Source organism: Colletotrichum aenigma (genome assembly GCF_013390185.1).
Source record: "Colletotrichum aenigma strain Cg56 chromosome Unknown KSG_Cg56_contig07, whole genome shotgun sequence".
Lineage (NCBI taxonomy): Eukaryota > Fungi > Ascomycota > Sordariomycetes > Glomerellales > Glomerellaceae > Colletotrichum > Colletotrichum aenigma.
This window is the reverse complement of record NW_023500913.1, coordinates 1,467,221-1,978,856: the sequence shown is the minus strand read 5'-3', so window position 1 is coordinate 1,978,856 and position 511,636 is coordinate 1,467,221. Positions and strand designations below refer to the sequence as shown.

General features: G+C 54.6%; 118 protein-coding genes across 118 annotated transcripts; 58 read left to right on the top strand and 60 right to left on the bottom strand.

Annotated features, from left to right (window-relative positions):
- Nucleotides 1–544: 544 nt before the first annotated feature.
- Nucleotides 545–3,377, top strand: CGCA056_v010785 (Uncharacterized protein; the record flags this gene model as incomplete). The annotated part of the gene is made up of 9 exons (XM_037326032.1): nucleotides 545–1,413; nucleotides 1,466–1,627; nucleotides 1,678–1,747; nucleotides 1,796–1,931; nucleotides 1,985–2,094; nucleotides 2,145–2,228; nucleotides 2,283–2,423; nucleotides 2,480–2,558; nucleotides 2,608–3,377. The coding sequence occupies 9 exons, from the start codon at nucleotides 545–547 to the stop codon at nucleotides 3,375–3,377; spliced, it is 2,421 nt and encodes an 806-aa protein (XP_037174858.1).
- Nucleotides 3,378–4,305: 928 nt separating this feature from the next.
- On the top strand, nucleotides 4,306–6,238 carry CGCA056_v010784 (Delta-1-pyrroline-5-carboxylate dehydrogenase; the record flags this gene model as incomplete). Its single annotated transcript, XM_037326031.1, has 3 exons — nucleotides 4,306–4,503; nucleotides 4,578–4,685; nucleotides 4,742–6,238. The coding sequence occupies 3 exons, from the start codon at nucleotides 4,306–4,308 to the stop codon at nucleotides 6,236–6,238; spliced, it is 1,803 nt and encodes a 600-aa protein (XP_037174859.1).
- Nucleotides 6,239–8,572: 2,334 nt separating this feature from the next.
- TRY6 (Transcriptional regulator of form adherence 6) lies at nucleotides 8,573–9,819 on the top strand (the record flags this gene model as incomplete). Its single annotated transcript, XM_037326030.1, has 2 exons — nucleotides 8,573–9,166; nucleotides 9,229–9,819. The coding sequence occupies 2 exons, from the start codon at nucleotides 8,573–8,575 to the stop codon at nucleotides 9,817–9,819; spliced, it is 1,185 nt and encodes a 394-aa protein (XP_037175066.1).
- A 1,357-nt stretch (nucleotides 9,820–11,176) lies between these two features.
- On the top strand, nucleotides 11,177–11,915 carry CGCA056_v010782 (uncharacterized protein; the record flags this gene model as incomplete). The annotated part of the gene is made up of 3 exons (XM_037326029.1): nucleotides 11,177–11,221; nucleotides 11,291–11,544; nucleotides 11,654–11,915. 3 exons carry the CDS (start codon nucleotides 11,177–11,179, stop codon nucleotides 11,913–11,915), a joined length of 561 nt encoding a protein of 186 aa, XP_037175067.1.
- Nucleotides 11,916–13,417: 1,502 nt separating this feature from the next.
- Nucleotides 13,418–14,215, top strand: CGCA056_v010781 (uncharacterized protein; the record flags this gene model as incomplete). The annotated part of the gene is made up of 2 exons (XM_037326028.1): nucleotides 13,418–13,530; nucleotides 13,582–14,215. The coding sequence occupies 2 exons, from the start codon at nucleotides 13,418–13,420 to the stop codon at nucleotides 14,213–14,215; spliced, it is 747 nt and encodes a 248-aa protein (XP_037174862.1).
- Nucleotides 14,216–15,374: 1,159 nt separating this feature from the next.
- CGCA056_v010780 (Protein PER1-like protein) lies at nucleotides 15,375–16,605 on the top strand (the record flags this gene model as incomplete). Its single annotated transcript, XM_037326027.1, has 4 exons — nucleotides 15,375–15,509; nucleotides 15,606–15,654; nucleotides 15,735–16,494; nucleotides 16,548–16,605. 4 exons carry the CDS (start codon nucleotides 15,375–15,377, stop codon nucleotides 16,603–16,605), a joined length of 1,002 nt encoding a protein of 333 aa, XP_037174969.1.
- A 411-nt stretch (nucleotides 16,606–17,016) lies between these two features.
- On the bottom strand, nucleotides 17,017–17,924 carry ATG33 (Autophagy-related protein 33; the record flags this gene model as incomplete). The annotated part of the gene is made up of 3 exons (XM_037326026.1): nucleotides 17,017–17,380; nucleotides 17,434–17,639; nucleotides 17,862–17,924. The coding sequence occupies 3 exons, from the start codon at nucleotides 17,922–17,924 to the stop codon at nucleotides 17,017–17,019; spliced, it is 633 nt and encodes a 210-aa protein (XP_037175200.1).
- A 696-nt stretch (nucleotides 17,925–18,620) lies between these two features.
- tdiE-1 (putative methyltransferase tdiE) lies at nucleotides 18,621–19,719 on the bottom strand (the record flags this gene model as incomplete). The annotated part of the gene is made up of 6 exons (XM_037326025.1): nucleotides 18,621–18,675; nucleotides 18,728–19,147; nucleotides 19,199–19,336; nucleotides 19,395–19,432; nucleotides 19,484–19,638; nucleotides 19,692–19,719. The coding sequence occupies 6 exons, from the start codon at nucleotides 19,717–19,719 to the stop codon at nucleotides 18,621–18,623; spliced, it is 834 nt and encodes a 277-aa protein (XP_037175199.1).
- Nucleotides 19,720–21,392: 1,673 nt separating this feature from the next.
- SPS19 (Peroxisomal 2,4-dienoyl-CoA reductase SPS19) lies at nucleotides 21,393–22,526 on the top strand (the record flags this gene model as incomplete). The annotated part of the gene is made up of 4 exons (XM_037326024.1): nucleotides 21,393–21,447; nucleotides 21,511–21,704; nucleotides 21,767–21,831; nucleotides 21,887–22,526. The coding sequence occupies 4 exons, from the start codon at nucleotides 21,393–21,395 to the stop codon at nucleotides 22,524–22,526; spliced, it is 954 nt and encodes a 317-aa protein (XP_037175204.1).
- A 1,113-nt stretch (nucleotides 22,527–23,639) lies between these two features.
- CGCA056_v010776 (uncharacterized protein) lies at nucleotides 23,640–25,132 on the top strand (the record flags this gene model as incomplete). The annotated part of the gene is made up of 2 exons (XM_037326023.1): nucleotides 23,640–23,642; nucleotides 23,690–25,132. 2 exons carry the CDS (start codon nucleotides 23,640–23,642, stop codon nucleotides 25,130–25,132), a joined length of 1,446 nt encoding a protein of 481 aa, XP_037175203.1.
- A 376-nt stretch (nucleotides 25,133–25,508) lies between these two features.
- On the bottom strand, nucleotides 25,509–26,921 carry GCR1-0 (G-protein coupled receptor 1; the record flags this gene model as incomplete). The annotated part of the gene is made up of 5 exons (XM_037326022.1): nucleotides 25,509–25,940; nucleotides 25,996–26,198; nucleotides 26,248–26,301; nucleotides 26,357–26,720; nucleotides 26,769–26,921. 5 exons carry the CDS (start codon nucleotides 26,919–26,921, stop codon nucleotides 25,509–25,511), a joined length of 1,206 nt encoding a protein of 401 aa, XP_037175202.1.
- Nucleotides 26,922–43,513: 16,592 nt separating this feature from the next.
- On the bottom strand, nucleotides 43,514–44,083 carry CGCA056_v010774 (GPI-anchored CFEM domain protein; the record flags this gene model as incomplete). The annotated part of the gene is made up of 2 exons (XM_037326021.1): nucleotides 43,514–43,882; nucleotides 44,009–44,083. The coding sequence occupies 2 exons, from the start codon at nucleotides 44,081–44,083 to the stop codon at nucleotides 43,514–43,516; spliced, it is 444 nt and encodes a 147-aa protein (XP_037175201.1).
- Nucleotides 44,084–49,122: 5,039 nt separating this feature from the next.
- Nucleotides 49,123–49,830, bottom strand: CGCA056_v010773 (uncharacterized protein; the record flags this gene model as incomplete). The annotated part of the gene is made up of 1 exon (XM_037326020.1): nucleotides 49,123–49,830. One exon carries the CDS (start codon nucleotides 49,828–49,830, stop codon nucleotides 49,123–49,125), a length of 708 nt encoding a protein of 235 aa, XP_037175208.1.
- Nucleotides 49,831–50,087: 257 nt separating this feature from the next.
- Nucleotides 50,088–51,866, bottom strand: CGCA056_v010772 (uncharacterized protein; the record flags this gene model as incomplete). The annotated part of the gene is made up of 2 exons (XM_037326019.1): nucleotides 50,088–50,361; nucleotides 51,175–51,866. 2 exons carry the CDS (start codon nucleotides 51,864–51,866, stop codon nucleotides 50,088–50,090), a joined length of 966 nt encoding a protein of 321 aa, XP_037175207.1.
- A 10,865-nt stretch (nucleotides 51,867–62,731) lies between these two features.
- hxnY-0 (2-oxoglutarate-Fe(II) type oxidoreductase hxnY) lies at nucleotides 62,732–64,191 on the bottom strand (the record flags this gene model as incomplete). The annotated part of the gene is made up of 3 exons (XM_037326018.1): nucleotides 62,732–62,829; nucleotides 63,144–63,832; nucleotides 63,911–64,191. The coding sequence occupies 3 exons, from the start codon at nucleotides 64,189–64,191 to the stop codon at nucleotides 62,732–62,734; spliced, it is 1,068 nt and encodes a 355-aa protein (XP_037175206.1).
- Nucleotides 64,192–66,052: 1,861 nt separating this feature from the next.
- On the top strand, nucleotides 66,053–67,538 carry prtT-0 (Transcriptional activator of proteases prtT; the record flags this gene model as incomplete). Its single annotated transcript, XM_037326017.1, has 4 exons — nucleotides 66,053–66,079; nucleotides 66,142–66,308; nucleotides 66,364–66,590; nucleotides 66,697–67,538. The coding sequence occupies 4 exons, from the start codon at nucleotides 66,053–66,055 to the stop codon at nucleotides 67,536–67,538; spliced, it is 1,263 nt and encodes a 420-aa protein (XP_037175205.1).
- A 3,231-nt stretch (nucleotides 67,539–70,769) lies between these two features.
- Nucleotides 70,770–72,645, top strand: HOL1 (the record flags this gene model as incomplete). Its single annotated transcript, XM_037326016.1, has 4 exons — nucleotides 70,770–70,815; nucleotides 70,901–71,001; nucleotides 71,067–72,522; nucleotides 72,575–72,645. The coding sequence occupies 4 exons, from the start codon at nucleotides 70,770–70,772 to the stop codon at nucleotides 72,643–72,645; spliced, it is 1,674 nt and encodes a 557-aa protein (XP_037175805.1).
- A 14,099-nt stretch (nucleotides 72,646–86,744) lies between these two features.
- CGCA056_v010768 (uncharacterized protein) lies at nucleotides 86,745–87,305 on the top strand (the record flags this gene model as incomplete). Its single annotated transcript, XM_037326015.1, has 1 exon — nucleotides 86,745–87,305. The coding sequence occupies one exon, from the start codon at nucleotides 86,745–86,747 to the stop codon at nucleotides 87,303–87,305; it is 561 nt and encodes a 186-aa protein (XP_037175710.1).
- A 247-nt stretch (nucleotides 87,306–87,552) lies between these two features.
- TOXD-0 (Protein TOXD) lies at nucleotides 87,553–88,745 on the bottom strand (the record flags this gene model as incomplete). The annotated part of the gene is made up of 3 exons (XM_037326014.1): nucleotides 87,553–88,209; nucleotides 88,277–88,406; nucleotides 88,468–88,745. The coding sequence occupies 3 exons, from the start codon at nucleotides 88,743–88,745 to the stop codon at nucleotides 87,553–87,555; spliced, it is 1,065 nt and encodes a 354-aa protein (XP_037175807.1).
- Nucleotides 88,746–89,860: 1,115 nt separating this feature from the next.
- crzA (C2H2 finger domain transcription factor crzA) lies at nucleotides 89,861–91,964 on the bottom strand (the record flags this gene model as incomplete). The annotated part of the gene is made up of 2 exons (XM_037326013.1): nucleotides 89,861–90,813; nucleotides 90,869–91,964. The coding sequence occupies 2 exons, from the start codon at nucleotides 91,962–91,964 to the stop codon at nucleotides 89,861–89,863; spliced, it is 2,049 nt and encodes a 682-aa protein (XP_037175808.1).
- Nucleotides 91,965–97,462: 5,498 nt separating this feature from the next.
- Nucleotides 97,463–98,735, bottom strand: CGCA056_v010765 (Alternative oxidase; the record flags this gene model as incomplete). Its single annotated transcript, XM_037326012.1, has 4 exons — nucleotides 97,463–97,608; nucleotides 97,667–97,998; nucleotides 98,067–98,160; nucleotides 98,234–98,735. 4 exons carry the CDS (start codon nucleotides 98,733–98,735, stop codon nucleotides 97,463–97,465), a joined length of 1,074 nt encoding a protein of 357 aa, XP_037175809.1.
- Nucleotides 98,736–101,849: 3,114 nt separating this feature from the next.
- HCR1 (Eukaryotic translation initiation factor 3 subunit J) lies at nucleotides 101,850–102,945 on the top strand (the record flags this gene model as incomplete). Its single annotated transcript, XM_037326011.1, has 4 exons — nucleotides 101,850–101,868; nucleotides 102,027–102,124; nucleotides 102,184–102,872; nucleotides 102,930–102,945. The coding sequence occupies 4 exons, from the start codon at nucleotides 101,850–101,852 to the stop codon at nucleotides 102,943–102,945; spliced, it is 822 nt and encodes a 273-aa protein (XP_037175810.1).
- A 1,692-nt stretch (nucleotides 102,946–104,637) lies between these two features.
- On the bottom strand, nucleotides 104,638–106,964 carry MDM31 (Mitochondrial distribution and morphology protein 31; the record flags this gene model as incomplete). The annotated part of the gene is made up of 2 exons (XM_037326010.1): nucleotides 104,638–106,076; nucleotides 106,130–106,964. The coding sequence occupies 2 exons, from the start codon at nucleotides 106,962–106,964 to the stop codon at nucleotides 104,638–104,640; spliced, it is 2,274 nt and encodes a 757-aa protein (XP_037175811.1).
- A 1,035-nt stretch (nucleotides 106,965–107,999) lies between these two features.
- Nucleotides 108,000–109,019, top strand: PNO1 (Pre-rRNA-processing protein PNO1; the record flags this gene model as incomplete). Its single annotated transcript, XM_037326009.1, has 5 exons — nucleotides 108,000–108,218; nucleotides 108,280–108,361; nucleotides 108,422–108,616; nucleotides 108,675–108,773; nucleotides 108,835–109,019. The coding sequence occupies 5 exons, from the start codon at nucleotides 108,000–108,002 to the stop codon at nucleotides 109,017–109,019; spliced, it is 780 nt and encodes a 259-aa protein (XP_037175812.1).
- A 696-nt stretch (nucleotides 109,020–109,715) lies between these two features.
- Nucleotides 109,716–111,591, bottom strand: CGCA056_v010761 (Eukaryotic translation initiation factor 3 subunit D; the record flags this gene model as incomplete). Its single annotated transcript, XM_037326008.1, has 3 exons — nucleotides 109,716–110,010; nucleotides 110,074–111,319; nucleotides 111,378–111,591. 3 exons carry the CDS (start codon nucleotides 111,589–111,591, stop codon nucleotides 109,716–109,718), a joined length of 1,755 nt encoding a protein of 584 aa, XP_037175813.1.
- Nucleotides 111,592–112,239: 648 nt separating this feature from the next.
- Nucleotides 112,240–112,673, bottom strand: CGCA056_v010760 (uncharacterized protein; the record flags this gene model as incomplete). Its single annotated transcript, XM_037326007.1, has 2 exons — nucleotides 112,240–112,324; nucleotides 112,390–112,673. 2 exons carry the CDS (start codon nucleotides 112,671–112,673, stop codon nucleotides 112,240–112,242), a joined length of 369 nt encoding a protein of 122 aa, XP_037175814.1.
- Nucleotides 112,674–112,895: 222 nt separating this feature from the next.
- Nucleotides 112,896–113,870, bottom strand: pap1 (AP-1-like transcription factor; the record flags this gene model as incomplete). The annotated part of the gene is made up of 3 exons (XM_037326006.1): nucleotides 112,896–113,388; nucleotides 113,457–113,544; nucleotides 113,603–113,870. The coding sequence occupies 3 exons, from the start codon at nucleotides 113,868–113,870 to the stop codon at nucleotides 112,896–112,898; spliced, it is 849 nt and encodes a 282-aa protein (XP_037175260.1).
- Nucleotides 113,871–118,435: 4,565 nt separating this feature from the next.
- Nucleotides 118,436–119,409, top strand: LPAT5 (putative 1-acyl-sn-glycerol-3-phosphate acyltransferase 5; the record flags this gene model as incomplete). Its single annotated transcript, XM_037326005.1, has 2 exons — nucleotides 118,436–118,928; nucleotides 118,991–119,409. 2 exons carry the CDS (start codon nucleotides 118,436–118,438, stop codon nucleotides 119,407–119,409), a joined length of 912 nt encoding a protein of 303 aa, XP_037175259.1.
- A 1,500-nt stretch (nucleotides 119,410–120,909) lies between these two features.
- On the bottom strand, nucleotides 120,910–122,097 carry CGCA056_v010757 (uncharacterized protein; the record flags this gene model as incomplete). Its single annotated transcript, XM_037326004.1, has 1 exon — nucleotides 120,910–122,097. The coding sequence occupies one exon, from the start codon at nucleotides 122,095–122,097 to the stop codon at nucleotides 120,910–120,912; it is 1,188 nt and encodes a 395-aa protein (XP_037174863.1).
- A 7,192-nt stretch (nucleotides 122,098–129,289) lies between these two features.
- cek1 (Serine/threonine-protein kinase cek1) lies at nucleotides 129,290–135,002 on the top strand (the record flags this gene model as incomplete). Its single annotated transcript, XM_037326003.1, has 2 exons — nucleotides 129,290–129,778; nucleotides 129,837–135,002. The coding sequence occupies 2 exons, from the start codon at nucleotides 129,290–129,292 to the stop codon at nucleotides 135,000–135,002; spliced, it is 5,655 nt and encodes a 1,884-aa protein (XP_037175252.1).
- Nucleotides 135,003–140,073: 5,071 nt separating this feature from the next.
- PHT1-6 (putative inorganic phosphate transporter 1-6) lies at nucleotides 140,074–142,186 on the top strand (the record flags this gene model as incomplete). The annotated part of the gene is made up of 2 exons (XM_037326002.1): nucleotides 140,074–140,580; nucleotides 140,633–142,186. 2 exons carry the CDS (start codon nucleotides 140,074–140,076, stop codon nucleotides 142,184–142,186), a joined length of 2,061 nt encoding a protein of 686 aa, XP_037175254.1.
- Nucleotides 142,187–143,008: 822 nt separating this feature from the next.
- Nucleotides 143,009–144,661, bottom strand: CGCA056_v010754 (uncharacterized protein; the record flags this gene model as incomplete). The annotated part of the gene is made up of 2 exons (XM_037326001.1): nucleotides 143,009–143,399; nucleotides 143,457–144,661. The coding sequence occupies 2 exons, from the start codon at nucleotides 144,659–144,661 to the stop codon at nucleotides 143,009–143,011; spliced, it is 1,596 nt and encodes a 531-aa protein (XP_037175253.1).
- A 1,481-nt stretch (nucleotides 144,662–146,142) lies between these two features.
- CGCA056_v010753 (uncharacterized protein) lies at nucleotides 146,143–147,420 on the bottom strand (the record flags this gene model as incomplete). The annotated part of the gene is made up of 5 exons (XM_037326000.1): nucleotides 146,143–146,415; nucleotides 146,472–146,635; nucleotides 146,701–147,121; nucleotides 147,183–147,222; nucleotides 147,275–147,420. The coding sequence occupies 5 exons, from the start codon at nucleotides 147,418–147,420 to the stop codon at nucleotides 146,143–146,145; spliced, it is 1,044 nt and encodes a 347-aa protein (XP_037175256.1).
- Nucleotides 147,421–147,481: 61 nt separating this feature from the next.
- CGCA056_v010752 (uncharacterized protein) lies at nucleotides 147,482–148,009 on the bottom strand (the record flags this gene model as incomplete). The annotated part of the gene is made up of 1 exon (XM_037325999.1): nucleotides 147,482–148,009. One exon carries the CDS (start codon nucleotides 148,007–148,009, stop codon nucleotides 147,482–147,484), a length of 528 nt encoding a protein of 175 aa, XP_037175255.1.
- Nucleotides 148,010–151,074: 3,065 nt separating this feature from the next.
- rib5 (Riboflavin synthase) lies at nucleotides 151,075–151,847 on the top strand (the record flags this gene model as incomplete). Its single annotated transcript, XM_037325998.1, has 2 exons — nucleotides 151,075–151,105; nucleotides 151,183–151,847. The coding sequence occupies 2 exons, from the start codon at nucleotides 151,075–151,077 to the stop codon at nucleotides 151,845–151,847; spliced, it is 696 nt and encodes a 231-aa protein (XP_037175258.1).
- Nucleotides 151,848–151,988: 141 nt separating this feature from the next.
- MUS81 (Crossover junction endonuclease MUS81) lies at nucleotides 151,989–153,752 on the bottom strand (the record flags this gene model as incomplete). The annotated part of the gene is made up of 1 exon (XM_037325997.1): nucleotides 151,989–153,752. One exon carries the CDS (start codon nucleotides 153,750–153,752, stop codon nucleotides 151,989–151,991), a length of 1,764 nt encoding a protein of 587 aa, XP_037175257.1.
- An 865-nt stretch (nucleotides 153,753–154,617) lies between these two features.
- On the top strand, nucleotides 154,618–156,289 carry AGM1 (Phosphoacetylglucosamine mutase; the record flags this gene model as incomplete). The annotated part of the gene is made up of 2 exons (XM_037325996.1): nucleotides 154,618–155,376; nucleotides 155,429–156,289. 2 exons carry the CDS (start codon nucleotides 154,618–154,620, stop codon nucleotides 156,287–156,289), a joined length of 1,620 nt encoding a protein of 539 aa, XP_037175865.1.
- Nucleotides 156,290–157,852: 1,563 nt separating this feature from the next.
- CGCA056_v010748 (uncharacterized protein) lies at nucleotides 157,853–161,303 on the bottom strand (the record flags this gene model as incomplete). Its single annotated transcript, XM_037325995.1, has 2 exons — nucleotides 157,853–160,688; nucleotides 160,822–161,303. The coding sequence occupies 2 exons, from the start codon at nucleotides 161,301–161,303 to the stop codon at nucleotides 157,853–157,855; spliced, it is 3,318 nt and encodes a 1,105-aa protein (XP_037175866.1).
- Nucleotides 161,304–165,798: 4,495 nt separating this feature from the next.
- On the bottom strand, nucleotides 165,799–168,307 carry CGCA056_v010747 (Aconitate hydratase; the record flags this gene model as incomplete). The annotated part of the gene is made up of 3 exons (XM_037325994.1): nucleotides 165,799–167,417; nucleotides 167,482–168,124; nucleotides 168,194–168,307. The coding sequence occupies 3 exons, from the start codon at nucleotides 168,305–168,307 to the stop codon at nucleotides 165,799–165,801; spliced, it is 2,376 nt and encodes a 791-aa protein (XP_037175873.1).
- Nucleotides 168,308–174,246: 5,939 nt separating this feature from the next.
- gsfR2-0 (Transcription factor gsfR2) lies at nucleotides 174,247–175,617 on the top strand (the record flags this gene model as incomplete). The annotated part of the gene is made up of 1 exon (XM_037325993.1): nucleotides 174,247–175,617. One exon carries the CDS (start codon nucleotides 174,247–174,249, stop codon nucleotides 175,615–175,617), a length of 1,371 nt encoding a protein of 456 aa, XP_037175874.1.
- A 1,159-nt stretch (nucleotides 175,618–176,776) lies between these two features.
- Nucleotides 176,777–178,213, bottom strand: rmt1 (Protein arginine N-methyltransferase 1; the record flags this gene model as incomplete). The annotated part of the gene is made up of 6 exons (XM_037325992.1): nucleotides 176,777–177,255; nucleotides 177,335–177,666; nucleotides 177,747–177,856; nucleotides 177,949–177,968; nucleotides 178,039–178,052; nucleotides 178,131–178,213. 6 exons carry the CDS (start codon nucleotides 178,211–178,213, stop codon nucleotides 176,777–176,779), a joined length of 1,038 nt encoding a protein of 345 aa, XP_037175871.1.
- A 693-nt stretch (nucleotides 178,214–178,906) lies between these two features.
- Poll (DNA polymerase lambda) lies at nucleotides 178,907–181,336 on the bottom strand (the record flags this gene model as incomplete). Its single annotated transcript, XM_037325991.1, has 1 exon — nucleotides 178,907–181,336. The coding sequence occupies one exon, from the start codon at nucleotides 181,334–181,336 to the stop codon at nucleotides 178,907–178,909; it is 2,430 nt and encodes an 809-aa protein (XP_037175872.1).
- A 1,113-nt stretch (nucleotides 181,337–182,449) lies between these two features.
- On the bottom strand, nucleotides 182,450–184,173 carry amt1-0 (Ammonium transporter 1; the record flags this gene model as incomplete). The annotated part of the gene is made up of 4 exons (XM_037325990.1): nucleotides 182,450–183,033; nucleotides 183,090–183,850; nucleotides 183,916–183,980; nucleotides 184,042–184,173. The coding sequence occupies 4 exons, from the start codon at nucleotides 184,171–184,173 to the stop codon at nucleotides 182,450–182,452; spliced, it is 1,542 nt and encodes a 513-aa protein (XP_037175869.1).
- Nucleotides 184,174–186,780: 2,607 nt separating this feature from the next.
- On the top strand, nucleotides 186,781–187,028 carry CGCA056_v010742 (uncharacterized protein; the record flags this gene model as incomplete). The annotated part of the gene is made up of 2 exons (XM_037325989.1): nucleotides 186,781–186,794; nucleotides 186,872–187,028. 2 exons carry the CDS (start codon nucleotides 186,781–186,783, stop codon nucleotides 187,026–187,028), a joined length of 171 nt encoding a protein of 56 aa, XP_037175870.1.
- A 1,994-nt stretch (nucleotides 187,029–189,022) lies between these two features.
- Nucleotides 189,023–192,361, bottom strand: sin4 (Mediator of RNA polymerase II transcription subunit 16; the record flags this gene model as incomplete). The annotated part of the gene is made up of 8 exons (XM_037325988.1): nucleotides 189,023–190,269; nucleotides 190,320–190,433; nucleotides 190,489–190,608; nucleotides 190,662–190,887; nucleotides 190,939–191,378; nucleotides 191,428–191,677; nucleotides 191,732–192,086; nucleotides 192,150–192,361. The coding sequence occupies 8 exons, from the start codon at nucleotides 192,359–192,361 to the stop codon at nucleotides 189,023–189,025; spliced, it is 2,964 nt and encodes a 987-aa protein (XP_037175867.1).
- A 2,623-nt stretch (nucleotides 192,362–194,984) lies between these two features.
- CGCA056_v010740 (NAD-dependent protein deacetylase hst4) lies at nucleotides 194,985–197,039 on the top strand (the record flags this gene model as incomplete). Its single annotated transcript, XM_037325987.1, has 1 exon — nucleotides 194,985–197,039. The coding sequence occupies one exon, from the start codon at nucleotides 194,985–194,987 to the stop codon at nucleotides 197,037–197,039; it is 2,055 nt and encodes a 684-aa protein (XP_037175868.1).
- Nucleotides 197,040–198,503: 1,464 nt separating this feature from the next.
- On the bottom strand, nucleotides 198,504–203,549 carry hrp3 (Chromodomain helicase hrp3; the record flags this gene model as incomplete). The annotated part of the gene is made up of 5 exons (XM_037325986.1): nucleotides 198,504–198,666; nucleotides 198,722–202,841; nucleotides 202,904–202,997; nucleotides 203,056–203,082; nucleotides 203,136–203,549. 5 exons carry the CDS (start codon nucleotides 203,547–203,549, stop codon nucleotides 198,504–198,506), a joined length of 4,818 nt encoding a protein of 1,605 aa, XP_037175118.1.
- A 2,382-nt stretch (nucleotides 203,550–205,931) lies between these two features.
- RLI1 (Translation initiation factor RLI1) lies at nucleotides 205,932–207,867 on the top strand (the record flags this gene model as incomplete). Its single annotated transcript, XM_037325985.1, has 3 exons — nucleotides 205,932–206,391; nucleotides 206,448–207,778; nucleotides 207,835–207,867. 3 exons carry the CDS (start codon nucleotides 205,932–205,934, stop codon nucleotides 207,865–207,867), a joined length of 1,824 nt encoding a protein of 607 aa, XP_037175772.1.
- Nucleotides 207,868–208,646: 779 nt separating this feature from the next.
- Nucleotides 208,647–211,345, bottom strand: prp40 (Pre-mRNA-processing protein prp40; the record flags this gene model as incomplete). The annotated part of the gene is made up of 6 exons (XM_037325984.1): nucleotides 208,647–208,832; nucleotides 208,891–209,658; nucleotides 209,710–209,826; nucleotides 209,880–210,954; nucleotides 211,003–211,151; nucleotides 211,202–211,345. The coding sequence occupies 6 exons, from the start codon at nucleotides 211,343–211,345 to the stop codon at nucleotides 208,647–208,649; spliced, it is 2,439 nt and encodes an 812-aa protein (XP_037175683.1).
- Nucleotides 211,346–211,958: 613 nt separating this feature from the next.
- On the top strand, nucleotides 211,959–213,914 carry CGCA056_v010736 (uncharacterized protein; the record flags this gene model as incomplete). Its single annotated transcript, XM_037325983.1, has 2 exons — nucleotides 211,959–212,136; nucleotides 212,191–213,914. The coding sequence occupies 2 exons, from the start codon at nucleotides 211,959–211,961 to the stop codon at nucleotides 213,912–213,914; spliced, it is 1,902 nt and encodes a 633-aa protein (XP_037175293.1).
- Nucleotides 213,915–214,213: 299 nt separating this feature from the next.
- Nucleotides 214,214–216,904, bottom strand: CGCA056_v010735 (uncharacterized protein; the record flags this gene model as incomplete). The annotated part of the gene is made up of 4 exons (XM_037325982.1): nucleotides 214,214–214,794; nucleotides 214,846–215,354; nucleotides 215,404–216,122; nucleotides 216,176–216,904. 4 exons carry the CDS (start codon nucleotides 216,902–216,904, stop codon nucleotides 214,214–214,216), a joined length of 2,538 nt encoding a protein of 845 aa, XP_037175292.1.
- Nucleotides 216,905–230,238: 13,334 nt separating this feature from the next.
- On the top strand, nucleotides 230,239–231,351 carry CGCA056_v010734 (uncharacterized protein; the record flags this gene model as incomplete). Its single annotated transcript, XM_037325981.1, has 3 exons — nucleotides 230,239–230,575; nucleotides 230,832–231,040; nucleotides 231,145–231,351. The coding sequence occupies 3 exons, from the start codon at nucleotides 230,239–230,241 to the stop codon at nucleotides 231,349–231,351; spliced, it is 753 nt and encodes a 250-aa protein (XP_037175291.1).
- Nucleotides 231,352–231,427: 76 nt separating this feature from the next.
- Nucleotides 231,428–232,261, top strand: CGCA056_v010733 (uncharacterized protein; the record flags this gene model as incomplete). Its single annotated transcript, XM_037325980.1, has 1 exon — nucleotides 231,428–232,261. One exon carries the CDS (start codon nucleotides 231,428–231,430, stop codon nucleotides 232,259–232,261), a length of 834 nt encoding a protein of 277 aa, XP_037175290.1.
- Nucleotides 232,262–235,261: 3,000 nt separating this feature from the next.
- On the top strand, nucleotides 235,262–236,747 carry dpb4 (DNA polymerase epsilon subunit D; the record flags this gene model as incomplete). The annotated part of the gene is made up of 5 exons (XM_037325979.1): nucleotides 235,262–235,585; nucleotides 235,683–235,816; nucleotides 235,943–236,061; nucleotides 236,199–236,619; nucleotides 236,675–236,747. The coding sequence occupies 5 exons, from the start codon at nucleotides 235,262–235,264 to the stop codon at nucleotides 236,745–236,747; spliced, it is 1,071 nt and encodes a 356-aa protein (XP_037175289.1).
- Nucleotides 236,748–240,723: 3,976 nt separating this feature from the next.
- CGCA056_v010731 (Chromatin structure-remodeling complex subunit rsc7) lies at nucleotides 240,724–242,388 on the bottom strand (the record flags this gene model as incomplete). The annotated part of the gene is made up of 1 exon (XM_037325978.1): nucleotides 240,724–242,388. One exon carries the CDS (start codon nucleotides 242,386–242,388, stop codon nucleotides 240,724–240,726), a length of 1,665 nt encoding a protein of 554 aa, XP_037175115.1.
- Nucleotides 242,389–256,945: 14,557 nt separating this feature from the next.
- Nucleotides 256,946–259,951, top strand: dis3 (Exosome complex exonuclease dis3; the record flags this gene model as incomplete). Its single annotated transcript, XM_037325977.1, has 2 exons — nucleotides 256,946–257,141; nucleotides 257,196–259,951. The coding sequence occupies 2 exons, from the start codon at nucleotides 256,946–256,948 to the stop codon at nucleotides 259,949–259,951; spliced, it is 2,952 nt and encodes a 983-aa protein (XP_037175114.1).
- A 1,096-nt stretch (nucleotides 259,952–261,047) lies between these two features.
- NUG1 (Nuclear GTP-binding protein NUG1) lies at nucleotides 261,048–262,744 on the bottom strand (the record flags this gene model as incomplete). Its single annotated transcript, XM_037325976.1, has 2 exons — nucleotides 261,048–262,666; nucleotides 262,717–262,744. The coding sequence occupies 2 exons, from the start codon at nucleotides 262,742–262,744 to the stop codon at nucleotides 261,048–261,050; spliced, it is 1,647 nt and encodes a 548-aa protein (XP_037175934.1).
- Nucleotides 262,745–263,430: 686 nt separating this feature from the next.
- On the top strand, nucleotides 263,431–264,435 carry GPP2-0 (Glycerol-1-phosphate phosphohydrolase 2; the record flags this gene model as incomplete). The annotated part of the gene is made up of 3 exons (XM_037325975.1): nucleotides 263,431–263,537; nucleotides 263,656–263,765; nucleotides 263,933–264,435. 3 exons carry the CDS (start codon nucleotides 263,431–263,433, stop codon nucleotides 264,433–264,435), a joined length of 720 nt encoding a protein of 239 aa, XP_037175935.1.
- A 12,839-nt stretch (nucleotides 264,436–277,274) lies between these two features.
- Nucleotides 277,275–279,129, top strand: ceh-14 (Homeobox protein ceh-14; the record flags this gene model as incomplete). Its single annotated transcript, XM_037325974.1, has 2 exons — nucleotides 277,275–277,577; nucleotides 277,630–279,129. 2 exons carry the CDS (start codon nucleotides 277,275–277,277, stop codon nucleotides 279,127–279,129), a joined length of 1,803 nt encoding a protein of 600 aa, XP_037175930.1.
- Nucleotides 279,130–280,152: 1,023 nt separating this feature from the next.
- On the top strand, nucleotides 280,153–280,880 carry CGCA056_v010726 (uncharacterized protein; the record flags this gene model as incomplete). The annotated part of the gene is made up of 2 exons (XM_037325973.1): nucleotides 280,153–280,211; nucleotides 280,280–280,880. 2 exons carry the CDS (start codon nucleotides 280,153–280,155, stop codon nucleotides 280,878–280,880), a joined length of 660 nt encoding a protein of 219 aa, XP_037175931.1.
- Nucleotides 280,881–281,041: 161 nt separating this feature from the next.
- Nucleotides 281,042–283,321, top strand: LIP1-2 (Lipase 1; the record flags this gene model as incomplete). The annotated part of the gene is made up of 7 exons (XM_037325972.1): nucleotides 281,042–281,362; nucleotides 281,420–281,635; nucleotides 281,697–281,863; nucleotides 281,916–282,049; nucleotides 282,104–282,725; nucleotides 282,780–282,909; nucleotides 283,010–283,321. 7 exons carry the CDS (start codon nucleotides 281,042–281,044, stop codon nucleotides 283,319–283,321), a joined length of 1,902 nt encoding a protein of 633 aa, XP_037175932.1.
- Nucleotides 283,322–284,455: 1,134 nt separating this feature from the next.
- On the top strand, nucleotides 284,456–285,658 carry CGCA056_v010724 (putative carboxypeptidase; the record flags this gene model as incomplete). The annotated part of the gene is made up of 1 exon (XM_037325971.1): nucleotides 284,456–285,658. One exon carries the CDS (start codon nucleotides 284,456–284,458, stop codon nucleotides 285,656–285,658), a length of 1,203 nt encoding a protein of 400 aa, XP_037175933.1.
- Nucleotides 285,659–286,245: 587 nt separating this feature from the next.
- wis4 (MAP kinase kinase kinase wis4) lies at nucleotides 286,246–290,362 on the bottom strand (the record flags this gene model as incomplete). Its single annotated transcript, XM_037325970.1, has 2 exons — nucleotides 286,246–286,775; nucleotides 286,822–290,362. 2 exons carry the CDS (start codon nucleotides 290,360–290,362, stop codon nucleotides 286,246–286,248), a joined length of 4,071 nt encoding a protein of 1,356 aa, XP_037175927.1.
- Nucleotides 290,363–292,933: 2,571 nt separating this feature from the next.
- On the top strand, nucleotides 292,934–294,355 carry CGCA056_v010722 (putative aminomethyltransferase; the record flags this gene model as incomplete). The annotated part of the gene is made up of 1 exon (XM_037325969.1): nucleotides 292,934–294,355. The coding sequence occupies one exon, from the start codon at nucleotides 292,934–292,936 to the stop codon at nucleotides 294,353–294,355; it is 1,422 nt and encodes a 473-aa protein (XP_037175928.1).
- Nucleotides 294,356–297,360: 3,005 nt separating this feature from the next.
- Nucleotides 297,361–299,547, top strand: epp-1 (Endopolyphosphatase; the record flags this gene model as incomplete). The annotated part of the gene is made up of 2 exons (XM_037325968.1): nucleotides 297,361–297,550; nucleotides 297,635–299,547. The coding sequence occupies 2 exons, from the start codon at nucleotides 297,361–297,363 to the stop codon at nucleotides 299,545–299,547; spliced, it is 2,103 nt and encodes a 700-aa protein (XP_037174996.1).
- Nucleotides 299,548–299,965: 418 nt separating this feature from the next.
- Nucleotides 299,966–301,993, bottom strand: ofd1 (Prolyl 3,4-dihydroxylase ofd1; the record flags this gene model as incomplete). Its single annotated transcript, XM_037325967.1, has 2 exons — nucleotides 299,966–301,866; nucleotides 301,930–301,993. 2 exons carry the CDS (start codon nucleotides 301,991–301,993, stop codon nucleotides 299,966–299,968), a joined length of 1,965 nt encoding a protein of 654 aa, XP_037175929.1.
- Nucleotides 301,994–303,082: 1,089 nt separating this feature from the next.
- On the top strand, nucleotides 303,083–304,451 carry ustD (Cysteine desulfurase-like protein ustD; the record flags this gene model as incomplete). The annotated part of the gene is made up of 4 exons (XM_037325966.1): nucleotides 303,083–303,198; nucleotides 303,253–303,386; nucleotides 303,433–304,338; nucleotides 304,393–304,451. 4 exons carry the CDS (start codon nucleotides 303,083–303,085, stop codon nucleotides 304,449–304,451), a joined length of 1,215 nt encoding a protein of 404 aa, XP_037175344.1.
- A 216-nt stretch (nucleotides 304,452–304,667) lies between these two features.
- Nucleotides 304,668–305,722, bottom strand: RPE1 (Ribulose-phosphate 3-epimerase; the record flags this gene model as incomplete). The annotated part of the gene is made up of 4 exons (XM_037325965.1): nucleotides 304,668–304,934; nucleotides 305,019–305,264; nucleotides 305,356–305,482; nucleotides 305,607–305,722. 4 exons carry the CDS (start codon nucleotides 305,720–305,722, stop codon nucleotides 304,668–304,670), a joined length of 756 nt encoding a protein of 251 aa, XP_037175343.1.
- A 1,029-nt stretch (nucleotides 305,723–306,751) lies between these two features.
- On the bottom strand, nucleotides 306,752–308,398 carry vma13 (V-type proton ATPase subunit H; the record flags this gene model as incomplete). The annotated part of the gene is made up of 3 exons (XM_037325964.1): nucleotides 306,752–307,364; nucleotides 307,414–307,942; nucleotides 308,101–308,398. The coding sequence occupies 3 exons, from the start codon at nucleotides 308,396–308,398 to the stop codon at nucleotides 306,752–306,754; spliced, it is 1,440 nt and encodes a 479-aa protein (XP_037175415.1).
- A 2,207-nt stretch (nucleotides 308,399–310,605) lies between these two features.
- Nucleotides 310,606–311,801, top strand: CGCA056_v010716 (uncharacterized protein; the record flags this gene model as incomplete). The annotated part of the gene is made up of 2 exons (XM_037325963.1): nucleotides 310,606–311,662; nucleotides 311,794–311,801. 2 exons carry the CDS (start codon nucleotides 310,606–310,608, stop codon nucleotides 311,799–311,801), a joined length of 1,065 nt encoding a protein of 354 aa, XP_037175414.1.
- A 1,120-nt stretch (nucleotides 311,802–312,921) lies between these two features.
- RPL9B (60S ribosomal protein L9-B) lies at nucleotides 312,922–314,110 on the bottom strand (the record flags this gene model as incomplete). The annotated part of the gene is made up of 5 exons (XM_037325962.1): nucleotides 312,922–312,975; nucleotides 313,033–313,210; nucleotides 313,265–313,520; nucleotides 313,657–313,704; nucleotides 314,065–314,110. 5 exons carry the CDS (start codon nucleotides 314,108–314,110, stop codon nucleotides 312,922–312,924), a joined length of 582 nt encoding a protein of 193 aa, XP_037175789.1.
- A 628-nt stretch (nucleotides 314,111–314,738) lies between these two features.
- Nucleotides 314,739–315,889, top strand: vps26 (Vacuolar protein sorting-associated protein 26; the record flags this gene model as incomplete). The annotated part of the gene is made up of 4 exons (XM_037325961.1): nucleotides 314,739–314,955; nucleotides 315,033–315,505; nucleotides 315,559–315,700; nucleotides 315,756–315,889. 4 exons carry the CDS (start codon nucleotides 314,739–314,741, stop codon nucleotides 315,887–315,889), a joined length of 966 nt encoding a protein of 321 aa, XP_037175989.1.
- Nucleotides 315,890–316,163: 274 nt separating this feature from the next.
- Nucleotides 316,164–319,806, bottom strand: NUP120 (Nucleoporin NUP120; the record flags this gene model as incomplete). Its single annotated transcript, XM_037325960.1, has 3 exons — nucleotides 316,164–316,999; nucleotides 317,051–319,105; nucleotides 319,158–319,806. 3 exons carry the CDS (start codon nucleotides 319,804–319,806, stop codon nucleotides 316,164–316,166), a joined length of 3,540 nt encoding a protein of 1,179 aa, XP_037176072.1.
- A 583-nt stretch (nucleotides 319,807–320,389) lies between these two features.
- On the bottom strand, nucleotides 320,390–321,551 carry rhp51 (DNA repair protein rhp51; the record flags this gene model as incomplete). Its single annotated transcript, XM_037325959.1, has 3 exons — nucleotides 320,390–321,201; nucleotides 321,255–321,402; nucleotides 321,459–321,551. The coding sequence occupies 3 exons, from the start codon at nucleotides 321,549–321,551 to the stop codon at nucleotides 320,390–320,392; spliced, it is 1,053 nt and encodes a 350-aa protein (XP_037175412.1).
- A 668-nt stretch (nucleotides 321,552–322,219) lies between these two features.
- Nucleotides 322,220–322,897, bottom strand: hsp30 (30 kDa heat shock protein; the record flags this gene model as incomplete). The annotated part of the gene is made up of 1 exon (XM_037325958.1): nucleotides 322,220–322,897. The coding sequence occupies one exon, from the start codon at nucleotides 322,895–322,897 to the stop codon at nucleotides 322,220–322,222; it is 678 nt and encodes a 225-aa protein (XP_037175982.1).
- Nucleotides 322,898–324,963: 2,066 nt separating this feature from the next.
- Nucleotides 324,964–326,951, bottom strand: CGCA056_v010710 (Zinc finger CCCH domain-containing protein 45; the record flags this gene model as incomplete). The annotated part of the gene is made up of 4 exons (XM_037325957.1): nucleotides 324,964–325,572; nucleotides 325,626–326,140; nucleotides 326,198–326,257; nucleotides 326,312–326,951. 4 exons carry the CDS (start codon nucleotides 326,949–326,951, stop codon nucleotides 324,964–324,966), a joined length of 1,824 nt encoding a protein of 607 aa, XP_037175976.1.
- A 7,358-nt stretch (nucleotides 326,952–334,309) lies between these two features.
- On the top strand, nucleotides 334,310–334,755 carry CGCA056_v010709 (uncharacterized protein; the record flags this gene model as incomplete). The annotated part of the gene is made up of 3 exons (XM_037325956.1): nucleotides 334,310–334,343; nucleotides 334,394–334,469; nucleotides 334,596–334,755. 3 exons carry the CDS (start codon nucleotides 334,310–334,312, stop codon nucleotides 334,753–334,755), a joined length of 270 nt encoding a protein of 89 aa, XP_037175962.1.
- Nucleotides 334,756–336,282: 1,527 nt separating this feature from the next.
- Nucleotides 336,283–337,156, bottom strand: PRE7 (Proteasome subunit beta type-6; the record flags this gene model as incomplete). The annotated part of the gene is made up of 2 exons (XM_037325955.1): nucleotides 336,283–336,970; nucleotides 337,050–337,156. 2 exons carry the CDS (start codon nucleotides 337,154–337,156, stop codon nucleotides 336,283–336,285), a joined length of 795 nt encoding a protein of 264 aa, XP_037175963.1.
- Nucleotides 337,157–337,742: 586 nt separating this feature from the next.
- STT4 (Phosphatidylinositol 4-kinase STT4) lies at nucleotides 337,743–343,810 on the top strand (the record flags this gene model as incomplete). Its single annotated transcript, XM_037325954.1, has 6 exons — nucleotides 337,743–337,925; nucleotides 337,997–341,307; nucleotides 341,356–341,974; nucleotides 342,021–342,227; nucleotides 342,278–342,565; nucleotides 342,617–343,810. 6 exons carry the CDS (start codon nucleotides 337,743–337,745, stop codon nucleotides 343,808–343,810), a joined length of 5,802 nt encoding a protein of 1,933 aa, XP_037175296.1.
- Nucleotides 343,811–344,565: 755 nt separating this feature from the next.
- MTP7-0 (Metal tolerance protein 7) lies at nucleotides 344,566–347,030 on the bottom strand (the record flags this gene model as incomplete). The annotated part of the gene is made up of 6 exons (XM_037325953.1): nucleotides 344,566–344,810; nucleotides 345,078–345,283; nucleotides 345,384–345,482; nucleotides 345,560–345,673; nucleotides 345,778–346,428; nucleotides 346,609–347,030. The coding sequence occupies 6 exons, from the start codon at nucleotides 347,028–347,030 to the stop codon at nucleotides 344,566–344,568; spliced, it is 1,737 nt and encodes a 578-aa protein (XP_037175297.1).
- A 2,790-nt stretch (nucleotides 347,031–349,820) lies between these two features.
- Nucleotides 349,821–350,870, bottom strand: ade5 (Phosphoribosylglycinamide formyltransferase; the record flags this gene model as incomplete). Its single annotated transcript, XM_037325952.1, has 7 exons — nucleotides 349,821–349,911; nucleotides 349,968–350,066; nucleotides 350,124–350,186; nucleotides 350,243–350,264; nucleotides 350,343–350,357; nucleotides 350,410–350,471; nucleotides 350,533–350,870. The coding sequence occupies 7 exons, from the start codon at nucleotides 350,868–350,870 to the stop codon at nucleotides 349,821–349,823; spliced, it is 690 nt and encodes a 229-aa protein (XP_037175294.1).
- Nucleotides 350,871–357,669: 6,799 nt separating this feature from the next.
- CGCA056_v010704 (uncharacterized protein) lies at nucleotides 357,670–360,885 on the top strand (the record flags this gene model as incomplete). Its single annotated transcript, XM_037325951.1, has 2 exons — nucleotides 357,670–357,932; nucleotides 358,269–360,885. The coding sequence occupies 2 exons, from the start codon at nucleotides 357,670–357,672 to the stop codon at nucleotides 360,883–360,885; spliced, it is 2,880 nt and encodes a 959-aa protein (XP_037175295.1).
- A 612-nt stretch (nucleotides 360,886–361,497) lies between these two features.
- Nucleotides 361,498–362,229, bottom strand: CGCA056_v010703 (6,7-dimethyl-8-ribityllumazine synthase; the record flags this gene model as incomplete). The annotated part of the gene is made up of 2 exons (XM_037325950.1): nucleotides 361,498–361,891; nucleotides 362,024–362,229. The coding sequence occupies 2 exons, from the start codon at nucleotides 362,227–362,229 to the stop codon at nucleotides 361,498–361,500; spliced, it is 600 nt and encodes a 199-aa protein (XP_037175300.1).
- An 869-nt stretch (nucleotides 362,230–363,098) lies between these two features.
- CGCA056_v010702 (PMS1 protein-like protein 1) lies at nucleotides 363,099–363,791 on the top strand (the record flags this gene model as incomplete). Its single annotated transcript, XM_037325949.1, has 1 exon — nucleotides 363,099–363,791. One exon carries the CDS (start codon nucleotides 363,099–363,101, stop codon nucleotides 363,789–363,791), a length of 693 nt encoding a protein of 230 aa, XP_037175301.1.
- A 7,138-nt stretch (nucleotides 363,792–370,929) lies between these two features.
- CGCA056_v010701 (uncharacterized protein) lies at nucleotides 370,930–374,457 on the top strand (the record flags this gene model as incomplete). Its single annotated transcript, XM_037325948.1, has 2 exons — nucleotides 370,930–371,450; nucleotides 371,502–374,457. The coding sequence occupies 2 exons, from the start codon at nucleotides 370,930–370,932 to the stop codon at nucleotides 374,455–374,457; spliced, it is 3,477 nt and encodes a 1,158-aa protein (XP_037175411.1).
- Nucleotides 374,458–375,145: 688 nt separating this feature from the next.
- Nucleotides 375,146–376,270, top strand: CGCA056_v010700 (putative assembly chaperone of rpl4; the record flags this gene model as incomplete). The annotated part of the gene is made up of 1 exon (XM_037325947.1): nucleotides 375,146–376,270. The coding sequence occupies one exon, from the start codon at nucleotides 375,146–375,148 to the stop codon at nucleotides 376,268–376,270; it is 1,125 nt and encodes a 374-aa protein (XP_037175299.1).
- Nucleotides 376,271–376,538: 268 nt separating this feature from the next.
- On the bottom strand, nucleotides 376,539–377,283 carry CGCA056_v010699 (RWD domain-containing protein; the record flags this gene model as incomplete). The annotated part of the gene is made up of 2 exons (XM_037325946.1): nucleotides 376,539–377,152; nucleotides 377,217–377,283. 2 exons carry the CDS (start codon nucleotides 377,281–377,283, stop codon nucleotides 376,539–376,541), a joined length of 681 nt encoding a protein of 226 aa, XP_037175393.1.
- A 351-nt stretch (nucleotides 377,284–377,634) lies between these two features.
- Nucleotides 377,635–379,790, top strand: CGCA056_v010698 (Pumilio-like proteiny domain family member 6; the record flags this gene model as incomplete). The annotated part of the gene is made up of 2 exons (XM_037325945.1): nucleotides 377,635–377,905; nucleotides 377,965–379,790. 2 exons carry the CDS (start codon nucleotides 377,635–377,637, stop codon nucleotides 379,788–379,790), a joined length of 2,097 nt encoding a protein of 698 aa, XP_037175846.1.
- A 3,091-nt stretch (nucleotides 379,791–382,881) lies between these two features.
- Nucleotides 382,882–383,471, bottom strand: rpb4 (DNA-directed RNA polymerase II subunit rpb4; the record flags this gene model as incomplete). The annotated part of the gene is made up of 3 exons (XM_037325944.1): nucleotides 382,882–383,003; nucleotides 383,065–383,192; nucleotides 383,287–383,471. 3 exons carry the CDS (start codon nucleotides 383,469–383,471, stop codon nucleotides 382,882–382,884), a joined length of 435 nt encoding a protein of 144 aa, XP_037175394.1.
- A 198-nt stretch (nucleotides 383,472–383,669) lies between these two features.
- trs23 (Transport protein particle subunit trs23) lies at nucleotides 383,670–384,570 on the top strand (the record flags this gene model as incomplete). Its single annotated transcript, XM_037325943.1, has 4 exons — nucleotides 383,670–383,698; nucleotides 383,948–383,986; nucleotides 384,039–384,164; nucleotides 384,219–384,570. The coding sequence occupies 4 exons, from the start codon at nucleotides 383,670–383,672 to the stop codon at nucleotides 384,568–384,570; spliced, it is 546 nt and encodes a 181-aa protein (XP_037175829.1).
- A 190-nt stretch (nucleotides 384,571–384,760) lies between these two features.
- CGCA056_v010695 (26S proteasome non-ATPase regulatory subunit 4-like protein) lies at nucleotides 384,761–385,718 on the bottom strand (the record flags this gene model as incomplete). Its single annotated transcript, XM_037325942.1, has 2 exons — nucleotides 384,761–385,351; nucleotides 385,428–385,718. The coding sequence occupies 2 exons, from the start codon at nucleotides 385,716–385,718 to the stop codon at nucleotides 384,761–384,763; spliced, it is 882 nt and encodes a 293-aa protein (XP_037175395.1).
- Nucleotides 385,719–386,530: 812 nt separating this feature from the next.
- Nucleotides 386,531–387,710, top strand: CGCA056_v010694 (uncharacterized protein; the record flags this gene model as incomplete). The annotated part of the gene is made up of 3 exons (XM_037325941.1): nucleotides 386,531–386,717; nucleotides 386,774–387,032; nucleotides 387,089–387,710. 3 exons carry the CDS (start codon nucleotides 386,531–386,533, stop codon nucleotides 387,708–387,710), a joined length of 1,068 nt encoding a protein of 355 aa, XP_037175830.1.
- Nucleotides 387,711–387,902: 192 nt separating this feature from the next.
- On the bottom strand, nucleotides 387,903–388,680 carry TMA22 (Translation machinery-associated protein 22; the record flags this gene model as incomplete). Its single annotated transcript, XM_037325940.1, has 4 exons — nucleotides 387,903–388,312; nucleotides 388,374–388,461; nucleotides 388,527–388,546; nucleotides 388,614–388,680. The coding sequence occupies 4 exons, from the start codon at nucleotides 388,678–388,680 to the stop codon at nucleotides 387,903–387,905; spliced, it is 585 nt and encodes a 194-aa protein (XP_037175397.1).
- Nucleotides 388,681–390,420: 1,740 nt separating this feature from the next.
- CGCA056_v010692 (uncharacterized protein) lies at nucleotides 390,421–393,123 on the top strand (the record flags this gene model as incomplete). Its single annotated transcript, XM_037325939.1, has 1 exon — nucleotides 390,421–393,123. The coding sequence occupies one exon, from the start codon at nucleotides 390,421–390,423 to the stop codon at nucleotides 393,121–393,123; it is 2,703 nt and encodes a 900-aa protein (XP_037175831.1).
- Nucleotides 393,124–393,707: 584 nt separating this feature from the next.
- ACE2-0 (Metallothionein expression activator) lies at nucleotides 393,708–397,390 on the bottom strand (the record flags this gene model as incomplete). Its single annotated transcript, XM_037325938.1, has 5 exons — nucleotides 393,708–396,103; nucleotides 396,154–396,277; nucleotides 396,332–396,972; nucleotides 397,038–397,133; nucleotides 397,198–397,390. 5 exons carry the CDS (start codon nucleotides 397,388–397,390, stop codon nucleotides 393,708–393,710), a joined length of 3,450 nt encoding a protein of 1,149 aa, XP_037175398.1.
- Nucleotides 397,391–404,637: 7,247 nt separating this feature from the next.
- On the bottom strand, nucleotides 404,638–405,966 carry etnk (putative ethanolamine kinase; the record flags this gene model as incomplete). The annotated part of the gene is made up of 2 exons (XM_037325937.1): nucleotides 404,638–405,159; nucleotides 405,223–405,966. The coding sequence occupies 2 exons, from the start codon at nucleotides 405,964–405,966 to the stop codon at nucleotides 404,638–404,640; spliced, it is 1,266 nt and encodes a 421-aa protein (XP_037175832.1).
- Nucleotides 405,967–408,457: 2,491 nt separating this feature from the next.
- NPR3 (Nitrogen permease regulator 3) lies at nucleotides 408,458–410,721 on the top strand (the record flags this gene model as incomplete). Its single annotated transcript, XM_037325936.1, has 3 exons — nucleotides 408,458–409,277; nucleotides 409,331–409,727; nucleotides 409,791–410,721. 3 exons carry the CDS (start codon nucleotides 408,458–408,460, stop codon nucleotides 410,719–410,721), a joined length of 2,148 nt encoding a protein of 715 aa, XP_037176054.1.
- Nucleotides 410,722–418,526: 7,805 nt separating this feature from the next.
- On the top strand, nucleotides 418,527–419,790 carry SFT2 (Protein transport protein SFT2; the record flags this gene model as incomplete). Its single annotated transcript, XM_037325935.1, has 5 exons — nucleotides 418,527–418,749; nucleotides 418,941–419,061; nucleotides 419,384–419,534; nucleotides 419,590–419,638; nucleotides 419,783–419,790. The coding sequence occupies 5 exons, from the start codon at nucleotides 418,527–418,529 to the stop codon at nucleotides 419,788–419,790; spliced, it is 552 nt and encodes a 183-aa protein (XP_037176053.1).
- A 5,279-nt stretch (nucleotides 419,791–425,069) lies between these two features.
- Nucleotides 425,070–427,436, top strand: CGCA056_v010687 (putative HTH La-type RNA-binding protein; the record flags this gene model as incomplete). The annotated part of the gene is made up of 2 exons (XM_037325934.1): nucleotides 425,070–426,344; nucleotides 426,408–427,436. The coding sequence occupies 2 exons, from the start codon at nucleotides 425,070–425,072 to the stop codon at nucleotides 427,434–427,436; spliced, it is 2,304 nt and encodes a 767-aa protein (XP_037176058.1).
- A 1,816-nt stretch (nucleotides 427,437–429,252) lies between these two features.
- CGCA056_v010686 (uncharacterized protein) lies at nucleotides 429,253–430,295 on the bottom strand (the record flags this gene model as incomplete). The annotated part of the gene is made up of 4 exons (XM_037325933.1): nucleotides 429,253–429,469; nucleotides 429,531–429,799; nucleotides 429,884–430,103; nucleotides 430,219–430,295. 4 exons carry the CDS (start codon nucleotides 430,293–430,295, stop codon nucleotides 429,253–429,255), a joined length of 783 nt encoding a protein of 260 aa, XP_037176057.1.
- A 3,153-nt stretch (nucleotides 430,296–433,448) lies between these two features.
- CGCA056_v010685 (uncharacterized protein) lies at nucleotides 433,449–435,566 on the top strand (the record flags this gene model as incomplete). Its single annotated transcript, XM_037325932.1, has 1 exon — nucleotides 433,449–435,566. One exon carries the CDS (start codon nucleotides 433,449–433,451, stop codon nucleotides 435,564–435,566), a length of 2,118 nt encoding a protein of 705 aa, XP_037176056.1.
- Nucleotides 435,567–437,628: 2,062 nt separating this feature from the next.
- clf1 (Pre-mRNA-splicing factor clf1) lies at nucleotides 437,629–439,706 on the bottom strand (the record flags this gene model as incomplete). Its single annotated transcript, XM_037325931.1, has 2 exons — nucleotides 437,629–439,298; nucleotides 439,358–439,706. 2 exons carry the CDS (start codon nucleotides 439,704–439,706, stop codon nucleotides 437,629–437,631), a joined length of 2,019 nt encoding a protein of 672 aa, XP_037176055.1.
- A 737-nt stretch (nucleotides 439,707–440,443) lies between these two features.
- On the top strand, nucleotides 440,444–442,369 carry prp31 (Pre-mRNA-processing factor 31; the record flags this gene model as incomplete). Its single annotated transcript, XM_037325930.1, has 1 exon — nucleotides 440,444–442,369. One exon carries the CDS (start codon nucleotides 440,444–440,446, stop codon nucleotides 442,367–442,369), a length of 1,926 nt encoding a protein of 641 aa, XP_037176062.1.
- Nucleotides 442,370–444,677: 2,308 nt separating this feature from the next.
- On the bottom strand, nucleotides 444,678–444,968 carry CGCA056_v010682 (uncharacterized protein; the record flags this gene model as incomplete). Its single annotated transcript, XM_037325929.1, has 2 exons — nucleotides 444,678–444,849; nucleotides 444,904–444,968. 2 exons carry the CDS (start codon nucleotides 444,966–444,968, stop codon nucleotides 444,678–444,680), a joined length of 237 nt encoding a protein of 78 aa, XP_037176061.1.
- Nucleotides 444,969–453,939: 8,971 nt separating this feature from the next.
- NRG1 (Transcriptional regulator NRG1) lies at nucleotides 453,940–454,818 on the top strand (the record flags this gene model as incomplete). Its single annotated transcript, XM_037325928.1, has 1 exon — nucleotides 453,940–454,818. The coding sequence occupies one exon, from the start codon at nucleotides 453,940–453,942 to the stop codon at nucleotides 454,816–454,818; it is 879 nt and encodes a 292-aa protein (XP_037176060.1).
- A 1,775-nt stretch (nucleotides 454,819–456,593) lies between these two features.
- Nucleotides 456,594–457,905, bottom strand: CGCA056_v010680 (putative acetate kinase; the record flags this gene model as incomplete). Its single annotated transcript, XM_037325927.1, has 2 exons — nucleotides 456,594–457,077; nucleotides 457,142–457,905. The coding sequence occupies 2 exons, from the start codon at nucleotides 457,903–457,905 to the stop codon at nucleotides 456,594–456,596; spliced, it is 1,248 nt and encodes a 415-aa protein (XP_037176059.1).
- Nucleotides 457,906–458,777: 872 nt separating this feature from the next.
- Nucleotides 458,778–460,246, bottom strand: CGCA056_v010679 (uncharacterized protein; the record flags this gene model as incomplete). Its single annotated transcript, XM_037325926.1, has 4 exons — nucleotides 458,778–458,986; nucleotides 459,082–459,747; nucleotides 459,809–459,933; nucleotides 460,038–460,246. 4 exons carry the CDS (start codon nucleotides 460,244–460,246, stop codon nucleotides 458,778–458,780), a joined length of 1,209 nt encoding a protein of 402 aa, XP_037175612.1.
- A 1,758-nt stretch (nucleotides 460,247–462,004) lies between these two features.
- On the top strand, nucleotides 462,005–464,445 carry pho-5-0 (Repressible high-affinity phosphate permease; the record flags this gene model as incomplete). Its single annotated transcript, XM_037325925.1, has 9 exons — nucleotides 462,005–462,091; nucleotides 462,167–462,255; nucleotides 462,324–462,594; nucleotides 462,663–462,684; nucleotides 462,747–462,829; nucleotides 462,886–463,330; nucleotides 463,409–463,435; nucleotides 463,728–463,958; nucleotides 464,030–464,445. 9 exons carry the CDS (start codon nucleotides 462,005–462,007, stop codon nucleotides 464,443–464,445), a joined length of 1,671 nt encoding a protein of 556 aa, XP_037175172.1.
- Nucleotides 464,446–467,488: 3,043 nt separating this feature from the next.
- On the bottom strand, nucleotides 467,489–470,551 carry ctnR-0 (Citrinin biosynthesis transcriptional activator ctnR; the record flags this gene model as incomplete). The annotated part of the gene is made up of 7 exons (XM_037325924.1): nucleotides 467,489–468,256; nucleotides 468,316–468,558; nucleotides 468,612–469,275; nucleotides 469,325–469,594; nucleotides 469,649–469,726; nucleotides 469,791–470,148; nucleotides 470,254–470,551. The coding sequence occupies 7 exons, from the start codon at nucleotides 470,549–470,551 to the stop codon at nucleotides 467,489–467,491; spliced, it is 2,679 nt and encodes an 892-aa protein (XP_037175693.1).
- Nucleotides 470,552–472,088: 1,537 nt separating this feature from the next.
- THO3 (THO complex subunit 3) lies at nucleotides 472,089–473,354 on the bottom strand (the record flags this gene model as incomplete). The annotated part of the gene is made up of 6 exons (XM_037325923.1): nucleotides 472,089–472,252; nucleotides 472,312–472,356; nucleotides 472,413–472,779; nucleotides 472,844–473,082; nucleotides 473,141–473,214; nucleotides 473,284–473,354. The coding sequence occupies 6 exons, from the start codon at nucleotides 473,352–473,354 to the stop codon at nucleotides 472,089–472,091; spliced, it is 960 nt and encodes a 319-aa protein (XP_037175694.1).
- A 798-nt stretch (nucleotides 473,355–474,152) lies between these two features.
- Nucleotides 474,153–479,111, top strand: ckb-2 (Casein kinase II subunit beta-2; the record flags this gene model as incomplete). Its single annotated transcript, XM_037325922.1, has 6 exons — nucleotides 474,153–474,533; nucleotides 474,610–476,790; nucleotides 476,857–477,525; nucleotides 477,819–478,082; nucleotides 478,307–478,552; nucleotides 478,641–479,111. The coding sequence occupies 6 exons, from the start codon at nucleotides 474,153–474,155 to the stop codon at nucleotides 479,109–479,111; spliced, it is 4,212 nt and encodes a 1,403-aa protein (XP_037175691.1).
- A 675-nt stretch (nucleotides 479,112–479,786) lies between these two features.
- CGCA056_v010674 (putative lipid phosphate phosphatase 3) lies at nucleotides 479,787–481,183 on the bottom strand (the record flags this gene model as incomplete). The annotated part of the gene is made up of 2 exons (XM_037325921.1): nucleotides 479,787–480,879; nucleotides 480,936–481,183. 2 exons carry the CDS (start codon nucleotides 481,181–481,183, stop codon nucleotides 479,787–479,789), a joined length of 1,341 nt encoding a protein of 446 aa, XP_037175692.1.
- A 3,730-nt stretch (nucleotides 481,184–484,913) lies between these two features.
- CGCA056_v010673 (Chitin deacetylase) lies at nucleotides 484,914–486,459 on the top strand (the record flags this gene model as incomplete). Its single annotated transcript, XM_037325920.1, has 7 exons — nucleotides 484,914–485,284; nucleotides 485,336–485,355; nucleotides 485,413–485,728; nucleotides 485,788–485,845; nucleotides 485,908–485,958; nucleotides 486,013–486,053; nucleotides 486,111–486,459. 7 exons carry the CDS (start codon nucleotides 484,914–484,916, stop codon nucleotides 486,457–486,459), a joined length of 1,206 nt encoding a protein of 401 aa, XP_037175170.1.
- Nucleotides 486,460–487,644: 1,185 nt separating this feature from the next.
- Nucleotides 487,645–489,381, bottom strand: nimE (G2/mitotic-specific cyclin-B; the record flags this gene model as incomplete). Its single annotated transcript, XM_037325919.1, has 4 exons — nucleotides 487,645–487,772; nucleotides 487,823–487,961; nucleotides 488,027–489,265; nucleotides 489,370–489,381. 4 exons carry the CDS (start codon nucleotides 489,379–489,381, stop codon nucleotides 487,645–487,647), a joined length of 1,518 nt encoding a protein of 505 aa, XP_037175171.1.
- A 2,082-nt stretch (nucleotides 489,382–491,463) lies between these two features.
- CGCA056_v010671 (54S ribosomal protein RML2) lies at nucleotides 491,464–492,755 on the top strand (the record flags this gene model as incomplete). Its single annotated transcript, XM_037325918.1, has 3 exons — nucleotides 491,464–492,448; nucleotides 492,515–492,588; nucleotides 492,651–492,755. 3 exons carry the CDS (start codon nucleotides 491,464–491,466, stop codon nucleotides 492,753–492,755), a joined length of 1,164 nt encoding a protein of 387 aa, XP_037175695.1.
- Nucleotides 492,756–493,002: 247 nt separating this feature from the next.
- On the bottom strand, nucleotides 493,003–493,377 carry CGCA056_v010670 (uncharacterized protein; the record flags this gene model as incomplete). Its single annotated transcript, XM_037325917.1, has 1 exon — nucleotides 493,003–493,377. The coding sequence occupies one exon, from the start codon at nucleotides 493,375–493,377 to the stop codon at nucleotides 493,003–493,005; it is 375 nt and encodes a 124-aa protein (XP_037175168.1).
- A 4,777-nt stretch (nucleotides 493,378–498,154) lies between these two features.
- cch1 (Calcium-channel protein cch1) lies at nucleotides 498,155–504,674 on the bottom strand (the record flags this gene model as incomplete). The annotated part of the gene is made up of 5 exons (XM_037325916.1): nucleotides 498,155–498,656; nucleotides 498,722–498,811; nucleotides 498,863–500,634; nucleotides 500,696–503,083; nucleotides 503,133–504,674. The coding sequence occupies 5 exons, from the start codon at nucleotides 504,672–504,674 to the stop codon at nucleotides 498,155–498,157; spliced, it is 6,294 nt and encodes a 2,097-aa protein (XP_037175331.1).
- A 2,178-nt stretch (nucleotides 504,675–506,852) lies between these two features.
- Nucleotides 506,853–508,466, top strand: CGCA056_v010668 (uncharacterized protein; the record flags this gene model as incomplete). The annotated part of the gene is made up of 6 exons (XM_037325915.1): nucleotides 506,853–507,017; nucleotides 507,083–507,177; nucleotides 507,229–507,334; nucleotides 507,400–507,498; nucleotides 507,554–508,393; nucleotides 508,461–508,466. 6 exons carry the CDS (start codon nucleotides 506,853–506,855, stop codon nucleotides 508,464–508,466), a joined length of 1,311 nt encoding a protein of 436 aa, XP_037175330.1.
- Nucleotides 508,467–511,636: the final 3,170 nt, after the last annotated feature.

Here is a 511,636-nt window from a genome sequence, read left to right as displayed (position 1 = left end):
TTCTTCCCTAGAAAGCCCCTGGTCCACCGTGCAGCTCGACAGGCAGCTTCTAGCGGCGTTGCTCGCAGTGGTTGCGTAGCGGAGGTGCCCACTGACGCCAATCCCTGCCACTTCATTCCTAGCCCGCGTCACTTTGCACTACCCGGCCAAACAAGCATCCAATCCAACACAACACACTTTTCTCGTGCGATTTATGGTGTGGGATTTGGCAACACCCTCTCGTCGCCAGCTGTTTTTCTTTTCCCTCTGTTCCCGTTTTTTCTCCCCCTTCCTCGCTTTGCCTCAGTCCCTCACGTAGTACCAGATACCCGACTGTTGATATCCTCGTTGCCGCGCAATCGCAAACAACAAACCCCTGCTGACCAGCTCTCGAGAGCTCACAGGCGCGCAAACAGACCCTGGCAGGCTAATTTGCGCCGAGACATTGTAAGGAGCCACAGTTGCTCAGAGCTGTTCTCATGGGCTTCGCATATTCTTACAGCTGGTTACTCAGAATCGAAGCCGAAATCTACAAAATCCGGCCTGAAAATAGCAAATCGCCATCATGTCGTCTCACCACTCCCAAGGGGAGGCCCTCGATGATGTTGGCCACAACCCTCACGCGTCCGCCAACAGATGGCGCCACCAAGAGAGCTCTGCTTTTGCGCGCCATGCCGCCCAGGCCCACGCAGTGCCCCGCGACCCTCAGGACCGCGGAACCACAAACGATCTTGCCAGCTTCCTGAACCGCGACCGCGTCGAGCCCGAGAACCCCAACGCCGCACCAAACTTCAAGCCCATCATGATCGCTGCCGGCGAGGCCACCGGCGACGAGCAGCCTCGCGCGACCACCGCCCACTCCTATGAGCAGCCAGACGCTCCCGATGGCAAAGAGATCACTTGTGGTCCCCTGCTCAACTACCGCAGGATGGACGCGGATCGCTGGTATGGAAGCGTCTTGATCGTCGCTAAGGGCGGAGGAAAGACGCAGAGCTTCGCGCCGCACCTCATTCTGCGTCCCGCGGGCTCTGCCGACACTCAGCATGCTATTCCTGAGGCGAATGGCGTTAACGGAACGAATGGAACCGTCAATGGTGAAGGCTCCAACGGCGCAAACGGCGCAGGCGCGAACAGCACAGAAATTCAGGGCCAATGCCTCTACTCAGACCCGCGCAACACCTTCTGGGCGTTTGACTTGTCGCTTCCTCTTTCCCAGGCCGAGGCCAAGTGGGAGTACCTGATACCCGACATGCGCTTCTCCAGTATCCGCCCAGACCGCTACCATTTCTTTGTCCCCGCCGTCAACGAGTCGATGCGCATCATGTTCCACTCTTGCAACGGCTTCAGTGTTGGCACCGACGAGGATGCTTGGAGCGGTCCCGCCCTGTGGAACGATGTCAACAGACATCACAAGGAACGCCCGTTCCATGTCATGTGCGTCCAGTGTTTCGGATCACTTCCCTCTGTGTTGCTGACTTGTGTCTAGGCTTGGGGGTGGCGATCAGATCTACAATGACGGAATTCGAGTCGACGGTCCTTTGCACGAGTGGACCAATATCTCGAACCCCAAGAAGCGCAGGCATTTTCCCTTCCCGGAGAAGCTCCGCCAAGCTTGCGATGACTACTACTTGAAGAACTACATTCGATGGTGAGTGTGAGGCAGCTTCTGAACGCAGGTGCAGTTCTAACTGAGTCCAGGTACTCTACTGAGCCCTTCGCCACGGCCAACGGCCAGATTCCCCAGGTCAATATCTGGGACGACCACGACGTACGTTGAAATCCGCATGTAAGGAGAAGCTCTGCTGATCGGCAACAGATTATCGACGGATTCGGTTCCTATGTCGACGATTTCATGCGATGCGACGTCTTCAGGGGCATTGGCGGAACTGCTCACAAGTACTATATGCTATTCCAGCACCATTTGCCTCCCCCGGTATCGACTTATACATCAGGTGAGTAGCCATTGCATGAGAGAAACGTGACCGTTGGACTTACAGGAGCACAGATCGCACGACTACCACCGAAGGGCAGGGACTCGACCCCAACCAACTCATGGACACCTATGTGGCACCCGCAAAGTCTGACCCGAGCTACATTGTTGGAACACAGCCTGGCGTAAGCAATCTTGAGTTGATGTCGTTCTCTCAAGTACTGACGTGTTGCAGCCGTACGTGGCGGAGCATTCGCACAACATGTTTGCCCGACTGGGAGCGCGTATCGCCTTCCTGGGCATTGACGCTCGAACTGAGGTAAGGGCTGTCTAAGACACCGACAAGGAGGTTGTTTTGGCTGACCGATTGTAGCGTACGAGACATCAAATCAACTACCCCGAGACATATGACTTGATCTTCAGCCGCCTCAGACATGAGTTGAGGACTGCGGCTGAATCAGGACGCCCTTTGAAGCATTTGATATTGTTGTTGGGAATCCCGATTGCGTACCCGGTAGGAAACTGGCTTGACTTCTTTAGCGTGTAGGTGAACGAGCTGACCGGTGCTAGCGCCTCACGTGGCTGGAGAACGTCTTCAGAAGCCCTATCATGGGCCCAGTCAAGTTCTTGAACCGAAGATTCGGTTTGGGTATGTGCAATCAGAACTTCTGGCCGCTTTTCTTTGCTAACCAAGATAGCTGGCGGTGTTTTCAACCATTTCGATGGCAGCGTCGACTTGCTTGATGATCTCGATGACCACTACACGGCCAGAACGCACAAGAAGGAGCGTGGAGCTTTGGTCGAAAGACTGCAGGCTATTGCATCGGAATTCTCGGTTCGCATCACCATTCTCGGCGGCGACGTGCATCTCGCTGCACTTGGCCGCTTCTACTCCCACCCCCGTCTGAACATTGCCACCGAGAATGACCACCGATACATGGCCAACGTGGTATCATCTGCCATCACCAACAAGCCACCGCCAGCTGCGATCGCCAATCTGCTGGCCAGACGAAACAAGATTCACCACTTGAACCACGACACAGACGAGACGCTTCTCAAGTTCTTCGATAAGGACCCGGGCGACTCGAGCAAGACGTCAAGCTCCAACCATGTGACCATGCCCAGCCGTAACTTTGCCATTTTGACGGAGAACTCGCCCAACCGCGGGCTCGCAGCACCGTCGATCAATGGAGATGCAAGGTCGACGATCTCGGGCAAGGGCGGGCACGATTACCTGCATCTCGGTGAGATCGAGTCTGGCTCCAAGCACAAGGCGGCTACGGCGCAACATGGTACTGGCAACGACGGTAGTCTGGATATCTGCATCCGGGTCGAGGTCAACCAGCACGATCCCGAAGGCATTACGGAAGGCTACGGCCTGACTGTGCCCTTGCTCAAGTACAACTCCAAGCCGGAGCCTGTGATGCCATTCCCTGAACAAGAGCGACCAAACGGTGACGGGGAATAAGCACGCTGGGCGTGGTCGCTAGCATGATCGGACGCTCTATCCGAAGATGGATGGTCACATAATGATATACCCTTGAAGAGGAGCAGGCCAAGCTCGCAACGGCGGCAGACGGCCGAAAGATAAGAGATGCGGGTGCATCTTCACAGCCCAGACTTGGTCGGGCTTCGCTTCATTTGTGCATTTTCTTGTTTGGATTTTTCTGTTGCGCCAAAAATTAATATAATGTAAGGACTGAAAATAAGATACCTACTGAGGTTTTTTTTTTTTTTTCTAACAATCATATCATCCCTTGAACCTAATTTCTCGAAAACCCAGGCCTGTCCCGACGTCGGGTCGGAGGGTTGTTCCGACTTTTACAGTGTCGGGATCGGAAGCTCCCCAAAAGACCTTCCCTTATCGCCTAGTCAACCTCTTATCTTGGCCGGAGCTTCAGATTGCAGCACAATTGGAGTATCTGATTGGCGGGCAACTACCCCGCAAACCGTGATAAGCATCTAAACCCACTGTCATCGGCAGGGGATCGCAGCAAGACCCCACGTCATTGCATTCGGGATGACATTCCAGGTCCCTCTGAACTGAGCCAAGCCCCGCAGCCCCTCATGAGCTTTCTCGTTGCCCGCGCATTCTTAACCCGCATCAACCCGTGTGTTGCGCCCTGATGGTTGCCGGCATCTAGGAACGACGGTGCATGTCTCACGACTCACGACTTTTCATTACGTTGCGCCTCCGACGTGCCGAAGCTTAATAACCAACTGGTTTCCGCTTTCCCTCACCTCCAAGCTACCTCCCCCTCCTCCTTCCTGCTCTCTCCAAATCGCCGACAGACGGTCTTTGCCAGACTTATCAATTGATTTGTGCGCGTCCGAAGAGGCCCAGCTCTTGGCCACTTGATCTTTTTAGACGGCGTTATTTTGCATAGCTGTCCACCATGTCTTCCACCCGAGCTTCTGGGCTGTTGAACTCCCAGCTGCGGAGTGCTTCACGCATTGCATCTATTGGACGGAGAGCTTCCGCTGCATCCCTTATTGGACAGTCAACGCGCCTGGCCATCTCTGCGACGAGAACGACCACTAGAGCGGCGACGTTCGCTGCCTTCAAAGTTCCCAAAGTGAACAACGAGCCAAACGTGGGTTGCAGCTCCCAATAAAGAAGCTTAGAAGAAGCTGGGTAGTGAGGGGTAGTTGACTGACAATCACACAGCACCACTATGCCAAGGGCTCAGCTGAACGCGCAGGCTTGACTGCTGCCATTGATCAACTGAACACAAAATTGCCGTTGGAGGTTCCCGTTGTCGTCGCAGGAAAAGAGGTCGGTCTTGATTGCCCGTTTACGAATGAGTGACGATGTGCTGACTAGCCCCCAAGATCAAGACAGGCATTGTCGGAGAACAGTTCAACCCCGCCGACCACGCTACTACCGTCGCAAAGTATCATCAGGCAACACCGGAACATGTTTCCCAAGCCATCGCGTCTGCCCTCAACGCCAAGCCGGCGTGGGAATCCCTGCCGTTCGCCGACCGAGCTGCCATCTTTCTCAAGGCCGCCGACCTGATCTCGGGCAAATACCGCTACGATATCATGGCTACAACAATGGTGGGCCAAGGCAAGAACGCGTGGCAGGCCGAGATTGACGCTGCTGCAGAGCTGGCAGACTTCTTGCGCTTCAACGTCCAGTATGCCGAGGAGCTGTACGCTCAGCAGCCCTCACACAACTCTCCTGGTGTTTGGAACAGGGTTGAGTACAGGGCTCTTGAGGGCTTCGTGTACGCTGTGAGCCCATTCAACTTCACTGCAATTGCTGGTAACCTGCCTGGAGCCCCAGCTCTGCTCGGCAACGTCGTTGTCTGGAAGCCCAGCGACTCGGCTATTCTCTCAAATTGGCTGGTCTATAACATCTTGTTGGAGGCTGGCTTGCCGCGCGACGTCATTCAATTCGTGCCTGGTAATCCTGAGGAGGTCACTAAGGTCGCGCTGAAGCACAAGAAGTTCGCTGCTCTTCACTACACTGGTAGCACTGCCGTCTTCCGCAAGCTGTACGGTGAAATCGGGTCTGGTGTGGCTGAAGGCCGCTACCAATCTTACCCAAGAATCGTCGGCGAGACGGGCGGCAAAAACTTCCACCTTATCCACGCATCCGCCGATATCGACAACGCTGTTAAGCAGACGGTCCGTGGTGCTTTCGAGTTCCAGGGTCAGAAGTGCAGTGCGACGTCGCGGGCTTACGTACCCGAGTCGGCTTGGCCCAAGTTCAAGGAGGGTCTCGTGAACGAGGTCAACAAAATTACCATTGGCAACCCCGCTGAACACGGAAACTTCATGGGACCTGTCATCCACGAGGCGTCGTTCAACAAGCTGTCTGGCGTGATTGACGAAGCCAAGAACGACAAGGAGCTAACCCTTGTAGCGGGAGGCAAGTATGATAAGTCGAAGGGCTTCTTCATCCATCCCACCATTTACGAGACAACCAACAAGAACCACAAGCTTTTGAGCACGGAGCTCTTCGGCCCTGTACTCACAGTGCACGTGTATGACGACGTCACAAACAAGAATGCCTTTTCGGAGGCCTGCGATCTCGTTGACTCAACTGGGGAGTACGGCTTGACAGGATCCATCTTTGCCTCGGACCGATCGGTCATCAGGTTTGCCGAGGACAAGTTGCGCAACTCTGCGGGTAACTTCTACATCAACTGCAAGAGCACCGGCGCGGTCGTTGGTCAGCAGCCGTTCGGCGGTGGCAGAGCCAGTGGCACCAACGACAAGGCGGGCAGCTCGAACCTGCTCAGCCGTTTCGTCAGCTTGAGGAGTATTAAGGAGGAGTTTGCGGCGACGACGAAGGTCACTTACCCCAGCAACGAGGTGTAAGGGGGCTGGACGACGACGCTGTGGAATGCTGTAACTTGTATCGGTTTTGTTTGGCGACATGGGATTTTTTGGAAAACCCTCATCACCAAGGTGTGAGGGACTGAGGGACATTGCTACGATGTTAATGAGACACATTTTTGTTTGGGTCTAGTTAGGAATATGGATCTCTTTGGATGCATGGACGAGTTTGGTGTCCGGGCCGTTGAGACAACTCGCGAAGCGGCCATACCTGAGTGATTTTCTGCCAAGACTTGGCGATTCTCATAACCAAGTCGGTAACAGTGAACAGCGAAACGTCACGTGCGCCTGTTGGAGGTGGCGGCCGAGTGAGTGGAGGAGAATCGGCATCGACAAGCTTCGTGCCGTGCGTGAGCCACCACGGCACCCGCGAACCGGCCCCCTGCAAAGGCCCCGCCCATGGCTGCCCCCATTTCCAGGGTTCGGGCGCTAGGCTAAATCGGGAACAGACAGGTTGCCCACGTTCTGGCTTGGGAGGAGGCACGGGGAGGCACGCCGCAACAGAGCTTCGACTTGGGAGAGAAAATCGGGACTAAACTCTATTTTTGAGGAGACAGAGAGAGGAGACGCGCGCTGCTGCTGCACGGGAACTCAGAAAGAGGAAATCCGATCATGACAGCTCAGCTAGCCCGTTTCCATATGCCTCTGCGAAGTCACCGCGATCAATTCGCTCATAATCGATGCTTGCCAGGCGGCCTCTTGAGTACAAGCTCAACCGACCTCAAGTCCAAGCATCTGAGACGAACAACATCAACAGCCTCCTCGAGTCCACAGATCCAGCTGGGCCAGAAAAGAAATGCGTCGCACGCACGAGATAACGATACGTTGGGGAGATTTACAGCAGCAAACCGCCCACGTGCTCACTTTGCAAGCGGGCCCTGAGCTCGCAAAGGGAGGGGGTTCGTCATCCATGGCCATCTGCATGCGATTCAGCTCAATCGCCATCAAGGGTTAGAAACCACTCGTGTCCTGTCGCTCTGTCACCACACACGACCGGAAAAGAAGGCACGCAGATGCGCACACGACTGTTACCAGCCACAGATGGAACACGGTTCAGCAAGCAACGGTCGTCGACGATCGAAGCCGTCGTCCAACCGCATCTCGAGCACATGTCTCGTGCCTTTGGCTCTGGACCCCAGGTCGCTGCATCAGACTAGAGAGGCCAGCCCCGGACTGGGACCTTGAAAAGCCCACCCAACGAAGGCGTGCGCGCGGGCAAGGGGTCTGCCAATGATCCATGTGGCCTGTGTGGCCGTGTTGATTGACGTTTCTCTTGAGTAGGAAGCAAACCGTCTGCGGGCGCCCAGATACCATTCAGGAACCCCATGTGCTCGATTCCGACGCTCTGATTGGTCAATCTCCTCGACTCTCGAAGATGCCTCTCCTGCCCTTTTCTTCGCCCAGGAGCCTGCGTCCGAACCTCTGATTGGACTGTTTTATGTTGCCCGTCATCTTTGCGGTTCTCCAGGGCTGCTACCAGCCAGGCTGTGCTTGTGTTCCTCACTTTCTTTTCGTCCATTGTTTATGGGTTCCTTTCTCTGCACTTCTGGCTCGGAGTCGCGTGCCCTCTCTCCTTCTTCCTAGTTCGTTGCCCCCAAAACCACCAACCACTGCCGTCCTATCCCTATCCCCATCCCCATGGACCTTCATCAGGGTATCGTCCAGAAACATGGACCACCCCCCTCCCCATGTAAGAGATGGGGGGCGTGGCCTGCTACGCGCCTGCTAAGAGGTTGGCCGCTATCTGAGGCAAGCGTCTTAACAGATTTAGCCACAGTCCGGGGTTGTAGATAGAGCAGAAAGAGGTGAGGAACGACGTGCCAAGGATAGTGAGAATGAGAGTCAGTTACTTGCTAATGTGCGTGTGTGCGCAACTCGTGCTCAATCCCATCTCCCGTGCCGTATCTTTAACCATCCTCCCCCCCGCCTCTGCTACTTTCCTTCCACAAACCCTTCAACTATGCCCTCAACTCCTCATCGTCGCGTGCCTCTCTTTCCCCTTTACAATCACGGCCCCGTACTGTGACCGTACACAACGAATCGGACTTTGACTCTTGCTTGGCCAGAAACCCCGACGGGCGCTTCTCATCAACGCCAAGCCTCGCCAGCCGACAGCGACCTGAGTCCCTCACCATCCGGCATCGATTTCCGCGGGCACAGCCTCACAACCGACGTCAACCGATTTGTCGTCCAGCCTGGGCATCAAGTTTCCTCACTCGGCTCGCCGTACTCTACTAATACCTTTCGGGGAGTCTGGTCTATCTCTCAAGGCCGCTCGCGCCCCGTTCCCCCGTCGTCACATTCCACCATCTCACAATGCCACGTCCCACGCTGCCGCCCACGCCGGCATCCTCAACAGACATAAAGGGCCAAGATGGCTCCAAGGACCTGGCCTCGCTACAGCTGGCTTTCGAATTGCCCCCGGCAGCCTTGACGCAAGACGCCTCGAGAGTCTCGCCTACCGACACGAGGACATCCCCCCACTCCGGCTTCCAACCCATCTCTCCCTCCAAGGTCACTCCGTACCCCGTACAGCCCGCTGAAGCAGTCAAGTCCCGGCGGAGGTCTTCGGCCGCCCAGAAGGTTGCGAACGAGAACTTTGCCCTTCCCCCTCCGCCCACGAGGTCCCGCAAGATTATTCAGATGAAGCCCCGGCCGCAGGAGGAGCCGGAGGAGGCTCCCGCCAGCACCAAGTCATCAGGCCCGGCGAAAGCCGCTGCGTCCACGAAGGAGCAGTCTAAGAAGAAGCAGCCGTCGGCGACGAGCGCGGCAGGGCGGAAGATTGCGAGGAAGACGGCGCACAGCTTGATTGAACGTCGCCGCCGGTCTAAAATGAACGAGGAGTTTGCTGTGCTGAAGGGTATGATCCCGGCATGCACCGGAGAGATGCACAAGCTGGCTATTCTGCAAGTGAGTGCAGTCAACTCGACATAACATGGCAACAACATGATGCTGACCCAGGCTTAACACAGGCCTCTATCGAATACGTCAGATACCTCGAAGACTGCGTCGCCAAGCTAAAGGCCCAGCGGGACGTGTCCGAGGGGGTCTCCCCCACCGAGTCCGGCCTGCAGACCCCGTCGGGCCGCGATCCGTGGGGCTCCCTACCGCAGTTCGTCCCGAAGTACCAACAGGAACCCGACGACGTCGAAATGACCGGTTCCGAGGCCCCGTCACCCACCTTCCCCGCCCAGCACTCCCGGTCCCAGCAGCCGTCGGTATCGCCGTCCCCCGCGCTGCTCGCACAGGACCCGAGGCACCGTCACGATTCGTACTCGTCTGCGTCGACGGACCAACGCCACTACAGCTACAGCGCATCGTCGGCGACGACGTCACCGGCCTTTGGTCCACAGCAGTATCCCTACCCCCACGGCATCGCCTCGGGCTCGCTCTCGACGCTTACCAGCCCTGCGCTCGCGCCGCAGCGGGATCTCGACCAGGAGGCGACGGCCGCCCTGTTGATGCTGAACAACGACAGGAGAGGTACCGTGAGCGGTGACGGCACCAATAATTCACGCGGCGCTGGGCGTGGCATGTCAGTGAGGGACCTGTTGAGCACTTGAGAGAGTAAACGGGTCAAGAGGAATAAAACAATCATCGACACAAAAGTCTTTACGTTTTGGGTCATTGTGGGTGTCTCCGAGTCTGCGGACTAGGACATCCGTCGCCCCATTTCCCCAGGCCTTAGGACTGAATCTGAAGCGTTGCATGAGCTGGTGGAGGTTTGGATGGTGCCGGGTTTGGCATCGGTAGAAAAGCCGGGGCAAGTCTAGGCCTTTCGGAAGGACGGAAAGGTTCACCCTGCTCGTCAAAGCACGGCGGCAAGGCTCTCAGTGGGTTACGATATGGCTGCCTCCATCGAGACACACACCTCGTGGGTTCTCGTACTACATGATTAAATTTCCCAATAAGATACCTTGGCGGCAGGGGTGTTCGTTTGGGTTGGGTTGGGATGGGACGAAAGGTGGCGGTTCAGCATGCGAGGCGCATACATGTGGAGTTTTGGTGTGTTTTTCATCGTCGCGTGGAAAAGCTCGAGGCGAAAATCAAGAGAATTCGATAATATGAATGGTCAATCGATAACCCGTGTCCAGATATGCCTGTCTCTTGTGAGCCCAGCGGGATCTTCCCGCTAGACGCGTGCTCGACAAGTTAAACATACGAGGGGCCGTCGACGATTGTTTGACCCTCTTTACTTGGACGACGACGACGTTCGGTAACGAGGACCCTGATCTTCCACTGCCGGGGTGTTCTGAGAGGCTCTTTTGAAGGATGGCGAAATCCCCGGTCAAAAGCCTTGCACCCGGCGGCAGGAACCTGCATTGGCAAAGACGGGCCGTGGGAGGCCAGAACATTGTAGTCTGGCCCACCCTTGTTTGACACGCTGGGTGACGAGCGACGTCGAGGTTGCATTACCGTTTCAGCGTTGAACGGCATCGTACGAGGTTTCCATCCGTTTTACTCCACCATCGACCCATCACGTGACGCTGCAACGAAGGGGCTTCCAAGGGGTCCGTGTAAGTGGGATGAGTCTGGGAAACTTTTTGGGATGATTTGGATAGGTGCGCATTTCACGGAGTGCTGGAATTCGGAAACAGATTTCAGAAGTTGCCAGGGTGGTGGTGGTTGGCGGTTTTTGCGGGTGCGGCGAGTCGGGGGATCTGGGGAGGGTATATAGGAGAGTTGTCATCCCAACCCCTGGGAAGATGCCCTTGTTGTTCGAAAATTGCTTGCTCTTCAACTCTGTCCTGAAATTATATCCGAAAAAGACTTGCAGCATCAGAGTCCCTCTAGACATATAATCGAAACCAAAGGCAAGACCGCCAACAAGTCTTGCAACCCAATTCTGTCTTCAGACGATCGATGATTCCATACTATATCCCCTCCCACGCCCAGAAGAAGGACTCCGAAGAAGAAGAAATGGCTCCCTGCAACATCTCAATAGACACAAAGACGAGCACAAAGGTAGCAACGTCACCGAGAGGGTAGAACCCATCAACTCAAGAGAAAACCTTCCAACTAAACTTTCCTCAGGCCCATAATGTAGTAGACGACTCTGCGTCCAGCATCGGCGGCGCTTCAAGCGTCTCCTCGGATGGCAGCACGCGCCGTCGCCGCCGCCGCAACCGCAACAAGCAAGTTGCCCAGCCAAAGGGAACCCTCCCTGCTCCCACCGTAATTCCGCGCCTCTCCGAGTCCAAGCCCGCACGGCTACAAATCGGCCTAAACCTCGACGCCGAGCTCGAGCTGAAGGCGAGGTTGCAAGGTGACATTTGCCTCACGTTGCTGTAAGTTTTCTTTTTTGCCTTTCCCCTGTTTCTCCAAAACCCCCAGTGCTGAAGAAACTGACCAGACGGGGCTAAAAGCGAGGGCTGATCCTTTGACACGACGATGAAGGGTGCAGAGAAAACACTTTACGGAGCGCGACTCGACCGAGCTGAAGCCGAACTACCGCGGGATCGTCGACGTGGAGGAGATGTTCCACATAAGGGTGGGCAAGCTGAGGTTCAGGAAGACGTGGTTGGATCACGACGTCAGCCCGAGCTTGACGGCTGCCGTCATGTTTTCGATTGCGATGGGAGGGTTCATTGCGGGATTCGCGGCGTCGAGGTGGCTTGACACTTGGATGCTGGCGATACCGCCGCCGTATTTCTGGTAAGGCTTGGGGTGATGACGAAAAAGGTTCTTTGTGTATACTACGGGTTTTTGGGGTACATTTGGGGCATATATGATGTGACTGAGGGCATGGCGTTGGGAGGAATTGGGGTTTTCTTAGCCTAGTAACAAACCCGACTTTTCAGCTTTCAAGTTGACTGAGAAATTAACATTACGGTTGCTTTAATGCGCTGCGTTGGCGATGCTGATGGCTGAAGTCCTTGAGAGCAGTGGAGATCTGTAGGCCGTTCTCGATGCCAGTCTGCCTTTCGACTCAGCCGCTGCAGAAGAAGACTCGATGCCGGAGAGAATTTTCCAGGGCCTCCAAGGATGAGTGGGTCCTGGAGACTTGATGGATGCATGAGCAAGCTATGTTTCTTACGTTTCTTCTTGGGTAGATGTCGATAGCAACCTTGTAGTCGTTTTTGTTCTAGAAACCCTCCAGAATGCTATCATGATACATTTACTGGATGAATATACTTGAATTTACATCTACGTCGTATCAGAGGTGGCTGTATTTGCTATGTACTCAATAGCTGGCGCCCAGACGTCTTGCCTCAGGTGCCGGAGTGAACTGACCAGAGAGAGAGTTTCTTCTCTACCGAGTTAGCAGGACCCTACATGCATGACCAAAAACACTTTTGGTCGGTCCGTGGCAAACCACCGATCTGATATCTCCTACTTGGACCTCGTGCCAGCCTCCGACGAGCGGGATAGTTGGGACGGGTCTCATCTGGAAGCTCTCCGAGTCTGTGAGCTTCTTCTTTTTGTAGCAGAGTTGAACATCCGTCTAGCAGAAGTTGCGAATTCGCACCCCTCGGAAGAATTTCCGTCTCGCGTGATGAAACCTTAAGCGGAAGGGATGGCGTGCTTTGCCGGGTATCTGTGCGGCTGGGTTGAGTCGGGCTAGAGATTGAAAAAACACTGAATCAGTACCTAGAATCGAAATCGAAACTTATTTCCATCCGTTTATCTAGCCAGAAATTTGGTTTATTGGAAGCATATCAACCTTTATCGAGGGTGTGAATGCTTCCCACAGCTGTGCAACTGAGACGCACTCTCGCTACCTTCAAGGGTTGTGTAAGTGAAAGTGACAAGAAAGGTCGACCATTACTAGAACGCCCCCTCATTCCTGCCATCTTTCAACTCGTTTCCTCGAATGTAGCAGCCTTGCATTCACCGAAGCCACTCACAGCAGTACTCGCCGAGACGACCAGTTGGAAGGAGTCAGTACATGGTTGTTGCTAGCGCCACAGGTTCTTGTAGGCAGGTATCCACTGGAGCTTTAGCTGATTGCCAAATCGGGTAGGCTCAACATGCGGGGCCCACTTTGAAGGTACATCCACGCTTCCGGGCAACGATCTTTTTTCCATCCCACTTCATCAACTACGCTACCTTCTTGTGCATCGATTCGCCATCAGCAGTGCTTCAAACCCCAGAACATAAACTTTCGTATAAACATCAACAAATTACAATTGGAGTTCTTATTTCGGGCCCAAGATCGCCATGTCTCTTCGCTCTGGAATCGAACACGTCCTAGGAGCCATTCAGCGCATACTTCATAGACTTAGATGTGCCTTCGACAGTGTCGTGGACTGGATCCGGATAGCATACTCCCAGTAAGCAACAAGAAAAATCTACAACCAACCGCACCCGGCTGACATTCAGAGTTCTCCTTACTATCGCGGCAACATCATCTATGTCCACAGGCTCGAGAAAGACGGCCGTCAAGTCCCACGGGCAATGACGTTGATCGTCCAGCGAGTCTTCCAATCGCACACTTGGAACGTCATGGAAGTCTACATTTCCAATGGACCCCCGGACATCCCCAAAAGGGCTGTTCTGAAGATGTTTGATCGACGTTTCTCCACGAGGGATGGCCGCCATGCATTCATAGGCGAGGGCAAATGGTCGCCTGAGTTCGAACAGGAGTTCATCAGCTATATCCGAAGGCGTAAGGCTGATGAATTCGCTAAAGAATGGGTTTCGGGAGATTCCTACATGGACACGAAACCGAACAAACTTGAACTGGAAGTTATACGCCACCTGGAGCATGTGAGGGCTTTCCAAATCCAGGAGATGTGCCACCGCAACCCGCCATTCCTGGACTACGCTACTTTTCCTGAGCTCTTCGCGCCGGTGATCATCAATTTTGATGCTTACAAGCATCCATTTCGCCGAGCTTACGGTGTTCTAATGCGCTACCAAGAGGATTTCAGCGCCCAAACCACCAGCCCCCTGGATCGAGAGTATTATGAACAAATGGCAACAGTCAAGTCCCTGTTAGAATCCGAAGTGGAATAGAGACGGGGGCATAGACGAACAGTTGTTTGGGACATAACGGAAAGAAAATCTTCGTTGACTGCAAGCAGTGCTCCGGTCATTATTGTTTGCTTGATGCTGCGCTTGCCTCGGCGACGGCCATGAATGAGCCAACGCATTAGAGCTGTCCATAGGAATTAATAGTTATGATACCCGAGAGGACTTTTCAACCTCTCCATACCGACGATATACTAGTTTCGCTTTGCCATTGTGAAGACAAATTTGCCATCGTGTGTTTTTCTTTTCGGCCCACTGCCCTTCCTGTCCCACCCGCAAGCCATGACGTTCTATTGTACAGCTTCACGGGATTATTACAAGGGGCATGACGTTGGGAAAAGATCTCTCTCAGAATGTCTCAGACAGGAGATTCAAAAGAGAAGATTTGCGGATTTTTTGACTAAGACGACACTCCTCGTCTAAATCTTGGGTACACAGATCTGAGCATGTCGAACCAGCCCGTCTGCGAACCTTGACATTCTGCGGTTTGTGCAGTCCAACTGTGTCTCCCTCATGAAGCACGCTTCTGCTTGGATTATCGAGTTGTTGCTCGCCCTCATCGACATTAGTTGGGCCCAAAGGCGGTGGGGGGGTTCGACGATATTAGACTGCATTCCAAGCATCATGGCAGGGACTTCACAACGACCAGAGCTTTCTGGCCCAAGCCCAGCTGGGACGGTGAAGTGGCAGATGGGTTGACCTCTACATCCATCCGCAGAAAAAGGACCTATTCAGGAATCAAAAAGCGGTGCGATCTATCAGCTGCAGTCACCCAATCCCCGATGCATCGCCAGACGTAAAAAAAAAAAAAAAACAAATGATGAAAAGGTACGTCTGGGAGCCCCCGGAAAAGAGATCGGATAATTAAGCTGAACCCCACGTCTTGGAATGCCCCAGAAAACCAAGCCAATCACACATGCAAATTCCCCGCCAGCAAATGACCGGTCCTCCATACGAGCAGTGACAAGCAAGGCAGCAAGCGCCCGAGACCTCCGAACCCTTGTGTCCCGTAGCAATCCAAGAAACCCGTACCACCTCAGCAGTCTCTGACTTTAACCCTCCCGCACCCGCCTCACGCGACACTGACTGCGAGGGACGACAACAACACCAGCAACGAGACGACGAATCGATAAATGCCCGCGCCATGAAGTTCCCACGAGCGGGGAGACGATCACGGTCTCCTCTGTTCATAGCCGTCTTCGCCGCCCTCCTGGTCTTCGCGACAACCGTCGAGGCCTCATACGGCGACCGCATGCCAGAGTTCCGCGAATGCGTCCAAGTTGGTGCCACCACACCCGCGCGCGAGATGACCCCCAAAGCATGGTCTACGACTTCCATAGGCTGACACTCTCTTCCTCGTTTCCCCGCGATCCAGGTCTGCCACGATGAGAACTGCGCTCCAGGCAAAGATGCTACCCCGATCCGTACGTCGCCTACGTCCCCCTTTGCTGACCCCCTTGGAACACCAAACGCATGAAGCTAACCAACCTTTCCCGTCTTGCAGCCCTCCACCGTCGTCTCCTCCTCTGGACATGCTCCTCCGAATGCGACTACACCTGCCAGCACATCATAACCAAGAAGCGCGCTGCCGCCGGCGAGCGCGTCGTCCAGTTCCACGGAAAGTGGCCCTTCCACCGCTTCCTCGGATGCCAGGAGCCTTTCAGCACGATATTTAGCTTGGGAAACCTCTGGGCTCACTATGACGGCCTGCGCAAGTTCCGCGCTGCCGTCCCGGCCTCGTACCCGCTGATGCCCTGGTACACCTGGCTCGCGGCCGTCGGAGTGGCTTCGTGGACCTTCAGCGCCATTTTCCACACGCGCGACTTTGCCGCGACGGAGCAGCTTGACTATTTTGCCGCGGGCGCCAACGTGCTCTATGGGTTGTACTACACCGTGGTGCGCGTCATGCGTCTAGACCGGCCGACGCCGCGGAGACGGTCCGTTCTGAGGGCGTGGACTCTGCTGTGCGTCTTGCTGTATGCGGGGCACGTTGCGTACCTGAAGGGTGTGCGCTGGGATTATACCTACAACATGGCGGCAAACGTTGTCGTCGGAGTGATCCAGAACCTGATGTGGCTGTGGTTCAGTTACAACAAGTACAGGCAAACGCGCAGGGTGTGGGCTATCTGGCCGAGTATCGTCGTCGCCATTATCGTCACTGTCATGAGTCTCGAGTTGTTCGACTTTCCGCCTTTACTTGGCGCTCTTGACGCGCATAGTCTTTGGCATCTGGGCACCATCCCGCCAACGATACTGATGTATAGGTAAGTTTGGCCTCATCGACCTGATCCAGGGCACTGTGTTAACGACCTTGCAGGTTCTTGATTAAGGATGCGCAGGATGACATGGCCGGAAGCGAGAGACTCAAGTCTTAGGAAGTCATCAGGCTTGAAAGTCTCGACACCTTTGGACAGTGAATGCATCGCAAACTCTGGCCTAGCGTAGTAGGATTAGTATCACATGCCTAGCCACGGTTTACTTATCCCAATACAGCGTAATGAATGAATCAATCATGCCGTGCATCAGCATCGACATCGACTTGTCATGTGACCTAGGTGAGCATTGTAAAGGCGAGTTTAAACTCGGTTTAGCTTCGGTGGTCTATTTTTGCCAGTTATCCGACTCTGATTAGTCGGGGTAAGTAAGGAAGAATATATAACGAGTTCGACAGTGCCTCGTAGACAGTGGTAGTGATGTAGCATCGTGTTCCCAGCCCCCCTCAATATCATGACTCCTATACGCAAACAATCTTGCAATAATCATATCTCTTAGGCCATCAACGCCTCTTATACACCGACAATAACGGTCTCGGTCTGGAAGACCTGAATGGCGCCGTCGCCCCAGATGCCGATGACGGACATCAGGAAACCGACCGAGGCGATGGCTGTCTGCACAATCTGGGTCTTCCTGAAGCCATCAACCACGACGCGGATCTCCTCGCCGTTGAAGTTCTCCTCCTCCTCGGCAAAAGCGGCAGCGGCGGCAGCTTCGCCGTCGCTCGCGGCGTCGCTGTGGGTGTCGCCAAGGACCTCGTAGCTAGCCTCCATACGGGCCTCCTGGCGCGCGATGCGAGCGGCCTTGCGGGCGTCCTCACGCTCACGGCGGGCCTGGCGACGAGCGGCGATGGCCTCCGAGGAGGACTCGGGAGAGCTCAGGACATAGGGTGTGATTTGCTCGGCGGCACCGGAGGCGAGGCAGAGGACGGAAGCGTAGACGAGGTAGGGGTGACGGAAGGCGCGCGGGAGAGGAAGAAGGCGAAGAGAAACGAGGCGGTGGACACTCCGGTGAGAATGCGCAAACGGGTGTTCGCGCTGGGGTAGAGGTTCTGGAAGGCTCGGAGGGCGTCGGATGCGGAGGGGAGGGAGAGGATCGAGGGGACGGTCACAGTCGAGAGGGAGTAGGAGAGGCCCTGTTGAATAAAAAAGTCAGCTTTTCGATGCGATGCGATGTTTGGGTCGTAAATGGAAGACTATGAGCAAGGGCATGCATTGTCAAATTGTGCCGGGGTTCAGGATGCGAGTGCGGGGAGGTGGAGGGGATGGGAATAGTGGCGTCACTGGTGATCCGACGACAGGCCGGGTCGGTGCGTTCGAGCGGGGGAGAGAGAGAGAGAGCAGGGGCAGCGACGTACAGTCAGAAGACCGAGGGAAACAGTTCCCACGAACTTCAGGAGCGAGACTCCTTTAGAAGTCATGGTGGCGGGGGGTGAAGGCTCGGGGAAGAATAAGGGGAGGTTGGAGACAAGTGCGATGATGATGAGGATGCAAGAGTCGAAGTGTCGCCGCAGAAATCGAAATCTGACGGTTGCTGGATGGTAGTCGTCGGTTGGTCGCTGATGGAGGGGGTTCTGGTGCGACCCTTTGTTGAACCTGATCTGACCTTGGCTTGGGACCTGACCACTTGGGTGTCGAGGGGAAGCAAGGCACGGCACGAGTGAAAGGTCTCGGTTTGGGGATGGGGTTGGGTCGGAATGATTGATTGACTGACGCTCTCTGACGACGTTCCCGCCTTGCCGCTTGCCGCTTGCGCGGGAATAGGTACAGAAGAGAGGGGCTGTTTTGGTTGTTTTGCTTCGATTTGGTTGGCTGCTTTGGGTGGGTACCTTATGTGGGTCTGTCATATGGGGTAAGCTGAGCTTAAAATTATCCGTGCTTTCTGCTCGCACTTCAACTTGCACCGAGGTTGCGAATCGTGCACAAGTTGCGCTGCATAACATACATAAATTGTGTTATCAATCACCGGAATCCCGACTCATCGCCGAGGAAATGATCTCCAGGACTTGTTAGATGGAGAACAAAAATAGTCTATCTAAGAACATGCGATTGAGTCCTTTCTGGCTATCGTTCTCATGTTGAACCTCACAATTTGTCTTCCTCCGTGCCTCTCTTCGTCACTGCTCCCCTTCGTCGCCTGCCTGGAGAGGCTTTCTTCCATGAATCACGAAACTGGCACTGTCAGTTTTGCTGTCAAACATGAAGACGGAAGGTTCCAACTCACATGGGGAGGTATGCATGTATGCTTCTGTCCCTCAGTTCTTTCCGCACCTGTGTCAGGAAGACCAAGACTTCCTCTCTCGTCCATTCCAGAGCCCTGGTCAATGGAGCAAGGGTCCAAGCCTCGATACCCTCCATGAAGTTCTCCTCAGTCCATTCGCCGAGGAGCTTGTAATGATTGTCTTTAGCCCATGGATTAAGAGGCCATTTGAATTTCGTTAACTTTACGTCAACGAAGCCTGCTTCTTCAACGACTTTCACCAGACTAGGGCAGTCTACGAAAGGGCGGTTGAATTTGGCGCTTGCTTGCTCCAAGTAATCTACCCACTTTGAAATAGCATGCTCACGTGTGAGAGTTCCATCGTCGCACTCAGGTCGCATGTGACCTTCTTGAAGCTCAAGATACTCACCGGGCTCGAGGTTCCTGGTCTCTCTGTTTAGCCAAATCGACGCTACCTGGAGGTGGGACGCTTACGCAAAACATTGACCAAAAAACTTCTTCCAGTCCGAAATGCTCGATGTCATCCCGCGGACATGGATATAATCGAAAGGTTGACTGTACGTCCAGGGTTCTTCCACGTCGTCAATCTCGAATTTGACGTTGGGCGGAACACTTTCAAACGTAAGCTACAGCAGCGGCAGCAGCTGAATTCCTAATATGTTGTACTCACTGTGTTGTCTGAACTGGAGAGAGATCTGTCCCGAGAACCTGTGGCACGTGTGAGCGTTCGAGTATTTATGGCTTGCAGGATTCACCTACTTCTGCGTCGGGGTGCTCGTCAGCGAAGTCGATCGCCCAGAGTCCGGTGCCAGTTCCAACATCGAGCACACGCTTGACCCTGAAATCCTGGTCGTTAGGCGTGGCGAGGCCCAACTTCTCGTGCAAGGTGAGAAGCATCAGGTTGTGTTGCAGATCTAGAGAAGCTGTGAGACAAGCTCGGTTTTTGAACAGCAGGATTAGAGCATACCGAGCCTTTCGTTCTCTTTTTTCGTCATTGGGATAGCTGCATCCTACGCACGTAAGCCCACGTTTATGTCATACATCTAGCCTCACTTACTGCCCTCCCTGTATGAGTGATGGGTTCTCCCATTCTCGATGCGAAACCTGAGTACCGAACTAGCAATACTAGTGGTTGACGACGCAACACTCTGAGATGATATTTAGCAGCTTATTTGTATGTTTGAGCGAGACAAAGTAGACCTACGACAGCGAGGTCTGATGTGGTGTTATCCGTGTCCTATAATGCCTATGAGATGAATCTTGAAAGGTCCTGTTCGATGTGGTCCTACATTCTCGCCAGGGGTAATAACTGAACCGTTGTTGACCAGAGGATTTTGCCACATCATGGGCGTTTGGGTATCATGGAGTTCCTTGAGAAATGATGAATCTTGCCTGAGGTTTGATGGGCGTGGTACCATTTATCTGTCCAAGAGCTATGGGTGTTACCTCTCTCCTCGCCCAGAAGAAAATATGCACGTTGGTAGCATTGGCATAATGCGCTCTTGGGTTCTATTTACTCCTTTGGAAAATATCTATATCAGTTAAGGGTCTGGAAAGCTTTGATTTGATAGATTTAATAATGAGGTGGGTATTGTTGTTGGCGCATCTGGGCTGCCCAGCTAAGGCTTTATCCTGACTTAGGGGTTGGGATGTTGATTGTGATCAAAGTCCCTGCTTATTCTTCTAGGTGGTGTATTATTGTTCTATAGAGATGGACTACATCCTGTATTAATGTGGTTCTGTGTGTGCGTGAGGGGTTTGGAAACATGCGTCGTTTAACGCTGATAATAAGTTGAGTTGCTGGACGATGGTAGTGGAAGTACGGTCCAAACCTCACGGGAAAAGGATGTGTTCCAGCATAGGGAACTTTGGCGAATTCGAGGCAAGCGGAAGCTGTTTATACTAAAGCGAGTGATCCAGCAGAGTTTTTTTTTTAGGGTGCTGCTCACATAGGCCCTCAGTTCCTTTTGAAGGAGTGTGAGGCACTCTATTTCTTCGATTCGATGTTCGTTAGGGGATAAGGAGATAGCTCCGGGGATGATGGGCGCTAAATTAGCGTCCGTATGGGGTACCTAGGAGGGGGTACCTAGGTAAGGTGACCTAGGTAAGAAGTTGTGGTACGTTCCGGAGCTCAGCGATGAGCCTAGGCAAGCTCACCCAGCGCTGTTCCGCGCTGTATTGCATGCCCGCCAATCAGCCGTGGCACGCGGGCTGAGTGAGGTGCAGTTCCGCTATTTCGACCTGGGTTCCTTGGCCCGTCGGTTGGCAGAAAGCTGACATAAGCACACCCGTCGACTAATCACTATTGCTCTCACCGTGCGGCAGGCTCCGTTCGCCGACCTTACCGAGGTTCGTCGCGTCACTACCGTCCGCGATCTGAGCTGCACTCTGCCTGCCGTCCGACACCCAAAAGCAACCGCTGCTCCTGCCGGACCTTTTTTTTCGTTTCTTTTTTCTTGTGCCACATAGATCGGCATACCATCCGGTATTTGTGCAGCCATCGGATCCACAGAGGCCTGTAGTCGGAATCGTCGTCGTCGTATTCTCACGCTTATTCCGCCTTACCTCACCAATCCCGTGGGAAGCAGATCCACCGCGCCGTGTTTGTCTGGGAATAGACCGCATCGTCACCCTCACACGTTGTTCTCCACAAACACACTCTGCCATCATGCCTATTCCCGAGTCCGAGTACCTGAGTCCGGTATGGAAGGACGGAATATTCAGTACGTTTACCCGTGGTACCGTTGTTGCTCAAGAACACCGGTGAGACTCACGTGTGTCTCCAGATGACAGAGTTGCCTTTGTCACCGGCGGTGCTGGAACCATTTGCAGCGCCCAAACCCGCGCTCTTGTCCGCCTCGGAGCGAATGCGTGTATCATTGGCAGAAATGTCGAAAAGACAGAGTCCATGGCCAAGGATCTGGCCACTGCGAGACCAGGCGCCAAGGTCATCGGCATCGGTGGATGCGACGTCCGGAATGTATGCAACGCTGCACCAGCCGCCCCCGTAGAGACATCGGAAACTGACATATCGCCGTTCAGCCCCAGAACCTGCAGGACGCGGCCGACAGATGTGCCAAGGAGCTCGGCAGCATCGACTTTGTCATGTAAGTGCCGCTTTTCAATGGGCCCAATCCGGCTCCGAGACTGACGGCCCGGTAGTGCAGGCGCTGCCGGCAACTTCATTGCGCCCTTGTCCACCATGAGCCCCAACGCCTTCAAGGCTGTCATGGACATTGACGTGCTGGGAACTTTCAACACCCTCAAAGCCACTCTTCCGTACCTGGTTGAGTCGGCCAAGAGAAACCCCACGCCTAGCAAGGACGGCCTGACCGGTGGCCGCATCATCTTCGTCTCGGCGACTTTTCACTACACCGGCATGCCACTGCAAGCACACGTCTCGGCCGCCAAGGCTGCCGTTGATGCCCTCATGGGTTCCGTGTGTTTGGAGTACGGCCCGTATGGTGTCACGAGCAATGTCATCGCACCGGGCCCGATCAAGGACACGGAGGGCATGGAACGTCTCTCCAGCGCCAAGGCCGACCAATCGAGGGCCGATGCCGTCGTTCCCCAGGGCCGGTGGGGCTACATCCGCGATATCGCCGACTCCACCGTCTACCTGTTCAGTGATGCCGGCAGCTTCGTCAACGGCCAGGCGATTCCCGTTGACGGTGGGGCGTGGAGGCGGCAGAGTGCGCTGGGAGTCGGAACCGATGAAGACATGAAGTACCCGGAATTCCTGCTCAAGGGCGAGATCTCGAAGCACGTGAAGAGCGGGCGCAAGCCGACTTCCAAATTGTGAAATGGACGGTGGCTTGAGAGGCAGGGGGGGTTTCTGGTTGTGGGGTCTGCAAAACACTGCTCCAACAACTCCGCGGAATTGGACAGAGAGACTGGGGTTCGCAGATTGTAAGTTGATGTCGCGTGGGCGGTTGCTGATGCGCCCTACATGTTAGATATTGCGAATTATGGAAAATCAAACAGATTGAATGTTCCAGCCACGCTGTTTCAATCCGATAATGAAATCTTATCAATCTCCGGCTGTCGGCACGAGGCACTCCCGCCTTGCATTGTCTTAACCGCCCGACAGCCCAAAGCCGCGGAGCGGAGATGCAGCGGCGGCGCCCTCGTTTTGCATGCCTAGGGGAACTTTTCGTTTTGTCACCTCGTCAACTAAGGTAATTGATTAGCGGCTCTTGAATAGGCCGGCTGCGTGCGGCGCAACTCAAGCTTTGAGCCAAGCCGGCATCCACATCCCTCGACCTGCAGGCGATAGGTTGCAGATGGTGTGGGGACACTCTTCGCCATTTGACTAATTGGACGCACGAGTTGCCTGCTTCAGGCCCATCCCGACGTTCATCCCGACCCCGAACGCAGATTCCTCCCGCGGTTGTTTGGCTGCAATTGATAGGGCGCGGCCGGTGATAAGTTGCAATTACTACGAAAGTACTCACCGTGGCTGGTGCTTTTCTCTTACCCCTCCTTTATCGCGAACCATCGACTGGTCCGGAGCTAGGAAGCGGGTCAAGCCTTGGTGGAGAGACACACGCTGCTGCAGCAATGGAGATGGTATTCGGGAAGAAGAGGTGTGTGGTGGGCTGAGGGGTCCCTGAGGGATTCGCCGTCTCTCTTTTCCTGCATTCCGCCAGTCATGAGGTGCGGAAGCCGACGGTCGGCGATGGTTAAAGAGTCGGCGATGCCCGGCTCTGGCAGCTGGAGGGCGCTTTCCTGGACGTGCCAGGCTTTCTCTCCATCTCCAAGGTCGCTTGCTCACCTTGAGAATTCTTCGTCTTCCTCTCCTAGACGGGAATAACGAACCGGCTGGGACCGTGTTGTACTATTGTGTCGACCGCAAGTCTTTAGATTCCTAAACCTAATCAACTTCACAACGTAAGCCAGACATTCCTGATTCTCAATGGTAATGCGACAACGGACAGCGCATGGTTTACTGACACCAAAACACAGACACCCGAGATGGAACTCAAGCTCCTGTTGGCCCTTGGCCTGCCCATTGTCCCGGCCGCCGCCGAGACGGTCCTCGGAATCTACATCTTCCACCGTCACGGCGACCGCACCGCCAAAAAGTGGCCCCCGGTCCGCTTCACTGACCTCGGCGCCGACGAGGTCTACAGCTCCGGCCTCTACTATCGCTCCCGCTACGTCAGCTCCAACGCCTCACAGCAGATTCGCTCCCTGAGCACCGACGAGGTCCGCCCCGAGCAGCTCGCCGTCACCTCCCCCACCGACGTCGTCCTCCAGTCCTCCGCCTACGCCTGGCTGCAGGGCTTCTACCCTCCCGCCGGCACGGCCAACACCCTCGCCAACGGCACCAGCGTCGAGGCGCCCCTAGGCGGCTACCAGTACGTCCCCGTCAACGCCGTCAGCAACGCCGCCACCTCCCAGGATGCCGAGAACAGCGAGTGGCTCCAGGGCGGCAGTGGCTGCGGCAACGCCGTCGTCAGCTCCAACAACTACTTCTCCTCCCCCGAGTACAAGAACTACAGCGACGCCTCCGCCGACTTCTACCAGGGCCTGCTGCCCGTCATCAACGGCACCTTCTCCTCCAAGACGGCCACCTTCGAGAACGCCTACACCATCTTCGACCTCGTCAACGTCGCCACCATCCACAACGACACCATCTCCTCCGAGAGCCTGCTGACGAACAGCACCCTCGCCCAGCTCAAGACCTACGCCGACGTCCACGAGTGGAACCTGGCCTACAACGAGAGCGACCCCATCCGCGCCATCGCCGGCAAGGTCCTGGCCGGCCAGATCCTCGTCGCCCTCAACTCGACCCTCGCCAACGCCGCCAAGGCCTCTTCCACAAAGGCCAACATCCAGTTCGGCGCCTACGCCACCTTCTCCTCCTTCTTCGGCCTTGCGCAGCTGCAGAAGGCGTCCTCCAGCTTCACCGAGGTCGTCGACTACGCCTCCTCCATGGTCTTCGAGCTCGTCACCAACGCCTCCGCCTCCGCCCCGGCCGCCGACGACGTCTCGGTGCGCTTCCGCTTCGCCAACGGCCCCGCCGGCCAGAACAACCTGACCGCGTACCCCCTCTTCGGACAGTCCGAGACGCTCCTCCCCTGGAACACCTTCGTCACCGAGATGCAGAAGTTCGCCGTCAAGGACACCAAGGCCTGGTGCACCGCCTGCGGCAACTCCACGGGCACCTGCGCCTCTGCGCTTGGTCTGGACGGCGGCGCAAACTCCACCGGCTCCGGCTCCTCCAACAAGGACGCCAACCGCATCTCTACCCCCGTTGCCGGTGTCATCGGCGCTCTCGTCACCCTTGTCGTCGTGCTCGGCATCGAGGCCCTGGTTATGGCCATTGGCGGTTTGCGCTTGGCCAAGAAGTCCAAGGCCAACCCTGCAACCTCTGCCGCCGAGACCTCAGGAACCAAGGCTTAAAGAAGTCATTTGTGTGTGATGTATCAAGAAGAAGGGGGAAGTTCAATGATTCATGAAGACCATGTCTTGTAGTAAGGATGGAAGCTTGCTTTCGAGCCACATGACGTAGTAATTTAACGTTGATATCACGTCTAGATCAAGGACGAATTCACGAGTATCTCTGTGTTTGCTCTCCAGCTTATGGCAGTCGAATAGTATATCAATGGGCCGAATAGTTCAATTACGTCTAACAAAGTGCAGCAACAACACCTACTGAACTGAAATTGGGTCTGGGCCTTCCAAGAACAAACCGGCCAGGCTTGGTTGTGGCCCATGTATGGGCCATGATAAAAGTGTCACCCTTCTCTCCGAGGCCCCAATAAATTTCAACCCTGACTTATTCTCTGATACCTTTTCGATGCGGCTCGGTCGTAAAATCTCTTAGTTCAATCGCATCTTGTGGCTCGACGAGGGTTGAAGGCCCTGAACCCGTCGATTCTGTAATCTCTCTTCCTCTCCCGCATGCCGGTCGACAAGATCTCTGTTCACGTTCTCTCGCTCGTGGTTCGTTTGCATCGTCTGCATTCATCGTCGCCAGAGTGGGGTACCCATGACGTGACAAGCGGGCACGCCAACTCGACCACGAAGTCTCATTCAGGCCGTAGATAACCGCGTCGACCAAGCCTTGAACCACGATGCTTGCTTTATCGATAGTCTGCAGAGCGAATGGTGCTGCAGCTTCCGTTGTTGAGTTGTATATTCTAATCGCCGTTGGAAGTGACCAGATGACGGCGTATGCGAGAGGGTACAACAGCATCAAGCGGGCAATCTGTGCAGAGTTAGTCAGTCAGTCTTTGGCGTCTACGCAACCTTTGACCTCAAACCTTTCTCAGTCTTCGCAACGTGGCTGATGAACGGGCCTGACGCTCGCCACCAAAGCTGTCGTCTTGAAAGCTGGTATCAACGCTTCTGACAGGGGTCGTATGCCCGGACACCTCGTCCACCACCGAGCTCAGTTCATTATGTGCTCTGTAAAGAACGACGTAGAGATAGGCATATAGGACAAACATAGTGGCTATGATGACCCCTGTATGTGTTTCAGCTGAAGCCCATGTGAACAACCAACGGGCGCTTACATCGTGGGACGAAGTTGACCAGTAGACGAGTCCGATCGGATTCGAACCAGCACCCTAAAGGTGGATTAGAGTCTGCAAACTAGCCACACTTCGCAGGGGTGTGACTTACAAGCGCCTATGTCGCGGTATGCGTCTTTGACGAGGCCGATGAGCGCCCAAATAGTTGAGAAAAGCCAGGGGAGTGACCAGATAAGATATTCATGGTTTTGAATCCACGTCGATTGTCTCTTGTGGCCAGCAAGGATGAAATATGTGCAAACGGCAATAGTGAGAACCCAATAGTCGGTTTGTATAACGAAGAACTGCGTCATGAAGCCGTTGTAGCTACAGAAGGTGGCATTCTCGGGTGCACCGATAAGTCGACCGGATATATTCATCGCAGTGGAGCAGAGGAAGTTGACGGCCATGATGAGGTCGCTCATGGCGAGGCCAAGAATAAGACGGTGGCGGAATGAGCGCAGATTTGGAAATAGCTTCGCAGCTTGTCAGCTGAAGAGACTTAATTTCAGTTTGTAACTTACCCAGAAACTGAGCATGATCCATCCTGCGCCAAGAATCGACACAATTGAAACGACGAGAATGACGATGCTCTGTAGTCGGACTTCGTCCTGGGAAGGGGGTGCTGATAAGGCCCCATCCCACTCGTTCCTGGGAAGGACGATAGTTGCACGCATGGCAAGCGATGTGTGCCGAAATGTCCACTTCGCGTATCGTGTAGTACGATAGGTCTGTCTGGACACTTGGCTGGGGTCAGAGGAGATGGGAGAAGACGCGGTGCAGGCTATTGATCATCCAAGCCTAAGCATAGCACGGCGCAGTGACGATGGCATTGGGGTCGATTGCTGGAGAACGTCATGTCGCGTGATTGCCATCATTCGCAGCACGAAAACTTGAAACCAGAGGAAGCCATCAATATCAGGTACTTTGCGAGATAAGAAGTTCAGGGGATTCGGGATGTAGTCAGCAGCCGCAATGCATCAGTATCAGCGAAAGGAAACAACCAAAACCACGGCGGAAGGTGCTGCCGCAGCAGCAATCCTCACCATAGCAGGTGAGACTGGACTACATTGAACCGCAGACGATTCTGTTAGTTGCCGCATAGGGGCTAAATTACGCCTCGAGGGCTCTCGTAGTACGGACTACAATTGCAGTCAAGGGCTCTCAGACGCAGGGACGGGTTCCAAGGAGCATCTGGGGAAAGAGTGAAAGCTCAACTGGAGACCTTGGAGTCCTCAAAGTTGCTGGCTACCTATTCTGTGCGTACCTGTTCAATGTACCTTGTGTATGTGTACAAGGTACTCCATAGCTGTGTACCTGGGCAGATGTACTTGAGCGCTACATGCGAATGGTCTCAGACTGGCCCTTCCTCTCCATTGGGTACCGTCTCATGGAGTAATCTAGATAAGATCATTGGACAAACAGCGAGGAAAGAGAGAAGGAGTGGGGGATGCCGCATCCGGAAAGACACTGGAATAAGGAAAGAAGGCCCTGCTGGCCCCTCGATGCCATTCTCACTTTCCGCAAGAGGTGGTCATCACATCCGTGCTCTGTGCTTTGACATTGACACATGACTGCCGCTCCCATCGATCTGTATTTTCCAATCCTTCAAAAGGGCACCTTCCACCAAGTCAACATCACCGCAAGAGTTTTCATCCATCCCCACGAGCAAATAACTGCGTTGGCGGTCGAGCCTCTTCCGACTTTGACTCCGTATCCGCTGGCGAGGCTAAACCACGACCAGTACACCAATTCGCAGCTAATCGTACCCTGGACTCCCACCGGGTATCGTAACCGGCCAAAATACTTCGTCCTCGTCTTCATTTGTCGGCCTTGGCCGACTCGTCGAACCCCACTGGCCAAACCGTGACGACCAGAAGAATCTCCATCGACCTGAACTTTGATCTTGGGGAAGCCAAGTTGGGCTAGTATCCTGTCATTTCTCCATCGTGGGATGGATCTCGGGAAAACCCCGGCCGAGGGTCCAAGCGATCGCAATGTCTCGCCGCTCTCGATCGGCAGTTGACCTTGAGAGCCGACGTGTCGGGCAGTTGGGGCGGTGAGGTGCTTGGTTCCTCATTATGACAGCTATTCTGGGTCGGACAATGGCACGGTCACCCAACGCCCTGGTTCCTGGTAGTCCAATGGTTTGTCCAAGATGCAACCTCCCGTTCAACGTACCTTCGTCTCGTCTAATTAAGGTATCGAACGAGCGGACCCAGACTGGGGCAACGGTTCTTTGGCTGGGTGTTCATGGCAGGAGAGAACTGCTGGCGGCCGCTCCCTGCACTTCCAGGGGCCGGCTTGGGCCAGAACCGTCTTCGGGAGTGCGAAGACGTCGGTTACTCGGATCTCCCGAGCCGGGGAACGGAACGACACGTGGAGTTGGCACCGGCACGGTTCCATCCAGCTTCATCAAGATGCAGCATGCGAATTGCGTGCTGCAACCAGGAATCTCATCCTACACAACAACATAGGACTGGACGTGATCCGACTGACTCGAAATCATCGTACGACGGACGCCAGGTCCTCTTCCTCCACTTTGCCGTTTTGACGGCTGCGGAGCGTTGGATTCGGCGCCGCCAGGACGGGGGGATGACGAGGCGGCGGAGACGGCCCAGGACCAGGTCGGCAACGCACCCCAGTTTTGAGCCTCTAGAGGAAACTGACAGGAAATGGAGAAGAAAAGTGTCACTATCAAAGGGGAAGCTGGTCGTCCCCGCCAGGAGGGCCTTAGCGTCAAGGATCAGGGTTGTTGGACGGCAGAGCGGCAAAATAGACACGGACAACGAACGAACCATATTACATCGATATATTCCAGGTCCGAACACCCCAGCCGGGGTCGAAAAAACAAAATACGATGACAAGGACGGGGCACGAGGACCTTTTGAAGTCGACAAGCGCTCGCTTGACTCGGTGGGTGCGGTCGAAACATACGATAATCCTCAAGAATCGGACGGCAAACTGGGAAGCCCGTCTTGGAGTCGGGAGTCGGGATGGGGAACCCGCCGTCGGCTACATTTTGGCCGGAGGTGACGGAAAGGCTAAGTTGAGGTCTCCGGCGGTGGTGACGGGTCTGGAGCACCGGGACGATCAAATGCAGGCCTAGGGACGCCCTTGGAAGAGGTGCATAGGGCAGTCTATGTCAGGCCACAGTACCCGGAATACTGTTTCGGCGATGCAACGCTGAAATGGTGGCTGACCCCCGGAGACGGCGCCGTTTTGGACGCTGGCCCCATACCGAACGCAGGTGAGGAGGTTGGCGGCGGCCGATGCGCACTTTCGGCACCGAAGTCACGGACCGGAGCAGGACACAGGACACAGGACACCTCACATCACACACGTACGGCGTCTGAGGACCTTATTCAGGCCTACCTCCAACTTGCTTGCGGGTCAAGACTCTCAGGCCGGCATCGGTTGACTTTGACGAAACAGACAAAACCTGTTTCCAACTCAGGAGGAAAGGTGCTGGACAGGGTGGGAGCTTGGATCAGCCTACGCTCCCGTCTTGCGTCTTTCGGAGCACACTTCCTGGTCTTTTTCCCATTTTCCCACCTGCTGTTGCTCGAGCCGGGCCCCATTCCCCCACTTATTGTCAAAGTCAATTCGACCCGCTCCGCCATGACCGCTTTGGTACGAATTCGAGTCCCACGTTGGAGAGGCATGCTCCAGGTGGTGTCCCCCATCACTTTGCTCCACGGCTCCATCGCAGCATCGCCTCATTTTTTTTTATTTTTTATTTTCTCTTTCACTCTCATTGCTTCCTCGGCGGATACTGGCCACTCGCAAACCTTCGAAACACACGTCACTGAGTCGAGACCATAGCTGACAGCAGGGGGCTGTGTGCTTCTGCCCAACTCAATGCACTTCGGGGCAACCCCGACGCCGCAAGCTTCACTAGACGGCGCTGATCAACACTTATTTGCTACCATGGTGCGTGCCATGCTGTGGGTTTGCTGAAAGCGTCTCCATCTGTCAAGCTGTCAAACTCCCCAGCTGGACCATCGGCACACTCCTGAAGCTGGGATTGAGCATAGCGGCCCACGATCTACCACCGGCGTTGAGTGATGAACGTCGTCGACCCATCGCCAATGGTCATGCTCACATTGAGTTCCACCATCCACTGCTCCGTCTGGCGGCCGTATCCTCAGGGAACGAGAAACGCAAACTCAACAGACCTCGCCGCGCGCGTCGCACATGGCCTCTGTCTTCCATGACCCTGCGAAGGTGACATCGCGAAGCCTGTCCTCCCACATGTTGCAAACGTGGTCGACTCACATCCCTTCACAACCAGCACTCAGGTCCTGCTGTCACGTTTGACAAGAAGGATTAAGGTTGCCCGAGGCCAAGCAGAGCTTCAAATCCGACGACCACGAAGGCACCTGGGCGGGCAACTTAGTCAGTGCTGCAGTATTTGCGACCAACGACACAATCTCATCACAACCTGTTTTGAGACTCGTGCATGCAGATGACCAGATAGCAAAGGCCAGCGGTGCTGCACTCAGCTGTCATTAGTGTCGCATGTTGCGTCGATCAGGCCATAAGCGAGGCCCCAGTCAGACCCATCCAAATACCCTTATGCGCGATATGATGGCAAGGCTTGGAAATATCGCGAGAAACCTCCGGAATCACGCAGCAGGCGATTCAAGGGGCAAGCTGTACGACGTGAGCAAGTCTCAACCCCGGCGTCCTGGTCTTTCGAGTATCAAAGGATCCGGCTGCATGCAGCCAGGCTGGCTGATGGTATGGCTGGCTGCGGCGGAACCATCAAATAGCAACCTGTTCGATGTCTGTCGACACCTCTCCGTCCCATAGTAAGCTTCACAGGAGCGACGGGCGTTTTCATCGCGATGCGGTGGTTAGCTCTTCGAATCACAGCTCGCAGACTAAGAGAAGATCCCGATGCCAGGGTCAGGGACGGCTCATAGCTCCCGACTCAACCGCCAATGATTTGGGCGGCTTCCAAGCCTCTTGCCGCCGGCTGGCAGGCTCGGGGGCAATAGAACGGATGAGGGGTTGAGCGAGTCCAGGGCCGTAGGCGGGAAGCGAGAGGGGTTGAGGCGGCGCAGAAACATGGGGAGGGAGGTGAGCATCAGGAAAGGGCTCGCATGAAAGACAAAACAAAACCGCAGGCCATGTAAGGAGGGTATATGGCGGCCCTGTTATATACCCATGAGGCGGGTCTTGTGGTTGCCTGCGCTGCTGCCGAGTGATGAGCCCGCCGTAGCCGTAGCCGTAGCCGTAGCCGTAGCCGGTCCCGTTCTCGGTCGGTCCATGGGAGGAGCAAGCCAGCTGTATGTCTCGATATGGCGTCGGGTGGTACAGCCATTGGCATCATCCTGTGGCTCTGGCCGTGGTTACGCAACGGACGGCGCGGAGGCGGTTCATTGTCGTGGGGTTTTGGAGGTTGCAGGCTCGCGTCGGGTCACACAGGCCCGCCGTCCAGATGAGGAAGATTTCGGTATACTAGCCCTGCTGTTAACAATGATGACTCTGCCGAACTACATATTCGGAAACACTTGAGGACAGGACGGCGTCTTGGCACGAGGATGGTGGAGAAGCGACGTTGAAAACTTGCAATCAGAGTGCCCGTGGGCACACACTCTCTCTCTTTGTCTTGTGTGTCTTGCCAAAAGTGACGAAATGGTGTGTGGTACATGCCTGCAAAGTAACCTGAATATGATGACAAAATATAATAACAACTTGTTGTTTCCTATGGTTGTCCCCCATAGGCAACGACACCCAGTCCCGAAAAACGCCGTAATGCCCGCTTTGCCAGCCCATCCAAAGTGAGCAGTAACAGAATTTGCTTTGCTATGCCGGTGATGAACAGAAAAAAGAAAGAAGAGCAAATCTCAAACCAAACATCAGCGTATGAAGAACGAGTCAAGAGCTTTTGACCGAGGAGGCATCCAAAAAAGAAAAGAAAAAACAGAAAAGCCAACAAATGCTATGCCAATCGACGGATGCAGTTCAGTGCTCGCTTGCTGTGCTTTTCTTCTTCGCTGTCCCATCTCCCTTCTCCTTGTTGGTCAAGAACCCAATTTGAGGGGAGCCCCTCCCAGGCTGGCTGCTTCGCCCCTAACAGTTGACGACAGGGGAAAGTTTCCTCTCCTGCCGCGCCAGGTTGCCGCGCCGGATGTCCACGTTCTCTCGGTCTTGGGTCTGCAGCCGTACCTGTTCCCCATCGGCTGACATCCCGGATCCGCAGTTTGTCGAACACCCCGTGGTCGGCTGTGTCTCGCTTTCCGGACGTATATGTATGATTACTGATCCCAAAAACGCCTGGCCATACCGCCGAATAAATGAAATTGCCCGCGTCGAGACCTTTGAGCGGCGGGCTGCCGGAGCTGCAGCTCCATCCAAGGCTTGGCCGTACCAAAGGGAAAGGTCGCATTGCTGATGACGCCCGGATACGCAACAGTCGATGGTCGAGGCGTGAGAACGGTAAGTGAGAATTAAAAGTCCTCCCTGTGGCTTCATGACTAGCCACCGCAGAGCGGGCAGTGGCCGGGGACGACAATGTAACGCTCATGGGGCCCCTTGCCACATGTCCGATTCCGATTGCCGTCCACTGAGGTTCTGAAGAAGTGGGCGCCAGGGTCGATGCATGACGTGTAAATGTAGTAGTTCTTGGTGAAGTCACACATGTTGGGCGACAGTGAGGTCAGACGCTGAATGGTGAGGTCAGTCTCGGACCTGTCTCCGCCGCAGGTGAGAGGCTTACATGAAAAAGGTCTGGTGTGAAGAAGAAGTGCCGGCTAGGGCGGGCTGAGTATCCAAGTGGTTGCGGTTCAGGCGGTTCTTGTTGGAAGAGGTGATGGCATGCCTGGGTTTATATCGTTGTATGGCGTGGATAGAGAAGGCCTTTGGCTCTAGGACAAGTCGGACATGAGGTCCGAAGTTGAACGGACGGGCGAGCGAGCAAGAAGAGATGACAGGCGTAATGTGAGGCGTAGGTGATAAGCCCGCTTGCTGGTGTATCTGAGGCCTGGGAGGGTTTTGTATTTAGGCACACGAGAATCTGGTTCTCGAAAACTCACGGTAGATCAGTCGAGGCCGGATGGGATATATATGAGTGAGACGAGGAGAGGGAGAGAGCGCAGGGCCAGGGCGTGCGGTAGGGTAAGTACCTTGAGGGAAAAGGAGAGCGAGCGCAACAATTGGTTTTGATCAGAATGTGAATGGATTTGAGCTACCCTGTCCATGTCTGAGAGCCATGACGGAAGCGCTTGCATCGAAAAAACAAAAAAACGGTCGTTAGGACGGACGGACGGCGAGGTCCAGGGTTGAGGTCTCTCCGCTTCGCAAGGTCCAGGTCTGTGACAGTGGATATGGGTAGGAAATTCCCCCATCAGGCGATGGAGGGCTTTGACAGTGGACGGGGGCATGGGGACGAAAGAGAATACATGGTCGGGAGGTATCAGGACCCCTGGTCTTAAGTGCACGCCTCGTGGCAGCTGCAAGGTAAATCCGCTATCACCACACCCCTTGCCGACGCGTGGAGTGTGTGTTCCTGCGGAGAGACCTGTGTGTACAACGGATAATGGTGGTGTGGTGTGTGGCTCAGGGCCATCCCGTAAAGAGCTGGAAACCGAGCGAGCTTTTCGGTGCCGATGGAAAGATTTGTACTTTCTGATTGATTGATTCGGACTGGAAGCCAGGGATTGATTGTAGCTGTCCTTGATGGGCGTATGTTTTGAGTGCCAGGGGAACAAGTTCAGCAAAGGGTCTGGAGGAAAGACGGAGTCTGGCAAATGGCGACCTCCGTGTTTGTCACTTCTTTTGGAAATTTGCCCTGGCTCGCCGAGGGGTAAACAGAGACTCATCGGAAACCACGATGTCTTTCTCGGGAGCATGTTGAGCAGATGGAGAGCAAGTTTCGAGAGTCCAAGGAAGCCTTTGCTGGCGACGGCCGCCCGCGGGCCGCCTCTGGGTTCAACCTCGCTTGCTGGTTAAGGGCAGAAATGCTTCGAGAAAACGTACAGCTGCCGCTTCTCTCCCGACAAGGTCAGGTCGGGCATTTGCGAGAGGAGACGTCAGACGCCGTCGAGTGACCCTTGCTCGAGACAGATTTCTTATTTTTCTCCTTTCCTTTTCTGTGTAGCGTGCGCTGATTACCTGGGAAAGATAGGGCCGTCTCAGTGTCTTGCGAGAGGATGCTAGACCAGACGCTCCATCGAGTTGTGACGGACACCAAATTTGGACCCAAGAGACAGAGAGCTGTCGCTGGAGGTGCAGGACATATCCCAGGTGGGACCCCTGTCAACACACCTACATGACCAAGCTACGTCTCTCTTCGCGGCGAAATGTCAGGGCGGGAGGTCTTTGTTCAGGCGTCAAGACTCAGGTGCCAGGTGCTGCTAGGCGCCTTGCTAGGCGACAAGCTCCCGATGGACAAGTATCCCTTCCGGTCGGAGCATGTATTCCTCAAGCTCTGACTTGCCTTGTGTGCCGTGCTAGGTTGAGTTGCTTGCCTTGGTGTCGGTTGCTTTTTGCTAACAAGACCAAAGCTGTCCGACGCAACTTTGGCTGACGACATGCAATATCGGGAGTTCCGAATGGGTGATCCAAGCGAAGCTGACCCTGTTGTGTTGTTGTTAATGATGCTGTTGCTGCTGCTCTTGTTGTGTCATGTCGTCTTGTGCATTGCTCGACAGCCATGAAGCCATGAAGGACAAACTGGCCATCAATCATAGCAAACGATGCGCATAAGTGTTGTGCTGAGAGAAACGAACGGAACAGGCAGCTCGGTGGTTGGTGCATGGCGTTGCTTCGACTGTGTGCGCTTAAGCGTTGAATGCAGCGCGTGTCGAGGCGAGCCGAGTTGATGCAGCATCACACCTAGCACCTAGCACCTAGCACCTACCTAGGCCTAGGTAGGTAGGCAGTGTGCTGTATGCGCTGTATGTGCTGTGCTGTGCCGTGCTGTGCTGTGCTGTACAAGCAGTCCAGTGTGGAGGGGCTGGAGGGCTGCCCAGCTCAACGCACCGCACCGCACCGCACCGCACCGCACCGCACCGTAACCAGCCTCAGCTCACCTCCTCTCCCCTCATCCCCATCCCACTCACCTGTCCTCACCTCATCTCCGGGGTAAGGTGAGCCCGGTGTGAAGTTGAGGTAAGGTAGGGGTAGCTATGGTTCCATCAGTTGGCGAGCTGGGGAAAGGCTTCCAAGAGCGAATAGACAGTATAAAGCCACACCGCTCGGCGCCGGCGGCATCCCGTCGCCAGTAGGTGACAGCGTAGGGTATCAGTCGGCTTGCGTTGTCTGGAGGCCGGGTCTAACACCAGCAGATGGAGGTCAACAATGAAAAGGGAGTGTCTTTGCGGCACTCTTCCAGCAGGGTTCGGAAGACAGGATCGAGGTGAGACGAGGCGAGAAGACAAGCAGAAGGAAAAAACGACGGATGTTGTCTCTACCCTTGTGGGCTTTGGTCCCAAGGCGAAGGGGAGAGGCCTGGTGAGGTTGGACGAGGCGAGACGAGATGAGGCGATGCTATGACGGTGGCGGCGAGAGAAGAGAGACACGATATCCGCAAGGTAGAGAGAGACAGCTACCTACCCGGTAGGAGGGGGGGGGGGGGGGGGGGGGGGGGGGGGTATACGACAGAGGGCTAAGGTTATGCCTTTAAAGGTTCTTATACTAAAATTAGGGTAATCTAGCTTAAGTTAATTAAAGTATAATAAATAACTTATTTTTTCGCTCGATTTCCCTAATTTTTCGATTATTTTTTATAATTCTGAACTATGTAATCGTTTATATACTATTTTCTCTATTAGAAGTAAATTACTCTATTTATAGTATAAAAATAACGATAGAGAGAAAGAACGGATTAAAGAAAATGTTAGTATTAAGAGCTAAAAATAGCCTATAGTAGGCCCTGTTCGCTAGTTACTTATAGCCCCTAGAGGCATAGAGGTACCAGAATGAACAACCTCTGTCCTACAGGGGGTGTCCCCCCCATAGGTAGCTCTAGATGGAAGGATGCCGGCACCCCACTTAAGGTAGGTATGTAGCGGGCGAGCAGGCGCATTGCAGCAGGGCAGGGCAGGGCAGGGCCCGACGTGGGCGGGTGTTGGCGTGAGCGTGGGCGTGGACGTGGGTTGGGAAGCATGCACGTCCATGGGCAGGGCATGGCATGGCATGGCATGGCATCGCCTCTCTCCTCCTCCTCTCATTCAGGAGCCATGGCAGCAGGCAAGGTACCTGCGACTGCTCTGTATGGAAGGTACAGAGTATCCATCCGTACGAATAAGGCCAGGTGCCTGCAATCCAGCAAGTTGGGAGGCGGCCGAACCCCTGGCTTGTCCTTTTCTGTCCCGGCCTGTAGGCGAGGTCTGTAGCTGCTGCATCTAAGGTAGGTACATTACGACGCTGAAAGGGGATTCATTCCATGTCTTCATCTTTAGCACAGGTGGGGGTGCCTGCTGCCCAGCTGGAAGTGTTGTGGCTGCGAGCTGCGGGCTGACAGAAGAACAATTGAAGAGGCAAAAGAAAGGAAAGGGAAACACAGCCTGACCTTGGGCTCTGCCACTTTGCAACTGCCGACAGGACACTCTCACAATACCTACGAGTCGGGCATTGTTTGCTCTTCAGTCTGCAGCGAGAAAAGGAATGGAACTCTCAACCCCCGACTCGCATTCCATTTCCAAGAGCCTGGGCCAACATCCATCTCGAGCCACCGCAGCAGGGCTTTGTTTTCTTTTCAACCTCACCCTCCCATCCCAGACTCAGCCTCACCATTCGCAACAACGACAACCACCATCTGCAACAACAACATTGCTCGCTGGCCACGAACCCGACATGGTCGTTTCGAGGTCAAAGCACAACCAACAAGCCCTCTCTATCTCTCTACTTCCCTCTCCACTCACACACACTTCCAAGTTTCAACCCCAACGTATCATTCATCTTTCTAAGCAGTCGGTAACATGCCTCGACTCAATTCACCTCCCCTCCCTCCAAATTACCATCATATTTTCCCATCCATCCCTGTTGATAGCTCGGGCAAGCCCAGACCTTTACGCGCCCAAAGCCATCCGAGCACGTCCACTGCATCTGCGTCGGCTCTTTCGCCTTGACCGACTGACCTCAAAAACAGAGTACAGCAAACCCCCGCAGAAAGCCCTCGCTATCGGGACAGCCACGCTGTTAGTCCACCGACGCTGGCATCCTTCGCCGTCATTAGTCTTCTTGCTGGCGCTCAACTCGCTAGCTCGCGAGACCACCACGCCGTAATTCTTGACATTTGTTCTCTCTAGAGCATCAGCGCCGGAGCCAGATCCGCATCACACGTGGATACCTGCATATGTACTATTACAGCACCTCCCGCATTTTGTTGGTCCGCCTGCCCTGGTCGTGGTGTGCAGCGCATATCAAACGCGGAAAACAGGAATGGGATCAGACACGGTCGAAAACAGCACCGTGACGCCAGCATCTGCTCACCGGGAGATCCCAAAAGGGCATGTCAAGCTTACCATCATGGCAACCAAGGTCTGGCGACAGTGGTCATTATCACCTTGCCGCTACACTATTCGTACATAGTACTCTCCAATGTCACCCCCCGCAAGGACCGTCCGTCTGCGACAGACATCGCTGGAAAGCCCGTTCGTCGACTCCAACTCAACAACAATGCTTCGCTGCTTTGCTCGGCCGGCCACAAGACCCCCATCTCAACCGTAATAGCATGGCCGCTTAACGGACCGTGCAATCCAGCCCAATCGACAGCGATCGTCCTCTGTGACTATATTCTGGAGAGGGGTTTACAATGAATCGACACTTCATTGGGCCGACTGCCAGCTGAGGGTGTATGCCCTTGTCAATATCAAACTTCCACTAAGACATCCGTCTCGACTTTCGCGTTGCCGCTGGCTATTTTCAGCACTTTGTGCCCGTCTTCGTTATATGGCGGGACTCGGAAGCCATGTCCGGCCAGCCTACTGTCCACTGAGATCCACCTGATCGTTATGATGTGTATGGTACAGAGTACAAATTGCGGCTCACGACGATTCACGACGATTCCAACAAGGAGTCGAGCTGGGCTCCCTGACAATCATCCTGCCTTGTCGGCCGACTTACATCCAAGTACATATCTGTACACTACGTATGGATGGACGGTCGGTCAGAATGCACATTGCAGGCCTCGTGGTGAGTGGAGTGTGCTGTCTCTGCGGATGCCGGAGCATGGAGCCGCGGCAAACATTTAGTGCACTGTGTCAGACTGCTTTGACGACATGACAAGGCGTCAAATGTGCCGGCCAGGGCATTTGACACTATTGAGCCACTCAGGGCGACCTCGCTTGGCGACTGGTCAGACTGAGGCGCTTCCAATGTTCAGGACCCCAGGCTTGTGCTCACAGATGATCAGATCAGTGGCTTGCAGAGGCGTATTCCACAAACCCCCCACGATGGCTTGCTCGGGACTCTTGCGAAACGTCACCCAGCCTGCCGCTTAGAGCTGTGCTCTGTACATCTGAACCAGCGGGATCATGCCCCCGAAGCCAGGCTCTTTGCGGGAAGCACCGCGGGCGCGACAGGACGGCATTCCTTCTGGCTCCCCGACTTGAGATGGCACCGCAGTTTAAAGACGGACCTCGTGTGCTTCATAGTGAACAGACATCAGGCCTTTTGATGACTTGCTGACTTGGGTACAAGGGCATCGTGCGAACACAGCATCTCGCCAGAGTTATTTCCGCTGTTGTCCGGCTCGGGAGAGCCTCCACGAACCGATGCTGGTCCTCGGGTCACGCAAATAGCCGGGTTACATCCCATACGGGGGGCCGGCGACCTTTTCACTCTGGCCGTTTGTGATATGACAGGAAAACTGGTCTGCTAGGGTGCGCCGCCTGTCATGAAAGCAGATCTCATCTAGCAAGATCGGAGATGGGGTGGAAAAGAAAGCAGCAGAAATCACTTGAAGGAGCGGCCGCAGTGTCTCAGAAACGGAGGGATGCACTTTGCACACGCACACAGACACACCGCCTACGCATACTCTGTGTCTGTACGGCTGGTCTCCTTGCAAAGTCGAACGAACTTTCTCGTCTACTGCATCCAATGGTGCAAAGGTGCGCGCGTCTGAGCGCACAAGAGCACACCAACTTGATGCGATGGTTTCTGGCTTGCGTGGGGACAGTCGCATCAGGTCGCGTCGTGCCAGAGCAATGGCAGCATCCGTAGCAGGATTGCCGAGCTTCTGGCTGGCCATCAAATCTTAATCATCTGGCTCCAGATCCAGACATGCAGTACCATCGCAAGTGTCTGTACCGTACTCCCACACGGGGAGGGTCCGGAGGGGTGTCATGCATTTGACAGGTCGACGACCCTGCAGCTGGTCACCTCCACCACCCCCTCGTCTCTGCAACCAGGCTTTGCAGACGGGGCAGCTCCGCAAGATCTCCGGCCATCGTGACCCTGAACCAGAGAGACAGGACAGTTGGTTTTCCCAATTCGTTGTTTTACTCGGGAATTCGGGCTTTCTCTCACGATGCGTCGTTTTTCGGGTCGAAGAAGCAGTCGTGGCCACGGAGCGAGATGAAAGGGCTCGCCTGCCAGGGCGTTGCCAGGTTCAAGTTTGACAAGCAAGGGCTCTAAAACAACAAACGAAATACTGTTGCTGGAGTGGAAGCTGAAAAGTTCCGAGCCGCCGGTTTGGCGGGCTTCAGGCACATGTGAGCATTCGATGACCTATTTGATCCCAGAAGGACCAGGTTCTTCTTCACGGAGACACACCTGGTAATTACGCTTGACTTGACGGCATGACGGCGCAACATCGGAAACGTCATCCCACCAGTCCTGTGAAGGCACCGCAGAGTCAAACACGGCGATGCCGACAGCAGCAGCATCAGTGACCAAGCTCCTCGGAAGACACCTGTGAGGACTAGCGGAAACAGCTCTCATCTGGGAAGCAAGCTTGCCCCAAAGGACTGGCAAAAAGCTTCAACCAAGCCTGGCATGGCCCACATGGCCTCGGCCTTTGTAGGTTCTATCAGGAAAATGGCTATCCAGCTGCTCCTCATCCCCTAGGACGAGAGCAAAAGCATCGGATCTCCAGCTCCTGAGTCGGCCTGGATAGCAGACAGACTACTTCTGAGCAGCAGAGATCAAAGATTACATAACGACAGACTGACGAAGACGAATGCTGACCAAAGGGGCGTCATCACCCCATTTCCAATAACCCAGGTCGCGTCGCTCGCGTCGCCGAGCGGCGAGGTGTTACCTCGTTCCTCTTGCAGAAGTAGAAGCAGAAGCAGATGCAGAAGCAGATGCAGAAGCAGATGCAGAAGCAGATGCAGAAGCAGATGCAGAGCTAGCAGGAGTTTGCAATGTCAAAGCGTTCGCAGACAAACCCACCGTCAAGTTTCACACCAGACTTCAAAATGGTCAAAGCACCGTGCAGCTCTGCGGCGTCTCTGCAGCCAAACCACCAAAGCCGCCCTCGCAAACCCCAAGTTCCTCATCTGATCTCCCTGGCCCTGGCCCTGGTCCTGGTCTGTTTCTCTCTCTCTCTCTCTCTCTCTCTCTCTCTCTCTCTCTCTCTCTCTCTCTCTCTGTCCCTGGGCGGCGGCTGAGAGCTGGATGATCGCATCAATCGGATTTGGAGCGTATCACGGCAATTCCAAGCCCATCCTGACAGGTACCCGATGTGAGAGTCCCCTTGGCTACCCTGTTCGCAACTAGCGTCTGGAAGGGGTATCGTCAAGCACGCGCGCTACGAATACCTCCCACGGCGGTACCCAGCGATGTACATGCCTCGCACCACACCACACCACACCACGGATAGACCCAGCAAACTCTGACAGGTGGTGGAGAGGCCTGCAGGAACGGCTAGGCGTTGAAGTCTTGTCTGCCTTATGGAGAACTCGAGCGAGAGAGAAGGGGAACTGGCCCCATCCCGCTGAAGCCTCGGCGAGAGCCCTGGATGTCCGGAATACGAAACCCTTGCTGCGATATCACGGCACTGCACTGCACTGCACTGCGCGATGGACGGCGGCGGCGAGAGTGGGCAGTCGGCGCACTGGCGTTGAATTGACGTGCCACAGGAAGAGATTAACTCAGTTCAAGACGACCGAGTAGCATCATCTTCAACTTGGGAGCCATGCTACGGATACATGGCCGCACGTACTTTGCCTTTCACACACGCCCCCTCCCCTACCTCGCCGTCAACTTTCCCCCCAATAACATGTCACCCCGCCCACACCAGGCTAGCGACTTTGACGTTTTCACGCGCATCTCCCAATACGTCTTGCGCTCCAGCCCATCGGCCGGCCTGAATGTACCTACCCCTCCGAGTGCACACGGCAGACGTTGCGTGGCGGCGCGGCTCTTGCAATCTGTCTGCGTCTGCATGGGTAGACTGTCGGACGGCGTCTCTGTCCCTGTGGGGGGCCAGCCTCTAATGCTCTCAGGTCTGTGGTTCAAGCCGAAAACGGCCAACGAGAAGAGGACGGCCAGGACAACGACACCGGCAAGACGCCGAATAATCCAGAAAGAATGCTACGGGCACGCAGCAGATTCTCACCATCGCCCGCTTGTCTGCCGTTGCCAAGACCTCGCGCCGTGACAATATCTTTAGGTGGGGGATATACGAAAAGATTGTGGCAGTGACGGCTAGTCTCATCCACCCTGGGCCGGCGTTGAGGTGACGAAGACCACTTCTGGCCAGATGGTTCCGGCTCATCTCTGTATATTGCGGCAACCATGAAGCTGTACGCTCGTTGTCACATACCTTATTGGGCCTCTTCCCAAGCAACTTGAGGGTTCCTGCATGTACTAGGCAGTACATATGGCGTACATGGATGTCGGTTGCGTCGGCTGCGTCGGCTATACTAGACGGGATCAACACCGCAAAAGAGTCCTTACTGCGTAAACTCGAGCATTGCATCACCGCCTCGGCCGTCGGACTGGCAGCTCAGCCCCTGCTGCGTTGGACAATCGAGACCGGAATTTCCAATCGGCCGTCGTTGGAAATGTAGCATTTGGACTACACCGCTCCCGATCCACAGATGCCGATATCGAAACGGTTGCTACCGTTCCATCCCAGCGTTTGCGCTGCATCTCATCTCATGAACGACGGAGACAACATCCAAGGCAACATTTGCTCCCACAGACGGGGTCTCCCGGTCTGGCCGGGAGCCTCATGGCAAATGACGCGGCTATCACCTCCGTTCCGTCCTCTTTTGCCGCGACCTCGGTGGCATTGTCAGTGTGCGGAGACCACCTCGAAATGGGACAGCATCCGCTCACCTGCGACGTCCATCGAAGCTTACCACGTGCCATCGTCGGCAGTCATTTAACCTACATGCGTGCTACCAAGGTGTGCCAAGATTGTGCCGTACTTGGTAGTCGTCTTCATCGTCAACACACACCCAGCCTGTTAAGTGCCATCTCAGCAAACATGTACCTCGGCGTACACTGCCTTCCCTGCAGTGCCTGCGTTGTGTGTGGTCGCAACGAGGCTTTGGAAGCGTAGCAAGCTTCTGGCACCTCGGATTTGACAGCGGGAAGAGGAAGATTTCCCTCCAACTCCAGGCGGGCGGTAGGGTCAGACAGACTTTTGTCAATCTCGCCGTTTGTTGATCCCCCTCCCGCACCTCCTACAGCTTCCGCCTGCAGGAGGCCCGACGGCGTTTGGGGGAAGTCCAGGATCCCTAGGCCGATGCAGAAGAAGGTTCGTCGAAAAACTCCAAATATCCTCACCAGCACCAGCACCAAGGCCGGGCCTCACATACATGAACTGGCGGTCTGCTACCCCCGGACACACACAAATGCTACCCGCGTGCTGACCTCGTCGTCGGCAGATGGATGATGTAAGGTCAGGGTCCAAGGAGAAGGGGTCCCGCCGATGTTTCGACGCTGCTTTTCCGCTGTTCTGCCGACATATCCACAGACAAGACGGCGTGTTATCAACGTGGCTTCGCTTTCGTATCGTCCGTTGCCGACCGCTTTGACCAAGACATTGCTCTCATTGTCCAGCACCGTCGTTGCGTTTGTTTGCAGGTGAAGAAGAACCCTTGTGCTGCCGCATTGAAATCACCAACCAATTGCATGGCATCAACATTTCCTGTCACTGACGAAAATAACGACACATTGATGGTAACCACATATTGATTTTGGCTGGTTCTTGTCTCCAAATCACAATCAGCATCACCGCGAACGCAAAATATAGCCATTAAAACCATGATAAGTAAGTCCACATACAGGCTAGGTGAGCCTTTAAAAAGACGACGATTGCCGGTCGTCGTCGCGAACATCGAAAACACTCCCAGGTCATTTACAGAGCAAAAAGCGCGGCGAAGAGACCACCAAGCAGCGCTCCAGGTCCCATGATGGGCGCCGCGTTGGCCGTGCCCGTGGCAGAGGGACTCGACGCGGTTTGGCTCGCACCGGTGGCCGCCGCGCTACCAGACGCGGTGGCATTGGCGCTCTTGCACACCACTTGATCGGGGACAGTGACGCCGGCACCGGTGCAAATGTCCTTTGCGTACTTGACGGCAGTGTCCTGGTCAGCCTTGGGACAGGCGTCAGCGAGACAGCAGGCGATGCCGTCGAGGAAGCCCGAGTTGGAGCAGATGCACTTGATGTCGAGGTTGCTGCAGCCGGCAATGGCAGTGCCTGACGTGTACTTGTTCACACATGTTTGCTGTAACCAAGGTCAGCCCACGAAGACGCCAACTGCTTCCTCCCGCCGACGCCAGATGCGACGTCAGGGGCAGGGGGGTTGAGAGCGAGAGCAAGAGGGGTACGGAAGAACAGGATGCGAACGTACTGCGCAGGTAGGAAGCTGCTGGACTTGGGCGCCGGCAAGCCCGGCAAGCGCGTATGCGACAATGGCGAACTTCATGTTTGGCAGGTTGCGGTATGCGGTATGTGGTGCGAGGCGCTCGGTTGTGTGTTTGTCTCTCACTCTGATGTCCACTCTGAGGTGTTGACAAAGCCGCGTGAAGATACGTCTGAGCGTGAGAAATGCAGCCGACAGAAGAGAATTGCGACCTTGAGGGGCAGATGGAAAAAGGGGAAAAGCGACACAGCTGCACAAAGGACGAGAAGAGAGGGGAGATCGAGGCACCTGATGGTTTGCTAAACTCGTGGTGCTTACCCCGATTCAGTCATGACTTACTTCAACCGCGCGCCACCAATCCTTATTTTTCCCTTCACCTTTCCATCCGCCTACTCAATATCGACAGGGCCCCTAGGCAATGGTACACTCTTTTTTTCTCATGATGAAATCACACCAATTACAAGGTCGTATTGCCGGCATCATAGGCGCGCATGATTGGTCGGCGGGCTGCCCCTTTCGGCTCAATAGGCTTTTAGACTTTTTGACTCTGGAGCTTGTTGGGGAACTCATTTGGGGTAGGGGAAATGATTAGCATGCTTGCTAACGGCCGGCTGGCAGGGTCGCCCAGGTCCCCCGGGGAACGTTCCCAGCCCACGGAAGACCCGGAGCTCGCTGTGCGGTGCGGTGCGGTGCGGTGCGGCGCCCTCGCGTTCCTCGACGACGTCGTGTTCAGTAGAGTGGGGAGGGGGAACAGACTGGAGGAGGAGATGGTGGAGGATGATGATGAGGAGGAGGAGGAGGAGCAGGCACTGGGACGACACGGTCCCGGGGAATGTTCCATCTTTCCAGTTCAAAGGCAGGCCGCCCGGGGGCCCGGGCAAGCCGGAACCTCCGTGTTTACTTTTGCTCTGTTTCTTCCTCCCGCCCCATCCCCTCCGACATTCCTTGCCCTTCCGTGTCGTTGTTTGGGTTACCGCCGAGTCTGATCGCGAGAAGGCACTGAAACGTCGTCCAAATTTCTCACAGGCCACGGCCGCGTGGCGCTCGCTTGTCTGGATTATTGGTCCGGATGGCCAGGTCACGTCCTGTCCGGATGATTCAAAGAAGGGGGGAAACTCTTCTTTTCCTTTTCCTCTTCTTCTCCTTGCGTCCACTCCGGATGATGTTCAGCGGATTTTCTGCTCCGTCCAAGTAGATGAGGCGGAATAAGGCTGGGATCAAGGCTGATGGAGCCCAGATGAAATCATTCAATCCCATCACCCAAGACGGGACGTATGTACGTACAAACGACATCGTCATGGCGCGGGGGCCTCGCTCAGCCCTCCCACCCTTTTCTTTTTCTTCTCTCCCTCCCCCAGTTCCAGGGATTTGGGATCGCAGGAGAGACACAGACATAGAGAGAGGAGGAGGAGGAGAGAGACATGGGCGGGCACCATCGATCACGTCCATTGGGCACCAAGACACACACTCACACACTTCACACACCCATATGCATCGAAGACGCAGCAGCTCGTGCGTCCGCTTCACTTTGATTTGCTCAGGGAGGCTTGGACTTTACCCATCACTAGACCGCCTGCAGACTACGGGCCTGTCGCTCGTTGCTCGGGCCGCTTCCCCCTCCTTCATGCTTTGGGGGCCAACCACAAAGCACACGTCGAGACATTGGGAAGCTAGGGAAGGGACGGCCGCGGTCCCCGTCAGAGACATACCTAGCGCACATGCAGGCATATCGTCTGATCTCACCCCTTACCCACATCATCGCTCCGTTTCCCTGCAGGCAGGTTGCTCGCGTAACACAAGACAGAATTATTGACGCTGCGGCTGACATCTTCTTGTCTTCTCGCATGATGTTCATGTTCTGCAGCCTCACGTCGTGCTACCCGAGGCTTTTTTGTTTTGGTTTTGGATGTACGATCCATCCCTTTACACAGAGAGACTGACGCACGACATGATTCTCTCCGATCCCGTGTTCACGTTGCGCAGCAGAAAGTTCCCGATCCGCCCAGCGGGTCTCTACACACGCCGAGCCGGGCCAAGAGCCGACCGAGAAAGCTTGATAGGCGGCGGGGACGGCCGCAAGAGAAACGGAACAAGGACGGGGAAGTGCCTTGTTTCCCCCAGCTATAGAATTGAGTGGGATGGCGAAGATGCTCCTCATCCCCCCTTGAAGACGGGAAGCTTCCTTTCTCTGTTTTGTCTCAGGATCCGCCAGTCTTGAACGGAAGATCTGAATTGAAGATGACAATCACCGTCACATCTGGGTTACTGATCGATTACTACCCACATTTGACTTACATCGGTCACACAGGAATCGATAGAAGTGTCGGCATGCCTGCTCCTTCAGGGATAGATGCAAGGCCCTGCATGCTTCTCTGGAATCTCCGCAAGCAACTATGGATCGGCTATCGAACCCGACGCAGGCCTCAGGAGGTTGCAGATGGGGGGGCCGGGCAAGCCACATGACAGGCCGGGACGGTGCGGCGTCCGTCCCTTGGGCACGCAGGACGCAGCCGCATGAAGGCTCAGTCCGGGGCTGGTCGAGTTGACGCCCCTCCCCTCCCCGCCGGGCAGTCGTTCTCGGCTCCTCGGCGAAGAGTTGCTTGGCCTTGGTCCGTCGTCTCCTTTGGGCCGGCCAAGACAATCATCCGTGTCACGTTTGACAGATGCGGACTCATGTCTCTCTCTGCCTTCTTCGTGTTCCCTCTCTCCACCTTTTACGGGAGAGGAGAGCACACACAGCAAAACACACACGTAAGGAGAGAGGTATGTGCGGACCTAAGCGCCGGACCGCCGCCCGTCCTGTTGCCGCGCATATACTTTCAGTAGTGGCGCCCGGCTCTCCTCCGCCTTGTGCATATTCCTCGCACCGGCAGACCTAGCGCTAATTGCGCCTGCGTTGTTGGAACCGCGTTCGTCCCCGTTCTCGACCTCGTGTATTATGGCATTAGAGGTGCACCGCCGGAACAAGAGCCGTTGGGGCCGATTGTTGCCGACGACAAGAAGCATCTACTAACTGCCCGTTGAGTCAAGCGTCGAGTTATTAGTTGGCATGTTTGGCATATGCCAGCTGAATACAGATACAGAAACTGGCTTACACTCACCCACCCCTCGAGCTCTCTCCCCTACGTCCACATCAAAGCCACAAACGCCAGCCACAGCGCGTAGCTTCATGTCTTGAACGTGACGACCAAAGACGGCGTGGGCAAGCGGCAAGGACCCTGGAAAACGTCGTGGTTCGCCATTGGCGCAAGCCTCAAGAACAACGAAGCCACACGTCACAGGAGTGAAAGAGGGAAAAAAGGAAATGCACGGCCTCGTCCATTGACGTCTTGTCTTTGACGTGGAAGGAATGTGTCGCGGTCGTTGGAGGGGGCGAGCGGGGCGGGAAAAGAAGAGGCTGAATCCGAGCGACCACGACGACAGGTTTGTGCTGCAAGCCCAACACCGCTTTGGCATGTTCCTTTTCTTTACATCCATCCCCCTTGGGCCCCAACCCGACTTCCCACACGCCCCCCTTTTCCTTTCCCCTTTCCCCTTTTGAGAGAGAGGGGTCTGATCTGTCTGACCTGCCTGTCTGCCTGTCTGCCTACCCGGCCGAGAGGCCAAGATACACGCCTTCGAGGTACACACCAAGCCAGGCCAAGCCGAGCTAAGCAGCCGCACCCCACGGCCTGGGCACAGGCGACACTGCATCTGCAATTTTGCAGTCATCTCGATGTGTTGGGTTCGGTAGTTCCTTCCTTCTGTCGCTGTCCCACTCCACTAGTTCCCTTGTCCACCACCTAGTTGGTTCATTGTGCTGTTTCTCGAGTCTATGTGGAAGGCTGGTAAATGTGGCTTGCGCTTGATTCCTTCTGACGTTGGTTCTCTCGGCTTTTTATTTTTTCCAACTGGTGCGAGGGCGGTTACGGGAGTATCTGTTGGTAGAGGTGGCGTTTAGGTGGCGTTCGAGGGAGGCATTCGGTGTGTGTAGTAGCACGCGGAATGACCGAGGAACAGTTCGGCCCGTGGCATTGGCAGATTCAACGCGGAAACCGAAGCCGACGCGGGTGCATACCCGGTGTCGGCGGTCCAGGTATGTAAGTACACCGGGGTTTGGTGAGGTTTGACGGAGCACGCCGCGATGCATGAGCAATCCTAGCGATGGATATAATCTGGCATCTTATTATACAAGAAAACTTGTGGAGGTACGTTACACACTCGCAAACTCGCGTCAACTCTTCGCATATCATGTCAAGTCTCGGAGCCCCCAGTTTGGTACGATCAATCGGCCTCCATGGGCCTCTGAACAATCAAGAAAGCCTCGTCTAAACTCGGAATTTGATATCCACAAGCATGAGGATGACCAGGTCAGATGGGTGTTGGTGATTCACCCTCACGTTATTATGCCTGTGGCGTGAGGGGAGTCTTTGATGATAATCCAACTCTGTGTAATATGCGTTTCCCATTAAACTGCCGATAGGATGTCTCCTGTTGATTCTTGTGGAAGGCAGACCGTATCCCAGAGGTACGGGGGGGATACGGGAGGTTGTGGCTTTCCTCGTGCTGGAATAGAACGGTGCGGCATTATTAGGCAATTGGCAAGATTCAGACTTGGAGATGTCCAGCTGAGGGACACCCCCTTCCGGTCCCAGGCCGGCTAAGCATCACCGGGGGCGTCTGAAAGACCATGATTGAACGGCTTGTGTGTGTCTGTCGCGCTCTCTGCGGTTTTCATATTGAGATAGCCGCTCTCTAGACGGAGCCAACCATTGGTAGACAAGAAGGAGAAGAAGAAAACGAAATAAAAAAGGAGGGAGCGCGGAGCATCTCATGCAAGGGTATCTCTCCAGTCTAAGCCCCCATCGCAATCCAGGTGTTCTGTTCGTGAGTGCCACTTCTCTTCTCTTCTTTTCCCTCTTATCTTTGTTTTGTTGTCTGTTCAGCCGAATCAACCATATCTGCGAGCCGCTCGCAGCCGTAGACCCGTCGTTCTAACCTGATCGGTTCCTTCAACCTCTGCTGTAGATTGTAGAGTCATCTGCTCCTCTTCAACATCCACCTCATCTTCCTCATAAGCGCACAGCCGCAAGTTGACAGCCAAACTGGTTACAGTAGGGTCATCAGCCCTCTTGAGATGGCATCGCCGTCGGGTAAAACTCTGGCAGGAACCGGGTGTTTGTCGGGCTGAGGACCAGCTCTGGGTATATGCCCTGGATGATGGACCAACACCACCTAGCATCGGCATCGATATCCACGAGACTCTTGAACCATTCAACACACAGAAATATGGTCTGCCTCGCCTGCGCGTTCCACGCGCCGGGTCTCTTGAACTCCTCCTTGTCCTTCTTACCAATACTGAGACACACCGCCTGCAGCCTCGGGTGCGTGATGGCGAGGCGTAGGATGATGAGAATCCCCATCAGGTTGTGCGACCAGAAGTAAAGACCATGGATCAGGCGCTTGCTGTGGCACATCGGCGGTATGATGATGGGCCAACAAACACACTGCCGGAGGTATTCCTCGGCCCCGACGAGGTCTTGAGAAGACAGCTTGTCAGAATGCACGACCCGGTAGATATAAGGACGGTACAGCAGACACCGCAAGTAACTGAGACGAGTGCGCAGCAAAGCTTGGAGTATGGCCTCGGGCGACGCTGGCTGTGTCGGAAGAACTCCCGTCGCGATCTGCTGCTGTGCCATAAACTGGTTGCTGGGAAAATACACGGAACCGATTGAAGACATGACCCCTTCCATGCGTTCTTCCCCAGGGGTAGGGCACGGCGCTGGGTATGGCGTGGGATACTGCCCTGGGAACGGTGTAGGGGTCATGCTTTGGTTAGTATTCCACTGAAGTCCTTCCATCAACTGCGATTGCCATTCGTTGAGACTACTTTGCATCTGGTCAACTGCAACGTGTAGCTCATGGGAAGCCTTTTCCTTGGCCGTCTGCGTGAATAGCCCCGGACTGGAGGCCGGCCTCGTCGAAGCTGGGTGAAGCGAGGTCGTTAGTGGGGTACATCCCAAACGGATCATCGTATGATGGGTGGCATGGGGAAGGCTTCCTGCTGCACTTGCGATGGTGCAACTCAGAACTGGCATATGACGACAAAGTCATCGCTGAGCGCCAGCGAGAGGAGAGTGGTCAGAGTCAGAGGCGCTGCTGAGAAGTACTCACCCGTTAACAATGTGCGATGTATGTCGAGCGCGAGCTTCCGCATGCTGATTTGCGAGTAAAAATGCTCCTCGTAAACGCCGTAACCTGCATCTGGGACCAGACTGTCTGAGAACATGTCTGGCCACATTTCGCATTCTGTCGTATTGAGCGATGTCACAGGCAACTCGAGCTCCAGGTTGAGTCCCCTGTTCAGTAATCATTCGTCAGACAACTCAGACAGACGTGGAGGGATAGACACAGGGGATGACAGGACAGGCGTTGATAATCCAGCCAAACACCACGAGGGGGTGCGAGGGGGGTGCGATTAAAGCAGACGATGCGGACGCGCATCGTCATCAGGCTGCGGGAATGCGCCGTGAAATGGAAGATGGGGTTGGCGATGACGATGGGGATTAGGGGTCCAGTTTGGGGCGTTGGGTTGGGGGTCCAACTTTTTTTTTTTTTTTTTTTGGATCGTTGAATTGAAGATGAAGGGAAAAGGGCGATGGCACATACGTTTCTGTGATGGAGCAATGCCAAAAAAGCCGCCGCATCAGATCTGCCTGCGTCTGAGATCGGTCCTGGCCAGAGCTGCTGCAGGCTCTCATCAGCACATTGGCCAGTAAAAACAGCGCACCGGATGACCCGCGGCAATAATGGGGGTAAATAAATCTCACCCGGCAATCATCCTGTGGCAAGCCAAGGACGCGTGAACGGACATAGCCCGGAATTCCTGCCTCCATCTTAGCCAAATACCCACGGCAACCCCTCCTCTCGCCGACTCTTACCATGTGTCGAGAACAGCATTCATAGTACAATCTGGTCGTGGAAACCACCAAGCTCGAGTCAGCCAAAAAATTTCTTTTTCCAACACTCACACCCAAAAAGCGCGGGTGCGGCTCCCGATGCGGGCACATATGGGACGGGCCCCCGGTTCCGGTCCCGGTCCCGGATCCGGAGCCCGCCCGGAGCCCGGCGCCACGCCCGGCGCATCCCACCCTCCGATTACGAGAACTCACCCTGCTAACACGAAGACCTGTACGGCTTCGATGGTGGATTCTTCCATGAAGAATCCCATGCGGCGTCTCGCCTCGTTGAAATAGTGCAGGCCCGGCGGTTGGTTGTCCATTTCCAAACTGGCACCCCCAGTTGAAGCCATGTGAGCAAGAGCAATCGTCAGAAACACCAGGGCGCATTCTGCGCTTTCTTGCGGAACTTTACCGCTGACTGCAGATGACAGTGTTCTCTTCATGAAGTACTCCTGGTCTAAAACAGGGTGCATCAGGTGGAAAGTACTGAAGTATATCGTCGATCCTTGCTCCAGCCATTCTTTGTCGGCATAACTCAGGGTCGCACCGCCCGCAACATTCGGTCTGAGAACATCATGCGAAAGTTTCCCATCGCGTCCTTGGCTTTCCATTAGGATCGACGTAAAGTTTGGTTCCAGGAGGGTCTCAAGTCCCTCTATCTTGGGCTCAGCAGCTCGAAGCATCTCCCACACTGCACCCCACCGCATCATTCGATGAACGGCGGACACGTACTGCAGCTGCGTCTGTAGGGGCACGGGCATCTGCAAACTCGCCGTCGCGGTTTGCGACTGGTAGCCGAAAGGGTCGAAAATCTGGTAAAGTCTAGAAATGTCTCCGCTGTTCTCATAAATGTGGTGGATTTTGGGTTCGATACGAGCTAGATAATCTCGAATTTCTTCCATAGTTCTGTCTTTCCTGTCGCACATCATCTAGTTAACAAAGGCTGACAAGCATCCCTCCAGACGACCCCCAGCGAGGCAGTCCGCAGGGATTAAGAGAGGAATGCTGGGAACAGACATGCAGTCGTTGATGCTATCGGACAGAAGAGGGTTAGGCGGGAAAGGAACTCACTTCGTCACGGGCGGCGCCGCATAGTCACACTGGAACCCTCGCTGTTTGCAGAAGCTGCACTTGGGTTTCTCCGCGTCGCATGCCTGCTTTCTTCTACGGCAGGTACCGCATGCCTGTTATCATGTCAGGTTTCTTCTGGTTGACAAGAAAAGGCCAAACAGTTACTGGTCGGCAAGGGAACAGCTGTCAGACGGCGACAGATCGAGATTGCCAAACTCAACGACCATCGGCAGTCAAAATTACGAGCAAAGCCACGTCGTCAACATAGCCGCAAAACTTTGTGCTGTTGAAGTCGACGCAACGCTAAACCTGCAGCAAAAATAGCGAAAGGGTCTGTTGGACTTACCACCTTCATGACGGAGTTTCGGTCCCTTCTCAACTCGGCCGCGGCAGAGCTTCCTCGCGACATCTCGCTAGAAGGCCCTGCTGCTGCTTCGTCGTCCATGGTAGACCTAATAGTGACGGGATCGGAGGGGGTTTGATTCGGTTTGGGTGTTGGAGATTCATGAAGAACCTAGGACAGGTTGAGTCGAGGAGATGGCATGCCAAAAAGAACAACGCCAGGCAGTGCGAGGGTCGAAGGGGGCCAGATTCAGGCAAGCCGTCGAGGTGCTTGCGAAGGAGTGATTAACCCCAGGGGCGACGAGATCGGGTCTGAGAGGGCGAGTGATGGCGAGGGTGGCACTCGGCGGGCCACTGTCGCGGTCGCACAGAGGAGGACACGGGTGGCAGGTTGAAGCTGTGTCGTGAATGGCTCGAAAAGGTGGCGGATGTGGTCTAATTGAGTCTTGGGGTTGTCAAGTGGCAAGCCGTAGCAGGCACGTTGGGCAACATGGGGACGTGGAAGTGGAGGAGCAGGATGAAGAGGGCAGGGAGAGGGAGGGAAGGCGGAAGCGGAAGCGTCCTTCAACAGACGGAGTAGGCACGGCCAGAGACGGAGTTGAAGGGTCTCTGTTGCCCGGAGTGCATTCCGTGCGTGCTTATGATATTCTTTTTTTGTCCTTAGTCCCGTATCTCTCTCTCTCTCTCTCTCTCTCTCTCTCTCTCTCTCTTTCTCTCTTCCTATTTTCGGGGGGCGAGGGTGAGGCGTATGATAGTAGGGCGCTGCGGGGTGGCCTGGCGAGCGCACCGGAGGCGGAGGTGGCTGCAGGCAATTGATGTTGCTGTTTGGCCACTACTGGATATCGCCGGTAGAAGCCAGGCGGAGTATGAGTTTTTTTTTTTTTTTTTTTTTTTTTCCGACTGGAAAAAAGATTGGAAGGCTGGCAGCGACAATGCGGAACAAATTGGTTTCTGACTGATGGACTGGGGGTCCCGTTCTGGCCGGGGCACAAGGCCGTCTCCGATGGTCCGCGGTGCCGGTGGAAGCAAGTCTTGTTTCTCAAGCAACGCTAGGATGGCGAAGAGAAGAGCTCGAGAGTAAAAAAGACTGCAACCCGAGAGGAGACGAAATCGGCAGAGGCAACGACGACGATGGCGACGAGGATGGCGCCGGAGCAAGTGGCACACACACACACACACACACCTCACGCGCCGAGAGATAGTTCCGGAGCGAGACCCAGGAGAGGCGGCGGGAGGGTGGAATGACCCATTGAAGGCTCAACACAGGCAGGGCAGGATAATCGAGTGGGCGCACACAACTCCCATTGACCGAGCGATATGAATGGAAACAAGAGGACAAAGCAAGCCTATGAGACGTATCCAATAACGGTGGGCGGAATGATACTTTTTTACCCTCAACAGCAAAGTCCAAAACTCACAACCGGCAACTAGTGACTGTGACAGGGAATAGGCGGGATGAGTGGACGCCGGGTGGTATTTACCGCTCAACATTGGGTTGTCCGCAGCCATCAGGTCTGGTCTTTTTTTTTTTTTTTTTTTTTTTTTGTCCCTCCCCCTTTCCCCCCCTTGGTTCAACGGGGGCATCTGACCGTACACGACACGACTGGAGTTGATTGTACATGCTCGAAACATGCAGTTCCTACCTTACCTTCGGTACATCATGCTTGCGGAGTCTTGACTTATACCAAATTGAGAAAATAAAACGGACTCGTAGGCCACCGTCACAACAGCCTACCTGGCTGAGGTGGATGGTGCAGGAAATACGTGGCGCACCAAGCGGTGGGATGCGATGCGATGCGATGCGATGCGACGACGAGTATCGCCGAGGTTGGAAAGGGGGGAAGGGGAGAAAAAAAAAAAATCGAGTCCAAGACCATGTCAAGCAGCCACAAAAGACTTACCTAGATTTGGACTCGCAACGACTTGACGCTGCCAATGGCTGACATGGGGCTCTCCCGACAAAGCGATGAGTAGCGGCGTCGGGAAGGGCAACAAGTATGGATACATGTGAGTTCAATGTTGCCGGGCTGAAGCCACTCCACGCCTCGTTTGTCTCTCACCCCCCTCCTGTTTAGCTCCCGCTTCTACTCCTCCTCGTCCTTTGCAGCAGTAGGTACGGATACGCCAGCGTTGGTGCGTGGAAGCCTGCCTACCTGCCTGCGTTGGTTGATAATACCCTAGCCCGGGATGATGCGAGGGAATGAGTAGTGAGTGAACCAGATTGGAAGAAGTGAGGGCCCGAGGCGATCCAGTCCTTTGGCTTGTTCGCCTGTAAGGTCGGTCGGTCGGTGTTGTGTTCATGACGCAGGCCCGGTCGTCGGTCGCTAGTACAAAAGGACTTGGCCGGGAGTTTGCTTAATAACGAAAGAAAGTGGTGGTGCAACATCTCATCGACTTGTTTGGCAGAGCCCTGTATGAAAGACAGGATGACCCCTCCACAAGGAATGAGTCCCCTACGCGGGTCGATCTGCTGGAGGTCCTCGGTTATCTTCCTTCTTGGGGGTGATGTGCAGTCCAAGAGAACCGAGACAGCCTGCGATTCATTTCGAAGGGGATGTCTTGAGGACGCCGAGCCCTTCGTACGTTAAAACTTCACTCGGGCATGCTGACCCCTCCGGCCCCGAACGAGATAGAGAGATACAACGTATCTACAGCAAAATCATCCATATGTGTGTATCCCTTGCGCTATAGGCCAGCGATACCTATGACACAGACTTCAGTAAGTGAAATGAATCTGGGGGCGAGCAGATTGGGGGGGAAACCCTCATAGGTACCGTTAGATGGATGAGCGACGCGGAGCAAAAGCTCGGCCAGTGACATTGCCATGCGAGTGCCGGTGTCAGCTTAGATCCATAGGCAGGTAACATATGTAGGGTAAGGTAGGTTAGGTAGGCAGGTAGGGAAAGCTCGAGAGCGAGAGAGAGGTGCATGGCGGGCCGGGAGACCCCCTAATCTTTTTTTTTTTTTTCTCCTCCCGCACAAGCACCGACCTAGCCAGCACTCGTGGAAGCCATTACTTGAGTCGACGGGGCGAATTGGATGAGTTGTGTGCCGGGTTTGCTGTTCTTTTTTTATGCGCGGCTTATGCTTGGGTCGGTCGGGGTTCGAGGACGGGGGAGATTTGCCGATGATCGTTGGTCGTCGGACGAGCCGGGCAGTGTGACCAGCTAAGCCAGCAAATCTTGAAAATCGCCTCTGGGATCTGTTCTGATATATAAAAGTGAAGAGGGGAAAAGAGCACGCTACACCAAATTGTTCTTTCCAGAGGCCGCTCGTCCGCCCCCAGGACATATTAATCTTGATCGTGAGAGAGCTGAATGCCTTCGAATTGGCACGAGGTCTGCTAGAAAACTTCTGTCCATACGTCACCGGCCAGGGTCTTGCAGACAGACTTGCAGGGCTACGTCACACTGCTTGACCTTTTGCGGCAGGGAATGACGGATGGCTGATGATGGCCTGAGGTTTTCTGGGACAGTGTTGATGCGTGAAGCGCTGAGGTTCCACGACCTGGACCCTCGACCCAGCTGTCCAGCTGCCCAGCTGCCGCCCGCCCCCAAAGTCCCAAGGAGCGTGGGAGCATACTGCGTACTGCGTACCGGTCGGTATTCATCGTGGCCCCAGAGTCTGGGCTTCCCCTACTTAGAGTACACAGCACCTACCTAACCTTGACCTGGTCTCTTGCCTCGGACGCGTGGGCAGATGAAGTTGAACATACGAATACCCGCCAGGCCGTCACGCCCCCAAACTTTAGTCTTCATGTTTCGCCGTGTGCAAACCCTTTTTGGAAGGGAAGCTAGGATGTCGAAACCCCCCGTCCTCTTTGAGCGAAGGCCACGGCTGAAGCTGCCTTTCCAGACAAAAGCCAACCTACATAGTACAAGTAACCTACCAGCCTACGTACAGGCATTGACTACACTGTGCCACCTGACTTGCTTAAGTAACGATTGTCAACTTGAGGAGAAGGTGAGTTTCAAGCGCCACGACCACTTTGATTTTGTCTCAATACCTGCCTGCCCCCCATCTCTGCTGCGCTGCAACATCCATGATGGGTTTCTCAGGTGCGAAGGCGTGCCATCACGAGGGCATCTTAAGCAAGGGCCAGTATCCGCACTGCGTAGGGCCAAGGCAAGGCCTGTCACAACTTACAACTCATGGCTCGTCACAGAGTGCCGAAGCCTGAAGGCATTCCAACATACAAGCACCATCCTCGTACCTGGTGCGGAGAGATGGCTTCTGTACTACGCCGCAGGTCGTTCGCCGTTGGGGAACCGGCTAAAGAAACTTCCATCGGACAGATGTGGCACGGGCAAGGGGGCCATCTCATCTGAAATGCTAGACCCGATCTAAGATTCGACCTGGCTCAACTTGGCTGGGTAGGGCTGGTCACTGCGGGCGAGCTAAAAGTTCACAGCCCTGACAGAGCCCGGGAGGGGAGGAGAATGCGCACACCACCTACTTGGATGAAAATGAGCAACGGCCAGCATAAGCACGACATTCGTCTGCCACTTACTTGGCACACTTACTTGGAGGACAGTGTCGCGAACCCGCACCTGTCTGATAAGAAGAGCGTGGCCTGGCCTGGCCTGACCTGGCCAGTGGAAGCGCACGGTGTGTCGTCTCCCAACTGCACTATGCACCGTCTGGGAAGACCTTGAGAGATTACTCATCGGAGTGTCCACTCCTGCTCATAGTGTGCTTGCAATTAGAGGCCATTCGCGTGCCTACCGATAGAGCAATGGGCTCGTGCAGCAGTGCTGTGCAGATCCAGGCGGGACCACGACTCACGAGACCGACCCTGGAACAGTGGGCGCCAACCGGCACCCGCCATTCTTGTCTTGCTCGGGTCGAATCGTCCTGAGTTTAAGGGTCCTGTTAGGTAAAACTTTAAGATGTGCGTATCCGGGATGCCTGCGCTTCTCCAGCCATATCATTAATCACTCACGCGGACGACGGAAGCAAAGATTGCGCTGCACACTTCGCAGTAGGCAGAGTGATTTTCGGCCAGAATCGCACCATCAAATCGTGCCAATTCCGCCCCTCGTTGATGTGAGGGGATCTCCGTTGAGTCGGTTGAGAAGCATCAAGTGAAGCCGCTCATACCTGCCAGCTTTGGCCAGTGTGTCTTTCCTCGTCTTGTTTCCTCCTTACATTCCTGCCATTTTGCCTGCTAGCCCGTCCCTCACATAAAAGTCTACTTATTCAGGTGCTGATAGTGCGGAAGATGCGTACCTTGACACCGGCCAAGCTTCCAAGTTTCTATCTATTTCTCTGTCTCACTCCATCCCTCCCTGACACCATGCTGGTGTGACAGCTCGAACTCCAAAACCCCTGTCCCGCCTTGCTCGGGTCCGATCTTGGCTGCCTGGCATTGGCGTGGGCACTGGGTGGTACATACTGCGTAGTAATGGGTGCTGCGTAGCATCTGGCATGGTGGCCCGGTGGTACGAGGTAAACGAGCAGTTGCACTCGAAAGCGGCAGACAGATGAGATTGCACTCCCACGGCGAGGAAGCACCGATGCTTGTCTCAGCCCCCATATCCCCGCGAGCCCCGAACGTCCACCCGATCTTGACCGTGAGCGAACACCAACATGCATTTGGCACGATGAGGAATCAAATAGGCCGTTTACGATCAGCACAGACATGCCGGCAGACGTAGTTTCTAGATTGATTCCAACTCCCGTGCTCAAGCGAGATGTGTCGTCAACGTCGACGAACGCTAGTCCTCGGTGAGTGTGTCAGAGTTGAATACGTCCACCGCGACAAAAGTGCCTCGTCTAAGCTGTCTGTCAGCAGTAAGTAAGGTAGCGATCCGCAGGAGGAGGTGGGTGCTACCGTATGCTGGACCCAACCTTGAAGCCATGGGTTGCTGCAGGAGGTACCGAAACAAGCCGGGGGGTCAATCCGACAGCCTGCTTGCTGCCTGGGACTTGGGCCCGCTCCGTCGCGGTTCAGTTCAGCAACAGTTGCCGAGTAATGATGGCTTGGTTTCGCTTTCCAGCTGACTTGATGTTGAAGCATTGGACTTTGAATATCATTGCAACATGAGCTAACTGTTAGACGTCTCACCTCGTTCCCTACCTTACTGTTGTAGCAGGCACTACAGCGAAAGGCATTTTCCTAAAGCGGATAGCGGCGCCCGACGTGGCCTAGCAGCCCTTGGGCCCAACGTCTAGGTAGGTAGCTTAGCGTGGACCCTCTCCGGGGAGCGAGCGTTCGTCCCGTGCCAAAGGGCATTCATCCCTCGGACTAAGGTACCTCACGGATACACTGGCACACTTGCCAACCAACAACACTGACTGATGTCGCTTCTTTGAAGGGTGCACGGCACGGAGCGGGACCGGTTTGTCGCGGAGACAACACCGGATTCCGTATCTTCCGCGGATGTACGGCTAGATGGCCTTCTTCCGCAAAACATGCTGCAAATTACGGCAGGCGCCTTCAGGCTCCGTAGGAATGCACCTCGAGGTACCTTACCTTACCTTACTTGACCTTAGCCGTCAGCATCAGCACCACTTTCCTCAGCCTACCTAACCTCGACCAAGGCATGGCATTGCGGTATGACACTAATAGGTGTCAACATCGAAGCCCGAGTACCTACCTCTGAGTGAGGTAGGTGTGGAAAGGCGGTCCAGGTCCAGTGTGGACCCACCATCCCGTCTTACCTAATCTTCAAGAGAGCACCGGTACACGGACTGTGTAAGGTAAGAGCATGCGGGGAGGGGCTGAACCATCTTACGCGCCACAGGGCGGCACCAGCGGCTGCCCCTTGGCAAACTTCAGATCTAGGTCGATCCAAATCAGATCCGAGCTTTACCATTCGCCTTCTACCGCCACCATGAGAGAAGGAATTAACAGACAAAGAAACGAACATGCACCCTCGAACCCGACGAGATGGTTTGGCTCGCGCCTAGCAGCGACGCGGGCTTGTCTGCCCCCCAGCCATCCGGCATCCGACACCTGCCGATGGCGTGTCGCTTTCCAACCCCCAAACAATCATAAGCATCACCTGCAACGCTCGCCCAAAATTCGACAACCTCGTCTTCGGTAGCTACTTGCGCCGCAGAAGCTGATGACTGTCTGGAGATACAAATGCCGACGACGGTGGTCAAGGTCCATGGTTACGCAACCCTCGGGACGGAGGTTTTTCAGCCCTACCCACACACAGGAAATCCCGTCTCTTTTTTTTCCCCCTTCCTTTCGGTTTTGTGAGAAACTACCCGGGTACTTGAGCCGTTTCGCGGCATCTCGGACCTGATCTTCCGCCTAGGTTGCCTATCGTCTGGTCCACATCCCGAACTGCCCCGACCGCAAAAAACGGTGGCTAGGCATTGGGGTAGTCTGGGTCTTTGGTCTAATTACCCTCTTGGTGCGCCTCCGCCGCCCCTGGCATCTACCGCGAAGAATTCCAGCCACCGTCGAGTTGCGAATCACTAATCACTTGGCAAACAGGCTACAGACAGTGGACAGGCGATTTGAGGGACCTGGTCAAGGTCCTATCCAGCTACGGATACCCGTATATCCGTACGGAATGGACGATATGCTCGATGCATTTTCCTATTTTCAGCCGCACTTCGGGCCTTCTCTCGTCTCTAATTGTTCGGGCACGCCAAAACAAACGGCTAGGGACCCAGTATGCATTCCCACTGCGATTCGGCTGCCGTTAGCCTCCTTTCGCTCTTGATGGACATAAGCCCTTCGACGCCACGCCCGATTGCGAGGCCCAGAGACTGAAGAGAAGCCCAAGACCCTTGAACCGCTCAGCCACCCCCAGGACTTCATCGTCATCTACACCGACGGCCGTGGCATTAATAAGGCTACGTCTTTCGATGTATCTATACACGCGCCGAAACCTTGCATGAGTTGCAGTCACCCCAGCTGCTCGGCCTTCGCCACCATTCTGCTTTGCCTTCTACGTCTCAGCTGCAGGAGCTAGCTTGCAGCTGCGCCAGTCTGGGGTTCCGCTTCTGGAGTGTCGGGCCCTCATTGGTGACAGGCCCGGCGCAAGTTCCAGGGGCATTGTGTGGTTTCTTCAGTTCTGTCTGTACGCAGTAGTTCTCTGCGGCGGGCCATGCTCGACTATCGTCTTGAACATCGGACTTTACCGACGTCTACGTGCGGCCAGACCTGACCAAGCATACAGACGTCCGAACTGCCGACCTTTTTTTCACACGGCGGAATTTTTTCGGTTCGGAAGCGAGAGAGAATTCGCTGAGCTGCCTGCCAAGGTGTCAAGGCTGGTTGTACACCGGCACTGGTCATATTGCGGGAACAGCAGGCAGCGGATATTCTATCTGCACGGCACGATGGACTAACACTACACCTGACACAATGAGACCCTGTACTGAGTGCAGTACTGCGGTGCGCGAAACGATAGACAGACAGTGCTAACGGCATGCGGACTGGTCGCTGGGGAGGGCGCTTGTCATCAAGATCCCAGATCAATTGTCCGATCCTTACTGTCTCTTCTGATTACACATCGCACAGAAATTTCCAGCGATCGCAGAACCGCAGCCAAATCGATTCACGGCTACGTACCGTCTGGGCAGGCACTATTTCAACCTCGCGGCTGCGAATTTGACAACCCGGGTCAACCTTCATCGACGAATCGCATCTCGACAACCTTCTTGCAAGGCTCCCAGTCCTATTTGCTTATGATGCTCGTACGATCCAAGGACCAACCGCAGCTTGTTCGCGCCCATCCGGTCCATCCGCAGAGCGGCTTCTTCATTCCGTATCAAGCAACCTTTTCCTTCCAAGGAATGAATAAATCGCCAGCTGTACACATCAAAATTTCATGGGAGTCTCATGCAGCACCCCGGGAGATGGCTTCAGTGCCAAGCCATGTCGGCAGCCGCAACCAGGCGTGATGTGTTGCCGGATCACGATCTATCTTATGTTCGCCATGCGTGACGCTTTTGAGGTATCTCTCGAGATTGAGTCTCCAAGTCTTAAGTCTCCAACGCTTGCTTGGCATTCGCCAATAAATCGTTCGACGTGGAATCAAGACCGCTCCAGAGGGCCGCTCGTACAGCAAGTTTCGCTGGGATTTCCATTTTCAGACACGCAGGTAGTAAGGAATTACCAGCATCAACGGCGCTTCCAGTGAGCGGGCAGGACCCTCTCTCTTTTTTTGTGTTACTGGCGGGCAAAATGTCATGAAAACACTATTCGATTTTTGACAAGAACGAAGAGACGAAGCCCAGTCTAGACCGTACAGACTTTCCCCCCCCCCCCTCCCCTCAAGCCTGCGGGGTTGTCGCGGGGAGTGATTTGCTAATCTACCCGAAAGAACAGACGATGGTTCGAGGCATCACCGCGCAAGCACCACCCCCGCCACAGATTTTATTTCTTGTCGTCGTCTCCTTGGTGATCGCTTCTGCTGCGTCTTGAAGGCTCGCAAGGCTCGCTCACTTCCCTGCAGGTCCCAGCTGCCGGACGCTCTCGCACGCCTCTAGGGCGAGGTACCTCGGAAATTCACAGTGCTACAGCGATCCGATCCGCTCCACTGCGTTGCGTTGGAGAGAGTCATACTCGAGGTGACCCCGTTTGTCTTGTTGCTTGTCACTTGTCAGATTGGCGCTCACTAGAACCTTGCAACGCTTCCCTGCCCCTGGACGAACTCCGACCCCCTGGCGGTGCACGTGCAAGTGACATGCCGCGAATCACCGGTCAGCAAGCGGTGAGGAAATTGGACTTCTCGAGTGGGCTTGTAACCCTTTTTTTTTTTTTGTTCCGAATCGCACGATATGGACCACCGTTTGGGGAAGCGATCAGTCGACCCCATAACCAGGCAAAGAATCGAGATCAAGAAAAAAACCCGCTTTCAACGATTAGGATGCCCATTCGCTGGATACTCGCAGGCCCATGCAAGCGTACTCGCAACAAGGACTACGGCTGTACAGATTCGAATTTCTCGTTGATGCGTGTGGGGGGTGGGAAAGAGCATCACACAGGTCCCCTCTCGTCCATATGGAGTATCCCGTCGCGCGCGTAAGCACAAAGAGCAGGGGCACGGAAAAGAAGGGGTCAATGATATCAACTGGAAATCGGAGCCGGGTGCTTGAGGTCGATCTCTTGGTAGTTTGGGGAAGCCTGACACATCCTTTGCTCTCGGAGGTGTCTTGACGACAACACATCATCAAGCACGCAACACCAATCCCGCCGCATCATGTGCGTACGTGCGTGACATTCCGTCCCAAGAGACCTACCGCTGCAGGAAACGCCACATGAAACCCTGCAACTGCCTGTCCGTTTCCATACAACACTTGGGGCGGCAGGCAAGGTGTTGTTGAAAAGTTCCCGATCAAACGATCTCGCGCTCCACCATTCGGCGGGCTACGTCCAGTCCATGCATTACAACCTCAAGGGAGGGGCCATCGACGTCTCGATATCTTCGTTCACACGCTCTGCCGGGAGGTTATCTCCGTCCGAGCTAAGCGCCTTGCGATGAGCTGTTCGTCTCATGTCAACACACACGTACGCTCTCGCTGATTATCTCCGGGTTCAGGTAGGTGGGTGGATGTTCGGATAGACTCACCTCGCCGCACGTCACAGGTTCATACTTGGCGGGATGCGCCTCATCGACACAAGTGGGCAACACGCCGAGTTTTTGATCGAAATTGAAACCTTCACACGTCATTGTTCAGTTGAAAACAGGTTTTTGGGATTAAGAAGACGCAGTCGAAGGAAGGGATCACTGGATCAGCCCCATCATTTGCGGGATCAATGACCTTACATCCCGCGAGGCTGCAGGAGACAGACTTACCGAAAAAGAGAGGCATCGAGATCCTGTCCTCCCGGCCGTGCTGCAAGACCCGATGTACCGTCGACTTGAGGCGGTCATTTGTCAGCCGCATGAGAAAGTCGCCAATGTTCACGACGAAGGTGCCCGGTAGCGGCGGCGCCCACATCCACTCCCCGGAGCTGTTGAGCACCTGAAGCCCCTTGTGCTCGTCTTGCCACAGCAGGGTCATGATCTGGAGGTCCGTGTGGGCCCCGACGCCGACCTCGTCCGGATCCTCAACCGGGTCGTCGCCGTGGCCCGGGTAGAAGTTCACGGCGAAGTCGCCGCCCGGATACGTTGTTGCGCCGTCAAAGTGGTCCTCGGGCAGATCCAGCGCAAGTGCAATGGTGCGGATCAGACGACGGGACAGATCCAGACAAGCACGCCAGTGTGACAGCAAGGCAGACTTGAAGCCCGGCAGGACCGCGCCGTCCCCGGAGTCGGTCCAGGTGAAGTCTTCTTTTGGTAAGTGCTCCCGGACGTGGTCCGGAACCTGGTCCAAGCGGTTCTCGTACAACGGGTCAAACTCTGGCTCGTAATGAAACATGAAGGCTTCCTTCCTGTCTTTGGACTCCGTGACGTTCGCTTGTATCTCTCGAAACCCACAGTACCCGTATGCAGACGTGTTCGAAGTCAATTTGCGCTTCTCCTCCTCTGGGAGCTTGAAGAACCTGTCATTGTGTAAGTCGTTCGTCTCAAGTTGACGCCACTGTCGTCGTCGCCGCGTCTTTTTGATGGCCGGAACCTACTCGAGCCCCTTTTTGTGAGCGGCACGCGTCACATCCTCTGGCACCCCATGATTCTCAATATAGAAGAACCCACTCGTCTTCGCAGCGTGCAAGATTTCACGGGCAACCGCCTTGCGCGCGTTGGGGTCGCCGTATATACCACTCAGGTCAATCATGGGAATCTCATCCGGGGTGCAGTCTCGCGGCGGGTTCGTCGACACAAGTCGATATGTCTGGCCCTCATAGCTGCCCAGGTAGATCTTCTTCATCCCAGCGGGTATCGTTTCCGTGGTGGTGGCCATAATGTGTGCGTGCGTAGAGACTAAGGCCGCAGATGTAGAAAATTGGCGCAGATGACGATGTGCTGTGCGGCGATTGCAGTCTTCGTGTTCAAACCACGTATGTTTGGAACCGTTCTTATTTTAGACTTTATATCAAAGGCAGACTTACACAGCAGTTACACAACCCACGTTTTTTCGCCACTGGTGTCCCCCGGAGTCCCTACGCACCGCAGATCGAGGTTCCATGCTCGACCAACCCCGGTCCGTCCATATCCGGTTATCTCCACTCCACCTGCAACCCCTTGCTCCGGCGCTGAACGGTTTCCATTGGACGATAAAGTCAGCGAGGACGAGATAACGACATCCCGACTCCGGCTAATTCCGTTTTTGTCCGGCGCGTCCGACGACGTGCCTTTCTGCCATCGTCAATACCGCGGCGACTACGCGATATCCGCATACCCCATCTCCGCAATAGTCGGCTTCGGATTGTCTTGTAATGTCTGGAAGCGAGGAAAACACGATGCAGAACGAGGCAGACGCGCCCAACGTCCGCCGCCGCCGGCTCAGCGATGAGAGCCGTCAGGACGGCGCGGCAGGCGGCAGAGACGAGTCAAATCGGAAAAGAAGGCGGCGAATTCTTTCTTGCGATACTTGCCGTCGGCAAAAGTGTCGATGTGAGCTGGACGAGGAGTCGGAGCAGTGCTCACGGTGTCGTTCGCTAAGGTAAGAAGGCGCACTGTCTTGGTTGGTTATGCGGTCTTGAGGTTAGGGCACAATCAAGGATTGTGATACCCCAAAGCGAGATATCCTTCAGAAATTAGCTCGAAATGGCAGGGCGATATCAGATGGGTTGACTGACAGGGTATAGGATTACCTGCACGTGGAACGACAGCGGTGACACGCATTCCGTCTCTTCAAGAGAAGCACCGACGAGTAAGCTAGACGCGGACGCAAGGTAAGTTCTCCGCCCCCATGCCTGTTTCTTGCGGGGAGAAAAAATGTCTCTTAACTCTTTTAAAGTGCTAAAAAGACGCAACTCGACAGAATTAAAAGTCTGGAGGCCTCAATAGCTGATCTGAAGGCCACTGTGCAAATGTTGGCGCCTAGCATCAGGCCAGACCTAAAGAGGACTTTGGCTGTGGGCCGTCAGGAAAGACTTATTGCTATTGATAAAAATGTTACTAGCAACAGCGTCATTGATGATAACGACGGGACTGGAAGTGTTGTTAGCGGTGGTACTGGTGGTACCGTTGGTAGGTCGTCTGCAAACGAGGATGTTGAGCCGGCGGATCGACATGTCTACTCCTCTCCCGCCGAGGTAGTTCGAAAAGTCGGAAGCCAGCTAAGCGGAGGGTTCCGTCGAACATTTGATGTCCAGGCTGACCTCGTTTCTCTGGGAATACTGAGCGAGAAGACGGCTCGCGACTTAGTCTTGGAGTAAGTGTTTTCCCCTATACAAAAGTCGTATAAGTACCAGGGTCCGAGAAAAAGAATTGTGGGGGGCCAAGAAGAAAGGAAGAGCGGCGGCTTTGTTCTTGAACAATGCCTAGGTGTGACGGGAAGGCTTTAACGAGTTGGCCTCATGGTTTTTTTTTTCTCTTTTTTTTCTTTTTTGGGTTTCTCTAACGCAGCAAACAGATTTGTCCGTCGAAGAAAAAACACCTTGCTGCTAAATAGCGAGATCGACCTGGCCCCGAGGAATAGGGATCTCAGACATGCGTCGCCATTTTTGCATGACGCATGTTGCCTGCATGCAATGAGATTCTCCGAGCACAGCTCTTCAGTTTTGCATCGACGCGTATTCGAACATGTGCGGTTGCAACTTGGCCAGCTCATGATTGCGAGCCCGTTGCCGCTGGAGGAGTTGATGGGTATTCTCATCATGAGTCTGTGGGCATGTTCGCCATCAGTACGTGATTAAACAAAGCCAACTCTACGCTCCAGCAATATGAGGCTGACACAATGCTACAGAGCCCCGAGTATGTCGACAGTTGGCTGTTGAGTGGGCATTGCGCTCAGCAGGCGATGCTGAGCATCAACTTCTCAGAAATTCTGATGAGAACAAAGGCGAGGACGTCGACAGAGGATGACCAGAGAGTCGTACGACTTTGGGCCAATACATGCCTAGTTAACCTTCAGTCAGTTTGTTCTACAGCATCAAGTCTCGACAGACTACTGACTTGCATTCTTTAGTTGGGCGGCTACTACAGGTAGGCCAGCGACCGTGCCTTCTGCGTACTTGGCACAATGCAAGCTCCTCCTCAACTTTGAAGAGGTGACCATGCGCGACGCCATGATGTATGCGGAGATCACATTGTACCTTATCCTGCAGGACAAATTTTCGCAGCGCTCGTACCTCGGTGCCGACGGGGAATGTGAAGAACTTGCGGCGTGGAAATTGAGGTGGAACTATTTGTTTGGTGAGTATTCAAGTCGACGATGTCAATAGCCGGCTTTCACTTTGGGCTATGAACATAATTAGGAAGACAATTGTCAATGTCGATCACTAATATTGTGATATCCCAGAACTACCCGCGGCCTCGACATTGAGGATAAGCCATTCCATCGCGTGGCTAATTCTCGCCCGACGCTCACTTGAGCACGACCAGGCCTCCTCGGACGACGACTCCCTGTCAAGCTCGCCAAGATTACAGTCAGCTGATGCCGTGCGTCAGGAGCCGCCTGCTCACCAGAACCCAGAGCTCCACGACTTGGCGCATGCTCGGGTATGCGGCTTCGCGACAGAGGTGGTGAGGGCGTTCGTGGAGATGCCATCCACTCGGGCAGAGGAGCTGCCTGAGTTTCATCGGCTCTGTGTCGCGTACGCCATGCTGATTATCTCCAAGTATGAGCAAAAGCCGCCTTATGGCGGCGTAGACAGTGGCAATAACGGCGGCAGCCATGAAGTGCTGCAATTGCTGAAGGCGGCGCAGAAGCAGAATTCAGTGTGGTCGGCCAGCTCGCCGTCTGCGATTCAATTCGGGTTGGAGAGAGCTTTGAAGAAGGTCACCGCGCGGGTCGAGGGGACGGGCGGTCCGAATGTAGCAAGCGTGGCGGCGGCGGCGGCTACGCCCACAACAGCCATCGTCACGGACAACCGCGCGCCGCACAGGATCGCCATGGCGTCGCCGAGCAGCCTTAGGGAGCAACAGGTAGCTGCTGGTGGTACGCCGGCGGCTTGGGGACAGCATCATCAAGACGCAAGAGGACAGCAGCAACAGCCACCGCCGCACCCACAACAGGATCATGCATCCTCGTTCAGTGGCACGACAATGGTGCCGGAATTTGATGGGTCATTCTCTTTGGAGATGATTGATAACTTCTTCAACGGGGGACATCTCAGTCTCGGAGACCCCTCACTCTTCTAGATATGTTTCAAAAATGAGAACGTGCTCCAACCGTAGTGCACTGTCTTGCTGTATAGCTCCGTAACATTGAGAAATTCGCACGAAAGAATCGTGAGTCTGCGTACCTGTTTCGGTACAAAGCAGCTTCTGCATTCCCCCTTCCGTTGTCAAGAAACACTTCCCTCGTCAAACGAAAGCCAGATCTTTGCACTCCGCATTGATTGTTTCTGTGCCATTTTTTGTCTCGTTGCTGTTCCTCCACGCATCATCGGTAATCGGACTGCTGGGGTTCTCGATGGGGGCGCTTTGAGCTTGTCGTAAGCGTCGCTCGTGGCGGGTTTATAGTATCCCGTCGGTCGCCGTTGCCAATCTGCTCTTGTCGGCCCGTTTATTTTTTCGCGGTCATGACCCTCGAGTCATCTTCGTGCCCGCTCGGATTTTGCGTTTGGACCGGTGCTTCGGTATTGCCATTAATTTGTCAAACGTCGTCTGAGGGGAAAGAAAGCGTTAGCAAAGTTGCGTCACCCGCGAGCTTCCTGCATGATTCGCCACTGAAATCACCCTATCCTAGCTGCGCTTGCCAACCAACTGGCAAAACTAGTCTGTAAAGACTTGTCCAGCCAATCGAAGGCCAGACTACAGCTCGCAGCGTCCTATAATCGACCGTATAGATTCTGGCAAAAGGGCTGAACTCTGTCTCGGATGTGGATGTTAAGCTTCCCTCAGGGTGCCTCCGACCCGGCAAATGTGGTCTGTAGTCGTACGTCAAACCGAAAGTCAGTGAGAGAAAACGGATACCATTTGCCTTTTTTTCTGATTGTCCTCGACGACGAGCGAGAGCCTACTCTCTGCCGTGAAGTGACAGACGAGCAAAAAGAATGGATTGTTCGAGAGGTGTGCATTGACAAAACTATTGGACACTACGAAAGCACAGAAAGGGCTGGGAGAATGATTCGTATTAATCGACGGAGAGCCGGGAGGTCGCAAAAAAAGAATTGATGCGCGGCACCGGGTTCGAACCAGTGTTGTTTGGGTTAGCGAAGTTCCCACAATCGAGAAGATATCAACCTACTTTCTGCCTGTCAACGGAAGTGGGAGGGCAACGAGTTAACCACTACTCCAACCACGCCTCGAGTTCATTGTTTGTTTGCTGGTGAGATTCTGCGAGTGAACGCTGCCTTACGAAGGACGCGGGATGCCCATGTCGGCCAGAAGCAGGGGTTTTCGTGACGGGACGTAAGGCGTCGTTCTTTCCATTTTCGCTCCGTTTGCAAGCTGGCTTTTGCCCGAGTAGGCAAGGACCTATGCAGTCTCCCCAGAAAGAGCCATCGCCGCCACCAATTGCCATCCTTGTTGCCTCGAATTGTTTGCTTAATCTCCCACCTCTTTTCCACCAGAATATGAGTAACGATCCATGCCTATCCGCTGGCCGTAATAGCGGTCTACGCCAAAGCTGAACCGACGGCTGTAAAGATTACAGCAGACAAATGGCGAAGCCTGCATGCAGTGTGTGAGGCGAATGTAACAGGATGCATAGCGCCCTCGTATTACAAGCGTCGCCGTGCCAGCACATTGGGCTCCTTGGACCTCGAAACAGCTTCTCGAAGATACCTGGGAGGAATCACAGTGTTCTGATATCGATTCGGAGGTTCGGGTTTGAATTCGTACGGTCGGATTGGCATACAAGAAATATTATGAAAGACGATCCTCGCGTTTCACGAGAAATATTAATTGAAGACGAAGATGGATTATGCTCAGATGGCCAGCTTTCGGGTTTGCCAACTTCAAATGACGTTTTGAATGGGGACACTGCGCCTGCTGATTTGTGCAGGTCATCATCGTCGGGTACGTTGACTGTCAAAAAACGACGAACCGAACAAAGCATCAACAATAAAGGCCGCAGGTCTGGTTTGTGCAAGCTGGCGAGTTTTGCATCAACAGTTGCTTCTTTTTGAACGAAACACGCGGTGAAACAGATGGACAGCGGGCCGACGGGTTGATGTAGTTGACAAAAGGGGAAAGACGCGCAATTCGGAATTGGGCGCCGTTATGACCGGTTTTTTCGTCGGAGGCGGGCAGCTCCTCCGACGTGAAGTTGAAGAATCGCGATACCGATGAGGCTTAGACGACCCATTTCAAGCCTAAGGACACAACGAATCGGCCAATTACCTCTTTCGGAAGCGGCATCCTTGCACATCAGAAGCCTATCTGCATGTCGTGGGACCCTACTTGGACACTTTACCGTGCTAGCGGCGCTCGTGCCTGCTGCCAGGAACTCCAACGGCGAGGTTCGTTGGGAGAAGGGGAGATGCTGGTCAGCAGAGGGGATTGTGCTCATGTGCACGTCGAACAAGCTCAAGGAGGTGTGCCACACAGATCATGATAGAAATGACGACAGTCGACGATTAGTAACAATTGCGGCTAGAGTTCACTGCTTCGTGTAAGATGATAATGGTGGGACGCATGTTTTGGGAATGTGCACGGGAAGTTTGCATTGACTCCATCTCCGGAACTCTGATGCTTGGACTTAGGAGCGGAATTAACGTGGAGGATGGGGGAGTTGTTAAGGTTGATTCTAACAACAGAAGGATGGGATGGGATGGGATGGATCAGCTGCTTGAGACGGCAATAACATCTCCAACAGGTAAGTTTAGCCGTTTTTCAAGTTCTTATTTCCTTGGTGGTAGACACCACCATTGTTCGCTGTGGAACCTACAACGAGCTTAGTCACCCAATCAACCAAGCTGGCTTCCCTGTCACAGACAACCCAAAGGTTTGCTGAATAAGGTTTGATGAGCCACAAGATTTTGCGGGCCCTGCGGAGAATCCCAGCACTTCCAAGCCGCAGGTGCCGAGCAAACAGTGGAACACCCGCTGAATGCCGTCCGTCCAGGCCCTGCAGGACGGCGGCGACAGCACCGTGAGGTGAACCTCGAGGCCCACTTTCGTCGTCCCAGGGTCGCACCACACACTGAACAAGGTCCCGAGTAAGGTGTCGGAATGGCTCCTAACCTTTTTGGTGTTGAGAATAGCCTTTTTGCGTCGCCCGCTCGTCTTACCTTGGGACGCAGCACGGGAGGTGCCTTCGACGGCAAGCGCTGTCCATCAACGTCCCGTCTCCCGACCCATCCTAAGAACTACATCTTTCGGCCGCCTCGTGCTCCGACCTGCACCTTTGACCCGAACATGTCGTGAGCCCGCGACTCCTTTACTCAGCTGCACAACGCGCTTTGAAGAACAACTTATGCGACCATGGGTCTCGGCGTTTTAGAATCAAAGTCCTTGGACCATGTTCCAGGTGAGTCCAAGTCCAAATTTGTGCTTCAACCACCCGCTCTGTCCACCTGTCATCCCAAAACTGACGCTGTCAATCCGCTCAAAAGGCACGACGCGCTACTTCGACGACCCCGACCGCCCACAGGCTGCGACCAACGCTCATCACGGATTGAAGGTCGATAACAGCGGAGATGTTCCCATTATTTTGGTGAGCTACTACTTAAGGGACCACATCGCGACCCGCCACCCCCCGCTGACAGCCCTCCCCTCCAGATTCCCCAGCCCTCCGACGACCCGAACGACCCCCTCAATTGGCCACTCTGGAAGCGTGACCTCATCACCTTTGTTCTGTCCATAACCGCCATCTTTGCCACGGCTCTGGGTCCTATTCTCGCTGCAAACACCGTTACCATCGCGCTCCTCTTCCGCAAGAGCTTCACGTCCATCGCGCTATTGACGGGCTACTTCCTCCTTGGAGTAGGCGCCGCTGCTATCTTCTTCGTGCCCTCAGGACGTGTATGGGGGAAGCGCCATCTTTTCATCCTGGGAATATGCATCCTCATCGGGTCGTCCGCCTGGGCCGGCGCCGTCGGCACCAACTACAACTCTCTCCTTGGCGCCCGTGTCGTCCAGGGCATCGGCTGTGCTCCGTTCGAGACCCTTGTCAACGCTGCTGTCGGCGATTTGTACTTCGTACATCAGCGTGGCTCGCGCATGGCCTTCACCAACTTGGCCGTTTTCGGCGGTGCCTTCTTCACACCCATCGTCGTTGGGAAAATTACCCACAGCATCGGCTGGTGGTGGACCTTCTACCTGGAAGCCATCTTCTGCGCCATCATGCTGCCTGCCGTCTTCTTCCTGTGCCCCGAGACGGCCTATCGTCGCGACGCTGCTCTCAACACCGACATGGCAGCCAACACCAGTGACCACGAGATGAAGAATCTGGATATGAACCACGGTCATGGCAAGAATTCTGCCGATACGACGACGCTTGTGCCTGGCATGGCCTCCAACTATGGCGCAGACATTCCCGAGAAGACGTTTATGCAATCGCTCAGTCTCTTTGATGGCCGCAAAACTGATGAAAGCTACTGGAAATTGCTTTTGCGCCCGTTTCCACTGTTCGCTCAGCCAGCCTTCCTCTGGGGCTGCCTCGTTCAGGGAACCATGATCGGTTGGACGGTCTTCATCGGAGTCATCGTTGCCGCCATTTTCCTCGGACCCCCTTACTACTGGAATGAGGTGTACGCCGGTTACGCCTACGTGGGTGCTTTCGTCGGAGCTCTCGTGGGATTCATTATTGCAGGTGTCTTCTCCGACTGGAGCGCCAAGTTCATGACTCGGCGCAACAATGGCATCTACGAGCCGGAGTTTCGCATCGTCATGGTGCTCCCAATGTTCATCATTGGGGGCATCGGCCTGTACGGCTTCGGTATCACCTCTGCAGGACTTATCAGCAAGGAATTCCACTACAGCATACCTCTTGTCTTCTTCGGTTTTGAGGTCGCTGGCATGGTAATTGGCGCTGTGGCCAGCTCCCTCTACATTGTTGACGCCTACCGTGATCTCGCCATCGAAGGCTTCACTTGCATGATCATCTTCAAGAACATTTTCAGCTTTGGACTGACATACAGCGCCTACGACTGGATCATTGCCGGTGGCACCAAGCGCACGATGATCGCTATTGCCAGCGTGCAGGTTGTCGTCTGCGCAACGAGCATTCCAATGTGTAAGTGCCATCTTAGCCCAACCTTTTAAATCATGAACTGACGAGGATGCAGATATTTATGGAAAGCGTGTTCGTGCCTACTTCCACCAACACGACCTGCTCAAGTTGACTGGCCTTCGCTGAAAAGCCGGGCAATTTCCTGAGATTGATCTACTTTTACATATTTGTTTACAAATGGGGCACTCTCTGCCCAAGACAGGGCGTCGTTTAGTTAGTGCTTTGGCACACGCATCTACCCCGTCACCTAAGATAGCTTCACGCCTTCGCGCGTTGACCAGTGACCGTATATTAGTACCATATTAATGCTAGTTTCTCTAATTTACTTCAATATGCTATAGCTAGGCCTGTTTTGTGTGAGCAAGAGTATGGAATCACCAAGAGCCAGCCACCAACAGGTCCGTCCCGGGCAGAACCATCACGGAGGGTCTCCCTCAAGGACGGCCGGTCGGTTGGTCTCTTCGTGCATGTATTGCAGTAGCAAGCGGGAGTGGATCTGATTTGGAGCTTCGAGAGCTATTCGTACCCGACCAAGCCCATCCCCATCCTGGCCCCTCCATCCAGAAACAAGGTCCGCTCCGTGCCGCAGAGGCTGACCATCCGCGACGCCACACTGGATGTTTCCTCAACCCCTCACAAAACACAGAGCATCAATCAGATTCCGCAGTGGCATGTCTTGCTCGGCCTACGAATCCCCTCTCTTCTCCCCTCTCCACCAGCGCGGGCCAGCGCCCCTCCAATCCACATACCCATCTCTGCACAGTCCCCAATTCCGTCCAGTCACACAAATCCACGACATACAACGAAGGCAGCTAATCACATGTGATGACGGAGCTCGCGCCTTGCCCTCGGGCAATGGACAACAGCAGCAGATCCGCTGAAAAGGAAAAAAAAAATAGTATTTCTCACTCGTTTCCCCGGGTATAACTATGCTACGCTATGTTGGGTGTGTGCGCACGCGCTGTGTGTGTAGTGTTGACAGAGAGAGTGTATGTGTATCTGCAAATTCCCTACTCCTTTGGCCTCCTCCAAGGTCCGTATGCTAGTAATCCTGAGCCTCCGCAAGCAATGCACCGAACTTCCGATCCCAAGGAGATGATACAATCAGACAGTATATGTTTCATGTTTTTTTGTTCTTTCTCACACGCTTAGAAAAAGGCGTCGCAACAACAATTTGGCCGTTTCTTGGTAAGATGGATTGGGGGTATATGTCGGAGATGTCGTGGGAAGAAATATACTGAAGATAAATAACAGAAAAAATCAAGAGAAGAGTCAAAATCAAAATCAGAATAAAACACATCGCACGCTTTCGTCACTCGGTAACATCCATTCATACAGACATGTCGTATCATCCAGTCCACTTCCGCCACCAACTGCTGCGGGGCGTGGCATCGGAGAACATGGCCTGCCGACGGCGCTCATCACTACCTTCCGAGCCGCCCCCGGCACCGCCGCTGCCGCCGCCGCCAGCATACCGCCGCTCACGCTCTTCACGACGGGCTTTGCGGCGGCGATCGTCAGCCTCGTCGGCGGTACCTTCTTCGTACCGGGCCCGACGACGGCGTTCTCGTCGCTCGCGGCGCATCTCGTCCTCTGTCATCGGGACGGCCTCCGCCTGACCACCGTCTTCCGGGGGAGGGCCTGCATCGGTATGCTCCTTGACCCACGATGAGGTACCGGAATGAGGCCAGGCGGGCTTCATTTCCTCGTCACGCCTGTATCTATGGCGGGACGAGGCGAGGCCTTCGTCACCGGATTCTCGGGTGGACCGCCTGCGACTACCGCGATGGCGGACTTCTTCGCCATCCGTCTCCGCGGCGGCGCGAGCAGCACGTCGTTCTTCCCGCCTGATTCTTCGGGCCTCGTCTTCGTCGATCGCTGCCGCGTCGCGCTCCTCGCGGGCACGGCGGCGTTCTTCTCGGGCCGCTCTCCTGGCCTCCGCGTCTGCCTCTGCAGCGGCGGCAGCCTCACGTTCTTTGCGACGACGTCGTCGCTCAGCTCGCTCAGCCTCGCGGTCATCCGCAGCTCTGCGCTCTTCCTCTTCGCGCTGGCGTGCTGCGCGGCGCTCTGCGCGTCTGGCTTCCTTTTCATCGCGGCGGCGAGCTTCCGCGTCATCTTCTTCTCGCCGACGACGACGCTCACGTCTTGCCTCGTCTTTGGCACGTCGAGCCTCATCCTCATCTTGCTCGACAATACCAGCAGCCTCGGCTTCCCGTGCGGCACGGCGGGCGCGACGAGCAGCGCGACGCGCCTCCTGGTCCATGTCCGTCATTGCTACGGCTTCCGCCTCTTCAGCGTCAGCAGCGGAGCCCTTGCGGCGGTGCTGCCGTCTGGTGTCATCGTCGGTTGCATATGTATGTCGCCTGCGCGGTGGTTCTGGGCGGTCCGGCTTGGGTGTTCTTAGGCCGAACAGGCCACCAAGACCCTTCTTGGCACTTGAGCTGGATCGCTTCATGGGTGGCGGCTCAGGAACATCGGGCGTCGTGAACTCATCAGGATATCTTTGACGTCGACGGGAGGACTTTGGGGGGCTGATGTCTTCCCCATCCCCATTTGCTCCCATCATGACAACGTCTTCGTCGCGCCTGCGACGCCGACTGCTGGATTTATCGACGCCGAGCACTTTGGCCGCCTTGGAGGACATCGGGGGCGCTTCCTCTGGAGGCGGGGACATCAAGCCACTGGCATCAACCGAGTGTCGACGCGACGGATGTCCGGACCCAAGCCGCCGGTCCCGAGTGGAGGTTGAGCGAGAAATGGGTGGCGTGCTAAACATGGACGTCAGCTTCGGCCGTGCTGGCGCCGGCGCTTCGACGGAACGGTCGGCCTTATCGGAGCTCGAGCCCTTGGAAGAGCTCTTGGTCCCCTGTTTTTCCGCAGAAGCGTGTTTTCTCTCCCGCCTCTCGGACTTGGACTTCCTTTCCCTATCGCGATCACGGTCACGGTCACGGTCACGATCACGATCTCGGTCCCGATCTCGGTCCTTGTCACGAGAGTTGGAAGCCGCCCACGTGCCCCACGAACCGGAACCATCGCGGCTAATCTTGGTTCGGTCTTTCCTGGAAGATTTGGGCTCAGGAGGAGAAACAACCTCGATCTCCTCGGCAGGAGGCTGTTCTTCAGGCTCTTCCACTTCGGGGTCTTCAACCACTTCAGGATCTTGAGGCTCTTCCGGCTCGTCGACAGGAGGCGCTTCGGGCACTGCAGGAGGAGGTGGCGGCGCCGGAGGCGGTGGTATATCCTCGGCGAGAAGGTACTTGTCCTTGTTCTTCTTCTTCTTCTTTTTCTTCTCCACAGGCGGCGCCTCAATCACCTCAATGATTTCGTTCTCGTCCTCTTCGGCAGGAAACGCGCCAGGAGGTTCTGAGGACTTGTTCTCGTCAGCGTCAGCGTCAACTACGGCCGGATCCTCAGCTTCAGGATCTGGTTCAGGTTCAGGCGGCGGCGGCGGCGGAGGTGGTGGTGCGGCTGCTGCTTCAGCTTCGAGGCGCTTCTTCTCCTTCCTCAATCGCTTTCTTTCCTCCTTCGTCAGCGGAGGCGGAGGGACTGGCTCCGGTTCTGGTTCGGGTTCCGGCTCAGGTTCCGGCTCCGGCTCCGGCTCCGGCTCAGGCTCTTCTTCGACAATTGGTTCCGGCTCGTCCTCTGGTTCTTCTGGCGGCGGCGATGGCGGTTTGGCTTCGAATGCTTTCAATCTGTCAGCGATCTTGCTTCCCTTAGCCTTACGAGCCGTAGACGGTTGCATCCAGGTCGAGGCGTCGTTGCTTATGGCGGAAGACGTGTTGTTGTCATTCCAATCGTTGCTCGCACCTTCTAAACAAAGATGAGTCAGCACTGTAACACGGTGGGATGCATCTCATTTCAATAGTCTCGATGAGGCTTGGTGGTGTGCTGGAGTGGTGCGAAGGGGAAATTGGGGGTTGCCTGAGGCCACTTACCATTTTTGGACGCTTTCTTGCCACCAAGTCCCCAGAAACTGAAGGCATCGAAGGCAGCCTTGGGTTGCAGAATTGGCGGTGATACCGGAGGCGGAGGTGGTGAAGCGGGTTCGGCATCGGCCAGAAGCTCCTCCACTTGCTCCTCGGTGAGTTCAATGTCGCCAAGCTCGTCGTCCTTGTCGATGTCGTCGATGACATCTTCAGGCTCCTCCTCCTGCTCAACTTCCTCCTCTTCTACCTTTGCCTTTTCCTTGTCCTTGTCCTTCTTGTCTTTCTTATCCTTCTTTTTGTCCTTCTTATCCTTCTTTTCCCTCTCTTTCTCTTTCTCCCTTTCCCTCTCCCTCTCCCTCTCTTTCTCCTTCTCCTTTTCCTTAGACTTGGACTTGGACTTGGACTCCTTCTCCGACTTGGAACTCTTCTTGGACTTCTTGGCCGCTTCCTCGGCCTCCTCTCGCTCTCGGGCTGCCTCTTCCTCGGCCTCCTTAGCCGCGGCTTCCTCGGCCTCCCTGGCCGCTTGCTCTTCAGCCTCTTGAGCTAGGCGCTCTTCCTCCTCGATGCGGGCAGCCTCTTCAGCTTCTGCGGCAGCTGCAGCTTCCGCTTCCGCGGCCGCTTGATCCGCATTCCGTTGGTCGATGGCCTCCTTCAACCGATCGTAGGCTGCTTGATCTTTTTTCGTCAATTTGCCCTTTTTGAGCTTCTTAGCCTCCAGAGCCGCAAAAAGGTCTTCTTCTTCGGCGATCCTTGCCGCCTCCGCCGCAGCTTTCTCGGCTTCCTCCTCCTCAATGCGAGCTTTCTCGGCAGCTTCTTCTTCCTCAATCCGGGCTTTCTCGGCAGCTTCGGCAGCGGCGGCCTCTTCCGCTTCTTGAGCAAGGCGCTCCTCCTCTTCCCTGGCGGCTTGCTCGGCGGCTTCTTCCTCTTCTCTCGCCTTCCGCGCGGCCTCCTCCTTCTCGGCCTTCTTCTTCTCCTTTTCAAGCTTCTTCAGCTCCTTCTCGCTCAGCTTGGGCTCTTTCTTGGACTTCTCCTTGTCCTTGTCCTTTTCTTTGTCCTTAGACTTGGACTTGGACGAAGTCAAGTCACCCCAGAAGCTGGATTTTTCTGGTTCTGGTTCTGCTTCAGGCTCAGTCAGGTCCATTGTGGGAGGGGTAGGAGCTGGCGGTGGAGGGTCGGCAAGTCTGTCCTTACGGTTCTTGTTCTTCTTCTTCGAGGAACCCCAGGCGGCCCAGTCATCGTCGTCGCCTTTATCCTTGGTTTCCTCGACGGAATCTGGCTGCATAAAGTCCAGGCTTGGCTCTTCGTCCATGACTTCCACGGGCTCGTTGTTAGACTTGTCCTTCTTCTTCTTCTTCTTGGACGACGTGCCCCAGATATCGTCCACCGGCTCCTCAATAGCGTCCGGTTTCATGGAGGCCTCGATTTCAGCGTCACCCTTCTTCTTCTTGTCTTTCTTACCACCAGTCATCCAAGAGCTGAAGAAGCCGTCGCCACCAGTGTCTTCGAGCGGATCAGAAACATCGGGAACAGCAGGAGGTGCCTCTTCTGCGGGGGTTGGCTCGTCTTCCTCAAGTTGAACCAGGGCCATGGCATCGTCCTTCTTCTTCTTTTTGTCCTTCTTCTGGCCCCAATCGGCCCAGTCATCCTCGGCCGGAGGCTCTTCTGCGGGTGCAACTTCTTTGCTCTTCTTCTTCTTCTCTTTATCCTTCTCTTTCTCTCTATCCTTCTCCTTTTCCTTTTCCTTATCTTTCTTAGAAGAGCCCCAGATGCCCCAGGAGTCTGACGCTTTTTCCTCGGCCTCTTTCTTCTTCTTCTTGTCCTTCTTAGAGTCAAGACCGGTGAAGAAATCGTCATCGTCCTTCTTCTCGCTCTTGGCTGACTCGGGCTCTGCCTCAGATTCTGCAGCTTTCTTCTTTTTCTTGTCCTTCTTAGAAAGGCCAAAGCCCCAGTCGTCCTCAACAGCGGGCTCTGGCTCCGGCTCCGGCTCTGCCTCTGGTTCAGGAGTCGGTGGGTCAGGAGCTGGCTCGGGAACAGGTTCCGGTTCAGGTTCCGCAAGCTTGCCCTTCTTCTTCTTCTTGTCTTTCTTGGTGGTTATGCTAGCCCAGAAGTCGTCTTCTGCTGGTTTTTCGGGTTCGGGCTCCGGTTCAGGCTCGGGTTCTGGCTCAGGTTCCGGTTCCTTTGGCGGCTCTGGATCGGCAAGAAGTCCCTTTTTCTTCTTCTTCTTATCAGTCTTAGATAACCCAGCGAAGCTCCAAGGGTCGTCCTTCTTCTCCGGCTCTGGTTCAGGCTCAGGCTCAGGTTCCGGTTCAGGCTCCGGTTCAGGCTCTGGAGGGGGTTCCGGCTCGGCAAGAAGGCCCTTCTTCTTCTTCTTTTTGTCGGTCTTTGACAAGCTCGCGAAACTCCAGGGATCGTCTTTCTTCTCCGGTTCTGGCTCGGGCTCAGAAGCTGGAGGTGGTGGTGGAGGCAAGGGTTCGGGTTCGGGCTCAGGTTCACTCTTCCCTTTCTTCTTTTTCTTGCTCTTTGTGGTGATGCCCCATCCGAAATCATCAACTGGGTCGGGTTCCGGCGCTGGCTCCGGCTCCGGTTCCGGAATTGGATCTGGTTCTTTCGCAGCCTCGGCCTCGGCGGCGTCAGCAGCGGCTTGTTCCGCGGCCAGTGCTGCTGCCGCCATCTCGGCCTTCTTCTTCTTCTTCTGCGTTTTTGATAAGCCAGCAAATGGGTCTTCTTCCACCTTTGGAGGTTCTGGCTCGGGCTCCGGTACTGGTTCTGGCTCTGGCTCTGGTTCGGGCTCTGGTTCGGGCTCTGGCTCAGCAAGCAGACCTTTCTTCTTCTTCTTTTTGTCCGTCTTGCTTGCTGGCGTCCCCCAGCTCCATGGGTCAGCTGCCGCCGCTGGAGGAGGATCTGGGGCAGGTTCAGGGATGAACTGTGGTGGTTCAGGCTCCTCCTTTGCCTTTTTATTATTCATGCCCCAGGAGTCCCATATGTCATCTTGCTTGGGAGGATCCGGAACCGGTTCCGGTCCTGGGTCAAGAAGTAGGCCTTTCTTCTTCTTCTTCTTTTCCGTCTTGGAAAGAGGAGTTGAAAGTGCCCAAGGGTCGTCCTTCTTCTCTGGCTCGGGTTCTGGTTCCGGTTCCTTTGGTGGCTCCGGGTCGGCCTTGCCCTTCTTCTTACCTGTAGTGCCCCATCCCCATGGATCGTCGGCTGGTGGTTCTTCCTTCTTTTCTTCTGGTAAAGGATCCCAGATATTGGTCTTCTTCTTCGTCTTCTTATCCTTCTTAGAAGTCGCAAAAGAGCCCCATGGGTCCTCCTCCTCCTTCCTCTCAGGTTCGGGGGCAGGCGGGGGAGGTGTTGGCTCGGGCTCGGCCTTCTCGTCGCCGAAACTGAATCCCAGACTATTCAGCTTCTTCTTTGGTTTTGCAGTGCTGAGGCCCCAAGGGTTTGCGTCTTCCTTTTCAGTAGAGACCGCTGAAACCGGGCTTTTACTCCCCCAATTCAGACCCCAAGAGCTGGCAAGTCCGGCGCCCCACGTACCCAGTCCTCCACCAACACCTAAGCCGCCAAGACCTCCTGGTTTGTTGCCGTTGCCGTTGCTATTGCTGTTGCTGTTGGTGTTACTGTTCGTTGTACCAAAATTTAGATCAAGTCCGCCGCCGTTGCCGCCACCTCCGTGATCGTCTAGTTTGATGTCTTGGAAGGAGTCCATGGGAATCGACGGGGCATCATCGGCAATGCCCTTCTTGGTTTTCTTCTTGGTCTTGGTGGCCGCAAAACCCCAACCGTCGTCTTCTGGGGGCGGTTCTTCGGCAGGCGGTATTGGCTTGTCCTTGTCCTTGTCGCCGCCGTCGCCATCACCAGCCGCACCACCATCGTCCTTGGGCGCTTCGCCTCCCTGGTCACCTCCGTCTCCGGCGCCTTCATCGTCCTTCTTAGCGTCGTCATCATTACTATTGTTCGTCGGAGCCTTGGCAGGGGCCTTCTTTTTCTTCTTTGCCGCCTGCATGAAACCTTCCTCCGAACCAAAGTCGATGAGGAAATCGTGCGTCGGATCTCGAAAGATGGAATCCTTGCCGCGCCGCTCCCGTGTGTCTGTGCTCGAGGCTTGAGGTCGGACGAAGAATGAGAAGTCTGAGGGTTGTCGGTTTGCGAATCCGCCAGAGCCCGTCGGGTCCATGACTTGTTCTGATGATTCAGATGCTTCAGATGGTGGGTTTACATGTCGTGACCATCGCGGACCGCAATCTGGTACTTTCAGCGGGCTCGAGTTGCTGGTGATGATTCTGATGGTTCGGCGATAGGATGAGGTCTAGGAATGTCAGCGGATCAGCTTAGTCTACATGTTCATCTGATGACTGAGGCGTGTTAGTGGAATGCGGGAAGGGGGGGTAAGGCGGCATGCGCTGAGCAGCCCCCCCTCTCCGATTCCCCCGTTGGACTCGTAAGTTTCTCCTAACGGCTACGGCGCTGGTAGCCGTTGGGTTTAAACCGAACTTTGGAGGCGTCGGCGCTGGAACGACGCCGTCGCCCACAAATTTGGAGCAAAAACAATGACGAAGGACGAAAATGATTCGGGTCATACCTGTGGTTTTTGCCAGGCGGTTTCCCATGCGCAGGCGATGATGCGCAAGCGAACGCGTACATCTTCTTCATCCCAACTAGTCCTCGAGTGCTGTGTTGTTCTCCAACAATGGGCGTCGTTTGCCCAGTTTCCTGGAAAGGACGCCGAAACCGTGGCCGCAGCCATGTTGGGAATTGTTGCTCGTGGTGCAGCTTCCTATGCGAAAAATCATGGAAGCTGCGCCGGCTTTTGGGGGAATCGATGAAGATGGGCACGTGGGAAGGTGGTCGCTGTCGTCGTTTCGTTTTCGTTGGAGGGGTATCGGTGAGGGGCAGCGGTTTGCGCACACGGAAGTATGAGGCAGGCAGTCGCAGCGATGAAACGGAAGACGGGTTGGTTGTGCGAGGGGAGAGTCTGCAGATGTGCGGTCTCAGGGATTCGTATGACCGGAGCGAAGTGAGACTGGAACAGAGGTTGCGCAAGTTAGTAAAGTTGTTTGCGATTGTGACTGAGGTGGTGGAAGTATCCGTAAATGCGCGGGCTGGGGGGAGATCGGCTCGGCTGGCAGAAAAAGGGACGGGGGCCGCTACGCGCAGCGCAGCATGGCGCCAGGGTCCTGGGAGGGAGGTGAGGGACGGGAATGGAATGGAAGAATGACGGAGGAGAGGTGCCACAGGACGAAATAGTAATACCTCAGAAGTCCAGGTCGCCGGCCGCTTCACTTGTCCCTACCTAGGTACCTAATAAATAAGTAGTTGGTTAATTACCTACCTTATGCTACCAAGCGGCCCAGGCTAAAGATAGGTAGGCTGGAGAATGCCTTCTGTGGTCGATAACGAGCCAGTTGTGAGCGATAGCAGGGATGGAGCTTTTGGTGTTACACCTCAAAAGACGGCCGTCGCCACTGTTTCGCTCGCCAAAAAAGTGCCAGTCTGACCGCGCTGAAAGAAGTCAATTCGTCGTTCAAGTCTCGTTTTTTTTCTTTTTTCTTGCTCTCGTCTAACACTCTCAGTGGCTCCCCTATCTTCTTCCTCGTGAGCCTCTCTGACTGACTGAGGGAGGTGAGGTCGAGTCATATAGGAGAAGAAACGGAGCAATAGGAAGGCTGGAGACGGTCCGGAAAGAATATTCTTACAAGCCACTTGCTGCACAGGGAGCCAATGGCCCGTCGCGTCGTTGCTGGATCGTCGCGGCGAGGCGAATTGGAGGATGACAATGTTGCAGACCGCCAGTATCTTGCAGCACCATGCACGCAGGCAACACACCCGCTGGTGCTGGGAGGAGGCTTTTGTCTGGCTCGGTGCCGGATATCGTAGGCCTGCACGTCGAGTTGAACGGATGACTTCGTCGTTGGTCGGGGTTGAAACGATGCAATGCGTAGGATTCGGGGTCGTATCGCATGCGCCGCCGGCGTTGGTTGATGATGGGACTGCGCTGTCTTTCCTTCCCCTCCTGCTCTGCGCGTCTTGTTGTTCTGTCCAGGAGCCTCGTCGTGCCATGCAACAGAGCCAGAAAGGGGCACCGTTAAAGCAGGGGTGGATCGAATGAATGCTGGTGGTGCCGTCCAGTCGTCGTGAAGATCAAGAAGGCTTGTTGATGTACGAGAGGAGGAGGAAACTCCCTTGATCAGCAGGAGCCATACATAGCATGAAGCAAGTTAAGGTAAGGTAAGGTATGTCGGAGTAATAATTATGGATATGGATGCTGGATGTACGTCGTTGCGATCCATCTGCCCAGCCATCCATCCTATCACGTCCAATCCGAATCATCAATGAGTGAGTCTCCTCTGCTGTCTCCCGGCTGTTGCTCCTCAGCGTCGTCCCGCTCCCCTCGCATGGCCCATCATCCATGATACCAAGCACTGCATACAGTAGATGCGAGGAGGGAGGTGCCACAGTCGGCAAGAGCGCAACGAGCGACTCGTCCGCCAGAGGGTGTTCATCCCTGGCATCTGGACGGGTGGAAGGGCGGGCCCGGCGATTCATTGGCTGCACAAGTGTGATGCAGTCCCTGCAAGTCCCGTCTTTTGACTCGATTCACACCACTTCGGGAGGCCCCCCTCCCCTCCCATCCAGCCTGCCGCCCAGGTGATGCTTCTTCTCCAGGATCCCATCTGCTTCAAGTGGGCGGCCATTCGGGCGGGCAGCACACACCACACCACACACACGCACCACTAATACACTGCGGGAGTGGAACACAAAACCAAGGTCAGGAGGTTATTATCGATGCCTCTCTCAAGTTCCTATAATGACAGACAGTAGGGTACCTTACCTTTACTTAGACAAGCAGACGGGTTGTGACGATGGCCCACGAGCTAGTTCGCGAAAAAAGCTGAGGGGACGATGGCCAGAGGGGACGACACAACGACCAACGCCCTTGCCGCGCCCTCGACTGCCTGCCACTTCACTTTCTTTCCTACCTTACCCAGACAGGGTACCCCAATGCCACCTGCTCTTGGACCGGTATCCGCACCTTAATTGCTTCTGACTGTCGTCTCTGGACTTCGGTTCCTAGACTAAGCAACAAGCTGGACCCTACCCAATGCACGCAACGGCTGGTTATTCCATCCTTCTTCCCTGTGACGGGCAGTGAGCTGTCAGCACCGTCTCTTGGGTTGTCGCTGCAACACTCGTTTGTTGCCCTCCTCAGCACTGCGATGTTCCATGTTGCTCATCATGACGCCTCACGTTACACTCTCATCAACCCCTCCAAAAGGAGCCTGCTAGCCCAAGAGAAAAAGCCGCACACACAGAAAGCAATTGTGTATCACGGCCCCCACCAGTCGATAGTCAACGGTCACTTCCCTTCTAGCTGACTGGAAATCCGTTTCACTCGCCGACAGCGCTCAATTGGCGGAAATACATGCCTCTCCAGCCACCTCGCCGCGCTCCCCCATGTACCTACACGCCCACATCCACCCGCCAAGCATGCGCACCATGGAGAAGTGAGATGCCTCACAGACTCCATACGCGCAGAGCTCGTCGTAGTCGGATACCTACGGGCCCATCACTGCCATGTTGATGACAAGCAGCTTCTGCCATGCAGGCGAGTCTTCTCACACACCTATGTATGGTAAACGAACCAACGCTATTGCCATTGTCTCTGGGCCGTGGCGGCGGAAGCGGGACGAGGCTTGCAAGGGCAAGGAAACTGAGGGAGATGCCGTCGCTCATGGAGACGTTGCCATGCGGACGACGGCTCGGCCAGCATGCTAGCTAGCGTCGACGTTGATGCACCAAGTCGCACACGATGAGGTATCGATACATGGACAACTGGGCAGCCATGCACCTGCGACCGTGGGATAACATCCGCTGGGGGTTATATTCGTACCTGTTCGCACGGCGACATCCTGTCGGGGCTCCTGGCCAGTCTTCCCACGCCGCCGGAGCCCCATCTGGCATCTGTACGATGGGCGAATGTCCTCTCGAGCCAGCGCCAGACCTGCGTCTGGATGGGTGTACTTGCAGCGCCGCTGGCTGCGCATCGGGAACTAACAGGGCCTTCATGCACACCCAAGTCTGGGCCTGTCTTGCGATGCAGGCGACACTCCTGTACTGGATCGTCTTGTCTGGTTGTCCCACCTCCAGCATTTTCTGGGCGCATCAGTCATCCACTCATCCCACGATAATCGCCCAAAGAGGCATGGCGTGTCCTTCACCGCTTCAACATCTCAAACCACGCTGGCCGAATTCGCACCAACCAGCCACGCCGAATCGCCAAGTCTACACTTTGGACGCGACGGTGGAGAAGAAATTTCAATTTCCTCCCCCTTCTCGCCGTCAATGGACACAATGAGTGCGGATATGAAAGTCATTGTCCTCACATGAGACATGTCATTTTGAGCGCAAGATATGTGGTAACCCGCTCCGTGCAGCCGAGTTGGCGACGTCCTTGTGTATAGGAGACAACCCTCTCACAGTGGTTTCCACAGCTTCAGCAACAGCCTGGTAGCTTGACTGCAGGCAGCTCAACCGGTCATTGCCACACAGACATGAGCCCATGGATGCTCCTCGGATGAACTTTGAGTGTGATGTTGCGGCTCTTTCTGGCGGTCAGACCTGAGCCGAGAATAGGGCGAAGGCAACTTACTGCTTCGTACCTAACCTCTGTTCAGGTTGAAACTATGGGTCGATGGGGAAGACAACTCAGCAAGTGCAGCATCACCGACTTAGCTAGCTGCAGACTGCAATTGACCTCCACAAGAATCATGTCGACAACTTTTCGAATGGAGCCCGGAGTTTAATGACTCCAGCTGCAAGAAAGCTCTCCATTCCATGACGAGCATCAAGTCATCGATCCCCCAGATTACTTGGCTGTTTACCTAGCGGTCTCGTGGAAAGGGCATGTAAATCATGTTCGCGTTTAGGGATCAGAGGGTCCGCCGTGACCACAGTCCATGGCGCCCCGTTATTGAGATGCCTAACGCGGCCTCGTCCCATGCGCGTCCATGTCTCAAGTCGTTGGTTTAGACGGTGACAAAGAGCACCGGTGGCTTGGAAGAAAGAAGTCTTGGACGAGACAAATCTGGGGTTGGAACTCGGGACGAGCCCGACGGCCCTTGCTTGTGACCGTGACCTTGACCGTAACCGTACCCGTTCGAAGGGGTCGTGAAGAAGAAGGATTGTTCCGCTTCCGCCGCCGGCCGGAACACGACCTACGGATACCAAGCCGCAAGAGCAACGACCCTGCATCCCCGAGTGAAAGTCAGATGCAGTGACGGCGGATAAGAGATAGCTACCCGCGGAGCCGAGGTGAGGATGAGGTCCGGTTCGGTCAGCCTCAGCAAGCGCAGCCACAGCCACCGCCATCTCACGCCCCCCCGGAGCTCCCGCCACGGGCGCAGTCACCAACTGCGGTCCCCCAGTGGAATCGCCGACTCAGGGTCCAAGATCGGCCTGTCGTTTATCCCAGCTTGCGCCTCCCCCAAACATGGACGTTACCATAGGGCTCATTCCGAGGCACTGGCTCCTCCTCCAGGGGTTAAAATTAGTATCACAGGCTGTTTCAGCGTCTCTTCTCAGTCAACGTCGAGTATCAAGCTTGCTGCGAAATGTCATCCATTCGCCCTCAATGTCACTGAGGAGAATCGCTTCAAAATCTCACCCGATGCGCCGCGAGCCAATGCCTTCCTTCCCTTCCTTGGTGGGTGTAAGTCAGCCAGGCACAAACTGCAATTGAGTGCAACCGACTGCTAGCATCGGCAGAGCTGCCATCCGTGTTTGCGTCGGTTTGCTTATGCTTGTCGACTTGCACGCGCCGCCTCCATCCTTCGGGTGACGTCGATGGTTTAGTGCCGCAGCAGGGCAAGGTCCATGCGACACTATCTCGGCATCAGGTGCACCCTTTCCTCTGCTCTTTGTTTTGGTGTTGACAACCCCTCCCCCCTCCCAAGGAGGACGTGCCATCAGACGAAACAAAAGATGCTGGCCCCCTTCGCTCATACCGTTCCTGCCTGCTGGAAAGGCAATTCAACCGTCAGTCAGGACAAGGTTCTTTCCCGGCCGCTTACACTCTGTTGGAGACAAACCACGCGGGAACCCCGCTGATCCTCGGACTACAGGGAAGGAAGCTGACTTGATCTCGACTTCACCTCGCCCTTCAGCTCGATAGTCTGTTGCCATCAGACGTTGTTCTTCTCTATCTCTATCCAACTCTCGCTTTCGAGCCCGAGTACACTTGGGGCCATCGGTTCAACACCCCCAGCAGCTCCTCCGAGATCACCACCGGGAAACCCATCCGCCACCATGCCCGCTCACCACAACCTCACAATACGCATTCCGCTCCCCAGCATGCTACCGGCGGAGGCCGTCATCGAGACTCTCCAATCGCAGTCTCCAGCCCTCCGCCACCAGCCGCTGATAACCCGCTTCGAAAAGGTACCCGTCAGCCTCGACAGCATCGTCGACGACGACTTCTTCCTCGACACGGGCCTCAAGATCTCATCCTATGTGGTCTACGAAAAGGTCACCGTCGTGCCGGGCATCAAGAAGGAAATCTCCTTCCCGGCCGTCCTCCAGAACATCCCCAATGGTCTCCGCGCCCGCGCCTCGGCCCCGGGCGGCGTCATCGTTCGGAGCGAGTGGCTCGTCGTGCCCCGTCCCGAGGAGCGCTGGCCGGGCGAGCACAGCTCCGGCAAGCTCGGGGGCTATGTCGACGGCGACTACGAGCTCGTGGAGAACGTCAGGGTCGAGACGAGCCGGATGCTGATGCCCCTCGTCAAGGGGCAGATGGAGGGCGCCCATCGGGAATTGTTGCGGAAGATGCTCGACGAGGTGGCGCAAAAAGTCGGCCGGTCCAAGATGTGATACGACGCAAACGGTGGGAAAAGGACATGATTTGGAAGTAGTACGATTTATGGGTCGGCGTTGGTTGGCGAGTTCTTCTCTGTTTGTCTAGATACCACGGTCATTCATCATTCAGCGTTTTCTGTCGTCTTTGGAAAAACAAAATGAAGTACAGATCCCTTCAACATTAATCCCCGTTACCTCACAACACACACCCTCCCCTCGTCGTTCCTCGTGTGCTCATTCACAGCCTCCCTTTCTGTAATTGTCAAATGGTATAAACAAGCTTGCCCGCGCTGACCTTGCCCTCCTTCAACTCCTTCAGCCCGACAATGACGCCGTCGAGTCCACTGCCGCCGCGGTTCTTGATGACGCGGATGGGCTTCAGCTTGCCCTCGGCGAGCAGCTCCCTGCTCAGCTCCCAGAAGCGCTTGCCAAACTCGTAGTTCTCCGGGACGGCGTCCCTCTTTCCGAAGTAGCCAAACTCCTCGCCGAAGACGGTGTAGTACAGGCTCATCTGCACGTCGGCGTTGGGGTTGACCTCCTGCACCTTTTTCTTGTCGACAGGCAGCAGCGTGCCGACGATGGACGGCTTCGAGGACGACAGGGCCCTGGCAACGATCGCCGCGGACTCGTCGGTGGACTGGCAGTCCCAGGCCAGCGTGAGCGCGTCGCCGGTGTGCTTGCGGATGTCCTCGGACACGGTGGGCGACTTGTAGTCGAAGACGGCGGAGGCGCCGAGCTCCTTGAGGTAGTCGAAGTTGTGCGGGGAGGCGGTGGTGATGACGTTGTAGCCCGACAGCTTGGCGTACTGGATGCCGGAGATGCCCATGGCCGTGCTGCCGCCGTAGATGAGGATGGTCTTGGGCTCCTTTGCGGGGGAGCTGGGCAGCGGGAGCTTGAGGGTCTGGTAGAGACCTTGGCCCTGGTTTTGCGTGTGTAAGTAGATGATAAATCACGGGGGAGGGGTGATAGTGAAGGGAGAGACATACGACAGTGGTGACGGCAATACCGAGGGTGGCAGCCTCCTCGTCGGTAATGTTGTCGGGAGTCTTGATCTGGAGGTCGCCCTTGACGGCAATGTACTTGGCGAAAGCGCCGTCAATCTCCCGCAGAGCATTGCTATATGTCGTCGTAAGCCACACAAATGGCCTCTTGTCTTATCGACCAAGAGGAAACTCACGATCCGTTGACGGGTCCGCAGATACGGTCGCCCTTCTTGAAATCCTTGGTCACTCCGGATCCGACCTCCTCCACGATACCGGCGTAGTCGCAGCCGACCCAGATGCCGACGCAGCCCGCCTTGTCCGCGAGGTCGACATGCTTCCAGTCGGTGGGGTTGATGGCCACCGCGGTCGTCTTGACCAGGATGTAATCGTCGGCGGGGAGCTTGGGGACAGGTGCGTCGACAACCTTGGCCACGCCGGCCTCGATCGTCTTGACAGCTTGGTTCTGAGCCATTGTGAAGTCTGTGTGAGTGTGAGTGAGTCGAAAGGTGGTGATGTCAGTTCACTTCCCAATTGGGTCGATATGCCGAGAGCGAAGGGTGTCTTATATAGAAAGAGCTATGCCAACCACATAAACAAAGCATAAGAGCGTTCCTGCCCCCTCCGTCGTCAGAGCTTACAAATGCTAGTTCCGCGTCCAGCCAAGCCCAGAGCGCGGGTCCTTGAGTCTCCAGCATCTGCGGCTCGGCACATTGATGGCGGGGCGCGTTCAACCTCACACAAAACCACATCATAGACGGCCCCGCACCCAGAGGACGGAACGTGGCTGTCGCGCGGATCTAACACCGTTCTTGGAGTATTCCCGGTGGTCAAGCTCTACCTTCTGCTTCCCCTCCTAAAGAGCTCCCAAAAAAGCCCTTGCTAGGATAGATGCCGAGGGAGTTCACCTTGTTGGCACTAAAGCTTGCAGGGCAGGGCAGAGAGAGCTCCTCTGGCCCGGGGCCCTGCTCAACCGAAGGTCCCGTCTCGGCGCCGGCCATCTGCTTACGGCAACAGCCCATGCTGACCCTCCGTGGGGTGCTGCTGCCCAGCCCGGCGCCGGATGCATTTGTCAGATCAGAGCTTGGCCGGCTGCAAATCGAATCGCTGCCGGACGTTGCTTGAATACGTTGTCACTACGTAGATGGCCTTATCCGCACTGAACGATGAGCGAAAAGCCCCGCTACGACGACGATTTGGCCCCGCGGGCCCCCTCGCTGGTGATGCAACCATATCGTTATCGCCGACGGAAACCCCTCCGAGGGGCAATGCTTTGCCAAGTACATCTCACGTACAACGGAGGCCATGGTAATTTTTACTCAAGTGGAGGAGTACAGGTGAACCTAGAATTTCATCATAATGGTATCTATAGCAACGCGTTCTAAACCCTGTAACCAGACCATCCGCTCAATGCCATCCACATCAGCGGCAATATTTGCAGTGTCCCCTTACAACAGTCGCTTGTTCATGAAGCGGTATAACACCAGGAATAAAAAAGATAAAAGACGTGTATCATAGACGATCCGTCGCACGTAGAAATCAAGCAACAAAGCATATAGAAAAAAGACAGCAACCAGCCGTGTTCGAACACTACCGACCGCCGTAGTCGCTGGCGTAACCAACTTCGCCGAACCCTTGGCTCATGCCACCCTCGCCAAACCCTGTGCCGGGTCCGCTGACATAACCGCCATCGTCACCTTCGTAGTCGCTAGCTTCGAACGATGAACGGCCTGAAATGTCGTCTTCCAGGCCGCTGCTTGCGTCCGGCGCAGACCAGTTCATTTGCGCGAGTGCTGGGTACTGTGCGAGCAGAGCGGCAGGCAGCATGTACTGGCCGCTGGTATCCATAGGGTAGCCCGGCTCCATCATGGCACCTTGGGCGGCCATATTTTGCATGTTTTGCTGTTGCATCCGCTGTTCTTGCCAAGCACGTTGTCTGTCAAGCATTTCTTCGTCCAGCAACGGTTTGATGCAGATCCGACCTGCTTCAGAACGGAAATGTCTGCCAAGCGCATCCGCACGCGCAAATCTACGACCGCAGCCCCACTGGCCACCAGCCTTCAGATCGCCCTTGCAGACAAACTTCTTTTCTCCCGAGTGCAGCCCCTCGTGTCTCTTTCTGTCGTGCTGCCGAGCAAACGCCTTGCCGCAAACTGTACATACGAATGGACGTTCGTCTGTGTGTGTGCGCAAATGGGATCGCAAGTTGTAAGCTCTCGTGAATCGTTTCGGGCACAGCGTGCACTGGAAGGTGGCAGGATGCTTCTGCACACGTTTCGCGTTGCCGTTATCCTGGGAGTTTTGGTATTCGGGGTCTGCCAGTCTCAACGCAATGACGTTATTGGGCACCGCCGATGTCGACTGTCTTCTGCGATTGGGACTCGTGGCCTGTCGGTCGAGCGGTGAGAGTGATCGCGAGGAGTCCCTCGACAGATCGACACCCAGGTGAGGGGACAAGCTGCCTGAAGGAGCTTGGCGAACCATGCCGGGACCGCCGCTGTTAAAAGGGTCCGTGACCGCACGTGGACGGGATCGGGGACGGCCTGTTGCTTGTGTTAGTCACGAACGAACAGGAGGTTAGAGTTGCAAGTTTCATACCTCGGTCAGGAGGAGTCAAGGAATCTTGATCCATGGGAGGCTTGGGGGTCTCGAAGTTGTTCGATCTTGAAGTAGGCGCAAACTCGATGTTGATAGCTGGCGCAACCTGGGGCATCTCATGTTGCTGCAGTGTCGGAAAAGCCTCCTGGCCCGCGTAGCCGGCAGCATATCCGGCATGTTGGGCCGCGAGGCCAAAGTTGGTCGGTTGGTTGAGCTCGGGCATCGTCTGGGGGAGGATGCGCGGGGAGATGGCCGGACTGTGGGAGGGGCTCCGGCCGTGCAGGTTGGGGCTGCTAAGCGCCGGGTCCGAAATTGTGAAGCTGTCGAAGCCCTGAATCTGCTGGTAAAGGCCAGAGTCTTGCGGGCGCTGCATGGGCGAATGGCGCTGGTCGACCGCCTCGAAGCTGTCGGCGCTCACGAGGTTAGGCGACGGGGCGGCGGAAGAGACGTCCGAGTACTCGGACGGAGACCTCCGGTGGCCCTGAAACTGGGGTTGACTCCATTCGCTCAGCTGGTTCGGCAGCAGGGCGGCCTCGGGGCCGAGTGAGGCGTTTCTCGAGTGACCGGAAGGGGGCGACGAGAATTGGTGTTGGTTGAAGGCCGGAGACTGGTGCGCGGAGGGTGTCTGGTGGGGGTCGGGGTTGAGCAGGTGGGGAGGGGTCGGCGAGTGGTGGCTCTGAGGCATGGCCATGTTCATGTCGCCTGGGTTGAGGCTGCTCTGGTCGAAGACTCCGGTGTTATACTGCTGCTCGCCCTGAGTAGTGTTGGAGGGGAAGAGAGGAAAGTCGCCGGAGGCGAAGTTGGGGTCGAGGAAGCCGGCCGAGCTCTGGTTCGCGAAGGCGGCGGACTGGTTGAATGACTGGCCGTTCTGCTGGCCGTTCAGGAAGTTGTTATTGTTGTTGAAGGTGTTGAAGTCGGCGGAGGCGGGTCCGGAGAAGGCTTGTGTAGCTGATTGATCCAAGCCGAGGCCGAGTCCAATGTTTCCTGCGTCGGTGGGCTGAAACGGATTCGGCGATGGGGAATGCGAGGGTTGTCTTATATGAGGCTGTTGATGCCCCGCAGACGGTGAGCGACCGCGTTGGGCCTGTTGATCCATGATGTAAATGGATGCCGGGAGTCGGTAGTCGGAAGGATGGGATGCGTGTGTTGCGTGTGTGTGTGAGAGTGTTTGTTGCCGTCTTTAGAACTGGGCGAGGCAGTTCACAAGTCAGCCTTTCAGGCACCGCACTGCCCTGGGGCTGTGCTGACGCGCGAGAGCTGACAGACCGCACCCAACTGGCGACGGCGGGGGAGAAGCGTATGCGACGGACTGCGATTCGCTGTCGCAAAGACTTTATGCGGGAACGGTAGACGTAGGCGCTTCTGGCGGATGTAACTGAACAATGCGATGGAGAGCGATGCCGAAGAGAGGACGAAAGTCGAGGGGTTTGTTTGCGGGTTTTGGAGGGGGCGTTGGAGAGAATGCGTGTCGCAGTAAGGTAGCAAGAAGAAGCGTCGGGGAGTGTGTGTGCGGTAAGCGGTGGTAATGAGGTAAGTAAGGCAAGTACGCAGTAGGTAGGTAGGTAGGTAGATAGGTACCAGTGTGCCAAGGGGAGTTGAGATGGGGAAGCGAGGGACTTGGATTCCTGTCCTGTTCTGTGGTCGGGCCAGAGACCGCGGGACCGGACTGGACAGCTGGAGGACTCAGACTCAGACTCTCAGGATCAGACTCAGGACTGGCGGGACCGACTAAGAGAGACAGAGGGACAGAGAACCTCGCAGTCACTTCTAGCGGTAATTTGGGGTCTGAGGTGTGTCGGTCGGGTCCCAGTTTGCAGCGGGCAGCTGGGGTGAGGGACTTGGTTGGGAGGGGAGGAGAGGAGAGGAGAGGGGTGAGGGAGGAGGACAGTGGAGGGGTGCGACCAGGGTCTGGGAGACAGAGACGCGAGTAGAGAGGCAGGTGCTATGCGCGGTAAGGTAAGGTACCTACCTCACAGTGCTGGGGACTGACAGGCGACGTGGTTGGCTAGAGGGGATCCACCTGGGCGGCCCAATCTGGGTGGTGCCCACAAGGCTGTGCACGTTTGAGGATGGATCTGTCGACCGGCGCCTTTGGGAAGTCACTCAGTACCTGGCAGATGCAGTACCTGACAGTTGTGCCTGACTTTGGCACCTCGATTGGGTACCTTTTTTTGTGCGTCCAGTTCCCAGCTGCAGTGAGTATCGTACCTTCGGCGGCAGGTACCTGGCGTTGGGGTTGGGGGCGGCCCAGTTGTGCGTGCTTGCTTGTCTGTTCACGTAGCACCGCTCTCTGCCCTGCTCTCTGCAACGGCGCGCTCCGACTGCCCGTTCTACTGACTGGAATGCGCCGGGCTGCTTTTGCTTTGCTTTGCTGTGCTGTTGCTTTGGCTGCAGCTCTGCGTCTCGGCTTCTGATCTTTAGCTGCTACGGCCGCTTTGCTTCTGGTATTCGATTGGTTGTCGTCCTTGGTGTTGAAAGAGGAGCTGTACCGGCCGCGTGTCTGTCTGCGTGGAGCGGCGAGCGAAGCGAGCGAGAAGCGATGCTATGCTGCAAGCCTAGAACCGTAAATCCAAAAATATCCTTTTCTTGTTCTTTCGGGGCCGGCAGGGATCAGGACGCGACAGCTAGGCGAATTGTCGTCGAAGCTATCGTAGCTCTCTCTGCTGTTGCTTTGCACTGCTCTCAATTGTGGGCGTGCGTTGCGTGCGTTTGCTTGCCACCTTGGCCCCGACGTCCTGCTGTCGGATGACGATGCTGCTGCTGCTGGTTGTTTGTGTCCGGTTGGTCAACCTTCTGGTAGCGCTCGTTATGGCTGCGAAGAGAACAAACGGTTTGATGATGATGAAATGTCCACGACGGGGGTGATGCCAATCGGTGGGATTCGCGAAAAGTAGATGGCGTTTCTGTGCTGATATTCGTGGGAGCACGGGACGGAGGGCGCCAGCAGCCATGCAGCCGTGGCGGCCGATTGAACGACACTTCACTTTGGACTGGGGTGTCCGTGGGAAGCAGATACACCCTGGAGCAAGCTTGTGACTCGCGACGGCGCGGTATTCAGCTGTGCCGGTCGGCGGCGGCGTCGGAGGTCGGGGGTCGGGGGGGGGGGGGGTTAGGTGAGCTTGCTGCTGCTTGACCTAGGTACCTAGGCAGGTAGCTTGGTGATTTGGTGGTCGGCGTCGCGGGCATGTGGGCTAATAAACACACTTCCACTTCACAATTTCTTAATTACACACTGGCTCCCTGGCGCATGATATCTCGCCCTTCTTTCAGTTTAGACCATGGGAAACGGGCGGGAAACAGTCCGGTGCAAGAGGGGCAAAATAGGGGTCCTGTTTCGAACATGAACATATTCAAGATAATGCCATCACTTCCAAGGTGTGGCCGGGTCACACCAGGGTGTGGTGTTGGTACCGAGCACGGGACAGGAGGCGGATCATTGCTTCCTGTCCTCACGAGAACGGACATCCCGTCCGTAGGTACAGTAGAATTGTGCGGCTTATTGGCCGTAGGTAGTAGGTAGTGTAGACTCGGTGATCCAAGCGTCGATCCGCATCCTTATTCGTACAAACCCATCCATTTCATTACTGTTATGTCATGCCTGTACGCTGAGTATATGCGAATATACGACCTAGGTCTATTCCTGTACAGCTTATACAGCTCACCTTGCTGACCTTAACCCAGGTAAGGCGCGCTGCTATGTAGGTCCCAGAGTGTCCAGATTGGATCATTTCCATATTAGGTACTCTTCTGACAGTTCATATTGCTGTCTATCCCAGACCGTGGTAGTCTCCCCATCAGCCGGCCTCTGGCTGGTGGTCCGTTCCACGACCAATGGAATCTCGACTTGCTGGTCCTACGAGTGAGTGTGTTTCTGCTTGGGCAGGCATGTACCTATGTCTGGAGATCTGTTTGGTGAGTACCTAATAACCTACTGTGTAAGATGAGGAGGCATGGTTGGTTGGTGTCCGCAAGTGCTCTGTAGGTGCCTGGCCAAGCCAGGGGAAGGTTTCTGGCAATGGCACGAATACCTAGCAACTTGTAACTGAAAGTGTTAGGTTAGGCGTTTTTTTGCTTCTCCAAGTCTGCCTTGAGGTGGGTTCGTGTTTCCCCCGTCCGTGTCCACCGCCCAGCCAGCGCGCGCTGACTGCTTGACCAGACCCGATAATTTGAAATTACGCTGTTCCTCGCTTGGTCTTGGCATCTGGTTTCCCACCACCTTCCTTCACAGTTCCGCAGAGCATACGCCGTCGGCACCGTGACCCCATCCATCCATTCCCATTCCCATTCCCATTCCCCTTCCACCACCCTCTCACCGATCCATGGCTTTCGCATTTGCCCTGCATTTTCCCATCCTTCCCACCCTCCCCTGCGCCCAGTATTGACTTCCGGCGCTGTTCACTGTCCAGTCTTGATCTCTTGGCCCGGTCCGTCATCATTCCGTGCGCGCCGCAACACCGCCATAATTCCAACCACCTGTCATCGGTCTGTCAGTGTCACAGGCCGTCGCCCCGTCTAGACCTTGACGCCCGTAGGTATTGACAGGCCTGGTTCATCCACTTTCCACCTCCAGTACCCAGTTGATTAGACGACCTGACACAGACGAAAGAGCCCACTTGAAGCTGTGATTCGCGTCAGCATGAGATGAGAGTGGACAGCCAAACGACTGGTCTCATCAAAAACATGACACCACTAACAACCGTTGGCTGTCCGAAAGTCTCGGGTTTCTCTGCTTAGAATAAGCACCGAATTAACGGTGACGAGAGAGGGCCACCAAATGTGGTTTGCTCATGGGGCGTCGGACTCTCGAAATGGTAGTCTACGCGCGTAGCTCGGCTTCGGTGACGTCTGTCCAATCAGCCCTGCTTCATCCATCTTATCGTTTGACAGCCGCTGCAAATCGCCGGCACTGTCGCCTCACTAGGCTGAGCCGCCGGTTTACCATCGACAGGCACAAGTCTCACCTTCCCGCGTCCAAGTGCATACATAGCATTGAGGCGAACATCAGATTCAACATGAACCTCACCCCTCAAATCTACATCAGCGTCACATCTCACCCAGCTTGTTCGGATGCGATCGCCCACCTGAATCACCCGCTATCCCTCCATTGCTGGCAACATTTCGCGGCCCAGGATTTCCAATGACATTTCTCGAAGGACACCAAATGAGGCGCAATTCGTTTCGAAACAGGGCCCCCCCTCTTTGCCAGAATCACGACAACGGCCACCAGCAGCCCTGGAATCGACGTTGTCGTTCGCCCATGATTCTCAACCCCTGAGTGTCTCGCCCAACATCTCCCACGGCATACGCCAGACTGCTCATGCTGCTCGACACCTGCATCCCAGCCAGCCAATTGCAAAGCTGTTGCAGCTGTTGCAGCTGTTGCAGATGTAGCGCTGCAGGACGCGGAATAGCGTCTGACACAGCCACCCAAGCTTCGTGGCCCCCGATATCAGACCTGCCCCGAAATGACATCAAGCATCTGCCATCGAAAAATCCACAACGCGGCAGGAAGAAGCTTATTCGAGAAAAGGTACGAGGGACGTTTCAGGACAACCGACGTCTGTGAACTGCCTTCCTCCGCGGGCTTCTAGATTCTCCACATCGGCGAGAGGTCGGGTTCCATCCCATGCCGGGGCGGGTCTCGAGCCATCTCCCCCGCCTGCTCAAACTCCATTTTTAGAAAACATTCGGGGATACGAACCGGACCGCACGCCTGGGAATGGCATGTGGTTCAAAGACGTCAAGTCAAGCTAGGAAAGGCGACGATGACGACGACGACGTGTCTTTCCGGCCATCTCGGCGCAGCAGCATTGGCACTTGCTTTTACTTTTGCCCACGTGTGGATGGCGTCTCTTGGATTCCATACTTTTCAGTTCATCAGACCGCTCCGAGCGAGACTTTAGGCAGCCATAATCTGCAATAGCGCTGGGTTTGGTTCTTCGTCTGATTACATCTCGTTCATCCAAAGATGAGGCGGCTTCGTCCACAGGGATCGTGCCCTTGGGTGGCTGTGCTCGTCGATCATTCTGGAGAAGAGCTGAAATCCCCCACGAACACCGAAACATTCGTCGCCAGAATCGTCACACCGACTGATGGCATGCAGCGGCAGGCGCCCGGCACTTTCGCCTTATCTCGATGTAGTTCCCTTCTCGTCTCTCCCTCGCACAGTGCCTTAGTCTGTACCACAGCAGTGTCCCACGATCTGCCAGGAGATGGATACACCGGATATCTCGATTCGACCGCCCATGTTGGGTCCACTCTGACGGCAAGAAGCTGACTGGATCTCGCTCAGTTGTCCCCCCAGTTGCGTAGGTCAAAGTCCAGCAAAGGAACCAGTTTCGGAGTGTTGAAGAAAATGGCATTCCACCAAGTCCAAAGACCGATGTCTTGCTCCCAATATTGTACAATGAGGGGGGACTGCCCTGTCTCCCAATAACGCCGTTGCGCCGGACAACCCCTCTTCTTCTAATGGTATCATCGGTCTTGTCGTCTATAATTCGCAAATCCCAAAAATACAGAAATGTCTGGTCTCTATCCCAGATCTACACTTGCCAGACAAAGGAAAGGTGTTTTTGCTGTACAGTCAGTACATCCTCAGATGACCTCTTCCCGCTCGAAACCCTGAGCCTTCAACGCGGCGTTGGGCTTCTCGCCGTCCTTGTATTCGCTGACGAAGGGGTTCGGGTCCTCCTTCTGGTTGAGGTTACTCAGAGTATGGTTAACGCCACGATGGACAGCCTCTGCGGTTGATATCAGTAAATGCTTTCTCCTCTTGAACTTGTACTTGATGACACATACCATCAGCTCTGATGTACATGATCAGATCCTTCATCGTCCTGTGCCCCTCTGGAATCTTCCAGTACTGTACCGCAATGTCGGGGATCTCGAACTTGGGGTCGGACCACTTGGGCAGAAGGCCCTGGTCGATTTCGTGGATACACCTGGTGTACGTGTGGACGGCCTCCTCCTCGAGATACCCGACGAAACGATGGGTGATCTTGGGCGAGACCAGGTACGACAGGAACATGCCGTTGAAGAAGACACCCTGGGCGCCGAGGATCATGGTCTTCATGAACCAGCCCGGCTCTGACATCTTCATAAAGGTCAAGAGATGCATGCGCTCGTTGAAGCTAAGCCGAAACGATGTTAGTATATCTGACTGCACCGAGAGAGCATCGTTCGAGCCGCGTCTACATACCTCTCTTCCAGTAGCGTTTCGATCCAGCCATTGTCGCGCTTCATGCGCCGCAGGCTACCAAGATGACGAAGCATGCCGGCGACCATGCCCGGGACTTGAGTAACGTGTTAGTGACCTCTTCCTGCTAACATGCAAAGAGCAAGGGTGGAACTATTTTGAAGGCTTACCTCCGGCAATGCTCTCGAGGAAGATGAACCGCACCAGCCATTGGGCCTCAGTGAGCGGTTTGTCGGCAGTCAACGCCGTGGTCGGGTTCTTCTTATCGACCTGCTGGTCCGCGCCCAGGCCCGTGGCTCTGTCCATGCACCACCTCGCCAGACGGACAAACTTCCACGCGGCCCAGTCGCCGACGGTGCGCGGGACGCGGTGATCCGGCACGATGTCCCGCATCTGTTGCTCCGTGTACCCCGGGTGCTGCCATGCCGGCGCAGTCGTGCGGATGTGCTCCGTCTCCTTGGCGGGGAAGAAGTCCCGGAGCTGGGCGGCGGGCGTCGTCGAGAAGTTGCTGTGCTGCTGCTGCTGCTGCTGCTGGATTCGAAGGCTTGCTGGGTAGTAAAGGGTGTGCGAGGAGGAGGTGCCGATTTTGTATGTGGTTGCTGCTGCCCGGACGAGCTGGGCTGCGCCGGTTCTAGGCGCGCAAAGTTTGGTTGATGCTCTTGATGAAAGCATGGGTAATGATATTGTAGATGATGGTTGACTTGGAGTCGTATGAGTCTTCAGGTATTGTTGTGATGTTGTATTGACGATGCTGTGAGTACATGGGAAGAGTGCCTGAGGAGGCTCACGGCCTCTGACTCTTATATATCACATCTTCATGGCAAGTCGGCGGCGGCAGCGGTGGTAGGGGTTTCGGCTGTAAGACCCATGGGATGGATACACAAACACAATGCGCAAGGAAGACAACGGTAACGGGGGCGGATTACTCAAGCCTACGAATACAGACCGGGTCAAAGACGAGGAAGAATTCTACTGTTTGCAATGCCTCAGGTCGCAGGCGTGCCCGTGACACCGGCCGGAGCTGTCCCCCGTGTCAAAGCTGAGGCTAAGTCGCCGAGAGTACGCCGGCTAGATTAGCGTCGATGCCTTGTTGCGTCCAGCTTACATTACCAGCGCTGTGGTTGACCAGGTTGACGGTTGTGACGTCTCCGACATCCGATCATTCGGGTGGGCAATACTGGTTTTGGTAGGTGGGGGGCACGGGGGGCCAGCAGGCAAAGCCCGCTGGCGGGGATCAGCTGGACGGCGTCTGTCGGGAGCTCTCGGGATGGGACGCTGGGGACGCTGAGAACGATGGCTGAGCACTCCGCTCCTTTTTCGTCGGGCTGTGATTGGATGGATTCCGCCGCAGTCGCCAGAATGCACTCACGGATACGGACGTTTTCTCAGCGACAATTGTTTCCGCACGGAGGTAAAGGCATGCATTTGATGCCGCTGCTGGCGTTGGAGAGCCACCTGCATTATCTATCCCCAAGAATAGAGTTGAGCCGGTAATATAGGGCGCGTCCCGATGGTAAGGCGTTCACTTGGCAAACAAGTTGATGTTATGGGGTTTGCCCTTGAGATCATTGAGTGGGCTCGCTGTGGTAATCGCCGACCTCTCCGTGTGTTGCCGTAGCTTTGATGATGTCAAACATCAACAAAATTCCCTCTGCGAAGCTGGTGCTGTTTGAGTCATGAAATCGAGAAAAATTCTTTTCCTTTTACGGGGAGGTGCAGATGTGAACGGCGATGTTTACCGCGAATCCCCACTGAGCTTGTTTACGAATTTCAAATCCCGACTCGTTGATGGAGAAAAGGCTCCAGAGCGGGACACCCGTCCGCCGCCGTCTTCTCCGCCGCCGCCCCGGAGGATCGAGGCCGGCCATGTGACCGTTCTAGAAATGGCATCTTTCAAGGCCAAATTCGAGATGACAGGCTGGGAACAGGATCTGGAGGGGCATGGGGAAAGGCAATTGGAGCACGAAACTACCTCAGATAGGGGGCTCTCTTGGTGAACCCCGATTATCCTGTTGCCCAACGCCCTACGGGCCGCGGAGACACGGACGAGAAAACGTTTTGCTAGTCACGTTGGCAAATTTGAGGCTGTTTTGGGCAGGACCATTTAGGAGGGATCGGGAGAAGGCGGCTGCGGCTCTGATCGCCTCAGGCCCGTTCGTCATGCGAATGGATGGCCGTGATCCATCGGTGCCTCAGCTGCCAGGCCACGACATGGTCGTGGTTCAGGTGCTGGGTTGAGTATCTGTGTCAGATATTAGAGATTTCGAGTCACATTTCACCGGGGCTGCCTTCTTTGCGAATATTTATCACCAAGTCGTCTGGCCGCCCACCCGCAGCCTGACCGCAGCTTATCCTATCCAAGTGTTGAGTTTGCGGAAATGCTAATGCGAATTATCCTGCTCTACAGCCTCTTGGATCGTGCTCATGAGAAAATTGACAAGCAAACGTCGGTGTTCACGGGACAATCCGATTGGAGAGCCTCTTGACATCATCATCAGGTCTACCTTCTTCACCACGGTCCACCAGGGACCGCAAGCAATGAAAGCAAAAGAAATCCTTCTCAGGAAGCTTTGGGTGTTCAAAAATTCCCTAGTCAGCCTAGGCCGACTAGGAGTGGTCATAGTTATAGTTTTCAACTAGCAAAAACACGATCTCGGACGAATCCTCACTGATACGCGTAAAGCCCTTGCACTCGGATGAAGAAGAAAGGAAGAAAAACGAGCAAGACCCGCGGCACGAGCTGGGGTTTATATGTGTTTTCCATGGTGGGTCACGGATCAGTAAAAGGTACGTACCGGAAGCTCTCCAGGTGAATTTTTTCAACAGGCAACAGGCGCGGGGTCATTTGCTGGGTGAGTCACTGCGCGCGCAAACACCAACAAGGTGCCTGAGACGGAAGGAAGACTGAGGTTTTCCAGCAGCAAAGTACTCTGCCTGGAGCGACAAGAGGCAAGGGCCACTTGAGGCCAATGAGGCCAAACTCGGTGAGGCATGACGCCCGTCATCAAGCTACCTTGCTACTTGCCTTACCTAAGGTATGCAGCCCACGGCCCGAATCTAGGGATGGCGGGGTAGAACATCCCACCTTCGCCTTTCGGCCGCGACTGGCTTACACTGTCTCTACCATGAGTTGTGCAAAGTATTCCATGATGAAATTGCCGACGACGTCTTGATTCTTATCTTTATCAGTCAGTCAGTCCATGGCTTGACGAGAGATGCCATGGTGATTTTACGAACGCAAAGCATCCTTCAGCGCCTCCGTCGTAAGGTACCCTTGTGATCGTGAAGGTCTCCGTTCTATGGCTTCCTATTCTGTGCAGCCTCGGTTTTACTGAGCATACCTTCGCAACCCAAACGGGTTATTCCCTTTCACAATGACTGTAAGCGCATCTTCTTCAGATGACGGGAGAGCAAGCGCAGTAAGGGTGCCATTTCCGTGCATCACAGACGCTGCCTGTGGAAGTCAATCAGGGTGACCTCAATACTGCAGACTTCGTCGGGTCTCCAGCGAGTTCCCCCGCTAGGTGCTGCCCGCTGCTGCGTTCGGCCGGGCTGGGCTTTCCCTTCCTCGGGCGCCCTTCACTGCTTTCCTGCCCAACCACGGACCCCCTCCTGTCCACAATTTGTATCTCCGAAAACCAAACTTCAGGCTTGATGGGATTTTTTCCTCTTCGACCAACATCTCTGTTAATCGCCCGCTTCTCTAAGCTCTGCTTCCGTCGCCCATTTTCGACTTTCGACTTTTGATTTCTTGCCCCGCGCCTAGCACATATACCATCTGACATCATGCCTCCTAAGAAGTGGGGTGAGTAGCTACATGTCCCGCACACGCACACAAATTATCCTCAGAGGCAAAATGTCACGATGATCTGGCTGGACCGGTTCTCGCGCCCATGATCGTCAACCCCACTTCAGCATCATGTCCTCATCTTCTTGAGCTATGCTGACTGGGTTTAACCGTAGACGAGGAAGAGAGCGGCGAGGAGAGCTCCAGCTCCAACTCTGCCCCCGTTGCCGCCCTCCGCCGTACAAAGTTCGATGACGAAGAAGACGAGGACGATGTACGTTCGCCCACCGACCCGCAACGTCGCTGCGCGCACACACTGACGCTTTCTTGCAGGTCCTTGACTCCTGGGATGCCGCCGAAGACTCCGAGGTCGAGCGCGAGAAGGCCAAGAAAGCCGAGGAGGCCAAGGCCAAGGCTGCCGAAGAGGCCAAGAAGAACAAGAAGTCCAAGACCCAGCGCATCGCTGAGCTCAAGGAGGAGCGCGCTCGCCGCGCCGAGGAAGACGAGTCCGGAGAGGAGGAGACCGAGGCCGAGCGTCGCGAGCGTCTCCGCCGTACTGAGAAGGAGTCCGACATGAAGCACGCCGAGGACCTTTTCGGTGATATCGGAGTTCCCGCCGGCCGCAAGGCCACTCTCGCCGGCACCGCCGTCCAGGTCGACCCCAACGATCCCAGCAAGACGGCCAACATCGCCCAGATGCCTCTGTTCAACCCCCAAACCAAGACCCAGTTCGAGCACCTCCGCACCACGCTGACGCCCATCCTCGCCAACAACGCCAGGAAGGCTCACTACGGTCTCTTCATGCAGGAGTTCACCAAGGGCTTGGCCAAGGAACTCCCTAGTGAGCAGATCAAGAAGATCGCCTCTGCTCTCACTGCCCTCAGCAACGAGAAGATGAAGGAGGAGAAGGCCGCTGCCGGTGGCAACAAGAAGAGCAAGGCTGCCAAGACCAAGGTTTCCGCTGTCGTTAGCCGTGCCAGTGCTGCTGACACCGAGACCTACGAGGACGATGCCTTCGGAGAGTAAGTTGCACTCTTGAGATGCTGTCAACATGCCCCGAATGCTAACCCTTTCTCCAGTGACGACTTCATGTGAAGCAGCAGGCAGGGTTGCATCATTCCCCCATACCCAGCGTCCGGCCCCTTGCAGTCCTGCGAGCCCGCTACGTGTCGTACAATTCGGCGCGTCTGCGTGCCGAGATTGGCGGCGGCGGCGGCGGCTTGATTTTACGCGATCATGTCCACACGGCACAACCTGTCGCGTCATTCGCACGTGGGAGCAAGGACCCTTGAGGGATCGCAACCGTTTGGGGCCGCTGGAGATTGGGCCAAAACAGAAAAGATGACGATGTTGGTTGGCGGAGTAGTGAAAAATGGCGTCAATTTTGGCGGACGCTGAATAGATCATGGATGGTGTGCTTCGCACTCCATTCCGTTAGGGTCAGCATGCTACACTGCGTTTCTCGCATGATATCAGGAGCACGACGATTCGTGATCGATGGATAATGGGACTTGGTAGATCAAAAAAAATATGATAGATCCGATTCATCAAAGATTCATTTACAAGACTACCTGCACAGCCCGACACATTCCGCATAGATTGGAAGCGAAGTCCTAAGTGTATGGCATCCAGTGCTTGCTAAGAGAAGCGGCTTGAACTTCGAATTCGGTGCAAGTAACCCCTAGTAAAGGGATTAACTCATGAGTTCTGAACATGCTCAAACAAGTAAAGATCTCGCAATCCATCTTTTCGGTGATTGCACGAGCAACGACTGCAGCCAGCAGGAGAGAGACTCCCTGTGATTCTGAGAGCAGCATTGCCATGAGATACTTGATCAAATGGAAACATATTCCGTCAGATTCCTGCGCAGTATGGCCAGCGGATACATAGCTAGCTAGCATGTAGATAGAGCCAGGCATAGAACAGGTGCCTCTCCATCCGCCTACTTGAGCTACACCAGTCTCGACCATTTTCTAGGCGAAGGAGGCTTTGGGCCTAATATCACTTGACGGGTGGTTTGTCTTCTCCACCCCGGGCATGCTTCCTCAGCTCGAAGCGTGTTAAATGTTTAATGCCTCGTTCGCTGTGTTTTCCAAGCATCCAGCGATACGCCTTCTTCTCTAATACATGTCAAATGGCTATCAAAACAGAGGCAGAGAGAGAGAGAGACAGACAACTTGAATCGTCGTGATAGGTGCATGCAGTTTCTCGGTGAGCCCCGGAAGACCATGCTTTGGTATCCTTGGATGGGGGTCGAGACACCACCCTGGGCTTCAATATCGCGCGTTATGCATAAAGTAGGTGGTCAAGGGTGTCGCGCGGAGGATGGAGAGATGTTTAGAAGCACGAGCATGGTTCGGATCCCGGTTTGACGACGTGGGCGTCATGCGCGAGACCTTCAACACAAATGCGACATGCGCAGTGTTGATGTGAGTCACAGCCGAAGCGGAAAAGGCAAGCCAGTAGGTGCGAAGTTGCAAGCACATACGAGTCAAGAGTTGGAAATAGGGGTATCAATTATTTTGTCGTTACCTCTCCCCCTACCAAATGTGTATCCCATGTATCGTACGGAACGCCTCGCCGCCCAGAAAGCAAAATGAAGGAGTGAAGGGGGGGGGGGGTTGAGAGCCGACCCTTTCTGCTCCGAAAACATGCTCAGCCGTTATATATACACATTTCCGTCTATGCAAAATGAACGCCCTTCTTTTTTCTTTTTAAATCATGAGGCTCGTTACCACAGCCGTGCCCGCCCCAACAGGAGCAAAAGTTGATGAGAGGAGAGGTGGACTAGATGACGTTACCGGCCATGCCCATGAAGAGGGCATGAACAGCAAGACTCAACGTCCAGAAGCCAACCTTCTTGAGTCGGCGTACGCGGCTTTGCTGATTTTCGACATCGCGGGCAAAGGCCTCGTACGTCTCGGCTGACATATCATCCATCAGACCGCAGTCGAAGATGGTCCAGCTGCCGTCGAAGTCACTAGCGCGTTTGACTATGCGGCAAGTGATGGGGATGTATGTCTTTTTGGCGTTGATGTAGGCCACAATGGGGCGAACAAGCGCCTGGTTGATGTATGAGATGTCCTTCGTGAAAAGGGGCACGGCGGCCTTGACATCGTTCATGTGGATGCGAAGATCCATGATCAGATACCGCCTATCCCCGTCCGTTTGCTCGGGCTCCTCGTCATCGTGTGACTCGGGAGATTCCGGAGTGCTGTACCCGACAACCTCTGGTGCAGCCTGAGAAAGATGACCCGATGTTGGGGTTGGGCCCAAAAGCGCGGCGGCGTCGATAAGAAGGTCCTTTTGAAGGAGGCGCATGCGGTTCGAGATGACCACATCCTCGAGTTGGTCGTAAAAGTCTGACATAACCTTGGTAATGCTATCGTCCAGGTCGGCAGGGAACATGACATCCGCTACAATGTCAACATTTCCCTCATAAATCCAGCCGAAAGGACCTTCAACGCCTCGGTTGAGGTGGTCAATCTTGAGGCCGTCGATGCGAAGGCGGCTAAACTTCTTCCATGCCGACGGCTCGCCAACATCGTTAGCAGCGTCTCCGTTCTCGCCAGCCACGGTGCCATGAACCTGACGAGGGTGAATGGTGAACAGAGAGCCATCAAACGACCCAGACATGTGTGTTGCTGAGAGGAAGTCGTAGAATAACCACTGTTTCCGGAGCTGTGGTAGCTCGCAGGAGAAGATGCTGACCGAGAATGGCCGGAAGCCGTTGGGCTGGTGAACCGTTACGAGAAGATCCTCGAGTTTGAAGGAATCGATCTCAAAGTCGCCAGGCTCGTGGGTGTGACGGTACGAAAGAGGATCGACAACCTCATCCGACCACACAACTGAGGTGCGGTCCACTACGCCTCGGACTCCCTTGACCTCGACGTCTTTCAGGAAACCCTTTCCGTTCCACCATTTCAGGAACGACAGGGTGACGTTCACGGTAGCAATAGTGACATCGTACTGCGTGTAGTTGCCGTCGTCCTCTTCCAACACTCTAACATCATTCTCGTCGTGCTTTTCGGCGGCTGCCACAGCCGCGGCATTCTTCGAGGAACCCTTGCTAACTGAGGATGTGACCTGTCCGGGCCGTCGTGATACGAAAACGTTTCTAAAGGTGATGACGCCGTCTCCCCACTTGGGGACGATGGCCGACTCGAAGACCACCGTGACGCCAGCAGACTCGGTCAGAGAATCACCGACCCATTTCGCGAGAGTTTCTAGGACAGAGCATCAGTGACTGGGGTGCCTAGAAGCAGTGCAGTGAACGTACCCTGTGCAAAAACCGTGTTGATACTGAAGATGATGAGGGAGAAGAAGGTCGTGGTACCGACGAGAATCCAGACAAGGTGACCGAACAGGAACCACGATACGAAAGCACCCCATTCATCAATATTCCACGGCCTCATACTTCTAATGCCCGCCCACTTGAAGCGCACCTTCATGCGACCCAAGAAGCCATTGGCAGCGGCGAGAAGCTCTTCCCGAGTGGGCCGGTGCGGCATCTTCGGTATGTGCAAATATTTCGACATGGTGGAGGCAATCGACTCCGCGTCGTGGTCTGATGTGTCGGCCTTGTCCTGATCTGTAACCTTAGCATTTTGCTGCTTCGGCTGGGCCGCCGTGCCCTTTTCCTCGGGCTTCCCGCTTTCGGAGCTGTGATGCCTCCTCTCATTCGGTGCTGCGCTCCTGGAGTCGTTGTGTATGCCTCGTCGCCATGCTAGTCGGCCCAGCTGGTAGAGCTTCGACTTGCTCGTCAGCCCCGCACTCGCAGACTCGGCAGCAGCGGCGGCGCAAGTAACTACAGCAGCCTGCGAGGGCGAAACGTTGGTGGTGAAGCCGACCAACAGCAGTCCGCTCCCAGTGTAGCTTCGTTGCGCATTGTAGACGTTCGGTCGTGGAAACGAGTGTCGCCCAGAGTGGATGGTTCTTCGGAAAGATGCCGCCTTATAAGTCGGATCGGCAGCCGGCTGAGTAGCCCTGAAGCAGCCGTTCCTTGTTGCAGCAGTTAAGATAGTCGTCCCTTGCAGACCCAGAGTCTGCGACGCCGATGCGCTGGCACAGGACCAGAAGCGACGCCCAAGAAGAGTCGTCGCAGTGTTAGACATGTCTCCAGCTCATCCTGTCTCTTGGTTGAACAGAGAGACAGCAGATGAGGAAGAAGAGCCGGTCGATTATCTACCTCGAAGGGTATGTGCGGGGGGTAAGGGGCGGCTTGCAACAATCGGATTGTAAACAAGATGCAAGAGAGAGAGAGAGAGAGGCACGGCAAATGTTAGTACATTTCATGCGCTCATGCAGACGTGACTGAGATGTAAACCTGCGCCAGGGAAGGCGCCTGTGAAAAGTCATCCATGACGCGCTACCACAGCTTTCGCTCGCTGAACCCAGCTGGACCCATTCCAAAGATACCTGACGTATGGGGGGGCGTCACCTCACACCAGCACCCCTCCTGCTGCTGCTGGAGGCTGGAGCCAGGGCAAAGAGAAAAATTTAGTCAAAAAGGCAGCATGGTCTGTGCTTCCGTAACCTGGGCCCCCTGCTTCCACTCATGTAAGCAATGGTTAGGTAGAGTGCATGGTGAGGCTTGTGTGGCTGTTCTTTCTAAACCCTCAACGTTATTCCTTGAAGCCCCGAAGCCTGTTAAGAACTCTTCTGTAGGTAGTCCGAAATACTCTAGCCAGCCTCTCTCAATTAACGTGCGCTGTGACTCAGGAGAGCAGGATGGATATTGCTGCAAAAAGATGCCATGCTGAGCAAGGATGGTGGTGACACACAGTTCACTGAGGTACGGATACCGGTCTCCACTCTGCTCTGGTCCCCTCTTTCGTTTCTCAAGTCCGTGCCTTGACCCCCTCACCCAAGAGCCTCTGTCTCTGCTTATCCGCTTATCGATAAGAAAAAACACAAAAATTTGGCACTGCAGTTTAATCGAATCGGTCTACAATTGATACCCGCCGCTTTTTTTCTTCACAATCGCCTGCCCCCGCCGCCGCCGCCAGACCGACTCGCCCCGACACACAAACCGGAGTCCCTGACCGAAAAAAACGATACCCATTTTCGAGTCCTTGTGAATTTCCAGCGATCGATCCCAAGACCTGAGGAATCTTCGACCACCAACTTCCCCTTCCGAACCGCCCATCATGCCCGCTCCTACCGCCAAACAGGTGGAAATCGCCGCCCCGCCGCCCGAGGCTGCTTTCCAGGAGGAGCAGCAGGACGAGGAGCTTCTGCTCGATGCGCCGACTGCGCTGCCCGAAGACCTGGATGCGATCATGCCCAGCGTGCCCCAGAACGGAGAGGAGAGCGAGATGGTCGTCGACGAGGAGAACCGCCCGCGCTTTGCGCCCGCTAGAGACATTGTGCGCCTACCCACATACTCGTAGAAGACTTGTTGATATCAGGGACTAAACGTTGCTCCAGGACCCCGTCACCAGAATAGAGACCCGTAAGGTCCCGGTGCCTCCTCACCGCTTCACCCCCCTCAAGTCCGCCTGGCCCAAGAGTACGTTTTTCGCACAATGTCTTTGAGGATCACCTTTGTCTGACGAGTGCGCGCCCACAGTCTACCCCCCTCTCGTCGAGCACCTCAAGCTTCAGGTCCGCATGAACCCGCGGAGGAAACAGGTCGAGCTCCGCACATCCAAGCACTCCACCGAGGACGGCGCCCTGCAGAAGGGCGAGGACTTTGTCAAGGCCTTTACCCTGGGCTTCGACGTTGATGATGCTATTGCGCTGTTGCGTCTGGACGATCTTTACAGTAAGCAATACTCTTGCGGAAAGGAGACAATGTAGAACAGTTGCTGACAATACTGTAGTCGAGACTTTCGAGATCCGAGATGTCAAGCAGGTCATGGGCAACGAGGCGCAGGGCCGTGCCATCGGTCGCATAGCAGGCAAGGACGGCAAGACGAAGTGTATGTCGCTATCATATCGCAAACCCGTCCTCCAAGAAATTATCACTAACAGCAGACGCAGTCGCCATCGAGAACGCCAGCAAGACCCGTATCGTCCTGGCCGACAGCAAGATCCACATCCTCGGCGCCTACAAGAACATCCACATGGCCCGTGAGTCCATCGTGAGCTTGATTCTCGGAAAGCCTCCTTCCAAGGTCTACGGCAACCTGAGAACAGTCGCCGCGCGCATGAAGGAGAGATTTTAAGAGAGGGAATACCAGCAAACAAAAAAGCTGGAATTGGACAAAAGAAAAGTGAAGGAAAAGTTTTAAAAGGACAATCTTGGGTGGTTTAATGATGGCATGAAACGACATCCTGTCATGGACTCCGGCGTTGTGGGCATTTTAGAGATTCCAAATCATTACATGGGCAGGGGGAAAATATGATGAAGCATTTGAACCAACATTGTCATGCTACGGGTGAAATCTCATGGATAATGACCGACACGAAATCAACTGAAAAGCGTGAGTTATTTCACTCAATGGTCCTCATGACGTCGACTTACATTCCAAAGAAGTCTGGTACACATACTAGGTTTCTCTGGCACCGACATTACCAGAGGCTACAAAGTTCACCAAAAGTCCATTTCTGATTGCGGAACGAACCATGTCCATAATGCGTTACTCCATAGACGTCTATACGTGCCTACCCGCCGAAAAGACCTTTTTACATAATGGCCGCTCACCCGGCGGCCAACCTGCAAGCCAAGCCCTTTATCCAGGCGATTCGTCTCGATCAGGGGGATTAAAAAAACGTTTCCCCTTCCCAGGTCACTCTTACTGACTGCCTCAACGTTGTCTTCTCCCGTTTCACAACCGCCATTTCGTTAGGTTAGATGGGAGCATTCAGATTCCCGTAGCTCGCACACACTCTCGTAATTTTGTGTATTCTGTTTGACAGATTTACTCGTCGTCACCCTCGCCCTCCTCCTGAGGGGCCTCCTCCTGCTCGTCGTCCTCGTCGAGGCTGCCGGCGGGCACCTCGTACAGACGAAGGATGGACTTGTTGGGGTCCTTGACGAGCACGTACTTACCGTCCTGCTCGCGCTTAAGACACATGTCGGCAATGGTGCGGACAATACCCCAACCGTTGGAGAGAGACAGGTTCATCTGGTTGGCGAAGTCGCGGGGCTTCCAGCCGACGACGCCGAGGATGACATGCTTGTCGTTGGACTTGGGGTTGGCGCGAGACACGAAACTTTGGTGTTGTTAGTTTTACATCTTCGACAAAAGGGGGCAAATCGGTAATGAAAAGACATACCCAAGCTTCATGACATCGGCACGGGCAAGGATGGACTGGACAGTCCACCTGGCGAGCTTGCAGGAGTTGTTCTTCATCTCAGTCGCCACGACGGCACCACGCTGGCTGACAAGCTTGGTCCTCCAGTCAAGAGCACCACCGCTGCCCTGAGCCTTGCTGTCGAACTCGTTGAGCGCGTGCAGGGTGACGAGCTGGTCGTCGCCGCTGATGGCGTTCTTCTGAACGGCGTCGACCTCAGTGCGGACGACAAGGTAGACGTTCTCCTCCTCGTCGTTAGTGGACAGGTCGAACTTGCGGTACTTGTAGGCCTTGCTGGCGGGGGGGTCGGTGTCCTCGGAAGAGTTGTAGAAGGGGTTGGCGTGGGGGAACTGCAGCTTCTGCGTCTCGTTCTCGATGACAACCTGGTTGGCGAAGTTGTGGTTGATGTAGGTAGCCTCCTCGGCCAGGGCGCCGGGCTGGTTGAGGGCATCCTTGCTGCCGTCGGCGGCATCAAGAGGAGCGTCGGCGGCGTTCTCGTTGACGGTAACCATGTCGAGAGCGGCGTTGTCGCGCTTGTCAATGAAGACCTTGTTGCCCTGGACGGAGATGACGATGTCCCAGGGGTAGACGGAGCGGGGAGAGCACATGAGCATGGACAGAATGCTGTCGGTAGCGAAGATGGTGGCCTCGCCCTTGTCGGCAAGGTCCTGGATCACAGGATCGGAAGAAGTGGTAACGTTGTAAGCGGCACGGTCAATAGCGTTGAGCCTGCGCTCAGTGCCCTTAACAGGGGGCTTGTCGTAGGAGCGGTCGTAACCGTAGACGAAGCCGTAGGCGTCGATCTCCTCGCCCTCGTCGGCATCCAGGTTGAGCTTGGCGAGACGGTTGAAGTCGATCTCCTCCAGCAGCTTCCAGTCGGCCTTGATGTTGATACTGGCGTCACGGTTGCGGGCAGGCTTGTCGTAGTCCTTCCAGCCGAAACGGCGACCGCGCTGGCCACCGCCGGATCTGCCGCCACGGTCGAAGCCGCCGCCGCCGTAGCCCTGACGACCGCCCTGCTGGGTGCGGTTGATGGCCTGGCGGCCACCACGGGTGGTGGTGGCAGCTCCTCCGCGCTGACCACGGCCGCCGCGGGTGAAGACGGCGCCGCGGCCGTATCTTGTCTTGGTGCTGTCGCGGGTGTTGCTGACAACGGAGAATGTGGACTCGTCCTCGGCGGGAGGGGCGTTGAAGGAGATGGCGTGGCCAGCACCGTAGACTTGCTGGTCTGCAGGTGAATGTTAGCGACGATATTTTTGACATTCGTTCTCGGAGAGTGCACCTACCACGGTAGTTACGGTTGTACTGCTGTCTTCCTCCACGGCCATCTCTGTCCTTGCCCTCGGAGGTCCAGTCGGCCATGCGACCGAGCTTGTCGCCCTTGGAGAAGGGCGCATAGGGGACGCCATTCAGAGTGGTGTCGCTGGTGACTGGCGGGCCCCAACCGTCGCCGGCCGGGCAAGTCTCGACGAGCTTGACCCAGTCGATTTCCTGAGCCATGATGAAGAACGTGTGTGTGAGTGCGTCCTGGGATGGGCTGCACAAGCGTTCGGGGGGAGTCGGTATTGAAGGGCGCTGTTGCGGGTGGCAGCGGCGGGCAGCGATTCGGCTCTGGAGAGGGAAAAGTCGTTCAAGGGTTTGGGCTGTGCCGTGTGCGCCTCCTCTCGCCGTCGATTTTCGACGTTCGGTTTTTGGTGGGGTGAACTTTGTGGGGCAGAGCGGGCAAAATTTCGTGCACTGCACTGCACTGCGCTTCCGACACCTGGCGGCCACTGGCACCCACTCGTTTCCACGCGACGCGGGGCCACTACATACCACCTGAGCGGTCTGCCACCTCCGTGTGTCCACGGTCTGCGGGCAGGGAATAAATAAGTCGATGCCTGCGTAGTGATCTTTCCCAGTAGGTGTTCAGTCACAAAGAAACGATCTCTGGATCCTCGAGCACTACGTGATTTGAATTTTCTATTTTCTTTACCCTCATTACCGATTCATGGTATCAATAGTGTTGTTCCCAGAATACGCTCGTGTTTCCCGCTTGAGCATCTCATCAAATAAGTAGTACAGGCTGGGATTATCTAAATCCCTTATATACATCACACCCTCGCATGGCCAGCATAGGCACAGCTCAAATGTCTTGATAATGAGATCTTAGTAGACCATCATTTCAGGTCGGGAGCAGAAGACGTTCTCCAGGGCATCCCTGACCTCGAACTCCTCCATCACGGCGCCGAAGCTTTGCAGAGGTTAGTAACATGCTCACATGCAAGAAGAACGAGAGATATCGGGACCAGCACATACCCGTAGCATCGGACCTTGTCCTTGAGCTCGTCAGTGAGCTTGTTGAAGTCCTCGGCGCGGAGCTCATGGCACCTGGGGTGGCCGAGAACCATACCCCAGGCCATGACGGGCGTGACCTCTCCATCGAGGTTGAGCTTCTTGCTAAGGTCCAACAAGGCTGAAAGACTGCCCTTGCTCACTTCCCACGTTCTCTGCTGAGAATCCAAGTCCCCGTTGACGTTACTGTATCCAAACGGGATGTCGGGTGTCAGTTCGGGAAAAGGCGCCGGGGGGCACGAGGCCATGAGTGCGTGGCCGCAGGGTTCGCCGCCCATCTCGCTTGATCTCTCTAGTAGCCAGGGCATGTGATTCATGCAGGGTTTCTCGAGACTGTACATACCCTCGATAAAATCGCACTCGTTAGCAAGCCCTTCCGTAACTGTGTTTTTTTGTCTTCGATAATCATCGCTCACACCACGCGACTCCCGGCGGTGACCAGAATTGGTGGCATGAACAACGGCTTCTTTTTACTGCGGGGGAGGTGATAGGTATGCCTTCGAGGGGTGGTGGTTATCGTACGTTAAGACGAAGTCAATGCCCGCTTGCTCAAAGTCCACATTTCTGCCAGAATTCTGCTCCTGCATGGTTTGCAGCTGCTGACCGCCCATCATCTGAGGAAGGGGAGGGGGCGGACCGTGGGAGTGGGAGTGAGACGGACCGTGAGACGAGGGCGACACCGATGGCGCTGTCGTGGATGTCATCGGCGGCGTGTACGCGTTTTGGCCGTAGCTGTGGCCAGACACACTGGCGCTGGACGTGTACCCTGCGCTGGGGTTGCTAATCATGTCGTCGCCGTAGTGCGAGAGAGGGATGCCGTTTTGGGCCAGGATTTGCTTTAGTTGTCTGTTCTCCTCGGCCACTTTGTCCTTGTCTTGCGAAATATTGCTGAAGATCTCTTTTAGTCTCAGCACTTCGTCTTCCAGAGCCTTGATATAGAGCTCTTTTCTCTCACGATGCGTGCTGTCATCGCACTGTCAGTAACTGATGCGGTCCCGTGATGATTGCTTATCGAGGCAATCGTAGCTTACCGTTGCGCTTGGCGGTTCAGTTCTTGTCTCCTGGTCAGAGCCGGCTTGCTATCGGGCTTCGGCCCTCTCCTCTTGGGCGGATTGCCATCTACAAGGCCCGATTGTTAGATTCTGGACCGCTGGCACCTGATCTTGAGGTATCCTACCACGTGTCGTCCTCTTTTCCGTCAAGGATTTGAGAAAACCGAGGTTCAAAGAGCTCAGGGGCCCCTTCTCCTGATCGGAACCACCACCACCGTTACCGGAGCCACCGCTGTACGGCAGTTGTTGCGGCGCCTTCCCGTACTGGTCAGGCGACAAGGAGGAAGCCATCGCTGCCCTCTCGTATAGCGAGCCAGACGACTGCTTGCGTGCTGGAGACGACGAAGGGTTCGGCGGGGAGCGATAAGCAGCTATGTTGCCCAAGTCAGTCATTTTGTCGTTCAAGAAGCGTCGCCGTCAAGCGACCACGTTTAAGAAGAACAGCTGCGACTCATGTCGTCATGAGGGTGTCTTGCGCGGTACTAGGCCCGATTTTATGGCGGGAGTGGGCTCTTTTTCAAATAGGTGCGCCCGGCTCGAGGCGCAGCTCGCAGTGATGACAGAAAAGGAACCGGATGGATGGACTGAAGGGCTTACCTTGGAAGATTGGATGCGCGGCGGACAGACTCCCGATTCGTCTGGCAATGCGTGGCTGTTGGACGACGGCGACTGCGAGCCGTCACAGCAAGGGGGAGATGTGTAATGGGAGAGGATTGAGCCGTCCAGATTCAGAGGCCTGTATCATGCGCTCGCTGTTTGCCGGACCGCGATTATGGTTATTTGGAAAGAAATTGTTCCCGCACTTGAAACCCAATTCTGGCGTCCGAGCTGTCTGAGGATACAATGCGGCGCGGTGAGGGGGATGAGCAGGGCGTGGGCAGGCTAAGAGTCGGGGTCATGTAGGGAAGACTGGTGCGCCCTGTTTTAGATTTGTTTGACACACTCCAGACGAAGACGATGTCGTGCGTCTTGATCTAGGTCTGGGGATGGTTGCAGCGAAGCTCCCCTTTTTTTGAGCTGCCCGCCTAATGATGGACTTTTTCGGTTGGGGAAGAGGGGTTGGAGGAATGGCGGAGAGAGAGAGAGAGTGTGTGTGTGTGTGAGATGGGTGTGTCGTGGGAGTAGGTAGATAGGGAAAGCTGAGGCGATGAAGACGAGGTAGAGAACGGATGACGGCGGAAGCGGAGCAGCAGCCAGAGACAGAGGGAGACCCGACAGCAAACCGAAGAGACGGGGGCGAGATAACCCTTTTTCGCTTCTGAGCTTTTGCTGTGGCCGTGTGGTGGTTTTCAGGTGCAGGTGCAGGTGCGTAAGGCAAGGTGTGCGTGGTGGCTAATGCTGTCGCGAATCGAGATGACGAGAACAGGCGCTACCGCCGCTCTTCTAAGACAAATATGGCGGAAGCGGAGAGCAGCAGCGGGAGGGTGGGCGAACAGGATGACAGACAGCCAGCCCGGCAGTCGAGTCGAGTCGAGTCGAGTCGAGTCGGGTATGGACGATAAGAAGCCGCAAAAGGACGGGCAGCGGGCAGGCAGTTGGAAAGAAACGCGGGGTTTCAGCAGCAGCTGGAGCAGAAGCAGAGGCAGAAGCAGGCCGCCGTTCGGATCAAGTTGAATCCAGTCCGCTAGGAGGAGGCGAGGAATGCGAACTACGAAAGGGTGGCTTTGATCGATTTCCGTATGCGACTCGTTGAAATTCGATCAAGGAGCGGATTCCGCCTGTCCCTTCGGTAGGCTGGGCCAAGGTACTGGCTGGAAACAGAACTGATCAGAGCAGAGCAGAGCAGAGCAGAGCAGAGCAGAGCAGAGCAGAGGTTGATTTGTTAGTCGGTCGTCTTCCTTGCTGCTGGTCTGGCCTGGCTGCGGTGACAAGGGCTCCCAGGTCGTTGCTTTTTCGGGATCATCGGCGTTCCCACGCAGCAACCACGCAATGCAACGAAGCGCAAATCTGCGCGATGTACCGTACCCTACCCAGGGTTTGGTTTGTAGATGTAGATGTAGACAGACGTACGTAGCTGAGAGAGATAGATATGTCGGGGCGGAGCGGCGGCAAGCCTAAGGTATCGATCTGGCCACCGGGTAAAGCGTAGGGCTACTGAGATGGTCTGTAACTCCCGTGGCCCTTTGAGTCGACAGAGGCACGAAGAAGACGCCAGAGTGATTTGTATTTATGTCTGGCGCCGGTACTGGGCTCTGCTTGGCTCTCTGCTAGGCTATGGTGGCGGCGGGGTTCGCTCGAAAGGCGCAGGCCGTGGATGAGGCGTTGGTCTCGACCCTGACTTGGACTCCAACTGCTGCGTCCGCCCAGCGGTCAACTCAGGGCCAGGTGCGGTGTATCCGTACCGGTCCACCACGTTCAGCATGCAGGCCCGAATGGGATGGTAGGTGAGTGAGAGCAGAGAGCAGAGAGGGAGAGGAAATTTATTGTGTTGGTCAGAAAAGGCGGTAAAAAGCCGCAGCGGGAATTCTTGCTCTATTATTTAGAGAGCTCATCTACAGCTACCTCAGGTACCTTACCTTACTTTGTGAGGAGGGAGTCAAGAGGGGAGGGGGGTATGGGAATGTATTCGTAATGCAGTACCTAGAGTAGGGAGCAGCTGCAGCATCGAGCTTGAATCCGCATGAGATTCGGACAAAGTCAAAAAAGTCTCAAGATTTCCGAGCTTCCTTTCCATGTCTAGGTATCCAAGGTGCCTTAGTAGAGGGGGAGGCCCGATCGAAGCAGACATCTCAACTACGATACTTTATCGAATCGCGGCCAGGAGAAGAAGAAGAAGCTTGACTAGCAGCAACATGAAGCTACCTACCTAGGTAGCTTCTGCCCTTTGACAAAACGCGCGCCGGGCCAGCTTCCATTTAGTTCAGGCGGGGCGAGCAATGGAGGGGTTCCCATTCGCAGGTACAGGCACAGGGTGAGGTCGGGTCAGGGCAGGGCACTGAAGTAGGTAGGTGCCTTATTCCGTACCTACCTAGGTGTGCTGCGTGTGTCCGTCCATAGGTACGCGGGAAGCATCCTGGATTCGATCCTGGTGGCCGCTCTGTTTCTTCGGGAGCAGCGGCTGGTCCCCACAAGCCTTTCAAAGGGCTTCCATACCTACCTTACCTTAGTACGGAGCACCTACTTAGGGTGACTTGCTTGACTCAGGGTGGTCGCCCACAGCTCCGGACCCTGCAGAGCTGTTGGAAACAACGCAACGCCCGCTGCCAGGAAACAGCAAACACCCGACCGTCTCGTCGCGTCGGGGTGAGCTCCGAGGTTGTCGGCTCTGTTCAGGTCAGGTCAGGTCGAGGTCGACTCGAGAAGGCCAGCCAGGCAGGTCAAGACATAGGTCTGCCTAGGTAAGATGGCCACGACAGCCCTGAGACTCGGTGATGCCTTGGGACCAATATCCAACGCCTTCATACGCCCGTAACAAGAACCCCATGACTGGCTCAACCTCTCAAATCACCTCCCCAACAGCATGAGATCCCGGCAGCCTGCGACGGCCTGCTTGACGAGCTGAATCCCAGCCCAATCTTGCCTGCGGCCATGCGCGTAGTCGAGAGAGAGAGAGAGAGAGCCAAGATCAGAGACCCGACCGACGCGGGTATACGAATCTCGAAATCTCGCAGGAATATCTCTTAAGCGACCACCAGAACCCGGGCCACGGCATGCCATACCCCATGCAGCATCAGCACGTACCTATGTACGGATACCTTGCCCAAGTTCCTTCCGCAGTATTCGTACGGATATTAAGCCTCGGTACGGCTCAAGTGACCATGGCCAAAACCCAATGGCTGCTGCATCAACATCGGACGAGCTTGAGAAAAGCCAAGAGTCCCTTATCTCAACCTCCTACTTCAATAATGCGAACTCGGCCGACTTCCTGGGTGTTGCTATTTTGACATTTCTGCCGCCAACTCTTTTGACACATGAGCACCAGTCCGTGTGTCGCTGTCCTGTCATTGTCAAGTCCATGTCGGCACACGTCGTGCATCTGTCGGATCACGGTCCGCTGGCACTTTGACGTCTCACCCCTGGCTTCTGGCTGGACTGCATCTTCCAATTTCCATACCAGGCACGAATGCTCGACTCGGCCCATGTGATCAGCAAGCACTCCGCGGGATGGAAACCCCTGGTTCCACAATTGGGGGATTCTGGAGGGGCCACTGATCCTCGTCGCCATTATTAAGAAACAAAGTTCAACGTGCCGTTCATCGGCTCCAAAGACGGACGACGGTTCTCTCGCCCAAAAAGTCTATGCCGTCATACCGTATCCCACTTGGGAATCCCGGCGGGACCGGCGATTCTGCTAGTCGAGAACGAGCCATTGCGGTATTATGTTTCCTTTTCCCCCGAGTCTTCTGTGCATCTCCCAGTCGCAATCAGTCTTTCGAATGGAATATCCTCAGCCCATGATCGCCTAGAACGAGAGCTTAAAAGATTCCTTGTCGATCAAAGCAGACAGGGAATACGGCGGTAGCTTGTGCTTGCCTCAACGACCGAGCGACGGGAGAGGCGCGCACATCTCTGAGACGAGTTGAACCCCGGATCACACTCACTACCCACTGCCCTAAGCTTGTTCCAAAACGCCCTCTCCAAGAACTGGCGCGGAAAGTCACGCGCACGCGGCTCCCTTTCGAAACATTCCCATCCCAGGGCGAGGTACCCCTGGGGGGGAAAGGCCAGTGGGTAGGTAGATCACTCAGCCGCGCTTCGAACCGTCGTCTCTTTTGCTCCCGCTACTGTCCGTCGCATAGTACGACCAGGACATAGTCAACAACTTTATTGCTTACTTTTTTTTTTTTTGGCGGAGACTTTTACTGCCCAAAAGTTGCGACTTGCGAACAGATATTCAGAGTTGAAGGTACCAGAACGTGCCCCTACCGTAGCGAATTGGATTGTTTCGCTTCGCTTTCGCTGTCGCTTTCGACTTGAGCCTTGACGACGGGTTGGTTATCCACACGTCTGTCATCGTCATGGCCGGCAACGGTAATATGATCACTCACTTCCGGGGAGCCGCAATCTTGGCGCCGTGGGTGCTCTGGCTGCTGCTGGCCGACACCGCCATTTCCCTCCAGCTGCCGTTTAAATGGTTCTTTCCAGACTTCGTCTACAACTCGTCTTCGAGGATCGCCGAGACCGTGTGGTACTGGATCCAGATCATTTTTGAGCGTTTCAACGGCGCAAACATCACCTTCTCCGGTGATGCTATTCCACGCGGAGAGTCGGCCGTCGTGGTCGCCAACCACGTCGGATGGGCAGACTTTTACATGATCCAGGCCTTGGCCATCAAGGCCGGGATGCTCGGTCGGTGTCGCTACTTTGCCAAGATTCAGTTGCGGATCGTCCCGTTCCTGGGCTGGGGGTTGTGGGCGATGGGCATGCCCATGGTGAGCCGCAACTGGGCCAAGGACAGGCATGAACTTGATAGAGCCTTCTCGGGCATCGTTAATAGGCAGTGGCCGACTTGTGAGTAGCTGCTGGCGAGGGCCCATCCCGAGACTGTGAAGATGGCAATTGACCTAGTGCAGGGCTCATCAGCTTCAGCGAGGCCACCCGCTTCACAAAGAAGAAGTACGAGCAGTCAATCGTCTGGTGCAAGGAGTCGGGGCGTCCGCAGCCGATGCATCTCCTCTACCCAAGAACCAAAGGCTTCATCACCACCGTGCAGCATCTCAGAAAGGCCTCTCATGTCAAGGCAGTGTACGATATCACAATTGCGTACCAGAGGGGAGGCGAGTTTCACGCTGCACCGACTATGTGGGACACCTTGAGCGTCCCCGGACTCAGCTCGAGGCTTGGATACAAATTTCACGTTCATGTGCGAAGGTTTCCGCTTGAGACTCTGCCGACAGATGATGAGAAACTGGCCAAGTGGCTTGAGAATGTTTGGGTTGAAAAGGGGGAGTGGCTGGACGTGAAGAAGGCTGAGTGGGCGTCTACGGCATGAGGCTATCTGAAGAAGCCACGCGTAGTTAACTCTTCGCTGCCCATGCCCAACTCTTTGGGCGATGAGCGCACCGCAATGCGGCAGTATCAAGTCTGTCGAGATCATAATGAGTCAGTCGGTCGATTACGAGAGGTTCTTACCCCAGACGACCACCTAATAAAATGAGATCTATTCCCAAAATCAAGGCCAGCTGGGCGATGAAACCGAAACCGCACATGTGCATGTTTGGCACGTAGTCGACATACGGGAGCTTTCAGCCAACAAAGCAATGCTTGCCAGTCCCCAGACTTTTCAGTCACTGTGATCTATTGACACCTTGGCGCCACATAGAAGACGGACGCGAGCCCAACCCGCAGGCGCCCAATGCCATGATGTCGCCCAAGTGATTTGCCAATGTATTAGGCACAGCGGCATTGATGGACCAGATGTCTTGCAGGATAGCCCAACCGTTGGAGAGCATCAAGTCACACCAGTGAACGGGGGCGGCCAAACGGAAGAGTCCCCGTGTCTCACAGTGAGCTACGTCCAACAAGGCGATCGCCAATAAACGTCAGACTGAGGTGATGATGGCGGTTTGATGACAATTATCTCGTCATCCGCCGTGAAGAGACCGGGAGCACCTAACTGGGCTAAATAAGGCGGAATGCTATCAAACTGTACCCTCTACCGGCGACTTCTATCGATAACGGCATGAGGAAAAGTGGTTGTGACAGGCGTCTGAACGGCAACTTCTGCCGGAGCCACAACTGTAAGGGGTGCCTCAAAATGACGGCGTAGTCTTACTGAATCAGTTTGTTCTCGTAGTACCACAGAGAAAGGAGTTGGGGGCAGGCGCTCGACATGAGGCGTTGGGATAACTGTCTTCCGATGCTGTATCGCGGCAGGTCCAGCAAGTACGCATAATTACGGGAACAAAGCCGTACATCCCGTCATGTATAGTAGTGTATGTGATTACTTATGTCAATTGCAACTAATAGAACCATCCGCTAAGTTCGAGTGCCAGGGCTTTGCTCCCGAGTCCGAATTCGCGGCCCGTTTATGCGTCGTTGGCGGACGTGATTCACAGGCTACCTGTATTTTGAACTTTGGCTTCTTCGTCTACTCGCAGCTGGACTATTCTGCGTCGTGTTCGGCGTGTAGTACTACTTCCTCTGTAAACACTTGATCTGCACACATTGTGAAATAATAAACGAAAGGCCCAAGTAGAAGTTACTGACTGGATACCTTCACATTCATCGAATATCACACGCAAGTTTGGCATGTACATCACAGGGAGAGATATTTCGATAAAACTTCCGTGGCTTTGAATCTTGGGAGAGCCTCGAGCCCATCCGGTTTTTGTGTTGTATTATGTATTAGAATATTGCTTCTGATTTCCGATTTCTTCCTGGTAATCACTTTTCCCCCTCCGACAGTTAACTCCATGCTTCCTAACCAGCCAGTAAACGTTCAACTGCGAGCCAAACGACTCTCCTTTTCAGCCTCTTGGCTTAAATGCCTTCAAGCAGCTGGTGTACTACCCGCAGAAGCAGCCATAGCCTCTCTCGCCGGTATGTTGAGTTGTTCTCTTTCCTCTGTGGTCTCTCTGATGGCTGCAGGCGTTGCTGTCGTAGAAGACGGCACGGAGGCGTCTGTGGTAGGGGTTGGCGTTCTTGTTACCGCCGAGATGTTTCCAGTCCCCGGAGGTGCTGGTAGAAGCACACGGGGCGCGGGAGATTGAGAAGCCGGCAGCAGCATTCGCGGAGCGGGAGGTTGGGAAGCTGGCAGCAGTACACGAGGAGCCGGTGATTGGGAGACTGGTGGCGGCGCACGCGGAGCGGGAGACCGAGAAACCGGCAGCACAGCGCGCGGAGCTGGAGAGACGGGTGGTAAACCCTGAGAAAACGTTGCGGCTGCAACGCTCCACGCGCTTGCCCGTGAACTCATCTCGCCGACCTCGGGTTGCGGTAGACCCTGAATCTGCATCCGCACATCCTCCGACGCCCTCTGCCAGGCTCCCTCATACCCGGGGATCACCTCCGGCAAGGCCTCCGTCGGCCAGCCAATCGCACTCAACTGCTCCCTCCGCTCCTCCGCCTCCTTCCGCCTCCTCTCTTCCTCCTCGGCCATCCGTCTCTTCTCGGCCTTGGTCAACTTCTTCGGCGCGTTCCCGAGGATCTTCTGCCGCCGCTTCCACCAGCTGTGGACGGTCCGCTCGGGGACCTTGAACCAGTCGGACGTCTCCTTCAGGGTCGGCCACCGGTACCCGGGCTCCTCGGGTGGCTGCTGGTCCTCGCGGCCGCCGTTCCAGCCCTTGCGCGCGCGTATGTCGTTCTCATCCGTCACGCGGATCTTGTGGTTCTGCAGGAACATGACGACCTCCCTGCGCTTCTGGTCCGTGTACGACCTCTCCATGCACTTCAGCGGCCCGCGGGCCTGATAGCGCGCGCGCTCCTCTATGGGTTTGGGCGGTGGGCCGGGGCGTTTGTAAGGGGTGCCGTCTGCTTTGTACTTGGCGCCGGCGATGCGCCCCGTCCTTTTGCGCTCCGCGAAGACCACCGTCACGCCGGACGGAACGGCTCGGACGGAGGCCGGCGACTGCGGCTGCGACTGTGACGGCGATGCCGGGCTGCCGCCGGCCCCTCCGTCCTCGGCGGCAGCGGCAGCGGCAGCTCCGGCGATTGGCGTTTCGGCCGTTGTCGATGACATGGATGACGGCTCGCGGCGAGCGACTCAGAGCGTTGGAAACAAAGCGTCTGCGAATCTTGGGGTATTGTTTTTGTCTTTCCTCCCGAGACGCGTCTTTTGGCTTAGGTAACGGTGCAAAAGCAGCAGTATTTGTCCGTGCTCCATGCGAATTTTTGGACTTGGTAGAGTGTTGTGAACTGATGCCCCACCACACAACCGTCCCATCTCTGCCTGCTTACAACTTGCAGTTCTTGTGTCGGTCTGTCTCGTCGCCATAGTTGTTGAACAATTCCGACCTGGAATGGTGGCTCATGACGCTCGCGTTTTTGTAACTTGTTGTCTTTGGTTCCTCCTTCTCGCGACACGCATTGCAGAAACAGACAAGTCCACACGTTGCAAACTGGGGCCGGGGGGCTGGAATGGGAAGTTCGCGACACAAGAGTCGCAGTGAGCCACTCGGTTTCGGTCCACCAAAACATGGCCATTCAACAACAACCTTACCCCTCAATTCCAGCGCGAAGTTCTACGTTGGACCACGGAGAAACCGGCGTCACATGGCTTATCTGAGCTCTGATTGGACTCAACGCCCAAAGGGGCGCCAACGAAGTGATTTTCCACGTCGAACATGAACGTTGCGAGACTTGCAGCGTGTCTCAGAGGTAAAACGACACAACTTCCTCGCGTGGTTCGCAGAGGGCTGTGGCTAGAAGAGGCAGCCCTTCGTCTGAGACGTCGGTCCCGACTTCAGACCGGCGGCTAGTGACAAACAGCGCCGTCAGTCGAGGCACACCCTATCCGGACTCCCCCAGATATTGATAGGGCAATGGCACGCTGCCCCTGGCCTTGTGACGAAGGGCACAAAACTTAACAATATACTCTGCTTCAGTTCTGCATCGCCGACGATGTTAATGCAGGCCATTTCTCTGCCGACGCCAGCATCTTATCAGACTGACTGTAGGCATGGAGGCTTAGATGAATTTGCGCCAGGTCAAGTTGCGAGTAGCATACAAGTTGAAGGGATCGTCCCGTGGCTTATTGCCATGCCAAGATAGCCATCCTGACTTCGAATGGTACTCTAACCTTGGAGAGTGCACTAATCACGGCTACAAACTCAATTGCCGTAGCCAGAACTGAGTGATGGGAGTCGGACCCCGCAGGTCACTTGCTTATGTCTGCACCAGTTGGATGGCCTCTCTAAACCACGGCAGCTGTCGATCACCTGGCTCACCGCAACTGCAAATCGAGAACGCGGGGAGAGCTGCTAGACTAACATGAAGATCGCAACGAAGTGGAACCAAGACATCTGGGTCTAGTTCAGTTCTAGTTGAGAATACCGTCTGAATGGCGTCTTCAATGCCAGACAACATGGGCATCCAAGGATAGAGGAGGACCTTGGAAAGAGCCTTGAGAGCAGGGTCCTGCAAACAAAAATGTCCAGTTGACTCGGCGATCCGTGGCCACGGCACGACCTTGAACTTACCCGAGCCCGGATTGAGGCACAGGGTTAGAAGCCAAGGATGGCTCTGGGGCAGAGAAGATTTCCCAACCACCAGCACGATGCCTGTCCGTAGGCAGACATGCAGCAAAGACATGCAGTAACATGAGTCGTTAAGGTTGTCTGGGGTTGCCGCAAAGAGGCGGCTAAATTCCAGACAGAATCTTTCAGAGTCTGAGCTCCTGGCATGTTTGAGATGACAGGCGTGGGAAGTCTCGATGTGTGAGAGACAGAGACTGAGAGTGCCGCCGCCGGCCCACTTCCGAGCATTTGATGGGGAGCTGTGACCCGAGACCCGGCCGTGGCTTTTTGGGAAGGAAGAAAGACAGCCACTTTGTGCTTGGGACGAACAGTTTACACCAGGCGTCGATCTTGAGCAGGAATGTAGTCGATCATGCATGGGACCTAACCTCGATCAGTCATCAATGCAATCTGTGCGGTTGGCAACACAAGGGACGACTGAGAAGATCGGTGGCCTAGAGAGATGGCGGCTCCATTGGCTAGCCCGAATGTTTCGCGAGGCGCAGGCCCGCGGGGCGTGAGTAACACGTTCATGGTGCCTTGTGTGCCGTGGCAGCGTGGATGAAAGATCATTTCGAAGGACGGATCTCGATTCGGCGCCGTTTACCCCAGCCCGTGGATGAGGTAGACTAACCTTTCAAAGGCAGGCTCCTGGTTCAATGACAAGGGGGCTTTCGGAAAAGCCAGCGATCTGGGAGAGTAGGGTATCATGGCAGGGATACTCGAGATGAAGATGATGGAAAGTCTGGAAGAAGGTGATGGACGCCGGGAGCACGGCAGGTGGGCGACGGTGACATTAGCGAGTGGGAGGAGGCCGAAGGGTAAATAGTGAGACAAGGTACAGGACGGGAGATGAAAAGAGATCAAGCAGGGCGATTTTTTTTATTTTTTTTTTTTATTTTTTTTTTTTTTTGGGGGGGGGGGGGGGGGGGGAGAAGGTGGTTCAATGTCCACACTGCCCACTCCACCCTGCGGCCGATTGGGTAAAGATGCTAGGGATGACGGGATTGGCAAGCATCATGCGGGCAGAACGCTTGGCGCGGGCGTTTTGGAGATTTCGGGGTTGAGCCTGCCCAGCCTGCTTCATCGATAGCACTTTTCCCAGTTCGAACCCGGTGGACGACGTCGGCGGGAGGTGGATGTGAGAAGAGACGGAGGCGGAGGCGGTGGATGTGCACGCCGGATGGACGTCGTCGTGAGATGGTGGTGCCAAAATCTGGCGTGCTCTGCCGTTGGACGCGACTGAACGTGGCCAAAAATGGAACAGTTGAGACCGTCCTCGACACTTACCAACTCCCTTGTCTGGTTTCCATCCCCATTTGTGTCAATTTGATAAGTATTTTGTGGTCTAGCTTCCGCAGTGGCAGACGGAGCACACTCGCCTTTCGTATCGCCGCTGTCCTCGGTCTCCAGACCTCCCGCTTACTCGTTCCACGACACCCCAGACGCTGGGGAATAAGGTACTCGCAGACGGCTGGCTACGTTTCCTCTTTCTTTTCCTAGACTTCTTTGCGGCACTTGGGACGACTGTGCACATCCATCTGACCAAGCTGATGACGCTGTTTGGATGTGTGTGTGTGTGTGTGTGTGTGTGTGTAAGAAAGAGATGACACACCTCTCAACTCACCTCCGAGTCTTGTGCGTGTACCGGTGAGCATATACAGGACTGAGATGCAGATGCAGACCGGGGCACGTTACATAACAGGTGCCGCGAAAGGGTTGCTGAACTGCTGTTGCTGTGCCAGGTCTTGTTCTTGGATGCCATCCGCATCAAAACTCGCGGCCACAATTCTCTGTCTAGGCGAACATTGATCAGACAGACGGCTTGGAAGGTGTTGGCAAACACGGCGGCCACGGGCGATACAATGAATCCTACCAAGCACCCTAGTAAGCTGTCGCCTGTGATAGTAGGCGGTCGTCAATCGATTGCGGCTATGCAAACCCATTTGACGTATGTTGCACCTCGAGACAGAGGGAAATTGCGGCAATGACATGCGCGTCCTTGAACGTTTCCAATGTTTCCGAGCAGCGAGAGGCTAGCAGAAACGGTTGCACTTGTTGATCCATGATTACCCAGTAAGTGTGAGGCGGTATTCATGTCTACATAGTAGATCTGCTGGAGCGTTAAAACTGCCGGCACCGAACTCCATCCGTCCCGGGCAGAGTCAGCTAGGAGGCGCGTCCAATCTTTTTGGCACTCGCCTTCTACCTGAGACACCCCGGACTAGGGACGCTCGATGTAGATCAACGCAATCCCAAGGGGTCAAATGCCAGTCGTTTGCATTCTCGAAGGGACCCATCCCAGAATGGACCATCGACGATCTTTGTGGCCTTCACCCTCCGATTCGCAGCCCCAGAAGCATGAGAGCGGTGACATGTTGGTTGCCGGCAGCGGTGCCCCAACGGCTCGACTGCTCAGCGCGGAGGGAAAAACAAAAGGATATCGAGGTCGGCGGGGTCAAACACGACAGGCACAGGTGCCGGAGTGCCGCGAATGCAACGGTGAACAGTCAGTAGCACGTACGAAGACGCTGCTCTGCGGGACGATAGGATAAAAGCAAAGCCACAGAAACGTCGTGATGGTGTGAGCAACAAGCAGCGTGCCCAAGTTGCAGGAGAGCGGCTTGGGATGGGGAGACCAGGTGATGGTGTCTTACCACTATGGCATGGGCTGGCGCGGGAAGCCCCAGTGACAGTACCACCTCTAGCTCCTAGCACGCATCTTAGTGCTTGGGGCCGACGTGCGGTGCATCATCATGCCAGGGTATTGGTCCCTGTTGCGAGTACGTAACGCTTGATTGTCCGGTTTGCAGGTATTCGTACTGTGGACAGTGATGCGTGTGCTGAGAACCCGACCTGGCCGTCTGTATCCGCATCGGCTTCGGCGTCGGTGGGCCGGAGGGGAGGGGAGCGGCGGTGGGCTGAACTGAAATGCACGAGACCGAAGATGGGATAGGCGAGTTTGTGGGATGGCATTTGGACCCCTGGAGCGGAAGGGCCAGCATTCATGAAGACGATACTCGTGCGTGCGGGCAGGCCTGTATCTAAGACGCAAACTAACCAAGCCAGCCCGCAGCCCGAGCCCAGGGAGACAGACGGGAGCAAACTTTCCCATGTGGCCATTCCGGTGCCAAACTTCGGGCTGTCGTTTCTGTTCTCTCTCCCTTGGGTCTGGAAACACGTTCCGGACAATCTTCTATCTTCATATCTGCGTCAGAAGCCAAAGTCAAAATAGACAATGTTCAAAAGAGCCTTTCCCTTGATGGTCCGGTAGGGTAATTACATACGACGCAGGGGAGCTCGTACAAGGGGACGAGATAAGAAAGGAAGGCCCCGAAGAGAACAAAACAACGTAGACGAGTAAAGGCATGTGCTGAAGAAGGGGCTTATTTGTACATAGGTAGCAAGGCTTCTGTTTTGCACAGCATCATCAGAGTGCTCCAAAGGAAACGGGATGAGAGACACGAGGCGCAAGGTATGGCAGGTGGAAGAGGAGAGGAGAAGGGTCCAATGCGTTGAAGCATGTCGGATTGCTTGCATGACCGTTGCGACGGTGATTTTCGTCCTGTGCTTCTTACTTTCTTTTTTCTCAAGCTGCCCATCCATCCGTCCGTCCGTCCGTCCCTATACCTTTTTCTGCCTTCCACCGTCGGCAGGCCCCAGCTGCTATCACTCTGCCTCCTGCCTGACGACCAACTTAAGGTGCGATGGAAGTACATGTCGGGTTGTATTGATCCATGCGTTGGTTTGTAAGCGGCATCCATGGATAGAGCAGAGGACAGGAGAGGTGAGGAGAGAGGAGAGGGGTAGGGGGAGGAAACATGTGTACACAGGCAAGCAGATAGACTGATGGATCGGCCTCAGAGGAGAGACATAGCGAGAGGAGGAAAGGTGAACGATGATAAGACTCTAGAAAGCATGTCGGTGGGTTCAAGTTACACTTGCGCTGAGGTGTCCATACTGTGGAAGTTGTTGATTTGTTTCCAGCGGATGGACGAGAGAAAACCTCCGAGTGGTCCATCAGCGCGGCCCCTCGCGGCGGCGCCCCCGCCAGCACCAGCCAGCACCAGCCCAGCTCAGCCCAGTCCTTTCCGCTCCGTCCAATGTGTGAGGCGTGCCCTGGTGCGTGAGGTACCCAGGTGAGGTGCTGCTTCCAACAGTTCAGGAGGGCCGGGCTGGTGCCAGCTGCACCGCGCTCTTGCTGTGCAGATGCTGGCAACTCAGGTGAGATGCCCGGTGGAAGGTGAGGTGGATAGCGAGGTGGATGGCGGGCGGGACGGGGGACGGGGAAGGAGCGAGCCCCTTCCCCCTGCTGCCTCGAACCTTCCCACCCACGACGACCTCGATTCTTTACCTGGCACTGGCACTGGCACTGGCACTACCTAGGTTGTATCGTCCTTTGGTGGTTTGCTCCCACCCAAAAAGTCACACACCCGACTCCCCGACTCCCTCGCTCGTGTTTTAGCGAGTCCGCTAGCTGGAAAGAGGCCTAGACTGCTTTGGGTAGAGGTACGTGGTGTCGCATACAAACATGGCGCCTGTTGCATGTATCGCTACTGGGTCTGTCCCAGAAGATCCCGGCTCCATTGGTCAGACCGAGCCCCTTCCCCGCTTAATCCGACCATCCACGGCCTGACAACTTCCACAGGCAAGAGGCCAGCCAGAGGTGCGGCAGGTGTGGTGCCTGCTTTGGAGTGAGGTGGTAGGCAAGGTACCTACTACAGGCTGCCCGTAAGGTGCCGTCGGCCGCGACGCGACGGGACCACTGCCAACTGAGCTGCTCTCTGCTTTCTGCTGGGCCGGGGCTCGGCTTGGACTGGGCTGTTGCCGACGTTGACCTTAGGCAGGAGGTGCTAAGGCAAGGCAAGACAAGACAAGAGGAGCGAGCAGGGTAGGCAATGAGTGTGACTGTCAACCATCATCACAAAGGGCCACCCTGCGGCGTGAACTTTGGCGTGTGCTCTTCTCTTGACTTTTTTTTTCTCCTTCTGCCCTCATGTTTTTTTTTGTTTGGCGACGACGACAACGACACACAAGGCCCAGTATTCCGTACGGCCAACGGCACTGCGCTGCGAGCTCTGTCCCTTAGGACAAGTCAACTGCGATTCTCGCTCCCCCCATCGCCTCCGCTTCTCCATCGTCAGTCACGTCGAGTCGACCAACTTCTTTCCTGCCCTGACCCCCTTCCGGCACGAAACGTTGAAGGAGTAGTCAGCTAGCCGCCAACACCTCCGGCCCTGCGCTGCATCACCATACGACGTCTTGACGTCGAGCGTTCCTTTTCCGATTTCCGAATTTCATCTTGGCTTTCGATTGTCCAACGAACGCTCGCTGCTTGGTGGTGCCGCCGACTACCTTCGTCCACCGCCACCCACCCCCGACTGAACCTCGCAACTCCTGGGTCAGCGCATCGCCAAATACTGGAGCTTTCTCTCGCTTCCCGCGCACCGAGACTGCCCGCTTCGATTCTCGTCATGTCTTGTGGTCTGGCTTGTCTGTAGCCTTGGCCCCTTGCCGGACGACCTGGCTTATTTGGTGTCGCCGAGTTGATCCAATTCTCGACCACGCCGCAGCCTCCATCTTCTTTCGCCCACATTTCGCAACAACACCCTTTCAGACAGTACTCGCTCGCCGAGACGATTCTAATCGGCCAATGGTATCGACACAATCGGGGATTCTGCCCACCCACTTCCAATCATGGACCCTCAACCCACCATGCTGGCACCCCCGGCCGTGACCAATCTCCGGTCACAAGCCGGCGCCATGGAACGCACCCTTAGCGAAGACATTCGAGAAGAACGAGAAGAACTACGTGAAGCTGCCGAGCAGACTTTGAACGTTATTGTCGACCTCAACCTCGACGGTACAATCCGATGGGTTAGCCCGTCATGGACCGATGTTATCGGCACCCAACCCGAGTCGGTCAACGGATCCGCCATGGCCGATCTGATCGTGAGCGACAACAAGACTGTCTTCGCTGATACTGTCGAGTCTATGAAGAAGGATGATTCGCGGAGTCAGCGAGTGCGCTTCGCCGTTGCCATGGGCCCGCTGTCCAAGCTGCTTCCGCTGGAAGACATCCCAGAACTGGAAACTGACGATGCTGAAGAGTGCGCGCCTGCTACGATTGACCTGGAAGCACAGGGGATAATGGTCTACGACGGAGTGTCGGGAGGAGAGAGCCACGTAAGTACACTCTGCTGACAGCTTGAGCTTCTGTCCTGCTGACGACTTCGCGTCCCAGACGATGTGGATGATCCGGCCGTACATTGCGCCCCGAGAAATCAAGATCGACCTGCCCGCCGTCATCGTGGACTCGCTTGGCTCTGGTGCCGAGGTCCTTGCTAGCTACTTGACGCAGCTGGCAGAGTCCGGGGTTGACGATCCCGAGAATCATCCACCACCGCTGCCCGTCCTTTGTCGTATCTGCGAGCGCCAGATCTCGCCATGGTGGTTCGAGAAGCACACTGACCTTTGTTTGCAAGAGCATCGGGCAGAGATGGATGTACAGATGGCTCAAGACAGCTTGACCGATCACCGACATTCGATCGTCAAAGTCCTCGACGCTCTCGAGGCTAGAAAGAGCCGGTCCCTGACGGGAGATCAGTTGACACTCCCCGCAGCAGAGTACAAGGGCATGCTCATTGGCCCTCCCCCGTCGGCATCGTCATCCCCTGGAAGCTCAGTGTCTCAGTCGAGGGAAAGGTCTGGTGGTTTTGGTCACTCCCGAGCTCGATCTTTTGCCATCAGACGCCCCCAAGCAAGAATTGTGGAATTGTTGCTCGATCTTTGCGATACGGCCATTGAAATCAGCACTCCCGCAGTCAAGGAGGCCTCGTCTCAGAACCCTGGCGAGATTAGGACACAATCACCACAGTCCGAGTCTCGAATTTCCCAGGTCATGCAATGGCAATCACCCAGTACAAACACGTTGGAGCAGGAGCATGGCCTTGCACTTCTGTGCGCTGACACCGAGAAGGCTGCCAAAACCAAAGTCGAAGCCGTGTTCCGACATCGCAAGATCATCGAATACGCCGAGCGCATCAGAATTGAATTCGCTGTCATCGTCCAAGACTGTATTGATGAGGCCATGCGCAAAGCTGCAAGGATTGCCGCTGGGCGCCTTAGCGACTCGACTGAGGACGAAGAGGAGGAGGAGGGAATTAATCCTGCCCAGGATGAACTATTTTTCCAAGGATCATTCGAAAACTCCTCTCTTGCTGCCGCCTTGCAGAATGTCAGTGTAACCGACAGTCTCGAGAGACCGCGGCCGACTTCCTTCGTGGAATCCACCCGTTCGAGCAGCCCTAGGGAGTGCCCGACGCCGCGATCCAACCTAGGAGGCATCAACCCCGCTGTGCCTGCCCGTGAGTCGAGGCGGGAATCCTTGCTGTTCGAGAGCGACAATGGGGACAGTGATGGAAGCATCAGATCTTCATCGGTGGCCTCAAGACAGCCGCCTCGGACCGACTCGCCGATTTCCGAATTTGGAGACCTTCGTCGCGCTGCCAGCGCTCGACAGCATCATCGCCGGAGTATCATCTTACCTGGAACATCGTCACCTCGACGACAAGAATCGCCTTCACGCAACAACCAGCCGTCGTCTCCTCTCAGGATCATGAAGCCGAGAAACTTCCCCTTCCCACAGGATGGTATCACCTCTCCTGAAGCTTCTCCGCTGTTGCCAACTAGCGAGTTCAGCTCCCCTGCTCACCTGCCAATCAACCATCACCGCAGGCAGTCGTCAGCCGCCATGTCCGAATTTGTGATGAGAGGGCCTCCGTCCCCAAGAATGACAGCCCATCAGCCTCCGCCACAGGCACGGCCTGCACCCCCTTCAATCAAGGATTTCGAGATCATCAAGCCGATCAGCAAAGGTGCCTTTGGCAGTGTTTACTTGTCCAAGAAGAAATCGACCGGCGAGTACTTCGCCATCAAAGTTTTGAAGAAAGCAGACATGGTCGCGAAAAACCAAGTTGGAAATGTGAAGGCTGAGCGCGCCATCATGATGTGGCAGGGGCAAAGCGAATTCGTTGCCAAACTGTACTGGACATTCTCGAGCAAGGACTATCTGTATCTTGTGATGGAGTACCTCAACGGTGGTGATTGTGCATCCCTGATCAAGGTCCTCGGAGGTCTGCCAGAAGATTGGGTTAAAAAGTACTTGGGCGAGGTCGTTCTTGGCGTGGAACATCTACACAGCCGAGGCATCATTCATCGCGACCTGAAGCCCGACAACCTCCTTATCGACCAGAAAGGTCACTTGAAGCTGACTGATTTCGGACTGTCTCGCATGGGTCTTGTTGGCCGACAGAAGCGTGCTCTTGACAGCCAAAACGGAGATCCCACGCCTGACTTGCTCAAACAGGGGCCTTTCGCTCGCTCGGCATCTTTGGCATCATCACGATCTACTTCGCTGGACCTCCACGGCCACGCTCATTCCCCGAGCATGACCCCGCAGATGACACCCGACACCGGATCCAGCACTGGGCAGCCTTCATACTTTGCTCTAGGTGGCTCAGAGGCCCGTCGTGTCTCCAGCCACCGTAGCGACAGCGGTGGCAGTGAGACCCTAACCCGCATGCTCAACAACTTTTCTTTGAACGAGCAGGATCCGAACTCGCAAGCTTCCCACCCGCAGCCGGCCCACGACGAGGGCAATGATGGCACTGGACATCCATCTCCTGACCCGCCCCAGCTCCATCACGCTAGCACACAGTCCAGCGTTGACTTTCTGGGCAAGAGCACTCCTCCGCAGTCCTCAATGATGCCTCCCCCGATGGCCCTCTTCGACCCGGAAGACACCAATCGTCGCTTCGTCGGCACACCCGACTACCTTGCGCCCGAGACCATCAAGGGCGAGAAACAAGACGAAACCAGCGATTGGTGGTCTGTCGGTTGCATCATGTTCGAGTTCCTCTACGGATATCCTCCTTTCCATGCCGATGAAGCCGAGCAAGTTTTTGAAAACATCTTGGCTCGGAGGATTCAATGGCCGGATGAGAATGAGTGCGAGCCTATTTCCGAGGAGGCCAAGGACCTCATCAACAAGCTGTTGTGCATGGAACCGCAGTCACGGCTGGGCGCTAACCGGGAGGATAAGTTCCCGTCGGGTGGCGATGAAATCCGAGCCCACTCCTGGTTTGACGGCATCAATTGGGAAACTCTCCTCCAAGACGAGGCTCAATTTGTGCCTCAGCTTGAGCACCCCGAAGACACCGAATACTTTGATGCTCGCGGAGCCGTCCTGCAATCCTTCGCTGAAGAGATGGAGGACCAGATGTCGCCCCCTGTTTCGAGCACGGCTTCGGACTATCCCGACCGACCTCACGATGCCCTGTCCCGCGTCCGGTCCCAAGTCAATTCCATCAAGCGCAACCTTATGCCGCTCCACATCCCTCCCCACGTCCGAGACTTGAAGAGTAGACGGCTTAGCGAGCCTGTCGTTGCCGATGATTTCGGCAGTTTCACCTTCAAGAATCTTCCGGTGCTTGAAAAAGCCAACAAAGATGTCATCCAGAAGCTTCGCGCGGAGGCACTGGCATCTCAGAGCAAGCCGACCGTCATCAGCCCCGGCGGTAGCGTCACATCGCCCGGTCCGGTCCTCGAGGGTAGCCCTGTTCTTGCGAACCCGGTCCAAAGAACAATCTCGAATGCAAAGAACCGGCCTCAATCACCTTCTGGACTGAGCCACGCCGCCTCCTCTCCAAGCAGGGCCTCTCAGCCGTCCTCGCCGCTTCTGGTGTCTTTTGTGGCTGGCCAAGGAAGCGAGGGTAGACGTAAGGCATCTAGCAACTCGTCAAACCTTTCGCAACAGTCAACCGCTCCGCATCAGCCGGCCTCCCTTGACATACCACGGGTTCCGCCAAGCTTGCAGAAGGCGGCTACGAGTGCGGCCGCGTCTCCAGTGAAGGGCCGGGGCGCTGCACCGCCGCCGCCCCTCGCCCTTTCGCCGCAGAAGATGGTCTCGACGCCTCGACAGGCTTCAAGCAGTCGATCAAGGTCATTGACGGTTGGATCACAATCCAATGAAGGCAGTCCAATCACGTCAGAAGTATTGGCGCATCACCGCAATCGTCGCAGCCAAGTATTCGACATGTCTCCATCCTCATCGGACAACGAGGGCGACAAACACAACGCCCTTCTCCGCGTGCAACGTCGCCGTCAAAGCTCCCGACGTCTCTCTCAGATTGCGTTCGATGGAGGACCAATGTTCCGGCCCTTGGACGTCTTGATTTGTGAAGATCACCCCGTCTCTCGCATGGTCATGGAAAAGCTTCTGGAGAAATTACGCTGCCGGACCATTTCTGTGGCGAACGGTTCTGAGGCCGTGAGATACGCCATGAGCGAAATCAAGTTTGACATCATCTTTCTGGAGTACAGGTTGCCTCAGATCAACGGTGCGGATGTGGCTCGTATGATTCGGGAGACTAAAAACACCAATTCTCACACGCCCATCGTTGCCATCACAGCATACCTCAAGGAACTTCAAGCTCCTCACTACTTCGACTCTTTGATTGAGAAGCCTATCTCGAGCTCTAAGCTGACGGAAGTTCTTAAGAATCTTTGCCAGTGGAAGCCAGAATCACCTGGGATGAACTATTCCATGTCTTTGTCTCTTCCTCATCCGATCCCATCCGGCCTGCGACAAACAAGCTCGCGAACTGACGATAGCCCAACTTCAAGCTCCTCGATGTTCGCAGGCCGTCCCGGCAGCAGCGTAATAACGTCTAGCCGCGAAGACTCCATCAGTTCTAGCCTGTTTGGGGACTCTGAGTCGGTATCTACGGATGATGTGCCTGTAGTTGTCAGCAGGAAGGCAACTGGAGACTGGGAGGAAGGCGGGCTGGGCATTAGAGAGGATGAGATGACGCAACTGAGCAACTCTCCAAAGTCTTTGCCGCATCTCGTGACGCAACAGTCTGCGCCAGGTCAGCTGGAAAACACCCGAATGGCGATACCTCCGCATTCTGTTGAGAAGCTGAAGGCCAGAAAGGAGCACATGGAGAAGAGACACGCAGAGGGCACCGACTCGGCCGATGACGAGGACGAGGAGCTTGGTCTGGGTCGCGAAAAACACTTTCGAGGAAAGCCGCTGCTACCTAGCTCCAAGCTGGGTATCGAGATGATGCGGGCCGACAGCCACGACAGCGTTACGATTGGCTCTGAAAGCACACCCGAGCCAATCACCCAGGTCGTGACACCCTCGAAAGAAGTGGACATGCCTTCCTTCGAAGCTTTACAAGACAACGCTACCCGCACGCCACCTGACAGTGGAGTTAGCTCCGAGGACAAGACCCTGGTGCCCGACGTCGACGAGACACCTAGGCCGACAAACCGAGAGGACGTAGCGGACGAGGAGCCCACACCTCGACCCTTGGATAGGGCCGGGTTGTTGGGTACCAAGTGAAGAAGGCAACCGCTGGAGAAGGTCGCTCACATTTATACACTGTTGAAGCTCCAAGACAAACGGGCAACGCAGTAACCAACAAATTCGAAACATTTTTTTTCTTCCCCTTTTCATTTTCCTCAATCGTTTTCCGACAGCGAGGCGTTACGTGGGGACAACAGCGACACGCAGACTGCATCTTTTCCTTGAGTTGAAACTGGTCGGGATGGCTTTGGCGTTCATCGGTTTTAATGGGGAGGCAATTCTCAAGTCCTCGGAGAAGAAGGGACCGAGAAGGAGGAATCAAACGACGGTGGAGGGGTTTCCTTTTTCTTTTTTCTTTTTTTGGTATTACCGTTTGCAATGCAGCACGTATGTGAGGAAGTTGCATTGCCTCGCAGGCCTACCGTCATTGGTCTGCACAGATATTCTTTGGCGAACACTACGCACCACCACCACTCTGGACTGTTTTCTCATTTTCCTTTTTTATATTCGTTCTGTGTCTATACAATCTAGGCTTTCTCCTATCAACTGCATCGGTTTACGAAATGGTCTGGGCGGGAGGGGATTTCCAGGCGGCACTGCCAAGTTGCGTTCCGTGACGATGGACGCTCGACCAGGCTCTGAACGGAATGACGGCTCGGCTCCAAAGTATTTCAATTTGACGCCAATGTGCCAAAGAGAGGAGAAGGCTTCTTCGCTTACCCGTTTCATTTTTCTTTTCGCCTGTCTTCCGTTTGGGTCACTGTTCTTGGTCGGTTCGGCCATAAAAGTAGGGGGAGTCAAGGCTGAATCAAAACAAAAGCCCTCTCAAAAAAGAAGACTGAATACAGATATTATCAGACTGCATGCACTTTGTTTTTGCGCTCCGTGGAGTGAGTATACTCTATATCACTGGCCGATAGAGGCTCTGTTTTGCGACCGGTGACTTCTAGGTAAGGAGTAGCAGACGTACGATATTGGTGACGAAACGCAGTCTTGGCATTTCTCCTAGGTCAAGTCTCCGAGCACTGTGAGAAGTAGACTAGCAGCTCTACCACAACGATGACGGCAATTATGATTGAACGGGTGGCTGAGCGTGTCACGGATGACACTCAGACGTTTGCCATTGAGGGTTGGATACGGACAAGGTTGGGAAGACCTTGGAGTTGAATGTCTTGGCGATGAGGTGAAGAAGCAGCAGCGTGGCCAGAGGGGGAGGAATTGCTTAGCCCCCCCCCCCCCCCCCCCCCCCAACGATTCAAGATACGTATGATCCCAAGGCTGTACCGCAGTACGTTTAGCCGTCCGAAGTAAAACAGAGTTGGCTGCGCGCAAAGAGGCACACAGCACGGACGAGTGTGGTCCGGTCCGTCTCCTCCGCTTCGGCGTGCGCCAGCGCCTCGGCGGGAAGGGTGAGTGAGGGGACAGGATACGGATACTGGTGGTAACCATGCTCTCTTCCGAGTTTCAGCTGTCTGTATTCGGATGGTTCACAGAGCTTCTTGTTGATCTGGGCAAGAGAAGGACGCAGCAAAGAGGACAGTTCCATTTCTCGAGGAGGACAGTCTTGGAAAGAAAGAGGGAGAGGAGTCAGATATCACAAATACTCACAAAAGCTTTAGCGGAATGCGGCCGGCACCACCCTCGTGACATGTCTGGACGACTAAGACCAACGACCCGGGTTGAAGGTGCAATTGGGAGGAGGGCGGTTAAGGTGTTCGGGCCAGAGGGATGTCGACTCATTGGGTAGGAGGAGGGGGAGCAGGAAGGGCAGGCTGCACGACAACACAACAGACGAGACGAGGGGTGTGGCGGCGACACGCAGAGGGCAGAATGCAGCGGCCAAAATAGAAGCCTATACAGATGCAGTTTGCGGAGAGCAAGGAGGGAGGCGGGGACTGAGTTGTATGATGCTGCTGCTGCTGCTGGCGGCCCTCTATTCACAATGGTAGTGGTGTTGAGGGTTTGTAAAGTTCGGTTCATGCAGCCATCGGTTCAGGAGTGACTTTCATCCCATAAGCAGCAGCACTTGGTCTGTGTTTTCTACAGCGCATGTCTACCTCATGTGCCTTACTAAGTACGTATACCGACCGAGTTAATTTTTTTTTTTTTTTTTTTTTTTAAGAATTGTTTATTTTGCTGCTCTGCGTGTTTTGAGCTCAAGTCATTTCAGAGTTGCTGGCAGTGAGTGAGGCTCTCGTTTATTGTTATTGCATGGCACACAGAGAACAATAGCCAGCAGAGGACGTCCGTTTTTCGGTCCATCGGTCGGTCGGTTATTCGTACAGGCGGCAATGGGCATGCGTTCAAAAAAGCTTTGCCAATGTGCGTGGCTTGGGAAAATCAGTCAGGCTTGGCAGCTTGGCGGGCGAAATGAGGAAAAGGAGCACGCGAGCAGTTGCTGGCAGCGGTTAGCAGCAGAAATCGCAACTCTTGGCGATGGGCTTGGTATGCGGAACGGCCATGGGTTACGTCGGATTTTTCCCTCACGGTGCAGGAATTCCCGTACGATGGCGGCGCGAGTTTCTGCGACGAGGAAAATTGATGCAACACGGGCTCAGTGGTCGATGGGCCATGCCGGAAGTGCGGGTTTGCTGGGAGTCAATAGATCTGGCACGTTTTTGTTTTACGGAATGTGATTGGCTGATCTGCGACAGCTCTGTTTCGTTGTCCCGTTCGGTGGTTCGGCGGCTTTTGGCTGAGATCAGTGATGAGGACGTAATTCCTTTAAGCTCGCCCTGGCGAGTGAGGGGCGCGGCACGGTGGCAGCAAGGTGGATCTTTGCGCAGCTACGGATACCTAGGTGAGCTAGTGTAGGGGTGGGTAGTAGCGGGGCCATGTCTGCATTTTTCTATGGGGAAGAGAATGCACTTGGAGGTGAAGAACGACGGCCGGAGGCGACGAGGCGACGAGGCGACGGGCTGATTGGTTCGATGGCCGGAGCTGGCATTTTTTTTTTTCTTCTCTTCCTTCTCTGTGCGTCGCGTGCAGGGCGACTTTTCTGGGGTGGGAAGGGAAAGAGGGAGGAGGAGGAGGAGGAGGAGGAGGAGGGGGCAAAGCGGCCAGACCCATTGGAAAGCCAATGCCAATGCGAATACCAATGTCAATGCCAGTGGCACTGGACTGGACTCGCTCGGCTGGGCTTGTTTGGCGAGCTACCATTGCTGCAGGACACCTTTGTTTTTGGATGTTCTGCTGCAAGGCGGTCTCTATCTGCAGCCGCAATTGGCGGGGCGAGCCAGGAGGACAGTTCCGACGAGCACCGTGTCAACCTGTCGACCTGTCGACCTCGGCCGGCGGAGAGAGCGACGTGGATGGGATTCCATTGTTTGTGAGAGATTGGAGATGGGAAGAGGCCTTATAGCATCTGGGGTGGCCTGGGCATATTCTGGGAGGTTTCTAAGAAGGAGGAGTGTTGACGGGGACTGCCTTGCCTTGTTGGTTGCTTGGTTGCTTGGTTGCTTGGTTGCTGGCGAGGTGAAGTGAGCTTCGGTCTAGGAAATGGCAATCGATGTCATTGCGGTTACTAAGGCGGGTGAGAGATGCAGGTTGCCTCATACTTTGCTTCTATTGCTTACAGACCGTCAATGCTGTGCCTGAACTGGTATCTGTACATCGACACCTACCTGCCTAAGGTTGATGTGGCCTGTCGTTCCTGCCCGTGCAAGTGCAAGTCAAAAGTCAAGTCAGGTCAAGTCAAGCAAGGCCAACCAGGTGACGTAAAGCTAGTGCCCCCCGCCGTTTTCGGGTTAACCGCAGCTAGTCCCTGTATCTTTTTTTAATCCTTTTTTTTTTTTGTTTTTTTTTTCTTCCCCATCTTCCCCTTCTCTGCATCTATGATTTTTTCTGTAGCCGTCAAAGCATAACATCGGCCGCAGCGAGAGTGCCGATGGGGTCGGTCCGTCTATAGTGTCAGTCGACGGTCCATGGAGGGCGCGCCGAGTCAACCTTTGGAGCTATGGCGTTCACTGGCTGCCGGGCGCCATCAACGGTGTCGTGTCGCCTCCTACCTCATCCGGTCCAGCTGCCCTGGATTGGATCTCTTCTAGTCCACTTGATCACACTACCATGTGGAGTCGCGCGTCCGACGTGAGTCCATCCGCGAAGCCAAGCCAAGCATGCACCAAGACAAAACCAAAGGGTCCCTTCGTGATCCTCGTTACCTCTTGCCCTTTTGCCATTGAGTGCCATCCCATGCCATGTCATGGATCCCGGCCCAACCCCCAGTGGAGTGTAAGTGGGCGGAGTGCCACACCCTCCTCATTCTCACTCTTCCGCCGCTCATCCACATCCACATGGACCGCCATCGCTCCAATGTCCCCCGTCCATTCGGGTGGGATTTTCTGGTCTCTGTCCAGCCCAAAGCCTTAACACACATCTCACTTACTGTTATCGCCTGTATCTCTCGGAAATCACCTTGCTTTTGTCAATCTCTGACGACTAGCCGCCTGACTCCTCGGTCACCCAACCTGGTAATAGATTCGACACTGCGAGTCGGCCGAGTCTCCAGAGCTCCAACACCAGACATCCAGAACAGGGGACCAGTCGGCACATCACAGAACCGTTGGCCCGCTGTCTGCCAAGCACGGGATCCAATTCTCAACGCACACTGGCTAGAGCCGGCGTTCGCCAGTTTCCACCAGGCCAAGACCATATTGCTGGACTCGTGAGGCGAGACAAGAGACATGCCCATCTGAAGACACACACACACACACACACACACACACACAGAACCCACCCCCATCCCGGGATCTACTTTGCTTATATCTGCTCCCGTCCCTCTTGGCCCCCCTCGACCGCGTCTCTCTTTTCCTCCTCTCGCCGTGGCCAACTACCTCCTCTCCTCCTCCCACCACCTTCCTGTCGAGCCTGCTTCCTTTAGCAAAGCAAGGAAGCATTGACCAGTGAACCTTGTTGTCGAGGTTCCATCCCATCGTCTCAAGGTTTTGCTTTTGTCTCCCCGCAACTCCCGGCAACACATCTATCTGCATACCTATATCCTACCGCCCGCCCTGTCCGCGAGACATCAGCGCGCCGTCGTTGTCGAAGCCACCCGGGTCGTCTTCAGTCAATTCTCTCCTACGACCCAAGGTAGCGACCGTCTTTCACAATGACGACCCATCACCAACGCCACTCCGCTCCTATCGGCGTCATTCCCGTGCCCCACGGCCCCGAGACGGGCCAGGAGCATGAGGATTACCCCCGGGAGCACACCACCGAGTACGAGCGCCAGATCTTCGGCCACGTTACGCGCCCTGACGATTCATACACTCCCGAGGGCACCTACTGGGCCGACCTGCCCTTCTGGCAGCGTGTCGGCTTCGTCAGCAAGGTCGACCGCGATGAGGCCGCCAAGGAGCTTAAGGCCACCGGCGAGATGATGAAGAAGGATCCTCTTTCGCCTCTTGGCTGGTATTTCCGCAATGCTGTTCTCCCCGGTGCCGGTCTCGGTCTCGAGGGTTACGTCCTGTTCTCAATTGGTAACCTGGAGCCTCTTTTCGCTGCCGCCTGGCCTGAATGCTGGGGCAAGTCGCATTCCGCCTGCAGTCAAAATTGGGTCGCCTCTGTCACTTACCTCGAGATTGTTGGAATCATGATTGGCCAGGCCGCCGTCGGTGTAAGTAATTTGTGCTCTTCCTGCACACAGACAAAGTCTAACAACACATCAGGTCATCGGAGACTGGATTGGCCGCCGTTGGGGTCTTATTCAGGACGCCGCCATCATGTTCGTCGGTCTGCTGCTTTTGACTGGAAGCTGGGCTAGCTCTCTCCAGGGCTGGGTCATCTTCTACGCCTGGTCCCTCTTTTTCTACGGTTTCGGTGTTGGCGGCGAATACCCCATCACCGCCACCTCCTCCATGGAGAACTCAGTTACCGCCGGCCGCCTTTCTACTCGCGAGGATCGTCTTCACCGTGGCCGCAAGGTCACCATGGCTTTCCTGATGCAGGGCTGGGGACAGTTTGTTAACCAGGTTGTCCTTATCGTTTTGCTCGTTATCTTCAACCGCGGTTACGGCGATGGTCCCTACTCGCAGACTGCCGCTCAGTACACTTTCCGCCTGTCCTTCGCCTTCCCCGCCATTGGCACTCTCTGGCTTGTCTACTACAGAATCTGGAAGATGCCTCGTGCGAATCAACAGCTCGCACTTGCCAAGAAGAAGCAGGGCGTTACTGGCTACGACATCAACGCCCTCAAGTACTGTTTCCGTCACTTCGGTGGCCGTCTGCTCGCCACCGCCGGTACTTGGTTCTGCAACGATGTGTTCTTCTACGGCAACAAGCTCTTCCAGAGCCAGTTTATCTCTGTCATCTCCAGCAACCCCGATTCCCTATTGACCAAGTGGACTTGGAGCTTGATCAACGTTGTCGTCTCCCTCGCCGGATACTACCTCGCCTCTCTTTTCATCGACAACAAGCTTTACGGTCGCAAGATGATGCAACAAGTTGGCTTCCTGATGTGCTTCGTCATGTTCGTCATCCCTGCCTTCAAATACGAGTACTACACCAGCCCCGCCGGCATCAAGGCCTTCCAGGCCATGTACTTCATCAGCTCGTTCTTCAACCAGTTCGGCCCCAACTCCGTCACCTTCCTGGTGGCTGGTGAGGTGTTCCCCACCCCCATCCGTGCCAGTGCTCACGGTTTCTCCGCCTGTATCGGAAAGGCCGGCGCCCTCCTCGCCTCCGTTCTGTACAACTACATTGATACTCAGACCAAGTTCTACGTCGTTCCCTGGTTCGGTCTGGCCGGTATGCTTCTCACCTGGCTCTTCCTTCCCGACACCACTGGCCTCGATCTCAAGGAGCAGGAGCGCCGTTGGACCTACATCCGCAGCGGCAGGGAGTCTGAGTACCACGGCGTTGCCGTCCACCCCGAGCATCTCAGTCTGTGGGAGCGCATTCGCGGTGTTGGCAAGTACTACGACGCTGAGAAGGACCACAAGGCTCAGATCGAGGATATGCGCAAGGAGTGGGAGGACAGACAGGCGGAGCAAGGCGAGAAGGAGCCTGAGGTCTGGGAGGACCACGACCTGTTCTCCGAAGAGATTCACGGATACTTCAAGGGCCAGCACAAGGGCAAGGAATCCACTGGAGGCATCATGGCCAACGACGTCGAGGCCTCAGAATCATCGTCCGCGAGAGAAAAGGAGACCGGTGATGAGATCCAGTCAACCCCGACTGTGGAAGAGACGCGCGATTCACACCTGAACGAGAAGCAAGGTTAATGGGAAGAAGGAGCAGTGCATAATTAGGAGTATAAAAATGGGCTTGGAGTTTATAGGCGGCTTCTTGGCATCAAAATGGGTTTTGGGTAGATGCATAACATACCTAGCATGGCGTATAAGACGCCTGAATATCTATGACTTATTATGATCACACAAACAATTGCTCCCCTCAGACCTTGGTTTGCTGAATGCCGTGAGAATCCCAGTGGCACCGGCACAACGAAAAATACCGCGGGATTTTCTCACCCTTCACGTTCCCAGACTACATGGACGACTTGACACCAGTACACCATCACATACGACCATACCCACTGGAGAACTCGGGATCCCGTCCGCTCTCCCATAGATAAGCCAGTGAGGGCTGGAGTAGTAGTCAGGTCGGTGACGACTGGCGAATGCCCGGTGTTGTATGTTTTTTGATAATATCAGCTTTTTCGCGGTCGTGGTTGAAGCTTGGCGGGCGACGATGTCAACGTTGGAGTTCATGCAATGTAGCCTTACCAAATGGGGTAGCTAAGCTTTTAGTCTAGCGGTGGATTGATTGTACTATTTTCAGGGAAAGTGTATGTTGTTTAACGTCTGTGGTGCCTATTGAGTTCAGGAAGCTAGAGTCCATCTATTCTACAAGTAAGCAATACAATTAAGAGACGAAATAGCATTTGCCTACCTAAGTAAGTAAATTGAACTAGGATGAGGAGATTTTATGTTCCTCACGATACAGTGATTGTCTTGTCCTATTATCGTAGTTGCGAGAGATACTGATGTGATACCCTGAGCATATTGACATGTTCGTTACTTTTAAGAAGACAGTAGCAAATTTGCTCACGGACGAAACAAGCTATCTTCAGTCTTTTTTCTCGGGACTTTGTTCTTTCTCCTCCGCCGTTGCGCGGAGAGAAACGACATTCGCTCTCTCCAGCCGTTCACACTGTGATCGCCACGACCTGGCACCCAGGGGTCTTTCTGGTCCACTGTGGTCACCCAGCTAAGCTTTTGCTCCTGCGCTGCCATGTAGCTGGTTGCGTGTCGTTCCGTCGACTTGAATGTACGGGAAACCCATGCTCTGACTAGATCCCACTTGTAGCCGTACATGAACGCCAGCCCTATGACCCCAAATGTGACAGGCAGGGCCGTGGACCAGAAGATCCTTTGGTCATACTTCGTGTCCCTGACATCGGTCGTGTTCATGCCGAAGAAGCTTGTCACGAACGACCTGGAGGGCATAGTCAGCTTCTAGGGTTACAGGTTGAAAGACACATGCATGGCTTACAATGGCAGGAAGAACAACGTCACGATGGTGAAAACCCGAATCGCCCTCCCGTGACCCTCGTCAAGTATCTCGATCCTCTGCTTCGTATCGTCCCTCAGGGCCCGGGTTCTCTTTCGCAGGATCCAGAGGGCTCTTTCGCGCTCAGCTAGCCGCCTTTGCTGCCTTTGGACACTTTTGCTCTCGAGTCTGAACATTGACTTTCTCTCTTGGTAATAAAACCAATCGGTGGTCGGGCATTTGAAAGTCAGAGGGGAGAAGAGCTTCTGATGGGCCCTCCAGAGCTCTTGCTGCGAATCAACCACCATCTGAAGAGCTTCCAGCTCCTCCTCGAGGGCGTGGATCTGCACGAATGCATTTCTCTTGGGTCTTCTGTTGGTTTCGAACCGAAGTCTGGCCGCGCGGTTCCTGTAATGGTTGATGAGGTCGAATCGCTTGTCGGTCCCACGGATAAGCATGTTGTTCTGCAGGTTGCTGATCAGCGACATCGCGAGGAATTCAGGCCCAATGGGTGCTATGACGATTCTCTCCACGTCGCGCTTGCTGGTGCCTAACAACATGATGTCCTCTTTGGCGCGGTTTAGAAGACCCCGGGCCTGTTCCGAGATAGCGTCGCCGGTTCTCCTGAGTTGATCCAAACGTCGTTGGGCATGTCGGCCGTATGTTGGGTCGGACTTGAGGGCGAATCTGTTCAGCCAGGACAACTCTTTGGACTTCAGCACAAATAGGCTGACGATGCGTTCAAAGGCCTCGACCAGGCTGCTGGGGAGATGGGGTCTGTTGCCGTTTTGATTGAGCAGGTCGTCCGAGCCAGCCACGCTCGTGACCATCTTGTGCAGTTCCTCTGCCCTTTCGACCAAGTCCTGCATGTCGGATAGAAAGACCAGACTGCTTGCAAACGCTGAGCTCCTGAGCCCCGTAATGCTCGGGCGGTCGTTGGTATCGAGGACTATTTGGTAGATCCGGACGAAACAAGGGTCGTCGAAAGGCCTGCCTTGTTTGGCTCGTTGGGGGCATGCGCTGTTGGCATGGTGTTCGTGCCAGTGGTCGAGGGCGTCTTCTGGTGACTGGTACCCTTTTTCATTGTCGCATTGCTGGCATCGAGAAGGTGCCGTCGCGTCTTTCTCGTAGGATGAGTCCTCGAGCGGGACAGGGGCAGAGCTCGGTTTCAACACAAACCAAGGCTGGTCTTCTTGTTCATAGGACATATCAATCGCCCAACGGAGCCCCTATGTAACGTTAGTAAAGAAATTGATGTGTGAAAGAGTGCGTCTTGCCCTCAAGATCGAGTCGACCGAGCCCCAGAAGCGTCTATACAACGGATGTGAAACGATTCCTCCATCGTGAGGCAGGAATGCGGACAGTATATTTCGAGAGACGCGGATTAGTTCTGAAAGATTATAATCGTTGATTTCTAGGCTCCGTTTTCTGGTCCGCAAAGGGTCTCCATGGAGGCGAAAGCTATCGGTTGACACCTCAGATTGTGGCTGGCCGGAGCTGCTGCCGTCGTCAAGTGACGCCGACTTCGAATGTCCAAGACCATTGAGGCTCTCTCTTTTCGAAGAATCATGCCGTAGAATGCTGTCGAATCGCTCCATGACCTCGATCTCGCTGCACTGGAATGACGCCTTATACCACTTCCCAAACTTGTCCCTCTCAAGGGAAATGTTCAGATTGTCTAGCAACTGCGAGAGTGTTTTCTCAATCTCCGATCGGGATCTCTTGTCGTCGCTCCACGTCAATTTCCAAGCGAAGGACGGAACGAAGCCCACCTCGGCAAAGTCCAGGGGCGGCAGCCGTGTAAAAGATTGATCGGCCGAGTATGTGCCGCCAACGGATCCTGTTCTGGGTTTTTTTCCAGATTGCGCGTAGTTTGAGCTTGTTTCGAAAGATTTGCGTCGGTCATACCAACTAGAACAGTATTCTGGATCTAGAGGAGAACCCCGGGCGTACCTGAAGGATGAGCCCCGGGACGAGTTTCGCTGTCGTCCGCGCCGTCGTCCATTAATGTAAGGGTGCGTTGCTGGATATGATGCTTCGGTTCCAAACGACATGGACCGGGTCATTCTTCGAAATGGCATCGTAAACCTAGTCTCCTCCACGTAGTTGGAGACCATATCTTCCCGCTGAGAAACGGAGCTTCTCCTCTTCGTGCCAGGCGATCAGTCAGCGACTTTGTCAAAACTTCGCTGCCTCAGACAGTTCCAACTTACCGTTTCGTGTTGCTGAAAATCGACATCCACTTGCTTGTCAAGTCTAAAGAGTTCAGGCACTTCAGCATCTCCAGCATTTTCCCGAAACCCGGGGGTGCTGGCTTGTCAAGTCTAAAGAGTTCAGGCACTTCAGCATCTCCAGCATTTTCCCGAAACCCGGGGGTGCTGGCTTGTCTGGTGCCGGTGCTAAGTTCTGAAAATGACATCGTCAGGTAAATTGTATCATCAAGCGACGAATCTTCGTCGCCCAAGTGAGATTCAAAGAACAATGTGTCGTAGTCGTCGTCGTCGTTGTGGTGGTTGTGTTTGTCAGTTTCGGTACTGCCACCTGAAAGGCTCGGCGACTCGGCACGATACCTACGCATCCCGGGATGCAAAACCATTGCCATGTTCAAGTCAGATCCTCTGGGTTCTGAGTGAAAGGAGCTGTCCAAGTTTCATCAATTTTGAGATTTCGAAACCATATCAAAGTGGCCTCACCTCCGGCGCGAGTATCTGCCAAGACTACTCCGGCTGCTTGTGGCGAGAAGCTTCGCCGACAGAGCGTGATACTCTTCAGTTGGTGAGCCCTTTTCCGTGTTTCTCTCTCGCAGGCCAAACACATAGTCTTCGATGATACCCTCGGAAAGCAAGTTGAGCCACATATCTGTGGTAACCCAAAGACCAAATTCGTCGACTAGTACATAGGCCGTCACATTCGATCGCTTTTGGCCCTTAGAAGCCAGTGCCACGGCATGTTTCATAAAATCCTGGGACAATCAGCAACACCACCAAGACGGGAATGATGAGGCAACCTGCGACTAACCACGTACTTCCAGCTTGGAGTTATGACCACGTGGTAACGGCACATATCTTTCTCATCGATGAGCCTGATTGTGAATGTTCTTTCTGATGAGAATGTCGTATCAATTGAAATAAGATTTTGCTGCATTTCTGACGAGGCCAATCCAGAGTAAGTGATGATCAAGTCTGAAAGATTGAAGAGTGGTTAGGAGAATTCGTGGACTGTCTTCGACCAGCGGGTGGTGTCATACCAGAACCCAGCACTAAAGTCCAAACCTGCGACGCTTGTACCGACAAAGACTTGGATCCGCCCACGTCGACATTTTGGGCACCTTCGCTGGTGTCATGTGTTGTCTCATCGTCATAACCATATAGCACTTCACGGAGGGTTCTCTTGTAGTGATTCCCTCGCTGCTTTCTGCCAGCAGGTTTGTCCTCCAGGATAAGGTACTGTGTTGAGATGAAGGTGACGGGCTCAGTATCGGACATGTCCTCGTCTGGATATCTCCCGAGACTGCTGTTGAATCTACCGATGTATTGAATCATTGAGCCAGACTCAATGTAAGTCCCCGACTCAGAAGGTCTTTCGCATCTCGCCATGACTTCTTTGAGGACTGTCAGTGCAACCAATCTCAGGGATGGCATCAAGAACGGACAATCTGTTACTAGCGTCTGTCTTTGTTAGTCAGAGTTCATGGTAGCCTTGGCCGTCAGAGTGATTGATCATGGATACCTCCAAAGTTGCAATATTCAACGATTGGGCCTGGACGTGACTAACGGTTGTCAGCTTCGAGGCCATTTCCGTAGACATAGTCTAGTACTCACAGCCATCTCATGCGAATCAGAGGCGGGTCACCCATTCCATACCCGTCATCTCTCGGACAGACAAGTGTCACCCTTTGATTTCCAGAGCTATCCATGTAGAACTCTGCAGCATGCGCTGCATATAGTTGCGTGACCGCACCACTCATAATGAGATCTGACCTCTCCAGCTTCCAAGCCGCCAGTCTCCCAGAGGTGGGATCTGCGGCATTATCCGTAAAGTACTTGCTTGGTATTGTCCAGTGGAAGGATTCCAGAGTGAACTACTGGGCCGTCGATGTTGTCTAGCTCGTCTCCTTCTAAGACTGATTCCAAATCATCGTCGTGTTCTTCCTCGTTGCCGGAGTGGGCTGGTGACTCTGCGATCGGAGCGTCCACATTGATCCAATCGAAGCCTCGACTCTTACTTTGATGTTTTGGTTTCCACGCATCACCATATTCCGAAGTTCCTTGGCCAGAGTTTCGGATGCTCTCACTTAATCTGAGAAGGCCATCGATGAGATTTGGTCCTAGTGCTAACTGCACAATGATTGTGTCGCCATCTTCGGCAAAAGGATAGCCGAGCTCGAGGAGCGCGCGCTTTGAAACGATCCTAGCAGGAATCCGGGTCGTGCCTTTTTCAGGTCGGGAGCCCCGGTGGAAAGAGCTCACACTGGGCGTAGGCGAAGAGGATCGTGAGTCTGGCCAATCTTCGAACCCATCCTCTTCGAAGCGGATCTGCTTTGGCTTCGATGTCATGGTAGTCTGTGACCTCGAGGGCCAACTAAGAGCAATTGTGCTGAGATGCAATTTGAAGGGCTTTCAGAACATTGGTGGTCATATCCCTCGGCTCAATTGAGAGATTTTATCACAGATCGATTGGCGGTAATCCGTCATCTCTTCCGAGCCTTGTGCTTACATGTCTGTCATTCGGAGCTAAACCTAGCTGGAGGTCAGCCCTACAAGGGTTCGGTGCATCACGACGCAGCTTACGCTGCATACATGTAGCCCCAAGTCTAATGGACTCGGCTCAAGCCGATTAGAACATACGAAGAACCAGGAATACCTCGATTGTATCTGCATAAATGCCTCTGATTTCTGAGGTGGAAACCTGGCTGGACACAATCTATGAGATTATCATCATCCTCCAGATGCATTTAACCGGTAGCTTTACAATGCGAGACGACTCATATGGTCTACTCCAAGAAAGTAAAGCGGTGCTCAGAGAGTACGCGTCTTCTTTGTGTGAGTTTCATTTTTTTAACAACGCTTAAAACTGACCAAATAAACAGGGACAATTGCGGTAATCTGCGCTTGTCAAGCTGTGATTTATCAAGTCCCACGGTTAAGCCGGGCGAGCAACAAACGTTGTCAAAATCGCACCGCCTTCCAGGCTCTCAATTTAAAGGTCTGTTAGACAGGATTTGAAACGAGAACCATCATGGATTTGCGGCCTTCACATATAGATTCTGCCTGAGAATTTAGCCGACCTCAAATTCGGCTTTTCCGACTTTCCGGCAAACGCCAAACCTCCAAAAGCACGTTCTTTGAGTCCCTCCGAGGATTCTGGTCTCCGTTGAACATCAAGACGTCAAGCTGCTTCAGTTTGCCATGTTTCCACGCCGTATTGGGAAGGGGCCGAGTGGTCTCTCTTCTAGAGCAACTTCCTTCCCAACGCACGACTTCTTTAGGGGGATCACGAATAGCACGTCTCGCACTTAGACCCAAGCCATTGAGGACTTGGCCATCCGCGAAAGCGATTTGAACGCGCCAGGTCTGCCCAGAGGAGCCCCGTGTTCTACCTTCCACGGTCTTCATGCTGGCTGATTACAATGACTTCCCCGAAGAAGATGGGCTTCACTGGGATTTGGCGAGGCAGAAACAGTTTGGCTGGCTCGAGATCCAAGGTTCCACGTCTTGTCGAGTTACACATACTTTACAGATTTCTAATGCTGTGTTATAGAGATCGCAATTTCGTCGCTCTGAAAGCATTCCCAAAAGTTTGGCCTTCAGAGCCGACGATCTACCGTTATAAGCAGATAGCGCCCCTCATTGCCAAAGCTGACCATCCTAGGGGGACAGAGGATAAGGGGAATACTAGATAGCTTCACCGTTAGGGGAAAACGACTTTATTGTTATTTCTCCAGTGCAGATGTCATTTGGCGACCTTCTGCTTCTGAAGTTGATAGCATCTAGGCGCGGGTTCGACGAAGACTTCGTTAAAGCAGCGACAAGAGAGCTTCTTTTGGCCGTAGACTTTCTACACACTGAAGTTGACATCATACACACCCGTGGGTTGCTGTCTGAGTCTTTAGAAGGGATTCCACGCTAATAACCTCAGAAATTCATGCAACCAACTTATTCCTTGGAGCAGACGAACGCAGTAGAAACTTCCTCGAAGAGCTCGAAGAGCTCGCAGAGGCGGAGTTCGCCCATCCAAGTTCACGAAGAATCGTTACTCCTGAACATACTGTCTACGCCTCAACGATCATGGATCCAAGGGAGGGACCGCTGTTACTTTCAAGCTTCAGCCTCGCAAGATGTGAAGGCAGAAAGCTGGGGACTATGAGATGCTCGAAATCTGCAGCCCGGAGGTCTTGTTGCGCACCGAATGGAGCTTCATCTGACGTCTACAGGCATGGAAGCCTTTTTAGCATTGGCAATTTGTTCACACCGCAGTACTGGCATGATTTGGGCTCTGATGCTACGCATCTAGCTCAGCTGATTGCCGCCCAATTCCAGATCAAACGTCGGAAAGCCTTATGGGACAGGCTTTACAGGACAGTTCCGGTTTCTTGAAGTTTCTACGAAGAACTCTTACGTGGGTCCCGGAAGAGAGGGCCCCTGAGAGAGATCTTCTTGGAGACCCTTGGCTGCAAGGAGCATGTTCCCTGGCGTAGAGCTGCCAGACTCGAACGCATAAAAGAGCAGAGAGAGAGAAGAACTTATACACTCCTATCAACTGATAGTTTATTAATTTCCCGCTAAATTGTTGTCCGTTCTCAAGGGAGGAAATAAACAACAGCTTGAAGAAAATAACTTCAGCTTATGGCTGGTATTTTGCAAACCCTTGATCGAAACTCGAATTTAGTGACTGAGCCATATCTAGCAGGTAACTAACCAGATACCCTTCTCATCAGATTCTGATATGACGGAGCCACGGTCGGTTCACCCATACACGAATGAAACTTGCCCGGATACGACCGCTGCATAAGCTCACGTCACGGTGCTTATCGCCCGGGGCCCCTCGGGCATCATAACGCACCTACTTCAGAAACACCTCAATACATCAGCTGCACTATCCAACGACAGAGTCGGTTGCATGTGTGATGATATCCCCATACTGCCGAAGCCGCGCGGGTAGATGCGCGGAAAAAAAACCACGAGACCCGAGCGCTGGCACCTGGGTTTGAGGAAGCTTAGTAATTCACATCAAGCCACCTAGAACGCCTGAGAAACCGAGAGACTTGGAGCAATGAGGCTGTTACTGAAGCCACATGTAGCGTCGATCTGAGGCGAGTCAACTACTGACCTGAATCGCCTTTCAATCAATCGAACGAAGAGTAACTGGCAAGAAACACACAGGCTTACCCGGGTTGTTGAGTGGTGACGGCTCTACACTGTAGGCGATGCCCCCGTTGCAGAAAGTGGGGTGTTTTTGGAGGGGTACCTAAGACTGCACCGGAAGCTCCGTAGAGCTTCCGAAGCTTCACTCAACACCTCATCTAACAAACAATCTGCTTGGTAATACAGAACACATCCCATCGACGCGCTTGATTCAAGTAGACATACCTAACACAATTGCAGCGCAAAATAGATTCATTATGTTCACGGGCATTGTCGAAGAGATCGGAGGTCTGAATCCATCCCCTCACTTGTTGACTCACATATTCTCATCCCTCGACTCCCTCAGTCAACTAACACGCACCCAGTCGTCTCCGAGCTGAACCCGAACGATGAGACGGGCGGCACCTCTCTCAAAATCTCCCTACCGGAGACCTCCAATCTCCTCGCAGACTGCAACCTCGGCGACTCCATCGCCATCAATGGCGTCTGCCTGACGGTGACTCAGTTCGAGACCTCTCCGCCCTACTTCAAGGTCGGCGTCGCCCCCGAGACACTCCGCATCACCAACCTGGGTTCTCTGGCGCAGGACTCGCGCGTCAACCTCGAGCGAGCCGTCCGCGCCGACACCCGCATGGGCGGCCACTTCGTCCAGGGACACGTCGACACCACTGCCACCATCCTGGCCGTCACGCCGGACGGTAACGCCTTGACTTTCCGCTTTGGACCACGTGATGCGGCTGTTTTGCGCTACATTGTCTACAAGGGCTATGTTGCGCTTGACGGCACCAGCTTGACAGTTACCAAGGTGAACGACGAGGAGGGTTGGTGGGAGGTTATGCTCATTAGCTACACCCAGGAGAAGGTTGTCGTCGCTGGCAAGAAGCCAGGCGACACAGTCAACGTCGAGGTCGACATGATGGCCAAGTACGCCGAGAAGAGCTTGGCGGGCTTCCTGAGCGGATCCGGAGGTGTCCCCCTCGAAAAGATGGTGGAACGTATCGTCGCTGCGGGACTGGGTGGAAAGTCTTGAGCGCTGATGTTTTGGTTCAGAAATACGTCTTGCTTCTATTTTCTTGCTTCTGAGAGCTAGCCATACAGTAGCCATGACCCAACATGCTTGATTTGTACAATGCTTGCGCAGTAAACTCCATCTAGTACTTCTTGAATGGCTTCACGCATCGCCCCAAACTTCTGCGAGTCGTTGGCTGACGGCTTTGGGTATTTTCTTCCGACCCACGAGGTTAGGCAGTCCACTTATGACCATTTCCCGCTTTCTCTTGGTCCCCTGCTCGCCCGAGCCACACTCTTCAAACGCCTTTATCAAATCATGAGGTGTCTTCCACCTCTTCTGAATCTCTAGTGCCTTCTCCCCTGTAATGCCCCTTGTCGTCATGAGCATCTTAAGATATATGTCTCGTAATGTCATCATGTCGGACTTTGACGCGAGAGATGCGAATGCCGGGTACGTGATGTAGTAACCGGCCGATGGTTCTTTCTCACGAAGGTGCTGGAGCAGCGGTAGGTAGTTCTGCGCGGTCAAGACCGTGGTGGGGATCACCAACAGGGGCTTTCGCTCATACATCTTCTTGAGCATGAATGTCATCCGCGTCAGATAGCGGATGGTGTCGTCCATCTTCTGTGTTTTCTTAAGAAAGTAGCCATTAACCACCTGGGTCGACGCTATTGAGGACTGAATCATCTCCTCGACCTTTTGAAAGTAACTAGAATCCATGGAAATCTCTTCGATGATGTAGATGACGTTTTTGACGCCGGACTTTCGCAAGCGAAATTTCTGTTCGTGGAAACGGCCGTCTTTGACGCTGCCGACCAAGTCGTCGAGCCGCTTGCGCTCAACAATCCAATCAAGGACAACTTCGTCTCCTTCTGCGCCATGGCGGGACAGGGCAGCCGGATCGTGACATTTTGCAATCCACTGGGCATCGCCAATTTCCAAAGCCCGCACCAGAGGTTTGACGCCCTTCTTGGATAATTCTTCTTGCATATAGTCGCGGTCCTTCAGTGCTCGGACTTCGCGATTGTCCAGTGCTAAGTGAACTGTAAACGAGCCTGGGAGCAACCGGATTGGGGTGAATTTGGGCAGTGACGCATTGTCTGCAACGCCTGGGCCATTCGAAACGACCCCTTCATATTGTGATGAAGGCTTAGGCTGCTCAATCGGTTCAACAGAGGCAGAAGCCTCTCTCCCAATCTGGTTGAACACCGGATCCGGCCTGAAGGATTCCGTGCGGGTGCTTGGTCCAGCATCGATGTCATCTGCTTGCTCGCCCTCTGTTGTTTTCTTAATCCGCTTGGCAACATCCCAGCCATCGTCTGTAAGGGAGTAGCGTCTCTGCGGGCGGCCTTTTTCGCACACCAGGTCCTTGTCAATCAATGTCTTCATCGAGTTCCAGGCCGTGTAGAACTTGGTAGGATCACTCGGCGCGGTAAATGACGAATCGCAGTTTTCTTGGGCAAGTTCAATCAACTTCGTCTTGGTCATGCCGAGGGAGGCATCTTCGTCCAGGGTAGCGAGGGCCAGGATGAGAGCGTAGGGGCCTGAACGATATGTTGGGACGTATGGTTTGGCCTTACGTGCCTTCTTTGGTGGAGGAGCGGGCTCATCTTCTTCAGCGGCAGCGCCAAGAGATGCGCGGTCTTCCTTAGATAACCGAGGATTCTTGGGCATGGGTAGGCCGTTGGCTTCGCAGTGCTCCTTCAATTTGTCCGTAAGGCGAGACGACAGCTTGTCCCCAAAGCCTTTGAGCTGGACCAGCTGGCGTGGATGCTTGAAAGTGATGGGACATGCCTTCAACGACTCGTAGGCATTCCTATAGGTTGTGACGCTCTTCATGCCTCGCTCTCTGGCGGTATCCAGCCACTCCTTGACCCAGTCAAGGAGCAGGGGGTTCGCATATTGCTCATGTTCGCCAGCCATGATGCTGACGTGATGGAGGAGTGCTGAGTCGTTCCAAACGGGCCATCACCAAGGGCTGAGTGTCATCTGCAGCGTTGCCTGCATCATCTCTCGGTGTGAGAAATGAGAGAGTTTGTCCGGATTCAAACAAGGCCGGGAAGGAGAAGATGCAAAGGAAAAGGGCCAAAGCCAGAAGGAAGTGCCGTGACGCGTTGACGCGAAGACTTGTTCGGGGCTGATTATTTGCGTTCACGAAGACACGTGACTCGTGTTAAATCTCTGCACGGACTGCCGGCTGATCTGAGTCCTTAGAAGGAGGGGCTTCCAGAGGAGGGGCTCTCAGGTCTGACAACCCCACTCCTTCCATTGTGGCACTGTGGTTGCGGTGTGTTGTGGTTGGTACTGGTGCCGCATCCATCTGGCTTGCATGATTCCAGGTTGATTGCATCAGGGCGGGCAGGCAGTGTCAGCTGGCTGGCGATGCCTGCCTACCTACCCACCTACCTTACCTGAGGTACCTAGGTAATGGCGGGGAGCTTTGTTGAAGCCACCCACTGTTGAGGTGAGGTGAGGAAGCGTGGGGAGAAGGGGGGCGTGGAGTGGCAGCCCAGGTGCAGCCCAGGTCTCAAGAAGAGAAAACACTGGAATGGCAGCCTCCACGTCACTAGCAACCCGTCACCGTCGCTGCTATTGTCGTCGTCGTCGTCGTCGTCGTCGTAGTCCTTGATCGTCGCCCTCTTCCCCCACTGTTTTCCGTCAACGTCTCTGGTGTACTCCTCCCCTGCCTTAATTCACTCTTTACGTCCCCAATCGCTCCTCCGCTGTCACGTCGCCGTCGCCGTCGTCAATCGTCACTTCTCAACAATCACCACCACCACCACTCGCCATGGATGAGAAGATTATTGCCGCTTCGCAGAAGCACCCCATCGTCCCAAACCATACCTTCAAGTATGGCACTGCGGGGTTCCGGATGAAGGCCGATCTTTTGGATGGAGTCACCTTCCGCGTCGGCCTGCTCTCCGGCCTCCGCAGTCGCAAGCTTAACGGTCAGACCATTGGTGTCATGATTACGGCCAGCCACAACCCTGCCGCCGACAATGGTGTCAAAATTGTTGACCCTATGGGTGATATGCTTGAGCAGGAGTGGGAGTCGTATGCTACCAAGCTTGTAAACAGCTCCTCTGACCAGGAGCTTGTCGAGAACTACAAAGCCCTGGCTTCCCAGCTGCGCATCGACCTCTCTTCTCCCGCCCGCGTTGTCTATGGTCGAGACACCCGCCCCTCGGGCCACAAGCTCGTCGCTGCCCTTGCCGACTCTTTCGAGGCCACCAACACCGAATACACCGACTACAAGATCCTCACCACTCCCCAGCTCCACTACCTCACCCGCTGCGTCAACACCGAGGGCACTCCTCAGTCCTACGGCGAGGTCAGCGAGCTTGGCTACTACAAGAAGTTTGCCGATGCTTTCGTCAAGGCCTTGAAGGGCCGCAAGGTTGACGGCCAGCTGACGGTTGACTGCTCCAACGGCGTCGGTGGTCCCAAGCTGGTCGAGTTCCTCAAGCACGTTCCCACGGATGTCACTGGTTTTGACGTCAAGGTCGTCAACGATGACGTCCTCCGTCCTGAGGTTCTCAACCTCGACGTAAGTCCATGTACACCCAAATCATCACAACGGCATAGACTGACAGTTCTAGTGCGGAGCAGACTTTGTCAAGACCAAGCAACGCGCACCCGCTTCTCCCAAGCCCGTCCCGGGTGCTCGCTACTGCTCCTTCGATGGCGATGCCGACCGCCTGATCTACTACTACACCGACCCCGATACCGGTTTCTTCATGCTGGACGGCGACCGTATTTCGACTCTGGCTGCTTCTTTCATCGGCGATCTCGTCCGATCTGCTGGTCTGGAAAATGACCTTCGTATCGGTGTTGTTCAGACGGCCTATGCAAACGGTGCTAGCACCAACTACATTGAGAAGCATCTCGGATTGCCCGTCGTGTGCACACCTACCGGCGTCAAGCACTTGCACCACGCTGCTCTCAAGTTCGATATTGGCCCTTATTTCGAGGCCAACGGCCACGGCACTGTGCTGTTTAGCCAGGATGCCATGCGGGCTTTCCGTGAGACTAAGCCTCAGTCTCCTGCTCAGAAGGACGCTCTCGACACTCTTGCCGCTGTTGGCGATCTCATCAACCAAACCGTGGGCGATGCGCTCTCTGACATGTTGATGGTCGAGGTGATCCTTGCCCATAAGGGCTGGACTCTCAAGGACTGGGCCTCCACCTACTCGGATCTCCCCAACCGCCTCGTTCGCGTCGAGGTTGCCAACAAGGACGCCTTCCAGACGACCGACGCTGAGCGCCGCCTCAGCCATCCCGCAGGTGCCCAGGACGAGATCGATCAGTGTGTCAGAAAGTACACCAGCGCTCGTTCTTTTGCTCGTGCCAGTGGTACAGAGAACGCTTGCCGCGTGTACGCAGAGGCGGCCACTCGATCCGAGGCTGACGAACTTGCCAACAAGGTCGCGGGTATTGTGAAGCAGTACGGTGGCTTGTAGGCAGGGTATCCCAAACTGCTGAACGATAAACGACGACATACCAGTTATAGCGATGAATAAGATGACAAATGGATTTCTTCCAAGATGGGAAAAAGTTGGCGTGGTTTATTTGGACGTTAGAATCGTCAGGGCTAAATAAAACAAAGAGTACGAAATTCATGCGAGATTTTCCTGGGTGACTCCCCTGGCGGCTTTGCAAACATCGGCGTCCTAGTCCCCGTCGTCGTCGCCATCGCTGTTGTCTCTGGTGATGTTATCCGTCGTCCCTCGTTGTCGTCCCTCGTTGTCGTCCCTCGTTGTCGTCGCCTCTAGCCCTTGTTGACGTCCCTAATATTGTCGCTGTGCCTATCATTCGACCTTATTCTTTGCATTTCTTGCCGTCCAGACTCTCTCCTCCATGATGCTCGAGCTGCTGCAATGAACGTGACATCCCTCGACAGTCGGTTGAAAGCGTGATCTGCAGTCGTGTTGGGGACTCCCCTGTCGCTCACATCGTTCCAAGCCGGGTCTGACAAGAGCTTCTCTGCGGCCCGTCCGAAAGAAGAGTGTGGGTGGTTTGTGGGTGGGTGTGGGTGGGTGTGTTTCCGACCCCTGAATCAGATCAGGTCGATCTCGGAGCTGAGGACGACCATGTCCAACTTTGGTAGGGCTTCCAGAAGCTCTCTAGCATTCGTCTCTTCTCCTTTCCCCGCAACAATGGGCTAACACACGCGCTGCAATTTCAGTTCACGGATTTGAACGAATCTTCTCATGCAAAGCGGGCATTGAGAGTTCAAAACTTAGCATGTAGGCAAGGTGGTATTGGCGGCGTGGTTCAAGTCGTCAATTCTTCTGTATCATACAGGTCCTCTCTGCTCACCAACTCTTCTTGACGCTTGTCCCTCGTCCATCTCTTCCCCTACCCGTCCTTCTCTTGAATACATGCCCCTCAATGAATACATGCCCCTCGATACTTTTTGCGCTTTATACAATCTTACCCACGGAAGCAAGCCAGGAGCCCATACAGAGGCCGGACTGCCAAATAGCCAACAGGGAAGAAACAAAAACTAGATGATACATTACGCAAACACTTTGGTGCTTGTCCGCCCAGTAAATATATGAGGTATAAAGAATCTGCAGTCTGGCAGATGGGTTAAAAAAGAAATCATGTACTGTAGTTGTTCGGCCGTCAAGGGTAGGTGGTGGTCGAGGAACAGGGAAGAACTAGTTGTTGGCTCACCAGTTCGCTGTGTCGCCCCTTCCCGGAGATGGATGATGTTCTCATGTGCAGAGACATAAATCCAAGTATTAAAAAATGAATCGCATGCGCCCTTCGCTTTCCCAATGCATGGTTTGCTGGCTTTAATAGACCGGCGCCGCCACCAATGCGGTGGTCTGTACTTCAAAAAATGACAATTGTATGTGCTGACTGTTGGCGAAGGCGTCCGTAGTTGAGGGGCTGACCTGGCCCAGGTGCTCAGTCTGAAACGGGGCGCGCCGCATGCTGGTGACGGGTATACGAGGCTGTGTTATGCCGTGGCACAAACCCCTATTCGAGCAGGCGAACTCCGTCGTTTAAAGTGTTCAAGCGTTGCCGCTGAGAGACTTGAAGCGATCTTCGAAAGACTTCAGTTTCTCCTTCTCCAATTCTTGCTGGATGCGTCTGGTCTCGCGCCTCGCGGCCTCACGCTCTTCTTGTAAGGTCAGTACCTCGATTTGCGCCGTACTCATCCGGGCTATGACGTCCTGCATCTCAGAATCGGCATTCGTCAACGCCGTCTCCAGCTCCACAACCTTGACGCGCAGCCTTTCAATCTGGGTCTCGTCTTCGACGGATTGCTTAGGCATGGAGCGTGGCGACCGGGGGAAGAGAGGGGAGGGCAGAGGGCTGAAGCCGGACTTGCGAGAAGTTCGTAGGCCGTTGCCGGCAGGCGAAGGGCTCATACGACGAAGCTGAGCGTTTTGCGCATCCTTCAACTCTCTGAGCTGTTCCTCGTGTCGAGTGACACGTTCTTCGGACGCAGTCTGAGCAGCTTGCAGTTGCTCTTCAAGGTTCTTGAGGCGGCTTTGGAGGCGTGTGATGCGGTCTGCGTTAGCCTTGCGGTCCGCATCTCCACGAGCCACTGCCTCTGCCAGACGCTGGCGGAGCTCTGAGTTCAGAGACAATTGCTTCTGGACTTGGGTAGCGAGCTCCTCTACCCGTTGAGCGGAGACGCGAAGCTCATCCGCAAGTGCGCGCTCGCTGTCGAGATGGGCCACTTCGCTGCTGGCGAGGCTTTCCAATTGATCCTTGTATGCGGAAGCTTCATCCTTTGCAGCATCGCGGTCGAAAACTGCCGAAGAAAGGGACTGCTCAAGCCTCTGAATGGCGAGCTGAGTCGACTCGTCTTGACTGATTAAGGGGCCGTTGGCTTCAAGTTCCCTGATCTTGTCGAGGGACTCTCTGTACGCAAGCTGTAGGTCTTTGAAGGCTGCCTCAAGCGAATCTGACGTAACAGGCGCAGAAAGGGCCGAGTGGTCGACGCTGGACCGAGCCATTGAAGGCGGGATGAGAATGTCCTTCTCCTTGAGCAAGCCACGCAGCACAGCAACTTCCTCTTCGGCGCGATCGAGATCCATCTTAAGGCCGGCCAGTCCCTTCTCGACTTGCCACTTTTGCTCGGCCGCTTCCTCAGCGCGCCGGCGCAACACGTTAACCTCTACGCGGAGATTGGAGATGTCCTTCTCGAAGCCCGCCTTTCGCGGCGAGGTGGACATGAGACGATCGCGCTCGACCTCCAGTGTCTTGATCTTTTTCTCGTTCTCTCGGTTCTGGAACTCTTGTCTCTCGAGCAAGCTCTTCAAGGCGTTGTGGAGAGCGTCCCTCTGGGCCTCTACGTCTTTTAGACGCTCAGACAGCTGCTCACGGGACTCGGTGACTCCAGACTTAACAGTATTCGACCGGGTCAGACCCTTGGGGGCCTTTTGGAGCGTGAAGGGGGATGCTGCTGTGACGGAACTCGACCTGGACAGTCGAGGGGCAGAGCGAATGGTGGAACTCCTAGACCGTGTCTCTTCCTGGGCTGGCTGGCCGGTGGCCTTCAGTGTCTTGTTTTCTTGCTTCAGAGCTTCCAACTCCTGCTGCATCTTCGACGATTCGTAAGTCAAGTTGGCGTACTCGGACGCCTCTGCCTCGAGGCCTTCCAGCTGGGCCTTTAATTGTGGCACGATCTCGTCTCGGAGGTTGTCGCGCTCGTTGGTGGCACTTTGGAGCTCAACTTTGAGCACAGAGAGCAGGTCTTCAAAGTTAGACTTTACCTGAACCTCTTCGCCTAGTCGGCGTCGTAGATCCTCGCAAGTATTCTCCAACTCCTTGAGGCGGTTGTTGGTATCCTCGCTATTTATTTGAGCAACGTCGACCTGAGCTGCTTTTTCCGCAAGCTCCTTAATTTGCTGATCAAGTTCGTTCCTGCGTGTGCGTTCCTCCTGCAACTTGTTGGTCAACTCCAAGCGCATAGACGCCTTTTCTTGTTCCGCGCGTCTCTGGACCTTTTCAATCTCCTCCTTGTTTTGGTCAAATTCACTAAACTTGGCGGAGCTGTAACCTGAGTCGGAAAAGTAGTCACTGGTTCGCTTGCCGGGAGCTTGAGGATTGTTGATCTCGGATTGCAGTCGGTCAACCAAATCTTCGAGATCCATCTCGCGCCGGATGGACGAGGCCAGCTCGGCGCTGATGGCCTTCAGCTCGTCCTCCATCTCTTCGATTTGAATCGATGGTGCTAGGGAGGAATAAGGTGGTGTTTGCAAGTGTGATTCGCAATAGCCCAGGGCGTTTGTGGGTGTAGCATTCCTCTTTGAGGGTTCTGGCAGAAGTGAGGGCACTCCGGTTGTGAGAGGAGTGTCATCTGTCAGAGTGGCACGTCGTGGTGATGCGAAGGGTGATGAAAGAGACGAGAACTCGGTTGTCGACGGCGACGGCGATCCTCCCCAACCAAAGAAGTTGGCAAGCTTGGAGGAGCCGGGTGACTTAGGCAACGGCTTGTTGATCGATGGTGTCGGAGTCGCTGAGGTTGATGGAGTTATAGACAGAGGCGCGTCGAGCACTGTTGTGACTGTCTGTGATGAATCTTGTCGATTCAGCGAAAGATTCAGATGAGGAGGGGTAGGTTTGGTAGCGGGTAAGGACATGATAGAGTTCTCATTAGTGTTGTGACTGTAAGTTGACTCGGAATCTTCGTCCGTGTCCTCCTCCTCTTCGATGATCGGGTGAGGTATCGCTTTCGGCAACCTCGGGGAGAAGGTTGGGGTGACGTCGGCGGTCAGGTAGGCAGCTTCTGACAGGCCGTCTGAAGGTTTTGTTTGAGGAGCTGCAAGGTTGGTGCTTGGGTTGTTTCGCGAGGCAAAGTGAGCCGCGTCGTCTGAGATGTCGGCAGGTGGGGGACTGTTTGCGGAAAGACAGTATCTGGTTAGCCAGAGCTGAGGGAGGTTGTCTTCAGGCAGGCAATGACCCGGCAATGACAGAGCGATGTTGGACGAAAGGTCGGCAAAGAGAAGAAGAGGCAGGAAAGACTCACGGCTTGTCAAGCTTCTGATGAGCGGCGGGAGGCGCAAACAGAGGTCGTACGTCCTCTGAGGGATACTCGTACAGAGTAGGGCTGTCGACGGAATAAGACCGCGAGAAACGTGTCTCGGGCATGGGCAAGTCACCGGGTGACAGGATAGCTGGGCTACTGGAACCGGAGCCGTAGCTGGCAGCTATCTGGGAGGCGGTAGAAGAAAGAGGCTTGCGCTTGAAGGCCTTGGCGGTATTGAAGGTGGGCGTTATGACAGCGACGGGAAGGGTCTGCGATCTGGTGCGGCCGGGTGAGGGCGAAGGGGAGGTTGCAGCGTGGTGGGAATCGCGGTAGGGTGGTCGGCCCCGTGGTACATCAGATGAAGCGTTGAGAGTATCAGAATTGGAAGGGAGTCCCACGGCAAGGTTTTGGCGTTCGAGTGAAAGGTCGAGACGGGCGGGACGGGGATGGGGATCGCGTTGAGCCATGGCTTTGGTCGACATCTGGGCGGATGTGGCTTTCTCTATGAATGGTTGTTATCTCGCAGGGAGAAGGAGAGAGATTGGAACCATGGGCTGAACCTGAACCTGAACCAGAGCCGACGAGAGATGATCATGTCCAAGTCCACGCTCCATTGGAAAAGGACGGCACAATAAGAGGAAATGGGACTTGTATTGGGGGGCAATTGAGAGGCAGAGGATCAAAGAGGGCATAGGGTGGGATTGGAAACGGCGACTGGTCGAAAAGGGGCCATGTTCGCGCGCAAGGACCCTTGGAGATGGAGGAGTGGAGAGGTCGTCGTAGCGCCCAGGTGCCCCTCGCCCTCCACTACCCACCCACGGTGCCGCCCCCCGGTGCCTAGGTGGCTCTTTTTTGGCGCCATTTCCCGTTTTGGCGCTTTGGTGTGGGTGTCCCAGCAATTGGATGGAACGGTGCCTGGAACCACTTCCTGACTGCTGCGTCCATGACCATAATCCATATTTGTACCTACGGCGTGCGCGGTACCGTAGCAATGGGCGATGCGCCTGTATTCGTACACAGGCTGCACGCAGGTGCGTTTTTGTGCGAGTACCTGACATCCATGATACGACGGATGCCGGGGCCGAAACAGCTCGGAGGTGTGATTTGTCGCCAATGTCGATTGATGAGAGGGTGATCTGAGAGCATCTGTAGGAGGAATTAAGGAAAAGACCCGGCGGGAGGGAGCCGCCGGATAGCAGCCGACGGAAAGAATGCTACTGGATGTGCAAAGGCATTGTCAATGTCAACAACGAACGGATGTGTTCTCCATGGTTTGCAGCAGAGAACTCTTTTTTCCTCCCGTCCCCAAGGCCCAGCCAGAGACATGGCCTGGCCGCCATCCAAACGAGATGGAAGACGGGAGCTTGGTGCAGCAAGGAGCCCGGCGGTACCTTGCAGAGGGCTTGCTACCTTAGGCTCCCTGCTGGCGGTAGGGGTGAGACAACCGTTTTTCGACGAATTCGAGCTGGTGCAATTTTAGCGTGTGGGGCTGCCCCCATCCAATCAGCCGACGACCTTACTATTACTTAGTACCTTAGGACTTCCACTTCCACCTTCCATCTCTGTTCACCTCAGGCTTCACCAGGAACTGTGAAGGTTCGCCCACCATGCATTATCCCGTCTGCAGTCCAGAGCGCGCGCCTCCATGTCGCCCTGCCGTGTTTCCCGCCAGTTCCTTAGCTCCTGCTGATAGATAGCCTCTTGCTTTGCTTTGCATTGCCGCCGTCTGTCCAACTTTGATTTGGTCTCCTCACCCTCCCTCAGGCACAGATGACACCTGCGAGGTCCGTCCCTGCCTGACCTCCATGTGCCCGTCGACAACCTCACGGCAGCAACCTCGGAATACCTCAGCTTCCCTACCTATACCATTGGAGCTTCCATGCATCTATCGTACCTGCATTCTACGGCGTCTACCGTCCAGTCTCCCAGAAGTCGTGGCTTTCATTCTGCAGGCATGCATGCATGCATGACTTTGGTCTCTGACCAAGATATGATGAAGCCATCTCACCAACGTTATGCTTCCGTCTCTGCTGATGGCTTCATGCTCCACCACTGCTGACCACCACGACCGACGCCCGGCTCTGGGGAAAGCTGTCATTTGCCAGAAGCCACATGCCATCCCGCCGCCGTGTCCGTCTTTTCTTTCGTCGACTCGTCTCGCGTTTCGTTCCGTGACCCGACACAGAGACAAGAAAGCCAAAATAGCGACTACGATATTGTCCAGGAAACTTAGCCTTTCCCACCTAAAACACCGGCAGCCAGCCCGAACTCGTTGCCACCTCACCTCGCCGAAGCCGCACCGAACAAACAAAAAACTATCTTAGTTGGCCTTGGCTTTTTTTCTGCCAATGTTTCGTGCGTGTCGTCGAAACATTGACACCATCAGACGCCATGACAGCTGCAAGCCTCCTTGTTTCCGCCTCATCAACTCTCTCTCTCTCTCTCTCTACAACCCACGCAGCCGCGGCCTCACGCGGTAGTTCCCTACCTCGAAGGTTCAATCCCTTCCTGGCATTCCCTGTAAACTCCACCACCAACAGGGAACACACAACGACAACATCATGCTACCCACCAATTTCATGCCCAGTCGTCTGGGCATCGAATTCTGCTCCCCATCAAAAGCCAACGTCGGCAACCCCTTGCGTGAACTCCATTTCAGCTCAGCTCAACTCAACCGAACCCAGCGACTAGCTCTCGGTTCTCGATGCACAGACGCCGATTCCGATTCGGTCGAACGCATACCATACAACACTCACTGTGCTACGAAGTTTGCTTTTCCGAACACTGATAGAATTTGTCTCCAGACTCTGGCCAAACAGTCACGTTGCAACGTCAACGCATACGTTGCCCAAAGGGCTTTAAAAAACCCAAGCCTCTCTCATGAGCATGCCCAATATGGAATACGGGCCTCAGCTCCAACATCACATAGCGTTCAAACATTTTGCCGAAACCAACCTTCTGGGCGAGACGCCTGCGCCCGCGACTGACTGAGCAGCCGCTCGACTGTTGACAGTCACGCAGCACTCTTCGCCGATCTCCCTCCAGCCAGGCGACTAAAGTTGTTTCCATTGTTTAGCGTCGACGGCAAAAGCAATGGAACTCTGAGCCTGGTGCCAAAATGAACGACAATTGGCTGGCCTATCGACCCCAAGATCTCGTGAATTCCACTCGATCATCCCCCACAGTCTGTGGATGCATCGTGAATTCGTGATTGGACTTTGCACCGATGCGCTCCCCTGAAGCGGCTGTGCTCGCAATCTCTTCATTGGCCCTCGGTCAGGAACAATCACGTCCAAAAGTAGAATAGCGTCAGGGACAGACACCCTGATATGTGCCCACCCCTGACCGGAGCAATGTCGACTCGTGCGCATCGGAAGATCACTTGCTCTTTGGATCAACCGGGGGCGCATCATAATTGCTGGTGCGTCTGGGCCAGACGCAGACCCAATCGTTACCGATGTTCCCATCAATTGCGGCGGCAATGTTGTGCAAGTGATCATTTTGAAAAGGAAAAGCCTACGGAGCCGACGTCACTCAACACTCGAGAACTAATAATATTCTCCGTCCGTGAACGAACCGCTTAAGCCTGTCATGCGTGCGGTGCCAGACGACAAAACATCCGAAAGGAACGCGTATTCGTAGTCGGCAGTAAGGCGGCTGCATCTCAGTTGGGTGATGCTACATACGATGCAGACAATGTGCATCTGGTTCCAATTCGGACGGTCTTGCTTTGAACAGCAAGGGATTGTAATTACCATCTCCGCGATGGGTGGACATTAGGCAAGAACGGCTGCTTTTGGTTGAGGATCAGCGGACATCTTCATCCGGGGTGGCTACTGGCAGGCAATGATCAGCGAGGCGATGCTAAATCCCTGCTCTTGTCATCTGGCGTGGCTTTGGCGGGGTGGTTATTCAGCGCCGCAATTTCATCTCCCACAATGTCGGTCGATGAATGACCTCCGCAAATGAACACTGGCTCCTATCATGCTAGCGATTATTTTGGGACGCCACTCTGCCTTCTAGGCGCCCGTGTCATTTAACCCTATGTTGTACGTATGTACCACGAACAAACTGCGGGCAGACGGCACTCCGCAGCAACCCGAGCGGCTCATCGGGAATTGATGGGTTCCAGACACAAATCCGTCAATGTTCCGCTTTCATGCGGCGGCTCCCACCCGTATTCGGCTGTCCGAAGCCATCGCACCCGGTCCATATTTTCCACTACCCTCTCCCCGGGCCCCTTTCCGGCGCGTGACACCGGACGTGGCGCCGCTACCGCCGGCGCCGACAAATTGTGGGGCCTTTTCTACTTTCGGCTCTCCTCGTGCGTTTTCTCAAGGTTTTTTTTTTTTTTTCCCAACAATCGTGACCACAACTCTCCCAGCGCGTCTCGTCGAGCGCAAGAAATGCCATGCAGATGAACTTGTGTCAAGCATCCCACAGCAGCTTCTTTCCTCATGCGGGGCTTATGATGTGACACTCTAATCCATCATCCGTTGCCCACCGCCGTTAGTGTATCTAGGTGAGCTACATCGAGTATGATAAATCGTCTTGGCTAAAGGAACCCCTCTTGACTCGAGAGTCTTCTAGGAAGAGCTTTCTTGCAGCGCCTCCGCTGGGATGACGCACCGCCGCGTTTCACTCGCCGGCTGTGGAAGTAATACTTTTGCTCACCGGGGGAGCTGGGGTGGTAAATGCGATGTCCCTTCTAACAAATATACTTCCAAGACTTCACAGTTACTACGGACTCAATTTCTGGTTTGAACAGTTTGAAATTTGTACAGACTAAGAAATCATTGGCCTACATAAAAAATAAACAAGTCCCCGAGGTATGATTGCCCAACCATAAAACAAAAGGGCGTAACGCGGCCATTGACTTTAGTTATACCGACCGACACCCCATAGCATGCAAAATAAGTACGCCTACACCACCCAATTCACATAACTACCCATTCATTGCACCTTCATACTGCCCCTTTATGACCTGGCAGCGGCAGCGGCCTTGGCCATGGTGTTCAGAGCGGAACCGTTCTTGAACCACTCAATCTGGGGGGCGTTGAAGGTGTGGGAGAGCTTGATCTCAAAGTCGGCGCTGCCGTCGGCAGGGTGGACGACCATGGTCAGAGGCTTGCCAACCTCGAGCTCGGTGGCAAGGATGTCGACCTTGTCCTCGGGCTTGATCTTGTCGTAGTCGGCAGGGTCGGAGAAGGTGAGAGGAAGCATGCCCTGCTTCTTCAGGTTGGTCTCGTGGATACGAGCGAAGGAACGGGTGATGATGGCAAGACCACCCAGGTGACGGGGCTCAAGAGCGGCGTGCTCACGGGAAGAACCCTCGCCGTAGTTCCAGTCACCAATGACAACCCACTTGATGCCCTTGGCCTTGTAGTCACGGGCGACAGCGGGAACAGCGTCCCACTCGCCAGTGGTGTAGTTGTGGACCTTGTTGGCCTCACCGTTAGCCTCGTTGATGGCACCGATGAGCATGTTGTTGGAGATGTTGTCCAAGTGGCCACGGTACTTCAACCAGGGACCGGCCATGGAAATGTGGTCAGTGGTGGTCTTTCCCTTGGCCTTGATCAGGATAGGGATGTTCTTGACGTCCTTACCATCCCAAGCGTTGAAGGGAGACAGAACCTGAAGACGGTCGGAAGAGGGAGAAACCTGGACATTGACGGTGCTGCGGTCGGCGGGAGGGGCCTGGTAGGTGTTCTGGCCGGGGTCGTAGCCGTGGACGGGGAGACCATCGCCAGAGGGAGGCTTGAGCATGAACTCGTTGCCGTCCTTGTCCTTGAGCTTGTCGGTAAGGGGGTTGAAGTGGAGGCTGCCGGCGACGGTCATGGCAACGACCAAGTCGGGGGAGGTGACGAAGGAGTGGGTGGCGGGGTTACCGTCGTTGCGGCCGGTGAAGTTACGGTTGTACGAGGAGATGATGGAGTTGGGGGTGCCCTTCTTGACGTCCTGACGATCCCACTGACCAATGCAGGGGCCGCAGGCGTTGGCGAGGACAATACCGCCGTACTCCTCGAAGGTCTGGAGCTGACCATCGCGGGCGATGGTAGCACGAATCTGCTCGGAACCGGGGGTAATGGTGAAGATGGCCTTGGACTTGATGCCGTGGTCGAGAGCGTCACGGGCAATAGAGGCGGCGCGGGACATGTCCTCGTAGGAGGAGTTGGTGCAAGAACCAATCAGACCGACCTTGAGCTCCTCAGGCCAGTTGTTGGCCTTGACAGCCTCGGAGAACTTGGAGATGGGAGTGGCCAGATCGGGGGTGAAGGGACCGTTGATGTGGGGCTCGAGCTCGGACAGGTTGATCTCGATGAGCTGGTCGTACTCGGCACCCTCATCCTCGCGGAGGTCCTTGGCGTAGACGCGGGCGAAGTCACCGATATCCTTGCGCTTGGTGGCGGCGAGGTAGTCGTACATGCGGTCGTTGAAGGGGAACAGGGAGGTAGTGGCACCAATCTCGGCACCCATGTTGCAGATGGTACCCATACCGGTGGCAGAGATCTGGTCAACACCAGGGCCGTGGTACTCGACAATAGCACCGGTTCCACCCTTGACGGTCAGGATACCAGCGACCTTGAGGATGATGTCTGGAGGTTGTCAGTATGCGAGACACGGAACTGGGCGTATAGATTCTTCATGCGAGCAACTTACCCTTAGGAGTAGTCCAGCCAGACATCTCACCAGTGAGCTTGACACCAATAACCTTGGGGGCCTTCAGCTCCCAGGGCAGGTTGGCCATAACATCGACGGCATCGGCACCACCGACACCGATGGCGCACATGCCGAGACCACCAGCATTGGGGGTGTGGGAGTCGGTTCCGATCAGCAGACCACCGGGGAAAGCGTAGTTCTCGAGGACGATCTGGTGGATGATACCAGAGCCGGGCTTCCAGAAACCGATGTTGTACTTGGCGCAAGCAGAGGACAGGAAGTCGTAGACCTCCTTGTTGATACCGACAGCACGGGCAAGATCCTTCTCGCCACCGACCTGAGCCTCGATCAAGTGATCACAGTGGACAGTGGTGGGGTTAGCGACGGAAGGCATGCCAGCAGACATGAACTGAAGAATAGCCATCTGGGCAGTGGCATCCTGGCAAGCAACGCGGTCGGGGCGAAGCTTCAGGTATGAGACACCACGCTCGATTTCCTGCTCGGCGGGCTTGTCAAGATGGGAGTAAAGAATCTTCTCGGCGTAGGTGAGGGGCTTGTTGAGACGCTTGCGCACAATGGCAAGGTTCTCAGACATCTTCTTGTAGTTGATGAAATTGCTCTCCTCGTGAATGTTTTGCCTGACCTGTGTTTCCGGCGAGTCAGCCACTGCTTCTTCCGTGGCTGATCAGTCAAATGATGGTTCTCAGCTTACCTTGCGGTCGAGGGGAGAGTCAGAGACGGTAGCCATACGGCGCAGTCCCAGACTGGCACTGGCAGCCGTGCGGCTCCGGGCAACAGAGCCCAGGAGCTGTCTTGAGGCCAACATGGCTGAAATCGATGCAGCGAGAAGCTGTCACTGTTCAATTGTGATGGAGTGGAGAGTGTTGGAGCGGTGGTACAGCTCTAACGGGTATCTCAGTGCCCTGGCCTTTGGGAAGGGGGACTTTGTTTTGGAGGAGGGGGAGGATGGGAGGGGAGGATGAAGAAAGAAAAAGAATATTAAGAGGAGGAAAATTAGAATGTGGAGAGGTTTTCCGGCGAAGATGGGAAGTAGTAGAAGAAGGTTCCCCTCGGCACCGGCTGGGGGTGGCAGTAAAAGGCTCGTCCACCCTTTCTTTGCTTTGCGAAAAGGTGCGAGTGAGTGTGCCATGGTCTTTCCGCCCTCACTCCGGCGTGTGAGACGCTCCTCCGCTCTCCCACGGTGCGTGCTCGGCACAAATTGGGCTGGCAATGGGTGGTTGCCGCGCTCCTGTGTGGACTGTGGAGAGGAGCAGGGTCGGCCAGGTGGGCTTGCTCGGCTATGACGAAGGCGACAGCGGCCCAGCGGACCAATCACACGAATTGGATTATTTTCACTCAGCAGCAAAAAGCTGTCGCGACTGGAAAGTGGGGCTTCTGTAGAACCTGCCTGAGTTTGCCTGCACCACGACGGCGACGCCTGTGGCCGGGTGTGGGGACCTGCCTACCTTCAATGGAACACTGGACCACGACCGCAGCTGCTGCTTCCATGGGGCTGGAGGTACTTTGCCGTCACACGATGCACCGTACCGGCCATGTACCTATTGTTTTTGTCTCCTTTGCTCCCCATCACTGCAACTGCAGTCTGCATTCGATTGCGGGTTGCTGCGTAATTTTTTGCTCCCCTCTGGCTTTTTCTTTACCCATCGCCATTATCCCACTTGCCCGCCAGCCCGTCGTCCCGCATTCTCGTACACAATCTATCTCCATCTATTACCTACGATATGGAGAAAGCTTGCAAGGAGGTGAGGGACCGGAGGGTTGCCGTCGAGCGAGATACGGATTCTCATGTCCTTGTTTCCGTCCAGGTCGAGACTCAAGCCCGCCGGTTTCTCCGTACCCCCAAGAGCAACCTCACCACAACTCGCAACTCGAGTCTGGGTTGTGCCGCGGTGGCGGCTGGCTTGGTATCTGGTTTCGACAAAGGAAGAATCAGATAATTGCCTAGTGTACAAATATGCACATGGCAGGTTGGCTGCTGCGGTACAGGTATTGCAGCGTGCCCTCCCACATTTTGCCAAACGTGTTCAGCGAATAATGCGGCAGCCAATAGAAAGATGATGGGAACCGAAAGTCACTGATGGACGTGCCCAGGACACTTTCCTGCCCTGGATGCCGTCATCGTCGTCTACCGCTCGTTGCGGTGCCTACACCATACCTTGGTCTGACTGGAATGAAGTCGAACCTACGCGCATTGCATCCTGCCTCGTTGCTAGCGGTATGCAAAACTCAATTGACACTCTGGCATATTTGACAGCACCTGCCTGCGCATCCGACCGCCCGGCCGATGGCCGACCTTAATGAACACGGTCGATCACAAAGAAAAGAGAACAGACTGGACTCTCCGTGGGCCCCGCCCGGAAACGAGACTAACCCCCATGAAGGAGGGGCACTCCCCTCCAACCTGTGTTGCTGCTGATGCTGATGCTGATGCTGCACCGGGCTGGCTACGACTCCATCATGTGAAGACGTGTGTACCTGGGACTCAGGGCCATGCAAGTACTGCATGGTACCTCTGGCGTAGCATCTTGTGCGCGCTATCAAGTACCCGACGACGCCGACCACCGCCCTCTGCTCCGGCGTTTTCTTACTGCGACAGGGGGCATGGCGACGCGGACAAGTGCATCCCCACACGTCGCCGGACGGAATCGCGACGAAGCAGTGTCGAGTTCGGGCAGCTGTAACTCAATGCACAGAAGCACACGGAACGGCACCGACGACGGCTTCGAGAAGACCAACTCCAGGAGTGTTCCAGTCGCAAGAGCCGCGTCTGAGACTTTTCGAATGCGGCCTCTGCAGCAGGCGGCAGAGTCATGTCGCCGAAGCTGTGGTCGCAGTAGGGCATCTGCAGCAGGGCAATCGAGAATGGGTACTTTATCCAATGTACATTAAGCTCCCGTCCAGCCGGCTCGGTTCCTGTGGGTGCCCGCAGCAAGATGAGCAAAAGATACATACCTGATTGCTGCCGTTTGCTCCTCTCTTACTAAGTCTCCTTAGTAAGTAAGGCTCTTCGTCCACACGGCAGCCACACACTAAAGGCACCTGGAAAGAGGACACTCACCTACCTCGACCCGAGGGCGCGAACCAAGTCTGTATCAAAGACCTCGTGATGCCGTCTCCAGACTTCAGGCACTACATCGCCTACCTCGTCGAGGAATTGGAAAGTCCCGCAATAGGCGAAAAAATGATTTGCTGGTGTCTCGGGCATCGAGGAGGTCGAGGCATGCGGTTCCTGCTGTTAGTGTACCGCCATCGGCTCCGCCGCCGGAAACAGGTCGAGGGCTCGGTGCGGTGCCTGTGTCCTGCACTAACGTGGGCTACCTGACCCTGCTTCCGTGGTTCGCGCCCAATCACCAGGGGCAATTACAATATCAGCCAATTTTCTTTGGTCTGGAGACCTCGATTATTATTATTTTCCCCTCGCACGCCTGCAAGTCCGGGGCGGGGGGAGGGGGTGCCAGGTGCTCCTCCTGGAGACGAGCCTCGTCTCTGCGGGACCTTGGACCCCTGTCGCATCGTGCTTCCGTCGGTGGCAGTGTGGATGATGAAGACCCTCGGGAGGCTTCGGTCGCAAGCTTTATATCTCGTAGTTCCGGATCTGCCCTCGGGCGGAAGGAGGAGTTATGATAGGAGATAGTCTCGCCTCGCCCGAGGCAACGTCCGAGCTTGTCGCTTATCATCGCCACGACGCCGATTGGCTGCGCAGTTCCTTCTGCGAACCGGTCTCAACCAACTCACTCTCACTGGGACTTTTGTTATGTAACACTCCCTTCCCAGGAATCTGATGGTGATGATGCTGGTTGCTTCCCCACATTGGAAGATCATGGTGCATAACAGTTAACATCACCATGACTGCTTCAGCAAGTGCTGCGGCAAAAGAGATGCCCACCTCTTTGAGCTCCAAGATGCATATCCACGGAAATCTTGCAGAGTGATATTTGGCCTCGCTTTCTGACCTAGTAGTCTTGGAGACCAGATTCAGCATGAGTAGATTCACTACCCAAGGCATCGTCAAATCCGCCAATGGACGAGTCGTTCACTGAGCAAGGCTTCTGCGATCCTCTGCTCCTGGAAAGCTCATTGGGGCAGTCATTCATCAGCGCATCTGACTTGCAACCATCGGAACGTGCAAGTTTGTGTTCTTCTCACCTCTGGCCAGACCGGGTCATTCTTGGTTGTCTGATGCCACGCGGCTAACCATCGAATACCGCACGAGACAGTAGGAAGCGCAAGCTATCATCAATCATCTGAGTTTGCGTTCACGAAACAAAATTCTGATCACAGTCGCTAATCATGGTCCGACAGGTGTGGCACGCCAAAGGCAGTCTTCCAAGTTGGCGAATTCAATCGCGTCCACTTCAATCACCATCAGCGCTTGTCTTTTTTTCTTTTTCTCTTTCTCACTCTGTCCCTCAATCACTTTTGAACCAGCGACAGAGTGATTAAATAGGTACGATGCGGAGCTTGTAGAAAGCTATGGGAAAGGTCCACCTTTCAAGCGCCGTTCTATCTCTAAACGTAGAACCGCTGCCGCAACTCAGGGTACTGGATTCAATGGCTCTTACCAAAGTGTGCAGGCGATGATATGATCGTGAGCGTACGCTCCTTGAGTGCTGAGTGGCCTCCGATCCGCAGTGGCACGATTGACGGTGCTATTTTTATCAACCTTGCGCTCGGAATGGTCCATTTGATCTCTGCCGGCCTCCCGTGTGCGGCCGGCACGTTTATGGCGGTTGAGATGATATCGCATGACTGGCGGCGCCTCGGTCGATTATTGCCATAGGAGCACAAGGTGCTTCTGCTCTGCTTCTGAACAGCTTGAGCAGCTTTCCTGGTTTTTCTCCTTGTTGCCTACAGCCGTTGATGGGGTTTAGAGGGCCCTTTGGTGGTCTAAAATAGGAATACGAGGTTCGCAGCGCGCGTAGTGGGAGACCCCGGGCGACGGTGGCTGGTAGCCGCAGACGCGACTCGTCGGGCTGGAATAGCTTCAACCCACGTCACAATTTCCCGTGTCGGCGGGCGATATGCTGCGATTCGGGCTTGGCCACTGCTGTCGGCGTTGATAGCGCCGTGTCCTTCACCGACAACTCGGATCTGCACATCGGGGCTGGCTGCAAACAGGGAAAACGAGGTCAAGCAATGGAGGGATTAACCAACGGGGTTGTCTCATACGCACCGGAAGATCGCAGCGGACCTTAGGACCGACCTGACTCTCACAACACCTGAGCATCAAGCGACAAGCTATGCGGGACTCACGACAATGCGCGGGAGTTGTAGAGAAGACAGCAAGGCAGGCGGCTGTCAGAAATGCGCGTGAGAGGTTCTCGGCAATGTGCGCGCTTCGTAAGGCTGAGTTGAGTCGGCGGAACGTACATGACAGTTCTGGGTTGCTTACAAAATGCCTGGGCAAGAATAGCAGGGCGATTACCTATGTGACGCAATGGGTCATATGGGGAATGCCGGGGTGAGAAAAGAAGCATCCCAGACCTCGTGTCTGCAGACGGGGGTTGGGTGTGCGGTCTACCCTCTCGTTCGCCCACTTGTGCGTACCAGCGGCATGGGAACGCTGCATTGGTGCTGGCGTCGGAGGAAAGCAACCAGCGGTGGTTGTAGTGTGTCCCTTTGGAGACAATGCATATGCAGATGAGCCAACACTTCTCGGCGAGGCGAAAGGAAGAAAAGGAAAAGAAGAACGTTGTTGGCGTCGAGTTCAGTTGCTCTCGTGTGAAGCTGTCAGCCACAGACAGGGCTCTGGTTTGTTGCCTGTTTTGGAACACAGTGTCTCTCACGGCCCAGAGCACTGACTTTTGTCTGTCTTGTTTGGTCTAGTCATATCGTAAATAACCATGCCGTTGACAGGACGGGACAGGAAGGACAGGATAGGAAGGACAGGAACGCCGAGATCTAGATGCCGGCCACAACGACGGGAAACGATGCACCATAACTCAAATTCAGCTGCATGACCCATCGGGCAAGATCTCGCCTTCCCTGCCTCCCAGTTCCAGACGTAGCCTAACTGACACACCACCCCGAAGGACACCCCATCCTGGGGTGGGAACCGGGTCGAACATCAGGGCAACAGTTTTTCGCACCGCGCATCTGTTCCTCGTCGGTACCGCGCGCTTCATTGTCGCCTTGTTCCGTTTGCTTCTTCTTTTCCTCTCCTTCTCTTGTCTCTTCCAAGCCGCAACGAAGGTCCTTACTTCCACGTCAATCCCTTCCTTACACACGCTTACTCACGAGCGACGTTCGATGACCTGACCGGAACAGCCATGCTCCCGATGTTGGCGTTCTGAAAAGACGCTTACTCCGTCCGGGCTACCATCATCTTCTTCTCGGTTCATCAAACGTCTTCTTGTGTGGCTCGTGTGAGCGTGCGAGCTCGTGAGGAAGAGCAGCCCACGCGGACCGCAACTCACACCCAAACCCCATCCCACCTCCATATAAGGAGGACCGCCACCGACGGCGGGCTTGATTCTGCCCCTCCTCGGACTTCCTCACCATGTCCATCAAGCATTGCGGAGCACCGCCTGAGCCGAACAGACAAGAGAAAACCCGGGGGTATCATCAAAGTTCAGTCCTGCTAAGAGGGAAGAAACATCAACAACGCGGAAGCCCGTCGGCCGTTGCGGAGTTCCACCCACGCCAAAAGCGGAGAGCCGCAACCGCAACCGCTCCGGACCGGCGACGACCACCCACCCCGTCTCTACGGCACCAGAGCTGCCGCACCCTCCGTCACTTGACACCATGTCAGGCCCCTCAAGCTCCTCGTCTCCTCTAATATCAACCAGACGCCGTGCCTGCACGGCATGCCAGCAAGCCAAGCGTCGTTGCGACCAGCGGCTGCCACGATGTGGCCGGTGCACTCAAAAGGGGTTCGAGGACTGCAACTATCCGTCCCTTGAGGCCGCTGTCGCCGCAGCAGACTTCAACTTCTTCACCGATGTTCTCAGCGGCTCCGCGGCAACGCCGGACTCTCTGCATAACATCATGCCGGTACCAGTCGTGCCTGACACCGAGAACTCGTGGTCAATGTTCTACAACGACAATAACAACACGGCCGCGGGTCCGACGCCATCACCATCGCTGCTACCGCCGCCGAGCAGTGAATTCGTCTCCCGAGACACCGTGACGTACTGCAGCGAGCAGTTCAGGAACTACCCACGGCGCTGGGTCAGCCAGAATGGCGTAGCCCCCTTTATACATCCGGCTCTCTACCTCCCTACGACGAACGGCGCCGACGGACTGCCGCCAGTTCTGCAAGACTGTTTCTGCGCATGCGCAGCATACTCAGCCAAGAACGACGAAAACGCCGCCCTCGTGCTCGGCGTCATCGAAGCCAAGGCGACCTCCCTCCTTTACGTCCCAGAGCAGGCGACATGGACTCTGCCACAACAGGTCGCGGCGCTACAGGCTCTCGTCATGTATCAGATCATGCGCTGGTTCGATGGCGATATCCGTCAGCGCGTGCTGGCGGACTCTGTGGAGCCTGTCCTCGCAACGTGGACGTCTGCACTGCAGTCACGCGTTGGCGCGGGGGTGTTTTCGACGGAGGAAGCAATACCCTCCGTCGTCCTCCCGGAGTCGCACATTCCGCCCCCACAGCAGTCTTCATCGTCCTCCTCAACGTATCCACATGAAGGCCTCTCGCCAGGCAACTCTCGCTCCAACACGCCCGGCAGACTTGCCAAAGAGGAACTGAAGGCCGTCTGGCGCCGCTGGTTGATGGCGGAGACGATCCGCCGCGTGCTCGTCATGGCACACCTCGTCCGCGCGGTATACGCGACGGCTAAACAAGGAGGGGGCTACGGGAAGCCCCGGGGCGGCGGTGGCGGCGGCGGCGGGCATCACCGGGCTGGGGCTCACCATCAAATCCTGAGCCTCTCGGACATGAGCTTCACGGCCCAGGCGAGGTTATGGGCAGCAACGACAGCAGAGCGGTGGAATAGATCGCGTGAAGGCGATACCCCTTGGTGGGTTGGCGGGATGGACTTTTCCGGTCTCCTGGCGCTCGCAGACCCAAGAGATGTGGATGAATTTACGGTTCTGCTCGCCGTTGTGTTTCATGATAAAGATACCATCGAGGACTGGATGAATCATGGCCCTAATAGCATGTGATGAGTATGGTTTCTCGTATGGAAACGAAGACTTTTAGAAGTAGAAAACGAGAAGAAAAGGGAGGGGGGAATTTTTGTTTTTCCTCGTTAGTTTCTTTTCGTTTTGAGAGAATTGCGTCAGCCAGACCGGCGTTTCGGCGGGCATGGTCTCGTTTCGTGCATCATCAGCGTTGTCATCAGGCATTTTCTTTTTTCCCCTATTGGTCTGTAGATAGTTGCGGATCTCTTACGGGTTTTTCTTCACGCCTTTCGCAAACGTTTTTTCAATAGAAGAAAAGGGGATGGTTTAGAGGGACTTGATATCCAGAGGGCTCGAGTGCATAGCATGGCGGATGAGTGCGATGACAGCAGTATTACGGCCGAAAAGCTTCAGATAGATGAATTAGTACAGACATGTTAGAATAGCACAGGGCATTTTGTGACGCAATGTTGTTGTATTGTACATAAACAAGCATTGTAATATACTTGAAGCTTGTTGGGGCTATGTTACTTGCGGGTTTTACCTTGACGAGACGCGAGCATCAAAACACCAACCGCAAGACCATCGCCGCCTAGCGTCCTCTTGTCTTGTGCGTTTTGGAAAGATAGCTACACACCGGCAGAAGAAGCTGCGGGGTTGATATTACCGGGCCGCTGTCAATGATCGGAACTCCGTGAAATTTGGTTGAAGTGTAGATGCGAAGGGACTCAATGTAGAGAGAGTTTAGCGGAGGTTGATGTTTGGTTCATTAGTCGTAATCTATTCCTCGAGGTGGAACATTGTAAATGCCATGGTCTCTATGTAATGATTTCCTCCCATTCACGCTCACCCGTCGGCGGCGGTATCTCCCTTCTCATTAGAACCAAATCAGGCACACAAAAGGGCATCCTTAGGAACGAAGGCCGCGCCATGCCTCCTCGCCGGCGCAGGTTACGCAGCCAGGCTGGATCATCTCCCTTCTGTTTTTTTATTTGTTTCAGGCGCAAAGAATGCAGGCTTGTCGCTTTCCATTGTCTGGAGAGCAGAGGCCGGGTTGATCTATATGCCCACTACAGTTCGTAGAGGACTGGCTCAGCACTCGAATGCTCTTACTGCGACGAAACTCTGCGATCCCGGGTATCGTCTTCCCCAGAAGACAAACTGCCCGAGACGAGCGGATGCGGGGCCGTGACGATGGCACTTAGCACATCTTGTATTCGGCATAGCCCTCAGCGGCACGGGTGGGGTCCTCAGTCGGGAACTTGTAGGCGATCTTGATGTCTAGGTCGCGGCGGTTCTTCTCATTGGGCTTGACCTCGAGGCTGGCCTCAACCTCCTCGCCGGCAGACATGGTAAGAACGTCCTTCAGATAGAAGACAGTCTGCTTCCAGTGGGTGTACTTCGTATGCGGACCAGTGGAGAAGCGGATTGGCTTGTGGGCGGCGCTGAAATCAATGTCAAACCAGGCGACGAGGGCGTGGATGAAGTCGTCGCGGCGGGCAGACAGCTTGAAGTTGGTGGCGAAGGCCAGGTCGGCAACCTGGCACTTGTACAGGTCCAGGGTGAGAACGGCGGCGGGGTCCGTGACCACGGCCTTCATGTCGACGGTGTCGACGAGCGGCTCGGCGAGAGCAGTGGCCTTGAGCGGCGTATAGTCAAAGCCGTACACGTTGTCCCAGACTGGAGGTTGCGGTTAGCGGCTGACATATGGCTGAATGGCAACTATGTTTGCCTGCCAAGAGTCGTGGTCGAGACTTACATCCAATCTTCTCATCCTTGTAGTCGCCATCCTCGATACCAGCAACAAAGATGGTCGCCTTGTCGGGGAAGATGAGACCGCCAGGGTTGAGATACCTGTCACGGGCATAGAGGACAGTGTCCAGCATGGACTCGTAGAGCAAGAAGTAGCCCATCCACTCAGAGATGATGATGTCAACCTTGGGGAAGGGGAGCTCGACCTCCTCCATCTTGCCCTGGATCAAGGTGATCTTGTCGGACATGCCGTTAACCTTGACGATCTCGCGGGCCTTGAAAATGATGGTGGACATGTCGACACCAATAACGTGCTTGGCACCGGCCTTAACGGCGAACCTGCGCGAAGGGAAAACCTGTAAGTCTGGGGGCTCGTTGGGAGGACAAAACTGCGCGGAACAGTCTCGGAACAGGCGTACATGGACAGAATGGCAGTGCCGCAACCGACATCGAGGACAACCTTGTCCTTGAACAGATGCTTGTTCTGGACAATGGCGTTCATGTAGGAGCGTGTGCGGACCTCATCTTTCTGCAGGGGAGACAGGGTTAGCGAGTGGTTCATCACAGATGCCAGCCTTGTAGGGGCAGCTAGCTGTGCGACGTATTTGGCGGGCTGCATACCAACATCTCCTCGTGGATGCCTGTTCCGCATTCCTTCTCGTTAGACAATTTTTTCCCCTTATCGATCGCACATCGCAAGAAGAGGCTTACCGTGGTGGTCGTAGCTGCACAACGTCTGTTAGCAACAGTGTCCTTGCTCTGGAGAAAAAAGCCTCCAATCACCTGGGGAGAAAACAACGTACCTCTTGAAGTAATGCTGCTCAGAGTGCGCCATGGCCTTGAGCTTCGCCTCGGCGGCGTCGACCTCCATGTGGTCGCCAGACATGGTGAATACTCGGCTGGGTTTCGGGAGGGGTAGAGGTGAACAAGAGGCAGCTGCAACTTTTTACTGCGACAACTTGGAAAGTGGAAGCGGATGTGCCTGGTGGTCCTCGAGATGAAGGAGGAAATTTCAGGAGGAAAGGAAACACGGACAAGCGCGCGGTGAAGGAGGAAGGGTCGGCTGGCGGGGCTGGGCCTGAACGGAGACCTTCTACACGATCGGGCAGAATGGACTGGACTGGATGGGACTGGACCTCTGAGATGCAGAGACTGCAACGACTGGAGGGGAAGAAAAAAAAAATTAAAGCTGATTGCGCCGCTCATGCCTGTCACCGCCTGCACCCTGCATCGGCCAGTCCCCACTTCTCATTTTTGGCCACACTGCGCGGTCCTCCCAGCTGGCAGACCCTTACTGTCGGCCCGTTCCATGCCACTTAACCACCGCTGTGAGCGAGACCTTTTCCATGGATGATAAAAGTTCCCCATGTCCGTTTGTCGTTGAGGGGCATCTCTTGTCTGGTTCCTCACCAGCGAACATCAAGTCATTAGGCCGCGAACATGTAAATGAACTTGAAGTCTCCTGAATTAGGGATCATGGGGTACACAGAATAGCGGAATAGTCCAACAATTGCCATCCAACGCCACACTATGCGATGCGACTCGGAGACCACGACTCGCGGGGGGAAAGCTCCAAGACCTAGCACCACCTCTCATGCGGCTCTCTCCACTTAACTCCCAAGATCTCAAAGATCTTTCTCTCATCCTGGCCCTCAACCAATTCGCCCTCGGTCATTTTGACCCGACCAGGGCCCCTCATCACATCCTTGTATAAACCTCTCTGGTTTAACCGCATCCCCTTATTGAATGCCAGTAGCCGGATGCTCCTGTTGAAAATGTCGTTGCCAGTAAAGTATATCAACGCCGCCCCTAACTCCGTTTCAGGAACAAGGAGGAAATCAACACGCCTCCATATTTTGCGGTAGTCTTTCTCGTTGAAGCCGTTGATTTTCGGCAAGACACAGCAACCGTGCCACTTGCTACCGTCTCCATCGTCTCGTGAGCTCGCTAACCTGGCGACGAGAAATCTCTGCGACTCCAGTACACGGACTAGTTCGTTCAGGAACGAGACGAGGTCGGATGTTGACTTGGTGCCCTTTTTTGTGATCAAAAAGTCGACATCTCCACTATTGTCTGCTCCCCTGCGATAGCTGCCACCGATGATGATTTGCACCGCCGGGTCCAACTTTGCTGCCTCCGACCTCACAACAGCTCCGAGAAGCTTGACCTCAGAACGTGGAATGCGAGTGTTTAGATCATCGTAGTGGTCGATGCCAACGTATTGGTTTGCGGTCAGCTTGGCCTTTTGCTTCAAGTCCCCGAGCGTTCTGAAGCCTTGAGAGATCCAGTGGCTAGCTTGGACGCTGCCCACTCCGTATATCTTGAGGAACGTCTGCAGAATCTCATCCATAGGCTCACTTTCGGCATGCTCCAAGCGCTGGAGCCTATTAGTCGTGACGATCTCCTCGATCTTGTCCGCGAGTCTCTGGCCAACGCCGGGCAACCTGATTGCTTCTTCGGCCGTGGAAACTTTATTGGGCTGTCGTTTGAGTTGTGTGATGGCCTTTCGATATGCGATTGGGCGCCATGTATCATTTGTCCGTGTATAGTAGTCGCACATCTGTTGCAAGACCTCGATGGTGCGATTGTTCGGATTGGTCTTGTCGCCTCCTTTCGTCCCTCCCTTATAGCAGGCAAATTTATCTTCCCAGGTCAAGTCTTTCCTGCTGCTGGACTTCGTGACAGACTGCTTCTTTCTCTGGCGCTCATCCTCAGAGCATTCACATTCGGATTCTGGCTCGACTGGGTCCGAACTTGGCAGATCGTCTTCGTCACGTTCCAATGGCAGGTCCCTATATCTCTGCAATTGGGAAATGACTCCCTCGAGTTCGTCTCCGGATGCCAAAGCTGTACCTCCTCCTGCTGGACTAGAGGAATGGTCACCAGACCCATCGAAAACCTGGTTAGACAAGGTTTGTCCGGCTTCTGAATGTTGGACCGGTGTGATATCTCTCAGGACGGGAGGCGAATCTGGCGCTGGCTGTTGCTCACTTCTTCTGCCTGAAGAATCCTGACTTCGTGAAGGTGTCGAAGGGGGCGGTGCGTAGTCCCATTTGTCAGGCTTGGGTTGGCGCTTCTTGAGCGGTCGGTCCTGTAGGGGCAGCACTGGAAGTTGAGGTTGCTGATGTTCAACTGCCAAACTCGATGAGTGTTCCGGACATCCAGACACTTGGTATTGTTTCTGACCAGCGTTTAGCAATGTCTTGAACCGAACACAATCGAGCGGGTATTCTTCGGTGACGACAGTATATGCAGGTGAAGCATTTGTAGAGGAAAGGATTTTCTCAATGTTCTTCCACTCCAGCTTCTTGTCTACAATGACGTGGGTCGCGTCCTCCAAATTCCTCACCCAAGTGGCGCCGTACTCCTGTGATTTCCTGATACGAATCTTCCTGGCAGGTGCGATGTCGTCGTTGGGGATGAAGTAGAGGCGCATTCCGCGCAAGACCTGTTGCACCTCGGGCACAAGCTTGAGACTCGGCTCCCTCTTTCTCTTTTTCATGGCCATCATGGACGGCGAGTTGTCCGCCACGTGAGCAAGCAAATGCCGCTTTGCTGGGAGCGGCGTCGCGGCAATTCTTGTGAGAGTGGGTAGGGGCTGGAGGGGCTGCCTGGATGAAGAGTCCGGAATCGGAGTGTCCTCAACAAAACTGGTGTCTGCGGCTGGAGGCGCACCTCGATCTTTCCTTCCCGGGCCCTTGATCTCGGCGAGAGGAGTGCGTTCGATGACGTCCTTCCGCCTAAGCTCCACGAAGGGCGTCGCGGTCGATGTCGGAGCTGAAGTCGTCCCTGTTAGAGTTGGGTGAGAAGGAGGAGCGATGACAACTGGTGATGTTTCTTGCAACGGTTGACGAGGTTGCGCCGCGGCTTGGAAGGCCTTTAATTGTCGTCTGTGCTGTTCCTCGGCTTCCTCAAAGTCGTCATCATCATCATCTGCCAAGTAACCGATGGCGTCCAGATGATGAAAAAAGCGAGCTTTGTCTCTCAATGGGGTGTCTGTGTTTGTCATGGTGCGTCGACGATGTCCAAGAGGTTCGCGATAGCCCTGCTGTTGAACGCTGCTGAGCCACCGTCATGTCGAGGTTGGTTTGCTGCCTGGGCTTGATGGATGGATGGATGGATGGACTGAGCAAAGTTCGAGGTGGGCGAAGGCGACACCAAGGCAAGGCAGCTTACCTGTTTGGGTGAGGTGTCAATTGAAGGGATGGATGGATGGATGGATATCTTTGTTATGGCCCATAAGGTACACACCTAGGTAAGTGCGATTGGAACTGAATATGGGTGGCCCAAAGGGGTGCTGCACCGTGGAGAACAGCGCCGCATTAGTGTTGTGGCCGCTGCAAGTCATCCAATTAAGCCATGCCTCAGCACTGACAGCTCCCCCACCGGTAAGGTATGAAGCACCCGTGGACCCAATAGGCTCTTTCCGAGCGGATTGGCTCCAGCCTGCATCAGATCGACTAGATGTGCATCGACACGGAATTCTTCAAGGCAAGATACGTGCATGGGTCTCGGACTCAGCATACCTACCTCAGAGACATGGGATCTAGCAGGCTAATCCATCGGCATCCTGCCTCTGCCTCGCCGGCCCCGACTTTACAAACATTCATGCAGCACAGCACAGTGTGTTCGACCAGCGCAACCCGCACCTCTTTCGCCTATTAGGTCTGCCAATCATCGCACTGGTGGTGAGACATTGAATTCCGTTTACTCGAACAAAGAATCTTATTTTGGTCTATTTGCCAAAAAGAACCAGCCCACAAGTCGTCGCCGGCTTGTCCTGCTCTGAGTGTATAAATTACAACAAGTACAGCGGTCAGCGAAGGACCGTCTCATCCTCCGCTTCCCATGGTATCACCGTAGTCCAAAACTTCCAAGTGTATGTACAAAATATCGCTCATTTCCATCATAGTTTAACTCCTGGTAGTTGGTAAGCCCCACCTAGTAAAGATCCGGCTGTAGGCTTGAAGGTGACTGTGGTATTGGATCCTGGTTGGGCCGGCAGCTTTGCCGTGCTGTGGTAGGTTTGGTTGTTCCATCGAAATCTCCTTCCAGGATCCTTCAACTTTTATTCTTTCTTTTCTTGTTTGAATCGGCGCTGCGTCATAATCATGTATGGGGTTCACTGGGCGTGGCCAAATTGTGGAGGGAAGTGTGATGATCCTGCGAAGTTGCGAGCATCCATCAACGGAATGCTATTGTTCTTCTCCATCGGTTGGAAGGAAGCCATGTCGTTGGAGTAACGGCTGGCGGCCTCGTTGTCCATGTCATTCAGAACCTCCCTGGTAAGCTCAACATAGTCGTATGCAAACTCGCCGATCTCGGCGTCGTCGATACCTAGAATCTCGGCCTCCTCCGTGGCGCGAAGACGAAGGCCAGGGATCATGTTCATGATGAAAAGTATGATGCAAGTGCCAACGAAAGAATAGGCACCGCCAGTGAAGGAGTCAGCGAGTTGGTATCCAAGCTGAATCCAGTTGTGGTTGATCCAGCCGCCGTCGATGGTGGAAACACCGTCCAGGTGCGCAATGTAGTTAGCGGCGAAGAAGGCCGTACAGACGTTGCCGACCAGACCGCCAATGCCATGGACGGCGAAAATATCGAGGGCATCGTCAATCCTCAGAATGAACTTCAGCTTGGTGGCGTAGTTGGCAAAGGCAGCTCCAAGGACGCCGAACGGAACGGCAGCCCACACTGGGACGTATCCTGGACTAAGTCAGTAAAGTGTGGTTCGTTGCAGGTACGCGCTGCGCATCACGTACCAGAACCAGGAGTAATGGAGACCAGGCCAGCAACGACACCAGAGCAGAATCCGACCGTGGACCACTTGCGCTCCAGCCTGTAGTCCAGTACACACCAAGTGATGCCTCCGACGCAAGCTGCGAGATTCGTTACGACAGCAGCAAGGACAGCGCGCAAGTTTGCCGATAGCGCCGATCCAGCGTTGAAACCAAACCAACCAACCCACAGAAAGACGGTGCCAATAACAATGTGAGTGACATTGTGGGGTCGGTAGTTGAGCTCGTGGGTGCCGTGACCGCGGCGCTTGCCCAACATCATGGAGTAGGCCAGAGCGGCTGTGCCAGACGCGATGTGCACGGGTGTTCCTCCGGCAAAGTCGAGACCACCCATCTTGTTAGACCAGCCACTAGGGTTCCACGTCCAGCAGGCGATAGGATCGTAGATAACCGTCGCCCAGATAAACATGAAGATGACGCACGGGAGCATGCGTCCACGCTCGGCAACGGCTCCGGTCGCAAGAGCAACCGTGATGCACGAGAACATTCCCTGGTAAACGGCGAAGAGGAGATCGGGAAGGCGGTCGGAGCCTACGGAAGGTCGGGCGAGAACGTTCCTGAAGCCAAAGTTGGCCAGGTCGCCAATAAAGGCGCCTGCTGTGTGCGAAAAGGTGAGAGAATAACCCCAGAAGAACCATTGGAAGCTGGTGACGGCCGTGGCCATGACGGAGAGCCAGATGAGAGACAGAGCCGACTTTCTTCGGGCCAATCCAGAGTAGAAGAAACTGAACGAGGTGATGTTAATCGCTGCACTGGTTGGTGACTGTCGTTCGGGAGTGATTGAGCTTACCCAACTCCGGGGATCATGAGCAGCACGAGAGCTGTCGCAGTGATCATCCATGCGATATCACCAGTCTTGAAGTCCCCTCATTAGCGGTCCGTCACGTGGGCCTCACAAACGTTGGCCGCAACTTACCTCGTACCAAATGTTGAGATCCTCTGTGAGAGAGTCTCCTCCCGTAGGGCCGGAGCCGTTGTATGGCACCAGGTGCACGTAGTCGAGGTCGTTGAGGTCGACCTGGTCGACCAAGTCTCCGAGGGACGCCATTGTTCTAGGTCGTTCGGTAACGCTCAGAGCCGATTCGGGAAATCGTATGTACTGGGACCGCGGAGACAGTCGGTTACAGACCAGACCACACGGCCAGACGGAAAAATCGACAAAGTGCTGAATCGAGAGGCCTTGTCGACAGGCTCTAAATGAGCGAAGGCTCGGATGAGAGCGCTGTATACCGTCGCGGGGTTTGCAGAAGAGACAGCAATGGGTCAGGCAGCATGACGAAGCGGAACCGAATTCATGTGGATGTGGGAGGCGCGAAGCTTATGAATGTGGATGTCGGGCGTTCAACACGCAGAGTTGCGTTGCGGGCGGCGGAATGAGTAGCCCTGAGAGTGGCGGGCAAGCTAGCGGGACGGACGGTACTTTGAAGTTCGCAGGCCTCGCCCGACGACTCCAGAGGCAGCAAAGACACCGACCGGCGGATCAGAGAGCGAGAGAGAGTCGCAGCATTACTGGGCTGTCCCACGGAGGACGCCTGGGAACTGCCTGGGCCGTTCAGGGCCAAGGCTTGCCGGACTAGGGACTAGGGTGTGGCCAAAGTTTTCTTTCGAGGAGGTTACGGGTGTGGGAGGTCGTCTCTCACACTCTCACACTCTCACTCACTCACCCACCCACACTCTCCCACCTTCATCTTTCATACTCACCAATGCAGGCCTTGCAGGGTTTCCAGCAGGGTTCCATTTCCAGCAGGGCCAATCGGCAGGGGGGAGGCACGGGGGCGGAGGCTTATCGATTGCGACGTGCCTATCCGTAGATCTACTCTAGTGCCTCTGCCGTCAGGGGTTTGGAAGGGGGATTGGATGAGTGGTCCAGGGGACAGACGAAGATGCGATACATACCTAGCCGACGGCTTTTAACCTGCTACAGTATGTGAGGTCTGCCAACACAGCGATGCAGTCGGAGGGAAAAGCAACCTCAGACGACTACCTACGAAAGAAGAAGAAGACGGGTCGCCGTGTTTGGTTAGTGCGTATCTCGTCCAAGACTCCAGACCGAGACTAATCTTGCTGACTTGATCCAACCTGGCATCAGACGGCCTTGTTGGACGACGGCATGCAGAGCTCTTGAGAACAATTTCCATCAGCCCAAGGCCTTCCTTCGTTCGAATGCAGGTCACAATGGATAAAAAGTGCATGTACTTTGTTAATTTGACCACGCCTCCTCCCTGCTGTATTACAAGGGTCCGGATTCCCATTGACTGGCAGAGAATCAATGGGGAAGCACCCGCTGCTGTTATCAAAAGCAAGGGTTCCGGGTGTATAGCGCGGCATAGATAACGGTCAGAGAAGCTACCTACAGCCGATGCCTCATATTCTCAGCTGTCGATTTGTACGTGCCGTTTCTCCTGTTCTCCGAGTAGCCGACACGCCATGTGTATGATGTGGTTATTGCAGTCCCGAATAAAGACGACAATGGCCAGAACATCTCCTTAGTCCCTACGGGCGCAGAGTAGGACAGATCCGGGGAGGCACAGCGACATCTCCTAGAACCCTGAGACGACGCACCAGCGGGCGAAGCGCTGTTTGCAGCCGGATGGACTTCCTTGCCAAGAACACTGCGAGGGCACCGTTTCGCTCGTCTAGCCATGGCGGCAACTGTGAGGAGCGCGACGGCGTCGGCACGAGAGACAGACACATTTCGGGTAGGGCTTCGGTTCGGGATGGGTATTCCCTATTCAGGGACAGACGGAGACGAAAAACAGGCTTTAGGAGATGCATGGAAAGTGAACCGTGTTGTGTATGACCATGTTTCTTGAGACGAAATACGGAAAAGTCGGCCGTCGTCTGGTGTCTGCCTGAAACGGGCGGAATTTGAGCAATCTCATCACTGTCATGATTCGCCCAGTGTCTGAGTCCTTCATCATCTCCGTTCATCTCGTCCGCCTGCCGTATTCGACATGGCACTGAGCAGAGCAGACCAAAGCAGAGAATCAGAAGAGCAGTATCCATAACCACCCCAGCTCTTAGCTTTGCAGCTTCCCATCTGGACATGGAGCCCATAACGCCGGTTTGGGGAAGTGGACAAGGATGACAGGGCAACCTTCCCGCCGCTACCAACCTGATGGGAGACCGAAGGCAGCCTACGACAAAAGAAGGCAGGGGCACCGGCCGAAGTGCCCGAGTAACTGCACTTTGTCATGATAAGCCATCCGCGGCTGATTGGACGATACCGCTCCGGTGAGAACGCGGCAGGTGCCCCGGTGCGTGCCAGTGGGGGCCGGCCAGCTTCCAGTGGCATTCACCTTCGAACCTTCTTTGCTTTTCCTGGACCCCTGCCCATCCACGTCCCATCCATGCAGTGTACCGCGTACTCCGCCCCTGCTTTCAACATCACTTCCTCCAGTGTCTTTCTCCTCCTCCTCCTTCTGCTACGCTGCTGCGAGTCACAATGTCCGTCAGTCTGTCTCTCCTACCTACCCAATCAAGGCGCGCAGGACTTGACTTTAACAGCGCGCTTTCTCGCCGTTGAACCGCGCACGAGACAGACCTCATGCCGTGTGACAACCAAAAGCACATTCTCTCGGCATCAACCGACTTTTCCACGCGGATTAGTCTCCGTACATAAACCAGCCCGCCGGCCAGCGTCTCAATCTCTCTGATGCTACGCCAGAGGTAGGTTTGCTTGAAACAGAAATGCTCCGGCGCCAGCAGCGCCCTGTGTTGATTATCCATCTCACCGAAATCACCAGTGCTTCATCTCGGCCTGCAGGGATATCAACCCGCCCTACCACCTGTCCCACACGGACTCAAGGACCGCCGGCTGCACCAAGCCTCCCGGACTTTTGTCCTGCTCTCCTCCTACTGGCATCAGTGCTGGCCACTCTTTTTCCAGAACAGGCATCTTGAGTGGTTCCTCGTCCTCGTTGTCGTAGGCGCCTGTTGACCCAGCCAACTAGCGTCGCGCTGTGCCTGGCATACGATATGTACTACGTATGGGGGCCGTGGATAGCGCAATATTGGCTACTACTCTTCGCAAGTGCTGCCACAGTCAGCTCGGAGGCCGTGCGCATGTTGGGCTTGACCATCCCCCACGGCCAACTTTGATCTGCCACTGCAGAAGGTTTGATAGAAGACTGGCGTGAGCCATCACTAACATCTGTCGGCAGGGGAGATCGAACGGCCCCCTTGTCAGATCATGGAATTTCTCACACTTTCTCGTCATACAGTCATCTCCAAGGGTGTTTATCTCCCCAGAGTTAAGGGGGCCGAATCCTACCTCCAGGAACCATCTCCGAGCCTGCCGTCACGTCATTCCACCGCGGCCTATGATCCGCGCCAGGAAATGCTCGCGACTCCGCCTTGCCAGGTGCTTGGCCATATCAACACCCCTCTGCTTCCACGCGAGCCAGCCCTTAACCATCTCGTCAGCTACGATATAAGTTACGGGGACACACGAAGTGTATGCGTGTCTGGTCGTCGACGACTGTCCCTCATAAACTGGTTGTAATCTGAAGATGGTTTTACTGAGAGAAGCGCTAGATGGCCGCATCTACAAGCACCAAAATTTGAGAATTCCTGAAGATACGCCAAATAACCAGCCACTTCTCGAGATGGCATTACTATTATCGGTTTACATGCAGCTCGTCACTGCCACCGTTGTGCGGGTACGGCCAGAACGTTAGATTGGGACACGAGAGCCACAAAGTCTTGAATACTTCCTCAAACAGAAGGCGGGTAGACCCCAGTCATGCCGCCCCTGAATCTCAGAGCAAGTCTTGGAAATGGTTGGAAATGGTTGGAAATGGGTAAACCTCCATCATCGACAGCAGTGTTGGATCTGGGCTTCGGCAGCTACCTTGCCTGCTCGATGAGCCGCTGCTGAACGGCACCTCGGTGTCGGCTAGGCCCGATGGAGTCTTGCAGACTTCCATCAGTCTGGCCCTTGCAGCTAGCTCGAACGCGCGCGTTGTTTACCCCCAGCAAATGCTTCGCAGGCAGTGTCGAATCTAGCCTTGTCCCGCCGACGAAGCTTGGTGGCCAACCTCGGACGGCGAGCGTGTTATCTCGGTGCTTACGATACTACTAACAAGGGGTTCTGTTGAAACGTTCTCGTCCATGTCGCCTGCATCAACCGCATTTCACGCGGAAGCGCGGGAGAAAGCCGCGTAATTGATACAGGTGAGAGCTAGCAGGATTTCGTAGACGATAGAACATTCCGGCCCTGAATCTAAGCTTCTTCTCTACTCTGTACTGTGGTTTGTGACATGGTTCATTTTATCCCTTTATGGCTACCCGTTTGCCAAAAGTATGACTGGCGAGTAACGAAGTCAAGTTGCAGCTACGCAAGCATTAATCGAGCTGAGCCATAATGCCAGAAGATATGTATCATTCTCTCCACCAACTGTACCATATCAGTTTGGGTAGGAGACCCTTACCTTCTCCTACATATTTGTGCACATGTATTGGGGCGCATTGGAGAAAACCCCACCATTGCGGAAGGGTGAAGCGTCCGGCTTGAAATAATGGGTTATACATTCTGTTGCTCAACTCCATCTCTAACGAGGCTAGCAAAAGTTGCTGATCATCGCGATGTCAGTTTTGCGCGGTGATGTTCGCATTATTTGCCCGTGGTCGGCTGTGTTCAGCATTGACAAGCGGTCCTCTGGCGCAGTGTCTTCCGTAGGCAGATGGAACGATGTATGACGGTCATGACGAAAATCACCTCTCGTGAGCCCGACAAGTAAAGAATCTATCTAGTACATTGAGTAAACCTAGGCTACCCCTCGCTGACTGTATTATCTCTTAGACACTCCGGCTCCCAATGACTGCAATCAGACACCTGCCGACAGAGAGCCTGCCAAACAGGCAGAACCAACCGCATTGACAACCCTTCCTCCAACTTAGCTAATCAAAGCCCCTCGCGGGAGCAATGCCCAGTGTCCACCACAAGAGCACTTCCGCTGCTGCGCCAGGACGAACGTGAAGCCGGGTCTCGAGCCAGAGGCATCTTCCATAATAGCAGCGCACCGTACACAACGCCTCCACTGCGGCGTCTTCGCCTCCTCGAGCTCCTTGGCGCCTCTGACCGGCGGATCGACCAGCTCGACGCGCTTGAACGCGTCGATGTACTGGCCCCGCGCCCTCCTGGCTGACAAAGAGCGGCGGTCGTCGTCAATCTCGAGGAGGTCAAAGTCTGCAAAGAAGAGCTTGGACGGGTCGGTCTGTGCGCGGTAGTTCTTGAGGTCTGTGTTGAAAAACTTGAGAAGGACTTGGAGGAACGATGGGGGTGGAGAGGAGGCTAGAAGCATGTTGAGCTCGCAGTGGAACTGGGCGCCCTTGATCTGTTGCTCGATGGCTTTTGGGTTCCCCTGAGCGCCGGCGGGGTTCTTGTTCGCTAATGCCGCGAGAGACGTCTGATAGGCCGAGCGGATATCGTTATTGAGCACGGTGAGGAGGCGGTCGAACTCTTGTACTTTTATGAGGCTACTTGATGTAACGCGCTGCATCTTTTGGTATGCCTTGTAAAGGACCGTGTGGAGGTTCTTGGATGTCGCGGCGTTGGGGTCGTTGGCGTTTGAAATCGCAGCTCGACGCTCGTAGAACTCGATGGCTCTGTTGGAGAGGATCTCGAGGTGAAGTATGCGGCGGCAAACGGCAGAGAGGAAGCCACGGGTAGAAGAGCAGAGGAGGAGATGGAGCGAAACGTCAGAGCGGGACTGTAGGTAGGCGCTCATCTCTGAGAATCGCTGCGGGGTGAGGAGAGCGAGGAACTGCGGATCGTCCAGAAGGGCGAAAAGAGAATCAGTGAGCCACGAGAGCAGGTCGAGAGACCACTTCGCGCATCCCGAGAGGGCATCAACGACTTCGTGCTCGTCCAAGGGGCTAAGCTTCTCGCGGATGTTGACCGGTGTGTTACTGGCGATTGTGATGAGGATGACGACATTGCGCGCATTGAGAGCTAGCATCGCAAATTTGCTGCCAAAGGAGCGTGGCTGGAACATTCCCTTGTATCCCAAGTGATTGAGAATACTCAGACACATTTGAAGTGAGCTGTTCCGGACGAGACTATCGTGATGGGTGTCTTCAGAGTAATCCACGGGAATCTTGAGCATGCGAACAATCTCGTTCATCCAGTCGAAGGTGAAGCCTGTCCAAGTCAGATGGCTCAGCAGGAGAAAGGAGAAAAAGCCCACGCACGCTTCTTGTCTGCATATGGTCTTGCAACGGCTAGGATATCGTCGTAGTTGATACTGTTGAAAGTCGCTGTTGACGCAGCTACTGTCAGGCCCGCCAGCACTGCGGAGTATTGGGCTGTCATACATCAGTCAGCGCTACAATGACAATATCAATGGCTAGATATCATTACCCTCTTGGTTGGAGTTTCCGATATCCCCCAATGGATAGTGCAATCTTGTCCATTTCACTTTCCCGTCGTCCTGTATCTTGACCAGGGAACAGTTGGTTGGGGACAGGGCTGCTTGTAGACCTGTAGGGTTGTGTAAGCCGAGGTTGCAAATAGGAAACAGATTCTGGGCTCACAAGGGGAATCATCCTGAAAAGTGAAGCCGACTTGGTTGAGAGACATGATGCGCTCCAGGTTCATTTCGTTGTAGATTTCCTGTAATGTGAAGCGGTCGCGGTACTCCACAGAGCCGTCACTAAACGCCAGACAGACGACTCTGCCGTATTGTAGACTATGGACACCGATGATTGCTTTGTTAATTACCACGGGGTCGTATTTCTTGAGGCGAGATGTGGGCTTGGGCTGTGCCAGGATTTAGCATTAGTCACTTTTCGTGTATGGCTCTATGCTTACTGTGGGCGCTGAGCCCGTGCTATTTCTCCGGTTTCCCAGCTGCTCAAAGGCAGGATGCAGACTTTGGGGTTGGTCGTTGATGACCTCCCATTTGTCAATGATGCTCTGTGTTTCTTGGTACGGGGTATTCGGGGTTGGCAGGTAAGTGCGGACAGCGAGGATGACAAGAGGAGCCCATCCCTGGCCAGTCAAATCCATAGTCGATGGCAAGATCTCCAGGTGTGTTAACTGTGTCATGGCGGAGTCAATCGGCGACGTACTTGATCCGCCAGGCAACCAGCTGGAGATGGCGACGTGCTTTTCTTGCATTGTCGGGTTCAGCGGCTGGCTCCCTGGGGGTGGCTTGTTGTCTGATTGTGACTGCGGTAGACCCCAGTGTATGCCCACCCTCACAACTTTCAGTTGCTTGGATGCAGTAGCCAGAACCACCCACAATGAGCCTGCATAAAACGTTAACGACTGCGGTGGTTATGATGCCGAGTTACTCACTCTTGTCGCTGTGAAGGGCGGCATGTGTGATCAAGTCGTCAGATGAGTTGATGCTCTCGAGCTCCAAGGTTGTCTCTTCAATCTTGTTGTTGTTCTGGGCCCAGAACATCTTCAAATTACCGTTTGCTGTGACGCACAGCAAAGCACTCTTTGACTGATTGGGGTGCCAAGGGCCATACGCATGGACGAAAGAGCTCTCGTATCGATACTGATTTCCATCCTTGACGGCTGGTCCATGACACACGTAGTACTGAGCATGAGCAGGACGTTAGCGGGGGAAAAGATGATGCTTCGAACTACTAACCTGCTTGCTTTGAGGGGCCAAGGCAAGCCAGTAACAACCAACGACAGCGTGAAGGTCGTCGCATGGCTCGTGGTCCCATTTCCGAGTGGCAAAGGGTCGGTTTAGGTTGATGGAGTAGGTCAGTATTGAAACCCGCCCTGTTGCGTCGATGACAGCCAGCTCGGGGCTCGCGGTCGACGCCCAAGCAAGATGAACAATAGGGCTCGATGGATTCGTGCTGACGAGTTCAACCTTTGTAGGCTCGCTGAGGCCCCATTCGCCATTGTCGGGGTGAGAACGCAGAAACCTGGTTTCCAGCGACCTGCCATCTGGAGAGATGGAGGCGATGGCGCCAGATCTCGACCAGGCTACTCCCCTAGTATTTCAGTAAGTACAAGGCTCAAAGTTGTTACGAAAGTGTGTATAAGAGGGTGCTCACTGGCAACAGCCACGAGTTCGCAGTTCATCTATCCTCTGGCGCAGCTGCTTGGAGGGGGGGCGGGCGGTTTGGAGAGACAGGCCAACGCCAACGCCAACTCCCACGCCGACGCCGACGCCGACGCCGACCCCGTCACCGAACAGGTCATCGACGTCGAGCTGATCAACTTGCATGGGACCACCGTTCATGGCATTGTCCAGCATAAGAGGCATCTTTGCTTCAGTCATGAGGGCCTTTGGTCCCAATATTGACGTTTACGAATGTTTGTGCGTATCCAATCCAAAAAGCCAACGTCGTCAACCACTAAGATTCGTCTCAGTAAGGCTGTAGGGTTGGTTGAGTTCAGGGCGACGACTTTACAAGCCGGCTGGAGGTCATCTTCCGGAGCAGTTGAGTGATAGGAAGTTTACCCTACCAGTTGGACTGGAACCGAAAATGCTGCCCGGAAAGTATGGACAGGCCTGCTGGATGTCGTCGTTTTGTGAGGTGGCTTCGAATTGGATGGGTAAGGTAGGTTGGCACGTTGGTAGGTCGAGTCGACAATCAGTGATTTGTTGGAACCAATGGGCGTAACGATTCACATGAACACACGCTGGACCCTCTACAGTGCAGAGGACCTTGGCTGCTGGGTGGAAGGTACGCCAGCGGATCCTTACCTCAGCCTCAAATTCTCAGGATGGTAGAGTGGAGACGCGTCTTGCTTCCCACGGGATTGAAAGCTTACCTCAGCCAGCCACATGTCTGGTTGAGCAACATAGGTGCCAGCCACAGCGAGGCTGAAGTCTACTTTCTAAGGTAAGATTTGAGGTGCGGTGCGCCCTGAGTGATGTGCATTGCGGCAGTCCACACAATCTCAACGCCGTGGGGAAACAGCGACCCGTGACGTCCGTCCGATGATCCTTGCAGGAAAGGGCCGGGCCCCCAATCGATTGTGACAGGGAAGGGCAGACGGACAGACGTGGACACGGGGGCGAGCAATGTTTCCGAGCAACGGGCGTCCACTCTCAGTTCCCTCCAGGCTCCGGTTCGCCTGCCTTGTGGCCCTGTGGGCTGCGGTAAAGTACCTACTTAGACACTAAAAGGTACCTACGAATACCACCGCAGTCTGAACCGGTACCTCACAATGTGTTGTCGCTTTTCCTGGCGCCCGCGACTCGGCCGCGTTTCAGCCGACCATGGCCGCCGCTTGATGACTGTTGAAGGACGAGAGTGCTCTGTGCATGGCACCGTCATATCTTACCTAGGGCCATCAAGAGACATGGAAAGAGTCTTCATACCATGCACTCAATAGACTGAAGCATGTTGGCAAATCTCATCTTCAGCCCATGAGCGGATGACGTAGTGTTGGCCAACTATGTTCTGCGCGACTCTGCACGCGAGCATTGTTTGCCCTGGCATTTGCGCCCAATTGATGGAGTTGCAAAATTGAGAGATCACGTCCGCGCATATAGCCACCTTTCACACATACGGAGGCTGAAAGGGACTTGTTAGACCTGGGCTGTTGTGCACTGGAATAGCCAGCTGCATCTCACCGCTGGATCGACAGGCCACTTGTGGCGGCCCCATACATGGCTGGTTGAGAGAGAAGATGTAGGAGAACGGTCGAGTGCGGGATCGAGTCATTTTCGACCAGCAGCTAGAAATACCCAAGCAGCGGGGTTGCTCGTCAGCAGCCGGATGTCGCATGATTCCCAATGAACAAAACGAAGTAAGCGTAGGTATAGCAGTTGAGGGAAGAGGAGAACGGCTCAATAACAAGAGGGGAAGGGCGGTTGGGAGTTAGCACAGGCGATGTATCTCTTCTGCAGATTGACGCAGAACGGCACCACGAACCAACGACCGGAAAGTGGAGTCGCTGTTAGATCTTTTTTCCTCAGTGTTTTTTTCCTTTTCTTCCCACCTCCAACATCAGAGGCGAGAACCAATGGGAAACTAAGCGACACTCTCGCTGGAGGCCGGAACCAAAACAAGAGGCACCTAGCTAACGTGCCGCAGACTGTAGTGGGAGCGTGCGCGAACAAGAAGAAGCGTGGCACCGAACCCAGCCAGAATCGCCAACGCGCACTAGCCACCGGACGGGTACTCTTGCCCGCCCGCATCCCCATCTGCTACGGCGCCGTCGCCGGCTCTTGTTCCTCGTTCCTCGTTCCTCTCGACTTTTGCTTTTCCCTTTGCCTTTCTGATTGCTTGTGTGATCTGAATCTGACAGTCGTTCTGATGGTCGGGCTCGACCCTCCAACACCCCCCTTTTCCTCCACACTCTGCCTCACCGTCACTGCCCTCACCTCTGCTCTGCCCTGTCTGTCTCTCTTTCTCCCTCTTTCCGGCTCTTCCTAGCTTAGATACTGGCCGGCCACCTTACTCAGTACCCATCGCACCCAACAAGCTTGTTGTTATTGACGGCACCTCGCTGCGCTGCTTGCCTTACTCTATCTGCCCTGCCCAAGGTTCCAAGTCATCAGCCGCTCTCATTCCCGCCGCCGCTGCCCAGGTCCCAAAGGCCCCTTCCCTCCTCCCCCCTCCACCCCCCCCTTCTCCCTCCGTGCCCCATCCATGTACGTCTGCGTACAGGTTGTACGGACAGGTACTTGTTAAGGTACCCTCGCCCGGATCCTCTCTCCACACCTTGTCTTTCTTCAACGACACTTCTCATCTCCCGTGGACAGCGAAAACCCTTTCAACCCTACCTTGGAGAAAGGACTATTCAACCAGCATACACCTTTACAATCGCCATGGTATAGAACATTCTTGCTCATGACTTTCTTTGCTTTTATCAACCGTCTTCTCTCCTCCAACCCCTTGTCTCCGGCCACCGATACCGACACCGACACCGAAATGGACGCACCTTCCTCCCCTTCAAATATGGGTGTCGACGCGCATCAAAACACCTCATCTCCCTCCGACTCGCCCCTTTCATCGCCCCTGTCGCTTCTCTCAAAGTCGCCCTCAATACCGTCATCCCCTGAAGCCGATCTCGACGCGTCAAAACGTTACCCTTCCCCGACCTCCTCCATGCCTTCGGGTGCTCAGTCACCAGTCAAGCTAGAGACCGCCGATGAATCCGTCCCTGCCATCAAGCTCGATGACCCTGCCGACTCCATTAAAGTGAACTCGAGCGACGCCAACGAAGGCCAGCCTCCACGAAAGCGTCGCAAGATCACACCTCCCAAAGAGCGCACTACCGAGCATCTTGACTTAGAGAGCTGCAGCGAGAATGACGAGAAATTGGCCCGCCTGGTCTCCGCCTTGAAGAAGAGGAAGAAGATTGTCGTCATCGCCGGTGCTGGAATTTCCGTGTCCGCAGGCATCCCCGATTTCCGGTCCAAGAAGGGTCTTTTCGCAACTTTGCCCAACGATCACAAAATGAAGGGGTCCGGCAAGCATCTTTTCGACGCGTCTGTCTACAAACACGACTCCTCCACCGAAAAGTTCCACAAGATGATTTGCGATCTGTCCAACATGGTCAAGGCCGCCGAGCCGACGCCCTTTCATCACCTACTAGCCTCACTTGCCCACGAAAAGCGATTATTACGACTCTACAGCCAGAATGTCGACTGCATCGATACCAGCATGGAGCCTTTGAAGACGGCTGTTCCTCTCAACACGAAGGGACCCTGGCCAACGACCATTCAACTGCACGGCAGCGTTGAACATATGGTATGCTCCAAATGCGCCGACATCAAGCCTTTGAAAACAGAGCTTTTCGTGGGTCACGAGGCTCCACTATGCGAGGAGTGTGTTATGATTGACACACTCCGAACTCAGTATGAGCAGAGGAGGAGCCACGGCATCGGTCGCTTGCGACCCAGAATGGTACTCTATAACGAGTTTAATCCTGATGAAGAGGCCATTGGAAAGGTTTCCAGCGTCGACCTGAAGTCGCGTCCAGATGCCGTGGTTGTTGTCGGCACTAGCCTGAAAATCCCTGGCGTCAGACGACTCGTCAAGGAGCTGTGTCAGGTGACCCGCAGCCGCAGGGATGGGTTTACCGCATGGATCAACACCGACTCGGAACCTCAACACAACGATTTCAAGGACTGCTGGGACCTGGTTGTCCGAGGAAAGTGCGACGATGTCGCTCATTGGGTCAGCTTGCCACGGTTCGATGAGCCTCAGAGCGGGGATAGCCCTTATCTTAGTGAGGAGGATGAGCAGCAACGTCGGGCTAGGCTTTTGAGAGACAACTTGCTGGTAACTCTCCCCGGGTCGCCCACCAAATCCGACTCTGGATCTGCAACCGAAAACAAGAAGCGCAAGCTTGTTGACCCCATCCAGAGTATTCCTACTCCAACAGCCAGTCCTAGAATCAAGGCAGCCGAGACTGGGAAGAAAGGACCCAAGTCAAAACAGAGCAAGCTCTCGTTCGGTGGCCATCAAGTCGCATCAGACACCGATGTGTCAGCCAAGACGGTCAAGAAGACAATGGTCAAAAAACCTCGCAAATCCAACGGCAAGAAATCTAACGAGCCGCCCAAGAATGCGCTCAGCCAGACCTTCAAGACTCAGAAGAATCGCGAACTTGCCGATATGCCTCAAGAGACACTCGCCGGCAAACTGGACAATCAGCATTACAAATTTGCAGAGGACAAGCTTGCTTCTCTGCTGCCACCTCTGCGACCCGAAGCCCAGAAGCCGGCCAAGAACATTTACTACCCTCAAAAGCCAGCAGCGGAATCTGCTCACGATGACAAGACACCGTCATCAAAGTCATTTGAGAACATCACACGGCCCGCCTTGACAGAGCGTCCGAAGTCATCGCCTGCCACCAGCAGCACGCTGGAAGGTATGCAGAGCGACATGCGGCCGGCAACCCCCATGCATGAGCGACGTAAATCCGAGACCATTTCGCCTCAGTCTATTCCTAGGGGGATGGAGCAGCTGATGGACTGAATACGAAAACAACGCCCACCTTATAGGTGCAGCCAACATTGATATTTGTTTACATTTTATGCATAGAGGACGGATTCGTCATGCTGGTACCGAAGCGTTCGGGCCACAACCAACGATCATTGGGATGCTGTTATTTTAATGAGAGGAGTTGGCCTGGATCATTATTACGCCGTTTTCTAACTATGTACATAACGTCGACTCCTTGTACAAAGGCGCTCCTGCAGTTGAGGTACGAGTCATTATGATCTGGGTAGGACAGGCGGAGGCTTTCTCAGGCGGAGGCTTTCTCAGGCGGGCTCTCATAACCCTACCGACGTACAAAGAGGCGCAGAGAGCATGGACCAAAATAACGGAATAGAAGGCGTTGTGTCTCCGGCTGCGAGGCAATATCGTTAATATATCACTTGATATGCACCTGGTCTTTGGGCGCTTTTCCGAATTAATTCATATGCAGTCTGGTTTTGTTGGGTTTCCAATGCTCACACAGCACGGAGATGATGTTACTGCCCAGCAACAAGGGCTCTTCGTTGTCGAAGATGGCCGGAGCGTGCGGTACGCTACATATGCCAACAGGTCTTTCTTTGCGCGTTCTGCGGATGTCGGCCTCAGGTGGTCCCTGACAACATCAGCGACTCTCCCAATTGCGTTGTTCTTCCGTTCCTTCATCCGACGACAGACGAACATGGCCATTTTCTCACGTTCACATTCGCAATGCAGATTCAACGAGAAGTATTAAATAGATTTGTAAGGCGGAGTATTCCGCCATCTCTTCGTGGGGGCTCTGCGCGATCGCGGGGCGTCTTTTCCACCGCCAACCCCGTCGTAGGGGTCCGCGCACACCCCATCTTGTTCACGAATCAGGGCTCTTCTGGCCGTCAAGATACCTAAACACATGCAGGTCCCTTATTTTGTGCTCTCTGACTCCCCTCGCTGCTCGTAAATACTCTAATAATGAGGACATATGCTCTTTCCATGGGCTCGACAGGTCCAGCGTGACTCACGGCGAGTTCCGCTCTGGGCCCAACCGACAAGAAGCCGAGCCATGTGGGCACGCGAGTCCACGTCCAGTCGAACACGGCTGACAAGGCTGCTCACCGAGCAGAGACAAGGCCAACGTCATGTGACCGCGACCTCGACGCCTCTGATGCTTCTTCCGCGAATCAACGTTGTCACCTGGTCCACACGGTAGATGTGCCTTTCTCTCGTCTGCCCCCTGTGAGACCAAAGAGCAGGAGAAAAGACACGATGCTTTCGCAAAACTCCAAAACGGGTCGTCCTGTACCATGCAAGTCCGGGTATGTTGTAGTTTATCATTCCCTCGCCTCGACAAAGATGCCTTCCTCCCTAAGTACCGAAACGCCGGGCCAATGCTGAAATAAACACGAATCATGACTTGATCGAAACTCTGCAGAAGGAAAATGCCATCCGCTTTTCTGTGTTGTTTTATCATGCGAGATCTTGCACCTAGGAGGCGGCAGCCGTGCCATTCGCCGCCACGGCAACTGGCTTGTCTCCGTTTTGCTTCTTCGCTTCTCTGTCCCGCAGGACTCTATACATGGCGCTCAGTCGGTCGCCTGTCACCTCATTGCTAGTGCTGTCGACAGGCCAAAGATTCGCCAAGAATTCCCTATGATTCTGTTAGTATGTAGTGACTTAAAAAGCATCGTGTCGATGTCTCATACCAGAAGCGGTTCTTCAGCGAGTCATCGCGTTCCTTGACGAATTCGCGATCCAAAAAATTGCCAATTACAATCAACTCTTCGCCGAAAATCTTGGCCCGCTCCTTGCTAGACTTGACTCTTTCCTTTGTCGTACACAGGATAGCCTCAAAGTTTGCTCGAACTGGCTTAAGCAGATACCATAGCATGGCATCTGCATCCGTCTCCCGCTCCTCCTTGTTGTCTCCCATCCTGCGCAGCTGGTCCAACCGACGCAGGGCCTGGTTACGGCGATCGCTGTCGGGCTGATTAGTTCTTGGGGTGTTGCTCGAACGGCGGCGGTCATCGCCATGCCGGTTGTCGTCAGGTCGGCGAATCTTTTGGCTGCGTTCACCGTCATCACGGTGTCTGCGCTGATCAGCCCTCGGAGATTGTTGCTCATCGCCATTATTCTTAGTACGGCGAGTCTCGTCCATTCTCCGATGCTTGGGAATGCGGCCTTCGTCATGCCCGGAGTGCTTCCGCTTTGAATCAGGTCGCGGCGTTCCTCGCTCTTCGGCATTGCTGCGGCTGCGGTGGTGCTCGCCGTGGCTGCGTTCTCGATCCCTGTAAGAGCTGCTCTTCTTTAAAGCCGGTGGTGCAGGGGACGCGGCGGCGCTACCCACGTCACTGCGACGGTGCCCGTTTGTCAATCGCTTGTTATTGCGATGGTGATTTTCGACAGTTCGGTGGGCCAGTGGGTCTGTAGAGTGCTTGGCCTGGAGCACAGAGAGCAGGTACTCCGAACGGCGCACCAGATGAACAGCACCAGGGGAGCTGACGCCCTTGTCGGAGGCCTTGTTCCGCTCTTCCTTCTTCTCAATACGGTGTTCTTCGAGGAAGAACTTGTCCCCCATGTCCAGCTGAGGGTCGTCTCGGATCTGCGTCCACGCGCCAAAACCATACCGGTCAATGCCAACAAGCAGCATGCCATCCTCTCGTGCGCCCCACTCGCAAGTGTAATGGGCAGCCTTAGTCGCGTCGGCGAGGCGGAAAGTCTTGAAGTCATCATTCTTCTGCAAGATTTGACGAAGAAGACGAAGTTGCTGCGGCCGCTCTATTGCGGTTTCGGCGTTCATCTTGCGAACTTCGCCGAAGTCCACCAAAACTGCCTTTTTGTCCTTCTTGGTCAGGGACTTCCCGAGCTTCCTTTCGTCATCCATTAGGCGTGCGCTGTTCTCGTCGAGTGCGTCGCCACATCTCTTGGTGAAGTCATCCAGGATGGATTTGAGGAAGTCGCGGTCACGTCCTCCAAGTCTTGCTTCTTGAATGATCTCATCGCCGCGGTCTTCCATTGAGCCGTACCGAAAGAAGGCCTTGAGAAGATTGCGGGTTTCCTTTTCATTGAGTGGCCGCTTCGGGTCTGACAGTAAAGCACGTTGCTCTTCGGCCTCCTGCCGTTGTTGTTCTTCTCTCTGGCGCTTCTTTGCGAGGCGGTCCGACCGGTCCGTCTCGCCTCCATGCCGGTTTTTGATCGTAGCCCTCCGTGGTGCACTCTCAGCAGCGACCTTTGCGAGATACTCCTCATTCTTCCGATGGTCCTCCTCAGCTTTGATGACGGCAAGTTCTTCTGCAGGAATAATCTGGTCCCAGTCCAGTGTGAGATCGTCCACCTTTACGTCAGTGTACTGCATGAAATTGTCCCAGTCGATGCCACCGCTGCTCAGGTTCATCTTGTCGTCAACCTTGGTCTTAGTGACTTCAGCGTTCTCCAAGATGGAGTCAATGTCCAGCTGTTCAAGTCGTTCCTGGTTTCCGGTCTGCTCGAACATCTTCTGAGAGCGCATCTTGAGGATCCATTGAATATCTTCCGCAGAATTGGGGCCGTCGACCCTAATGCCTTTCTTGTTCATCTCGTCGCGGAAAGCTTTTCCATCATCGGTGACGCCAGCCTGAATAGTGAGATATTCAAGAAGTAGCTTGTTGCGGGCTCGCTCAAGGACTTCTTCCTCGACAGTTTCTTTTGACACAAGGCGGTAGATGCTAACTGGTTTCTTTTGGCCAATTCGGTGAGCACGGCCCATCGCTTGCAGATCAGCTTGCGGGTTCCAGTCAGAGTCGAAGATGACGACGGTGTCTGCGGTCATCAGGTTGATACCGAGACCACCAGCTCTGGTAGATAAGAGGAAGCAGAAATCCTCGCTGTCCTCGGCGTTGAAGTGATTGATCGCCAGGCGCCTGGGCCCTGCGGCAATGGTTCCATCAAGACGCTGAAACTTATACCCTCTCAAGACCATGTAGTCGCTCAGGATATCCAGCATTTTAACCATCTGACTGAAGATCAGGACTCGGTGGCCGTCCTTCCTGAGCTTCGTCAACAGCTGGTCGAGAAGCATCATCTTTCCACTGCTGGCAATCAAACCCTTGATCTGGTCTTCACGACGGGTACTGCCGGCCAGCACTCTGTCTTCGGCACCGGCAAACATGTACGGATGGTTGCTGACTTTTTTCAACTCCATCATGATATTCAATAACGAGTTCTTCTGGCCGGTCGCGTCGGAGAGAGCAGCATAGTTTCTGGTCAAGATGTTTTTGTAGTACTCCAGCTGGACATCGGAAAGCTCAACGCGAATAATCTTTTCAGTCTTCGGCGGCAAGTCTGATTCGACAGTCTCTTTGGTACGGCGGAGGATGTAAGGAGCGATGGATTTATGCAAATCTTGCAGCTTCTCCTGTGCGTCATTTCCTGCCAAGCTCTCGAGCTCCTCGTCAATGATGACTTTGCCAGGGTTCAAGAAGTCCATGAGTGCCGAAAGTTCAGCCAGATTGTTTTGAATGGGTGTGCCGGTGATCAAGATTTTGCAAGGAATTCCGAAGCTCACAAGTCTTTGATACAACTGCGATTCCTTGTTCTTCAGACGGTGAGCTTCATCGACGAGGAGGGCCTGCCATTTGATTGTTGAGAGAAATTGCCAGTCTTGGAGAATCATCTCGTAGGAGGTAATCAGAGCGTTGAACTTGGGCTTTTTAGGGTTGCCGTTGACGATGAGTTCGTTTTCACGAATGGTATTGCGAGCAGTCTCGTTTCCGAGATACACGACATAGTTCATGTCTGGAGACCAATTGTCGAAGGTATCTCCCCATGCTGGAATGACACTGAGGGGAGCAACAATCAGGAAGGGGCCCTCTTGCTCCCGTTCATTGCGGAGCCAGCTGAGGAAAGAGACACTTTGAACGGTCTTTCCAAGACCCATTTCATCGGCGAGGATGACGTTGTTGGCGCGGGTCCAGTTGAGGCAGAGGAAATTCAAGCCCCTCAGTTGAAAAGAGCGCAGCTCGCCGCCTTTGATGTAATCAGGCTGCGCTTCCAGCTTCGTCATTCTTGTTCGCGTATCCGGATTCGACTCTTTCCGGTCCGATACCCATGAGCGCGAGGATCGGTCCAGATACTGGTCGATCTTGTCTTGGAACTCTGCGTTGATAGCAGATGCGGCTTCCCACGTACACTCGTCGTAGTAGCAACCCTTCCACTTGACGAGATATTCGTCGCCGTCATCGCCGTCTCGCACTGCGACAACTCTGTCTACTTTGGTAAAATCCTCCAACGCCTCTTCTTTTCGCTCGCGCTCCAAGAAGAATTGTTCCTTATTTTCGGGTGCGATGTCATCACCGAATCGGATGTAAAGTTCGTGTTCTACGACGGCTCTGTAGTAGTTTTCGATCCTGCGGTAGCCTCGCAGACCGCGGAGTGTGTCTGTGGTCTCCCAAGTGTCGTGCATATGCGATTTCCCTTGCCACTTAATGTAGTATTCGAAGTCGTCTTTGCCGGAACTCCATGAGAGGTCGAGGTCGTCTTTGAGCTTGTGCTTCAGGACCTTGTCGATGTAGGGAGAATCGTCAACGACGTCTGCAGCATAGTAATTGGGTGTGAGCTCGGACGCGTCTTCATCCTCATCGTCAACGTCGCTCTCTTCGTATGCTCCTTGCTGCACCTGGGCGGCCCGCCTACTGGACCAACGCTTCTCAGCGAAGACCACGTTTGGCTGGGCTTCTCGCTGGCGCCGTGCCTTCTTTTGCAGGCTTTTTGCGCGTGCACCACCGTAGTTATCAGAATCGGAATCGGAGTCGACGGACGGCTGTCGCGCGGGAGTACCTCTTTTCGAAGCTGTAATGCGGAAGTCAGTCTAATGGTGCGGAAGGCATCGATGAGGAGGAGGGGCGTTTTACATTGTCTTGAGGTTTCTACACGTCTTCTCTTGATAGTCCTTCGGTTAGTAGGAACGACGTCGGAATCATCATCAGAGTCGTCGGAAGAATCGACCTAAAATGGCGAAATCGTCAGGAACAGCCATCGAGGCGGGGGAGATTGAGGCACTCACCATCTTGCGCTGCTGTGTTGGGCGAGACTGGAGCAGTGGTTAGTGGAGAGACTCGTCTCATGGATCGCGAATCAACGTACGCTTCTTCTCAAGCCATACAGCTCTGGATTTGCTTTGATGTATTCGTCTTCTCTTGCGGCGACCTTGCGCTTTGACGGACGTTGAGAGTCGTTGGAGCTTGAATGAGCATCGCCAGCTCCGTCACTCTGGACAATGGATGCCGCGTCATCATCCATGTCAAAGTCTGCGTCATCAGAAGCATTATTATCATCACCAGAGCTGTCGCTCTCGGCGAAGTCGGGTGCTCCGTTGATGTATCCGGTCGAGTCGTTGGGATCCGGCGACGGCGACGATGAAACAGGTACTGCGGCATTATCGTGCACATCAGAGAGGTCACTATCGCTCTGGTGACCACGGGCGACTATTGGAGAGGGAGAACCGCCCTGCGGCGACCGGAACCCGTTTGTGGGACCGGGTTCGAGGGGGCTAGACATGACGATGGTCTAAGTCGAGGCTGCCTGCTATAGACGGAACGGCATTAGCCATGTGCCATAACGGTGAGAGGCATGGGTGCAGAAATAGCATAATGAGCCAGCTCTGGCGACAGGATATGTCATCATAGAACGGGGGAAAGCGCAATATTGATGGAGGAGGCACCCTCGTCGCATCGCAAAGACGCGATCGATGGAGACGAGGCTGAAAGTTGTTGGCGGTGCCATTGTGCCCATCAGACGTAATAGATGCGCCGTGGCATGACTCCAGGGCATCAGAATCGTTTATGGGCGCCATCTTCATCAACCAAAACGATTCCATTGGCCACTAAGGTCATGGCCGATATGGATATCAAGATGCGAGCGCGCCAGCTCGAGGCTGAGATGATGGTTCGCGACGGGGATTTGGGCCGGCCGTTGCAAGGCCAGTATGGTGGGTGAAGAGGCAACTTACAAGTCATTAACATGTGGCCCCCAGGCAGCAAGTACCATTGATCTGTATCAGATGAGGTATTGAAGAAGGATATGGACAAGTGACGTTGCGTGGGTTGTCCAAAGCCTGGCGAGTGAAGGGTGGTGGTGGATGGAAAATGTACTGGTGGAGAGGCAGGAAAGAATTGAGGTGGATGCACGGGTGAGGTACAGGTGGTTGTAGCGCTAGCCGCACTGAATCACCCCCGAGAAAAGTGTCGCACGTAGTGGCCTCAGGCATCCGCTGGGGAGCCTTCAGCGAGCGGGCGACCTAGCCGGAGGGCAAGACCGGCAGTACGTACCTCGTTGCTATCGATAAGGTAAGCGTAGTCCGACTCTCGCCGGTGAATGAGCGAATGAGCGAATGAGCGACAGGGGTGGGAGGATGGGGGCCACGACCTCCAGCCTCAGCATCTGGACTTCCATCAGCTCCATCCCAGGCCCGTCAACCGCAACCACAGGCGAGCGGGCATAGTTCACCGAGACTCGGAACCCCGCTAGCGCCGCGATTTCACCGCTCCCGTCTCGTTTCCCCACTCTCAACATCGCAACTCCGTTACTGCCGATCTGATAAACATATGAGAGGCGGGATCGGACAACATAAAGGATCGGCTAGCTATCAGATTTACTTGCCGAGAGTAGAACAGACGTACTGACTCTAGTCTACGCTGTGACTCGATCGGTTGATGCCCACTGGATACCGATTTTCGAGCCTTCGCCCAAGATCAAATCCTAATGTCAGAAAGGTTTTTAGTACCTAGGCAGACAGTCGTAGAATCTGTCCTAGTATGCCGATAGTTAAGCTAAAGCAAAGTTTCAACTGGAAGGCTTGGTTAAGTTCTGAACAGGAATTAGTGTTTCGATGTGTCCAGAATCTGGAAAACGAAGAAGCGAAGACTGCGCATTGATCATACGACTTTCTCTTTCGCGTTTGTCTTTCTCTTTCTGACGGGCCACTCCTTTCTTTCTGCATGTGTTGGTTGTGTTCTACGGAATTCTTGCTAAGCAAACGACAACCGCCCTAGGAGACTGGAATGCAATGGCGGGCGTCTGCGCAGTCATCTTGGACAACCTAGTCGCTATGCCCTCGCTTGGCCAGGGGTTGGTGGACAGCTTCCAGATGGAGCAACGGAGGCTTCAGAAAGCACGTCTTCCGGCAGAAGCTCCAGACTCCAGAGACTCGAGGCAATCGAGTGGATACGTTCTCCATGGTTCGATCGAACACGCACAGTTGGAGAGTGCATACATAAGGTATTCTGGCAGGTATTAGTTGGCATATAGGTAAACAAGCGGTCAACGGTCTTTCGGACGAGTGCGAGTGCATAGGCACATTCCAAACAAGATTGGTGGATGGCACTTGCAGTGGTTGCTGAGCGCACTCTAGGCCGGGCGTTTGGCCTCACCCAGCACAGTGATGTCAGGTGTTCCCAAAGTAGCGCAAGGTACTGTTTCTCGCAATTTGGGTGTCCGATTACTTGGACAGGACCCAAGAACCCTCACTGGCGGGGTAGTGTGGCAGGTAGGGTATCGAAAAGTGCCCCGCCAAAAATTGGGCGATTCACACCAGTGACGGCGCACACAAATTGGATGACCGACTGCTTTTCGCTGCCGCAACCGTGTTTTTGTCTCCGACACTTTGCAACAACACCAAAAATTCTCTTCTTCCGTCATCTCCAGAAGGCCAGGTCGCGACGCCTCGACAATCCTCGCCGCTTTGCCCGGTCCTGCAAATTTAATCTCGTCTCCTCCCAACTCGACCGACCGAACTCTCTCGCATTGCCTCGCTGCGCTACGCTCCCGCCCTCCCCTCCTCTTTTTTTTTATTTTTATTTCCTTCGCGCGCAGAAAAAAAAACTGCCCCACCAACCCTCCCATCGTTAACCCCGCCTCGACCAGTCGGGCACCATCATCACCATGTCGGACAAGCTCACCCGTGTCGCTATCGTCAACAGCGATAAGTGCAAGCCCAAGAAGTGTCGCCAGGAGTGCAAAAAGTCCTGCCCTGTCGTTCGCTCCGGCAAGCTCTGCATCGAAGTCAGCCCCGAATCCCGCATCGCCTTCCTGTCCGAGTCGCTATGCATCGGTTGTGGCATTTGCCCCAAGAAGTGCCCCTTCGGCGCCATCACCATCATCAACCTGCCCACGAACCTCGAGACCCAGGTCACCCACCGTTATTCCGCCAACAGCTTCAAGCTTCATCGTCTGCCCATGCCCCGACCAGGAAATGTGCTGGGTCTCGTCGGTACCAACGGTATTGGAAAGAGTACCGCTCTGAAGATTCTCTCCGGCAAACTTAAGCCCAACTTGGGTCGCTACGATAACCCTCCTGACTGGGAAGATGTCATCAAGTACTTCCGTGGTTCTGAGCTCCAGAGTGCGTGAACCGAGCTCCAGAAACTTGGCCTATCACATGCTGACCCCTTTTTACAGACTACTTCACCAAGCTCTTGGAGGATGACCTCAAGGCTGTCGTCAAGCCGCAATACGTCGACCAGATTCCCCGTGCCGTCAAGGGCCCCCAGAAATCCGTCAAGGCTTTGATCGACGCCCAGAGCTCCCTCGACAACAAGAAGGAGGTTTGCGACGTTCTTGAGCTCAACCATATTATGGACCGTGAGATCAACCTCCTGTCTGGTGGAGAACTGCAGCGTTTTGCCATCGGAACCGTCTGTGTTCGCAAGGCCGACGTTTACATGTTCGACGAGCCGTCTTCCTACCTCGATGTCAAGCAGAGATTGGCCGCCGCCCGTATCATCCGCTCTCTCCTCCGTGACGACGACTACGTCATCGTCGTCGAGCACGATTTGTCTGTCCTGGACTACCTCTCCGACTTCATCTGCGTTCTGTACGGTCGTCCTGCTGTTTACGGTGTCGTCACCCTTCCTCAGTCCGTGCGTGAAGGTATCAACATCTTCCTCGACGGCCACATCCCCACCGAGAACCTGCGTTTCCGCGACGAATCCTTGACCTTCAAGATGGCCGAGGCTGCCGATGAGTTCGCTGCTGAGAAGTCCCGTGCCTTTAAGTATCCCAAGATGGAGAAGACATTGGGCAACTTCAAGCTGAAAATCGACTCTGGCGACTTCACTGACTCTGAGATCATTGTCATGATGGGAGAGAACGGAACCGGAAAGACCACCTTCTGCCGCATGCTTGCGGGCGCACTCAAGCCCGATAACAAGGCCTCAGTCCCTGAGATGAAGATCTCCATGAAGCCCCAGACCATCACTCCCAAATTCGAGGGCACTGTTCGTCAACTCTTCTTCAAGAAGATCAGGGCCGCTTTCCTGTCCCCTCAGTTCCAGACCGATGTCGTCAAGCCCCTGAAGCTGGATGACTTCATTGACCAGGAAGTCAAGAACTTGTCCGGTGGTGAATTGCAGCGTGTCGCCATCGTTCTGTCTCTGGGTATGCCTGCCGACATCTACCTCATCGACGAGCCTTCTGCCTACCTCGATTCCGAGCAGCGTATCATTGCTTCTCGTGTCATCAAGCGTTTCATCATGCACGCCAAGAAGACCGCCTTCATCGTCGAGCACGATTTCATCATGGCCACTTATCTCGCCGACCGAGTCATTGTCTTCGACGGCAAGCCCGGTATCGATGCGCATGCGAACAAGCCCCAGTCTTTGCTGACCGGCTGCAACACTTTCCTCAAGAACCTTGATGTCACCTTCCGTCGCGATCCCACCAACTACCGTCCCCGTATCAACAAGCTGAACTCTCAGCTCGACCAGGAGCAGAAGCTGGGTGGCAACTACGTAAGTTTTATCGTAAAAGAGCGTGGCTCGAACACATTTACTAACTGCGCATGTAGTTCTTCCTGGACGACGGAGACAAGACGAGTTGAAGAGGGCATCCACAAGGATGTTTTTTTCCCTCTGCGTCACAATGCATTCTTTGACACAGGCGTTAAGGGCGTTCAAAAAGGGCATAAGCGGCAGCTGGGGAGGCGCGCTTCCGGCGGTCAGAATCACGGTTTGGGTTTAGAGGAGGCCGGCGCGTCCGAGGACGATGACGCCGAAGGCTAACAACGGCGACGGCAGTCTATCCCCTGTTGTCTGGTCCTACGGAGAATGACGTGGGTTGATCCCGCTGCGTAGGGAAATCCCTCATTCGGGTCCGAGCCACTTCTTCCTCGGCCGGCACATTCATTTGGGACACCCAGACTCTGTAGATTGAGGGACAATGGATCAAGCAGGATGACTGCCGTCAATCTTGTCATCAGCAATGTGCTGTGGCAAGACTCGTGCATATTTAGAACACATATATCACGTAGCAAAATAAGAGGGAACAAAAGACCGTTGTTAAAAAAGCTAAGTACGTTTTTTATACTACCCGAGAAGTGCGCACCTGCAGTTAGGTCAAACAAGAGATATACATACAGACTAAACAAATGCCGGGAATGCCCACTCCTGATGGTGGTAACGGATGAAACACGCGAAGGGCGTACGGCAGAAGAGAAATGCCACCCGACGAACAGCGCGCCGGGAAATGCAGGGAAGAACAGGTGTGTCTGTAGGCGCAGCAGTCATCACGCTCTCACTGACGGCTGGTGATTTCCGATACGTACTCGAAAGTCACTTCTCACGCTGGTTAATTCCTCCTCCGACCCTCGTCGTGACTGGCTCAATCTTCCTCGATTTCGCCTTCCTCGGAGCCAGAGTGGACCCCAGCGTCGTCCTTGTTATTCTTGCCCTTGTCTTCGTTGCTGCTCGCAGCAGCGGGAGCTGCGGCCGGGGGCGGAGTCCTGTTTTTGGTGCGTGTATCACGTTGGGGGGTGCGCTCACGGGGTGTTCTTTCTCTCCTCACTCTCTGAACCAAGGTTAGCGAGTCGTTCCAAGAACATGCTTGCCCAACACAGGCGACGTACCTTTGAATCTCTGGAATCGCGACGGTCATCCTCATCTTCCTCGCGGCGACGCCGAGATCCAGATGGGCGCTCGTCCCCATAAGGGAGCTCATCGTACGATCCCATTCGTCGTCGGTAAAGTCTCTCGCGCTCCTCTTCCCTGTCCCTCCTTTCGCGGTCGTAGTGGCCATCATCATCGCGGCGGGAACGATGACGATCATAGTCACGGTCTCGGTCGCGCTCGCGATCTCTGTCCCGCTCACGCTCACGCTCCCTCTCGCGGCGGGGAGGTGGCGATAAGCGGCGGTCGCGATCCGAAAGAAGGCTCTCGGCCATGGTCGACTTGCGGTGGTTGCGCTCGCGCTCTGCAATGGCTTTACGCCTATCCGCCTCGTACGCGTCTGGCTCTGGGCTACGACTTCGCCTAGTAGCACGGCCACTGCTACGATGAGATCGCTCACCTCTAGATCGGGGTCTCTCACGGTACAGATCGCGTTCGCTAGAGTCGCGGCCACGGCGCCGGCGGCGGTCGCGATCAGCCTCTTCCTCCTTCTCACGGAGTCGTTTCATGTGCCTGTCAAAGGCTGCGATGCGCGCCTCTTCCGAGGTGACTGCCAGGAAGGCAGGGATATCCGCAAGGCGAGATTTGACCTTCTCGTACGTGTCATCCAATGTGATGGGGGGATCCATACGTTTAAAGTATGCCCGGAGATCATCGGCCGCTCTCCGCTGTTGTCGCTCGGACTGGCGCTCCTCCTCGGACCGCTTGGAGGACCGTCTCTCCTTGATCTGCACAAACATCAGCTGCGGCGATAAACGATTGGGTTGAGACAGCCTTACCCGTTCGAAAATAACCATAAGCGTTTCACGATCAATGTTAGCAGTTCGTCGATTCTTCTTGATAACGGCGTGGAACTCCTCAAAAGTAGTCTTGGGGGTGACATCAAACTGCTCATCCTATGAAAGGGTTAGTGGGCCGCACACAAAAACGGAAGACACGGGCAACGTACTTCAAGGACATCCCCCACGTCATTCTTGGCACCGCGGATGGCTTTTTCCTCCTCTTCAACGAGGTCCCAAAATAGTTCCTGGGGTGTAGAGCCGCCCTGGCCGGCTATGTTCTTGTAGCGATCGTCGTTCTCAATGAGGGGGTGAATCAGGCGCCACTTTGTGCCGGCATTGATCTTGCCGTCTCTCCTGAGCTCATTAAGGAGCGAAAGGAAGGCGTCACGAGCCTTGCGCTCTTTACGGAACTTCTTGTTCTTCTGCTCCTGCTTAGAGTCGTTGAAAGCACGTTCCAAAGCCTTCATGTGGTTTTGGAATGCAATCAGGATGTCAAACTTGCTCAGGGTCATGTACTTCTCATCATTTTGGAAAGGTGCCGTGGATGAAATAAGGCCTTGGGCGTCCGACCAGCGTGTGTAAGGCTCCAGGTTGAGCTTTGGCAGCAAATCAATCAAGCCGTCCATAGCGGTCTTGCGCATGGCGGCCTGGTTCTCCGTGTGCGCCTTCTTGAGTTCGATGATGTACTCCTCGAAGAGCTGACGGCGCTCGGATTCGCTATTGGTAGACCGGAAAATGGTCTCGCCTTCGATCATGGGTCGTGCCGTCTTCCACCGGGTGTAGTGCTTGATCTCGGGATGACGCTTAAGCATGGTCTCGAAGTCAGTACGAAGCTTCGTCAGTCTCTCCTTTGCGCGCTCCTTGTCTTGGACGATCATGTCATCGCAGTACTTCTCGAACGCTGCCTTGCGATCCTTCGGATCCTTGATCGCCCGATACTGAGGGTCCTTCGCAATGGCTCGCAGCGTCTGCTCCCATGTCCAGTCGGTTTGTACACCACTACGCTTCAGCAGCTTAGTGAAAGCAGCTTCGGCTTCCTCCTGCGTAGCAAATTCGGGCTCATTGCTGGCGGGAACGAACGCCTTTGCGTTTGTGTCGTTTCCATACGTCAACTGGCGCGATTCGGGGAATGTTTCACGATCACGGTCACGATCGCGATGGTCGCCACGGTAAGAGTCATATCCGGAGTTGGAGTACCCACCAGAAGGTCCTCCTCGGTCGTAACCTCGATCATTCGTGGGCCTGCGCTTGTTAGCTAGCGACGTGCATGGGGGTGGTTGGTTTGCGTACGCAGATATGGCCGGACCATTGGTAGCTCCCAAAGCGGCCTTATACGCCTCGGGCATCTCCCATGAGCTCGTCTTCGTCTCGGTGTTGTACCAGTACTTGCGACCGCCTTCAGCAGTATACTCCTTCCACGGCTGATTGGCAAGCGCTCTCTGTAGATCAATTAGCGATAGTCACACGTGTCGCAGGTCAATTCTAATACCTCAGCAGGCGTCATCATGTCCTCGGGTTTGGTCCATTGCGTGACCTTCGTCGCGGGGTTGTAATAGTAGGCTCTGCCGTCAGGCGTGCGATGCTCCTGCCACGCCGCGGGCGGCTGGCCGTACGGGCTACCGGAGCCGTTCATGGCGAAATTATCGTCCGTGGCTGATCCGTACAAGATCGGTGCGAAGCTCGACAGTTTCTTGTGTCGATTTTGATGAAGGAATGGGTTTGGAGATGATCTGGCTAGCGTCTCGAGGAGAAGATCAAGTAGGTCGTCACGCGGCAGGTACGCGAGAAAAGGCTGCGAACAATTTGCGAATGCACGGAATGCGCAATTTGGTTCGGGGCACGGACTGGGGTAGCTTGGAGGGTGAGGGATCCACTGCCCGCCAGCATGCTCCGTGTCCCCGCTGAGGTAAGCCAAACAGGGGACCTCCAATCCCATTCAGAGCCAATCAACGCTCTCAATGAGACCGGCTGCCAACACCTCACCTCGATACATCGGAGCTTTCACCGAGACCCTTTACCGCACTGCAACGATACTTGCGAGGCAACACCTCAACCGACTGTCTCTCTTCTAATCGTAAGAAGTAAATCGTGAAGCTACTGCCGTTCAACACCTGAGCTTGACTAAGCAGCCTGTCCGGGCGTCTCCTATACCTCTTTATGCGGACACAGTTGTGAAACTGACCCTCACCAACATTCCACGATTGAGCATGAGAAGCTACGTCTCACAGCACACAAGGTAGCCCGGCATGGCTACGAATGAACACAGGCGAGAGCCTCCCGAGGTGGAAGAATTCATCGAAAACGCCTTTCTCACATACATCATTCCTAAGGCAACCAATTTGAATCTGGAGGAAGCTTTCAAGGACGTTGACGACACCCAAGCTCTATTTGACTCCATTGAGCGAAGGGAAAATCTCTTTTTCGGTGTGTTTCTCTTTTTACAGACTTCAAAGGACTTGGAATAATAACTTGTTCAAGACGAAACGGTCGATGTGCTTCTCGTGCTTAGGGCACCTCTTGTCGACGAAAAGACATTGCGATCTCACTTCAATCGGCTAGCCATCTCACTCGAAACCCAAATCGTCAACAGTCACGCCGCAGATCGGGACCACCCGTCGACAGACATCATTTTCCAAGGCACAATCGAGGACACTTCGGATCCGTTCATCGTCGTTGATGAACCTGACGAGGGAAGCGAGAACAGTAGCAAGGACGAGACCGAGACCGATAACAAAGCAGAGGCCAGAAACAGGCCATTGCATATCTACGCCGTCTGGAAGCTCCCTGTCTTCCTATCTCGCCCTCGTATCCGCCTCCAGGGCCCCTTTGCGGTGTTCAGCGCCTCCGCCGGCCTCAAGCCCGCCTCGACAGCCGCGCCGGGGACCTCCACGCCGGAACGCACAGCAGGCCGCAAGAATGGCGGTGCGTATCTTCAGTCCGGAGTACCTTCGGGTCTCAATCTCCTGGAACCATTCAGCAGTGATCCGGGCTTGGGCGGCGTCGTTCCACGACTTTCAGCCCTGCGCGTCTCCCGAGTTGCCCCAGTCACTCAGCCCAAGGACCAGACGCAACCCCTTCGCGCCCTCAACAGCGTTCGTGTGCGCATCTTCCCGGCAGTTCATACTCGCGTGCGATTCTCCCGTCCAAACACAATGCCCACTTCTCCAGCACTCATCGCCCTCCTCGAAGTTGACTTCACATCTTACTTCGACTGCCCCGTCGAGCTGACAAGCATTCGCCTCTCGGTCGCAGATGGCGGCATGGTCGAGGACCTCAATGCTTCAGACACCTCTGGTCTTTCTCTTCCCATGTCTTGCGTGCCACACGACCACGTAACCTTCCTCTACCGCCTCTCGCCACCACAGCAGCTCGATCTTCCGTCATCCAAGAACCCAAGCCGCGATCTCGACATTCACATCGAGGCCATCGTCCAGAGACAACCTGGCCTCTGTACTCCCCGCCTAACCATGAAGTGGTCCACAACCCTCGATTTCACCCTCCCCGTTAACCCAGGCTTCAACGCGGCAATGCAACCGATGCAGCCCATCCAGCGTTCACACCGGCCTTCCCAGCTCTCCATCAACGGAATAGAGGCGGCGCAGTCCCTGGTCGCACCGGCAGTTAGCAGACCCGACTCCCTCCCGTCTCTCGAAGCAGCGACACGCTCAATCGAAGCACCTCTGCCGGAGCTGGGCATCACCATGACCTTTTGCGGTCCTGAAGGTCCCATTTACACTGGCGAGGTCTTCTCATGGACGGTCTTCGTTGTAAACCGTAGCGCAGAGAAGGCCAACGTCCCGGCGGCCCCTCCACGAAAGCTGGCGCTCGTCGCGATCCCGAAGCGCAGACGCAACGAGGTACGACTCATGCGCCCGCCCTCAACCAGCGGTCGGGGCAAGACGGCATCCGATGCCAAGGAGCTCGCCGACGCGGTGCTTGACGAGAACGTACTTCACGCGATGCAGCGGAACTCCGTCGTCGAATCGACAGAGGTTGTTTGCCTGACCGCCGACTCTCGTGTTGGCCCTCTCGCTCCTGGCGCATGCCACGTCGTGGAGATCAAGTTCTTACCCCTGAAGGAGGGCATCGTGGGCATTGAAGCCGTCAGGGTCATTGACCTTGGGTCTCAAGAGCACGTAGACGTGAGAGATCTGCCCATCATGTTCGTAGAGAAGCGACCGGAGGAACAAAAGACGGTATAACCAGACGAGGAACGGGCATTTTCGATTGAGAGCAGCGAATCCGTTTTCCTTTTAACCCTAATCTAACCCCGATGATTGCTACGTGCCATCCTCTCGGGGGAAATGCAATGCAATGCTACCCGAATGCAAAATCCTTGGCTCCAAGTGATGCTATGGTATGTCATGTTTGTTCGTCAAGCTGATCCGATCCATCTTTCTTTCCCATTCCATCCACGACCTGGCAAAAAGTTTCAAACCCACTTGGTATCTGTTTGCCTGATAATTTCATACACGCCTAAGAATGCAAATGCAAATGCAAATCATAACAAGTCGTCAAAGTCATCATCCCATCCTAGTCTTTCGTATATCGACTTCGGCTTCTCTTGCGGCGGCGGCGATGGTGGCGGGATAGTCGTCGCTGCATTGGCCATTGGAGTCGCCGCCACCTCATCGCCTATTACATCTCTGGTTCTTTGTTTGCATGGCGTCGCCGGCAGGCCAACGTCCGGCGACTGCGATCGTACTGGATCAGGCCGCTCACGAATCACACTGGCGGGCACGCTCAAATGTTGAGACCTCGCAGGCTTCCTCATCATCAGCGGCGATGAGGGCGGAATGGCGTACTCATCATCACGCGAAGGTCCTGCAAATATGCCACCACGCTTGACTGGTGTGGCCTGAATGGCCGAAGACGGTGTGCTGCCCAAAACATTGATATGACCTCTTCGCGGCCCAGTCGAGGGAATTCTCGACGCGCTAGAGGGGGGAATGCTCGACATCGGTATCGACATATTACTAGCATTTTTCGATTCCGCCAAGGCATCTCGGAAGCGGTGATTCGCTGGTGTAACCTTAACCTGAACTGTATCAAATAGAGGATGTCTTGTCGGTTTCTTGGACTCTGGGAAGAGTCAGCAGTGTAGAGAATCAGCTAGCAGAGGACAGAGCGTACTCTTAATCGAAGACAAACCACCCGAGGTTCGTTTCTCTGCGTCCTCCACTATGGCCTTGCCCGCTAGCTCACGGTTGGGCTTTCTGAGAGCTGTGATGGCATCCTTGAGCTCGGCCTCCACCATAGCCTTCTTTTGTGCCTTGGCATCATCCAAGGCGGTCAAGCTGTTACTCCTAGAAAGTAGGCCAATCCTTTCGACTGAGGGCCGTCGATCAATGTCGCTATTCTCGCGCTTGAGTCCCGGGAGATTGGCTGCGGTTGCGGATCTCAACAACGCAATCGCATTGCTAGGGCCCCTGGAAACGCTACGACGAGACTGTTCTTTGAACAAGGCCTTCTCGATATTCTTCGACGCAGCCTTCAGAGTTGGCCGCTTCGCAGCTGCACCAGGCTTCGCATCCGACTTGCTGGATGAGGGCTTTGTCTTGGGTTTTGGTGGAGCTATAATGATGGGGCCACCAAGCTTGCGATTGATCGAGTCACAAATACCAGGCAGTCGGGCCGCGAAGCTACGGGCGTTAGCATAGCAATCGGTGATGCTGTTCCACGAGTACTTACAAGGGCATAATGATATCGGTACAGAAGTCCTTTAACGGATCAGCGGACGCCTTCTGAGCCGGTGCGCCGTCAGCAGCCACAGACACCTGAGAATCCTCAAGAAGTCTCGTGTCATCAGAGGCTGTCGACTGCCAGATGCACAAGCGGTCGGCGTGAACATCGGCCAGCACGAGGAAGTTATGCTTGCTGCGCTTCTTGGGCTGCGCCTCAGGAGCGTTCTCGGCCTCCTCCATCGGCAAGCCTGGTAACTGACTCTCTCCCTCTCCGTCAGCTGCTCGCAGCGGTTCCAAGGCAAGGATCTCAAGAATAAGGATCATTTGCAGCTGCGTCTCACGGGTCCTGAGAAGGGAAACATGAGACTTGATCTGAGCCGGAGTAATGGTTGCATCGTCGTTTTGAAGCTCCGGTTTGCTCGAGTCCCACCACTTGCGGACGTGGTCATCCTCGCCAGGGTACATGCCGTCTTTGCCCAGTTTCATCTTTTTGGTTCTTCTTTTCTTGGACTTGCCTCCTTCATCAGAGCTGTCGACGTGGGTCTTCATCTTGGAAATTATTTCAGGTACTGTCTCACGGTACTTCTTGTCAATTTGAACCGTAGTCATGACCAGACTCTTGAGAAAGTCTATGAGGTCGTTCATATTCATGGTACCGTCGCAGTCGAGATGGAATGCGGCACGCGCTCGAGATAACGGCCCCTTTGCAAAATACGCCAGAGATCCCTGTGGCAGGTCAGCAATGTATCCGTCGAGTGGCGTCCAAGGACTTCGCCTACCATCGACTTGTAAAGTGCTTCCATGTATTGCGTCCTGACGTTCTCCATGATCTCGCCGGCCGTCTGCGTGGCGTTGAGCTCCCTAACCGGCTGCGGGATCGCTTCGACAGCGTCCAGGTGTGTCCCAATCCACTCGGCAGGCTCCGGCTTCGTCTCCACCATCTGGACTGGAATCATGCTTGGGTTCAGAACGCTGGGCGTCTGCGGCCGCGAGGCATTGTCGTCATCGGACCTGGTCCTCTTCTCCGCCCTCGTAGCTTCGTCAAAGGTCGACACGGACTGCGAGCGGCCTCTCTTGCGCACAATTGACTGCAGCGCCTCGATCGCCATCCTCTTCTCTTTATGCCCTTTGTGTATCCCGGGAGTCGTAGTCGGCAGCTCATGTTGTGCCTGGAGCAACTGGGTCTGCCGCGCCTCCTCTGCCTGCCGCATGTGCGCGATGTGTTTTCCTGTTACAGTTGCGTTCTCGGCCAGCGCCAATAGGTCCGCCCGTGAACTGAGCTTGAAAATCGCGTACAACGCATTTCCAGCAGTGGCAGCGCGTTCAATCGCGTAGAGGGCTTTGGATGCATCGTTTCGTGCAATCAGTAGGCTCGGTCTGTCGGCGACTCGGTCTTCGAGGTCAAGGATCTTGATATGTGACTCGTAAAATTGGCTGGGAGGCAATTCGCCATGGGGTGCGCTAAAGTTGAGGCATGATAGAGGGAGATATTCGCGAGGAAGCAGCATAAGCGGTTGCAAGGTACATGGCTTCGACGTCATGCTCGACGGGTGCGCCTACACGCGACAGTCAGCCATTTACACGACGCGACGATACGCAACCCACGCAGACTGCAACTTGCCTTTATAGCAATGGTGGCCTTGAGCAAGTCGCCCATTGCATGAGAGGCACTACGCTTCCTCTGCACACTTGGCTTGGGCTGCGGCGTGGTTCCATGCTTGGAGTTCAAAGAGCCATCGGAACTGGGTGTGAGGATTCCCGATCTTTGACGCGACGCGGCTGAGGGCGGGAACAGCTTGGAGGAAGACATGAATTCATGGAAGGGGTATTGAGATAATAAACTTTTGAAAAAGTGCTCTTTAAAAAGACATTGAACTTAAGCAGAGTTCTGTACGCCTGACGGATCGTGGAGTAAGTGAATTTGCAGCGCGAGCAGATTAATTGTGTACCTTACGAGAATGACATGGGGCGGACGGACAAGCACAGAGAAAATGATTGCGCCAGCCCCGGGCGGGAATGTGTGTGTGGCGTCACGCGTCGCAAAGGTATTAATTACAGTGCATCTCCAGCGCGTTTGTGGCCCGTGTGGAGCGCGGGAAGCGGCCGGGGCTAAAATGGAGGGGCACGAAGAACCCCACCTCGTCATCAACACTAACAACAGCGACGACCACTTCACGATGTGCCTGTATTCCACATACAGCAATGGCAAAGGCCAGTTCTTAATGCCGGACGGTCGTAGGTTCTAGACCTTGAACACCTCTTGAATGATTTACTTTTCATATAGCGACATCTTTTCAAGTCACGCATTGGCCCATTCTCAGTTTACAGAGAATCCCAAACACACTTGGGCATCTCTGGAGCCGCAATTGCCTTGATACCTTGATCGCATAAGTCGCAGCTACTTTCAATCTTTATAATCTGAATTATGCGCTCTCAATGCCTCTTGTTCGGGTTTGCCTTCGATTTGGCCTCAGTACTTGGCTGCATAAGAGATTGGCCTCAAGAATGCTCATGATAAGGCCTCAACTGTCCCTGTCCCAAATATATATAAGTCTGTGACTTATCCCTCTCATCTTCCGAAACTCTTCTTTTCTTCTTCACCAGCTTCTTTAGCCTCAGGCTAAGATCAAGTGTAGTATCTGTTCTTTTCAGTTTAGCCGCTGATACGTCTCTAAGGGGGACATCTTGCCAACCGGTTAACCAATATTTCTCTTCCAGAGCAGATGGGTCTCTGTACTTGTGCAGGACAGTCTGTTCATTGTGTTCCCGGTATTACACTGCATCCGGGCGACGCGAATTACTTCCTCATCCTCTGCTTCCTCATCGCGCCTTCTCTAGCTCCGTCTAGGGACGTGAAGAGGGGCTCGCCGCATGAATCGCTCATTCGGCACACCTCCGTCGGTTCCAGCAGCCGAACACTCCTTGTTTACACGGCCTTCTTGGACGACTTGGCGCGATATCCATAAGTCTGTGGCGGTTGAGCCCGTCGAAAGATTCCTACTTGATGCTCATCAGCCTTAGCCGGCCTGGCGTTGAAGGATGCCAGCAGAGCTAGTTGTCGAACTTCACATGGCCTTGGCTGAGTGACACCTGTCGCGCTTGCCAGACTCGCAATGATCCATGACCAAAACTCAACCGGCTTCCGACGTGTCAATGATTCATTCTATCCCACGGCTCGGGGCCGATAGAGCCGACGCATCGCCGGACCTGTGACACGACATCCGTAACCATCTTCTGACTAACACAGCCCACGCATCTCAGACAGCTGAATCAGAACCCATGGGCGGGGGCAAAGCTTTAGGTCGGTAAACCAATCATCCCGAGAAACACATCCCGTTTAACAGCCTAGGCAATTGACTTGGATAGTCGTGTATGTGCCTCTCTCTGTCCACATTCGCCTGCATCCCAGCCCGCACAGCCATCACGACGCCCCCGGTCCAGCCCTAAAACACTCTGCTCGGGATGAGTTGCCCGCCCGAGGTTTCCCATCAACCCGTCAATCTATTTTTCTCGGCGTTTGGAGCTTTGTATCTGTCAAACCGGAATCCACATCTTGGACCTTCCTCATCTCATGGACAGGTGAAACGACCAAGACCCATACCGAGGGTTGAACAAACACGGTGTTTTCCCCCCTCATACCTGTCTCGAGGGCAAAACATCTTCGCAAAAAAGAGAACTGGATCGTGCAGAAATGTAAAGCTCGAGCCCCTTCCTATTCTCACATGGTCTGTTCTTCCCCAACCTCTGCCGCCCACACATGAAGCATATGCATGCAGAAGGACAGGAATAGACTCTCGCAGCCACTATGACACGATGATTTGACGACGGGTACTTTCAATCGCAAGGGGCAGAGTGTCCCACTCTCGGCCGGGTCATCTGGGCCTTGGACTCGGAGCCGGTGACTCCCCCCCCCCCCCCCCCCCCCCCCCCGCTGATGGCGAGCTGGTGGTGCCCTCGATAGTTTGAAGATTTACTGCTCCCTAGGGCATACTGTAGTATAATGGCGACATGATAGTTCCAAGATTGTTGTCTTTTCATCACATCTTACGAAGAGAAGTGGGAAGGTTTCATACGCCTTTTTCCCATGCTTCGTCGTCGGCATCCCCAGAGCTCGCCACCGTTTACGAATCACCTCATCATTCACCTCTCCAGGTTTGACTGTTCGAGAACACGCCTTGTTGTGTCTCAAATCTCGGGCTTCTTCAAGGTTTTCGCAGACGTGTTGTGATCTTAGATTCGCGGGCTCTGACGCCTCTACGAGACAGGCATGTATATACGTTGCCAAGAAACGCATGCCTGATAGAACAGGTCAGCTTGGTTCTGCCTTGAGATTTAATAAAGTTCCTTCTATTATAGTCATGTCTCTGAACTTGTCTACACGTTCCCGTTCTTTCCCCTCCTCAGATGGGCGGGGATGCCCTTTGTCTCTTTTTCGCCCGAGCCATTCCACCATGGCTCCCGTCCGCGACGGCCTCCTCTTTGCATAAATCACAGTAATCATGAGTGGCGGGGTGTTCCTTACACATGTTCCTGAGATTATCCATCATAACCCGTTCAGTTGCCGTAGAGCAATATGTGCACAATCTTATCGTTCATGACAAGAATATCACAGGCATTGTCACTGCTCAACAGGTCAATTTGAGCTGGACTGATGGATGCTATTGGAATAGCCATGTGATCAGAAACGCAACCTAAACCCTGGAAATGTCGGCAGTCGATAGCAGACAAGCCGAGGCGGTGACATTTAGACGCCCATGAGACGTCATATGTCGGCCCCGGATCTTCAGCCGTTGACTAGCCGATCCTCTGTGGGCGCAGCCATCACCGCATCGTCAGCTGTGCAAGGTCTTTTTGTACTCCCAGATCGAGGAAAATCTTGAGACGACAGGACGACACGCCTAAGCAGACCACCACAGTGAGGAGCTGCGCCGCTGGATATGAAACGCCAAAGAAGGATGGCACGGCGAGACCAGTGTTTCGAACTGTCAAGTTGAACCAGACGTCGTCTTTACTTTGCGGAGCCAAAAAAAAAAGCAAGCGGCTTTGGCTGAAGTTCACAAAGCATTGATTTCACGTTTGGGCGGTGGCCCAGGCGCAAAAGAGTCAGCGAGGGATCATTTTGTGGACGGTTCCGTAGCAGGGATTTTCTCGGACGGACGACGTAGCTGGGTGCTAAGTTGGGGAGGAACAAAAACAAAAGTCAACAGCAGCATGGAGGCGGGATCTTTGGCTTCCGTCAATAAACTTAACGAAAACGAGAAGGTGGATTGGAAGCTTAGCCATCTGGTTTCGTCCACCAAAACGACATATGGACGAACTCGACGATTTGTTTGCTCGGAATTATCTTGGGCGCAACCAGGGATCGAGCAAGCCTGGGAGCAGGAAAGCCGCGGGGCCGACCCGCCGGCAACACTCCCCTTTACCGTTCGCTCAAGCTGCCGTCGAGAATGTTACTGACATCTTGATTCATAACGGGCGTCCGCGAGACCTCGCCATTGGCCACACCTCGGACACTTGCATCCCGGGCAAGTTGGGTCTGTAGGGTATTTGTGTTTTTCCTTCTTCGTACATCGAAACATTACCAGGCGCGATCATCACAGTATCGAGTCATTTCTTTTTTTTTTTCCCCCCCGACATCGAAGACACTTTTCTCATCTTCGGGAATCAACGGCGAGCTCCGCGATACCTCAATATATAGTCATACTGATGACAAGCTTCCGAAGCACCTATTGCGGAGCGTGGTTTCCGCAACCGTGACTCTGGCATTTGATACGAGGAAAGCGGATTTCTTCCATGAGCTCGTTGTGCTTGGGAGGGTGAAAGAGTTGACGTCAGATTCCTCTAGTGATTTTCCGCCCCCAGCCCGGCGGGAAACGTGACATATGAGTATCACTGCGTTAATCTACATTCAAACATGGACAGTTTGGCTTGAGATCATCAACCTTCAACTACCGTGCGCTCTGCGGATTGACTGAAGTCGGGACAAAAGTCCACGATGCCTCCAAGAGCCGGTGATCGGCTTGGACTACACCCGAGATCTGGATAGAAGGAGGGTGAACTCTCAGACGTAGGTGCCGCCGGTTCGGTAGCTTTGTCTGTTGCGATGGCAAATATCAAACATTAAAACGCCGTATTAAGTGTGCAGCCAAATGTTAGATTCCATTATAGGTGTCATCGCCTCTTGACAATGTGACATCCGGAAAAAATTGGTTTGGATACCGCGGAGGTTTGGTCAAGCCAGCCACTTACTTGCCAGAAACACGGAAAGGCTAGTCCAGATGACATCTTTTCAGCCCGCGTTTTGAATTCCACTCTACCATCTGCAAGCATCTGATGTTCCCCACATCACAACCTTGTTCCTGGCTTTGCGAAAGAAAAAGAAAAAAAGACAAAGAGCCAGGAGTATCCCGTCCTACTTGGCGATCCGAGTCATATGCAGGAACAACACATCATTTCTAAATCCAGGGCAGTTCGAGTCATGATGCCCTCACTTTGTCGCTCGTCGTTGCGCACATAAGTCGCACTGAGACAACGCATCTCATGGGACCCATCTGCGTTAGATCGCCTGCCCTTCGCAAGCGCCCGCGCCTTAGCCTGCCCGGGATGTTGGTTGAAAGTCGGAGAGACACGTGGAGAGCTTCCGTACCGAGACAAAGACTTCTCACCGGCGGTAAGGGCACCTCCCCGGCGAATCAACGGGTCGCATTGGCCGTTCCGTTCGATCGCGGAGTGCACGGTCGAGGTCGAGCCTTTTGTGGTTCACAGCAGACGGTGAGCACGGAAGAGAGCGACAGATCTGGCTATGGAATTTTGTGTGGTGAGAACGATTAAATCAACACGGGTGCACGAGCGAAGTTTTGATCAAAAATAGCAGGCAGTGTGATGTGCGCTGTCAGAGCAAGCCACTGCGTGAGTACGACCGGCCGGAAGCTAGAAGCAAGCAATGTTCGAGTTCCAGCCGGTGGCCAGATTAGAAACACCGGTCTCGCTACCATCCCGGCGGTAGCTGGCGGTAGCCCGTAGTTTGGTTCGACGCGATTGAAAGTGCGCCTGCCTGTCCGTGGGCCACGCCGTTGTCGTTGCTGGCGTCAGTTCTGTCGACGGGTGGCGGTCATTGTCGTAGAAAGCGCCATGAGCACAGATGATGAGGCGGTGAAGGGCACTGTTGAACTAACAGCATCCACGTTTGTGATACAAGGCGGCGAAGTAAGGAAGAAGATACCTCATCTATTAGAATTCAAACAACCGGTATATGTGTTGGTTCAAGAGCACGAGGTATATGTCGATCTGTAAGGAGTATTGATGCAAAGCATAATGGACGCCGCTGGGGGAGCGGACGCCGTTCGCCATGCACTCTACCCCTGCGCGTCTGCATGTGCTGCAAGTCATTGCGTTGCGTGCGCATGGAGAGGGTTGGAGGGGTGACTCCAGGCCTCACAATTGTCACGAAATAGTCTTGCTGGCGCTGTCGTCAGCAGGGGGAAAAAAAAAAAAATGGTGACTGCTCGGTGCCTTGCAGTAACTTGCAGTGCGCATCCTCTTTGCCGGGCTGGACCATGGATGATCATGATGGCCGAACGAGGGGAACCTAATGCAGGGAGCGAGGAAGCCAGACGGAGCCTGTGACGATGACAGCGAATCGATTCCCGGTGAAAGAGCGGTGAATTGGAGTTACTGCACACCATGAGTCTGACCCTCCACTTGCCCAAGCCGCAAAATGGTCAGCAGATTGCTTCAGAAAAGCCGCTAGAAGAGGCAGCAAGCAACGGGGCCGTTCCCAGTACTTGACAGCCCGAGAGCGATTCTTTCACGGCGTGTCTGTGGATCGGGGAACACGAAGTCGGCACGGGGTCCACAGGGCAGAGAACAGAACAATCAATCAAGCGAGGAGCGTCGATCCGAGCATGGGTGAGCCATGATGTGACGACAGCGACGGACCAGGTATTGGGGGCTATTTACGATGGGACTGACAACGGGATCTCCGCACTCTGCCGCAACACAACAAATTTGCAAGTGCCTCGAATACTCACTCGCTCGGCTGGAGGTGGACACCGGTTTCAACGTAGGGTCCCCATGGTAATTAGGTATTTGGAGTGTGCCTGACGGCGCGGGCGGACATCTGACATATGCACAAGTCCACTGCGTATGAAGAGCTCAGGAGTGGATTTGGCTGCCATGGCCGGGTAGCATTCGTTTGCTCGGGTGGTGGTGATCCGATGCGCCGCTATCGTTACAGCGCACAGAAGGATTTGTACTGGTCCCAGGCAGGAAGGCCCAGCATGGAGCTCGCCGCGCGCGCGGGAGGGGCAGTGAGGCACATGTTGATGGATGTGAGGTCCTCTGGATGAAACTTGACGGCCAGAGGGGGTCGCCAGGAATGAGGGGAGGGGCAGGGCACTTGCTATCGATGGCGTGTTTGGTTTATCGATAATTTTCCAGGGCTGATTGAGGCAAGGAGGTTATCCGTGAACGGCCTTGTCGCGGGAGGAGGGGAAAATCCCTTGGCTAGCGTGGGCGAGGTGACACCAGGCGCCAAATCGACCAGTCGTGATGGTGGATTGTCATGTACTCGAAACCCTCCTGTTGGCCGGTGTCTGGTCTGCTGTGAGGCAACTCAGCAAGGCTCTGAAGGACCAGACTAAACCGGGAGGCAAGTACGAAGACCGGCTTCGGTCTGACCAGACTTGAGCTGAAGGGAGGACGGCCCGTAGGCTCTCATGATATCTCATGGAACCTCGACTGAGAGTGAATCCATCGACGAGGTTTCGGCCGAACAACCTAGGTGACAGAAGTTGTCTTCCAACGGTGACCTTGAGCGGACGCATCAGTGCGCACGCACCCGCCTAGGTACCTAGGGAGCCATGTCTTTAACGCTCACCGTTCACCGTACCCAAGGCTTTCGTGGTGAGGGGCTCCTACCGCTTCTAGTGTCGTGTAGCGCACCGGTTACCGCTGGCCGGCTCCAATTGTGGCTTGGTCCATCTCTCCGATGTGCTCGGTGGCGTCTTCCTTCGACGTTGAATCGTTTTAACGAACTGATCACCTGTCCCTTCTCCCCCATCTTCAGCAGCGTATGTGTGTGCTAGTGTGCGATAGTTTCAGCAGACTTGTTCCTCCCAGCTCGACAAGTCCATGGCATTCGTCTTCTCGTGAGCGCAGATCGAAAAGCAGGTACTGGTGAGACCTTTTGCAAAAGAAAATTCGCTGCAAGCCAGCTTCAACGGCACAAAACCAGCCAATCCACTTGTTTGATCTCGGTGCGGGAGACGAGCCCAGTGGGGGAGGGTATCATGGATAGACCCTCGACTTAAGCGTCAGTCAGTGCGCGATGCATGTGGTATGCAAGGTACCAGGGGTAAAGAAGGCATGAGATGAGAGGACTGCCCGGGGATTCAGAGCTAAGACAATAGGCCTCGACGTAACGAACGAGAACTGACGACGGGGCGGCGAAAAAAGAAACCACCTTGGAGACAAGTCTGAGAAAGGAGCATCTGACCGCTGCTGCCGCTGCCATCAGCTGGTTATTCCTTGATTGTGATGAGCCTTCAGAACCACACAAAGGCAGACGGCCATCGAACCGTTCCGTTTGTACCCGTGGGCAGCTCGAACTGAACCGAAACAGAACAGACAAACGAGATGGTCCTCGCTTTCCTTGGTCGCTTGCCAGAGTGCAAAGATGGACCGGCCCTGGGTCGCGCAACAAGTCGCTTAGCTCAGTTCGGGATCGATCTTCATAATTCTCCTCGAGGATAATACTCCGAGACTCAGCGGGAAGCTTCCGATCCTTGTGCTTCGGGCTGATACGCACTGTACGTGTGCCGGAGACTTTACCAGCACGGTCACAGTGCCGCATGTCGCGCACACTATCAACCGCCAGCGCCCAGGTATCGACAGTGGTCATGGTCGCATCTTCCCGGCTTTGCCATCGCCAGCTTCAGCCCAGATTGGCAACTCGGTGGTCTGCAGTGCAAGACCAGAGAAAGCAAGTGACAGATTAGCTAGCGGTCATCATCTCCATCTTCATTCGTTAGTCCATCTACCGACCCGACTTCTGGCTTGCCCTGGTACGCCACGCCGGGCTTGCTTGCGAACTATCAAGTTCAAGACGATCCATGGTGGAGGAAGTGTGCGCGTCGTGGGACCGGACTATTGCTCGATTGAGATGTTGTCCGGTTCTGGCCGGGATTCGCAACTCGTGAGGACTCCAAGTCGGGGCCCGACTGTGAACTCCCCAGGCCAGACTCAGTTTGGTAGTCCAGTGTCGTGGTTGATAGATGGCCCATCTGCCATGCCCCTTGCATGAGACCCGATGAGAGACCTGATAGCGTTGAAGCGCGGCCAATCAGTTACCACCACGCCGAGGAGCGGAGAGTTGTTTCAGCGCAGCTCCTTGGGGCGAGGACGGCATGTCTAATTGGACTGCATACATGCTGCGTTGCGCCTCTCAGAGTGGCGCCGTGCAGCGATGTGCTGATTTCCCCGCGATGCGTTGTTTTTTGCTTTTTCTTTGCCCGTCGTCTCTCTGTCCCCCTCGCCTAACAGTGAGGTCGTGCCGGTGCTGGCGCTGGTGGTGACGGAGGGAAACCGAACGGTTATCGAGGCTTGCTGACAGGATCAAGCATACTGATGCTAAAAACGAGTCGGAAATCCATCGAGCCGGCGCAGCGAAACGGTCGCAAGCTACACACACACGCACACACACACAATCAACGTCCACACCACGACGCTTGTAGACATGGCTGCTAGGCCATGCCATCCCATCCCGTTCCAGGGCAGCTCCCGAGCCCAGACCCAGCCCTCGGGCGGGTTCGTGTGTGGTGTGTATGGCTGGCGTCTATTCGTAGTGTCGTCTGGTGTGTGCCAGCCCTTCCTTGACTCGCTCACCGCTTCGGGAACAAGACGTGGGGGACCCAGGCTACTTGAGTTAGGCGCCCCAAGTCGAGTAGCGACCGGCGCGATAGTTGACCGTTCACAAGTCTAGGTACTGCACAGCTTCGCAATTGAGTTCCTGAAGCGATCGCGACGTCCAGTTCGCCATAGCCTGGGTGTAAAGAAAGCATCGAGGGAAATTCAGTGGTTGGTCTCTAGCTTTGGTGTCATTGTTCTCGGGTTTTGCAACACCGGAATTGGCAATGGGCGGGCGTAGTAGACAGCCCAATGCATGCCGCTTCACTGCATTGCAGGACAAGCGCGGTACAGCCTCTGATGTGTGTATCCGGACAGACTCTGCAGGACAGACAGCACGAGCTGTCATGATGTCGTGTCTCGTCAGATGGCTGCGATGTGCCTGATGGGTTGTGTGGTGGTTGTGCGTGCGTTGCGGCAGACAGGACAGCAGGCAAGGAAACGTGCTGCGGGGAACCAGACAAGGGCCCTGGCGACAGACAAATTGCTTGCATGGAAGCGAGGGGCCGAGGAAGGGATTCGCGCAAAACGAGAGGTTCATGTTGCTTTGCGTTGTCCTGCAGGCGGAGAGCGTTGGTTCCAGTGAGGGGCGAGGTCAAGGCGAGGGGTTGCAGTTGCGGTTGCAGTCGCCGTTGTTACAATCGGAGCCGCCATCTGCACCGTTGCGTGCCATGGATCGAGCGGGCAGGTAGTCAGTCGTCCAGCGGCTTTTGGCCATCACGGGATGTTCCCGGCCATGCTCACCTTGCGGTCGGTGGCGAAGACGATTCCATTGCGCTGGTGTTGGATTTGTGAATAAATGGCCCGGCACAAAGGCAAGAAAGAGGGCGTGCCACAGGTAAGGCAGGGTGAGGTACGTATTTGGCGGGCGGGCGATGGATGACACGGGCGTTGAAGACGACGACCTCACCGCAAGTTGACGAGTGCGAGGTCTGTGGTAGGTATTGGGTATGGACGGATCGTGGAATGGAATGTGGCTTTGCGGTCGGTGGGCGAGTGAGGTCAGACGTTGGATACGAAGTACGTAGTTGGTAGTGTTCATCGAAGTAGAAGTGGAAGTCGAAGCCCGCGCCTGGAAGGGCAAGGAACCTACGGATGAGAAAACGGAGTGGACGGGAAGCTGAGTAAGGTACCCCTACGCAGGGAGTTCCCAGCAAAGATACCTTACCCTTCAGATAAGTCGAGCAGGGGTACAACATCCCAGCCTCCCACTGGTGACTGACTGCGTTGCCTTTTTTTTTTTTTGCCTTGCGCTTTTCCATACTTGAGATGTTTTAGAGGCAGACAGACATGGCTCTTGCGCCGTTTGCCGGCCAGGGCGTCCTGACCGTCCTTCCCTCCTTTTTTTTTTTTTTTTTTTTTTTTTTTTTTTTTCATCCTTCGCGGCAAGGCCTGTCAGGAACGTTTATCGTCCGAGTAAGGTTACTCAGGCCAAGACTCTTGTTTTGTTCCTCGGCACCGCTTCCTGGAATTCGTCGTTTTCTCTGTGTTCCCGTCTCGGCCTCCAACACACACAATGGAGTCTTTCAACAGATGGACCAAACTGTGCGCATGCAGGCCAATGTGCCATTGAGCCCGAATTAGCATCATCCAATGCTGCCGTCGCCGGACCGAGCGGCGGCGCACTGCAAGTTGGGTTGGGTCAGGTTGGGATGGGACTTGATGGGCCTTACCTTACGGATACACGTTGTTGCATGCTGCATGGTCTGTCCTTGGCTGCACCTGCGCATAGAAATCTGCATGAGATCTATCTTTTTCACGTTGCTGCTGGCGCAACCATTGCTTTTTGGGCTGCTGTCTTGCATGTCCATCACCACCACCACCTCCTCCTCCTCCACCAGCAGCCTGCTTCACGTTCTGGCCCTGCTTTAGCTCTGTCCGGAGAAGGGGGGATTAGGGCCTGTCATTGGCTGATCTGTTTAAACGCCATCTCTGTGCCTTGCGTAGGAGCGGCCTTCAACATGCCGTCAGAAATCAGCAAAAGACCACATGGCACCATCCAGGCCATGCCATTGCGCTGTAACCAAGTATCTTCCAGCCTGAACAGCCTCACATCACCAATTCGGCCTCATTCAGGGTTGAAGATAAGGCAAACAAGAGTTCTGCTGGGCGAAACATGGCTGCCGTCTAGAATGATGTCTGGTTAGGCTCTTCATTTGACTCGAGTGCTTGTCGTCCACCTCACCTCGTTCTCGTCATCGGCATCCAGGCGGCAGCTGTATCGTGGGACTAAAACGCCAAACGGCGACCAAGTCGAAAATTAGAAACATGATCCGTCTGCCAATTGCCTCCCGTAGCAGCTCAGGTGCAGCAAAACGCTATTCCCCTCCTCACCCCCTCTTTCTCCAACTTGCACCCCTGTTCTTGTGTCCTGTGGCCTGTGCCTGTGCCTGTGCCTGAGCCTGAGCCTGAGTGGCGCAAAGCCAGACTTTTCCACGGGCTGCTTACGGCGTAGGTGTGTTGCTCAACTCTTACGGATAGAGGCGGGCGGGCGGCGGATTCTTTCAACAGCACACCAACTGTGACAAGACCAAGCAGCTTCGCACAGCTTCCACCCCCCCTGCCCCCCCCCCCCCCCCCCCCCCCCCCTGGTCAAGAACCCCGACACATCTCAACCTCCGATGGCCCGCTTTGGATCCACGTCTCCACTGCCTTGAACTCGCTTCGTGCAGTGCAGTGCGGTTCGTTCGTTTCTCACTTCCTCTAACCACGGACCACTTTCTCTTCCAATGACCACAGACACGACACGCCTGGGGACAGAACCAGGAACAGTAACAGGAACAGGAACAGGGACAGGAACCCGCAACTAACCACCACCACCACCACCACCATCATCATGTTGCCCCCACCACCCACCCACTGCTGCCGCCCACCGCCCGCTCCGCTTCAGAATCTGCCAGACCGAGAGAAGGCCTCTGTTTCTCCGTCTGTAAGAGCTCTCTTCTGGCACTCTGTTTCTTCCTCATACTCGCTACCCTATTCTGAGGGCCTGCACCATGGGAGCCCCTGGATGCGTCCGCCGAATATGTCTCCTGCGGGATTATTCAACTCACAACTCACATGCCGTCCTCCAAAGCGGGTGCACGGGTGTACAGCTTATCCCTACAGAGAATTCGTACTCTGTACCCTGCCCTGTCATGTTTCCCTCTTGCTGGCTGTCCACGCCGCCATCTGCAGCCCAAGCCAAGGCCATACAAAATAGGGCGCCATTGTGAGTGTACAAGTGCACATACTATGTACATGCCTGGATCGTCTGTCTACCCTGCCTAGGTACGCAGCAAGTGGTTGGATGGACGGCTGCGGAGTGGTCCAAGGTGCCACCTCCCACCACCACACACACACACACACCACACCACACCACAGTACCTACTTGCTGAGGTACTATGGTACACGTCCTCCCCATGTTAGTGCTGCCGCAAGTGCCGCATCCAAGGAACCATGGATGTACCCTTTCACATCTTTTCTACACCGCGCAGCTGCACTTCGTACATAACCCAGGGTCTCGTCCACCACTCTCCCCTTTGGTCTCTCTGCGCGAGCCTCCTCTCTCGTCTCCAGCCCTTTCCTTTCCTTTTTCTTCTGAAGGTCTCCAGCACCAACCGGCTCCAAGTGTCCTGCTTGGAGTTGTGGAACCTCACTCACTTCACCCAAATCCTCATCCTGACCTGGTCCCAAGGTCAACCCGCCTGAACCGTTTGTTACCCTCTCCTTCTTATTTCCTAGCTGTTTATTTCTATTTCCTTCTCCTTCTCTCGCCCAAGTGGTCTTATTTCGCCTCCCTCGACAAGGGAGAGTCCAGTACTCGACGTTGGGGACTTGCCCATGGTATAGGCGTTTACTTGCCACGCTGGAACGTAATCTTGTGTGCAGTGATATTCGAGAAAACGGAGATGTTACCGGGCTGGCCCATACAACACACGGAGGCACGAATGCTAATATGTCGACAATGAGATATCTCTTGGTTACGGCATGGCTCGCGAGTCGCTCGACTCCAAGCAGAGCATCCTTGCTCAACGCGGACGAGGGTATCGACAGCACCATTAACGATGAAGATGAACGACTTGGCAAGGGGAAGGGCAAGGGAAAAGGGAAAGGGAAAGGAAAGGGTAAAAACAGAGACCAAGGTCCGTCTGTAAACCCAGAGCTGGAGCTTGCACCCGGCGCCAACACCGAAGCCTTGCCCGCCGTACTTGGACCGGGCCGAGTTGACGCACCTACCGACGGAGCCATCAACAACGGCTTGGAAGAAGCCAGAGGTGGCGGGGGAACAGAAGGTGCGGTCTTGGAAAGAGCACCCAGTATCCAACACACAGCACAGCACAGCACAGAGCACAGAGCTTTCAATGTTTACTCTCAAGCGGCCGCTACACCTGTGTTTTATGTTGCTCTCACCTCAGTGGACGACCTCCGATCGCCTCAGAACAAACACATCTTTACTACATCACCCACTCTTCGGATTCCTCTGGACATTTCCTAACGTCTTTCATCTCATTTGCGTGTATCGAACCTTGATGCTAACTCAACTCACAGGCGTGACAGCTGAGGAACCACCACCACCTCCCCCGCCGCCAGAGGAGCCCCCTCAGCAAGAGCCTCCTCCGCCTCCTCCACCTCCTGAGGAGCCGCCGCCGCCGCCTCCTCCACCACCACCCCCTCCTCCGCAGACCACTCCCCAGGCGCCCCCTCCGACAACTTCTTCACAGATCAGACCATCTCCGACGACGTCTCTACTTGTTCCTGTACTTTCTACTTCACGACCGGTGGCTTCCGTTATTTCTTCCTTTTCAACACCCAGCCTCCCCCGAGCGACCCTACCTGTTCCTAAACCTCCTCCTCGCTTTAGCTCAACACCCGTTTTCTCTGTGCCGAGTTTCCCTCAGCCGAGTTCACCACCGTCAAGGCCGCCACCGCAGAGTTCATCAACTCCTACCTTCGTTCCTCCGCAAAGTTCATCCACGTCTATCGTTGTACTGCCGCCGCCGCCGCCGCCGCCTTCGCCTCCCACGACAAATCCACCTGTCCAGACATTGCCGCCTGCTCAACCAACTGATGCCGGTAGCAGACCTCCAGTCTCTCCGGCGCCGGCTGCACCAAGCTCAACCTCGTTGACGGACCAGCAAGGTGTCATGGCTGGCAACGCACAGAACTTCGAGGGCGACCGAAGCCTCGTCATCGCCCTCAGTACCGTACTCTCGGTACTCGGAGTTGCGCTCATCGTTCTCACCATTTGCCTATGCTACCGCTACCGCTACGGCCGGCTCCCTCTCGCCCCTTGGCGCAGACGGGGCCCATTCAGTCAACGCGGGTGTACGCCCATTGACGACGAGGAGATTGAGTCTTGGAAGGCCAACCGAGCCATTGAGAAATCGACGACAATCGTCATTGACAAGCACGATCCGGCTCCCACTGTCCGCAAGCCGCCCAGCGTTATCGTCTACCAGACTCACCACCACTCGAACCAGTCTCGTGCCTCGTCCGAGATTTCCCCTCGGTCTCCGTATCACAAGCGCAGTATGGACAAAAAGAGTATGGATGTTCCGAACACTCCCGTCCTCGCTCGGGCGCCCAATGCTCGCGTCGGTCTGACTGACGACACAATCGAGGGAGACGCCGCCTTCCTCCCTTCACCGAAGCGCCAAAACTCGAGGCTGTCCAAATTGCCACCACTCTCACCCCGCAATGGTCACGGCAGACACCGCAGCTCCCGCAGCAGTGCCAGCGTCGGCAGCCTACGAGACCACTGGTTCGGCTACCAAACCGACGTTGAGCTCTCACCACGAGGCTCCATCGACCATTACGCCCACATGCCTTCATCTGCGCACTCTGATGGTAGGCACCAGCGGATCTACTCCGACTCCTCGATCCCTCCGCGGCTGTCTCTCGACGAGGACGTACGCATGGGTGGCCTTTCCCCCCGACCCTATCTCCGGCAATCTGAGATTGGCATTGCCGTAGGCTGAAGCTCCGATTCGAATTCTTGCCTTCGCCGAGAAGTCACACCCCTGGCGAAGTGCCGTGTCTTACTACCTAACTTTTTGCGCGAAACCCTGCAAACGATTGCGGCTACCAATACGCACCGCACGCAACCACAACCCACACTCGTTTCAGCTCTTGCGCTATTCCCGCAGGCCTGGAAAGTGCGGGGTGCTATCTTGTGAGCACTTGTTTCACAAACCGATGGATGGCAAACATATCACAATACTTTGTGTGTGCGACTTGGTACCACACGAGTGAGGTGGAGGTTACCCGGGAACGGCTTTTGCCTTATTCAAGAACGAGACGGGGCAACACCTGTTGCCACCGCCGCCGCCGTTGAACTTTTGGGTTTTCGATGCCTTCGATGAACCGTCTTAGCCAGGAGCCTCTGCTGGGCGCGAGGCACACATACACAGCACTCCTCTCAAATGTTCTTCTTAACTGAATGAGCATTCGGCAGTGCACTGCATGGACTGAGTCCATGGAGAAGACACGTAGATGCCCTTGACGGCATCTCATTTTCCTTTGTCTTACGGAGCCATGAACTTCGAAACACCAACATCGGATTGGTGATGGACGGAAATACCCCTACGAATGGACTCATCACAGAAGCTGCAAAGGCGGCCAATTTTCCTTAACTTCATCACACTAGGGCACACACAAGTTGGATGAAAGAGCCCGATCGCAAAGAATACAATCTATACAAACCATCTTCTTCTACCCATGCGATGTCAACCGTGCCACGTCAGTGACCAGAATAACTTTGACCCTAGCCCAGCGAACCATCTCATCCTCGTGCAGGCATGGTATAGCATCATTGTGGCGATCACGGCATGCAAGTCATTCTTAGCTCCGTCCCAATGAGGAACTTGTTGCGTACCGTGAGGGGTCGACACGACGACCTGTCGTCCCAAGTAAGCACAAACGCCTCCCGACGCCAGCCATGGCGCTGAGCACACCGCTACATCCATTATTAGTGAAACAAACAGCTCACTGAGAAGGTGGGGGGAAGGCACGATGGTGGATGGCTCCGACGTTGCCCAGCGTTCGTGAGGAAAGGCAATTCTCTCTTGGTATCGTGACCAAGGTTTCCGCGTTGTTGGTCCCACGCACGCACGGGAGAAGAAGGGGCGGCAAGCCACGCCTGCCACAGATGCCATCCCAGCATAAGGGATGCGATGACGGGCCCGATGTGAAACACCGCGCTTCGTCGTCGGATGGGTGCGCGAATGACAGCGGAGGTTGGCGAAGGGGCGACGGGGCGGGGTAGACAAGGGTTCACTTTGGAGTTGTAGAAAGAGAGAGAGAGAGAGAGAGCGACTTCCTCGGGAACACTAAGTTCGCCAAGCTCAGTCTGTGGATGGCTGGGCAGCAAGGCAGATGAGGAATTGTGGACGGCAAATCGTTGCCCTAGTCCAAGAGGCCTGTCGATCCAAGAGTGTCAGCCTTTTAGAGCCATTCGATTAGATACTCGATGCAGGTCCAGATCGGGGCATGCATATGTGTGGGGGTGTAGTAGTTGACAGGTGCCTCCGAGGTTGAGTTTGCTTTTCTTCGGGGTTTGACTTCTTTTGACAGATGTCCTCGATCAAATAAGTCTCTTTGGGGGGAAAGAGGTGGGCTGGCGTGATCCAGCCTTTGCCTGATGCATCCACGATAAAAGTTCTCTCACATGCGAGTTCGCGACTTCTTGGCGACTATTGTCTGCGAGAGCGGGGTGCGACGCCGACGGGCGGCTTCAGGTTGGTTCGTCCGGAAGAGCTTCGACCATGCGGGACAAGATGCCATTTTCTCAAGGACATGCGGACAGCAGCGATATTCACGGTGGGTCGGATAAGGGGCACATGATGAAGAGGGTATCCCGCGCTCCTCGCTTCGCAGCCTTGAGGTTCGCGAAGATGCTTCTCGTTGTCGTTAAGTGCGACAGGTGCAGGAGGTAAAGATGAGATGGTTAAGTGAAGCACATGAGATTGTCGTTTTCCCGAAATCATGAAAATCATTGAGGGCTTCCATCGTGGGATGGGATCCAACAGTTCCTTGGATAAAGACTAGTGCGATTATTCGTATCTGAAAAGAAGACAGTCGTTTGAATACGAAAAGATGTTGGGCAGCAACTATGCGGTGAAATCAGTAGTGAAGTAAGAGGTGATGTTGTTCAGTGAGATGAGTAATCAAGATGGGCCTGGGGCAAAGGGAGATCGAAATGCACTTAACGCGTCCATACCTACTGCGGTATGCTCTGGGATAGTGGGGCACTCACTACCTTTCCTAGGTACTCGAAAAGTCGCGTCTACCTTGCAACGCACGACGCGCCGGCGAGTCGTCAACTCGCTAGGTTGGTTGTACGGATACGTTGGCCGACGACGGGCGAGCGCAGTCGCAGCAGCCGGGTGCAGTTGTTGCAGTTCACATTGGCTCTCACTCCCGTTGCAGTCTCCACCCACCACCACACCATACCTTACCATACCATCATACCTTACCTTACCTTACTCTCACGACCAGAGCCTCCCTCGACCTCCCCTTTCCTTGCCTGAGTGACATTCTCACGCCCTCCGCCTGCGGAAGCGATCGACGGCCATGGGATTTGAGTTGAATTGAAGCTCCGTCTCTTTCAATTGCCAACAAACTCACAAGTCCACCTCCCAACCCGACGCTGGCTCACGACAACCACGGCGCATCCCGCAAAGACACCCAACCTGACCCTGGTCTCCCCTGAGAAGCAGCCCAGAGCAGCACTCAGCCCGTCCGTGGGTGAAAAACTTCAACTTCTCACCAATCCACGCCCGCGTTTACGCCTACGCCACCTTCTCTCACCGCACCTCCCGCGCGACATCATCTCGCAGAAACGAGCTGCCCGCGTGCATCGCAAACTCAATCCGTGCCTGGTCTTTTTCTCCGGTCACACAACCGCCACCCTACCACCGTACAACACCTCTCTCACCCACAACCCGCAAAGTTCACCCACACAGACAAACTGACACAAAATGCCTCCGCGCAAAAGCGACGCCAGCCGTAGGAGCGACGTCTCCACCGCCCGATTCGCCGTAATGGACGAGGACCCGGCCACCACCCCGACCACGGGACCGACTCCCGCTGCTCCCGCAACTCCCGCCGCCGCCGCTTCCACCGCTCCTGTCTCTGCGGCGCCCTCCAGTGCCGCTGCCGGAGCGAAGTCGACACCCGAGTCAGCCAAGGTGTCTTCATCAACACCTCTCACGATGACGACGGTCTTGAACGCTGGATCTGACAAGAAGGACTCTGAGAAGGCACCGAAGGAGAAGGCTGACAAGGATTCTCTGACCATTGAAGTATGTGCTCATTATTCACGTGTATCTCGGTACACGGGGGAGGAAGAGACAGACACATGCAGAAGAATGAATACTAAGCTTACACATACATCATCAGGACCTTAACTTACCCAAGTCCATCATCACAAGACTGGCCAAGGGTGTGCTACCTCCACAATCTCAGATCCAGGCCAATGCTGTCTTGGCAATGAGCAAGAGCGCCACAGTCTTCATCAACTACCTTGCAGCACAGTGCGTTCACCGAGACAACCCCCTTTGATGAATGTTCTTGAAAGATGTGTCCCGTGAAGCAAATGTGCCCCCGACATGGGCTTGTTATCGTGGAAGGATCTGAAGGCTGACTTTGTGTGACTGAAGCGCTAATCAAAATACTGTCAATGCCAACAAAAAGACGGTTAGTGCTGAAGATGTGTTCAAAGCTCTTGAAGACATTGAGTTTGGGTTTCTGCGAGAGCCTTTGGAGCAGGAGTTTGCGAGTGAGTCAAACCCGAGATTCCAACTCACGATACCAAAACGACCATCACTTCACCAACCATCCGAGGCTCAGCCTGCCTGATACTACCTGACACCTTCCGGCATATGCTCGAGGCTCAGCCGCTAATTGTCTGTCCAGAATTCAACCAGATACAATCTGCGAAGCGCTCCTCATACCGCCAAAAGGTCGCTGCCAAGAAGGGCGGCGCAGCAGCAGGCGCTGCGGCAGGAGTCGCTGGGGCTGCAGCCGCCGCCGCATCTGCAGATGATAGCATCATCAGCACTGCTTCTGCCGACGGTGACGCCCCTAGGGCGAAGAAGGCCCGCGTTGACGAGTCTTCCATGACCGTCGACGAGGCTGACGACGCCGAGACGGAGCCCGAAGAGGAGGCCAACGAGGACGAAGACGAAGACGAAGACGAGGAAGCAGAGGAAGAAGAAGACGAGGACGAGGATGAGGGTGAAGGCAGCGGCGAGGAGACGCAAGACGCTTTGGAGGAGAAGGAGGAGGGCGATGAGGAGGATGTCGACGAGGCGATTGACGGCGACGAGAGTGATTAGTACGCGATGACCGCCACAGACCGGCGGAGGCATTATCGGTGCCTCACTCTGAAGCCAGCTGGAGCTGCATACGGTATTGGCGAAGCATGCGGAGTACGTGGGCGATGGCGTCCGCACGTTCATATAGACGGCCTTTCGTATGTATTTGTCAAAAGTCCTTGAAGCGGAAATGAAGCACTCATATCTGCCACATTCACGATCTGTTCATTTACTTCCTGTTATCTCTCTCCTACGCTTCCACCCGATCCTGCTTGGCCACTCGCCCAGTCGAATGATCTTTGTTTCTCTCTTGCCTGTTGCCTTTCACACCTCTCTGTCTATACCCGATCCCGGGCTCTCGCGGACCCCCTTCCAAAAAACAACATCGCTATCACCTGGGTTCCCGGAGTCCTGATAAACTTTCTCAATAGCCATGTCAGCTCCGCTTGAAAGATGGTAAACTTGCCAAGTGACCAGTTCCCAGAGGACAACCCCACCCCCTGCTGAGCTCCGTTCCTAGCTTACCTACAACAACAATAACGTTCAAGGAAAACGAGTCAAAAAGGAATATGAAAACAAAGTAGCTTAACAACAGACTACCCCACAACCGAACTCCGGTCTCGTTCATGCTCAGTCTCGTGTCTTTTTTTCTTGCAGACTGAAAGACAACCAGCGAGTAACGCACATGGGACGATGACGACCTAGAAGAAAGCCGTTGTATTAAAACAAAAAAGGCAGGCAACCCAACTTCTGATTGGCGCCGCCTGTTCGTTGCCTTTCCGAACGTTTGGTTTTCCTCCCCCAAAAAAAAAAAAAAAAAAAAAAAAAAAAAGCCAATCCATTGTTTCGTTTCATTCAGCCTGAAATTCACCTTTTCTTCTTCCACAGTTCGCCTCGACCTTCTCCTTTCGACTCCCTTTTCGTACATCTCTTGTGGTTTTTCCTTTTCCCACGCGCCCTACTCTCCCCCAAGAGTTCCTCCGGCGATGGGGCTGGCCACATGTTCAGGGCATACACACACTACCGCCCCCCCTCCCCTCCCATTCATTATATTTAACCCCCAATGGCGGATTCAGACGAGACGAAACATCCCACACAAACCCGTCATAAACCTCTTTTGGTCTCTGTCTCTCTGTGTCTCTCCACACCTGTGTCCGTGTCACCCGTTCTGTCTCCCGGGCCCTAATTACGAGTAGGAGCAAGTCTTCACCGCTACAAACAGACTCAAACCTTCGTCAGCGGTCTGGAATTCAATGGACGAAATACGATTTCCGGTCGGCTCCGAAGACTAGACAGATCATCGTTTCTGCATGTCTCAGCGCCAAATCTTCGTCGTCCTCGCAGTTCCCAGCCCTATTCCTTGCATGCCGCCAGATCCTCTTGGGAATTCTGACGACCCTATCGCAATATCTGCTGGCTTACTTCTCCAATGCGACGATGCTTTCCCCTCTCACCCAGGCAGAGACTAGACTTTTCTATATGCGATGAATAAGTTGCCTCCTTTCTCCCGTCCGATGTAAGCCCGCCCATGCCGTGTGGAAGCGCGCCACATTATGTCCCGCGCCCCGTCTTTCCCGACTCTCCCGCCGGTGGCGGATCCGAATATGCCGGGACGTTCCCGAGTATCTCGACTTTTTACGAATCTACAGAGCCTATCTCTCTTTCTCTCCCAGCTTCTGATCAAAACAGACAAAGAAGAAGAAGGAAAACCAGTTCGCGACGCTACTGTTCGCCGAGAGCAAGATCCACCTGTCTGTAGTCTGTATTCTTCCACCACTCCGATTTCGCCCTTTCGGCCTTCAGGCTTCGGCCGAGAGTTTCATGGGGCATACTGCAATCGACCTGGACCGCCCAAGCCCGAACATGTACGAGACACGGGGGGGTTCGAACGGAGGTCAAGCGCGGTGAGGGCAGGAGAGAGGGAGCGAGAAGAACGAGGTGCCAGAGAGGGGAAGGGGGGCAGAGAGAAGGAGGGAGGGCAGGGAGGCAAAGCCCCTTGGTGCCACAGTCGGGGAGGGTGGGAAGACGAAAGAGGAAAGCAGAAAGTGACGGGGGGAGCTTAAAGAAAGCCGCAAGGGTAAAGGAAACAAGAAATAAGAAAAAGATTGGACGTGGGTGTGGAGGGGAGGTGGTTTAAAAAAACACGCTTTTTCGTCCCCTTTCTATCCTGAACCATCGAAGAATGGGAAGAAGCCAAAAGACGATGTTTATTACAGATACCCCACCGGGGCCGGGCGCCAAACACTATCATCCCCGTCTCACAAACGGGCTTTCGTCCCGATAACGAGCCTTTCTGGTTTGGACAGACCACAAACTCAAACGACCAGATGGCACATGCGAGGAGGAGAAAGCTCCCCAGCCACCGGAGCAGGCTGTTACCGACACAGAATCAGGTGAGCACAGATGCTTCATAAAAATAGTTGCTACGGCGGATGGTTCTTCTACAGAAGACAATGGCATATTTCTGTGTTGTGGAAAAAGTCGGTTGGAATAGTGCTCGCATGCGCATTCGCAAACAAGTCTTTTCGAAACCTCGGGCAAGGACTTAGAGAAGGGGACAGTGAGATCAGGAAAACAAAACGACCACTCGTTTGCATTAATTCGAGACTACAAAACCTCCGCGGAGGTCCAAGAACCCGTCTTCTTTCACCATCTTCAAGTACATAGCCGTAGTAGTTGCGACAGAATAGGTCATAAAACAGAAGTGTCAAGAGCTTTGAAAACAAAACCAAGTCTTCGATCGACGCAGCTCCATGCAACCAACAAGACCCGTTTCCATCCATGCCATGAAATTCCCCCACGAGAGAAAAAGTAGATGTGGGAAATAACGAAAACAACTGTTACCAAATGCCGCATATCGTGGCGCTTCTTGCCGACCCCCCCTCAATAGGACCCCCAAAGCGTGACGACGAATATCAAGTCTCATCACCAAGTACACAGCGCAACTTCCTCCAATGCTGCTGCGGTGTGTCGGCCGACACAAAGATAAAACAAGGCCAGTATGATTTGGCTGCCGACGTGCAGATGGAAAGGGGTCCTCGTCCATGTCGACTGCTCAAGAGCAAATGCGATCCTGCTACCCTGGGAACAAGGATACACCCCAGACCACGAGCAAACCTTAAAACTATACCGCGACTTATCCCCTTAGCTTTGTCGCCTCCGCGGTTCTTCGCTTTCGTGACAACCTTGAAGCCAAGTCGGGGAAGTTCCCGGTCGTTCGGCACGGGCCAGAGTGGTAACCTCCCACCCATAGAGCTGGGGGAACTGCCATTCGTCAAGTTGGAGGTGCTAGTTGCTGTCCCTCAAAGCTAAATCTCGACTTGAAATTGCTGCAAGTGCTCGACTAGGCAAAAGATCGTGATCTCCCTTGTCAAGCCTGCCTACTATGGCTGGCGCTGAGTGATGGCGGCCGATGTCATGAGAATGCCCTCAGTGCGCACAAGTCGTAGTCTGCAACTAAACTTGCTGCTGAGTCAACCTCCGCTGCCTCAGCCGCGCGGCAGGAGAAACGACGCGTGGACGGTGTGTTCGTATGGTATCGTATTCGAGAGGATGAGAGGGACTAACTAACACAGTGCGCGAAGCGAGTCGGCGACAAGAAGACGATGGTATCAAATTGAAGTCGAAATTGCCCGCGTGCCCACGGCGAGGAAACCAAAAATAACAAAAAGTCGGGGAGACAAGAGACAAAAACATGTTGTCGAGTGGTAATAAAGTCAAAAGAAATCGAATACAAGGCCAACCAATGTTGCAAACAGAAATGCATCCTCCCATGATGCAGATACCAGAAAGAAACCAACAGAGAACGCAGTACAGTGATAATCAATTCCCCTCCTGACCTGAGATGATGTGTTCCCGGATCCCCTGCGACTCCTCTATTCATCCCTTCTCGGCCAAAATGCTGTACGAAGACTGACAGGCCGGCGGCCCAAAAGCACATAGCCTCCACCTAACTGTATGCTTGGGTATCCTTCAGAGGGCAGCAGAAAAGCCTGCCAAACCGGCGAAAGTCAGGAGTCGCCGCCGCGTATATAAGAGAAACGAAACTAAGGATTGTTGCCAGAATACTGACAAAATGAAGAGCACAAGAGGGCAAGAAGACGATAACGTCGTGTTTCTTAAGTTCATTGGGGTTGGTTTGTCCACCACTGTGCAGGTGTCTGTTGATTCGACCACGCCTGCGTAACCGCTGGAGAACCTTGGTTCGGTTGAGGCATGTACTGGCGAGGAGTCTGGTCTGTGGGGTACATTGCCTGACCCGCACCGTAGTTCTGGCCCATACCCGGCATGCCAGGAAATTGCATCGCTGGCTGGACACTGCTCGTCGCGTGCCGAAGCTGAGGCGCTGGTGATTGCTGATGCGACTGCTGATTCTGCGTCGTGTAGCCCGAGTAGTTGTGCTGAGGCGTTTGTTGTGTCTGGGGCCACATTTGGCCGGACGCAGGATAGTGGTAGCCCTGAGCCCCCTGCGGCATATTGCTCGCACTCCCTGCTGCAGGCAAAGTCGTTGGCTTGTTGTTCTTTTGGGAAGATGGTTGGGCCATACCTCTCATCGGAGCCTGACTGATCGGATTCTGCGCGTGTATCGACTGGGAGTAAGGTGGGGCCGTCATCATCATTTGCGGGCTTTGGTTAGGCACAATACCAGACTGTGGCATGCCACTGGCAGATGTGTGGGGTGACTGCGTTGCACGCGTCGTCGGGGCTGCCGCGTCGCTCGTAGATACAGCTTGCGCCAGGTTGGAGGACTGGGGTTGCTCATGGGGTCTCCTCCAAATGCCCTGAAGATAGTCTCCACGCATGTCACGTTGCTGATTGAGCGAACGGTTGTACTCAGCAGCGTGGTGCGCCTGGGCGTGAACCTCTCCAATCTGGGCAGGGCGTGTTTGGTCCTGGTAAGCCGGGCCGGTAATTTCCTGGCGGGGACCGCCTTTGAGGATGCCGCTGTAATCGCGAGGGCGGTTGTCACTGAGCTCTGATCCTAGTGTTATCACGGGCATTCTGGTCGTTGTTCCGGTTGGCGCTCCAAGCATACCTGGTTGGACGATCTGGGGTTGGGGGGCGCCGGGGAACTGGCTGGGAGTGTTGCTGTAAACGATTTCTCCGTGCGGACCTCCCATCATGACCTGGTTTTGCGCCTCGGCGGCAGCTTCTCTGGCCTTGGCGGCCCCGGGACGCTTCTCACCAGCGAGGTCGGCTTCGGTGAAGCCTTGCTTTCGTGCCTTGGTTTCCCAATAGTCGTCGCGGACTCTTCGGCCATTGGTAATGACGCGACTGCCGAATTGCCTGAACATGGATCGTGCCGTGACGATGGCAATCTGTCGTGACCGATACGAAAACGGTAAAATCTCCTGGCTGACAAGGTCGTCCTTTTCGGGCTGGCTGGCGATGATTTTGTAGAGCGATCTGTTCTTGTTGAACAGCAAGTACGAATCACGATATCCCAGTACTCTTGCGCACTCCGTGGCCAACATGAAGAGCTTGTCGCCACGGTTAGGGACCAAGAATGTCCGGCATTTGTATTCACGACCGCCCAAAAGCTGCCCGTTGGGCATCACCTTCTTCTCTCCAAATTCATCGATCTCTCTCGGGAGGTATTCGTCACCGGCGGCGTTCAGCTGGTCGGTGGTGTGGTCTCTCACGGTTGGTAGGGCCTTCAGCGTGGTCTTCGTCGGAGTAGTCTTCGGCGGGGGGGAGGCTTGCGCAGGCGCGTAGGCAACGGCTTGCCCTCCTGGCAACGGCGCGGCCTGGTTTTGGGGAGTTTGCGGTGGTGGGATGGTTTGAGGCATGTTGCTAACGGGGGCCTGACCGGCAGTCTCGGAGGTTTTCCCCTTCAAAGATTTTCCACGTTTTCTCGGGTTGGAGTCACCTTGCGAGGACGCACGAGATGTTAGCTTGTATTGCGTTGCGCGCTGCGGGAAGGAGCCTGGAGGTGACACGCGCGCTTGATGAACAGCACAAGCATTCTGGGGTTGATCGCTAAGATTAAGAAAACATACCGGCACCGCCTGCAGGAGCTCTTTCGAGGAAACTGTCGGGGGATCGACTTCTTTTGATACCGCGGAGGCTGGCGTTTAGGAGGTCTTGTTAATAATCGGAGGCGTCAGCACATACAAGTCATTGCGGGATAGCAACGCAGAGACTGGCGCAGCCATGGTGCAAGACAGAGAGAGACGTAAGCGACTGCGCCGGTATTACCTGTTACCGACACCGACGAACAGGGCCTCGCTGTGGAATGCGATGACGGCTAGCGGCAAGGCAGGCAGGCTGAGGCTGGGTAGAGGGCGGGGGGGAAGTGAAACTGGGGAGGGGGGGGGCTATTAAGAGCAAATAAGCAACATACCAGGTGAGTTGAGGGCAGCCGGATTGATTGTCGCACTATCAGCTCCGTTCGGCTGAGTGGAGTACATTGAGCGCGCAAAACGTCTCCCAGCAGCAGCAGCAAGATTGAGGAAAGAAGGTCTACGACGACGTGTCTTGATATAGTTGGATTGCCTTCCGGCCGGGTCGCGGTCAAGGGCGACACTGAGTCTGGGGGTGGTGCGCTGGGCGATGCAGGGCAAGGTTATGCGTGCATATGGTTGGCGCAAACCTCTGATATGTCCCTGGCGGGAGGTGTCGAGTAATAACAGGTAGGGGGAGCGGCCTGGGAAGAAGTCGAATGGAAGCTTTCGTGCCTCTCCGTCTCGTTCGCTCTTCTTGCCGCAAGGCAGGCAGTGAAGGGGGGGGGGGATGAGGGGTGTATAGCTAAGAAAAGTTTGAATTCAAGATGAAAATGCAAAGAGTTGAGTTGCAGCGCCGGTACAACCAAGCCGTAGAACTCAATAGAGTATGGGCAGGGTCTGTGTCCTGGCCGTGGGGTATGCGGCGGGAAGATTCCTTCGCGAAGAGGGCCTGTGTGAGGCCTGCTATGTAAGATGCGAAGAATCGTGTGGCGAGATTGCTGCCTCGGGCGGGTACTTGTCGCGCGGCAAGTGAAGAGACAGAGACAGGCTCAGTCAAAGCGAAGAGGCAGAGAGGGAGAAGACAAAAACACAAAAAAACAGTTGATGAGTGCCCCTCTAGTTGGCGACGGCGAGGGACGAGTGTGGGCGAGGAATGTAGAGGTCGTCGCCAGTGGAGATGCGCGAGCGCGTGGTGGTGAAGGAGGGAAGATGACGGATGGTTGGCTGGTGTTCGCAAAGATGCTGCGTGGTAAGGATAAGGTCGATGATGGATGGACGGAGAGAAGTGGGCGACTGAGAACGGCAAGGCAGGGTCGGCTGGTAGGTAGGGAGGGTGGATGAGGTGTGTTGTATCTTGCCGTCGGGTGGGTGAAGAAAGTACTTGGGCAAGTACTTTGTACTTTTGGCGGTTGGGGTCGGCGGGCAGAGTCCGCAGGTACCTGATGCTTGGCAGACTGAGGCAAAAGCGAAGGAACATGGGCAAGGACTGCGTGACTACGTGACTGCGTGAGGATGGATAGGTAAGCAAGCAGCAGAGGAAGAGAGACAGCACGGAGCAGCGACAGCGACAGCGACAGCGAGGCGGCGGCGTGGTCGGATGCTTGCGCTTGTCAACTTGCAGCCGTATGCCTTTCTGGGCGACTTCTGTGCTCGACAACCAAGGGTTTGCGCGAGAGTGTGTTAAGAGTGAGAGGGGGCGTGTGAGAAAATGCGAGTCCGCAAATAGTATGTGCAAACTGGAGACTACCGACGGGGTATCTTGCAGAAGAGAAAAACGTCGCCTTTCAAGTCAGGTACGATGACGATGCGCTGGAGACGATGGCTTTGGCTGAATGAATCAGCAGAAGCAGGCTGGTTCTACGGTTGGGTTGTTGGATATGCGCCGCTCCTGTGTTTCCGACTTTTTCGAAAGTCCCTGCCTGTCCCAGGGCGTCGACGGCGAGGGGCCAGCGAGCAGAGCAGAACAGAGCAGGTGCAGCTTTACGCCGGGATGTTTGAACGTGTTCTGGAGTACAGATCTTTGATGTCTGATCTATGAAGCTGGAGTCGAGTCGACGAGGAGCTGGACCCCGCGACACTCGAGATTGCGACTGGTGATGGCGGCGTCGGATAGCGCGCAGCAAACAGGGTCGTTATCAGGTGCAATGCGAGAGTCGTTGGTAGGGGCCTGGAGCTGGGTCATGTCGATGCCACAGCTGGAGCTAACACTAGAGCTACCGGGCTGGGCTGGTTCTCGCGCTACGCAGTAGGTACCTTGCCGAGTACTTGACCGGGCTGGCGCATGCGCATGCGCAGAGGAGGTGCAGGCAGGTTGCAGGTGCAGATGTCCCGGCGCAGCGCGACGCAGACGGAGGAGGGGAGGGGAGGGGAGGGGAGAAAAGGCTGGGACTGACTGGAATGAATTGGTGGATGGATGGACGGTTGAGAGGGTGGGTACGTAGGTAGGTGTGGGTGGATGGACTTGACCGGGACAGGGCCTCCTGTTGCTAGGATTGAGATTGGGATTGGGGACTGGGAAAGTCTGGGAGTGGTGGGAAGTGTGACTGAGAATGACGGCGACAGGGACATGGACCAGACGAATCCCAGAAAACGAGAAAGACGGCTTGCATGCAAGAGCCAGCCAGAATAGATGTTGATGGTAGACGGCGGCGGCGGCGGCGGCGGCGGGGCAGAAGACGTGCCTCGGGTGTGGCGAGCACACTACTCTTTTTTAGGCAGCACGGGGTTGAGGGTGGTGGAATTAGAGAAGTTGGCAGCGGCAGCAGACAGGAGACAGTCGAGACAGCGTCCAAGACGAGATATGGGGGGGGGGGGGGGGGAGGCATGATCAGGAAAAATGAAGGGAAAAAAAAAAAACCGTTCTCCCCTCTCTCTTGCTCATCCTCATGGAAAGCAGCAGGGAAGTGGAAAACAACGACAAAACGGACAGAAGATGGAGCCAGGGTATACCCTTGTCACACGGTTACGAGAAGCCAGCCAAGACCAGAGACTGTGAGAACATCGACTTTTTTTCTCCTCGGAGACTGACTGGAGCGCTGTCATGATCTGAGTGAGTCCAATGTGGACGAGGTCTGGTCTGGTCTGCTCGGAATGAAGTGGGCAAAAGACGTGCATTGTCAGATAGGTACCTTACCAGGATGCGGAAAGTGCCTTAGATGCAAGTGACTGACTGCAGGAGTCAGAAGTGGAAGGCCAAGGTCAGGTAACGGCAGCGGGGAGGATACCTTCCATGACCTTAGTCGCAGTGTTGCTTGCAGAAGAAGCACGAGGTACCTAGGTTCCGAGCCATCAACCAATGGATCAAGCAGCATGACTACCTAACCACGATGGCACCTAGGTACGGTAGCGTATTCCCAGCTCATAACACGCCGTGATATGCAGCTGGCGCAAAAGAGAGGAGGAGTCAAAATGTGGGGACCTTCCATCTGGGCAAGGGCACGGACACTGCGACCGACGGCGACCGCGCCAGGGAGTGTCGTGGTGCGCGTGGAAGGCGGCGACCGACAGGACAGGGCAGGCGCAGGGTAGGGCGTGTCTAGTATCCGTACTTGCCATGCCTTGCCTTGCCTTGCCTTGCCTTGCCTTGCCTTGCCTTGCCTTGCCTTGCACTTCACCTCGAAGTGCAAATGAAAGTGAGAGTGCAATTGCAACAGCTGCACCAAACCAAAGCAAACCTGCCGACCTTAAGCAAAGCAGCAGACAGACGCAAGAAGCTGTGAGCTAAGCAGCTTGACGTCGAATTTCCTAACCCCCCCCGCCGGTTTGGCGGAATTATTGCCATTACTCTCACCCGCTAGCACCGATCGGGCTCGGTCTGACGGCCGCAGTCTTACACGACGACCGCGACGACAGCGGCGGTCTGTTCTCTGCAGCAGCCATTCACACATATGTAATAAGCCGGCTGGGAGGGGCGCCGTCACATTCGCGGTCACAGAACGTGACTGACAGATGCAAGCCATCTTGTCCATGGCCAATGTCGAGAACCCAGCCTATCCGTACCTACCTTGCCTGGTCATGGTCATGGCCATGGGCTGGGGGTGGGGGGTAGCTTTGATCGGAGACCAGGGAACTGGCAGGCAGGCAGGCAAGCCTTCAGAACATGCCGCGGACAGGCAAGCAACATGGCAATATGTCCGATGAACGAAGACGACGACGACACGACCCTACCTTACTCCACGCTCGGCATCGCAAAGAATCTCACTCACCATGACTCTGCCTGCCTGCCTGGCCGGGCGTCGGCACAAGACAAGATACTTCCAATGTTGCATCCTCCTCCTTACCTGGCATCCGCGCTTCCACCGACCGGCCAAACTCGCGATCCAGTTCAAGTCATGAACGCGCTCGCCGTCATCCTTTTTCCAGGGTTATTAAAAGCGCAGTGTGGAGAACGCGCAAGACCAACGCCAACACCAACGCCAGCACCAGCAACAGTACCAGCGCCAGCGCCAGCGCCAGCGCCACGTCCAGATCTGACGCGGTGGCCAGGTATCATGTACCTCTCGTCATGGAAAGCATATGGGCATCAACGGCAACGTAATGCCTCAACGCCGATACTGCACTTCCGCAATCACCTCAAAGTCGGGTGCCCACGTATTACCAAAGGCTTCAAGAGCTGGTAATTCTGACCAAATACGAACTGTGTGTCAGGCGAGGCTCTCATTGCAACGCAACTGTCACAGGGCACCCGTTCTCGTTCGGCCACTGATATCCGGATGTGACAACCAAGTCTGCCAATGAACGTTCGCCTCGACGTTGTACTCAACACCGCCACCACCCCCTTCATCTTCGTCTACTCGCGGCCTTCTCTCTCGTGCTACGAACGCTTCGGCGACATTCCTGCTACCGAAGGGTTTGTCAATGGTTTGTCCGAGGCCCTGGAAAGGCCTAGACTTCTCAACACACAAAACTTTCATCCCCCCTCCTCCTGCGTTACCCTGGACCAGCATCTGGCGCCAATCTCACATCTGAGCCCAACCAAGCTTCTCTACTGGACAGCCTTCACGAATTGGCAGCAGCCTCCACAAAGACTTCACATAAGCAGTAACAGATGTGGACGGCAAAGCTCACCGTTGGCCCCGTACGAAGATCCCTAGGTACAGGCTGTTTCTTGCCCGCCTGATCGACTTCCGGCTTGCTGTCTGCTGAGAAAGCCCACGGACCTGACAGCCTATGTTCTTCCTTCTCAACTTCCACCACGGCGATCCTGCGTCTTGCCTCTTGCTCATTTGCTTCAAACTCTGCACGTAAATGCTACCTCGAGAATCCTGGGAAGACAATGCTGCAAAACGAGCCCAAAGTGGATTTTGCCCGACGGCCACGAGTCTTGGATGACGCCAACCGAGGCCCGCTCCGATAATCACACCTGGGGACTCGACATGAGTGTCGCGACTTAGACCCCGGGCACGCATTTGCCCTCGGCCACGGCGGGATTCTTCTCTCTAAGACTGACCTTGAATTTCGCTGTCTGCGGCCCGTCTGGACTTCCACTTAACCTAATCGGTGCCCCGACAGGGGCCTCAAGGAGAACCGTCCCCTGTTCCAGTCTCACGACACTGCATGAGAAAAAGGAAGCGGGCCACACTGCTGCGGCAGAGTGGCACCCCAACTTGCGTAGATGGGGTGCGGGAACGATCACTCGACATTAAACCCCGGAGCAGCATCAGGCGGCAGCGGGCCAGACATGCCCACCACTTCAACATACCTACCACCGCCATCACCCGTACCTCACATCCATGATCCCAAGCGTTCCTGTGCTGATTGGCTTAGCAAGGGGCATGCTGCCATCATATGCCAGCTGGAGAGTGCCTCCTCCATATTTCAGTGCATCTGGACACAGGCACTCCAGGTAGATGTCGTCCAGTTCTCATACGAAAGACGGCAGGATCTACCGTGGCATCTGGCCCGACGCCAAACTGGTATGTCGACATGCGACGTCTTGAACAGTGACCGAATGCCCCTTTTTTTTTTCCCTCTTCTTTTTCTTTTAGGATTGTTTCTCAGAATGGGCCTTGAGGGACGACAAGCTTCCCAAATTGTTCACAGTCAAACAGTCAATCCAAAGCTTCTAGCCGCACGTTTGCACGCCGCTTTTACGTGCGCGTTGCTCTGTACACGAGATGACGGCGATCTGTGGATGACCTTTAACCGACAAGGCTCCCTCTTCGTCTCTACATGCCAATTCAACTCTCCATGGCAGCAGAATCGATATCATACATTACTGGCTACGGCCAGTAATGTGAGAACTTCCATCCAAGGGACTTGCTACAACGCTAGCTTCGGTCTAAGCAAGCAAGCTGCTTTACCTGGCGTCCCAAAAGTGAATGATTCGCGGTCCCGAAGAGTCAACGGCTGAAAACTACGTTGCTTTCAAACTACCGCTCACCAACGTGCAGATTTTGCCGATTGCGCAACATCTTGCAACGGAAAATCAACCTGATTCGGTCTGGATATGGGCGCCCTTGTCTCATCAACCCTTTCAACAATCTATATCACTCTACCCGTCGGCGACATGGCCAACCCGGGATAGTGTTAACTGTCTGAGCCAGCGAAATGCACAAGGCCTGATATGGAAATAATCGCAGCTGGCGCAAACGGTCGGTGGAAGGTCGAGATCAGCGTCCGCCCCCTCGGGGTCTTCCTGTTGCTTGTAACAGTTTCTGCAAGGCTGCCGTTTGGCAAATTCAGACCCACGTCAAAAAACACAGGATGAATGTTCTGGCACTCCTCTAAAGCAGCGAAAGCATGCACTTTCTCTGCAAGTCTCATGGGTAGGTGCCTTCTAGTTTGCTGACCGATACTTCTGGACAGGCTTCGCTGGTCCATGCCATGGTGCTGTTGGCGAATTACTGACACGGAAACTTCGTCCCGAGAGGAGACGGATCTGTTCTTGACACATAGCTTCCCCTCTAAGAATGCACCCAACCCCAGACCGACCAACAGAAGCGTCAAAGTTCGGCAAGTGTCTCTGGCATGCCGGCGGCTGGCGCTGAAGCCAGGACAACTCCTTCGGCATGCCCCGTTTTGGGCTGCGTGCAACGACATGTACAGCGCTCGATTCACAATAACGAAACTTGTTGGTGAAAGAGGGCCCGTCCTTGCTCGACGCGGTTGGAACTGGTGAATTGCCCTCGCCGCTAAGGCTGTGTGTCTTGCTTGATATTCGCTTTGTATGAATACTCCAGCTGACAAGGCATGAAGACGTGAGCAGGGCCGCGGAGTGGAGCGGTAAAATCCCCGACAATCTTTTCTCGACTGACTCGCTCACTGGGCATGCCCCCGGTCAACGTTGTTCTTGGCGCGTCTTTCGCACAGACACCGTTCTTGTCGCCAGGAATATGATCGACCAATCGCTCTAGCCTGAGCTGCCATCGGCTGGAGGAGGACCCCCCGTAATGGCGCACGCGCTATCGACAACAACCCCTGTCGAACAATGTCCACATGCACTGTCAAAGGCGATCGAAACGGACGGGATCAGGATCAGGGAATTGTCTCCGCCAAGTTCCTTCTGTTAGCCGAACGTCGTGGCTCTCGCAGGGCGTCTGCCTCTAGCAAAAACGACGGCCTCGTCTTCGCGCCCTCGTACGCGAGACAGAGAGAGATGACATGCGAGCCGGCCTCTCGCGCGCGACTCGCGTGTTCCTCACTTAATTGCCACAGACGAATGCTAATTTAGACTCAAACCGCTGCGCGTGGATGATACTACCACAACCCTCGAAGCAGCGGGCAGAGAGACTTCTTGCATCAACCAGAAGGGAAGCCCACGAACCAAGGGCAAGTACAATGATGCTCATGCGCTGGAGTGAGGAATCGGGGCAGAACGGCGGGCGGCCACGCCGGGTGATGAAAGCCCAACGAGGTGCGTAGGGAACCGGAGTTGATGAGGCCGCTGCCCTACATGGATGGCTCTGACTCTGACACAGATGAGGTCAGCCTGCAGCCGCTATTTCCTCCAATATCCGCGGCTTCCCTCTCGTGTAGAGCTGCCTGCCGCCGCCAGAGGACCGTTTCTGATAAAACGAGGAATAATGACCCCCCGTTCCAACATATCACGCGGGCATCTCTAAGACCTTTAGGGGCGGCCCATCAACGCCTCGAGTCGGGCTAGGCCAGAGACACTTCGTCATTCTCGTCGCGACGTCAAGAAAGCATTGCTTACTAAAAAGCCATAGCATCTCGTCTCCGGAGGGTAATGCTTCTTGTTGAACGGCGTACTGATGCAGGACCGCAAAACTGCGACCCGACTCCACGACTCCCCAGCTCCTTCAAACTCTTCCAACCCTCGCAGGCCGGCTCTGTGTCGGCGCAACTGACCTTGTCATAACATCCTGCCATTGCGATCTCCAGTAGTCACATAATCAGGGAGGAAAGGGTGAAGCCGGCGATGAGCTCGCCGTAATGGTAAGGTGGTACAAGGCCAGACGCGAAACACTGCAGCCAAGCAAAATGGACAATGTTCTTACGTTCGGGCATGACCGGGGTCTCGTTATAGCAAGGCTCCTGGAATGGCACGATATTGTCCTGCCGCGGTCTTCTTCTTCTCGCACCGAGCATTTTAGACTCCAGCTGTCACCTCGGCCGGTCCATAAACAACCGACAAGGTTCCAGCTCACGGGTGAAGACTGGGAAACAGGACACAATATTGCAAAAGACTGACATGGTGCCACGGATCTAACCCATGGGAAGTCACATATGTGCCTACGATTGCCGACGGCCCAATCGTACTGGCCAATGTGGAGGTGCTGTGCGGACCCGACTTGTTGGAGATGGCCGCTCTCCCAGCCGCAGTGCAAGCGAAAGAGGAAGGGGGGGCCGGCACAGGAATCCTCTGCAATCACATTGCCTTTGAGTTGATCTTGCATTGGCCGCAAAAGCTTCTCGACGTGCATCGTCCCTCATCAGGCGACAGCGGAGCATGCGACGGCTAAGTGCGCTTTTTTGACTTGCCAGTCGCATGGGTCTCCGCCGCTGGCTGGCCTCACCGACGTTTCTCAAGTCGACATCAGCCGAAGCTGATTGGCCCACCCGCAAAGATCCTGGCCTGGACAATATGAGAAAGCGCCACAGCTGAAACTCGGTGCTAACTGGGAGCCCGTCATCGATAATGGCTGCGAGGGAAATGAACCATGCAGCCGACCTACTTGGTTGTATCCTTATGACGCTCAACCAAGTTGGAACAGCGCCGGCATCTAGATCGCAAGATGGCACTTGCACAAACGGTGCTTCACTAGCTTCGTCTCGGCCTCTGCTCAACGACGGCATATTCGAAAAGCAAGAGGCCAAAAAGAATAACACGCAGCGGTCGAGAAGCTTCCTATTACTCGTGTCTCTGCAGCATGCTTGCTGTACTGGCGGGCGAGCCAGCGAAGAAGATGTCGACGGACGAAGAAGCGTTTCAGCCGACTCGGCTTCAAGCCAGGATGTGTGTTTCTTGGCATCGACGGCGCGGAGGATTCGACATGACGGGTCTTCCTAAACGGGGATGCCTCGGATTTAAGAAAAGACCGATCAATCGCGAAAACACGATGTGGTTCCAGTCTGGTTTCCTCGCTCGTTTCGTATCTGGTCATGTTGACTATGCCTTCCTTCTCCATCTCTGTCTCTCTCGCCCCAATGTCGTCTGAGGCGCGTCGCAATCGCGCTACAGAGCTGAGCCACGCGTCTGCCCCTCCTACGGCTCGATCTGATAAGAAGGCGCGAGAAAGATAAACGAGGCTGGGAATAAGAAACAGGTGACCGAATATGGGCGAAATGGCATCTGGGCCATCCATCCAGTGCATCCAGGCTAAAGCAGCCAGGCCGCGCAGAAAGTGTGGGAGGCAAGCGTGAAGCTGGCCAGAGAAGATGGTGTGCAAGGTTGAGCTTGGCTGGTGGACCGCTAAGTTAGTCGAGAGATGGCCTGGAGAGACAGTATGGACGACGGAGGGGGGGTGGACAACAACGACTGCGAAGTTGGCGGGGAGGGTAAGTACGGAAAGCGGTTGATGGAGGGGCAGCCTGGAGGACATCTTGGCTGTTGGTTCTCCCGAAGAGGCCAGGATGATTGGTTTGGGACGTCTCAATCACGGTGGCGCACTGGCCACGCTGCAAATCATGGGTTCAACGACGGCCCACCACTAAAAAGCAGTGCTTTTCCTCTACGCACAGCATGTGCATGGCATGACATGGCATAGCATGGCTCTGCGGTTGGTTGACTGGGGGTGACCTGGCCAGCCCAGGAAAAGGCAGGATAAAGTGGTGTGGAGGTGTGGGAGAGAGTAAGAAAAAGGAAGAAGAGTCGTGTTCCTTGCCCACGGCTTGGGACGACTTCCTGCTGACCAGGTCGAGCTGTTGTGCGATGAGGAAAGAGACAGGCGGAAGAGAGTTTCCACGGTCGAGACAAGAGACGAAGAGAGTTGGGAGTGAGATCGGGGGTGTAGTGTGTATGTGCCCACACCTCCAACATCTCGTTTCTCTCCGAGCGAGCCGTGCCAGGCCAGGCCAGACCAGGCCAGTGGCTTGCTTCCACGGGTGTGCAGATGGTATGTACTATGTATGCTCAACGTGTGTTGCGGGCGGCGGAGAGCCGCCGAAGCTGGCTGATGTTCCCGTGGATTCGCAGCCGGTCAGCAGCAGCGGGATCCGTTTCGTCTTCGTAGTATCCGTACGGGGCATACGTGCTCTCGAGGCGCCAAGCAGGCGGATTGGGTCTTCGTACGTGCTATCCATGGATGTATTTGCGATTCGCATGGCGCCCTGGCCAGGCTGTCCCGTGTTATCCTGCCCTTGCTGATGCTGCACTGGTGGCCCTTGCTTCGGCGGCGATGCGATGGGAACGGATGGCCACGCTGCTGGTTGTGAAAGTGGTGGGTGTCCGGGACGGGCATGCTGCCAGGTAGGTGCTGCTGCTACCCAGAGGGCGGTGATGGTTGGCTGTCACTCAAGAGGATGCCGCCGCAACGGTACCCAATGGTCTGGAGAATGGGAAGACAAAGATGGGAAGGGGCGCGCCCCCGGCCGCCAGGGGAGTCGTCCTTCACATTGAGCCGCTGAGCGCAGGCTGGGGTGTCTGACAGTGGTGTCGGGGTGTCTGCGGTTCTAGGCAGAGTCCGTGGGCGGCTGCTGTGCATCCTCCCGGCTGGCTGGTATGAGTAGATTGGGGTGTTGTGCGTTTGGTTGCGCACCAGGCTGGAATTGACGTGGTGGTGGTGATGGTAGAGCGATGGGCAGAAGGGAGCTTGAAAGTTGAATCCTGGTCATTGTTGTTGTGGCTTGGATATTGTCGATGTTGCCAGAAGAAGGATATCTCCAGCCAAGATATGGATGGCAAGCGCCTCCCGTACGCAGTACTCTGTATTCTGTGCTCTGTACGGACTTTGAAGATGAAAGAAAGAGTGGCAGACTTGGTTCGGTATCCGTACGGATACCTAGGAAAGCTGAGGAACCGGGGTAGCAGGACTGGGGACTGGGACTGGGACTGGGACTGGGACTGGCCCGCTGTGTTTCTTTTTTCCACGGTGCGGGAGCTACCCTTGGATCCTTGCTTACCCGCTCCTGCAGCAAACCAAACACTCATCGGTGCGGTGCCATCCATTCCCCATGTCATGTCCCATTGATTCTTCCATCCTCCCTCCCACCTTCCCAGGCTCCCTCCAAACTGCCATGCTCTTGTTCCCTTCCCTCGTCTCCTCCTCGGCCTGCTACTCGTCCTCCTCCTCCCCTCCCGTGCTTTGCACCTTGTTGGACCCTTCCCGCCCCTGGAATCTCACCCATCACTCTCGTCCTGCCCCTCCCCTCCCTCCATCTCGCGGTGGTGGGTAGGCCCCCCCCTCCACGTCCACCCCGACCCAACCCAACCCAACTTGCAGAAGAGCATCGTCCATCTCGTTTCTTTTTAGGAACCCATCAGAACGAAGCTCTTCCGATCTCAGTCGCCTCTTGTTCGCAGCAAGAAAGCAGTACAGTAGCGGCTAATGTACACCGGCGCGTGTCTTACCGCCCGCTGTGGAGAACGGGGCAGCCACCACCAACAATAACCCCATGTGAACACCAACACCACCCGCCCACTGTACATATGTAAGTCATTCCTTGTCCCGCCCCTCGCTCGACTGCCGGCGCCATCGTAGTGCTGCGAGGTGCGGTGCGCGACCACAAGCAGAGAAAGTTGTCCATTCTTTGCTCTGATGCGCGCATTTCTACGTTGTGGAGTACACTTTACCATGGATTCGATATCTCCAACGTCGTCCATTTTATGTTTCACTTCTTGCCCTGTGATTGCGCTGCCTCACGGAAGAGGAGGCCTTTGGATTCCTCGGCATACAAACACCTTTCGTTCGGTTGCCATGTCCGAGCAACTACCGGTTGACGGAATACCACTTCACGACAGCGATGGACCTTGCTAGAGCCGTTTTGCTACACTTGATCCGCCATTGGCTGCAATACGCTCTCTTCCTTTGTCTTCCATTCGTAGTGCATTGTGAGAGGTGCCTATCCTAATCAACAATGGTAAAACAATCAAGTTTGGCCAACCTCCATAATTTAGCTCCCGCCTCCGCACGGATGCATTTGCGTCAGGACCAAGCCTTGCCTATTCAGTTTCGTCTTCATCTTCCTCCCTTGCACCCTATTTCAGACGACGGGCATCTAGAGGCAGTGCACCATCATGTCGTTTAGCAGTTGATCTATTCAATGCGCTGACTCGGTTTGCGGCGAATGCAACGGCTCTCGGGCCTCCCGTCATCTCCTCGACTGATGTTAGTCTTTGACATTGCAGACACAGATATCCCTAAGCTTTTCAGGGTCCCCAGCCAGCCCACAGAACCCTAGTTTTGGCTCTGCAATGCAGGAAGCCCGGCTTCCGGCCGAGAGGGACGGCACCTCGAGGCCTGATGGCCGAGTGCCATTGCTTCAGAGTCAAAAGTAGTTTTTTCAACGTCGTCGACTCCCAGTTCGTTGCAAGAGAAAAAATTATAAGCGTTTTGGGCTGATGTCTCATCTCTTACAGCTGGAACCTTCGTTTACGCAGTCCAAGTCCGTTTCTCAGACTAGCCAGCCACGAGTTACCGATCATGTCAAGAGTCAGCCTGATCCCGAGCGGAACGTGGCTCGTTTCCGTTATGTGCTTGCTTGTGAGATGGGAAAGGAACGGACCACAGCAGGCCACGCCGCTGACCAAGGTATGAGAGTGCCACCTCCGCTATGCCTGTTTCCAGGTTCTTGCAGACTACCTGCTGCCTTGGCCATGGAACTGGGGGCGGCCGATCCAGGCAAGCAAGAAGCGAGCAATGGCAACATCAGCAGGGTGAAATCCTTTTCGCAGATCATATCATTACCACATAAGCCAATTAATAAGAAGCGCCTGATGATAAGTAAGCGTGGCTGATATGCCCACATTTCGTCCATTCACCGCCACAGTTCCCTCTAAAGGTTCAAAGGGAAACGCTGCACGTTGTACGGGCTGCATGCCTCGTGCGGACGGACTTGTTGGGTGGGGGTTCTACGAAACGGGAGGTTGTTTCTCGACGTGATGGGATGAAGTAAAGCCTCGTTCGTTTTTTCTCTGTGCGACGGCGAGGTTTCTCTGTGGTAGTACTGTGAAGCGGTACGCGCTTTCTGCGCGCGCGCGATGCGCTGTGCAGGACGGGAACCGGGGAGAAGGGAGAAACAGATGTTCGGGAGCGATGCCGTGCGACGGTTCTGTCGGGGATGGCAGACTCGGGATTCCGGGGAAGTACCAATAGCATTTGCGTTGACGTCGAGGATTCTGATGACACTGCGACTTGTCTCGCGTCTCCCCAGGCATGAGAGAACCCGATTCCGAGCTTGTCTTGCATTGGCGGCGGCGGCGGGATCGGCTCGCCGCCTGGTTCCTTCAGACGTATGAATGAATGCAAAGACGCGCCTGTTCAACGCGTTCTTCCATCAATTCTGCCGTGGGAGGGGCCTTGGCTAGCTGCTCGGGTCAGCCACATCCGGGCTCCCATCAGATATGACCTGGACTCTCGATGAGGCACGCATTTATGGGATGACGTTGTACCAGAATAGCCTCTGTCTCGCTCAGCTCCGGCGGCGAGATGCATCACGATATCAATCTGGGGAAGCACAGCAGTAGGCGTTATTCGGAATGGAAGGCGAGGCGAAGGGATTCTTTGTGAAGTAGCGGTAGGTGACTGACGTAAGGTAGGTACCTAAGGTGCCTGTGGGTAGTGTTATCGATAGGTGTAACAGTGCTGGCGATAAGGATGGCTTCCCGATAAGAGCTTGCAAGCGCCACAACGCGCGCCTCTGATTCGTTTGTCAGCCGCCCCGCGCCTCACCTCCATCAATTTTCATCACCATCAGCCTCAACAGGAAGGGGCGACGACATACTCATCGCCTGCACCACCAACTCACCTCAGCGTCAAGATTTCCATAGGGGAAGTACATCATGACGAGTCTCAAGCGCTCGTTTGAGGCGGATCCCTTTGCCGCAAACATCTCCAGCAAGGTCTATGTCCGTTCTACGAGGAAAGGCAAGGTTCAGAAGATTGTGAGGGAGGTCTACCTGCGTCAAGATATCCCCTGCTCATCTAAGCTTTGCCGGAGCTGCCTGCAGACGGCCCCCAGAGATGCGGCCAACAACAGTAAGTGAGACATGTCTGCATCGACATGAGCTGTACGCTGATAAGATCACCCAGTCCAACCATTCGTCCTCTCGGACAAGCCCGCCGGGACTAAGGCGTTCCCTCAGGGGCACTATATCGTCCCAGACACCAATGCGCTCCTGAACGCTATGGATCTCTTCGAACAAGGCTCTGCATTTTACGATGTCATCATTCTGCAGACTGTTCTCGAGGAGCTGCGCAATCGCTCGCTACCGCTATACAACCGTCTCGTCGGCCTGACCAAGAGCGAGGACAAGCGCTTCTACGTCTTCTTCAACGACTTCCGCTTGGAGACATACGTCAATCGCGAGCCTAACGAGACCGTTAACGACCGAAATGACCGTGCTGTACGCAAGGCTGTCAAGTGGTACGCCGACCACCTGGCGCAAGCCAAAGCCAAGAGCGTCCCTGCCGTTGTCATGCTCAGTGACGACCAAGATTGCTTGAAGAAGGCTAAGACAGAGGGTGTCGCTGCCATGTCTCTGCGTGAATACGTTGGAGGCCTTGAAGATAGCGACAGACTGCTGGACATGGTCGCCGAGTCGCGAAACTCTGACTTTTCCAAGAAGCCCAGCGGGCCTTTGTACGCGGAATACTACAGCATGTCCAAGATGATGACTGGTGTCAAGGCTGGATTGATGCACCAGGGTAACTTCAATGTCTCTCCTTACAACTATCTGGAAGGTTCTATCAGCGTCCCCGCGTTCCCAAAGCCTCTTATTGTGCTGGGAAGAGAGAACATCAACCGCGCAGTCAACGGTGACGTCGTAGTCGTCGAGGTTCTGCCCAAGGACCAGTGGAAGGAACCTTCCACAAAAATCATTGAGGAAGAGGCCATTACCCGCGACGAGAATGCCGATGCCGAAGAAGCTCAGGACTTTGTATCTGAGAAGGAGCGCAAGGCGCTGCAAGAGGAGGTCAAGAAGACACAGAGCAAGAGCACCGAGGGCCGGGCACAACCAACAGCAAAGGTTGTCGGCATCATTAAGCGTAACTGGCGTCAGTACGTCGGACATATCGATCCGTCATCAGCAAGCAAGAGCGGCGGCCAGGGCCGTAAGCAGGACAACGTCTTCCTCATTCCCATGGACAAGCGCATTCCCAAGATCAAGCTGCGCTCAAGACAAGTCTCTGAGCTCCTCGGCAAGCGTCTGTTGGTCACAATCGATGCCTGGGAGCGCGACTCAAGACATCCTGTCGGCCACTTTGTTCGTTCCCTGGGTGAGCTCGAGACCAAGGCGGCAGAGACGGAAGCCCTTCTCCTGGAGTACGACGTTCAGTACCGCCCGTTCCCCAAAACCGTTCTGGACTGCCTGCCAAAGGAGGGTCATGACTGGAGGGTTCCTCAGAGCACGGAAGATCCGGGCTGGAGGGACAGAGAGGATCTTCGCAAACTCCTCATCTGCAGTATTGATCCCATCGGTTGCCAAGATATCGACGATGCTCTCCACGCCAGGCCACTTCCCAACGGTAACTTCGAGGTGGGCGTGCACATTGCCGACGTATCTCACTTCGTCAAACCCGGAAACGCCATGGACACAGAGGCTAGCTTACGTGGTACAACCGTATACCTTGTGGATAAGCGTATTGACATGTTACCCATGCTTCTCGGCACTGACCTCTGCTCGCTGAAGCCGTACGTCGAGCGCTACGCCTTCTCCTGTATCTGGGAGATGAACTCGAACGCAGATGTCGTCAGCGTTCGGTTCACCAAGTCGGTGATCCAGTCCAAGGAAGCCTTCAGCTATGAGGCGGCACAACTTCGTATCGATGACGGCTCCCAGCAGGACGACCTTACGAACAGCATCAGAACGCTTCTTGCACTGTCCAAGAAGCTGAAGCAGAAGCGTATGGATGCCGGTGCCCTCAGCCTGTCTTCTCCCGAGGTCAAGGTGCAGATGGAGTCCGAGACATCAGATCCCATCGACGTCAAAACGAAGCAGCACCTCGACACCATGTCTCTGGTCGAAGAGTTCATGTTGCTCGCAAACGTCAGTGTAGCTACCAAGATCCATGAGGCCTTCCCTCAGACTGCTATCCTTCGTCGTCACGGTGCTCCCCCCAAGACCAATTTTGACGAGCTTGCAGACCAGCTACGTGTGAAGAAGGGGCTCGAGCTCCGTGTCGACTCTAGCAAGGCCCTTGCCGATTCCCTCGATACTTGCGTCGACCCAGCCAACCCCTTCTTCAACACCCTTGTTCGTATCATGGCCACTCGTTGCATGATGAGCGCCGAGTACTTCTGTTCCGGAACCCAGGCTTACCCTGAGTTCCGCCACTACGGTCTCGCCTCCGAGATCTACACCCATTTCACCTCTCCCATCCGTCGTTACGCCGATCTTGTGGCTCATCGCCAGCTCGCAGCCGCTATCGGCTACGAGGCCATCCACCCGGCTGTCCGTAGTCGCGGACGTCTGGAGGCAGTCTGCAAGAACATCAATGTCCGCCACCGCAATGCACAGCTTGCGGGCCGCGCCAGTATCGCGTACTACGTCGGCCAGGCGCTCAAGGGCAAGGTCGCCGAGGAAGAGGCGTTCGTGATGAAGGTGTTCAGCAACGGCTTCGTGGTTCTTGTGCCGAGGTTCGGTATCGAGGGACTCATTCGGCTCCGGGACCTTGCGGAGACGGAACCTGACAGTGTCTACGATGCGGAGAACTACACGCTCACGACATCGGGTAGCCGCAAGCTGAAGGTGGATCTCTTCCAGAAGGTCAAGGTCAAGGTCACTGATGAGAAGGACGAAGCCACCGGCAAGAGAGGTGTCAAGATGGAGCTTGTCAGCGCATGAGCTCTGAAATGGTTAAGAGTGGCATAGGAAAAGTTAACGGTGTTTTCTATTTCGTAATGTAACGTAGAAGACGGCATGGCGCCGCTGATAAAGGCTCGAGAAAATGCATAGCCCTCATGTTTTGAATTTTGTGACTTGAATCTCGGCAACCACCCTGTGCCAGTCAAGGTAAACTGTCTGCGCCTTGACGCCAGTCACACAACTGCCTACTACCCACACGGCAGACGTTTGTTTTCCATGCAAGCGAGAATGTGGACCAACGTTGATTTCTTACTTTTGAATCCAAACAGCGCAGTGCTGTGTCTCTTAACCCAATCGCTCATCCCATTCACCACTTCTGCGTGGCCTGAAACTCCGGTTTGACGCTCCTCTGCTCGAAAACAGGCAGTAGCCTCAATTTTGGAATCGAACAAAGTGCTACTGCTCGGCTAGAATAGTGTTATGGAAACCGTCAAGGGCAGAGCGCGGCATCTTGTGAAGATGGTGGATTACGGAAAGCAACATCCTCTTGGTGTCAAATAAGCTAACTAGGGTTAGAATCCGATCTCACCCCCTGATGAAGACGGGCCAGCAACCCATGCTTATCTCTCACAATAACGTGGATGGGTGGAGGGCGTCCAGGGAATGAATCATGGGCGGAAAGCAGACAGGTGAAAAGCCTCCTGGATTTGGCTTTTCTAATTACAAGTGAAATTCAGAGGATGTCACCATGTCCACCAGTTGCAGAGGTCATACCAGAACAGGCAATTCCATGCTGAGAAATGAAGAGTTGAATGATTCTGCCCGTGGGCGGGCTCCGACCTCGCCCTTTTCCAGTGGCCGCTCTTAATCTAGAACGACAAATGGCTAGTACGAACATCACAACAGTCATTTGAACCCGGAGGCAGCTTTTAAAGGCGGATGAGCATATGTGAATGAGGGCCAACGTGTTTTGATGGTCACTGCCCCTTTTTATTCTTTTCCCCTAAACCGCCCCAAACGCCGGGTAAATAGACGAGACAGCTAGGCCATGATGAAGAAAACCACAACGCATCTATACTCTTTTGATATCATGCTCCGCCCACACCCAAGATCTACTCATTATACCAACCAAGGCCTACTGCTCCATGGCATCGTCTCCAGCAGTAGCAGCCGCGCCTAGATCCGCGAAGAGGTCGTCAATGTTGAACTCCTTGGCCCATTCCGTGACGATAGTCTTCTGGTCAGGAGCAGCAGCGTCATCGGCAACAGAAGCAGTGGCAGCGGCATCCTTGGCGTCGCCCTGGACAGCGAGCACAGGTGCCTCAACCCAACCCTGGATGCGTCCGTCACGCCAGTCCGTAACCACAGTCATGGCAGCAGCGGCGATGTTGGGAACACCACCGCGGCCAAGACGTCCGCGCTTGCGAGCAACCTGCACCAGAAAGTCGGTCGTAAGGTCGCCATCGGTGCGGCTGGGCATGAGAGGAGGCAGGTCGTACACATCCGTCAGCTTCTGCAGCAGGTCGGGGGTCGCGGAGAGACGGCGCAGTAGCAGTGTGACGGCGGGAACCGGGTCGTCGATGTTCTTGGGGGGCACGGCGTTAAGGAGGACGAGGTGGGCGTGGGCGTCGGTTGAGTTCTTGAGCGACACGAGGCCAGACGAGGAAGCGTTAGAGGCGGAGGGGAAGACAATACCGGGGGAATCGAGGAGGGTAAGCTTGCTGTCGATCTTAACAGCGCGGATGCTCGTCGTGACACCGGCCTCGGCGCCGGCGGGGCAGGCCTTGGAAGAGCCGCGAGCGCCACTGAGGCGGCCCAGGAGGGCGTTGATGACGGAAGACTTGCCGACATTGGGATAGCCAATGACACCAACCGACACGGCGCGCTTGAGCTGTCTCGTCGCAGCGTACGACTTGAGAGCACGGAAGAGGTCTGCAGAAGTTTTTTGCACGGTGAGCTCCTTGTGGTTGAAGGTCTGCGCATTAGGCGCCGGGTTGGACGCGCGCAGGGGCAGAGTCGGGAAGTAGCGGCGCAGGTGGATGAGCCATGCCTGGAGGGTCTTGGGGGGCACAAGATCGATCTTGTTGACGATCAGAATCAGACGCTTGCCGCCGTTGGCGGCGGCCATGACACTGCGCTCAACGTCGCGGGAGCGGGTGGATTCCGGGTCGCGGGCGTCGAGAACGTAGAGGATGACGTCGGCTTGTTCGACAACGTTCTTGAAGACCTTGTCAAAAGCCTTGCGGGAAGTCGCATTGCCAACAGCAATCTCGGCCGGGGCGTCCGAGTCGTCTGAATCCTCGTCATCGTCCATCTCGTCAGCGTCGACGTCGCGCAGGTCCTTCTCGTAGCTCTGGGCGGCGGCTCTGGCGCTGGCGAGCAGCGCAGCCATGGGGTTCGACTCGTCCACGTCCTCGTCGTCGTCCTCGACCATCATGTCGTCGTCGTCCTCCTCACCATCCTCGGCCATCCCGGTCGCATCTGCATCTTCAGCGGTAGCGACGCCGGTCTTGGCCGCCTTGGCTAGCTCGCGACGCTTTTGCGCCTCCTCGGCCTTGCGTAGCTTCTTCTCCTCAATCTCCTCGAGAATCTTTTCCTTGTAAGGGAACAGGTTGGGAATTCCCGGGTCCTTCTTGAGCTTGGAGCGCCATTCGGGGTTCTTCTTGGCGAGCTTTCTCTGTTTCCTCTGCTTGGCCGCCGACGCCTTCTCGATCTTGTGGCGAAGGCGGACGGGCGTCCTCTTGGACTTTGGCTCTGCGATATTGTTAGATGCAATCTGTCAAGATTAGAGACTTTCAACGTACTCTTGGGCTTGTTGATTGATCCGGCCATCTTGAAAGCTGTCCGCGCAGAAAGTCGACAAGATGTTGCGTCGGAGGACGTTGTAATTGCTGCCGGGTCGCGACGAAATTTCCTACATACCGGCTTTGCGGTGGCCCAGTGCTTTCAAAAATTTAGTGGGAGGTCGGTTTCTGCCGTGTCTCACCGCTCGTTATCTCTATCAGACCCCCACCAGAGCCTCTCACCGCCCTGAGCTAGTCCTATTACGGAAGCCCCGTCAACCCGAGGGGCTGCCGTTCAGCCCGTGCAGTTCGTTGCGGGTACGATCAACGTGCTGGGACTAGTGGACCGCAAGCGCTGACAAGGCAATCTTCGGCGGGCATGTCCGCTGTAAGCACGATTCCTGCCTGCTAAAAAAAGGTGTAAGAGCGTGTGACTCTTGCAGCGGATTACCAGACTTGTCGACGCCGACTTGCACTGGTCGTTTTCCATGTCACACAAAGAGTCATCCTGCCTCATCAACTCCAACTGGCTCCATATCAACTTACTTATCGACTGAAAGCCCTGCACCTGTACCACTCTGCATATATTTGAGACGCAAAGACTCTGGCGAACGAGCGTTCAGGCTTGTCAATAAAACTAGATTGTCAGTTTTACACGTCTCTCGCATACTTGAGTAAGTTTTCGTGCTGCTCAGAGCCCATGATCTTTACATTGACAACTCCGAAGCTCTCAACATGTCGTACACAGCCCCTCCGCAACGCATCACCTTTGATGGTTTTCTATTCGATATGGACGGCACTATCATCGACTCAACTGAGGCCGTCGTCAAGCACTGGCAAACGTAAGTAGCCAAATATCATCGTCATCAACCAGCTGCCCCTTGCATCAACTCTCCCCTCTCGTCTCCCCCGGGTTAGAAGAACTCCACTAACACATGAACCCCCTTTTCTCCCTTGCAGAGTCGGCAACGAAATAGGTGTCGCACCCGAGGTTATCCTCGAAACGTCTCACGGCCGCCGGAGTATCGACATCTTGAAGATTTTGGCCCCTGAAAAAGCAAACTGGGAATGTGAGTCCTCAGATCTCCTCTGCTCGGTCCCCTTGCTTCCCACTCCACCGTCCTGTCCCATCCGCCCACCGCTCCTTTACCCGCACAAACTCAGGTTGTCGTCCGAGCCACCGGGCAAGCAAGGGGCTTGTCAGGCACAAGAACAAAAGGCTAACTTTCCATCGCAGACACCCGTGAGATGGAGGGCCGACTTCCGAAACTGTACGGCAAGGACGCCGTCGAGATCCCGGGAGCGAGGGCACTGCTGGATGCCCTAATCAAGGAGAAGGCTCCCTGGGCTATTGTCACGTCGGGAACTGAGCCCCTCGTTGGCGGATGGCTCGAGGCCCTCGGCCTGCCCAAGCCCGAGCACCTCGTAACCGCCGAGTCCGTCGAGAACGGCAAGCCGGACCCAACCTGCTACAAGATCGGCCGCGAAAAGCTCGGTCTGCAAGACGCGTCTAAGCAGGTTCTTGTCTTTGAGGACAGTCCGGCAGGCATCAAGGCCGGCAAGGACGCTGGATGCAAGGTGCTTGGCCTCGTCACAAGCCACACCGTTGAGCAGGTTGCCAGCGCCGAGCCGGACTGGATCGTCCAAGACCTGGACTCAGTCAGGCTCATCGAAGTCAAGGGGGGTTCCATCACCTTGGAGTTCTCCAATGCCCTGGTGTCGGAGGTATCAGCTGCCTGAGGAATGGAGGCTCTGCTAATGAACCGATAGACTAGAATAGACTTCTCTACAATAGATTACAGCGTTCGAATGCTATTGCTCGTGGTGCCCCTCTCATTCGATAGATCTGGACGAACTAGGTTGTTAAGGGGTGGGCGTGTCTGGAGCCAACTGGACCGATGGTGAGATGGCCCAGAGACAATAGTCTACCTCTGGGTTGACTTCTCCTTTCACCTGCTCCTGGAAAGACATCATGGAACTTCATACAAAGAAGCGAGCGTCAAGCAAGCACCCTTCCGCAGATCCCAGGATGGCAATTGCTTCACCAGCCAGAAGGATCTTGAAGGAACCCAATGTCTACTCAGGAACAGACAACAGTGTAACGAAAACTGCAAGGCACCTTCCGAATGAACCCGGTCTGGGGTAGGTTGAGAAGGCCGCGGGCCCAAGACATGTGTCTCTTCGGTCCGGAGACGACACACGCCGCCTGTTGTGTGTCCATGGCGTGCAACCTCAGTGTCCAAGAATATCTTGCTCCGGCCGAGTCTGTGATGCACCAACTTTCATTTGATTGTCTCGAAAGTTGATTCACATGACAACTGCGAGATTGGTGTCCCGTTTACATCATACAGTGCATGAACCATACCTTGAACCCAGAACCCGAGCCGACGGGCCTTCGCAGGATCAGACAAGACAACCCGCTGGTTTAGCCCGATTCTCCCCTTCGCCGAGAAGGAGATCAACTAGTCTCACGTATCTGAGTCCGGATGACCCTAAAAGCAACATTTACCAACCAGCCAGCCCAATCGCCGCTCACGATGAGAGACAAGGGGCAAAAGCAAGCGTCCCCTCCAAGGATTGGATGCGTTTCACAGCAGAGTCGTATAAGGAACTTTACCAAGTTGCCGAATCCTTCCGGATGCCTGTTGTCCAACTTGTGCAGAAACTACACGGTACCGACACCATGGTTGTGGCGCAACTTTGCATAACCGCAGGACGACATCGGTATTGGCACAAGAGAGAAAAAAGTTAAAGAGAGAAAGCGGGTTGACGAGTTAAGGGAGGGTGACCGCAAGCTGCGCTGCTGCAAGGCCCCGAGCGTACGACTGTTTTGCTTGTCAGCACGCAGTTTGCCCTGACTGACGGTCCGGTTACATGCAGGCCAGCAACGTGCACGCAGACGAACACGCGTGGTATGAGAGATGAGCCAAGTGACATCTATAATCAGCATCTTGCAGTATATCCTAGAGATCCTCACTCCCCCTTGGGTCCCAACCGGCGATGTGTGTAACGGTCTGGGTCACACGAAAAGTCGGGCTGACCCCGAGTTGTTCATCTTCATTGGCGGAGGTTGGACAGCAGCGGAAAGTATTCATCCACGTCACAGAGCTGGTTTTTTTTTTTTCTTTCTTTCTTTCTTTGGTCATCTCCAACGCCTTTCTTGTTACATCATTGGATCTCACCACTTGGTCCCGACGGCCTTCTAGAGTCAGCGATTGTTGGTTCCCTAGCTGGCTGCGCCTTCATTGTCGGTAGGCGCCCGACGCTGCTATTTCGACACGTATCACGGCATACGCCAACTCCCGCACGGGGGAAGCATGCAGAAACAGCCCGTGAGACTAACCCATACCGGGCGCAGGCCGCGAGGGACGATTTGGTAGGTTAGGTATGATAAGAGGTACGATTATTGCAAGAGGCAAAAGTGATATTTTCCCGGTAACGCGGCTTGAATGTGGCTGAACAGCCCTGTCAGGGGCAATGAATGCCACCGGCAGTTGTGGGAGGCTGCAGGTACACACATTTTGGGCAAACTACCTTATCCGTAGCTGCGTGCAGCCGCAGGCGGTGGTGGAGGCAGCGGTGGTTGCGCCAACGACAGACACCGCCACGCCTTCAAGTTCGGAGAAGGCATCTCCATCTGGACTGGCAGTCGTGTGCCAATCTCCATCATGGTGAAACGGAGATTGTTAATCATGTAGTTATCAAGCCCGCAGCGCGCCGCGACGCTTGCCTAGACGATGAGGCCGCGGGGGATATTCCCATATGGCCGGGCCGGGCTGGGCTGGGCTGGCTTGGGCTGGGCTGGCTTGGGCTGGGTTGTGTTGGGCGGAGGCTCCCATGTGGCTCGGTTTAGGGGCGGGCTAAGGTAGAGTCCGACAGACTGACAACAGACCGGACTCACAGCGCCAGGAGCCAGACAGCCGGGTCGATTGGACGGTTGGGAAAACGAGGCTGGCTGTCAGGGAGATAGAAGGGGTGGAAAAACCACCTACTCATGAGCGACAGCCCGTGGTGTTCGTTTCTACACCATCTATCCGTACTTACCGTGGCGACGGCGACGGCGACCGCTGCTGTTTCGTCGTCCTTGACTCTTTCGCTACGGTTTCACGGATGGTCTGGCGATATCCGTAGATGGGGGGGTTGATGTTTTGGTGCCTTGCATGATACCATGATGTCCTCCCTCCCTCCCCCTCCGTGCCACTTCGCTTCGCGCGGCGGCCGTAGGTTGTGCTCCGTCGGGACTCACTCGGCAGCGGAGCCGGACACAGCCTGACTCGAGATGACCATGTCGGGGAGGCTGTGCCAAACCCAAGCGAGCGAGAAGGAAATTGTGCAGTCGTAGAAGATGGGTCACCTGGGTTGGGTGGGGACGGACGCGCGCGCCAGCCCGGTCAACAGCGGGTGCAGCACGCGTCGTCTCTCGACATTTTCCTTTTACGGCCGTGACGAGGACCCTTGACGTGAGTTTAATGAGGGAAGCATGGGCCCGAGGCTTGCGGGCAGGGGCCTCGATGGAAAACCAACAGCGGTGGCCCCTTGTCGGCAGAAACGAATACTTACAACACTAAAACTTGCCCTCTCAGCTATGAGGTCTGTGCCTGCCCTCTCTCTCAGTCTCTCTCCAGTGCGTGCTCCACACGCAGGGGCAGGGTCGGCATCTCGTCCATCTCATCAGTCGTCACGGTCGGCGCCGCACGTGGCCGCCGGGGCCCGATTTTGATCCCAATCTCATTCTCCCCGTTTGCCGCCGTTTCCACCTTCTGAATCTTGATGAGGATGCCATGCCCCCATCATCCTTGTGCACTGCTGCTGCTGTCGTTGTTGTTGTTGTTGGCGTTGGCCTCGTTGGTGGTGGTGGGTGGTGGCCTGTCTTCAGGTTGCAACATCCCCAAGGATCCAAGCCACGCTGAATCCGTTCCGTACTCTGTACCGTACCTCGTATATTGTCATTGCCGTTTGTTGAAATCAATGCCCTTGGTGACACGCACCTGCACGTCCAGAAAGAAAGAACAACGACCGACTTGAGCGGTTGGGTGAAAATGCCATCCACCATCCATCCAGCTCATCAAGCACGGCCATCTGTCACATGTCCCTTTCTTGGCTGGGTGTCTGTATCTATATCCGTACGGTACGTACGGCGCCAATGGCCCCTTTTCGTTGCATCGTGCCTTGCGCATGTACGTCAACAACAGACTCATCTCCCCTGTGCAGATTTGCCAGCCCAGGGTCATGACTAATTCAGCAAGCCCCCGTGTCCGCCATCCCGTCCCTAGACATCACGAAGATGGATGGCGTGTTGTTCGGATGGTCCGTAGTTTTCTTGCTGGTGTTACTCCGCCGCAGCGACCGGCGTTGTTGGTCTTGACTCTGGAGTGCTTCTGGCATTGTACCAGGTAGTCGGACCGCCCGCCCGCTTCCCGCATTCCAGAATGCCGCGCCAGTGTCCATTCGTCGCATTTCGCAGGTTTGTTCTTGTCTCGACGACATCGTCGTTGGTCAAAGAGAAAGGCAAATGATACCTACGTTGCTTAGCATGCATCCCGGCCCCGGTACGAATCGCTGCTCGCGAGATGGCGATCTGGCGGCGGCCTGTTGGCCGAGTTGGAGACGAGACACCAAAATAGAAGCGGTAGCCTCCGGCCCAGTCCCCAATCCCAGTCCGCTGAGCCCTGCGGTGGTGTGCTGGGTTTTGCCAACATCATCTCCGGGGATGGATTCTCTGTGTCGTCAAAGTCGGTTGAGCAGCCAGGGTTGATCGCGCAAGCCTGACATACATACGATGTCTTCTGGTTCGGGGTCCATCGTCCATGAAGGCAGGCTTAGGGTACCATGGGGCTGGTAACAGAAGAGATCCCGCTCCCGCCTTCGCCATGTACGTACAAGCAAGTCAAGGAGACGATATGCGCTAATGACGCCGCAAACCCACTGTAAATCTTGATGAGAGGCACTCCACGAGGTAGAAATCCATCTGACGAACAGCTCTGCCGCCTGCGCCTTTCCCTAGTTCACTGCGAAGAATATATACTGCGTATACATGGATATTTTTGACTCGGGTTTGGATATCCTTCATGTCTCCTCCCCCACCCCCGCGGGCGTCCTCAATGACTCAGGGAGTGTCGTTCGCCGCTTCCTGAATGTCCATGTCAGACCTGGAACATGTTGGTAGTCGCCATCAACTAGTACGGAGGGAAGCATGAAGAAGATAGCTACGCGACTCCGAGATATTCGCCTCGACCCGGCTCAGTGGGATAATCTTCTGTATCGAGGTATACGCGAGCTATCGTACGTTGTCCAATCAGGCTTGTCAACTGTGCCAAGCATCTGCGACCACTGAGACAACGGCTCCTTTGGCTGATTTAGTTTCTTTGGCGCACTCGGTCTTTGAAGAGCTCCCAAGTAACGCTCCAGGCCGCTCCTCTCTTGCGTCGATCCAGAGACTTCGGCACGTAGAACCAACGGCCCCGTTTGGATTTTGAGAAAAAGAAAAGCCTTTATGGGCAGCTTAGCGCTGTGACACGCCGCGACTCCGCGTGGACATTTCATTGAAGCCACAGAGACTGATGCCGATGCTTACATAACGATCACAGAACACCTCCGAGTTCTGAGCAGTACTTGCTATGGCGACCACAGTTTGACGGCACAGTCAACCATACATGAATGCTACCGTGCTGTGCGATTTCGCGCCCATACCGAAAGTTCTTGAGGCGGCTTCGCTGGTGGGGTTACAACGCCTACGGATGAGCGACGGTCCGAGAAACACCCCACGTCACTACCCGGGGACATCGTCCTTACCCTGCTGGCTCATATTCCCCCCCCCCCCCCCCCCCCAACATCAGGGCCAATCAAGCGTTGATTCAAGCGTTGCGTGGTCCACATGAGCAAGGGTCGAGAACGAAGCGACAGACCGCAACTGATCCTCGCTATATCACCTTCATTGAGACTTGTTGGCCGACTCACAAAAGGTGATGGGCACAGAAGGTCTGGGTCAGTCGATGGCTTTCAAGGTGTCCCATACGCGCACTGGAGCCGGTCTAGACTTGAATGTAGTGTAGAATGCCGCTGGATCGCCATCCGATAACCATTGTGAAGGCGTCAAACATAGACCACGCTTCTCAAATGGACGGCTGCTCTCTCCTACCAAACTCACCGAAGCCCACTCTGAAATTCGCCGCCGGAACTCTATAGGCGAGGAGTCGGCATGCGCAGGATGTGATGTGTGCTGCTAGGATGTATTCCTTCGGAGTTTTGGCCGGGATTCTCAAGGTGCCGCAGACGTGCTGCCATCGGCAAGATCATGCGGGGTGTACGAGCCTGGACCGCCCAGCTGAACAAAACGAAAGCGGCTGAACTGTGATAACACTCGACATGACGATGGGGTTTCCTGTTTAACTGAGGATCCATGCTGAGACGCCGCCACTCCAGTCCAGCGTATCTATCATCTCCCTTGCTTCTCATCTCCAGAGCCTGCTGCGGATGGAGGACGGCGATTTTGCGCTTTCGGCGTCGATGCCGCAAAGCGAGAACGATTGTTTCCTGGCAGGGGGCCGGGGGGGGGGGGGGGGGGGGGGTCCTATAATGCACATCTTAAGAAAATCCAACAGACGAACCTTGGGGTTGGTCCAGGTCTGGCGACCTTGTCTGGCTTTTAGCACTGTAACGCCGACGGGCAAGCCAATTGACAGCATGGGCAGCAACCACCAGCGTCTGGGATCAGCCGCTTTTCAAACAGACGCCCGGGTGGCGCGATGTCACACTAGATTATGCCTTCAAGTCGGTTTTCGATGCCACGGACGCTGGTGAGCGCCCATCGCCGGAAACCTGATCTTCCGGTGGTGGCATATCGAGATACCGGAAGATGCCGTTGGGATCGCAAATTGGCGGGTTGGATTTCATCTCGTGCTCGGGAGGAGTAGCTAAAGTTCACCATGCTGTCGTATTGTGGAGCTGACGCCTCAAGCGAGACTGTGCGTGTTGACCTTGACACTGTCCAGTACTACCTCGAAAGGACATTGACCACGGAGAATTGGCGGCAGGGTGTGGTCACCGAGTCGTTCAATCCGGTATTGCGTGACTAGGCGGCAGACTTCCGCGGGCTGCATGACAGATCGCAAGCCACTTGGGTGCAGTCAATGCGCACTCCGTCCCAGACCACTGACGCTTACTCTTGCTCTTGTCAGGTTTAAGCGGAACGGCTTCCCGCCGTAAGATGTTTGTCATGCGCAGCACGGGCAATGATGGACCTGTCAGTTCTGCGAATCGGGGGCAGCTCTGGAAATGAGCTTCCGGGAATAGCAGCAGTTCCCCGTGCTGTTGTACGACTCTGCAAGACTGACGGCTTAGCTCGAGGGGACTCTGTCAATCCTTTATTGCCCTGGACTATCCGTAGTGTTCTTGCAGACGGAAATCCAGTTGTCAAGCCCAGCACTGGTAACGCAGTCTTGCGGCTTAGAAACAGAAGTACATAGCTGACTAGTCGTGAGGTCCCCGGAGAGGCGGGGATGCGCGCATAGGTATCGTGACCTGAGGACGCTAAGACTGGATGTGGCATGAAATCCGTTACTACTGCTCCAGGCTCTGTCGCGCTCTTCCGATGTCACAGCCATGATAGGGTCCCTGCCGGCTCAGAATCATTGTCAAGCAGTTCCCACTCCTGGCAGCACATTTGAAGGCGTTTCTGTGCCTCTCCAAGCAGAAGCCAGACCGCACAAGCTCTCTCGGCAAATGCTCATGATACGGCCGAGAGGCATCGGTGTGCTGGCAGCTCGAGCGCTTCTTGGGCTGACCAAAGGGCTGCAAAGATCTCGGAAAGCAGACATGGGCGAGCTGAACGTGTGTATCATCGCCTATGGCTCGATAGAGCCCGATTGTTGCAGAACAATGGTGTGGGAGAAGCATTGGATGTACGTGCTGCGGTGCGACCTGTTGTCGAGGTTTTCTGGCCCTGCGATCCGTGCATACGGCGGAGCGATGGCTGCACGGCGAACTTCGAAGGAGCGTTCGGAGCGTCGGAGGCCAACCCCACCCACATTTCCTCTGGCTCCACTTGTGCTCTTTGCACGGCAGACGGTGCATTCACTTATGGAGTGAACTCGCCGCCGGCAGACAGTGCGAGTGGATTTGGGTGAAAACGATTTGTGAAGCGTGCTCAGGCTAAGGTGCTGCATCTTTGTTAATGCAGAAGGTTGCTCGGCTCTGCGCGAAGAAACGAGGCATCAGCACCTGTTGACGGACCGGATCTCCTTGGTCGTAGCAGCGGCAGCGGTAACGACTGGAGGCCAGATGCAAGTCCAAGATTCACATAATGAGTGGTCTCCCAAGGCAAAGGCCAGGGAGGTCTCAGCCTGAAAAGGCGTCGTCAAAGTTTGACTTGCTTGCGAGCCAACGCAACGCCGAGTGAGACACGCGGAAGCCAGGTGGGGGGCCCATTGAGCTAGCCTGCGGGAACAGCGGCAGGTACCTTACTGCGTACCTCGAGAGCGCCGTAAAGGGGCCAGCCGTCTCCTTCTGGGCGACCTCCAGCTACGGCTGGGCCTGTTTGGGCCTTGTGTTGCAAAGCAGGCAAAAGAAGAGCCGACGAGTGGTGACGACGATGCCCGTTTTGTCGTAGCAGGTCATCGTCGACGGGGATCATGGTGATCGTTGCAGGCAAGCCATGGCGAAGAGTGGGAAACGGCCGCGAAGGCTGGCCATTCGACATACGTAGTAGGTATCCCTCCCTCTTCAAGGCGGACGACGCAGTGGCTGGCCCGAACTTGCATCACAGCGTTACGTTTTGGGACTCGCTGAGGAGAATCGGGAAGTCGTAGGACCGTAAAGCACCCCACCAACTTGTCAGTTGATCACAGCGGGGGGGAGAAAAAAAGTCGTCGTTTTCTTTTCCTCTTTTTTGGCGTCGTTGAGGTGCGTTAGCGCGGCCAAGCTCCAGGGGCAGGAGACAGGGCGACAGGGGCCGGTTGCGCCCACGAATCGCACGCGTCCAGTTTTGGTCAGGCAGGCTGGGGTGTGAGAGCGGAGATGGTCGGAGAGCGTGAAGGATGGGCAGAACTTGTCCCAATTCATCGTCGTGTGCGCATCCTTTCCGTCCAGACCTGGCCCTTCCCACAACATATGGCGGACATGAACAACAGCCGGCGAGGGCAGTGATCGCAATGGTTGCTCCATTCGTCGCGTGGCAGCATGGGCCGTCATGTATCTGGACGGCACGGCGCCTGGGGCACACACGATGGAGGGATATCGGTAGCTACCATACGGCGGCTGGAAGCGCGCGCTGCAAGGTGAAGTGGTAGCCGACAGCGTGCGGCATTGGGTTGGAAGGGATTCGATAAGGCGGGAAGGTCGACCAGTGCAAGTAGGTTAGGCGTTGAGACGAACTGGGGCCATGTCCTAGCAAGCGAGCAAGGCCCAGATACGTATCCGTAGCTGATGTGATCCAGCTTGGTGGTTTTGCTTTGATCTGGTGCGGTGGTAAGGCGGGCGGGAAGGGCAGATGACGGCTGGGCGGACGGGACGAGGTGACGGCGACAGTGGCACAGCTGGCGGTTGGGCGATGGGTGTGGTTGCCGTGAGTCCAAAGCATGGTGGGTGGGTGCAAGCGGTGGTGGTTATCTGAGTGACGAACATGCGTATCCGTAGACTGAGACTTGCAATGGCAGCGTAGAGACTGACAGTTGGGTAGTTCCCGTGAACCCGTGGAAGTAAAATCCCAAGGCCGATCGGAAGTTGCGGCATTCCGAGACAGGAAGTGACAAGATCAGGATCAGCAGCAGCGGTGCAGAGAGATTTGCAACGCGAGTGGTGGTCGTGGGGAAGCCAAGGATGAGGCTGGATGAGGAAGAAGAAAGTTGCAGGTGGTGGAGGTGGTGCAGGCGATGGTGAGCGAGAGGCGGCTTGCCCAGAGCGGCAGTCGTGGGTGTAGATGAAGAAGCTATCTGGGGCTGTTCATCTTGCGAGAGATGACGATGGCGGTGACGGTGACGGTGAATGGAATGGAATGGCCAACGGTGGCAGTTGCACCTCAGTGACGTGATGGATGGCTCGATCCGCCCCGGCATTAAGAACAAAGAACAGAGAGGTGTTTTGTTTTTTGGGGCTTTGTTTCGTTTTTCGGGTACGTCAAATAAGCGTTTTTTTCTGCAAACTCAATTGAAGATGATGTCCACCTTAGTACTGTTTGTGGCTGGCCATCAAGGTAGAGGAAAAGAAGTTAATTCCATTCTGGAAGTTACAAATGGAAGATTTGACAAGATTGAAGCGTCACAGTCTCTCCAGGTGCCGAGTCCAAGACTCCAAGATGCGTATTACAATGTGGGTTGGGTTATTCGTCCCTAAACTAGGTAGGTACCTTAACCGAACATCAGTGCTCTCTATCTGTCAGTCTGAGATTGAGACTCGTACAAGCTGATGAGGCCATGACCCGTGGACGGGACGCACTGGTCGCAAAAGCGTCTTCTTGACCGACCAGTCCGTGTCCACACTCGGTAGGGAATCCATCCGAACAAGTCCGTCTAATAAACACGGACAAACAGACGTGGAATGTCTAAAAGCACCACGATTCACCGGACGACGACCAACGCCTGGTCCGTGTGATTGGGGGCTGTGTCAATCTATTCCACACTGTCTGGCACCACCATAATTTCCTCACCGTCTCTCCACAGTGTGACCTCTGACCGACAACACGTGTGCTCCAATGGCTAAGTAGGCAGGTAGGTAAGGCAGGTGGTAGCTACCACCTTACCTCGTTTTCGACGCTCTCCGCGAAGGTGCCTGAGGTCACATACCTCCTTACCTACCTATGTCCTTATCTGACATTACCCACTTGTGATCTCTACTGCGTACTCGACCACGGGCTTCACATCCTCCACCTTACTTTTACGTACAGCAGTCGCCGAATCCTTTACCATGCTCAGATCCTCTGCCAGCACGTCAGTCAGCCAACGGCAACCTCATCTTAGAAGTCGCCTATCTACCTACCGCGAGGTACCTGCCTATCTCACCTGCCCTTAGGCAGGTACGGATAATGAGCTGTAGTCGGCACTAAGGTAAGTAAGCTAAGGTAGGTAGGTAGACAGGACCCGACATGTCAACCCGCGGCGGCAACCACTGACTTTACTTTGGCCTTAGAACAGCCCTTTCAAAACATTTCGGCCCCTCGCTCTGTTAGCTTCAGCAAACATCTGTTCGCCAGCCCGCCAAGCCCATCGTTCTGTCCGCCGTCCGCCCAAGTCCTCCGCCGCAAATTGGCCCTCGCCGTCCCGTCCGCTCTCAGAACCAAGAGACATGATGCTGCTGCTCAATTACTACAACCCCGTCGCACAGACTTCAGCTGCCCTGAGTGAGCCTCTCTCCGCTTCCCCGAATCAGATGATGCCATTGCGATCGTCGCTCTGGGCTTCTCATGCCCTACGAATATCCGTACCTGTCTCTATCGTGTGCGACCTTCCCCTTGTTGCCCCTCCTGCTTCAATTCTATCGACTCACATTCCGTCCCTTGTTACGAATATTCCACACAGTACTGCCTTGCCTTTAGACTCCCCCCCATGATATCGTCATGGCAAGGCTGCTGCTTCGCCCTCGCCTTGTCCCACTACCCAGTTTAATCACTGCCCGCTCTGTCGGTTGCTGCCCTTCGCCCGGCCGGCGCCGTCGTGACTTGTCAACCTGCAATGTCTCGCCCTCACCCCTTTTGTCCGTCAGTCAAAACACCGCCCTGTCGTCCAGCCTAGCCACCATACGATGCACTGTCTGTATCTGTCACTCACTGACGGTACTTGCCCCTCTGCTCTACTTTCCCATCATCTATCTGCCAGAGGCCTCGTTGACGCCTACCGGGCTATCTTCAGCCCACAACAGGGGACTTGAGCCCAAACTTTTTTAGTGTGCCACCGGTTGACAGGGGGGCGTCGTCCAAACCCAGGGACGCAAAGACGCTTCAAGGACAAGGATCCGGGACTCGACGCCGGGGGTGTGGGATGCCATGGGATGGCATGCTTAGCCTTGGGGACGTGTGGATGCCTCTGTGGATGTGAAGGGTTCACTCTCACTTGTCCTTCAGGTTTATTCAGGTGGGTGCAACCATCCCCCATCCTCTGAGCTGTGCTGTGCTGGACTGGAGCATAACCACCCACGTCCGGCTGGAGTTCGGCCTCGAGGTCGCAGTCCAGCTCATCGAACACGCGCATCCATGCACCACCACCACTACCACCACCACACACACGCACACACACGCGCACGCTCACTCGCTCCCACACACATACCCACGCAGTACCTACTGCCACCGCGGCACACAGACAACAACAGGTAGCGAGTCACCCAAAGTCACTCACCACCCGTTGTCCCCCCTCGGCTGACTCTGGTTCTGACATGGACGCGGAAGCAGGCAGGAACCTGTCCGGTTCTTTTGCTCAAGCCCCTCCTCCCGCTCGCTGGCTCGGCCTTTGACATACCTACACACCTGCCTGCATACGAACACTTCACTTTCCCTACGCACTCGGCGGCGTCTAGCTGTATGTAGCTGCACACTCTTCCTCAGCCTGCTTGTGCTTCCGGGACTTCATCGTCCTGTCTTCGACTATCCGTACCTACCCTGCGTCCCCGTCGAGAAAACCTAGTCGTCCGGCATTGCATAAACTTAGTGTAGTAGCTTTGTTTGCACAGTCTGCACGCTGCATCTGCATAGCACTTCACTGGTAATGCTCGGACCCTGTCATATCCTCCACTGCTGACCATGTCTCCTTGGCTTGTCAACCCCGGTCCCTTCTTGCCCCTGGTCCCTGGAGAACAACCCTCGCGGCCTCTGTCCCCTTTCTCTTCCCTCCTCTCAGGCCCCGGCCATGAGGGCTCGACAGACAGAAAGGTTACGCCCCCTTGCTCCCTTGGTCTCCCGACACCTCCACCCGAAGATGATCTCCTCGATTCTAGCAAGTACCCAGTGGGTTGAGGAACCTCTCTCCCCTCTTGCCGCTCTGAACCCACACCCGCGCCTACTCCTGGAGTTTGTGTGTGCGTGATGGGTCGAGAAGACAAATGATACTTCTTTGACCACCCCCCTCCTCGCTCCTCTTGTAATTGTTTTTTTGACCCTTTCCTCAAGCCTCGTCTGTGCCCTTCCCGAGCCCTTGCCTGGACAGATCCATCATCTCGCCCTCAAGCCTTGGGAGACTTGAGCAGACCTTCTTGTCTCATCCCTTCCCGGATCTGCCTCACCCTTCTTTATATCGTCTGTCCCTCCTCATTCAATCTTAAAGCGGACAAGCTCCCCTCGATCTCTACTTCCGAGTCCCGTGCCTCCATCACACCCACGTTGCCTCTTGATATCTTCTTTTATCACCAGGCCCTCGGCCATCTCTAACCCCCAGTCACTCTTTCACTCTGCTCCATAGCCTGGCACCGCCCGCGTCTCCTTTCCGGGTCTCCTTCGTCTTTCGTTATCTCATAATCAACACGCACAAGCCGATGATACCTCCTGTGCTCGCTACACCTTTGCTCACCACACTCGCTACCCCTTCCGTTATCACATCGTCCGAACGTCCCTTGGACTGTTCACCAATCAGGCTTTGATCGACATCGACCCGACAGCAACAATGAGTTACTACCAGAACTTCAACCAGTACGAGTATGCGGCGCCGGCGGTCTACACGCATTGTGCGGCCAACTTTTACTATCAAAATCCAAACTTTGAGCACAATGAAATGTACAATCATATGAATATGATGGGCTCACATATGATGCCGGGTGTTGGTGGAAAGGCAACGGAAACGAAGCCCAGACTGGCCAAGGACGAGGTCGAAAAGCTCGAGAGCGTGTTTCAGGCAAACAACAAGCCCAACAGCAGTACGAAGAAACAACTTGCTGAGCAGATGGGAGTGGATGTCGCAAGAATCAACGTACTTGACTGCCCTTCCTCCGTGCGAGATACCTTCAACTAACTAGTCACAGAATTGGTTCCAAAACCGAAGGGCAAAAGCGAAGCAGGAGAAAAGGCACGCAATGAATGAGGAGAAGGAGCGTCAAAAGTCGGAACAAGATGCCGAGACGAGAGACACCACTGCCGACACTGTCAAGGAGTACTACGCTTCCAACGATCAAGAGGAAGATCTCCGTCCATCCGCCGCGCCTTTCCCCCCTGTGAAGGCATCAGAGGAAACAACTTCGGTCACAGCGAGCCCGCCTGTCGAGGAAGCCGAACCCGAGACGGAAATGGAGGAAATGTTGCACGCGACAGCGGAAGAGACCGAAGCAGAATACACCTCCCCGGAGTCGCCCAATTGCCCGGCCCAAGAAATCAACATCAGCTACTCCCTGACCACCGACAACTTCTTCCCTGACACGTGCGACTTTGCGACGTCTCTACCTTCCGAGGCCACCTCACAAGCGCCATGCTTGACGATCTCAATACCTCAGTTCATGCCAGAGATTGCCGATGCCACGAGCGCCTCATCGTACCAACACCTGTCCGGGTCCACTGACATGCATGGCATGGCATCTCATTACATGATGGCGGACTCTCTCCACATGGACATCAAGCAGGAGCAGATGCAGAGTGAGGGTGTCAACGGATTTGACCAATTTTCCCCGGAATCCATGGCCCATTCCCCACCAGAAATCCCCACCACCGATTTCCGATTCAAGCCGCCCCCCACGATTGACATTGCAAGCCGAAGAAATTCCAAGCGTCCCGCTCAGCTCGTCAGCTGTATGCGCAGCCAGTCATACAATCTCTCGGGTCCCAAGACGGGGATTGAGATGTCTAGACGCATAGAAGCACCGAGCCCGATGCGACGTGTTGCGTCGGCCACAGGCAATTTCCCAAGAGGGATCCAAAAAGCAACTAGCGCGGGGCCGCGATCACCACTGTGCTTTGATCGGAACCAGGAAAACCTTCTCCTGCAAATGGCAGCCCACTCACCAGTGTCCAGAAGCTCGGTGGCGCCTCCAACTCCTAACACGCCAGTGGTGCCCACTCAGCAGCAGAACATGCGCGAGGCAACAGTCTCGTCCATGTCTTCCGAGGATGACAAGAGCTACAGCGTACAGACCAATCTGACGGTTCCCCAGTACGCGATGGACCCGACGATGAGGACGCCACCTGACACCCCGGGGCTGATGACAAACATGCCGGGCTCTCTCTTCTCGTACGAGTACCAGGTGCCCGACGAACCCATACACACTCCCAGCTTTGGCACCTTCGACAACGAATTCGGACTCCAGACGAACGTGCCGGCCTACGTCGCCCAGAGTTGCGGCAGCCAGCCAGTAACACCGTCGTTCCCGCACAACGCTATGGGACCGGCATTTTACTCTTCGTACGAGGGCGGCAACGCCGAGTACAATTGGTCAGATGCTTCTTCAATGGCGATCAAGCCTTCGCCGGAGCAAACAAGATCGAGGCATTACGCGTTTAGCAACATAACTGCTCAAGACTTCCAAAGAGAGTAGATGGCGACTCGGGCAACTGAATGTCGTCAGCTCAGCGATGTCTGGTTGAGCTGTTTATAAAATCGGCGTTTCTACTTTGTGTGTTCGCATGGGATCTCAGCGACTGGCAGACATCATACCTGGCGCGTCCCTTGGTATACGCAAGCCTTTCATTTTTAATCAGCAACGTTTTCCTTTCTGACGATACCTACAACACCACAGAAACAATTTCTCAATTAATGTAATGATATACATACGGCTGATGTCCTGCTGGCGGTGGCGCTGTTTGTTTGTGGCTGGGAGGAGAAAGACGCGGAGGGGGAACCGGGATGGATACCCGCGAGGGAACCAGGAGGAGGAAGACGGGAACAGAAAGAGCTGGAGGTATGGGATCACTACATTGCGGACTGGTTCGGGGACGGGAATCCGGGCGTTGGACACGGTGGTGGGAGGGGACGGGAGCATGCATTCGGCGGATCAGGGTACCATACAAGGACATTGATGCGTGTTTGCAAGAAAGAGGGGGAAGTGAAAGGATGGCGGGCGTTTCGTGTTCCAGCATCGAGCATCGAGCATCGAGCGTCGGGCAAAGCAAAGCCAGAGTGAGAGGTCGAGAATAAAAAGAAAACATTCAATCGTACTTTGGTCGGCTACGGTCCGTTATTGAAGAAAGCAGCCTCGTATGGTGCGAGCCTGGGATCTGGTCACGCACGTACTTGGTATCTTCAGCCGGTGGGCAGCCGTCGGTCGGTAGTGTACAGAGTAGTACCTTCCATACCTTTATGTAGGTAAGGTAAGGTAGGTGAGGTTGCAGCAGAGTTCACAATTGGCGACGGGAAAGGAAAGTCGGATCCCCACCGTTTGTTGGGGCTGGAATTCGCCAATGACACTGCACCGACGGACGGGGGCTCCCCTTACCCACTTTATCCGTGCCCAAACCGTCATCTGGCTCGTGTGGGGAAAAGGTAGCGATCTGCAACGACCTTCCTTGCGAGACAATGGAAGACACCGGCATTCCCTCCTTTCGCATTTCCAGCCTTCCACATGGCTCACCCATGGTTCATGGTTTTGCTGGCTGAGCAGACGGGCGACGAGGAATGTGGGTGAGACTTCTCTCCAGCACTAAGTACATAGTAGACCGACCACATTTGGACTGACCGTCCGAGCAAAGAAAAAGAAGGTGTCTGTCGGGCACGCACCGACGCCTCCCGACCTGGACCAGCGGGACGCGGAACACCGAGACCGGCGTCGCTCCCGCTCCGACCTGGGACTGGGCGGTTCCATTAACACCGCACGCAGTCCCTGGAGGTCAAGGAAACAGGGAGCGAAGAGGCCTACCCTACCTGACTAATTCATTCGGAAGAATGACCACGCGCCCGGTACGTTTTTCTGGTGTGTGTGGCTCTGCAGCACTTCTTCATTCCCCAAACCCCATACCAACCCCATGTTTCCCCGCATCGGCCTCCATGTCTTCTCCCCAAACCGTCGCCTCACTACCGCTCATGACAGCCGGGCATCCACTCCCTACCTCGTCAACCCATGCCCATAACACCAAAAGAGGCCATCATAACCACTCCTTACTAGCCTTGTTGTGCTTGCGATTGGCTTCTTCCCCTTCGCTCCTCAACTACCGCCGAAGTTCCACCGTCATTGCACACCAAGTGGCCCCTCTTGCTTGCGGGGAGTTGTTTCTTGCCCTATTAATCCCTCTCGGGATGCCTCGAAAAAAGGATGCACTTCATCGCTTGACGGCACCTTGCCTGCCGGCCTGACTACCTCTATCGGTGCCTGTCACCGCCCACTTCTCCTCGAGGTCCCAGGCCCCTCGTCGTGTAAACAGACCCGATGCCACTCGGTCCGATATATCCTAGTTGACGTTTTCTTGGCATCTTGCTGATGCGACGGGAGGGAAGTAAATGATGCTTGTCACAGCATGTCCGTCATGGATCGATCGAGCTATAAGAAGAGTAACGACGGCCCTGGTGGCCTGTCCCTATCCGTATTCTCAGAACCACCCCTCCCCGGCGGCAAACCCCATCGACTTCTACGTCTGAAGAGTGTCTTCTCCACGCTTCTGACCATGGTTTTTACCGCCTACCTGTTGGCATCTTGCCTCTACCTTCTTCCGGCCTTCTCTGCTTCCATTCGCTACAGGGATGAGGCCCCGGTGGTGGCTGTCAAGAATGGCTCCTATGCCGGCATCCACAGTGCTGAATACAATCAGGACTTCTTCCTCGGGATTCCCTACGCAAAGGTGATGGACAAGCGGATCCTGCGGCTTTGAAGCATCAATCTAACATGGTCTTTACAGACCCCTGAACGGTTCACCATCTCTGAGAGCCTAGACTCCGCATGGGATGGCACTCGTTCTGCCACTGAGTACCCTCCACACTGCATTGGCTACGGCGGTGACATGATCGGGTATCAGCAGTCGGAAGATTGTCTGTACCTTAACGTCATCCGGCCGGCTGGTTTATCTCCTGACGCACAGCTGCCCGTCGCGGTCTGGATTCACGGAGGCGGTTTAGTACGATATACCTTGCCACCTACAACACTGTGCCGCTGCGCTCATCACTAACACAAAACAGTACATGGGTGGCTCCGCCGATAGACGCTACAACCTCTCTTTCATCGTCGAGAACAGTGTCAAGCAGGGTACTCCAGTCATCGGCGTCAGCTTGAACTATCGCCTCTCCGTATTCGGTTTTCCCGGCGGCAAAGAAGCCGTAGATGCTAACGCCACAAACCTGGGTTTGTATGTCATTCTCAACACCGCCTTTTCAAGACGAATTCTAATCGAGCCACAGCCGTGATCAACGATTGGCTTTACACTGGGTGAATGAGAACATTGCGAGCTTTGGCGGAGCTTCGGATAAGGTCACCATCTTTGGCGAGAGTTCTGGCGCTGAGAGCGTTTCCGCCCAGGTCTTGGCTTACAACGGTTCGCTTCCGGCAGATCAACCAAGAAGATTTGGATAGGGCTAACTTTACATAGGGCGAGACGATGGCCTCTTTAGAGGCGCCATTGCTGAGTCCGGGTTCGGCGGCGTTATCCCTCGGTGGGCAGGCGGCTTCAACAACACAGATGCGTATCAAGCCAGCTGGGACAACCTTGTGACCAACATTTCATCTTGTGCCTCCACCGTCGGGACTCAGGAGTCGCTTGAGTGTCTTCGCACCGCCTCCCTTGAAGATTTCAACGCTGTCTTGAACGTTACGGCATTCCCTTTTCCGCCTGTGCTCGATGGCGACTTCATTGCGGACTACGCCTCCAGCCAGCTTGAACGTGGCGACTTTGTCAAGGTCCCCATCCTCATCGGCTGCAACACAGACGAGGGCTCTGCCTTCGGACAGGGCCGTGGACCCAATGGCGGAACAGTCAACACAGATGATGACTTCCGATATGCAGTTGGCACCTTCATCCCTGGCGGCGTCCAGGAGACTACCGGCCAGTCGGCCGATGAGCTGATTGAGGAAGTCTTGAAACTCTACCCCAACGACCAAGCCCAAGGTATCCCCAGCCTGCAAACGTGGCCACACATCATTGAACCTGGTGAGGAAATTGCTGTGTTGCGGGGCTTGCAGCAACGCCGCACCGGGGCGTTCTTTGGAGATTTGTATGCACAACCCCGACCCGTCTCCAAAAGGTCCCACTGACGGTTTTCTTGCAGGACCTTCCAGTTCACGAGGAGGAGGGCCAACATCTTCTGGTCCACACACAATGTGCCTTCGTATGCCTATCGCTTCGATGTCACGGTCAATGGGAACCCGCCTTTCATCGGCTCTACTCATTTTGTAGAGGTGGGTTCGACCGAATTAAGCTTCCCGCCCTGAAAGCTCCGAAGAGGCACAAGAACCTCGGACATGGACATGAAATGGACATGAAGCTAAAGGCATACAGGTCGCTTTTGTATTCTGCAACCTCAATGGCGACGGCTATGATGTAAACCCATTCGGTGGCAATGACACCGCGTACACTGAAAAGGCCACAAGTCTTGCCAAGACAATGAACTCGGCCTGGATCAATTTCTTCGCTGGCCTTGATCCCAATGGCGCCCCTGAGCTAGCTTCTTGGCCTATCTACGAGACCGTCAGTGGCTCTGGGAGCGACCTCGTCTTCGGAATTAATGGAACCGAGGTCGAGACGGATGACTGGAGAAAAGAGGGCATGGACTGGCTGATCGAGCATGGTCTCACTGTCTACGGAAATTAGGTGGTTTTGGCGCGCGAGACCCTGATGAGGCATGGGGAGACCCTCCTCCAAGGCAATGCAAGCACGTAGGAAAGTAACAGTCATGATCTCCTCCAATAACATCCAACAGCGTTACCCCTCAGTCAACCACCCTTTGTGTTGGCCAAGGAGGCGCAGTCCGAGTGGTACGCCCCTGTATGACCGAACTATTACATGTGGTTCGGTTCGGACTCGGTTCGGTCGAATGAAATGATGCTCTACACTACGACACTTCTAAAGATTTCCCTTCGATGCACCTCGAAGCCTAAATCATGAGAATAAAAGACTCGCCTGGGGCTGAAACTGTGGATCTCTAAGAATCCGCATCATGTTCCAGCCTACGTTCGAATGCCAAGGTTTTTCGTGGCGTTATGCTTAGATTGCACGGTCTGTTACAACGCAGGTAGAAGCCATAGTGGTGTCGCAGGCCACGGCACATGAAGCTTTTGACTCTGTGGTGTGTGTCATAATAAACAGAAGAAGCTTTGCTCGCCGACGAGAGTCACTGTTCTCAAAAGTCACCAAGATCTCAAGAGGCGCTAAGCCACCATGCATGTACGAAAGGCAGGACAGGAATCTAGATACGGATATCTGCAAGGAGATATATGGAAGGTGATAGGCGATTAAAGGGTACTCAAAGGCTATGGCCATCACCAGACTAAGGTACCGTCGGACGCGTTGTAGGTCCGATTTGTACTGCGAGAGAGGTCAATTGCGGGCCTCCGGGCCGGACGCCGTTAAGGTCGGGCCGGGATATGGGGCCGTACCCGACCCGGTTTTCCGATAGCCCCTTCGGCATAACGATCTGTGTGCGGGATAGACTTTCTGCCTTAACAAGACTCCATAAGATGCAGATTGCGCAACTTGTAGTTCACTCGTCGCAGGCTGAAAGAGCCACTCCCAGGAAGACTAGAGACTTTGGTGAGCAAACTACCGTGAACCGTTGACGCGGGCGGCATTGCTTAAAATCAGCACCTTTCTAATTCAATTGACTCCTCTTTTCATATGGACCCCGTCACATGTGTGATCGTCCCAGACCTTGCGGTCAACCACATGCCACTTATCCTGCATCGTCTCTGACAGCCAAAAAGCATTTCACTCGAACTGACTGCCAAGATGCCTCCGACAATTATCCCAAAGGCCCTACACCCCAATGCCAAAATCGCCTTCGTCTCGCCGTCCTCCCGCATCAACAATCTCATACCCACAGCCGTCGCCCGCTCCATAGCCCTCCTCGAGTCCCTCGGCTACTCCGTCACAGCTTTCTTCATCAACGAAGGCGAAGATGCCGACCTGGTCTCAACCGACGGCGAGCCGATCGTCGCCTGCATCAGAAACCGCCTGGCCGAGCTCCGCGCCGCCTTCAGCGACTCCTCCATCGACGCCGTCTTCTGCACCATCGGCGGGTCTACCATGACGGAGCTCATTCCCTACCTGGTCCAAGACACGGAGCTCCACGAGCTGGTCAAGAGGAACCCCAAGATCGTCGTCGGATACTCCGACAACACGGTGCTGCACTGGTCTCTCCACGCCCTGACCGGCCTACGGACGTTCTACGGTCCTTGCCCAGTGACAGAGCTCGGCGAGGCCGTCAGATCGACTCCCGCATCCATCGCCGCCTTCCCTGACGTTGGGAAAATGCACAGCACAGAAGGAACAGATGACGACGGCTACCTCCAGGACTTCCACCTCGCAAACCTCCTCGCCGCGACCTCCCACCCTGACAGACCCTTCGGCCCCGTTCCCCGCTCAAGGGTGTACGCCCCGCTGCTCCCGCCCTACTTCCTCTCCTTCTCCTCCTCCTCCTCCCAGGCCGCAACAGCACCAGCACCCCGGCAGGTCCTCCCCTCCCCCGCCTGGACCTGGCTCCGTCCGGGGCGCGCAGAGGGCCGGCTCTTTGGCGGCTGCCTGACCGTCGTGGCGCGCATCCAGGGCATCCCGCAGATATCCCCGGACTGGAACGGCAGGATCCTCTTCCTCGAGTCCGCCATGGCCGAAGGCGACCTGACCAAGGGGAGCCCGCTGGGCAAGGTCAGACAGGCCGTCGCAGACCTGGCTGCCCGGGGCGTTTTTGACGAGATCGCCGGCCTGGTGATCGGGCGGCCCTACGGGTACGACTCCACCCGGGCCAGGGAGGAGTATGCGGCCGTGTTCAAGGGGCTGCTCTGCCATGGCCGTCTGGCCGCGAAAAGGTTTCCCATCCTGATGAATGTGGATTTCGGGCACACTGCGCCGATGGTCACGTTGCCCATGGACGCCACGGCGGTGCTGGACTCGGACAAGGACGAGTTTGCTGTAACGGAGGCTGCCGTTGCCTAGGTGATGTTCTACCAGGTCTGGGGGGAAAGACCTTTGAAACCATATCTGCCAAAGGCAGACGAGAAACCGTACGGATTCAACTCCCGCATGGGTTCACGTCCATCCGAATAAATTCAAGTCCAGGCAAGCAAGTGCCTTCATGGGGGTATTGTATTGAATTATATGACATGACGTGGCGTCATGTCCTAGCCATACTCATGGTCGATCTGCCTATCGTATCTTCGCCTTTCCTTACTTTCCATTCATGTTCGTGTGTTCATCATGGAGAAACAATAGAGACGAGCCCTCCTTTCTCTCCCATCAACGACCGACTGTTGCTGTCCTTGTTGCTGTGTACTACCTTTGAACCCCATGTCCAGAAAAAGCACAAAGACCCTCGAGGAAATGACTCCAAACGCTTCGCTGATGCTATTTCTGGGGGTTGCCCGGTACGATGGAAAAAAATGATCGTGTGCTGTTGTTGTAGAAGAAAAAATGTATGCCTAGGCCGCCAATATTGCGGTATTGGCTTCTGGAATAGAATCATCCGTCGTAGTTTCCGCTTCCTCGACAGACGGGAGGTCAATGCCGAGCGGCGATCTCTGTTCCTAGTAGAAACCGTCGTTGGTGTTGCTCCTAGAGCTAGGTGTCGACTGAGCTGAGCTACTTGCATCACTAGGCGTAGGCGGCTCCACGACCTGGCTCTTGATCGTCATGATCCATTCGTGCTGGAGAAGCTCCACAGCAGAAGCCCGCTTCTTGGGGTCCCTGGTAAAGCACCTCCCGAGGAAGTCGATGCCCTGTGGGCTGAGTTGGTCGGTTGAGGGCAATTGGGGCGGGTTTCCCTGGGCAATGTTGTACATGATGGCCCATTCGTTGTCGAGATTGGCCCAAGGACGACGGCCTGTGGCCATCTCCAAGATCACACAGCCCAGAGACCAGATGTCGACAGCGCCAGCTCTGCCTGGATTCTCGCCCTTGATAACCTCGGGAGACATGTACATTGGTGTTCCCGTCATCGACTTGTTAGGTTTCGTGGCGGTAATATCCTGTACGAGCGTTTTGCCTTGCCTTGCAATGACCTTGGCGGCGCCAAAGTCGACGTACTTGATAATGCCGTTGTGATCGAGGAGGATATCTGTATCCATTAGCATGTGCTGTTTTGCAGTAAGCGATCGACTTACTTTCTGGTTTGATGTCACGGTGGGCTATGCCGCTCTCGTGGAGGTACGCGAGACCCTCGAGTAGCTGCAACGCGTAAACCATAGTGACCTGTTCATCCTCAATACGGCCGTGCTCCAGCAAATTTGCAAGAGAGCCCCCTTGACAGAACTCCATGAAGATATAGACTCTGTCTCGGTGGACTTCGATACCATAATACGAGACGACGTTTGGATGGTCGAGAACCTCCAAAACGCCCATCTCGTCCTTGATCTGCTCGGCAATAGTCGGGATCAACTTGGGGTCCTGTAGACGAATCTCCTTGACGGCCATCAAGTGGCCAGAATCGAGGTTCATGGCAGCGTAGACATTGCCGAAAGTACCACCGCCGACGAAATGGCCCTGCTGCCAGCGCATCGTAATATTTGTCGCTGATGATGAGAGGTAGGCCAGGGATCGATCCACTTCGTTGTTTCCCTCGAGCACGCGGCCAAGCGCCTGCCTTTCGGCTTCCTTTGCCTTCCTGATCTCGTCTACTTTGTCGATCTCCTCCAATCGTTGTTCCGTAATTGCCTTGGAGGCTTCCTGGTCGTCGAGCATCCGATTTTTATCGAGACGCTTGAACTGTCCCACCAAAGCCTCGATGCGCTCCTTTTCTGCCTGGGCGGCCAAATTCGACCTCGCTCCCATGATATCAAAGTGAGAGATGAGAAGAGCCATGCAACCCGCCACTTTAGCACGAAGTCTTGCATACTCATCCTCGCCCAGGGCCAGGATGTGTCTTCCTCGCGTCATTCCCATGGCGAACTCAAGAGCCAAAACCGCCCATCGGAACGTCTTTCGATCCGATGCGATACAGTCATCGCAAATGAAGCTAACCCAGTCCAGGGCGAGCTTGGTGAGTTTCAGGTTGTTCATCTGTTTCCGGTTGCTGTCCATGACAAGAAGCGACCGCTGGCCGAATTCAGTTGCAAAGACGAAGCAAGTCTGGATGAGTTCTTGGACTTCTCTGCCTTCAGTCTGCTTGCGGATGATCTCGACGCTGTCCATGAAGTTGTTGGACAGCTTGTAAGCAACGCGTCTGATCTCCATAAGACGGGTGTTGACCTTGTGTAGGTTTGACCGCTGCTCAACGACGAGGTCGACGTGCATGTCCACGGCGTCGATGAAAGCCTTTCTGGCATTGACGAGCCTAGCCTGAGCACCAGTGGCTACCAGTCTCATGTGCCCCTTTTTCAAGTCGATATTGCGTTCCCTGACTGTGAGAGGCACCACATCGCCGAACCAATGCGGGTTACTTTCAGGCCGCAAGATCAAGAGATATGGGTCGGTAGGATCCTCGGCAAACTGTTCCGGGGAGCTGAGACCCAGGATGGAATGGATGGCATCATGCCTCTCGATAAGAGAGGCCGAAGCCATCACGAAGATGCCTTCTTGCTCGTAAAGGTCTGTGAAGACTTGGAAATGACCCGAAGAGATCAGCCGGTCGTAAAACTCTTGCAGCTTTTCCGGAGCAAAGGCAATGCTGAAGTCTGATGCGTTTTCGTAGTTTTCGCTCAGCATCCTGGAGAAACGCTGCAACATTCGCTGCCTTACTCGGACGGAGTCCAGGCACTGCTTGTATCGCTTGCTCATCTCGGAAGTGCTTTCCTTTGGCTTGACCTGCAGTTCCTTCTCGAATGTCACACTGAGACGGTTGATGGCCTTGAATGTCAAGGAACTGAATTGCTCAGCAACTTCGACGTCTCCACCCAGAAGATGGCTACCGATCTCATTGGCAAAGTCCCATTCCTGGAACAACAGCTCGGCTTCCTTGAAGGTGTTCTTGTTGCCACTGAGCTTCCAGTTGAGCATTTTGAAGTAGTACTTCAAGGCATCCAGAACGACTTGGTCAAAGGATTCGTCGATGCAGGGTGGCAGCTCCCAACCGGGTTCTGGCTGTGTTACAGCAAGGCACTCCAGTTTGATCCGTATGGCCAACTTCAGAAGTAGCTGGAATTGTCCAATCATCTGGTCTTGCATCATCGGGTTTTGCTGAGCTGACTCCTTGACCTTCTTAGCGTAAGCAAGTCGCATCTTGATGATCTCCTCAATCAGGCGGGACGGGAAGCTGATCAAGGTAAGCAGCTCCTCAATGTAGGGAGGAAGGTGCCGCTTCTGGAAGGCGGCGAAATTGCGGATCAGCGTCTCCTTGGATTTATTGATGACGGTCGAGATGCCCGGCAACATGCCCTTATGAGCATCTTTGTTCTTCTCATCGTCAAATTCCTCGTCGTAGAGAGACTTCAGACCGTCTTCCTTCATCAAACGATCTAGGAATGAGGACTCGTCCGTGATGCCGTTGCCGACAGGGGAGCGTTGGCGTGTCCGAGTGAAGTCCAACTCTTCGTTGCCGACCCACTTCTTGAGAATGGCGAGTTCTGTGTTGATGAGTTCGTTGGTGTTGTACCATGAGACGATGGATTCTGATGCCTCGTGGAAGAGTGGTGAGTTTGCGGACTGATGCTCGGCTGCTAGTGAGGTCCATGAGGGATACAGGCTCTCGCACTTGTCGATCTTCTTCACCACATCCTTCACTTGTTCGTACGGCGGCTTTCCCGCCTCGCTCTCACCCTTGACGGAAAAGTTGATGATCTCGTCCAGGGTGCGGTCCAGGGATGCGCGAGCCTCCTCTACCATTCGCCTTTGCACGGGCAAGTGCCGTCCGCACACCTTTGAGCGAATTCCTAGCCAAAGCTCTGCCTTTTGCCCGCTTTTCCCCACTGCCGTCTCGTTGGATCCAATCAATCTCTTCTTCTCCTGCCTGACAACATCTCCGGTCAGGACAGCCTCTAACATGCCATGCCATTCCAGTCTTTCCTTGTTCATGGGATCTTTGAGGTCCTCATCGGTTGGTTGCAAGTCGTCATTCCCATAAAACATTATGGTTTCCTGGTCGTATCTGTCATCGAAGGGTCCTTCGGAAGAGGGTGTCTCTCCCTCGGAGTCGGAATCCCCGCCTTGGCTCATTCCATTGGTGTAGCCGTCGAAAGGATATCCATCACCGTGATCCTGGCGCAGTCTCTGGACGTATGCTCTCTCCTGCTGGCGGAACCTCTCGCTGGGACGAGGTCGACCTCTGGATGATGCTCGAACGGTTTCGACGAAGGACGGAGGGGCTATGGGTTGTGGCCTACGATGGGCAGCCGGGGCATAGGTATTGGAAGGAGTTCTCGCGGGGGCACTGGGTCTTTGAGTCTTGGTAGAGGCAGTGCCGTTGGCATATGTGCCGTCGCTATCGCTGGCGTTGCTTCGTAGACTTCGGGTGGTGCCACCGTTTGCGACGGCAGCTTGGACTAGGTTTGCCACGGAACCGACGTGGCCCTCGGAGTATCTGGCGAGGGAGCCAACTTCATCCTGACGCTCGAGGGCGTGGGGGTCATCGGGTTGGGATTCGGCAGAGGAGGCAGAGTTGTCAGAGTCGACGGCGATGGGGAGAGGACGCTGGGGCATGATCTTGTCTGGGCGCAAGTCGTCGTCGCCGTTGGAAAATCGCACAGCGCGAGGGGAGGGTTCGGTGGACATTTTGCCTGATTGTATATCGGTTGAGAGGAGCCCCGGAGAGGTAGGCGATGGGTTCCCAATACGGGCTTGGTCGGCCGGCGCGCCTCGGTCTGTCGCTCAGCACTGCAGCTACCCGTGGAGCCTCATCCAAAAGAGGCACAGCAGCATGCAATGGAAAAGCGACAGAGGCGGATGGCCCTGCGAGTCGACCGTTCGAGATTGAATTGAACGGAAATTAGGATGGCATGAGGCAACCGTATCCGTGTCGGTTGGGTAGGAGAACGGAGGACGACGGCGAGAGAGAAGGAGCACGATAGGTCGCAGTTTGGGAACCGGACGAAGCTAGGCCGAATGCAATCTTGCCTTTCCGTGCGGCAGCGCGAGAAGGTAGAGAGAGCGGGGGGGGTGCGGCAATAGTTTCGGTGGCAGGGGGAGGGAGTGACCAGAGAGACAGAGGGAGAGAGGATGGGAGAAAAAAAAATATGGGCAAAAGAGGACCAAAAAGCGAAGAGATCACGATGCCGATGCAGCTTGTCGAGCCCGCTGCAGTCGAAATGAGCCTGACGTGAAATTTGATATGGAGCGGACGGAGCTAAAGGGACCACCTCAGAGACAGAGACAGAGAGCGCGACGACGGGACAATGCTGGCGTGCGGCGATTGGCTGGTCGCGGGACAAACGTATCTAGCACCACCACGACCGAGAGGAGACTCAAGCCCGCATCAGCATGCAACGGGCAAATCAGCGGGGGCGGAACCAACCTTTGAACGCTGACGGGCGCTGCCTTACCCATGGACCTCAGCAGACGGAGGAGGCTAAGACCGCTAAGAGGGGCTGCTCGGAGCACTATGCAGCGTTTGCAGTTACTACCTAGGTACCTACCTACCGTCCAGTACCTTGCCCAAGGTACAAATGCTACCTTACGCTGTGCGGCGGCACCGTAAGATTGCTCCAGCGTGTTGGACGGTCGAGTCGGCCCCAGTGCTTTTGCGGGGGGGTGTTTGGTCAACGGCAGTCTCAGCCGCTTCTTTAGGTACCTTAGGTACGGTGGGTAGGTAGGTACGGTAGTGCTGGAAACGGTTCGGAGGTGTGGCTGCATGGCCCCTGTCCCCCGTTCGATGCCCAGTGTGGCCGTGGCCATCGAGGCTTTTGCTTTGCGATCGAAGACGAACTCGATTTTTTTTTTATTTTTTTTTTTTTTTTTTTTTGGCGGAGCAGATGTCTGAAAGCTCCAGATCATCCTACGGACTGTGGCGAGTGCCCACGCAATCCCGGCACCTCACGAGCCTGCGATGCTCCCTGTAGTTCCTGATGTGGCTCCATGTGGCTGCTGCTGGCGAGACTCTGGCATGTCCGGCCTGCTCATCTCCATGCCACTATGCCTCGGCCAACCCTATTCAACTCATCTTTTGATCAAAATTCTGTTCCGCTTTTCGACGCTGGACCAAGAACACGATCCGCCAAGCCAGTCAAGCTCCTTGGTGTCGCACGCTTGCATTAGCTCGCATAGCCCGAGCAAGTGCATGTGGTCGCGTCTCTCGCGTGTCCCCCTGTTTCGCCTTCTTTCCCCCTCAAGTGTTCGTCTCTTTCGTAGGAATGCCGAACAACAATCGATTGTCAAGATGAATTGTGTTGCCATTAGTCTGGCTTCATTTTGTTTCGTTTCAACAAGGTAACAACCGCCCAAACACGGTGAAAGCCCGGTTCGCTTGCGACGTTCCCACGTGATGCCGAGTCTCTTACCTACGTCCCCGAAAACTGACCGGGACTTCATCAATGTCTGGGTACTGCGAGCAAGACTAGCCTTGACTTGTGGCCCGGGTATCGAGTGTATATCATCAAGGGGTGATTCAGGACCTCCTACAAAGCGGAAACTGCGCAGAGGCGCTCAAAAGAAACAGGGTAGTATTTATTGAGGGTGGGGAATGGTCGTGGTGTGCTCGCACTGAATGTTGATAAGCCAGTCCAAATGATAACGGACCACTTCCGCTTCGAACGGTGGAACGGCAGCTGTGTACGGCCCCGGGAGTGGAGCATTGTCGGAGCCGCGTCCAGCGGCAAAACCGCCTCCACTACGGGCATTTACTGAACGTGGGGATCGGGGTGGAGGAAACAAGCAAGAGGACAATCATACAGCGAACAACTTTCGAACGAACTTGTGATTCGTGTATTATGTTGGAAGATTACTACACAAACAACAGAATGAAAGCACCCAAGGTGGCGAGAGCGTCCAACAGCGATTTCTCATGGGTTTCTGTCCATATTCACCTGCAAGTCTTAGATGGAAAGAAGTTCATCACAGACAAGCGAGGAATGAGACAGTCGACAAATTCTACTGTTCGGGCTGATGGATGGCTCATCCACGGCACCATTCCGACATCGCCTTGGCAAACTCGCATCTTCGGATGGCTGCCGCAGCTCGGTCCGCCATCCGAGACGGGTGGACCCGCTTACCGTCCCTATCGCATTCTTATCGGTCTTCCTACCTCATAGGACCTCTACAAGCTCCCACCCCTTCGACCCCTCCTCGTCCGCATTCTCCTCTCCAGGAACTTTCCCTCGATTCTCCAAAACCAGTCAATTGACAACCAATATGACCAGATTACGCTTGATCGCAGCCGCCAGGACGGCGAGGCCGTTTTTGGCATCTCCCTGCCGCAATGGCAGGCCTCTCGCCCTTGCGGCCACCGCCGCCGGAGCAAACTCCACCTCGGCCCCGGCCCCGATGCCAGCGCCCACACGCTTCTATTCGGCGGAGGCGCGCAAGAACTGGAAGCAGAAGCTCGAGGCCTTCTCAAAGCAGGACAAAACCCCTCTGTACGATTTCCACCTTGCCCACGGCGGCAAGATGGTCATCTTTGGAGGCCACCACATGCCCGTGCAGTACACCGGTTTGAGTCTCGCCGAGTCCCACCACTTCACCCGCAACCACGCCTCCCTCTTTGACGTCAGCCACATGGTCCAGCACCGCTTCACCGGCCCCAAAGCCGCGTCATTCCTCGAGACCGTGACTCCCTCGAGCGTCTCGGATATGGAGATCAACTCCAGCAAGCTCAGCACGTTCCTGTGGCCGAAGACCGGCGGCATTGTTGACGACACCATGATCACCCGCCTCGGCGAGAATGAGTATGCGGTAGTTTCCAACGCTGGTACTCGCGAGAAGATCTTCAAATACCTCACCGAGCAGACGGCCGACCTGCAGAAGCCTGAGAGCAACGACTTCTGGTGGGAGGTTCTTGAGGGCTATGGTCTGGTTGCCCTCCAGGGCCCCCAAGCGGCCGAGGTCCTCCAGGAGGTTATTGACCCCGCGGACGGTCTGAACCTGGAGCAGCTGTACTTTGGCAATACCGGTTTCGCCAAGCTGAGATACAAGGTCAACGGCGAGTGGAAGACGACTTCCGAGAAGGCCATGATCAGCCGAGGAGGATACACTGGAGAGGACGGCTTCGAGATCTCCTTCAAGTCGACCAACGGCGAAGCGCAACCGCTGGCCGAGACCCTTCTCGAGGTCGCCGGTCCCGAGAGGCTTCAGCTCGCCGGTCTCGGTGCGCGTGATAGCTTGCGCCTGGAGGCCGGCATGTGCTTGTACGGCCACGACATCGACGACACCACGACGCCGGTGGAGGGTAGCCTCTCTTGGATCATTCCCAAGGAGAGGAGGACCAAGGGCGGCTTCCACGGCGCCGAGGTCATCACCAAGCAGCTCGTGCCTAAGAGCAAGGGTGGCTCTGGCATCGAGAGACGCCGTGTAGGCTTCCTCGTCGCCGGCGCTCCCGCTCGCGAGGGTGCCGAGATCTTCACCAAGGACGGCGAGAAGGTGGGCGTCATCACCAGTGGCTCACCTAGCCCGACACTGGGCAAGAACATTGCCATGGGATACGTCAAGGAGGGACAGCACAAGTCCGGCACGGAGCTGGACGTGGTGGTACGCGGTAAGAAGAGGGCAGCAACAGTGGCGAAGATGCCTCTTGTCCCAAGCAAGTACTTCAAGGGACCTACACCTGCGCCGGCGTGAGAAAGTGCGCGCTATCTCGACCTGTATCATTAACAAAAACTTTCAACAAGATATCCCGGTAATTGTCACGACACGTTTCCTCGAGCCGAGGGTCTTGGCCTCGGTCTCATCGTCATTTGTTTGCCTCGGGTAGGAGTATCCGACGTAGTCTAGGAGCCAAAGCGCCAACGCAGTTAAAAACAAAACAAGATTTCGGAATCTGATAAGATCAAAGGCGTGATGACCAACAAGAGTTTCACAAGGCTCGGACTAGCTATATTCTTGTTACATGTGGCCGCGAAAAACCATGGGAGGCCATCACGGAAGAGAAAAGCGATGGCGACCCTCAAACGAGCGGCTGTATGATCTAGCAACGATAGCCTGGTATGCGACAAACATGGCAGAGGTTAGCAGCGTGAGTCGACAGGATCGTGTTGCGTGAATGTATGTTGAAAAGAGGAAAAAAGGGAAAGGCCAGACGAGCGCAGAAAATCTTTTGGTGCTTGGCTGATGGAGCTCGGACGCTAAGGCGGATCCGGCTTAGTTTTGGGTTCCCCTGGCTGCATTAGCTGAAGTGGGGACGGTGCAGTGACTGCTTCACCGTGCCCCTTCTGAGAGTTGAGTTGAAGGCATCCGAGCCGAGTTTCGTTCTCCTTCGACATTTGAATTCTCTCCTGTCCGGCTACGCTTGCCCACTAGCAGCCGTTTTTCGATCTGATCTGAACACCCTTCCGAAAGTCGATGCCGATGCGAGCTGGGAAGCCGCGGATAGTTGACACTCGGTGACAGGCCGTCCTTTGCCAAGCCAAGCCCAGCCGGAAGATGCGAGGGCCCTAGGTCCGGCTCCAATTCGGCGTTGGCTTGGATGGTGCAGATGCAAGTGCGAGTGCAAGTGCAAGTGCAAGCAAGTGCAGGTGGGTTGTGGGCGGTGTTGGTGTTGGTTGGTGCGTATTCGTTGTGTTGGTTGTACCGTGACAGGACCCCTCAAGATTCGACGAATCGAACCTGATTGGCATTCAGTCAACTGACCAACTTTGAGATGAGGCACAGCAACAACGGAGCTGTGTTTCGGGCAAGACGACGCAATGCGGTTGGGAACTGTCTGCCAGCCCTTGTAACTTTGGCATCCTCCACTGTCAACCACACATTGGTTGCGCCGTGGACATATTCTATGCATTCTTCCAGAAAGGGTCAGCCAGCAGAGGCGAAGCATGTTGACGGGACATGACGTCAGTTGTCAGCCGAGGGATAGCACAAGCCCAACTCTGCTATATTGAACTTTGCAACGGCGTCTCTTCGGACGCGGGAGCATGAAGAACTACCTTGGCACTTTCAAGCACGAATATAGACTACAGCCTCTGAAGATCATGGATTGGTTGGTGGTGGAGACATCACGCGGCCCCAAGATGGGGGAGCGGGCAGATCAAGCGACGGGGACGAGCAAGTGCCGTTTGACTCGCGCCAACTAGCTTACCCCAGGATGCGGCGATGCGGGTTTTTTGCACAATCCAAAGAAGCATACGGTCGCATTTCTGATCTTACGACCACACGACGCGTGGGATGGGGCGGCAAAGGCGCAAGGCCACGAGGGCCCGGTCAGAGGTGCCGAGACCATCAGCACACCTACAGGCCTGTCTTTTTGGTCGACTCAGACGTCGAATCGATGGATGCCGGGCACAAGACACACAGAACACTTGTGGGCTTGTGTGCCGTGTTGCCTTTGAGTTCTGGAGGGATTACGGCCCCAGAGGTTGTCGTCGAGTGAACACACGTGTTGGCGTGCTGCGACTCGATTGGCTGCTTTCCCCAACATAGAGTTCTCAGCCTTGTGGATGGATATCAGCGTGTCAGTTAAGTGGGCGCGAGATGCTGAGCGTGGAGATGTGATGCGACTAGTAGACTTCGACGAAGCAGCATTGCGTTGTTCAGTGAGGGGTGCCATGGACCTTGATGGCTATGTTTTGTCATGTTTCCGGCGACGTGCACCACGATGTGGTGGTGGTGGGCGGGGAAGGGCCATGTCCTGCGTGTTGCGTCTTGCGACCTTTTTTTTTTGCAAGCGTGGCAGACGACGGCGACGGCATGCGACGATGCGCAACCTGGATTGGCCGGAAGGATCGGACTGGCAGCACATTAAAAAGCATGGGACGACGCCCTTCCCGCCTGGCGTCTGAGTCTTAGACGATGGCGCTTGTGACGCTCTCTTCCGCCTCGCTGACAACCATATTCCCAGTCACAGGCGGTCAGCAGCAACAGTGCCAAACGACGGTCAGCCACAAAAACATCATCACTGCCTTCTCCGGCCGTCAGATTAAAAGCCTACGAGCGGGCGACGGGAGGATCACCCCTCGAGTTCAACTGGTTTTTTATTTTAGGGTCTTCCCACCACCATTCCAGACGCAGCATAGCGAGCCAGGACCTCCCCAAGAGCTGTAACTCTGACGTGGACCCCTGGCCCTTTTTTGTCTTTTCTTGCGCCCTTGTTCTGGTGCAGAGGAAGGGGAGGGAAGGCAAGGAGGAAAGAAAAGAAGGAAAGAAAAAAAAAGGGACGAAAGATACAAGCAATACTGCCGGACACACCCTTACAAGTTACGTAGGTAGGTACCACCACCCAGCATTCTCAGCTTCCCAGGTAGCGTCCCTGGTCCCTGCGCCCGCCTCACCCAGCCCCGGAGCCCTGAAAGTGACCCAGGTCACGGCCAAGCCAGAAAACAAGTCAAGTCCCTGTTCGGACCATTTACAGACCGCACTTGCTCTTCATCTACCTATTTTCTACGGGGACAAAAGAAGCTCGGGGAAGGAAAACCATGATTTAATAACCTTGAATCGCTCCCCCGTCAATCATACCGCAAATCCCGATTCTCCCTTCGCTCCCGCTCGCTCCCACGCGACCTGTCGCTCTCAAGCTCAGATTTTCGTCCTCTCTCTTCGGCTGAACGTTGCGCGCCTACCTACACTACACGTCAAAGCTACCCAGAAAAAAAGACCTACCCAGGCACTGCGCGCCGTGGGCCTGCCTCCCAGCAATGCGGTCTCTACCCGCAATAGTGGGCTTGCTGCCTCTGCACCTCGCCCTGCTCCAGCAGCAGTTCCTGCATGGCGTCACTGCAACGCCCGTCGTCAGCGGGCCGCAAAAAGTCATTGGCTCTGCGTCTGCGCTTGCAAGAACTCAGGAAGAGCCTCGCCGCTTGAGCGGGAAGTTTCTGCACATTACAGGTACGTGAAATGCAACCCGAGCACACCCAAATGCTCGCCATTGGGACAGAAATGGCTAACAGCTGCCGTGCGGCGATCCTACAGATTTCCACCCAGATCAGTTCTATAAAGCCCACACCTCAACACAAGAAGATATAGCTTGCCACAGGGGCAGCGGGCCTTCAGGCTACTACGGCGCAGAAACCTCAGACTGCGACTCCCCCATCTCCCTTGTAGACGCGACTTTCGACTGGATTGCCAAGAACATCGCCGACGACATCGACTTCGTCATTTGGACTGGCGACTCAGCGCGCCACGACAGCGATGAAGAAATTCCTCGAAATGCCAGCCAGGTGCTTGGCACGAATCGATTGATCGCCGACAAATTCGTCGAAACATTCGCTCACCCGACCGATGCCACGCGCATGACCGTACCGGTTATTCCCACCTTTGGAAACAACGACATTCTGCCGCACAATATCCTGCGACCGGGCCCTAACAAGTGGCTGGGATATTACTCGGAGATCTGGAAGCGTTTCATTCCGGAGGAGCAGCGTCACTCGTTTGGTTTTGGTGGCTGGTTCTACGTTGAGGTCATCCCCAATAAGCTGGCGGTCTTCAGCTTAAATACGCTATATTTTTTTGACCGAAATGCGGGCGTCGATGACTGCCAGCAGCCCTCAGAGCCTGGCTTCAAGCAGATGGAATGGCTCCGCGTGCAGCTGCAATTCCTCCGCGAGCGTGGCATGAAGGCGATCCTGATGGGCCATGTGCCCCCGGCCCGCACCGACAGCAAGAAGAACTGGGACGAGACATGCTGGCAGAAGTACAACTTATGGATGCGACAATACCGTGACGTTGTCGTCGGGTCTCTGTATGGTCACATGAACATCGACCACTTCATTGTGCATGATACTAAGGATATGGACATCGATGTCCTCAGCGGCTTCGCCGTTGACGATGATGTTGGTCGAGAAGCTTTCGAGGACGAACTTGAAATTCAGTCTGCAGCGGACTACCTCCAAGAGTTGCGAGAAGGCTGGTCGAAACTTCCGAACGTGTCCAAGGCCCTGCTCGATGAGGCCGACGCCGTGGAGCCAGAGAAGAAGAAGAAGAAGAAGAAAGGCAAGAAGAAGCCGTCCAAGGACCTGGGCGGCAAGTACGCCGAGCGATACCATCTTTCCCTCATCGGACCCAGCATTGTGCCCAACTACTTCCCCACCATTCGGGTCATGGAGTACAACATCTCTGGGCTTGAAAATGCGGCGGTTTGGACCGATTCTTTCACCGATGCGCTGCCGGCGATCCAGCTGCCGACCGACGATGATCCGATACACGAGGAACTGAAGCGTGATATGGAGGCTGCAAAGAAGAAGAAGAAGGGCAAGAAAGGAAAGAAGGGAAAGAAGGGCAAAGACAAGAAGCCGGACATGGGCGAGGATCCCAACCTGGTCGTTCCCGAGCCACCACCTGCAGGAACAGGGCCAGGCCCGGCTTACGACCCTCAGCCCCTGACGTTCCTTGGGTATACCCAGTACTTTGCGAACCTGACCTACATCAACAACGATATGACGCACGACGACGGCGCATCAGGCAGCAAGTGGCGCGACGGCATCCATAAAGACAAGGATCCCAAGTCCAGTAAGCCCAAGCCGAATCCCTTCGAGTTCGAGGTTGAGTACAGCACCTTCACGGACAAGATCTACGGCCTGTCAGATCTGACCGTGCGGAGCTACGTCAAGTTGGCTCACCGCATCGGTCAGGAGAGCGCCAAAGGCAAGGTCCTTGCAGAAGATTTTGAAGACGACAGCGAAGAAGACACAGAGGAGAACGATGACGAGGAATATGATTCTGACGACGTAGACGAAGACGTAGAGACGGAGAAGAAGAAGAAGAAGAAAGGAAAGAAGGGCAAGAAAGGCGGCAAGAAGAAAAAGAAGCACAATAAGGTTTGGTTGCATTTCCTCAAGCATGCCTTCGTCAGGACGGTGCCGGAGAAGGATCTGAAGAAATTTTAGAGATTCGGAAATATGCCTAGAGGGAGAGAGAGAGCGTTGTGGGGTGCATCGTTGAAATTCTGCATTGTCGTTTATCGTGTTGCTTTTTGCATGATTAGATGAAGAGGGCGTTCGGGGAGCATGATCAAGGGTAGCGAAATTTGTCTTTTTCCTGTTCGTCTTCTTTCAGTCGAGCAATACGCACGTTTGCAAAATGAAGCATTTACATGGCTGCAACCTGGCGTGTTTGATTGGCGGCTTTTTTGGCGCTGTCTTTTTCCGTAGCATGGCTCTGCGAGCTTTGGGTTGCAATGAGTAGAAAGAATCCAGAAATCATGTTGTCATTCATTACTTTTGGTCTACCGGCAAATTCCTACATAATCTGGAAACGGGGAAGCAATGTCGTTTTCTTTTACATGTCGTTACAATTGGGAATGATTTAGTCGCTCTCGCTCGACTCTCCGGCAGGAGGGTCAGAGAAACCGTCCCACTCGTCCTCCTCCGAATCCTCGTCATCGGACTCGGCATTGATTTGAGCCTCGAGGTCGTCGGCGTCGATGCCAATGGAACCCGAGATATCCCAGCGATCGCCCTTGGCAGCACGTCCAACGTACTTGACGAAGCGCAGAGTACCGCTATCGCGAAGCACCAGCGTGAGCTTGTTCCACGCCGCAGCCTGGAAGAAGAGGATATTGTCATCGTCGCCGCTTGACTTGTAGATCGCCGCATCCTCTTCCTCCTCGCCATCGTCGCCGGCCATATAGACCTCGTGACCACCAACCTCAAGCTCCTCTTCCGGCTCAGGCTCCGGCTTGGCCTTGGCCTTAGCTTTGCCCTTGCCCTTTTTATCCTTCTTGGACTTGCCATTTGACTTCTCTACCTCTTCCTCCCCAGCCTGCTTCTCCTCCTCCTCCTCTTCATCATCATCCCCCCAACCCTTTGACGGGGTAATGCCGAGGTTGAACTCCAGACGCGGCTTGCCCTCGTGCCCTGTAGCGAGCGTGTAATCCAGACCGTGACGGAATCGACGAGCGAGGAATTCGTGGCTTTCAACGACCGTGCCGGTAGCAACCTGTAGCCACTCGCGGAACTGACGCGAGGGGAGGAGGTTATCGAGGAGCTCTGTCAAGGGGTTCTCCTCCTGCGAGCTGCGTAGCTCGTCAGCGCCTGCAGGCTGTTGGTAGAGATAGCGGTGCTTGTGCGGAGGACGGGCGACGCGCCACGCCGACCTCTTCTCGATCTTGCTGCTGTCTTCTGGAAGCACAGCCTTCTCCTGAGACTCAATGTACTCCCTCAACCGGGCACTGAACTTCTTTGACAGAATGTTGGAGAGCGTGATGCTCGAATTCTCTTCAAAATGCTCTGTGATCTGTTCCAGCGTGTCCGGCGTTAGGTACTGTGGGTTAATGTACCTGAGTAAAAACTCAAGGCCTGCCTCGTCAAAGCCAGCTGCCAGATCCGAGCCGGGCTCGTTGATCTTGACGGGCCGCGGGCGCGGGGTGTCGTGCTGGTCAGGGTTGCCCTGCAACTGCATGAGACCCGAGTTCTTGACCTGCTTCTCCTCGGCACCCTCTACATATCCGTCCTCGCCAATCTGGGGGATGTGGAACCAGCCAGAGATGGCCATGCGGATGCGGCCACCATCTTCCTCGAGCTGAGCCTTGGATTCGGCGTGGTAGACCTCCTCCACGTCGTGGAAGGACTCACCCGGCTGCACGGCGAAAAAGGAAAGCTGGTTCCAGGCCGGCGGTATGACCTTGGTGTGATCCGGCGCAGGCGTCTTGGCAACCTCGCCGTCCTTGCCTTCGAGCTCGTCGACAGGGAACAGACGGAGAGCACCGCCCCACTCGGCCTTCCATGGCTTGTCTGGGTCGGTGAGGTACAGGATATAGCTGACCTTGCGGCTGCCAATCACGTCGTCGTGGCAGAGGAGGTAGCAGCCAGGTGTGTAAACGTTGATGGCCATGTCGGTCTTGCGACCGCTCAATGGGCCGCAGCCTGTGATGTGGGAGACATAGTTGCGGAAAGTCTCGGAGTAGATGGCATCGCGCAGAGAGAGGAGAGAGGGGAGCTTGGCTAGAGCCTCATCGTCGAGGCCGTCGAGGTTGGCGAGGTCGCCAGACTGGTGGATCTTGTAGATGTCGGTCTCTTTGGGGGTGAAGGAGACGTTTTCGCGGATCTCGTCGCGGACGGAGCGCAGGAGCTTGTCGTCGACAAGGCCGGTGATTACGGAGTGTTTGTACGGGCTCGACTTGGCGTACTCGTCGGTGTAGGACTCGAGGACGTTGGAGTCGAAGAGGCCCTTGCGGAATCGTGACTTTGCGACGTCGGCCGAGAGAGCTGTTGTAGGACTCGGTGTTAGTGCGACGTCATTTCTTGACAGAAAGGTGCTGGTTCGCTCACTCGTCTTGGACTTCTTCTTGGACTTCTTCTTGTCGTCAATCCGCGATTCAGCCTTGCGCTTCATTATGGGAAATCAATGGATCTGTGAGGGAAGGGAGGTGTTGCTCTGCGCGGAGGAGGAGAGATAAAAGAAAAAAAAATTGTTGGCAACTTCCCAGACCATATCTGGGTCGAGAGCTTCGATCGGACGTGGGCTGAGGTCCCACATAAAGTTTTTTTTGTTGCCCATTCTAGCAGCTGTTTTCGCGGCAAATCGTCCCATGGCTCGGTGTTGGCCCCTGCAGAGCACCGCAATGCGCCCTCCCGTCCACCACCGTGACGTTGGGTGCGCCCTGCTAGGTTTCTTAATTACACCGCTGCTCAGTCTGGTGGTCAGAGTCTTCTCAACGAAGAAGGGTGAAATGCGACCCGGTCACACAATTGGCAATGCAGATAAGCGCAGACGGGACGCACATTTGAGGGGGATCTTGTTTTCATTCAAATGCCTCCAGGAACTTGCATGACACCCCAAGCGCCGGGTGCTTCGTTGTCGAGTAACAATGCAAACCGCCAGCCTTGACTTGTGAGTAAGTAGCCAATGCCGTCGCCTGCAGCATAAGGTACTACTCTTAGGCGCTGGGGAGTTCAAAACAGGCTGAGAAGGACTATCGCATCATGAAGAGCCGGCCAACTTCAGCCAGCGTGAGTATGGTGTGGCATCCGAGCACGCGGGGTTGGGACGGAGCCCGCGCTTTGAAGACCGCAGCGGACCCATCGGCGAGCCGTTGCCAACCGCCGATGGACCCCCGCGTCCCTCAGCACCCCGCCGCCCGTCCTCTTGGTGTCATGCGTCCCCATTCATTGGCGTCGATTGCGGCTCCAGGTGCGTCTTCTTGGTCATTAGTGTCTCGATTGGGCAGTTCGCCGGCATCTTGACCCAGCTTCTCCGCGTGCTTGCTTCAATTTAAAAGACAGCTCAACCCCGCTTGTAATCCGATAGAGCTACTGCAAGTGTCCCATTCTTTAAGAGCTAAACTTGTCGAGTCCGAGTCATCCATCCAACGTCTTATCTCTCACGCACAGCAACTCCTCTACTTTACAAACACCTCATTGCAAGAACTTATTGTTCTAATACTCTGGACACAAAGCTAAGCCTTGGAAGTCGAACATGACAATGTCTGCACAAATCGACATCGCGGCCACGAGAGCCAAGTTCCCTGCCCTCGGCCAGGACCAAGTCTTCTTTGATAACGCCGGTGGAAGTCAGACTCTTGGGACTGTCATAGACTCGTACGTTCTTGGACCCTGTAGCCGCCATACACGCAACCCACTGACGCGACGCAGGATCCGCGACTATCTCTCTCAGACCAATGTTCAGCTAGGAGCCTCATACAAAGTTGGCCAGCGCTCCACTGCTCTCTACGGTGACGGCTACCAGGCCGGGGCTAAGTACATTAATGCATCCCCCGATGAAATTGGTAACAATGTCCAATCCCACCCTCTGTATCTCAACTGACCAAGCAGTCTTCGGCGCTTCGACCACTCAGCTGTTCAGGAACCTCTCTCACACCTTCTCCTTCAGCAAAGGCGATGAGATCGTCGTCTCCGGAGTTGATCACGAGGCCAACATTGCATCCTGGGTCGATCTCGCCGCCCACCAGGATCTGGCTCTCAAGTGGTGGAAGCCAGACAACTCGCCCAACCCCAAGCTCACTGTTGACAATCTCAAGCCTCTGCTCTCAGACAAGACTCGCCTGGTAACCTGCACCCATGCGAGCAACATTCTCGGCACAATCAACGATGTGGGAGCCATCGCATCCTTGGTCCACGAAAGCACGCCAAGGGGTCTCGTCTGCGTCGACGGCGTGGCGTATGCTCCGCACCGGCCCATCGATGTCAAGGCCCTCGATGTTGACTTTTACGCCTTCTCCTGGTACAAGGTCTACGGCCCGCACACGGCCATGTTGTACGCCAGTCGTAAGGCGCAGAATACCCATATGCGGTCGTTGGGACACTTCTTCAACCAGGGCGATACGCTCGAGGGCAAGCTAGGTTTGGCGGGTGGCAGCTACGAGCTGGTTTCCGCCGTGCCGAAGGTTCTAGAGTATCTCGGTACGCCGAATTCGGACGGCTGGAAGGGGAAGATTGAGCAGGAAAGGCAGCTTCAGTCGACCCTCCTAGAGTATCTCAACGGCCGGGGGGATGTAACCATCTATGGCGAGTCAGATGCAGGCACCGAGCGCCGTGTCCCAACGATCAGCTTCAGAGTGAAGAACTGGGGCGCGCGAGAGTTGGTCGAGACCGTCGAGAAGGAAACAGACTTTGGATTCAGATGGGGCCACTTCTACTCTTATCGTCTATTGAAAGATGTGCTTGGTCTAGATCCATCGGATGGTATCGTCAGGGTCAGTATGGTCCATTACAACAGCTGTAAGTCTTCGCCAATGTTCTCTTACTGCAGAATCAGAGCTGACGCCGTTATAGTGGAAGAAACCAAGAGCTTCGTTGCCGCCTTGGACAAAGCGCTGGCGCAAAAGAAGTGAAAGAAAAAAATTGTCTAGTTGTATATAATTAGGATTAAGAAGACCAACGCATTTCCACTAGGGGAGCGCGTTGTCCGACTTAGTTGTAATATGTACCGCACATAAAAACGCATGGCTTGCTTCCTTTTTGTCCCCGCGCAAATATAAATCAACCAACAAAAGAAGCGCACACATCAAAGTCATAAACATCATCTGGTAGCCCGCCACATGCCATTTTCAGAGCTTGCCAATCCTCTTCTCCACGGCCGACTTCAACATTGAAATGACCTCTGACGGGTCCTTTGCGCCAAACACAGCGCTACCTGCCACAATGACGTTCGCACCAGCATCGGCTGCCTGGTCAATGGTGCCGGCTCCGAGACCACCATCGACCTCAATGTTGAGGTCTGGGTACTTTTCGCGCAGGGCTTGAACCTTGGGCAGCTCAGAGGCCATAAACTTTTGCCCGCCGAAGCCGGGCTCGACCGTCATGACGAGGACCATCTGTGGTTTGACGAGTTAGTATTGACCTGAACGGAGACCCTATGTCGTGTAACATGCGCATCGGCGGGACCAAAGGAAACTCACTTCGGGTCTCTCGAGAGGGTCCTCGCTCTCAAGAATATCCCAGAGAACGTCAACAGGCGTTGCAGGCTTGATCGCGATACCAGCATGAAGACCTTGCTCGTGAATGTAGCGGATCAGAGCCTTGGGATTCGTCGTCTCGTCGGATTTGTCCTCGGGCCTCTCGGCGTTGGAGGAGAAGGCGGCTTCGTAGTGGAAGCAGTAAAGATCGCAGCCGGCGTCCTTGAACTCCTTAACCCACTTCTTAGGCTGGAGGGAATCATAGCTCGTTAGTTGACTGCTGCAGTATTTTGGCTGCCTGGTGACCATTGTCACCATCAGAGCTTGACTTGAGACTCACTTCTGAGATCATCATGTGGCAATCGAAGGTTCCCTTGCCGTCCTTCTCAGAGGGCTTGGTGACATGGCCGCGGATCTTGCTCACGACACCCGGCCCAAACGTGATGTTGGGCACGAAGTGTCCATCCCTGTGGCACAGATCAGCTCTGTCGGACCTGAAGCTCTCGAGCGTCGTTCGAAGACAGACGTGCGTCTGGTATTTTGGATCTCGCGACGCTCTCGGCTGGTTTGGTTCTGGCGGGGTGTGTTTACATAATGTCAACATGAAGCCAGTCGGCTCCTTGAGAAATTGTGCGTGAGCAGCATGCGCCGAGGTCGGCAAAGTCGGCCGCCAGGATCGAGGGTGCAACAATAGCTTTGGGCGCCATCTTGTTTGTGTATGTTGGATGGTCGTGTGTGTATGTGATTTGGAAGAAAGCAGACGGCCGAGGAGGGAGCGGTGTGGACGGATTATGTGTATTTTTGAGCGGGTGTGTTTTCGTGAAGGTTCTGTTGAGGGCGGGAGGGTTCACTGAAAGCTGCGACGGAACATGCGACCCTCGGAAGCTATGGTAAGGTATGGACCCTGAACTCAGGTCAGCTCTTTTAGCGGGGCAGAGCTTGGGTCACCGTGGTTTCGCTGGGTTGTTCCCACATTCTAGAATCTAGAACCGCTAATTATTGAGGGGTTGACGTCCACTACGCGGTGGGGTGGTCGACCCGCCGGGGCACGTACCGCCCGTATGATAAGGTCCGGAGTACATAACGCCGCGGGGTCCCATCGGAGTTACAGGAGCATCTCTGGCGCACGCGAGGAGCTGTGCCTTAGAATAGCTCCACTGATCCCTCCCATTGGGCTGGCAAAGGCCGCGAGACGGGGGCCGGACGGGGGTCCCAGACGGGGCCAAATCGGCAAAGTCTTGACGTTGGGAAAATGTCATGCTGGGCCACTCGGGCCATAATCCGCCGGGCGGATTTTGCTCATCAGGTGCGCAACTGACCCCCACACATAAATCTCACGTTGCGGAAAACAGGAAAAGCGACTGGCGAAAGGCGAAGGAAGGCCACACACACACATACGCACCACCAGCACCGTCACCCCCGCCGATAATCACGATAATCACCATCATCATCAAGTCTTGGTACATCGTCATAATGCTCTGTTCAAATTACTACACGCCGTCGCGTGGTGTGCTGTCAACCTCGTGGCGTGATGCGGGGGCAAAGAAGAAGCACATCACTTTCTCGGCCGAGACCGTCGGCACGGCGGCTGGCAGCAGTCGGGCTGCGAGAAATAAAAGCATGGCACACTCGAAATGACTCCTGATCCACTCTAACTGCCTGGATAATGCTGCCCGCCCATCGATTTATACTCACACGTGCTTTGGCCCATGGTCCCAGTTGTGCTGGAACCATGTTTAGCCGTCAAAGCTGTACTTCAACCAGCCCCCCAACGCCTTCAAGCTCTCCCACCGAACGTGTTCGTCTGCGTCCCCCATGAGCTCCATGACCCTGGTCTTCAGGCCGAGCTTCTCCAGCTGGTACCTCTTTTCCGGAACCTCCTTGACCAAAGCTCCGACATCATTGCAAGCAATGGCCAACACCTGCTTGTCGTTGTCCCATGGCCTCTTCATGATATCGGCAAGTTTGCGGGGGACGTGCCCGTTCTCATGCTCGAGAATCTTGCGCGCATTCTCGGCCCAGAAAACCTGGCTTCGGTGAGGCGGGGACCACCGAAGATGACCAGATTCAACTTCTGCAACGTATTCGTCAAAGGTAGTCTTCGTCTTGGTATACTCCTCGAGAAGCTCCTTTAATTTTTGGAGATCTTCCAAGAGGTCGGGGTCGGTCAAGTGACGGCCGCTGAGATTCTCGAGGAGTGCAGGCAGCCTTGCAAGCACTGCGGTAGGGAGGAGTGATTTCTGGTTCTTTTCGAGCAAATTGTGAAGCGTCGACACAATCAAACGTGTTGTCTTCTCCTTCGGAGACAGGCGAAGAAGCTGAGTGTACAACAAGACGATGTCGTACTCGCTGCCAACCGTTAGCTTAGAGATAGTCATGGATTTCCCGGGCACCGTACTCGTTCAGGTCGTCACCAATGTCTTCAGCCTCAAAGCTCAGTTGCCAGACAACCAACAGAACATGATATAATAGCTGAAGCCCAACTCCGCCACCGAGCGAACCCTCAAAGCCGGTGGATCTCGAAGGAGCATTACCACTCCATATGCTTGCGGAAGAACTGCCGTTGCTTCCAATGCCCGCAGCAGTCTTAAGAATGTCGATCAGAGGAGAAATTGTCTCGCTTCTTTGGTTCCAGAACTGTTGCCGCGACACACGTCCGAAAAGTAGCGAGGAATACTCCTGGACTGCGATATCTTGAAGACCCGCATCGGAGCTCTTGGCAAGGCCCGAGAGATATGTGAGCAGGACGGGAATGGCGTTGCGTGTCGCCTGGGATTCGTCGAGCGCGAGAGACATCAGCTTGGTCAGAGCAGTCGACGTGAGCAACGGGATTGGGTCCTCGGTATTGTTGGAGTGCGCGAGCAACGGTAGGAAGTGTTTGTAGGGGTCTGTATTCTTAATAAGAGCCTTTGCGAGTGACGGTACGCCTGTGAAACGAGGTCGATCAGGTTAGCTCAGGTTCGATCTTGTCCGCGTGATATGAAGATTAAAGCGCCGCAATCAATCTCGGAGCATACGATTCTTAGGGCAGAGGAGTTGGTTGCTAGGAAGGCGGCTTGATAGGGAACAGTTGCGCATGACGTACTAGGCAAAAGGTCGGCTAGCAGGACGAGGACGAATTGAACGACGTTCGCCTGCTTTCCAGCAGACTCCAGCACGCTGGACTTGCCGGGCTCCCCAACAAAGAGTGAGCGGTAGCCATCGAGATCGCCTTCTACAATGTCCTTCCTTGCCTCGGGCTTCTTCGCCTTGTCGACGGCGCGGATGCGGGCCAGGTGGTCCTCGGTGATGGTGCCTGCCCTAACAGCGCCATCCCAGGGGATTGGCCGCTGGCGAATGTTGCTTTGCAGCGAGGCCAGGTACGTGGGAGGATCGAGCGACATTTGGGGCGGTGGGTGAGAGAGAGCGACCCTGGCGGCTTCTAAATGGATGGAGGTGCGTCGCCGAGGGAGTTGAGGATGAACTGTGTAGATGGAATCGGCGTGCTTCGATAGGTAGTCGTCGCAGGTGGGAGCTGTCTGATGAACGTAGCAAGCACACTCGAGCCGCAGCCGCAGCCGCGCACGCCCACTTTTGGGTGCACTTTCCCTGCTGCAAGTCACAGCGTCAGCGACCGCGCTTGATTGGCTCGAGGTCCAGTTCTAAGTCAGCCACAGATGAGAGCTTCCTAGGATCCACCAAAGCTTACAAGTGGCCAGTCATACAGCTCCATAGGAAGCCAGCTGCTGGGGCAGGTGCGGCGGTGCACCATCCACCTTGGAGACCTTTGTTCGGTCGTGCCCAGCCTGTCCACTCTCACGGAGCTTGGCTTCTCGCCTATGTGCCTCTTCACACCTCCAGGCTCCAAATAGCAACCATGATGTCGTTTGCCCCGACTTCCAGCCTCCCAATTTTATTCAGGGGCAGCACTCCTCCGCTGTCACAGTCAACTTCATCAAATCGGCATGCGCTGCACAGTTTCCCCATGATTGGAATGGCCCACGCCATGCAGGAGACCTCTCTAGAGGCGGTCCCAGGATAACGCGGGGGGCGGCTCTAGCCAGGAACATACAGATACGTCGTCGATTCGAAGTGGGAGTGCTCGCGTAGACGATGCGCCGTACAACACATCCCGTCGGCCTTGCACAATCCGGAGCCCACGGACAGTCGGCTAGTAAGATGTCAACGCGATGTCACTACTACAGCGACAAGGTAATTATAGCGGCTGTCACTGCACCGCCATCTGCCTCGCCTGCCTTATGCGCCTCACAGATGCTGTTTGCACGGCTGAGGGCCTAGGGGCTTAGTGCTGTAAGGTAGTGACAGCAAGGTGGGAGAGCGTGCCACGCCGCAGCATATCTCTTTCGCGAAGCAGGCGATGCCTCACATTAAGACGTCTGAACTGGTGGCAGCGAATGAGCAAGCTTACATCGCCCGATTCTACAGAGAAGAGTGCTGCCAAGGAAGGAAGGTGCAACTTAACTCGGTGTAAGGGTGAGAAACGGCAGGGAACACGCCGCTAGAGCAGGGAAACACAGGGCGCCGGACGGGAAGTTGGAACTGGCTCCCGTCGTCACCTCTTTTTCCTGCGCTCTTTTCCTATCGATTGCCCAGCGCCCCCGTCCCCATCGTCGTCGCCCAGTGGACGGATCGACCCCTGCAGGTAAACAGTGGAGGCCAGGCGCTCTGAGCCGGACCAGTCACAAAAGTGAAGGCCATTCGTTTGCCAGCTCACACAGGCATCTCCCCGCACCAGCGCCATGGAACCACTTTAATACCCTCGCCTTTTCAATTCAAGACTCACCTCCCGGTGCCCGATCTTCAGGAACAGCGCCAGAATTTGTCTGCCAGCAGCTGCGACGAAATCGAGCAATCACAAGGGAGAAAGAGAGAGAGAGACGCAGAGAAGCCTTGCTCCAGAGCCTCCGCCCTGCGCTGCAGACTGCAGACTGGACAGCTAATCGGTGAGACCAGATCCCTGCGACATTTCGTATCATTCGAGGGTAGGTAGTATTGTGGGTGCCAGTGTCAGTGTCAGTGTGGATGCGGGTGTGGTGACAGCAGCGGAAAATCGAAGAGGTTGGACTTGGCCCCAAGAGAGGAGGAGGTTGGGAATCCCGCGAAAAAAGACTCTCTGCCCAAACCAAGTAATACTACGCTCCAGTTTGTCCGCTACCCTCTCTTAAAGTCACCTTGCCTGCAGATTTTGTTCTTTTCCCGATTTCTTGGTCTTTTCCCCTCTAGCAAAACTCTCAAAAAACATTGCAACCGTCGAGAGCGACCCTGTCGATAATACAGCAGCTGCTGGCTTACACTTTGCGGTCTGCACACTAACAGACTAGGCCGGCCAGCTCACTCGCTCTTCTCACATTCCACGCTCTTCTTTACCCAGCCATTAATACCTCATTATTTCTCTTGATCATTCCTCCTGCTTGCCTACCTACACACCCATCCACCGTAGCCCTCGCGGCGACGAGACAAGACAAGCTCCGCGACACATCCCGCTGCAAACGTCGGCCGCGATTTGCCAGTGTTTCCTCCTGCCGGTTTTTTTTCTCCGGCTCTTCACATTCCTGGCCCACGACCACGCCGCGTTGCGCCTTCCGTCAGAATGGGCCGGAACAAGCAATCGGGCGCGGCCTCTTGGGTCGCCGCCGGCCTTGTTCTTTTGGCCTCCGCCCCCACTCCGATTCTCGCCCATCCGTATCCTTTGCAAAACATCGCCAACAACCTCTTTTACGAGCTTGGTGATAAGTTCATGAAACGCGACTGTGTCCAGCGATGTGGCGCTGATTCTCAGTACTGCTGCGGCTCTGGCGAGCAGTGCTACACCGTTAACAACATTGCTGGCTGTAGCACAGTCAATGGCGGCGGAGGCTATGGCATCTACACTACAACATGGACAGAGACGAACACTTTCACGAGCACAGTCACCACCAATTGGCCCGAGACGACAAAGGCGTCGGGAGGAGGCAGCACCGGCGCGACTTGCGTTCCTCAGAACGACGGAGAGACGGCGTGCGGCAGCATTTGCTGTGCCTCTAACCAGTACTGCGCCTACTCTGGCCAATGCGCCCAGAAGGGCTGGGACATCACAACAATCACCTCTAACGGCGTTCCTATCACGACACAGTTCTCTGCTCCTTACAGGGTCACCAGCACCGGGGCCACTGGCACGTTCGCATCCCAGACGGCAACGGGAACCGGAACCGCGGTACCAATCGCCGATGAAGGTACTGGCGGTGGCTTGAGCGGCGGCGCCATTGCGGGCATCGTCATCGGCACGCTCGCTGGTCTCGGCCTGCTCATGCTGCTCTGCTTCTGCTGCATTGCCCGTGGTCTCTGGGGCCTCATCTTTGGTGGCAAGAAGAAGGAACGCAGTCGCGAGCGTGTCGAGGTTGTCGAAGAGAGATATTCGCGTCATGGCAGCCGCATGCCTTCGGCTCACTCTCATCGCCCATCTCACGGCGGTTGGTTCGGCGGGGGCCGCCCCGCATCTGCCTCTCGTCGCAAGGAAGAGAAGAAGGAGGGCGCCAAGTGGTTGGGTCTCGGCGCCGCGGCCGCAACCATGGCGGCTCTGTTGAACATGAAGAAGGACAAACCCGCACGCAAGCCCGAGCGATCAACATACACCGACTCGTATTACTCCTACACGGGGACAAGTCCCAGTGAGTCTTCATGGGATTCTCGGACTAGATCGAATCTGACCTCCTACCTAGGCAGTTCAAGCTCTGGGGGAAGAACTCACCGAACGGGCCACACGCGTGGCACCCGCACTACGCGGCACTCACGGCGGTAGAAAACTGAGTTCTTCTCGAGACTCGCCAAGATGCATGTGCTTTCGAATGTCTCTTTGACCGGCTTTGTTTTTGAGGCTTGAACATGCTTCGGACGTACAAAAATTGGTATTATTTCTCTACTTTCAACCGGCGTTTAAGGGGGAACAAATCACAATTTGGCTTTAGGTTGTTGAGTGTGACACCAGAAGGGCACAAGACAACAACATCACAGCATGAGAGATGAAACATTCGGCGACGAAGAGGAACGCTGATTTCAGAGACGAACGCGAGATTGGGACGATTACGACGAAACGGGGTGGAATGATGGGTTTGGAGACGAAGGAGACGAAGACGACGACGAAAAGGGGTGTGAGAGAAGATCTCTTGGACATGGCGGCTCTCTCCTTTCGAGCGATTCCGAAGTTTTTCTTGGCGCGTTCCATACCACACACACATAGCCCAAGCATAGCATGTACGATGTCAGAACGATTCAAGTGTTATAGACGAAACTTTTGGTGGTAAGCTCGTAAGCTGACAAGCCACCGTAATGCATCAGGCGAAAGGTTTCCGTCATACTGAATTGACTTTAAACTTTTTGCGAAGGCCATATTGTTTGCTTTGAACTTGAGTTTGGAAGCCATGTTCAGATGAATATACGAAACTGGGGCCAAAGTCTGCGATAACATTGTGTCCTACAAAAGAGCGGAATGCTTTCCCGCATCGCCTAGCCTCTGGCGAATGCCAAAAACGAACTCTTCGTGGCCCAGTCAGCCTGCGCTCGCGCAGAATACCTTCTCGTCACCAAGCACCAGATACGAAGCGAGGGAAGGGCATGTGGCTTTTGAAGAGGTATCCTTTCACCAATAAACGCCAATTCGTTTCATGCATATAGACTTGAAAAAGGCAGTATTTTAGTAAACCGCTCATAAGCGAGCTGGTGCGTCTTCTTGCTTTTTGATGGTATAGCCCTGTGCTACACTCACACGACACCATCTTTTTGGGTGCTATGCTGTGCCTGCAAATGATTGAACCCCGGCCACTCCTTGTCATAAGAACCCAGACCAGAACCCAGAAGTTTTTTTATTTCCCGCAGAGACCGAGGGTCTCGAAAACACTAGACCATCACACATTGCGTGATAATGTCGCGTTTACTGGTCCTCGACAATGTTGCCCTTCTCAGAGACGTACATACCGTCAAGGAACTAGATCAGTATTAGCATGCTGGGGTTTCTGAGGGTTCAACTCAAGTTACAACATACCTTACGGATATCCTTGTTGCGGACCTTGCAGATCTGCTGGATGTCGGCAGCAGACTGGGAGACGGCCTCGAGAGAGTTGCCAGAGAGGACGAGCTCATCCTTCTGGGCCTTGGAGACCTCGACGTCGACACCGGCGCGCATCACAACGCGGCGGACGAGCTTCTCACCAATGAAGTTGCTAATTGAGAGTCAGTACGACAATGCCTATATGAAAGGGTGCATTGATACATACCGGATCTCAACCTCGTACAGGCCAGTCTCGGAGTTCTTCTCAACGTTGACGTTGATGGGGAAATGGGCGTAGACGTAGCGCATCTTGTACTTGTAGCCCTTGGTGACACCGACAACCAGGTTGTTGATGAGGGTGCGGACGGTGCGGAGAGTGGCAACGTTCTTTCTTGAGCCGTGGTGGATCTCAATGTTGATGGTGCCCTTCTGGGGCTGGGAGAAGTTGACAGCCAAGTGGCTGAGATCCTTCACCAGCTTGCCTGTTGATCTGGTCAGCCCATGGCTTCCTCAAGAAGACAGATACCCTCTCTAGCTGCGTGACGGAATCACTTCGGCTGCTCTGTGGCTGGCCAACAACGCGAAAGAGGGTGAAAAAGATGCATGTGTAAGACTTACCACGGGGGCCCTCGACGGTGACGACGCGGGACTTGATGTGAACCTTGACTGTTGGAGAATCCAAGTCAGCACGCATTCAATTGCCTGCCACTACTGCTCCTTTCGAGCTCATCCACAGTCTAAAACTTTTCAACCCAAACACCCTCTCCGTCCCCGCCGATCCCATTATCGCTCTTCCTGACGTCGCATTTCCCCAGCGCACGAGCGCAGAGCATGGCCGGCATTGAAGAGACGTAGAGATAGAATAAGCGGATGCGGAGAGAGTATTTCGTGTCCCAAATTTCAGAATCCGGCGGAGCTCGCAGGGCCACACATATTGGCCGTGGAGTTCGACGGTTGTGTATTTGTTTGCGTGGCTTTTTCTCGGGAGTCGTTCTGTCGACGACAACGACAACGGTGTTCACATACCATCCTGGGGGATGTCAAGGGACTCCTGGGAGTGAATGTACTTCATCTTGACGTCGGGGGGGTTGTCGGCTGGGCGATTGGCGACTGGTCTGTGAGGGTATCGTTGGGCGTTGAGGGTCGGATCTCCAAAGAGTTTGCCGGGCGTAAGTCGAATTTCGCTGTGGGATTATTTTCGGAAGGTAGGGCTCGCATGCACGTGAGTCGAGTGGGAGCGACTTCCCCAACTTACCTGGCTCGAGCGTCAACGTAAAGAGTGCAACTTGGACTATGAGGCGACGCCACATTGCGCTCCTTTGGTGGGGCAGCCGGCCAGCTTCAGCCACATCTTGACCAGACTAGCCTCTCTAGCAATGTTGACTGCCTGGCACTGTCACGTGTGGCATCTGTCCAATGAGAGAGGCCACGCCCGGGAGCTCCTCCCAGCCCACCTCCGATAGCTGGATGGGTCGGCGCAATAGCAGCAGCAGCAGCAGCAGCAGCGATATTGAATGCACGTACGTCAGCAACGCTATTCCTCCAAGACCACCACCGAGTTCGATCGCCCCGGCCATATCAACCACGAAACCGATCCGAGCAGGAGGTCACCACAATTGGCTTGCCCGCATATATCCCAGCCATCAGGCATCCCCGAAACGGAGTAATCGCGCGGGATCCGGGTAACCACCGAAGCCAAGATGTCGTACTTCTTCTCGACCCCCGTCGACATCGACATCGTGCTAGAGGACGCCGACGAGCGGTCCATGGTCGATGTCAAGCTCGACAAGAACAGGCGCGAGAAAGCGCCTTTGTACATGGACGGCGAGTCTGTCAAGGGCGCCGTGACCATCAGACCCAAGGACGGCAAGCGACTAGAGCATACCGGCATCAAGGTCCAATTCATCGGCACGATAGGTATGTAACTGGTGATTCTGCTGATTGCGCATGTTTGCGCGTCATTGGAACATTCGAAACTCACATCTCTTCGATAGAAATGTTCTTCGACCGTGGTAACCATTACGAATTCCTCTCCCTCGTCCAGGAGCTCGCGGCGCCAGGCGAGCTGCAGCACCCTCAAACCTTCGACTTTAACTTCAAAAACGTCGAGAAGCAGTATGAGTCGTACAATGGCATCAATGTCAAGCTCCGCTACTTCGTCCGCGTCACGGTCTCTCGCCGCATGGCCGACGTCATCCGCGAGAAGGATATCTGGGTCTATTCGTACCGCATACCCCCTGAGATGAACTCATCCATCAAAATGGACGTCGGCATTGAGGACTGTCTGCACATTGAGTTTGAGTACTCCAAGAGCAAGTACCATCTTAAGGACGTCATTGTTGGCCGTATATACTTCCTTCTCGTCCGACTCAAGATCAAACATATGGAACTGTCCATTATCAGGAGGGAGACGACGGGCGCAGCGCCGAACCAGTACAACGAAAGTGAGACCTTGGTGCGCTTCGAGGTGAGTGGCTCTATTTCCAAGATATGCGGATAGATGTTGACTGTTGCTTGCAGATCATGGACGGATCCCCGTCCAGAGGAGAGACTATCCCTATTCGTCTCTTCCTTGGAGGCTTCGACTTGACCCCTACATTCCGCGATGTAAACAAGAAGTTTTCGACCAGGTACTACCTCAGCTTGGTTCTCATTGACGAAGGTAAGGAGACCGCGCGCATGCTGCAGCAGGCCAATCCTCTGCTAACCTCTGGAAGATGCTCGAAGATATTTCAAACAGTCCGAAATCATTCTCTACCGCCAAGCACCGGACGCAGCCCAAGGTCAAACTATGATCATGGCTGCTGCCCCCGAGAACCCCAAGCTGATGCCACAGCCCTCGCAAGCGTAGAACTGTGTTGCAATGCTGCAAGTATGATAATAACCAGCGGTGGTCACGCACTTTTAGCATATGTCACGGCGTTTGGGGTAAAGAAGCTGGGTCTGACTGAGACGAAAAATGAAATTATTTCTCTTCCATCGAAAATACCAAAGCCCAATCCATGCAATTCGTGAGGTATCTGCTGTATCCGAAGTCTTCTTATCCGGAAAGATTCTGGTTATTTGTACATGCTCTCTGCCGCCATCGCCGTGCCTTGTGGGTCTGCCTTTTGTCATTCATCCATTTACAAAATGTCCATAGCGTCGTCCGCCTCGAATCCGAACTGGTTGTTCTGGATGGCAGCGATTCTGTCCAGCTCGTCCTGGTACTGTTTGCGTAAGTCTGGCAGCGTGACGACCTTGCGCTTGCCTTGGAAGTTGCCGTCCCTCGAGTTGGGAGGCGGCAATTCCTCTGAGAAGATCCAGGCTTGCTTCGGGTCAACGCAGCTCAAGGCGTTGATGAGCAGCAGGTACTGCTTCGTTATGGGTGTGTCCAGGATGTCCTCCCCAATGAACTTGTCACCCTCGCCGGCGAACTGCAGCTTCTGAATGCGATCCAATAAGACCGTGGCCGCGCCACGATAGTCGTTGTGCTTGATCCTCCAGGAGTAGAGTATTTGGTGGTAAGGGATGCCGCTCAGTACATCCATCGTCGACTTGCATCTCTGGGACAAAATCTCATCGATGGAGTCTGACAGCCCAGGGAAGGGTAGCGACATTAGTTCCTTGTTGTGATAAGATTCGCACATCTTGTCCACCAGCTTGCGCAGGGACGAGTGCTGCATTGCCTTGTCCTTCATGGCAAGTAGGCTGGCGTGAGCAACATCGAAGCGCGAGAGCACTGTGGCTGCGTTGAACTGGCGACTAAGCATCTCGCTTCGCACCAATGCAGCTTCGGGGCTGGCGTGAGAGTACTGAATAGCCAGACCGGCAAACTCGATAACATAAGAGTACGCCTTGGCCTTCTCAAACAGGGCCACGGTGTGACAATAATAACGGGCAGGGCCCTTGTTGAGCAGGTTCCATTCCGTGTCGTCCAGGAGACCACTGCTATGGCGGTCGACATCAACATCCTTCACACCTAATGTACATGTCAGCAAAGAACGAGGTAAGAAGAACGCCGCAAGCGTACTCATTCCAATGGCCGCCTTGCGGAAATGAATAGCGGCTGATGCAAAATCTTTGAGGGCAAGGGAGACTCGGCCCTGGATATAAATGGCGAAAGGCGTTTGGCTGCAGAAGGGGTTTAGCTCCAGGGCCAAATCGGCCCGTTCTCTCCTGATCAAGGAGCATTGAATGAGGGTAGGTGACACCTCAATGTCGCTGTTTGATGCGCACAAATCGTTGACAATATCTGTGATGCTCGAGGCCAAAAGCTCGTTCTTGCCATCGACGAAGCCCAGGAGGTGTCCTACATTGCCCTCCAAAGCGGTGATGGTTTGGGTCTCCTCGCCAGATCGCTTGGTGGCGCTTGGCGAGCCAGAGAAGGAGCCGTTGCGTTCGTGCTTGTTTCCAATTGGAACTGTGATCTCGGTTTTGGAAAGCCACCTAAGCAGCTCTAACCTGCGGAGGGACTCGAGCAACTGGCGAAACACGTTGCCAATATCGAATCGCTTGGATAGCATGTCCTCCTCTTGCTCCCAGTCGAATTCCATGTGAACCAATAGTAAGATCTGACTGAAGACAACCTTCCACTGGAGCTCGATTGTTTCCTGAACAGCCTTGACAATCAGTTTTCTTCCAAAGTCAGTGAGAGGCTGCCGGGTCTTGCGGCTTCCTGACTCTACGCTGGCGGCGATCAAGGCAGCGAGGCTGTTGTACAGCTCCATCGTCACACCGCTGTAGTTTTGCCCCAGGCTTTCAATGACCTGCGCGCAATCCTCCTCGCTTACACTTCGCCACATGGCGGTGGTGTCGAACATGTACTGAATCCGCTCGTAATCCGTCCTCGGCGTCTCCTCAAAAATTTCAGGGCGCAGCGCCGCGTTGCAGACTTGCAGGATATTGTCAGAAATTGTGTCAACAAAGTTGATTCCCGTGGAAATTAGAGTCGCTGTCCGCTCTGATCCTTCGTCTGGGCGCGAAAGGTTATAGTATAATCGTTCGAGTGAGCTGCATTCTCTGATGGCAGACACAGCATCGGCACAAACTACCCAGGTCATATCTGTGTCCGAATCGAGAATCAGAGAGACCGCCTCGCCACGCTGCTTGTCTAGCTCAATCAGCAGTCTGTAGAATCTCCGCCATTGGATTTCGCTGCTCGCACGGAATTGCTCATAGTCCATGCCACCGGCTGAGTTGCGATCCAGAGATGCTGTAGAAGCGAGAACGGAACAGATAGACTCCGCCAAGCCCCTTTGCCCCCTCGATCCGCTGTCTTTTTGGGCTCCCAGCCCCTTCTCGTAAATTGAAAGGGCCGTCTCCAAGGTAGCTCTTGTGAAACGGCCAGGTGCTAAGATCAGCTCCAGCCATTTCTCAGTTGTATCTGTTGGGTCCGACGGGCCCGAGACCTGCGCTGCTGGATATGTCGTATCGATGTGCACGGAGTTCCACTCAGTCTCCCAAGAATCTCCAATATTGTCCATATCGAGCTCCAACTCCTGGACCCGGTAGGTCATGTTATTCTTCCACAACGTCCACAACTGAACACCACCATCCGACGGGCTGGAAAGAACGAAATCTGCGAGGGTCCAGACATCCGACAATGACGGTGAAGACGGGACCAAGTGTGTCTCAGGGAATGCATCCTCTACGTAGACGGTCTCGGTATCATGAGCCTTGATATTCCAGAACTTGAACTCTCCGGCACCGATAGGCGAATAGGTAGCACACATCCTCTTACCGGCACCATCGCCAACGAGCTGCAGCAGATTTGATTGAGATGGATCAATCTGCCACTTGCCCATCTCTTGAGGGTTGCGGTCAGCGTTCAGGATGTCTCCGGTGAAAAGGATTTGTCCGGTCCGCAAGTTCCAAATCCGCATGCGGTGGTCGAGGCAGACAGTAAACAGGAAGGCAGCATCATCCAAGCCCAGGTCCGTGACCTGTATCGATGTGGCCGCGCTGGCGTCCATGGACATGTTGTGGTATCGAATAGAGTTGTTCTGCTTGAAAGGGAGGAAGTTGCGGATTCCCTGCGCCCAACCTTGGGAATTATAGATCGTCTCTTTCCACGGGTTGCTGGCGGCTGTAGGATGTCAGGATGAGGAATATCAACAGCACAATGGGGTGGCACATACAGTCTTGAGCCTTGTTCTTATCGAGCCTCACAAGGCCACCATCGTAGAGGGAAATGACAACCTGATCGGGGCTTGCTGCGACCATTCGGTGCGGATGCTTCAGGCCGAAGACCTTTGGCTGGTAAGCCTTGCAAGCATCGCCTGGACCAGTCTCAATCGCGGAGCGCTTCCTGAAAAAATCGGGTCGTAGAGTAAATGTGTAGAGAGAGTTAGACTCGTCGAGGACGAACATCGAGAGCGCATCGTGTTCGCGGGGGTCGGCGAAGGCGATGCAGGACGGTTGGACCGGTACCGAGAATCTGAAGGTGAGCGTAAGGGGCGCATCCGCCGCCTTTTCTTGGCGACAGGTATCGACCACACGAAGGCTCAATACCAAGCCGTCCTCGAGCAACCTCCAGAGGAAGCTGCGCGGTGCATCGTGCCATTTTCTGTGGTAGACCGACGAGGCAGCAGCGAGGTTCTTAAGTCGGAAAGCCACCTCATCTTCGCTCACATTCTTGCCGCTGTTCCCGTTGGTCAGTCTGCGAGTTGCGCCTCTGCCGTTGGATGTCAGCGAGGGAACGCGGATATTGACGATAGACGACGTAGAAGCCGCTTCGAGGTTGAGACGAGTCTCTCGGTAGAGGTATTGCGTGTCTGCGGAATCCATCTTTCTTCGCGCGGACCTAATTCATCAAGACCTCTCACACCTTCGGGGGAAAGAAAGAGGCCGCTGGAGTCGCGAGTCGGGCTCGGCGCATCAAACAATCTGATGCTGCAGCAAAAGTTCGTCGCGATTCGAGATGTTGGAATTTCACTTTGCCAGGCTCCAAGCGCGTTGGTGGGGCTAGTCCCAAAACAGCAACCAGCTGTTTTACAGTGTCGTTGGACAGTGCGGTTTGTCAATGCACAGTGCAACGTTGAAGCTTGTCCGCCTTTTGGACATATCCATGAAAGTCTTTATGTCACGATAGGATACTTGCGCGTCGAGAATGACTTCGAACTTTGTTCTGTTTACGTATTTTGTGCCATAAATCTCGTCTACCTAGCAAATGGTACATCTCGATACTCTCCTGTCGAGTAATAGCAGAATCACCACAACTCCAGGAAAACAATATGCCGTCCAACGCCAACAACCATGCATGCCACCTCCTGCCAACTGGGGAGTTAACAAAACCTCACTCATGTGCGCGTAACCGAATCGTGGCCCAGATCCATACTGATACAACTGCCAACTGCTAAACAGACAGTACTCAGTCCTTCTCCAGGTCCTTGGGACTTGGGTCTCCAATGCCATCCTCATTGATCGCGAAGAGACAGTCACTCTCCGGCAGGCAAGGACTGTCATAAATCTTGGCGACACGAGTCTCACCACGGCCCTTCCTCAAGCTGATTCTTGTGGTACTGGCATGCGCGATAATGTTACCGCCAATGGGCTTCTTCGGGTCAGGGTTGAACATGGCGCTCGGTCCACCGTCAACCTGCGCAACGACCTGGTTGGTGATGACCACAGCGATTCCAAATTCATCGGCAAGACGCTGCAGGGTGCGCATAAATTTCGCAAGGTGAGTCTGTCTGGACGACAACTCGCCACGGCCCAAGAAATCGGTTCTGTACAGAGCAGTCGCGCTGTCGACAATGAGGAGCGAGAATCGCGTCTCGCACATCATTGCAGACGCCTGCTGGAGAAGTTGCAGCTGGTGATCCGAGTTGTAGGCGCGCGCGTACGCCACATTGTCCAGCACCTCTTCTCCGGAGAGGCCGAACCTGTTGGCGACGGCCAGCAGACGGACGGGTCGGAACGTGCCTTCAGTGTCGATGTATAAGCATTTGCCTTCACCACCCCCCATGTCGAATGGAAGCTGGCAAGTTACTGCCAGGGTATGGCAGATCTGACTCTTTCCTGTACGGAACTCTCCGAACAGCTCTGTCACCGACCCGGTCTCGATACCACCGGCAAGAAGTGTATCCAGCTGCTTGGAACCCGTAGTGATAGAGATGAGCTCACTTCGGCGTTGGTGCATTTCTGTGGCAGTAGTGAAACCCATTGGTACAAGCTTAGAGGCTACAGATATGTCAGAATTAATACTTCGCACATTTCCCTATGAGAATTCCAACCTTCAGCAAGGATCTTGGTGGCTTTTTGCTCCGAGATACCCTTGATCTGCTCCAAGACTCGACGTGGGGTGTACGCGACGGACTCCACGGTGTTGTAACCGCCATCAACAACAAGCTGAATGTCGCGCTTGGTCAACCCGGCGATTCCCTAATTACCAAGAGTCAATATCTTTGAGTCGGCAATGCCTCACAGTAAGGATATACCTCAAGAGCGGTCAGTGGCGTGGGCGCGCCAGGGCCAGTCATTTGGCTCTCGTCGCCCATATTGCTTTCATCATATCCGTCGGCTTCGGCCATTGTGACTTGGGAAGACCTGGACTGCGCTTGAATCGATTGACGTGTGTGTAGACCACGATGTCGGAGGTGAGATAAGGGTCCTTCGCGGCGCTGAGCTTATGTTGTGTGGGCGACGCGGGTTTTAAGACGCGTCGAGGAAGTGGCAAGGAAAGTGCCACACCAACTCACGTGCGCTCTCCGGCTTCAGTCAAGAATCGGCCCCACTTGTTGCCTGGCTTTAGCGTCTCCACCACGCTAATATCGTTGGCCACTGACGGAAGTTTAGATTTGGAGCAAAGTCAATAATTCATCTGCTTACACGAATTCAGGCAGCATCGCCTGCTTGTGGTGTTGTTTGTCATTAGAACTGGTCTATTGCACTCCGCCGTCTAGACCTTCCCGTCCCCATCCAACGGTCACGTCTCCTGCAATCTCTCGATTTGAACCTTTCAGGTTTCGTTAAAAAAAAATAAGTTTGATTTCAGTTGCTATCTACAAGCCAGTAAAGAGCGCTTCCATCAGTTTGGTGCTATGAAGAAGGACCGAAACACCAAGCCATGCTGTAGGATCATTAATGCAATCTCGTTTCCGAAACCCCGGAATTTCTAGCCGTCATGATTGTTACCATTGTACAAGAATCGTAAAGTGTTCGTAAGGAAGAGTGTTTTTGGTCGAGTCGAAGGGCTTGCTTAAGCAATCTGGATGCGGCGGGTCTCATGCTTGGGAGCCTTGGGCACACGGATCGTGAGGATTCCGTCCGTGAACTTGGCAGAGACGTTGTCGGTCGAGACCTGGCCAGGGAAGTTGAAGACCCTGCTGAACTCGCCGATGCTGCGCTCCGAGACCCAGTACTTGGCGTTGTCGACCGGGCCTTCTTGCTTCTGCTGCTGCTTGCCGCTCTTGTCCACCTCGGCGACAGTAGTGGCCGGTGTGGGCTGGGCGGTGGAGTTGGTTTCGTTGTCATCGTCCTCAACAGTGGCCTGGTGCGCGGAGCGGGGGCGTTCCTGGCCGTCGGTGATGGCACCGCTCATCTCATTGCTCTGCTGGAGGAGACCAGCGGGGGGAGTACCCGCGGTGTAGGAGCGCTCGACGCGGCCCCGAATATGGAGGGTGTGGGGGTCGGTGAATTCGATGGAGACGTCCTCCTTCTTCAAGCCGGGGAGCTCGCCGTGAAGCTCATAGGCATCCTCGACCTCGCGGACATCGAACTTGGGCTGGAAGGTCGGGACGTGGTTGCGGTGGGTGCCGCGGGTGGTGCCGTTCTGACCGCCCTGGCGGGAATAGTTGTCGAAGTCCTCCAGAAGACGGAAGAGAGGAGTGAAGGAGGCGTCAGAGTTGTAGAAGTTGCGGGGGAAGAAAGCGGCCATTTTGATCGTGTTGGGTAGGTTGTGATGTGAAAGAGTTGCACTTGGAATTTTGTTTGGGTTTTGAGTTGTAAGCGAATTGAGTCGCAGGGTGTTTGGAAGTTGTTGTTGTTGTTGTTGTTGTTGTTGTTGTTTGTTGTTGTTATTCTGATGGAGAAAAAGGTCCTCTAGATGGGGATCAAGTCGGTCGATTTATACACTTGAGGCAGGCACTACCAAGCCTTCGACACAGTTCCGGAATCATCGCTGAAAGGTAGCATGTCATCATCGCCAGGTCATTCTGGAAACAGCTCGGGTGCTACGGAAGAGACGCGAATGTGTATGGAAACCTGCTGGTAGGATTCTATCGGGTAAGCATATGGCGATGGCTTCACGAGACGCTTCGAGGTGCTTCTACGTGTGGAAGCATGTGGAAGCTTCCAGCACCTTCCACAACCGTGGTTCTCGCATCAAGGCTCACCTGGCAAGAAAATGCCACTAAAAGTAACACAATTGGCAAAGTCCGCATCATTTCATCATTTACGCTTGGTCGTTCAGCACTCGGTTCTGCTCTGTAGTTCATCAACAGCGCATTCTGATTGATGCTATATGTACCCGACCTAAACAGATAGATCCCGGGAGAATGTTTCCTGCCTTTCGTCGCCCACCCAGGATTTAGAGTTTCGGCGTTAGGCCGGGGCCCCGCTTAACTGCCGCTGTGCGACCTGTCCATGAAGAAGTATCTGACCAATCATATATCCAGTTCCTGGATCAGACGGGCTCTCTTGGACGGACCCCTGTACTGCTGAGGCCTGGACTGGGCGATTTCCATCTCTCACCCTCTCCACGTCTTCCTCTGCCCATCCGAGAGAGATGTCCTCCGGAGATGAGGGGTCTAGACCTTACATCTCCTTTCAGTCGTCTCGTGACGCCGCTCAGCTGGTTTCAATTCGATCATGGGCGTTTACTTAGTGCGACCATTGGGACGGAACGTCCGGCGCAGACAATGCAGGCTGATGACTGAGGCTTGAGTTGAGGAAAACGGGACCCCAAATACCCAACACCTACTCCAGCAACGAAAGGTATGAGTGGCCCGTTTCCAATAAGTGTGTCACATACTGCGTACACACACACACACATATGCTCTGACGAAAGCCGAGAGTCAATGTCAATGTTTGGCATAAGCCCGCCTTGGCCCTGAAATCATTCGAAACTCTTCCTCCGTCACGATGTAACGGTGCACCGGCGCTGCGATTCGCGAACCTCGCTGCACACACAAGCGGCCACGGAAGCCAGACCAGATTGACCCTAGCAGCATGTCCAGGTCGAACACGGCGTCCGACGGCTCTCCAAATCTCCCCGCAGCAGCGCTTGCTACAGGGCCCGCATCTTGAGCGGCAAGCCGACCTGGACAATTGACGGTCAACATCGCGACATTTCTGGTACGTGCCCTCCATGCCAGCGGCGGCCTCTCCAATTAAACTTTGTCCTTGCATTTCGACTCTTTGACCCCGGGTTCATCCCTTCCCGACGTCTAGGGTCAAGCCACAATGTGGATGTCGCCACTCCTGAGTGCCACAGTCGATCGACGACATGTCTTGGGACTGCGCAGCGCACAACCTCATCATCTCAATTTTTATTCTTTCTGGTAGCGCAGCAAGTCATTCATATCACCAGGGAAAATCAGTTGGGAAAAGGCTGATAATGAAGCGTAGGGACGGGCACCAGCCTGCTGACCTGGCCTTGAAGCCGGCTCACGCCGCGCCTTCATGTCTCTGTAGTTGTCCGTCTCAGCAAAATGCTCCTCTCTTTTCGTGACTCGGGCCATGCCTAGTGTACATTGTACCTGCTCGTAGAATTAGACAGTCGGATTAGGTACATTGAAGACCAATATCGTATAGCCAAAAGTCCCATCTCTGCGCTCGTCATGGCCCGCATATGCGCTCGTCGTTGAAGCATGCTCAAAACCATCATCGTCAACCATAAATATCCGATCCAAGGTAAGTCTTTCTTTCAGGAAATTCTGAGTGAGAACCACATCTACCGCCCGACGAATTCGTTCAAGCAAGAGATGGCTCAATCGGCTCAAATCACTGCTGGAACTGCGGCCTCATCGGCGGATATCCTGCAATCATCGCCATCCCAGGTCGCATGGCAGCTGGTACTGCCCCGGGGTTCGGAGGGCTCTGAACACGATTGAACAGACCGATTAGTCTTCGTCCAACGGATGGCTCCAACTCCGTACCGTCCCGCGCAATCTTGACTTCTCGGTTCGAGTTCCACGGGTTCCGGAGCCCACGTGTCCGATAAAAGGGCAATCGCGCGGTCGACAACCATTCCAGCTTGAACGGCTTGCCCCATGCCTTGTTGGTCGTGCCATCTCCTTCCTGATTCCAACTCTTTCTGCTGCTCACGTCGCTTTGCTCCTCCTCTTCGTCGCCGCTCTCACCATCTTCGCGCTCTGCTTCCCAAAAGATTGTTCCCCTGGCCGAGTCGTCGATGATCCTGCCCTTCGGCGCATAATCGGTGGCTTCGGTTGGGATGGCCTTCGGTAGGTCGGTATCGTTCGCAGACTGTGCCTTCGGAGCGAACTCGATCGCGGCCGCCGGGTCTTCATTGATAGACGATGTCATCCTCGCGTAACCGAAATACTCCCCTGACTTGTTTGCAGAGAACACAAGGTATACATTGTCCACAGACTGCTAGATTGTCAGTCAAGTGCACCCTTCCGCGTTCCCGACTTTCTGCTCACCTGGAAAGCCCCGTTCAGAGTCTCCTCATTGTGGGATTGGGTGGCCCAGATACCGGTCCTCACGCTTAGCTCTAGGTCCTCGACAGTCAGACTCTTCAGAACGAAGAACTTGTCCTTTTGAGGTGCTGCATCGACCGATGTAGCCGGTTTGGTCTCGACCGCCTCAGGAGCTGCCGCTTCAGTCGAGGCTTCTACCACTGTCGGCTGCACAGGAACATCGTGCGGAGTCTGGGATCCCGATGACGCCGATGGACCAGTCGGTGCCGTTACCCCAGTCGCGCCTTCTACCGTGCTCTTCCTGAGTCTACTGACCAACCGGACAGACTGGAATTTCGAATCGTGGAGTTTCTGCTGCGCCGTAACGCATGTTGTTTCGTCCTTAAAGTTTGCGAAAGCGCAGTTGCTCTTTGAGATTAAAAACAAGGATTCGAGTCCATTCGCTTCCTTGCAGACGTGGTGTACTAGGCTCATGAGGTCTGTCTGGGGCGGCAGATTTCCGATCCAAATCGCATGGCCTATGTTTTGTCAATGACTTTCTGCCTTGCCTGGCGGAGGACAGTGTGAACTCTTACCGCTTTGTCGCGGCTTTCTCGGTGGCCCTCGAACGATGCCAGATCTTCCCTCTCCTTCCTCTATGCAAATGTGAGCACCAAGACGCAATTGCGAGTCTTTCGGAGTTGACTGACCGCCGAGTTTGTGGTTTGGAGAGACGTTGACATTAGATTGATCAACGCCGTTGATGGGCGGCACAATTCTCGGATCGGCGTGTGCAGTGTTCGTTGTCGAAAGGTACTGCGCCGCGACCATGTGGTTAGGCATGGCCTGCCCCTGGTGAGGGTAGGGACCCGGCGGATAGTAGTATCCTTGGGGTATGTGGCTGTTCTGCGGATGGTTCATGACCATCTGGTTCGGGTAGAAGCCCATGTTTGGTCGAGCCTGCTGCTGCGTCGGGGACAGTTGACTTGCATAGTAATGCTGCATTTGATGGTGCTGAGGCATGTAGTAGTGCGGGTTGCCCATCGGCATTGCTGCTTGGCCGGGATACTGGGGAGCCATTTGAGGCATTTGGGGCATCATGGACGGTGAGGACGCCGCAGGGCTGAATCGTTGCTGCTGTTGGTGTTGCTGCTGGCCAGCAGGCAAATATTGCCCGTGTCTCATGGAACCTTGAGGAAGCGCGTTCGCCATGCCGTTCATGTTGAAAGCCCCGGGGCGGCCAGGAGCGGGTTGCTGTGCCATGTCGAGCTGGGATGAAAAGGCATGCTGCGGGGGTCCGTACTGTTGATGCTGCTGATACTGCGGCAGAGTTGCACCTTGAGCTTCCATTCTTGACTGTTCATCAAGAAGATATGGCGAGGCACCTACAGCGTTCAGGCCTTGGTGAGATTCCACGACTGGATACTCGGTGGCAGTGGGTGGGGGTTGAACATCTCCCATTTGTAAGGTGGTTGGTGCAACCTGGGACTTGAGTATACGCCGCCCACAAGCTGTCTCGCCCAAGTTAGCAAGCTCGCCGAAACCCACGAACGGTGCCAAACGGCGCCAGAAGCAGGTCCGTTATGTAGTTTATACCTTCCGCGAAGCACTAGTTCAAGCCTCTGGCTGCTAAGTTGACAACTCTGACTAAGGCGATCCCGGCAGGAGAATTACAAAGATATGATGGATGTGTGCTTCGAAGCGCCACAGAAGAGATTGAGCTATTTGCAGAAGATGAGTGACTGCCCACGTTGTGGCCAATGTGGCTAGTTTGCACAGCCTTTAGGAGAAAGGGGGGGGGGGGTTTTCTCCGTCATAAAAAGTCACGCTTCCGAGCGCCCCAGGGTATATGTGGCAGTAAACCCTGCTCAGGATGAAGAGTTGTGAAAATGTGGCTCAATGGAAATTCCTGGAAGGTGATCAGCTCGTGTGGGCGGCCAATGCCGATGCAGAGAAGAGCCCGACGCAGGGGGCACGGCGTAGCCTTGGGTGCTGGGGTAACGGGGGAGCTGCCGACGAAAGGACGGGACGAGGAAACGAGACGCGAGGGGCTAGATTAGGGAATTCCAGGCATGCATATCGTGTGGAGATGTGCAGCTGTCTGGGTGGTGCAATCGCCACTAAACGGGGGCTGTCTCTTACCTGAACTTCGTGGAGCTGAGGCAAGCGTAGCTTTGCCGGCAGAGTTCGCGGATAACGTGTCCGATGCTGGAAGAGTGCACGCGAGGCGAGGGATCAAGCCGAGCAATGTCAACCTGAGGAGACTGCCGGACTCGGGCTCAACGAGTCAAGAGTATGCGCAGAGAGCAGTCTGAGAGGGAGCGAAAGAAGACGCGAAGAGCTAAGGTAGGCGTAAGGTGAAGAGCGTGCCGATCGAATGACATTCAGAATAGCTCAGGGGGATGTCTGGCGAAGTGTTTCCTGGCGTGACCGTTAGAGACCTACTACCATTGTCAAGTGACGGAGACAACACAAAGGCTGGCTTGACCTCAGACGTCCAATGATATTTATGGAGGGAAAAGGGCAAGAGCCATCATGAGACCCGGACAGTTGCAGACAACCAAAGAAGATAGCGCAGGGAAGATGACGAGTTACCGGTTGGAAGGTGGCCAATACCCAAGTTCGAGGATCTGGCTAGTGCAGACAATGGAGATGCCGGGAAGTCCAGTTTACCAACTGATTAGCAATATCGGGGTCTGGACGGGCAACTTTGGCAACAAGGCTCTTCGATGGGCCAAGAGAAAGGTTTTTTTTTTCCCCCCCCTCCTTGGCGCGGACCTCAAATGAGTAGTCGTTATGTAGATGGTACCGGACAGTCCTAGGATTCAAGACCGGGGGCTATCGAGGACGAGCCGGGAGAAACGGGAGGCGTATTTGGAGGAGCGAAGCGGACTGGTAGTACCGCGCTGGGGTAAAGGCGGCGACGTCTTCTGCGACAGCGTACTGTAGTAGCTTGTATGCGTCCACGTCGCCCCCGGATGGTAACCGCCAGGAAGAGGCCGAGATGGCAGTGCCGTTCCACACCGAGCTGTTTAAGGAGAAGGGAGTGAGAGGGACAGTGGACTGGCAAGACGAGATGAGAGCAATCGGGCCAGGCAGTGGGTTAAGTGGCGTTCGGCGAGGGGTGGGTTTAAGATCAACGAGGTGTAAGTGCCGAAACAGACGCAGACGCGAAAGCCGCTCGAGGAGAGCTCTGAGACGATTTTGGCGGATGGAAGCTGCAGCCATGCCAGTTCAACCTAGGTGGAACGGGGTCCAAGAAGGAGCAGCGAGGGGTGATGATAGAAGAGGCGGATTGAGAGCTGCGGGTAAGGGGACATCCTTGAGGGTGGGAACGAACTGATGTGCATGGCCAGGTGCCCGTTCTGGAGCGAGGAGCAGCAAATTGGATGAAGAAAAGATGGGATTTTTTTTCTTCGGTTCTTGGCTGCCGCTCTCAGATGTGCAAGGGACACAGATATGGTCGGGTGGCCCTCCCACTTGACCGGGCCACGAACTAAAGTAGGCAAGGCTCTTTGCGACTTGTCCAGAGAGTGGTCGGTAAGGTTTCTTTTGATATAACTTCAGACATTATACAGCCAGCCAGTGTTGACGGGAACGGAGACGGAATGTCGTACTGCTTGAGTACGAGAAGAGGAAGACCAGAAGACTCGGTCGGTGTCCGGTGGGCAGCAAAACAGAAGAAACAGGACGGAGACGGAGAAAGAGAGTGAGTCGCGAGACCAGGTCGAATCGAGCAGAACGGAACAGGTGGACGCCCTCGATGGAGAGCGACCCAGTCTTGTGGTTTGCCACTCGACCCGCAGGGCCATTTTCAATGTCGGGATCCAATTTGCTTGGGTGCGTGTAGTGCAAGCCGACCGAGTACCTAAAGAGACAAGCCAGTTGCTGTCGAGTACTGATTCTTACCCCCAATTCGATGGAGGCCAACGGGACAGAAACAGAAAAAAGAAGACGCATAGACATGGAGTTTGCTTGCTTGGCTGTTGGGGATTGCTCTCTCTTCTCCGGCAGCCTCCCAGCCACATCGAATCCAGCCGGATTCGCCTCCCGGTACGTACATTCAAGGTAAGGTACTGCTCGAGGTACATGACTTGTACAAGGAAAGGTACCTGCAAGCAAGCTACCCGCAATTGCAATGCAAGGTGCCAATTCAAATGTTGCTGATACTGCTTGTTTTGGTTGCGTACCAATAAGTCATAGTTGCCGTTCATTGCCGTCATTCGATGGATCGTCAAAATCGCCCTCACTTCGTCTTGCGACCGTCAACGGGTAAAGATATGCACCTGATCTATCAATAGACCATCGTGCCCCCTGGGAGTGGGCATGGAACAGAGGACCCTTCAACAGATCATCATCTGCTCGTCATTGCTTTTTCCAATTGGGCTCCTCGGGTGCTTTTGCATAGCTGCGACGCAGGAATCAAGCAAAGTGATACGTCTGTAAAAGGAAGCCCTGGGATGCCGATGGTGGCACAAACATTTCATCTCCTCTCACTGCACCCCTGGTAGTAGGCCCAAGCCTCATTTTAGGCTTTAGCTATCCGTACCTTGCCTGATCGACCCAGAGTCTCTGGCGTGATGTGATCAGAGCTGAGCTCGCCTGGGCTGGGCGTCTGGTATTGGCTTCTGCTTGGGCTCCCGACATTGAGAATCCGGGGGCGGCTATGCGCTTCGGAAAGCCAATGAACGGAATGATGCAGACTCCCAGGCCGGAATTGATGATGAGCGCGATCTTATCCGCCAGAAACACGCGAGGTCTGCATGTACTTCGTGGGTGGTCGATAGGCATTGGAAGAGGTCTCATGTCTCTCTGTCTTTCGACCTTCCGCCCGTCTCCGTCGACCGTTGGTCTCTCGGCAATTTGGAATAGTACGCCCAGTCGTCCACAGCGAAACCGCCATACCCAATGCCTCATTGTGCTCCCTGACGCCCCCTTTGGAGTCATGACGTATTTGAACATACCAGCCAACATGACTTTTGTTCTGAACTGGGTGGGAAAAAAACTATGGCGGATACGCGGCTCGGGACACGCATGGGCTTTCCGTCCGTCGTCTCAGACGGACAATGGACTGGCCCAGGCCATGACACTACCGTTGTTCCTGTCAGGCCCAAACAAGGGGCCTATTGTGTTGCTGGAAGCAAGCGGAGGGCCATTTACGAATAGCGCGTGGTAGGCCTGCAAAAGTCGGACCAGGCGGAGGGAGCAAAGACTGCATCCATCGTACCCCGCCGTAAGCAAGCGAGCAAGCAAGCTGGACGTGGTGGGATGGCGTGGTTCGGCAAGGTGCGATCTGGCAACAATGTCTCGATGGGCGGGAGTGTCAGGGTCGCAATGCTGCAGGAGGTGGCAGGCGAAATAAGATTAGAGGCTCGTCTCGCCGCGTACTGCAGGAGCAGGAGAGCGGCAAAGGGCCAGGCTCGGGCTAGGACTTGTGACTACCTATGCTGCGGCGGTATGTCAAGCTGTCAGCCGCATGGCTGGTACTTCAGGGACCGTGAGTGTCGTGGTGGGTGCGGGGGGGCCGGTGGTCTAGACCGTTCTCCCCTTACCCAGAACCCATCTGGCATATCTAGAGAAATTTCTGGCGCGGGCGGCCTATCATTGGCCCTTCGCCCACAGGTGGTCTGATGAGGGTGAGGGGTCCCAAGGCCAGAATTGTTTCGTTCCGGGATGCCTCGCGAACGGCGGCAACCGGTGAAGGCAAAAGTACGTGGAGTCATGTCCCGCAATTTTGGGAGGACGGCCGAGGGTATTGCCTGTGCCTGTGTGCCTGGACGTGATTTTGTGGGTGGTGGTCTGCTTGTGTTTGTTCCGTGTAAGGTGAGTGGCTGGGCCGAAGAGCAGAACCAACCTACTCTGTACCTGAGAAGAGAAGGAGGAGGAGGAGGAGAAGGAGGAGGATGGAAGGTTGTCGGGCGGCACACGGGGGGCCAGGTGAGGTGAGGGAAGGGCAGCGAGTTGGAGCAAGCGAAGACCGGGGCGGAAGACAAGAAATGCGGTGCTCCCGCCGCGGGCCATCTAATGCTGCTAATTCGCACCCGAGTCTGAGTGGACCCCACACTTTTCACATCCAGGCCGGTGCAGGGCAGGGAACCCAGGTACGAGTCGGTTTTTCACAGTGGGAAATCCAGGGCACTTCAGGTCTGGCATCTGGACCCCACAAGACGCCCCACGATCATAGATGAAGACCGTATCGCGCGCAGTCTCCGTACCTACAGAGTACAAAGGTGTTGGTGGTTACTTTACGCAGTACCTTAGTGTTGTAGGGTGGGTAATTATTCGTCTGCCACCTACCTCAGCATGAACATGTGCGTCTCCCGTGCCGTTGGGCGACGTCTATCCCAATGTTCCTATTGGAAACCGGCATTCACTCCGGCTTCAGCGCAACTTGTCTGTGTCCGTCCTGTCTTGCATTGTCTCGCCTTGCCCTGCTTTTCCTGGCCCTGTCTTGGCCTGCCTTCGCCCTGCCTTGCCTTGCCTCGACTTGGCCATTTCCTTGACACGACGGATACCCTAAGGTACGAATGTACATACATAGGGTTCTGACTACGTACCTGCCCGCTGCTCGCCTCGTCTTCCCTGAACCCTCCCGTCCATTCCCCCCACTGACACCGCACTGTCGTCACTGTAATTGCCAATTGATGGCCCAAAGTATCGATTCGTGTACCGACGACGTACCTGATCCCGAAGCACCGTCGCCGGTCCCCTGATCAGTTCCCCCCCTCCTTTGCATGCAGCCAGTAGTGACCTTGACGCCAGTGGACCCTGACCTGGCAGCACCAGTTTTTGACGACGTCCAGACACAGAAACATGGGAATCTCCAAACTTTTCGATTTTTTTCCTTTGACATCCACTCCGAATATTGCAAACCCCTGCCGCCTTCCACGGAAGTAGTGCCTAGCGCTCAAACTTTCTCGCAGCCTCGCTCCGTCAATCGTTCCCCCCCCCCCGCCTCCCCTCCAATTCATCCCACCATGGAATCCCTGGTTCCCTGTGCCTCCCTCTGCCGCCCGCCATCTCGAATTCTCTGTGGCAAATCCCTTCTCTGCACCCGTCAGAACCGCGAAGCCGTCCTTGAAACCCTGTTCCTGACAATCCTGAACCTCAACGCTCGAGCTACACATGGACCCTCGCCCGTATCCGTACCATCTGCCCAAAAAAAATACATAATCTGGATCCAATGAGCATCCTCGACTTCAACTTGCCTATTCAAGCTTGCAACGACCGGATCTTTTACTCCGTGGAGAAGCCAACTCCAAACCAACAGCCACTTCATTCGGATATGTGGCTCGCCGAAATCATGGAATCCGCTCCTGGGTGAAGCCCGCCCATGTTGCCGGCTCTCCACTGACCAGGAAGCCGCCGAACCACCGCGACCATGCATGCGCCGCCCAGGGATGCGGCTTGCCGGTCGGACAATTTGCCACACTGACCAAGCCTTCCTTGACCGGCGCCGATCATTAACCTATGTGCCCGAGATCTTCATCGCATCCTTCAAGACTCGTCACTGCCTGCACTGCTTTCGCATCATTATGATCTTGCCTTGAGATCATGCTTGGAAACTCCTGCCAGCCTTCATCCCGCCCATGTTGCAACAGACGCCCAGGGTCTTGGTCTTCAGCCTGCCATCCCAGCCAGGAGACAAGGCCCAAATCTGTCTGTCAACCCTCCTTATTCGAACTCTAATGGCAGTTGGAACTGGCCTCCCTTCTTTTTTTTTTTTTTTTTTTTTTTTTGCACCCTCTCACGCAACTTAATTATATCCATTCAACGGCCCAGTTGCATCTTGCGGCACTAGAATAGCAGCACCGTCCATGTTACAATGCACTCACTAGCCTTCTATCATACTCGGCCGACCGACACCGAAGAAAATTAAATGGTTGAGTACCTGTATGTTTGTCCGTACTTTGCGGCGTAGGTTTTTCTCGCATTTGCGTCACCCATGAGACCGTTATGACGACATTGAGGTCGTCTCACTAGTAATCCTGGCTGTCTATAGTCCCCCCCCCCCTGCTGCTGGGTTGCTGGGCTGGCTAATGCACTCTAGTTGATGTGTGCCAGCGCATGCAAGAGGATTCATATGGCAAGTGCCCGAGAGCCTCCAAGCGGCGAATGAACATTTTTGCAACTTCGAGAGCACGCTATGTAAGATCAATACGGATTTGCACAATACCCGAGGCGTCAGGAGATGGTTTCCCGCGTTTATGATCACCTTACAGGTGTTGAAACCGCTTCTCGTTGGTGGCATACTAGGTAGTGCACCCGATAATTACGTGCCGCTTACGTGCTCGCGGACGTAGAAGTGACATCCAGTTGTTATCTGATTTGAGCAGAGACAGCGCTAGGTGGTTAGGTTTGCGTTCGAAAGCCCTGCTTGGGCTCGTTCGCATCTCAAACCACATCCTGCCTAGTGCACCGAACATGTGCTTCTGGTCGTCAACTGCCATGGCTTGGTCTGATGATACACCCATACATTGCCGCCTCAACGATCGCTGTCCAGCCAGCAGTCCACTCGCGTCGTCGTCCGGCGTCGACTTTTGACAGCCTCGCGCAGGACTCCTTCCGGCGAAACCTTTCGGTGGCGACATACCAACGTCGGCGTCAAGAACGTTCTGCAATGTCACTCGCCGGGTGATCCATGCGTCCGAGACCATCACCCACGTTCGTGAAGGCCAACCAGTTGCTTTAGCTATTACCAGTGAGGAATGAGTCGACGTCTAACTTTGGGGGGTAACCTGAGTTAGGGACTTGGGTGCCAGATGCCCAATCATCCGGCTGACCTCCACAAGCATTGGAACCATGTCCTGGCAAGCCACACTCTGAGCTTCTTCAGCCACGTCTAGCCATAGTAAGTGATGATCCTCTGCAAATCTCATGCACATCTGACGACGATGTGCGACAACCGGCCAGTGTGTTTCTGCGGTATGTTTCTACAACTCTTCAATGCTTGGCACCAGGCATACGTAAGACTGAGCCGTATAAGTCGCCTAGAGAGCCTGACGGGGGCGAATCCCCTGATCTGCCGCTGCCCACAGAGAGACACACACACCTTCGTCTTGCAACCAAGTCGGCATCATCCCCGCTGCCGGCGCGAGCCGGCGATCGGACATTGGTGCGGCGGCTTGACTTGTCAGATGCCCTTACGCACTGATCAAGCAGAAGCTCGTCCAGCCCCGCGAGGATTCCAACGCAAAACCGCCATGCCACCGTCGCAACAAGGGGGGCAGGGGGGGGATGAAGTTCAGCTGGTCAGGGCCATCCTGTCTTTTCGTCCCGTCGCCGCCGCCGGGTGGCAAACACATAGCAGACCACCTGGTTTCAACTACTACCGAAAGATGCGGCGGTGCTGTGGCTTTGTTGGGTTCTTTGAGGAAGTTTCGATGAAGATCGCGTTCCTCGGGAAGTATACGTCCTGCTTGAACAAGCTTACTGCAGTAGCATGTTTAGGCTTCTTTTTCCAGTTACTTGTCAGCTGCGTTTCGTTTTTCCGGGTATCTGGAGCGGTCTGCAGTCCGCAACTCTGCATCGCGCGGTCGTGGCAATGATGGAAAGCTGCTCACCACATCCCCATCAACCCTCCGGCGGAGACACATTCGCCTAGTCCGAATGTTGGGCTGTCGTCAGACTAGACCCTAGTTGTGACTCCCCATTCTCGTTCGAACCGCGAATGAGCCGTCGGGATTCCTGAACGCCAGGGCCCTGTTGAGCGGGAGCACCGTTATTGGCTGTGGCAACTAACCTCATGTTCTACGACTATATGCGGATACCTGCCGACTTGACTGGTTCAGCTAAGCCTCCGGAATCGTTGTTGACCCCTGAGCAAAGTGACAAGTCGACCGTGATCCTCAGGAGCATCGTCTGTGGCGCACATGGACCTTCCGAAAACCCGGCAACGACATGTCTCGCCTTCGTCAACAGCCCTCCCCGTGAGCTACCGAGACGTCAACCGAGACCGTTTATGGACGCCTTGATTCGTCTGTGACCCAAGAGCCTCGCTTATTCGGGACAGCCCGTCATCTGACAGGGACGACGGAACGCATCCAATAGAAGACGGAATCCAGACTGCGAGGCATCGCCTATGGGCCCCTAGTGTTGAGCTGTGAATTTAAATCTGTAGCGGACATGGGCCTAGGCTGCCGTCGCCCGTGAGAACGACGACATTGCCTAGAATGGAAACTAATACGAGCAATTTTCGTCGACTGCAAAGGCTCTGCCCGCTACCTCAGTCTGCCGTTCAATCGATGTTAGGGTTTCTGACCGGACTGCGGATTATGCAGCAAATCCATCGTATTCGTAGTCGCCTCCGACAAGCTGGGGGATTGCATATGAACCATAGACAGTGCTGAATAGGCAGTTGCGTTGCTCAACGCCATTCGGCATGTTGGCGCCTGGTAGAAGCCCACCCAAGGCTGGCGCCTCCCTCCATGAAAAGTCACAAACAGCCCGGTATGCGACTCAATCTCTATGTTTCCACTTCACTGGCCGACTCGAGATTGATGATCAGGGGAACTGCCACGTCATTCGACAAGGCGAACGTTGAATACTGCTTTGGGAAGGACAAAAGGGCACTTGATTGATCCATTGGTGATGTTTGGTCAGCTGAACCGGCGATGATGCTGTCTGAAATTGCTACCTGCCTCGTGTTGTACAACTACCCCGGTCCCGAGTTCAGGCGACCTTAATCCTTCTTCAAGGGCAGAAGAACCTCCTCGACTCCATTCTTGGTAATAATCATCATCTGCAAATGATCACCGACCTCGATGTGTCTCTCCACAGCTCCGTCAAACGCATCCTTGACAAGTATCTCGGCCTCCTTCCGCTCCAAGGGAACGCGAGGACGCTCCTGCAGCTCGTGGCCCACACCGCTACCCGGGACGTACTGGTTCTTGAAGTTGACCTGGTTGTCGAGGAAGGGGGTGATCAAGCTGGCGGCAGCACCGCCAGCACGGCTTTGCTCGCGCTCGTAACTTCCGACGGGATCGTAAGAGAAGACAGCGCCAACGCCATCCTCGTCGAGGCCGCCGAGAATTGCGTAGACGTAGTATGGGAAGAAGCGCTTCTGGTAGAGGATGGTGGAGAGGCGCTTTGCGCAGGCGGTGACACTCATGGGCTTACCGTGACGGTAACGGTAGATCTTGCAGATGGTGTCGAGACGGTCCTTGAGAGCTTCGCCGTCGGCGGCGAAGCCAACGACGGAGAGCAGAATGGTAGCGTCTTCTTGTGATGAGGTCGTTCCGCCGATCTTGAAGACTTTGGGGGTGTATCTGGAGTTGATGCTATAGCCTGAGGTGCTACGGGTGTCGCCGGCCATGATGGCGTAGTCGGCACCGGCGATGGCCAGGGTCGAGCCGCCATTGTCGGTGTACCTGTTTGCGGAATTGATTAGCCCTCAGAAAGTCCAAACGTCTGTAAGGGAGGAGTTTTAGAATGAGGGAGCTTTCTTACGGGTTGAAGCGGTGCTCTCTGAATTCACCGTTGACGCTCTTCGGGGCATCGGAGAAGGAGTAGTTGGGCCCGTTCATCAGGGGATTTTGGCTGAACATGGCAGCCATCGTTGCGGTATTATCGTTAGGAAGGAAAGAGAGAAAGAGGATTCGTTACTGTTCGTGAAGGTATCTCGTTTCGTCCAAGGCGTACGTGTATGCCCGTCGGTTCGTTGGGAATGCGGGGAATGTCTTTGCTATGATGGAGGTCAAGGCTGCGACGATGATGATTGAGGTCAATTGTAGTGGACTACGCACGCGTCAAGCTGGCAGCCTTGCCAGGTGGAGGTGGGAGCTGCAAGCTGGTAATGGCAGGGGTAGCTGGTAGTTTTATTGCTGACTAAGACTGGACGGAAATGAGCTGGCTCAGCACCGACATCTTGCCTGCGCCTAGTGTACAACAGTAATTGGCGGGCGCCAGGGGAGGTAGGTGCAGGGATGAGTGGCTTTCAGATGAACGGGATATTATTTGGGGGGAAGCACGTCAGGTGTAGCCATCGTCACCGCGCAGTTGCAGCAAGGCAGGCAAAGGATCATACCTTCCTGGATACCGCTACCACGAAAAGCTTCATTAATTAACGAATACTATTTATCACGTCCAGCCGGTGACGGTACACCCTCTTTAAAGGGTCTTGCACCCTTTACGGCAGCGAAAATGACCCGCGACATTCGGCAGCGAGCGCTCGAGAAGATCGCGTCTCTGTCCGCTGCCAGCTCCAAAACATCCTTTGATCGGTCCGATCTCGACAAACTATGCAAGGCCACCCAGTCCTCTGGCAAGGGAGTCAATGGCTACTCGGCAAAACAGGCTTCCACGTCGCTGGGGAGACAGCCCATGGTACTAGGCCTTGGTCATTGTGCCGTTGTTCCTCAAGATCCGCAGCTAACACGTACCCCCTTATTCTGTAGACGATCCGCGAATTCGAGGTTCTGCTGTCGTTGTGCAAAGCCGCCCCTGCCATCCAAACAAGCCAGAGCGCCCAAAAACTCGTCCACCAGTTGACCCCATACGTTCTCGAGGCACACATCCAGGTTTTCTCGCCGTCGCCCTTCTTCCGCAAGGTCGAGCCATCCCCGACCGAAGCACTCGCTTTCCATGTCACGGCTGCGCTACTCTCTCTCGGTTCCCAGTACGACGACTTACATGAAGAGGTCTCAGACAACATATGGGCTTTCGTGAATGCCTGCGATCATGTTGCGGGCCGCGTTGTACCCCCAGGGGCAGACGACGAGGACCCGAATTTGGAGGACGCCATTAGAACAGCGACGATTGCCGTGTCGCTGTTGGGCTTCCTTGATGCAGCCTCGGCGCAGGCGGACTTTTGGAGAGCCGGTGGCAGATACTCTCTGATTACACGATTCAGGGACATCCTGCAGCAGCCATTCTTGACTGCTGTTGAGACGGCTTTCTCGACGATCCGAAACTCGCAATCTGCAGACCGACATGCCAAAGAGTGGAAACGTTACCTTCGTCACTATTCTGCTGCCGGACGGCCCCTGGGAGCTGTTCTCTTACAGCGTAGCTACATGTGGCTTCTAGTTGCTGGCACGTCGCTCCTTGTCACCGATGCATCTCTCTTGCGAGGCACTCATATCCTCGACCTGCTCATGTCAGGAGACGGTGCCTACAGGCCAGGCTCGCCTCGAAGCCCGGATGCTGACTACCGGTCTCTCGATATGTACACCGCCATTGCTATGGAACAAATGAACTACTTGGAGGCGACCGCTGATTATCTTCAACTCGGGTCGTCATGGCAGCAAAGACTTGCCTTTGCTGTAAAGTCAGCCACTCTCGTTAGCTATCTCAACTGCGCGCTCATAAATGAGGAGGTAGCTGACGTCGACAACCTCATCGGATGGCTAGAAGAGACACTTGCCGACCCCCTTCAGATGGCGGACGAAGCCTTGGCGGCGACTGTTCTGAGATCTATCGCGTTGGCGTGCAAGGTCTCACCGACTTACGCTACAACCGCAAGCAGGCTTTTGCCTCGATTCATCGTCCAAAGCGCACCCCATGCCCGCACTGTTGCCGTTGCTTCTAAGAGTCTGGCTTACGTATTGAAAATGCTTTCTCACGATGCCGTCATTACAACTCTCTACACTCTCGGGAACGTGTTAAGTCCCGGTTCCGACAGATCCATGGCTAACGGCACCAACGGCGACTTGAGTATAGACGGTGCCAATGCCATTTACCCCAACAGGCAGTCAACTGGTAGCAGCATCTCTCTTGCAATCACCGGCGAGGAAGAAACAGCTATGGTCTATGGAAACGTCGTCCAAGCCATCTGTGGCATTGCAACAGCTTGTAACGATGAGAAGATCACTGCTTTGGCGCAAACGATGTTGTTGCAGAAGATCGACAAGGTGAATAGCAGCGTCGACGCTCAGATCATCATCGGCGCCGCCGCCCTCGCGCTGCAAGGTGGACAGCTTGAATTCCGATCGCTGTTAAAGGTGTTCTCCCGAATTTGCCACATTGGGGTCGTCGATCACAAGGACTTCCTCCTGGTGGCTGTGATGAAGGCGAGGACGTATATATCGGCAAACTTGTACAAAGACTCACCTCTGTACGAAATTTACTGGGAGTACTTGCTAGAGAGCATCATCTCTATGGGCGATGTACATCAGTCCAACCATACCAAGGAGGCCGATGTGCAGCTAGCCGCTCGCGAGATAGCCGAGCTGTTGCACCCACTAGCTGTCCTCATGTCCACTAACGATCTTGCCTTCACCTCTGTCACCGACGATGATTCGCACTCCTTAGTCAGAGATGCGTGGTTCAACATTGTTGTCCATGGCTTTACGACACAGACCGACATGGGCAAGAGATATCTCAACGAGCTGCGGGTTATGGCTGTACATTCGCCACCACTCGTCGCCGAACAACGAGGCGAGCAGATCGAGAGTGACATCGAGCTAAACACCGTCTTGCGTCGAGGGATGAGCAACGACAGGGAGACGATGCAGAAGAGACAACTCACCGAATTGATCCCTAGCAAGACCACAGAGATTAAGGGTTTGAGTTACCGCAAGGTGATCTTCCTGCAGGCAGCCTATTTGGTTGAGAGCCTTCGAGCTGATGCCGGAGACTGCACAAAAGCTCTCTCATACTTCCTGGAACCCAGCATGCGTAAAGGGGAAGTTAGCAGTACCATGGAGGGCATTGCCGCCGCAGTGGTAGACAAGTATCTACGCAAGACTCTGGGCGGTGCCGATGCCACCTTTTCAGCCCAATACGCTGCCAGTCAGCTCGTTGCAATCTTCTGCGGCTGCTGCTACCGGATCGAGCGCGTTCAGCAAGCAGCCTTCAGTTGCGCTGACCGTATCGTCAGCCAAGTGCCATCGGCGTTGTGCCATAGATCCTCTCTCTTCGCTCTTCTGGAGCTCCTGTCATTGATGTGGTCAAGTTGCCTCGAGGCAGAAACGGACCTCTATGCCCCACGGTCAAAATTCACGTCCAGCCTTGGGGACGTGTCTGTTGAGCTGTCCGACGACTACAGCTTCAGACGCCACACTTTGGACATTTTGAATCGCAAAGCAAAACAATGGGTGTCTAGCGTAATTAGCATTGCTCCTCTCGACATCAAGGGGCTTCTTCAGACATACTTATCGGAATTTGATGACGAAGGCGCCTATGGCCATATTTCCCTTGGCCGTTCATTTGCGATCGAGCTCGGATCTCTCATACCCTCGACGGATCAAAGACTGCAGTCTCTTGACCGCGTCGGAGATTGCAACATCAATACTGGCTCCGACTTCGTTGCTCAGTACACGACTCGCCAAGAGTACCGATACGGAGAGACGCTGCCGGATCGCGGTAACGAGCTCGTTAACTTCATGCAATTGAATCGTAGGGCGTCTTTCTTGCAGTCATCGGTTTCCTCCGCCAGCGAAAGCGCCAACGCCGCGACTGCGCTGGCACATGTAGAGGCTCGAATCAAGAGCAAGAAGAACACAGCGTTGAATGAGGTTCGCGACATCTTGCGCCGGGCTGCTGCCTTGCTCTGCCGCAGCGACCGTGATGAGTCCGCTGTCGCACACTACCTCGTCAGCATTCCATTTGCTATGTTTACAAAACAATCAATCAAGCTGGGCGTTTCTCTTTGGTTAGGGGTCATTAACGAGAACCCTCGCCTTGAGCCAAGACTTCTCACGGAGATCGCCCAGCAGTGGGAGGGCACCATTCATAAAGGGCTTGGCCTCTTCAACCCTTCAATGTCGTAAGTCGGCTTACCCATTACCACATCTTTTCACTCACCTTAGTACAGGCATCCCGATCCATTCTTCCTCAAGGAGGAATTTGCGCCAAGTGATCTGGAGGCTCTGGCGAAGCGTAAGCAGCAAGTGCACAACTTGCTCTCGCCACACATGCGCTTACTGCAATTTTTTGGAAGCCACTTCAACGCAACCCGACTGGGCAGTCCAGATGTTCAACGAATCTTCTTGCGTCTCCTCGACGTGACTCTAGATTCTATACGGACGTCGACACCTCATCCGATGGCGCGAGAACTCAGATTTCAGCTTGTGTTATTCGGACTCAAGGTGTTGCATGTCTGTACCACAATTGGCGCCATCGCGCAGTGGAGGCTGAAGGAGAAGTGCCTATCGGCTGCCCTCAGCTGGTTCAGGTTCGCGCCGAGGTGGTCTTTTGGCAGCAACATACTTCAGCTCAAGACGGAACTTCGCCTCTTGACTGATATCGTGGCCGCTTTAAAGAGCGTTGCTTTCATTGGCTCTCACGCTGTGGACAGCATCAAGTCGCTCCAGGCAAAAGAGCAATTGCTCGTGCTGCTCCTGGAGAGCGAGCTGACTCGATTGGCGGTATGGGTGCATCCTCTGGGTGAGACTGGAAAGGCGCAGGCGTCAACTACAAAGGCTGCAATCGAGGTGCGTACACAACTGTGTATCGACGTTTTCATACTGACAGTTTCAGACCTCCCTCACCCCCCTGATCAAGGTCGCATGGGCCGAAGACCCCGCCATTGCCATTGAACTCGTTACCCGATTCCCATACCCCCGTATTCAGCGCGAAGTGAGATGGCTCTTAATCAACTTCCCCCAGAAGGCCATCTCGGAACCTGAGGGCTTGCCCATCCTTCTCGGCGGTTCTTTGCCAAGTGATGTCAATTTCCAACTAAAAGTATGTCTCTTTCCACGCTCCATCACATGGTCTCCTGCTAACCATCGTAGTATCTGCTGTTCTGGTCGCCCGTGAACCCAATCACAGCCGCCACCTACTTTCTTCCTGCCTATCGGAACCACCCGTTCTTGATCCAGTATGCAATGAGGGCTTTGGAGAGCCACTCCAGCGATGTCACCTTCTTCTACGTGCCACAAATTGTCCAGACCTTACGGTACGACGCCTTGGGCTATGTGGAACGGTACATTCTCGAGACCGCCCAATTCTCGCAGTTATTCGCGCATCAGATCATTTGGAACATGAAGGCCAACGCGTACAAGGATGACGACGCCACAATCGTAGGTTACACTCAACATATGGAGCAAAATGTAGCGCTGACCACTTCATAGCCCGATGCAATTAAGCCCACTCTCGACAAAGTCATGGAGAAGATGATTTCAAGCTTCTCTGACGTTGATCGGACCTTCTACGAACGCGAGTTCTCCTTCTTCGACGAGGTCACTGGCATTTCGGGTAAGTTGAAGCCTTACGTCGGAAAACCAAAGCCGGAGAAAGCACAGAAGATCGAGGAAGAGCTGCGCAAAATCAAGGTCGAGGTCGGTGTGTACCTCCCCAGTAACCCCGATGGCGTTGTCATCGGAATCGATCGTAAGTCGGGCAAGCCTCTCCAGAGTCACGCCAAGGCGCCGTACATGGCTACTTTCCGCATCAAGAAAGCCATGGGTGGTCTCGAAGAAGTCAACGACATGCTCGAAGAGGCGAACAAGAAGAACCAGCAGCCCCAAGAAAACACGATTGAGGTGTGGCAGTCTGCCATCTTCAAGGTCGGCGATGACTGCAGACAGGATGTTCTCGCCCTGCAGATGATCGCTGCTTTCCGAGGCATCTTTCACAACGTTGGCCTGGATGTGTATGTCAACCCATACCGTGTCACGGCGACGGCCCCAGGTTGTGGTGTCATTGATGTGTTGCCCAACTCTGTCTCTCGAGATATGCTTGGGCGAGAGGCTGTCAACGGCTTGTACGACTACTTCATCTCCAAGTACGGCAACGAAGACTCGCTTCGCTTCCAGCAAGCCCGCAGCAACTTTGTAAAGAGTATGGCGGCCTATTCCATCATCTCCTTCCTACTGCAGTTCAAGGACAGGCACAACGGAAACATCATGATCGACGACGCGGGCCACATACTGCACATCGATTTCGGCTTCTGCTTTGACATCGCTCCGGGTGGTATCAAGTTCGAGCGCGCGCCGTTCAAACTGACGCAGGAGATGCTGGCGGTCATGGGTGGCAGCCCTCACCACCAATCCTTCAAGTGGTTCGAGGAGCTCTGTGTCAAGGCCTTCCTTGCATCTCGTCAGCACTGCGAGAAGCTCAGTCAGATTGTGCTTCTGATGATGGACTCTGGTCTGCCGTGCTTCAAGCCTGAGAGTGTACAGCACTTCAAGGAGCGTTTCGTGCTAGAGCGCAGCGAGCGCGAGGCGGCTGACTTTGTTAAGGACTTGATCCGAAGAAGCGCCAACAGCTATTCGACTGGCGTGTACGATCAATTCCAGCTCTTGACCAACGGCATTCCATACTAAGTTCTGAGGATGAGGGGCGGGAGGAAGAAGGCGGTGGGACACGGAGGTCTCGACATGACGGCGTTGTTGACCGCTCAAAGCCAACTAGTAACTAGCAAGCGTCTCGCCCCTGGTTTCTTGTTGGTTGGTGTTCAAGCCTTTGATGCTGCTGATACACGCTCCTCACATGCCCGGGTGTTTTGTTTTCCATGAATTCCTTCAATCCTACACTACTATTGTACATGTGCGCCACAAATACGCACGCTGATAAACAATGACACCCTGCCTTTTTTGCCCTATGAGATTCCGGCTCGTCTGTGAGAGGTTATTTTCGGCTTGCGCCTCGTCTTTCTCTCTCTCTCTCTCTCTCTCTCGCTCTTTGCTCCTGGATCATGCACCTGGAACTTGTTGTATGCCGGGAAAGGATACGATGGGTCTCCAAAACATTACGCGCCGGCCAGACCCTTGCCAACCGATCACACCTTGGCCAGTGAAAGGCCATGCATAATGCTAAAACAAAACATGAAAAATGAGACACCTTTAAACAAACCTCCGATTTCAAGTCGACGAGACTTAGTCGCCGGAGAATATCCATGATCCACCCGAGATGCTGCCTTTTTATTCTTTTCCGTCCCGTCCGTCCTTTTCTGTGTCTTGTTCTGTGTTGAACCACATCTCCCGGGCCGCTACCACCATCCCCCTGCTTGGCTACCGTTCCCGGAATGATCTGCACTGGACATGTAGTCGGCGTACACCATCGCCAGATCCAATATGAATTATTGCGTGATATGTGTGTCGACGTTGTACGTGGCGTAGTCGACGTGCACAAAGGCCCGGTCAACAATGGGAACCGACTCCAGGAAGTAGGTCAAAACCTCACTGAGATCGTGGCTGTCCTTGAGCGGCATGTTGGCCGAGAGGACAATGTCAACTTCGACGAAGAGCTTGTCGCCGGCATGGTAGGCGCGCAAGTTTTGGATCTGCCTGATGGACGTTGCGAAGCGCATGGTAAGGTAGAGCACTGTTGTCTTAGGTCAGCCCTGGCCACCGACAGAACGACCATGAAGTCTGAAGGTCAGTAGCATTGCCGCCGCCCACATGCCCGAGATCCAGCTGCAGCAGTGGATGGCTGCAAAGGAAACGCGCGGAGGGAATGAGCAACAAACAAACGGGAAGCTTAGGGGGTTGGCATGGGTGAGGTATAGCAGGGTCCAATTATAGCAACTGTGGGGAGACGAAACGACAGGGGTAGCAGGGAATAGAGAGCAAAGAGAAATCATGTACGCACAGAGGTTTCTTTCATCCGAAGTGGCCGAGAAACCCGTCAGGTTGCGAACGTGGTGCATTGAAGTTTGGCTCCAATTGAAAATTACGACAGCGGAAAGCAAAAGACCGCCGAGAGCATCCAGCCACCATATCTTGGCATAGAAGCCGACGATGGGGAAAAGGATGGAGCCAGTGTTGAAAATGACATCGGTCATGGCATCGTCCGCCCTGCGTATATTGTTAGTAACCCCAGTTCAAAGATGTGCCGATCAGGAGTCGGCAACGTAAACAACGTTGCGACAAAGGAGGGGGCGGCAACACAACTCACAGGGCTCGAACGCTGGAGTTCTTGATCACACGGCACCAGAGCCAGCACAGGCCCTTGATGACGACGGTCCCAACCATGATGGCGATGGCCGGAATGCCTCTGTGTATTCCCGAATGGTTAGCGGTCGCACAACGGCGGAGCGGAGCTGGAGAACCGTAGCAGTGGATGCGACTTACAATTGGATGATGTCGTGTTCAGGCGACATGAGGCGTTGGATGGCTTCAAGAGCGACCTGGCAGAACGATGTGACCATGACGATGGAGAAGACCAGAACGCCAAGAGGCTCGAGACTGGAACGAGTCAGCACACGTCTCGCGGGATGTAACGCGGAGGCGAACGAGGGTGATGACAAAGAAGGGGTAATTATGGTATAGAAAAGAATATTGAGACTCACCGTCGTCTACCAACAGGGTACGAGTGCTGGTCATTTTGGCTGGCAGCAATGAGTCTAGTTGTGGTCCACACGATGGCGGTGCTGAGGAAATCGAGAACGGCGTCGACCAAGCTGGCGAGAACGGAGACGGAGGGGACAGAGAAGACGACAATGATCTTCCCCAACAGCAAGATGCCGTTGGCAATGAAATTGACCCAAATGGCGAGGGTGACGATGGGGTCACTGCTGTCGACATCGGCATCCTCGAGCCAGGGAATTTCGGGCTTGGGGGCGTCTGCGTCTTCGGCTAAACCTTCCTCCTCGTCGTGGCCGTTGAGCGTTAGGAGTGGGGTGGACTCGGTGGGCCGAAAAATGTCCTTTGGCGTGCGTTTTACCTTTTGCTGAATGCTGTTTGCCGAACTGCTGTGCTCCGTGCTGCTGTTTTGGACTGAAGCAGTGCTGCCATAGCCGGGGCCACCGCGCGACGGAGGGGAGGTAGGAGTTGGCGACTCCTCGGTGATGGTTTGGGGCACGTCAACCGGGCGAAATGCTGAGGCGTCCAGAGCTTGGTGGTACTCGTTGAGCAGATCGTGGGGTACTGAGGAATCCAGAAGCTGGTCGATGTAGAGGTACATGCGAATGAGGTCATTGTTTCTCTCGTAATATTCGCGTCTTTGGGCAGTTGCCGGAGGCGTCAGTCAGCATTCGATTCGATACGGACGGTTTTGTGTCTCTACGAATTGGTGGTGTTTGGACGTGGGCAAGGTGCATTGGCGGCAGACATGAGCATCGCGAGGTAAGGTACGGTAAGGTAGGTAGGTCTGTAGGTAGGCAGCCATGGCACACACTCACATAGGCTTTGACATGGCCTGGAGCTCGGCCTCGGTCTTCCAGTAGCGTTCCCATTGATAGCGCGGGTTGCTGTTTCCGATAAGGCGCATACTCCTCATCTGAGGGCCAAAGATGATCTCGCTCAGTCGGCGCTCCTCGGCGGCGGAGCGGCGGTGGTCGTCGTCCGAGTCCCTGTGGAGGAAGCCCAGCAGCGACTGGCCCTCGTGATCGTCCTCATCGTGGCCCAGCTGATGGTAGGCCGGGCTCTTGAGAGATTCGCGCAGAGTGGCCGAGGAGCGGTTCCTGATGAGAGTGACCAAGGCGCCGCTGCCTCTTGTGGTCAAGGGATAGGGATCGTGGTCGGGGTTGAGGACGGAAGGACGCTTGAAGGAACCCACTCGAGGGCTGCCGGAGCCATGAGGCTGCTGCTGGGGCGAGCTCATGTTGGCGGCGACAGCAATTGAGCAAGTAGGGAGCCAACAGGTGCGTAGTGGTAGTGGCAGTGGCAGTGGCAGTGGCAGTGGCAGTGGCAGTGGCAGTGGCAGTGGCAGTGAGTAAGTAGTAGTATGACGACGGATTGGAGGCGGCGGCGACTGGAGCGAAATTGGGGGTGGATAAGAGGAGGAGGAAAAGAGAAGGAAGAAGAGAGAGGAAGAGAGAAAAGAGAAATTCTAACCGGGCGCTAGATGAGGGAGAGGCGAGGCTAATAGATGAGATTGATAACCTCGTGGGGGAGACGCGCCGCGATGATGAAGATGGGCCCAGAGGGTCTGAGGAGAAGCAGAGACGAGAGCCAAGACTTTCAGGTCCAATATGCATGCATGCATGGTGAGGTACGGTACGGCACGGTAAGGTATGGTATGGCACATACCTAAGATCCCTTCCTTCGTTACCTTACTCCGTACGCCGTGCGCCGAGCAAAGGACGGGACTCAGAGCTCGCCTCGTCTGGAGCTTCCCAACCTTCCCGTGGGGCTGTGATTCGACGGCAAGGGACGCTTGGGGAGCTCGACGCCACGGGCTCTAGCAGACCCGACTAATGTTGTATCGAAGGGGTGGGCTGCAGGCGTTTTAAGCTGTCGCTGCGCCATGGGTAGCTCTCTCTGCCTATCTACTCTGCCTACCTAGGTTTCTACGCGTGCTGCCTCTGTTTTTTTCTTCTTCTTTTTTTTTCTTGTATCTTCGTTCTCTCTGTTTCTTTAGAAAGCTGTCTGCCCAACATGATTGCCAAGAGAGAGTGCCTACCGCACCGTCTTTCGCGGTAATATCTGCTCAACATGTCCACACACTCAAGGTTTGCCCGCGCACCCACACACCATTCCCACTCAAGCAAATTAGTTTCCAGATCCAGCAGCTAGAGCAAATGGGAAGTCCACCGTCCGGGACCCTCACCTCGCGCCAAGTTGCCATTTCAGCCGGTGTCGGCTCTCCGCAATGTCCACTGGAGAGCCTGTGTGTAAAGCCCCTCCTCGAAAGCATTAGAAATCTCGCCTCCCTCTCCCTGTCTCTCTCTCTCTCTCTCTCTCTCTCTCTCTGCTAGACAGACTGGGTTGGACCTTTGGGCTGCCGGGTTTCGTGACTTCATCGCATAACCTGCTTGACGCCCCGGCTGCGGTTGTAAGGCGAGCCTTGAGAACGGTCCCTCCATCACTGCTCGTCTGCCTGTAATGAGGAAGCCGACCTGACTAAGTAGTCCGAATTCTGAATGCACAGATCTGAAGAAACGGAAGCTCTACTCGACGCCAAGATTGGATCAAACGACAATTGTTTGCTTTTGCTCCTCTTTTTCCCTCCCCTTTACCCCCTCCTGACACTCTTGTGCGAGGCGCAGCTCGTCGGCATCGCGTAGAGTGAATTGACGTGCAAATCCAAGAGTCTCGAATGACTGGAGTCGTTTCTTCCAGGTCAAAATGGCCAACCAATGTTTCATAGAACAAATGCAACCAACCTTGCAACTTGTCACCCGTGACTTTGTCAACCTACCTAGGTACCTAGCCAAAGAAACCCCTTCGTCGTCTCCAAGCCCCATCTCGGCTTGGATACTCTATTCTGTCTATTCTGCACCTGCCATTGGCTCTAGTCGGCTCCTACAGATGTCGACGTCGGTTTTTTTTTTTTTCTGTGGTCCCCCTGCTCGCAAACCTGCAGAAAACGGCAGAGCCGCAAGTCCATTCGACAACTCCTTTCAGCAACTTTTGGCGAAGTCGTCATTTGCTAATGCCCCTCAACCGGCTCCGATTCCCTCGCAGACAAAACCGACTGGTCTTTCTCATCCGACCCGCACGGTGATTCGCCTCGGCATTGGTTGCTGCTTCCCTCACATGCGAGATGGGATTCCGAGCCGATCGAGCTTGAACTACATCATCGGCAGCATGGGCTTGGATGGCGGCTAATGTTGCTTTTGATTGTCTCGTTGCTGTGGCCGTGTGAGATAGTCACTGCGGTCCCAAATTGTATATTTTGGCAACTTGTCATGCTTGGAGCCCTTGCTGTCGTCGTTATTCTTCATGTCATTATTGTCATCATCCTCATTACTTCCATCGCCATTGCCCGCTGCATTCACAAACGCATGGATGCCTTCAACCATCCACCTTCAGGTCTCCGGCAATCGATGTCGCTTCCCTCCATCTACAGCGATGCATCGCAACCAGGAGACAGCTGGGTATTGATTTCATCTTCTACAGTGATCACGATTGTCCCTTGGCTTGACCACTGCTTTCATTGCCGCATGCCAGTTCTCATCGAGTGAAGCAGACAGGCGACGATCTCTATCTGCTGAAGTCCACGTTGTTTGTGCTTCTACGTTGGCCTCCTCTCCTATCATTCATACGATATGTTCCTGTGTCATTGGGTCTTTGCCTGATTGAATGAACCTGGCCGATGTCAACTCTCCCTCCCTTTCAAGCTGACCTTGTGCTTAAATTACTAACCCAAAGACCAGTCGAGGACTTGACTGGCTGGTATGTCAGAACAGAGGCAACACAATCATGATGTGCGACCAAGGAAGTAGCTTTGCTCATCGGCGGAGTGTGGACCTTGTGATGACCAGAAATACATCCATCTCATATCTGAACCAACCCGCAAGAAAGACAGAGGTAAATGAAGGGCACTTCCACAATACTGCTAATGCGCCTCGTGCGCACTGGCCTACCTGCCCGTTTTTCAGTCTTGATGGGACGCTTGTTCGCAACACCCTTCTCGGCTCTCCCCTGCCTTCGGCGCGGATAGCTGACTTTACTGCTTTTTCTGCTGCTTCTTGGCCAAAACTTCTTCCGAGACTTGAGCTGTGGCCTTGACGATGATGTCATGCTCAACATCGTGCATCCTGCTGCTAGTGAGTCGAATGGAATGGTTGAGGACGTTGTTGTGGGAGTACACTACCTCTTCTCCAGGTCTTCCAATTTGTCGGTTCGGAGGACTTCAACCTCTTGAACCAGGATAGGCTCACCACGATCAACCTGGGCGATCACATAGTGAATCCTTCGAGATCTTGGTCAACAGCTGGGGTCTCTTTGGGGCACCACTCGGGGTTCTTACATGGCACCCGTTCGGTTGTTCTCCAATTTACCAGCCTTGAAATCTTCGTATGCCCTGCCAATACTGAGAGAGAGTCAGTTTGTTTGCGATGTGTAATTGAAAGGTGCCAAGTGACGTACGCGTTGGCGCCATCGTAACGGCCTTTAGGAAGACGTTAGCAAGCACCCGACCGCCGCTACGCCAGTCCGTCAAGATGACAACAAACGAGAAGTAACGTACCGGGCAGCGCTGGGTCTATCGCCATGGTCAGCAAACGTTAAATACCTGATGTCGAGAGGTAACATACGAAGGTTTATCACCGGAATGCCAGCCGCGGCGAGCGGGTCCAGAAATGGCTCGCTGAAGACGCTGGAGGACTAGTCAGCATCGCTCCGCAATACAGCCTCCTCGGAGATGGTTATTCACGTACTGCATCCAGCCCGCGAGAACGACAAGATCGGGCTTGTCCCCAAGGACTTTCTGAGCCAACTCGGCATCGTAGCGAGCGCGGCCCGCTTTCAGCTTGGCCTCGTCCTTCTCGCCCTTCGCCACGAAACCTTGAGAGACGAGATTGAAGTAATCGTGAGGGATGCCGGCGTCCTTTGCCCTTTGCACTGAGAAAGCCTTTGCACGATTGACAATGACTTTGATGATCTTGCTATTGGAAATCTGGCCATTCTGAACAGCATCAATAATGGCCTGCAGATTTGTCCCGCTCCCCGAACACAGAATGGAGATGCGGCAAGTCTGGGCGTCGTTCGCAGCCATGGTGAAGTAGACGAGGCTGAGGAGAGGGTGGTTTGTGTAGGGGCACCAATAACAACTGATGGCCAAGACGAATTGGTGAGATGCGGAGTACGACGACAATCGATTTGAGTCTTTGACTAAGAATGTAGGATAAATCTAGGCCTTTGTGACTGTCTCTCCGGCTTCTTGGGTCTTGGGCCTAGGGTTACTCGGTGGCTCCGCGGCGTTGTGTGTCGTCGTACTGGGAGATACTTCCGGGTTGGATTGCTCAACGTGAGGAAGGGGGAAAAAAAAATAATCGGCGGTCCTGAGGGGTAGCGGGGGAGCCCCGCGATTGGCTCGTCCGCCAGCGAAGTTGGAGCGGCCGGGCTGGGGCCGCTGCCCGGGCCGTAGACGGGCCTCCGACCGAGAAAATCTGGAACTGTCTTTACCAGCTGCTCATTGGGCAGCCTTGATCCATACTGCATAGTAGATGCGCCGTCCAGGTCCAAATCAATCAGCTCAGTGGACACGACAGGTTCAACAGACGGCCCGGAATGGGCGAGGCGAAGGATGCATCAGGCTCCGACGTGCTCCAGAGCACAGCAGATGAAGTTGTGAAATACATGCGGATGTTCCGGAGGGCCGCCCGTGTTCGTGGGCAAACGATCAACTGAACTGCCACGGGAAATACCGATGTCAAGTGAAGCGGACGATTCGGAGCATTCTGCCCATGTATACCCATGGAACCCAGTTACTTGACTGAAGGACAGGCAACAGCGGAGGTTTCCCCCCAAGACGCTATTCATTCGCACCGGACCAGCCTACCAGGCCACGACAGTATTGACAGAGAGACAAGGGGAATGAGGAATGGTTTTGCGAACGGCGTCGCCCCGTAGGAGGCACATTCTGCTAACGGATGGATCTATTGCGCGAAAATGTTTAAGAGGTCAGAAAACCCAAGCTCTACGTATTCTTTAGCGCATCTCACTCCCTCAAGCCCAGCACGATCCATTCCCGTCCCGTACCAAGAACTTCCGGGCTCCGGACTGTTCCGCGGGAATCAATGATCCCACTCGGGCCGTGTGGCATTCATTCGTGATATGCTGAGACGAGCTGCGGTCTTGGGACTCTCTGTACGTGAACCAAGTATCCGTAAGGGGCTTAAGCAAAGGTTTGGTGCGCGATTGCAAGCACTCGCCACGTTGCAAATGCTGCAGGCCTTGAGTGCAAAAGTCAGAGGCAACATTCACATAATCGACAATACCTGTCCGTACGGATACACCAACAAGCTTAGCTATCCGTATATGAGCCTGTCAACAATTTTGCGTCGGCCCCATTCCTTCTAGCAGGGGTCCGAAGCGCTACCCAAGCAACTCCATGCTCGATTTGTACCACACTTGCACACCTCGAGCTCTAGGCTCAGGCACAAGACGATAGCTCAGAGCATCACCAGGGGTTCCGGTCCATTCACGAGCCATCCGCGCACCATCCGCGCACCATCGTCAGATCTGTGATCTCCGGCCCCTGCCAGCAGAAGCGCACGAGAGCGCCAAAGACGGACGCGAGAGGTCCGGCACCATCGACAGGCTGCGATGGGGCAGCAATTGGAGACCGTTTGACCGTCCATTGCACACCTCGCGAGTCCAGATGGGGTCGGGTGCAATGGGAATTATTGTCCAAACGCTGGGGCGGTAGACCAGCCGATGCGGCCAGCCAAACCCAAAGTAGGTAGGCAGCGCGGTTTAGCTGGAGGATACCTACGGTATGTATCTATCCATCGTACGGGGCTTCAGGCCTGTCTGATATTGACGAGGATGCCATTGTTATGGCTTCCAAGTTGCGGTGTTTGGTTGCATGTCTTCCTTGGACGCGGTCCCAGAGAAATGCCATGGTCGGGTCGAAGGGTGACGGATGAGGAGGATGCGACCGGACTGTAGCTGGGGTTCGCAACGCAACACGACACGTGAACAGAACAGACGAGACGCCCAGAAACCCTAGCCAGTGGCATCGTACGGGTGGATGCATTGCAGAGTCACGTTGGTGCAGACTGCAGTCACTTATCCGTACGCACCACGACCTCAGTTTGTTTAGGTACCTACCTTACTTGGACCACTTTTCTGTGGAAAAGACCGTGACTCCCGCCCAAATCACCGCGACCTAAGCTAAGGTACTCAGGCTGAGTTGGAGGAGGTCGGCAGTTTGTCGAGGCGCCGGGCTTGGCTTCCTGTCAGACTCTGGAGCGGCGTCAATCACTTTGCTTCTTGCAGGTTTTTTTTCTGGGTTGGGGGATATCCGTTGAGATGGTCCAAATATGCGATACGAGGCAGTGTGTGCGGAAAATAGAAATCTGGAATGGGTCGGCGGCAAAGCCCACCTGATGGACTGGAAGTGCCAGGGTGGAGAGTTGTGTGTGCTGTTTCGTTCCAGGTACAGTGTCTTTTAGCGCGCGATGAAGCCGGAGGTCCAGGCTGCTTGGCCACCTGCTTGCTCAGCGATCCATGGAAGGCAGTGTGGTCCAGTCGCCGCGTCGTTCCTTCCCACATGCTTGCCGTGCCCGCAAGGCGAGTTACATAAGGCACTGGACCTCAGGGAACGCACTCATAGTACTGTAGCCATCGTATCGCATCGCATCGCATCGCATCGCATCGCGTCACATCATATATCACTGATCAATAGCCACTTTCCGAGTCAAGTTCGTGCAAAAACATGGAACCCGCAGCAAGCACGCACTACCTTATGATTCATCCACCTGCTAACATCTGGAGGTCCAATGCGTCATTGCCTCTGTTGCTTTGCATGTAACAACACCACGCCTTCCTGATACCTTACTTAGGCACAGCCAGGCGAGCGTTGCAGTTGTGAGCTTCTGGTCCACTTCACGCATGGAACAAACAGGTGCCACTATTCAAGCTCCAGGATTATCGGCGAGTCCTTCTGGGGCTGCGAGCAGGCAGCGCTGCGCTAGAGCCCCCCTGGAGCCATCGTCCTGTGCTCTCTTTTGATTCGCGTGTCGCGTCTGACCGAACTAGCTGGCTTCTCTGCGGTGGGCGGGCGGCCTGCAAAGTTGGTTGGTTGTATTGGGTACTTCCCTGAGTCACTCTCTGTGAGGCTCTTGATGGGAATAAACCGTCGCCGAAAACCACTGACTGGTTCATGGCCTCTGCTGCCTCCAGATCGAGATCACCAGGGCTACAGCCGGGAAGAACAGATTGCACAGGACAGAAGAAGCAACCAAGCCCGCTCCGTTTGTGCCTCCTCCTTCTCCCGCCGTGCTTCTCGGGCTGGGCATCTTCGGTCAACGCAGCCTAAAGGCCAAAAGGCTGCATTTGTACTTACATGATACCTAGAAAATTGCCCACGGAGCGCGGAGACAGGGGAATTACCTAACTTCCATGCAGGCCCGCTCGGCCCTGGCTGAACTCCCGCCGTTCAATCGACAGTTGGTCTTGCGTCAACGGCGCGCCCCAGATCCCGAGTTTCTGCGAGCGCTGAGAACGGCCGAGCTGAGGTCTAATCGCGTCTAAACATTTCGCCATTCTGTCACGACCACAGCAGACAGACATCAGCAATAGCAACAGCAACAAGCCTCAAAGGGTGGCGGTGATCCAAGGTCGCAGGCTGGCCTGGCGTTCACACGCAACCAGCCATTCATTTCCCGGCACATGGCTTCGTTCGCAGCCACAGGCACCATAGGCAAGGCGTGCAGCCCAACCGAGCAAAAGAAAAGAAACTATGAGACATGGCACACTGCTCAACGGACGCGGTTGTCACTGGCCGCCGTTGGATTTGGCTAGTTTATGTGAGTCTTCAGCGTCAATCCGTACCTACAATTTTGGGTCTTTACGGAGTACGGGTAAGGGTAAGTATGTATTCGTTGAAGGCGGCGGCGGCGGCTCCGAGGTCCAATTTCACAACGCCCGGCCTCGCGACCGACGTTGCCGCCGGTACGAGGTCGTCCAGGCTTCCTTCCCTATTGACCGACCAGGATGCTCGCCCTACGCCGCACACACGCACACACAGTCAGAACGTGAGGCAGTCCGCTGGGATTTGCTCTTCCATTCAAAGTTCAATTTGCCCGATCGCTCGACAACACAAGTTAGTCGTAAAGCTTGCTGGTGGTGTCTGAACATCTCCGGCTGCAGGGTTCAGCCGATGTCAACAGGTTTTCGCAGCAGGGCCAAAGAACGGAGGCGGGAAAGCTTGCAGGACGGGAGGCTGGGCAGGGTGGCCTGGTGCAGCAAGCAGCACCGCATGGAACGAGATGGCGGGGCTGCATGCTAAAGTACGAATACCGCACGGCGCTGGTGGCGGGAACCTTGAGGGCGGACGACGCCGTGCAACATACCTTGGGAAGGGTATCTTACGCAGTAAGGAGCAGTCCAGTCCTACTTATTGGTACCATTGGTGGTGGCAAGGTAAAGGGGAAATGAGTGATTGTTCCAGCAGCACACGACGAGACTAGGCCGAATGAGTCTCCCCGCCAAAGGGTTCATGGCCCGAGATGTCACCCAGCCCACGAATTTTCCGAGCTAGAGGGAAAGACAATGGCGAAAACCTCCGGAACTTTGGACGACGCTGTGCCGACGGGAGGCGGAGGACGGGGAGCTTGAAGAGGCAACCCAAGGCAAAGAAGCAAGCAAGTCAAGAAGCCGTCCGGTCTTCCACGCTCTGTCTCTGTCTGTTGCTCATCTACTGCATAGTACGGATAGTCTGCGCTCATGATCAGAGTTCAGCATAGCAGCTGCAAACCACCGACCGCATCGCCCGGCCCACCGTGTGGTTGGGCTGGCTGGCTGATTGTCTCCGGGCCATCCCATACCATACCTAGGTGCCTTACCATGCCTCCATCCATGCCATGCCGTCAACTTTCAAGCATCCCTCTCCTTGTCCACCATTCTCCACCCACACCCCCCTCCCCCCCTGACCCTGAGCCCCTGGACCCAATGATTTTTTAGCATTGCGTACCAAGGAAGGACAGACACTAAGAAAAAAAGGACAGAGGCAGGCAGAGGCACACCTCAAGGCGCATGAGAATGCATGTTGTCGGCGGGCCGGCCACGAAGTAGTGGTCATTGGTGGATGGTTCTGGTCTTTGGAGAACGTGGACGTCGACAGAAGGCCCTGCCCTGCCCTGTTGGCCTGGCACGTCTTCTCCAGAGCAACAACTACTGAAGTATTGATTGCTTGATCTCTCTACCCTCAAATGGAAGTGCGTTGACAGAGCATTCACTCGTACCTATCGTGTCAACGTGAGCAGAAGAAGATCAGATCAGATTGACTTGGCCAGGCTGAAGCCTCAAGCCTCAAGCCTCAAGTCAACAGAGAGACGCGACGCCGAGAGTCAGGGTCAACAGACAGACAGGAAGACTTCTTCTTCTCCTCCTCCTCCTTCTCTTCCCCCCTCCAACAACCCATCCATCATCCACCGCACCCCCGTGCCCCATCCTCTTCCCGACATCCCCTGCTGATGCTCGGCCTGCCTTAGCTGACCTTGAAGTCCACTTTACTACGGCCCATGTACATAGTACTGCGTACGGATACCCTCTTTCTGTTCCTTGCTGTGCCTATCTGTACTTACTGATCGGATCGCCTCCTCTTGCTCCTCCTCCTCCTTTCCACATTCCCCCTCGTTCGCTCCAACCTCCCGTCGTCTGCTTCGTCGACCCTCGTTGTTGCTGTCATCATTTGCTGCATACCCCTTCGTATCGCGCCCATCCGGCCCACGACTCGAACTGTTCTTATCCCTTTCATTCGTTCTTCATATCCTAATTACCCCATTTCCATCCCACATCCCCTAATCAAGCCCGCGTGCTTACTTGCTTATCCTCGTCTCTGGCCTTGTAGTCCGCTCCGGTCTGGGCCCAACTCTCTCTCACCTTGTTGCATCTTTTTTTTTTATTTGCTTCTGGATAAAAAAAAAAAAAAAAAAAGGTTCTGGATGAGATCATACGCCTTTTGATTTTACGCCCTGGCATCGCATCGCATCGCTTCCTATCGCATCATCGCACACGCTCTTTGCGCGCAGTATAGACTAATATCCAACCCGTCACCGGCTCATCTCGTCTTGTCGTTCCGCCGACTCTTCGTTTCGTCCTACGACCTGTGTTGGCTCGTTGCAGACCCCCTTCGGTAAGTCGTTGGCCCATTCCTCTCGTCATTCCTCATTTCACCACGGCTTTCAGCCCTCTAGCCCTTTGGACCACGACCCGTTACATATTTGTCGTTTCCCCCTTTCGATTCGCGACAGTCAATCACGAAGCGCACGCGGAAGAATCAACCACTGTCGGGTCTGGTCCATCGCTAAGGCTGTCGGTGGCCACCCTGCCGAAATACCTACCACCTTCACTCCCCGTTTCCTGGGCCCACGCTGGGTCGCAGAGACACAATTTCATCCGCATACACTCTCACAACACCTCTCCTGCCTCACCTCCATACATCCAATCCGGCAGAGCGAGACAATCAAGACCGGTGGACAGACATTCACAAGAACACAAGGCCCTTTGCATTCATAGCTGACACTTGGGTTTCTTCGCCCGCGCAGCATCTTCTCGCTTATCACCCTACCGTATCACGCTCCGCAGCGCCCACTGACACGAGCCACAACAAAGCCGACCCGAGTCTCAGCTTTTCTGTCGTCATCCCCTTTCAGCTGACCCGCCTCGTATCGCGATTTATTTTATTTTATTTTTGTTGGCAACGGTTCCGACTCCCAAGCGAGCGAAGGGCAACCACCCGAGGAGTTCCATCCTGAACGGCCCTCCGTCTCCTATCGACCCCCGCGCGTAGATGCGCGCCGATTAAAATCCCGCCGGGGATCTACGATTTGTCGTCGCTCTCTATGCCTAGATTCTCCGTCGCTTTTGGCAGGCGGCGATCGACCGTCAACTCCGAGGAGTTCCTCCAAAATGGGCCGGTAACAACAGGGGATCAGCAGCAACAACAATCCTCCTTCCGAGTACTGGAGAGAACCGAGGTTGGGGGCAATAAGTCGTTTGACGGCGGACACAGACTGCTCAAGGCCGCAACAACAGCGATTCCGCCCAAACACTACAACGACCTGTCTTTGGAGGACAACATGTTTGCAGACGTGAAGAACAATCGGTATGTGCATCCACCCCGTCTCCTTGCCCCATTCCATTTCCAGACACACATTCTCGGCCCTGGCAAGAAGCAACAAGGCGTGGGTGACGGAGAGAGTGAAGAAACAAAAGAGTCCGAGCGAAGGAAAGGGAAGAGGGAAAGGAAAGAGAAGGGGACGGAAAAAAAAAAAATAGTAACTGTGCCTGGCATGCATTCAATAGCGGCATGTCTCGGACCCAGCGGTCAATTCCTGGGCTGTTGGCCATCGGCTGGTGGTCCTCTCTCTCCCCCCTAGTCTGCAATTCATTTCAGGGCCAAGGCAAGGATTGTGTCTAACGTCGACTGACTCAGCTTAAGGGGAAGTGGGTCATCCAATACCACGAAAACAACTTCGACAGACACCTCGTCGCGCCACAGCAACGTCTCGACCACACCGTCTTCGGCTGACCTCGGTGCCCAAGGCCCTCAGGAAGAATGGAGAAATTCGATTAGGAAATCTCATACCGACCTGCCGCCTCCTCCTCCAAAGCATAGTTCCGGCGGATTCCTCAGCAAAGCCGGCAGGACCTTTTCCTTTGGCGGTCAGAAGAAGAACCAAGCCTCCGTCTCTTCCGTTGACGAACATCCTCTGCCTCCGCCGCCCTTGCCCGCCCAGGCACTGGAGGACGACTCCAGCCGCAGACCTAGAGGCCTCACAGCTTCCACAGCCAGCACAGCCACTCCTCCTAAGCTTAGCGAGGAGGAATTTAACCTCAATTTTGGCAGTGACTTTGGTAATATGTTCAAGGGGTCCGGATTCGACAAAAGAGCTAGCCAAATGACGCTAAACGGAAACGACAAGTCCAACATGGGACCTCGCTCCCTCACCACTAACCGTGTCAACCAACCTCAACCTTCACCCATCAAGATTGACAAGTCCATCAAAGTTGAGGCCTCCCCTTACTCATGGAGCAGCCAGCACTCCAACGATAACCTTCTACACGACGACAACATGTTTCGCTCCGGCCCCGGCTCTCCCACCAATACTGACCGCACATCCGTACCACCGCCACCAGTTCCTCGTCATGGCTCACCGCTCGCCTTCCGCAACAACGTACCGTCTGATATCGTGGAGGATGAAGACGCGAACTTGTTGAAGGACTCACTGGCTGCCAGCCGCTTCCTTGGCAACAGTCAACCCAGCAACCCGTCTCCACAAGGAAGGTTCCGCAGAAATGAAGACACATTCTCGACAGGATGGGATGAGACGGACAGTAAAAAGGAGGAGGAGAACATGTTTGAAAACAGCACGGCTCGCCCGCCCAAGCCCACGCACCACTACAGCTCCGGCAGCGGCAGCAAACCGAGCCCGCCTCGAAACAAGGTCATGACTCCCGCCGAGTTCGAGAAATACCGCAAAGACAAGGAACGTCGGGACAGCGCCAGCGAAACCGTGAAGGCATCCAACGAAAGCCGAGATGACGATGACGACCAGTACGAAGATGATGAAGACGACATGGAGAAGGCGAAGTTGGCTGCCAAGCAGAGGAGGAAGCAGGAGGCGCACATGGCGGTCTATCGACAACAAATGATGAAGGTGACTGGCGAGCAGCCAAACCTTCCATCCGAACATGCTGCTCGTCCCAGCCTGTCAATGTCCCTCAGCACCCCCAACCTCGCCATTCCCCCGGGCCCATTGACCGGCAAGTCAGACGCATCCGAAGAGGAGGACGAAGAAGTGCCACTCGCCATCTTGGCCGCCCACGGGTTCCCGAACAAGAACAAGCCACCCACTCGCCTCATGAACATGGCATCGAACCCTGACCTGAGATCTTCGGTCCAGTCTCAGCCCCCTCAGCCTCAGCGCCCCGGGTCAAGCATGGGTGAGGGCACCGGTCCAAGAGGAACTAGCGGTGGCCATCTCCCCGCCTTTGCACGGAAGCTGCCGCAGGATCCTTTCCTGGGTGCCGGCCTGATCAACGCACCCCCACGCGAATCTCTGACTTTCGGTGGTGGCTCGCCGGCTCCTGGCGCGGCCCCGGCTGTTCCCATGGGCGGCCTTGTTGGAGTTATTGCCAGCGAGGAGCGATCTCGGGCCCTGCGTAGAGGCAGCCCCAACATTGAGGCACAAAATGTCAATCCTTTCACTGGTGCCCCTGTCGACCCTGCCGCAGCAGTCCCGCCGCAGATGATGTACAGCAACATGAACGGTATGAACGGCGGCATGGGCCAGATGGGTGGCATGGGCATGGGCGGAATGCCCCAGATGCAGCAGATGCCTCAAATGCCCCAGATGCCCCAGATGATGCTCACTCCAGGAGACCAGGCTCAGATCCAAATGACTCAGCAGATGCAGCAGTTTATGCAGATGCAGATGCAGTTCATGCAGATGATGGCTACGCCAAACCAGATGAACATGAACAATGGCATGGCGAGGCCGATGAGCCATGTCATGACGCCGTCGATGAACGACAGCCAGCGACAGTCCTACTTTGGCGACTCTATGCTCGAGCCCCCCGGACTCGATTCCCGCTCCAGAACCATGAGCATGGTGCAACCCAGCTCGGCTTCGTGGATCCAACCCGGAGGTGGCTACACCCCATCCATTCACGGAGGCATGGGCGGCGGCGGCGGGTATGCGCCCAGCATTCACGCCCCAGGCCTTGGGTATGCCCCCTCGATAGCACCCTCGGAGCGAAGCAACGTGGGCTTACCAGGGCGTTACAGGCCAGTGACGCAGGCTCCCGCACCCTTGGACTCAGGTCGGCGCATGTCCGTAATGTCGGGCGCTAGGGGCTGGGACGAACCGCCCAAGGTGATGCAGCACCAGCAACACCAGCAGGAGACCAAGACCACGCTGCAGAAGTCGAGCAGCAACTCTGACGATGATGACGAGGAAGGATGGGCCGCCATGAAGGCCAAGAAGGAGAAGAAGCGCTCTCTGTGGAAGACGAAGAAGAGCATTGGCAGCGAAATCGGAGCTTTAATTTCGTAACGGACATGGGGAAATGCAAGAGAAAAAGGAGGACGAGACCGAGGCTTCATGGGTGGGAGCATGGAAAAACAAAAAGACTGGACATATACGACATAACCGCAAGCCACGCTCCTCATACGGGACTGTGCCTAGGGTTTTGCCATTTTTGAGACGTGTGAGCCTCTCGAGACACACCTTACCCTGTGTATACTTTTTAAGGGATCATCTTTTTCAGGCGTCGTTGTGGGAGTGAAAGAGCAGATGGAAAGGCTCGGATTGTTCAATACTCAAAGTCATGATAGACAGCTCTTGGTGCAATAATCTAGTAATGTTGGAGAAACCCCGAGGCACATATCTCTTCTCGATCGCGGGACTCAATGCGGTCGGCGCCGTCTATGATTGATGCCACGTCCCTGTCAATCAGATCGAAGTGAGGTAGCAATATTTCTCTTGGCCTAACAGGTAATGTGTTGGGTGGATTTCTGCCCATGATGTGTGGTAGCGAATACCCCTTTTGGGAATTTGTGCCTTGTTTTTTCCTCCTCTTTTTTTCTTCTTCTTCTTCCTAAGCTGGTATCCGTCGTCTACAATAGTGTCCGCTCAAAGAGGTGCATGCAACAAAAAGAGCCAGGCTTACTCAATCTTGCCCGCGGTCCAAGCCTTACGCTTGACGCCCAATTCGACCGCAGCAAGACCCCAATCCTCGCCGTGGTTGTGGCCACCGGAAGTGATACCAGCGCGGGCCTGAGCCTGCTCGTCGTTCAGGACGGTGAGAACGCCAAAGATGACCGGTACACCGGTGTCGAGCTGCACGCGCATAAGGCCGTGAGACACAGCGTCGGCGATGTACTCGAAATGCATGGTCTCGCCCTTGATGAGGACGCCGACGGCGATGATGGCGTCGAAGGGGCCGCCAGATGTTTCGGTGGGGAGGGAAGTCAGGTCTGTGGTTGAGGCGCCGAGGAGGTCACCGGCGGAGGAACCGGAGCCAGCTTGGGCTGACTGGACTTGGGAGGCGGAGAAAAGCCTTGAGGGAAGAAGCATATCAGCGGCAGGCCCTATTGGGTTGGACAATGTTTTCGCACATACATTTCGCGCAGGCTCAATGCGACCGAAGAGGGATCCTTGGGTAGGGGAGGGGGCAAGGGCTTGAGCTTACCTCTGCACAGCGAAGGGGAGCTCCCAGGATCCCGGGACAGACTGAACGACGATGTTGGACTCCTTGACACCGCAGCCGAGCAGCTTCTCCTTGGCGCCCTGAACGAGGGGCTCGATGATGGTCGGGTTCCAGCGGGCGTGGACAATACCAATGCGCAGGGCGCTGCCGTCGTGCTCCTGGGGGGACGGTCCCTTGATGCCGGACATTTTGGTCAGGAAGTGTTCGAGAAGATGGGTTTAAGAGATGCCGTGGGTATAGTATGCAGACAGGTGTGGTGGTGGTGGTGGTGTTGGTGGTGTTGGTGGTGTTGGTGGTGTTGGTGGTGTTGGTGGTGTTGGTGGTGGTGTTCAAGTCGAATGTACCGGATTGCGTGGTTAAGAGAAGGAAGCAAGGTAGCTTCTATGGCGGGGTGGATGATGCGGAAGGGAGGGGTGATGACAGCTGGGAGCTACCGACGTCTGGGTGCTTATGAATTGGGCGGGCCGGCTGACTGCTCGGTGTTCGGGTGCGTGCTCTCAGGGCGGGAGGGAACGAGAAGGCGGAACGGGACCTTGCGATGCGGGGCATGCGGTTTGAGGTGTTGCGTGCCTGGGAAGAAACAGCTGCGGGGCTTTGGCGCTCTCTTGGATCTTGCTAGGTGTGAACCCTGCAGCAAGTGGAGGAAACATGCGCAGCAAGGGAGCTGCAAGCTGCATCCGTCTCCAGCGGGATGGGAAGCAAGGTCAGGCCGCGGTCATCCCGGCTGGTGCCAGGTGCAGAGGCTTGAAGTTGGCAGTGCCCATTCGCCATTTCCCTTCTTGGAAAGAGTACTCGACTTGCTTCACTTACATGGTTCCTGCCTTTCCCTCTTCTTTCCCCTCCCTCCTAATGCCCTCTCTCTATGGGCCAACTGCAGAAACTCCCATGTTTCACTGCAATTGATCTTTTCACTTATCGTGCATCTCCCAGGCGCGATCTGCGATCGAAAACCCTGGCTTTCACAATACCAATCGAGAGCGAACCCGCTTGGGGTTAGCTTCTCGTCCATGTACACCATTTCGATCAATTAGACCTCTCTCCTTCGTTTTCGATCACCATGCCAATTACTCGGCTTCCTCTGACGACTGTACGCCGTCTAGGCTCTTCCGTTGTCATCGTGACCCCTGTATCGCTCGTCAAGGAGCTCGTTGACAACTCCATCGACGCCGGCGCAACTAGCATCGAAATCACCGTCTCGGCCAATGCCGTCGACAAGATCCAGGTCCGAGATAATGGACTTGGCATCGATTCCGAAGACTTCGATGCCCTTGGCCGGCGATCACACACCAGCAAGCTTCGGACTTTTGAGGAGCTTCAGTCTAAGGGCGGCCAGACGCTTGGATTCCGTGGCGACGCACTCGCAAGCACAAACATCATGTCGAAACTCACCATCACAACCAGGACGGCCGAGGATCCTGTTGCGAACCTTCTCACGCTCAATCCTAATGGGGGAGGAATCTTGGCCCAGAAGCCCGTTGCCGGTCCCGTTGGAACGACAGTCGACGCCTCCGATATCTTTGCCGGGTTTCCTGTTCGGCGGCAGCAGGCTATCAAGGAAAGCAAGAGAGCCCACAGCCAGATCAAAGAATTGCTTTTCACATATGCTCTGACAAGACCTCGGATCAGACTCTCGTTGAAGATTCAAAGCAACCACAAACTCTCTTGGTCTTATGCTCCCACTGCTGGGGCCGACGTCAGGGAAGCAGTTCTCCAAGTCTTCGGCAACGAGCTCGTTTCTCAATGTGTCTAGAAGACATATAGTGGCAACACTTTGGAGGGCGGGGCGACGCGGAGCAGGCCAGACACTCCGGCCTCTATTCTCCGCCTTGAGGCTTTCATGCCGAAGCCCGGCGCGAAACCAGCTGCGATAGCGGGAAAAGGATACTTCTTCTCGGTTGATGCTCGTCCCGTGACAACCGCCAGAGGTACCATGAAGAAGCTCGTTGGGATATACAAACAGCATTTACGCAAACATGTCGGGGCTTCATCAGAGAACCTCAAGACTCCATTCATCAGACTCAACATTGAGTGTATACTTGGCAGCTACGACCCGAACGTGGCCACGAACAAAGACGAGGTTCTCTTTGCGAACGAGCCGAAGCTTTTGGAGTTGTTTGAAGACATGTGCCAGGATTTGTATCAGAACTGCGATGGTCAGGCGGACATACCCGAGCAAAATGTTGTAGTTGAGTCATCAAGCTCTCGCCGGGGTGGTATGGAATTAATCTCACACAATGACAAAGAAGTATGATTGCTAATTCAGAGACGGCTATTAGGACATCTGTACAACCTAGAGGCCACACCCGCTGAGAAGGCCAGCGATATCATTAACAGACAGCTCGCAAGTCCCCCTTCAGCCAGGACTTCTGCGGTTGGAAGTTCTGCCCCGTTTGCCAACAAAGCATGCGGCTATCATGACCATCGAGACAGAAGTGCCTTGAAATATACCACTCACCTAGCGGATGACACTCTATCCTTGGCCAATGAGAAGGCGTCTCAAACCAACAGCAGCGAGGCACACATATCACGGCAAGATTCTCTAGAATCCTCTAGTGATTCTGGGCTGACTCAGTCTTTCCTCCGGTCGAGTTGGGACGTCGACATGGCAAGAAGTAACACTGCGAGCCCGGTGGAAGATACACGAGAAATGTTTCTTGATCCGCTGCTCTCAGACATTTCCGAGCTCCTGAACACGCAGAGAATGGAGCAAAGCCAGCGGGAGAAGCCAAACCCGTGGTCTCTAGCCAAAAAAGCAGCGAAGAAAAGTGGAGGGATTCATAGCGATCATTCGAAAAATTCGGCCGACATTGAGCAGAGTGAAGACAATACCACTGCCCCGGTCCTCAAAGAGTCGACTCACATCCCCAACGTTGAGAATGTCGTGCATGAGACGGAGAGCATGACCAAGCTGGTTCCCGAAAACCGAGAAAATGCCCTTGGTCAACGTTCTCAACGCCACCAGGCACTTGCTATGCAGAGGGAACATGCACATGAGACAGATGACTTCGAGTCGTCCGGGTTGAGAACGTTCGACGCCCCACATGGTTTTCCGCAGAACCCAAGCCACATAGGCGTGCCGCGAATTCTCGGAGATGAAGAGCAATTCCAGCGACCCGGACTGAGACACGCATTCGATGATCTTCCAGACGATATTGCGAGGGATTTGGGTTTACACTGGCGCCGCGCACAAACACCACATCCATCTACGATTCGTGGCCAAGACAATTTCTTTGGAACTCCTCCGTCTTCTTCGCGTCCTCTGCACAAGCCATTTCGTGTACCTACTCGTGCAGAGGTCGGTAGACAAGAACGAAGCTCTGCTCGAAGTAACCGGCCCCGAGGTGCTCAAGGACAACCAAGCGTTGGGGATCGCAAGAGAAATGAACTTAGTCAAAGCAAGCTTGCTTTCAATGCCACCAAGAGCATGAAAAGCTCACAGCCCGGAGAGTTCCTACACGCCGCTGCAGGTTGTAGTCCTCATGGAGATTTCGATGATAATTATGATGCTGTACCAGAGATCACCTGGTATTTGCGGCATAACAGCCCCAGTCCAACAGAGAGGGACATTGCTGGTGCCATTGAGAGGTTGAACGCTCTTCGTCCCAGGTCTCACAGCATCATTCACAAGGACTTGGACCGTTCTGTCAGCCTGAGTCCCAAAGAGAGAGGCATTAGCCGTGCTGTATCAAGGATGAAGGTTCTCCGCCGTCAGAAAGACGCTTTCGAACCCCCAATCGAAGATACGACGTTCGAGGAAAGAGGGAGGCCCCTTATCCGAGGGTCGACAACAACTACGTTGGAGATATCACCGCGTGGATATCTGAGGAAGAGACTGGCATCGAGGTCTAGAACAAGGAACAAGACTCACAAGAGGATGAAGTCTGAGTTTCTGCCCTTTGAAAGAGCCTCCGAAGAGTTATACTTGCAGTTGAAATCTCTCATGATCGATCTAAGCCAACTGCGAAAACAGGCCACAAAAGCTTTCCCTTGGGATCTGTATGTCTCCAGGGACATACCAGAGTCGCCGGCATTTGATCTACAGCCGGCAGAAATGGATGATTTAAGTAACAGACTTCAGGAGATCGTGGCTGAATGGGCGTTTGACAAGTATGCAGTGGAGCTCGACCTCGAAATTAACCTGGGCGATTTGCTTTGTGGGGATGCATAGAACGGCTGTCTGACGATGATTTCATGGAACACGTACGTCGGATGGAGATACTGCACGGAATAAATTATTCGATGCGTACTGGTAGAGTTGCAAATCCCCTTATATAAGGGGAAGACAGATAGCATGCCAAATAAGAGCTACCGTACTTTATATGCTGATTGTGAGGTTATCCCTTGGCCGCATATTAAATGCATTTTTGTAGGTTGAAGTCTTTCAACAATGTCGTCGTCGTGTTTTCTCTGCTCTTATACTTCCCCATGAGGTGGTTTGGCCCACTGCTATTCAAATACATTTCAATACACGCGACATGAGAACCATGGTGCATTCAGTTCGACTCGACCAATGGACTCATACAGAGGAAGGATCTACGTGCAGGCACTCACACCAAAACACTTGACATTCGATATTTGCGCACCGGTTTACCGACCCGCTCCGGACGACCAGGACGACAACAGCCGGGACGACAGCACTCAGCAAGACAGCACAGATACTCCACAGAGAATCGTGGCCACATGTGAATGGGCATATACAGCCGCAAGTGAAACCACAGTACCCAGCGGGAGTCACGTATCACCGCCTGAAGAGCAGGAGCTAAGATTGGCAACATGCATCGGCCCAGTAACACGCTCGCACGCCATCTCCGCGTTGCCGTATCGTATTCCCACGGCTTGCTGCATGCCGTTCATCTACTGCCACTAAGTGTAAAGGTCAAGCCAAGCTAGCGACCCGTGACGCATCTCTTAAAGACTGGCAGAAGGTAGGGGTTTTGGAGAGTGCGCATCGTATTTACGATGATGACCGGCGTGGACAATTCCGCCGAGGGGCGCAGTAGCCAAAGAGCTCCTTTCTCTGCATTACTCCGGAGCCTGGTTCTCCAATAGCGGCGCGTACCTAACCAGCCTCTGGGAGAAAAAAGCCTGTGGCCGGGCGATGTGGCTTGCCGGAACGGCGCATGTGAGAGGGCCCGGTGGTGTGGGATCCGTATTTCCTCGGGGCTCTTCTCTGGCGTTCCTACTAAATTCAACCTTTTCGAGAGTAGAGGCTGGCCATGGGAAGGAAGACACCGGTAGAAAAGGCGTTGCACATGTGTTGGATAATAACGCGTGGTGCTTTTTCATTCTTTTTTTTCATTTTATTATTATTATTTATTGTTCCTTCTCACGTGCCCATCTTGCGTCGTCGTCGGAACCCCCATGTGAGTTAAAAGGCGTCACACCTTTGGCGGGCACGCAGTGCATCAAATCATCAATTGAGAAAATAAAGTCCATATGTGGACATGGGTAGACGTTTCCAACGACATCTTAACAGGGCGACCATGGACTACGGAACATCGCTCGGCAGTCGGCTCCGTGTATGCGAATGGAACTCGACTCGGTCATGGATTGTTGCTGTTGGTTTCCCTGCTCCGATTTCGTCATTTGGCTTGCGGGGCAACTGCAACCATGAGAAATGGTTAAAAGGGATGGACCATACTTGTAATTGTAAGTAAGGTGATATTCTCCACCCAGACTGAGATAAAGGGATCAAATGTTACTCTCCCACGGCATTCGTCGCTGGGGACGGGGGACGACATTGGGGAAGATGGAGGTCTGGCGGGCGGGGCGGCTGTACATTAGTTATCGAGTTCATGGTTCAAGAATCATATGCGTGCATGCGTCCTATCCTGGGATGACATTAGGACTACGTACGAATAGCAATGAGTGGCATGCGCGGGGAAGACTTCCGCGACCCTGCAGTGCCGGCGGAGTTCCATTTGACGCTGAAAATAGCCGGCTAAGGCAGGGACTTGAGCGAGAGCTGACACGGGGATTGGGTTGTGCTGGGAGAGCGGTTCGTATTACTGATGTGAAGGTCGGCTAGGAATAAGATCCTTAAGTACTCTGGTATGTCTCTTGCTGCGGATGCCGGTGAGGTGATTGGGTGAGCCAGCGAGTTCGCTATCAACGTGGGATGATGACAGGAGATGTCTCCTGAGGCACGGCATATGTCCACTGGCTGGAGCTGGACGGGCCCTTTTGTCCTCGGGGAGACTGTGCAGACTACGTAAGATGGTTGTTGCAACGATACCTGCGCGAGAAGCGTAATTCAACGTGGAATGCTATCGGTGTAAACCAGGCACTTGATACGGTGTTTGAGCACATTGGTTGCCGGGGCCTGGGTTCGTATGGATGAGGTGCCCAGCTGTGCGGATGGGGGTATAACAAAGCCGGTATTATATACATGGAGAATCTGGCAATCACAATTGAATACTGTTGCATGTCGGCGCCTGTTTCTGGGTCTTTGCACACATTGACGCGGGTCGGTCGATCACTTTGCGACGCCATCGCGGCTTGGTGGCCGGATGCCTTGGAAAAAGTCTTCAAAAATAAAATAAAAAAATTATTGGGGGCAGGGCGATCTCGATGCGGGACTATCGCGGTTGCCATTACTATCTGTGCCGCTGCGGTGTTTTGTCATGGCACCGGACAAAAAAAAAAGATGACTGATGAGTGGTGGCCGGGGTTTCGTCTGAAGTCGTCATAGTTTGTCCTGCCACTGTCTGGCTCAGCTGTGATCGCGGCAAGTGCTGGTCCATGCGCGCTGGTCCTCATCTCCGTTCAATTGGAGACTGCGCGATGCGCAGTTGGTATCCCAAGACCAAGGTTCTTTAGAATAACTTAGACGACGGTTCGTCGGTTAAGGCGTGGGCGGGACAAAGCCGCGCACACTTGGGGGAGTTTGGCGTACTCGCCATATGAGACACGGCCGGTACAGGCGCATTGCGATGGCATTAAGCGTTATTTTAGCCAGAGACAAGAGTCTCAGTTTCGGGTCTCACACCAGCTGGCGAGAGTGGTACGAATAGGAATCTGCGTACTTGCCTCTTACTGGAGCATGATGCGGAATACGGGTGCTTCCCAGCGGCACGTCATAGAGTGCCAGTGCTGGGGGGTTTTAGACGGGCATAGGTACCTACCTACCTTTAGCCAATTTGAGCAAATGGACTTTGTTTCTTTTTCTTTTCTCCCCCTTGCCCCCTTCTCTTCTTGCCATGCGTCCATCCCGCCCCAGCAGTCGGGCCCTCTTCAATGTTACGCCGTCCCCCGGACAGTCTGCACTGACAGACGGCCGTGGGTAGGTACGGATACCTAGGTTAACGACAAGACCAAAAGAAGGGGTCTAGTTCGCAGAGCAAGTGTCGACAACACTAGGCCTGACCTGATGCTGGTTGAGGAATTCTTACCTGACATGACCTGAATTGAAATGGACCAGACGGGCAACGACGGGGCTCGGCTGCGCCTTACTGAGTGGAGACCGCACATCTGACTGGGGGGGCCCAACGAGCGTCCAACCGGCAACTTTGGACTCGGCCGGGGGTCCCTTGGACCAGTGGCTTTTCTGGCCAGGGGGGCGGGGAGCAGTGAGGGAAGGACGTGGGCGAAGGAAGTGGAGGACGGTGCTGCGCTGGTGAGCAGGCAACAGCAGATTCCATCCATCGCGGCGTACCTTACCTTACTATGTAGTAGGTAAGGTAGAATAAGGTACCTCCTGACAATCCAATGGCCTCGCGCCAGCGCACTGATCGGTTCTCGGTATCGGAGGGGATGCTGGTCCATGCCCTGTCCTTCCCGTCTGCACCGAGGAAGAGGGAGCCGCGGAGACCCAAAGAAGGACGACTTGACAAGGGACGAGGGATCCAAAGAGACCAGACTGGTGTGGACGGGATGGGATGCTCAGCCACTGGGGGGGGCCTTGGAGTGGTTTCGTTTCCGCGACGCAACTTTCTGGGCCAACGATCCGCTACTCGCTAGGTGTTCGTAGGTACCTTACCTTACCTTACCTTACCTTAGCTGGTGCTCCGGTGCACAGCACAACACACGCCTGGCAGCACAGCACACGGCACCCTGGCGTTGGCGTTGGCATTGGCAGGGGATGGGCATGGGGATACTTTTTGTTACCTTCCTTAGCTGCTGTCTTCCCATTCCCCTACCTTTACCCATCTTTTGCCCGTCTGCCTTCCTTGCATCTCGCCCACCCACCTACCTAACCTAAGGTACCTTACCTATTCGTACCCGCGCAACATCATCCCGTCCAATCTTTCCTGGCTGTGCTTGCGTCTGCACCACCACCACCACACCTCGCTTTACTCAGTCAGACACTCTCACACACCCGTCTGCCGTTTCTCCCTCGCTCGCCTCTCCTCGGATTCCTCTCCTCTCATCTTACGCTGTTTCTCCGACACCCTATCGAAACGACTTCTCCATCCATCCAGAATTGTCGACTCTGCGAACCGAACAGTACGGTCGATCCCAAAGCTCAACTGCGTCGAGCGAACGAACCGAACATACCGACAAGACTGGAGGCCAGGCGAGGCGAGGCGACTACAGCGGGGCCCCAAGATGCCGAGATTCTAGAACACAATCTTGTGTTTCTCTTCTCTTCTTTCCTGTGTGTGCCTGTCGTCCATTCTGTCCCATCCGGCTTCAGCGTCAACAACACTCGTCCATTGCGACTTCATAAGCTGGTTCGAAACATGCGAACCCATCGCAAAGCCCCTCCACAACACCAGCCAGACGCTCCTCGTGCACCAAGACATGAAGCCTCTCCTTGCTATGGACACGGAAAACTCGCCCCTTCGCTACCACTCCAGGCTATGACATCTTCACGTCCGCTGCCGACCCCGAATCAGACTGCTCGCTCGTTTTCCCGAGAACACCGATATCTTCCATCCCTTTCCGCCATGGACTCGGGCCGTCGGCGACCACGGCCACGACCGCCGCACTCAAGCTTCCCCAGCGCCGCCTCTAGCATTCTTGGCATGCTTCTCATCACTTTTGCCTGCCTACTTATTCAACCAGCCGCTGCCGTCTTGATCCCTTTCGACAACTGTCTTGGCAGCTCCTACACACAGGCCGAGACCGAGACTGGCGTCCCTAATTTGCAATGGAACGCCCTCTATGTTGACGCTCGGTTCGACAACCAAGATCCCGCGCACAATCTTCAAATAATTGTCTGGGGAAATGTCACAGGCTCGTATACTGTCAAGACTAACGACACAGTCCCTAGTCCAAATGACCCCTCGTGGAATGACCCCTCAAGTACATTTGGCAAAATACTTGAAAGACCCGACGAAAAAAATCTCACGACTCTTCAGACCAGGGTAAACGTGTTAAGCTATCAGCCATTCTACAACAGAAGCGCGTTTTGTAACGACAGTCTTGTCAACGGGTCCTGCCCCCTGGCCCCTGTCTTTAAGACTGTGTAAGCTGCCTTCGTGTATGTCAATTTCCAACCAAGCTAACTAGACATCAGCGAGAGCCCGTGGGGTAATTTGCCGTCGGTAAACCTGACTCAGGACTTTAACTCTTCTTACGCCTTTTCGTCGTTCGCTTCGACGTTTCTAGTCCTGTACGGCAACACAGCCGCCACGCAGATCAGCTGCGTATCGGCAATCGTAACTCCTGATCTAGGCAGCCTTTCAGCACTTTTGCGTTACCTGCCACTCGTCGTTCTCCTCTTCGTCGGGTTTGCAACCATGTTCGCATCCGTCTTTAGCCCCTGGGGCTCGACAGATATTTTCCACTGGACGACAAACTATGGCCGAGACGAGGATTTGTTGCGCTTGGTGACACCGGGTTTCGGGGATTGTCTTCAGTACATTCAGTTTGTTGCGCTTACTGGTGGCTTGTCTATTAACTATCCCGGATTCTACCAGCCAGTTGTAAGCCAGGTAGGCTGGTCGGCACTGATGTTCAACGAAAGTTTCGTGAGCAAATCGCCAGGCTGGCAGGCGATCCAGGATGGTATCTATGTGACGAATGCCACATATGGACTTCACCGATATGCACAAATGATTGGTATGTCCGATGTCGAGGACATCTGGGCCGGTACAATGGTTTGGGTATGCGTCATTGTGGGAGCCCTTTTTGTTCTGATTCAGCTTGGCTTCTTCTTCCGTTGGGTATTTCGACTTATCAGCAACACTCCCGAGGAGGATCTCCGCGCCAAGAACATTCCGTTCTCAGTCGGCAATATCGTCCGGGTCGTATTCAACTACCTGCTACTACCAATTGTCGCCCTCTCGACGTTCCAGCTCGTTGTCGCCGGCCAGTCCCAAGAATTTGCCGTTGCGTTGGCTGTCATCACTCTAATCATCTTGATCTGCTTCGCCGCATGGCTGCTGTACTTGATTTTCAAGACCCGGCCGAGAGCAGTTCTGTTTGACGATCTGCCTACGGTACTCCTTTACGGACCTCTCTACAACACATACTCAGACGAAGCTGCGGCATTTGCACTGATACCGGTTATTCTGACGTTCATTCGTGGCATCACTATCGGAGCCGTGCAGCCAGTCGGCATTGCGCAGATCGTCATTCTTGCTATATGCGAGGTCATCTACATTTTGACCCTCCACGCATTTCGTCCTTTCCAATCTCCAACATCGATGAATGCATACCACACCCTTTTCTCCGTTCTTCGTTTCGCTACCGTTATGCTGATGGTAGCGTTCGTTCCTCAAATGGGGGTGACAGAAGGGCCAAAGGGGTGGATTGGGTACACCATCTTGCTCATCCACGCGTGTGTTTTGGTTCTAGGATTTATGCTCAACGCCCTCCAGACAATCATCGAAGTCACCGCACGACTTCTTGGTGCTGGCGGTGATGACACCCGGGGTTTACAGCGAGGCGGCTTATCCAAGATTTTCGGCATGCGGCAGTTGCAGCGGCGCACTTCTCGACGAAACAATGGGCCTTCCCGAGCAAGTCAACTGTCAACTACCGGCATGCTTGACGCAGACGAAGCGTCGAAGACCGGCTATGTGATGCGTGGGGGTAGGCTACGGAGTGAGTCGGCAGGCAGTGGATTTCTACTCAGAAGCCAGCATCGCAGCTCTTCCGCCCTTGACAGCATCGATCCCTACACCGGACAGGTTCGGAACTTCGACAGTGGCAGCAATTTTACTCCGACAACTCCGGGTGAAGTCAGCACCTTCTCATTTTTACCGTCACCTGCTGCTGCAACCCGGCCACCAGCTGCCGTGACGGTGGAATCCGCTGACCCTTATTACCGGCCTCCGCGACGTCGCGGAGATACACTCAATGGCTCATCCACCTCGCTGAACCGGCATTCAGTGGCTGAGTCGCGTCGGTATAGCCAAGCAGGCACATATTTAGGGGATACGACTGCGGATCTTGAGGCCCAGCTTTCAAGAGGACCCACACCGGCCCCTCAGGCTATTAACTTGACGCCGAGGGCAGACTATTCGACGAGGGAGGTCGACTTTTACTACGGCGTCAGAGGCCCGGCGCTGAATTCAGAAGGGGTGGGCCGCAAGCTTGGAACCGGTCCAGCCGACCCTACTGGTCCGATGTCCTCGGCTGCTGGGTGGTTCCGCAATTTCTTTGGAGGCAAAACCAAGGAGAAGGGCAAAGGTTTTGAGGTCGTACGTAGCTCAAGGATGCCACCTGCTATGCGCGCAGCAGCCGATGCTGAGTACGAGGCTGAACCTCCGCCGGAAGGTATACCTGTGGCCATGGGGGTCCTCAGGAACGGGCCGATCGAGTCAGATGACGACGAACCCAAGAACAAGGCGACTCAGAAGCATGCCGATAACGTGGAGAATGCCGAAAATTCGGAAAACCTACTCAACGATGATGGGGTTTCAGTTGTGTCATCGGACTCGGAAATCGAGACGGTTAGCATTCCGAAGGTTTCTGACGCACCGCCTATGCTTCCCGGGATCGCGAGTTCGGGCAGTTTCAAGCTCCCAAGTCGAGTGGCGTCCAAGGCAAGCCGACAGGCGTCTCAGAAACACAGGCGCCAGTCGACGGAATCAGACATTCCTGAAATTCCAAGAAAAAGCTCGAAAAGGGATTCGGCCGTGCTCCGTGGACACTCACCCACGCCATCGTTCAACCTGATCCCGCCAACGTCACCCACGGGGCCTCTATCAGGTCCGTCTGATGGCAAGATGCATACGCCGGGCAGCTTAGCCTCGTCTCCAAACCCCGGTCGTCTTCCTTTTGAGCGTTCAAATTCTCACCAGAAACGTCTTTCATCCAACGGATCATCCATGGAAGAATTCAATATTCGTAGAACGCCAAGCACTGAGCGACCAACAAGTTACGGTGTGGTTGCACAACACAGCATCAGTCGAGTGGACCCTGGGTCGGACCAGCAGGTCGATCTCCTCGGCACCTCGGCAGAGCTCGTCGATGAACGAGGCCCTTCGAGCCGGAGCTCATCAGCGGAAGGACGGGCTCGTTAGCAGTACATCTCACTCCACTGTGCATTTCTTGCTTTAGTTCTTTAATTATTTTCTTCAACACGGGGATCACTCAGTTAGTACACACGATATATAGATCCACACCGGCGGAATACTCCAAACCGCTGGTTACTGAGCAAAATGAATGTGGGTTGGGAAAGGAGTCCGGTTTACATGATTTCAAGCGACGGCGTCATAAAAATCTGGACCAGGCTGGTATGTATTGGGCGGGCGGATGTTGTGCTTGAAATATTTCTCAGAGAACTTGGGGAGGCTTAGGTGAGAACTGTATCTAGTCATTAGGCTTCCTCGCGAAGGTCAATAGTCCCAATGAAGATCCAGGAAGTGAAGCAGCGGCTTTCGGTGATTTCTGCTGGCCAGAACTCTGTGAACAAAAGTATTTCATTTGAGATGAGGTAATAATGTCAACGTCGGTCACCGGTGAAGCTTCGGTGTAGTATGGTTGGTTACTTACCTAGCTTGCCATCCCACTTGCTATCGATAAGATTGTGTGATAAGAATTTTTCGACAGGCCCAGTTGGAACCCACCACCAGCCCCAATGCATGCTCGCTCAACTCACTTCTCATCCATCATTCACACGATTTCTTTCTTTGATCCTGGACACTTGGACACGTCGTATCCCCTCCTCCAATTTCATTGACTCGGTCCAAGAGAACAACAATACCAAAAATGGCGCCAACTCGCCCAAACAAAAAGTCGAAGAAGAGAATCGAAAAGCAGCCTGTCAACCCCGGACTACTCCTCGCCGAGGCAGTCGCAAAGCTCCAAGAAGGCGATGTTGAGAAAGCAGTCGCGGCTGGAAAGAAAGCGCTCGATGGCACCGGCTCAGGTGGAGACTATGAGCTGGCGGCCATCAATCTTCTGGGACAGATCAGCATTGAGATGGGCGAGATTGACGATGCGAGAGCCTATTTCATAAAGGCCGTTGAGCTCGATCAAGACGGTTCTCTGGATGAGCGCATAGGCGGCGGGCCCGAGAAGTTTCTCTGGCTGGCGCAACTCAGCGAAGACGGCGGCCAGGACAGCGTGAAGTGGTTCGAGCGTGGAGCATCGTCGCTCAGGGGCCAGATTCAGACGTTGGTGGACCTACCGAAGCGCAACGAGGAACAGGAGGCGCAGCTCGAGGAGAAGAAGAAGAAGCTGGGCGGAACACTATGTGCCGTTGCTGAAGTGTACATGACGGATTTATCATGGGAGGCCGATGCGGAGCAGAAGTGCGAAGCGCTCGTCACAGAGGCGCTGTTGGTGGCACCCGATCTGGCGGAAACATGGCAGACTGTTGCCAATGTGCGGATATCCCAGGAAAAAACGGACGAAGCGAAGGAGGCTCTGAAGCGGAGTCTGGAGCTGTGGACTGACTTGCACCCCCTGGACCCCAACGTGCCCGACTTCTCCACGCGCATTAGTTTGGTGCGTTTGCTACTCGAGGTGGAAATGGAACAGGAAGCCATTGATGTGCTGGAGAGGCTCGTCGGTGACGACGATCAAAGTGTCGAAGCCTGGTACCTTGGCGGCTGGGCACTCTTTATCTTCGGCGAGAAGCAGAGAGAAAAGAAGCTGGAGAGCAAGGACGAGGAGGAATGGAAAGTCACATGGAGCACCTCGCGTCGCTGGCTGATGCGTTGCATGAACCTGTACGCCGCTCAGGATTATGAGGATGAGCGTCTGGGTGAACACGCCAAAGAGTTGTTCGCCGCAATCAACCAGGAGCTAGGCGACCCCCCGGCAGACGAGGAAGATGATGACGGTTGGGAGGATGCTGTCAGCGATGGCGATGAGGCTATGGAAGAGTAAATTACGGAAACGTCGCTCTACACAGAAGTCAATGATTAGATAGATACCTGGGGAACGAGGGATATCAAAGTGCGGCGTTTGGAGTCTGGCAACGAAAATGACATTGATAGGATCGTGTCTACTCCTTTTCTAGAGGAAAATCTTCAATGAGGCATATAGATGAGGTCTACTACCCGAACCGCTTCAGTCCTCCTTAGATCCCACACTATGAACCCAAAACGCCAGTGTAATGCACCCTCCCCCCATTTGTAGGAACAGACGTGCCCCCTCACGCAGCTTCCACCTTGAGCTTTTCGACACTCTCAGTCAAACCGCCCTCATCGTCATCGTCATCAACCTTGCCGGCCAGACCACTCTCCCAAAGCTGCTTCCCTGTCAGCTTCACTGGCTCCTTGACCTTGGCCTTCTTCAGCTCCGCGAGACGCTCCTCATCTTCCTTCTGCCGTAGTTCCTCCATCTCCTTGATGAAATCGGCACGCCACTTGAGGAAGGTCTCAGGCGTCACTGGGGTGCCCTGGAACTTCTTGTTTTCCTCGCGCTCGGCGGCGAGGACAGCCTCTTCGTGCTCCTTGTCCTTGGCCTGCTTGCGCTCCTCGACGAGGTTCTCGGCAGCTTCCTTCAAGGTCGTGACTAGGGTAAAGACCATTGCCATGCCGAGGTTCTCCTGTATCGTCTCTTCCAGCCCTCGGAGAAGGCGCTCCTTGTCTTGTGAGACGTTGAACCACTCGTGCGGGGCTGCGTTTGGAGTGGACTGCAGGTCGAGCATCGGCGCCTCATCGGGGTAGGCTTCTGGATATCGCACCTGCAAGAGCATGGTGGGCGGCTCTTCGTCGCCGAGGACATCAAGGGCGATTGATATTCTGTATTCGGTCTCCGAGACATCTGGCACCTGGGTTTAGCGACATGTGCGGCGAATGTGCCATGCTCAATGGTGGGGTAATCGAACCTGTGATCTCATCTGGAAAGATGGAATCGAGCACCTCGCGCTCTTCGACCTGCTCTTCGCGACCCATGATTTATACTGCAACCAAGGATCAGTCTATGGATGTTGCTGGGGAGGGATCGAGGTGACCTGGCGCACAGTTGGCAATGTTACGTCTTTGAGAGGTACGATAATAGTTAGTAGTAGCACGAAGCTGCTTTCTTAGTGGAGGTACGTACATGCATGGTAGTGGGGTTGATGATTGACTTGAGCTTAGCGCAGTGCTGACCGCCCGGCAATTCAAATAAAAATTTCAGATTTCCAGCACTTTGATGGGCGCTGTAAGCACCATCCGCCAGCCCGTCCGTCCCATTGTTTTCCGAGACAGAGAGCTCATACTTTGCGATTGCTTCTGTTCCCAGCACAACACTCGCACAACACAATGGCTGCCAACGGTGTCAAGGCAGGCAGCAAGCGCAAGACTGCTCCCGCTTTCAAGGGCGCCTCTGACAGCAAATCGAAAAAGACCAAGTTCGAGAAGAAGGCTGCGCCCGTTGAGACCCCCGAGGACGACGAGATGGAGGATGCTGCAGAGTCTTCAGACTCTGACGATGGCGGAGTCAAGCTCAACCCCCGCGAGAGGGCGAAGCAGGCTCAGGCGAATGGCAAGAAGGAAGGCGCCAACTTCGACAAGAGCAAGCAGTTTGAGAAAGGTAGGCCACATAAGTCGGGACCTCTGCGATTGCGACTTGTACTTACAAACATCACACAGGACAAACTTCGAAGGAGTCCCATGCCATCCAGAAGAAACTCGCCCTCGAGCGCAAGGCCGCGAAGCCCCTGGCCGATGAAGTACAACGAACCAAGAAGATTTGGGAGCGATTGAGGAGGAAGTCCCACGTGCCCTCTGAGGAGAGGAAGCAACTCGTCGATGAGCTCTTCAGCATCATCACTGGACGAATTAAAGAGTTTGTCTTGAAGCACGACGCGACCCGTGCTGTTCAGACTGCGATCAAGTACGCGACAGCCGCGCAAAGGAAACAGATCACGAAGGAGCTACAGGGAACGTACGCCCAGCTCGCCGAGAGCAGATACGCCAAGTTCCTTATCGCCAAGCTGATCGTGCAGGCCGACGCTGAGATCAAGGAGATTATCGTTCCAGAGTTTTACGGCAAGGTGCGGAAGCTGATCAATCACCCTGAGGCCTCTTGGATCCTGGACGACATCTACCGTCAAATCGCTACGAAGGAGCAGAAGGCCATCATCCTGAGAGAATGGTACGGCCCAGAATTCGCTTTGCTGGAGCGCAATAAGGATGAGAAGCCGACATCTGATCTGTCCGAGATTCTCGAGGAGAAATCTAGCAAGCGCGGTCCCATCTTGAAAAGTCTCCACGACATGATCAACTCTTTGGTGCAGAAGAAGATGACGGGCTTCACTATGCTGCACGACGCTATGCTGCAATACTTCCTGAACATCAAGCCCGGCACCGACGATTTTACCATGTTCCTCGAGATGATCAAGGACGACGAGACTGGTGACCTGTTGAAAAACATGGCATTTACTCGCTCGGGATCTAGACTGGTGGCTCTTCTCTTGGCCCACGGCTCATCCAAGGACCGTAGGAACCTGCTGAAGGCTTTCAAGGATAACTTTGTCCTTATGTCGGGTGACCCCTTTGCTCACATCGTGATTTTGACTGCCTTCGATGTTATCGATGACACGAAAATGACACAGAAGGCTATCTTTCCTGAGCTGATTGGCGATGACAATGACAGAGCGACGGAAAACATCATCGTTTCCACGACAAACCCCTTTGCTAGGGCGACGCTCTTGTATCTGCTTGAGGGCCAGTCCAGAGCAATCTTCCCTGCTAGCATGAACGAGGATCTTGCAATTCTGAAGGAGGTGCACGAGATTCGCCAGACCACCAGTAAGAAGGATGCCGATATGAGGAGAAAGGAGTTGGTGGTTGCCATTTCTCCGGCTCTCATTGAGGCCGTGGTGTCCTCAGCACAGACATTAGTTGCAGACCCCTTTGGTTGCCAACTTGTTGCTGACGTACTGCTATCTGCCGAGGGCGATAAGACGAAGGCCCTCGAGGCTGTTGCGGCTGTTGCCGCGGGTGATCCCAGCGCGGAGCCCATGGAGGAGGACGGCATTGTTACCCCGGTCCATGTCTCCCGCACACCATTTGGAGGTCGTCTGGTCAAGACTTTGATCGCTGGTGGCAAGTTCAACAAAGAGACCGGTAAAGTCGAGGCTGTTGATCCACCATTGAAGTTTTCCGATATCTTATACCCGGTGATCAAGGATTACATTCTTGATTGGGCCACGGGGCCGAGTTCCTTTGTTGTTCTCAACATGCTTGAGGCCGAGGACTTCAGCCACGCCTCCGAGTTGAAGAAGATGCTGAAGGCCCACAAGAAGGACCTCCAGAGGGCCGCAACGGAGGAGTCTGCGGAGCAAAAGGCGGACCGGGAGGCCAGGGCCCAGAAGGAGGCCGAGAAGAGCGAGAAGGGAGCAAAGAAGGGCAAGAAAGGTGGTGACAAGCCTGTCGGTAATCTCGGCAGCAAGCTCTTGTTGGAGAAGCTCTAGGCGAGGTTGAATGCGAACGGGTTTGCGGAGCAAAAGAGAAACCAAAAGTTATTAATGTTGTTCAGTACTCGCACGCATACGGCAGTGCGGCGACTCGGTGTGCGGACGGCGTCCAAGAGGTTCCCATAGCTGGGTGGCATCAATAGAAGGAGTTTGGTGGTTATCATCTTTGATCATTGAATGTCTCAGTTCCCGCAGCGTTGCAGTTCGCTAACAACTTGAGATCGCCTGACTCACATCTAAGGCCGGCGAAGACAACGGGGTCCAGATGCTGGCAAACTTCGTGGCTTCGGACAGTGTCTCAGGTATCTCGAGACGTAGAGGACGCAACGGGCGTGGTGCATTTAGCCTCCAAGTTTGTCCTACAGTCTGTTTCCGTCCATGACTACCGCCCTTACGTCGTTGAGTGTTGAAGCGAGTTGACCTCGTCAACCACAAAAGCATTGATCCGGCAACAAACATATTTCTTACTCTGAACACGGCCAAGTGAGAGGGCCAACATCGTCAACGTCAACGCCATGAACATGAAATCCAGCCCTCAAACCGCTATAGACGGGACGAAAACCACTAAAGTTGATTCTTGCAGTGTTGACCCGATGATCCGTCCTATCTTGGCACAGGTTCCCCAAATGGAGGTGATGAGGAAGCAGAGGCATGGCCAGTGAATGCTCGAGGTGAACAAGTGAATATACGAGGCGGCGAATAATCAATCGGGTCTGATGTGATTGTCAAATCGCGGCCGAGGGTGGACAGTTCCTACCTAGGACGATAAGAAGCACAAGCTGGACAAGGACTCCTTCAGTCAGGGAAGGTAGGTAAGGGGCAAGTGACACTATCCCATCGTGCCTTCCTTTCATATCTGGGTGACGACACCAACCTACCGCCGTTCAATCCTCCCCTTCCGCGCGCCTGACCCCTTCCATTTCGCTACCCACCTGAAAAAAATCCAGCTAAGCCGCCTCCAGGCGCTGTTGAATCACGCCTCGGCGGCTTTTTCCAACACGTTGGCAACCCGATCGTCACTCTTTTGGCCCAGGTAACTTGGATCCATCACCACTTCACCCATTTCCACTTCGCTACCGTCGCTCTGTGATGGTGGCACGAGGTGTTCTCATACTTTTACCAACATCAATTTCTTCTCGTTACTTGTAACTATTCGCTCACCTCCATTCACAAGAATAGCAGCAACCAACATGCGGCTTGCCCTCACTTCGCCGCCTCAGGCCCAGCAAAAGGCACGCGACGTGCGCAACGCCTGCCTGGCCGGGGAGGATCTCTTTGAATGCCCTGGCGGTTTCAAGGGTTGCTGCACCTCCAGCCCTTGCGGCAGCAAAGTCTGCACGCGCAGTGGTGAAGTCAACGACAAGAAGACGACGACCATCGCAGCTGTCGCCCCGCCCGTCTTGGCCTCGTCGACCCCCATCATTCCAGCGAAGACCCTGCCCGAGAAGCAAGTCGGCGTCACTACCTATTTCAATATCCAGCCAACTACTGGAGGTGGTTACTTCTCAGACAGCCTGACTCTGCCTTCACCCACAATTGTCACCGCGAATCCCAGCATCACCGCCACTCAGGCCTCTGTCCCAGTCATTTCAGCTACCGCACTTGCAACCAAAGAGTCGAATTCCCAGCTATCAGCTGCTGCCAAGGGTGGTATCATTGCTGGTGCTGCTGCAATCGTGCTGATCGTTATCGTTCTCTACTTCATGTGCGGCAAGCAGAGAAGGAAGCTGAGGAATAAGGATTCCATCAACTCCCTCGACAAGCATGGAATCGAGGGCGGCGGTGCTACCGAGGAGGATGGTCATACCGAGCCAGCCAGCCCCTCACAGCCTGATGGACCCCATCAAGGAAGCCACGCGAACGAGACCAGTGATGCGACCAGGCCTGATGACGTCTTTGCATCTTTCGGAGGTAGGTTTTTGATATTGATGACGTTCAAGTTCCTTGACTGACACCTCGCAGGACGATACGAAGAGCCCCAGAGTCGTTTCAACCGGGTCAGCGACATGAGCTCCAACAGCAGAATGATGAATCACCCCGTCAGCCCCATGTCTCGTGAGACTGCCTCTCTCCCAGCTCCTGCACCTCCAGCGTCTGCGGTTGTTGCTAGATCCGTTACCGCCAGCCCTGACTTCGTGTCTCGACTGGGCACAGCAACCCCTGAGCTCCAAGGCCCCCCGCAGCAGGCAGCCATTGCCGAGTTGGCTTCTCCGGGACTCCCCAAGGTCGTCGAGATCCACAGCAGCCGCAGTGGTATCCAGAAATACAAGCCCTACCGTCCCAACGCAACAAACCTGTATCCGGTTGCTGAGACTACGCCCAGCTACCTTACGGGTACGTTGAATGCTACAAAGGAGGAGCGATCTCGCAAGACGTACGTGAACAGCTGGAAAGAGTGGGAGTCAACTGCCTGAGCAAAGGCACGAGGACGCCCATCACTAAGACGGGGGCTAACGACGTTGACGGCCTGTCAGGGGTAAGGATGGTTTGGAATTTTGCCGGCGTTAACGATACCCAGGAATTGCTTTTCTTACTCACTCGCCTGGGCGGGCCGGTTTTTGTCAGAATCAATTCGCAGATGAAGTTTGAGGAATCAGTTTGGGAACTAAGCTAGCCAGGAGACCAGCCTCGCAGGGTCCTTAAGTAGGCCTACTAATAATCGATCGTCTCTAGTCGTAAAACGCGTACCTTTTCATCGTCGCCTGCGCATACTGCGCGAGAGTAAACATAGCTCGTGGCATCCAGCAAGGCGAATGCGCGCGCGTGCTCATGACTGGTCAAATCGTAGGGTATTTAGGTATTCGACACGTACGTACTAAAACAATCTGGTCCCCTCCAGTTTACGCCAAAACAAATGCAGCATGGTTTTCTTATGCAGAAAAATTCCCGGTCCTGTCCCAATTTTATTTATTCTTTCCCCGCCATTTGATCATCTTCCTCTCCTCTCTCGCGTCCGTGTCTCTGGACGTCTCTACCAGGGCGAAGCAGACAAAGTGTCTAGTCCCGAGTCGCGTGCCTACTGGCCGGGCCATTCATTGCTCCAAGGCCACAGCAATCCGGGATTGGTAGTGCGGTCGCTACTAGTGCGTCATCTGCTCTGTAGCTTGCTAATCTCGTCGAGGAGTATTTGCAGGTCGTCATCGCTGATCTTGTCCTGGAGGGACGGGATAAGGGTCTTGGCCTCCTCGGCGGTTTCGCAGCACAGCGAGCCTGCAAGAATGGTAAGTCGGGAGGCTGTCCATGTCGCACGATGACGGGACATTTTGCGTACCTATTTGCGCCCGCTCAAATTTGGCCAGCTGCTTGTGGGCGCTCAGCAGTCGCTCAACGGCTTCCACGTTCTCCTTTTGACGGAAACGGGAAAAGGCATCGAGGTAGTTCAAAGTCTGGGTCAGCATCCTGGCAAGCGCATTAGTGATTGCATTATCTCAAGGCCCAATTCGGTGTTTCGATGGACGGAAAGGCCGTGCTGAACGGCAGGCGCATTGCTCACTCGGTCTCGTTGATGTTCTTGCGATCCATCTTCCGCTTGGCAACCAGCGCATTGATGACAAGGGAAGCTTCTGACAGCGTGAGAGTGTCCACGTGTTGGAATTCGCCGAGGTTCAGAACGCTCGACGCTTCCTCGCTGCCGGGCGGCGGAGGCTTCGGGCGCGACGTGGGTGCGTGATGGGACATGTTGGGCGTATCGTGAGGATGGTGGTGTTTGGCTTAATCGTCGATCGCGACCACAGGCGGGAAGAGACGCGTATAGTAGGCAATGCTGCGGGCGGTGACGGGATAAACGTTCGAAATTAGTATGTCGTAGAATCAGAAACGTCGGCGCGGAAGCATTGGCTGTAGCGTGTAGTGTGATTGCGTGAGGCTGAAGGCTTGATGAGAGTTAAGAATGACTCCACTGGCAGGTAGTCGGAGTAGTGCTCCATGTGTGTTGCTTGCTTTCGGTTTGGTCCACCGGCCTTCGGGGCTAGTGCAGCCGCGGCCGCAGGGGTGAATGCCAATTCATGGGTGTGGCTGTAGTAGGTGGCCGCTGTGTGGCAGTAGCCACCTTAGCAAAGGCCAACTGAGGTGTCGAGTTGACCACGGGATTGGCGAAAAGTGAGATAGATCAACATCGATGAGAAGAGGCCAGGTCAGAAACCTCATTTCATCAGAAGAGTCGCCAGCTGTGAGCTGATCGGACCGATAGTCATGTACGTGCCGTCCCGCGTCGTGTCCTGGAGGAGTTGACTGACCTAGACACAGGACCGTATTCGCGCTCATCGTCATCAACAAAGCAGGCGGTTTGATTTACAACCGAACCCTCCACGATGGCGGCCTCAACCAGCTAAGCACAAATGACTATCTTGTGCTTGCAGGCACCTTCCACGGGTGAGCAGGGCCAGGCAACATCCATCTACCCCAATGAAGCTGACATGGCTACAGCATCCATGCCATCACCGCCAGGCTTCACCCCCTGAAGAACCAGCAGGCAGCAGCCGCAGCTGCTACAGCAGCAGCGGGAGGAATTCCCAGCCGCCCGGAGCCGCCGTCAGGGCTCGAAGTCATGGAGACGGAGAACTTCAGGTTGCAGTGTTTCACTACCATGACGGGCACCAAGTTCCTGCTCTTCACCGACACAACGCAAACCAACATTGATGTGATATTACGAAGGATATACGATCTCTACAGCGACTACGTCATGAAAAACCCCTTCTACCAGCTGGAGATGCCTATTCGTTGCGAGATGTTTGAGCGGAAGCTCCTATCATACATTAGAGAGATCAACAATCGATAGATTGTGACTAGACAGGCGGCTTGTGTGACGAGGGTTATGAGCTTTTCATTCTTGAACCGGGAAGGGAATTATCATGTAATGGCGTTTGCGGAGTACCAGGACCTTCTATTGGGACCAAGCCAGTATTCTATTTTACACACTCATGGTGATGACGCAAACAAACCATCGATCAGGGAGGCCTCAGTTCCGATTACGAGGTATCCATCCTGTCATCGTCTTTCTTGTCGTTCTTCTTGCTCGACTCGCCTCCGTCCTTGTTGAGCAGGGAGGCATTCTCGCCTTCCTCCTTGATATCATCCAGCGATCCCTTGCCCGCCGCATCGGCCTCCTCGCGCGCCTTCTTCTCCTGTCTTGCCTTCTCGTCCTCCATACTCATACGCAGGGCGAGGGCAAGTTCCGGGTCCATAGCCGGATCGAAGTCGAACTCTCCAAAGTTTCCGCCTCCGCCGCTCTCCATACCACCGCTACCACTACCACCTGCGGCGTCACCCAGCAGGATAGGGCTAGAGATGAGCTGGTCGCTGAGCAACTTGCTGCTTGGGGGGATGACGACAAGGTGGGAACCTTCGCCACCCTTGACACTTTCGTTGAATGCTTGCAGCTTCTTCTGGGTGTCGTCATCGTCGAGGTCACCGAAGAGCACGAAATCGACCGAGATGTTGCCCTTCTTCATCTTCTTCGCCAACTGCACCAGCTTCTTCTCTTCCTCCTCGATAGGCGAGCAAACGAAGACGATTATCCGTTGCCTTTGGGACTTGTTCTGACGGTGCTTGAGGGCGAGCTGCAAGAGGCACGGAGGTTAGCGGGGAAAGGCCGGGTCAGAGCATTGAGAAGGTGAATCATTCAGATGCACTTACACCAGCGACTTGGATGCCCGTTGCGAGGTGTGATGAGCCCTTGATCTTGGTCTTGGTGCGGTGCAAGCCGTCGAGGATCTTGCCCTGGTCTGTCGTGAGAGTGACCAACACCTCGGGTCCCTTGCCCCCCATGCTCATGAGGCCGACAGAGGATTCGGGGTTGCCGTTGGTAATTGTCTGAAAAATTACATTGACGGCGTCGGCTTGGGAATCGAATCTTGTGGGCTGGTAGTCCCCGTTGCGACTGCTTTCGCTGTTGTCAACGACGACCATCACCGCTTCCAGGACCATCTTGACGGTGGTGCGAATAGCCGGCTATCAAATGAAGATGGTGTACGGAGGGATTTGAAGGATCAAGTCGTGGCGACCGACAGATTCGAGTCGGTGGGAAAACTTGTGAAAAAGTGTTGTGGTGAATGTGTTGGTGAATGGTGCAGCTTCGGATGGCTGAGGGCGAGCTTGGTGTAAGGTGGGCGGGTGGGAGAGCTCCTGCGTAAGGCAGTTCAGCCTGGCGATACTGGTTGCGTCCATGTACTGGGTACCTGGAAGGTGCAGCTGGCTTGCCTTTCTTATAAGTACCTGGCTCGAAACATAGCAACACTACCGACCTAGACACCAAGCACCCAGATTGGTCGTCAGTGCTGTCAAAACCCCGTTCACCCTCATGTGCGAAAGTCCTCTTCTACAGGGGCTACCGCTGATCACCCCTCAAAGCCTCGCCAACACTCGCAAATTGAAATCCCAAATACGTAGTGTAAGCCTTCGTTTATGCTATAGACAAATGAGTCCTTCATACATCACCTAAATACTTGCCGAAGTTGTTCGTCGTTGTCGGCAAGCATCGAAGGAGGGATCTACACAGGGTGACAACCACCACAACAGGCCAGAATATCCCGGCACCACTAAGGGAGTCCCGTCCGGGTACGATTATGTAAGACGCTGCCTGTTGAGTTTGTTTACTTCCCGGAGCGCTAGCCACTCACAACACGGCTTCCGCCCCCGTCATCTTTAGCTCAGCATCTCCCACGCTTTCGTCGCGACCGGGCTGTTATCTCATCGCCTACTACCATCGCGCAAAACCCTCTCGCGCACATACTACCAATATGCCTCCCGCACGATCAAAGAAGAGATCCTCAGACGATATTGATCAGTCTACTACAATGCAAAAACAGACGATACCTACCAAAACGGGCACCCCCCCTATGTTGAGCAGCAGTCCAAGCAAGAGGCAGAGGCTTGGAATCACGCTGGAACAGAAGCAGGCGATTATTGACAACTTGCAACTGGAAAGTATGTTCAAGACTCCAATGACAAGTCAATGAGCGCGTGTTTAACGGCAAAAACAGTCACGGATCGCGCCAGAAGACTACGCGCACAGTACAACCAGCAGGCCCAGACTCTGCGATCACGCATTCAGATGCGTGTCAATCGCGTACCCCGATCTATGCTGAAGATGACCATGGCCGACTTGGTAGCTAGAGCCGCCGAACAGCAAAAGCGTCTTGAAGCATCTTCGCGCCCACCTCCAGTGCCAGAGAAGGACTTCCCTCCACGGTCAAGTCCCCAGAAGCTCGCACTTCCAGCGCGATCCACAAAGCGATTGAGGTTGGTATTTCATTCTTCGGCTGTGCTGATTGATGTACGCTAAACCATGAAAACAGCGATGCCATGACAGGCGGAGATAAGGAGAATGAGCGGATCGTAAACCCCAAAAAGAAGCACCGGGCAGGCCCTTCCGCGACTGCTTTGAGCTCATCTCAGATTCTGTCGCCAACATCGTCCAATACTCGATCCCTGATCCGCGACCGACCTCTATCGTCTCCATCGAAATCTCATGTTGGCCGACCACCGTCATCTCCAGTCAAGCAGCACAATAGTGCTCGTTCAGCACTGTCTAACATGGTAGAAAAGGCAAAAAAGACCAGCCGCCCAGCCGCCCAGCGGGCGTTGGCATCCTCTACGAACAGCTCGAACGCATCGGCCCCTGTAAACGCGTCAGCTCCTGCGACTACACGAACCAAGCGGGCCAACACGACAACAGCGGCCAAAGCACCATCTCGACCGGCGACGCGGACAGGCAAGCGAGTGAGCGACTCCAGCGAGGGTAGCACGGGAACTGTTGTCAAAAAGACGGCGGCTGCGGCGCCCACCACTACGAAACGGACTGTCATGGGTGCAATCAGGAAGGGTGTTGGCGCCGCGACGACCAGAAAGCCAGCAGCTCCAAAGTTAGCACCAGCGTCCACAGCAGGGTCAACCAGGGTGTTGCGGAAGAGAGCATAGATGTCCACCCCCTAGATGATGGTTCGTCGGGTACCTTTATTGTTTTACTCTGGCGTTGAAGATGTCTTCATGGCGTACCTGGCAGGAACAAAGGGCGTTGAGCTTGAGGGAGTTGCGTGGGAATAACGACTGTGAGAAATGACACTCAGGAATAGTCAATTGACATTGTACGCCCTCCGATGGTACGACTCATTACGAGCTCGACTTCTTCTTCTTATCCTCCACCAGTTCAATGTTGTCCTCGGGTATCTCCTTGTACTTCTCCAGCAAAAACTCCTCAATCTCGTCGCTGACGTCGCCCTGCACGACAATCTCCTCACTACCGCTCGGAGTTTTGGTTACGGAAGAGCCGGTAGCAAACTTCTTCCCAAACTCCTTGGCGACCTTTTTGTTCTCTAGTCCAAAATGTTCCAAGCCAGACACGGACGTGACGAACTTTCTCTTGTTGCGTTCAATTCTCTTGATCGTGACCGTACTCTTGGCGAGCTTATCGGCTTGCTTCGCCTCGGCGGCCTCGGCCTTGGCAGTTTTCTTTTGGGCATCTTTAGCAGCTCGCTTCTGGGCGTCTACGGATAGGGATGCTGTTGCTGCCTCGAGGGCCTCTGTAATAATTCGTCGTAAGTATCGTACTATGTCGCTAGACTGGTGGTGTGGTATTTGTACCTGCAGACCAGATTCTCTGATACAGCTCGGGTTGGTTCTTTTGGAGCCACTCCTGGCACTTCTTCACGGTGCCTCCATATTCGCAGTACTATATTAGTCAATTGGGATGAGTACGTCGGACGCCCTAAGGGTTGCCATCGTTCTGAAGCGTACCTCTGGGGGGAGAGTGCAAACTAGACGTGGGGTAAAGCAGGTCAGAATTCGCGCCTCGAGTGACATTACAATGCGCCTGTTACTTACCGCCGCAGTAGATTACGTGGCGACCTTGAGGCTCGCCTGAGGTCTCTGACTTGTCATTGTCGGCCATAACGCAAGAAAGGGCCGAAGCAGAGCAGGAAACGGAGATGTAGAGAAAGAAAGTGCTCGCGAAGTGAAGCACGGGGTCGAGGACGGAAGTAGACGCGTGCCTCTCAAGTCTCTTCCAAGGACGGCCGACTGCGGGGTTGATCGATGGCGGGGCATGCATGAACTGCCACAGCAGACCACCTTACGTTGATTACCTAAGTGACGTGGCTTGAACTCCAGCCACAGACAACGCCGAGTGGGGTAACCATCGCAACCGTCAAAGTAAACCTCTACGCTTGTCTGATGCCCTCGGTTGCGTCGAGCCGGCCGCTCGATCTCAGGCCGCCGTCTTTTAATTCCTCATACCACCAGGCCAACGTCGTAGCTAAGCACGCTATGGCGAATGTATCACGCAACATTAACATCAAAAAGACGTGTATGCTGCTGCCGACGCGAAAATCGAATACAGAAGTCAGGACCGAAAGTTCATCAAATTCTTGCATAACCAGTCTCAACGAAATCCATGCGCCAGTCAATAGTTTGTTCTCCGCAAGGCCAGGTTAGAGGCCCTTCAATTCATGGCTCGCGGTTGGCCGAGTGGCCTGCCTCCAATCCCCGTCGCATCTAAGCGCCGGGTTGATATCCAGCATCGTCATTGGCCGGTGACTCGACAGTCGTGCATCTCCAGTAAGGATGGCTCCCACCTCCCGCCTCTTGAATTCGCGCGCGCCAGCCAGTCGCTGCTCACCCATCCCATGGTCGGCCTCTGTGATCCAAAATTAGACACGTCTTCGAGCTTACTGATTGGGTCGAAACATTGCTCGTGGCCCGATGCAGTAGCCCTTTCGGATGGAGATGGGCTCTCTCGTCTTCCCATCACCGCCTTCTCGCCCTCTCATGCGCCGGCAACACGTCCATTTCGGGTCACTGCAGCCTCTTCTAGCAGGTGTGCTGCATGTGATGCTACGCAGTAAACGCATTGCTTCGAAAATGCTGCGCTGTCCCTCCGTCGTGGTCGCATTTGGCCATGCTACTGCCCCATCATGGGCGTGTGCGTGGAAGCCAAGGCAGCGTGCTTCGCAGCCCACTCGTGCGGACACCATCTTAATTAGCCGCCTCCAGCAGTGAAGAACAAGGTCTCTCACGAGACTATATCACTCGGCGATGGCCAACCGTCGGGCCTCCTATCCTTTCCTCCCCTTCTCTCATCACTTTCACCACCGCCCCATTGTTGTCACAAACTTGAGAGCTTCATTGACTGAAGCGGCCTGTCGTTATTTTCGTTTTTCTCTCTTCATTTCCAAAGCGGCGCAGGTCGTCAACCGATTGTCTGGTATTACCAAACGTCGCATTTTGCCTATATTTATACCGTTACAGTACATCGACCCGCAAGTCTATATCAGGATATCTGACTGCATAAGGGAAGATGGCTGAAAGCGATCAGTTACAACCATCAACATATAGACCTCCTTCACCTTCGCAGGCTCGAATGGCAGGGAGGTCGCTTAATACTATAATGGAGGAGGAGACCGAGGAGACTGAGGTTCGTCAGTATGCCACCGACAACAGGGGACTTCGAGATCCGGCCTCAAAGCTCAATATTGAAGCCTGGCTGTCACCGCTGAGTGATCACTTTCCCACTCCACGTGGCTTCCACTTTCTCTCTGCACCCATCTTGCCGTCCTCGCCGTCAACGACCTCAAACGACGAGGGAAGCCCTCCATCTACAAACTCGAACCCCTGGAACAACCGAGCAAGCGTCATGACGGACGTCACAGAGTTCGACGATCTATATGATGTCAGTGATGAAGATGTGCAACCCGCGCTTCGAAGAATGCCCTCGCGTAAGTCGTCAATTAGGAGACGCAATTCGATCCGCAACGAGGTCCCGAAGCAGTCCGCAGGCGGGGTTCGCAGGGCTTTACCTCCTCTCGTCATTCCTGCCGGTCGAAATGCATCCACCGAAGATTGGTCTGCGGGCCTCAAGAAAGCTCTCGCATCCCCAGTGCCGCCCACGCCGCCGACCCGAGTCGAGATGTCTCCTGCCGTGGTGTCTTTCATGCAGACTCAGCAGTCGCAAGAGGTCCCCACCATCTCTGCACCGCCGTCACTAGATGGAAGTCTGAGCTCTGAACAACTAGCACACATGTCGGCGCCTCCGACTCCTATCATCGGCAGTGAAGGTGGAGACAAGAATGAGGAAGATTGGTCTGGCGTTCGACTTCAACCTGGAGCCCTGGCGACACTACATGCCCTTTCTGGGGATAACGATAGCTTGCATGAGCACGAGGGTGAGCTCACCGAACAAGTGATTGAGCTCCCACAAGAACCAGTATCCGAAATGCGCCAACAGCCTCTGAGAATCGTTACGAATCTTCGCCCGCGGCCACAACGCGTGGCTGCGCTCTCACCCAGCACCCATCGCCGGTCTCTCGCCGATCTCACCAAGCTCGACATTCCCTCTCCAGGGGGCTTTTTTTCCGGTCTTTCTCCACGAACCAGAACTACTTGGCACATGCCTTCCAGATCGCCCGAGGAGATGATGCCTCCCACATCCACCACGGCAGAGCAGTTCTACCGCTGCCCATGGAACATGAACGCCTCCGTCCCCCCTCTGCCGATTGCACAGCCCAGGCTTATCGCCAATGAGAGCGATGAGTCTGTCGAGCAGTTCTACCGCAACTCTCTGCCCTCACCCAATCTGATCGTTGAGCAGGTTGTGGAGGTCAGGAACGAAGTCCCTGACGAAGACGACATGCCCACCGCTAAGCCAATCGTCCCGACGATCTTCTCAACTAAGTCGAACACATTGGCCGAGCCAGCTTCGCCGGAGCTTGATGATGCGCCAACTGAGATTGTCACCGTCTATGACCCGGAGTACGCCCGCAAGCAGCAAGAGGTTGCTCTCTCCAATCTCGACCGGACTGAGATGTGGCTCATGGCTCAGCGCGCATACCTAAAGCCAGTCGAAGCCGAAAGCGATGGGGAAGACAACAACAAAAATCTTGATACCATACCTGAGGTTGTGGACGAAGACGCCGAGAACCTGCCAGAACCAGAAACCGTCACTGTTCCTATGAAGAAAACTGTTCGCTTTTCCGAGTTTGTGGCCAAGACCAACATTCCCTGCCGTCTGCCATCCAAGCTTCTGAGGCAGGAGTCCGCGTACTACCGTGCTTTCCAGGACTACGTCATCCGCTCCAGCAGACAAGACGTCTTCGTCCACCAACTTCCACGCTTTGAAGCACTGCAGGCTCAGCGTGTCTGCCTCCGGGAGTTTCACCGCAATCAACTTCTGGGAAAGTACCAACTCAGTGTCGTCCCCCAGTCAGCCAAGAAACGTCTCAGTGCCAACGTCGCCCGTGGCGATGACGTTCTCATTGATGACCCCGAAAAGATCAAGCGTGAAAAGGAACACGAAGCCATGTCCCAGATGGCCATCTCTGCATGGCATGTTGCCGCCATCAGAATGTTGAACGGTGGGAAGCTGATCTCAGCTCCTGTTGCTAAGCGTCTCGCTCGCGTCTCGCGCATGGCGCCTGGTCGTGATGGTGTTGCCCGCGACAGAGCTCGAGTTCTCGATCTTGGGGGACAGTCTACGTGTGACTGGGCATGGCACTGCGCGCTGCAATATCCCAACACCAAAATTTACACTGTCACAACCAAGACAATCCGCCAGCTGTCCAACTCCAACGTCCGAGGCCCCCCCAATCACCGCCAAGTGGCCGTCGAGAGGCTTACTCGCCTGCCCTTCAAAGACGACCAATTCGACCTCATCTCGGCGCGTGAGTTGCACAGCATCCTCAAGTTCGTTGGCGAGAATGGTGAAGACGAATGGGAGACGTGCCTGAAGGAATGCCTGCGTGTCCTCAAGCCAGGCGGCTATCTTGAGTTTTCTGTCCTCGACTCGGACATTATGAATGCCGGCCCTCTAGGCTTGGCTAAGAGCGTCGAGTTTGGCTTCGACCTCAAAACGTTGGGCTACGATCCCAACCCTACAAAAATGTTTCTCGGGCGGCTCTCACGCGCAGGCTTCGACGAGGTCCGCCGGGCGTGGATGTGCCTGCCCGTAGGCGCGCGTCGCCCTTCACAGCAGCAGGGAAAGCCCCTTCCCTCGCTGCCCGCCCGGGTTAGCCCGACGGGCCAGGAGGTGCGGACGGTGACGATGGAAGCCATGGTCACAGGCAGCACCGACGGAATTGCCAACGTGACGGGCATTGTTGGCGGTTGGAGCTGGGAGCGCTGGCTGCTGCGCTGCGAGATGGAAAAGGTCAGCGGTGAGCTGCGGCTTGCCGACATGGTGACGGAGGGCGCAGCCATGAGAGAGGCCGGCAAGAGTGTTGAGGGCGTCTCAGCCATTGTCGAAGAGGGCAGAAGCTGCGGTGCCGGGTGGAGGATGTTGAGCGGGTACGCGAGGAAGCCCAAATCCGGCACGGGGCTCATTTCTGTCGGCATTGCAGCATAATTGTTTGGGGCTCGGGGTCACAGCTGTCGAATCTACGCAAAGAACATGTTTGTTCTTTACTCACTCTTTTCCTTATTTCTTATGTGCAAAGGGGGCGGGGAGGACCGAAGTGGAATCAACGAGACACGAAGAGACGGATTAACGTTAGTTTGGAGATGTGCGTACATACGGATGATATAGGTGTAATGCATGAAATCATGTGCCGGGAACCGGCTGCTTTCTCAGTAAAGATGGGGTCGGCGCAAAGCCAGCGCATGCAAATGAATGATATTCAATGACACCGACATGCACGCGCTTTCTGTGTGATTTATGTGCAATTTTGAACGAGACGGCCATAACCGAATACCAATGGCTCCGAAGGTTTTTGTATGCGCTGCAAATCAGTCACTCATCGACAGACCTCTTGAGAACAGTAAATGGTTTTTCAATTCTTCAGGCCGTTTTGGCCCTTTGATGTCGTATCATTAGATGTTACGCTAAATCCAAAAGTACTGCAAAAACTAGGGGTATTTGGGAAACGACGATCCCAGCCTTTACACGACACATGAATAAAATCAACTGATCTACCCAAATCCCAACCGGCGCTATGGGTTGATATCCATCTTCTCGCCAGGAGGCGACATCGGTTTTACGTTTATGGTATCGCTATCGCCCATCCTCTCTCTGTCCTCAATGCCAGACGATGTTGAGGGAAGCAGCGACGAGTCTCGGGGTGTCTTGGCCGACGAGGGTACAATAACGTTAAGAACGCAATCATCCAAATGCTCATAAAATTCCTGGGCTGTGCCGAAGAAGCCTTGGCAGATGGAACATTGAGCGCCATCGCCGCGGACATTGCCGGATCCACTAATGATTAGTTTCCGACTGTTGGGTGGTGTCTGTTCCACGTTATGGACGGATGTCAAGTGTCGTTTGAACACGTCGGCTCGGTTGAACGCTTTTTCGTACGCAGTACCCACTCCGGGACAAAAGGGGCATATCATGGTGCCCTTATAGTGTGTTAGGGCATGCCGATTCTTGTCATACTTCCGGGCGAAGCCCTTGATATGATATTCGCAAGTCTCTATCGGACATTTCTCCGGCCGCTCCTCCTGATGAGTAAGCATATGTGCTGCTAGATCCTTGAACACTCTTCCACAATCAGGATGAGGACATCGCGTTCGATTGTCGAGAGTCTTTGTTGAAGGACTACTCAGTTGCGAGGGTACCATGGGCTCTGCCGGTGCGATCAGCATCGGGATAGACGGCGGAGCTGCTGCTATCATAGCAGGGCCAAAGTTCGGGGAGCGGATTGGCGCGGGCGGGGGCGGCGCCTGTGTAAAGTATTCCGGCGGCGGTTTGTAGTCCCCCTCTTCACCTCCACTGGACTCGTCGTTGTCTTGGATGTCGACGGATTGCCGCACTTCTCGCATCCAGTCCTTCAAAATGGTCATAGGCGGCCAGTCACCGCTGGCCTTTCCACCTCTGTGCGGATTGAAATGAGCTCTGCGAAGATGCGCTGCCGCGTTATAATAAGCCCCGTAACGCTTTTGCGTGACGCAAGCCTTACACTTCGACAAGGGAACCACTGGCTGAGGTAAAGCCGAGCTGTAATTGTCTGGCTCGGTACACACCCAGCGCTTTACCAGGGCAGCATGCTTCGCGTCGGTGTGTCTTCGTAGCTCATGCTCACCACGAAATCCCTCCGGGTATTCGTTACATTTGATGCAATAGACTCGACGCAGTGGCGGTCGTTGATATGTTGGACGTCCTCTTCCGCCTGCGACTGGTGACTCCAAGGGCCTCATGGGTCCACGAGGAAACGTTGGGCTCTCCCCAACTGTATGTCGACGGCCCAAAGGGTCCATTGCCTGTGGAGATGTCATGTAATCCAGCCCTCCTCCGGCAAATAAGTCTCTTTCCGGGAGTGGGGCCGGGTTCGGGATCCAGGGGTCGCCTAGCGCTCGGGGATCGTGCATCGGTCGCCTTGGTTCGTCTCCGGGCTTGACCATTGGCGGCAGTACAAGAGAACTGGCTCTTGCAGGAATCCTTTGCCTGAGAAATCCATTAAAAACGGCCGTGCCTTCCGTATCGCCATCTCCAAGGCGCATCAAGAAATCCGCGGAAGACGAAAATCCGTGCTGCGCCCACAGATCTTTGCGTACAATCATCAACAGGGCCTCCACCACCATTCTGTCGCGCTCATCCATGCTGTAAGCTTGCTCGTCCAAAAGCATCGGCCCCGAGCCGACAAAGATGGTAACTAGAAGCTTGTAGACGCTGTGCATTGCTTGTGCGCCGGTACTTCCTCTCCACGTAGTTGGCGTTTGCACTGCATGACGCCTAGGCAGAAAGGACGTCATGTCAATGAAGATCGTTCGTACAACGCTGAATATACATAGAGATATGAAAGTGGCCAGCCACGTCTTTGCGTCTTGAGGGCCTTTCCTCATCGTCACCCCTTCGAACGCTTGGAGGAACTGTGCCATGTAGTTATAAAGCAAGCGATAGTGTGCGTCGTGGTCGATCTCGTCCGCAAACAAAGCTCGATGAGGCGGCCCGCCTTCTATCCGGATGGATGGTTCGGGTTGCTGGAGATCCCAGAAGATGACTTCCCGCAACAGGAGTTTTGCTCGGTACAAAACCGGGAACGCTGCCTCTTCCATCTCTCTTGTCGCTGCAATCAAGCCGCTGGTTTTAAGGAGGTGGAGAAAGTTGTACGATGTTCCACCTCCATTCCAGCTTGCCGTCAGAACGCTCAAGATCGGCGGTGGACGCTCAACTGCTTCTCGAGAGTAGTTGGAAAGGGTAGGATTTGTCAGTGATAGACTGGCAAGCTCTTCTGTCCACCAAAAGCCGTCGTCGAAGTCCAGATTTTCTTTCACGGCGTGGAGTATGTCAGGAGGTATTCGATAGATATTTTCGAGGTGTTCGTTCATACTCCTCCTCTGCGCAAGCGGAGACGTTATCGGAGTTTGGGTTTGCCTGGGTGACACGGGAGCTACGGGGTGTTAAGTTCAGCTGCAGGATTTCGGCATGCAAACAACTGACCTGAAAGCATTATGTCGGAAAAGGCCTCCAATGGCCCGCGATGACAGCCAATAACTCGCCAAAACTCGCTGCTCGGACTCATTGGTTGATCGGTACAATAGTAGCAAGGCTCACTGGAATCGCACTGTCAACCGTCAGTAAACTTACACCCGGCGTCTCCAGGGCCTCGTGTTCTTACTGGCTGTTTCGTCACCATGCAGCGCAAACAAGGCCCGGAGTCCTGGAGTAGCCTGAGCTCACCAATGGACTGCAACCGAGATTGTCCCACCCTGCTGCGCTTCAAAGGTGGAAGTAAAGGGTCGACTTCGGAATCCACAGAACCTCTTCCAGGCCCCGAGGGATCGCTGATAAGCGAGTAGGACTGTAAGGTATCGCGACGGTCTCTCGGCTGACCCGCAGTCGTCAGGGATGCTAGTTGTGCACCGCTTGAGGGATTTGGCAGTTGTAAAGGGAGTAGTTGTTTGCTAGCCTCGGGTCCCCAAGATCTCGTCGTCGAGTATTCGGGAAAAGGAATGGGCGGGGTGTTGCCAACAGACATGCCTGAGTCCCTATGGACATGAATGCTGTGTTCTCGCGCGTGGGCATCTCGATCCTCTTTGTTGTAGAAGCCGTATATGTAATGTATGCAGCGCTCATCCCAGCATTTGTAAGACGGAGCTCGCGACGATGGTGACAAACTATCCCTCATCCTCCAACCGCGAACGACTGGGTCATAATTTGCCAGATTGCGATCGAACCAGGCCGCATAGCCTGCGGGTGCCTCATCGTACAGCGACCGCCTGAGCGCCTCCATCATACTTGGGTCTGAGAGATCGTGGCCTGCGAGAAAATTAGGCATTTGACAGAAAAGGGTATTTGGGGGATGCACTCAAGCAGACACCTACCCTGCTCCAAGCAAGCAGTCTCAATGCATTCGCATCGATACTGCAAAGATCTTGCCTCTTCCAACTCGGAGACGACTGGTATACTGCTCGAGATTTCTAATGAAATTTGTTTAATATTCGGTCCATTCAGGTCCATAAAGGCTTGGGGAATGGAACTTACGGTGATGACCGGAGTATGTCTGCAACACGCGTAGCTTATGGCGGAGCATATCAAGCTCCAGCTTGACATTTGGGCCATACTTGGCGGGCAACAAGGCGGCAAGTTTTGCTTGAATCTCTGCTTGCTGATCAAGAAGCTGCCGGATGGCTGTATCGACGGCCGGGTCGGGGAGATTGTGAGGATCGGCCGCCATTCCTCCCGGGCCTCGAAGGCGTCCTCCTCCAGCCGACGACGAAGACACTACGTAAGTGCTCGATGTCAAGGCAGGACAGGGCTGACTGGCAGTTAGAATTTACGGCAGTGCAAGAAACTCTCAGTCTCGCTGGCGTCGGAAAAAATGGCTGGATTACACGTCGCCGCGCTTTGCGTGATTGCATCAACTGGCAGCTTTGGACACAGATTTCATGATCTCGCTTCAGCCGTTGCTGGGTGTGCAGGCACTGCGAACAGGATTTGCGTCCTAAGTCGGGGAGGCTTGCGGCTGCGAGCTGGTCGAAGGTCGTGGTGTCTTTGCTGCTGTAGCTGTGGCTGTTGGTGTTGCTGCTGCTGTTGTTGACTTTGTACGAGGTCAAAATGGCCAGAACAGCAGATGGTCGGGTTCATGGCTTATCCCTAAAGCCCACCACGCCCGCGGCTCGAAATTCTCGCCTGCTTGTTCCCAGTACGCGCAGATCCCTTTCTCGGGCAGATGAATGATTTGCCTTTTGGGTCTGTCCAGTCCAAAATTTGCCTCCCTCTCGCCGGGGGTTCTTGCTCAGGGTTAAGGGAAGTGAGGTGAAGTGTGTAGGTATGGATGCTGAAGGGGTCGAAAACGAAACCATACAGCAATAATACCGGCGCTTGCTGGGTAGGGCAAGGGGGTCGGAACCGAATCGGACCAGGCCCGGTTTCCAGGTCCCCTAGTTCCCGGTGTTCAATCGTCAGTTGAGAAAGTGCGTCGGCGTTGGCGAGTGAGGTAGGGTAAGGTAAGGCAAGGCAAGGTATGAATGATATGCGGTCTCCGGTCTTGTTTCCGATTCAAGCTTTGTCCTCCACAGTGCTCTCTGTTATCGGGACGCTTTCTATCACCAAGACGAAGATTGGATGCAGCACAGTCAAGTCATGACAGGAAGAGAGGAAGAAGAAATTTTGTGAAATTAAATAAGACCCGAAATTCGCTCCAGCGATGTGGTGGTTCGCCGTGGTTGCATTGAATAGCAGGACCGCACCGCACCCGATGAACATTCTGCTGGGCTCCTCCCTCATTGGGGTGATAGCTCTTTTATTAATAATGGGCAGGGTTGATTTGGGGAAGTGGGGCGCGTGGCTAACGGCGATGATTAGATAGACGACAGCGAGCTTCGTACTTGCTAGTGGACAATGGCGATGGCCTGTTGGTAAAGTCGTAGGCAGCATGTAGCAAGTAACATGGCATGGCATGGCATGCAGTGGGTGGAATGTGTGGAAGGGGGACGGACGCGGACGGGGACTGGGACTGGGATTAGGATTGGGACGTGGATTGAGGCCGGGATGAAGGTTGAGGGGGACGGGATGGTGGAAAGACAAGGTCCCCTACTAAACAGCTTGAGCCTGAGCCTGAGCCTGAGCTGCTGAGGCGGATGGGAAGGTAAGGTAGATACGTAGGTAAGGAAGGGCATGGATGGATGAGGTTCCTGGAGCGGCGACAGGTCCGGCCAGGATCTGGGCAGACCAGACGGGCTGCGAGGGAGGAGGGAGGGAAGGTCCGGACGGACACAATACGTAGGCACCTACCTACCTGACCTCCAGGCTCCATGCCTCTGTTCCTTCCTCCAGTCAGTCAGTACGGATACCTTACTGCGTAATAAAGTGGCTCTGTCCGTTCTCACTTCCGTGTAAGTAACTTCAGAACCTACTTACGCAATACGAATACACCCGCTAAGGTCCATACTTATACCTTAGGTATGCAAGAAAAGGGTACCGGGTTCATCCGTTTTGGGGAACGCTGGCCCTATGTCCCCCCCCCCCCCCCCCCCCCCCCCCCCCCTTGGTCTTGTCATTCTGCCCTCCGGACCTGTCTGCTTTCTACCAGTAATCGGCCGTCGCTTCACGGCCTTAGCTCCGTTGAGGGTCTCGCAATATCGCGCGCCTTGTTCGCGACCTGCGTCTTCCGTCATGGTTCATCCCCACAGAGCGGGCTACATAATTCGCACAGTGTCTTGGCTACAAGTCTGCTCTTTGCCGGTTGGTCGGTGTGTTGGTCTGTCCAACCAAGCTACTCCCACCCATGGCAACTACGAATACCACGGTACTTCGCCTCAACCTAGCTGAGCCAAGGTGCAGGCAAAGCAGGCACGCAGGTAGCTATGCTGCGTATACTAACCAAAAAGAAGCCAGACATGCCTGCAGCCGTTGCTTCTCTTCTTTCGCTTTTTACCTTCCATCTTCATCCCCGAATGCAAATACACAAGCATTACCGGCTCACGATTGTTTATCTTGCCACGGGAAATCCTTGAGCATGCACCTCTCCCGCGAGCCACTGGCGCAAGCAAGCAACCCCATTTCGATATTCCCGGCAAGATGGGCTCATCGGTCCCAAGTTCGAGGTGCGGTGCTGGTTGGCAACTGGGTTCGAATACCGGGGCCGTTGCGGATGTAACTGTCGACAGAGGCAAGTGTTGGTAAGTTTGCCGCTTCAAATGCCTGCCGGCATCGTTACCGTTACCTTCTCGAGCAGCCAGGGCATGGAGCTGATGAACCACTCAACTTCTCTCGATTCTAGTGACCGCCCCTCAATCCTCTGTCCGTCTCTCTTTCTACATGCAGAGTACATTCAATCCCTCAAATCCTCTCAAACATTTGCGGCGTCCTGTGGGGAGCTCGGCCGCCATCCGACCGACGTTTATCCAAGGTTCTCAATGTACAGTCGTCGTACTCCGTGTCTGCGCGTCCGATCCTCGCACCCGCAGACAAATCATTCAACCGGGCCTAAGGCTTGCCTCGCCTCGCCTCGCATCGTTCTGCGTCGCCGTCTGTTTCTTGGCCCAGCCTCTCAGTCGGCTCGTCTCTTGTTTTCCTCCACTCGCTGTATCCAGAGTCTTTTTCACCCCTCTCACATACGACGATCTCGGTCTCCAGCCAAACTTGCCTGAGCCGGCCCATGATGAGTGTCTGTCGGCTTATGACGCGACTGACGAGCTGTCTTTGAGGCGACGCGAGCCGCCAGGCTCTTGGAACTCGGACAACACGCAGGCCCTGTACGCCTTCCGCCTCTTATCAGCTACCCCCATGCCCTCTCGCTTCGGCCCTACCTCGCCCGTCATATTACCACAGGCCCCCATTTTTGGACCGTACCACCCTCCAACAGTCAACTCGCACAGGTCATGCATGGTCCACAGGGCAGGTATCCTTACTGTACGCGGTATTCTCACACACGCCTCCAGACCCTGTCATCTGGCATCCCACACCCCCGGCTCATCCCAGCTTCTCCCCTACCTCGTTACATTAGCCACTTGCTTGGCTGGTTAGGATGTCACTTGGTAGCTCTTCTCATAACTCTCTGTACCCTCCGTGCAATTCCTACGCCTCAAGTCCAACGGCTGTTTGTTCCAATGATGGCTACGGCGGTACTACATCAACGAGTTCTCAAGCCACCGTGGACTGCGGGGGTTCGAGGCGAGTGGAAGGGAAGCAACGACCGTTGGATTTTGAAAAGGAGGGTGGTCAGCGGCCGCAGACGCACTCAATCGTCGTTGGCAACTACCAAGCCTAACTTCCAGCCCTTCAGCGCGCGCCCTCTCAGCTACTACCCTCGTCCTTCATCGGTAGGGACTCCTGGCCGGCTCGAGTTTTTACCGCTTTATTTCCCGTCCCGAGAAGTGGAGGCACTGGGAGGAGCAAGCAGAGAAATTCGTTTTTGGACGACTGAGCACCGTAGAAAAAACAAACCAGAGCACTCAAATCCCCCGTCTGACAATGTTCATGGGGTCCATGAGCCTGGGCGAGGGCGCTGGCTTGGCGTCTACGTGGGGCCGCCTGCGCAGTCTTCCGACCGCCGGCCGCTGAGATGCTGCTCAGGCCAGACAAGGCTCGACCGGAAAACACCAGACGAGGTCAGGTCAAATGGACGCCTGGCCTCAATGTCTGTTCGCTGTGCTTCGTCTCGAGCCAGTCCATCTGCTCGTTGGTCGACTGCTGACGTCTGTCACTTGCAGTGGCAGCATACCAGCAAACACACGGCATGCCGCCCCTCCTCTTCGTGTGAGGCTTCAGCTGGATAATTGTTATATAAATGGGGATCTCCTCCTGACTTGCCTGCACAAGAACGGCATTTATATAGTCAGCTTTGCCCATCCGTGGACCGGCAGTCTCGGCTTTGTTCCCCCAATGCGCATGCTTGCGCTACTTGGGCCTTGCATGCTTGGTTTTCACTCGGGCTGGAACGGTTCTCGAAGCATCACGCAACTACAGGGGAATCCTTCCATGTACACTGGATGGCGACATTCTGCCTTGCTCGTCCGCTCACTTTTCCACTGCGTACCTCAGCAATAGCTCTCCGCCACTGCAGAGAGCGAGATTCATACGCAGTATCCCATCTCCCTCCGAACCACTGTGCCTTGCTGTGTGGCGTGCTGCCGCAACCAGACCCCGTACCTAGATAGCACCGGAATAACCACACCCTCCTTACAAATTCACACCCATGTCCACATAAGCCCACGCCCACACGGACCAATGCTCCACGTGGGCCACAGAGTCCGTGGTTCGATGCTGGGGGCCAGTCCCGGCAGAAACAAGCATGTGCCGAGTCACCGTTACAACCTGCAGATAGCTGTGCAGGCGAGGTTGAGGGGGAGCCACAGCTACAGCTACCCAGCTGATTGAAGGGTGCTTAAAGCAGCGAGACGCGCGCGATGCCTGCATCACTGTCACACGGCGAATGGGGTCGGGCAGTGGCCAAAGATCGAGGTGGGAGCGGCGGTTGGCCAATGCTGTATGGGCTCTTCCTATCCCTCCCTCTCCATGGACCATCACACCTTCTTAGCCCTGGGATGGAAGTCAAATAGTCATCGGCCTTCGAGACGGACGGAAGATAGGACAGGCGGCATTAGCACTTCGAATTCCATGTACAGCATGGTTGCCGGCTCGCGTTCGTGCGTCTCGGGTCATCTAACACCATCAAGACAGCCGAAAACTTTCATCCAGAATATGAGTACCTGAGGCGATCTCCCAGATGTTGGCCACGGCAGAGACGAGAGGGGAATGCTACCCATGTTGTGAGGGGTTCCAAGTCGCGCAGTGAAGGCTGCGAGCGACTATGGACACGGAGAGTTCGCAAATACTCAAATGTTCGCGGCATGAACTGCATCTACATCATGGATGTACCATGAAAGATTGGTACGCGTGCCCGTTGCTCGTTCGCCGCGCTGCATGAGCGGTGCGTCTGGCCAGAAAGTCAAGACGCTCCCAACAGCAGCGGAGTCGAAGTTGCGTGTTTAAAGTAACAAAATCGACAGCACATGCACGCAGATGGATGGAAGAAAGGAAGAACACCAAACCAAGAGCGCCTCGCCCATCCGTCCATCACTACCCATGCCATACTTCATGACGGGACTTCTCCTAGCCGCTCGAATCCCAGTCGATGATATTTGAGTCTTCTCCCTGCAGCAACCACGTACTTGAGCACCTGTCCTGTCAGCCGGATTTATACCGCCCAGATACAGATTACCCGGTTCTGGGTCCATAGCAAGCACACCTTGAATCGACATCCCCCCCTACCGCAATTGAATTACCCTCAGAACCAATTCCTGGCTTCGGTTCGGTTCGGTGGGGAGGAGTTCATCCTCCTCGCGAGTCCCATTCGTCCTTGGCCCAGTGGCCAGAATCCTGATCCTTGGATTTGGTACGGAGTAAGAGCATGTTAAACCAAAGCAAAATTACTCAATCAAGCCTTCTCCGTGCAAGATGTATTCATCTCCCCATGCATAGCAGTAGTGCTTGAGTCGGCGACAGTCGTTCTCCGACGCCCGACGTGATCAAGTCAGGCCGACTTCGCCAACCTCAGATCCTCCTCCTCCTCATGAGACGGTGACAGAATTCGATTTCAGAGCTGTCCATCGGCCCGCTGTTTCGATATGCTCGTACCACGCGCGTCAGGAGCAGCACGGTTGGCCAAGCGGCTCATGCCTCCGAAACGAAACCTCTGCCTTGGATGGGATGGAAAAGCCGGAACCGCTGCCCCATTCCCAGGCTTCCCGGTCCATCTCTTCCTCGTTCAATCTCATCTTGCTTCTTAGTATTTTACCTCCTCGGCCCCCTATCCTCCTCCCACGACACGACTCGGCTCGATCTGATTCGACTGACTAACCGTCGGCTGCCTCTCGTGTGTACTTGTCATCTACCTTTCCACTCGGCTATCGTCGCCAGCGTATCTCGATGGGGAAGTGTGGCCTATGTCAGACCAAGTCTGCCTACGTGTCTGTTATGATCGATGCTGCTATATCAAAAGCCATTACACTCAGCTTTGAGCAAAACTACCTTTGTCAGTGCTTTTACCTAGGTTGGGCAGTCAGGAGTATCCATTGTGACGAGGCGGCGGGTGTGACAGCCCCCATCGTCCTTATGTTGAGAGAGACGGGGAGCGATGCGCACTTGAGTGCGGGAAGTTGTTACTCTCTTCTCCGCCGGCCAACATCAGCCTGAAAACCTTGCACGCCATTCCGTCGTGGGTTATGAGGCGCAATGATGAAGGACGGTAGAGGCATAGAGAGTATGTGCGAAGCCCAGACCAAGATCTAATCATCTAGTGCCGTCTCCAAGGTGGTCAGTGCAGAGGCTGAAATAGGTGATGGGTGGGTTGAATTCACATGTGCCTACAATCTGCCTACGTCAAGCCCAAATATTGAATCACTTGTTGTTTCTTTGCACCGATGTGCAAGTACTTGCTATCTTTTGTCTCCTGAGATGTATCGCTGCCAGTTTTCGGTTTTTGTTTCTCTTGGGCGTCCACCTTTCCCCCTCTTTTCTTACCCCCCACCCATCTGCTCAAGTCGTGCACACCTACGTCAGGTCGAGAAGCCCAAGTTCTCGCCCTTCGATACGGATGAACCCTGGACAGAGCAGCAAAAGGTATGTTTTTTGGTTTGCATCCACTCGAGATGTGGGGGAAAAAATACTGGGACTCGTCTGGCTCATACTCTCTTCTTCTGTCATGCTCATGTGTACTAACAATGGGAGGATAATTATTACTTAGATTCCATCTAGTCCCGAAACGCCCCGGAGCTCATTCGAGGCCTTCGTCGAGCTCATGTTGAATGACGCCGGCCCGTGTCGATATCATGCTTCGCTCCCGTCGATCCATTTCTGTTTCGCAGTTGAAGTTTATATACAGAAATCCTTGCCTAAAGAAACTTCGTTTTTTGGCGTTGTTCTTCGCTGATGCCCGTCATCAAAGCCTCCTCGTGACAGGAAGCCCTTCATCATTACTTACTCCATTTGTTCCCATCGTCGCTCGCGCAGAGGCTTTTCCTTGTTGGCTGCGGCTCTGCTGCCATCCCTTTCTTCCTTCCAGGCCCAATACTCTGCGAGACGTGTCTCGGCGTAAGATGCGTAGTCGAAGTCGATCTCCGAGATGACAGCTTGGATAAGCGCCCAGATGCCCCAGTAAAAGCCTGGTACGCCACGGAACAGGTCTACCTCGTCGTTGAGTTTCTTTACTTCCGTCTCCAAGTCGATGATGTTCTTGCCAGGCAAAATCTTGAAGTAGGCGCGGACATACTCATCCATGAATTCACGACGCTCGCTACGGCTAGGCAGCGCGCTGTAGTCGCAGTCAAAACCGCCCCATTCGGCGAAGTGGTTGGCGATGTCGAATGCAGCTGGCGACGGGGTTGCGTACTCGTAGTCGATGAACGTGACCGAGACTTGATCCTTAGCGCCACTCGCAGCGTAGGTCGTCGGTAACACTATGACGTTCCCGCTCAAAAGGTCGCAGTGGGCAAACACAAGCTGTGAGCCGGGACTGGTTAGCCAACAATATTCCACAGAGCGATTCAGGTGAGTATTTCTTACCCCATCGACCCCCAATCCAGGGCGCTGGCTGAATTCATTTACAAGCCATTCCAGCTCGTGCTGTAACTTGTCCTGTCTCTGTCTCTGTTCTAATGTATCCGTGGGCAAGGCCAATATCCATTTCTGCATTACGGTCCAGACATTCGGCGTTGGCTTTCCGGGCGCGGCATTCTCAATCATCTCGTCCCGGTCTAGGTGGCTGTGGTCCCCATTTCCCCTGGCGATGCCGTTCTTCGATGTCGGGTGCGTCAGGCAAGGGACAGTGGCGTGCCATTGAGCCAATCTTCTGGCGACGGCGGTGTAGATGGATGGCTTCCTGAGGTCCTCGGGGGCGGTTACGCTGCCTTTGACGAAGCGATAGAGCATGCCATTCTTGAAGCGAGCAAGCAGCTCGGGTGCCAAGCCATACTTCATGAGAAGCTCATGGTTCTGAGCCTCGCGCTCGCGATCAATGAGAACGGCGGTTCCATTGCCATAGGCTCGCAACAGTATAGCCTCCCTGTCCACCTCCTCCGTTGACCACCCTTTTCGCTTATTGATGGCTTTGAGCAAGGTGTTGGTGATGCCGTCGGTGAAGCGAACAAACTCGATCTTGTCATCGGCGGTGTCCCAGTCTGGTCGAACAGTCAGGATCAAACGAGTGGCGGATTGCTGAGAGTCTTCGCTGTCGTAGGGGAGGGGGAGGAATGGAACGTGGGCAGACGTCAACCCGTTCGGGTGGCCGTTGCTCGCACCTTGGGTCATGGCTGGACCGTCAAGGGTGTTGGTGATGGGAAGAAAGGTAAATGTCGAGAGCCCAGACAATAGCGGGAGGGCAATGGCTACAAGGTGACCGGTCTTCGAGGGTGATGGTCTACGACAGCTATGCAAATCGTCAAAGTCGAGCCAGGTTGCGTTAAGTTCAACGACAGATTGCGAATAGGGGTGTTGAGGCGGTCTGAGATAGGCAAGGGGTCGCAAGGGAGGTCGATGATTCGAGGGAGGAGCCGACAGGAGGCGGATATGGTAAGGGCCAGATTGACAGAAAATGTGCCAACAATCCGAATTGATGGGGGCGTGAAGAGTCGAATAAGGGGAGAGAGGGGGGAGAGAATATTGAGACTGGGGAGTAAATTGGTGGACAAGTTGACAGGGAAGGGGCAGGACTTTCAGTATTAAAGTCGAGAACCAGTTGTCGTCTTTGGCGCGAATCGAGTCAAGCGGAGCACACGACCTGTTGCCTTCCTCGTTGCGGAGCCGAAGGTCGAAAAAAAAAGTCGTCGCTAAGCCAGGTAGTTTAATGAAGATGAGTTCTCGTTGGGGGTGTGGTTTTTGGCGGTGGGCAGTGGCTATCCTCCTTTGGTCGTCGGTCAAGGAAAGGAAGCAGATAATAACGCAGGCAGCCAGCCAGTCAGCCAGGGAATGGCTGATACTAAGGTAGCAGGTTCGGTAGAGTTACAGAGATGCTGAGAGATGAAAAGGCAATAGGCAGGACATGTGAAAGCCACTGGGACCGCCACATTTTCAATTAAGGGACTCTACTGCCCGTAGGCGCGGGGGGGGGGGGGGGGGGGGGGGGCGGGGTTGGATTTCTTGACCCGTTGCAGTGTTCGTAGGTACCCACTCGGGTGACAGAATAAACGACCGTTTCCTGAACCACCCCTAACTTTAACACTTACGCCTCCCCTAACGAGGGATAGAAAAAATATCGAAGAATACTCAGAAAATAATTTACTCTCTAAGGAGTAATTTGATTCGTATAAGTATTATTTTTCTAAAGTTGAGCGTAGTGGTATAGCAAAGGTAAAAGGATGCGCTCAAAAACCGGTCGTTTATTCTGTCACCCGAGTGGTACCAACTGCCTACCTTACCTAGTGTCTTTCATGTGTGTTGCAGCGACCCCAACGCCAGCGCCAGAGCCAGATGTGCTTACCAGGGGCGCAATTGATTCAACGATCCCGTATTTGTTGGCCTTTGCGCTGGACGCGTGGCACGAGCGTCAGTCTGTCGTCGGGTGAGAGAGACAAGCGGGTGGACGAGGCGGGGGCGAGGCGGGGTCCAAGAGCTTCTTTCTCTCTCTGCTCTCCCCCATTGCTTTCTCTCGTTTGCTCGTGTGCGAGAGTGTGCTTTTTTCTTTATTGGAACGGTCCCCCCCCCGCCGCCACCAAAGCTGCCGGAAGTGTTAGTTCTGGCTATTTTCCAGGGCCTTGCAGCTGCTGCTACCTGTTCTTGCATGCAGTGCGACAACCAACCACGAGAGCCTGGATCGCCCGGGACTGAACGAATTAGACAGCCACTTGGCCATGTCCTCCCTCGGCATTGGCCGCTGTCTCCCCCGACCTGCTGGATCGTAAATGACCCCCAAAAGTTGGAGCTCCCATGTCGTTCTGTCGTCATTGTTGTAGCCGAGCAGGTCTCGTCCTGTCACCTGTCACCTGTCACCACTGCCCGCCCTAGCACGCTCACCGACTACATGTGTCTCTCCTCGATGCAGTCCATATGTCGCTGCGCTCGTCTAGGAGCTTAGGCCAGTGTATGACAGGAAGGAGATAAGGAAATCCTGCGATACAGCCTAGCTCGATGGTATGCGTGGATACTTGGAGATGGGGGCTTTTTGGAGGGGGGACTTCCGAGACATGTGACGGCTCTGGGTTCAGACCCGCATTGGAAGACCCTTTGACAGTGTTTCCGCCTGGGCACACGAATAAACTTCCTCGAAAGTACCAGCTGGAGCATGCTACCACTGCTGCCCACCGCCGAAACCTTGGGAGCCTCAACCCCACTCTAACATCGAAACGGCGTTCAGCCACATGCGCTTAGACCATCCTGCGCTTCCGCCCTCGCCGCCAAGCAGCAGCCTCTCGTCTATTGGCCGCGCGCGTTTCCGCTCTTGCTCACCCGTCCATTCACGGCGGCGCGTCCCAATTAGATACTGTCGCACGTACAATTGTCCCTCAACATACATCCTTCCGTCGTTACGTACAAACATCGGATCGCGCCCAGCCAACGACCCTGCGCACCATTTACTCGTTGCAACCCTGCCGACGAGCTGCATTTTGGGAGGATGGGATGTAGATTGCCTGCTTGCCGCCTTATCTAGCGTCGAATCCCTTGGTGTCCGCCCGTTCCAACCACGCGGCTGGAATATGACGATGCCTGCTGGACCACTCCCACGGTGCTCATCATTGACAGCTTAGAGCCGTTTGAATATCCCTCCAAACGAGCCATTGTCCCCGTGACACCGATTTTTGCCGACATGGCGCAGCCCGTGCTCCCGAACCCGTCCAACTTTCTAGCCGTGGCGCTCGTCATCAACCGATCTCGTGATGGCCCCAATTTCGTCTTTCACTACCCGCCCCAGGTTCTGCCCCCAAATCAATCAAAGAGCCACGAGCCGGCAGATACCGCCGCGGATAGCGATGACATTCTGCTTGAGCGTCTAAATCAACCCGCCTCGCTTGACGCGGATGCAAACGCGGACGATCTGCAGCAATGGACCGCGGGAGATGATCACCTGATCACCGACGAAGGCACTCAGATCGTGCCCTGGGAGCATGTGGCTGGCTTTCCTACGAAAGATCTCGCCAGTATCTTAACCCCCGGAAGAGCCTATCACAAGAAACTCTTCCAGCTGTCTCTCGACCCACTGTACTGCGTCTCTTATCCCATCCACGTGCCCGAAAGTGGTAGCTGGAAGAAAAAGAAAAAGAAGAAAGGGAAGCCGGAGAGGGCCAAATCTGTGCGGACGGAGGAGTCGGCCGTCTTGGTTGACTATGAACCAAACGAGGACAATGACGAAACGCCCACTGGCGCCGACGCATCTCAGACAGAACCAAGAGACGATGAAAAGCTCCAGCCGGAGGAGGCGGATGACAAACGCGCTTCCATGACCATGTTCAACCTGGTCTTTATTCTCAACCCGAGGAAGCAGGAGGCCAAGGAGCTCATCGACACTCTGTATCTGAACATTATTAAGAAAGTGAACAAGGCCTACAAATACTGCCAACAACACAGTGAGTTCGTGTGGAAAGAGTCAAAACGCATTTCTGCATTAAAAGATAAGGGCCGCGAAGACAGTAAGTTGAATGGCAATTGTTTTTGTGGCATCGATGCTGACGCCGTGCTGTAGAACGCAAGATGAGCTCCTTGTGGAGCGAGATATTAGCAACCTCGTCTCTCGCCGCCTCCGTCCAGGACATTTATGAAGCCGTATCTCAAAACAAGATTGCGGCTCTGCAACTCGACACGGCGGCTGGGCCCATCACACCCTCCGTTCAGATTCCAGTGCCATTCTACGTTACCGACCTCCACCAAATCGGTCAGAAGGAGTCCAGAGGTCTCTGGCTGACAACAGCCAACTCCTTTACAGGGGAAGACACCCTGGACGAGCCCGGCTTCCTGGATCGCAACTTCGCATTGCTTCTCATGGGGGATGAGAAGAAAATCATTGCTGAGCTCCAGGCAGACCCAGACCCCAGCACAGTCGCCATGGTCGAGTTTGCTCGTTTGTCAAAGCCAACACAGTCGTGAGTCGACCCCCGCCCAATGCCTCGTAGCATTCTTTTTGCAAGTCTCTGATCGGAACATAGCTTCTATCAAGTCGGTCAAAGTAACGTACTGACGCTGAGCCAAGTGCGTAAGTACGCACAACACTTCATCTTTTGGCGCCGCGCCATTGCAATCCCGCCTCTGCACGCTCGTGATATCTACATCATGTCTCCGAACTGTGACACTCGCAACCTCCCCAGGGCTAGTTCAGAGTGGCAAAAGACATTCCCCCTGGCGCCGCCACTAACCAACTTCCTCGCCGAACTGTCCTACGCGCCGCGGCCGTACAAGCATTTCTGCCCTAGCAAGGCGCATCGCCCAACGTACTTGGCCATGCTGGCATGGCTGATGCGTGGTGCTTGGGTCACCCAGCTCTGCACCTTCGCATACGTCATCGTCTGGCCCGAGATAATATACGAGGTCGAACACAAGCTCGAGAGTGATGAGCTGCGCAAGGCCGACGACACCAGCTCTCTCAGCACCAGCAGCGGGGCGCGCAGCAGTAGTTCTGGCATCTTGAACTCCGTCGACGAGCAGTCCGAGACCGACGGGGCGGCAGGGGCGCACGTGCCGACGATGAGCGAGCAGGTGGCCGAAAAGGCCCGGCTGGAGCGCATCGCGGAGAAGACGCAGCGCGAAGCTGCCGAGAAGGCCACGGCGCATGCCCGCAAGGTGCTGCCGACGGTGATGGACCACCCGTCAACCAATGACGCGCCGCATCTGGCGCGCATGGTGCCGTACATCATTGTCGACGCCAAGAAGGCCACGGGCAAAGACTCGCTCTACCTTTCGGCCATCGGCAAGCGCTTCAAGGATCCAAAAGTCGCCAAGGCGTGGCAAGACTTTTGGAAATATTTTAATGGGCAGACGGCGCTCGAGAGAATCGCATTGCAGGAGGACATGAAACGTAAGGAGGCTTGGAACCTGTTGACAGCGATGAGCGAGCATCTTCTTTGTGTGCGGCATTGGTAGAGACCATTCCGGGTCTGATGTTCGACCCTGACATCGTCTCGTCTGCGAGGGAAGTCTTGGGCGGCCGTCGGCAAACGCCTATACAGAAGTCCTACACAACTACGAAGCCCGTGATGGGTGGAGCCAAGTGCGAAAAGTCACTAGCTTTATTATGGAAATATAAAAAGAGGGTATCATTGTATGGATGCAGGAGGAAAATGTAAGGTAACACACATGCCACTTACGTGGAGAGGTCGGGACGTCACGCCGAGCATGGTAGATACAAAACAGACCGGATTGACAAACGTAGGCATATAAAGAATACCTTAGCATTAAGAGGAGAGATAGAGAGAGATGATGCTTGCGAAATAAAAGAAACGAGCTGCCTGGAATGAGACGCGAGACCGCCCGCAAGATGAAGAGAATATAAATCTTGCAAATGCCCAACCGAACCCCCCAGAGGTATCACGACTGCCAGTAGATAAATGCTCGGTAAACCCAGGAAAGAAAAGGCAAGGAAACAGAGCGTAAAAGAACCAACGCATACCTTTGGCAAATCCGCGTCATGTTGTTGCCCCTCCGCGCGCTTTCCGCCGTTGCCTACGTAACCGCAGATCCTGCCAACGCCGCTGCCTATGATCCAAACCCCTATTGACCGACCGAAGGGTGCGAAGCCCACACAAATATAAAAGTATGAGAACGAATCACAAAACGGCATCTAGCTTAAGCCAGCTATAGGCTTCGCCAGCAGCAAAAAAAGAAAAAAAGCTGTCGTTCAAACGCCGTCGTTCCAAGATGCCACCCACGACACTATTGTGTCAAATCCATACCGAACTCGTCCTCTTCCTTGAAGTTCAGCGATACAGGTCCACCTTCGTCGTCGTCTGGGTCGTTCCAGAACTCGCTCCCGGCTCCCAGGTCGTTGGTTAGGACAGCACCGGCATCGTCCCGTGGGCTGACAGGAAGGCCATCGGGATTGGTGGAACCGTTGAGAGGTTCGCCGCGGTAGTCGGTATGATGGGGAACCCTCAGCCCAGAGCCGCTTGCGCGTGAGTACCCCAAGTCATCGTTCTTCGAAATTGCCTCCATCAATTCCGTTTGCATGCGCTTCTCGTCTTCTGTAAGCTCGAACGGGAAGTGGCCGCCGAGTTCCGCAATTGCGTTCATGAGCTCCTCCTGCTGCTGAAGCTTCAAATGCAACATCCACATCAGATCTCTGGTCCAACTGACAGCGCCGTTGAGAATATCGCCCTTATTGGGGCCCTTGTCCTTGTCCTCAATGGGCAGGCCGGTCGTAATATTGCCAGTCGTGCCACCAGCTGCGCGACGTGCACCGGGACCAGCAAGACCCGAGGTAGCTTGAGAGGGATTCGAGATGCCTGTGAGGGTGGGCGAGAGCGGCGTACCGTTCTGAATCATCTTGCGAATCTTCTCATCTTCCAGACGGTGCGCAGGCACCAGTCTGCTGAGGTCTTGGATTCTTTCATTGATATTGTCTCGTCTCCTTCGCTCCACTAGGTTGTGGGACTCACGGCGCCGCTTGCGCTTCATTTCCTGTGAAGACACAGCAGCGGGCTGAACACCAAGCTTTGCGGGCATGGAAGTGCCCCCTTTCATCATTACTTCGTTCAGTTGAGCCAAGCCGGGCTGAATGGGCGACGAAAAGCCCGAGCCGTAAGATGCCGCCATGCTTCCAGTTGGTGTCTGCATCCACTGGCCGGCAGATGGCGACTTCTCATGCAAGCCTTGGGTTCGGATTGACTGTGAACCAAAGCCAGTGGTTTCAGGCACGGAGTGCATGGTCGACTTAGGCGTCATTGGGCTTCGGGTGTTGGAAGAGCTCTTCCGCTGCATTGCTTGGGCCATTCTGGCCCTGTTCTTAGCGTTGAGATAATTGGCATCGGCGCTCCATGTCTGATCCGGTCAAAGGCGAGCCCGAGTAAGAAATTGGCGAGTGTAGCGATGTACCGAGAGACTGGGGGTGGTGTAGCTGACGAAACTGCGAGTTATTGTAACTGTGAACGAATGGGCTCTGAATAGGGTCGCCATCGGGGGTGTTGGAGTAACCGTTGATATGATTCTGATCCATGCCATGGTGAGAGCCGTAAATCGTCTGGTTGAAGCCCATACCCATATCTGACATGCCGCCGAAATCTTGGCCGTGGCCGTGGATGCCAGGCTGGGTGTCCGTCGGACTACCAAGACCATCGAGAAGCTCGTCGTCGCCGAAAAGGGCAGAGCCACTCGAGAAGCCGTTGGAGTTGTTTGCAGAGTTCGAGTTGAAGTTATTGGAGTAGGATGATCCAAAGTTGCCGCCCATGGCAAGATCATTGGGATCGATGCTTCCGCCGCCAGCTCCGCCGTGGCCACCGTTAAACTGGCCGAAGCCGTGTTGTGCCATTTCGTGTCTTGTTCTCTCCAAGCGCAGTGTTGAATTATCGTGATTCAAGCGTGTCGGTTCCGTGATTGTCGGAGGCCTCGTGGTACCTGGAGCTGCTCACACCGCCTGTCGTGGAGCAGAGAGGCTGAGCCGGCCGTGGAGGCTATGCAGGTCGTCGAGATGGGAAGAACCAAGGGTAACTTCGACAGCTGCAAGGGGTCGGAAGGTTAGCGGTGCAATCCAGAGGCGTAAGTGCAGACACATATATGCGTGAACCCAGGCTGCGCAGTTGCGCAGTTACGCGGGTCGTTGTCTTCGTTTCCGACTGACACGAACCTAGCGGTTGGACATGCGGATGTTCTCCACACAGACAGTGGACAGCCCCGAACGCCACCGAGGCAAGCGGAGTAAAGTAGGCAATGAGAGCGGGCGCGCCAAAAGCAGGACTGACTCACCGACTGGGTAGAAGTAAAACGGTTGAAAACGTACTGTATTTGCAGTCGACAGTCGCTTCTTGTCACACGGTGATTCAGCGAAGCGTTGCAAAAGATGCGGGGACGGCGGCCTAAATAGAGCAGACCTGGTAGGGTGCGCGAGCGATTTCCAGCTAGGTGACAGTCGAGAAGGCGGGTGAGAGAAGACAGTGCGAGTGTGGGCGCTAGGGAGAGAGACGGAGAGTCAGATCGAGGCGAGGGAGATGTTGGTCACTGCCTGTCGGTCAGTCGCAACGGGCGTCAAGATGTTAAAAAAGGTGATCGCCGCTTGTTTCGCTGGTGAAACAGAACAAATAAGAAGAGACGGCGTTTGGTTGTTGCACCTGAGAGAGAGAGTGAGACAGACGAAGGGAGAAGGAGGGAAAGTTGGCTGGAAGTGGTTGCGACGGAAGTGCGGTGTCGGGGACCCGAGGGTTTGTACGTAGGTACCTTAGGTAGGTCAGGTAGGTAGGTAGTATGTGTAGGTAAGGTGTGTTGGTGTAGCTGCCTCGGGGCTGGGTTGGTCTGGTCTGGCGAATAGTTAGTTGGCACTTTTTGGGTTGGATCGTGTGTAGGTAGGTAGTGTCAAGCAATGGATGAGGTGGTTTGCGGGACACCGTCGCCGAGGCAGAGAGGGGCGGGCAGGCGGGCGAGTGACCTAGCGAGTGAGCGAGCGAGGGGTGCTGAGGTCGGGTACCTTGACCTCGCCCGTACTCTGTGTATACAGCAAGGCAAGGCAGGGTAAGGTACCTAAGGTACCTTCGGGAACCTAGGTGGGTAGGGTCGCAGTCGCAGTACTTGGGGGTGGGGTGAGGGGAAATGGGGCGCCGCGCTCCCTCTCTGTCTCTCTCACTTTCTGGCTTTCCCCGTCACACAAAATCCTCAAGCCAGTGTGTCCAGGCGGTCTCCTGCGTCACGACTGCTCTGGAATGTGAGATGGAACTGGCCGTGAGTGATCAAGGCCCAGAGACAGGGGTTCGCAGAGGGGAAGGGACCAGCGAGGGTTTGCTGGGATGCGATGCGACAACACACCTGGGATCCAGGACTTGGGGAGGGAATGGTGGGCAAAGAGGTATGACAATACCGGGGATGGGGGGCAAGGAATAGACAGGAATGAGTCGCAGAAAACAGGCGAGAGCAGAGCGAAAGCAACACGGATGCTGACTTGACTTACCTTGCTGTCTACGGGTAATAATGCGGTGGTGGGTAAAGGTGTATGTACGCCGCGGCTGTTGTCCTTTCGAGGTAGCAAACGCTTTGGCTCGGCTGCTGCGCAGTGTCGCACAAGTACGAGCGAAAAGGTCGCAGGTAGTCTTGGGTTTGCAGGGGCACCTTAACTTGACGGACGCCGATACTCAAACTGAGGCGATGAGAGTGAGAAGAGGTGTCGAGTTGTGAGTAGCGGACGGGAGACTGCGCAAGGCAAGTCGAGTATGGCGTGGTAAAGTAGGTACGTAAAGGTGAGTGAGCAACGAGACTGGTTCGTGACCGCCGGTTCGGACGGGTCGGGTTTAAGGCGAGGCAGTCCAAGTCAGCCGTCTCGATGTGAAGTCGGTGTCTCTCCTCTGCCCTAGCTCGACGTCAGCTCATGTACTTGGACTCGGCAGGAATTTGGACGGTGGGCGACGTACTTGGGACGAGATGGTGTTAATGCGCGGGCAACACCGTGGGGCGTGCGACCACGGATCCAGCAGCAGTCTTGCGACCAGTCAGATATCGCGTCTTCTGAAGGGGTATGGGAGAAACGGGGAGAAGGAGAGAAAGACCACTCAAGCCGAACAGAAGCCAGAGTACATGGCCAAGTATAATAGATGGTTGGCGGAACAAGCGGCTCTGAGGCTGAGTCGTGACGGTAGGGGGAGCGAAGGATGGATGGGTGAGCATGGACTGGGGTTGCGGTTCCAGCGTACGACGAGCTATCCGTATGTACTTTGCAGTGCAGTGGAGGGCAAAAGGGAGGGCAAAAGGCAGGGCAAAAGGCAGGGCAGGGCAGGGCAGAGCAGAGCTATCTGCTTCGACGGGAGGGAGATACTTGGCCAGCCTTGCGTCAAGTCTCCGAGGGCAACGACTGCATGGAAGACTGGAAGACACGGGAGAAATAAGTACGTACTTGGTTGGACGTTGGGGGCTGTTTGTGATAGGCGCTCCTCAATTCGGTGACGGGACGTAATAAATGGGGTTTGAGATCGGGGTCGGAATCCGGGTCAGAGATGCAGTGCGCGTGTGGTGATTCCTGCCGGGTGTTATTTTTATTGATGTTGTCTGCGCTGCGCAAGCTGTGTCTTCCGGGGCGGCGGCAGTTTTGGTGTTGACGTTGATGTTGATCTTACAGGAGACGGGACTGCCGCTGAAATTGAGTTTGCTGGTCTTTGGCCCGACGGGCATACAGGTTGGCCTGCAGTGGAGAACCTAAGGCCAGGCAGGTAGATGTGGAGGTGAAGGCGACGCCGATGGTGACGGGACGCCGGAGCGACGTCTCCAAGAAGAGGCGGGAGGAGGTTGGGACCTGACCCGGCGGCTGTGTCGGACAGGACAGTTCGCTCAATTAACGTTGGTCCAAAGTCAACTCCAAGTGCACCGTCGTGGCGTCTTCAGAGCTTCTTGACTTTTTTTCTGACGTGGTGATCTTGTTCCAGCCCAGCTTGCCAGCGCTTCAGTTGATTCCGTCACTCTCTGGCTCCCAGCGTCGCGCAGCGTGTAAGTCGCTCGGTCTGTCTCTCGCTGCCTAGGTACCTTAGGTAGGTACCTTAGCTAGGTAAGGTGGACTGTACTGGGCTACTTATGTACCTTAGCACTCGATGCGGTGTGGTGGTCTGTGCATAAAGTCCAGAACCCCGGAGGCATTGGATCAATATCTGGTGAGTGGCTGGAGTTGATGTGTCTTCCTGATGCTTTGAATCGTGTCAACGACAACTCTGCAATCCTTGCCCTTCTCTGAATCATTTCTTGAACGAACGTACCTTCTCTTTGCCTGCTGCCCGGTCGGGTCGTCGTTGCTCTCTGTCGAAGAAGTGGTGTTTTTCGGGAGATTGTCTCTTCTTTCCTCATCCTCTCCCTCGGTCGCTGAAGGGAATCGCGCTAGCATTTATATCAATGCTGGTTTCTACTAATAGCCACTACATCATCTGGTCGAAGCCTGTCACTTCACCAACATCTCCTGACTCGTCCCATAATCCGGGGGTGGCACACCTCACCATTTCTCGCCGGAGCCTTTTCGCTGCTTCTTGGGCGCAATCGGGACTTGATGGAGGGCACCCGGGGGAGGGGAGGGGGGCGAAGGAGGCGACCGGCCGGACCCCGTGATCCCCCCAGTCAGCCAGCTAAGACATTAAGACACCAACTGTTCCCGCGCCGGCCGCGGCGACTCGCGACGCCCATCGGGACCTGCTTAATGATCGGCCAAGACTAAGTGGTCATGCCGTTCAAAGTGTCTAGGCCGGCCACAATCAAACACATCACGAATTCGCCAGGACGGGCCTATCCACAGCTCTCAGACGTGTCGGCCAGGAACCCGGGAAGCAAGAAACGCCTTAAAATGCCTTGGACTCGATTATGGGATTCTGTCTCATTCACATTGCCCCTTCAGAAACCAGTTTCCTCCGCCAGAAAACACCTTACCCATGCCATGCAGCCTCGGACACCGCTGCTGACAGGACGATATCCTGTACAATTGACCTTGGTTGACTTGGAGAGCTTGTGTACTCGTGTACAGCAAAACCATCGATGGCATCATGTAAAAAGCGGAAGACTCGTGGGCGGTCAAAAGCGGGCGCGGCACGTTCAAGCTTCACCGCCTTGAATGATTATCTCTAACAATGCCGCCCTTGAGAGAAAAGTCGGTCGATGGTACGGATACGTGATGTATCGATAGTATGCTTTGAGGAGGGGGTTGCACTCGCCCACACTCCAAGGCCAGGCCTATCGCCATGTATCATTCCATGCCGGGCACCGAACTCAAATCTATGTCTGGTCTGCTTTCTTCCACAGTATTACGGTACGCAAGGTATGCACGGCTGCCAGCAAATGTCGGAGCTGCGACGGGGGATCACTGTCACCAGTCCGTCTTCCCAGCCCGCTTGAGTCTGTAAAGGATGCAACCGCCAGTGGACCTTGGAGGGTGGTGAGGGTGAAACAGGCTGCCAATCATGTGCGATGGATTAGAGCACTTAGAGCCCAGAGAGACCCGATAACGTCTTTGAGTGGCGTCCAGTCTCATTGGGGAAAGCGAGATACGTACCGCGAGGCCGAGCTGCGGAAGGCTGCTGCCGTTGATTGGCCTCCTGAACTCGCAACACCGGGAACCTCCAACTACAGGTGTCCGCCTGCGCAGCATTCTGACACACTCCCAAGCTTACCATTCTTCCTCTCCCGGGTGCAGACATCTATCTACCTTCCAACCTTTGCTTGCCTTTCCTCCCCGTGGGTTCCAGCTGCTGCATCAACTCCTTTCCAACCCCCCATTTCGATTCCAACGTTGCCGCTCTCGTCTTCGACCTGCGTTGCGACGACGACGCGGTGCGGTACGCGCGGACACTAGGCTTCCAGAATTCAGCCTACGTCGCATCATAACTCGAACAGGTGGTCATCCTGCAGTCCGTCGTACGCGCTCTCCGACCCTCCCTTCTGCTACTGCCCAGTATATCAATCAAGCTGGCCATTCTGACTGTGGAGAAAGCTTCCCGACCGTCCAGCTGTCGCGCTATCCCACTCGTCTACTCCCCCCCTCCAGCAGCAGCAACGGAGACGACCCCGACGCCGCCCTTCGCCCAATTACAATCGACATTCGAAACGACTATCGAACACGTTCTGGTATTCGAAAACCCGTCACTTGACCACATACTGTGTTCGAAGTCGAAGAAACACCCCGCCGTTTTGCGCCCACCTGTCTGTCTATCCGAGACTGATTGAGCGGACGCTACCTGCACCATTTGCGTCATCGCTTGTCTTTTGCGACTCTGAGCAACCTTCCAACCATGGCTTCCTCATCATTTAGGGATTCGATCAACTCCCTCGGCTGGTCACGACGTGATCAGGACGTGCCTGTGAATACGGCGCAACAGAGCGGCCTCATGTCGTCCATCAAGTCGCTGAATCCTTTCGGAAACAACAGCTACATACAACTTCCAACCACCGAGGGAGCCGGCGCACCTCTGCCTGCTGCTAGCAGGAGAGAAGAGGAAGAAGGGTTCGCAACGCGTGAGTCACCATCTCCATACCTCCTCCTTGCACAGCTTGGGCCAAGCTCGAACTCCCCTGCAGCTAGTGTACACCATAGCCCTGTACTCGTGTCTTGGTTTGCCATGTGAACAGGCTGGGTGCTAGGTTATAGTTCCATGCGTCCTTCTGTTCCTTCTTACCAGATAAACTGACGTAGCTGTGTTTCCTAGTGAGTCGATGGGACCGTTTGCTCATATTTGGAGCCTGCAACTTGGGTGCACTTGCCTGCTTCGTCATCTGCTTCGCCCTGTTCCCAGTGCTGTCGTTGCGGCCGCGCAAGTTTGTAATTCTGTAAGTTTCCAGCCTCGACATTTCCCTGATCTGCCATCCGGGCCCCTCAAACCCCACGTGTGTCTGCACAGCCTGGCTAGCTGCCGGCGCGGCAGATCGACGTGAGGTGGTTGGATCGGGACACAACATCGCCTGGTGGGGGGTTTTCACGACTCTGCATCTTCCCGCCTTCTATGCCAGATGATCTCGCATGGCGAACTAGGTCTTCGAGCACCTCACCCGGTGTCAGGACGGCGTGACTAGTGCTTTATCAAGAATTGGATCTGTTTTTGATGGTATTTAAAATATGTCCATGGGTTGCTAACATGATTCAACTTCTTAGATGGACTCTTGGCTCTCTTTTGTTCCTGGCGTCCTTTGCGGCCATGATGGGCCTAACGGCTTATGCGAAGCATCTTATCTCCGGTCCTCGCCTGCCCTTCACCGCGGCCTACTTTGGATCCTTGGGGCTTTCTCTCTACTTCTCACTGGGTGTAAGTTTCTACCGCGCCTTACTCCACTGCTGACTTCACTAACGATCCATAATAGCTGCACAGCACTTTCCTGACCTTGATCTCGGCGCTGATTCAGCTGGCCTGTTTGTTGTGGTATTTAGTCAGTTATTTTCCAATGGGCTCCAGTGGCTTGCGCCTTGCCACCACGTTTGGGGCGAGGAGGGCAGCGGCATGGATGTCGGGCTGAAAAAGGTCCTGACCACTAAATGATTTGCAATACCGCGTAGTTCTATAGTGCGCGCTTGGGCTGTCAGCTGCAATCGAAAACTCTCCGATCAATGGATAAATAATTCAACTTACGCGATGAATAACAGGTTGATGTCTGGCGCATTTCTGCAAATTTCGTGGCATGCATTATGGCGAACACAAGTTCAACTCGGTTGTTGTATTTGATGTTTCTAGCCACCGCGGGTCTAGCTCCCAGGTTTCACCGTTCGGACTTGCGCCTGAGGACAGCAAGCTTGCCCATCCCGTATCTCAATGTCATAATATAAAAACTACGGACGGATATAGTGAGCCTACGAGTTATAGAGACTCGTAGCGCGGTAGTCGTTTATGTGCCTTCTTTCCTGGGAAAGTTCCTCGCAAACCTATGGTGGCACGACAATAATCGACAGATGGCTGCAGTTTGGTAAATGCCGAGAAGTCGGGAGGGATCCCCCCAACCAGGCAGAAGAAAATTGGTGTTGATGTCGGCATCCCAACATCTTCCCGTAGATGCTGCAGATACAATCAAATAGGCGTGGGTGGGAATTTCAGTAGCCGGGCAAATTCGGCACGTCCAGGAACGTTCGGGGGCCGAGTCAGTCTATCCCATTCCCAAATCCACAGGGATCTGGTTGTGGAGAACGAACATGTGAGGAGAAATGTTGGAGCTGTGCCGATAAGATATACGAATAGCCTTGGGCGATGGGCTAGCTTCGTTGTCGGGACGCGTCTGGAGGCGCATGTGCCGTGCTGTGTCTTTTAACGGCACCGGCAGAGAAACGCAGAGCTAAAACGACGGATTTACGGGTACATTCAGAATTAACTGCATAAATCAAGCTGTGACTGCGGCTTTTGCTCTTCTCCTGCTTTGTCCATCTTCTTGTCCTTGCCCTCTTCATGATGCCGCCTAGTTGGCCGAAGTGTGGTGGGACCGGCCGGCTTTCCGCAACGACGACGCTGTGCGGACCACCGCACATTCTGTCCCGAAAGGAAGGATCCTTTGACTTCCAACACCCGTCCCGCCTTCTCTGCGCGCTTTCTCAAGAGGTGTCTGGAAGGCCGAAGCGGGACTCCTTGCACCAGTCAGCGGAAGCAACGGGCTAGCGTCAGTTGTTGCTGAAATACTGAGCTGAGGCAGAGAAGGTTGTCTCTCGGATTAGATGGCCATCGGTAACTTGTACGTTGCCAGATACGTTGTCCAATGACTACAAGTAGACTGTGCAAGGAACTAAAAGGGGGCGAGCGAGCTGGGTGGTTACTGGGAAACTTGGAGACGGGAATGGCTAGTCAGGAAGACGTTTTGCTTTAGCTGGCATAGGATGTCGGGTGCTTGTGTCGACCATGTCCGAGATACTCGAAGTTGCAGGTCTCGTTTGCAAATTACCTTAGATAATGCGGGCGCCTCAAGACACCCATGTCTTTTCGCACATTTAGTGAAGCACTCCTCTTCCTGCTTGGACGGCCGGCAAGCCGATCCTTCAAAGCCAGGGTCCATCCAACAAGGAAAGCACTGGAGAAGCACGGCACGGGGTCTAGACAGGGCTTCTGCTGCGGCTATAGTGGCGGTTTGCAGCCATTCACCCTCCCCCCACCCTGGGGTATAAGTGGCCTATTATTTATTTAAATTTCTTATATTAGTCTTAGTATACTACTTTATCCCTTAGCTTTTTATCCTACTTTCTTTATATAATCTAAGTAATTAATAAAATCCTTAGTAAAGTAGCTCTATAAGTAGTATACTTATTACTTTAAAGAACTTTAGTAAATTTATACTCTATTTGATTTATCTTCTTTTATTAGTAATTTCTATAAATATAAAAGAGAGCTTATATTTCTTAGTTTATTTATTATAATTTAGTTTATTTTTAGAAATTAATATTAAAAGTAAATGTATTAATAGTATTTTTAATATTAAACTTAATAATATTTATAAAAAACTTTTATACTTCTAATTATAGTCTTTATATTTTTTAATAATTCCTAAAAAGCTAATATACATAGTATTTTCTAAATTAGAAATATTATTAAAACTATTAAATTATTAGTTTATTATTGTATTATTTAATAAATAGAAAATATTAACTATTTATTTTACTATTACTCTCTTTATATAAAATAGACTTTTTATAACTTTAGTAACTAAAACTACTATAGTAGAAGAAAAGTTATTTATATTTTATTTACTTTATCTTTATTTCTCTTAAAAACCTCTATATTTTCTAGTACTAAGTATAATACTTCTATATTCACACCTTAGGTTATATCTATTAGGGTTACTTAGTCCTTTTCTATATCTATACCTTACTATATATTATACCTCGGTTTGCAGCTATTCATGAGTTATGGCCGTCGTGAACTTCTGGGTCCGCTTAATGTGGCTGTGTTGCAGACACGCTGAGTACTATGTGCTTGACTATGTCTGCGGTCTTGAGGTGCTGCTGACAACAGAACCAAACGAGCACATTCGCAATTCATGACAGAGGGCATCAGTTAATCACATCAGGGACGAGACGGTTTTAGGTAATTTAAGTGCGATGAACGGAGTCGGGCGGGTGCTGGAGTCGGGTAAGAAAGGAAAGTGAAAAGAAGGACAAAATAATAATAATAATTGATGCAGTGTGCCAGGCCAGGGTCCCATAGCCGCGGTTATCCTCCCTTCTCCTCTTCTTCCCACCCAGTATTTTCGGCCATGTCGAGTGTCGAGTGGAGGATGGACGAATAGATGGCGCGGTAAATGGATTTATGGATGACGGGATCCGAGGCTGGTCAGGGTATGCCGCTTTAGGGTGGACACAAATCCAGCCCTCAGCCCTGAGATGTTGTTGGCGTGTGGCGGCCGAGGGGATTTGGATTTGTTCAACGGGCTTCTGGATCTGCATTTCCTCCGAAGAAGGTACGTATTTTCGAACCAGGTTCCGACCCGTCACTTGACTGGGGTATCATCTACACAACCAGTCGGGGGCTGCAGCAATGCATATGAAGTCGGTACAATTTGGCATGGTATGAAGCAAAAATGAGGGCGAACTCTTCTCAGGCATCACGATCCCGCAACGAAGAGATGTGCTTTTCATCTTCCGTTGGCGTCCGGCGGTCGGGAGTAGGCCGACAACAAGATCATGAGTAGATAGATGCCCCATGACGCCAGCAGGAACCGAGGGGGAGGACAGCCAGCAACGCATCCGTAAGGTAAGGCAAGACAGGGCCCGTTTTTATTTTTGTCGAAACCCCATCTGCCCGCTCGGTTGGCGCATTGCGTTGCGATGCGGTGCGGTGCGGTGCTTTGCATCTGTAAGTCTGGTAGCACTTGCATCGCATCTCCATACGGCACACGAGCGAATAGGCCGCGAGCTGGGGGCCACACAAACGGGACAGATGAGGAGAGGGAAAAGCCTTGGGAGACAAGCCATCGCGACTTATATCGCGCATCCCCACCACGGCCGCCGCGAAGCCAGAGGAAACTTTGTGGACTCATGCAGAAGAAGGTCACAGCCGTCCGTCGGAGGATGGGCAGGATGCAGAGAGAGGTACGAGACTGAGCAAATAGGGACGGGCAACAGTAGGTAGGGAATTGCAGAAATATTTCACCAACTTCCCTCCAGCGCAGCGAGGGGTAGGTAGGAGAAAGGGAGGAGGGGCGATAGCAGGGCAGCCTGAGGCGTACCTTAAGTACAGGGCATACCTTACCTACTTACCTTACCTACCCGACCATGTACCTAGGTAGGTATGCACCCCAAATGCGCCCCCAAGGGCGGCGCACCTTACCTACCTACCTACCTACCTACCTACCTACCTAGGTAGGCACCTGAGAGGAGGTAGTATGCAGGTAAACCTCAGCGCTGGCCTGGACCTCCGTGTGCCCGGGCAGTCACCCTCAGAGGCTTCCGCCCGCCGGAGTGACTGCGGTTAGGTACCTCAGGTGGTAGGTAGGTGTGGTCCCCGGGCAGGTAAGGTAGGTACCTACCTACCTACCTTAGGTAGGTTCCATTTCCCCCGGCCTTCCAGGTTCCCTGATGACCTGACCTGAGTCCGTCTGTTTGTCCAGGAATTCAATACGGTGAATTAATTACATTGCCTGACCTGACCATGCTCTTCCGCACTCCTGACTTCCCCGTGGGCGTGTAGTACCAGGGAAAAATCTATTTCTCCGCTCCCAGGTCGGTATTAGGTCCCTTCCCGCCCAAGCCAGGCTGATACCACAGGCCAGTCACTCAGTCAGTCAGTCATTTCTGTCCGTCTGTCACGGTCAAAAAGTCCAAGTCGCTGTCACTGTTGGCACCGTTCACTACCCTCTGTGTTCCCCTCCCACCTCCCCGCTAAAAAAAAAAATAAAAAAAAAATAAAAAAAAGTCAGGTCGACAAGCTGCCTCCACCTTTACCTCAAGTGCCAACCTGGTAGGTAGTGGCTTTCCCGAGAGGAAAAAAAATTCATTCACAAAAAAAAAACTCGGGCCTCAGATTTTATTCTTGTAACCTTTTCCTCCCCCTTCCACAGACAGGCGCACAAAATCTCCCCTCCCTCTCCTCCACAAACCTACCACTCTCGGTATTTTTCGTGGTCTCTTGTTCCCTTGGACCTGCTGCGCTGTCCTCCTGTCCGCTGCATATCCTACCTACCTACCCATCTGCGTACACAACTGACAGCGAGATAACCCCTCAGTCCGACAAGCCCTCCTCCAATCGAAGCTTTGAGTTTACCCGTTCTTCGCAGCCAATTTTTCTTCGATCGCGGCAACCCGAGGACGACTTGCTTTCTTCCCCTTGAGCCCACCAAATTCCGTTGACTTCTACCCAACAGTCTCTTACTCGGTACGATTACCACCGCTTGTTCACGACCCCTCCATACCTTTCTCCAGCCCCCGCGCCTTCGCACTGAGTACAGTTTCGTCTGCCTGGCTCTGTCGGAGGCTCGTTTCCTGCCCTCCCCGCATCCACTCTCTCTTGTCGGCAGCATCTTTCGCCTTGCCTGGATCAGAAAAAGCACCTTGTCCTAACAATCTCTCTCGCCAACAGTAAATCGCGACCTGTTCACGACGTCAATCGACACCAATATCTCCGCTAACGACACCTCGGTCTGTCGTTCGACACCCTTTCTTCAGACTACACGGGGAGGTTGGTTCGCCTTCTCTGGTCTGTCTCCGCTCGAGGAGTTGCTGGTAGACCTCGGTTCACCAACGCATAAGCCATTCAGAGGCTATCTTTCTGGGGCCTGGCAGGATTCGATCTATAGATCATCTGTCCTGGTCCGATATTCCCCCAACAGTCTTCCAAGGCATGCCCATTTCTGAGCCAGCCTTACCACGAGACACAATGGCTGCTCAATTTTCTTACGCTCAAGCCGCCAAGGGTCAGCCTTCGGCCACCCAGAGCACCGAGAACGTCAAGGACTCAGCAAACGGCGAACAACCCAACGCTGAGCCCAACGCCGTCAAGACCGCCAACGCTGACGAAGAGATGTCGAGAAATACGACCCTCAAGGCCCAGCTGGCCGCTAAGCAGGACTCTACCTCCGCACCAGCCGAGGTTAACAACACCACATCTACCGCGGCCTCCGTCGCCGATTCGCGACGTGACGATGAGGATGCCGCCACCGAGAGCTCAACCCGTCGAAGTGACAAGAGCGTCAGGTCAGCAAGTGCATCCACTCGCGTGACCGACGAAGCCGAGCCGAAGAAGGGCTCTAGGAAGCCAAGAAAGGGCAAGGCTGGTAAAGAGTCGAGCGAAGAGTCCAAGAAGGACAAGGCCGCAGAGCAAGAGAAGGAACTGCCCAAGGTCGAGTTGGTTGAGGCGCCGCTTCCTTCGGTCAACATCTGGACACAAAGGAAAGAGACCCAAGCCGCGAAGACCACCATCACCCTGCCCGCCCAACCCGCCCCCTCTCGATCAGACTCTGCTGCTGCGCCCACTGCCGACACTTGGCCCAACAGCCAGGAGTCTAAGAAGAAGAGCAAGATCACTGAGAGCTCTGACGCTACAAACGGTGCCGTCAACGGCACCAAGGCTCAGCGCAAGGTTGACGACGCTACTGCTAGGAGAACCGGCGCTCGTGGCTCCAGGCTGATCGAGAGGGATAACCGAGTCACCGAACTTCCTCCGCCTGTCAACGACGTTACCTCGTGGCCCACCCCGGAGACGGCCGTTAAGGAGGCCGTCAAGGAAGAGAAGCGCAAGCCCGCCGAGAAAGCGGAGCGCCAAGAGGCTGAAGATGAGTCCGGTTCCAAGGGACGGTCCAAGGACAAGTGGGAGCGCATCGATTTCGTGCCTAGTGTGCAGTTTTCCACTCCTATTCCCTCGACAAGAGGTGCTCGCGGAGGAAGAGGCGGTGCTCGTGGCGGCCGCGATACCACCTCTAGAGGAGGCCACGGTGCTGCTGGCGCCGCCGCCGACAAGTCCGCGACAGCCCCCTCCAAAACCGGAGGTGAAGCCCGAGAGCGTGCCAGAGATGGTAACGCCCCTGCCAGAACCAACTCACAGCCTCCTGCTGCCGCGAAGCGAGCTTCCATGGACGTCACCAAGGAGCAGCGCAAGGCTTCCACACCTGCTTCCGGCGAGCGTAGTAAGGACTCACAGTCGAATGCAACAAACGTAAGTCCAAATTCCATGGTGTTCGACCGGTAAAACTTTTGCCATGTACTAATTACGAACCAGGAACAGGCAGGACCTGTCCGAGGCGAGGGTCGCGGCGACAGAGGCCGCGGTAACTTCCGTGGCCGTGGCGGACATCCAGGCAACGTTCCCATGCACGCTCAACAGTCTTCATATATGAGCAACGGCAACTCTTTCAGCTCTCAGGGGCCTCCCCGCCAGTATGCTAGCCCCCCTCTGCACCAGGGTAGCAACTTTGCTCCATCCTATGGCGGTTCTCAGTCTCGAGGAGGTCGTGGCGGCCGCGGCCAATCTAACGGTTCAGGACCTTTCCGTGGAGTTGGCGGCTCCAACGCCAACCGCGCTCGCCAAGTTCAGGCCAACATGGGTCAGCCTTCCTGGGACTACCAAACCATGCCTACTCCGCAGTCGGCTTTTGGATGGTATGAACACCTCAGACACATTGCCATTCCTCAACTTGAGTATTATTTCTCCCTGGAGAATCTTCTCAAGGATGATTTCCTGCGCAAGCACATGGACGGCCAGGGTTTTGTCCCGTTTGACCTCGTGCTTGGCTTTGGGAGAGTACGCGAGATGGGTGCGCATCCGGACGCGCTCCGCATGATTGCCTGCGAGTGCGCACAGCTGGACTACGTTATCGGAGACGACCACGTTGAGCGCGTCCGTTCTCGCACACACTGGCAAAAGTTCGTCTACCCAGCCCTGGACCAGCGTGTGGAAGCTGCGCGCAACGCGGGACCTCAATACTTTTACTACCGCTCCTTTCACTCTGCCCAATACACCCCAGGCATGATGGGTGACTACCCCGTCACCTCCCCCACCGGATACACAAACGGTGTTGAAAACGGATACATGCCTTATCCCACCGATGCTGCAGCCGCCGGCCACCCCAATGGTCAGCTCTCAGCTCATGTTCCTGAATTTCAACCCAGCGGCTCGGCTGAGGGCTCGGCCTCTGCTGATGCAGAGACAAAGGGTCAGCCCAATATGAATGGCACCGCCGAGACTCAAGGCAGCGCCACATTGACCAACGGAAACCACGCACAGCCTGCCGAAGTCCTTCAGTCCTAGTTGGAAGAAGAGGTCGATGAGGCTCGTGGTAGTGATGCGATGGACGGCAGCAGCACAAGCAGCAGCAGCACTCTTCCTAGCCCATCACAGCGCGCGCATTTGGTGATGCGCTCAATGGAATCTATCAACGACATCCCGTATCCTGAGTTTCGCACACGCACACTGTGCAAGAGGCGGGACGTCTTGCCCGGCGTCGGTGCAGGCGTTCTTGCTGAAGATATCCCTAGCAATACCTCCGACACCGCTTGCGGCGTTCCCGGTGGTAACGATATGATATCCCTTTACCGGTTCTGGTCTCATTTCTTGGCTCGGCATTTTGATTTGGAGATGTTTGAGGAGTTTCGGGCTTGTGCAATGGCGGACGCAACGGGAGACACGGTCAGCACAACTGGCCTCAAAAATTTGATTGCTTACTACGAAACAATTCTCTTGGGAAATGAGAAAAGCAACTGGCCCCTGGACGATGTCGAATCTCGTTATGAAGAAGCAAGAAAGCTCGTTGCCGGGATTGGCAAGCCTTGAGAGGCGAGTTGGGTCAGAGACACAAGGCAGAGATGTTTGATGAATTACGCAGTCGGGGAATCTTCTCTATCAATACCTGCTACACACGACGGGATTGAGATCATCCGCCACGAGATCGTGGTATACTGTCCATTCCCGAGTATCGTTGAGTCCATCACGTTTCTTGGTAGCAGGTTTGAGCCTGCCCGATCTTGGTGTCTCTGATGACAGACGGTTGGAAAAGTTGGTTGTCTTCTTACGATCGGGAAATTTGCGGAAAGGCTCCTTGCAGGATGCTTGGCGACAAGCTCGCGAGGGCTTGGTTCAGAAATAATGAGAGGGCGGAATAATTCAGGTGGGCAAGAAGCAATACCTTGCGTTAGGATATGGCCATCCTCGCCATACATTCCTGACGGAAACACACTATGATGAGACTCTCTTCTCCGGCGTACTGGGCATGGGCTCGACACAACGGACGTCAGCGGCCTGCTTTCATTTCTCGGTTTCTTTTGCCTCAAGGAGGACACTTGTCTCCCCTCGCCTATTGCCGATAGACGAAGAAAAAAGTTTCTTTTTACTGCACATAGCTTCTGCATGATTTTGGCAAATCAAGGGACATGAATTGCATTCGAGCGGTCAAAGAGGGATTGGAGGTAGTGGTTCAGGTTCTAGATTTTTCTCTCTCCCTCTCCTCATCTCTCTCTTCTCGCTCATCAGCATAGCACGGGAACGAAGGTAACAACTCCACAAGCTGTAGAGAGGTGGCCTTTATGTACGAATAGCGCAAAACTGGAAGAAAAAAAAAGAAGGAAAAAAAAAGAAAAGGAATAAACATGGAGTGTTCGGCGTTTACGCGAGTTGATTAGTTGCTCAAAGCTCCTCGATTTCGGCGTGTTCAAAACTTCCCGTTGACTCGTGTCTGGGACCGCCATTTACTCTCGGTCGTGTTCTAGGACGGACTACTGTACATTCATTTCCGTGATTGCTGACTGGGCCACACAGAGCCCCTCAAAGCCCCCCAAGTCGAGATGGATGATGAAAGAGTAGTGGAAGAAATTACTGGGAAGGTCCAGCTGGTATGCATCAGGAGCATTTTGTTTCCGTCGTCAGATCATATTACTCATTACTGAATGTCATACAAGACAGCCTAGAGACTGCCATCGGCCCTCATCTTTCGAAGATGCCAAAGAAGTCAAATGAGACGAAGAATTATGTACCGAAACTCCAAGCCCTTTTGTTTCCTATATGCCGTCTCCCATTCATTGTTCATGCGTTCGCATGCTCGGTGGTTTAGCGTTGTCGATTTAGAGGGCCATTAGAGGGCCATAACAAGACCGACGACAGCAACCACACCGGCAAGACCGTTGGCCATGGCGGTCGGGGCAGCATTGGATGGCGCATCAGTGCCGGAGGCGGTTCCGGAGGCAGTGCCGGAAGCCGCAGTCTCGGTGCCGGTGCCGGTGCCGCTGGCCGACTCGGTCTCAGAGGCGGAAGCGGAGCCAGTGGCAGTCGTCTCTGTGACGGTCTCGGTGCTTTGAGGCGGTGTTAGTGGGAGGCGATGACTGTGACAGGCGTGGAAGGACAAGAACTTACGCGGTAGTGGCCGCGGACCCGGTGGCGGTGCCGTTGGAGCCAATGATGGTGGAAGTGTAGGAGTTGCCCGCAGAGTCGGTGCCGGTGACGACACTGACGCTGGGAGTAGGCACGACGTCGGTGGTAATGGTGGTTTGGCTGGGGGTGACGGTGGTGGTCGCGACGATGGTGCCTCCATTCTCGTCGGTCGTGGTAATTGCGATCACAGTCGGGCGAGGAACTGTGACAGTGACCGTTGGCCTCAGCGAGTCGATGGCGGTCTCGAGGGCCTTTTGAGGAGTCAGTCAGTGTTCACATGATCTAGGGAGGGGTGGGGATGCTTGAGAGAGAAAGAGCAGCACTACTCGACATACCTGGTACTGGCTGCTGTAAGCCGTTGGGACAACGCTGGCGAACCAGGAGGGTGCCTCAGTGGCTTTGAGAGCCGAGTAGATGACATCCTTGACGTCGGCGGTGACGCCGGCAGCGCTCGCAGCTGAGCCGACGGCCGAAGTCAGGGCCTCCCACTCGGGTTGGGGGATGTACTGGGAGATGAGGGCGTCGGCGGCGGAATTGAAGGCGGCAAGGTCGGACCTAGACACGCCGTGTTAGATGCCGTAGGTACATACGTGCGGGCTTCCGCTTGGGGAGGTTCCCGAGCGAAGTGGGGACGGGACGGGACGGGAGGGAAGGGGGCAAGGTGACTTACTCGGGGTCCCGAGGACGGAGGCCGGCGGCGGCAACGAGGTTGGCAGCAAGGCCCAGGGAGAGGATGGCGGTCTTCATTTTGCTGGTAGTAAGTAGGGTTGTTCTTTTCCGGGGTATCACGGGGTTTTCTTTGATGTTGGAAAGGACGGCACGAAACGACCGGTCGAGAAAGGGTATCACTGGCTGTAGCAAACACGACTGTGTGAAGAGAGAATCAAAAGGAAAGGGATCACAGGATCAGCCGGCCAGGCCCATTGTTTAAATACCAAATAGCAGAAAACCTGTTGATGCGGTCAAACACAGAAATGACGCCGTACGCGGTGAAGCTGGGCCGGGTACGACCAGGCCAGAACGAATTGGGACGCATTGGCATGGCGACAGTGGTTTGTGGAAGCGAGTTGTGAGTTGCGCGTCGGGTTCTGTGAGGGGACAAGGTGGGAAAAATCTTGGTGAGGGCCCCGGTCTGCCTTGGAAAGCGGAGGTTGGGTCGAGATGCTGCCCTTGCAGTTGCAGGTCTTGCAGCTAGCCAGCTCAGCTCAGCCCGGGGCCCATTGAGCAGCACCAGCATCCTCATGAGCATCAGCTCCAACATGGCCAATCACCAGCAGCGGTATCGCCAGAGCAGCATGCGCGCAGAAGCTGCGGGAGCACAATGGGATCGGAGAAATAAAAAGCAAGGCAGCAGACCAGCTTGCTGGAGTGACGTTGATGTATCGATTTCGCCTTTTGCTTGCGTGTGCCATTGTGTCCGGTCGAATCATGTCGCCATTGGCTGCATTGCACAGCGTCCATGATTGCATCCAACAGAAACACGGGTGATGGCATTGTGGTGTTGGATCACTTGAGGGCGGGAGAGGGCAGGGGGGATGATTGGCGCCAGGTTGCGTGTTTGCCGGCCAAGATCGTGAAATGAGTTGACGGGGGATTTGGGAGGCTGGGAGACATGAATAAGGGCGGTGGAGGGATGCGGTTGACGGGTGAAGCCCAGTGACTACACTACGGGATTGCCTTAAGATACCTGCTTGGTGGCCGACGTACCTTCGGCACCTTAGGAAGTGTAGCCAGGCGGTCCCACCATTGGTCGTATCATAGGTGCACCACGCTCATTGGCTGGCACCGTTTGTAGCGAGGGGATCAATTTGACAAAGGACCTTGTTTTCTTGAGAGGTACGGATACCTCGACACCTCGACAACCGACTCCTCGACTCCTCGCCCGCTCGCCCGCGACCGTTTCCTCCCTCGGGCCTCCATGCACCTGTCCCATCAGCAATTCCTCCAGGCTCAGCCACACCACTTATACTAGTAATGATGGCAATGTGCAATGTGAGCCACACTGAGGTTGTCGGTCAGTCAGTCGGATGACCATACCAACCGCCACGAGCGAGGTGTGCGCCACGGTGCGGTTCCAATCAGCCTCGAAAAGGACCGTGAACGAACGGAGGCCATTACGTCACTGAGTTGAGGCAGGCTTCCCCGCCACCCCTCAACGGTGTCCAGTTTTCGCACATGTACGTACCTTGAGGCAGCTGAATGTGAAGGCCCTTTACCTTTAGTTGGATGACTTCGGAGTACTCTGGCTGTGCTTCCGTTCCTGCTCGGCGCCCACGTTGCTTGCAATCTATCTGGGGCCCTGTACGGAGTATTTACAGATCACTCATTACCGCGCAATCATCAGCAGACATGTTGTGTCAAAGGGAAACGGATGTCCTAGCCGGCATGTCAACGGACAAGTGAGTGCCAGCAACGGGCACTCCGAATTGCCCATGTCAAGCCCACTGGGGGCGGAGCTGTCACAGACTCACCCGACTGATGCTGTCCAGTGTCCCGTCAGATTGGATTGGCTGATGGCCTTCTGTTGAGGTCTCAGTAAGGTAGGTACCTAAGGTAACTTGCTAGCCTCTCTGCCGGCGCTCGGCCCATTTGTTAGGCTCATTCGCGGGACGGCGGCGACACCTGAGTGGCTGGCGAGCCTCCCATTATGATATCATCTTCCACCGACGGGACTCACTATGTCACATGGAAGCCACCGTTCTGCGCACGTCGTGCAAGAAGGTGGAGGGCGCTGCGTGTCCCAGCTGCACCGCCAGGAATACTGGGGGGCCTCCTACTCTACTGCGTACAACCTAAGGCAAGGCCAGCGGCATAAGCAAATGTGCGCGCAGAGACGTTTGCTGCAGGTTTGGGCCTCCAGAGTCTGTCTGTCTTCTTTGACCGTCCATCACCTCCACTTGCTCACAACCAAGACTCGGTAAACCACGCATCGCCTTCGCCTTGCGCCGACGTCCTTCGGCCTGTCGCATGGAACACCCGTCTTCGCAGCCACTTAGATGGGCACTAAGCCAGCGTCGTTGCACACTAGCCAGGCTGGCGTCCCGCTTGATACCCAAGCAGTCAATCAGGGCATGGGGCCAACACCGGCATGAATGAAAATAACCAGAAAAAGTAAAACTAAGCACCACGGGAAAAAAGTACACTATTTTCGGTCTCGGGGCCATCCATTTTGCCTGGCTTGGCCCAACAAGTGTTGAAATCAAATGACTCTGCAAATAGACTGCCTGGCTGCTTCGTTTAGATGGGCGGCCGTATTCCCTCCCTCAGCGACGAGCCGGTATCCAACCATGCTCCAGCTGTGCTGCACTGATCTGGATCCCGCACACTCCGTACAGTGCCTGCTGCAAGTTGCAATGCTGAGTCGTCAAGCACTTGCATCCATGTCCAAAGGCGGTCACCCACAGTGTCCCAACCCTGCCCGTCCTGCCCTGCCATGCCCTCCCTGCCCTGCCCGGTCTGCGTGTTTCTGGCTGGCTGCTCTGCCTGAACTGTTCAGCATTCCACGCCTGATTTGCCTTTCCTTCCCGTCCTGCTGGACCCTTGCCTCCCCACCCACTTCCACCACTTCCACCTCTTCCAGCCCTGGTTCCCCCCGGTCTGCGGTCATCATTTCTTAGGCTCCCCTCCTCCCTACCTAACCTCTACTCTCCGTGACTCGCCTGTTCGTTCTTCTGTCTTCAACACTTCATAAACGCAAAAGGACTGTCAAAGCGGCAGCCTGACACACAAGGCAAACATACCGACATATCTTCCATCAGCACTGACGTCCACCCGGTTCGTGATCGATCCTGCAACTCAACTTCGTACAACTCCCACCAGACCCATCTTATACCCTGCGCCAACACAACCAACCTTTTTGACGGGCCTTCTTGGCTCCTTCACCTTACCCTCTCTGACGGCATGAGTTACGATTACGAACCTCACCGCACTCGCCGCTATGTCCGCGAGGAGCGACGTGAGGAGAGAGTCGACCCCCGCTACGCCGAAGACCCCTACCTGAGGGTTTACGAGTCTCGCGAACTGGTTCCCAGGGCTCGGGAAAATAGTGACCTCTCGGTCGAGGAGGTTCGCCGGGACTTCCCTCCCCCAGGATACAGAGACGCAAGGAGAACCCGTTCAGCCGAACCTGGATATTACGACGATTACCGGGGTCACGATGATCGGGACCGTGGCTACTACGACCGCGATTATGACCGCCGCAGCAGGAAGGCTGGCAGCCTTTATTACGAGGAGGAAAAGAGATCACGCGAGCGTGTTCTCAATCAGCAAGAGAAGATTCTAGCCGCTGTGGCCGGTGCTGCTTTGGCTTTCGGTGGCAAGGAGCTCTACGATCGGAAGGAGGCCAAAGACCATGGCGGCGACGTTGAGCGCAACTACCTGACATCCGCTGCTATTGGTGCCGCCGGCGCACTCGCTGGCTACCAGGGTGCTGAATTCTACAACAAGCACAAGGAAAAGGAGGAGCGAAACGCCACGTACGTCTTGCATCGTGGCCGCGATGGTAAAGTCACGGAGTACTACTCCGATGATGAAGGCGGTGAGAAGGAGAAGAAAGGATCAAAGTCCTTTCTCGAGAACGCCCTAGCAGCCTCTGGTCTGGGAGTCGCTGTCAAGGCTCTCACGGGCGCTGCCGGTGGTGGTCACCACGATGACCGCCGCAGCGACACGAGAAGCCGCCGTGGCAGCCCAGACTCTAGAGGTTCTCGGTCCAAGTCGCGCGGTCCCGGTGGAGAGGCTGCGAACAAGATGCAAAAGGCCGCCATGGCATCTCTAATTGCTGGAGCCACCGAGGCTTTCCGTGTCGCCAAGGAGCCCGGTGGCTGGAAGGGCGAGAAGACCAAGCGTATTCTCACTGCCGCTGCTGGTGCGGCTACCATTGATGCCGCGCAGAGCGGAGAGAAGCAGAGTAAGCTGGGCTTGGCCGAGTCTGTCATTGGCGGTCTCGTAGGCAACCGCGTTATCAACGGATCCAAGCGTAATATCGAAGAAGATCGCAGGACCGGCCGAAGCAGGTCTCGATCTCGCGCTCGTTCCGACGGCGGGGGCGGCGGACCAGGGCTGGCAGCTCTGGCCACGGCCGGACTAGGTGCTTTCGGCGCAAAGAAGGCCATTGAGAACGTTCGCTCTCGTAGCCGCGGCCGTAGCGCCGATTCTTACGACAGCCGAGCGTCCAGCCGCGACGGCAGACGTCACAGAAGCAGAAGCCGCAGCGTTGTGGACTCAGCTCGGAAGAAGCTCGCCAAGATCGGCCTTGGCAGCGATCCCGACGACAGAGAGAGAGACAAACATGCTCGGGACGACAGTTACTACGAGGATCGAAGCTCCCGCCGCGGCCTGAGCCGCAAGTATTCCGACGAGTATGATGACGGTTACGACAGGGGCTACGCCCGTAGTACGCGTGATGGATACGATGACGATAGATCGTCTTACACGAGCGGCCGGCGTCGGGACCGCTCCCGTCGCAGGGGAGCACGATCGGACGCAAGCTCAGACTCCGACCTCGGGGATTCTGATGATGATGAGAAGCGGGCAAGAAAGATGAGAGGTAAGCAAGTGATCACAACAGGCCTTGCGGCCGTTGCCACCATACACGCAGCACATGGGGTCTATCAGAGTATGGAAAAACGCAATGCACGGCAGAAGGCTGTGAGGGAGGGTCGGCTGAGTCCAGAAGAAGCCAAGAAGCTCAAGACAAAGGCAATGCTGCAAGATGCCGCCTCTGTCGGAATCGCAGCTCTTGGTATCAAGGGTGCCTGGTCTGAGCTCAAGGAAGCCAAGGAGATGACGCACGAGTGCAAGCAATTTCAACATGAGAAAGCCGTTCGACACCAAAAACGAATTGAGAGGCAGAGACGGCTCAACGGCAGTGATGGCGGAAGACGCGGCAGGGCCGACGACTGGTATACTTCGTCTTCTCCGCGGACAGATCGTTATGACTACGGATCTGTCTACATGAACGGGAACCCTTATTCTGCAGGTCCTTTGCCAGCGCCTCCTGTTGGTTACGACAGGAGGTGAGGGAAATCCATGAGAAAACTGCCCAGTACAGGCACAGGGCTGCAATGTCGATCAATCGATCGGGCATCCGCGTTGCCTTCCCATGAGCAGCTTCCACGCCTCCGCACACCACTTGCCAACGACACACAACATTCTTACGACTTTCAAAATGGTATCAAAATTATACGACGACTTAACGACATGAGCACAAGACATGATGACACACCAGTTGCGCGTCAAGGAAGACAGGAGAATTTTTTGGGTGTGAGCAACAGATGTAGAACTGGCTTTCCACGAAACCTCAGCTGCCTTGCATTGCGTTCACTCAGATAGATGGATTCCCCTTCTCCCCTTTGTTGCAGAATCTACACATGGAATTTTTGTTGTACTACGAGCTATAACTGATTATCATTTCAACGTGACAGACCGTCGCCGTCATTAATCGGCCAACAACTGCCAGGCGTTGCGGCGCTGGCCGCGCTTCTCCTCTCGTCAGTCCCCACGGGTGGCTGTCGTACCAGTCGGGAGAATCTTCCGACATGGGGTTCGGGCAAAACGAAGACATGAATGGCCCCTTCGAAAACACGATCGAGACCGATCGCCAGGGTCCGATTGGGGCCAGCTGTGCTGGTTAGGAGGAGTGTGGCGAGGTTTCACACTGACTTGCGGAGCGAACAGAGCCTAGAACGCTGCGGGAGCTGACCCCTGTTCCTGAGACAAACCGGACATTTTCACTAGCGCAGAGCGGCGGTGAGGGATGACGACGTGCGAAAGATTGGGGAAATGCGGGATGATGATATGACGGAAAAGACGGCTTTCAGCTCACAGTTACTCAAGCCAACACGCGCATTCTTGGGAACGGGGTTGTGGGGGAAACTTTGGTTCCCAGCCAGCCCAATCTACATGGATTGATTTGCGATGGGTCATTCCCATGCTCTCTCTATCTGTCTTTTTATTTCTCTATTTTTGTTTCGCTCTCAGCTCTCTCTCTTTCTCTGTCTTTTCTGCTAGGGCTGGCTTCTTTGGTTTATGCTGTATACAGGGATGGTTATGTAGTTTCCGATTGAGCCATGAGACACGACATGCACCCGCCGAATCCTTTGTCAATTTCGTCCACTGCTAAGTACCGTGTGAAAGCAAGCGATTTGGTGGCTGTTTGATAAACGGTCACCTCCGAGACATCCCATCCCGCGTCTTCTGGATGCGAAGTTGGCGCGGCCCCGCGAAGAATTGCCTGATCGGCGTGAGGCATGGCCTGCTTCTGCAGCATGCCCAGATATCATGGTGTGTGCTTTCCGCTTCCTCTGCCCGGCACATCGGTCGGGAGCTCTCACCAATGAGGGGCGGGCGGACTCGGTATGAAATTGCCTAGACCGAATTCGTGTCACGCTACAATGATATATGCGCCGTTGGTGGTCTTCTTCTGCTCGAACCGCGACACGCCAGCAGAAAGAAGTCCAAGGCAGCCAAGAGATATGGTTTGAAAGTCTTTCTCGCCAGTTCGAATACCAGCAGATGTGACATACATCACGGTAAGAAATCCAGGGGTATCTAGCACTCGGAGGGCTCGCGACAGCCGGCCTTGAGGTGTTTAGTGCGGCGTCGTCATGGTGTCGCACAGGGTGCAGCTGAGGAGTTAGACTGGCAATGACATCATGCATGGTGGGTCCCATCTGTTTGAGTGCCTGCCGTTGTGATCCTTCATACATGCCCCATTCCAACACTGAGGTTTTGATTGGCCACACATTGTCATATGACTGGGTAATGCATCTGTAGCATCTCGATGAATCCAACGGTTTTCGTAGCCAAAGAGTGATAGTGGCTCTAGATAGATGGTTCGCTCGTAGCAGTCCGACCTCGAGCACGCCGCGTCTTACTAGCTTCTTACACGGGCTTCACAAAATAAGACTGGCAGATGGGTATTCCCGTGGTCTGAACTTTGAATTGATTAGGCAAATACATGAGACGAGACATACTTTGTCCGAACCCGTCTTTGGTAGAGCCAACGATTTGAAGTTTATCTTGACTAATGATATCGTTGGCACAGGTATGATACATTGTCGAAATCTCCCCTAGCCAGCTTTCACGTCGTGGCGTCTGCCCCTTGTTGCTTCCAGGCCTGCGCCATGGCCAGCAAGTTTGACAAGTTTTGTGATTGTTTGTCGTCTGCCGGGAAGACGTAGTCGATGTACTCCTCGAAGCTGTCATCCTCCAGACGTCTTCTGCGCTTCGTCTTGCGCGGCATCAAATTTTGCACTTTTCCCACATTGTCCTCAGCGCCGTGCATTCGCTCAAACGACAACCAGGCATTGAGAAGTGTCACGCTCTCCTCCTTGAGGTCCTTCTCTCGCATGCTCTTGTGCGCACGCTCGAACACCTTGCGCGCTCTCGCCTTCGCTACATCGCTAATCGGCGCTTCCTCCTCCTCCGCTTCCTCATCTTCCGGAATGTTAAGCTCGAAGTGGGCATAACTGATCCAGACCTTGACATGATCCGTCTTCTCGAGGAGACGCTCATAGAGCTCTCTCGTACGATCGTACTCACCTTCCTCTTCCTCAAAGTCAATGTACGCCTTCCACAGGAGCTCGGGCATGTCTAGGACCATCTGGTTGACGGCCAGCTCAAAAATAGCCCTCGTCCGGTCTAAGTCATCGAGGCCTCGCTCGAGCTCGGCAAACTTGATCCATGTCTGGCAATTGGCCGGGTTCCACTCAATGTGCTTTTCGTACAGTGTCCGGCACCGCAAAAATTCAAAGAGCTTGAGTTCTAGCTCAATGTATCCCCTGAACAGCTTGTCTTTTGGACACATGCCGATTGCTTGGCCAAGCGTTTTCCGAGCGTTTGTGAGCTCGCCCTGTCGGATTTCGAACTGGGCTTTGAGGAGCCAGATCTTAGCAAAGGTGAACTTCTTATGAGGTATGAGCTCCAAGCACACTTTGTAAATCTGCCGAGCTCGCTCAACATCTTTCGCCTGAAGCTCCTCAAACATGGCGTAGTTGATCCAGAGGTAGATATAACGCCTCCAAAATCGCTTCTCCTGCGCAGGCGGCACCTGGGCGACGGCTCTCTCATACACATCTCGCACCCTATCCAAGTCGCCCGCTGTCTCCTCAAGCCTCGTGTAGTCAAACCAAGTATCGTAGTTCTTTGGGTTTTCCTTTACTTGGTTCTCATAGAAGACGCGACGTTTCGAGAGCACGACGTCTTCAACGCCATCTCTGTCCCCGAACTGCTTCTCAAACGTGGTGTACGCTTTGTGCAGGGCCATGGACTTTGAGCGGGGGAGTCGGTCCATGGCGTATTTGTAAATCGCCCTGGCCCTTTCATACTCTTTCATCTTCGCTTCGAAGCGAGCATAGCTGACGAACAATTTCTCGTCGACGAACTCGTCTCCCAAAGCCTCGACGGCTATCCCGTATACTTCTCGCACCATGTCGCTGGTCCCGAACTCTTCCTCGAACCGTGCCCACTTGATCCAGTTTCTAGGCTCCGGATGAACCTGTGTGAACTTCTCGAAGATGTCGCGGGCTCGGTCGTATTCTCCATATCGCTTTTCTAGCTTGATGTACGCGCTCCAGGCGGCTTCGTCGGGTTGCCACTGCATCCAACGGTCGAACACGCTACGGGTCTTTGGGATCTCGCCCAGCATCTCCTCCATGTAAACGTATTTGTACCACAGCTTGTCAACGCGTGGGAGCCGAGCGACGGCTCTGTCGAACAGATTTCGAGCATGAGAAATGTCGCCATTTTTCACTGCCAAACCGTTAGTGATATTGTCCCATGCGAGCAAGATCTGGCGGGCTCGTACGTACTTTCTGATTCGCAGTATCTTATCCACAATGGAACGGAATTAGGATGTACATCCAGTGCTCTTTCGAAAATGGACCGCGCACGACGAAACTCCTTCTGTTCCAGCTCCCACTGCGCATATCGCATCCAATTATTGAGGTTCACTCGGTTGCGCCGGACATAATCTTCAAACTCCCTCCGCTTTCGTCCCTGGAATTCGTGGAGCTCCTCCAAGTCGGCAAAACGTTGGGTAGGGGCTTGCAACGCGACCTCCTGACGGTCAACCGCCTCGCGCAGGAGTTGCTCCGCGGATATTTGCACCGGCGCGGGAGCCTTGTTCTTGACCTTTGGAGGTCCTCTAGATGCCTCCATGATTTTGACGGGTGCCCAGGAGGCTTCGCTTGCGAGTATTCTGGTGACTACAGGCAAAATTGTCGAATCAATGGTGTTGCTTGGTACGCGTAGCCGTGAATTCTGATTAATGTCAGAAGCGTGTGCTCCTGAAAATCCCGAGAACTGGCTGTCGTTGAGCTTGTTGCTCCACACGTTGTTGTTGCAGTTTGGCCAAGGTTGAACCAACCTGCAGGCAGGCAATGAAAAAGCACACTCATTCTTATCGGATAATCAGCCACCCCGATAACGAAGTGGCTGGTGGGTTCTGGACCGCGTCTGCCAGCAATACCTGACAGAACTGATTGAAGATTTCAAATTTGTAAGAGGCTGTCGACTGTATGATGTCGTTGGAGCGGAACTATTGCTAACATATCCATCGACCAGCTATCTATCTACTGCTGCAATATTGAGGAAGGTAAGTGCATCTCCCCAGTCTGTTAAGGCACCTAAGTTAGGGGTTAGGTTGTTGGTGGTTGTGATTACCTTCCCTGCATCAAACTCCTGCACCTGCCCAAACTAAAGTGGGCCCGATCACTCAAGGTAGGTGGCACAGGCACGAGTTCGCCTCTAGGTAACGTAGCCTTGCAAGGCTCACAGGAGATAACTTTTCGTCACAACAAATTCATCATTTTCACGGCGCCAGACTCTCAGTACGCGTGCTGACTTGCAAACGAAGACGCGCGACGAACGCGGCGAACGCGACGACATCTTTCACCATGGCTACCCTTGCAGAGGAGCTTTTCAACGATTTCGCTGACTCTGGCTCGGAGGCCGACGAGACTCAGCAAGATGGCAATAATGCACTGGGTCTCGACCTTGCGCCCCAGACGGTCAATCACAGCTCGTCAAACGACATGGACTTAGACGCAGATGATAGCGAAGCTGATGCAGATGACGATGTCATGGTTGGCGTGAGTAAAGGCACCGTCGACACTGTCGAGGACGCTGAGGATGCCAAGTCCAAGGTCGAGAAGATGCAATTAGGCGGCGTGAGCGATGTTCGCAGTGTTGCCAGTCTCATGCAGACCCTGGAACCCGTTATAGAGGTTAGTAAACACCCACTGAACACGTCTGGCTCTATCGAAGCAGTGTTTACATCTCGTCTTCGGAGAACTAGCCCTGACTTCGTACCTCGAATGCTGCAGAGAATCGCACACTATCAGTCGCAACCTACTCCGACTCAGCTCATCGGCAATATCGAAGATCACCCCGAATACCATCTCCTGACACAATCGAATAGTTTGTCAACGCTGATCGATAGCGAAATCGTTCTCGTCCACAAATTCATTAGAGATCACTACTCGATCCGGTTCCCCGAACTCGAAACGCTCATCACCAACCCGCTAGAGTACGCCAAGGTCGTGGCCATCTTAGGAAATGGTCCCCTGGATTCGGAGAACATCAAGACTTTGCAGCATTCTACAGACAACCCTCTTAAGGCGTCGCTTCGTTCGGTACTCGATGGTCCATCCCTGATGATCGTGACGGTGGAGGCCACGACGACCAAAGGTCGTGAAATGTCGCTAGATGAACTCATGCGAGTGCAGAGAGCATGCGAGATGGTGTTGTCCTTGGACAGGGCGAAGAAGACTCTTACAGAATACGTTCAGTCGCGCATGAACCTTTTCGCGCCGAATTTGACTGCGATGATCGGATCTTTGACTGCTGCGCAGCTATTGAATGCTGCTGGAGGGCTGACGGGTCTGTCCAAGACGCCCGCATGCAATATTGCCGCCTGGGGGTCGAAGAAAGGAGCCGGTGCAGCCGGTCTGGCTACCAACATTGGCATTCGTCAACAGGGATTTCTCTATCACTCTCCTATTATTCAAGGCATTCCCAACGACCTCAAGAAACAGGCCATGCGCATTGTCGCAGCAAAGCTTCTACTCGCTGCTCGTGTAGACCGAGTTCACTCTAGTCCCGACGGCTCGACTGGCGAAGAGCTCAAGGGTCATTGTCTCGAGCGACTAGAGAAGCTTACGGAACCACCTCCAAACAAGGGCCCCCGAGCGCTTCCGGTCCCTGACGATAAACCATCGCGCAAGCGTGGAGGGAGAAGAGCTAGAAAGGCCAAGGAGGCTACGGCCATGACGGAGCTACGCAAGGCGCAGAACAGGATGGCATTTGGTAAAGAGGAGAGAGAAGTCGGTTATGGCACGGGAGAGGGCACTGCAGGACTTGGTATGATCGGCCAAGCCAACGACGGCAGAATTCGCAACCTGCAAATCGACCAGCGGACGAGGGCAAAGCTCAGTGCCAAGAACAAGGGTTGGGGCGGCGCAACTTCGCTGAACGGGGCAGCATCCTCCCTTCGAGGGTTCGGGCAAGCAAACTCCAACATCGACCTGCGTGGCAAGGGTCTCAGGACGTCAGGTGTCGGCACGACGCTTGGTGCGCCTACGGGCACAGCGTCGTCACTGGCATTCACTCCTGTGCAGGGTCTAGAGCTCGTCGATCCCAAAGTCCAGGCTGAACTCAGTCGAAAGCGGAAGGCCGAGGAGGACCGATGGTTCAAGGGAGGAACCTTCACGCAAGTTGCTGGCTCGTCCAATGGAGGCTTCAAGAAGCCCGACCTGCCTCCCAGCAAAAAGGTTGATACTGGTGCAGGTAAAATGGGACCTCCACCTCCGCGGAGCGGCTGAGAAGTCAAGCCATAGCAACGTGGAAGGTAAAACACCAAGCATGTCCATGAAGTCTATCTCTTACCCGAAAGACTGATCCCGGCATTTAGAGGGGTGTGCTGGCAACGGGGTCCGCGGCAGGTTTGGCTGGGCCGGCACGGTCGGCGTGCGGCGTTCTTGGAGGTTTGCTATTCGGAAGGGGGCCGTTCGACATGGAGAAATGGAACGGGAGCTTTACCGTTGCACGTAGGTTTGGAGGACATGACGTCCCTGCCAAAGACGTATGGGTTGTCTCCTCTCGGCACCTATTTCCAAAGTTGAGATGTAAGATTCTTTGTAACGGTAATAGCCAAAAGGCTGGTCAAACGTTTTCTAGCGCTGCCTGTGCAGCATCAGGAAGCTGTCATGTACGTAGCTACTTGTTGTCTTCTTGTGATGTATGCTTCCGTGCGGTCATGCCACTCTGGCCGCTGAGTGAATCTTTTTTGTCCCATCTTGGAGGTCATCACCTTATCACACCAAAACGCGTTGACGCTGGCCCCTCCGTAGCAGGGAAAGAAGAGAGACTTGGAAAACGTCGGCAGGTTGAAAGTTTAACTATACTGAGGGCCGTGGTGGCGTTTATTAACCCTTGGTCTATTCCTGTTATGGTTGGGGCCAACGTGAGGGGAAGCTTGCAATTGCTTGCCACGATCTTGTTGGTCCAGCTCTCTAGGTCTACGCAGTGCAGTCAATGTTCTAGTTCTATTATGGGGATGAGGATACCATCCTGGTTGCTATCCACCGAGGGTTTAGCTATTTCGGTATGCGGAGAAGCTTGTTGCCCTCCATCTGGGAGAGGGGGCATTGCGTTCCCAGCAAGCGTCTGAAGGCAATTGCGCACGAGACGATGTTTAAAATTCTATGAAGGGGTCTGTGAAGACAGCATGGCCGAAGTGAAAAGGGCAAACCCAAGGAACATGCAAAAGTCAGGCGCGAAGGGTAAAGAAGAAGAAACAGCCCCGTCACCAGCGCACTGGTCGCCAGCTCAAGCCGTCACGCGTTGCGACGGCGCCGAACTGTCGTCCTTGCGAGCATTACAGATCCGGGGTAGCCATGAAACAGGACTCTCAAGCCCTTCACTTATAGCTTTGTCCGGCTGCGATTCCTTCTTTCCTTGTCGTATTCGATTGGCCTTGGGTGCACCGGACTGGATTCCGGGCGACCGCAATGCGTTAGATCGAGGTTGTAACACCCAGAGTTTGTCTAGACAGGTCATGTACGCGAGACACCTGCATAGGACCTACATGTTGATTTGCTTGATACTGGATACTCCCGCGGTTGCGTCTAGACTGCGCTCTGGCTCACATTCGGCCGACGAGTCTCTGCCTCTGTCTCTCTACGGCAGTGGCCTTGTGCCCGGGGAAACGGCGATCCTTCAGGTGGGGTTCGCCCTCCGTCGACGGGCGGGCCAGCAACAGTACGCAGTAGGGTTTTCGGCGATTTCCCTCCGCGGTCGAACGAGCAGCGGGGCCGGACTGCATTCTTATGGCACGATGACGTATAAGGTGCGAAGTTACGGGATTGTATTCGATGGGCACGAGGGGGCACATGCAGGACGGACAGGGGGAGCAGACGAGAGTGAGGAGTGGGGATACCTTAGGTCATCAAGTGGATTGTCCCCGCCTCGCCGAGAAGAAATGGAAGCAGGCGGCGGCCGATGAAAAAAAAAGAAAAGGGGAGGGGTTTCTGCCGAGACCCTGAAGTATGTCATCGATGCGCCCAGAGCCCTGAACGAAAGAAGCACCATGATCAACAGGCGTTGCTCCTTCACGCTGTGGCTCGGGGCCTTCCTTACTATGGTAGACAACATGGACGTCTTCTTTTGCAGCGGCAGACCCCAAAATGCCATGCTTTCGCAGCTCGCTTTGATGGCAGCTCCGGTATTTGACTTTGTGGCTGCAGCTTGCACCCATGTCGACAGAAGGTCCAGAACTTCAGGGACCAAAAGATCGTCCTGATACCCGCAGGGGATGTCCCCGTTACTAGTGGATCCTAGTAAGGAAGACCCAGAGGACTGACCTCAGATACCTCAGGGGATGCAAGGGTGACCACAGCGGTGGGCAAGGGTCCTCGTCCAAAAAGCAGGGCACGTACCGGAGACGAGGACAAGCGGCCTTCCTTGCCTCAGGGGGTTGGGTAAAGCGATAGGCTCTCGTTGGTTGAATGCTATCGGACTCGATACCGATGCAGGTATCCGTACTTTGCCCGTTGAGCAGGCACGGGAGGGGTCACTTAGTAACAGAGAGACCTAGCGCAGGAATCGCATGCACGCGCCGAGCATTTGTTCTTATGCGCCACGGGACGGCGCAAGGGTGGAAGACGTATGATGAAGAATATGTTCGGAGGTGTACCGCATTTGACACAATAATTGATCAGTTGAGTTGAGGTTGAGCAGTGCGCTTCGCGTCGCAGGGTGCCGGCTATCGTGATTGATTCCGAGCGGAAGGAGAGAGCGCGGGCTTTGGGGCACAGTCAGCAGACTATCACTTTGGTGGGGTCTACCCGTGCCCTACCTGTCCTCAGATACGCAGGAAGACGTCGGGATGGTAAAGCCAATGACGTGAGGATGATGTTGCATATTGTACATGCCTAGTCATGCTGCGATATCCATATCCGTAGGCTGCCCCTGCTGAGGCAACTGTGGAGCACCCTTCTACTGCGTACACAGCAAAAGACGGGCAGTACTTCGATGTACACTGCTTGGTGCCGACTCAGGCAATCCTATCGCTGAGCATGACGAACGGACGATAGGGCGGCGGGGAGCAACTGATTTTGACCGTTTTGCAACGGCGTTGCAGGTCTGCCGACAACTGGCATCTGTGCAAAGGAGGGGAGAAGAGCTAACACATGGCAGGGAGATGAGGAGAAAAGCAAGCTGAGAAAATGGGATATGAAGAACAAGACTATCTGCCGAGATGAATTCGGACCGGGCGGGATTGAGCTGGGAGATCCGAACAGCAGGTCGAAACCATTAACAATGGACTTTAGACAACTGTACTTTAAGCTGCCGGTTTCGGGCTTTGAGCGACGGCCGGCTCCTGGTTCTTGCAGAGACTATTGAATCGTATGATTTCAGCGATGTTCTTCCTTTCAACGAGGAGATGAAGCCGCTTCGCAGCTTGCATGTGGGAAAGACTCGGTTGCGGACTCGTCCAGGCCTAGCCAAGCTGTACCACGGTATCCGTTCACCTCTTGGAGAGTCATGTATTGTGCCGCTCAACTTGTCTGCATAGATACCTCAGTTGCGGCCCGGGGGTCGTTACTACGGTACCTGCGAAGATGCCTGTCAAAAATCACGGAGCGCGAGCCCCTCTTTGCCGCCCCCTTTTTTTCTTCCTTTTTTTTTTCTTCACATTTTTCTTTCCGGGGACCAAATGCACTCTGAATTGCGCAACTACGTCAGCGAGCGCGAGCAAACCGGGCCAAACGGCCAGGCCTCGGGCCAAGGGCCCGCTCCAAGCGAGGGAGCGGGCAACGGAAAACGGGGATGAGAGCGGAGGAAACGGGACGACAGTAATCGCATAGTAGATTTAAGGTGTTTACCTCAGCGGCGGCAACGAGAAACACCTGAGCATAGCGTAAAGCATATCCATCACAAAACAGTTGGTTGTGTTGTGCTCGGCGAGCGAGAAGCTTCGACGTGTGCTCAAAGTGCGAAATCAAAGATAAAACGGTCATGTTCTTGATTTGTTCTGTCAATCGATCGGCAAAGTCGACTGGTTGCAACAGCAAGAGAAAAGGAAAGAAGAACGACAGCTGGCAAAAGGACCACTGTCTAGCTGAAATGCGAAGTGATGGCAGCAGCCGGACTAATCACTCCGGGAAGACGAGTGCTTGCTGCGTGCTGTGTACCTGTCAATCGTGATCGGTGATCGGCGATCAGTGATCAGGCGGAATATTCTGCGGCTAGTGGGACGTTATTTTCAGGGTCTGAGTAGGTAGTGTGCAAATGTGGGCTGGCTGAGCTGAGTTCCGTTGACGACGACGTCGAAGCCTGGATACCCTACCTACCGTAAGGGTCGTGATCGTCGATCTGATGGAGTGGAGAAGAGAAAGAGAGGGAGTGCGACAGAGGGAGACTGGCAGAGTGAGGGGTCCGGTACGGATGCGCCAAAAGGTGAAGAATGGGAAAGTTGAAATGGGGGTGGGGAGTGTGCAGGACGCCAAGGGGAATCGGTCCCGCACAGGTCTCGTACTGCAAAATGCGATGCAGATGCCCTGAGTATGAGCGGTTGAGAAGAGAGAGAAGGCCGAGCGGGCGGGCGGGAATAAAACTCGAGGTTCCTTGAGCAGCGGTGGTGGTGGTGTCAGTGGTGAGCTGATGAAGAATGCCAGAGGATACAGAGCCACGCATGCATCAGGGCATGAGGGGGGTACTTACTCCCTCGTCAGGCTGCTGCGTACTTACCAAGTATTGATTCGTACGTAGTTCAGGACGTAAGGATGGATGTCCTGGTCCTGGGATTGCTTTTGTGTCGTAGAGGGGTCATTGAGAGGAAACTGGAAATGGCATGAGAACAAGGATGCCGAAGGCCAGTGACGACTAGGATAACGGTGGCAGTAAGAGGGGGTGGGGGGGCAAGCCACAACCAAAGAAAAGGTGAGGTGAGGGAGGGGAAAAAAAAAAAAAAAAAAAAAAAAAGGAAAAAAAAGGACACAAAACGGAAGCAAAAAACAAAGCAATGGGATTCCCAGGCGATGGAGATTCTGGTCTGAGGAAGAAAAGCGCTGGACGCCGGCGCATGATTGACGGAAAACGGAATCGGGGTGTGTTCCGTGTTTGATTTGATTGAACGGTACTGCGATACTCGCTACACTACTGCGTAGTAGAGCTAGGACCCTGGAAATCGAGGAAATCAACGATGCACCATAGGAATCGGCGATGACCTAGGGACGAGTACCTGCTGCTCCTTCCCACATGGTGGTGGGCCTCTCCGCCTTCGCAGGAGCCGGTGGAGTACCGTCAGTACCCTTGGGGTAAGTACATTTCTGGAGCACAAGCTGCCGTCGGATACCTCCCGGAGGGGACCAAGGGAACCAAGGGGACGGCAGGCGGGCGGGCAGAAGAAGAAAATGAGGAGAAGGGTCGGCAGCACAGCTAGTGTAGAAGCAGGGGCGTGTGCGCAATAACCAAGGCAAGTGTGATAGACGGTCTTCATACGGACTCACCATGGCTGTCCCAATTGGGGGTCTTCGGGACGGGACTGGGGGAACAGCCCAGCCAAACACAGCACGGCACACGCGCCAAACTAACGCCAACACCAGCGAAAAGCACGGTGGAGTGTGACTGAGCCACTCCATTTTGGGGGAGTGGGCGCAGCAAACGACGTCGATTTACTGCCGATTGTGAGATCTCAACGTAGGCTGGTGAGGACACCGGCCACAGGACCCTTCGACTCTGCGACGCGCTTTGCTTATGTCGCCGCAGCCAGACAAGGGGAGAGACAAGCGAAAAGGAAACCCCTCCTCTCAAGAGCAAAGGGGGGGGGGGCGGGGGAAGTCGAAGGACTAGCGAAGAGAATATTGCCCCAGGGTGCCCACCTGCCCTCTCCCCGCCCCGAGGCATAGGTGATGAGATGCCGTTGGGGTTTATTAAAGTCATCGAGTATTCGTGCGCCCGACCAACAAAAGTCCGAATGAGCTAGAGCTCTGGGGTTGCCCCTCCACACTCTCAAGCCTCAAGCCTCAAGCCTCAAGCCTCAAGGTCCTCTGTCAGACTCAGACAGACAGTCGGGTAAGCTGTCTTAGGTAAGGCAACTCAAATTACCTGATGGCGGATGGGATAGGCACCTGGACAACGAGCCAGGGGACCACACCAATCGCCATGGGCCTCATTTCGCCGTTTCGTCGCAATGCGAGCTAACCATGCTGGCCATTTACCAAGCACCTGAATACGCAGCAAGGAATGAAGCTGAGGACAGCACTTGATACGCACAAGCTGCGCGAAGGGTTCTGGTGCAGCATCGCTCGCCTGGAAATGGGTGCCAACTCAGCCGCCTGACGTTGGTTGTGCCGAAGGGGGTTTCTGTCCACGTCCCATCAGTTCGTTCACTGGTGCCACTGGTTCGTGGCGTCGAGGGTGCCTCACTCTACACCCGACTCGTTACCTATCGTTAGACAGGCCGGCCGCAAGTATGGACCCCAGAAACTAAACTGCCCTCACTCAGGGACCTGCTTCCAGGGTCCCCGTCCCTCAAGGACTTTCCAACTCTGCTCGTGCCTCAAGTGAGCTCGTTACTTGGTAGGTAATTGCCTGACGGAAGACGCAGCAGCCGTTCGCAGTTCCTGGTACGTGCATCGCACCACACCACACCGCGTGCGAGGGTGCCGCCACACTGATATCGTACAGATACAGCCATTTCGCCCGGAGAAAACTCCGCAAGCGAGGCCATGCATCCCTCACTCTCGTTCCGTGTCTGCAATGATGGAATTCTGACGCACCGCAACAACACGGCGGCATCACTCTTCACCTGTGGCTTTTCTACTTACGCCTGGAGGAACACACAACAAAGCTTATCGACGGTTGGCTGGTGTGACTTGGTGTACATGGGCTCGACTCGATGCCGCACCGCGCTTGCTCGTCCTCCTTACTCTGACCACGGCGACTTACTCGCGCGTGGTTCATAATCGGAAGGACTCGGATAAGGAGGCATCATTGGGTTCTCGGAAACACTGGCCACCGACCGTCATGTCCTTCTGGGACCCCAACTCATCGTGCTAAATCACACCCCAACAACATGGCATACGGCGGCCAAACACGCGCATCATGAGCGATGAGGGCGACAATCGTCGTCCATGACGCCCACGCTCACGCCCACCTTACAAAATCGCCCCTATGCCATGCGTAAGCTGTGCCGACTAATGTACCAAAGTCCGGACAAGACGAAAATCGGTGGTGGGGGAAAGGACTAGTGAGGCCAAGGTTTGTGACAGAGTTTTGAGATGGACGAATGGTTGGATATGCATTTGTGAAGAATACCATGCCGCCATACGCGGATTTGTGACGGCGAAAAAGAAGGTTGCCTGCCCGGAGCAATGCGGACGGTCACCAGGGCAGACACAATTGGGCGATGAGATTAACTTTAGTGGTCGACTGATATCCCTTGTCGACTTCATGCCAATGGTCTATTGCCCATTGTCCCTCTCTCTCGCCCTGCATTGCCTCAGAAGATGGCATTTCATCTCTTAGGGCCGGTCGCTCGCTCTTACACGGGAAATTGAATCTGGTGCAAAATTGCTACCGTCCTGATAACGGCCAGCCATGCCAGCCAGACCCATGAGTAGCCCTTCCGCAATACTGAACGGACCCTCTCAGCTTTTCGGTGTTGAGGGTGTTCGTACCTGACGAGACGGACGTGAGTTAGCATCACCCAAACGGCAAAGTGCTTCTACAGGGACCCCGTCACAGACTAACCGCGCCAGGTAAGCAAGACACGTGCCATCCATCTCGATGGTTTCACGGTGTGTGCCAATCACAGATGACACTTGCAACGGTAAGGCCCATGTACTGCCCAAAAGGGACTGACATGCCTTAGGCCCCCGTAGTGCCTTCGTCGACCCAAATTCAGAGGAGCACAGCGAGCACAAGCCACAGAGAGAGATCTCGATCGCGGACGATTATTCCTCTTCTCGGAATGGCCAGTGAGCATGCAAAGCCTGCTGGATGACCCTTTGACGCCACAGAATGACCCATTCTCCACCACGTCGGGAGTCTTTCCGTTTACTGTTCCCTGCCTTGATATCGTCGACTCGCGTCATTCTTTTTTCGTCCCGTTACCCCATAGCTCTGGCCCGTTTTTGGCGGTCGTTGTTAAACACTGGCGCGCTTCCAAGGGTCTTCGTCGCCTCTTCGTCCTTCTGCCTGTCCCTTAGTGACAGTGAGCAAACATCTCCGACCAGCTTGCTTATGCTTGCTAGCCATGTGGACATGGAAGCATCCATGCGTGTCCGATACCAAGACCTCGGCCTTGTTTCTCACCGCCGCTCATATCTCGCTGCGATTTGCGCTGGGGTACATCTGGTGCCGGCCGTACAACTGAGTAGGAGTGGCCGAGATAGTTGCGAAAGACACTTCAACCTTCGTCTTCTCTTGAGTCCAGCGCGCGGATGATACGGTAGCACAACTCTTGGGTGTATGCACTTTGAGGTTGATGTTAAGCTTTACGGCGACGTTAAAGTTCTCAAGGCATGGAGTTGCGGAGGGCTCGGTATGGCTCGTTATGGCTGCAAATCCAAAGCGCAGAGACAATCACGGCCATGCGATCCGTTCGTTGAAACGACTCTCGCAACCCAAGGAAAATGCGACAGCAAAACAAACTCGCTAGGCTTCGGAGTTGACGCCGGTTGCTGAGCTGGTTTGAGTTGAGCTGAGGTGAGCTGAACTTGTAAACGGTGCCAGCCGTACCGGGCGGAGACTGATACTCAGACGTGCCCCGTAGCGCGTGAACTAGGCGCCCGCCTATGACGACATTCGCAGGAGGAAATTTTCCCTCTCAGAAGGGCTCTGTGGCGCCCTGCAGGGCGTGCGTAGGGACGGGGGTGAGGGGCTGGGCCAGGAAGGGGTGTGTGTCAAAGCAAGGCACCTCTGACCCTCCTTCTCCCATTGTATTTTTCGTCTCACCGGGTACGGATAGGGAACCTGAATTGGGTGCGGGCAGGTCGGGTACCCTGCGACTGCCTCGCTCGACCCGGGTTGCGGGTTGAGTCTTACCAAGCTTGGGTATCATCAGTCTTTTCCTACCTTACACCTACACTTTACCCACCTTACCTTTTTCTTGCGGCCCTTTTGCGCGATCTTTGAGTTTGCGCAAGGCACAATCAACAATAGCAACGGAAAAACGCCCTCTGCACATTGTTGGTATTAACATGTTGTCCCTTTAGAACCGAGGACCGCCCGAGGACCACCCGTAGCGGTTTGGGCACAAGCGCAGGCGACCCTTAGTGGGCGAGGTGTCTTCATTTGAGAGAGACTTTGAAGCCGCACAATCGGCGCTGCCCTGCCTGGCATGCTTGCTTCAAGACAGCTTAGTCGGAACTTCTGCCAGTGTCACAGCCCTGACCGGCCACTGACGTCACACCCGCGGGCCCTTTGGCTCGTGCAGGGTCTTTCTTGTCCAGGCAGTAGTAGTACACCCTACGGCCGAGTCAGGTGGGCGCGCGCCGGATGTCCCCTTTTTTTCTTTTTTTTCTTTCCCCTACCCTCATCTTGTACGATCGCGATCTACGTCTGTTCCCTCGATACCGACAGCCGGACGCACAACACCTGTCTCTCCCAAGGCCGACAATGTGCGGGTCGATCCACAGCAAATAACGCGCAAAGGTTGAGAGATACACATCGGTTAGATTTCGGCTTGCCTCTGCCGCTGATGCGACAAGTACGGCATGCGCTATGGAAGATGTCTTTTGGGGCTGTCAAGATTGTCCCAAGCACTCGGGAAGCGTTCGCAGAGACCCTGAAAATAGCGTCGAAAAGGGCTGGACTCAGGGCCCAGTGATATGCTTGGTAGCTGCAAAGCCAAGCTGAAGCATAACAATGCGACTTTGAACGGGCACGGCTCTTTATTTGTGCCTACGAAAGCCGATATTGAAGTCTAGGGCGGGCAGAAGAGGCTGAGGGCAGTGAGACTGGGATTTGGCATCTGGCAGAATCGGAACACCGCGGGCCCGTCAGAACGAAAGGCACCTAGCCAGCCAGCGAGGTGACAATGTTTGAGTCGAAACGTGGTCGCATGGCACGGGTGGCTTGATTTCGGAGCTTCAGCTCCTACGCAGTAAGACGCTCGCAGGAAGAAGACAGAGGGTTTCCGACCGCTTCAGAGTGGTGGGGATATGGCCAAAAGAAGCAAGTGACGGCCATCAACCAAGCAAGTAAAGCCAGCAAGAAAGCAAGAAAGTAGGCAGATGGATGCGCAATCCGACATCGAAATCGACGAAGGGCCGGGCCAGAACTGAATAGAACGACCAGGGGTGCCAGGCACGCAGCAACAGGACGGGCGGAACCCGGGAGCGGTCCATGTTAGTGTTGCCAGGCTGCATGCAATACCCAACGTGAGGTAAGTAAGGAAGGTAGCTAGGTATAGCTCGGGGGAGGTTGTAGAGACGGAGATGGATACGTACCGAAGAGCAATCGGACCTTGCTTGGCCTTGGAACACACAGATCGCGATGAGCTGGCTACTGTGGTACCCAAGGAAACCCAGAAGACGGGGACGAGTTGAGACACAAAACGGATTATCAGGAGCGAGAGAACTTGGGAGCCTCTCAAACGGCCCGCCCAGTATCATATTCTGGGTTTAAGTCCAAGCCCTCATTCCGCAGCTCCCTTCCTCCACCAGCTTTCCTCTCTCTTTCTCTGCTGTGCGCGATGAATTGTTTATATCAAGAGATCTAGAATAGTGCTGATGTGCGGCGAGGTTTTGCTCGTGCGTACATGCCTCTGCTCTCTTTTCCCATGCTGCGAACGAAGCAATGCCACAACCGATGGGAGGAGAAATCAGGGAGGGAGAAAAAAAAAAAAAAAAAAAAAAAAGAAAAAAAAGGGCTTTATTTCTGGCCAAAATAATAATAATAATAATAAGATAATATGTGAAGTACTGCGACTAGTGCTCAAGTCCAGGCCCAAGCCAACTCTTCCCCACCCCGGGGTACGTAGCCGCCCGTCGCGAGAAGTCGGGGAGCTACCCTGCAGGGAATGGGTGTTGGAACCAGGGGTGCGATTAAGAAGCAGGACGTCGCTCACAGTGTCGTGAGAGTGAAGTGAGAGTGAGGTCGTGGTGTGGAATTGTGGGCAGGGGGAGGGGTCAGCGGGGCCCAGGGGGGCGCTTTGCAGAAGAGACGCCTTGGCCGGACCCTCCTTCCAGTGGTCCCAATGTTCCCCAATCCCTGTCATCCTTGCCTTTGCACCTTTTTTTCACCGTATCAAGGTTCAAAGTACCTTAATGGCGTCGAACCTTGGACAGCTACGAGTGCATCTCAGGCCGGGTACCTCAGCCCACGTACCTTTGGCGGCTTCCCGGAGCGACCAAAGGTGCGCAATTCTCCTTTCCCATGCCCATGCCCATGCCCAAAATCCCCCCCTCCTCCAAAACAACTCCCACTCCATTACCCACCACCCTTTTCCATCTACCACGCCTACTTCCTATTCTACCCATACCTTACATCCCATCCATGCCGACCGGCCCTTGGACGCTGTGCCAGACACCTCGCTTCGGCCCACCCCCCCAACCCGCTGACCTTCCGAGCTTCCTCTCTCCAAAGGAACTGCTGCTTGGTATAATACTCAGCCTGCGCCTCATTTCCCACTACGCCCTGCGTCTGCCAGCCTACGTCCTCAACACCGCTCAAAACATCGACCAATTCCACTCAACCTATACTCAGCTGTCATCTGCCATCCAGGACAAATCTTCAATCGTCAACTGTTTGGTCGACTATTGTTTACACCGTCGTGAACATCATCATCGTCGCCTCTCCCGCCCACAATCCATCTTGTCCAGCACAACGCCAAACAACATCTTCCCTTTCCCACCGGTGTATGATCACAAATTGATCAAAAATGCATGTTCGAGACGCAACCGGCCGCCAGGTCTCCCTTCTCAACGATGAGCCGTCAAGTGCCCCTCAGCGCCTAAGCTATCGCACTGCGAATCACATCATCTCACAGCCTTTCCACCCTGCGCCGCGCAGCAACTCTTCGTCGCCCCATACCCCAGAGCTTCTCCGGTCAGATTCCTACGACTCGAACGCCAGTAGCGACCCCATGTCCCCTCTGACGCCGACCTCTTACGACCTTGCGCGAGCCAGTGCCTTCGCTTCCGGCCAGACAATGTACGACGAGTTTGAAAAGCGTCCTGCTTACGCCAACAACAGCCGCGCAAATTCATACGAGGACGAAAGCTCAGCGACGTCGCCGATGCCTGAACGTCCGGGCAAGAGGTACCCGTGTCGCTATCGCGATTCTCACGGCTGTGAGAAGACATTTACCACCTCCGGACACGCCTCCAGGCATTCTAAGATCCACACCGCTGAAAAGGCGGTTCAATGCACTTTTTACGGCTGTTCAAAGAAATTCACTAGGGCGGACAACATGAAGCAACATTTGGAGACTCACTATAAGGACAAGTCGCGTACTTCGGCTTCGGCGGCCAAGGCTGCTGCGCGCTCATCACTCGGCGCCCTTTCGGCTTCCGGTCGTCGCTCTTCGTCGTCTTCCAGAAATGTCTGCAGTCGTTCCTCCCGCGATCAACCCATGTGGGACACCGAGTCATATGGATATCCTCCTGGCCAAGCTCCTTTGCCTTCCCCTGGTGCTAATGGCGCCTGGGATATGCGTGGCTTGAACCTGCCTCTTCTCAGCCGCCCTACTGCAACTAGAACCCCCAGCAGTGGGCTGGATGCCCTCGCCATGGCGGTAGCTTGCCAGGAGGGCGCTTAGTTGGTTGCTGCCTTGATTTTTTCGGAGTGATCACACTTGGCGTTGGCCAGTTTCGACTCTTTAATATCCACGAACCTTTGACTCAGTCCCTGTCACTGCTTGTTCAACACGATTCACGAAGCAAAGGTTGCGCCTAGGGTAGGCATACAACACGGACTTTCTTTCAACTCAGGAAACACACCTCGTTTTCCGTACATTTCTCTTATTTCATTATATCGACTGTTCATGGGATATCGGATAGAGGTCGCGAAGCATACGAACGGCGCACCTGCACATACACGCGGTGGGAATGGCAACAAAAACGATGGCGTTTGGTGGGAATTATTTCATGAGATGGTAAGCTCTTGGGCGGACTTTGTTCTTGGTTGGCGTTCTTGTGGCTTCGCACACATACCCAGATCCTCGATTTATGAGCAGCTGAAGGCAGACGCATTTGCGATTCTTCGCTTTGGCGGAGAGACGGACCCTCAAGGGAGTTGGGACACGTGTACGAAGGAAATTCCTGGTGGGGCATTAGTTCTCATGGGAGGAAAGGTTTAGGGTGGTTGAGGCAGGTGCACACTGGCTGAGCAGCGATGTGTTGAAGGCGAGCCTCCTTCATTGCGGAAAGATCTCTGGAGGATGGAATTTGGAGATCTGTTTGTGCTTTCATCGACGACATGTCGGGGGCACCAGCCACAATGCCCATTCGCGGGCCAGTTCGCCATCTAGGCGTGGTTGAACGGGGCTCACAAGCGGATATGAAAAAGTAAAAAGTTTTAATCAAGCATGCTCACTGTCTTTTGTGATCATATTGTGCGATTTCTCACCTATGGGGGCTACTTCTGAGGAAAGATGCACTACAAATCTTCAGCATATTGCCTGCCTATACCCATGTTGCACGTCGGCGAAAGCGACATTGTCTATCCGGATCACCGGTTTGGGTTGGAGTCACAAGCATCGAGATGATGTTCATCCTCGTAACGCATTCCGCCCTACGCGGAAGACATTCGCCCGGAGTGCCCACATGGACGAACATGAATTGGCGGGCGCACCCACTGGACAAACTTCAGGTAGTTTCACAGACAGCGGGCAGTCTGCGTCGGAACTTCTTCTACCTTTGAACGCATCGAGATGCACACTCGGGCCGAGGAACGGGGGGGAGCAACAAGAAGAAGAAAAAGAAAAGGGGTGGGGGGAAGGGGGGAACCGTTGGTTGAGGGTTGGAACGTAGGTACCGGCGGAGCTGGATGTCTCACACTGGCACTAACTCTGTTTGCCATGCGCTGGAATGACTGACTGGCGTTGCCCAGGAACACATGGGAAACCCATGGGCATCGACTGGAATGTCATCGATCGCCTGTCGTTGGTAGGTCGCTCAGTCCGTCTCCCACTCGTTTCTCATGTTGCGAGCGGTCATCACGGGCCAGGCACCCAGGTGAGAGTTGAAGATCGGTGATCTCGCGAGGATGGTGGTGGGGCGGGAAGAGTGAGCACGGCGTGGAAAATTGTGGAAGTGGCTCAGGTTGCATGTTTCTTCTTCTTTTTCTTTCTTCTCACGCTTTCGTCTATCTCGTACGTCTACCCCGTCAAACAAATCCCACCCCATAACCCGGCTGGGAGACAATTTGACTCAGATCAGCTGGTGCGAGCTAAGCCATCACGAGGTTTCTTCGTGTTTTCCACGACAGCTACTCCTCTGCCCCCTGCCCTCTACTGCACTCGCGTTTGCTAGCTGGCTGTCGACTTGGGGCGGGAATAGAATCGACATCTTGTGCGAACGCCAAAATTGTGAGTCAAGACCAAAGCTCACTCTTCTCGGTGCACAACCTCGCCATCTCCAATTGCTCGTCTGTTTTGCAAACCAAGGTACGTGACCTACCGTCCGGCTTTCCGACTTCTTGCACAGTGGATTCAATCTTCTTCTCGTTCAACTCGGCGTCAATCGTGAAGCCCAAGCAGGCACACTGGTCAATGACCTCTCTCCTCAACTTATCGCTTTTCTCACCGATGCCGCCAGCAAAGACGAGAGCGTCGACCTGACCGCCGAGAGTGACGAAGTATGAGCCGATGAAGCCACACACCCTATCAATAAAGATGTCGAAAGCGAGCTTGTGGGTAGGCTCGTCGGAGGTTGCTATGGTACCGAAATTGGTAGTTCCTGTGAGCGACTTCCACCCGGCTTGCTTGTTGAGGATCTCCTCGGCCTCTGTAAGATGTAGTTCCGATGTTGAGTTGGGAGATAACTTTCCAACATCGCTCGCATAGTGGAAGACCAGACTAAGTGCGTCTAAGTCAGACACTAGTTCACAGGCCGGGGCATTTGAGGAAGATAGGCACTGACCTGGGGTCTACGTTACCGCTTCTTGTCGCCCCCGGTAAGCCGGCAACAGGGGTGAGGCCCATGCTGGTATCCCAGCTTTGGCCGTTGCGAATGGCGCAGGCACTTGCTCCGCTTCCCAGATGCAAAGCAATGATGTTGATATCTTTGGGATCTTTGCCGAGAAATTCAGACACGGATCGCGTGATGAAGGAGTAGCTAATGCCGTGGAAGCCGTATTTTCTCAGATGGTTCTTCTTGGCGATTTCTTGGTTGATGGGATAGGTCCGAACGTGTTCCGGAATCGATGAGTGGAATTGGGTATCGAAGCAGGCGACGTTGACAGCATCAGGCAGCTGCTGCACGCAGGAATTGACAATCTTGAGAGCTGGGCCGTTATGAAGGGGGGCAAGGTCGCTGAGCTCCTCCAAATGGTGGTACGTGTCCGAGGTTATTACCTGCGAGCAAGGATAATCGCCTCCATGTACGATGCGATGGCAAGTCAGAGCAATGTCGTCTTTTCCCTTGATTTGAGACAGTTCCGGGTCGTCTATGAGCGTCTTCAGAAGGACTTTGAAGGCGTCGTCCTGGGTGGCAACCTTGTCCTGGAGCTTTTCGTCTTTCTTGACCTCGACATCGGCACGCGTATAGGAAATCTGAGCGGGTGGGGCCGTGAGGCCGCTGACTGATGTCTCTGCGAGTTGGCGGGGTGGCTGTTTAGGCTCAGCCGCGTAGACGGAGATCTTGACGGAGCTAGATCCCGCGTTGATGGCCAGGATAACCTTCATAACGGAAAACGCCGACTGTGTATGGCGACTTGGAGTTCGGGGCAACTTGTTCGAAGAAAGGATTTGTCTTGGTTCCTGGTAGCCAAGCTGCTTGCCAATTTGGTTTTATACTTGGGACTGCGGCGGCGTCCTTGTCTCCGGGGTAGGATTTCGACTTTCGGACCGACGCTGCTGACGAGCCAACGATTGAGGCAAGGAAGCAGTCGTTGACTGAGGTAACCTTGCGACGAGGTCGATCAGTCGATGTTCGGCAGTGGGATGGTTTGGAGGTTGGACGAGGGGTGGTGCAGAGAGCAGAAAGTGCGGCTGGGTAGCCAGGTGCTTTGGGTCGGCACCATCCGTTGAGTCGACCAGACCAATGCTACCTGATTTTCCACGGCCATACATGAGGTGGCTTGAGAAGTGAGGTGCAGTCACCAGTCAGGCAAGGCACCAGACGGGACCTTGGTACTGGGTATGGTGACGTCGATACGGGCCGTTGACAGCACCCCCACTCTCGGCTGAATTACCTACCTAGCGTCCAATGGCAGTGAGGAGGACACTGATGGAGCCGCCGGAACCCCGCGCCGTCCCTCGCCCTATTCCCTGTCCAGTACTCTGGCGGGTGGGCTTCAAGGTTTCCTGGTGGGTCTGTCAAAGCTGTCAACCTGGAAGCCTGCCCATGCTCTGACCTTATCTGGCCACGAGGGACCCAGCAGGCAGCTCTCGCCAGCCATGCATTCCATGCACATACCACTCCACCACGCACACACACGGTTATTCCGTGGCACCACTACCCACAGCCAGCCCTCCAAGCCCTTCTGGGTATCGTGATGTTGGCAATCTACCCAGTCAAGACCTCTTGGTTTTACAGAGACTGTGCGTTGCACCGTTCAAGGAGTCGAGTCCGACTCGTAAGAGTCTGGTGGCTCGACAACCGGCTGAAGCCCACTACCGATGTCAGGTGACGGCAGTTCCGACATCTCTCCTGGGAGGATTTGGGGAGACGGCAGCTCAACGTGGTGCGGTGGAAAGGGTATGCCATGGAATTCGCTGTCGGAGCTGTGCGCCATGACCCATTTCTCGAGAAATCTGCGATAGTCTGTCGCGTGGCCGTCAGCGCTCGAGTCTGCTTCAACAGCCCATTCTCTCATCGTTTTTCTGAATTTGTAGGCAGCACGGTGGAGTGAGACATACCTTCACGTTTGCTGAACTGAATACCCAAGTAGCGCATGTCTAGGGTGCCTGGCGATGAGCTTGCTTCCGAGTTGGAGCCTCCGCCCTGCGAACCCGAACGGACACGGGGCCGCATGCGATGTGAGAAGGCGAACCGGGAACGTGACGAGCCACTATCCGGCGCACTGCTGCGCCGGCTACCGCGGACCGTCAGACGAACCTGGCGATGCCGATTGTCGCGATTGCGCAGTTCGCCTTCAAAATTGTGTATCTCGTATTCCCGATGCTGACGGCCTCCGGCGCGGTTGGCGAACACGGTCAGTGAGTGATAGGTAGAGTAGCGGTCTCTCCACAGCTTTAGTCTCTGCACCAACCCCATGCCCCTTATATTGCCAAAGCCGTCTGTTCGTCCATGCACGTCGGACCATACCACATCAATGTCGTAGTAGTCGACTAGGTCTTTTCGGCGGACATCTCCCTGGAATCGCAGAGAGCTCTCGACGGTAGTAAACTCGTACTTGACTTCCATTAAATGGTCATGCATGACCATGCCCTCGCCTGTCGTATACCTTACGCGGTGGGGCTCACGGAAGCTGACGTACAGCTCAAGTTCGCATGGGTCTGTGTACGGCCGATGGCGGGAGTGAAGGGTATGTGGAAAGACATCGGCGGGAACATCGGACGGAACTAGAAGACGGTCAGACTCTGAGTGCAAGCACGAGAGAGAGGATAGGCGGAGATGAAGTACGGAAGTGTTCAAGAAGCTCGCTCTGGTAGCTGCACTGCCACAGAACGCGGCGCTGCTCGGAGCCAACCACCTCCCAAGGGCCTAAGTAGACAGTGCGCTCGTTGGGAGTATTTTCAAAGAGGGTTCTAAGAGTTCGTGCGATGTCAGAGAGGAGAGTGAAAGGGAACCGAGCCTGTGGAGACTGCAGCGAGAAGGAGGGAGCAAAAGGGCACAGGGAGCGAGATCGTACATGGTCGCTTGATAGCCCGGGGGACCAAGATCTAGCGGACGGAGGGAGGCGTGAGGGGCCGAGGCTTCGGAGGTGAGAGCTGAGATGGTTGAAGCGCCGGACGTCGGGGTCCAAGTTGAGTCAAGCGGGCTTGCGTATGGTTGGGCGTAGGAGGGCGGGCGGCCAAGAGAGGAAGAAGTAAAAGAAGAGCCGGAGGACGAGGCGGCCATGCTTGAGAGGGTTTGGCCTATAGACTCAGAGGTCCAGTGCTGGTCAACAAATCAAGACGGTCTGCAAAGGGCAGGGAGCGCAGTCATGACATGGTGTTGACGATCTCAATTCGATTTCCTCTTATTGCTGCAATGGCCTTCGTCGTCGTCTTTGTCGCTTCGTCTATGTTGTCGCAGTCGTCAGGGCCCAGGTCGAGCTGGCGGTGTCTTTGGAGTGCGGAGGGTTGGGGAGAAAGACATTCAAACGGCGTTGCGTCGGATAAGGGTGCGTCGGAAATCAGAATGTCATTGAGCCTGGTGCGCGATACAGATCGCTGGGACGTTCGAGTTGTAGATGCAGCGGGCTTCGCTACTCGTCAGCATTCCGGCGTGGCATGGCAAGGAGTTTGACATGCAGAGCGTCCCTGAGCTAAAGATGAGGAGGAGGGATGGTCGGCGACAAGTCGGCGGACGGGGTCTGGCAGGTGGATGTGTCGTGGGTTCCTGGCCCCGGTACCGAGAAAGGGGACCAGGCCAACGGAGCGGGGTCGCAAGGTCGGGAGAGTCCTTTCAGCGGGACCTAAGGTGCCTGAAGGTAGGTAGTGTAGGTAGGTAGGAAAAAAGGTAGGAAAGGTAGTGTGTGTGCCAGCACTTCACAGCGTGGTGTATATTAGGTATGCAGTACTCTCTCTCACAGCTGCCGCCTGATACCATGGCTCCAGCCTCCATGCTTTCTTTACTTTACTACCTAGGTAGGTACCTTGGGTCTAAGGCAAGTCGGCGCAGCGCAGTCGCGCTCACACTTAAGTTCTTGGGTGGGGGAGAAAGGCCCGCGTGGGGAGCTCATCCCATCCAGCGTCGTCTAGTGTCCTATCATGGCACGTCCACCCGGGAAATGAAGCCCAACCGCGTAGTCGGGACGGCCAATGACAAGGCTCATAGGGGCGGCATGCGCCAGCGACTGGTGCTGCGTTTCTCTCGCTGCTCCTTGCCAGTTCGCTGGACCCTGCCGCCATCCATGCACTCTTTTCCTCGACCATGGCTCACGCTGCAGAACTGTGCATTACGACTGGTGCGCGCGAGCCAGGTCGCCATCTGCAATTGCATCTGAGGCTGCCCACGCCTCCGGATCCTCCGTACCTAAGGTCAGGTCGGGTAGTGTAAGTACCTGCGTTACCTGGGTGTAGATGTGCGATGCGATGCACTCAGTCAAGGTAAGATAATCAACCACTCTAAGCCTTTTTCGTTTGGTTTTTTCTTTACTATCCTTCTGCAGGTTTCTCAAAATCCCCATTGTCATTCCGTCTGCATTGTTTTCATCGCCCTCTCATCGCAGCTCCAACCTTCCATCCCTTCTGCCCACGTACCTTGCCTATCTACCTACCTTCCCTTAAGGTAGGTAGTGGAGGTACGAATACAGTCTCCGTACCTTAGGTACTTAGGTAGGTACCTATAAAACTCCCGTCAACCTCGAGCGAAACGGGTCTGCCCCGGTAAGGTAGAGCGACCCATTTGCCCATTTCGCCTGACTTTCACCACCTCTCTCCCCCCCTTCTCTACGTCGTTCCGCACTGCAACCAAACACCTGCCCTTATTACTTTGTTCCTCTCTGTATTGGTCGCCTTTCGCGCAGCGCATTCAATGTCCATAGGCCCCGCCGATCCTGCGTCTCTCCCCTGTTGCCGATCTGTACGCATAGTTTACTTACCCATTTCCGCGAAGCAACATTTCATCTCTCTCCAAGCATCAGAGTGACCCGACGTAGCCTGTTACTGAGCCATGTCGGCTCTGTCCGATCCTCTGGCGAGGAGGAATCGCGGCTTTTTGGGCAGTAATAGCTCCGCCTTGCCCCCCCGCGATGATCAGGTACGCCGTCCGTTCACCTCCGCTTCCCCTTCGGTACTCTGAACGGACCTGGACCGCTACTAACTCGTCCCCCAGGATCGACGCCAGCTACGATATGAACTTGACCTCAACTCATGGAATCTCCGCATCTGGGGCGTGGCAGCTTCTGGCTTTCTGACAGACTCGTATGTCACCTCACTGATGTCGCAGACAACTCTCACTTTGTCCTCATTTTGACGTCCTTTACACTCAGATACAATCTCTTTTCTACCAATGTCATTCTCGCCTCCATTGCCTTCGTATACTGGCCATCACACGGCTCAAGATGGCAAGGCTTGCTCATCAACTTCTTCACTCTCCTGGGCTCTGTCATCGGGCAGCTTCTGTTCGGTTTCTTGGCTGACTTCTACGGCCGGACCCGTCTCTATGGTATCGAGCTCGTTCTCGTTGTCGTGTCCACCATCGGAGTGGCAACCAGCAGCTATGGCTTCGACGACATGAGCTTCCTAGGACTTTTTATATGGGTTCGTTTCTCTTCTAGGTTCTTTCCCTCTGTTTCAATAGATTAAACTGACTCGATTGGATCATAAAGTGGCGCTTCGTCATGGGTATAGGTCAGCCTGCCCTCCAGCATACTTGCTCCGTTCCCAAGGCCCAGAACTAATGATCAGTTCAGGTATCGGCGCGGAATACCCTCTCAGCGCAGTCATAACCTCAGAGTGGTCGAGCACGCAGTCGCGAGGGACCATGATCTCTTCCGTGAGTTCTGACGAGTTCGATAGTTGCTAAACTTGTACTTACATAGCTCTTTGCAGACCTTCATGATGCAACCTATTGGACAAGCTTTGGCTCAGTTGGTTGGTCTTTGGGTGCTTGTTGGTCGGGAGCAAAGCGCGGGTTTACAACAAATGCAATGCGGCCTTGACATGAAGTTTGACAGAGAATGTCGCCGTACGGTTGACGGGATTTGGCGCATCGTCATCGGCTCAGGTGCTGTCCCAGCACTCCTGGCTATCATATTTAGGTTCTTCCTGTTCGACTGTGGATTATACAGTCTCGAGGTCCGTAACAAGCCCGGTATTGCTCTAAGGAATACGCAGAGAGTGTACGGTGCGCCTCCCGGTGCACCGGCTGGGTATCCCATGGCTACCGCTGATGGAATGCATACCACCAACTCGGCACAGCCTATGCCCATTCAGTTCTCCAAGGAGGATCTTTACAAATACTTCATCGAGGACGGAAATTGGTACTATCTCCTAGGTAGGCAAGCACACCTCCCATAGGCAGGAACTCTTGGTTGCCCGGGTCGATGAGGCCCCCATCACTGACACCGTGCAGGCACCGCTGCAACATGGTTTTTTCTAGGTAAGCGCCAAGACTGTCAAAAGCCGGACTTTGACGCCGTGAGCGAAATGGCTGAAGAAATGAACCCTTCTCACAGATGTTTCCTTTTACGGGCTATCACTCGATAACAGAGGGACCCTGTCAGACATGTGGGCGACGACGGGACCGACCCCTATTGACGAAAGGTTGTCGTGCTGGAATTCAAAATGGGAAGATGGTAATGCCACAGCGAGGATGTGGAGCAAGACAGGCCTGCCGATTTGGCAAACGGATGCAACATTGCCGTGCAACACAATTTATGACGTGCTCCTAGAGCAGGCCAAGCAATATCTGCTGACCGTCTCTCTCGCCTCCATTGCCGGAAGCGCCTGCTTCGTCATATTCGCAAACCGTATCCCCAGACGTCTGTGGCTGACGATATCTTTTTTCGTTCTCGCCATCCTATTCGTCATCACGGGCTGCGTGTACTATGGGGTCAATCGGACTGAAGGTGCGCCAGCTACCATCGTTTTCGTAGCATTATGTCATTTCATGTTCAACTTTGGTAAGTCACTGGGTCTTGCCGCAGCACCATCCCGTCTCTTTTCGAGAACACGTCGGTTGACACACGTCCAGGGGCAAACACACTTACATTCATCATTCCGGCTGAAATATTTCCGACGTGCTACCGCTGTACGTGCCACGGCATCTCTGCCGCGGCCGGTAAACTTGGCAGCATCGTTGCGTTGCTTGTTGTCTATGGAATCAACTCGTCCTATACTGCCGCGAACCGACAGGGCCTAATTTTTCTCCTTTTCGGCTCGTTCGTGGCCATCGGTGCCGTCTTCTCCTGGGCCTATCTACCCGACTCTCAGCGATGGACGATAGACGAGGACGGGCGACGTGTGCTGGAGCAAAAGACTCTTGAAGAACTGGGTGAGGGGCGGGAGAGGGCAAGGCAACTCGGCGAGGTCATCACTGTCAAAGATAAATGGCATGATTTGAAGCGAAGAAGATCATCGCCTACACCTTCACAGGCTACTGATCCGTGAAGGGCTAGCTGTATCAGCCCAGGATCACATGGCAGGCGTACGATTCAACTCGTGCAATTTCATCATACATTGCACGTCAGCACCACGATATCAATCTGCAGCAACTCATTATCTTATTGTGGCCTGTGGTATTTGACGTCTATTGACTTCTTTGAACTTTGTCGATTAGGAATCGTCATCCGAGACATGAAGCTTTAACGACGTCAGATGCCTATATGACCATCCGGATCCAGAGCAATCTCCAATAATTCCACGGTGTCTGCGTAAAGATCCTTTCCACTCGTAGTAGCTCTTATATGCGCGTTATTCTCGAGCGAATCTAGCCACTTGGCCCACCGTAGTCCCGGCGCCGGAGCAGTCCAACCACGGAGCGGCTGCAGGATTCGAGAGAGGCGGAGGGCGAAGGGGGCAAAATGGATATCAACTAGGGAGAGGCTGCTCCCGAGGAAGAAGGGACCCTGTGGAAAATTGCGTATTGGTTAGCATTGCTTGTGGATCGGAACACGACTGACGCAAAACATATACGTGGGATATGCAAAAGGGCGCTTATCACCTCTTCATCGGCAGCGAGAACTAGGTCCTTGATAGATTCTTGGAGTCTCTCAATGTATTGTGAATGCTGTGCCACGTCGTGGTTGTGGAGTAAGCGGTAGAAAGCAGGAACGAGGCGAGAGTTGATCTTCAATCATCGTCAGCCTAGATAAACGGAATTAGCGACAGCTTCTACGTACGTGGTCGATCCATAAACGACAATTCGCACGGAGACGCGAATCAGTCGGAAGGAGCGGAATGGCCTTGTCCATTTCCTCAAGCTGAAAGGGTTAGCTCGACGACGTGTTTGTATACTCAAATGAGATCTGGCCCGCAAGAGGGACTCACATATTCCATTATCACCGCGCTCTCGGCACAGGCCCAATCACCTTGGCGAATTGCAGGCACAGCCCCCCTAGGATTGGCTTCGAGCAGTTCCTGTGATGCGGGTGCTTTGTACGGATCTTCTTCGCAATACTGATATGCCAGTCCTTTGGCCTCGAGAGCGATCCAAACTCGCTGAGAGAACGGGCTACGTGGTTCGGACGCATCAGCAAATGTACGAGTCAAACGGGGAGAGTTTCTTTTGTCAACATACCAGTAGCATGCTGAGTAAAGTTTCAGATCGCTATCCTTTTCATGCTTCTTGATCGTCCAATGTGCTCTACCCGAGGCCTTCTTAAGACCGTCACTCTGTACATAAATTGTGAGGTAAGTTATTGTCGCATTGACCCATCACGATGGTTGCGGCGAATTTCTCACTTTGGATGCCTCCTGATTTTGTTTAACAAGATGGCGTTGAATGCTGTTCTTCTTGACCTCATCGCTCTTTGCAAGACTATGCTTGTGCGGGCCGGGGATGCCGCTGATGCTGATGTGGCCGTTGACTCGCTGAATGGTCCAAAACTTTTGTCCAAGAGCGGGCAGATTGTTCATCGTAGCCGGAAGAATACGCAGCTGTTTCTCTCCGGGGGGGGCAAGAACCGTGTGCGCTCCATTGAGCGTCTGGACACCATCAAGGGGCACATAACTGCCGTCATCCAGATCGTGCAGCGTAGCCCCAGGAAAGTATTCGGTGATTTTGATTTTGACATCGCAGAGGTTCAACTTCCGAGAAACGCGATTTCTCCTCTTCTTGTTCGGATCATCTGACTTCTTGGTCCCCGGTGGTCGACCCTTGAGCCGACAGTCCCAATAGTGAGATATGAAAGGCTTTTTCTTGTACGTCTGCGTCGACCTGTGGGAGTAGACATTGTCTACGTGAGGGAAATACGCCTCAAATCTGCGGCCAGTATGAGCACTGGGACCCTCTACCATGGAAATCTAATATTTGTTTTCCCTCTTCAGGCGGGGGGAGAGACTTGCTGGTCGTTGCTGAGGATAATGAGCCCGTCAGCGTCAAATAGCTTCTGCCGCCACTCGTCAAGATTTGGAGGGTCGATGACCCATTTACTGCTGAGAAGACTACCATGAGGTCTCCAGCCTGGGGCTGTAGTGCCGTCAATAGGGATGTAACCACTTGGGCCGACAAGTGATTCTCCTAGCCTCACTGCCGCCGCAGTTGGAACAGCGGGACCAGGCGTTAAAATGCCGAATGAGCCGTGTTGATCCGGCAGTGGCAGAGGCTGATGAGCGTGACCACGAGAGTGTTCGTGAGGGGATAGCGATGGTTGCGTTGGTGCATAGGTGGTCTGCACGACGGGCCCGATAGGATGCTGCTGCTTCTCACGAGCGTGTTTTGTATCACTCATATCACCATGACAAAGAGGGTCGGAGGTCTCGATATCGGCCAAATCGATCGGGGGTCCGGACCGCAAGTGGGTTACGGGGGCGGCGAGTTGCGGAGCTGGTGGGAGTTGTTCCTGCACGATCACGTGCTGTTGCCGCTGCGCTTGCTGAGAGAGAACGGAATGGGGACCCTGAGGAGAGGCCGCACTGCCTGGACGTAAGTCGAAAGGGCCCGCAGACTCAGGCATTGGTATTGGGATGTTATGTTGCTGCTTTAAAGCGTCGTGCATTCCATATCGCTAATGGTAGTGTCACCAGGAGCAAAAGTGGATGGAGTGCTGTCGGACCTCAAGGTACCTACTTACCTTAGCCAACCAACTCAACCTGTCAGCAGCGGGGGTTGCGGCAGGGCAGCGGCTTGTGCACGGACCAAGACGAGAACTGGGCCACCAACCCCGGAACGTACCGTCCAGTATTGCGGCCTATCCGTAGGTAGCTGACAAAACACCAAACATTCCAATTCTTCCTTCTAAATGTTGGTATCGCATTGCTGTCATGAGAGTCGTGTGGTTTATTCCTAAGCCTCGCAGGATCCAAATTTACCCACCAAGTCGAACACCATGTCACTACCAGCTTAGCTAGATTCAGCCCTCAATTACACACATATCCAAAGCTGCGAGGCCGCCGGTCGTACAGGATATTATTCTTCACACGTTTCCGTTTCCTGTCTCGTAAAGCCTCCAGTTCAAGACCATAACCAGACACATCTTCCAGATCCCCGCATTCAGTTTGAAGCATCCCACGACGAAAGATCCATTGCATCCATCGGCCCCATATTCATCAATGACCGCAACACCCCTTCGGCGACTGGCGTCATACCCGTCTGCCCTTGTAAGTCTCCCCATCCGTTGGACATTCCAAAATCTGCCCCAGGCGTCGCTGGCATGGAAAACCTCTGGTTTGGCATCAAGCCTGTGCCCCTGATCCCAAAAGCGCTAGCATCGTTGAAAAAGTTCACATTTGCGTCTCCGTTGCCTTGTGAGTCGATGTTCTGGTGCCCAGCGACGGGACTCGCGTCGAAAGAATTTCTGCCACCCGAGGCAATGTTCATTCTTTGCTCCGAGACCGAGCTAGAATTAGGTGTCGTTCTGTTCGACTGCTCCGCGTCGGGCGAGCCAGACATATTGTTGTCGCCGCTGCTTTCACTTTGCCCGAATCCAGTCATATGCCCGCTGCTCGACCCAGATTTGTCATATAGAGAACCCGAGCTGGGAGTCAGGGCTGATCCATGTAACTGGACTCCGGGTCTGTTCCCCTCGTATGCTATGGGCGGTTCGACCGACAGCCAGTTCTGACCTCCGAACCCGGTGGAGGCTGAGTTCGGGCCGCCATCTGTGTCTAGCTCGGGCTCAACAATACTTGGTGCCGCCGCCGCGTTGCCATTGTCGCCCCCAACCTTCATGAAATGGCATTCGTTGCGGTAGGACATGATACCCTGCACCCCTTCAGGGTCGTCACATACCGGCCCACGGGTCCCGCCGTTTGCATTGGGCTGCAGCGTACTCATTAGCTAGCGAATTGGAGGAACGCACTTTCCATGTTAGAACTCACGCTATCGCCACTGCGCGGGAAAGCTGACTTCAGCTTCGGTATCCGCATCGCCAAGGCCTCCAGGTCAACATCAAGCTGCACAAGGAAAGATTCCGTGAGAGGGTTTCTTCTCTTGAGCGCGTTCATAGCAGATAAGAGAAATCTCAGTGAGTCGGCTGTTTGGCTGTCATCCGGCCGACTCTTGAGATATTGAACAAAGACTCTCGCAGCCACGTAGAGGCAGAATGAAATGAAAGGATTCATCTGAGTATATCAGCATGAGTTAGCCAAGATAGCGGGCTTCTACATCCACGTACCGCGGATAGGTCCATGTGCGATATGGTCCTCATGATGCTCGCGATTTCGTTCGCTGCGGTGATGCACCGAACTTTGCTCTCGGCACTCACAGAGGCCGGCAGGCGGTTCTTGTCGGCTTTGAAAATTGCTGCTTGATGAAGACAGATAGTAGACGTATGGATGCTCATGTTAGTAAAGACAATATTTGGGTTCCCGAGACCGGCGGGAAGTTTGAGATGTGTTGGCAGGCAAAGCGAAGTATTGAGCAAGATATTGTCCATAGTACGATGACGCTTCCAGAATTCGCCGTTTAGATCGTGATCTCTGTCGTCCACGTCAGGCCGATGGAGGTGGATGAGGTTCCGACCGAAGAGGCATGCCATGAGCACAATACCACCGAAAGACGACAGCTTTCCGGCTCCAGACGGACTCATACATTCTTGTAGAGACTGAGTTTGCTCAGGCCGGCTCATGTCGAAGGCCTCCTCTGATGATGGTAGATTGGTCATGATGTCCTTTTCGTCAACAGTCATGGGCCATCCAGTTCCAATGCTGGCGTAGCGGTCCTCACAGAACGCCATCCAGAACGTACGCCGTCTCTCCTCACGTTCCGTCCAGTCTCGCGGTGGTGGGAGGCATTGCTTCACATCCAGGCCGGCGCCATCGAGCCTGTGCAGACCAATCCTAACCGACATTTAGCCTCCGCATGATAGCACAGTAAGACTCTACTCACATTTGGCATAGACGAACGGCTGAGCCTGTGCTCATCCAGGCCCTTGGGAAGTACATCATCTTGAACTCATAGGAAGCCAAAAGCACATGTGTTTGTGCGTGGGCCACGGAAATCATGTGTTCGCCGTAGCCTTTGATATAGTCTGCTTCGACATACTTGCGAGCTCTCTGGTAAAAAAGATCCTTGAGATCAATGTACTTCTCAGTGATTGAGCACGCCAAAGTCCATATGGCGTACCGCAGCGCAACTGGAGGTCGTTGGTTGGGCGCCCTAGAGAAGTCAGCGTCTTGGAGGGACATATGAAGGATATTGGGGGTTTTCTACAGGTTCATGGCAGCTAGATATCTATATTTATGAATCATGGGAACGGAAGGGTGACACTTTTCAAAGTAGATTTGATGGCTGAAATTGGAGTGTTAGTCGGGGTGCAGCAAAACTCGAGCTTCTCGATAGGTATGGCACTAACAGCTCGTCAATCGTTTCCTGCGGGGGGAGGGGCTCTTCTAAACCCAACCCAATCATTTCCCAGGTAAAGTTACTCCCAACGTTGTTCATTCCCATCGACATGTTGGAGTTGAAATTGAAGTCGTCCACGGGAGGAGCGGGCGCATTTTGGGTTTGTGGCGACTCGCCATTGAACCTCCAGCGTTCAGCTTCGCGATCGGTGGGAACATTCAGGTTTGAGGACGCTACGTTGAAGTTCGAGTTCGGGGCAACTTGCTGAGTGCGGCTAGATGTGGTGTCAAGGCCAAGGGGTATCGTCCTGGAGGGGTCGGCGGGTGCGGCGGGGGGGTCTTGGGTCTTGAGAAGGGTTTCAACTTGCTCTTGAATAGGCGCAAAGAAACTTGGTCAGTTAAAGAAAGAGGGAGCAACGGAAACAGGCCGGAAGGCTTCGACCTATGGCGATGGCATCGCACAGACGGACTCACTCAGTCGTTCCTCCAGAGCCTTGACGTATCCCCGCTTCGGACCGCTTTTCCTACGAACTTCATCATAGGCGCAAGAATGACCCAACCTAGCACACGTGCTACAACTCGGTCTGACACCGTCGCACTTCAACTTGCGTTTCCGACAAATCATACATGCTAGGCGCTTCGGTTTGGGAACATTGGTGTTGTCGGTCGCTGGATCCTTGCCGTTGGAATCGGCGCCTGGGCTCCCGCCCCTTGGACGTTTGTGGGAGTTGGCGCCGTTCGTGTCCGGAGGCGTGGGTGTACTCGAGGACATTGCGAAGGCGGAAATAGAAACGAGTAGGAGAAGGCGAAATCGAAATCGACTGCGGGTATGAAATGCGGCGACGAGAATCCGGGGCAGGCGAAGATAGGTTATCTGGTGGTGGTCGGAGGGGGAACCGCAGGCCTCGGGGGCGGCGGACAGGCAAGATAGTGAGACGGTCGCGGGCGCGAGGCACAACGGTTGCGCTGCGCAGCGCGGCTCAGCTTATGGGCAAGTGGTCGTCGCACGTGTTCGTCGCACGTGTTAGGCCACTTCATGCGGCGCGTAATGTCGAATGGGATGTAGATAGATAGGGGAGGGAGGCAGAGAGAGGCAGAAAGTCTAGTCTGATTGAGGAGGGAAGCGGGAGAAGCATAGGGCGGATGCATCAATCTCACGTTTGAGCTAACGCCAATGCCAAGTTGACGGAAGAAATGGTCACTGGCAGCTGTAAACTGGCATCAAAAGACTAAAAGCACAGAGGACTGGGGGTAGAGATGGGGACTTGGTCAGGCAGTGGGGGGCGATGAGAAGCGCAAGACAGGCGTAGCCTACCTAGCCGCCATTCCAATTCGAGCTGGTCATGATTAATAACGACAGGGTACTTTGAGAGCATCAGCATGGATGCCCCAGCGTCGGGCTTACTGCGTACCTTACCTTGGGCACCTAGGTAAAGTAGTATGTACACAGGTAGTCGCAGCGCATTGTACCTAAACAGAATGCCAAAATCTCAACCATCTAGGGACCTACGACTACGTTCCTCACCTGCACTACCTTAGTGTACGAGATACGCTCAGCTACACATGACCGTACCTCCCGTCATCTCAAGATTCCATTACTTTCAACGCAACCCGTCTCGCCATCCTTGCTCACAGAAACCTCGGAAAAGAAAGCACATGCTAAGCAGGCAGCGGAAGAGTGCCTTCTCCTGCATCCCTAACGTTCAACACCTCCAGAGGTAGGTCTCTGACCACAACTTCCATACTTTAGCGACGTCATATCACGCTGAAGTAGGCAGGCAGCGGGGACTAAACAAGTATTAAAATAATAGATACTGTGTATGTAGTAGCGTGATTGAGAACTGCTTAATTTATAACTTCTATATCAACTTGACATTTTCACATCATTTCAGTCACCGCCGAACAACCGAACCCTCGGATGGCGGGCAACGTTCAAATGCGCATCCGGACAACTACCCATACACCGGGCCGGGATGGTGTCCCCGCCTTGCCGCAGTGGACTCTCATGGTACGTTCAAGCTCATACTTGGCTGCGCATCCACACAGCCTCACCCGCCAATGACTGCAGAAGCGGCAAGTATACTGCCCCTCGGCTTGAATTTCGTCCGCGCTGACTCTTGCTACGCAAATACCCCATCTTGTCAGCCGAGTCGAAACTCTCAACATCGCCATCTCGCGTCCGTGGACGGTCGCTCATTGCTGACTTACCCGATCGAGACAATCTATTCACATCTGATTTGGGTTTCACCCTTACTCCCAGCTACCAATCCCTCGAGCCCTTGTCATCCGGATTCACCACCACAGTGATTTCACTTCTTCTCGGCGTCTACACCGATGATGCGGAGAATCCCCAAATCGCTGTAAGCCAAGCAGTATCGAGTCGGAGCCCAGGACACGACTGGGCATGGCCCGGCTGTTTTGAGAGTATGCACGTGATCACCGGATTCGACATGCCTGATGTCTAGCCCGGATCCTATGGACATGATTAGCCTCCCCAATATCTAATTCAAACCGGTGCCTAGGCCTACTCACCCTCGTCACTACCCCCCACCAAGAAGTTGCCGTCAAATGTGAAGCCTTTGTGGCAATTAGAACAGCGCACAGGATTCCACTATCCACACTCGTGAACTTACTGATAGACCGCACAGGGCCCACCATGCTTGTGATGGTTCGTTGGCAGATCCAGTCTGCTGTATCCCAGAGAGATATGATGGAGTCGGAACCACCTGTGGCAAGATACCGCCCTGTGGCCTGCATCTCAGCTGAAAGACACGAAGATGTATGACCACTGAGTGTAAACTCTTGAGGCTCGGTCCCGTAGTCGAGCTGGAACGCAGGCTGGAAGTCTGGATATGTAAGGATGCGGGTTTTTCCCTCTCCGGTTGTGAGAAAGATCTTCTTGCCGCTCCAGCAGAAGGCAATTTGGTTGGTCTGGCCAGGCTGCTGATGAGATGCCACGGGCGTGGACTGAGTTGGTGACAGAACGAAGATATTGTCCGTCTGCCTGGGGTGAGTATGGCTCCCTTGAAAAGAAGAAGAAGAAGAGAACCATGGGTCACCGAACCTTGTTACCAACAACTAGAGATTCGCCATCAGGTGCCCACGCAAGGGTGAACGCATCCCCCAGGCCCTTGATCTCGTTGATGCAGGTTTTTGATCGCACATCCCAAAACTTTACAACACCATCGTTGCTAACACTGCACAATTCGGCGTCCTTCACCGGATTGAAAGCGACTTTCTCAATTGGGGCCGAGTGGCCCTTCAAGTCGGTAGAGAAGCGTACGTTTGGCTTCTCAGGATTCCCTAGTCAAGTTGGACATGTCAGCTTTCGTACTTCAGCAATGGTGCCAAAAGTACTTACAGACGCGCAGGGTTTTGTCTGATGATCCAGTCGCGATCAACGTGCCCAGAGGACTCCACGCGATGGATCGCAAGCTAGAGCAACGAGTGATTTAGCAGGCATGTCCGAAGCCCAGAGGACTGCACCGTAGCTCTCAGACTTACCTGTGTCCTCTCGAGCTTGAGCCTGGGTCATGGTAGGGCTGACTCTTCAGTCCTGCCAAATAGGTAGGCATCCTCTCTTTTGAGAGACTTGGTCGTGTGCGAGGAGGTGCCATTGTATGCTACGCAAATCAAGGTTGACGAAATGAGCGATGCACGAAACTTGAATATGTCTGGGTAGTGAGCACTCGGTGCAGGATGGTTGTAATGGGCCTCTCTCATCACTCACACGCTAGTCTTGTCGTAGATGCGATCCAAGGCGAAATTTTGAATTCGCCAAACTATTTTATGGGGTGCTTCTGCCTTGTTTTGCCGCAACCGCACCTGGGGACATAGTGTAGCTGAGGCGCTGTCGACAGCAAGGTGTGTTTGAAGTCAGTGGACCCTGCCGCTCCTTTCACGACGTGGATTACCTAATATGGAAACCTTCACACGGTGAGGAGGGTACCTGATGGAGTGGTGCACTGTGGGGTCAACCAGGTGGGAGCTCCAGAGTTTCGGCAGCCCCCAACGTTGGCGGCGACCTTGCAAGCTCCGTCGGCTCCCAAAACCACCTACCATGACACTTGACGGCCGCCGACCTCACCGTATTCTCGACACCACCTTCTCGCGTCCCTCCCTGTTTCTCGCTCGCGCTGCACAGCACATGGTAGGACTTCAATGTCGCATAAGCCCCTGTCAGAAAATGAGGCTTCTTGATTGAATCTAGCAGCGGCCATGATCAGAGCAGTGTCTGTCTGGAGTGCGAAAAAGGAAACCTGTACCCCGGCCCGGCGAGCCTCCGCGTACCCATTCGCTCCCGACGACATACTGCCATTGCAACGGCAACGCTGCAGCGAACACAGAAACTATCGACTTAGGACCTCGTCGAAATGTATTGGCCCATAGGGACCCCCAGAATTTTCGCCACGAGCAGCAGGTCTGGTCCTGCATTCAACCTAGTTGTCTCCCACGATGGCCTACCCAGCCCCTTCGACAGCCGGTCGCGAAGCGATTCCTCTCCATCGTCAAACCCGAATACTCGATCAACACCGCAATATGACGATGTTGAGCTTGCCACCCCGCTGACACCAATGACACCCGCCATTCAGTCAGTTGATGACGACGCCCATGACCCAAATAATTGGCATTCATCGCCACGCCTCAGCAACAACATTCCTCTGAAAGACCCTGTTCTTGCTCTGCGCATCTCTCGTGGTGGTCAGCTATTCGCTGTGATAACCTCGACGTCCATAACAATATGGCAAGCCAAGGTTCGTCTGCCTGCCCTGTAGTGGCTTCTTCCAGCGACACCTCTTCATTTGGCGAGCCATGCTGACACCATCCAAGCCTACAGTGATACTTGCCGTCGTCGTCCGCTCTGAAACTTCTCTTTCGACATACGGTGAGAACGTGGATCTACTGTTGCGACCCGACTCAGCCATTCTTGTCGTTCGGACGACCTTGGGCTACCTCATCACATACTCCCTTGCAACAGATTCCGAGACTCAGGTTTACAAGCCTTATTTTCCGAGCTATGCAAATGTTCAGCGACGTCGCCAAAATCACCATGGGGGCCCCGGAAGCGCGGCGCCAGATCAAATTCTGTGGGGTCCCGGTGAGGGTCAAGGGGTTCGCGACGTAAGTGTCCGCTTTAGGATGGTCATCAAAGTCGACGCCGGCATTGAAAGCGCGCTGGCTTTGGACGACGAGCTGGTTGTGGCCACACGAAAGCCCGCAGCTATCCAATGCATCCGGTGGACTCCAGATCACAGTGGCAGCCAGACAAAGACGGAAATAATAAGTCGAATGGGATGGTTGGAGAAGAAGATTACGATTTTGGAAATGACCCACGACCGACCCATGAATCTCTCGACTTGGATTACGAGCGACGGCAAGGTTTATGCAGTGCAGCGGTTGAACTCAAAGGAGCTATCTGAGCCAGCCTCTCAGGAAACCGACCCAAAAAAGTTATTCAAGGGCTACTGCTTTCATACGCCACATGGACCTGCGGAATACGCCAAACGAGCAGTCGTCAACGCCCGGTTTTCTTTGATTGCTGTTGGATGCGCCGACGGTGGTATACGTGTCTATTCTGCCCGAGATTATGCTGGCAACATACCACCGTCCCACGCCCATACATTGCCTGTGTCGTCGACAGTGTGCGGCTCACTGACCACTTTGAGCTACTCTCCCGATGGCTACTGCTTATTTGCCGGTTTTGAGAGCGGGTGGGCTACCTGGAGTGTCTACGGGAAACCGGGCAGTCACAGCTTTGGCACGCACGAAGCCGTCGTTGAGTCCAACGGGGAAGACTGGATTGCTGGCGTAAGCGATGCCGTTTGGCTCGGTAGTGGCACCGAGCTTCTGATCACTAATCGTCGCCACGAAGCAATCTGGGTACTAGAAATGGCCAGGAGTGCCGTGGTCAGTTGTTACAACGCGGCCAACCTCCTACGCACAGTACTGCAGACCAACACGAACGTTATGATCTACCGCGGATACGATTTGCCAGATCTCGCGAGCATTTCGGCCGAGCCGCATCTGTGGCACACGACCAAAGTGCCTCCGTCGTATTTGCTTCAGCAATGGCCCATTCGCCATACAGTCATTTCACCAGATGGTCGGTACGTGGCGGTAGCTGGACGGCGCGGCCTGGCCCATTACAGCGTCAACAGTGGTCGTTGGAAGACATTCGTCAATGAGGCCATGGAAAATGAGTTCCAGGTCAGGGGCAGTATGTGCTGGTACCAACATATACTGGTGGCTGCAATCGAGGCGAACAAGTCCCACGAGCTCCGCCTCTATTCAAGAGAAACAGCTCTGGACAGTTCACTTGTGTTGCATACCCAGCAGCTGCCAGCTCCCGTAGTCCTGGTGGCCTCCTCGGGGGAAGATTCGCTTCTCGTCTACACATACGAGAACTTACTATACCACTTCATCTTTGCGCCTTCGGGCGGCGGTTCCATAAGACTGGTGCAGCTAGGACAGATCGCATTTCATGGGATTGTGCGGTCACCTGCCAGAGTACGCGGTCTCAGCTGGATCTTGCCAGATAGCCAACTGATTGATGGAGACCCGTCGCAAGATGTTGCAGTGGCGTCGGTTCTGTTTTTAGTTGATGCTAAGCTGGTTTTGCTACAGCCATCGTTAAATCACGAAGGGCATCTCAAATACGACATGAAGGTCATTGCTCAAAACGTGGAGTTCCACGTGAGCATGAGAGACCAGCCTCACTTCGACACCACTGTCATGCGCTCCGAAGAGCTTGCGTCTGCGGGCAGTGACTTGTCTTTGCGTAACTCCCTCTGGGTGTTCGATGGCCAAGAGTTCAAGCTCTGGCCTGATGTGCAAGAGGTGCTCCGGGCAGCATCGAGCGAGGCGTCTCGAGAGTTGCCGAAAACAATCTCAGTTCCGTTAGACTTTTACCCTCTTTCGACTCTACTTGGGAAAGGCATCGTCCTTGGCGTTGAAGCAGATCTTGTGCAACGAAGGGATATCAGCTTCTCCTTCTTCCGCTTTACCATCAGGGTTTGTCCACCCATGATCTAACCAAAAAAGAAAAGAAAAAAACGCGTACGCTGATGATTTGAATAGACACACCTCTTCTTACCGGACATTCTGCGTTTCCTGTTGACTGAGAACCATGCTGTAGACGCAGTCAAGTTATCGGAGCAGTATCAAAACCTGGAATATTTTGCACACGCTTTAGAGGTCTTGCTCCATAAAGTCCTAGATGACGAGGTGGATTCTGGACCATCCCCAGAAGAAGCGATCCTCCCGCGTGTGCTATCGTTGCTATCGTCATTCAAGCAGTATCTTGATATCGTTGTGCAGTGCACAAGAAAAACCGAGGTTAGGCAATGGCGGACGCTATTCGCGTATCTCCCCCCAGTCCAAGAGCTTTTTGAGGAGTCGCTTCAGCGAGGATCTCTCAAAACCGCCGGAGGCTATCTGATCATTCTACACACTCTGGATGACCTTGGCTCTGCCTCGGAGCAAACAGTCCGGCTGTTGTCGAGAGCGATGAAGGAGGGCGATTGGGAATTGTGTAAAGAGTTGGCACGCTTTCTGGCGGCCATGGACGAAACAGGCGACTCTCTCCGTGAGGCGATGGAGGGTGTCAACATAACCATAAGGAACGACCAGAATTCATCTGGGATGATGACGAGGCTGGGTGTTCCGGTTCCTGGTAATAGAGCCATGAACGGCTTAGGGCTCAAGTATGCAGAGCAGAGTGATGATATGGAGTCGGAAGGCCAATCGGTTAGCGATGCTGCGAGTTTTAGCTCCGACGGGCGTTGAAATATTAACGCCAAATACATGAGAATCCGGCCTGGGCTCGCATATTCGCATGCTCGCTGCCAAATATCAAGATGATTATCCTATCATGCGCAAAGTTGAATTCCCAGTTGTTTTCCAACAGGGTATCTAAGCCATCGTCAAATTGCCATATCCTACTCATTGAGTCGAAGGAAGACAGCCGCAGGTACGTACCGATGGCAACCCCCGCCCCCTCCCTGACCGCACCGGGCCCCGCTAACCGCGTTGCCCTGCAGATGGGAACATGGAACACACCTCAGAGAACCGGCGTCAATCAACGCCCGACGAAAGACCTTTACTGTCGACCAACCATTTCCACTTCAACACCCATCACCGAACCGACTGCCAGTCCACAGATCGACACGGCGACTAGTCACTGCAACATCTCAGCCTGGCCATGCTCTGAAAGCTTGTCACGCACAAAGCGCACCTTCTTCAGTATGATGGACGACTTTGGCAGCGAGTCGGATAGCGACTATACGAGCTATTGGCGCGATTGGGTAAGTGGCCTCACCTACGATTCTCCTTTCCCGTCAAAGAACGGACGGCGTCAGAAGTTCTTTCTGTTGGGTCGAAGGGCTGGATGAGGTTGGCATGGACTGCAACATACTTGCGCGCACACGCGCGACTTGGATGGCCGCGCGATCAACGTCATCCATCGTCGCAATACCAGCGCAGCCACCATTCGCAAGAGCACGTCTGCTAACTGCTAGCTTTCGAATAGTTCATATCTTCTCGCGGAAATGAGTACTTCTGCGAAATCGACGAGGACTATCTTACAGACCGCTTCAACCTGACGGGACTGAACACGGAAGTTCAATACTATCAATATGCGCTCGATCTCATTACCGATGTCTTCGATCTCGACTGCGATGACGAAATGAGAGAGACAATCGAGAAGTCGGCCCGTCACTTGTATGGCCTCGTCCATGCCCGGTTCATCGTCACAACGAGGGGTCTTGCTAAGATGGTATGCTTGCCTACTCTAACGGACCTGTTCAGCGAGGACAGCTCCTTGGCCGCCTGGACGACATCGCTGACGTGAGAAAAATATGAAGCTCGAGAAGTACAAGAAGGCGGACTTTGGCAAATGCCCACGCGTCATGTGCCACTCCCACCCGCTCCTGCCCATGGGTCTCTCCGACGTCCCAAACCTGAAGCCGGTCAAGCTCTACTGTGCCCGCTGCGAAGACATCTACAACCCCAAATCGTCGCGTCATGCGGCCATTGATGGTGCATACTTTGGCACCTCCTTCCACAATATCATCTTTCAGGCCTACCCAGCCCTGATCCCCACCAAGAGTGTCGAGCGTTACGTCCCCCGAGTGTACGGCTTCAAAGTTCACGCCTCGGCTGCGCTGATTCGATGGCAACACCAGAAGAAGGACGAGATGCGCCGTCGCCTGCGGAAGATGGAGGTGGATAGCGGGTTCCGCGACGATGATGTTCTGGATGACGATGATGACGTCGAATTTGAGGGTGTCGATAATCGTGCGGTGGGTGGCAACGACGGGGTTACCGTAGCTTGAAATGACGAGCCAGTGATCACGTCAAGGGGCTGACGGTGCCTTTCCAGCGTACGTGACGGTCGAGGGGCTCGTGGATAAGCCACTGACGGCCAAGCACTAGGCGGGCTCTACTCACATAAGGCCCTTACGTTTTTCTCTCGCGTCGATAGATTTGGTCCATGGGATAATGACATAACGGTATTTTCATTCTTTATTTTACTGCCTGTCTTCGTGGCCCGATCAGGTGAGGCAGTAGCGCAGTCGCTTCTCGGATTGGCATCTCCACGCAACGCAGGAAGAGTACCTCTAGTGTCAAGAGGATCGGCATGCCTGAAAAAGAAGAGCTTAACCTTGCATGTGTTGCAAGTGTATGGCTTCGCAGAGAGTAGGAGAGCGTCGTGCGCTTGCCGATGCACAGGTAGTCAACGTCATCACATCCGGCATGCAGTAGGCGATACTTCCAAAGGTAGGTAAGGTAGGTATTCTTTTCATTCACGAGTCTATTCCATAACCGGTCGTATCTGTATGCCACACCGGGCCCTGAAAAAAGAAAAAAAAGAAAAAAAGACCAATACCGCCGCCGAGCTCATGTAGCGGGTGGTATACCGTGTAACTCCAATCATGCCCAATATGCCGGGCGGAAAGCGCAATGGATCCCGCGTGCCCGCCTTTTCACCCATGAGAAAATAATTTCAATCAGAACCTGTTTTCAGGGCCAGAGCCATCATTTGATGCAGGCTTGCCAACGTATTGCGTGGATGTCGCCTGGCCAACAGGTCGCGACATGTATGCCTCCTCCTCATCGCCCGACCGAATGAAGTCGCCTTTCTCTGTCGCATAGCTGTAGGAGCCAACCCCGGACCACCACGCCTTGTCATGGCTGCGAGGACCCCAAGCCCATCCGGCACCCTGGCGGATGGGAAGATGATAGTAGCGAAAAGCGAAGATAGAAGTGAAGACGCCAATGAGGTAGCCAAACAAGATGTCGAAGCCATGATGCCGGAAGTCGAACCAGCGAGACCCTGCGATGAAAATGGATCCGAACCAAGGGAGGACGACAATCGTCAAGAGGTAGATAGGGGGCGCGGCAGCCTGGCGGCGGACAGCTGTTACGATCTTGTTGTGCTCGGCAAGGTTTCTGGCGACAGCTGACGTGTCAGGGTTGAGAGAGCCTCCCTCGCCCGATCGCACTTCCTCGTAATCAGAGCTCGATTTCTGGAGGCGAGAAGGAAAAGCCGAGTGTGACGAAGCGTCGCTGTTGGTAGCGACAAATGGCAAGGTGACGGCAAATTTACTGGCGAGAAAGAGCGATAGGTAAATCAAACCGGCGGCGGCAGAGCTAGAGTGACCGGAGGGGTAGCTTCGGAAGCCGTCGTCGAGTGTGTGCTTGTCGGTATTTGTGCAAATGTCTGCGGATACGAGCTGTCCAAAGCCAGCTGCGCCAGTAAGGCCGGTGATGCTGGCATTGGTACCGCCAACAACGTACTTGGCGAAGTTTTCCAGATCAGGCCGACAGCGGGAAAGCAGATCGGGTCGAGGCTTTCCGAACATGTTCTTCATGCCATTCGTGATGAACCAAGCACCGCACATAGCCAACGCGAGCCCGAGCCAGCCGACGTGTAATTCCCACAACTTGCGCTTCCAGATGAGGGCGTTTGGTGTGCCCTTAGGAATCGTATTTCCGGGAACAAGAACGAGGCAGACGATGGCGATGATGATGATGGGGACGAGAACGGCGCAGATAGCGGCGAGCCACATTGGGACGGTTTCGTGCTCGGTGAAGGGAAAGCTTGTGGGCAGGTCAGTACGAGCGGAAGTAGAGAAGACGAGGCCAAGGATTCTTACGAGATGTTGGGGTCGAGGACTGAGAAGGGGCGTTTGTTTGGAGTCACGATTCCCAATACACCGCCAATGCCAGCAACGACGAGCAAGACGAACCAATCGAACACATAGGAGCCGATCAAGGAGGGAGTCCAATGGGAACGGGGCGAACGCAGTGAGCGCCTCTCATACGGTGTGGGTGACTCGGGCATCTTGTAGTATGACGGCCTCGACGAGGGCGAGAGGTTTGCGAGGGGAATGGAAGTGGACATGAGGGGATGAAGAGTAGAAGTAGTGAAGGAAAGCCGAGAAGGTCATTCGGATGGGGGTCCAAGCTACTTCAGGTGAACCCAGAGGGAGTTAGGGAAGGTACCTGAGGCCCTCTTTAGTCTAGGTCTCTTTGGTACGAATAAGGGAAAGATGAAAGAGAGTTTAAGTGCTGGGTATGGGAGTGGGATGGGAATGGGGAAGGGATCCGCACAAGCGCAAACGAGATGTTTGGGTGGACAAGGCGTGCAGCTTGAGGGCGGCAAGGCGGGCGCGGATGCGGATGCGGGTGCGGTGCAGGCGAGCTGAAAATGTTGGGATGGCTGATGGCGGAGGGACCACAGCGCCGGAGGGGGGAAGAACTCAAGCAGGAGGGAGGAGGAGTGCAAGTTAAGACGCGAAGAGGAACCCTTTGCTGCGCGCCCAGAGAAAGCGAGACACGCTCGATGGCGGGCAATGGTCGAGAGACCTGGAGGAGAAACCTCAGTGGAACTTTGTGCCTAGGATGCTGTTCGGCACGGGTCCAGCAAGGATGCAATGGGCGGGCAGGGCAGGGCAGGGGATATGTTTCGTGTTAGAGAGTGTTGGCCCCTCTGTTGTGTGGTATGGAAGAGACAAGAAGGCAAGCGGAACTCGCCCAGAGATGCGATACTATGTAGCACACAATCCAAAAAGGGATGGGCAAGAATGACGGGAGGCAGAGAGCCTAAAGGTAGGAGGTCGGAGACTCGGAGTGCGACCACCCTTAAACAATCGGCGGCACGCACCGCACGCTGCGCGACAGATGTAGTAAGCAGTCGCGTGGCAGTGCCGGCCATGTATGTACCTTAAGGTAGTTTAAGACACCTCCAGGTCGCCAGCAGGGCTCATCCGTACATCCGCGCCTTCGCGCCTTCGAGCAACGTCGCCAATCCTTTTTATCTTCAGAAAATCTGGCAAGGTGCTGCCTTCTTTCCAACCCTTCAACTGCTGCGGCACGGCGTGTCAAACAGACAGCCCAGCCCAGCCTTACCGTGCCAAGTTCATCCGTACATTGATTGGATGTATGCGCTTCCCAAACTTTCCAGTGGTTGCTGACTTGCAAATGCAGGGTTTGAGGAGCTGCCATCAGTTTTACGCATGAAATATTTCGTAGACACGTACACGAAGGGACCTCCACTGTCAATGCCAGCTACCTGTGGACATGTCGTCTGGACTCGGGGAGGGGGGGGGCAGCTGAGTACGCCCTTAGACCGGCGACCCGTTTGGGCTGATGCTGTCTTCATTTTTATCATCATCGCCATCGGAACCCGAGGACCGTTGACATCCACACATTTGACCCAGAGAAACAGCCCAGACCGGCAAGACGGCAGTCGAGTCGAGTCGCCGTGTTTGAGAAGGCGCCTGAGGGAGCCTGTTTCGTGCAGCCAGTGAAGAGGGGGGGGCTTTAGGCACATGCCCCGCAAAAGTGCCGTCCATGTTAGCAGCACGACCTACCTCTCTACAGATACCTATCTGTACCTAGGCACCACAACCCAGGTGAGGTATAGATACCTAAGGAGGTAAATGTACGGATAGGTATTCGTATGGTTGGTTGGCTCGCCTGGGCCCAGGGTGGCTTGGCTCTTGGCCGTGGAGAAGAAGAGACACAGATCCTGTCACTTCTGACTGTGCCAAGCGGCTCGTCAGCTTCACTTGCCTCAATCTGCGACCGATCCCAATTCTCAGTCTCATCAGTCGTCCGGAAGAGCGACCGAGTCTTCGTCTGAAGGCATTAGGACACTATGTATGTACAGTGAAATATGTGCATAGCTCACGTTGCATAACAGAGCATCCCTCGTGCGCCTGCCATCGCAACAGACAGCACCCACACTCACTCTCGGATACGTGCCCACACCGAACGTCTGTAAACCTTCCTATGCTGCATTCCTCCCGACTTCAAGTCATCTCATGTTACAGTAGTTCTTCTTGGCATTGACGTCAGCAATGTACATGCTTTTGTACGGATACTGGTAATTAAACGGAGAGCTATTGCAACAACAAGCAAGCCCGGCACTATACACACGATGCCACGGCTGTCTCGGACTCTGCAACGACTCACCGTACGAGGCGCAATCGCCTGCTCGCACACTACGCCCTTCGAGGTATCATGGACGTGGGCGCAGTCATGGTGGTGACGAAGAATTAGCCAGACTACTACATCTAGCGCCCTTGCTGCTGCTTCTCCTTTCCCTCGGCCTCCTTCCAATGCTACAGGTACGTGTCTATCACCAAGTCATCCCCTTTCCATCGGCTTGGCATTCATTATCCGTCCCCTTTCGTTGATGACTGAAGAGCCGAACCCCCAATCATCCCTTACACAACCGCAAATGGCCATTCAGACCCTGGCAAGTAAGTCCGTCCAATCATACGCCACTGGGAGGTGAAATTGATTTTATTCGAGGAGACTTCAGAAAAAAATTTAATAAAAATTTAGGGATGAATTTTTCAGTCGAGAAGCGGTTCCTTGTGAGGTCCTTGTTTGAGACCACCCGCCACGAGCGGTAACGCAGGTGGCAAAGAATTCTCCGATTCGCCATGGCTCCGTACATACCCAACTGCGAGGGGGCCGCTCCGGCGACTTCACGGCCGCAGAACATTGGGCTTTTCGACTTAACGATACCTACTCCCGCGGACCCGGCGCGCTCGGCCCCGCCCGGTGTGCGGACAACAGCCCAGCATGCTCTTCCGCTCCGCTATCCATTACGAATGAATCTCCCTGACGACCATTTTCATGACCCGCTGAGTTGGCAACTTGTAGCCCTGTTTACGTCGGGCTTGGGAACATTGTATTATTCATGTCCCGAACCTCGTCTTTGTGCCGTAAAGCCGAATTGGCCACCTGACAATTCCTCTGCCTGATTGTTGCAGAAGCCACCGTCAGCCCAGACAAAGCACAAAGTTCCCACAGCGCCGTTGATCCTCATCCGTGATTTTTTACCGCTCAACCGGTCGCCCAACTAACATCATATCGTCTCACGTCTGCAATATGCTTACTCATCGGTTTACGACTCGGCGCTCTGAACAGCCAGCCATGTTCTCGCCCTTCCGGCCTTGGAGATGTTTTCTGTACTACTTTGTATTCTTTGCTGTGCTCATGATCCAAACGCGATTTTGCCCGAATAGTCCAAAGTCTCGATGCAGCCGTCCGCTTTCTCCCAGGCGTACAGAAGAAAACACACAGAAAGAAGAAAAAGGCATAGTAGCATTGGTCATGCATGGCTTGGACCTGTGCACACGGTCCTCCGAGGGAGCATCCGCTAGCCGTCTCCATACCCACTCAGTTCCCGCCCATCCATCCTGATTCTCCCTTTAGCCCCAACCTCTGGCGACGGCGCCAGCGGTCTTTGCGGAATTGGAGCCCTTCAAAACTCTGGGAACGCCTCAGCCGTATACGATGTGGTAGTCGTGCTAAGCTTGATTCTAAGCTTGACCTAGCATCTAACAGATTCTCAAACATTGACCCCCTTTGCGCCGCCATGACCAAAATACCACCTCATCCTCTTCCTTCTCAAAGCTTCTTCCGGCTCATCGGCCTGTCGATCTACATTTCCTTATTCTTTGGGCGTTTTTCTCAACCCATATAAGCCGGCGAAGCCGCCGCGTTTCTTGGCTGATTTTGACAAGTATCCCAGATCGCAGCTTTCACTCGCTATATCATCAGCCTTGGCATTCGTTCTGTTTCTTGGCCATCATTACCGCTCTTTCTAGCAAAGGATGACGTCCACGCTCGAGTTCCTCGTGCTTGCTCTGGCACTGCCGTTAGGGATTGTCGCCTCGCCATCTTTTCTTCTCTCTAGAGCCGTGTCCCCAGACAACACATGCGGAACAACTGGCAATGGAGGCAACCCGTCCGCATTCTCTTGTCCAACGGACCTTCCATGCTGCTCCGTGAATGGATGGTGTGGTAGCACTGACGACTACTGCCTGACTTCCAACGGCTGCCAGGGCCAGTTCGGCACTTGCACGCAGGACGGCAGCCCACCGGCCGGCGGAGACGGCGGTGATGGGTCTGCGGGCAACACGCAATGTGGTCCCGACAACGGAAACGCAAGTTGCGCATCAAACGAATGCTGCTCCGCTGCTGGGTTAGTGATGACTGTATCCTTGGGGCTTCTTATGGCTAACCTTGCTGCTAGATACTGTGGAACGGGCCCGGGTGAGAACGACACCGATGTTAAATGGAAATGACACCTAACTCTAACAATGTTTCAAGACTACTGCAGAGCCCCGGACTGCCTATTCCAGTTTGGGCCGGCGTGCGATGCTAACCAAGTCCCTTCTGGTCAAAACACCTCCAGCATCGCCCGTCCCCAGCTTGGTCAAGTCGCGTATGGGGGTCCTGGGATTTACAGCTGTGTGAACCCAGGAGATGTTGCTCTGACTTTCGACGATGGTCCGGACAAGTACACCTCTGATCTTCTGGATCTCCTCAAACGGTACAATGCTTCGGCGACCTTCATGGTCACAGGTAACAACAACGCCAAGGGCGAGATCGATAATATGACCCTGCCTTGGGCGAACATCATCAAGTAGGCAGACAATTCGGTATCCCTCTCGTTGTTAGCTTATTACTCATCTAGTATAATAGGAGAATGTACAGCGAGGGTCATCAGATTGCCAGTCATACATGGTCTCATGCTGATTTGGTAACTGCTCTACCTATACCCTCCCCGCCCAATTGTCATACTGACAAGACTTCTTTTGGCAGTGCAACATCACTTCGGCGCAGCGCAAGGATGAGATGTACAAGCTGGAAATGGTTTGTTCTACGTCATATGAGGATGAATTCGTAAGCTGACCGTATTTGCCGCAGGCTCTGCGTAACATCATTGGTGTCTTCCCTACCTACATGAGGTAAGTTGCTGGTGTTTTGCGATTGTGGATGATTTCCCTGACCTCGTCTTCTCCCAGGCCTCCTTTCTCCTCATGCAATGCCGAGTGCGGCTGCGAGGATGATATGGCTGCACTGGGCTACTCTGTCATCTATTTCGACCTGGACACCCAAGACTACCTTCACGATAGCCCAACAGAGATTGCCCAGTCCAAGACAATCGTCGACCAGGCCATAGCCGCCAAGCCCGCTCCCGGCGACAACTTTCTCGTCATTGGCCATGACATCCATCAGCAGACGGTGTACAACCTTACAGAGTATATGCTTCAGAAGTTCCAGGGTAAGCAAATGGTTACCCTTGGCGACTGTCTCGGAGATCCTAAGGCAAACTGGTACCGCGCCGACACCCGCACCACTCTCGGCGCTTGAGGAAGGATTAATGATGCCTCATGGATGTGGTTCGTTGTTAAACCACCGATGTTGAGTAGTGTAACGTAGTGTAAACTAATGGTAATTGATATACAACGGTTCGAGAATTTGTTTGTCATCCGTATGCGGGTGCATGCCACTCGCACGTCGCGATAGAAACACTCACAGCAGTTCCACTCAAACAACTAGACGACTTGCAGGCTCGAAGTACCTTGTGCCGAGACGTTTACCTATCTACCCACCAAAATGTTTCCAGGTTGTCGGAATTGCTGTGTCATGTGCGTTGAAGCGTTGCGTGGTTCCCGGGAGGGGTCCAGAGTCAAAACAACGTCGCGCATAACATATACACAGAGCATTTGCGCACAAACTTCGTTCAAGGCGAGGATCACGTTTGAGCATGGATGGTTGCGAGGCTCGACGATTAGCGGATTCTCCCGTTGACGGAGTCGATCGCCTTCGCATCTTCAAGGCCCGCTTGTCTTGAACCAAGAAAAAAAAACGCAATGTATTTAGTGACCCTTCCCTGAACCAAGCATTCTCCGAACAGATGTATGTACAATTTTTGCACGATAGCCCTCGCTCATCCCCCAGCTTCCATTTACGACCCATTGCGATTGGGGCCCTTCCCTCCAAGGCCATCTTCCATAACACCTCCGAACTTGAGATGCGATGAAGCGAGACGCCCTGCCGACAGGCTGGCTTCGCCTGAAAACGCAACACCAAAGGATCCCATGCTTTACCAGCCCACTGGAAAGACAAGGGTCAACGAACTCCAGCCAAACCGTCCGCTTCGTGATATCCTTGACCTCTGACTCCATGCGCCATTCGTGAGACAAGAGCACGAAGACCCCAATGCACTGGAAAATGTATAACCGACAATAAATAGCAGCACAAAACAGCTGCTAGTATCTGACAATGAGTCTGAACAATGTGACCCAGACAAAACAAGTAATAAAGACCAATCATCCGCCCCAGAAGCCCGCGCGCGTATTGTTGCTATAGGTTTGTTGAGTTTGGAGGAGCGCGACGAGAGGACGACATGGATTGATGCACTACCAAAGTGCTGGTCGTCGATCTATGCATTCGTAACAGTGGCCGTAAACGCTGATGCTCATCCAACTGCCCTGGTCCAGGGTATCCTGTGAAACCAGAACCTGTTCCAAGGCTCGAAAATCGCGCATGTCGCTAGTAGTCATCATCATCCTCGGGGTAGTCACCATCCCGGGCGGAAATTTGGTCCAGAGAGAGATGGGTGTCGACGATACCAAAGTGCGGGGCACTCTTCTTGGCCCATTGACGCGTAAGAATCGAGGCTACTCCACGTTAGTTTGCGAACCAGACAAAGCAGGCGCGGCGCAATTACCCTTGAGAAACTTCTTGCTGGCATACTTCTTGAAGAAGGCTTCGTGAACGACAGGACGCGCAAGGTAGTCGACCATGAGGCGAACTACCGGCTCAATCTCCTCCTCGTTGTACCCAGCATAGAATGCGATGGTGTCGTCCTGGGAAAGGGTAAGTACAAAAAGAAAAAACCCTAGTGAGGAATTATAGTGTTGTCTGAACATACCCAGTCACCACGGTCAAGAATCAGGCGGGCCAGGTACATAGCACCGGCCGCAACGTGACTCGGACGATAAGCCATAAAACGGTGATCAAGAAGGCTGATCTCCATGAGATACTTGCCAATAGTACGGCACTGGATGTCGTAGTTGTCTGCCTTGCTGATGCGACGCAGGAAGTTCATGGGGTTGGGGTAGCTCAGGTCATAGTTTAAAGTGCCGAGAACAAAACGCTCAGCACTGAGAATCTCGGCCTCACTGAATCCGTCATCCGCGACGTGGCGGAAGTTGGCGACGTGAGGTGACAGAACCTCCTCGTACTTTGAGGCAATGAACATGGCGGTGATGCCGACAAGCTGCAGGCGGTCCAGCTGTACAACCTTCTCAGAGAGGAAACGGTCGATGATGTTGATGGCAAGGAACAGAGTCTCGGGGAGCAGGTGGAAACGAGTGTGAACCTCAATCAACCAGTCGACGAGAATCCCGCGTGTCTTCCACTCCAAATCGTCTTGATGCTCCATGTAGTTCGGGTTGGGAATGGAATTGCACTCCAGATCACGGAGATACTCGAAAATTTCGTTGGCATATTCGGCAACCATCAGAGGGTCGTCCATATCCTCCTCGTCCAGATTCTTTACTCCCTCGGGATACTCGACCAGGTCGACCTGGGCGTCTCTCGTGGTGTTGGATGACTCTGGCTCTTGAGCAGAACGTTTGACGGGAGCAGCCTCAGGTTCGGGTTTGGGTCTCGACTTTTCGGACTGGGCAGTGTGGTGCTTCTTGCGGCGGGGCTCACCATCATCGACATTGGCATCCTTGGGAGCTGGCTGCGCCATCGCGTTGACTCGCCGCTTGACAACACCTGATCCTGGGGCGCCACGCTTCGGCTCGGCCTTCTTGTTGGCCTCCTTGGGCTGCAGGGCAGCTCTGGTTGCGGTCGAACGAGACTGGTTCTTGGTGACACCGGTGGGCTGAGCAGCCTTCGACACGAGGCCCACCTTGCCGGTGGCCTTCTTTCTCTCAACCGCATCTGCGTTTTTGACGTTGCTCACATCGCCGAGAGCACTGCGCTTCCCTGCAGTGGCTGCAGTGTTTGTGGTGGCCGCGGACTTCTTCGTAGGCTTTCCGGCGACAGTAAGCTCATCAACACTCAACGCGGCCGCCTTGGCACGCGTCATTCGCATTGAGCCACTGTTCTCGTCATTCTCGTTTGACACGAGGCGTGTTGCACGCGTCGGACGGGGTTGCTAAAGGGGATGGTAAGCCAGATGGCGACGCAATGGGGCTGCCCAGAGTTGGAGTCTCGAAGACTACCAGAAGGAAGAAGGCGGCAGGTGCGGGTAGAACTCACGGCGGGAGGCATTTCGTCAACTGGTTGCTGAAAATGGTGGATGATTTACGATGTAAGAGTCTGGGTCAATATGGTCAGCACCAGACGCGTCGATGAGGACTGAGCCGCCACTGAGGTAAGCCCCAAGGCAGAAAGACAGGATAATGAAATGATGAGCGCCACGAAGGGTTATGGGATAACTCTTGGAGGAGGAGGTGGAGGCAGTGGCCGGAGAGAGGAACGAGGGTCGAGACATGCGCACCTTGGGAATGATGATGACGGGCGACTCGAACGCGAGCAAAAGGTTTGCTCTGGGTCGACCAAACACGGATGGCTATGGGGGAAAATTAGTCGCGTCGACGAGGCCAATTGGCAGAGAATCGGCGACCAGAGGGATCGAGGGTAGGTATCGGTAGGGTATCTCGAAGTTGGGAGGTGAATTAAGAGATTGGACTTGGGGGAAAAGAGGTTGTTTATGTGGGAAGAGGTGGAAAGATGGATTGTGATGTGTGTTTTTGCTGAGGTAGTGGGAACAGAGGACGTGATGTGGTATGCAGTGGGTATTGAGAACGGGGTGTTGGGGGTACGTACCTTTGGATCGCGGCTCGCGGTGACCCTGGTCTGGGTTCTGGTCACCACAGTAGCGGAGGCGCGAACGACGGACAGGGAGTGGCTTCTCGACTCTCGGTTAAGGCAGTCGCGTCTTTGTCGTGACGGGTGCCGGATAACGGAGTGGAGGTTGTCGCAATTGCTACTGTGAGTTGCTGGATGGATGTGCACACTGGAGAATGAAGTCTCTTTGTGTGTTGCGGAGAGCGGTGCAAGATATGCTGCCCAGATGGAAGCTAGTAAGCAGCCTGAGTGAATCAGAATAGGTGGACGGTGTGAATTGGTGATGCGCGTGAGGCGGGTTGGAGGTGAGGAGAGTAGGCTGGACTGGTTCCTCGTTTGGTGGAAGGCAAAGGACAAACAGACGGCCAAAACGATGAGGACGCGTGTTGTATCTGATGAGAGAGCCTAGGGTGAGTTGAGGCGTTGGCTGTTGATGAGAGGAATGGTGATGATGATGATGGTGATGATGATGATGAGCAGGATGGTTTGGGGCAGCTGGTAACGGTGACTTTGACTTGAACTTGAACTTTTGATATTGCGGTTTGGACCGAAGGTGAATGCTCCGGGTCTGGTTTGGCGCAGTCGAGATGAAGACGATCCTCGAAGTTCAAGGTATCTGTAAGGCAGTCGGGTCGGAGATAGTGATAGCGGTGGCCTGGGGAGGGAAGACCGCGGTGCTGTCTGCCAATGGAAACGAGCAGGAACCCGACGCGACTGACTGCCCTGTCTCCCGTCTCTTCGGGGCTGCGCGCGAGGGCCAGGTGGGACGGGATGCAGCACAGGAGAGGAAAAAATAAAAGACACTACGGATGAGCACTGGGGCCGCACCCCGGTCACAATAGCAATCAACACTGACAACCGCAGAGCAACCACTGCCTTATTGGCTGTACGCTACCTAATGGCCGACCTTACCTATATATACCTGAGGCACCTGCCTACCTGCACTATGTACATACACCATTCATTACCTAGGTACCCTGCGTTGCAAGATAGTCACGCTTGACTGGCGACCCCGCTCCTCCACCGTGTCGTGTCAAGGCGTCTCGTCGCGCAGTCTGGTGGGCGGTCCAGTGTCTGGTACCTTAGGTCACCTCAAGCTCTCCTGAATCCGCCAACGCCACGCTTAGTCAGTCTGCTGTGCCACGCCACTCGGCCCCACCAGCACAACGTGGCTGAAGCTCATGCGGCGCCGGCAGAATTTATCTCCAAATCTCGAAATCTGCACTGTAGCCCGGCCCGTCTGCTCGGAGGAGACGAAGCCATTATCCCGCCCACGCAAAGCGACGCTACGCAGAGAAGTCACCTTCGATATCTGCGAGGGGGTTCTGAGTTCTATCGGTCACTCACTTGGCGTCTCTGGACGTTTTGTTCGCCATCCCAACCTACTCCTTGCCTGCGCTTTCTGCGACCATGTCGCGCTGACCGGCCTCTGAAATATCAACCAGAACTTGATCATTGAAGCGACGGCGATCACCAAACCTTGGAACCCGAATCCCCGACAACATGCCTGCGCCACGTATGATTCTGTCGGCACAGAGAGGCCACTTCGGTCTTCTGAGCTCGCCAGCCTTCCGTGCTCTGCTCGTAAGACAATATGCCACCGTCAAAAGGTCTGCAGAAACGCCTGCTTCCGAGAAACCTAGGCAGGCTGCGAGTACGTTCGCTGGTCCCACTGCGTCCGAGAAGTCGACCAACGATTCTGCTGTTATGCGCACCTACAAGCCACGAACCCCCGGTGTGCGACATTTGAAGCGCCCTATCAACGACCACTTGTGGAAGGGCCGCCCTTTCCTACCCCTGACCTTTCCGAAGAAAGGACATGGAAAGGGAGGACGCAACTCTTCTGGGAAAATCACCGTTAGACATCGCGGAGGTGGCGCCAAGAGGAGGATACGCACTGTCGACTTTGAACGCCGGCAACCAGGCCCGCATCTCGTTGAACGCATTGAGCATGATCCTGGCCGCAGTGCTCATATTGCATTGCTAACAAACCAATCCACCGGCAGGAAGAGCTACATTGTAGCTTCTGAAGGCATGCGGGCCGGCGATGTTGTTCACAGTTACCGTGCTGGCATTCCCCAAGACCTTCTCGACGCCATGGGTGGTGTAGTTGATCCCGGTATTCTGGCCGCCAAGACTGCGTGGAGAGGCAATTGTTTACCCATGCATATGATACCGATTGGAACTGTCGTCTTCAACGTTGGCTCCAAAGCCAAAGGCGGGGCAGTCTTTTGCCGGAGCGCGGGCACATACGCGATTGTTGTGTCCAAGGAGGAGGAGACCAAGGACGACGGAACCAGGGTCATGACGGGCAAGTATGTCAACGTTCGCCTCCAAAGTGGTGAAATCCGCAGAGTCAGCAAGGATGCCTGCGCGACAATTGGAGTCGCCAGCAACCCGCATCACCAGTACCGACAACTGGGTAAGGCGGGAAGAAGTCGTTGGCTCAACATTCGCCCGACGGTCCGTGGTGTTGCTATGAACTCTGGTGAGTCGTGCTGTGGTTCTTGACGAAGCCATGCTGCTAGATTTGCTGACATACATGGCTTTGCAGTTGACCATCCTCATGGAGGTGGTCGTGGAAAGTCCAAAGGAAATCGCCACCCAACAAGTCCATGGGGCACTCTGGTGAGTAGTCTGTCGATCTTTGGCCGTCGACTTTACAGTTTGCTAAATAGTTTGGGATACAGGCCAAGGGAGGTTTCAAAACCCGTCGCAAGCACAACTTCAACAAATGGGTTGTCGAACCCAGAGCCCGCAACATGGGCAAGAGGAGGGACAAGAGCTCGGCTTAATCTGGGAACATTCGTTGTCGGTCACAGCCTGTGAGGAACCACGAGCGCTGGTGTCAAGCATATTGAAGGTGAGCTTGATCTCTGTGTTGTAAATGTAAGCGATAGTATTTGTATCATAGAGCTGTTCGCGGTGGTGCCACTGCCTTGTACCACCACTTTATTCTGACGACTTTGTTCTCGGCCAGTTCCTTGGGTTATTGTAGCTGCTCATAATACAGCAAATGATCGGCATAGAATTTGCGGGCATTTAGGCGGACGTTTCGAGTCCGGTCTCTCCAGCATCGGGGTTGTTAGTCCGTTGCACCCCACGGCCAGTATCGTCCTCTTTTTGGCCGACCTCAGCTCCTTCCGCCATGCGCCTCCGTTGTTTCCAACCTGCCAAGCCGCCTCCGTATTCCTCTTTGTACGCCTGTTTGGTAGCTTCGAGCTCTGCCTTGGCCTTCTTCGCTGCGTCTTGGAATTCTCTCTTCTCAATCTTCTTGTCTCGTTCTGCCTTGTTTCGCTCCTCCGTCATGGTAAACAGGCGGTTCCAAGTCGGAGGCGGCGATAGAGTATTCCCGCCCACCAAAAGCCAGAACTTTCTTGGAACCAGATTTGGACCAACTGCATTATCCTGTGGCATTTTGTTCGGAGTCTCTCGAGCGAGGGTCTTGGGGATGTATTGGTTCTGGAAGATGTGATGTCGCATATAGCCTCATGATAACAAATGGTCCACATTCATGTTCTGGTCTTTTTGTGATTTAGCCCAACTTATGAGTCTGCGACACAACAGACACATGGCTAGCGGAGTGATTTGCAAACACGTCAGGGCCAGCACATCTGTATTCACTGGCTGGCATTCACCGATGGCGGAGAGCATTGAAATACGAATGATTGGCCGCTTTCATTTCAGACGAAAGTATCTCACGAAGGTCTCTTCGGCTGCGCCCTGTGCAGATCGCGCCCCTTTACAAGCCAAACCGTTGCTATGGTCGTCTCAACTGAGGATTGATTCTCACAATTCTGTGCAACCAATTCTGTAACTGGCCTCAATGGAGGAGAAAAAGAAAAAGAAAAAGAAAAAAAAAAAGGGGGGGGCATGTCAACTCTGGACAACCCTTCTGCGATCAAACCTGAACTCCATTTGCGCCTTTACCCAAGCCCACCACCTGGGTTCTCGTCTAGCCCAAGCCCAACCCGCAACATCGAGACTCGTGACAAGAAAAGTGCCATTTCCCATTTGACTTCCACTCATAATATGGCGTTGCAATTGGCGTGATTTTCACCCACCCTAGAGAGAGCCCATACGCTCCTCCACGCTGCCCATGTACATGGCAGGGCGGGGTTCAAGAATACTGAGCTCGCTGCCAAAGCTCCTTCGTTCCTCTTCGAGATCGAGCATCGAGGGTTGACGGAAGACAATGCTGTTGATTGTGCTTACGGGAGACGATGATGTTGTGGCATACGAGCCTCGATCGCTGCTCGCACGAGATGAAGCGGAGGATGACCGGCGAAAGGAGGTTCGCAAAGATCTCGGAGAGAAGCGAGAGGTAATGGATTGGAGGCGAGAGGATTGCATGTTGGAAGATTCTCTTATACAGCTCTTGGTATATTCTTTTCTGGGGGGGGAGCGTAGGTGGGCGGCGGAGCGTGTTGATGGTTCCGTACGGGACGTTGGAACGTTTTTTGATGAGATAACGAGCAAAACGCCCAGGTTACTTGCGTATGAGTATGCGATTTGAAGAAAAGGCGCAGCCTGTGACGGAAACGAGTAGTCGAGCGAGTGACGAGAATGTAGAACGGTTAGAGGCGGGACTGGTGACTCCAAGAAGGAGACATGGAATGTTCAGGAGTCAACCACCGGAGGAGTGGAGGCCGACGGCGAGATTGAATCGAGTTGAGCAGGAATGACGGACCGATGGCTAGAGAAGGGACAGAGGCGGATTGCAAGAGGTTATATCGAGACTGACTTTTAGGGCGAAGAATTAAAAACGCAGTATAGTGCAGTGACAGGCAAATGGCCCCTGGTTAGGAATCAATCGCAGACGAAGCGAAGTGGCAGAGGGAACGAAGGGAGCAGGGGTATGGAGGTGGGAGGTGGGAGGCCCTTAGTACGTTGTGAGGCACTACGTGGAGAAGCGGGTTCGTCAGGGGGTTGACGCAGGCGGGATCAATGCGAGTGAAAGCCTCTGGACTCTGCCTCTTTGGGCAATTGCATTGCAGCTTGCGGGGATCTTTGGGGCGATGGTCTGACAGGGACACCGATACCTCGAGGCAGATGGCAACCTGGGAAGGGCGGATGGCGTGTTGTTCAGACGACGCAGAAAGGCAGGAGACGTTGGGAATCGGGGATGGAGAAAAGGGTTAGCTGCGAGTGACGGTAGCGCCTAGTACTGCTTAGAACAAGGAGCAGAATAGACTCTGGAAATCTTGGAGAAGCCCAACGAAAGGTGAGATGATGTGCATACTTAGTACATTGGCTATGCCGTCAACACACACCACCTTGCCTTGCTCGATGGGCTCGACAGATCGGACACGATACGGACAGGAACCTCAGTTGACCATCAGCCTTGTGATTGCCAAGGTCGGCAGAAATAGGCCTCCTGGGCAGTCCAGAGATCCAGCCCTTTGCCTGACCGCATCTCAACTTTTTGCCATATTCCCCCTTCTCTTGCCGCGATGATGACGATGGCAGAGCTATTTTCCCGAGTAAACATCGGACACGCAGCGCCGTGCGTCAGCTGCACCCAGAACGATGCACAGCAGGAGCCGCCTGGATTCGTTCATTGCCAGGCAGCACGTTCATCTAGACCATCTACAGTAGGTATGTACCTGTTCCGTCTCCTCGTACTGAAAGAGAACTAACTACCTAGAGGAAGATGAATGCCTAGGGGGTCGGTGCAGAGCAGAGCAGAGGAGAGGCGAGGAGAGGAGAGCAGTCTGAATTCTGTAGCAGGCTGCATTGTGTGATCGTCGTTGGGGTTGCACTCGCACCAGGACAGGGGCTCCAAAACACGCTTTCCAGGGTACTCTGTGTCGGATCGCGGGCTAGGGCGGGGCTGGAGGCAGCTACGGATCCCACGAAATCTCGTCTTGGTTCCTCTTGCTGCCAGCAGCACAGAGGTTTTACCCACTGCCACTGACGACGTGACAGCGCAGACAAGTATCTTATCTTGCTTTAGGTAAAGCCAAGGGACCATCTCCCGTCCTACACTAGACATCACCACATACGTCTGAAACCCTCTGCTGAGCGACTCCTATCTGTCTGTATTCGCACCCTACTTTCAGGCTTGGTTGGGGACAAAGAACGCACGGCTGTTTCAAGGGCACCCGCCAAAAAAATTGCCGATGCCATGCTTGACGGATGGCTGACGGATGGCTGACGCCGGCAACGGCCAAGACAGCCCCGACTGTGCCACACATCGGCCATTACCAGCGCTACTAAAGGCAAGGTGTCTGACAATTTGAGACTTGACGATGGCCGTTGCATAACGCACTGCGGACCCTTGCGCAAGAGCACGTTGCGGTTGCGTTGCGTTGCGCAACACGCAACGCTGCGAGGCGTTCGTGCCAACTGCCCACGTCCTATCAATGTGATGTGGGCTTCGAAGCCTTCTGGAAACTCTCTGCCTTTTTCGTGAACCGGGACCATCCCGAAAGCGGCCCATTCAGTCGTTACCAAAAATATGGTCGTCATCATCTACGGGAGACAGAGGCCACCAATTTACACACTACATCTTGTTCATTAACATGAAGGCTTAGATGGAATCAATATTGTCGGGTGCCGAAAAGAAATGACATGAACAGGTCAAGATCAAAGAGCAGACCGCACCAGGTGGTGGATGGTGCCCAGAGCCAGCTGAGATTAGCTTGACGAGGCGGCCGGAGCTACGTACAGAATCACAAACACCGTCACACTTGTCAAACTGCGCTCCAGGGTCTCTTCCATTCCCTGATCGCAGTCTATCGCAGCACCTTATCGCCAGTGGACCATCACCCGCCAAAACATAGGTGCGTACGCCCTCCTACCTACTCTTGTCCAGGGGCAGGCTCGTCGTCCCCGTCACCAAGAGGAAAGAAAGCCGTGGAGCAAACAGGGGCCTGGGGCCGGCAACGAACGGCCGTTCCTCGACTTCTTGTCTTCATCCAGTTCCCCTGCCCAACCGGCCCATCCGTCCGAGGTTTTGCTCTTTCGCTGGGTTCCTTAGTGCCTACCAACACGGGCTGGTTTGGGAGAATTGAGAAGTCAAGAAGGAAAAACCAAGGAGAGGGGCAATTTTGAAACATCGGTGAGCGTGAAACGGCAAAAAGCCGAGCATCGAGAAGCCGCGACAAGACCAGAACAGATGAGACAGGACTGAAGGAACACGAGAACTGCTTCCCATTGGCCTGGACATGGCTAATTCCCCGACTCCCCGCGGAAAATTAACAAACCCGGTGCCCATCCCGTCGTATCAGTTCCATTTCATTGTATTTCAACTGTCGCAGACGAGGTGGAAGCAATAACAAAGTCACTCATCTGCTGCGATTGCATCATCCGCCGCCATTTTAGCCTCAAAAACTGCGATACCTTCGAACCTGGGTACCCCCGTTCTTGACAAGCCACCAAACGGCACATGACAACGATAGGTAGATTGGAGATAGAAATCCAAAGCGAATCACTCTCGTTCCATCTCCCAATCTTCGGGTTATGCAGAACATCCTGCCATACTCCAGGCCTGCCAAGACAAGGCCGAGAATATTGACGATGGACAAAACGTATTGTCACTACATCATTGAAGCCATCACACTTCCAGAAGATCACAACACAGCATTCGTTTTCGGTACTGGCTCGGCTTTCTTCGCCTGCCGTTGCGCGGCCAAAATTTTCGACTGACTCAGACTCTTAAAAAGAGTTTCGTTTCCTCGATGCTCTCGTCATTCATCGGATGAACGAGAAACTCAACTCCACCTCCCAAGCCTGATCGCGACGTCTAAGCGGTAAATGCTTGAAAAGAAGGGACCTCTGCGTACAAGACATGAACTGAGTTTGGCTACCACAAAAGACTGGGAATCTCGACAATCTTTGCGTCGGATAGCCCTGACCATCTGCGCTAGATGCGATGGAACCTGATTGCCGGGCGCAAATCGAAAACTTGAAATATGAGCTCAGGGCGCTTTGAGATTGCCAATGTCAGTCTAAGTGGCTCCTTTTCGTACAACATCTGACTAAAGTTGATGTGCGCCGTGTCGAAGGCTCTCTCTATCATTCGATCATTATCTTGGTTGCAACCCGCAGCAGGGCCTGGATGCTTCACCTAGACCCAGAACTCCTTTCCCAGGACCTGAACGCCATCGCTTGTTGTATTAAATGCCGGGAAAGTTGAGCCAAAATAAACGACAGTGATGAATACAAAGGTTTCATGGTTCGATTGACAACATCACCGGTTCCACTCAGACTTGCGGACCGATTTCCTGACCGTTGCGCTGCGTCGAATACTCTCCAGCCAGATGGAATCGTCCAGCATGTTGCTGACCTGTGCTGGGCTGACAGGACTTTGGACTGGGCTGACCGCACTTCCACGTCGGCTACTTTGAGCCGATGATTGTCCACCTTCTTGAAGCTCAAAGCTGAAAGCTGAGTGCGTCGAATTATGACCTGGCGTTGATATGCCAGACCGTGGAAAACTCAGCGGATGTTGATAGTCTGCGTCGTTGGATGCCATGTCTGGCCCTGGTGTCCAACTCTTGTGTGACGACTTGTTAGCGTCCTCCACAGTGAGAAGTGCAGACCTCATTTGACCAGTTCCAGCTACAGGAGAGGACTTTTGCCGGTGCTCGTCGTCATCCACAAGGATGTGAGGGATATCGAGCTGAGGAATCGCTGTCATTCTAGCCGATTTCCTCAGGTCGATATGCTTCTTGAACTTCCGCGTCCAGTAGCTAAGGGCACGAGGATTAGTTGACCGTGTTGAACATCTACAGGTTAAGGGGAAATGGAAACCTACAGGGTGTCGAAGAATCCCAGGACAATTCTTCGACGAACTTCTTCCTCGACACGCTGCAATCGGGCTCGCCGACGAAGGAACTCTTCCAGCCTGCCTACTTGTTAGCTCAACATGCTATCAAGTTGATGAGACGTCACCTACTTCAAGCTCTTGCTGTCATTGATAATATTGTAGTGGGCCAGAATCATTAGAACAGACGTAAAGGAAATGCCCTTGTCAGGATCTGCCGAGACCATAACCTCCTCGAAGAATATATTGAACCGACGGCGCCGTTCACGCACTTTGTTGATATCGATCTGGGCCAAACGTCTGTTCAGCCGCTGAATATCGACCCCTGCACTGTAGTTGCTTGCTGAGGCGATTGACATGTGTCGTGCTCCGGAGGTTGCGGCGTCGTTGCGTACATCCTCCAGAATTTGTCTGACCGAGTCATCGGCATCGTAGATGCGCATCTCAAATACACCAGAGAGTTCGCCTAGGAGACGAGGAAAAGCGTCTTTGCTGATGAATCCGGTACCGGCAGGATCGACACTCCGCCATGCCTCTTTGAAACGGCGAATCTCGTCGCGATCAACGGCAGCAAGTCCGCTGGACCTCTGATACACATAACTGAAGCTCTCGTAGATAAGGGATACGAAGAGGTTGACAAAGATGTACATGCTGAGGATGTTCCATGCCACGAACAAGAAGCGAGCCCATGGTTTACTGCCACAATCGCTGTCGAAAAAGTCGGGATTATCCACGCACAGTGGCGGTTCAATGTTAGCGTAGTCTTCCATAACTTGATTCCAGCCTTCCCCGAAGCTCATTCGGAAGATAAGAATGAGAGCATTGGGTACACTGCGGAAGTTTATGTTACTCTCTTCATTCTCCCCAAAGCGAGTCAGACTGAAAGCCTGCGTGAGAGCAATGGCAAATACTAGGAAGAAAACGAGCCATGTAGCAAGTAGATTACCAATGGTGGTCAAACTGGCAGCGGCCGTTTTGAAAAGTTGGTCCAGGGCGTCGTTTCGAGGGATGAGAAGCAGTAGGATGGCGACCAGGAAGAATTTGTGCAATTGAACATATGTATCACTGTTCCTGCTGATGATGAGGACTGACGTGGAAACGAAAGCCCCCGTGACGACCACCAGGGAATAGAGATCCCACGAACTCCTGCGGAAGCGAGCCCAGCCAAGACCGATGATACGAATGGCAATATTAGCCATGTAGACTAATGTGAATGCCAAGAACAAACCATCTCTGGAATCGGTCCACCAGGCCGGTTCGCCGTGGTATTCGAGGAGCAGGAGCAAAAGATGGCAGACCAAGACGTACGTGACGGCTGTGTACCATTTGCCTCTCTTTTCAATTGCGCGCTTGTGACACCACTTCTTCCAAGTCTTCTCTGACTCATCGTAGGAACTCTTTGACGGTGAGATTTGCCGCAAAAGCTTGCGCAACTCTAGCCAAGAGCGTTGCTCGGCAGTCAGGAAAGCGACACCAGTCTGCTCAGTGTAGTTGCGCATGAACACCGAGATGAACAGCGTCAGCACGAATACGGTCGCAAGCAAGTTAAAGACGACGAAGAACATGGCGTTGCCTTGTCGGTTGAGTTCCTGTGGTTGATACCCGCGCCCAACCACCGCCTGTGAGGCGAAGGAAACGTCGGTCCAGCCTTCTTGGCTGACAATCTGGAAAAGCACAAATAGAGAAGACGCAAAATCATCGAAGCTGAAGTAGCTGTTGGATGGGACTCTAGGGGCGAGCATTGGCCAGTCGTCGTTGAATGGCGTGTTGTTGAATTCACCAAAACAGTCTGATAAAAGAACGATCGAATCATCGCCATCGTTGCACGAAACCATCTGTCCGTTGAATAGATTCAGCCCGTAGATGGCGAAGGGGATCAACAGGGAGATTGACACGAAAGCGGCCTGTGTGACGTTGGTCAGTTAATGTAGCTTTATCATGGTTGGATCGACACGAAATACTTACACTGAGAATTTTCCAACCGCCGACGATGATAAGCGAATGAAATGTATCCCTTGCGCTGTCACTCACATTGAGTAAGCGCAGGGCACGTAATGCCTTGAAGGCACCAATCGCTCTAGACACGGCACCGTCGTTGGCGAGTAACGTGCCAACGTTGACGAGCAAGGTGACGAGTACAATTCCGTCGATGAAGCCCCAAGAGCTACGGTAGTACGCATTTGGCGTAAAGAAAAAGCCGTCGGCGATTACTTTAATAACAGCTTCGATAGAAAATACGACAGCGAACGCCGTGTCTGTCCACACATACCAGAAGGTGATGCTGAATTCAGGATGTTCTGCTTGGTACTGCTTCTGATAGAGTGGCGTCGTAACGCATGCAATCACAACCATTGCAACGATACAAGCATAGATGAAGGCAGACGAGGCATACCAAGCGATCTTATTGGGCTCGACACCATCGAATCGCTCGTTCCCTCTCCCTGGCCCAACGATCCTTTGACAGAAACGGCGAATGGGGTTTTTGGGAGTGAAAATGAACAAGGAGTTGTTGTAATTTGGGTGCCTCGCTAGGTACTCCCGCTGCGCCTTCCTCCGGGCAGAGGTGGCGGAAACTGCTTGTCGCGCCATCTGACGCGGATCGAGGGTATCATTTGGCCCATCGAAACGGATATTCGAGTAGAATGGGTTCGGATCCTTGCTGCTGAAAATGGAGGTCATCTTGCCCCATACGGATGACATGACGCCAGGTTTCACGTCACCGACAGCGACAGTTTGGGCTCGCGTGGGAGACTGCTGCTCCTCGACATGACTATCATGCTGGCCCTCCACGGAGTCGTCGAGGAATTCATGCACGACAGCATCCTTTAGCAACATTTCCATCATTGCCGGACCGTAGTCGAGGGGATCCTTTTTCCGCTTCACCTTGCCAAAGGTGAAGATGTTCGACAACGTCAGGTTGCTTGAGGACTTGCCAAGTTCTTTCCTCTGCAAGAAAGCTTTGACCTGCTCGAGCCGCTTCTCGTCTTCAGACACATCAAAATTTTCCTGGATGACAGCAATGAACATGTTGACGAGAATTAGAAACGCGAGGATGAACCACCCGATAAGAAAGATCGCCCCAATCCAGCCAGTATTGTAAGCGTTCAAATACGATGTGACGTTGTAAAGCATGGATGTCCAGTTCTCACTCGACAGGATTTGATACATGCCGAGGAACGAATTGTAAATGGTGAAAAACGAGACTTCGTTGAGGTCGCCGTCATCGCTGTGCTTCGGTATCTCGCCCCTGAATAGTTGAGCCGCCAGGATGGACATGAGAAATGTGATGAGAAAGACGAAAAGCATCAGGTTGGCAATACCGTTGGAGTTTCCCAAGACCATTACGATGAGCTTTCTCGTCATCGGCACCGCTAGAACCAATCGATACACCCGCAAGATTTGGAAAACGGTCAACCAGGCATAAGGTTCTCCCGAGTTACGGATTGGGGGAATGAGAATAATGCTCGTGATAACAGCTAGGCCTAGGTCGATAATGTTGCGTCGGCTTTTGTGGAAAGTGCGCCAACCGGCGGCAATGCGTACGGCAATCTCGAAATCCAGTATGATTGTGACGACAACCTCGACGGCATCAATGAACCGACCGCGACTGTCTGACATCCGAGAGCTTCGAAAACACTGAGCCAGCAGACCGAAAGCGATGACTGCTATCCACAAGAAAGAAGTTTGATCGTAGATCTTTCGCAGTGCCGAAACCTTCTGTGGTGCCTCTTCAACTGGCTCTTGAACCAGTGGCTCCTCTTCCGTAGTGAAAGCGCTCGCCTTGCTCTCCTCCCGAATGACTTGGAAGGAAGACGTGATGACAGCAATGAGCAAGTTTACGAGCCACAACATGAGTATCATGATACCTGCCCCAAAGAACAGTGCCGCGGGAAGATAGTCCGAGTTGGTTGTGTAGTACATGATGTCGGTGAATGTGTTTGAGCTGATGATCACGAAAACCATCTCGATAGACTGGAAAATGTTGTCGAAGCTAACAGTTCCGTTGAACGGGTTTTCCTGTTGTAAACATATCGATCCTCTAGGACAGATGAATCCTTTCCCAGCTTTGCTACCGTTCTTGAAGTTGTCCAAGACGGCATCATTATCTACCAGGACCCAGGGCATGGTGTCTCCCGTAACATTATTGAGGAATCCACCGCAGAATTGCATATCATTGGTGAAAGATTTAGTCTTGTTCGTGGGGTCTGTTGGGTCAAGCCAGACGCATTGGCGACTCAAACTGGCTTTGAAACTCTGCACACCAATAATGGCAAACAAGATCCAGAAGAAGGCTATGAGGAAGGCCACGCGAACGAGCAGCGGCGCCGCCTTTTTTAAACTTCTCAGGATGATCTGCAGGATGTCAGTATGGCATACACTTTCAAAAGCAAGGGACACTTACAGCTGTGCCGTTTGTAAGAGCAAGTAACCTCAGAATCCGCAAGCAGCTGATCATGCGGAACACGTAAAGGTGTTTTTGGCTCTCAATGCCTGTGATACTGAGAGCGAAGGATATCCAGAATGCGACAACAGCTAAGAAGTCTAGGCGATTGAAAGAATGACGCAAAAAGGCTCGTCGCGCGAGCTGAAATCTCTGATGTTCTTCGACGGTTTGAGGTAGCGTCTGGCCTTGCATGATAGTAAATGACCGCTGGAAAGCAGAGGGCCCAAGGTTGATCTGTCGCGTAGCTTTGACAGACTTTTGTCGTTGGGGTTGAAATATATTCCTGTACTGGTCCACGACGGCCGCTCTTACTCCCCGTTTTCGATCGATTGTGCTGTATTCCGAAGCATTCAAGATGAAGCCGGAAACCAGAATGCGAGCAATCAGCTCGAGAGTGAAGATGGCAAACAGTACTAACATTGCCCAGTCAATCCACGTGATACCCCAACGGTCAGGGCGGGGGTGGGCGAAGACATCCGGTGCAGATTCTATTGCCAGTAGAACAGCTTGGCAGATGATGAGGATGAGAATGAACGGCTCGGTGAATGGGTGCACCAACAAGTCGCATAACTTGGTTCGTATCGGGTGGTCCGGAGGGAAAATGCCTAAAGACTTTCCTTTAAGGGGGTTCTTCATGGGGACACGCGGCTGGAGGGGAGGAGCAGGCTCTGCGAAGATGGCTGCGGCCTCTGGCGTCTTTTCAGGCACATGCGAGAAATGAGAATGATAGGAGGTATCGGTGAACATCTGCGCAGAATTGTGCAGCTGTTGCCGACGGTCCGGCACCGGGGAGGGTGACCGACCGCGTGAATTGCGCTGGTCGATTATTTCGCCCTCGCCGCTGATGTTAACAACACGCTGCGACATGGCTCGCATTATCGAGCCAGCTCTGTACAGCGCGCCAGCCGTAGACGGTGAGCGAGATCTTCTCTGATCTCCTCCTGGGCTAAGCGTGTTTCCGTAGCTGCGTCGTCCGGCACCCATGCCGCCGGGCTCCAGATCATAGCCCAAAGATCTTGCATCTCGGGTTCTTGAAGTCGTGTTGTCGATGTCGGATACAGTCTGAAAGCTGTCTCTGGGCTGAGCATCTCCCGCTGCATTGGCGCTTAAAGACCCGGAGATGGGCTGGGCTCTTGAAGTGAGAGGCACTCTATCCTCGTAGTAGTCGTTATTTGCACCTTCATCGTAGTACGGAGAAGGACGATCAAGCGAGTCCAGAGATGGTGAGTTCAATCGTGGGATTGGCGGTGGGGGAGGTTGGTTTATATCGGGTGGAAGTGCGAACTGAAGCGCGGACGCGTCGATGGGGGACTCTGGGCTTCCTGAGCTTGTCGGAGCGGCGACGTACGGCTGTTCCCAGTAGGTCGAGAGGCCGAGCCGATTGGGTGACAGCGGCGGTGCTGAAGTCTGGCCTTGACGCCCTCGCTCATACCCAGTTTGGGAGTCTGCCTGCAGACGGTCCCCGCCGGAGCCTGTGCTATCGTCTGGTCGCGAATTCATCTCGAATTGATGATTCGAATCCAATCGAGGTTCAAAAGAGTTTTGAGGTTTGCGGAAGCCACCGCGTCCTTGACACAGCTGTCGGAACCGGTCCGCAACGTCGTGAGGGGCGAGTGCGGTTGTGTCTATGACGGTGGAAGAACAAGACGCATGTTCCGTATTATTGTCGGGTCTCGATGAGGCCCATGTCGAGGCGCCGGAAATGCAACACCTTGGTATGGGTCGCGGGGTCGGAAAAGTTGTCGTCGGTCGCAAACTGGGTAGGTATTTCCCGGTGTCGACAAACGCGAGTGTCGAAGCAGAGTCAAGGCGGGAATACAGGCTGAAATGATGGCAGGTCTGGGATCTAGGGGACTTCGAACACCGACGCAATCGTCAGCGCGAGAATATCTTTGCGATTCCGTTTCAATCGAATCGGAGCCGTGTTCAGATGGTGGGTGATGGAATTGCGGCAGCTGTCGAGGCCGGATGGACGACGAGTTGTTCGTTACTGCTAATTGTCCTTGGTCAGAGCCTGAGTTCCCAAGAGGAAATAAGTCAGCACGCAGCAATTCGAGCACTGTAGAGAGACTTGGCGATGTGGGACGTCCTCGGCGAAGTAGTTCTATTTTCAGCGTTTAAGGCGGATGGTCGGCATCGTCTGCTGCTGACAAGGACACGAAGAGCAAACTGTGATTGGTGGTGAGCCAAAATCTACCCCTACGTTACAGAAGTAAGGTACAGATGTAGGTCCTTTGGGTACCTTAAGTAGCCTTGGCGGAGCCCAGCCAGGGGGTTGTGAATACACTGTAGTCCCAGGAACTTGGACACTGTCAAGGGGTTGCCAAAGTAGCTGGACAGTGCCCATGGAAGCCGTGTTTCACTGTACGTATCCACCAGGTCTCGAAACGGCGTAACAGTCGGGTGTCAGCGTGTCGGCGTGGGCGGCCCTGTCCTGAACGATGAATATTGGTGCCGGGAGCCCTGGATCGGGAGTCCTCCCTCATCCCCTGGCGGGGGACTAGGTAAGGTGAGACGGTAGCCTTTGGAAGAACAGCACACGCATGAACGACATACAGAACTCAACGTACACACGTTCAATACGAGGACTAGTCACATCAGGCATTAAGAGCCTCAAAACTGCATCAAGCATGTGGTGTCGTTGCTCAGCTCTGCCTAACTAGGCGATTTGCGCAAGATCAATTCCGGTGCCACCTAAAGCCAAATTGCTGCCTCCCCTAACGCTTAATCAGAGCACAGGTGAACCATAGGTAGGTATCCAGGTATCAAGGCAGATTATTCCAAGGAACTGAGTAAATACGAACAAGCCAAGGGACTTCGGGGATTTAAGCCGGTTCTATAGGACGGGAACTTTAAGTATTCAGACGAAGTGAGGGAAAACGGCTTGGAGATAGATATTCTACATCCGGCTACCTAAGGTACATATGGACAAGGTAGTGGGGGGGGATGCTGAGTCTCCTTATGAAGCTTATGTAAAGTAACATAAGGGACCTGGCGTACCTTATGTAAGTACCTATCATGTCCGCGGCAGAACACGGGCCCGCACTGGACGCAACCTTAGGGTACCTACCTTACCCGTCAGAAACTAACCCGCCTAACCCGACGCGTCGCCGGTCGGTCCTGACGGCAGGCACGTCGTGTTAAGTTCGGGTGCCTTAGGTAGGTAATCTTACACGGTCGCGTACCTGGCAGCTGAGAAGTACCGCGCCGTACAAACTACACGCCATCGCTACCTCACCTCTAGCCTTGCAAAACCACCCCGGACGGCACCCATCACGGCACCTGCATTCTAATCCTTATGACGACCCCATGTCAGATTTTGATTGCTTCTCCCAAGGAGCGAAACTACGTTACGCCGGATTCCTCTTGTCCTTCGCCCTGTTGCATTCTTACCACTCTTGCCGACTCGGATAGCGCTTTCGCATCTTACCTGACGTGCAGTCGCTCGGCGCCACTGCGCCGCAGGAAACTCCCTTGTCTCTTCAAAGCTTCTTTTTTCTTCGCGACGTCTTCACCATCAACCTCTACGTCGCCTTGTCTTGCCATTGGTAGTTTCAACCCTTTCTCGGCCACGACATGCCCACGACGCGACGCCTCGGGTAGTAATCCTCAACTGACAAAGACATATACCTGGTTTCCAGAAGGCGCTCTTAACCTCGCGACACACCAATCCAGAAGATGGTCTCGTCACGCAAACGGAACATTGAAGAAATCGACGTTGTAGAACGAGAGGAACCAACCCTACTCCATCGCATTCGCAGCCAATGGCAATTTGCCAACCTGTGTCAATGGATCTTTCTTTTCGGGAAGGTCGTTAAGATTGACGACAGTCTGGACACCGAAGTAAGCTGCCTGCCCTTCCCAACCGTGCTTACCAACTTTGCAATTACTGACCCGCGATGCCACAGGATATCGAAACCGAATGCCTCAAGCCAAACGCTCCCGTGCTCCAGGACATTGGCCTGGCTCTTCTCAAGTTCATATCGTCGCACAGAGGCTTGACGTACGCTTCAACCCAGATCCCTCGCGTTTTCCGACCGCTGACCAGGAGCAGGCACGAATTGTTCGACGAGTACACCAGAAGGCAATATTTAGCTAGAGCGCCCGAAAAGAATCCGTTTGGTTCCGATGGGGTTGCTGCAAAATTCGCTGACTTTGACGTCTTAAGAAAGGCAGCTTCTCACTATTGCCAAGTTATCAAGCTTCATTGCTGACCATGCAATAGATTCAGATTCTCCAACAAATGACACAATGGATTATGCTGCGTCCCGAACGCGTAAGGGAGAAGATGGAGGAACAGAAGGATGTTGACCAGGCCAGCTGGGTAAGTGCCTGAAATTCGGCGAGTCTCGGTATGCCGTACTAAGATACCTGAACAGCGGATAGAACCCCTGGGTTGGGATAGGGATGACCGCACCTACTTTGTCCTCGATGACAATAGGGTATACCGCCTCACCGATGCTCCACCAAGACAAGTAACACCGAAGAAGAAGTCCAAGCCGACCAAGTACGGCTCTCGGTCTAACAAGAGGCGCCGCGTCTCTGCAGCAGAGGCTGCCGATGAACCGGATCAAACCCCAAAAGAATCCACGGAAGCGCCTTCGCCTACTCGCGAGGACGACGGTCTCGGTGGCATGAAGTGGGAATGTGTTGCTGTGACCCTAGAAGAGGTCCAAGGGCTTATCGCCTCTTTTCACAAGACCAAGGACGACAACGAGAAGATACTGCGAGACTCTCTGCGAGACCACTTGCTGCCCATTTTGGAGAAGCAAGAAGAGTCGAGGAAACGCAAAGAGCAACAACGCGAGAAGGAGCTTCTTAATTTGGCGAAAATGGCGAATGCCAAACGATCAAGCAGGATCGCTGGCAAAGTTGAACAACAGAAGCAAGAGGAGAAGGCCAAGGAGGAGGCCCAAGTGGTCCAGGCTCAACAAGTTGCTGCAAGAAAAGAGGAGCAACAACGGCTCAAACTCGAAAAAGAGCGAGATTCGAGGCTGTTGTCCCGTGAAAAGCGCCTGAAAGAGCGGGAAGCCCGGCGCTCACAGCACGAAAGGGAACTCTCTCAGCTTTCGGAAGACAACCGCAGTGGTTCAGGTCGCGTATCTGAACGTCGACTGCAGGCTGAGATAGAGAAGAACAAGCGTGCGCTTCAGGAGCTCGATGACGAAGACGAAGAGGATGACTGGATCTTCGACTGCATTTGTGGCGTTTATGGCCAGGTAGATGACGGGACGCATAGTATTTCCTGCGAGAAGTGCAATGTCTGGCAGCACAGCAAGTGCGTAGGCATAAGTGAGACCGAGGCTGAGAGAACAGAATTCCACTTCGTCTGTCAGACTTGCCGGCGACGCGCGGAGGAGGCGGCTGCAAGGCCACGGACGACAATTAAGCTGAAGGTCAGTCGACCCTCCGACTCGTCACCTGCCAGCCAGCCCCCCACAGCACATAGTCCTCGGCCATCTGCTGGAATCATTGTCGAAATTTCATCACGCTCACAACCGATGGATGGACCGAGCGTTACTCAGACCGATGAGAGTACGCAATCAACCTCTTTCTCTGGGGACAAGACTACCCAGCCTGAGTCCAACTCACAAGACGGGAAGACAACCTTCGACGGAGTGTCTCCTGTTGTTACGCCAGTCGCTGGACCATCGGAACCGTCAGACCGGGTCAGAGAGAGAGAATCAGGCAAAACAGGCAGTAATGAGCCAGCGACACCCAAGGCTGATGACTCAGTCGATGTTGCAGCGCACTTCATGGCTAACGGGTCCGTATCAACTGGTCGCGATGGATTACCGTCGAGCCCCACTCGACTGGAGGCAACTCCTGGCCCTGCAGATACTTCATCGCCCAGGCCAGGAGTGTCTAGCTTGACAGCAACCCCGGTTATCAGTCGTGAACATGGCGTTCCTGGCTCAGCGCACTCATCATTCACACTACCCTCAGCTGAAGCTGGGCTTTCCCCGACGAAGCATTCACCTCCTCTGCCCCGTCCGCAACCTCCCAGCATCAAGACACCTGTTTTGCCTGCTGTCCTTCCGCCTGTATCGACGTTGTCACCGTCCCCACGTCAGCAAATTTTGACACCTCCGATCAAGTCTACAGAGCCGGGTCGGCGATCGCTGCCTCCAGGATCGACTCCCGCCATCTGAGCAAAACACATGGGTAATGGGGAACGCGGCAGCAGCAAGAGGTTGATAGTGATGCAAAATGCCTCTTTCATCATGTGGTCTCGAGATGTCCTTATGAGGCAGTGTAGACAGGGGATCAGCCTGAGGACGCACGGGCATTCTTTCTGGCATGACCACGGGTTGATATTAGGTTCGATGGCAGCTCGCGTGGCAGTGGAAGGATGTGGCTGGATAAGTGTATGACGATTGATCTAATAGAGTGTGGATGACCAAAACAGCCTTCACGACGTTTATTCAAGAGCCTTTGGCACATCGAGTCCGCCGTAAAGGCTATGTTCTGCGACCAGAGACCAAGAGTATCAACAGCGGTCTACTTACCTTGGATTAAACAGTGATCTCAACGCGGTAACTTTGTACGCGGGAATTAAATTGGCAAACGCGCGACGCATCACACTTGTCGATGCGCACATTCCGGTTCTCATGGGGTGTCCGACCGATCGGCTTGACATAGATCTGGCGTCGCATGTCTCGATCAGATGCCTTCGGCGAGAGATGACCTCTGCCTGCCTTGTCCGTAAAGCGCGACCGTCAGTGTCATGGCAGTCACGACTGACCACTAGCCTTTTCCCACGGCAAAACTACTGGCCTTGGGTAAGTGACGTGAAGTTACGGAGATGTTGGTTGAGTATTCGCCTTGGACATGTCTGATGCCAGCAAACGGCCCGTCAACTTGGCGGTCGGGTGGGAGCTCAAACGACCCTCATACATGGTGACGCACTGCGGCTGGGTCTCTGGGCAACCGTATGTGAAGACGGGCTGTACGAGACATTCGACTGGTCGTAAACCGAGCGTACCGATGTTTATGTGCCTTGATATACAGGTTGCCAACGAACGGAAGAAGAGCCAAGACCATGCTTTACCACGTGCATGGTACGAGACGGGAACGGGCGGGAATATTGCAGTCCCTCGAGGAAGAGCTCTGCATGAAGAGAGGAATAAGCCAAAGGCGGAGGCAAGAACAGAAAGAGAGAAAACGGAAAGGATAGCAGTGAGACAGGTCGGCGACATACTACTTCCTAGGTATGGTAAGAGTCAGGCCCGGGTCGGAGAGGTTAAGCTAAGCAAAGTTTGGAGAAGAAAATCTCCTTGGCGGCGTCTAGTCTAGTGCCAGATCCAGAGGCATGGCCGGGCAGGTAGCGCGCTATAGCTGCAGACGTAAGCCGCAAGCGCCGCAGGAAAGGAAGGCGACTGGCTCAGAGGATGCGCGCAAAGTCCAGTCCCGGCTGCAATGGCGGCTCCAGGCTGGCTCGTCTTAGCACTTGCTTGTAGCTTCTTCTACTGGCTCTGGAATGGGGTTGACGATGTGCAAGGACACTATTGTCCGGAGGAGACGAGCTGTCGAGCGAGCCTGAGGCGGCACCATCGGTTCTGTCGCCCGCACACTGCCTTGCCTTGGTGGCAGTGGTTGTGGGAGTGATAGTGGCACAAGACGGGCTATCCGAAGAGGCCGGACGGTGCCTACTTTACCTGAGGTAGGTACGGTTCGTTCTTTTGTCTCGGTCTCCAGCTGACTTGTCGAGCGTCCATGGGCTCAATGAGGACCCTCCTAAACTGGAATACGTGCACCGACGATGGGTTCTAGGCTCGGGAATCGGGACCCCAGGTCCAGCTTAGGACGTAAATGTCGGCGGCAAGCAAGACAAACAGTATGCCAACTCATATTACAGGACGGATCAAACACGCGAGAGAGGTCCCTCATCATATGGCGCGGTGCGGAATGTTGGGTAACAGCTCGTTGATTCGCTGCCGCGTCCTATTCAGATTGGCTATGAATGGGAAATGGTGGAATCGGATTCGCAGCAGGGGTGATGGTTGGTAGCGGGCAGCCGGGGTTTGGCGAGAACGGAGGGGGTGTTGGAATGACAGCTGAGTCTCTGGTGAGGTCATGTGGGGTGGACTGCACAAGTACTTCACCCAACTACAGCTTGGTGCAGGCATACCTACACTACCTTAGACACAGATGCGGAAGCGAGATTCACCCAACTCATTCTGTTGGTTGGGGTGGAGAGCAGCCATCTGTGAGGTGTGTCTATCGCCAATTGAGTGCACTCAGTACACCCAAGGCAAGCAGCAAGACAGCAAGCCAGGTGACGATGCGAGGACGGCGATGACGGGAGGACTGCCGGGACAAGTGTGGTTTTACTTAGCTGGTGAGGGATGAGGTTGGGTAAGGTAGGTGCGCAATATGAACAGTTGCAGTGGGTAAAGTGGATCAAGTAAAAGTTGAGAGACGGCAAGGAGGTGTTGTGTGGAATTGATCCTGCTTGCTGC